Raw genomic sequence first — 504,369 nt, 5'->3', positions numbered from 1 at the left:
TGTAAAGCACATAATGGCCATGTGAAATGGCTTCAGGGCTTTACAAGAAAATTGGAAATGGGATTTGGGCACTGTACGGGGAGCAAGAGAATACTAACCCCTGATGTACCCCCAAAAAGGAGACCCACTTATATAAGGAACACATACATGTGCCTACAATGGCCTCTATCTCGCATTTTCTGCTGAACTAAGTCATACCTTGCCAACAAGGATAAACTGTTGAGGAAATTATGACCCTCTGGCTTCTGATGTTATTATATAATTGTATTCATACTTCAGCTAACATGTTTTTTTTCCCCTTGATAATCTGTGCCGGTATTTAATTATGACATATCTCACCTTTTTAGTATTACAACAATGGAAAAATAAGCCTCTAAAAACAACAGAATGAAAAAGTTAGGGACAGTAAATAAAATATGCAGTTCAGGGAACTTAAAAGCACTCATGATCCCCTAACCAATAGGATTCCAGCCTTACCTTGCTTGTCTGTGTACAGTATCAGCTACTAGCTCTTACTCCTTTTCCTAGAATGGCCCTGCTCAAGGGAGTTTGGAGTAATTGCTTTATAAACATTGTCTTCTAAAGCAAGGATGACTAATGTGTGGCTGTTCAAATGTACTGGGCTGCAACTCCCATCATTCTTTCACTGACAAGGGCTAATGGGAATTGCAGTCCAGTAACAATGGTAGGACTTGAATTTTCCAATCCCTCTCTTAAGGGACTGGTAGTTTAGTAGCCAAAGCACTAGCAACTTTTTGTAACAGAATTAAAACTTGGTTGTGGATGCTACCTGATCAATCCTAGACTCAGAAATAGATAATGCAGCAATAGCACCCTCTACTGATCAGCTTGTTTATAAATCCATTCTGTAAAAGCATTTTCTGCCCAACTCGGTCCATCCAGATGATACTGTGGGTACTTTTATGCTATTATGTCAAAATCGATATTCTTCTGTATGATTTTCTTGAATTGGTGGGGGTACTTTTCATAGTAGGCACTTAAAATGATGAAAACTTACTTTTGACAGAGCTGGAGAGCAGTTCTTACTTGCAACTAGATCTTTATTTTATTGCTAATTTGGTTTTAGACAGCAGAACAAATTCATTGGTTGGGGTTAACTTAGCCTGAGGTGGGTTATTGTCATGTGCTAAACTCTTTAGTATTTCAACTTCCTTAATTTCTTGATATCCTGTCTCGTACACTATGGAAGTGCAACTTATTTAATTTATTTTCTGACTGACAAAATGATACTTATAGGTTGGGTAATACTCTTAAGAAATGGGGCACAATGGTCAAATGAGAAGAGGAACATGGATTAATCTGACTAATAACAGGAACGCAATGAAAGTATACACTTTTGGAAAGAGGGAACATCTATTTTCACCATTTTGGTTTTCTACTCAAATCCAGACCTCACACTGGAATTTAGCAATTGTTTTGTATGTGCTAGGAAAGGAATTTGGTTGTGTATTTTTTTAATGATAATTATTTAAAATATTTTTGTGTTGGATTCCTCATGTACAATCTTCATAATGCCCCCACCAAAGCAAAATGCAATATTGAAATGTTATCCTCACAAATGAACAAGTAATTCTCATCTGTATATGTATAAGGGATAATATGCGTTTGGAATGGCTTATGGCAGAAGCAAATGTGGCAATTTTATTAGGGAGGAAATGGGAGCCACAACTAACTGGTACTTGCTCTTTTCCAAAATGGCCCAAAGGCACCTTTGTCTTCTTCCCTTCTGGGGAAATATGTAGTCACCCTGGTACCAGATTAGCCCGCATGCCCTGATGGAAATGAAATGCTAAACATCTCCCTTGGGCCATGATGTAAAAAGGGAACAGGAAGCATTAGCCAACTGCACTTATCTTTCCATGGCCTTTCAACATGTGAAATGGTTCTCAGAAAAGCATTGTGTGAGGTCACTAGGTACATCTCTGGAACTAGGACTGGGGCATCAATCCAAATTCCACTTTTATCCATCACTTGCCACAAATGGCAATTCAGAAAAAGGAGCAACATCTGCCGATAGTTTTTTATCTACAGCCTGATTGTAAAACTGCTAACACATTTGAAGGTGAGAAATAGAGATGTTCTTAGCCAGAAAGAGAGAGAGAAAAGAACATGTTGAAGGAACTCGTTTCCTTCTGATCTCTAGGAGGAGACAGGCTTTTGTTTTTGTTTTCTTCTGGCAAGTATCCCACCTCCAGTTTCTCACAATCACTGTATTCTTCTAACAAAGGTAAATAGTTTTTTTTCACATAGCAACCCCCCTCCCCTCCAATGTTTTAGTATTTTTTACATACATGCAGGCATGTAGCCGGGGGGGGGGGCTTGGGGGGCTTCAACCCCCCCCCCCAAATTCTCATGGTGGTCTGCGAAAAAGGCCTTACTGGTACATTATTTAAACTGTTATGTTTAGTCATATCATGATCTGATCACCATGCTCAATATATCTCATATGCATGGTGGTATTGGGGTAACAATATAAAAGGTTTGCTAGGGTAGACCCTCTTTCACTCAGACTCAGCCCCCCCCCCCCCCGAATCAAAATCCTGGCTACGGGCCTGCATACATGGCTTCTACCAGAAACAACCTAAAGGAAACAAAGACTTTCCTTTGAGAGGAAATTCAAAGTCATGAAGGGAGATACCTGCTAGCTCCAGTTTCTCTGGCTTAGTTTATTCAGCAACAAAATTCCAGCCCAAACAACTTGCCTTCACATTACCCACATTAGCATTTTATTACTCATACTCAAAAAGCAACTAAATAAGCCAGCCTTCCCCAATACCATGTCTTCTGGATTCATTGCCTACAATTCCCATAATCTCAGATAGTTGGGAATAACAGCCATTGTAGTTCAACTTATTTGGAGGGGCACCAAATAAGATAAGACTGCATAAAGTCATCTTATCCAGTGTCATATATTATAGCAAAAAGAAACACTCAGTCATAGTGGTGTCTTTCTAAAATACACTTTATAAAAATCCAGCAGGTTAAATCTCTTAATGATATTTTAAGAATATTATAAAAATCACAGGAAGAACTCCCCTCAAAGATGAAAGCCACAAACTGAAACAATAATTTGTTTTACCTGAGAGTTTACCTTTCTTGTATTTCCAAAGTTATTTAGTTCAACTCTATGGTCAACCTCAGGCAGAATCAAACTGGAGGACCTAGAGATTCTTAGGGAGACACACACACCTGAATGTATCCCATAATAGATTGGCAAAAACAAAACCTGAGAGTAACTGTGGGGATGCTCTGTGTATGTGCGTGCACGAACACAGACACAGTGCTACCCAGTAAACATCATGGCTTGATTTGACGCTTGTCCTCCCAGGACAACTCCACTTGATCCAAGCAGTGTTTTGGGTTTCTACTTTGACAACATACACTGGCTGCTTTTTTAGTAGCAAGCTAACCCCTCAACCCCTCTTTGAAAATACAGCCAATGAAAGTGTTTCCTACTCATTTCCATGTGGAAAATATTTTAATGCAATCATTCATTTTGCCCAGAAGAGTTTGAAACCTGTTGACCTTTCCACCCTCCTCAAATCTGTTGTACTTCGTATAACATTACTGGAGTGCAACTCTGCTTCTGTGGAGACCAGGAAGGTGGTCACTGCTATATAGGTTTTCAAAGGCTGGTTTAGCATCAAGATGGTGATCTCATACAGAACAGTCAATTTAGTTTTTAGTTAAAGTAGAGCGGTGGCGGGCATGCTAACCCACCAAGAGACTTTGATCAGCTTAGCAAGCCTCACTGTTTTATTCTAATTATCCTAAAGATCAAAAGGGCTGAATTACAGCTACACAAGGGAGATGTGAAAATCTCTCTTCAAAAGTTACTGGTTATTATTGCATTAATGTTCATTCACTATACAGACAGCTGAACCACATGGAAAAGGCAAGATTCTTGCCAAGCAAAACCTGTCTGCATTGCCAACCGCTTCACACGTGTGCCCTGCTTCCCTTGTTTAGCATAGAAAGTGGGATGATGCAGGGACTGTTGGATGTAATACTACAGGTTCTTTAAATTGATTTTCTATAAACTAAAATTAACACAGTTTTTAAAAGTTATATTTCAATGGATTCTTCTTTGGGTGCTACAACAAATCCAGTAGGTGAACTGGATAGAGCTAGTCTGTATCAGAGAGCATAGTGTATTGTACACACACCAGGGGCGGATTCACTTTCTCAGCAGGAGAGGGGCTCACTTACAGCTCTGTTCCCTTGGCCCCCTATCTCCTATGGGATACATTCAGGTGTGGCTGCTTTTGTAGATAGTTCCCCACATTTTAAAAGGGATGGTACCCTCTTTGACCAAATTAAGAGCCACATCTTTGAGGTATGCATCTCTTCCTGCTCAGTTTCTATGCTGTGTTCATGTGGGACTCTATGGCTACGTGAGGGTCAAATTATCCAACTGCAGGCTCCTCTGAGAAAAGAATTTTCTTATACAGCTACTTTGAAAGCCATTCCCTCTAAAACTGCCTGGGCCCTCTAGATATTGCTAGGCTGCAATTCCTATCACCTAGCCAATGTGATATCCTATTCAGATGCTGGCAGACTGCAACTCTGTTCTGGAGACAACAGCTGTCTCCTGAATCCCTTATTGGGCACATTTGAGCAGCAAAACAGAGAAAGGGGAAGGAAAGACAAACCTGCCTAAACAATTGCCCCCACCATGTTTAAAATGACTGTTTTATAATGTTGGGCATCAAAATATATAGAATCATAGAGTTGGAAGAGACCTTGTGGGCCATCCAGTCCAACCGCTTGCCAAGAAGCAGGAAATCAAATAGAAGTGCTAGTTTGATCATTCTGAATGCATGTTGCAAAAGATTTCAAGTGGAATCCAGACAATTCAAAATGTTTTTGTTTATTTAACCCAATGGTTTCATTTCATTTTCATATATGGTAAGTTTTGGTTAAGATTTGCTGAAAAATAGTGAACATTTTTGAGAACATATTCCTATTCTATCTATTTTGTATCCTTTTTTGTTAAAGAAATCATGCCCAATTATGCCTGTATTTGCATTCAACTGTATGAAATCCATATTCAAATTCCTGCTCTGCACTGAAGTGTAGCTGCTAGATGCAATCATTACAAACTAGTCTAACCTACCCTGCAGAGCAACTGAGAGGCTTCAATGTCTTTCTATATCTAACAAGAAATTGACACCATGTCACTTAACATTACCTGAATGTTCGAGTATGTTGACTACTCTGTGGGCTCATACAAAGCAAAAATATCATGGGGTGGTGGTATTTTTTGCTGTACATTTCACAGTATCACAAGGACAGGCTTCCAGCTGTTAATGCACAAGGACATGCATTCCCTTGGGCTGGTAGCTCAAGGAGTTGTTCCCAAGAGGATTCCAACCACTGTCAAGATTTATGTACATACTAAATTTGTAAAAGCAGTTCAACAATGAAATCAACTGCTTAGAAGTCCTTCACTAGATGTCTTCAAAAAGAGGCTGGGGATCCTTAATTGCGTGGGAGGTTGGATAAGATGGCCCACACAGTCCTTTTCAATTCCATGGTTCTTGGTAAGCCACCTTCTCTAAACCTCAAATTACAAGAGCAGTGTGCAACCATACTTTTTTCACAACACTATGGGACCTCTTAAACCTGACATAATTTAGAGCCTCACGATTTATTAACCTGTATCTGACTCCCGACTCCCAACTTTCCCAGAAAAGCACATTATTACAACTATCTGTTCTGTTCTGTTTCCATGTCTATAATTTATTGTTGCTATGTATGTTCATGTTGACTCCATCTTATGGCAAACCTATCTTGGCAAAATTTATCAAAAGAAGGAATGTAATTGCTTTTCTTTGCAGTTGGAAAAAAATCATTTTCCCTGGATAATCCAGTGGGCCTCCACATCGGAGAAGGAATTTAAATCCTGTTCTTCAGAGCCCAAGTCCAACAAAAAACCACTGAACCATACTGACTTTTTCTTCCACATGTATATCTTTATATATTCCGTATGTATATTCCACATGTTTATCTTTAGCCAAGGAGCTCAAGATGGTTTTGTTCCCATTCTCTCCCTACTCCATCCCCCATTTTATTGTAAACTAAGTCTGGGAGGTAGGCTAGGATGGAGATGAGATCAAATTCAGCTATCCTATACAGTTCATTGTAGTAGTTCAGTGTAGGAGTTCTGCATGTGGAACTGTTTCAGCTGGCTACTCATTTATGCCTGAATCAACTACAGAGTCACTGTGCAGTCACTGTGCAATCTCTGCATCAAACCTCTGCATCCTACCCCCCCTCCCCCCAAAAAAAACTGATGCAGAAGGATATCATGTGTCAATAGTATCAGAAGTTCCTGAAGAACCCACAAGATACCACCTCTTGACAAGAACACTAAGGTCTAACACTGGTGCATAACAATGGTGGCACCAGAGAAAAAAATAAAGTGTTCATTCTTTGTAATTTTAGTCAGTTGTACAGTTCCAAAAATGCCTCTGTAATAATACATTGCAGTATTAGATTAAAAAAACAAGTAGGAGCAGTGAAAAATTGGAAATGCCTGCCATATAGCTTCAAGAGGCTGTCACTCCTGGGGCCAGGCAACTCCTCCATACAAACTCTGTTACAGATATTCAAAGTCATAATGTTAGACTGGAATACCCATATGCAAAAGGACCTTGTAGCACTTTAGAGGCTAACCTAGAGAAATAAGTTGATATAACATAAGCTTTTGCAGGCTAAATCTATTTCCTTAGATGCAACAGGAAATAAGACTTAGTGTACAAAAGCTTGTGCTCCCAACTCTGCTCTCTCTTTAAGGTGCTACAAGATCCCTTTGCATAGTATTATAAACAGTTTTGACAATACTTTTCCTTACTGCGTTTCCTTACTGCGATCATGTCTTCTGTACCCTTGAAACACTTATCTGCTTTGGCTAGCTGAGCATGATCACATCCTTCCAAATGGCCTGAGTTGCTCTGAGCCACTAAAACAGGAAATCCCATTTCTCAAGTTCTTGCAAGCTTGCCAACCTTTCCTGGCAGCATGCTACACGGTGGAAGCTGATTGAGATTATGGCTCTAAAAATAACTCCCATAATAAGCTATGAATTAAATGAGAAAGGAAGCGCTGCAGTTCAGTGGTTAGGTCACATGCTTATCTGCAGAGGGGCCCTGCTCCAGTTACACAGCCCTTATTTCATTGATCTCTGATCTTTCTTCCACAGTGGAATTCAAGATGGTATGCATGGGGTTCCAGGCAAATCACATGTACATAAATCTCTTATTTAGCATCCTGCTCTCCACTTCAGCCAGCCAGGTGCCTCCAGACACAGCTAAGGTCACATACAGCCATAATATTGTTACCGTCATCAGCACCATTAGATTCTCCTTCTGGAATTGACCCGGACCTAAATGTGTTTAGTTTTAGCAAGATTGCCTGATCATATAGCTTGACAAGATGCCATGGGACTTATTATGAATTCTGCTAGTAGGGCTGGTAAATAATGCAGTCTAGATTTACTCAACAGCAAGCAAAGTTTATTATTTGTTTCCTGTATCTCCATCCCATGAACTCAAGGAAGCATATTTGGCTGTCCACCTCCCCACAACAACCCTGCGAAGTAGGTTGGGTTGAAAGAGAGTGAGTCAGTTACATGGCTGAGAGATCTCTTGGATCCTTGTCTGGCACTCTTAACAGCGTAACTCAGTAAAAGCAAGAAGCTTATGATCTCAGGTTCTGCATTCTGAGTGGACATCCCTTGAATAATTCAAACTACTGAAGCTGCTCAAGTTCAGGCTAAGTGGCTAAGGTTTTATTTCTTTACGCACACACCACATTGTAATTACAATTGCCAGCTGAACATTATTTGGAATTTAAAAGCAAACAACAACAGGTTTCTAACCAGAAAACACAATTTCAACCTTTATTTTATTTTGCTTTGAACAGAATTCTGTTTTATGAAAAATCTTAAGCTACTGCAAATAGATGCTCACAGCAGGATCAGTGTTTGCATAGTACTCCAGGGATAAATGCAAAACCAGCCAAGACAATAGTTCATTAAGTCATCGGGAAAAGAAAAAGAACACAGAAGAAAGAAAGAAAAAAGGGGTGGGGGGACAGGAAAAAGAAAATGTAGTCCATGAACCACATTCTGGCATATTTTTCAGCCCACCCCAAGCTCTGAAGGGATCCCCACTTTTCTAAAGTGCTCTGCCCCCCCCAACACCAAAGATACCACAAAGGTGTAGAATTTGGGGGCCCCTGCCCCTATTGTCAATTACATTTGCAGTGAGAGTATGCATAGCCTGTTTATGGAGGAACAAGGGCCAGATGAACATTGAAGGATGGATGTATCAGAGGCTCTGCCCCACAAATGATAAATGCCATTTCTGTCCTCTTGGTTGACATCCTCTCCAAGAGGATGTCTTGGAGAGGATGTGAAACTACTGGAACTACTGGAAGCATATCCCTGGCCATTGACACTGTGAGTGAAAGCTGTTCTGTTTGGGCTGCTACGCCAGTTCTAAGATTACGATGATTTCTAGGGAGAATTCTGACTCTGAAGGGCCACTGCTATTCTTCCTATCTTCTCTGATTTTGTGGTCAACTAATGAAGAGAAGAGAATTATACTAGCAATACCATATTTATTGTCTTCCAAGTTATATTCTAGAATATATTTGAATAACCTGGAAATCAATCCATTGTTTTCTTTCCCCAAAATATTTTCCAATTTCAATTTCTTTTTGGCAAAACCAATGTTATTGTCTTCCTTAAATAGATCCTGGAATTAATGATAATGAAACAAGTCATTTATCCCTCTTCTCACCCTTTTAGTTTCCATTGTCATTTTTCTTCAATTAAATATTTCCTATAAGGTTCTCAGTTCCTCATTACATGTTGATTTTAACACTGCTTCCAAAGGATGAAACCATAAAGGGATTTTCTGCTCTATCCATTCCTTGTATCTTGTCAGGGATATTCCTTATCAGATACCATGCATCTGGGCCGGAGTGAAGAAAAGGGGGCCAGGGGACAGTTCCACCTTGTCTCCTGTGCTATTCTGATAATATGTTATAATATAATATATAATATATTGTGTATACATATAATATTTATAATATTGTAATGTAATGCAATATAATATAATACTACTACTAATAATATGATATTATAATTACATATTTATATTACATGTAATATTACTAATAATATTACGGTATAATTGATATAGTGCAATATAGCAATTTTAAAACTGATATTGTACTATGTTAATAATATATTGTATGTATATATACCTTGTAAGCCGCTCTGAGTCCCCTTCGGGGTGAGAAGGGCGGCATATAAATGTCGTAAATAAATAAATAAATAAATTGTCCATATCGCTAGAAAGCTAGCTCTTATGGGATGCCTACTAAAATCTCTGTTAGCCTTCTCTTTTTCATACTATAGGAAGGCATGCCAACCAATCACAGTCTGTGCCTCTCTAGACTATGCAAAGCTCAATTTTCTAATGTAATCCAGTCCTTTAGCCAATTAAAGCTCGCAGCTTCATAACTGTATCTAAGATCTGGAAGCATCAATCCTCTTCTATCTTTTGCATCTATTAGATTTCTATATGCAATTCTAGACTTTTTTCTCATTCCATATACATTTAACCAATTCCTTTCTTCATTTTTCAAAAACCTTCACTCTCTTAATTATTTGTAAATTTTGAAATATAAACAGCATATTTGGTAAAATCATTCTCACATTTTGATTTAACGGTCTGCCTGGGAGGAAGCCTACTTGAACTTTATAATTTTAACCTGAATTCTTTTTCATCTGTTTGCTAAAAATTCTGCAAATAGTTTATAATCACAATTTAGTAATGAGATTGGCCTACAGTTCTTCACTTGTTCTGCATCTCTATCCTGTTTTAGAATAAGGACTATATTTGCCTCCGCCCAAGAGTCAAGGGTAACTTTTTGCCTCCTTTTGGCTTGCCCAATAAAGGTGTCACCACAGGACAGGTTTTTCTTTTAGGGTAAAATAAGCAAGACATAGACATCATTTTGATTTGCAGCACTGGTATCCCTAGTTTCATTCATTCATATCTGACAAAATGTGTCCTCTCGGGGCATTTTCTAGGTCCTCTGGCACAACTATGATAGTCTTGGGCTATTTGCTATTATTTGCAGTTTTACATATCCATGTAATGATCAAGAATATATCCTCTGTGGATATGGGGTAGTAATGTAATACTTAATTTAACCAAGCAGTAAATGATAAAATATGGTGATTGCTTACACATCTCACCTAAAATGATGAGGAAAAATAATGTCAAATTGCCCATGCATCATGCATAATTGGCAAGGTAGAAATAGTTACTATAATGTAATAGAAATACACTACAGTTTGTCATACTGGGGATTTATGTGCCCAGGGACTCTGTGCCGCTAACTCGGTCTGCTGTTAAGGTACTAAGCCAGCAAGTGACTGGAAGAACTCTTCCTTCTAATATTTCATGGTTTCACATCTAGCAGGGTTATGAAACACATAGCCCCCAGGCTGCATGTGATCTGACCCATTTTTGTATCACTCTGTTACTTCCTGGAAAAAGTTCCTGCTCCCAAGAAAGAAAAAATGATACTCTTGAAGACAAAGCTGCTTTATACCCTGCTTTCTCAACTTCTCCATTTAAAAACAAAACAAATTAGGAGTGGGCCTCACCACACTTTCAGTTTCCTTGGCAAAATCTCGTTTCCTTGGCAAAATCTATTCAGAGGAGGTTTGCTTTTGCCTCTCTCCAATGCTGAGAGAGTGTGCCTGCCCAAGGTCACTCCATGGTTTCCATGACTGAGAAGGAATTCAAACCTTGGTCTCCTAAATCCATTTCTATATTCTTATGCACACCAATCCTGCGAGGAATGAACTTCCTCCCGGTCCCATGAGATCCACTTGTTCTCAAAAAGGGGTGAAGTGATAAAGTACATAAAATGATAAAGGGGCCAAGTGATAAAGATCTTTTTGCCAGGCTTCAGCATTAACATCTCAATTGTTGCAAGTACCTTTATATTATTTATTCCTACTTCTATTTTATCATCAAGGTATCTTACCATTATTACAGGCTTTTATTCTCCGAGACAAATTGCACTAGAGTCTGTGCTGTGAATCCCTTTACCCTCTCCCTCCCTTTTATGGCATAATTCATTTTTTTAAATAGTAGAATAGATCATAATAATTATTTTGCATGTCAATTAAGAGTCAATGACCATGTATTATAGTTTTTAAGGAACTGCTCAACAGTAAGAATTGTATGACTCAGGTCCAAAAAACTAAGAACCTTCCACTGCCATTATTCTCTTATGCTATGCAATCTGGCTTGCTTGTTACAGCGTCCTGCACCTGTAGCCTAAGGCAGATGAGGGTGATGGGTAAGGATGAAGAGTGTGTAGGATGAAATGACCCCTTCATACATTCTTCATATCTCCCATGGCTTCTTATTTTCACACTAAAATCCATACCTGCTGCCATAGCCAAGAAGCCTCACTAACTGTTGCTCAGTTTTGCACCAAAATGGGAGAGCAAAGTAGCCAACTTCATACTTGGCATGTATGACGGGTAGCCCAAACTGCTGCCACCAACAGCAGTTCCAACCAGCAGCTGTCAACATGGAAACAGAACCTTCTTTGTGCAATGCCTTAGTTGCTAGGATGATAGGTCAATACTGAGCTATAATAGGGATAGGAACTTTGCGACTCTCCAGATCTGTTGAAGGATGCTTCCTTTCATTTCTCGCCAGTGGTTGGGGCTGTTGGGAGTTGGACTCTACCGAAATCTGGAGGGCCACAAAAATGCAGTAACAGGAGCCCCACCCTTCCTTGAACTTTGTTACTTGTTATGAAATAAGTGTGGATTTCTTGTAACCTGCTGATATGTTTGAATGGCTTCAGCTGTGGACTACACACAACAATTAGGGTGTTCTACCATTTTGTGTTTTTGGTCTGTCTTGTGGTTCCTGGGAATTATTCAGGCCTGCTTGATAAGTTTCCTTGTCGCTTTAGTAGAGTATTGTAGTTTGAGACATGTCTGAAGCATCACTTTTGCAGGGCAAGGTGCTTCACTGTGGCCTCACTGGTTGTAGCAGAAATGAGATCCCTCCTAGACGTAGTACTAAGAGCAGCATCTCCTAATTTGTCCTGAGCTGAGCAGCTTGTCACACATAAGCAGCTGATATCAATGCTACAGTGACCTCTTGTGGCTACAATGTACAACCACATACAGAGCTAAGAAGAAATCTACGCCTGCCATTATTTAAAAAATGTTACTTTGATCTGTTATCCCACTCATCTCTCCCCGGTATATTAGTTAATGCGCACCTTTAATTTTTGTGCACACATAAAACTGTATTCAGGCCCAAGGCATGGCTAGGTTCTCTGTTCCCCTTGGAAGGAGCCGGGCAAGCCTGATACTCCTGTGTCTTTCTCAAGAGGTCTGATTCACAAGGAAAAAAAGGTGAAACTTCAGTAGAGTGGGCCTAAACACTGGCAGCTGTGCCAGACTTCAGAAGTTAAGAATGCAAACCTGAGGCCTGTTTGCAGTATCAAATCGGAACACTGCTATCCCACTTTTCAAATCCTGGGATTTGTAGTTTATGGAATGGCATTTAAAATTATCTGCAAGGGGGCTCTAACTAGAGTGGATTCATTGTGCTATAAATTTGTAATACAATAGAGACCTAGGTAGAAAAGACCCAGGTGGAATCTTCTAATCCAGACAAATACTAAATGGATTAAAGATGTAATCTGTTGCCAGACAGCATGGTGTAATGGTGTGAGCCTCAGAGGAAGGCAAAGGCAAAACCCCTCAGAACAACGCTTGCCAAGAAAAACATGTGGAAGATCTGCTTTAGAGTCATCATAAAACAGAAATGATCTGAAGGCACACACCAACAACCTTAACCATACTTTTAAACCCTTACCCATACCAGAAAATGTGTGTCCTAAATCCAAATAGAACTTACCTAGCTTTCATGACTGGAATCACTGGGTTGTTGTAGGTTTTTAGGGCTGTATGGCCATGTTCTAGAAGCATTCTCTCCTGATGTTTTTCCTGCATCTATGGCAGGCATCCTCAGAGGTAGTGAGGTCTGACCTCACTACCTCTGAGGATGCCTGCCATAGATGCAGGAAAAACGTCAGGAGAGAATGCTTCTAGAACATGGCCATACAGCCCTAAAAATCTACAACAACCCAGAACTTACCTATGTGTTCCCTTAGTATTCAGCAATTAACTGAATGGGTCTGTTTTATTGGACCTTTCAATTGGATATGGGCTTTTACCTGCAATAAATAGCACCCACTCTTCAAAAGGCACCAGAAAAGCAATATAGCACTTTTTCCAGCAAATGAGGTAGATAACAACCCCATCCTTCTGGAAGGCATATTCTTGAAGGGAAGAGACAAGACTTAGCTTTTTTGAATTTCCTTTCTATTACGTTTTCTTCAGAATTCAGACGAGAAGACTAAAAGGAAAAAAAAGCCCTTCCTTGCCGGATCTTCTATATTTGACACAGCTCTTCCCAATCTTTCATTCCATTCTGTATGTTAGAACTACAGGGCTAGAAGCAAAATGGTAAACTGTAAAACAGAATTTCACTAGCCATTGCAAAAGCTACAGTTTTCCTATAACTTATCTAAAATGCTTATGATCCAAAATGTTTTGGATGTTGGAATACCAGTATTTGCATATATGTAAATAATATACTGGAGAGGGAACTCAAATCTTAATGCAAAATTCATTTATATTTCAGATACACATTATATACACAGCCTGAAGATAATTCTATACAGTATTTCTAATACCTTTTAGACATGAAACAAAATGTATGTATCATGAAGAACCAGAAGGCAAAGGTGTCATTATTTCAGCCACTCATGTGGACAATTTTGAATTCTGGAATTTTTCAGAACTTGAGACAAAGTATGCCTTACTGTAGTACTAAAAAATGCCAGAAGTTGCTTACCTCCTCTCATGTCTTGTGCAACTGACTTTCTGTACATCCTATTCTGGAAGAACAGTTACCTTGAGTGACAAATGGAATAAAGATGTGCTGAGGCTCAGAGTTCAAGGACATGCCCCCCTGTGCCTAGTAATGCATGGAGACTTTGGTAACTGGCAAAAGCTAACCATACATTGGTTAAACAGACTCAGACTTTTACAGTGTTTAGTAGATCACTCACCAAGTTGAAGCAGGAATCTCTCATTGCCCCTCTGCCCCATTTCTTCCCAGTCCTCATTCTCTCCTGCTCTAAAGCATAGATATGGCCTTAATATTTCAATTATCTTCCATCCATCCTGCTTACAAGTGATACACATGCAGGTTAGTTCCAAGATGAAAACTTCAACAGGAGTATATTGGGTTTAGGTAAATTTGCAAAATTTCACACCAAACCACTTAAAATCTACATCCTTTCCTGATTATGTTAATTAAATTGATTTTTGATATTAAATGCTTTTTTTAAGTTACAGCAAAGTGTAACTGAGGTTTTTATTTAAAGAATTTATGAGCTACTGGACACATGCCTTAAAGTAGGGGAGTCAAACACAACGCCGGAGTGCCTTTTCTGGCTCTAAGCAACATCACCAACCAGACAAACTACAAACCTAGATTCAGGGCTAGGAAGCAATGCCCTTATTTAGGCCAAGAGGTTTGCACAGGGTGGCTGCTGCCAAGTGATGCCTCTGCATCACCATTTTTTATTGGCAAAGCAAGGCCCACTCTGCATTGGACATGAAATTTGCTAACATTATTTGTTCTTATTGAAGCAGCCTTGCTAACCCACAAGAGCCTCCAGCACATGAATAAAACAAGCACATTCTTTACAGTCAGGATTGCTGCAATTTGTACACAATGACTTTTTAACAAGCACAGAAGGGCGGGCTGGCTAACAAAAGCACACACAAACAATCCATGCAGTCTAATGTTGTCAACTAAAATAAGGGACAGTGCTCCTGTCCTTTTAATGGCTGTGCAGAAGAATTTCAGCAGATGATCCTTGGTTGCAATGTAGTAGCTCTTCTATAAACCATTCAAGTGACAGCAATCCTTTCCTTTCTTTCACCTGGCAACTTTGCTCTAGTCCTCCTAATTTTGAAAGGTCTGCTTATGCAATGTGTGTCAAAATAATTTGGACAAATGTTAATACTGAGAGAAAATACCTTGCAGGTGAGATTATTTTTCATGTAATAGCTGTTTAAGACTATGATGAAGACAACAGAAATGGCGAAGCGGTTCTAATGTGGGCCAACAATAGTAAAATGAGCCTCTTCCATGACAGTAAATTACCACCATCATTTAATAGTGGTCAATGGGAGTATGGTCAATGGTCTGATTTTTGTAAATTAATTAAAACCAATGCATTAAAAGAGTATTAAACCCAATACCTAATATTCAACACAGACCAATATGCTGCTTAGCATATGCAGCTGTAAGACCAAAATGTGTCCCTTTCTGCAGAAGTTATAATTTCAATAAAGCTAACTGGACAAAGTTTACAGAGAACTTGGAAGTAGCTATTTCTGATATAGAACCTTCTATAGAAGACTATGACCTGTTTGTAGAAGCTGTGAAAAGAACCTCAGGCCTCTCAGTCCCTAGAGGCTGTCGCACAAGCTACCCAACAGGCCTAAACTAAGAATCACTAAATCAGCTACAGGAGTATCTCGGACTATTTCAAGAAAATCCATATTGTCATGAGACTACAGCAGCAGGCCAAAAATTATCTACAGCCATAGTTAAAGCTAAGAAAGACTGCTGGACAGAGTTGCTTGAGAAAAATGATGTGGGCAAGAGTAGCCGAAGAGCCAGGCAATTGCTTAGACACCTGAATAGTGACTTTCTGGTCAACTGGACATGCAAACATAACACCAGATCGGATAGCACACCAACTAATTCAGAATGGGAAAACCAACCACAGCAGAGTAAAGCTGAAAATCAACAGGGTGCCAGAACTTGAAACCCACCAGTTGTCATCTCCCCTAAACCTGAAATAACTCAGAAAAGCCATTAAGCGATGTAAAACTGGTAAAGCACTTGGTCTAAATGACTTAATGATGGAGCAAATCAAACACTTGGGCTCCAAAGCTGAAAACTGGCTTTTGAAATTTTACAATCAATGCTTGGCACACAAAGAGATTCCCAGACTATGGAGAAAACTAAGATCATTGCCATTTTAAAACCTGGTAAAGATGCCTACAATGCCAGGAACTACTGACCAATCTCTCTCTTATGTCATCTATATAAAGTATATGAGAGGATGCTATTAAATTGATTTGGACCTGTTATTGAACCCCAGCTTATTGCACAAAAGCAGATTTCAGACCAGGGCAAAACTGAACAGCTCAAATTCTTAATCTGACTGAATATATCGAGGAAGGTTATATGGTTGCATTATGGGAACAGTTTCTGTGGGCCTTACAGCAACCTATGACATGGTGCAACATAAAAAATGCTGCATAAAGTCTATTACCCGGAACTGTGATTTTTACAAAAACTATCCAGACCCTACTAGAAAAGCACAGCTTCTATATGGAGTTTCAAGGCAAGAACAATAGATGGAGGAGGCAAAAGAAGGGTTTCCCTCAAGGCAGCATTTTTTCACTGACCTTGTTTACTAATGATCAGCCACAACCACCACTCACAAAGAATTTTATATATGCTGATGACCTTGTCCTAACAACACAAGCAAAAGACATTGAAACAGTAGAAAACCAACTTACTAATCCCTTGAAAAATCTCTCCATGATGCCAACAGGAAACTGAAAGTTACCTGGGAAGGTCAAGAGCTCAAACATTGTTCCCATCCTAAATATCTCGGCACCAACTTAGATCGGACACTAACATTTAGGAAACACTGTATGAACACCAAGCACAAGGTAGCTGCAGACAATAACATCCTGTGGAAACGTACTGGTGGTGCATGGGGTGCAGGCCCAAAATAAATGAGAACATCAGCCCTGACTGTGTCTTACTCAACTGCTGAGTATGTCTGCCCTGTTTGGCACAAGTCTGTCCATGCAAAGCAGGTGAATATAGCACTGAACGATGCATGCAGAATAATCACAGAATGTATTGTCGAAGGCTTTCATGGCCGGAATCACTCAGTTCTTGTGGGTTTTTTCGGGCTATATGGCCATGTTCTAGAGGCATTTCTCCTGACGTCACCCAAGTCAAAAAAGAAGCACCATTAAAGCCTTGGCAGACCGTGCAAAAAGAATCTGTGAACCCCATCTCCTCCAAGATGAACTGAACCACCTCAACTGGGCTCTACAGGCCAATGGATATTCCACCTCAGACATCAGAAGAGCTGAAAAACCAAGAACAAGCCACAAGAGTAAAGATGAAGATCCACCCAGAGGAAAAGTGTTCCTGCCATACATCAAGGGAACCACTGATCGCATAGGAAAGCTGATGAGGAAACACAACATACAAACAATCTACAAACCCACCAAGAAAATCCAACAAATGCTACGTTCAGCAAAGGACAAGAGGGATCCTCTCACCTCTGCAGGAGTCTACCGTATACCATGCAGCTGTGGACAAGTCTACATAGGGACCACCAAACGCAGCGCCCAGACACGCATCAAGGAACATGAAAGGCACTGCAGACTACTTCAACCAGAGAAATCAGCCATAGCAGAGCACCTGATGAACCAACCTGGACACAGCATTTTATTTGAGAACACAAAAATGCTGGACCACTCTCACAACCACCATGTCAGACTACACAGAGAAGCCATTGAAATCCAAAAACATGTGGACAATTTCAACAGAAAGGAAGAAACCATGAAAATGAACAAAATCTGGCTACCAGTATTAAAAAATTCTAAAATTAAAACAGCAGAGAGAAAAACAGGCAGGGACTTCTAAGCACCTTTCATTAAGAGTTTGCTCCAGGCACAGTCAGCCCATTGTATGCTAATCAAGGTGGTCAGTTGAAAAGATTCACACCTAGCCCAACTTACAAAAGCCTTTTGTCTCACCCTTGTCAGTCCACAGATATATAAACCCCTTTTTCCCCAGCTCCAGCAGACCTCTGAGGAAGCCTGCCATAGATGCAGGCGAAACGTCAGGAGAAATGCCTCTAGAACATGGCCATATAGCCCGAAAAAACCCACAACAACTAATCACAGAATGTCTCAAACCTACATCTGTTGATAACTCTATAAGCTAGCTGGCATTAATAATAATAATAATAATAATAATAATAATAATAATACTTATGCCATTTTGGAACAGAACAAACAACTCAGCATCTGTATGCTTGCCCACAATGCCTTGCCTCATGCGCAGTGAAAGAGGTCTTTAAAGCTACAGATAATGCGGTTGCTGCTGCCCATTTTTGTTCTAAAATTATTTAGCCGCTTGTACTCCCTCTATTTTATCAGTGTGAAACTTGGTTACTTATGCAATGCTTTTGACATGAAGTAAAAATAAATAAATGCAAGAGTGAGACAAGTGAAGATGTATGATTCTCTGCAGGTGTAAGCAACCTGGTGCCCTACAGTGATGCCAGCCTATAACCCATCACCAACCATTGCCCATGGAACAGGACCTCCTTGGCCATTATTAACCTACCTAGAATTTCTTGAAATTAGTAGCATAAATGAATTTGATTCACATGAACTCATAAAATGTATACCTCCAGAAGCACTAGTTTACAAAGTAACTTTGAACTCCACTCAAACCCTTAGCAAACTCCCTTTGCCTTGACCTTATTCTCCACTTTAAGGTTAAACACATGTAAAATAAAATGAGGACTCTCAGCAAGTTCTGGGATTGTAATGTGAGCTCAGCTCCCTCCTGGTTTTGCAATTTGCATGATGAATGAACACACCAGCAAATCAAATGCCCGTTCACAATCAATGTACAAAATGCTTCCCCATGGCAATTTTTTTTTTAAAAAAAGAAATGCTAAGTAAATGCAAAGGTGCTCTGGAAATGCAGCTGGGTTGGAGAAGTTCATGAGATCAGATGCTTGACAATCAGGCCATCTGGAACTTCCTTCTGTTATAAATTCAATCCCTCGTACCCCCCTCCCAAATTCAACCCTGAAGTTGAAAAGGTATGTCTGAACTAAATGTACAGGGTGTTCAAAAAGGTGGACCCAATTTGAAATAACTATATCTCGTGAAACACCAACTGCCCGTGAATAGAATCCTTACCACTTGAAAGTGTGGCGCATAAGAATTTCAAATTATTGCTGCTTGATGTCTCTCCCAGCATACAAACAGCCCCTAGTCTCAATCATTTGCAAGTTGGTGACACGGCAGCATAACGTCTAATGTGATATTCTCAACTTGTGGGGTTATTTTGTTTAGCCTTGTTTCTGGCTCATGGTTGTTAGTAAACTTGATAATTCATTAAGCCATTTGGAATTATTTGTGCAATTGTAACACATTGTCACTGCTTTGAAACTGGGTCCATCATTTTGAAACACTCGATACTGTGATCGTTTTTGAACCAGTCCAATTGCACTAGAAATAGCATATCGATCTTCCGAGCCACAAGTATGATATTTCTAGCAGGGCCTCACTTTTGGGTGCTGCCAACCCATGTAATATGTCTTAAGAACCACAAAAAAATCTCAAATGTAACCAGCCTTGTGCTGCTGTTAAGAATTCCCCTTCTTCAATGCTTCACAAAGTTAAACCCTTGGCTTAGTATGATTTTACTCACCTGAGCTTTACCTTGATGAAAGAGATTCTGCTCATCAATCTGGGACATAAAACAAGACACAAAAAACAACCAGAATCTTTTCTGAATGAATTTATTGTTTTTGAACTAAAGTTGCTCACAGTTATTTAACAAGGTATACATCAGAAGGTTCTTCTTTGTCCATTTGAACTGTTAAACAATGTCAGTTTGTGTCTGCGTGTGTGCATATGTATTTGTGTCTTCAAAGTACAAAATAGGAAGGATAACAAGAGGTATTGCTTTCATTTATTCTTATGTCTTGTGTAAGTAATTCCTTTCCTGCTTGTACCATGTGGGTTTTGCTGTATTATTATTATTATTAGAAGTAATAGTATAATTCTATATTGAAATCCCAGCCTTTTGTAGAGGTACAATGTAACAGAAGCATCAAAATCTATACACAAGGGAAGAGAAAAAAGGGGGAAAGGCTGAGGGTGGCAGAAGGGAAGCTCAGGGAGAGGGAAGGAGACAGTGGAGGCAGAGAAGACAACAAAAGCAAAAGAGACTAATTTACAGCAATATCATGCAATTAAAACTGCCCCCAATTTGCTGGCATCCTCACCTCCCTCGTTCCCCAGCCATCACCCTCCCAGTGTCCGACATGCACCCAGCAATACAAGAGAAAAGGGTTTTTTTTCCCAGACCAGGAAAAACAAACAAAAAGCACCCTCCCGTGTTTGTCTCTCTTTTAAAAAAAGATTTTTTTCTTCTTCTTCAAACCTATGTACAATTAAAAAATGAACAGGTGCAAGACATACCACATAAATAAATAAATAAATAAATAAATAAATAAATAAATAACCAACCAACCAACCAACCAACCAACCAACCAACCAACCAAGACAAAAAAAGGAGAGTGGAAAGAAAAGTCCAGAAATAAAAAAATAAAAGCACGAGAGAGGAATCTAATACTATCATTAAAAAGTCTTGCAGAATAACATACACTCATAGGAACAAACAAACAGCAATTGAAGGTCATAAGGGAATTGAACATTAATACTAAATCTACATTTTAAAACATATCGGTAAAGGAGAATTTCTCCAGCTGTTATTTGTCTCTGACACATGATCATGATTTTGAAAATCTTTGAATGTGGGCCGAATTCAGGTACATTGGAGAGAGGAAAAGAAAGGAGAAAAACACAGGGGGAAAATATTGAAATACTGGTGACAGGAGCGGATTTAGTGGTCTTGCCATCATTCTTCCCACCTTCCACAAATAAATAATAATCAGTGTCACCTCTACACTGTAATGAAAGCAGAAGGTATCTAATAGTTTATTTTTTTAAATATATATATATTTATATATGCATTATAAATAATAAGAGACCTAATAACTTAAAACACACACTTGAAAGTTCCATCCCACCCTCCCTTTTTGAAAAAAAAGTTTATAAAAATATCTTGCAATACTTTTAAAAGTTTACAGTAGCTTTGTGTTTAACTCGCCCATAGTGCTATCTCCTCCGTAGCTTGCTCCAATGAATGAAGTATCAAATAGTTGCACACACACTGACACACACAGGAGAGGGGGGAAAGGACTCTCGTTCCATGTTCTTCTTTTGCATTAAAAACACACATACACACACGCCCGAAATGAATAAATAAAACAATAAATAAATACATAAATAAACCCAGCAAATAATAATAATCATAATACTGATATATCAATGCAGCACTAAGAACACAATAGTTGCATCCAAATGCATGATGCAGCAGAGAAGTCATCTGGCGGAAGGAAATCCCGGTGTGGAAGGAAGGAACTAAGGGAAGAAGGGAGGGAATTGCAGACAGGAGGAGGAACAGCGGTGGTGGCAGCAGCAGCGGTGGCAACAGCGAGTAGCAGCAGAAGAGATTGTCCTCAAACAGGTGGATTCTCATACCTCCTCCTCACTGCCAAAAGGTGCCTTTCCCCTAAGTTTCAGTGTTCATATTTAATTGACTTTCATCTTGTAGTTTTCCCTAAGTTTGTGTCCTGCCCCTTCAGCAGGTTGAAAAAAAGAAGTTTTAGGATTATAAAAACACAAATACAATTTTAAAAAATAGAGTTGAAGGGGAGTGGAGAAAAGAGACAGGAAAACAAAAGAAAATTGAGGACAAGTTTCCTCGGGGTGGGGTGGGACTTCTTAATGTCGAATGAGAACACTGCCTGAATATGTCAGAATATTCCCCCCTCCCAGCCACCGTAGTCTGGATTCGCCCTGTTGAGGATGGGCAATGATGCCACTCCAGTAACTCCAACTGTGAAAAATTGTGACTGAGCAGTTCTCCAGCGCAGAGCACCAAAAGAAAAGTGTGTGTTGAGGGCAAGTGGAAGGGAGGAGACTCATTTCCTGCAGTGAGAGAGGGAAGGCTGGGAGTCCCCAAACAGAACCAGTCCGTGGACAGTCTTACATCAGTAGCCTTCCGTGAACAAGCAATCGCAGAGCACAGAAGGTGAAGCTGCTGGCTGACATGTTAACTTTTCGGGATAATTCCTGGTAGCAGAGTGGAAACAAGTGGTGGTGGTCAGAAACTCAGAGAGAACGAAACAAGAACAAAATAGGAAGGGAGGATCAGGAGGGAGGGAAGCAAGTGAAAAGAACTGGGAGATGAAAAAAGCAACCCAAGATTTGTCAAACTGGGTTTGTCATCTGTGCTACCTTTTTTTCTTTTCTCGTTGCTTTTGTGTTTTGCTTCAGAGATAAATATTATATCATATAAATATATATGTGTATGTGTGTGTTTTATCTATATCTATATATGTATATATATATATACAGTCATTCCTTCTTACAAAAGTTGTCTATAGACAGTTTTGTACTGTTGTAGCAATATATATACATCATCTATTTTAGAGGCTAGCTTACTAAAGAATACCCATTCATTTAGGGTTGGCTTTGTATTTTTTTTGTTATTTAATCTGTTTTTTTGTTTTTTAAAAAAGCATTTAAGGTTGGTCTTGTAGGCCGAGTGACGAGACCATCTTTGCCTTCTCTTTGCCAGCAGGGTACTTAGTGTCTCCTCTAGACCCATTGTCATTAGTATCGGATTCGCTCCGCTTGCTGTTTGCGCTATGCTTGGTTGGCGTGCCGGGGGGGTGGCTCACCTGCCCGTTCTTCTCGTCTGAAAAAAGTTGTTTAATTACGTCAAAGAAGTTACTCAATGGGCTGCCTGGGTATACAAAACAGAGGAGACAAAAAGAAAACAAAGAAAGCAAGAGAAAAGAGAGAGAGAAAAGAGAGGAGAGAGAGAGAAGAGAACAACAAACAAATGAACAATGGGGTTTTAAACAAGAAGAACGTGATGAGCAGTCCAGAGCCACGTGCATGGGGGTGTGTGGAGGATGAAGACAATGAGCAGAAGAGGAAGAGCATCAGGATGGGAGCACTGCACTGCCTAGCCGTATGAAATCCCTGGGGACAAGAATGCCACGTTTGGTGGTTGGCATCAGCTATGTTAAAGCAACTTGCAAGAGTGGAACATTTGCCTGTGAAAGTAGCTGTGTGGTGAAAGACAGGCTGACACACCGATGAATGTCAAAGCACACTTAGTGTAAATACCAGGCCTATATGGAATTCCTCTGAAAGTATCCTAAGTGGAGCTATTCAAGAGTAATTGTATCTCACTGCTAGTCATGACTAGAATTAGACCTACTGGGTGACTGGCACTTGTGAAGTCAACACTTATGGAAACCCCATTGGATCTGTTATAGCAGATACTAAGAGCAGCATGTAATGTCCTGATCCTATGAATATTTGCTGAGAAGTCAGTCCAATATTTGAGTAGACCTTTCAGTATGAGTAATCAAACATGTAATCCTATGCCTTAGAGTAGTGATCCATGGTCATTTTTAAATGCAGTGTATTAGCTACCTAACTCAGAGATGAGATTTGAAAGCACAAAGGAATGAACTTGCAAATGTGTTTCCTTGGAATTAATGAAGAATTCCTTGTGAAAACTACAGCAATGTGAGGTTTTCAGCTCTTATAAAAAAGCATGCACACACACTCATAAGGACACACATATAAATTATGCTATTCTCCATGTCTCATTTTCTGTATGAGTGCTTTACTCCAAATGTGAGGACTTGCGACTAATTTTTAATAAGTTTATCAATTGTTGTTGAAGTAGCATTATAAGCATTATTTAGCATTATAACCTCAGCCTCAGAGAGAATGCTAGGAAAAATGCCAAAACAAAGTAAGAAAACCCACCCACCGTCAGCATCTGTGAAATGTACACAATTTTCATCTGTGATATGCACAATGTTTATTTACAACTGTGCTATAATTGCTGTTTCCCTATAGTAGAATCCCATGTTATAGCAGTAAAGGATAAATCCATTTCTTACATGGGAAAGGCAAATAATGTTGGGCATTATTGTAGCAACACATGTATATACAGAAATGGGTACACAGTGTGGCAAAGATATGATTATTTACACCTGTGTTATATGATTACTAGATTTAGATGTTATGTTGTAGTGTCGGATCCAAAGGAAGCCTCTCACTTACTGCAAACATGCTGTAAGATATGCACCATATGTAAAAAATGACAGCTTTATAAAATTGACAAGGATAACAGGCATCCAAAACAGAGTTGTGGGTTTTTAAAATATAGGATGAATACATCTTGCTTCCTAAATTTCTGGGAGGACATCCAAGGTCATAATCTGTCAGAGTTAAGCCTACTGATTTAGTGGATTTAAGCATCCTTTGTTCAATTGTGACCTGATTGTGTAAGTATATCTGTCTGCTATTAAAAGTCCCTAATAAGATCATGAAGAATGTAGATGGTAAAAATCTGACAATTTCAGGGAACGTTCTCTTTAGGACAAAGTGGAACAATGTATATTATTTAGAAGAAAATTAGATGCAACTAGATACACCTTCTTTGAAGGACTTTAAAAAGTACAGATAAGAGAGCTAGCAAAATATTGGCTTAATCTGAACAATGTACCATTTGAGGACAGACACATTTTTCTCCCCAGGATATGTCCTTTGAAAAGTTAGTGTACTTAATACCCTAACTTGAATGAAGTTATAATTAGATTGAGCTGTTATCTGTCTGCATTTGATTACAAGAATGCAATAGTAGCTCAAACTTCTAGGTGTCTTCCGTGAGATGGCTGAACAGATATCTCCAGGAATGTGGCATATACTCATAAACATGCAACTAAAGCTGTAGGGTGAAATGGCAGCCCATAATACTTATGCAAGAGTAGATCCACAAATGTTATATAAAGTATCACTTCACTAAAAACTAAGCCTTTCCAGCTCCTCTAGAAACTACAGATGAAGAAATGTGATGATGGCTTAAATATTTATATATTAATTGAAATGAGTGAGATTCAGAAGAGATGACTAGATAGTAGGGGTATATGAAATTCCAGAGGTCAATTCGGATTTCAGATAATTTTGGTGATTAGCAGCTGAACCACCAAAATATGGACCAGGAAGAACCCTGCCTAAGCCTTACCAGAACAAAATATGAACCACCAAATCTTTCAGCTAAATTTGCGAAGGATTTGTTGATTTGGACTTTTTTTTCATGATAGTAGAATGGGCATAATGATGATTGACAAGAACAACTGGACACATTTTTTTCTTTGTTAGCTTAGCCATAGCCAATAAGAAGAAAGTGGATCACATGGCTTTTTGCCAAGCTGGTCTATATATAGCCCATGCAGAGCGCCTTCATTTTATGGCATGGTGGCGTGTTGGGGAGGGAACATGCAGCTTGGTTCACTTCTCTTGTTTTACTTCTGTTCCTGTGCAGTGCTGCTGCCTGTGACTCAGGATTTAGAGGGCTAGCACTAGCTTTCTGAACATTAAATAAATTCTTTTTGTTTTATTTATTTACAGTATTTGTATACCGCTTTTCTCACCCCGAGGGGGACTCAAAGCGGTTTTCACATCATTCTTATCTTGTCTTCTTATCCAACTTTTATTTTCCAAATTCTGCTAGGGAGGTGTGGATAAGCATGCAGGTTTTTTTTTGGGGGGGGGGGGGGAGGCCGTGAGTTGAAAGGCCGTTTTGAGTACTTTTATTTTATTTTACTCTGCTAACAGTACTACACTTGATTTTTAAAAAAACCTTTTTTGCTTTTGAAACTTGAAGTGCCAGTCCTACCAACTTACCAGTACCTACCTTCCTTGCAGTTTGTGTGTGTGAACTCCAGCACCAACAGCCTATTCCCCCCCCCCCCCCCCATCCCAATATGACGGAAAGACAAGCCTCGCTAGTTTCTCCATTCGCCTGAATGGATTGAATTTTCTTGAAATGGAACTCTGGATCCTAAGCGCCCATGATCTTCCCAAAAATGGAATTGGGGGGGGGGGGGGGGTACACCCAAAATTCAAAATGGAACAGATTTCTGCCATTTTGCACACCCCTACTAGTTAATACTAAGGAGCCGGACAACATGTCCTCTGGAAGTTGTCGAAGTCCAACTGCCAACAGCCCTAGCCAGCATGGATACTGTAAAGGGATGATGGGAAACATAATGTTCACATTCCATCTCTGACTATAGTAATAAGAAACTAAGTTGCAAGCCAACTCTCCAAACAAGTGGTGACCTGAACAGAATAATATCAGAACCATTTCCAGCTGGAGTATAATTTTGATACTATTCATCTTCCATGAGGTCATCAGCTTTCAGTATAACTCCTTCCTGCTCTTTTTCACAGTCAACAATCCCTTTCCTTAAGGTCATTTGCTATAACTTGTGTTAGTTATTGGGATCTTTCTGACTTCTATATTCTTATCATTTCTCTAATGTTTTTCAACCACAAAGCTTAGCTGCAATGTTAACAATCATGTCTCTAATTTGTCTCAAAACAGACACTGAAATCATCCAGTGGAACAGAAGAGTCTTTTTTCAAGTCACTACTTTGTATAAACTGAAGTTGCTCAGGCCTAGGTTCCAGGAAATCTACCATATCCTGACAATAATCTAATTTTGTTTGGCACACACATTTATTATTCCTGCAGGGAAAGTGCTGACTGTTGGTCTTTTGCATTCTCTTGCTCTCCATACCTTCCCAGTAGAGACTAACCTGACCTACATTACTATCTGGTCAATCTCTGACTTGCCTTTAAGCAAAAGTGGGCAAAATGTGGCCCACAGGACACATGCAACTCCCGGGGTCATTTCTGTGGAGCCCAGATGGTTAAAAAAGGAAACATTACAATACTTCCCCTCCAAATGCCCTCTAGGAGTGGGGGGTATTTCCCCATGATTGAGGCCCACCTTTGGCCATGTCATATCCTGGATGGAGAAACAAGATGCGGACAGCAATAGAGACATCTCCACCCCACTTTTTGTTTAAAATAATACATCTCCTGGGCTTCATGTGGTCCACGAAAGCCCCCAATCAAAGTGAAATTTCTCCCATGTCCCACAAGGGCATTTGGGGACAAAAACCTATTTTCTTTCAGGAATGGCAGGGAAGTGCAGTTCTTCAAGGCTAGACACTCATGGGGATCATGCTAGTGGGTTCCTCATGCCTTCTGCTGAAATTCTTTTCTCCCAAACTTGAGCTGAGGCATTGATTATGCTTCACTCATTTGAATTTTGACCATGCCAGTTCTACCTCCAATATGAATCAATTGCAAGAATTACACTCTAATATGGAGATTGTGACTGAAAGAAAATTTGGCTTCTGAAATCTCAGAACTCATGAGTATTATAAAACTCAATCACACCTTTATGGTGGTGAAAGAAAAGTTGATAATCATCTATAGGCTTTTGTTTGCCTGGTTCAAGGGGCATAAAAGAGAAATTTGAAGTATAGCATGCACCCCAATTGTCCCTGATTAATCCTCTACTGTCCCACATTTTCAGCTGATCGTCCCAATTTCTCTGAAAGCAACCTGCAGCAGCTTCTCCCAGCTTGTTTATTCTTCTATATTTAACACTTTTGCCATCCTGATTTGACGTTGCTTAACCACGTTACCAGGTTTTCATCTGTGAAATATTGAAGGTTATGATGTTGAATATTGGGTTTGCCTCATCCCAGGATTCAATAATGTAACTCTGATACTTGAGATATGCATTTTCATATTGGGAACTTGCCTTTGGATCATGTTTGCAATATGAATAAGAAAACTTAAATTGCTAGCATGCTCTTTCATGTCTCAAATGCTACCTTTCTTCCACATGTTCATTTTGTCTTAGTAGCAATCAGACAATAACATTAATATTATAAAGAAGACTCATGAAAGAATTCCACAAAAACAGCATTCTAGAGAATTAGGCCTGATATATGAAAACAATTCTTGAGAAAGAAAACTAAAATCACCCTTAAATGTCTCACTGTGATTAATGTGGACTCCCACGTGGCTTTGGACTCCATATCTTCACATGCCAAATGCAATCAGGAAACAGAAAATGTGAGAGAAAGCAGTGAGAAAAAGCTACAGGTGCTGCTGAAAAGGGCACAGATGTATGCAAGTGTTTGCAAATTATGCAGCTGAGCAGTGTATTCAGCAAGATCTGCTGGAAAAGGAATTGCAGAATAAGCAGTAGAGAGAAGCAAGGAGGATATGCAGAGCTGTTTTCATAGAAAAATGTGTAAGGCAAGCACATAACCAAAGCTATCAGTGCTATTTATACAAGTGCACAGCATCTCACTAGTTCTCATTGAGATCTCAAAAAGTCATATTATATTTTAACTTTAATATAGGATATGTTACTTCCCGATTTCCTCTATGCATTCTGAACAACTCTCAGTATTATGCCCCCCACCCCCTTTTTTAACAACCATGGACAAGACTTGTTATTATTACTATGTTTATTTAAGTAAGAATTTTCTGCTCAAAATTTGATCAGTGTGACAAATTATGAAAGAATTCCTGAAGGTTTGGGGTGGTTTATATTTCTTTTATTTGTCTTCACTACCGTACTTGAATGGGAAGTGAAATTAAATTATCTTTCTGGAAACAAACCAACAGACAATATTCTCCAGGGACAATTTTGAGAATTCATAGAGATCCTGCATATCCCCTTTTCTTTAATGTACTGGTTGATAGGCTTAGATAAATGAAAGATTCTATGAAGGTCTCCAGAATCACAGCCCAATATTCAAACCTCTATATATTACTGGGTCGAAACAATGCTATAGAAATGTATAAATCTAATATAGCTTATAGCAATATCAATGGAATAGCAGAACATGTTCAGAGGCAAATGAATCATTGATATTGCTGGTCTGTAAACTGCACACTGAATGGATAGTGTACAGAACTGATAGTTTATAGAAATAGCACACTATCATGATTATTTTTCTTGAACTGAAATATATAAGGAAATAAGTTGAGGAGAAAACTTAAAAAGCAGGAAGAATGTCACAACCCTAAGCCTTTTTTAATTAGAAAACAGAAGTGATGGTTGTTGCAAGAGCATTACGTAAAGAAGCAAAGTTATAAAGGTGTCAGGGAAGTAAAAGATAGCTAAGAGGATAAAAGACTAAAGAAAGTTCTCTTTCGGATAGTTCACAATCAGCTTAGGGAATTTTATTCTACAAAATGTAGTAACAGTCACTATCTTAAAAGGCTTTTAGAAGGATTAAACAACGCATGAAATAGTGGTCTTGAAATGGCTCTTAGACCATGTCAGCTACATCATATCAACCTTCTGATGCATAATTTCTCTCACTACTGTATACTAATTACTGGGGGGAAACTATAGGAGAAGCCCATTACCATCATGCCCTGCTGCATGGGTTCCAAAGATGTCAAATGCATAGTTTTCCTTAGAAATTGAAAACTATTTTGGATGGTCATTGTATCTGATTTTGCCTGGTGATCCTTACACTCTCTGCCTCTGTGAAGCTAGCTGATGCAAAATGGTATCTGGTTTAGGATTGGCCCTAGGTGTTTTATTGTTTTAGCTAATACTTCATGCTAAGTAATGTGTATGAGATGGTATGCAGTTTTGCCAGATTTGCTCTTTTTTAAAACACTAGCTGTACTAAGGCTTTCTCATCTTTTAGCATGTCTAAATGCATGTTTTGGATCTGCTGTGGATTACTGAAGCAACTGAGAGGGATCGTGGAAGGTCTCCTTGGATTTAACACCAAAACAGCCAATCTGATCAAACCTGGAAGTACCTAGCTGGAACAAAGGGGCCTACAAAGGGTCTAGAAAAGGCGGAGAAGGGGTACTGCAATCATCTTCAAGGCCACTTCCCTCCAACTGGGGGCCCATCCAGGCAGGCCTTAAAAGTGAGACCTATCTGGGTTTTTATCAAGGGCATCCAAAAATATGCCCCCAGTTAAAATGAATTAATTTGGAATAACCTTTGTTATTCTAAATTAATTAGATACCCCATTAGATTTGGGTTTTCCTGAAAGGCCCAGGTCCAATGGGGTTTTGGGTTTGTGGGGACTCATCCCCAGGTAGTTCCTGGACTACCTGGAATTACCTGGATGTGAGTCCCTATTTGCCTTCCTGAACCTTTTGGGTTCCTGGAACCCAAAGGTCCAGGTGGAATGGAGTCCAACCCCTCCGCCCAGCCCCCCAAACAACCCTTTTAAAAAGAAAAAAGAAAAAAATCTTACCCAGCTGCTTGCATCCTTCTAAAGATTTGCCAGAAAATGGGGGGGGGGGGGGGAATCAACCCTGCCCAGTCTCCTGGTACATAATTTATTCACGCCAGGAAGGTGCAAGGAGCACATTAATGGTAGCTGGGTAAGTTTTTGAAGTTTTAAGGATCGTTTTGAGGGGCCTTTGGGGTGGCTGCATGCCATCCCAGTAGTTACTGGGATGGTATGTAGCCATCCTTTCTGGAAAAGCTCAGGTTTTGGGGGAAGGGAGTGGGGATGGGAATCTGCACCAAAGTGGATTTCTTAAACCCGCTTTGGCATGGATTTTGGTGCTGTCTGGAAGAGCCCTAGGACACTTTCATCAGGATATGTGGATGGAGGCAAGAGAGGATATTAAGGATAATTATTATTTTACAACCTTGAGCTGAACGACACATGTCAGACCAAACATGTCATTCAGTCTTCCCAATGCAGAAGGGATGCAAGTGAAAATGGTTTCTTTTAAGTAATCTGATTTCAAATTTGAGCAGGAAACATTCCCAAATAACAGGGTAATATTATGGGGATATAACCTTTTGCCCCCCCCCCCCCCAGCCCCATGTGAAGGGTGGAGGTTATTGTGGAGTTTCCTTCCTGCCTCAGGAATTTCTATTTAAAGGAACTCACATGTTATTCCGTTTGCTTGTATTACTACCATGCTTTGGCCTGAATCCTATTGTTAGTCCCCAACTAGAATAGACCAATTAAATCAATAGGATTTACACAGGAGTTGATTTACTGTGCAACAGCTGATTCAGGCCCCTTCTACACAGCCATATAAAATTCAGGTTATCTGCTTTGAACTGGATTATATGACAGTATAGACTCATATAATCCAGTTCAAATAGATAATGTGGATTATCTGCTTTGAAAATTTGGATTATATGGCAGTACAGAAGAGGCCTTACAAGCAGATACCCAATCTTATATATAGAAAATGTTAGTCATGCTGAAACCTCCTAAATTATGTGTTGTTACAATAAAAACCATTCCCTTTTTGTTACATATGTAGAAACTATGCACCAAAAAACCCTGTATTGTTTAGCTTGTAATGCTTGCAAAGTAAATGTAGGGTTATCTTCCGATAATAGCTCTACTCTTCAATTCCTAAAGATTTGGGCTGCATTCTGTTCAGTATTTATGATGTTGTAAGTAAGACTTAAGGGGCTCATTAATTTTGATATTTAATTCATGGACCACTGCCACGACTGCAAAGAAGCCACCCACCTTAAAATACTGGCAGCTGCCCCACCTGAAGGAGTTCTTTAGTGCTGGTGAGTGGGGCTAAAGGATGTTGTGTCTAGTCTCCTCCTGCTAGTGAGCTGCAGTGTGACAAGCAATTGCAGCAAGTCCCTGCTGCAGCTCATTTTGCCCTGCTTGCTGGGGGAAGGTTATTACTATACTGTGGACTGAAAATATCAATCTACAGTTAAGTGGAACAGTTCTCTCTTTCCTCCCTATATTACGCAGGAGCCCAGTACAATGGAGGCAAAACTCCCCAATGCAATATGAAAACTTGACATATATTGACTCAAGTACCTCATGGCTACAGGGCCAGTATAGTAGGCTCTCAGTAATCATTGGGGTTTAGTTCCAGGACTTTGTGTACTGCAGCATCCTGATAAAATGTGAGCTGTTATTACTATGCACAATTCATTAGATAGGAAACACGTGGATGATATAGTTCTCAAACTTTTTCTCTTTCCTCCCTATGCTACACATGAAAGGATTTGTTGGAATTGACTGTGGATGGATGTGCACTCATCTCAAATATATGAGCATTTAGGAACAGCAGTTCTTCAGAACTCCTCTTTACCAAAAAGAACACCAGTGCAGTACTAAGGCACCTGAGCTATTTCATAAAGTGTGGAGCAGAATTCACAAACATTGCTATGTTAGCTTGATCTTGTAACCCCTACGAAACTAACTCAGGTTTCTTCTACATTGCCATATAACCCAGTTTATCTAAACAGATAATCCAAATTATCTAATTTGAACTGGATTATATGGGTCTACATTGCCTCATAATCCAGTTCAAAGCAGATAATCTGGATTTCAAATGGCCATGTAGAAGTGGCCACATAGAAGTTACAGCATAAGTTTTGGAGACTGAACTCTATATCACTAAATATAATAACATCAATAGTATTGTTTCCTTTAAGGAAGTTGGTAAATATTCTAGTAGTGTTTTCTTCTTCTTCTCTATCATATGTGTGTCTTTTGTTGAAAAGACTGACAGTATACATATGACAAAACAGCCATTATCCTAATGATGCATCTGATGAAGCAGACATCAGTCTATGAAAACTTCTTTGTCTTAGGCCCCTTCTACACTGCCTTATACAATCCAGATTATCTGAAATGGGTTATATGGCAGTGTAGATGCATATAATCCAGTTCAAAGCAAATAATCTGGATTTTATATGGCAGTGTAGAAGGGGCCTCAGTTAGTCTCAAAGGTGCTATAAGATTCCTTTGCAAAGTGTAGCACTTAATTGATTTACAGGTTTATCCCTGGAAAATATTTTGAGGAGTTCCATAAAATTTCTTTTTTGTAAACTGACTCCAACTATCATATATCTAAAAATCCAATCTCTACCTTTCACTGTGAAATTAAAACCAGATCAAGTGATACTAGAAAAATATCATAATTTCCTTTAAATCCTCAATGGCATCTGTTCTACAATCCAGAAGTTCTCCCAAATATGGGACCACTTGATATATATTGACTCAAGAATCTCACTGACTCTCAATATTCACTGAGGTTTAGTTCCAGGAACCCTATGAATATCAAAATTTGTGGATGCTCAAGTGTCAAACAACAAATCTCACTGTAAAGAACCACCAGGAAAACACCGTTAGGTTGGTGTGACAATGGATCAGGCCCATGGCAGCTAAACACCATATGTGGCTGATCTGGCTTAATCTCAGGGAAGGCTGCCTTATCAAGCTACCTGACTGTCATCCCACAGTCCTCAGGCTCAGGAGGTCTAGGAATGTGAGACCCCTAGGGTGGCTGCTAGCTGGGCAGTAGGGCCTCCTGAACACCCCTGGGGCAGCTTGAAGCAGCCCAGTCTGGCTGCTTCAAATATAAGAACAGATCTGAAGTTTGCATGCTGCCTAAGAAATCCCACATGCGAACAAAAGTATTTTAGGATGCCTGTTCTTCTCAAAAGCTCTTTGTTGATGAAACCTGTAGGGAATCTTTCTGAGATAGTGTATGTGATGATGACCTTGTTTGTGTTAGTCAAAACTATGAAAATCCACACAATTTGCTCACTTTGTTCAGAATTTACACTATTGGCTTAGCAGGCAGTGGTAATATCTCTTATTTGCTATAATACCTTATTTGTGCGCTTCCTGCAACTGCCTGAATGTGATGTATAAAAACCTGGCAGGTAGAACTTTTACTGGCACGGAGGAAAGTGGCATCAAAAGGCTACAGTGTTATATTTCTTCATTAAAAGGAATAGGAAAAGTACCAAGGGAAGTGGAAGTCCTAACAGCAGCTGAGCAACTTTGTGCAGAACTGCAGTTTCTGTTCTGAAGAGTGAATGAACCGGACAGGCTTTTTCAGATGAGTAGGGAATTCTGTGCCCTTGCCCTTGTTCTGACTGATCAGATTGAATTAGTAAGGGCTTTAGTACTGCTAATCTGCAGGACAGTCCAGAAGCTCAGTGGTTACTTCTTTAAGTTTCAAATGTTAGCATTATTCCCTTACGCTGAAGAGAAGACTGTTGTGACCTAATTTTGTGACTTTGAATGAAACTGTGTGGCTTCTTTAAGGACAAAAGGCTGCTTTCTGATTTGTCTTGGGGATGTCACTTCACATTTTTGTTTGACCCAGTGCCAGGGATGAGAAGTCTTCATCAGTTCATCAAGAAATAAGCCCTTTAAAAAGCAAGATGAAGCAGTTCTGTAGCTATGTTGGGATGCTGTGACACACAGATAATCCTTATGATTCTATTAAGTATGCTTATAGATTTCCCCCCTATTAGCTCTAATATTGTTTCACTGACCAGAATTTCCTCTACTAATATCAATGATGCTGACATAGCCAAATTTCAAGACATAAGACTGCAGACAAAGCAGCAAATGGTTTATTTTCTGCAAAGTTTAATTAATACATTAAAATTGCTATGTTTTAGGGTTTTTGCATAGTCTGGCTGCTAATAACTAGAGATTAAGGAGAAAGAAAGATTTGTCGTTTGATGTTTTTATGAAGAGGCTAAAGATCTGTCTAGGATTTAGATCACCCTCTAAGAGGAAAATGAGGATAATGCATCCTGCTAGGCAAGATAACAAATCAAAGCATTCTCCCTCAAAAAAGCGAATTGAATCCCCCCCCCCCCTTTAGTTGACCTTTGGGATAGTAAAGAGAAGCAGTCATCTACATAGGTCACATTCTGCTCTTCCTCATCCCTGTGGAAATCTGACATAGTATTCAAAGAAACTTCAATGATATGATAGATATGGCTCTTTATTTACCTATTGTGGCCAGCTGTGCAATGCCATTAACAACCTTTCAGTTCAGTTACTGTTGAAGTGACAAAATTGTTGGTCACTGAAAATATCAGGTTATCTGAAAGTGTTGTTGGGTACACTGTGCTACCTCCTTCAAAAATACCAGTCCCACTTCTGAGTTCCTTTATATTCTGCTTTCAGAAAGAATCGGATAAAGAAACAAGAAGTCTTGGTCACATAGAAGCAGGGATTAGCTGTGTAATATCAAACTAAGTGGGATGAGATTTTCAAGCAAAATGTTATACTTTTTTTAGTTTTCAGAGTCTCATGCCATCAAAATCATACTGGTCTGGGCCAAACCTAAGCTTGGTAGCAGCTAAGGATGGAACCTTCTCCCATTTGTAAGGGAGCAAGAAATGGGCTTCCCTAGATACACTGGAATGAAACTGGGGGAGTTAAGGCCGAACCTTGTTGTCTTCTTCTCAGCATGAGATGTGGGAAGCCAAGCAGTAGCACAGCAGCAAGGGAAGTGGTACAGGACTGCAGAGCAGAGAAAGGGTGATTTGCCTGTGCACTCAGATTAAAGACTTACAAGCATATATACATCACCCAACACTAAGGGTGGGGGTGTCAGTGTGAGAACAGGACTGTGGAACCGCGTACGCATGTGCTGTGTAAATAGAGGCATGACAGGTTTGTGCACATGTGTATGGTGGAGGACAAACTGGGGAAGGTATGTGCTCAAAGCAAAAGGTAAAGTGGCAAGTTATAAAAGAGTATTTAGAAGATGAAAGGTGTCCACAGGGAAAAGGGCAGTAGGGTTGTCATGTCATTCAGTGAGGGCTGGGGAGAAGAGAAGGTGGAAAGGAAGTTCTTACCACATTTGGAAAGTCTCCCAGTCATCAACTCCATACAGTTAGTGGTGTCTAGATTATAAGAATGGAAAGAGGAGGGAGGGAAGGAAAATATAAAAAGTGGTTTCCACAGCTCTGTTTATAAGCTAGTAATGCAGCAAAATGATTTCCTGGAGCAGAAAGAATATACGGGTTTGACATTATCACAAGATTTTTTCCTGACTGCTATAAACAGCTTTTGAAATCAGTTACTTCGCATTGTACACATAATATCTGTACCATAGTGAATGTCCAAAAAATTGACACTAGTAACTTTCATATAATGTAAGTCACATTATCGGGCTCAAACAATTTGTTGAATGTCAAACAATTCAGAATGTTGAATGTCACCTAAATGTGATCCTCAGCATCCACTGAACACACACATCCCAGACATTCATACATTCTCAGGATATAATTGACATTCACATTGCAAAACATAAAACAAAAAATTAACCATTTTTATGACTCTATTCCCATACAGAAATCCTTGGGAAGGGCTAGTTCAGATGCAAGAATCAGAATGATACTCTGAGCACTAAAAAACATCAATAAATACCAGGTGCTGCAGGCAATACTTCAGAGAAGGGGACTGGCAAAATTGAGTATTATTTGCCTAAGAAAACTCTATGAATTCCACAGGATTATCATAAGCCAACAGGTGACTTGAGGACATATACATACACACAGTGCTATGACCACATCCCTATAATGAAAAAGTTGTACATTTAACTTGGTTCATCTCATGGACCTATTATACACCTACTCTCATGCCCACTGCAAATGGTGTCTCAGAAAGAAAGAAAAAGAGAGGGTATTACTGCCATAGGCAACATCTTGAGATGTTTTTACATAGAAATAAGTCCCATACAGCAGAGGTTCTGCTTCTATTATAGTTAATTCTCCAATTAGCAGGCTTTCAAGTCTTGCTAGTACAGATCACACCGCCATTCTTCTGAAACTTAATCCTGGTAACCTGTCATTCCAGCATAAGATCAAAGAGCTACATTTCATTTTATTTGCTCACACAAAGGAAAATGTGAGCAGATATAGTTTGCAAAAGAAAGCAAAGTAGCTCATTTCAAAAGTGACATAATTCTTTAAGAGTTTCTGGTGGTAGCTAACTGTATTCGTATTTTTGGGTTAAGTTACACATGGCACTAAAATGCTTGTAGCAAAGGACATATTGTTTTTTATCTTAAAGAGAACAAGCCTTTGGAAAGGAGGACACATAGAGTGGAGAAATATGTGGGGAGCAGTGCTTCACCCTTTCCTCACCTACAACACCCCCTCTCACAGATTTTTTTCCTTCCTATGGAATAGGAAGGCAAAAGGTTCTAAAGGCAAAAAGTAGAGATAAGAGAAGCCCTCATATATGAATTTGATATGGGCCAAATCTTTTCGAGCACTTATACTGCATTAATCGAAAATGCACAGACTTCTGGTCAGAATCCTTCAAAGCTAGAAAGACAACCCATCAGAATATAGACTTTCTTCATAACCATCCAATTGCTTATCATTCATTTTGATTCTTCATAATATTTAGGAGATTAAGGATAACATTTCTAAAGTAATTGCTAACACAGGTTATTTTCAACATTTTTGATAAAATTCCAATTTGAAGTGGGAAACATATAGTCTTACACACATAATTGGATTGCAACTCAGATCAGCACTACCTAACATACCCAATAATGTTTGGTGATATAAGCTGGTGTTTAACATTTGAGGCCCAAACAATCCTCATGCTTATTTCTAGATTTTTTAAAAATTCAAAATGTTTGTCTCCTTCTGTTATCATCATAACAGAGCAACATGCACTACTTTCAACAATGTTATCACACTGAAGTGGTTGTTATTTCACTAATATAAATGGCTGTTGATCACCTTCACAAAATCTAATAATTATCATCATAATCACAAATGTATGCATTACTTTAAATCCGGCTTCCAAAATTCATCAATAAGAGCTTAGGAACACCCAGAGAAACTGTGGTATCCAAATAATTCAAAGTAACAATGGCAATAAAGCCACTGGTCCGAGGTAGAGACATACATCCCTATGCCATTTTGGGGTCAGGTGTCTTCCATGCTTGGACCACAGGCCACCTTTGAGTAATTATTTTAAACGTGGTAAACAGTACAGAAGTTGATGTAATACATACATAAAACATTCTATTTAAATCACTCACGTCTATTGATTTCTGTGGGTTCTGAGCTTTTATTTATTTAAGAATTAGATACACCCCAGTCCCTTCCACTTTGTGAATTAGAAGCATTCTAGCAGCAATGGTTGAATATAACAAGTCTCTAAAAAGGACTAATTGTTTAAATGTTAAGGGGAGAGGAGCAAAGCAACAGGAAAGGTATGCATAAAAATAATCTTGGAGGAAGGGATCTGGGGAAAAAAGAGGTAGGACTGGCAGGACTGTAGGCAGTAGATTCAAAGATTATTCCGTGTGAAGAAAGGGCCTGTAGTTGAGAACTTGACTAAGAAAGGAGAAGCATCTACCTGAACCTCTATCCATGTACATGTATCAGTATTCATATTTGTGCCAAAAACAAGAACTTACAAGAAATGACTAGATTTCATTGTGTAAAATGTTAATTCTGCAAAATTGTATTTTGTATCAATGGAACACAGACAAATTCATAGAAGACAAGGCTGTGAATGGCTACTGTTCATTTTGGTGCCAGGTTCAGATAAGGTACATTTCTAAATATCTCTAGGAGCAAAGGACCATGTTCTCCTTATTTCTTATAGCCTACCAAATAAATATCTGGGTGGCCACAATGGGAGACAGGCTACTAGATGAGATAGGTCACTGATTTAATTTTATGTAGCAGACATTATGCTATGCAAATGCTAGTGTCTGGGGAAATTAACCCAGTGACATATTCATGTAAAGTGGGATTTTTGATGAAGATTTCCAAGAACTAGAACTATCCCATAATCCAGCCTCAAGTCAAGAATAGTAAAGCATGCAACTAAAAAAAAAGTAAAGTGAACTGGACCATTTTGACCCACAGGCACCACTTTAAAATGCTTTTGCAAATGAAAATTCCCACAAGTGGAAAATAAGAACATCAGGGAGATAGTTTCTAGTCTAGCTCTTTCCTTGCCACACTGAACTTCTCACAGAGGTTTATCTAAAATGTGGAGGCTCATTCAAAACTGTAATCCCTTACTTGTAGCCTAAAGTCGTGCAGTCTGTTTTGTCACTTTCAAACTCTACCACTTCATTCTGCTACATCCAAACTCATATAATCTCTTATGATCAACTTGTGCTAAAGAAACATGCACATAAGACACATTTGGGGCTGTGCAACTTTGGAATGATCCAGGGCCATCCGTGGCTGTCAAATGGACCATCATAGGTCCTTGCCTTATATTTCATCACTAGCTACAATATGAAGCAGCATGCATATTTAGCATTAGCTACTCAAAGGTGTTCATCACAATAATGTCTCATCCCTCCATAAATCTGAGTTACAAGAGATGTGCATATTTCACTATTTACACACTGAAAACTTGTTGTTATGTTGAAGGATGTGAATTCCTTTCAGGAATTGCACCAAAAAAGAGATCAGGGGACTTCTCCTTCCTGTCAGATAATGATCGACCAATTCCTATTTTCATTCAAATTATATTAAATCTGCAGTCAAAGAAAGCAAAAACATCACTCTCTAGGAAAACCAGACTATTTGAGTTACTTGCTCAACTAACAAACAATTGAAGATTTGTGAACCTCTAGCATTCCAGTTGAATTGGTAGCACTGAGGCAGGGGGCTGGATATTAGGGCTGGGCGGTTTCGTTCGTTAATTTCGTAATTCGTTAATAATTCGTTATTTTTTGGGTAAACGAAGCGATAACAAACCATCCAGGAGCAACTAAAAAACGAAACGAATTTTTAAAGCTATTTCGTAATTGTTTCGTTATTGTTTCGTTATTATTTCCGTATGTCTGGTGCTAGTTTTATAGTTGTTTCCCTCTCCCTGGTTGCAAGCGGCATTTACCCCACTTCCGGGTCCCTGGCCTCTGCTTAAGTGGATCAAATTCTCCACTCCTCCTGTCGTCACCTCGTTCCTCACTCTGGCCTGCATGCATTGGGCAAAGAGACACAGCAGTGCAGCACTCAGAGACCTGCCTGTTGCCTGCCTAACCTCTTTCCTTCTCCAGGTTAAAACTATTATATTAATTATATTTCTTCTTCTTCTTCTTCTTCTTCTTATTATTATTATTATTAAGAATGGATGGCCATCTTTCAGTACTGCTTTGACTGTCCCATACATTCACGAAGGCAGAAAGTGGTTTGTTATTATTATTATTATTATTATTATTATTGAGAAGAAGCATTGTCAAACCAGAATAGAGATGTCACCCACTCTCCTCTCTCTCTCCTTCCCCCCCTTTCCTTCTCCAGGTTAAAACTATTATATTAATTATATTTCTTCTTCTTCTTCTTATTATTATTATTAAGAATGGATGGCCATCTTTCAGTACTGCTTTGACTGTCCCATACATTCACGAAGGCAGAAAGTGGTTTGTTATTACTATTATTATTGAGAAGAAGCATTGTCAAACCAGAATAGAGATGTCACCCACCCTCCTCTCTCTCTCCTTCCCCCACTTTCCTTCTCCAGGTTAAAACTATTATATTAATTATATTTATTATTATTATTATTATTATTATTATTATTATTATTATTATTAAGAATGGATGGCCATCTTTCAGTACTGCTTTGACTGTCCCATACATTCACGAAGGCAGAAAGTGGTTTGTTATTATTATTATTATTATTATTATTATTATTGAGAAGAAGCATTGTCAAACCAGAATAGAGATGTCACCCACCCTCCTCTCTCTCTCCTTCCCCCACTTTCCTTCTCCAGGTTAAAACTATTATATTAATTATATTTATTATTATTATTATTATTATTATTATTATTATTAAGAATGGATGGCCATCTTTCAGTACTGCTTTGACTGTCCCATACATTCACGAAGGCAGAAAGTGGTTTGTTTCACCCCTCCTCTCTCTCTTTCCCCCCTCTTTCCTTCTCAGAGGTTAAAACTATTATTTTCACGTCGCGCAACCGCCATTTTAACGAATTGATTCGTTAATATTAACGAAATTTCGTAAATACCGAACTTTTTTAAGGGAAAATTTTGTAATTATTTTAAATATCGAAACAAAAAAAAACCCCAAATACAAATCGATTATAGAAACAAATTTTTCCGTTGTTACCCAGGCCTACTGGATATTATCTGGGTATTATCATTAATAAGGACTTCAAACAGTGGTCTAGGGAAGAGGTGAAAACCAACTCCCAACAGAGAAAACAAGTCATTTTGAACTCAAAACTCTCTTGAAATTTGGTCCTTTTGGACTACTTTTGTAACATTTACCTGGTACTTATCAAGTTCAAATGAAGTGCTTTGAGGCAGTTCCTAATTTCTATCGACTACAATACCACTATCAATATTAAGCAGAGTACAATATCACCCTTTATTGGCTGTTTAGATCTAAAGTCATTTCAAATCATCTATGACTTTTGTAACTGATATTTCCAGGCATTTTTTGTTTTCACCAGTAACAAGTTTAGGGGAAATGATACCAACAGCCTCTGCTTAGACATTCTTTATGTTTGCTCATTTAAATGATACTTTTATTCCCCAAACACAGATACTGAAAATGGTTGTCCTGCAAGAAAATACTGTTTTTCATAAATGAGAAAAACAGTACTTACAATCACTTAGCAGATTGTGGAGACCTACATATGAGTAAAATAGCTATACAGGCTTTATCCTTATCTCACAGAGCATACAAAATAGCTAATCAAAGCAATAACTATTTTGATTTGCCCAAGTACAGCGATATGGCAAAAGTGAACCTTTTGGACCTGTTTTAAGGATTTCAGTGCCAAACCTACAGATGCATAACTGATCATAAAGAAAGGCTGACAATTTGGGAACCAGCTATTGCAACTATCCTCTAACATTAACGAAACAGGAGATTGTGTTGCAGTCCAGCTTGCTGTCTAATTCTTCTCTAATTGGTCTGCTTGCCCTACTCACCAACTGCTGGAACAAATGGGGCTTTAATACAGCTTTCTTACTAGAAAACAAAGTAACAAGAAGGACTAGGAAGGAAATAAGCAGGAGATAAGGTGGAAGCAAAATCTCTGCATTTCTACCATCACAGGTAAAGTCAGATTCTCTGTTCTACAATGTAATCATAACATTGCTAAAAAGGTGGAGCTTGCAACCGTGGCTGAGAAGTTTGAAAAGCACCACAAACATAAAACAGGAGAGGCAGGAAATTCACTGCCAAGATGGAATTATGGTTTATTTAATATTGTCATTTACTGAAAGAAATATGCAGACAGACAATTCCTTTCCAGAGGAGAAGCAACTTGAGGAAAGGAATCAATTATGACAACAGAAGTGGCATTGGTGAGTGGGTGGAAGGAACATCACTTTTTGCTAATTGGTATAGACTCTTACTGTGGCTCTACACCTGAATAGAATGTATTGAACATTCAAGTGAACAAATCATAGCTTTTTCTTCAATCTAGGCAAGTATGATTTCCTTTTAAAAATCAGTTATCCATAGACTAAAGGATTTTGATACACAATAAATATTAACAAAGGCAGAATTCTCTGCTTCCACTCTGGAGCTCATGGATGAGTATGAAGATTGTCAGAGGAGCAATAATTTCAAAGCATGAATTGCCTGTGTTTCAGGGAGATCAGTATTCAAGTGCCTTAATGCTGAATGGCATTCACATAAGACTTCCATAACTTCATTTGTCTGTGCATATGGGCTTGTTCCAGTTTGTTTTATATCAAAAGTAATAAGCAGAGTGAGTCCCAAGAAGCAGAAATGAGGATGAGAATGGAAGAGACTAACTGGAATATGCAGGTATGGCACAAGAACACACCACTGAAATGAGATACGCGTACGTACATACATACATACACACACACACATGTACACATACAGAAAGAAAGACTACATATCTATCAATATTGGCATGAGCTTTCAAAGAATGAGAGACAACAGAAAACAGTTCTGTTCCGAAACCCAGGCAAGCCATTATACTGGGCTGGCCCATAGCTCAGCAGACCAGGCAGGATCAGGAAAGATAGCAAGCATCACCTCCACAACACTTCAGGTCCATGCTGGTGACTGAACAGGAGAGATGTTCACAGATGGGTCACCCAGTTGTAGGGCATATCTGTTGTAACACATTGTGTTAGATTTTCCCTCTCATAATGCATAAACATTTTTCACATGAAAGGTGCCAAACACTCACCTGTACTGGCACCTGATTTGAAAGATGGGGGACACTACTTGTTAGCAGGTAATCTGTTCAAACCCTTTCAGAGGCAAGAACAGTTACAGATTAAATGGACATTGATTTTGACTGGGACTGCTTTTGAAGGAAGCAACTGTTCTTCACAGAATAAAACTTGATTCTGAGTTATTCAGGCTGAAGCACATTATGCTAACTGAGTGGATTATCATATCCTAACTGGCAAGGAACAAGAATGTGGTTTTTGTGTCAGACTGATAAAAGCGTTCTTTCTCATGCCAGTCAAATCTCTGCTGGCACTGATTTTGGTATCACCTTGCTGTTACTTTTGTCTTATTTCAACACAGCTGGTAAACTTTACACCTTGGTATCATTTTTGGTTCCATGTTCTGTCTTCAATTGGAGCCTGAATTTTTAAGACACAGCCATGTGTGAAACAAATGTTTCTTATCAAGCACACCATCCAGGCAAAGGTTTGGAGTAAACTCACACTGCATTGTGACTGCTTATTATCTCATTATAACCTACCCATAGAAAGTTTGTTCTCCATAGCTCTGAATTTAAAATGACCCTAAGCAGCATGAAAATATGGAGTAACAGGGGTATGATCAAGCTAGCATCTTGATGCAGACAATTAAAACAAGCTATAAACATTGTACCTTGTTGCAGCCATTGCACAGTGCATATATATGCAGTTATCTGCAATGTCTAGAGTTTGGGGTGCACTCTGATTCTCCAAGTTTTTAGTCATTAGATATCCTTTCTTCCTCCCTTCCTGACTAGTCTAACCAAATATCTGAACTGACAAAATCAGACAGCAGTCTGGCTGATCAACTTTGGAGGCCAATTAAGCAGTCCAAAACAGACTGTTGTGCTCAAGCTCAAGACTCATGGCAAGAGTTTTCCTTCCTACCCTTCACCTTTGGAAAACAGTCTCTCTGCTCTGCATTGTACTTTACATTTTCTCACAAGCCTGTCAGAACAAGGATGACTTTAAAAGGAGAGTCTGAACTCTAAGTAAAGATAGAGGCAGTTTCCAGAAGAATTAGAACATAAATGTTTTAAACAAAATATACTTATTTAGGATAAATCACAAAACTATACTTTGGGTCTATTTACATTTATTTATTCACCTTTATATGTTTCTATTTATTTTTTCTGATACATTTCCAAGAGTTTGTATCTCTTTTGTGTGAAAGTTTCAAAAACTGACTTTTACAAGGGGGTGCAAGGGTTGGAGGTTTGGAGGTTATAAGTGAAGATGTATAACAAGAGTTTTCTTGCAGGAAGTTTAGGAAATGATTTACTCCAGTGGTGGAAAGAACTGAAGAATAATATTAAAGTAATTTGTGGAGTGTAGCATAAATGATAAACAGGCAAGCTGTTTCTGTCACTTCTCGACCATGGCACATTTTCCACAAAGGTAAAATGACACACGGCCTCCTCAGAACTAGCTACCTGTGAAAACCATTTCTGGTCTAAAATTCTAGCTATCTGCTAATAGGTGTTCCACCGACCCAGGACTAAATTAAGTCATTGCTTGTCTTTTTAAAAGTTTCTTGAGGGCTTTCATTAAGATTTATTTTAAAGTGTGTCGGTAGGGTGGGTAATGTAACTACATGAATTGCTGATGACACTTCCTGTGACAGGGGACAGATGGCTCTTGGAGCAGGGGCAGGGCAGGGACAGGCCAGGTGGGAAATGGGGAGAGATGCATTTCGGGAATGAGGGTTAGTGCAAGGCAGGTGGGAGTGGAGCAAATGGCAGGGAAAGGATGTGCAGAGGAATCTTACTGTTTGGTCTGAATGGAACTATTTTGGAGGCGTAATGTGTGGGGCTATGCTGAGAGTTGCTTCCAATTCACGTCCTTGCCTGAAGCAAAGCAGCTGTGGAAGCTACTTACCTGATAACTGCTGCACTGAAGGCTGGTCATGTGTGCTTAACAATTGTGCCTGAATGGTTTCTACTACCCTCTTAAAGCGACGGCTTGGACCTACAGAAAAACACATCAGACTGTGAGACAAGACAGCACGGAAAACTTCTGTGATATATAATGTATGGAGGTACAGTCAAGTAAATAAAGATGGCACAAGCGGCATGTTACTTCCATTTTTAATCAGTACTAGATTACTAGATATCATCCCTTTGGTATCTCTACCTTTTGCCACAATGTGCTCTCATTATTCTGTGGCACAAGGCTTTCTGCTATATTACTCTCTCTATACTTAAGTAATATAGTATTTCAGGACTAGGCTGTAAGCTCACTTTGCTTGTTCCTCTACAGATTCTCCCTTCTGTCATCCTTATAACATCCTATTCTTTTCTTGCCCAGCTGACAAAAAACAGATCATCATCTAGAAAGAAACATTCTGTACAGGTGGCGTGGGACCTTGTTCATTCACAATAAAGGTTAGATATTAGAAGTGGTATGTCACAAATGGGAAACATGAGTCCCTACAGATGTCTTTAGATTGCAGTTGCAATGATGCCTCACCCTTGGCTATGTTGGCCAAGGTTGATTGGGGTGGAGTTAAACAATATCCAAATGACTTCTCTTTATCCATCAGATAATGATTGTCAGATTCTTCAAATAGCTTTTGCAGCATCACATCTCATTTAAGACTTGCTAGATTATTCCTCTTTCTTTCCCATACCTAACAATCTCATTCATTATGCCTACCTGACTGTCGTATTAAATGCTTCACTTCCCCTCAACTTGCCCAGATCAAACAATGATTCATTGATCATTTGGTGGGTTAATTCATTCTTTTTAAAGTGACAATTGCTTAGTCTCTTTGATCTTGTGGAGCCCATATCCTTTCAACACAGTAAGACTTATCTGTGATAACCATCCAAATCTATAACTTTGGCCTTATTTTAAAACAAGTCATCATGCCATAGTGCTCATGAAGCTGAATACGTAATGCCAATAATTAGTGTCTAAAGAAATGGGAGGGGAAAGGGGGAAACTGGGTAGGTTTAAAGTGTGAAGAAACATGAGATTTTTAGGTGAGATTCAGATAAATCCACCTGAACAGAGACAGCTAGTTTCTCACTCTGCTCCACTTCAACTGAACTCTGCCAGTCAGGTACATAGTCTATTGGGTGCTTGATAATTCAGCTTTTGCAGCTGCAGGCAAGAAATACAAACATATTTACTAAGACCCTGGTGGGCTACTATACATGGCTAGTGACTTGCAGAGCTAGAGCAATGCATAACACATATTTATAATCAACTTAACATTTGGACATATTTCATATACATGAAACTGTCACAATCTGTTGAAGAAACCAACTTCATTCCAGGCAACCTTCAATGGCATGGTTATGCTTCTGTTCCTGAATGCAGACAAAACATTGGTGCCACTTACCTGATAATAGTGTGAAAGTGACTGAGTAGATCCCATTCTCTTTCTGGGCCTCACCACCTTCTGTGTATGTTATATCCACCTGGAACTTGACTGGTTTCTGAAATACAGCGGGGCCCCCTGTGGATTTGTACTCTGCACGGAAGCTTGTCTGAGAGATGACACTATGACTAAGACTGGGAATCTAGATAAAGGAACATGATATTAGGATCAATAAAGGCCTGGTGCCATTAAAGGAAACATGGCCAGACATAAATTAAAAATCTGCCTCCTTTTCTTTACAATTTGAAAGATGAAAGAGAAACAGCTTTAAAATATTAAAGATAAATAAATAACATTATTTTTAAAGAGATTTTTTTGGTAAAACTTGCAGTCAATAATATCAGCTGATTCTCATTTACTTTTTTTTTTCTTTCAAAAATCCATTGCTAACAAGTTTACACTTTCACCATCTACTTCAAAGCCTACCATTTTGGAGTCATTTAACATTTTTCTTTCCTTGTTTTTTGTAAACCACAGTTATTCCTGTTGTTAGTTTATCCCTATCTATTTGATGTGGCTGGGGTATTTGGCTACTGGCACTGAAAAGGGGTACAGAGAGTATTGTTCAGCTTTAACTATTCAATGTACAATTGCTAAAAAGAGCACAAATTCAATTGCTGGTTTTCTCCCCCTTTTCAAGAGAGGATGGACCTGTTCTTTCTTGCTCCACTTTACCTCTTTAATGTCTCTTCACCATAAGCAAACAATAGCTTCCCCCTCCATATTTGCCCCCTTGCTTTCACATAAGCAACTAGCATTGATAGGCAAGCATGAAGACAACTGCAGAAACTTTTAAAAGTTTGAAAAAAGGGAGTCTGTTTTTTTTCCTTTTTTTGCAACATACCACATAAAGAATACATAAATCCAGAAATATATTGTCTTGCTTTGGCAGTACACACAGTTGATACACTGTCTGCCCTTTTGGCTTATTTATTTATCTGTGGATTTATTTATTTATCATCCCACTTTTCTCCCCATACAGGACCCAAGATGGCTCACAAAATAAAATACAGTTTAAACAACAGATAATATAAAAGTTAGGAAAAATATTCATATTAAAACATGAATTTAAAATAACGATAAAATACAACTCCAATTAAAAGACCTTCTGCAAAAAACAGTTACGATATATATGAAATGAAACATAAAAATTCCTATGTAGTGGCTGCATGTAATGTGCTGCAATGTATTGCTGAGTGCTATCATATGCTATATACTGTGCTACACTTGAACATTTAAATGGTCCATCAAAGCCAGAGTGGCTGGATTTACATGCTTCTGAGATAACCGAGAAAACCAGAGAAAGGCCTCTAGGAGGAAGAACTGAATAGGGTTTTAGAAGGGTTGTGAAAGATTAAATAGGGTTGCTGTGAGTTTATGGCCATGTTCTAGAAGCATTCTTTCCTGATGTTTTACCCACATCTAGATAATGCTTCTGGCACATGGACATACAGCATGGTAAACTCACAGCCACCCAGTGATTTTGGTCATGAAAGCCTTCGACAACACAAGGATTAAATAGTTTAGGGATTAATATGTTATCTAAATGTGCCTTAATAAATTTCTACTTGCTTATTCTTTTCTTACAGCAGTGTCTGGCTGTTCCTTTTAAGATTGATGGAGGGTCTGGTTATGTTTACCACTGACCCACAGAACAACGTATCCACTGATCTACACCTTGAAGCCCAATTGGCCATTCCAAGGAGGGAACTTAAGGTGACAAGAGGGCAAGGTTGGAACTTTGGTACCAGTCCGGAGAGTTGATCTATCACAAGGAAAACTAAAGCAAAAAGACAGAAGCTGTGATGCTGAAGCTTCCTTAAATGGTGGTGAGAGGAGAGAAGAAAGTAACTAGATTAATGTGCAGATAGGATCTTGCCTGAATTAGACTAATTTCAGAGTAAAATACAGAAGCATTTTGCATGTAGAAAGTGCTTTTACTGGAATGTTAATGTATATATTCCGTAGGGAACTGTAAGCAGTATATTTTTAGATGGTGGTTGGAAGTCAATGCCATATTGGTTTTAAAGAACACTCTTCTGGGAAAAAGCAAATATCATTGGAACTAGAGGTTGAAACAATGCAGTATATCAAGCTTCATTTATTCCTGTATTATTTGACTCAAAATACTTACCGAGAGGAATGCATGAACAATGTCAGCCTTGATAGAACTCAGTGGTTTGTCCTTAATAACTACAAAGATCTGTTCTTCTTTCTCTAAGTTGATAAAGTTACCAAACCAGGATTTTTTGGCAAGCCTGATCAAACCAAGGAGTGGAGAGAAAACACAAAGCAAAGAGAATATTAAGAGAAGAGAAACATTAGGCAACCAACACAGAATCAACTAAGACTGAGCTATATTGCATGTTGATATAATTCATGGTGTCAAGGGAGTCATATTTACTCAGGGATAGAAAGCATTCCTGTGATTCATGTGGTTTTACTACAACAGTATGATACAATCAGAGAAGACCAGGTATTGCTCAGCTGAATCTAGAAGATAAAAGGCAGTAATAGATACAGCTATGAAACCATTTTAAGTGAAACAGCTTTATATAGAACAGCTGCAACCTCAGTAAGGATGTTGGAAACCTCCTTTCTTTGTGTCATAGTTGTATAAGCCATTTTAAACTGGTGCTGTCCAGATGTTTGGGACAGTGTCCATACTAACAGGAGATGGTGGACATTTGTTTCTTGACACTCTAAGGTTCCCATCTTTCACAATGGTCACTGGCAGCCACATTGATGGCACATTTCAATTATCTAGCCAGCTGATTACTCATTTCACAGACAAAAGGGAAACTTGTTGGGTCTTTAAAGGTGTGGAAGAGAAGGGGTTTAAGAGAAAGAGAGGAAAACATTTATTCCTGCCAGCTTGCTTGGCTAGCAAAGCAATGCAAAGCGGCCACAATTGCCTAAATCATTCCCTGTGCCTTTGTGAAAGTGGACTGAGAAAGCACAATTCTCTAAAATATTCATAAGCATCTACTGCTCTCCATGAGCCAAAGATTAGCATGGGGAACAGTAAAGAGAAAAAGTTACAAATTTAAGTGGGTTGTTAAGAAGTTGGGATAGAGTAGGAAAAGATATTACATGTTGAGCTGCTTGACTCATTTTTAAGCACATCACAATGGCTCTGTTTGTCTTATATATTAAATGTCTATGATAATTAGAAATGTATATAGGCATCTACCTTTTAATCTATTGAATCTCTTTTGTCTTAACCTTATGGCCACTTCACATGTGATCTTTCCCCAACAGAGACACACAATTAATTGATTTAATCTATTTTCCCATTGTAAGTACATATGCTGAACGTCAGAGCCACGTTATTTGCATAGTGCAAGAAATGCACACAAACTTATTTACATAGCAACATGCAGATGTTAATAACTGAATATTTTTCCTCTTTATACAAAAATAATAAAGAGAGACCATTTCATTGGGTAGGGCTCCCTGATTCCTTCAGAGTGTTTGTATGCAGTAGCTAGTGGGATACCGCCTTAAAAGTAAATTGGACTGCACATAATTATTCAACACACACTCCTAAGCATATTTTTAAAATCCAGTAAATTTAGTCCAATATACCCTCTACCAAGGGTAATTGAGAAATAAGTTTTAATGAAATGGTGCATCTTTCAAAAATGCTGCCAACTAACCAAACGACTGCACTGGATCAGATGTCACCTTTTCCTCTCTAATAATGTATTTAAAAGGAAGCTATTCAACTTTGAAATCTTGAAATCCATTTCCTCAATGATGGCAAACTTAGATTTTTTTTACTGATCCATAAAGGAAATTGACATAATTATTTGGGAAATAATTTAGCAGAAAATTTCATACATAACTACAAATTATATACACAACTACTACATGCTTTAAGGATGTGGTATCCATTTTTTGTGAAATGGATGAGAAAGTGCATAATGTTTGCCAAATTCTATTACTTGAATTACCAACAAGAATAAAAGTAGCTGGGACCTTAATGAGTTGTCAAAAATGCAATGAAGCTGTTTATTGCATTGGGGTCTTGTGATAGTGCACAAACCAATATGTTCTTTCTGGTTCTGCTGCTATACCTCTTTCATATCTACAAAGCAAGGAGGCATAAAAAATGATGCTATTTTGTTATAAAGGACAAAAAATGCTGAACCCATGATTGGATAGATTGGCTTCTAGTGTAATGTTGAAGTGGGGAAGAAGGAGGTAATGATTTACATATTGCTCATAAGATGAAACTGGTTCCAAAATCTTTTGGGCAGTGGTATAAGGAAACATTCCTGCTGGACTGTACAGCTGTGCTGTGACCTTGTGGACTTTTTTATAACTTTTAATACTTCACTAGTATCTTGCCTTGTTTGGACTGTAGAATCAACTGAGTGGCCAAAGAAAGGCTCTGTGGGTGTGTGTCTGTGAAAGACCAGGGTCATCACAGTTAGACTGACTGCAACAATCCTTAGCAGCCATCTGGAGCATATAGGTAGAAAAACTTCATGACCCAGTTTATCCTTTTCTGTCCATAGAGGTTTCTGTGGAACGTCCTAGATCTTTTAATCTTGATTAACCTCACTGATGCTACCTCTTAACATTTTGACACCCAGATTTCTCTATTGATGAACGTGCTGGCTTAGATGGGTTTTCTCTGCACTAACAGCTGAAAGGCTACAAATGGGGCAGGATACTTTTTGCCATGAATGGATGATGCTTAAAGTAGCTACATTCCAGCCTAAATTTCATTACTATCCCAAGTCTATGACAATAATATTTTTATGTTGGTATGCCTTTAGAGATTGATATGAAATTTTGAATGCATTGATGGCAGCAGAGTTGAGATGTACATCAGTGTTTCTGGTTCTGCATTAAGTACCCACTGCCTTTGGAATATCCCCAGCCCCCTATTTTGGAAAAGCACATTTCAATGGTTCTGTTAGGGTTTCTCATGGGGAATATGAGAGTACTAAACCAACCAGCAACTGACTGGTTTGTTTCAAACTGGAATTTATTTAATTTTCCTTTAATATATTATTTTTTTGGCTTTAGTATCACTTTATAAATAATCATGGTTTTTCCACCTAGCACATCTGAAAAATGAAAATGAGAATCATTTTAAAGGAAGGATTGAAAACATTACAAAAATTGATAAATTAATAATAAAGAGAATCAGGTGCAAAGCAGCTTGAAGATACAAATGAAGAACTTGTACATTATTACTCAACAGTAGTAAGTAAAGGCCCTTCTACATAGCCCTATATCCCAGAATATCAAGGGGGGAAAATCCCACATTATCTGCTTTGAACTGGAATATATGGCAGTGTGGACTCAGATAACCCAGTTCAAAGCAGATATTGTGGGATTTTCTGTCTTGATATTTTGTGATGTAGGGCTGTGTGGAAGGACCCTAAGTAGAGAAAAGTGACCTCAATGAGCAGCAGAAATGCCTGTGTTTATGTGTGCATGTACCTCCTAGCTTCACTGAATAGGTTCTTGGTATATACACTAAAGATAGTACAAAACTTTATTGAATGCTGCAGATAAAGAGTAGCTATTAGCTAAACGTTATTGTATAAAATACCTCTGAATTAAACTGAATTCTCTCTGTGCAAACCTAAGTTCAGGAAAGTTTATACAATCTAATTTTCTATTACAGGCTCTAGCTTCTACAACAAGGAATTTCTATGGACCTCTACGAGCTTAATTCTAATTAGAACCCTAGAGGACACATACCAACAGCCCAATTCAACAAATCTGATGTTTAGGACTTTGTTGAATTGAGGCCCTGCTGCAAATCAACATTGCTCCATCTTCTGGCACACACGATATTTTTAAAAATCATATTTTTTGGGAGGATGATAGCAAATAGAAACTTTGAAATAAACCCTTGATTCCATTGTCTTGAAACCAAAAGTTAGTGTCTCAAAGCACTTTTTCCCTGTGGCTGTACCTCATATATGAGGTTTCTCTAATCTGAGAACCTCCAGAAAAGTTGCTCAACAAATTCATGTTTGCATTTTTTAAACAAGATGAAAAATTGATTTAATATACTGGCTTTTTAGTGTAATTCCTGGATGCCCCATCCTTGGGTCTCAAAACAACATAAGAACATCGTTTGCATCCAAAGAAACTAAAAAGGCCTAAGGATATGACCAAGAAGTTCTGGGGCTTTATTACTACAGATTATCTTTACTTCTTTTGTTTCAGCAGGCAGATATTTAATGTAGGCATTAGCCTAGTAAGTGATGTTCTGATGTGACTACCCATGTTTTCAAACAGCGGTTACCAAACTTTGGGACATCAGTTCCCAGACTTCCTGACTGTTAGCCAAACTATCTGGGGCTTCTGGGAGCTGGATATCAAAATGCAGCTGCTTTAAATGTATTTGCATGTGCCTGAATGGGAAAAGAGGCACACATTTGAATACCAGCAGGATAGCAAATCATTGCAGATTGGAGGCATTCATATCTATACTATTAGTCACTTCTAATCCAACAAATGATAAGTCTGGAGAAGATATCTTTGCTGGATTGGATATCCATCTTAAATGGATGCTTTCAAAAAAATAATAATAATGCACTGAACTCAGAATATGTCAAATCTATATGATTATCATCACATCAAAAAGGACAGCCATGCTCACTATCCTTTCTTCACTTGCAGTTCCATTCATCCCCACTGTCCAAATATTGTGGAGCATATTTATAGAAGGTAAAATCCTTTATGTGAGTAAAGAAAATCCTCCAGTCAAGGATTTAGGTTTCCAGGGGAATCAATGCACATAGATCTCCAATCTATAGATGTGCTCCTTCAGTGTATAGAAGAAAGGGACTGAAGTTGGTGAAAACATGACAGGAGGAATAGATCAGTAGGCATAGTTCTCTCTCTCTCTCTCTCTCTCTCTCTCTCTCTCCCCCGTGCTCCATATACTCCAAAAATTCAAAGAAGACAAGCTAATTATGAACATTTAGAATGGAGGTGCCAGATTAAGGGTAAATATGTTTGTAATTTGGAAGGATGTTGATTACTCAAAATGATTATGAAATTATGCAAAAATTTAAAAGCAGATGGAGTCATGCTGCTTTACACCAGAAAAGGACTTGGGCCTATGAATACAATTTCTATTATTTTACCTAGACTTGTCCACAAATAAAATGATACACATTACCTAGACATGTCAAGGTATAATATCCAGTCATCAGAACTGTTAAATGAATTAGATTCATTAAAACATGCAGCAACAGAGAAAGGAAATACATTGATGTAACATGTCAGTCATGGGGGTCAGTAAATGTTCTGCAGAAATGGAACTCCAAAGAGGACACAGAGCACTGAGGCCTTGATGGTTGAAATAAAAATGCAGTTCATTATTTTTTACAGCTTTTATTATGTTTACTGCAGGGTGCCATCCAATTGAACTCATTAATTCAGCAATTATATTGTAAACGGGGAAAGAGCCTTAGGCCCTGAGTTGCATCCAAACTGCCTACTAAGGCAGCTTTACATCCACCCAGCAGTTCTTAAAGGGACCGTAAAGGAGAGGGGAGACACGAAAAGAGAAGGTGGTAGAAAAAGTGGCAGAGAAAGAAAGAAAGGCTCAATATGCCTCTTAAATTTCAATAAAAACGCTTTATATTTCTGTCTGCAGAACTGTCAACAGCACAAGTTACACATTCAATTTATTTTATCTATTTTAAAACAATTATATTCTGCTTATTCTCCAGTCACGTTCTAGGCAGCTTTCAACACATAAATATGTCAAAATTAGAAATTCCACAGCTGAGTCTCCAACATATTTATTTCTAATCCCCTCCCAGAACTCTTTGTTATCCTGGTTAGAATTGGATTGGTGTTAGATTGCTCCGTTTTTACAAAAGCTTTAGAACTGGAAGTGGGAAAACTGCTAGAACAGCATCATCACCTCTGGTTAAAAGACCTCCTTGGTCCAACAAAATACCAGATCATTTCAGCCATGTGAGTGGGGACCAGAGGTAGAACAAAAGAAGCTGCAAAAGCTACCAAAAATATGAAAGTCCATTATGCTTATAAAGAGAGTCTTTAGAGAACTGCTCTCAGTAATGCATCATTAAAAAGCATTTAGACATGTGTAATTTTCCAGGTAAATTTTCATTAAATGCATTTTAGGTCTGGTTTTATGGTGGAAATAACTGAAAAATGGCATCTATATGTCCCAATGCTACTTCATTTGCTGTCCCAATTTGAAATACAACAACTGCTATCTCTACACCAGTTTTCATGACACAGATTATGCTGAACCTACTAGACATTTACTTGGCATGGGATCAAAAGAAAACTCCAGAGTGATATTTTGCTGTGTGCAATATAAGATATTACAGCTTTGCCCAAAATGTGAAGTGATCAATGGCATCCTGACATTCCACAAGGCTAGCATGTACATACTTGTGACAGGGCCTTTTATGAACCAATAACCTAATGGTGGAACTCCCTGCTGAAAGATAGTCATTGAAATTTCTCCACTGTTTTAATTGACTGGGCTTTAATTTTTTTAAAATATGTTATAGTTTGTTTTAAAGGGTTTTTTTTTAAATATATGCATTAACTGTTTATTTGATGGGGAAGAGTTTCATGGATACTATGGATGGATAAGAAAGGCAAATAAATGAGTCCTAGAGCAAATCAAGCCTAAATTATCCCTTGAAGCCAAGATGACTCAACTAAGACTGCTGTACTTTGGACACGACTCACTGAAAAAGAAAATAATGCCTGACAAGATAGAAGGCAGTAGAAAAAGAGGAAAACCATATTCCAGATGGATAGACTCAGTCAAGGAAGTCATGGTGAGGAGTCTGCAAAACTTGAACAGGGCTGTTGATGACTTGAAGGTTTCTCATTCATAGAGTTACCATAAGTTGAAGTTAACTTGGTAACAGTTAAGAACAAATGTAAAGTTATTATTGTTATTATTATTATTATTATTATTATTATTATTATTATTAAACTTTATTTGCACCCTGCTAGCATCTCCCAAAGGGACTCGATGCGGCTTACAACAGGCCGGAGCCCAGCACAACACAATACAACAATACAACAATACAATACATAGCAAATAAAACAGTTTAAGCAGAGAACAATGGCAATAAACAATACAACGGGACATATTAAAAAACTGAGCCGGCTGGAGTGGGGTACAAAGTTAAAAGTGCTGAAAAAAGTGTCGGGGGATATGAGATTAAAGTATAAGTGTGGTGTGCATTGAGAGTGGTCTTGACTCTACTAAAGTGCTTCTGGGCTTTGATAGTGGGGTTCCTAATCTGAGAAGGCATGTTGGAATAGCCAGGTTTTCAGGTTTTTTCTAAAAACCGCCAAGGTGGGGGCCTGTCTGAGATCTTTTGGGAGGGCATTCCAGAGGCGGGGGGCCACCACAGAGAAGGCCCTGTCCCGCGTCCCCACCAAACGCGCCTGCGAGGCAGGTGGGATCACGAGCAGGGCCTCTCCTGATGACCGGAGCGAGCGTGTGGGTTCGTAGACTGTGATGCGGTCTCGAAGGTAGGATGGTCCCAAACTGTTCAGGGCTTTGTAGGTAAGCACCTGCACCTTAAATTGGGCTCGGAAAATAAACGGCAACCAGTGGAGCTCCTTGAACAGGAGGGTTGACCTCTCTCTGTAAGGGGCCCCCGTTAGCATCCTGGCTGCTGCCCGTTGGACCAGTTGGAATTTCCGAGCCGTTTTAAATGTTTTATGGTTTACATGTTGCCTTTGGTAAACTGAGAAGTGATAAACTATTTTTTTTTAATGTGAATGAATTTTGTTTTTATATTTAACTAATACCCCCTTTAAGGGTCACTAATGATATTTTTAACTTAATCAGGCAGACCAGTGATCATGTCTGTTTCTCTGAACTACTGCAATTACTTTACCTAAAGGTATTTGTTGGCACAACAGTACCACTATTGGTATAATTAGCTACTGCAATACCCTGCCCATAACATGATATAATCTGAGTGACACAAATTAATTTGTACAGAACATCTTTCTCCTCTCGGACAGTATTGCATGTCATAGAAGAATCCAACTGGTAGTGATATTACATCATACAGCAAAATACTTACTCTGGAGAAGATTCTGGAGTTAAATTGGACATCTCTTCTGGTGTAGGTACTGCATATACACACAGAGAAAGCAGAAAGAGGGAGAAAAATGGGGAGGAGAAGGAAATAAAGTCTTTTTAATTCTTCTTCTGTGTTAATAAAAGGAAATGTGGGATTATAATTCATTATGTATACATCTCAAGCACATCAAACTTGTTTTAATTTTCAATGACTTACAATCTCTAAATCTTCACTGCTCCCTTATTGAAATGTGACTCATATGAGCAGTTATATACTGAAATATTATACCATAATAGGACTAAACTCTTGCTGTCTAATAGTTTTATCATTATGCTCCATCTACCTATCTAGATGTATCAGCTTAGTAATGGTGATATTAATATATAACTTAAAAACATTCCACTAAAACACAAACAACTAAAATTCATAAAATGATGTTAAATTGCAATGCCGGTTCTGTATCATTCAGATATTATATATAGCCTGCAGCAGCTTGATTACTTGGAAAATCTGAAAATGAGAGTGCAAACTCTGCCTTACATTAGCAGTCTTTATTCCAGCACAGAACAAGGATATGTACAAATGAAATGGAATGCTACACTATGGGAATTATTTGGCTAGTTTTAAATCAGGAAAGAGATTTCCAATGGTTGTTCAACTATTCATAATCATAGAAAGCAACAAATTGCATGTTTTCTAACTTTTCTTAAGTTGAAAGTATATGTTCTCTTATAGATTTTGCCATTCAAAAAGGAGTCTTGGAAAGAAAAAAGGTCAGAGCAACCTTCCATGAGCCTAATGGATTTTAGATAACTGGCTGTGATGTGAAAGGAAGGTGAACCTTAGAATATTCCATGAATCTGGATACATAGCATTTCCCCCCTATTCGTTAAATAATATGATGACATCACTGAAAAGACTCTGAGGATGAATAATGAGTGAAAACTAGCTGTTGCAAAAAAGGCATTTTAATATCCAGAGTTAAAACTTTTCAGTTAGAACTAAGCTGTGATAATTATACACAAAGCACAGTTAAACATGAATTGCAGACACAATTCTTTATATTATTGGTTTCTTGGACAGACAGTTCTCAGGTATGAACACCAGGGAGGGGTGCTATCTATTTTTTGTAGAAAACAGGGACAGGTGTTGATGAAGCCATACTTACAATATTGCATAGGACAACGTTATAACACTTGCTGTGTAAACACCCACAATAGTAAATGTGTATGGTTACTGTCAATCTGAAGGTATACTTCATACCCTTCAGTACTTCCATGAAGAGTGTCTAAATCTTTTCTGTCCTCCAGGGCCATATAAAACCTTAATTTGCTCTTTTACCTGTCTCTCTCCTATACCTGTAGCTATGAAGTGTGAATGCTAAGAAGACTGGTTGAGGGATAAGAAATGGCCATCAATACCCCTTCTTGTACCTCAGAAAGACACCAGAATGTTGTTGGTACGGTCTAGTAGCTAATACTATTTCTTGCTTACATTCCAAAGGCTTCAACACAACAATACTTTGCAATATCCTGCATTTTAGCAGGGTATATTGAAATGCAATGATTGCACAACGTCAATAGTATTGTCCAAAAAACAACAGGAGAATCTGCAGATCAGAGAAAGTACTGAAGTCATGAGTGGAAGTTACAGAATGGATCTAGTAAGTACCAGTAGTTTAGCTAGTTTCTCTATGTATGTAATCTTAAAATAAAAGTGGCATTTTTATGACTAGATGACTAGCATCATGAATCTTCAGGTAACACACTAGGAAATAAAAGATATATGACTGAAGACATATGCAAAGAACATGTCTAAGATATAACTTTTATATAATGCAGTTTGGTTTCTCTATTTAATTAGGAAAACAGTGTCTTGTAGTCTAGGTACCCAACCACTACATGATGGGAGATATATTCCTAATATCCTTCTTCCTCATTTAGTATATTTTATTGGCAATATCCCTCAGCACTGTTGATAGTCTAACACATTTCTTCTCCTGAAAAAAAAAAGGGTTATGACAATTTCCTAATATCAGGGGTAGCAACAGAAATAAATAGTAGTGCAAGAACTTCCACGATTTCTTTTCCAAAATTACTGACATTGCTATCTATTAATCACGGGTTCTCTGCCTTTCGACTTCTATCTTCCCAAACTTAAATTACCATGTTTGGCGAACAGAGAGATGTACCTTGCAATTTCCGGCGATGGAAGCGAGGAGATCCCAGGAAGCTGTTTTTGATTGAGTTGAGTCGTGTTCTCCAAGGCATTCCTCCAATGCTGGGACTGGACGGTGGCGTAGGGTTGGGTGTGCCTGCTGGGCTCTCCTTTGGCGTATGAACAGGTGTCCCCTTGGGGGTAGGGAGGGGACTGCCCCTTGGAGAGGGGTGAGGGGTGACCTGTATGATGGGGATAGATTTGGTGCTTGGGTCAGTACTAGAAGGGAGCAATCTAATAGGAGACAGAGGGTTGATTTGCACAGCAGGAACAACCAGCTGTGGGCTAAACCCAGGAGCAGGTGGGCGGCCTTGAGTGTTTTGTGCCAGGGCATTTTGGGGAGCAGGGGCAGTAGCATTGCCAGAGGGGAGTGGATTGGATTTAGTAGACTGGAGTGGTTTCTCAGCCAATTTGCTCTTGGATGGTAAAGTCTGTGTCTTTGGATTAGGTTGAAGTGCTGGCTTTGGTTGCAGAACATGTCCAGGCCTGGAGGCATTCCTACACGCATCAGAGTCCAGGGAGACTTGGGGGCGGGAGGTGAAAGGGAGGTCAGGAGTCTGAGGGGGGATGAAAAATTTTCTGATAGGCTACAAGATACACACACAGAGAGTATCCATGCACGTCAAGAAAAGCAAAACACACACACATACACACAAAGTGGGTGAATAGAGGAAATAAAGCCCATTTGAGTTGCAGTGGTGCGGCACATCACAAAGAGATACGAGATATGGAGGTGAAGGTGAAGGAGGTAGGGTTAGGAGATTGCAAAGAAACAAAAAACAAACACAGACACAAAAACAAAACAAAAAACATGCAGTTAGCTGGGAACACAGCATAATCAACAGCAGCAGCAGTGGTGACAGTGAAAACCAACAGTTTTCTAACAAGCCTCATTGTATTAACCAACCATGTGTCAGCAAAGAAAAAAAACCACAGAGCAAAAGTAACATGAAGGAAAAGAAAAGAAAAATAACCAGGTGGACAAGGGAGGGGAGCTGCAAGAGAGGCAAACCCCTGAGCTGTTCTGACTGTCTCACAGAGAGAGAAGAACAAGGCTGGAGAGAGTTGAGGACGGGGAAGGCAGTACCATTCAAGCCGTAGTGAAAACCAACATGTTAGCTTGTAGGCTGAGCTTGCCCACTCTCCTTTCAAAATGTTTACCATGATCAAACACACCAAAGAAATGCACATTAAAACAATATGTGTTCAGCAGGTGATGACAGAGATACACACATTACTACTTAGGTCAGCCCTCCCCATCTCTATCAAAGTTTCACCAGACGCTGATGGTAGGATGGAGTGTTTGGTGTGTGTGTTAGCAAGAGAGGGAATGAAAAGCAGAAAATCGGGGGCTCTCTCACTTCATCTCCCTTCATTCACTGGTCATCCATCCAGAGATACTCAGTTTTCTCTTTTGGGCTTTAGAATATGAGGTCTTAGAAGAACATAGAACAATGGCCATACTAAATCCCAACAAGAGCCACCAAAACAAGTTTGTTTTGCAAATTGCCTCACTCCCCATAAGTCTTTCTTCTGTTATTTGATGGTCAGATAACCTGATCTCATTGTTCATTTTTTTAAAAAGTCACTGCTATGTATTACCATATTTACTGAAGCGTAATGCACCATCAAATCTAACATACACCTCAATTTTGACAATGCAATTTTGCCCCCCAAAAAAGTGAGCATTAGATTTGAGTAAATATGATATTATACTGTCCCAGAATCTCATTCTAGGGTTGATTACTATGGTCAAGGGTAATTAAAAAACAAACTAAAACACACAATCCACAATCCACCATGGTCCACTTCAGAGAAAGAGATTTTTTAAAAAGCCAGGCAGGTTTAGTTGTCATAATACTTCAAGAAAAAAACTTTCAAATAGGAGCCAAATAAATTAGAAAGAAAAAATATTGTTCAGTATGATCCTAGAAACTAACTTAAGTACCATCTTCATTTCATAAAGGTAAAAAATGGCAAGATTAGAAAAATCATAGCAATTAAACCGTATTTGGTTTTCATTGTGAAATAATGTAAAGACATCAAAAGCATGTGCTGGAATTTGTGTGTGTGTAAAATTTATATTCTGCCTTTCTCATTGAACAGGAAGCAAGTAAATCCAAATTATGTTTTTATTCAGCAATTGCATTAAATTATACTAAATTATGCAATCATTGTACTGAATTATACTTTAATCATCTTTTAATCTTATAGATCATAGCAGGATAATACTACTGGTTTCAGTGCATGTACCAAGATATGAACTCAGACCAGACACTATCTTAAATGAAGTTTCTCACATTTTGGCAACTAAGGATCAAACTATCTGTGGTATTAGGTGTATCATGACTGACTTTTAATCGTTAATAGCCACCTTAAAAAAGGCCACAGAAAGGAAGCCTATGATATCTTATGACAGCTGGTTTGAGTCTCTTTTATAGGGAGAAAAAGCAGGATATTGTTGTTGTTGTTGTTGTTGCTGCTGCTATCATTATTATTATCTTACCTGTCATCTGGGGAAGATTATGGCAGGACTATGATAGCATAGGAAGGAGAGTCAACACTTTCTACAAACCTAATAAAATTTATGTCACCTCCCTCCACACAGAGGTCCTAGGCAGTTTTAAAGAAATTTAATTCTTCATTTGCTGTGTTTAGTACCACATCTACTTGGAGATGTGAAAAAGCAAAGCTCATATTCTGAATATGAAAATATCTCCAAGCATGTCTGAAGAGTACCAAATGCAGAATGGAATCAGTCTAGAATGGTAAATGATTATTCTTGGTTTGACTAACTTTTTATTGCATGCTTAATTCTAAAATTAATTATTCGGTGCGCATTTTCCTTTAAATAAACATAGTTTGTTTCCACTTAAACCAGTTAGTGGTGTTCTCCCACCCTTGTTTTCAAAGGATGATTCAGGTAGAAGCAGTCACATGTGAATGGGTTACTAAAGGTGGCAAGAACGTTTTTCTTGAAGACTTTATATGATTGCTAAAAAAATACACTATTAGGAGGTGGGAGGAGGATGGTATACAAGTGTGCTGAAGGACTGACTAAAAGTGATACATTAAAATCTGCTAGTCAAGAATCTGCCTCACCTGTCCCTTTCCAACCACCTTGCTCTCTCTTGGATTGTCTCGTCTCTTACACCTTAATGGATCTCCTTTTATGTTTTGAATCTGAATCTATATTGCATCACCCAAATCCAATTTTGCATGATTTATATGTTGATTAGAGTTTATTGTTTCTCAAGAATTGCCAACTCTAGTGTTTGCTCCCAATGTAACTTTAGTTGTTATGGATTTTTGCTTCACAATGAATTTGCAATGAGCAACAGATATTCTTCCCATTGTACTATACAATCTCCAATAGGATCATCCTAGTTGCCACCATGTTAGATGTTAATGATGCTTTGGGCAGCAAAAATGAGAGTAGAACAAGAAGGGCTCTATACCGGAGTAATAGTTTTGAACAGAACAGGCCATTTGAGGGGGTAACACCCCTTCCTGACTGATTAAAATTCATGGGAAGAAATAATAGATGCTATCTAGGTCTCTTAAGATAGTAGTTACAGTTCTCTAATTTTCAGACAATCCCACTTACCCTTGGACTGCTGAGGGGGCTGGTGGACAGACCGGATGATGCTCCACTGATTGAACGAGACCTGAGTGAACACAACAGGAAGACAATAATTCTGAGAAACTGCTGTCAAAGGCTAACTCTGTTTTTCAAATAATATGTGAGTATAAAACAAACATTCTTTTGTTTGTCTGTATCTCTTGCTTGATGACATCAGGGTTTTTTTTTCTGTGCAAGTATGGAAAATGCCGGCTTTATAAGGTTTACTTCTCAACAAACTCACCATTAATTGAGCTTTGATCTTGTACTAAGGATCAAGTCAAGAGAGAAAAGTGCAAATTTTGGAAGAAACTTCTATTGTTTGTAGCATGCCAGGCTAGATTACTTACCCCACCTTTTGAGAATATATCATTGTTTTTACATCAAATATATCCCTAATGGCCCTGTCTTCTCAATCATCACACTTATTTCTTCTCTTACTATGGAGGTAATTCATATGAAATTATTTGTGTTTCCATATATTGGTTGTATTATCCATCAAAACAGCTATAAAATTTTGATTGAGCTTGATAGTAAGGTATGCAGGCTTGGAGGAGACTGAAGCCCTTCACAATAATCCACTGAAGTCATTATAAAAATAAGCCCTTCCAGAAACAGTATGCAGGTTTCATATTGGGATACATGAGCATAGGAAGTCTTAATCAACCCCAGGTACTAATATAAACACATAATCAAAAGTAGTTGTAAAAGTCATTGGATGCCTGCATAACTAGCACATACTTTGGATATGTAAGCATAAATCCAGTTGCTAGTCCCAACTTGAACAGACCAACTGAATCAATTGCTGAAAGATATGTCACAGCTAGAATGGTGTATCAATTTGAGTGTTGAACTAGAATTCTGGGAGATCCAGAATTCAGCCATGGAAAATCCACTGAGTAAGATTGAGCAAGTCATCTTCTCTCAGCCTTAGAGGGGGAAAATGGAACATTGCCTCTGAATAAGTCTTGCCAAGGAAACCCTAGGTCAGAGTTCACTTGATAGAACATAGCCACAATATCAACACTTATATAAGTTCAATTGATCCAGTTGGTCTATTGTATAAACAAATGGATTTAGGCTCTAAAAGAATCCAGAGGTTCTACTGGTATTTCTGTTGTGTTTTAGAAGAAGAGACAATGATGATAGTGAACTCAGTTAAATAATAAATAACACACCCATACTTTAGAAATACATAGGGAAGGATGTCTTGATATGGGCAACTAATAACATGTGCAGAAGTCTATGCTACACACAAGCATGGATGTTTTGCTCTAAAAACTACAGATTCTACAGCACTTTCTCAAGCCATTATATTGATTGGTTTCAGATAGAGTATTGTTAAAACAAATGTTTGCTTTATAAAAAACAAAAAGGTTGGTCTATTAGACTTGTGCCAGAAACAGTGAGAAAAGGGAAATAAGGGTATCTTCAGATCTTCCAAACACATCTGTCACTTAAGTAACTATTTGGGAGAAACAAAGAATCTGAACCATGGTACATTTAGCCAAATAATAGTCTTTCCCAGACTAACCACATTAGATTCCTTAGCTGTCAGTTCTAGAGACCAAATCTGATTGTATGGAGACTATGTACTCCATCCGTGAGTCATGATCCCTATAAAGCAACTTGCTCAAAAAGAGGCAGCATTCAACATACAAATCTATTATGTACTTTATATTTTTCTTCCAAGTCTTACTAGACTTATTCTTTCTTAACTCTTTTTTTTAACATTAGGAACAGAAATCATTCTCAGCTGAGCCAATGGTCAAGAAAGCTGAGAGCTGTAGTCTGCTAACACCTTGAGAGACACATGATTCCCACCCATTGGACGGATAGTCTTTAGGTCTAACTCAGTGCAAAAGTGCCTGTGAAATTATTTCCTATGCAACAGCAGCTGGTGGTTCTCGTTATTGAGGTTTAATCTAAACTTGAAAGGTGCTGAGTGTATTGTAGGATTTAGGTGCAACACTTTTAAAGTTCAGAAACTGAAATCCAGAGTGGATTTGCTGCTCCAATAACACGAAAGCCATAAGCTATGACTGTATCCTGAAGAACAGAATATTAAATATGTTAAATACAAAATATCTACACAAGTAAAATGGAATGTGCTGCTATTCTGTATAGTTAATCAATCTCTTTCAGAAAAAAAACCCTACCATAACGTGAATGTCAACTTTAGAATACAGAACCATAACAAACATTTCCTGTCTGCATTTAGGCAACTATGTTTGCTAACTGATCACATATATAGTTCTTGGTTTAGCCACCTGCCTTTAATGGAAGACATTTAAATTACAATATGATACATGTTATCAAAATGTTAAATCCTTCTTGGGACATTTCTTTATTATTGATTTATTATTGATTTTAAAATTTTATAGACCATGCCTTATTCAAAAAATGCTGGTTCTGAGTTCCATTGCAGCACAACACAGGTGTGCGCAAACCCACCACATTGGCTGGGAACTGGCCATATAGCCCAGTCATGCTGACACTGCTACAAAACAGCAAATTCATCGAAAGCCTCCTTACCATTCCAGAAGGACATCTGCTTTCTTGTTCACCTACTCTAGTGATGCAACAGCTTTGAAAAGGGAAGCCTCTCCTTTCTCCAAAGCCCAATACATCATCAGAACAAGGAAATGGAGAGCCTCCAGGAACAGTAAGGAAGCTTTCTGTGATTTTTTTCATAGGGAGCTGCCTGAATCTGGGGGGCGCTACCTGAGGGGACACCAGGTGGCAATTTCTACTTTTTCAGAATCCACAAATATTAGGATATCCCATGAAGATCTGAATCTTTGAAAGTATTTCTTTAATCAGGTGTAAACTGGATTAAAACACTTACTCCAGGTTAAACTGCATAAGCCTGGGCATGTTGTTTGGACACCCCAGGTTAATGCGGTAGCTATATTGCATTATCTAGGAGAGTAGATGGGGTAGTGAGCTGTAGCTGAGAGTAGTGAGTAGTGAGCTATAGCTGAGAACAGTAGCCTAGGTAAGTAGGTGAGAGATGGCCCCTTGTCACAAAATAGGGATGTTTTCCTTAATTATCATGAGACTACCTACTTCATTACCTGTGGTCATGCGGGGATTATTTTGGAGAGGTAGGCTTCAGAAGAGTCTTCCTAGTGCTCCAAAGGGAATACTGGATTATAAAAAACTATTGCCTTCCAATTGAGACCAGTCATTTGTTGGGAACCAGTGCACCCCCCCCCCCAATATGCTTTGGGGACAGCCAGGAATAATCAATCCAGGTACTAAGGCAAACACTCAGCATTAGAACATAATTAGATAGTGTAAAACAAGGGTAATACATGTGAAGGGGAAGTGAGACAGGGGGCAGGGGAAAGAAAGAAGAATGGGAAAGAAAGAGGAGAGTAGTAGATTGAGAAGAGTGTAAAGCAGACAAATACTGTCTCACAATTTATTATCTGCAATTTCAGGAGACTTGTACATATTGCTGTTTCCCAGTCCTAAAACTGACTGCAGGCCTTTGTGAGTAAAGTCTGAATTTACTACGTTATTCTTAGAGCTTGCAGTCACAAATAAAAAGTAACCATCAAACCATAACATATCAAAGCTTATTTAAGAAAAATAATCTCCAAACTCATCTGAAGAAAATGGCGGCAGTTTAATGCCTTAAAATATATGAAGGTAATGAAGAAAAATAATAACCACCTTAACTTAGCAAGTTAAACAAAAACCCAACTCTATGTACTGTTATCAGAATGTCTGAAGAAACGTATTTCTGTGTTGTTCTTCACCTCTCAGCCAGAACATAAAATCAGATTAACGAAACCAGAGATCAGACCCCTCCCCTCATGAAAACTTGCTCAAAGCAGTGCTAAGATGAAAGAGCACTGCGAATTCAAACTGAAAGTACAAACTTGTGCACTGGATAGTGATATGAATCCCCGTTCTTTTGGGAACTCCAGAGGCAGCAACACACCAGCATACAAAACCAGAGTAATAACACTGGATAGATGATGAATGAGTCAATTTATAATGGGAAAATGGTCTTTTACTTCTAGGTATGACCATCAGCTACTACAAAGATAACCACCTGAAGTCTAATCCTGCCTACGCAACCATGAAGCCAAAAGGAAATTGAAAGTTACCTGGGATGGCCAAGAGCTCGAACACTGTTTCCATCCTAAATATCTCGATGTCACTGTAGATTGAACACTAACATTTAGGAAACACTACATGAGTACCAAGCAGAGAGTAGCTGCACGCAATAACATCCAGAAACTTACTGGCAGCTCAGACCCAAAATTAATAAGAATATCAGCCCTGGCCTTGTCTTACTCAACTGCTGAGCATGCCTGCTCTGTTTGGCGTAAGTCTGTTCATGCCAAGCAGGTGAACATAGCAATGAACAAAACATGCAGAATAATCACAGGATGTCTCAAACCTACACCTGTTGATAGACTCTACAAATTAGCTGGCATTGCCCCCCGCCCCCATGTGTGATGGGAAGTTGCTGCTAACTGTGAGAGAAATAAGGTTAAACACTGTGAAAACCATCCATTGAATGGCTATCAGCTTCCTCCCAGTAGACTCAAATCAAGGAAGAGCTTCATGAGAACCACCACACCTCTTAATGTTCCTCCAGAAACAGCAAGACCATCCCTCTGGGCAGGTAAACCAGGAAATCCCAATTAGATGGTCCCCCACAAGGGTCTGCCTCCAGCAGCAAACCAAGAAAGGGCAACTTGGAAATTCCTGAACAGAATGAGAAGTGGAGTGGGCAGATCAAAAGACAACCTGGCAAAATGGCTCCACCTTGTGTGACTGTGGAGCAGGACAGACAACTTTGCACCTGTATGCTTGTCCACAATGCTCTGCCTCATGTACAGAGGAAGAATTGTTTAAAGCTACAGACAATACGGTCACTGTTGCTTGATTCATATCAAAAATTATTAAGCTGCGTATACTCCTTCTATTTTTATCAGTTTTATACTTATGTATGTAATGCTTTTGACATGAAATAAATAAACCACAAGTATCAGGCAGTTGGATCTATTTGTCCCTCTCATGTTTACTATTCCACAAGAAAGGAGCACACATCAGAAACACGAGCACTTATAAAATACTAAAAAGGAAAAAAATAGTAACAATATATAGTAAACTTGATCAGGATATGAAAAGTGTATCTACTGCTTATGCTGTTGCTCAAAAGGATGTCATTTCAGGACCAGGACTCAAGCTCCCAGCTTCCAATCAGCTTTACTAGCTGGCAGGTCAAACTATACAAACTGTGAGTCCTATGGGGAAGGGTCCACTGACATTGGGATTGCTATTGAAAGGGATGATAGCAAGAGGGTGGTGCTCCTTTGGGAGTGCCACTTGAGGTGGAGGGCTCATGGAGCAGTCTGCTGGTCTAGAGAGGGGAAAGTGTTTGATTGTCTATTGGCAAAAAGGATTCCCCCCTTTTGTTTATTCTATAGTGATGTCAGAAGCAATGAGCCTGGCTGGCAAACAATGTGTCCTCGGCTACAGCAGACTCTCTCCTTCTAGATTCAATTTGCATCTGTAAGGCTTTTTGCTTAGTCATATAAAATGGGTCTATCTTCCAGCCTTAAAGGATAGTTGAACCTCGACATCAGTGGCTCTCCCAGAAATCCCAGCCAGTTTATCAGGTGTTAGGATTTCTGGGAGTTGAAGGCCAAAACATCTGGGGATCCACAGGATGAGAGCCACTGCACTACATAATAAAAATTCAAATAAAGGGAAGTAAGCAAAGAACTAATACTGCTATTATAAACAGGTGGAAAGGTCTTATCTGTACCCTTTTTGTTGCTTGAGTATCAATGACCAGTAGAGATAATATGGAGTCTACAAGAGACAAATAGCTCTGCTTTCTGCAGCTCTCCTCTGAGGTCACATTCAAATTCAATGGGGGGAAAAGGGTCAAATTAGCTGTCAAGGGGAACATGTATTTCCTGCATTCAATTTGTTATACATTTAGCCTCCTACAATGGAATTTCCTCAGAGATACTGTACCTTAGCCATCATACCTGTAGGTTTAGCCTGTGTTTATTGTCTTATCTATCTGTTTGCCTATCTGCCTGTAAAATAAAGCATTACCACCTTACTTTTTATAAAAAGGTTTCAGGGTAGCTTACGAGTAAAATAAATTTAAAAAGTCACCAAGACTTAATTTAAATAAACTAAAAACTAAAAACAGATTCAATGTAATAATGAAATAATATAAATAAAAAAAATAAAACTACATACATGAGAGAACTCAAATGATGTCCAGAGACTGAATAAACAGCCAATTTTTTCTGATGCCTGTACAAAACCTAGTTGGGCCTCCAAAGGATGGTCATTCCACAATTAGGGCAGTATGGCTGAGAAGGCTCTCTCCCACATTCCCACACAGCCTATGGACCTCAGTGGTGAGACTCAAGAGGACCTCCCACCCAACCTCAATTCTCAGGTGCATATAGGGAGAAATGTTCCCTCAAGTACCTTGGTCCCAAGCTGTTTGGGGTTTTAAATGCACCACAAGCACCTTGTATTTAGCCTGGAAGTGAATCAGTATTAATTTATTTAATGCATTTATACCCCACCCTTCTCATCCCCGTAGAAGACTCAAGGTGGCTTATAGGCAACTATTAGATGCCAAAACCACACATAATAAAAACTTAAGCATTAAAACAATAATTAAAACCTAATAAAACTTTAAAACCAATTATTTTAAATCACGTGATCCACTATCGTAGCTTGTGGCTATTCTAATTTGTTATAGCACTATTTCATCTTTTCTTATTGCACTGCTATATTACTCATTGATGGTTGAACATCCATATTTTTAGCCTTTTCCTAAAGGTCAGGAGGGAGGAAGCTGATCTAATTTTACTCAGGAAGGAGTTCCGTAGCCAAGGGGCCACCTCTGAGAAGGTAGCAGACTGGCAGCAAATGACACAACATGAGGGATGTCTTCTCTCTGTATGCTGCTCTGGCCAGTCCATAGTCAAACTGCACATATTCCATACTACATTCCTGCACTGCTCTATTTTTCAAATATCTGCTCCCAGAGCCAGGGTTTGACTCTCTTTCTAAACACTAAGAGCAGGGGGCTGTCCTGATATTGCTAGGGAGGGAGTTCCGCAACCAAGGGGCCTCCACTGAAAAGGCCCTGTCTCTCATCCCCACCAACCATGCTTGTGAAGAATGTGGGATGAGAGCAGGGCCTCCCCAGACGATCTTAATCTCTGTGATGCTTCATAGGGGGCAATACGTTCGGACAGCTAGGCTGGGCCGGAACCATTTAGGGCTTTATAGGCTAAAGCCAGCACTTTGAATTGTGCTCAGTAGCAGACTGGCAGTAAATGGAGCTGACGCAACAGGAGGGATGTCCTCTCTCTGTATGTCGCTCTGGTGATCAGTCTGGCTGCCACCCATTGGACTACTTGAAGCTTCCAAACAGTCTTCAAAGGCAGCCCCACATACATCGTATTGCAGTAGTCTATTTGGGATGTAACAAGAGCATGGACTACAGTGGCGAAGTCTGGCTTCCCAAGGTATGGGCAAAACCGATGCACAAGTTTTGATTGTGCAAAATCTCCCCTGGCCACCCCTGAGACCTGGGGTTCCAGTGCAATTATTTTAAGACTGGTATTATAAGCTTCTGATCTTATTTACGGCAGCCTTGTGTAGAGGACATTTCACTATCTTAACTGAAGAGTTACCAGTGAACAGTCTACAGCTAGCGCTCTATTTAAGACTAATGCCAAGCACTTGAGTCCGCTTTGGTCTGCAGCAATGAGGATGTTCCTCCATTGGGAATGCAACCCCATCCAGGACAGGCCTGTTTACCCAATTCTAGAGTCAACATTGTTTTATTTTTACTCAGTAATAGCCTTTCAAAACACAGGTAAATCTTTAGAATATATGCAAATATTTGTTCACACACAGTGATGAATTGAATTGCTTCTCCTTGGAATGTTTGTTTGTGTTATATGTAACAAAATTTCAAGTCACAATACCGCATGTTTAAACTGAGGTCATTAAAAGGAAAAAATAGCTCCCTCCCCAAAGAGAAAAGGTCCCACAACAGCAATAATCCAAAACTGAAGCTTACCCCAACGCATCTGCACTCGTCATCCTTGGCAGAGGGGAATAAAAAGAGAAGGAGGAAAGAGAAAGAGGGGGATGTGGAAACAGGTGGAGAGAAGAGTACGAAAAGCAGAGTGAAATATTGTTCGGAGAACCACACAGTCACAATTATTGCCACAGGCACCTGCTGCTGATGGGAAGCACCAGTAGGGATTACTCATGGGAGGGGAGGATTTTCCATACTCCTCATAATTATGAAAGACATTTGCTTTGGAAATATGGTACATTGTGTAAAGACAAAGAAGAAAACACAACTTGTCCACCCTGACTTGAATGGAGCCAATGGAGCGAACAGTATAAACTGACTTTTCAAAATGGCATATTCTTGGGATTATGCACAGAGAGTTGTGCTGTGTTACTAAAATGGATCTGTATTTTCCCCTTCTTCACTTGTCATTTAAGAGTCTTCTGTCCCCCTAAGATATCTGAGAATTTCATTTTCAGACCAACAACACTTATAGAAGATGTAATGTATTGGCAGTTTCTCCTGTGGGCACTTTGTGGGAATGTATAAATGAACATACAGCCTTGCATTACTCTTATTCAAGTGCAAAGTCCTAGTGGTTTGTGCAACCCAACTTTGATTCAACCCTTTTTAAAGGATTCTTTCAGTTGAGAGCTCTTCAACAAAATTATCTTCACAAGCCTTAAGTTTAATGTAATGGAATTAGATTTTACACTTCACAAAGAGGAAAAATTAGGAGTTACAAAGATAACTTTGTTTGCCTGGAAAATTGTAAAATAAATGCACCACCCTTCTTTTAAATTTTCAGCTGAATGCCTCAAAATAACCAGGGAAAGATGTTCTTTCCTCAGAGCTATGAAAATATACAATTATGTATTTCAAAAATATATTTTGCTTATGATTTTTGTAGGCATAGTAAGCACTGCACCATGGGAACCATAAAAAATCCTAAGGCTTAAATAAAATAAAATAAAATAAAATAAAATAAAATAAAATAAAATAAAATAAAATAAAATAAAATAAACCAGAACATAATTTTGACTGCAGTACCTTTCACTGTTTCCCTGTCAGTTTTAGGAGCATTTAGGTCCCATCTCTGCCTATGCTATGGAAGTTTACTAGCCTAATTCTACCATGTACTATCTGTTCACAATAGCAGAGCAGTTAAGCTCAGGTTTTTGACCAAATTGTCCACTTTAGCATAAAATTTTCCATGGGGATGCAAGGAGATCAATAAGATATCCTGATATGGATCTTCCATTATACTTACTTCTGTTCTCTGAAAGTGTTGTTGTATGCCTTTGAGCCATTTTCGGCTTATGGTGACCTGAATGTGAACCTATCATGGAGTTTTCTTGGCTGGATTTGCTCAGGAGAGGAGGCACTTGCTTTTCCTTCCTCTGAAGCTATGAGAGTGTGCCTCACCCAAGATAATCCATTCGGTTTCTATGGCTGAGCAGGGATTTGAACCCCAGTTTCCAGAGTTTTCAAACCATAACTCTCTCATACAGGTTTTTAAAATACTAAAATTCTATTTTACTAAACTTTTAACTTACTAACAAATATTGTTGGCAATGAATCAACATTCTCAGTTGTAATTTTAGATTCCAATCAGATTAGATGATGAATTTAAACAGAATGTACACATACAGAAAATGCAACAAAAGGAACAATATAATATAAACCATACATATATGAGTATGTCACTATGTAGAATATGTTATTAAATTAAGCAACATATTGTCTCTGAGAAATACCTTTTCTCAAAAATAAACTTGAAATTGTCTCGGGGCCCTTCTACACATCCATATAAGCCTGAATATCAAGGCAGAAAATCCCACAGTATCTGTTTTGAACTGGGTTATCTGAGTCTACACTACTATATATTATAGTTCAAAGCAGATAATGTGAGGTTTTATTCAAATGTGTGGAAGGGGCCTTGGTTATTTGTGCAAATTAATGCTGTGTGGAATATATACTGACATATAGAAACCTATATACATAAATTTTTGAGATATATATATAAGTTTCCAGCTCTAGCAGATAGTTAGTTAGTTAGATAGATAGATAGATAGATAGACAGACAGACAGACAGACAGACACACACACACACACGCACATATACAAAGACACATATAGACATACATATAGAGTTTTATGGATAAAGTTGGAAATGTAAATATTTGTTTACTGTCTAAGTTTAACTTGGTGCAGTATATTCAGTATATAATTTTATGACAGTTATTTAAACTATGCTAGAAAACAGTTTACTTCATGATGGCAAACTGTGTAATTAAAGGCAACATTGTAGCCTCTGCATAGTTACTGACATTTCAAGCGTATCAGTTTATAGCAGCATCTCTGAGCTTGCTACAGATCTATTCACTTTAGTTATTATTGAAATTTACATTTCATCTCACAAAGTCAACTCTTAGGATTTGATAACTTTGAATCTCTTTGAATTGCTTTTCCCTGAACACATATTTCCAAATAAAATGTGTACAATGTATGTTGTCTCAAAGTCAACTGTGTTGCTGGAATATTTTGTTGACATGGGATATTTTTAAAAACAGATGCCTCATTGAACATACATACCTGTTTTCATGTACCAAAGTATTACACACCTAAAAAGTAGCATGATGGTATGGGCAGGGATTTACAGTTTGTGTTCTGCTCAGAGTATTTTGTGTGGTTGACCACACAAACGACTCTGAGCCACCTTTGTAACTTTCACCTTTAGAATTGTATTGTTGATTGTAAGTACACATTGTGTAAATCAAACTTGTGGGAATCATGAAGGTTTCCAGATGTTGCTGTACTCCCCAAAGCCACAGCTGGCATAGCCAATAGTGAGAATGCTTGGGGACAACATATGAAAAGCCACACAATCCCCATTCAAGTATAAACCATGACCGCACACAAAACAGGACAACAGATCCTGGTCTACTACATATTTTCCATTTCTTTGGTATAAAACCTCACTAAAAATCACAGTCAGCTTTACTATTAATATATGAGAACAATTGGATTAAAAGACAGAAAACATATGTCAGTCTTTTGCCACTCTGAAGCACTGCTTACAAGCAGCCATTTTTTTTTAAAAAAAGACTGATATCAAAGCATTAGTTTATGTTCTTCAGTGTATAAGTATGTCAGGCTTCATACTTTCAACTTAAAGTCCATAATTTTAGGCTTAATCACTTTGCTACATCTCAGAATCTACTAAATTCCTCTCTATATGGTGGCAGTGGAAGTGGACACACACTTTGAAACTTGGAGGATCAGCCAGATGCATCTCCTACATGCCTTGACTATTACAGTATCCTGTCTCACAGATTACTTGCATCCTTTCCTCCCTTAATGAAATTCTGGTTTATATTACTCATGTAGGAGGAACTGATCAATCCTTGGGTCTAGGGTTTAAAAAAATATTCACATGTGAGAAGCTACATTTTGTTTTTGGGTGTAACACTGTTGATAAATTTATAAATGAGGGCTAGTGTCCTTTTAGTAAGTTACAGTGTTGTAAGTTTGGTTTTTGACCACTAAACCATTCCCTGCTCATATTTATAATTGTGGTATTATTGCCATGATTATCAGTGCCCCTGAAACCCATTTTAAAAGCCAGTCAGCTACTCCAAGCAACAGATTTCTGTGGTGCTGGCAAGAAATGATGACAAGACCAGCCCCCTTCTCTTAGCAGGCAACAATGCAAAGAGCAGAAGGTGTCCTGTGAAAAGTTTTGTTGCATTATTACTCACTGACAGGAGGAGACTGGTCACCACATCTTGCAGTGCCCTGCTCACCAGCGTGGCAGAATCCACTGATCAGGATAACTGACTGGCTTTTAAAGTGGGTTTCAGAAGGTGGATAAGGAGATCAGAAGCATAACTATGGTCTTGTAGCTACACCTCTGATGCAGGATCTCAGACAATATTGCCAAGTAGTTTATCTGTTTACCAGGGTGTGGATTTAAATCCATGTGTGCATGCCCAAACATAATGTGTACATAAAAGCAGGAAAAGTAAACAGAATTATAAAATATATATCAATGCAGACACATAAATGCTATTCATCTTTGTTTCTTAATCATTTCCCCAGAAAGGGGAAGTCATTAAATCTTTTAACAATGACAATGGACATCAGATAGAAAATGGGCAAATAAAGAAAAGGAATGAATTTTATTGAAATGAGAAATAATCTCAGAACACAATGAACCCAGCAGCGCAGACATGTGCATTTCCCACAGTACTGAAGCAAGTGAACTACAGAGCTGCAGCAACCCAGATAATAGAAGCAGCACTGAGAGGACAGGGCAATGGATGAGAAGAAGAAGGAAAGGCGAGGGAAATACAAGAGGAAAATGAATGGGCGAGAAAGAAATGTTAGAGAAATAAAAAAGTAGAGAGAGAGAGAGAGAGAGAAGGAAAGACTAAAGAAAGTCAAAAAAGAATGGGAAAAGAGAAAGAACGGGCTGAAGAAAGGAACAGTGGTTTCAGCTACCAAGACAACTGTGTGCATCTAGAGGGGCAGAATCCTTAAAGATGCAGTATTCCTCTTACAATAAACAAAGTTAACTGTTAAGACATTGACCAGGTACTATTTCAAAAGTGTTATTTCTTAACCCAGCATGGAGATATTTTGATGGGGGGTTTATTTGTTGCGCTCCCTTTACTCCTGTTAGTTTCCTGAGCTATTTTTGGCTATTCCTTCCATAATAATGCTTCTATTGACTACACACACACAGTTAGGATTGTGCTCTCTTCATGTTCCTTATGAAGAAGGAAGACCACATATTCCCCCTTTGTCCCCCTTCCCCCATGTGGTTTTGTGTACCCTTCTGTGTTTCTGTGGGGCAGAGCAGAAAGTATTTCGCTTAGTGCAAATAATTCCTGGTTTTACATACATTATATCAGCATCCTTATTATGTAGATAAGCCTTACATTCCTGACCCCAGGCCCATTTTAGACCCACAATGGCACTGGCTTTCAAATCAATCAGCATGTACATTGTGAGTGTTGGGTTGAGTCGAGGTGGGGTGGGGGAGTGTTAGGAAAAAATCATTTGGAGAAAATGGTTTGTTGGCTGAAGTTCAGGCAACTGCAGGGAGATAAAAAGTTAAAAGTAAGTTGTGAAAAAGTCTTTCCCTCATCCAATTGTGCACTGAGAGGCAAGATGAAGTGGCCAAGGGTGGGCTACAGTTTGGCAAGATCTGGTTTTCAGAACTCCAACCTGATGCCGTCACTCCAGGCTGAGATTTGTCTGAAGACTCTGGCTCCTGAAACAGTGCTTGGGGAATCTCTGATGAGCAGTGCACAAGGCAGCAGCTCATTATTTTCCCCTCGCTCGTGAACTTTTCATGAGTTCCTGGCAGTCTGGCTGCAATGCTCTTTTCCTCCAGGCCCTCATAAAGCTTATGCCTTATAAGCTGTGCCAGAATGAGACCATCCATCTGCTGAAGGCAGAATTTGCTTTATCTCCTTTAAAAATAGGAAGCCTGTAACTTTTTTTCAAAGTTTATTCAGTGGACTTTCTCAGCTTCCAAAATCAGGTTCCAAAGCTTACAACATCTTGATTATTCCCAATATTATTAATATTAGAAAAAAATAGCATAGTCACTATGCAGTTATTATGAGGCTGTCATACTTTGGACACATCACAAAGTTCTATGGCTAAGATAATCATCCTCACTAAAGTGGAAAGGAGGAAGATCTACAGATAGTGTGACTCGGACAAGGAAGCTATAGCCTTGAATTTACAACATTTGCACAGGGCAGCTGATGGCTGGTGCTTGGAGGCCTCCCATTCATTAAGCCACTATAAGTCAAAGTCAGCGGGATGGTAAATAGCATCACTGATTCCATCCCAAACTCAACCTCTGATCTGTAACATGGGAATAAAAATACTGTCATATGACACAGTGCCATTTTAAGGATCACAGGAAGACAATGTACACAAAGCAGCTATAATAGTCTAATGTATTATCACTTTGATTGAGCTCATTTTTCCTCTCTTTGCAGCTTGGACAGACCCTTTAAAAATAAAAAATCAGTAATGAGGCACAGTAAAAAAACCCAAAAAAACAAAAACAGAAGTGGAACAGAAACTATGCCTTTTAAAATTGGGGCTGAGTGGACTGAGTACAATTCAGAGAAGATCCTGGATGCTGAAGATTGAACCATGGATCTTTTGAAGTTGTCTACTGTGGTGCAGTGAGACTGCAATATATTAAGCTAATGAAGATACTGTATTGTCACTGGATTTAGCATCAATGCTCCTTATGTTACAAGATTGCAAAAATGGATGGGTGCAGCCCACAACTAGTTAAAGGATCAGATATGCTACTGAAAATAATTCTCAAGTATAACAGTTTTCCTCTCCCCAAGAAATGGGGAGAGAAAAAACATTTGTCTGCCTCACACGAGGCAGGGAGGAGTTCTGGAGGAACCCTCCAGAACATCCGGGGGCGTGGCCTGCTAACACAGGCCAGGCCCTCCCAGGCTCATTCCACGCCTGGAAGTTGGGGAGAGAGGTCGCAGAGAAGAGCGAAGACAAGAAGCCTGAAGAGGTTCAACAAAGAAGAGAAGAAAAGAGGTTAAGGGGATAAGAAGAGCATCTACAGGTCTGTACAGGGGTCCTGGGGGAGGGAGGCTTCACCCACCCCCCACCCCTCCCGGACGAAGGCTGGGCCCTTCAGGGCCCTTCACAGAGGCCTTGGTTATGGCAAACAAGGGCCCACGTGGCCAGGGGCCTGGAGCTGGGCGGCTTGGCATGCGGCTAGCTCGCAGCGTCAATTTTGGGCGCCGTCCGGGCCGTTGATGGAGGCCATTGTGGGAGATGGGGCGGACGCCATTTTAGGATAGGCCCAATTTCGTTTGCCACATGGGGCAAAATGAAAGTGAAAGTTATTTCAATTACTTTATTTTGGGCCGGATGCGTGTTATATGTAGTAGGTATGATGTTAAATATACACAGGTAATAGGGGAGTTATACCCTTGGCTACAGTGGTTGCTGACCTAAGGTCGATAGTTCTTATTTGGGAGCAGAGCGAGCTCCCGATGTTAGCCACAGCTCCCAAAAAATGGATCAGGGAGAGAGCTCCTGCTGTTAGATCCAGCTTCTGATACCAAAAAAAATGGATCAGGGAGAGAGCTCCTGCTGTTAGATCCAGCTTCTGATACCAAAAAAAAAAATTAAAATAAAATAAAATAAAAATTATTAGTTTAAATAGGATCAGAGGGGGAGCTCCTGCTGTTTGATCCAGCTTCTGATACAAAAAAAAATGGATCAGGGAGAGAGCTTCTGCTGTTAGATCCAGCTTTTGATACCAAATAAAATAAAATAAAAATTATTATTTTAAATAGGATCAGAGGGGGAGCTCCTGCTGTTTGATCCAGTTTCTGATACCAAAAAAAAAAAAAATTAATAATAATAATAATAAAATAAAATAAAAATTATTATTTTAAATAGGATCAGAGGGGGAGCTCCTGCTGTTTGATCCAGCTTCTGATACCTAAATAAATAAATAAATAAATATTATTATTTTAAATAGGATCAGAGGGGGAGCTCCTGCTGTTAGATCCAGCTTCTGATACCAAAAAAAAATAAAAAATAAAAAATAAAAATTATTATTTTAAATAGGATCAGAGGGGGAGCTCCTGCTGTTTAATCCAGCTTCTGATACCAAAAAAAATATTATTTTAAATAGGATCAGAGGGGGAGCTCCTGCTGTTTAATCCAGCTTCTGATACAAAAAAAAAATGGATCAGGGAGAGAGCTCCTGCTGTTAGATCCAGCAATGAAGTCAAATGGGAAGGGATCAATAAGCCCTGTCGCGGGCCCTGGCCATAAGTATTGCAAGCTCCTGATGGGAGCCTTAACTTATGTGACCTCCCAATGGTACAGTCTTTGCCAGTTGCTACAGGTGAGCTCCCTTGGTTAGCCCCAAATTAGGTTGGCCTTACAGTCGGCCTGTACACTCAAAAAGGAAAATGACTAGAGCAATAAGCCCAGTGGCAGGCCTGGGTTGGTATAGGGGGGGCGAGCTCCCGCGGTTAGCCTCTACTTATGTAAACCTTATAGTGGGATTAATTGCAAATGTGAGTAGATCAATAGGCCCCAACGATAGGCTCTGGCTACTGGGGTGCGGGTGAGCTCCGGTTGTCAGCCCCAACTTGTGATAACCTCACAGCAAGACTCAATGCAAATGGGAGTAGATCAATAGGCCCAATGGTAGGCTCCGGCTACTTGGGTGCGGGGCGAGCTCCTGATGTCAGCTCCAACTTGTGATAACCTCACAGCAAGACTCAATGCAAACGTGTTGCCCTATATGTTTAGATATATATAAGGGACAAAGTCTTCGTCAATTTGTTATACTGGCGCTATATACTTATTGACACAGTCACTGGTTATTTTCCTTTCAGGATGGCGCCGAAGAAGAATGTGGGCGGCCCTAAAGGATTACAGGGCCAAGGCCTTGTTTAAATATCAAAATCTAATATATGGGGCATATGTCAACTACACTGGTCAGGCGTGGCTTGTTTACGATAGCCGCTTTTGTTCTGAGGCTGCCACGATGCCTAACAAGCGATGGGACCTCATCGACAGTCAATTGTGGATGGAGGTAATGAATACAACCAGAGCAGTTTCTGGTGAGAAGGCCGATAGCGGCCATACTATACAAAACACTAAAGAGAGTCAGCCCTTTCGACAGGGAGGCCCAGCACAACAGCTGCAAAGACAAAAGGGTATGTGAAAGATCAATAGGCCCAGCGATAGGCGCTGATTACGTGGGTGTGGGGTGAGCTCCTGATGTTAGCTCCAGCTTGCGATAGCCTCACAGTGAGACTTAATGCAAATGTGAATAGATCAATAGGCACAGCGATAGGCTCTGATTACTTGGGTGTGGGGTGAGCTCCTGATGTCAGCCACAACTTGGGATAACCTCGCAGCAAGAAGCAATGCAAATGGGAGTTCATCAAGATGCCCGGTCTAGCCTTGGCTTCCCTTGCATGGCATTTTGAGAGCTCTGCCTTTAGGTAAAGCAAACACAAGTAAATAGCATATTAGTTGCTTGAACAGTGGGTCACTTGAAGGGCGAGCTTAGGGTGAGCCTCGGACTATTACGTTATAACTATATAAGAGTCGGTTAGGCACAGATTTAAGCAGTTATGCATTGCCCTATATATATAAGTGATAAAACATTGTCAATTTGTTTTACTGGCGCTTTATACTTGTCGGCCCAGGGAGCTTGCGCCCGCGATGACTGTAAATATCAGCACGCCTGTGCAATATGCCAGGGTAACCACGCAACCAATAGTTGTTACAAGGGAAAACCCACAAGAGGTGGGCCAAGAGGCGCCCAGTTCAGTAGAAGGAACCCAGGACAGGTTAATGTTCCAAAAGGGCCCCAGCCCGATCAAAGCGGGTCCGCTTAGTTGCTGGCTGGAAAGTAGCCTTACAGAGCTGCAGCAAATTACTTGCGTTGCGGCTTTAGGAGGATTTTCAGATCCCGGCCCTTGAGCCATGTTCCCCACACATCATATTATGAATAGTTTTTATATCAGGCGGTGGCGTGGAATGCACGTTTTGCAGCTACGCGTGAGTGAATTGGTGACATTAGCCAATAACGATACCTCACACCGCGCATTTTTGGTTTCCGACATCAAAGTTTTTTAAGATAGTGTGGAAATCAGAAGTAGAACTTCCAAAACAGACCAGAAGTTACATACGGTTGGTTTCAGCCTAGTTATCATTACCGTCACAGGCCACGCAGGGCTGGCATATAGAAGAATGGTACTGGTCTGCGGACACAGTTATGTCTTCTGGGCAGTGAGGGAGGCCCACAGGACTGCCTATGGCCAGCACTTGGGTCTCTCTTCCACGGCAACGGTGGAATGGAGAGGCACGAGAAGCCTGCGTTGGGACGGTTTGTGCCCCTTTGTTATTTGATGCCGGGAGTGGTTTTTCCTCCTGATGTGTTGGTTATCCACCTCGGTGGTAACGATGTGGGCCTGTTAGCAGGCAAAGCCCTCTTTTGGTAAGCACGGGCGGACATTCGAAGGATTTGTTGGTCATGGCCCAGGGTGCACGTCGTTTGGTCTGCTATCATACCTCGTTGCTAGTGGCTGGAAGGAGGCGACGTGGGAAGGCTCGAGAAAGCCAGAAAACGAGTGCACTGGGCCATGCGACTGTTCACGCAGGGCTGGCACATAGAAGAATGGTACTGGTCTGCGGACACAGTTATGTCTTCTGGGCAGTGATAGAGGCCCACAGGACTGCCTATGGCCAGCACTTGGGTCTCTCTTCCACGGCAACGGTGGAATGGAGAGGCATGAGAAGCCTGCGTTGGGACGGTTTGTGCCCCCTTTGTTGTTTGATGCCGGGAGTGGTTTTTCCTCCTGATGTGTTGGTTATCCACCTCGGTGGTAACGATGTGGGCCTGTTAGCAGGCAAAGCCCTCTTTTGTAAGCACGGGCGGACATTCGAAGGATTTGTTGGTCATGGCCCAGGGTGCACGTCGTTTGGTCTGCTATCATACCTCGTTGCTAGTGGCTGGAAGGAGGCGACGTGGGAAGGCTCGAGAAAGCCAGAAAACGAGTGCACTGGGCCATGCGACTGTTCATGATCCAGCGGAGGGGTCATTACATTGAATACCCAAACATCACACGTGACGACGAGAGGTTGTATTGTGGTGATTGAGTACATCTTTCAGAATTGGGCAACCAACGATTTTCATTAGATTTACAGGAAGGTATTAGAGGGGTGTTAGAGGAATTGGTGGGGGATGGGGGCTAAATGGACATTTGCCCCCAATCCGTGGCGTAAATAGATAGGGAAATTCCTTTAGTCGGTGTGCACCTAGGGCACCCCTTTAAGGGGTGAAAGGCCCTTAAGTTAAACACTCACCTACAGTGTAAAGGGTGAGGTGTGTTAATGGCCTTTATTTGGAAGGAGTCTCGATACAAGAGCTCTGGAAGAGACTCCTCATTCCTTTCCCTTGATGGTGATACGGTTTGATTACCGAAAACCAGGTGCTTCGCCCGGAAATTGTTATTGTCGGGTAGTGATGCTACCTGGGTTAGGTTACACCAGTTCCTTACACCCTTGAGTTAAGTTAAGAAATTAAATAGGTAACGTTAAATAAAAGTTGCCCAATTTGAATCCAAAACATTGGTGTTGTGTCTTCTATTCTCGTGCGTTTCTTCGTGGGTTGGCAGACAACAGTTTTCCTCTCCCCAAGAAATGGGGAGAGAAAAAACATTTGTCTGCCTCACACGAGGCAGGGAGGAGTTCTGGAGGAACCCTCCAGAACATCCGGGGGCGTGGCCTGCTAACACAGGCCAGGCCCTCCCAGGCTCATTCCACGCCTGGAAGTTGGCCCACCACTCCCGCCCATTAACAGTATAATTTGCGGTTGCCTGCGGAGCCGGGTAGGAATTTTTTCCTCTTCTTGTTTTATAGGAGAGGTTTTTTGCCTACCCTATACTGTTTAGGGGCTAGATAGAGGAAGTGGGCTACGCGTTAAATAGGCCAGGCTTAAATAGATAGGGAAATTCCTTTAGTCGGTGTGCACCTAGGGCACCCCTTTAAGGGGTGAAAGGCCCTTAAGTTAAACACTCACCTACAGTGTAAAGGGTGAGGTGTGTTAATGGCCTTTATTTGGAAGGAGTCTCGATACAAGAGCTCTGGAAGAGACTCCTCATTCCTTTCCCTTGATGGTGATACGGTTTGATTACTGAAAACCAGGTGCTTCGCCCGGAAATTGTTATTGTCGGGTAGTGATGCTACCTGGGTTAGGTTACACCAGTTCCTTACACCCTTGAGTTAAGTTAAGAAATTAAATAGGTAACGTTAAATAAAAGTTGCCCAATTTGAATCCAAAACATTGGTGTTGTGTCTTCTATTCTCGTGCGTTTCTTCGTGGGTTGGCAGACAAATGATTTATCACACAACTATGAATATTTATTCAGATGACTGGGAAAAAGTAGACTCCACTTGAGAATTTTGTCAGTAGCAAACCCGATTCTTTAACTAGGTGGATTTGTATAGTGTTCTGTAATATTGTCACTATATTGAAAAAGACATTTCTTAAAGGCTTTAGAAATAAAGCAACTATAAAATAGAAACACTGCCTTCCACTGTTGAACAAAAGCAGGGAGAAAAATGTAAATTGCAGATGGAATGTTATCTGCTGAAATTCCATTGACAAGGCACCAGATTGTGTGATCTTAAAAGTTAAGCAAGGTCAGCTCTGATTAATAACTGGATGGGGCACACCCTATAAATGCCAGGAACTTTGTGTTATATTTCGAAGGATGCAAGTGGCAACATCACCTGCTAGTATTCTTTGCCTAAAAGCACCCTATGTAATTAATGGTGATGCCATAAGTTGTCAGGTGACTTGAAAGCACATACACACTCATAATGAGTAAAACGATGTTCCAACTAACAGCCTCATCTCTATCTGCAACCGGAGAGTATGGAATCCTTTAAAAGTGGTCCAAGGTTGAGCAGAAAAGGCAGCTTGATTATTGATGTTCAAGGCAAATCATTTACCTGCAACTAGAGTTAGCTAGCATGGCATATGTAGCACACACATGAGCCAGGCCCTATTTGCTATTGGTTAAATGTTTCTCCATGGTCAACTTTGGCCGCAGTTGCTATACAGAGGCAAAAATATATGTGAAGGAACTCATAAGGGACAATGGGAATGGAGGAAGATTGGCTAGCAACCATTTGTTTGGTGGGATGTTGTGTGGTTTCTGGGCTGTATGGCTGTGTCCTAGCAGCATCCTGATGTTTTGCCTGCATCTGTGGCTGGCATCTTCAGAAGATCTGAAGATGCCAGCCACAGATGCAGGCGAAATGTCAAGAGAAAATGCTGGTAGAACATGTCCATACAGCCCAGAAGTCACACAATTCTTTATGTGAAAGCCTTTGACAACCATTTGTTTCATCTACACAGAAGCCACTCCTGTTAACTACAAGCACAGACCAGTGCAACCACTCACAAGAGAGGAACTTGTTACCCATATAGTAATCCAAACTGTTGATACAACATAGGAAATCTTAATTTTATTATGAAAGTTGAGGAAAACTGTCATTCCCTCTTCAATGCAATTATTAAAGATATAAAACACCTTTCCTCCATTGCATGTTGTTGCTCTAGCACTATGCGTCTTTTTGTCTTTCTTTCTTTCTTTCTTTCTTTCTTTCTTTCTTTCTTTCTTTCGCAAGCAAATTTGCCCCCAGCGAGGAAGGTAAGTACTGCATCTTTAAGGAATAGCAGTGAGGTAAAGGAGAGGAACAGACTGTTGTTGTTTTATACCTTTCTTCTTTGTTGTATTTGGGATTGGCGTCACAGATATCCAGGCTTTTACTGAACATTGTTTTACTATGACAGGAACAAAGTGAGAAAACAGCGTTACTGATGTGGACATTCATATGAGTTTTGCCTGATGCAGTCCTTGAGACCCACCCAAGTTACCCCATCCCTCTTGAAGAAATATTATGAAAGAAGAAGTGTCGTGCCTTCACTAGTTGGCATTCTGACACCTAAATGATGACACCACATAACAAAATGCTGTCCCAAAGCAGAATCATATTTGTCAGAAATATTTGGTTAGAATTCAGAGGAAGCCACCAGCATCAAACATGGTCTAAAGAATGAAGATTCAAATTAGCAATGCAACACAGCTTCAAATGCACATAGCGTGTGTCTTCAAATGTTCTTCCTCCTCACCCATTACTTATTTTAGTTTTCAAAGAAAGGCCAAAGGAAGCAGTGTGCAAACCCCTCTGTAGACCTCATGTCTGTGGTCTGCATGTAGTTGATCCAAAAGAGACCTGGTCTGAAAAAATTAAAGGATTCCAGCAACACTGTTGAGAATAATTGGAAAGAAGAAATTTCTCACATAAGTTTTCATGGACTACATCCACTATATCAGATCCTGCATCTGGGGAAATGGACTGCATCCCATGAAAACTTATGTGAGAATTTTCCTCTTTTAACTTAATTCCAAATGTGCTATTGGATTCTTCATTTCTTTTCATGTTAAAACTACCCATCTTTTTGAATATCAGGCCCTACTATAAGAAGCTATTTGAGATAATTAGTGAAAAGGGCCCATAAGAAAAATAATTCAGCCTTCTTGATGAAACCAACTTTTCTCTTTCCAGTTCATAATTTTACAAACCAAAGAATGAAGCCTATCGTATCTCTTTTGTGGGGAAATTTATCACAGGAAAATGCACCATGAACATGGCAGCTGCTATGGCATTGATCTATCTTGGGGGAGATGAAAGGCTGAATATATATATATGGAAAACAAGAGCAATTGAACATCCCATCCCCCGGGAGAAAGAACGAAAGGAAATGATGTTTGCAGCAAGCAAAACAGCAATGGAAGAAGCAGCATTTTCAATACAGTAGTGTTGAAACCAAGCTGGCTTTTGGTATTTGGGTGAATTCATCTCTTTCACAGGCAACTTCCTTGATAGCATGAAGGGAAGACACATGGAAGATGCAAACAGCCAGAAACAGGAGAAAGTATAGCACCAAAGAAACAAAAGAACACTTTCCCCTAAGTATATCTGAGGTGACAACCAGCAAGATTAAGACAGACCAGCAAAAAAAGTACTTCTGTCCTTGTGTCTCAGACAGCCAGGAAGACAAAGCAGATAAGCAAAATATTTTAAGCGCAGACTGACAGAAAGCAATGGGAGACAGTCATGTAGTACCTGTGGATGGCGGGAGAGAGGACAGCCTTTTCACTGGATTAAATGAAGGTCAAATTTAGTTCTCTTTTCCATTTTGGAAGCTATGGATGCACACTGCTGTGTATTATAAAACTGATGTCTGAGATACAACACCCATTGGTTCTCTAGCAAGCACTTCTGTGCCTGATAACACAAAATCCGCATTGGATGTGCCATTACCTACCTATATCCTGCAAAATAAATAACCACTGTGTATGAAAGCCTAAGTTAAAAGAAAGTAGCATTCCCAGGAAATCATATTTACTAAATTTGTAAGAACGGGTAGGTGAAAGAGGGAAGGTTGTTGTTCTGAAATGCTTTAGCTTGATCCGATAAAACAAATAAAATATGACCTGATATTCAACTTCTATTGGAGTTTAGCCTATTTAACTGCTAGAGTTCACCCAAGGAATCCTACTCATGGTAGCTTGGTAAGGATTCTGAGAATTCTGTATTTGGGATATATTAGAGATTTCTAGCCTTTTACCACAGATCTGTCATTCTGAGATTCTCTGGAAAATGGAAATTAATATTAAACCATTTCTCTCTGTTGTGCTATTCTTCAAAGCAGCACCTTCAATAGATGGAGAATCTGCAAGAAATTATTTTCCATGGCCTGCTTAGTGCTAAGTTGCACGACAAAGTGACCATAACGTTAAAAAGCCCAGTCCTGCAATACAACATTGCCACTGTACACTGTATACTCACTAAACTATAAATTCTTCTCTGATCTGTTATGTGTTCTCTTTCTCAGCCCACAATCCCATATATAGTAGCTGTTATGTAGAACACACACTTAGTAGCAGTGCTCCACATTCCCTATATTAACATCTGGCATACATTCTGATTTCCTCCAACCTAGAATTTTCTTCATGTCTGTCCTTTTGTAAAGTGTTTTGAGACTATAACCTGAAAAGAATCTCTCTCAGTATTTGTCAGCTTAAGAATTTATATTACTGTGTTGTTGCTGTTGTTGTTGTTTTTGTTGTTGTAGTATATCTTCAAGTCTTTTTAGACTTATGGAAACTCCTACTTCATAGAGGGCTTGCCTTTGCCTTCTTATGAGACTGAGAGAGTGTGATTTTCATGACTGAGCACAGATTTGAACCTTGGTCTTCAGAGTCCTAGTCCAATGCTCCAATGGCTCTCTAGTATTGCTTAATGTTACTATTGTTTAAATATTAAACATAAACAAATAGGCTATCAAACTCATTCATGCTGGTGAGAGATGCAGAGTTATAATACTGACAATTTCTTGACAATCCACCACATAATCAATGTCTCAAAGCAAAAGGTAAAAGGAATTCACAAGTTCTTTTAATATCTTAAGGCAAGTTCTTCTTAAAATCAAGCCGCGATATTCTCCCTAATTCTAGATTCCTTTTGTAGCTGGTGACTTCTACTGTATTATACCCTATCTAGGCAAATGCCTGATTCAGACTATTGGAACACAGCACAGCACAGCATAGTAACTTACGAAAGAGACTAACTGAAGATTACTTTTTTGAAGTCTCATATTGCAATACCAGAATGCTTGAAAGGTAAGTAAATTTTTCAACACCAAGATATACTTCAGATGTAGCTGATATAATCACTGGTTATAGGATAGCAGTAGTTTAGCCTTAGCTCATCTTCACATCTTACGCCCTATAATCCTCAGCCACTTTTTATTGATTGTATTTTTATATCTTTGTTTACCATTCACTGTCTTTTGTTGTAATGTTTCTTAGAGATAAAATACATGTACCAACAAAAATCAAAAGTGGTAAACAGCCTAACAGCTGAAGCATGTGTCCATGCTGCAAAATAAAATTGAGATAGATGCTGAAAAAATGTACAAGCAGACCTTCATATTCCCCTTAATCTTTGCATTATTAGGGTTTTCAGACCCATTCAGATCGCTCGCAAAAGACCATCATATTCAAATTTTTGGAAATGCTATTTTTTTTGCCATTTGTATTTCTTTGTAGCATCATGGCATGGCTTTCCTCAACCTGTGACAGGTCTGAAATAATACCTTTCTATATCTTTTGAGAAATACGTTCACACTGTACACTGAAAGCAGGAGTTACAATTTTATTTTAGTGATGGTTACCTGGTCAACAGAATTCTCACCAAGTATATATGTAACTTTTTTTTCTTATCACAGTTTAGAAAAATGCAAGAAAAGAAGAATGGCACATGCTCCAAAGGACACCTGGTGATTAATTTTGTTTCCTACCAAACTTGTCATGGACTATGCTGGGAGAACCTATTCTCTTGCTGCTCCTCCTTAGTGCAAACATCTGTGCTAATTGCTATGGCTTCTGAATCTCGAAGCAAATGGCAAAGAGGTCTTCCGGTCTTTCAGCTTTGGGAACCACCTACCTCTGTCCATGCTGTGCCATTTCGATTGCTCTACGAGCTGGAACTGGGGATCCGCCATCAGTCACGCTCAGGACCTCCATTGACTTCCTCTCTGGTCTTCGCTTCCCATGTCTGTTCAGCATTGGAGAATCCACACGCTTTCTAGGAGGGTCTTTATGTAGAGACAATGCAATCAATTTAGCATGGATAGAAATATTTCTGGTGTCTCTGTCTCAAACAACTTGCTATTTACGATGCCCCTTACCACATTTTCTGAATAGCAGAAACAAAGGAACCCCTGTGAAAAATGGGAAAAATACTCTTTCCCATACTACTAAATCTCATGCCAAAATGTAAGTATCACTCAACAGCTTTTCGTGATTGACTTCCAGCATGATTAATACAATTAAATGACATTATCAGAAATTACAAAAGCAGGAAAAAATGGTAATTTGAGGAACTGCTGCTTAAATAAAATCTTTTTTTCCAATTTGTTTGCCCACAAAGTTCTACTTTTCTGTTTTATTTTCAGATTTCAGATTTTTCCACATTACACCAGACCACCTGGAAGTCTGAAATGTATAGTGCTAGTTTAGATAAGAGATTTGGTATTTCCCCCCTAAAACTAACTACTTAAAAGTTCCATTTTAGATGGCCATCCCAGATACAGTGTCAACTTGCATTATAAAGGCCTCTCATGGGGTGGAGGCCCAGTAGAGCATTTCTGCTGGATAAGTGAGGGAAGAGATTAACATCAGCAATTTTCCCCAGCAGTCACCTGTGCCCTCCCATCAGATTTAGAGCAATGGGAGATCCTTCAGAATACTGGAGGATATTGTGAAGGGGGCTGCAGTAAAAAGACAAATTGGCAAAGATTACCTCCCACCACCTTCCACTACCAGCAGTATTCTGACTGAAATGTGGAATAAAAATATTTGAATCCAATGCCATGAATATAGAAACATTACCTGCTTGAGCTCTTATAATAAAACACAGGAAATGTGAAATGTGAAATCTGACACTGGAAGATGCAGCACAGAATTCTGCGTCTTTTATGTGACACAGCCCTCCTGAAACTCAGAAATTATCCCACAATTCTCGACCCACTTGTCTTTTCAATATATTCTGAGTGTCATGCAAACTTCATTTTATACTTAATAATTTATCATCCTTTGACAAAAAAAATCAATTATATCACCAGTTTTACCTATGTGGCCCTTCATGCCACCTAAAAGCTCCCAAAGCAACTTTACAGGTATAGAAATGGAGCACTCTGTTGTGTGTGATTCTCCCTCCTTGGTCCTCTTTAAAGCACTATTTCTATCGCAAAGCATTTAAAACAGGAGACATAACTTAAAAAGTCTTAAAAAGAGAAAATGACTCTATTGTTGTTGTTCATTTGTTCAGTCGTCTCCGACTCTTCGTGACCTCATGGACCAGCCCACGCCAGAGCACCCTGTCGGCCATTACCACCCCCAGCTCCTTCAAGGTCAGTCCAGTCACTTCAAGGATGCCATCCATCCATCTTGCCCTTGGTCAGCCCCTCTTCCTTTTACCTTCCACTTTCCCCAGCATAATTGTCTTCTCTAGACTTTGCGGTCTCCTCATGATGTGGCCAAAGTACTTCAACTTTGTCTCTAGTATCCTTCCCTTCAATGAGCAGCCGGGCTTTATTTCCTGGAGGATGGACTGGTAGGATCTTCTTGCAGTCCAAGGCACTCTCAGAACTTTCCTCCAACACCACAGCTCAAAAGCATCGATCTTCCTTCGCTCAGCCTTCCCTAAGGTCCAGCTCTCACATCCGTAGGTTACTACAGGGAATACCATGGCTTTGACTATGCAGATCTTGGTTGCCAGTGTGATGTCTCTGCTCTTTACTATTTTATCGAGATTGGACATTGCTCTCCTCCCAAGAAGTAAGCGTCTTCTGATTTCCTGGCCACAGTCTGCATCTGCAGACTCTACTACTCTATAGTCTTTGTGAAACTGCACCACCATGGAATAAAGATACACAGAAACTCAACAAACTACCCATCACTTTGACAGGAAGAAAGAACAACATTTGGCTCAATACAAAATATACTTTGAAGAACGGGATCACAAACATGCAATGTATCAAAAATAAGAGGGTCTTTAAAAAGTAAAAAATAGAGTAGAGTCTACAATAGACTGGCACACACAGGGATTAGTAGATGGATAAATGTAGTTTCTGGTTGCTTGAGAGTTACTATTAAATACTGGCCTAACTAATACTATACCCCTTACTATAGCACACCATAAACTCTGTATTGAGTTTTATTAATACTGATAATTAAAAGAAAATAAAGACAAACTTAACATACTGTAACAATTTTATTGTTTTACTATATTATAAAAACAGTTATTGAAATTTAAAGTATTATTTCTTCAATTTTTTGGTGATTGCCTGAGAATTCTGGTTGCTCAAATTCCAATTAACTGAGAGACTATATTGTACATCACACTATAGTATGACGTACAATCGCTTTAGCATTATCTCATATTTTAAATCCTGCAACTCATGTTTTCCAAATTTGTCCCTGTCCCTCTAGAAAATCAAGCCCTACATGGCAACTGTTCAAGCAACTGTTCTCTCATCTTTGTTTGGGAACACAGTTAATGGCTAATGATGAGATATTAATCAGAAACATTATTACTCTCAATTAAACTTTGCTCTACTTTCCCAGAGATGCTGTTAGGAGCAAAGAACTGAACTCTGTTTCCCTTGGGGAAAGCAATACAACTCAGACTTGAATAATGCGTATGAATGCTAAAATATGACAAGACATCACACAAATATATTTTGCTCAGAGATAAAGCTAGTGCATTCAGGGAAGACTTTTTTCATTCTGCATAAAGAAATCCAGACAATAGTTTGTATTAGATGGGAAAAATGGTATGATATAACCTTGGGGTATGAGAAGTGGGAGGAAAGATCGCTTCAAAGAGCTGAGGAACAGTATTACACTTGTCTGCACAGGAAGTGAAAATTCAGCCACTTGAAGGATTAGAAATAAAAGGATTCCTTCTTCTGTTTGTGTCAAAACATGTATCTAAATCAATGCACCATTCTTTAGGGAGATCACTTTAAGAAATCAGAAGCACCACATCAGAATAGACACTTTTATAATTTCCAACTGTCTATTAAGTGAGATTTAATGAGAGAAAGAAAAAAAATGTATCATTCAAATTCATCTAAAACACTGGGGATGCTTTCTTTCTTCTTCTTTTGCACAAATATACTAGGTATGAGATGATTCTGAGATGGCAGCAATCTAAAACTCCAAGTACACAAGAACTCCCACCTGCACAGTTGTTGTTTTTTAAATAAATAAATAAATAAATAAATCAGTGGATACAGAAGAGATGGATATGCAGGCCTGAGCCCTCCACTACTAACATGGTTTTGAAAGTCTTTCCAGTCATAAAACTTCTTAGGTAATCACTGGATTTGGAAACTGCAAGGAGCTTTTTGGTCAACTCCTATATTATAAAATGTACCACTAACCACTAATTATCATATGACTACCCCCCCACCCCTTAAATGAGCATACTACAAAAATGAACGGCAAATGCACGTGTGTGTACATATATATACACACACCTATTTCGTAGATATACCTATTTCGTTTCTAGGAGGAAGATCCTCATCCTCATGACTGGGATATCTCTCTTTCCGATCGAGGAGAAGAAAATAAATCATTTTTTCTTGATTTTCTCTGGGGAAAAAAATAACATTACATCATAATCATCCTCATTCAATAAACTATTCCAGGTTGCTGAAGATTAACCCTAATGATGATACAGTAGAACCTCAGTATCTGCAGGACTGGTATTTGCTGTTTCATTTATCCACATATGACAAAATATGTACACTTTGGGTACTTTCTAGGTTCTCAAGCCCAACTCTATGGTGTTCATTTCAGTAGGGTGTGCTATTATCAATGGTTTTGCGTTTTCATGCAAAACCCAAGAACATATTTCCCATCGATATGGTGGTCAATTCATGCCGTATTTTAAATTCTGAAACTAATACATGATCACCACAATATCTCCCCCATTCAACTCTCCCCCTATAACACATCTTCCCAACCCAGAAGGATAGCAATAAGCATTCTCTAAGATCTCCTGAGGTCTACTACTGTGAAACCAGCTATGAGATAACAGTGGGAGGCTGTTCTGCTGTTCTCCACTAGTCAGGAAATGGCTTATATTGAAGGAGGAGCAACAGCAGAGGAAAGTTGTGGTAGTTTGGGGGGTGGGGAGGGTAGATGAAAAGTTCTTAAAGAATTCTAACATATGCAATGACTAAGCAGTGAGTTAAACCGGAGTAAGGTGGAGTAATAGTGTTGTCATTCACTAACAAGATGCTATCCATTATCGGAATAGCCATACCTCTGTTAATAACTGCTCCTTGAAAAACAGACTGTACATGTCTCACATGAGACAAACATTAGCATGCATAAGATTGTAGCTCCCATGGGAACAGGACATTGACTATATGCTAGACTTTATTATGAACTTTAAAGAAAGTTCCCAAGACTTTGAACATATCTTAAAATTGCAGTTCAGCAAGGAAAATGGCTTTTTAAAAATTCTAACTGATATTCTCTGCCCTGTTGATACAAAAAACATCTGCAATAGGGCTGGGCGGTTTCGTTTCGTAATTTCGCAATTCGTTAAAAATTCGTTATTTTTTTATAACGAAGCGATAATGAACCATTCAGGAGCAATTAAAAAACGAAACGAATTTTTAAATTCGTTTCGTAATTGTTTCAAATTCGTTTTGTATTCGTTTCGTTATCGTTTTGAAATCGTTTCGTTATTATTTCCGCATGTCTGGGGCAAGTTTTATAGTTGTTGTTTGTTTAATCAGTGAAAAAAAATTATAAATATCACACCAACAGTCAACAGCAGAGGGAGAGGGAAGCTTCAGAAGTTCCCCCTGTCCCATTTGGAGGTTTTTTTAGTGTATTGCGTGGTCGCGTCCGCCATTAACAAATCGATTCGTAATTGTTTCATATTGTTTTGTAATTTACGAAATTTCGTAAATATCGAACTTTTTAAAAGAAAAATTTCAGAATTCTTTTAAAAATCGAAACGCAAAACCCCCCAAAAAACGAATTGATTTTAGAAACAAATTTTTCCGTGGTTGCCCAGCCCTAATCTGCAACTATCGCTCGCAAGGATTTATTCAAATGTGCAACATAGTATGTTAGGCAGCCTATATGGACTCATAATTGGAGAGTTATATGCATGTCAGACTTAAGGCTGTCAAATAAAATTACCTTAAGTCAGGAGATGCCCTTTTGAATATCCTGTATGTTTAGAAAATGGCCTCCATTACAACCACCTTTTCAAATATTTGTTCTGCCTCCTAATGTTTGGATTTTTATTGCAAATTGGTTTATGTTTTTGTCCTTTTGGAACAGAAGATGTGGAATATAAACAGAAAAGAATGCAAGGACAAAGTCTCATATAACTGCAGGCTGAAGATGCTCAAGGATTCGATCAAGGTGTTGGTGTGGGATAGTGCCTGAGAGGCTAAGGGTGTGTCATTTCCTTGCACCCTCCTGGTGCAAGAAGGAATGTTATGGTGCCCAGGAAAGTTTTATTTTATTTTTACAGGGAAATTTGGGCTTTGGGGGAGCGGTTGGGTGCCCTCTCATTTTTTGGGCTCCTGGAGCCTGAAAAACCAAGACGGCTGTGTGGATTGGGCCCAGGAATCCTGTGACTTGTTCTCTGGGTCCAATCCACAGAGGGCTCACACCTGTTAAGACCCAGATCTTAACAAGTATTTAATTAATCTGAAACAAACCAGGGAAACCCTGGTTGGTTCAAAATTAATTCAGTTTTAAAGGACGTGTTGTTTGGATGCCTCCAGTAAAACCAAGACAGGTCTCACTTTTTTGGGTCTATCTAGATTGGCCCTAAGCTTCAAAGCAGGATTTCTCTATTTGAACCAGACAGTTCCCACAAAGTTGTAAATGGCCTTAAACTTTGTGGCCACTTGGAAAATAATACCTCATGTTACAGAATTGTTGCAAGGATTACTGCCAGTTAATGCATATGAGGTACTTTGAGCACTTGAATACACAAATGTTAGAAATTATTGGGGATTTCTTGGACTTCTCAACTGAACTACAGCAATGTGGTCTATGTGGGGTTTCCACTGGAGATGCTCTGGGCACTTCAGTTTATGCAGAATGTTGCTGGCTAGGTACCAACACAGACAGTGAGAGATTATCAGTGCGCCCTTCTGACCTACCACACTTGGCAGACCCTTCACAGTGTTGTCACCCTCGCTGCAGAACACTACTCCATCAGAGGTCCACCCCCACCCCAATGTTCTTGCCACAGAAATGCCAGTTAAAGGCATATTTGTTGTTATGAACTGTTGGTGCATAAGCAGGTAGTCCACCTATTTCTAGCTACAAGATTTTTTTCTTCTATTATTTTCCTGGATTTTAAAATCTGAGATTTGCAATCTGTGATTTGAGTTACACTATTACAATAGTTTCAAAATCCTATCTTCTGTTGTATTCAATGATCCTTCCCATACAGCAAAGTAAAGGATGAATGCTTACTCTTCCGACAGCAGGTCCTGTAAGAGTTTATTTCTGTCACGAAAGCAACCTAACGAGTGCATGCTATCCAAAACATCAGGATCAATGTCCTCCAAGGAAGGGAGAGAACGAATTTGCACTTTTCGAGGAATTGGTTGTTCGGGTTCTGGCTCATTCTTACCCCCTCTGCAAAAAAACAAAACAAAAAACAAAAAGTACATAAAGTCAAACATAGCAGCATTCAGAGTAACAACAAGACTACAACCTCATCGATCTTCCCAAGTTCTCCTACAGCTTCCAAATTCAATAAGAGATTAAACTTTTTATATCTTCCAGACACAGCTGTTTAAAGAGTAACTTCATTTGATATATCGGAGATATTGCAGAATCACCAAAGGAGTATTAGGGTGTAACTAGATATGACTTTTATTGTGCCTTTAGCCTGCATGGTTCCCATACTTTTATCAGGAAATTACCATGATGGAATATTCCACTTGTAAACCTCCCATGTTTTCCCACCCTTCCTTGTCCTCCTCTTCCTTGATTCCATAAAAAAATCCAATAAAGATGGATTGAATATGTAGTTCTACAATGTTCTGGTAGCACTAAGAGCCATCCATCTAGAAGTGCCATAAGAGCTGTGCAGTATTTCAAGGCTATATGTTTGTAAATGGCATGGCAAACTATTCCTGATGCAATTACAAGTGTTGATCCAAGAATAAATCAAACGGTGGGCAACATGACGAGAAAGTATAGCTCTGTTTATAGATGAATAATTTCTCAAAGTGTGAACTGTGAATGAAATATCACTTCCAAAACCTCTGCTCAAATAAGTGTACATCAGAAAGAGCTTGTGTGGATGGTTGTATAACTTCTTTATTTCATGGGATTAGTGTTTCAATAAGGATATCCCAATGAAGCATTTAAATGCAATCTAATTTATTTTGTTTTCAAATACAATATTTCAAAAGAGATATTGTATTCTATACTTCAATCTCTTCAGCGAAAGGCCATTTCAAGTGGGAAATGCAATTTTATTTAGTGGCCAATATCTCTAGTTTCACGTAAACAAAGGGGGGGGGTGCATCTAGTTAATCTGGAGAAATACAGCTGTTTTTTTTTCTTTTTAATAACTGAAAGAGATGAATGTTTCAGCATTAGGGAAGATAAATACGAAGTCTTCAGAAAAATAAAGAAAGAAGAAAAATTCAAACAGCACCTCAGCTGGCTGGAGATTGTTGGAGTTGTAAATCAACATATGGGGCAAAGAAAAGCTTTGCAGACTTTACAGAGAACTTCCAATGAATGATATCACTACATACATTAATAGATCCATGCACAATAAAAAGTCAATATCATAAACATGGTGCACATTTGAAGGGAAGAAGGAGGCTGGGTATGTGAAAGGCACATTTCGCTTGTAAATGATTTATTGTGTCATTTGTGTGTGGTTTTAGCTCAAAAATGTCATAAAGATGCTCACATATTTCCTCTGTGATTTTAAGACGGCTATTGTGAGTGACTGTTTGGGTATAATGAAAAGAAGGAAAACAGTGTTCATAGGGCTCTGCAGGTATTGATTTAAGCAATGGCCAGGGGGAGCAAGGAGAGCTTTAGTTCTTCTGCTGCTCTTAAGGCTTCCCAGATTGGAATCCTGGGGCAAATTGACCAAAGTTCATTTACAAGTTTTGGCTTCCACAAAAATAATCAACTTTAAGATAGTTTTTCAAACTTCAGAGAAAAGTTACTTACATATACCATATGTGCTTCTGAATGTGTTCTAGCTACAAAGAAAAAGAAAACAAAAGGAATGAGTACCACACAAAATATCCAATGCCTTAATTATACCACAGTGCATTGGGTTTTCTAGTCTAGTGAATGACAGAGAACAGAGGCATAAATCAGAAGTGAGCCAGAAATAAAGAAATGTGGATTGGAATAGTCCCAATTCATCTCTAGTCTGGATGTGAGCAATTCTTGAAGGGAAAAGGGATATATTGTCGATCAAGAGACCGTAGAGGGCTATTTACTTTCACACACACACCTTGCAAAAATGTTTTCCCCAAAATGAGCTAGGCAAGTATGTAAGAGGCATTTTCTCTGTATTTTGATCCCCAGGCCATCTTCAGTCTTCTCCTTCTCCTTCTCCTTCTCCTTCTCCTTCTCCTTCTCCTCCTCCTCCTCCTCCTCCTCCTCCTCCTCCTCCTCCTCCTCCTCCTTCTCCTCCTTCTCCTCCTTCTCCTCCTCCTCCTCCTCCTCCTCCTCCTCCTCCTCCTCCTCCTCCTCCTTCTTTGCACTCACAACCACTTTTCATCTGATATTTTTTATGCAGCCCCAGGTATACAGGTATATAAAATAGGCATACAAATCAAACATTTACTGATAATAAATTACAAAGAAATTTATTTCAAACCAATTCTTTGGCGTACATATAATTTTATCAGTTTGTTGTAAGCTGTCCCGAGTCCCTTTGGGGAGAGGGGGTGGGGTATAAATTATGTTTATTATTTTTTATGCCAGGAAGAATTGGAACTAAGATCATCTGGGGAGGCTCTGCTCTTAGTTCCACCCTCTTTGCAAGTGCAATTAGTGGGGACAAGAGACAGAGCCTTCTCAGTGGTGGCCTCTCTGCTGTGGAACTCTCTACCCACCGACATTAGATTGGCCCCCTCCCTCTTGTCCCCTCCAGTGACATCAGAAAGGCCTAATCCTTTCTAGCTTTTAGAAAAAAGTTAAAGACATGGCTTTATACACAAGTGTTCGAAGAATAAGTGACTATAGGCTTTGACAGAGTTTGAATATGGGCTATGAACAAGAATCTTGAACAAATGGAACTATGCACTTTATATGTTTCAATCTGTTTGATGTTTTAATGTGTTCAATGTGTTTATTGACTAATTATGAACTGGAGGGGGTATGTTATTATTTTTACTGCTGATTTTGCTGGTATTGAATTGTACTAGAGTTGTAACCACCTTCAGTCCCCCGAGAGGGAGAAAGGCAGGGTATAAATGAAGTAAATAATCTAAATAATAAACTATCATACATGTGACCTTTCTCATAATTAAATGATAATAGAGTTACATATGGCTGCCATAAGATAAATGTAACACCCATACTCACCATGTTATGTACTAGACTAGGCCTGGGTAACAACGGAAAAATTTGTTTCTAAAATTGATTCATTTTTTGGGGGGTTTTGCGTTTCGTTATTTAAAATAATTACAAAATTTTCCTTTTAAAAAGTTCGATATTTACGAAATTTCGTAAATGTGAAAAAAATTACAAAACATTAACGAATCGATTTCCGAAACAATAACGAATCGATTCGTTAATGGCGGACGCGACTGCGACATACGCTAAAAAACCTCCAAAAACTTCTGAAGCTTCCCTCTCCCTCTGTTGTTGACTGTTGGTGTGATATTATAATTTTTTTTCACTAATTAAACAAAAAACATGCCCCAGACATGCGGAAATAATAACGAAACGACCTCAGAACAATAACGAAACGAATACAATAACGAAATACGAAGCATTTACAAAACGTGTTTAAAAATTCATTTTTTTAAAAAATTGCTCCAGAATGGTTCGTTATCGTTTTGTAATTGAAAAAATTAACGAATTATTAACGAATTACGAATTAACAAAACGAAACCACCCAGCCCTATACTAGACTACATGCAGAAAAAAATGTTTCAGAAAGCATTTGGTGCTGAAGCACCATAGGATTTACCACTCGAATCATTGAGTAGGTGAGGTGTTGGAATCAATTATACTTAATTACTCCCATTTCTGCTTGACTTGTTGATGCCATTTCTGGGCTGCATTTGTAACACAAAGAGGCCTGGCAATTTGCCTGGTTCCCTCTCCCAGGTGAAATCCTGTTTCTTTCAGAGCTCCAACTTAATCACTTTTGGCTGTTGCTCAGCATCATAATATTTTCCTCTTTGCCTTTCTACCTGCCTCCACTGGAGAGTGCGAAAGGGGACAACATGCCAAAACTTGCATGGCACACAGGGATTTCTTTGGAAATGAAACTGACTGAGAAGCCGACAACTCCAAGGAGTGAAACAGTCAAGGTCTTTACCACAAACAAAGCTAAACTATAAATAGGATTGCAGTAACAGTCACGACTGCATGCTGAAACTACATGCCAGAAGTTTTCTTGTGGTGTCAAAAATAATCAGGTCAAAAAAAAACTTTCCACTTTTCTCCATGAAGGTCAAACATAGCAGTTGATATACCCAAGCTAGAAGTCGTCTAACAGAGGAAGCAGACTATTTGGTGGATAGTGATTACAAGTGAAGGCAACTAAAAACAAACTGCTGAGTTTACAAAGCAGTATGAGAGCAAACAGCACATTGTGCAGATGGATATCTACAAGGTGTGACCTCAACATGGAAAAATAACTGGAGCAATGGGCAGGCCCTCTTTGTGCAAGTATGGGACCAGAAAGCCAATAAATTGAGCAAAGATAACCTAGGTAGTTGTTCCGATCTCCTTACTTTTCACTACATTTCCAGACTAATAAGAACTGTTGAGGTGAAACATGTGCATAAATTAGTGAGTGAATGGGGAGGGGGGGGTGACACAATGCTGCTTTGAGACTGAGAGGAGGTGGCTCTCATAGACTGGAGGCGAATCAAAGGCTTTTGTGTCTTATATAACAATCACCTTGGAAAGCTTGTCTGAGCATACTTTTTTTTTTAATGAGATAGCTTGTTCAGCATGTCAGGGATTTTCCTAAATCAAACATATATTAAATAGAAGTCAGAACAGTCAGAATTGAAAATGATGAATCTCCTTTTGTAAAAGGAAATATTAAACCTTCTGCTCCTAATTAAGTAGCAAACATACTCTAACTCTCTTTGGCTTGGCTGAGAATGAAGATTCAGGGATAGGGGACTTCTGCCCAATCCTGCCAACTTCTATAGAAACTCTAGAAACAAACAGGAAACTCTCTCTTATTTCCAATCAGTGATTGGGGGTAAAAGTTTTCAGAGTACAGTGAGTACTCAGAATGTAGGGTACATACACAAAAATAATGCCTGCCTTTATAAATGTTATATGAATATTTGTAAGTGCATGACAATGGTTTGTGTTTGTGTGTGTGTGTGTGTGTGTGAAAATGCCAGGGGACATATCCATTGGTGGCATGCAGCCACTTTGACATCAGGGGACACCATCCACCACTGACTGTTATCTAGATTTAATTGCACTCCAATACTATGATGATATCATCCATGCCTGCTTGGTGCTTCCAAAGAGCTTCCTGCCTTTTTCTTATTTCAAAAGATACAGTAATTAATTAAATCTTTGTTGTTTTCATCTACTTTAAAGTGACAAGGAAAGGTTACAGGAGGGCAATTGATTCTGAGAAGGAGCCAACTCCAGGCTTTTGCTATGCAATGTAAAGGAGGGTGATGCTCATTGGGAATTAATCACATTCTTTCTGCCTTAATTTAAAATGTTGTGTTTAAATGATTGTTGAAGTGACAAAGGCATTTAACAGCCCCTCGCAAAAGGATTTTCCCTCTCTGCTAGTGCATACTAAACGTAATGCCATTTAGGGGAGAAGATTTTAAAATAACATGGTACCATAATACCTAGCACAGCTTAGCATGTTAAGCACATGTGTGACAAAACAAGCTATAGAGAAGAGAAGGAAAATCAGGCCATAATTTAGCAGATGTCCAAGCTATTACAATTCCAGGGTTTTCTCAGTAGATATACCCAGTTTACACAATGATTTATTTCACGGCATTTGCTTTCACTCACATACTGAAGCCTACTTTATTCTGGCAAGTTTTGGTTACATATACTATATTTTACAGTTTGAGTTTAATTGCTAGCTCATTGGTGCACTATAGTTTTGGGTTATGGACTGCCTCCTGGTTAGGGTTGCTAGATGCCAGGATTTTACACAGAATCACCAATTTTTATGTGTGAACTTCATGCAAGACATGCAAGTGCATGCAGTAAGACATGGAGTACACAAGGAATAATTTCCCATCTGGGCTGTAGTTACCTGAAGCCCCAGATATAACCAAATGCCATTGAATTAGTTTGGGTCCAGAACACCATAGAGTTGTATTGGAAGATCTGAAGATTCCTAAAGAGAATTTGCTAGGTCCTCCAACACAAAAAGTGTGTTTTTAAAATTTTGTCTAATAGGGACATTAATTTTCCCCATATCCTAATTTTTTTGATAATCAAACACAATACCGTAGGCAAAAAGACTAATGGAATAGTTCTAGGATGTTCCAAGTATGGCACATTAAGAGACAGAGAACAGAAGTAATGAGCTAAAATAACACACCGAACTACAATAAATAACATCTTTAGGGAAAGAGAACGTAATAGCTTTTATTGCAAAATGAACATAAGATGAAAAAATAATTTTACTTCTTGTGGCACAAGTACATTCTTGTTTCAAAGGTTATTTCTAAAGAGCTTTTAAAATAATCTTTATAGGCACTTTGATAGAAAATTTATATTATTCTCTCTCAAACAATCTAGTATTTGAAAAGTGAGTATGTAGCAGACATGTTGCTATGGATGGGTAAAAGTAGAAAGAAGAGAAGAGATGCAGCAGATCAGTTGTAAAAAGAAATTGTACAGGTTGTTAAAATACTATCTTTTAGGGATAGCCTGCCCCAGTCTGATATTTGCAAGATGTTTTACAGTGACGAATTCCTCCACTCTCTACCAGCAGTCAGATTATGGGATCCATACAGGTATTTTTCCCTTGCACTTTCAGTTTCCCAAGTTAGGAAGATTAGACCCAGATGGTTATCTGAGTCTGAAGGATGCTATGGTCTGATATTCTGGAGGCAATCAATCTAGGGCACCCCGATTAAGAAAAAGGCAATAGATATCTTGGAATGTCAAAGCCCTAAGATCTGGCATGAATGTCATCTCACCGTTAGCCGTTTCGAGGCATCCACTTCAATCATCCCCCGTAGGAGATTCTGACAGTCTGGGGGGATGAAATGTGGCATATGGAAGACACCACGTTTCACTTTCTCCAGCAGCTGCCGCAAGTTATCGTCATCGAATGGGAGGGCACCCTAGAGCACCATAGTCAAGGGAAAGGAGACAAAAGTAAAAGAAGCAGGGAAGGAAGTAAATGGTCATTGGGCAAAACCCATGCAAAAATAAAATGGAGAAAATGGGGAACATTAAGGAGATTGGTTCATAGACAAAGACTGAAGACATGAACAAATATTATAATGTCTCACATCAGTATATCCTTTTACCTATTCTAGAATAAAAAATAATGCCTAGTTCCATGTAGTTATTTTTTAATTTTAATTAGCCAGGAGGAAAAAAAAAGCACACCATTGTAGGTTTTCAGAAAATGTATCTATAAATACAAAGAACTGCTCAAATTTAATAAAGGTTGCAGTCACAAAACTCTGGTCTTCTGGCAGCCCTCCTGGGCAAAGTTTTAACAGCAGATATGTTTATTTGCTCCTTCGTTCTAATCTCCTCTAGACATAGATATATTTATAACAAACACTCAGTGTCTGCTTTTCAGCATCAGCATTTTTCACCTTAGTAAATGTCAAATAGCTAGAAGGAACTTCAACTGACCAAAATGTAACTTGAGATTCATGCACAGTAATAATAAAGGGAACAATGAATTTGAGTTTCTCAGTTAATCTAAAATTAAGACAAAAAGCCAGTGGATGAAATAATGTCATGCTTAGAAACATTTGTGGTACCAAATAACCAGTCTTTTTCTCATACTTGCTTTCATCATCCAATAACAAAAAAAAGAAAGACTATTTTTAAGGCTAGCCAACATTTGATTAGGTCCATAGCACACAAAAAAATTCATTATATGACTCATTCTATATTTTTATATAGACTTAATTAAATCAAATTTATATTTTAGCTACAAAGTGTCAAGTCTAAAACACCTTAAAATGACTCTTAATTAGTAATTTAGTGGTCACAAAATAAATACCACAACACCTGTTAGAAACACTTGAAAACTATGACAATACACCTTAACAGAATACTCCATTGATAAATTTTGGTGGACACTCAAGAATGCCAGTCCAGTCTTTTTTGCCCCATTGTGCTCCTTATGTATGTTTTCAAATGTTTAAGAGTCGAAAATGACCTTTCATTTGTAGCTGTTGACACTGGCAATGTTGCAGACATCTGAAGAAGTTTCTTCAAATTTGGAAAAATCACTGACATGATATGCTTCCACTCCACAGGTCAAACTCTTCCATCAGTATGTCAATATCTTGAAGGTATTTGTTATAAAGTTCTGTGCTGCTGTTCAAGTTGAATTTTAAATGGCCATAATTAAAAGGGAGGAACACTTGCAGTTCCTGAACTACTTCCTTTTGCCTTGTAAACCTTTCTTGAAGCTGAGTGCAGAAAAAGTCCAGAAATGGGATGCACACATTTAGCCCATAATATTTCACTGGTGTTGGTGAAATTGTCTGGATGTTGCTTTTACAAGTCTGCCTTGAATAGATGTGAGGAATCCTAACTTCTCAACCCATAGATTCAACCATTGAACTTGCTGTGTCAAAGATCTCCTGAAATTCTTTCACAGATTCTGTGCACATCTCCGTGGCATTTTAGGAGACTGTCGACATGCTGCAGACTACAGAAAGTGTCCATATCTCCTCTTTGTAATGTTTGCTAAGATGAAGGGATGATGACAGAAGCTTTCTTAGAATGTGTAGGGTTATTACAAATTCAGCATCCAGAACAACTAAAAAAAGTATCCAGCTTGAGAAGAAGTCTCACTCTTATATAGAGAACTCTCTTTTAGTTCTTCAAGTGTTCTCACCACCACACTGTAAAGTTCTACAAAAAGTAAAACTACATCAGGTTGTTTGCTCTTGATTCAGGGAAACAATCTTTTATATTTTTCTTCATTCCAGCCTGATGGATGATACTCTGAAGAAATTGCACACATATGATTTTTTCCTTGGCAATTACTGACAGGTGGATTGCTGCAAGTCTTTACTGAGACTAGATTTAGTGATTGAGCACTGCAATGGATGCAGTCAGTCACTGGATATTTTGGCAACAAAATTGCCTGTGCTCCACTAATACGCATGACTACTGGAATTAGCAGCTCCATCATAACCCTGTCCACACAAATACTGAAACTTCAACCCAATTTTTCCAGTGTTTTCAAAATAATACCTGAAAGTTCTCTTCCTGTCATATGCTTTGCATCTTTCAACATCCATCAATCAACCAAGCTTCTGATGACCACCTTTACCCCCAACTTCTTCTCCAAACACACACAGTACTTACAGAGTGTACCTTGTACATGAAATGAGTAAGCTAATCAGAGGAATCTGTTTAACCATTTGGGTTGAAAACTTAGATGTCTCTTCGTATCAACAGGAAATACATATCCTGACAATGGAGTCCATGGATTTTGCACCAATAGAGCTTTCACTTGGCCATCAGTACACTCATATAAAGTCCAAGATCTAACAATGACACAGCTTCGCATAGACTTAGCATGGGGATTTGGTTAACCAGTTAAAATTCATCAGTAAACCAGGTTTGAATTGTTTTAGTCTCAGGGCCTATCTTTAAGATTATTAATATAGAATTATAATGCTTCGAGGCATGAAACACATTGTTTTGGTACTTAGTATGACAATTTACATATTGCTAGTATGTCTCCCTAATATAGTAAATAAGTTAATGCGACAAAGAATACCGAGCTCCCCACAAAGTGTTTTGAGCTTCATATATTTTAAAGTTATGAATTAATAATTTAACAATATCCTACAAGCTCTATTTCAGTACTCATGAATTCTGACATAGGTGAGATGGAGGGAACAGAAGTTCTTGTCAACATTTTAAATGTAAAACTATTTAAATAATGCTTCAGGAATAATATAAATATACCATTATATCATAAAACTGATTACCAGTTTAATTCACTATTAGAACATGCCCTGTATTCATAACCCTTTGTGTCATTAGAATTGGAGAAAAGGGGATATGAAAGAAAAAAAATCAGACATATATTTTGCAGAGCTGAAAGTTCAGTGGCAAAGAATGGAAATGATTAAAATAACTGCTAAGATTATTAAAGTTCGATAAAACAATATTTTTGACAAACACAGTTGGCTTTGGGAAGTTTTAATTTCTTTGAGCACAATCATTCCTGTTCTAAAGAAAATAATCTCGTAGATGCCGCCAATTTACAGAAGAAAAAATGAGTCATGGATTTTCATTAATAAATTGTGAATTATCATAAATAAACTCCAATGACAAAAACTAATCTTTTCGGGAGTTTATAAGATAACTTACAAAAATGTTTTCATTCTCTAAATCCTCCCATTTACATAAGGATCAGTATTTAAGAGAAGATGGAAAATATTTGTCATGTATTTCCACCGTGGGAAAGATGCAAATAGTATCATTTGGGGATTTATTCCAGAAAAAGAAAAAGGAGAAAGGAACTCCCCAAATATGTAGATGACGTCAAGAGGAGACTTCTTAAAAATAATGTGTAGCGTAGATTATGACTCACCACTAACAATGCAAATAAAATGACTCCACAGCTCCAGACATCTGCTTTTCTCCCATCATATTTTTCTCCCTGTGTAACATGGAAGTAGGAAATGTCACTGAGGATTGTTAGAGAAACAACACATTCGAGTGTCCTAGAATCTTGACAGAAAGGAACAATAAAAAAGTTCTTGTCCTCCCAATACATAGACAATACATTATACAAATCCCAAATGCTAGACCAAACATTGCATGTTATTTTTTGAAAGTTCTAAGCACAATAGAAAATGTGGAATACCTAAACTGAATCTATGTATGGCATGTGCTGTCACAGTGGGTCTCCACAAAGCTGGTCCTTCTGTCCCCTCCTCCTCTGTGCATGTCTATGAGTCCCTTAAACCTAGTTGAGAATAAAAGGTGTATGTGGAAGAAGAATATACCTCTCATTCCTGAGAATGGCTCAGATATTTTTGTGTGCATGGTGCACAGAAAGGTGGGTAGGGCCTGAGAAAGTTCTCAAAAATCCTCCATTGATCCTTTAGAACTGGCACAGAATCTAGAAAAGTAGTGAGCAACTGTGCAGGAAATTGAGACCATTTTTTCCGTGTTCACTTGGCAAGTTGCCCTGGTGAGTTTCACTGTTCTAGAAGTAAGGTAAGCATCACTTCCAGATAACATTTGGGCTGATTTTCAGTCATTTTTTTTTTGCTGCTGCTGTTGTTCTTCTTCTTTTTGTTGTTGTTGTTAAAAGGAAATTAAAATAATGAAGAAGGGATAGGTAACACAGTAAGTAATGTAATGACTTTACTATTTCCTGCAGTGATATTGGCAATAAGTTACATTTTTGAGTTGTACAGTAAGCTACATAGCAAATTATTTTCAAAACATAAGTTTCCAAAAATAACTTTTTGGCTGTGAAACAAGGAATGATCCAAGGAACTCTGAGAATAATTGAGTTGACATCAGTTGTTAGTTCCAACTAGAGTAGAAATAACAAATGACAGATTTATTAAGTCAATACTTAAGTAAACCCCACTGACTGAATGAGTGTATGCTATCTGGCACTGTCAATCAGATTTATCTTATGATCTAAGGATTGCAGATATACTGGAGTAGGGTGGGGTAAAGGACTCCTTCCAGATCAGAAACATTATATGGCCTTGAAGGTTCAAGGCCCCTGACATGAAGGAAAAACCAAGGATTTCTGTCAAATCATAACGTCAACAATGAATTACTAATATAAATCATATCCCCAGTATTAATGACAGTATACTGCAGAACCAATTGTTAAATTCTAAGTAAAGGCTTATACAAATCTCTCTAGTTCTATAAGTCTACTCTCTAACTAAGAATGTTTGGACTGGCACACTGAAGTTATGAAGCTTAGCATCACAATTGTTCACTGGGTCCCTTGATGGAATACAGTAGTCTTTGGGTTACAAGCCAGTAGTGGCTGCAAATGCATATCATAAAGGAAGGAAACAACCACCTCTTTGCTTCAGCGGCACCAGTGTGTTCAGCAGTGCATCAAATGCTGTACATGAAATCACTTTTTTTTCCCAAAGATGAAAGTGGGAATATAAAATGAGATTCCAAAAAGACACGGGAAAAGAGATAAAGCTAATTGGTATGGAGCCTTAAATTGCTAGTACTCTTCAGGGTATTACTATGAAGGCCTTTTTACTTGGAGGCATCTAGTGTTCTCCCCTAATAATAAAAGAAGTCAATGGTTTGATGTTTTATAAGGTTTTTAAAATAAGAATTTCAAGCTCACTTACCCTGATTACTTCTGGACAGGCATAATGTGGTGACCTGAAAGTCAAAACAAGGACCAGTGAGTACAGGATTCTTTCTTGTTTACATTTATTATCTCCATGGTCTTTCCGAGACAACTGTGCTAGTAGATCAATTGCAGGAAATTCTAGAAAACATCCAGACAACTACTAGGTTGAGGAATTACAATTTCACCACAGTTACAAGTGTGGTGTGAAAAGGTTGACTAGTGGAAGGGAGATAAATGGGGCATTTTTTCCCTGAGGCTACCACCATGTTTTGCATAAGGACTAAACCAGCATATCAAGGTTAAACTTCTATGACATCAGTCTGCTCATTATCTTCTTCTGTGTCCATCTGCCCAAGGTGCTTGCCTCTCCTTGGGTCAAGTGTCTCACAGATACAGAATCAATGCTGCCACTATGATATGTAAGCATCAAGATATTTCTTTTTTGCTATTTATCTTCCAATAATAGACTATATCCTAATCATGGAGAAGAGTGAACACTTGTTTTAAGTAAGCTGAATTCATATTCCTGAAAGATATTGTACAGTCATCTCTAAATAAAAATCTTTTCTTTCCTTTAAAAAAAAATCAATCATACTATATTGAGGATCTGTGATTTCTACATATAGTCCATTGCAGAAGGTTTTAAAAGTTGGACAGCAGCAACAACCCCCACCAATATAACATGTGCTTAGACCACCGTATGCTGCTGTGTTCCCTACCTAGCAACTAATTGAGAAACAGTTCCCTGAAATCAATTATTTGTCCCAACCTCCCACACAATGATTTAATATCCTAGAAATTATACAGCACCAGCCTTTTGCTTTAAATCCTTCTTTAGAAGCAGCCTGATAAAGCATGAGGGACTGAAACAAATGCAATAATGTATGCAAATCTCAAACAACACTCATTTTCTACCATCACATGGCTGATTGGCAGGACATGGTTATTGTTCACATATGCTTGAATGACAAAATACTCAGTGTTTAATGAATACTTCATAGCAGTATATTTGTATTTCTGTACTATAATTTTGATTTGACTCACTGGGATGTTACTGATACATATGTATAATGCCCCACTATGAATGGAACAAACATGAATAAATTATGTGATTATTCTTATTTCCTCATGGTTACATTCATGATACAGATAGAAAGATGTGTGGACAGCAAGCTTGTGCACAACACATGAATGCAACATATTTGTGATCAAGAATTGGATGTGTAACTACATTGGCCAAACACAAGAAAGCACACACTGTATTGTCGAAGGCTTTCATGGCTGGAATCTCTAGGTTCTTGTGGGGTTTTTTTGGGCTATAGGGCCATGTTCTAGAGGCATTTCTCCTGACGTTTCGCCTGCATCTATGGCAAGCATCCTCAGAGGTAGTGAGGTCTGTTGGAATTAGGACAATGGGTTTATATATCTGTGCAATGGCTGGGGTGGGGCAAAGAGCTCTTCTCTGCTGGAGCTAGGTGTGAATGTTTCAACTGACCACCTTCATTAGCATTTGAAGGCCTGGCTGAGCCTGGGAAAATGTTTTGTTGAGAGGTGTTAAGATGTGCCTGGTTGTTTCCTCTCTGCTGTTTTGCTGTTGTAATTTTAGTTTTTTAATACTGGTAGCCAGATTTTGTTCATTTTCATGGTCTCTTCCTTTCTGTTGAAATTGTCCACATGCTTGTGGATTTCAATGGCTTCTCTGTGTAGTCTGACATGGTGGTTGTTGGTGTGGTCCAGCATTTCTGTGTTCTCAAATAATATGCTGTGTCCAGGCTGGTTCATCAGGTGCTCTGCTATGGCTGACTTCTCTGGTTGTGTTTTGGATCAAACTGGAGATGAAAAATATTTTAAAAATAGGTGGGAAAACTGTCCGCAAGTAAGCTGTCAGTTCATTTTCATGATTATATATGTTCTTAGCTAAACTTTAATACACTTAAATGGCCAATGCTCTAGAGCAGTGGTTCTCAACCTGTGGGTCCCTAGGTGTTTTGGTCTACAACTCCCAGAAATCCAAGCCAGTTTACCAGCTGTTGGGATTTATGGGAGTTAAAGGACAAAACATCTGGGGATCCACAGGTTGAGAAACATTACTCTAAAGGGACAATGTCAGAACAAAGGAAAAATGAACTACGAGAAATGAGCAGACGTCTCCTTTTAGTAATTTGTTTTGTTTTGAATAGCAACAAGCATAGGTGCCTAGCGAAACAGAAACAAAAATGACCACTGTCACCATATATCAGCACTTATGATATGTGAATCCCCCTATGTTGAGTCTACTGTGTCTTCACATTTTATGTGGATGTGTCCCAAATATTACAAAGATACCATAAACAAACAAATAAATAAATAAAGCTTTTTTAGTTTTCCAATGAAGGAGGGCCAGTTATGTAGATTCCTAAATCTCAATTCAAACACAGAGTGTAGATGAAATCTGCACCAAATCAGGGAGGGACAAGTGTACTTGTTTTTAGTATGCAATTCAAAATTACCCACAATATTGGAATGATAGCATAAACAGATCACTCTCCACTGATAGTTGTTGCTGAATTTTGATCTTACAGCTATTGATATTGTTGGTTAATAATCCGGTCTTCTTGGTGATATTTAAAAAAGTAATCTAAACCATGTAAAACAAAGTAAGGCTCAAGCAAAAAACAAAAACAAAACACACACACACAAGCACGTGCTGTAGCTTATATTTTATATGGATGAAAGAGGGGTTAGGGAGCAATAGCAAGAGAATGCAGGCTACAACCTGACCACTCAACAGCTGCACCTCAACTGCTGTGACAGCAGCATGAGCTCTTGGCATATCCACTCTAAATTTCCTGCCAATTCACAGCAACTTTATATCTCCCTCTTTATCTTGGCTAACAGCTTTAAACAGGATACTCAGGCCAACCAGGATGCACGGAAAACTCATTTCCACACTGCCAATCACCAAACAACTTGGACTGCCTTAGAAAAGAAAATCCAAATTTAATCAAAAATCTATTTATCTTTACACAAAGTCATGAATATTTCTTTGGCTCTTATCACTAATTATTCAGCACGAGTGCGTCTAAGCAACTTTCTCCCTGCATCTTCCCCCTAGGCCATCTCCTCATCTTTTCTGTTACATCTCCAGGCAGTAATGCTACAATCTGTATGGTGTCTTCAATAACAATATCACTCAGCAAGATCAAGAAGCAGATTTTGCCAGCAGCCTCTACTGTTGTATGCTAGAAGAGGCAGGAGGGTTATGATTACTTCTTTAAGGAGCACGAGTTGTTTTCCTTGCACTGTAAACTTCTTCAAGACAGCAGTGGAAATCTGAAATGCTGTTCTGTAGGCCTTGATTTGAAGCATAAGGCAGGGAGGTGCCATTCTGTCCCTGGGAGATTATAACTCCATGCAGGACCTTTAACATTCATCCTATTTCAGACTATTTCATCCTATTTAAACATTCATTCTATGTCAGACTTCTCCATTGCTGCAATTAACTCCAGTTTCTTTGTTGTTGTTGTTGTTGTTGTTTTTAAAAAAAACTGGAGCTGCTGTTTACCATAACAAATGAGTCTGAGATGGAATATACACATAGTCACATCAGAGAACATAAATTCTGGTTTCTTCCCTTTTTAACAAGGACAAAGTGAAAAGTCTCTACTTCAGTCTTTTTAACAGCATGGAAATAACAATTTTTATGATGATCCCTAGGTAAAAAAAAAGAAGAGCCAGTGTTGTGTAGTAGCTTGAGTGTTGAATTTCAGTCATGGACCATGGAAACCCACTGGATGGCTTTGGGCAAGTCTCAGAGGAAAGCAAAGGCCCATTCCGAACAAATTTGCCAAGAAAATTCCATGATAGGCTTTGTCAAGGGGCAAAGTAAACTCCAAGTCCATAAGTCAAAGTCATGAAGGTAGTTCATGTTCCAAATTCCAATATTCAGGAAACAACTTGGTCCCAGATTCAAATTCCAGGGTCCAGGGAATAAACATGGTCCAAGACAAGGTTACAAGAGCAGGATTGCAGGAATAGGTTAGGTTTCAGAGTCTTAACCCAGGTCCAAGTATGACAATCCAACATTATCAACAATCGAACAGCTATCTCTTCCAGAGATTCTCTTAGAGATTCCTAGCAGAGGCTCATTTCTTCATGGCTGTACAGGTCATCATAGGACCCTGTGATGCATTCCTTAAGAAGGGGAGGTCAGCTTGACTCCTTCCAAACAGCTGAGTCAGATTAACCCCTTCCAAGCATCCTTCACCTTAGGCGATCCCTCGCTTTCCGAGGATGATTGTCTTCCAATATTCTTGTGGGTCCGTATGTGGCTGCGGAGCCCTATTCTTGCTCTGCATCTTCTTCCACAGTGAGGGCATTGGTTTCCAGGTGGAAGGCGGTCTCGGCCGGGGTTGGCTTGACGCGCCTTCCTCTTGGCACGTTTCTTTTTTTTTTTCACCCTCCACTCATGCCTCCTCAAGTTCTGCAGCGCTGCTGGTCACAGCTGACCTCCAGCTGGAGCAGTCAAGGGCCAGGGCTTCCCAGTTCTCACTGTCTATGCCAGAGTTTTTAAGGTTGGCTTTGAGCCCATCTTTAAATCTCTTTTTCTGTCCTCCAACATTCCGTTTTCCGTTCTTGAGTTCGGAGTAGAGCAGCTGCTTTGGGAGACGGTGGTCGGGCATCCGGACAACATGGCCGGTCCAGCGGAGTTGGTGGCGGAGGACCATCGCTTCAATGCTGGTGGTCTTTGCTTCTTCCAGCACGCTGACATTTGTCCGCTTGTCTTCCCAAGAGATTTGCAGGATTCTCCGGAGGCAGCACTGATGGAATCGTTCCAGGAGTTGCATGTGACGTCTGTAGACAGTCCACGTCTCACAGGCATAGAGCAGGGTTGGGAGGACAATAGCTTTATAAACAAGCACCTTGGTATCCCTACGGATGTCCCGGTCCTCAAACACTCTCTGCTTCATTCGGAAAAATGCTGCGCTTGCAGAGCTCAGGCGGTGTTGTATTTCGGCGTCGATGTTGACTTTGGTGGAGAGGTGGCTGCCAAGGTAGCGGAAATGATCAACATTTTCTAATGTTACACCATTAAGCTGTATCACTGGCATTGGAGAGGGGATGGCTGGTGACTGCTGGAAAAGCACCTTGGTTTTTTCAATGTTCAATGACAAGCCGAGCTTCTCGTATGCTTCTGCAAAGGTGTTTAGAGTGGCTTGTAGATCTTCTTCTGAATGCGCACAGACGACGTTGTCATCAGCATACTGGAGTTCTATAACAGATGTTGTTGTGACCTTGGTTTTGGCTTTCAGTCTGCTGAGGTTAAATAGCTTGCCGTCTGTCCGATAGATGATTTCCACTCCGGTGGGAAGCTTCCCATCAACAAGGTGTAGTATCATGGCGATGAAGATGGAGAATAAAGTTTGACACCCGATTCCACCTTAAATGGGTCACTTTGGGAGCCATTGCTGTCCAAGACTGTTGCCATCATGTCATCATGGAGGAGCCGCAGGATGTTCACAAATTTGCTTGGGCACCCGATTTTTTGGAGGATGGTCCAGAGAGCGCTGAGGTTCACTGTCGAATGCCTTTGCAAGGTCGATGAATGCCATGTACAGAGGTTGATTTTGTTCTCTGCATTTTTCTTGGAGCTGTCGTGCAGTGAAGATCATGTCCATGGTTCCTCTGGAGGGGCGGAAGCCATTCTGGGATTTGGGAGGGTGTCTTCTGAGAGGGGCAGAAGGCGGTTTGCAAGGATTCTTGCGAGGATTTTCCCAGCAGAGGTTAGAAGGGAGATACCTCGATAGTTTCCGCAGTCTGTTCTTTCCCCTTTTTTGAAGAGGGTGATGATGGTGGCATCCTTGAAGTCTGCTGGGATTTTCTCGGTCACCCACACTTTTTCTATGAGCTGGTGGAGTTGGTGTGTCAGCTCGGGTCCTCCCTCTTTAAAGATTTCAGCAGAGATCCCATCCGGTCCGCTGGCTTTGTTATTCTTTTGTTGGCTGATGGCATTGCTGACTTCTTCCAGACTGGGCAGTGCTGCAAGCTCATCCCTGGTTTGTTGTTGCGGGATTTGTGAGACGCCCTCTTCGGCCACATTGGAGCTGCGGTTCAGGAGGCTTTGGTAGTGTTCTTTCCAACGTAGTGCAATTGACTTTTGGTCCTTCAGGAGTTTGGTTCCATCTGATGAGCGTAGAGGCTGTATGCCATGGTTTCTTGGTCCATAGATGACCTTTGTGGCTTTGAAGAATCCCTGAGCATCATGAGTATCTGCCAGGTGTTGGATTTCTTCAGCCTTCTTTGTCCACCAGATGTTCTTGAGTTCTCTTGTCCTTCTTTGGACTTCAGCTTTTGCACTGGCGTAGATCTTTTTCTTAGCAGCACAGTTGATGTCTCTCTGCCATGTTTGGGAGGCTTTCCTTTTCTTGTCAATTAGCTGTTGGATCTCGATGTCATTTTCGTCAAACCAATCTTGATGTTTCTTGGTTTGATATCCAATAGTTTCTTCGCAGGCTGTGATGATGGAGGTCTTCAGTTTGTTCCAATGTTCCTCAACATTTTCGGGGTGTTCTGTGGGTAGATGGTTCTTGAGTGCTGTTTGGAGATGGGCTCGTCTGGAGGACTCCTGAAGGGCTTGGGTGTTCATTTTGTGCCTTGTCTTTCTTCCTTGGAGCCTGCGCTTGGGGGCAATCTTGAGAGCCATCGTTGATCGGATTAGCCTGTGGTCAGTCCAGCAGTCGTCAGCACCTGTCATGGCTCTTGTGAGGAGCACCTCATGGTGGTCTCTGGCACGTGTGATTACATAGTCTAAGACATGACAATGCTTTGACCGGGGGTGCTTCCATGATGTCTTGAACTTGTTTTTCTGCCGGAAGAGCGTGTTGGTGATGACAAGGTTGTGTTCTGCACATTTGGTGAGAAGCAGGATGCCGTTTGAGTTGGTGTTTCCAACCCCGTCTTTTCCGATGGTCCCTGGCCACAGGTCGAAGTCTCGCCCGACTCTTGCATTGAAGTCCCCCAGGAGGATGATTTTGTCCTCCTTAGGTATCCCCGATAGGACGGTGTCCAGCTGACAGTAGAATTTCTCCTTGATGTCTTCATCAGCATCTAGTGTTGGTGCATAGGCACTTATGATGGTTGCCTGTTGGTTTTTGGCAAGATCAGTTCGGAGGGTTGAGAGTCGTTCGTTGATGCCAGTGGGTGCTTCGGTCAGATGTTTCACCAGATCATTCCTGATAGCAAAGCCAACTCCGTGCAGTCTTTGGTCTTCTTCAGGCAGTCCTTTTCTAGCCCCCTCCCCATGTGGGGTGAGCAGAGTGGATCCTCAATAGGGCTGCTCAGTCGCGGATACAGCTGCCGAACTACTCAACTGCCTCGGACCTTGAGGTAGAACGACTGAGTCCGTACCCACCGCCCATGTGCCAGTCTGTGACTAGGGGCTTCCAGATTTCACAGTCCTGCCCCCGTTGCCACTCGCTGATCGCCATGGGACTTTGGTTGGTTTGTTTTTATTTTCTTTGGAAGACGCCTGTGCGTGGGTTTTTTTTAATGTGTGGAGGTCAGTGCACAACTGATCAACACACAGTCTTCACAGAGTGAGGTTCCACTGGTGATGTAGTTTAACACAATGACCGTGGCTTCTCAGTCTGTTGCAGCCTTCTTCCGCCTTCGCAGCCATTGTAACATGTGCCATGTTATCCTCCGCCTGCTCCGCCGTTGAGGTCTTTGGGTCTTCGGACTGTGCTTGGTCTGGGAACGCCCCCGCAGCCACTCCTGGGAGTGCACGACTCCAGTTGTTGTGCCTACAGGTTCATCGGAACACGCATGCCCCCTCACCACGACAAGGTGACAGTCCATCGAGGGTGTCCAAGCATCCAGCAGCTGCTGATGCAGGCCAGACAAACTGTTGGCAATGGCAGGCTTGCCTTAGCGATGCCATGAATCAGAAATGTTTTGAAGGCACACAACAACAACAAACATCGGGGGGGGGGGGATATAAAAGAGTAAGCATTCCCCTCTCCTCTCCACAAGGATGGGAAGAAAAGATTGACTGACTCAGTCAATGGATCATTATGGGATCAACAGACCCACTGGGGTCTCTGATTTCTCACCAATAAAATACGTTTCATTAAGCAACAATTATCAGTATCCTCCAGCTGTTCCAAATTAGCAGTCTTGATCACTCCTTTGCTGCCCCACTTTCTCTGCTCCTTTTATTGTGTTCTAGTTTCAATCCCCTATTACTGTGTCCTCAGCTGACCTCAACTGCTGCATACTCAGTTCAAAATGGAAATGTTTATTGCACTCAGATATGCCAGTGGGATGAGAAGACAGGAGCAGGTGGAATCTTGCCCTTCTAAGTAGACTCAGGCAAAAACAAACTGCTGCCATCTCTACTGTTTTCCATGTTTTCCCTCACTACATTCCAACCACATGTCAATTTGTTGGCCATGTACATTCTGATTTTCAAATGCAAAATATAAGAGACATAATTAGCTAATGTGTCATTTCTATTTTCTCCTTGTGTTAACATGCTGATAGAAGGCCCTGTATCTCAACTTTATCCTATATACTCATGCATGTCTAAATTTTTAGTAAAAATATCAACCCCCACCCCCCAATCGGCCTACTTATCCATCACTCATACAGTTTCCTCAAATTATAAATGAGATTGACTTATACATGAGTGTATATATATACTCCAGCCCTTGAATTTGGAGTGACAATGGCCAAGGCTTCTTTAGCTTTCAGTCTTTTGTAAGCAGAGCTGAGATTAACATTACTAGCACATTGCCAAAGATTTTAAAACCAAGTTTATCTCTAATTTACAGGCCACTATAGATGAAGTTATCTATGAAGTTACAAGATAACCAATAAGAAAACAGCCCCCTTCTCAGCATGCTAAGACTACTCTAGATGAAGAAGCCTCCAAAAGCCATTTGTGTTACCCAAGGAACCCTTATTAATCCTTCCCTGCCCATCCCAAATAGTTTTTCTGTTCCCAGAAGGACCAGATGCAGTAGATTTGTGTCCATTAAAAATTAACCCACAAAAATGGAACATAAGCTGCCTCTCTTTTTGATTTTGATTGTTAATGTTTTGCATTTTGAGGCCTAATATGATCCATGAAGGAGAAAGTTTTTCCTCAATCTTCCAAAATTGTCTGTCTTAGCTTTAGAGGCATTTCCTTCCCTGGCTTTCTGAGGGATATGGCACATATTCCATGTCACATTTATTTCCAAATTAAACTAAGTTATACTCCCCCATTCCCAAATATATTCATATACTGCTCAGTGTTTTATACAGTCTACATAGAAAAAGAATATTAGAAGAATGAAATATGTGAGCAGTTCAATTGTTTTGTCAAGTGACAACAATGCTTTTTTGGGATACTTCACAGGAAATATTATTTATTAAAAATATTATGGGGTTTTCAGTACCTTTTCAATGACACAAAATCAATGCAATGAAATCAGAAGTAAGAAAAGGAATAGAAAAGAATGTGTGGCTTGTAGTACCAGCTATTCACAATACGTCCCAAATAACAATTGGAACAGAGGTATACTAGTAAGTGTAATTCTTTACCACCACACAAATTAAAATTGGGTTGGAAATTAGTCTGTCATTCCTCCCACGTACATGTAGCTTTTTGGATCAAAGAAAGGATTCCCTACAGAGTCACCAATGTAAGATGCCGCTGCATAGAAACAGTTAAGAACCTCTTATCAACCATGCCAGGTTTTTTGGTAAAGAATGCCTCTTTAGGGATTTAGGTTGGAGGCGGAGGTAAACCATATAGATGTGTCAGCTTCACCATAGTTACTGCTCATTTTGAGCTGAGGGATTTTAAGTGAGGCAGCACCGAGACACAGCACAGTAGCTTGTTTCTCAATCTGCCTGGCTGCCCGCAGCAATTCTTGTATATCAGGGATTCAATTTGTTCAAGCTGTGAAAAGAAAAAGGGAGAATTTGTAACTGTGCAAAATAAAAAAAGAACAATATAACAAGGAAGTGGAAATTTATTTCCAGGAGAGTAACAGAAGCAACATGGAAACAACAAAAACCCAGCCCCTAAATGTGGCCTCTACTAAAAGATTCTAACTTTTCTTTTATACACTGCCAGAGCTGATCCCAAGTAATTTTAGTGAGGGAGTGACTAGTTTCCTACCAATAAGAAAAAGATACAAATTCATGGGAAGTTCCATATCAAAAAATGAGATACAATAGAGTCTCGCTTATCCAACATAAACGAGCCGGCAGAACGTTGGATAACAGAAAATGTTGTCTAATAAGTAGGGATTAAGGAAAAGCCCATTAAATGTCAAAATACATTATGATTTTACAAATTAAGCACCAAAACATCATGTTTTACAACAAACTGACAGAAAAAGCAGTTCAATACATGGTAACATTATGTAGTAATTACTGTATTTATGAATTTAGTACCAGAACATCGCAATGTATTGAAACAGCTGTAGATTTGGGCAGGAGGCAGACTGCGTTGGATAATACAGAATGTTGGATGAGTTAAGATTGGATAAGTGAGACTCAACTGTATTTACAAAGCTATGTTAGCCTGTTGCAACCAGGTGTCCTTACAGATTACCACATTTATGACAGGGTAAGACAGTGCTGCCGGTGGTGGCAAGGATCACTGACAGTGAGAAAGAGAAAAATTAAACACAAAAAATTAATTATATCTATTGGGTATATGATTGTATAGGGCATTTATACCTTGATAAACCTTTCCATTATGGTACTGAATCTCACATACATTGTGAAAGCTTGTATCCTCCTATAACACTATAATGAATGCATAATTTGACCAGGACATGAAAGTGCTTTGAACAACGATGATTTCTACTTATATCTTTATTTTAGTGGCATCGTTCCAGTAGCATGGCTACTATGTTTAAGTATTTGGAAGGCTGCATAGAAGAATTGGACTAAAAGGACACTAATAGTAATGTACATATTTCTAGCAGTTATTGTTTTGAAAGTCTATGGCCCAGATCTATAGTTGCTAAGAAACACAGATAGTGGGAGAAAAGTAAGGTTTGTTTTTACAGCAGAGTTACTCGTAATAAAGATGGGCAATTCTGAACTACTTTCACTCAACCCATCAGAATGTTGTAGCTCCTTGTGTGTGTGTGTGTTTTTTTTAAAACACATGGAATTTCTTCCAGGCTGTGCAGTGCATTTTCTCCATATTTTCAACATACTTTTTACATATAGAGACAATTTTTTTCCAAAATTTTGTATGCAATTTTCTTACTGTATACAATTTGTGTTCAGTGTTCTCCTAATATAAATATTTTGGTGCACATGTTCAATCAACAAATTTGTTCAAGTAATTAGGGAAAGTGCTTCTTCTGGAGTGTAAGTGGGGAAAATATACACCTCCCTATTTGTGATGGTAATACTAGGTCAAAAAAGGAGATTGAGAGAAGAACTTCTTGCATCCCAGCCTTAATAACAAAGCCATCTTGACTTTCCCTCTGATGACAGCCAAGCATTTAGGGATTATAACCAGCTATCTGCAATATCATAAAAGTATCATGCAGTGGAGAAGTGGCTCTGGGACAGATGGGAGAGCCTTCTCAGCATTTAATTGCCTTGAATTTCCTTTGCCCGGAAGGTAAAAGCAAGCGAGAGAATGAAGAAATCTGAACTAATAAAAGCTGTATCATGCCAACTCCCCAGCTCCATCTACACTCTGTTGTTTGCTCATGGGCCTCTCTGGCTCCTGGAGAAATGCAAAGACTTGCTGAATTACCCTTGTGCTTTAGAGACTAGCTTTCCCACACAAAACTTGTTTGGCTATGCAATTTTTACAGAAAGCAGAGCTTCTGGGTTAGCCATCCTTCTAGCAAACTTTATATATGCCATATTCTTACTCTTAAGGGGCAACTGCAAGTATATATGTGCTCGCATAAGTATTTAAACCTGTGCAGTCCTCTTTCCCTGTGAAGTTGTAAACAACTGAGGATACCAGCAATAGGCAATATACTACAAGCAAGGTTTGAGGTGTAATCAGTTAGTAAGAAAATTGTGTTCATTAACAGTTAGTCTGCTCCTTCAATGTACTACAAGATATATGAAAACAACCAAGGCCAGACTTCTTATCACTTCCTTGAGGGTGGTTTATTTTTTATCTGGAGCAAACAATCTGTGCTGATCTAATAAGTAACTTGCAGTGAATGTTAAGATTGAAAGATGGAAACTAGGATCTGTACTAAGAAATCTTTAACTGAATTTTTTTTCTGTTGGAAATGTAATAGAATAAGTACAGAAGAGTGGAGAAGGCTTTATAGTGGGCCATAGTAATACGGTTAGATAGTTTGAGTGATCTGAAGTGTCTCACTCTATGACAGCTGTTCCCAATCTGTGGACCGTGCCTCGAAACCACGCAGCAACAAGAGTGACTGGTCTTGTGAAGCCCTCTTACAGTGCTGAGGCAACGAGGATGTCAGGAAGGGAGAGGCTGACTACCCACAAAAGATTACTACTACCACAGCAGCTCTAGATAATTAAATATGGTTTTCTGTGGGCGAGCAGATGTTCTGTATCAGGAACTAGAGGTGATGTGATCTATCCAATGGAATTTTCTCAATCAGTACCCCAAATAACCAAATCGAATTTAAAATTGAGCAAAAACTGATTGGTAACTCTTTTGGTATTAATGTTGGAGTGTGGTCCCTGGTCAAAGTGGTCTCTGGTCAAGTGGTCCTGGGTAAAAAAAAGGTTGGGAACCACTGCTCCATGACTACCTGTCCTTACGCCCTTTGTTTTGTAAACTGATACTCTTTCTCCACCTATTTCAACCTTCCAAGATGTGGCTAGGTTACATCAGTATCCTGGGTATCTGTCCTACCTTACAATGGATTTCCTACAATAAAGCTTAGTTTCTTTCTTCAAGCATTTAGTCTTTGCTCCTTAAATAAAGATCTCTAATCTCTGCATGCACACTAATGTTTTCATGTGACATACAGAATATATCTGGTTTGCTGTTGCATCAAACTCCATTTGATCTAGAGATAAGCAATGGTGCCAATTTCATCTGATCTATCTATAGCTGGAAGTTATATGAAATGCACATAACTTTAACAAAGTGACCAAAGGTACTGGTTATACATTGAGAACTAAGCAAAGGTGTAAATGTTGCCATGTAAACGACTGAGCATGGTTTGCTAAGAGCTTCAGGAAAAGATTTTTTTTTCATGAGATCAAAATTCTGCTGCTCTTTATGGATACTTCAACACACACATACACCTGCATTTGTCTAGCATGACATTGCAGATTTCCCCTTCTTCTTACCAGATATGTTACAAAGAATGAGCATCAGCCATGCTGGGCCACATGCCAGGAGAATTAATGAGGTGGTGTAATAGCTCACATGGAGGCTTAGTGATTGCTCTTATAATGTATCTGCAAGGCAGGGGATCACAGAGTTGCTATTTTCTGTTTGTTACACAGACACACCTCTTGTGTTCCATTGATTTCTTTATTAGTGTATCAGTGCATGGAGGTATGTTCAGCTCCAGGCATCAAGGTTTGAATTCCATAACTCTCCACAGATATCCCACTCACCCACCCAGATTCTAGGCAACACTGACTGTGCCATCTCGTATGCTACCTACTGAGTGGTTCCCTGCAAACTGGAATAATCTTACAGGGCAATCTAAAATCGCAGCTCATTGATACATTACTAAGGATATCAAACTGCATGGGAGCTCTGGCCCAAGGCAGCTTTTGGAGGAAAAGAAAGGGTATGTCAAAAATGTGACATGATGATACTGCACTAAGGAATGGATGTGACTTTTGGGTCCATTAGATTAACACTGAAGACAGCTGGTTATTATTGACACATATTTTCTATTTTCTATACCTCATGGAGGATTTTTTAAGCCAAGGAAACTGGTTTGCTTGACTTTCTCTTAAAGAATCTACCTAGTTCACCTTCACAATTCCCGTGCCACATGTAGGATAAGGATCATGCTCAGGCTATCAAAAAGAGAACATTCATACCATGTAAATGAAATAAACTACTACTACTTCCACTACCAAGTGAATGGAAAGATAAATAAGATTAGAACTTTTATTAAACACGGCACCCTCACTGTAAAATCCCCAGTGAAGTGAAGTCCTTTTGGCCAACTTCCACTTGCCATTCTGGACTGGATGACCCATGAGGTCTCTTCCAACTCTATGATTCTGGACATAGATTGTATCTTTCCTATTCAGGTTGCCTCTAGATTCTGAGATGGAGTTGTTTTTATTTATACACATAATAAAAGTGAAAATGTGTGTATGTGGCAGGGATGTCTGCTTACACAGACAGAGTCCAGGCTCCACAAACAGGCTATAGTTCCCAATGAGCAGGAGACACCCATTGTCCTCCCAAACTGTCATTGCAGGATACTATGAACATGTCCAGGAGCCCTGCCAATGTCATTCACAAACGCCATCCTGCCCACCACTCAAGTGAAGGATTTCAGACGGCGACCATTTCTGCCTAGATTTTCTGTTTTTCCTCCACCAAAGACACCTCTCAAGGTTCCTTCGTCTCTCGTTTGCATGGCCCCATTCACTGCATATCCCATAACCCTTTGCATGACCCCACCCACTGCCTCTCCCTTAATTAACCCTTTTCTATGGTACACAGCAAACAGAGGAATCAATCAATAACTGAATACAACAACTGTAATCAATGAGCACTTTGGACCCCACCAACGATGGTACACAGAACCCCCATGACCAGCAAAAAATGCAGGAGGATTTTGGGGGAAATTCACCTTGATTTATAGGAATTATAGTTCACCTATACCCAGAGAGCACTGTAAACGAAAACCATGGATCTGGGCCACATTTGACATGCATACCAAATATGCCCAAATTTTAATACTGGTGGCTTTGGGATTGAATCAGCCTTGGCATTTGTTAGTTGTAGGTACTGGGATTTATAGTTCACCTGCAATCAAACCTCACCAATGATGGATCGGGACCAAACTTGGCACAAGGAATCCCTGTGACCAACTCAACATACTGCAGGGGTTTGGGGGGAATTGACCTTGATTTGGGAAGCTGTAGTTCACCATCCAGATGAACAGTGACCCCCAGCAACAATAGACCAGGACCAAACTTGGCACAGAGAAGCCTCATGATCAACAGAACATACTGAACAGGTTTGGGGAAAAGGGAGTTATAGTTCACCTGCATCCAGAGAAACAGTGACTCCTACCAACAATGGAACTCCATCAAACTTGGCACAGAGAAGCCCCGTGACCAACTGAACATACTGCAGGGGTTTGTGGGAACTGGCCTTGATTTTTGGAGTTGTAGTTCACCTGCACCCAGAGACCACTGAACCCAGCCAACAACTGATTGGCACACAGATTCAACACAGGCTTGGCACACAGATTCAACACAGCCAACTGTGGATACTGACAGGGTTTTGGGGTGATTGCCCTGGGAATCTGGAAGTTATAGTTCATCCTTATCCAGAGAACACTGAACCCTGCCAACGTCAGATCTGGACCAAACTTGGCACACAGACTCAACACAGCCAACTGTGAAAACTGACAGGTGTTTCGGGAAGATCCTCCCAGGAATCTGGAAGTTGTAGTTCACCCTCATCCAGAGAGCACGAAACCCAAGTGATAATGGATCTTGACCAAACCTGGCACAGAGACCCAAAACGGCCAACTTTGAATACTGGCAGGGTTTGGGGAGGATTGACTCGTGATTCTGGGAATTGTTGTTCACCCACACCAAACTGAGAATACCTGACACCCCAAAACAAACAATGCCTTTTTCAAATAATCTGGGCATTGCTGGGTCCCCAAGTTAGTAGGTAATAATTTGCTGGATGATATGCATAGATGGCTTTTATTTTAAAAGATATTTATTTGATGGACATTCTGTTTAATCTTATGTGCATTTTCTGTTGCTTTTTGATGATCCACAGGGTTAGTTGATAGATGAGGAAAGGAAAGAAAAGCATGTATGTGACAACTGTAGCACACAAATATGGATTCCATAAATTATGTTCTGTTCTTTCTCAGCCTTTATTTCAATCTATGGGACTCCTGTAAAGAGGAGCAAGTTAACTTACAGTAATGCTAACTATAAATCTTTGGGTATTTTGACAAGTAGCAAAGCTGTCCAGAAGATTGGCATTTTCACAGGAAGCAAAACATAAATAAATAAATAAATAAATAAATAAATAATCCAGAAGATCCTGCTATTCAATGCATTTTCCTTGGAAAGGGATGTGTAAATCTATTGGCTAAGAGACGTTTTCAGTAAAGCTCTTTCTTGTTTCTACCATTAGGTGGTGGCAGCATACAATAGTTTCTGTAAAAATGCAAGTCTAAACTCCTGGGGAAACCTGCAATTGAATCTCCATAGTAGTCCAAACACAAGGGAAAACTTCACTGTTATAGTCTTGATCAATTTTAAAAGCATATCTAGAAGTTCTATTTTCTATACGTAGGCATTTGTGATAAGGATATTTAGAAGTTCACAGAGGGACAGTCCAGAGAAAGAAAGGATTACATGTGAAATGCATTTCTCTGTACATATAGATTATGAAATCACAGTTTTTACAGAAAGATAAAATGAGCCTTTGCTTGTTTATGGTGGTTATTTTTTAAGAGCCCTTACGTAAGCTTGCGTAGGCAATTTCATTTATCTACTGCATGCCTCTCTCTCCCACTGTGAGTAGAACTCTATAAAGCATGGAAGCTATGTCATCAAAACGCCTCTATGTCTCCTCCGTAAAAGAGACAAAGCAAACCCCTACACCTCAGACAGTCAAGCTCGAATGCATTATGTTTCTTTGAATTTTATTTTAAATAAGGGTTGACAAAGGAAACAGGATTTCAGAACCTCCACCTCTAAACATCACACGATTTTTCTGTGCAGATATGAAATATGGATAAAGTCTGGAAAAGCATAACTCAGTGGGAAGTCACCAGAGAATAACCATTACTGCATTATTCCTTTCCATAAAAGTAATCCATTAAACCAAGGGTGAGGAAAGTGCTGCTCCTGAAGATTATCACCAATCCCTGAACCACATAAAATAAACCAACATTTCCAGGTCAAAATCAGCTCCAAACCACAACCCACAAAACATCCTTCCCAACTTCACCTAACATCCCACTTGCTAACACATTTCTTCTTTCCCCTCTATTTTTCCTTCAAACTAATGTGATGCTATGTTACTTCCTGACATTATTTTGAAGGTAAATTGGAGGGGAAACAAAGTATTTTGGGCTCTTTGTCAAGAGTGTGGCTTGCAGGAGGGGATGGAAAAATTGGCCACTTTCTCCCCATAGAGTTGCCCACTCCCGAGTTTAATGGTAGAAATGAGGTCACACAGTCTCCAAGGCAAAGGATTGGACATAACTAAAAAGGCATATGTGATCACAAGAGTTCCAGCTGATCTAGTCAATAGGTGACTTAATCCAGCATAATTCTTCCCAAAGTGGCAAACCAAAGTGGCCCACAAGCTTATTTCTCTGTGGTTGCTGCTCCCTAGTCTCTGCATCTTGAGGATTTAGCATTACAAGTAGTCATGGACTAGTTCACCATCACCACTTAATGACTTCACTGTAACTTACCCACAACTTGTTTCAAGCAAACTGTCACCAACTTGCAGTGATGCCATCCCAAAGTCTGCTATCCGGATATTATTCTTTTCATCCAGCAATAAGTTTTCTGGTTTTAAATCCCTGTGGCTGTAAAGACAGGACCAGATCACAGAGTAAGACAGAGAGCAGTTGCACCATCTCATGTCAAATGCATCTAATACAAGGGGTGTTTTTAAAGTAAGGTCCATTTGAACATAAGTACACAAAAAAAGTTTATTTCAAAAAAGTAAATTTATTTTCAGAAAGTACATACTTCATTCTATTTTTCGACATAGTTGCCAAGTTTGTTCAAACACTTATCATACCTCTGAACCAATTTTAAAATACCCTCTTCATAAAAACTTGCCAACTGCTCCGATAACCAAGAGTTCACTGTAATCAAAGAAGGGCGACCGGAGCGGTCCTCATCATGGACGTTGTCACGGCCATCTTTGAATTGTCATACCCACTTACGCACTTTGCTTTCACTCATAACAGTATCACCGTACACTTCACAAATCTGTCAATGAATTTCTGCAGCAGGCAGGTTCCTTGCTGACAAAAACCGTATCACTGAGCAAACCTCACATGCGGAAGGTGAGTTGATAGTCTCAAACATTTTTAAAGCACAGAACAGAACCGTACAGGTTAGCTACAGAGCGGAAACTGAGCACAGTTGTTCCCAAGGCATGCCGGTACACGACGCACACGCTCGTTGCGGTATGCGCATGAACTACTAGTGTCTACAACAAAACAGACCTTACTTAAAAAAAAAACCCTCATACATGGAGCTTGGTTCTTTAATAACATCTTTGGTTTAGTTTCATTGGCCATGGAGAAAATAAGCCAGTTTGTGATAGATTTTCTCCTGCTTTGAAAAACTGAACAGATTATGTATCAACACAAATCCAGGATCTGGATGGCATCAGCTTGCTGACCTGAAGCAATTTCAATTTGCTTTTCTAATTCAGGAGCAGAGATTGCTAGACCACAACTTCTATCAAGCCAATAGTCAGGGATGAGAGTTGTAGTCCTAAATGTTCTGGAAATGTCACAGGTTACCACCACTCCTTTTATTGATACATACCAACCAGTTGAGGCTTAAAGTCATACCGAGGGTCTCTGGTGAAAGACAGCTAGGAAAAATTGATGTCTCTTTTCCTGAAGGCTACAATCTGCAACCACTCATACCATTAAAATATTCTCAGGCCTGACAATCCATTAGTCAACTTTTGTTTCTAAGGAAACATTGTTCTGTATCTGACTACTTTGATGTTGAGAATCATCTGAAAGTTGTTTGCACTCTTGCTCTCTGCTAGTTTCACTTCTATAGAAATGAGCGAATTCATTATTATTTTATTCCAATCATCCTAGCAGATCAGCAGATCAGCATCCTAGCATCAGTAGCCTTATGGACCCAGATCCCAGATTCTGCAGATCCCAAAAAGCATTATAGTAATTAAAATAATTGGAATTAGCTTTTGATTTGGATGTTAGGACTGTCAAAACACACCTAAATTTCTGAGTATGATCTCCAACTAATTTCATCTGGGTTCTATGTAGAAACAAAGTACAGTTAGTTTATGCTTAAGCCTCCAGGGAGACATCCAATACCTGACCTTTTCTAAGCTGATACAAAACTTTATATAAAATATCACTGAGTACAGTAGTAACAATTAGTCCTTCCTTAAGAACGTTCCTGATCTTCAATATTTGACATAACTTATTGGGGTGAAAACTGTGTTTCAAACTTTATTTACAACATCTTCAATATTTTCATCTTTCTTATTCCTCTGGAAGATTCTTGAGGAAAAACTGGTATTTGTGCATGTGGGATAAATATACAAACAAACAAACCAATTTATTTTGAAATTCTGTTTTTTTTTTAAAAAAAATTGCAATAGATGATAAAGATTACAAGAACATAACAGATTTTCAAAGGACTATCATGTCATTAGATTTACAGCATTTCTGCACACATATAGTTTCAGAATGAAATAAGCTAAGGAAGATCAACGTGGAACTATTTTCAGCATGGTAAGCAAATACACCGTTTTCCTGTAACTGTAAACACAGGGAGATCATCAGATGTGTAATGCTGGTGGCATGGGTTACCTGCAATAAAAAGTATGGAGGATACCTATATAGCTAAACATTGCCTTCAAACTCCAACAGAAATTGTGAGAGGGCAGAGGGAGACGTAAGGAAGTCAGTAGCTGCAATTTCTGTAATAGTTCAACAGACTGAATTGTATAATTTATATGCAAAAAGAAGCTCCTTGTGCCAAAATGAATGAAAATAAAAATCCACAATGTGTGCTAATTACACAGCATTTAAGCGAACATTGCAGAGGAAATGAACTTAAATTTATTGTTTTCCAGCTGATCTCTCTGGTTTCATGTCTTACATGGTTGGTGACGCCTTTTCTCTCTGTAAGTGAAGAGAGGGCACAATACCCTTTCATTGTCCTAGAGGGTGAAATTCCTTGAGGGCTTTCTCCACATCATTTGGAAATAAGAATTAAATAAAACAGTGGCTTTGGTGAACAAGCAAAGAAAGAGAGACATACAAACTAAGAAGGAAGATGAAAGTGGGAGTCAGAATATCAGAAAGACTATCCTATCTAATCCCATCTAGGATGGTAATTAGAAATTTCTGCAGATGATGAAGCAAACTGAAAGTTTACACAGTCTGCAAAAGGACTGCTTTCAAAGAGTATTTGTACTTATGAGGGTATGCATGCAAGAAATGAGTTGGGGCAGAGAGAGGGGAAGTCAGAATGAAGGATGAGGGGCCCTGAGAATACCTGATGACAAAATTATACAAAGGAGCAAAGCCTGGAAAAATGTCCCCCCCCCCCTCCCAATGTGTGGCACATAGCTCATAGTATACAATCCAACTGTTCAAAGAAATGAAAAGAGAGTACTTCTGCAGTGTTGCAATCTTTTTTTAAAAAAAATGAACAGATTTTTTTAAAAAATAGATTAATGGTCCATCTATCCCTGTCAACAATGAGCATAGGTCTTCTTCAATTGACTCTTCAAGAATCACACAGAAGTCTTTAAAGGAAAAAAAATCTCTTCTGCACCATTATGCATTTATCATATTGACTGATTCGCAATTAATCAGTTCTTTGGCAGGACCCAATGCTTTCTATCTCTCAGTCTAGAATGGTGATTCAAGCAAACACCTTTGCAAGTGAAACCTGGCATATAGCTCATTACTAAGATTGCTCTTCCTTCTGGCTTTACTCTGTAGGCTCATTCACCCTTCTCTTTAACCCTAGGCCTTCCTTTTTTTTTGCTTACTGGATGCCTTTAGATTAGATATATTAAGAGTTTGATAGGCAATAGTGTGTCATAAGCACAGATGCCTATCACTTCCTGTGTCCATAGGTCTGTGATGCTCTGGGCAGAAAATGTAGCCCCAAAGAGGAAAGGCTACTAACAAATGACTTTTGAGTGTTGGAAAGAAGAAGTCATAATCATCCGGTTGTGTGGATGCTGACATTCAATTTATTAGAACTATTTTCAGGATGCTTCTGCATAATATTTGGCATTTTGTGAATGCCTCAACTTCCACCTCGCAAATGTCTTTTATTATTCCTTAATAAAAAAATATAGGATTTTACAAGAAGTTGTGACATACAGCTTTTAAAGCAGTGCTCTCCTCTCATTGGGGAGGATACAGACAAATCTCTTCTTGTTCACTTGTTCCCACATAAACACATAAATAGAGATTACTATGAGCTCTGCTTGCCTATCCCAGCAGACATGGCCCCAGGCAATGGAAAGAGCAGAGGCTCTAGTATTTATCAATATTCATGCAAAATTCTGTCTCACCCCTCCAAGTCTGCCACCTAATAACCTCTCGTAACCCAAATAAAAAGCAGATGAAAGCAGAATCTCGCTCCTTGTTATAACAGGGACATTCTCCCCCTGTTTTCTCTCCCCCGTGGAAAAATTGGCATTTTTATTATCACTCTAAACCTAATCAGGTTTGCCATTGGGCCTCTCCTGTAATCGCACTTTCATTTGTCAGTGCTGCAAAACAAAAAGGGAACAGTCAACTCACACAAACAGAAATTAGACCAATCACAGTGTTGTTCAGTGATGTCACAAAGAGCCAATCAAGACTCTCTTAGCTGATCTCCCGGCTCTTCCTTGCAGACTCCTCATGCTGTGTGGCATTGAGTTTTCCTTTCTTCTATCAGAGGAGGAAATGCCTCCTGAGAAAACCAAAAAGAGGAACTCCTCTCCTACAGCCCTCTCCCAGGCAGTAACCACTATTTCCACTTGGCTATCTAAAAACACTGATCCTAAATGCAAACAGAATTAAAACAGCTCCCCACTCTCCTACCTCTGGCACAAGGCATCTGTCTACATGTCCTCTCAGCTCCCCACAGCCAAGTGTTCCCATGCTTCAGCTCAGTTGCATAACTCTCTAAGTAGCTCCTCTTCAGACTTGCTGCAAAGAAGATGCTTTTAAAAGTGGTGGATAGCCAGTGGTTGATACATGGATTTCTGCCCATTTAAAAAACTTATTGAAATATTTGAGTCTTTTTAAATAACCTTACACAAGATAGTCAGCTGCCACTTAGGCACTGTCCATGGAGTCTGTGAAAAAGTTGTGGGATTCTAAGAGTTAGTATTCTGTCGGGGATTATCCATAAATATAAAGTTATGGAGACACAACTAGCAGGGCCCTAGAGGGGATTTCTCATAATTCTTTGTGCTAGTGTGCTCTCGGAAAGAGAGTGTAAGTAGATGAAGCTGCCGTGTGTTGGAATGAGCATAAGAGCATCAGTCTATTGTGTCTGTGGATAACAAGTTTCCATGTTCATCATTAGCCAAAGAAGAAGCCTTCATTTTCAGTATGGTCATGACTGGCTAACCTGGCTGATTAGATGATTTGTCATTTTGAGCCCTCTGGCAGAGCAAGGTCAGGCTTCATCATTTGAAAACACAGATTTTAATGTTTTTCCTTGCTAGGAAACTATTCTCATTCTGTCTTCCCACTCCCCTCCCTACAGTGTTTGATTATGAGGTATTATAAGCACCACCATCTTGGGAATTGCAGGACATACGCATACACCATAAAGAGGTCAAAATAATGCCAAATAGTTAATTTCTCAACAAATGGCACTTTGTCTCATCAACCCAGTGATTATGAGATAAGATACACTCCCTTGTCCATTAATTCAGCTGAGGCAATCTTATGAGTTGTTGAAAAAAGACTAGCAGGTCATAGAAGAAGAAAGTAAAATTCTAACTTGCTTGAGGGCCGTCAATCTGAAAATCACTATCTCTCAGCCTGTTTTTACCATCTCATTTCACTCAATTACTGGAAAAATAACCACAACTGGAAAAATGGCTATGGTAAATATTGAAAAACACACTACACATCAAAAATGCTACAGAAATAGTGATCTAAAATGGTAAGTTTGAACAAGACTGTATTAAGACATTGATGTTTTTTCTTCCTTTCAGAGATGTGGGAAAATAACAGTGGGACTTGCCTTAGTTCTTCTGTTTCAGCCACTGCCACACTTCCATCTAAATAGTTGTGTTTATTGTTATTTTCCATCATGTTAGCCCTGCCATATATGGTGATACTATGACCTCCTATTCCTCACCTCCAAGAACGTCTGTTATTATCAGCCCTGTCCAGGTCTTAGATACTCAAGGCTGTAGCTTCTTTGATTGAATCAAACCATCTGGAATGAACCTTCATCTTTGCTATTGCCTTCTGTTTTACTGAGGATTGGGACATCTGTAGGGATACCAAGATGCTTGTTTATAAAGCTATTGACCTTCCAACACCATTCTACGCCTGCAAAACATGGACCATCTACAAAGGTCACTCTTGGCCTCTGGAATGATTCCATCAGCATTGTTTATTTAAAAAAATCCTGCAAATCTCTTTGAAAAAACAAGTGGATAAATGTCAGTATTCTGGAATAACCAAAGACCACCAAAGTGAAGCAATAATCCTCTGCTATCAACTTTGCTGGGCTGACCACGTCATTCCAATGTCTGATTACAATCTTCCAATGCAGTTACTTTATTCTCAATTCAAGAAAAAATGTTGGTAAAGAACAAAAAACATTTAAGGGTGGGCTTAAACCCAATCTTTAAAAAATGTGGTATCAACACCAAGAACTAGAAAGCCCTGACACCTAAGTGTTGTAACTGGAGGTCAGCTGTTGCCAATGATGCCATGGATTTTGCAGAGGCATGAATGCAGAGTGAAAGGAAAAAATGTACCAAGAGGAAGACACATCAAGCAAACCCCTGTTGGTACCACCTTCTATCTGGAAATCTCAATGTGAAAGACCATGTGGATCCAGAATAGGCCTTCATAGTCATTTATAGATCTACTGACAAGATCTACAGTATCCTCTGGAAGATGTAAGTTATCACTCATGATACAGATAATTACTCTCTTTTCCATTAAGATATGTCACCGCATAATGTGTCCAAAATATAATAGCCACAATTTAGTTTGTGGCTTCTAGGGAAAGCTTAAGTTTGATTTGCTCTTCAACCCATTCATCTGTATTTTTGGCAGTCCCTAGAAGAACACATTTAAAATTAGATTAGTCTCTTCTAGACAGCTTTTTTCACTGTCCAGCTTTCATAAGCATTTACACTGAAATTGGAAATACTGTGGCGTGGACGATCCTGATTTTGCTACTGAATGATACATCTTTACACCTGAGGATCCAGTACCTTAATAGCTTTCTCTTCAAGTCCTTTTCTTCTTCTGCTTTCCTGTGTATTGTCTCCATTTTGATTTATGACTAAGTCAAAGTCTTAAACAATGTTTTAACAATTTTAATGTCTTCAACATCTGTTTTAGGTGATGTAAATCAAGTGTGGCCTTTATTTATTTCCTCTTAATATTTAGCTGTAATCCTGCTTTTGATTTTAAACAGTTTCATTTCATAAAAACATGTGAGCACCTACCAGTATCATAGCACTGATTGCATATAGCATACTAAACAAAAATACTGTCTATTAAAAAAGATGATTTAACCATGGAAGAACTAACCTGTAGGCCTTTTATTAATTGGGAAACTGTAAGTATCTTTTGCACTGATGAACTATCAGCACAAAGGACTTACAAGTTTGGCTGTATAGTTTAATGAAGAAAAATCTTGTGGCCTGATACAATGGCTACCAAAGTATGTGGGACTCTCTCCATTAAAATTAATGAGTTTCAGATTGGGCCCTCAAGCTGTTATTGATTTCTGTCAGCTCTCCCTTGTGCGCTGTTGACTGCTATACACCCATCTGTGCTACTTGCCTATTTTCTCTGGACTTGGTATTCAATCTATCCCATATCCTGTCACCACTCTTTCCTATGAGCTTTTCTACACTTGTAGCTTAGAGAAACTCAAAACTTGTATGATGCATGCACAATCTCTAGACCACAGATTTTTAAAATGTGGGTCCCGACAATGCAGAAAACGCATCAGCTATATTTCATTAAAAGGAAAATCAGCTTGTTTAGCAAGTCTTTCAAATGCTTATTATCAGTAAATGTTTATTTTTTATATCTATTTTATATACCTATATACCTGGGATCATGTAAACATTTCTTGGGCAGAAAGATGTGAGTGGAAAACATTTAAGAAGCCCTGCTCTAGATGGCCAAGAATCAGTTCTGGTTTCTTTATAGACCTTGCATAGCTCTTTAAATGCCATGGCAATATCTTGGGACTGATAATGTACGGTGGTGCCTTTAGAACCTCCAGCCAGAGAGCTCTAGTGCAGTGGTTCTCAACCTGTGGGTCCTCAGATGTTTTGGCCTTCAACTCCCAGAAAACCTAACAGCTAGTAAACTGGATGGGATTTCTGGAAGTTGTAGGCCAAAACACCTGTGGACCCACAGGCTGAGAACCACTGCTCCAGTGCTTCACCAAACTACAAACTCCAGGATTCCACAGGATTCAGCCATGTCAGTAAAAGTGGCTCTATGGTTGTGTAAGGTGAAAGAGATCTCTGCATTACCAAATCAGCAAAGGTAGGCCCTCTAATACTAATGCTATACATAATTTAACTTTTTGTAATGGCATACGAGTGTAGAAAACAAACCACAAACCACCTATTACAATGCAGTCTGTCCCTACCACATGCACAATGGAGGACTTCCTTACAACAACACCAAAGGCACTCCAAGTGGCCAGGTACTGGTCAAAGGACAGTTAATATAATGTCAAGTTTTTAAACTTTGTGTTTTTTAAATACATTACAACTGTACCCTTGGTTTGCTTCTGATATGATAAATAAATAAAAACAGGGGAATGTGAAATTGTTTAATATTCTTGTATTGGATCTCTACAAAAGCAGATAAGCAGTTTGTTAGAAAACAAATCTTCCTAAGTAGAAGTAAAGAAAAATGAGCTCAGAGAAAGGGACAAATTAAGTCCAGAGACGGAAATGATACCAACTTTGTTAAGGGTTACCATTTCGGTCACTCCTCATATAGGTATCATCTTACATTAGGGTAGAAATCACTCCTGTGAATAAATACAATTGCAAAATTGCAATGTCCAGTAACATAAAGAGACACTGAAGCTTACTTGCAGATTATAGCTGCTATTTCAATACATATTTACTTTAGTGTTAGCTCCACTGCAAGGCTTGCTTCCACATACATATGCATGGGATTGTGCTGCACATCAGATTCAATTCAACACTGATTTTAAGACAAGCCTTATATCTTATCTGTATTTTCCTTTCTTTCCTTGCCAAAGAAAAATGCAATCCATCCACATAGGAATCTGTCTGTAAGATAACAAGGTTCCTATTTTTTGTTATGGGTATAACAAGGATTCACTCAGTCAAGCAAAGGTTGCTTCTCTAATGATGACACACTTATTAAAAGACATAAATGCAGTGGTTATGTGGTACACTCTCGTCATCTCAAGGTAGTATTTAGCTTATCAGAGTGAAGGCAACTTAATACCATCTGTGTTGGGAAACATTCCCTACATCCTATTATGTAAATTACAACTCCCTGCCAATCAAAGCTTAGGAGATGGCATTACTGAGAAATAAGTGTGTGGTCATGGGTCAGTAGCTTGCATTCCAATTGGTGGCAAAAACTCAATTTCAGTGTAATTTAAAAAATTCTTGAACTTGTTAAAGCAGTAAGTGGAAACTGGTTCAATTTAAAACATGCCCTGCAAGTTACAGGTTAAACCACACTCAACAGTTAAATCATCCAAGTGAGTATCAATAACAGACTGATAAAGCAAATTATTCACCACCGCAAAGGAAATTAAAGGCAGATGCCCAGAAGGGGTCTAGGCAAGCCTGCCAAACACCAGAAGGTTTTTTGTAACCCAAGGATACCATAGAATGTGCTTGCTGAATTGGTAATTGTCCCAGGCTTTTTCAGGGAGAAAGCTCAATATGACACATATTCTTTTGACTTATTGGCAAGTGCCCCCAGGACCCTTCCAAATTAAGCCGTTGGTCCCATTGGGCTTTAATTTTCCTAATTATAAATTAATGTAACCGTAGGCATTCCCCTTGTCTTCAAGCTCAACATGGAGTGGGGTGAGGAGGTTTAATACAAAACAGTAATGAGCAATAAGCAACTCAAGTGAATATTATGGAATCTAGCCAAAGATATGACTTCAATGTGCACAGTCATGTGATCAGCAAGGCAGTCACACAGGCTGAAAAGTGCATACACACAGTACAATTCACCCCAAGCCCTTACCATTGACTACCTAATGGCCTGCAAAATACCTGAGAGCATTCAAGAGTATAATTCAGGAATGGGGAGAATATTTGCACCCCAAGAGCCAAAATTCAATTTGGGAAGGATTTCAGAAGCTGTATTCCCACAGTAGGCAGGATGCAATTTTAGACATGATTGCACTAAAGCCAAATAGATGGGACAAGATATAATTCTCACTGATTTCTTCGTTGCCCACCAAGCATACAAGCACAACTCAATTCTACATATGTTTATTGAAGAGGAAGTCCCAGTATAATAGCTTTCAGGCTCAATTCAGTACATATCTATTCAGATATGTAATCTTCCTGGGCCGAAAAACACAGTCAATTCCAGAAATTGTTCTGAACCTGTGGATATTCCTATATCTCCAATCACTAATCAGAGATAATAACAAAAGATCTTTGTAGGCCAAAGGGTCTCTGTTCTAGAGCTAAAAGCTGAGATGAGGAATGGAGGAATGTAGCAACACCTCTGAAACACACCAGTTTATTTCAGCATGGAGTTGGAATAACAACAATAGGCGTATTAGAGTTACAAGGTTGTGTGAGTAGGGCCAGAGTAAAATAGGACGCCAAAAGGGTCTAGCATGGCTGTCCTTTTGAAGATTTCAGTTCATAACATCAGACTGCTGCCTGTATCACAGAACAGAAGTATTTTTGTTAGTGAGTGAAGCAGATAAATAACCACAATACATTGCTGCTACGAATCACTTGCATAACATACTTTAAAATGCACTTACCAGATTGAATGACTATGACAGAAGTCTAAAGCAGAAATGATTTGTCGAAAAAATTTCCTGGCTTCTTTTGGCGTTAATCTTCCTTTCTTTACAAGATAGTCAAAAAGTTCTCCACCAGATACATGTTCTAGCACCAAATATCTAAAGTGAGAAAGGAAACATGTTTTTTAAATATTAGATCAAGTATGCACAGAGGCAGCCCTAGGTAATTTTCAATGGTAAGCAAACAGTATTTTGCCCCCCCCCTCCCCCGGCCAACCAATCACTGATATATATATTTTCTGTTTGTCATGGGAGTTCTGTGTGCCATATTTGGTTCAGTTCCATCATTGGTGGAGTTCACAATGCTCTTTGATTGTAGGCAAACTATACATCCCAGTAACTACAATGTCAAGGTCTATTTTCCCCCAAGAGCGCCTCAAGAGCGCCCCTGGGCGAAATCAACTATACTGCAAATGCTTACTTTGCGTAATGGGTTGAGCCGCCCCTGTGTGGTAAATAAATATAAGCATATGTATGTATGTGTGCATGTAAAAGAGAGGCACTTGAATAATATATACACATAAGTGACCATGAACATTTAGATAAAGGTAAAGGTAAATGGATGGCCATCTGTCAGGGGTGCTTTGAATGCAGTATTCCTGCTTTTTGGCAGGGGATTGGACTGGATGGCCCATGAGGTCTCTTCCAACTCTATGATTCTATGAATGTGCACATGTCCCTCTGTGTGAAGGTTTACAGATCCTTATGTATGTGTGCACCACTAGATCAGTGCATGACTATATGTGTGTATATACATGTGTGACTTTGAAGCCCTGCTCAGCCATGAACCCCACTGGATGATGTTGGGCAGGTCACTCTCACAAAGGAAAGTTAGGGCAAACCTTTTCTCAACAAAGCTTGTCATGGAAACAATATGTACGCCTCTCTGTGTTTCGTTTATTATAATTACATTAGATTGTGTGAGTGCTTTCATGCCTTCTTTCTCTTTCTTTCAATCCCACCCCTCATACTTTCCCCTTCCTTTCTCTTTCTTCCTTCCCTTCTTTTCTCCCTCTCTCTCTTCTTTCTTTCTCTTCTTTTTCTTTCATTCCTTCCTTTCTCCCTTCCCTCCATACACGTCACCTTTCTTTCCCAGTGACATCACAGAGGGCCACTTCACCTAGCAACAGCCTTTATGGTACAAACAGACAAACATACGTTCTTTCACATTTTTTATATACTGAGAGATTTATTTATATTGCACCTTTCCCCAACCATGAGGACTCGAAGTGGCTGTACACGTGCATGGATAAATATATACATACATGTATGTGTATGGAAATATATGGTGACAAAAAAGAGGCAAAAATAGGAAATTATATATAAATATATCTTTTACATCATTTACTAGCACCAAGCATTGTTCCTATGAGAGTGGTGTGTGTTTGTGTATCCTGTACCTATAGGCACAGATAAGGAGACTATCAATAGATCAGTACATAGACATGTATATCCACACACATGCATATGCATGGATATATATGCATATACATACACTGCACCACCAGAGCCCCCAGTGATGCAGTGAGTTAAACTGCTGAGCTGCTGAACTTGCTGATTGAAAGGTCGCAGGTTTGAATCTGGGGAGCGCCATGAGCTCACACTGTTAGCCCTAGCTTCTGCCAACCTAGCAGTTCAAAAACATGCAAATGTGAGTGGATCAATAGGTACTGCTTTGATGGGAAGGTAACTGGGCTCCATGCAGTCATGCCAGCCCATGACTTTGGAGGTGTCCATGGACAATGCCGGCTCTTCAGCTTAGAAATGGAGATGAGCACCAACCCCCAGAGTCGGACACAACTGGGCTTAATGTCAAGGGGAAAACCATTACCTTTAGCTACATGTTCATGGTCACATATGTGCATACATACATGGATATACAAATGCATACATAGAAATGCATGGAAATATATATGGGCACACAAGCACGTTCAGGGATATACATTCGGCCCGGCCATATTTTTTTTTAAAAAAATGTTTATTTGTCACCATTGACTGTTTTTGTTTATGTGATTTATATGATTTGTATTGTATTGATTGTTTATTGATGTTGTGCTTATTGATGTTTTGTTTGATGTATTTTGGGCTTGGCCTCATGTAAGCCGCACAGAGCCCCTTGGGGAGATGGTAGCAGGGTACAAATAAAGTATTATTATTATTATTATTATTATTATTATTATTATTATATAGCTATAGATGTGTGCATAGCTCTGTAAAGGAGATATGCATGTACATCAGTGGTTCTCAATCTTCCTAATGCAGTGACCCCTTAATACAGTTCCTCATGTTGTGGTGACCCCCAACTATAACATTATTTCCATTAGTACTTCATAACTGTAATTTTGCTACTGTTATGAATCGTAATGTAAATATCGATATGCAGGATGTATTTTCACTCACTGGACCAAATTTGGTAGAGTTTTTTTTTTGGGGGGGGGGGGTTATTTTGTCATTAAGGAGTTGTAGTTGCTGGGATTTATAGTTCACCTACAATCAAAGAGCATTCTGAACTCCACCAATGATGGAATTGAACCAAACTTGGCACACAGAACTCCTATGGCCAACATAAATTATTGGAAGGGTTCAGTGGGCTTTGACCTTGAGTTTGGGAGTTGTAGTTCACCTACATCTGGAGAGCACTGTGGACCCAAACCACTATGGATCTGGACCAAACTTGGCACAAATACTCAATATGCCCAAATTTGAACACTGGTGGAGTTTGGGAGGAACAGATCATGACATTTGGGAGTTGTAGTGCTTGGATTGATAGTTCACCTACAATCAGAGCATTCTGAATTCCACCAATGATGATACTGAACCAAATTTGGCACACAGAACTCCCATGACCAACAGAAAATCCTGGACGGGTTTGGTGGGCATTAACCTTGGGTTTTGAAGTTGTAGTTCACCTACATCCAGAAAGCACTGTGGACTCAAACAGTGATGGATCTGGACCAAACTTGGCAAGAATACTCAATATGCCCCAATGTGAACACTGGTGGAGCTTTGGGAAAATAGACCTTGACATTTGGGAGTTGTAGTGCTTGGATTTATAGTTCACCTACAATCAGAGCATTCTGAACTCCACCAATGATTAAATTGAACCGAACTTGGCACACAGAACTCCCATGACCAACAGAAAATACTGGAAAGGTTTTTTTTGTTTTTGTTTTTTTCTCCTGCAGTCACTCCAGGAGACTATTGTTATTACTATTATTATAAAACTTAGTTGGAAGGAAACCCCAAATTCAGCCCCCATCTTTCTGCCAGGCAGGAAGATAGAATTACTCTTCTATTATTATACACCATCTTCTATTTCATCATCATCATCATCATCATTATACATACATTACACAGGATACAAATATGTGAAATTAATTAATTCATTAATTATGTGCATGTGTTTTGGACTAGGAGTCTGGAGACTTGGATTCTAATAAATGGCAATGGAGTGCCACTGGATGACCTTGAGAAAGACACACTTTCTCAACCTCAAAGAAGGCAAAGGCAGACTCCTTCTGAAAACATCTTGCAAAGAAAATCCAGTACTAGGTTCATCCTGGGGCCCTTCCAGATGGGCCCTATATCCCAGGATCTGATCCCAGGTTATCTGCTTTGAACTGGATTATATGAGTCTGCACTACCAGATAATCTGGGATAAACAGAAAACCTGGGATCAGATCTTGGGATATAGGGCCTGTCTGGAAGGGCCCCTAGACCCCTTCTACACTGTCCTTATAAACCAAGATCTGATCCCAGGTTATCTGCTTTGAACTGGAATATATGAGTCCACACTGCCAGATAATCTGGGATAAACAGAAAACCTGGGATCAGATCTTGGAATATAGGGCCTGTCTGGAAGGGCCCCTAGACCCCTTCTACACTGTCCTTATAAACCAAGATCTGATCCCAGGTTATCTGCTTTGAACTGGAATATATGAGTCCACACTGCCAGATAATCTGGGATAAACAGAAAACCTGGGATCAGATCTTGGAATATAGGGCCTGTCTGGAAGGGCCCCTAGACCACTTCTACACTGTCCTTATAACCCAAGATCTGATCCCAGGTTATCTGCTTTGAACTGGATTATATGAGTCCGCACTGCCAGATAATCTGGGATAAACAGAAAACCTGGAATATGAGGATTTAAAAATTGAACTGCAAAGACTCCGGCACAAGCCAGTCAAAGTGGTCCCAGTGGTGATTGGCACACTGGGTGCAGTGCCTAAAGACCTTGGCCTGCACTTAAAAACAATCAGCACTGACAAAATCATGATCTTCCTGCCAGCTGCAGAAGGCCACCTTACTGGGATCTGCACGCATTATTCACCTATACATCACACAGTCCTAGACACTTGTGAAGTGTCCCACGTGTGATCCAATACAACTTTCTGCCCCATATAACAACTACAACAACAACAACAAACCCACAAACAACAACAGTAAGTCAAAGTTATAGCAGGTTCCCTCATCCTTTCTGCCCCATATAATAATAATAATAATAATAATAATAATAATAATATAACAACAAAAGTAAGTGGGGCCAGGAAGTTCTTGGATGCAGAGGGGAAGACTCCAACTCCCACTATTCCGTGAAGCCTCAGGCCCTTTCCTTGTAAGCAGGTGACTAGAACTGACCTGGCCGAGCTCCTCGTGCTCCTCCCGGATCTTGAATAGCTCGAGCTGGAGGCACGTGGGCGCCTCACACATAGCTGCTCTCGCCTCCTCCCACACGCACGCACAGAGTGGAGGGAAACACACGAGCCCGCCTTCCCAACTGTGGGGCGCATGCGCAGAGCCAGAAGGGAGGCGGCGGACTCTGTGTAGCCTTCAAGAGGGAGAGGGAGGCAGAGAAAGCTTGTGGAGGGGAGGGGGCATTTACAGAGGCGCCTTTGCGCCTCTGGCAAAAAAAAAAACCCACTATTCAGCAGCCGCTTACCAAGCGTAATGGAAGAACCGCTCCTGAGTATGCATACATTTGAAAACACATACACATTCAGAGAAAGACATCTGCCTATTCACTGTTATTGCTTTATGGGCTGAAAAATAGTTTTTTCCCATTTGTATGGGGAAATTTGGTCAAAAAGGAAACTTGGTTGGAAAGAAGAACAGAGATTTATTTATTTAGTTAGTTACTATATTTATATACTGCCTTTCTCACTGGGGCAGAGTGGGGGGAGTGACTCAAGGTGGATTGCAACTGTGATGGCGCGAGTGGCGCCACCTATATGTAGAACTGTAAGTTGCAGGATTTGAACTGTTGTATCATGCCTGATTTTGCCTTTTTACCCTGTAAATGTATAGTTGGATTGATTGGTTATTTATAGCTGTCAATCAATATTATTTGCACCAGTTGAATTGCTCCTCCTGCTCAATTGTTTGACCCCACCTCTTCCTAGAGAGCAGGACAGTGTTTCCTTTTCCATTCCACCATCAAACTTTCTATCAGATGGACGTGAGAGAGGTTACCTCTCAGCACCAATTCTGAGTTTCTTACCCTTGAGACTTATGCTTCATGTTCAGATCAACCTGGACGACGTTGAAAAGTCTCAAGCGCCTTCAAACCAGTTCTTTGGCACCAGAGGAAGGCTTTATGCCTTCAAAACATAAGCTATTGGAATTGGGGTTGTGATTATTCCGATATTCACAGCCATTGAGAAAGAGGGACCTGGAAAAGCTTCTCAGCTGCAAAATTCCTTGGACCCAAAACAACCAGAGACTGTAATGTATATTTTCCTTTACCCCTTTGAAACTTCCAGCTTATTGCCTTAAAGGGATAACTCTTTGTGAACAATTAAACTTATTTTGAGTTATCTACAGTGATTTGGTCTTTGGGAGTTCCAGTTTTCCTAAAGGAGGGCAAGAAGCAATCCCCTGGGGGAAAGTTGTCACGTCCATGCCTCTTTCACTAAGAGTTATAGCCCCCAGGTGCGACGGCACATCAACATACTATTGGCAAAAATTCAGTGCCAACATACATGCAGACAGAAAAAGCATTATATCCAAACACTAACATATAAATATACATTAAATCATTAAAACCATTAAACTTGAGACATATACAACATTTAAGCATTAAAAAGCATTAAAAACATCCTGGGATAAATATTAAAATCATATAATCCAAAAATGACACTGTGGTCATTCCCATTGTCGCTGCACATCCCGCAACCACATCTTTGTTTCCTTTCTAAAAGCCTGGGAGGGTGCTGATTTAATCTCACTGGGGAGAGAATTCCAGAGCTGAGGAGCCACCACTGAAAAGGCCCTTCTCTCGTCCCCACCAACTGCACTTGCAAAGGAGGTGGGACCGAGAGCAGGGCTTCCCCAGAAGATCTTAATCTCTGTGATGGTTCATAGAGGGAGACAAGCACTTTATACAGTTTGACTCAATTTTTGCACTTCCTAAATTACCTTGGGAAATTATTTGGTCCAGAAATATGGGGGGGGGGGGTGTAAAACCAGAGACACATGTTTTTATATAGAGAATATGTTTTGAGTGACAAAAATATGATTTCTGAACAAAACACACCATGTTGCTCAAAGTTTTGTTGCCCCTCAATCATATTTCTTTAACAAATTGGTGCTCTCCTGCAAAAAAAAAAATGCTGTTTTTGACATTCATGTGCTGTTAACCTCTGGAAAAACTATTTTTGTTCAAAAAGCTCTTGTATATTTCTTTGCAGATAGATTCCTGAAACATTTTGGAAAGTGCACATACCTAGTGAAAACTTCACCAAAAGATCAATTTCTCCCACAGGAGGAAGAAAATCCCATAAATTATTCAACTATACATACATGTACGAAATACTTTGAAAATTTCCATGTCTGCTTCAGAAAAGTTAACAAGTAGCTTTGCCTAGAGACCTTAAAGTGAATCAAACTTTGAAAATCAATGAACTTTCACTTTATAGATAGGGAATGCTAACAAGGGAATTTCTGGATATTGTAGACTTTCTGAAACACTAGTTTAAAATGACAACAAAATGATTAAATGACAGGTCATTTTGTTTTTAATTTTTGTAAATATTTTTGTATTTTATTTTTGCTTCTTAAGTTAACTGATGTTATTATGGAAATATTGCAACAATGTATACTCATATACAAATACATACATACACAAAATGTAGATAGATAGGGAGATATGCATATTTTTAAACAGGAAACGAATATAAATGCAAACATTGTATGTAAAAGATCTCAACTAAAGGATTGCAAAACAGATCCTAGAAGGTACATCTGTTGTAAAATTAATGACTTATGCAGGTATTCAAAAGGACAGAAAATATTTTCCATTCATAAAAATCTGGAGACTTATAGAATTGAAAAAGGGCTATAAGTGCTGTATTCTTTGAAATTGCATTTGTTGTTATTTTAAAGACTTTTGGAGTGTATGCTTTTAGCATGGTTCTCCTTAGTTTAATTCAGTTTCAATGTAGCCTTTTCTATACTTTTGAATTTACAGTGAGCTTTTTAATTTGTTAACTGTTTTGAGTCCAGTCTTGGGAAAAAGATAGGATATACTGTATATTCTCGAATATAAGCCGAGTTTTTCAACCCTTTTTGGGGGGTGAAAAAGCCCCTCTCGGCTTATATTCGAGTTAAGGAATCGGCACAATGGAGTAGGCCCTAGGAGGAGGAAGTACGGTAAAAGCAGTGGCGGCAGCAGAGGCTGGAGGCCTTGCCTTTGCCTCTGCAACCTCCACTGCAGCTTCCGCCTTCTCCTCTGCACCCTCTGTCGCTCGTGGGGTACTCTCCACCTTTCGTGGGGTGCCCCTCTGCCACTCACGGGGCACGTTCTGCTTGCAACCTAACTGCCGGGCTTCCACTGCAAGTGAGCGAGCACCAGCAGCCAGAAATGCTTGCAATAAAAGCCTGGAAGTCAAGCAGACAGGGAGGCAGCTGGAACTCTGGGGCCAGGAAAGGAAGAAAAGAAGGGAAAAGGGAAAGAAGAATCAAAGGAGAAGAAACAGAGGAAGGAACGGAAGGAAGGAAGTTGGTCAGGTTTAGGGAGAGAGAAAAGTTAGGAAGAGAAGGACGGGAGGGATGGAGGGAGGGAAGGAAGGAAGGAAGCCATATGGAAGAAAGGAAGGAAATGAAAGAAGGAGGAAGGAGTAAGGGAGGGAGGGACGAAGGGAGGGATGAAGGGAGGGAGGAAGAAGGAATGGAAGGGAAGAACAGAGAAGGTGAGGAGGAAGGCAGAAGGTCCTTGGTCTAGATGGTCTTCAGCGGTCCCTTCCATCACTCTTATTATTAATATTATCAAGATTAATAATATTATTATCATCCGTTGTGAGAGAGTTGATTGTGCTTTCCCTCCATGAAGGCAGAAGGGGGTTGGACTAGATGGTCTTTAGTGGTCCCTTCCAGCACTACTATTGCTATTATTAATATTAATATTATCAATCTTAATAATATTGTTATTATCTATTGGGGTGTGTTGATTGTGCTTTCCCTCCATGAAGGCAGAAGGGGGTTGGGCTAGATGGTCTTTAGTGGTCCCTTCCAGCACTGCTATTGCTATTATTAATATCAATATTATCATTCTTAATAATATTGTTATTATCTGTTGGGGGTGTGTTGATTGTGCTTTCCCTCCATGAAGGCAGAAGGGGTTTGCACGAGATGGTCTTTAGGGGCCCCTTCCAGCACTATTATTAAAATCAATATTATCATTCTTAATAATATTGTTATTATCTGTTGGGGATGAATTGATTGTGCTTTCCCTTCATGAGGGCAGAAGGGGGTTAGACTAGATGGCTAGTCCCTTCCAGCACTATTATTACTATTAATATTAATATTATTAAGATTGGATGGCTATCATCTATTGGGGGTGCTTTGATTGTACTTTCCCTCCATGAAGGCAGATGGGATTGGATTAGATGGCCTTTGGAAATCCCTTACAACTCTAGGGTCCTATGAAAGGAGTCTTAGCCAACTATGAGCCAAACATGAGCCAACAGTGTGGGATGCTGCAGCTGAAAATGCCAAAGCCATTTTAGGCTACGTCAATAGGAGAAGCCTGGGAGAAAGCAAAAGTGAACTAATATGACATTTTATCTCAGCTGTTTTTTAATTGCCTTTAATGATAATTAATTAATGCGACTGTTTATTTTAACTTCTTTTACAATATTCAGTATTGTCTTTGGTTTAAATTTTTTTTAATGTTTTTTTGTTTATATAGGAATTGAATGTTTGCCTGTTACAATGATGGAAGCCACCCACCCTGAGTCCCCATGGGGAGATAGGGCAGGGTACAAATAAATTATTATTATTATTATTATTATTATTATTATTATTATTTAGTTATTGTTGATACCATATTGTTTTTGTTGATCCTCCTTTTCCACTTACACAGCTAGTTTACTGTTATTCTTTGCAATATGATAAATATTCAAAAACATTTAACCTACTGATACCTGAATTAATGTAATGTTATTAGTATCTATTTTTATTTTGAGATTGACCAGTAGCTGCTGCATTTCCCACCCTCAGCTTATACTTGAGTCAATGCATTTTCCCAGTTTTTGTGGTAAAATTAGGTGCTTTGGCTTATATTTGGGTCGACTTATACTCGAGTATATATGGTAAATCAAGTTAGAGACGAAGATGATCGAATGAAAAAAGGAAAATAATGGACACTGTATTACAATTTGGTCTTTTGCATCTTTTCTCAAAACTAAAATGCAATCAAACTTAACTTCTGAGTAAATGTCTATAGAATGTGCTAGCTCATTCTTACACTTACCAATTACACTTGCAATTACGTAAGACGAAGACCTGCCAATTCAGGATCATCCCAGACCTTGATATTTCTAAACCAAAGCCTGAGATGTAGGGACGGCCCTGGTGACATTATTAATGGTTGTGCATTAAGTACCAACCACAGTTGCTCACAGCTTGTCAAATGCACAGATGTGCATGTATCTCCTGCCTGGATATGACTCATGAAAACTCAGAGTCACGCCTAGCCCAGAAAGCTGTCAATCCTCTAAAAATTATATTGAGGCTTTCCATGATGACTTGTCAGTGTTTTCTTTTCTTTTTGAACATAACATAATGAGGGACAACATTCAACACTGACACTGCCTTAAATTACTGGTCTTCCTAGCATAATCTTGTCAGCTCCCTCACTGTCTCCTCAAGGTTGTCTCACTGCTGACTAGAGACATCAAGGAATAATAAATACAAAACATTCATTCTACCACCTAAAATGTTGTCTCACCTCTAAATGATTAGCTCATTTCTAGAGTCATATTTTGGGAAAGCATCAACCTTTGAAACATTTTTAGAAGCGTCTTGTTTTAAAAGCATATGGAAAACTGGGGTCATTTTTCTCTAAAATCCTGTCTTCCAAAACACATTTGTGTTTAATCGTGTGCTTCAGTTCAGCTGGTATATTTAACTTTCTCAAAACACAGCTTAATTTAATTACTTTACTTCCTTTATGTGATAAACTGTTCAAAGCTTTGTAATAAAAAAGAACCAATTCACACACATTTTGCTACACCAAAATAGTACTATATATACATTTTAAACAATCATGTACATAACTATGATGCCGAAGGCAGTCCCAAATATTTCTCAAATATTGAGAGTTGTGCAAAACACTTTCCTGTGTAACCTTTAGATCACAACAGCAGGTGCATCTATAATGTAGAATTGATGCAGTTTGACAGCACTTTAACTGCTATGGCTCAGGACCCTTCCACACAGCCATACAACCAAGAATATGAAGGCAGAAAATCTCACAATATCTGCTTTGAACTGGGTTATCTGAGTTCACACTGCCATATATTCCAGTTCAAAGCAGATAATGTGGGATTTTATTCAGCTTTGTGGAAGGGACCCCAGTGCTATGGAATCCTGGAAGTGGTAGATTTACAATATCTTTAGCCTTCTCTGCCAAAGAATGTAGATGGCTCTTCAATAATAAATCTCAGGACTCCATATATTTCGCCATGCTAGTTAAAGTGGTGTCAAACTGCATTAATTCTACAGTATGGGTGCACCAGCCTCTCTACCTATTCCACAAAAGGCAACCACACTGGCTGATTAATTTTACTTCAAAACCTTGGGGATCTGGAGGGATGATATGATAGGTAAATGTGGTAGGATGCCATTTGGAAAATAAAATGGTACACTCAAAATAATCCTTCTAATAGATACTCAAATGTGTATTTTTCATGCAACATCATTATTTCTGGTCTCATGGAAAGGATGGGACAAAGTTATATGCATATTTAAGGTAGAATTCAAATTTAGGTTCAACGCAGCTGTATAAAGATGTGCCAAAAACAGATCCTCTTTTATTAAAATATCAAGGGTGCATCTACAGAAAATTGCAAAATTAAAAATATATTGGACAGTATTTTATTTATATTAATCAACTTTGCTGATATTAAACTGGCTCAACAGATCTTACCAACATTCTGAGTGAAAAATAATCTGGAGGGGACAGATAAATAATTCACAAAGTTATTTATTTCAGTGTACTGCCCAGAAATACCTGAACCAGTGAGAGAAAGAAATGGAGAAAGACATGTTGAAAAGATTGGCATTTCTATCTTGTCAAGGGATGTAAGGGATGCATTCTGTACTAACAGCTTTGATAAAATGAGGAGAGCAGCAGACTTGTTTATTGAGCAATGCTCAGGTTGCAAAAGTGTTGATACACAAAAGAAGCTATCTGAGTAAACATCCCAAATACACTGGTGCCGAATTACTAGTACCCCAGAGATACGAGCAGAAGCTGTCTCTTTGAATTCAAATCAATTACTTTTAAGACTCGTATACTGGATGACTTTGATTAAGCTGCCTTACATTAAGACTGAACCTTCACTCCTTATAGAAGAAGCCTATAAATCCAACTCAATCCAGTTTTGGAATGGAGATATAATGTACAATTTGAACGGTACATTTCTTACTAGAAGGGATCACCAAGGCCACACATTTAGATGATCCATAGCTGCTGATTTCCTACTTTTAATGGAAAACAACCAGTTTTATCCACAGTTATGACTGCGTTTTATGAATTGCAATTTTATTATGTGTTTTATATGTGTGGATGTTTGTGAGTGCGATTATATGTGTGGGTGATTGAAATTTCATGTTTTATTGTTTTTAGTTCTATGTATTGTTTATTTTACGTGTGGCACTAGAGTGCTTTGTAGGCCGTCCTGAGTCCCTATGGGGAGATGATGGTGGGGTACAAATAACATTTATTATTATTATTATTATTATTATTATTATTGGTTATTCAGTAGTCTTAATAATTGCATAAATGGAAATGGTCTTTAGATGTTGTTGGACAGCAGCATCTCTCACCACTGGCTACACTTGGCCTGTTTCTCCTTGCAATATAGAATTAACTGTACTAAAAGCAGGAAGTCAGTTCAATTGAGACTATGCATGGCAAACCCTCCTTAAAAGTCACAGTGGCAAAAGAAGCAATACTCTCCTAAGCAGTGTCCTAGTTTGCAACTGTGAAATATTGGAGGATATATTTCTATTATTGAGAGTTGGTATGGCACAATAGTTTGAATGTTGGACTCTGGGAGGCAAGTTCAAATCCCTGCTAAGCCATGGAAATTCACTGGCAGAACTTGAGCAAGACACACACTTTCACATCAGGGGAAGGCAATGACAACTCTACTCTGACTAAATCTTTTCCTATAAACCCTTTGATAGGGTCACCATAAGTTGGAAACAACTTGAAGGGACAGAACAACATATGTCTACTTGGAACTTTGTGTCACTGTATTCAATAGATGCACTTTTAAGAGAAGATTGCAATAAAACCCACATACATTTTACTACTTCATCACACTAGAGAATGAATCCACTTTAAATCTGATTGCTGCCTCCTACAAAATTCTGGGGTTTGTAGTTTAGGGAGGAGCCTTTAACGGCTTTACTAAATTACAAACCCCAGAATTCTGCAGGAGGCAACAACTCTAGTGCGATGAGGCACTAATTACACAGACAGATGCTGTTGGTTGAAAATGCAAGGACACAAAATAAGTTATTCTGAAAGTCCACTCTATTCAGCTATCCCACCTTTTGTGAGGCAGGGTTATTTGCCTTTACCTGGGGGAGCAACATCCACTTGCTTACCCAGGTTTCAGCTTTCAGGCACAATTTTCAATATGTTCAGTCAGTGTGTCCTTTCAATAGCAACCGCAGTATAAGACAAAGTCAGTCAGTTATACTGTAATTGCATACTTTTAAGGACTAAACAGTTATAACCTATTTTTAATGCTTTGTGTTTATTTGTCTATACCCTTCACTAAAACTTTCTTGCAGGTCCCAGGCAATTTATACACTATATTTAGTCATTTAGAAGATATTTGACCTTTTTTTTAAAAAAAAAAAAAAACAGTGGTTATGTTTAATCACAACCATCACCCATGTAAAGACTTCCAAGATATCTCACAATGGTTTATGTGCAAGTGCAGACAGTCCAATTTAAAAAAAATAAATGAAAATAAAATCCAAAACACTTTTGGATTTTCAACCTGTAAATGAATACAGAGAGCAAAATACAATAGAATCCAATTGGCCTTGGAGGTTCATGTCAATTCAAGATTGGAACTTGGAAATGTTACTTTTTTGGATTATTGGTCCTAGAATCTCCTTGTGCCCATGCTAATAGGGGGGTTCTGGAACATGTAGTCCAAAAGAGTAACACTCCCAAAATCAACACTAGATACAGCAACTGATGGTCTTTTTTTAGCAGCAATACTTAAAGACTTAACAATGGGGCTCCAAAGATGCATTCAGGACATGAAATGCAGATGACAGGGAGCCGGAAGATATCTATGAATCTCAGACAAAGAAAGGAAACATGTCAGTGTTTTCACAGTGCACCCAACGTAAGAAACAAGGATGACTTTGGAGGTAAACTCAACAGCCAGTAGCATCACAGCTGCTACGTCTTGAGCAAAAGCAGTGACCCAAGTGAGAGATCTCCTCCTCGTATTAGAGAAGTCTCCCTTGCCATGGGATTCTCAATATATTTGGAAATGAAACTTTCCTTTCCATTGATCCAAACAGCAATTAGGAATGAAACAATATTTCACAGCCAGTGATCTACATAGTTTAGAATGAAATGGCCTTAGAAAAGAAAGATGTGGGAAAACAAAGACCTTTCTACCTTTAAATCCATGTTGGGCTAGGGAAACATAGTCTTCCACACAAAATGGAGTTGAGAATTACCAAGTGTAGACTGACATGTTACTATTCTTTGTTGGCTTTTTTTGCTGCACCTTTTTCTATTTATTAAATAATCTCTATTAGATATTAAACTCCTTGTTATTGGTGCAGCATATAAATTATTCAAGAGCTATATAAATTCTTACAGCGGGCATGAATTTTTAAACCCTAATTTGGTACGGAGCCAAGACTTCTTCATTTAAAAACTGCTCCCCTTCCTCAGCAGAAAATGAATCTCTGCATGTCTCTGATTTTTAAGACCCTGTTTTTAACCACCTACTGCTTATTAGAAGTCCCTCCCCCTCAAGGTTGCTAGGTATATTTAGGATGGAGTTAAAGAGGTGCATTTTTATGCTGTAGAATCACTTCATTCTCTGATTTATTGGGGATGAAAGGCTTTCTGAATGCTACTTTGCCTGTTATTTATAGTGTGTAGTCGTGCATGTCTAAATACCACCAAAGACTCATATAGGGTCATGAAGCGCTTAGAAGAAACTAGCCAGAGGGGTGTCTGGTGAAGGAGGGACAAGCCAAATGCTCTGGGACACTTTTTGTGAGCCAAAGCCCTTTCCAGAGAAGTAAATTTTCTTCGCTCCATTGGCCAATTATTTGGGCACCTCTAGCAATCCAGAAAGATCTTTGACTTTTGGTTTACAGATACTTTTCTGTTCCTGTTTATGCTGCCTGGGTCAATTTGATCTAGCCTTATTGTCTTATTTACTTCTTGTTTTCCAAACAGGGCAATCTGTGATAGGACTTAAACAAACAATTCTATTGCCATGAATAAAAGCAGCAGATGTTTTATACAACACTATGAAACTCATCGGATCTAACCACCTTATGCACAATGACATATATAAACAAGGAACCTCTTTGGAGCGAAGCTGGAAAATCCACCACTCAAGCAAGTTAGTTATAGTAGTAATAGCTATACCCAGGATGCATTCTTCTGGGAGGAATCCCACAAAATACTCCCATATGAGCGCTGGTATAGTGACATTGTATATGATCCTATAAAATGATGTGTTTCCTAAACAGAGATAGCATCGCTGCAGGGTGTGTATCTCGCCATACTCCAGATATAGAGCAAACATATTGCACAACTAATGTGAGATCTGAGCTTTATTTCTCGCAGTTCTACCCCGCCCTTCTCAACCCCCGAGGGGGGACTCAGGGCGGCTTACAAAAGGCACAATTTGATGCCAATGCAACAATAAGATAAAAATAAACATATATAAACAGTAATTAAAACAATTAAAACAATAAATTATACATCATAATCAATAAAAACCCATCTAGTGCTCAACGTTTTGGGTGTCTCCTGTTTCAGTTATCTGTTGAGAAGTTAGAAATCAAGCTTGAGATCATAAGTTTATAGCCACAAAGGGATACACTGGTTGTGCTGTATCTCCTCATTATAGAGTTCTGATATTGCACAATCCAATGTGCTGTGCACAGTGATGTGCAACGCAACACCATTCCATCAACATGAAATGCACCATATGTGGTGGTATCAATGCATAACTCCACTCCTGTAAACTTCAGCAGAATACGGGCATTACCCAACAACTAAAAGCATGCAACTTCATGCAGAAGATGCCCAATAGAATGGCTGCCAATACAGTACAACCACTATAATTGCTGAGGGATATGTTCCAAGAAAGACCTACACATACCTGAAATGATGGATAATAGTGAACTCTAGATTTTTATTATATTTGAGTCAGAAGCATAGAATAGATTCACACTAGATAACCTAGAGGAGCCACAATTGCACTGGAGTGTGGATAAGTAAAACTGTGGATATCAAGTCCATAGATAAGAAGGTTGCACTGTCTGTGCAGAGAAGCTTCCATAATATATTAATAAAGCCTTGGTTTTCCATGGTATGGCATCCCACAGAAAGCAGCCAGTAATATGGTATGACACCCGTACTACCACCACCACCAGCAACAACATTTGTTTGTACTACACCTTTCTCTCATGACTGAATCCCACCACAGTGGTTCTCAACCTGGGGTCCCCAGATGTCTTTGGCCTACAATTCCCAGAAATCTCAACCAGTTGGTATCAGCTGTTAGGATTTCTGGGAGTTGTAGGCCAAAAACATCTGGGGACCCCAGGTTGAAAACCACTGCCACAGTGGGTAAAGCGTGAAACATTATTTATTTAATATTGTTTAATGAAATAAATTTGCAAATTGAATATCATGACACCTAGACCCAATGTAGGCAGTAAATCAATTTTCCTGATTGCCTTGCATGTGGGGACTGTGTGTGTATTTCTGTAAGTAGGGTATCTATACTTGCATATGTTCCCATTAAAAAGACATTTGCAAACAAGAAAAAACTAGATTTTCCATCGCAAAGAAAAACAAGCTAAATCCTTTTTCCTGACAGATTAAATTCCCACATTTTCTCTGTGTTTCTTTATTTGTTTTTGGTTTGTTTTGATGGAGAAAAGTTTAACTTGAGATTCCCACCTGATATCCAGTATATTTCACAGTGAGTTCTACTGTACATATAAATTATCTAGTAAACAAAATAGCCTCTCTCTCTCTCTCTCAACACACACACACACACACATTGGAAAGAAAGAAAGAACCAGAACCACATTTGTAGTGGTACAGTTCTGCTAGGCCTCTAAATTTTTAATTTTCTCTCTCTCCAAGTGTATTTTAAGCATTAAATAAACTGTGGAAAAAGGATTTGATTCATGACTGCATTAAGAATCTACTCAACCAAAGCCCCTTGTCACAAATTAAATAATAAACCAAAAGTCAAACATGATTTGTGAAATTAACATTTATCGAGGAAATATTCCCCAGTGCTGCACTGCAATTAGTCTCTGGCATCTGAAATATCAACCATAATTCATAATATGCCTAAGAAACTATGCCACCAGACCTGCTAGCAAGACGATGGCAAGTTTGATGGAAAGGTGATGCAGTAACCTGAGACTAATTTGTAAGGCTTTGGGGATGAGAGGAGGAAGATTGGACCCTGTTGCTTTCGTTGGCAGTATCTGTATTCATGCTTCTATCCCTGAATTATACATGCTCCCAGATTACTTATGTGAACCCTTTCCTCCCTTCACAACAGCTTCCCCGCCGTTTCATAGTTTCTAACCCCAATTTATTGATTGATTAGCTTTCTATGTTGCCAATCTTAACAGCTTGTTTTAATAATGAGCAACGACATTAGCAGAAAACCTGTATAATTTCCTTTAAATTATCGCCATTAATCAACACACTTAACTTAAATTTTTTTGACAACAATTATCCTTCATTTGACACTTATCCCATATCCTAAAGCAGTGGTTCTCAACCTGGGGTCCCCAGATGTTTTGGCCTACAACTCCTAGAAATCCCAGCCAGTTTACCAGCTGTTAGGACTTCTGGGAGTTGAAGGCCAAAAACATCTGGGAACCCCAGGTTGAGAACCACTGTCCTAAAGGGAACAGATCCCAGCAGATCTTGGATGTTAAGCAGGGTCAGTTCTGGATAGCACTTGGGTGGCAATCCCCAATCAAGGTGTTATAGGTTGTATTTCAAAAAGAGGAACTGGCAAAACCATCACTTAGTAATTCTTGTCTAAGAAAACTAAATGAAAGTCAAGAGGTGACTTGATGGCACATCTATTCTTCCTCATATTAGGATATTTCCATGTAGAGGCGTATAAAAGTATACTTGTCATAAAATCTTTATGGCGATTTGACTCCACTTTAATGGCCATGGCTCCATTTTATGGGAGCCTGGGATTTGTAATGTGGCGAGGTTCTTAGTATTGCTTTAAAGCAATATAGCCATACTTCAGGAGACCGGATTAGTACCCTCTAGCAGATAATTCTAATTATTGCAACAAACTACAAATCAAAAGATTCTGGAAGAAGGCAACTATGGCATTTAAAGTGAGCTCATACTACTATACATGTGTAAGATAAATGCACCCTAAACAACTTAGCAGGATTACTGTCTCAGTACACATACACAGAAACACATTTTAAACACTACCATAGGTCACTCATATCCATTCATATAAAATATGCAAATACAGAAAACCTAAGTGAAATGGCATAACAAAATGATCAGGCCAGTTGCAAAGGTAACTAGGTGGTAATCATATAAAGATAATATAGTTTCATTGACTTTCAAAGCCAGATGACTGAGTTGGAAGGACACAATTATATTTCCAAGGTGCTTCCAAAAGAAGCTTTTATTATGCAATTATGTTGACTTTAAATGTGCAATTTTATTGGGGGGAAAGACGGGCATCTGGATGCCATTGTCTACCATCTGTGTCCCTCCTATGTTTCCCCACCAGTTCTTTCGCCTTTTTCCTTGTAAGAAAAAATGTGGAGGAAAAAGGTGAAGTTCATGCACTATGATTCATAGCAGCACTACGTCTTGAAGTACTTCTAGTTTATCTCCAAAACTAAGAGCTTCTGGCAGTAAGAGAACTAATGTTTTCACAAGTCAGTTAACTAAACAAAATGGAACAACTAATCATAGAATCATAGAATCATAGAATCAAAGAGTTGGAAGAGACCTCATGGGCCATCCAGTCCAACCCCCTGCCAAGAAGCAGGAATATTGCATTCAAATCACCCCTGACAGATGGCCATCCAGCCTCTGTTTAAAAGCTTCCAAAGAAGGAGCCTCCACCACACTCCGGGGCAATCCATTGCCACGAAGCACTCCTATTGGCTACACAGCAACAGTTATATATGACTGTGCATGACTGTATTCAGATAATTTACTAAAAAATTATGGCAGCCAAAGTTCACTAGTGGAAACAATTTGTCACATCAGGAGAAGTCACAACTGCCTCTGCTAAAATGAAGCCTTGAAGTGTTGAAATAGTCTCATCAGACAAGATTTCGTTGCTCCTCTTACACACTCTGTGTGGGATTATTACATTCATCTAACATTCCCTCTTTGGTTCAGCAATTATACCCTCATGGCAAGGTGACATTAAAAAGGGTACCTTCAACAAAGGTTTAATTTAAAACAGACATACACCTTTGCTGCAACACAGAGATGCATAGATGTATTTTGCCCCGTTATCTTCTTAAAATAATCACGGTTCCAAACAGCACACAACTGTGCTAACATTAATATATCTTGTAAAATATGATCCTTGCCTTGTTCTGTTTTGGGGACGGGGGAGTTTTTACTAATGAACGGGAAGAAACTCTGTCTCTCATCTAAATTATAGAGCATTTTTACCTGTGAAATACAGATTTTTTTTCTCCTCTTTGATAGGATCAATAAACATTTTGAATATTTTGAATGACTTCAGAATTTTAATTGATTTTGAATGTCAAAAATTCAATTTCAAAAGGAGTGACAAATAGGAATTATACTAATTGATTGTCTTCTATGTGTTGAATAAAGCCACAAAGGACTCTCAAGTATCATTTTTAAATGACAGCTTATTCCCCATGTTAACAGAGGCTGAATGCATTTTCCTTATAGCTATTAATTCCCCATGTTTTCTGAAAATGAATAATACCTACAAATATTTTTTATTTTCATAAACATCATGTAGCTTTAAAACGTGAGGGTGTTCTATCAACTTCAGGATGGCTATTTCCCGCTCCACCTGGAAGATAAAAGAGAAAAGAAAAGAAATAGTTAGTATTGGTTCTTCAGACAACATTAATGTGTACAGTGGACTTGGTGATAAGCTTGCAATAAGTCAGAGTTGACTTGAAGACACTTTACAAACAGATTTGTTTTCTTGGTGTCTGATAACTAGTATTAACACTAAGTGGACTTCTGAGAGGAAGGTATTCCCATAACTGGGCTGCCACAGCAAAGAAAACCATTTGCCAAATGACTGTCCAACACTGTGTTTGCCCCCCCCCCCCCGGCCAGGCTTTTGCCAGTTATCAACACTGCCCAAGGATGAGAGTCATGTGACCCTAGTGGATAGTATGAATGTTGAATGTCCAATATCACTCCTACACAGTCACATAAAATGGGAAAGTAACGTTTGTTACAAGTCATTAACGAGAAGCTCAACTTCCCACCACATCCTGTAAAGGATAAAAAGAAGGGGCTTAGTTGTACAAGCCTACAAACTTTGCTGCATTTTGTGTACATAATGACAAAACATAGTTTGTGGCAGGCACAGAATTTAAGGATCCGAAAAATGATTCAGAATGTCCCTAATATAAGATAAAACAACAGCTCCTACAAGGCCTGATCTTAATCTATGAACACTGTGAAATGTGCAGATTTCTTAGTCTAAAAGGTTTACCTTCTTATTACGGAAAGTAATCCATACTGCATCACCACAGGTTCATTACACATTCTTAATAAAACTTAATAAGGTGATGTTAGAAGTCTTTCAGCAATATTCTTATATTTAGAAGGAAGAAAGGGTGGTGGGGTAGTGTGATGTGGGGAATAGAGCTTGGAAATTGTTTTTCTAACAACTCAACTATTATAGCCACCAGTTTAATTCAAGAATAAACTTTTCTACATTCTGGAGGAAAGCATCCGTAAATGGATTTAAGCGCTCTTCACTGTGGAATCAAAAGCCCTAATTAATTATGCATCTATGAAATCATAACAGGAACAGCTACAGATGAATGAACACTGCATGAGCTTACACAGTGATGGACTACTAATGATCTGATCAAATTACCTACTAAATTCAAAAAGGAACCCACAGATCTGAACACTTTACTTTCAAAGGTATCAAAATGACAAAAGAACCAGAGAAATTTTGAACCAAACTTAGAAGGTACTCATGATGATACTATCCAATTGCTTTATCCTAGTTTGTTCTCTCGAGTCCCTTGTGAAAGCAATTGGTGTGGAACTGGGAAGAACCAAGCAGACTTATGGATTTATGGACAATCCTGTTCCACTCTATTCTAGTGGTTTAAGTGGACCAGTTAGAAAGTTTACCTGGTCTAAACTATTTATTATTTATTTACAGCATTCATATTCTGCCCTTCTCACCCTGAAGGGGACTCAGGGCTGATCACAGAACACATACATGGCAAACATTCAAGGGCATTAAACAGACAGGACAGACAACATGCCAGCATTTTTCCCAACTTCGGTGTCCTGGAGGTTGTGTTCAATTCTGGCCACGGGGGGGGGGGGGGGTGCTGTCGCTCCATCCTTTATGATGAAGAGCCCTTGATCACAGACTTCCTCCTTCCTTGGATCACTGGCATTTTCTAGTATTTCCTTTTTGTAGTGCTGTAAAATACCTCCCTGCTTAAGTGGAGCATAATTTCTGTACTCACAATTCACAAATGTTTTTGAACTGCTTATGTGGACAGTTAGCTGGGCTGAAGATTGGGTGCTCACTCCGACCTGGGCTTTCAACTGACAACATTTTGATTGGTGCGATCTATTGCTGCTGGTGATTAACCAGCTGTGCTAAAGCCCAACTTTGTGAAGATCAGGGAGTCAGGTTGATGACAGATCACTGTTTGCACTATTTACCACCATGGTCACATCTAAAGCACATATTTAAGGCTAGATCCTATACATTATCCATGTTTATACTTTAGTCTATTATCCACGTCTTAATATAAGTTAAGTATGTTCCAATCTTAAAATACATACCATGGATTTTATACTTCCCCTTTTCTAAAATAATTGTTGATGTTAAACTTCCTTAACATACCTAACAAGTCCATACGTATGAACCTAAAATCATGTATCCGATACTCTAGTTACTATATGACATAATTCTCCTCTGGAAGTATGTGCTATCACATTCATGAAGATTTGTTGATGATATAGAGAGGCATTATCAATACCAAGTCACTATAGTAAGATTGTTATTTATTTTTCTAATCATAGATATGCCAATAATTCTTCTGGTTTATACCAATTTTTTGCTTATCTAACTCATGTATTACAATACATCTTTTTCATATTTGTACATTTCTTACCAAATAGGTGACCACAAAAATGGATTGGCTTTAATGAGAATTTTGAAAGATAACACTTCATATTTAGAACAACTTTCATGGAACCAGTTCTCCCAATTATCTCTAGGCTAGTTTCTTTGGTAGAGCACTGCTACTATAGAGTTTACCAAAATAATAGCAGCGGGTCATTGCCAAGGCACCTTTCTAATCTTCTATTGCAGATCAGGTTATTTGCATTCATTCTACAAACTCTTGCCAGTCAGATCAATTCAGGAAAGAGGCAGTTGTATTATGCTTGCTCTTTTGCTAAACTCCTACTTAAGTCTTTAGTGCCAAACAACAGATTTTATCTCACTCTTGAATAGATTTGATATGTGTCCCTTTAGGAAACTCCCTCCCACACACACAATTCAGTGTAATTTGAGCTGGTGATCAGTGGAATGTATAAAAGGGGTCTGAAGTTGTGTTTTAACCCACCAGAACATTTATTTTCCACATTTATATTCCATCTGTGGTAGTGTTTGTGATATTCTCTTTATTTTATCCTTGCAGTAAATCACTGAACAAGGTCATGCTAAGAGACAATGACTTGCCTAAGGCTATGTAGTAAACCAAGCCAGGATTTTTCACATACAAACCCAATATGATAGCCAGCACATCATACTAGTTCTAATGGAAAGAGCCAGTGGAGCAAATTCAGCAAGGAAGGCTGAAGGGGAAGAGAAGGAGAGAGAAAGAAGAGAAAGAGACAGACAGATAGATTGTGATGAAGAAACAATAGCACAGCTCATTTACATATAACTTTGTTCCAGAAATTGTCTCATATAGCGGGGGAATATGCCTCCTAATATAGGCAGTCCCCAAGTCACACACATCCAACTTACACATGACACATAGTTAAGAACAGGGGTAGCACAACAGGAAGTGAAAGAAATCTTCCCCTAGGAAGGGTAATTCACGGAAAGAGTTATCATGTGGAAAAGGAGTCTCAACTGAAGCTTTCTCACCAATCCTTGTTTCCATAACAAGCCAAATTTTTCTACATCCAATTATTACAGGGACAGAAAGTCAGATGAAAATTTCTGAACAGTTAGCAAAACAAACACTACAGGGGCATTAACCCTTCCCTAGGCTATCTAAAGTTTATATGTGTATGTATGTATGCATGCGTATATGCGTGTGTATACACATACACACACATATATACACACACCCAAAGTCAACGAGCTGGAGTTCCATTTTTAAATGTCCCTGTTCCGACTTACATCAAATTCAACTTAGGAACCAATGTACAGAACCTATCTTGTTTGTAGCCTGGAGACTCACTGTACTATAGGTAGATGCTTTAAAGAATGCAAGGGCTTTAAGACTTACATAAGGAGGCCCCACTCACAAACTATACACTCTATATATACCTCACATACTGATGTTTGTGTGTGTGTGTGTCTGTATGTGTATTTCCTTCAAGGTTGGGCACTTTTCATTTCCACAACTAAAGCATATATCATTCCAGATTTTTAAAAACCAGTCGGACATCCTCTGTGGCAGGAAGGCTAAGTCCCAACTCTGATACATTGTGGAGAAGACTAGCTAGTGAAGCATTGTCAGTCAAAAAGTTTTGTCTGGAAGAGCCCTTGGCACACTGAAGACCCATTGCTTTTGAAAAAATCTCTGCTGCTGTTGGCTGTGGCAACATGTCCAATCTCAATGAGTGATGTGATGTGACTTTGTCAGGCACTCTGCAAAAGTCCCACGACGAATGGCATACAAAAGCAAAGATTCATAACTTAAGTTACTCAAAACAAAGCCAGCAGTTGCAATATCATCTGATTTCCTTCCTATAGCAAGGAACAAACGATAACAAAGCAAATGTTCACATGAACAAGCATGTATTGTTATGTATTGTTTGTTTAGATGTGGCACTTTGAAGTGCTTCTGTGAGTCACTCCGAGTCCCTTCGAGGAAATTGTGGTGGGGTATAAATTTTAAAAAAATCATTAACAGAAATGACATTCATTTTTTTCAAACCTAGACGCAACAATCAACAAGTCTTCTTCCTTTTCATTTACTTTGAAGGAAAAACTGATTTTTTAAAACCGATAAAAACAATGTAGATTTATACACTGTAGCTTATATCGTCAACCCTCCATAGCCACAGATTCTATATCCATGGATTTGACCATCCACATCTTTAAAATATTTTTAAATCCTCAGAATGAACTTTTGTTTTCCCATTTTATATAAGCAACACCATTTTACTATGCCACTGCATATAATGGGATTAGATTATCTACGGGGCTCCTGGAATTGAATTTGAGGGAATACTAAGTGTTACTGTACTTAAATCCTGTTTTCATTATTCTTCTTTTTGTAAGAGAAAAGAGATCTGTAATGTCTAAAAGCAAAACAATGGATGTTACACATACAATATGCAGGGGGGGGGGGAATGCCTTGATCTATAACTTGGATTATATAAAAAAAATGCGAGCTTCATCATAAAAGTATCAGAGAACAAGTAGCAAGGACTGCTTAGTCAATTCTGCAGGGGGAAAAAATCTAAGCTTTCCCCCCTCTCAGTTCTTGATGTGAATTAGGTTTGATTAACTTTGCCCTTTTATGTAGTGAGATGTAATTAAGACCAATTCACATGACCATTCAACACATGCACTTTGGAGAAAAGGATCTAACAAGCAATTTGCTCATGGCAAGCAAGTAGCATGAAGACTTGACGCTGGCTCTGAAGACAATTGGATGCACCATTCAGCTTGCAAGAGATAGCTGAATGAGAGCTAGCTGAATTACAAGATTGACCTAGAACTACTCAGTGAAAAGATATAGTCCTGCTTCAGCCCCCCCCCCCCCCAAAATTCTCAGGGTAGTCCGTGAGAAGGCCTTACTGGTACATTATTTAAACTGTTATGTTTGTTCATATCATGATCTGATCACCATGCTCAATATATCCCGTATGCATGGAAGTATTGGGACAATGATACAAAAGGTTTGCTAGGGTAGATCCTGACCCCCCCCCCCCGAATCAAACTCAGCACCTCGAATCAAACTCAGCACCCTCCCCCCCCCCAATCAAAATTCTGGCTATGGGCCTGGCTTGGAATATTGATATGCAAAGGGATTTTGTAGCATCCTAGAGACTAACTGAGAGAACGATGTTGATTGCATAAACTTTTACAGATGAAGGCTGGGTCTGCATCAGATAAAATAATCCAGACTAGTCTTGTCCAGAGCTTCCCCAGATAAACCATTGGGAGTCCACACACATCAGTGTAGAAGCATTCTGAAGTAATTTTGCAGTCCATATGGCCAAATGGTCTGACAGTGCATTCACACCAGAGACAGGCGGCTGCTACCATCTGTTTCACCAGCCACAAGCAGCTCCCCAGCAGAGACACAACAAGGCATTCAGTAGGTTCGAAGTTAATACATTTTATTTGGGCCATATAGACATGGGGTGTGCATACTTCCTTAGATGTACAGTCATACTTGGGGCAAGCAGGTTTAAGTCAAACCATTAAAAAGTACATGGGGAACATTGAAAGAGATAGAGGCAGTGGGAATTAGTACTTCTTTGGTTACTCAGAAGTAAAACATTGAAAGAAACATGATGCACATTCCATCCATAATTGTGTCTCCAAAGACCCAGATGGCAGCTCACTATGCCATTGAAAAAGACCTCAGTGCTAACTTAGTAAGTAATCAGGGTATATGATGAAGTACACATACATTGGTTTCCTTATGGACTCAGTAATAACGACTCACTTGGTGATTCTCATCTCATTATACAGTACGAATTGTGTGCATTGCTAGCATATAAGAAAAAAACACTATTGAACTTTTCTTATGCAAGAATATTGTTACTTTGGAATAGAATGCAGAAAATAATTTGAATCTATCATCAATAGGAGTTTTAGCCTTCCAGTAGCTAAAGGAGGCTTGACAAATAGAGAAGGGAAAGTAAATTCCCTAACTCCCCTCCTTAGCCTTCATTCATCTTCAAGACCATCACCTTACAAAACAAGAGATCTGCCCTGTTCTGAAAAGTTCTGGCCTTGTCATTAATTGCCTGGCCATATATGTCTCTAGGTCCTAAAGAGTTGTGAAGCTGTATTTCAAATAGTTCAGAAAAGAGAAAAGTCCTGCATTCCCGCATCTCTCCATCCTCCTTCCAAATTTAGCTACAGGTTTTGGAAAGCAAAGTTACAGAACTCCATTGATCTTTCCCTTAATCTTGAAGCTTCCTTCAAAAAGATGGGCAATTGGGTAGGCCATACGTTGCTCTTCTCAGGAGTGAACTGGTCAGTAAGATGGAACTGCAGTCATTTGCCTACTACAGGGTTAGGCAAAGTGCAGCCCTGTGGGTAATGTGGCCCTGTGGGTAATGTTTGCGACCAGCAGAGCAAAGAATAATTTGTTGCAAGACATTTCTCAAAAAACCTTTTCCTGCTCCAGAATGCCTCTGATGCACTCTAGAGGGTATGGAAGCCATTTCTGCTATGTTTGAAATGTTTCTGCCCCCCCCCCGGGGGGGGGGGGAAGGAACTAATATTTTTAAAAAATATCTTGCTCTGAAATGTGCCCAATTGTCCATTTCTACCACAGTTTGTGAACCCTCTAGGACAGCTGAGGTCCAGATGAAGCCTTTAAAAAAAACTCCAACCATGATAAAAAAAAATACTCCAATGCCCTCTGGAAGCATTAGGGCAACCCCCCTTTTTTCAGGAGCAGATAGAGCCCTCCCCAATGTTGGAGGCTAACATGGCTTTCCACCATTGCCTACCCCTGACTTAATAGGTGAGAAAGTAAATCAAGGACATCACAACACTGATGACTAGCTGGACCTTTACTGTAGGTAAGCCCGCTGTCTAGTATGGAAAGCATTATCAGCTGATTTCCAATTTGCAATTCACATACTTTGTCCAGCAGACACAAGCCTTTCAAAGACTCAAATCAGTTGCAGTCTTCTAAGCCTGAATGGCACAATGGATCTCAACTGCATGTAAAAGGGATAAAGTATTGGATACTGGTTTCAACACTAGATCTGTTCATTAGGTTCATGTCGGGATATGAGCTTTGCAGGCTCATTAGGGTCATTTTAGTATCACAGTGTTACAGGACTTGAAGTGAAATCCCCACATATATGCTATGGCAATGAACTATACTGTACCCTACAACATTTTACAGATAAAAGCTGGAAGCAATTGAGCCAAGACATTTCAGCATGTTCTAACATGACAAAAGCTTAAGCTATTAATGTGGAAGAATACAGAAGTTAGTGGATGCTGCAGCTGTTTGTTTTGGCCTGAGTCTGCAGAGAAGAGTAAGACCCTCTTTCCTCCCCACCCCCCCCCCCCCACCTGTTGAATGAATTGAGTGTAAAGTTTGAGATCAGTTTGCAGCAACTGAAATAAACTGAGGATGAAAATGGAGAACACAACAACCAGGGCACTTCAAAAGCAGATGAAAAGTGTGTTTTCATCAATAGCGACTGTTCCTGCCTAATCAGCATCTTAGAGTGTATGCTGAACATTGAGAAGGTCTTTAAAAGTGGCCCAGAAACTCTATCTGGGTCAGAACAGAGCCATACAAATTGGATTGAGACTTCGAATAATTTTATTTCACCAATCAATAAAATACAGGACTAAAATGTCTTTCAAATACCCTTTCCACCCATCCAGTCTTCTTTGGGCTTCTTAGGCAAGACCTGACATCTTGCAATGGGATCCAAAACAAGTGCAAGGAACAGTTGTTATAAGACTAGTACTGGGCTTAAAATACATCCCAGACAAAATTCTGGGCTCCCATTTTGCATTTTTTGTGTTTTTCTACATTTTCCTCTACAACAGCTGCATGTAGAACAAAACTTTTTTTAAAAGAAAATTCATTCATGAGCTTGAAAAAAGGGAAGTTGCCTACCGGTATTTCATTTAGTTGATATAGTTTAGACTAATATTGTGTGAAGAGAACCTCTTTCTTGCCTGTAAACTAGGTCCTATGAAATTCAATTTCCAAACCAGCGCATCCAGTGATTATAGCAAAGCTGTCAGAAACAGTGCTTTTGTTCAAAACTGGCCTGCTTTCTTTGTGACCTTTGACAAGTCAATGATTTCTCCATGACTTACATTCCCCATTGGTGACATGAGATATTTGGTGAAACTGTAACAGTTATCAAATCTAGATTGTAGTACCTGGGAACAGGGGAAATCAGACTCGGCTAAAATTGCAAGAACAACATGAGGATAATAAATTTCACCTGCCTTTGTCTCTGCTACTCTCAAATGAAATGCCTGTCGGTATTTATTATTGCTATCCCTTGTAACTGAATTAAATACTGAAAGCCAGGGATAATGACAAGATCTCTATCCAGATTGCGGTGGAAATTGATAGAATGCCATTATAAGTCTTATCCCATTCTAATGAAACAGTACAGAGGCACCATGTAAGAAGCATAGTTCTAACAGAAGCATAAAATACAGCCATGATTCCTAAATTATCTCAGCAGTCACAAACATTTGCCTAGGAACATGGTTTCACATTTCCAGGGAAACACAAGTGACTTGATAATAAAGAACCTATAGTAATTCAGTCTCATAGATTGGTGAGGAAAACAAAGTGGCATTTCTTATCATCAGCAAACCAGGGTGACATGCCTTCAAAATTATATATATATATATATATATATATATATATATATATATATAACAGGATATGACACCGCATTCTTCCCCTGACCTCTGCCAGCATTTGATATCACTTTTACGCCTCTTTGCACCAGGAAACCCACATATTGCTGCCTGGCTCCAAACCGGGAAGGACAAGATCCCTGCAGGGCTGACTGCTTTAATGCAGATACAATTATCACAGAGCAAACCAAGCCTCAAACCGCTAGGCTGGAGAGAGGCTCTGGGAATCTGCAGTAAACAGGAATCGTGGAGTGACATTTGCATAATGTGAAAGAGAGACATCCATCTGCCATGTGAACCTCGGGGCCCAAGAAGAGATGGCTGCTTCATCAGAAGTTCCCCCCTTTCTGCACAAAGGCTGCTCTCTAGATCAGAATCACTTATGCTGGAGGAAGGTGCCTGAAATGACTTAGAGAAGGCACAAAGCCATATCAATTGGTTTGTGACCTTGCAGGTGCCAATTAAAGGTTTTTAGGATCTAAGCAGGGAGCTGATTAGCTTGTGGGATGCTTCACTGACTCTGTTAATGACAAAGACCAATTTGAGGGCAATGTGGCCTTTTGCAGGAGCACCGCAAAACTTTCATTTCCCTCCTCACCCCAAGCTCTTTCTCTCCAGGGAGATTGGCTTCCCTTTGCTTTATGCCCCTTTCACATGGGTGGATGTTAGTGACAAGCACAACGCTTTCCTATTTCCTGACTCACATGGTACATACAATCTTCAGAGCCCATCAGATAGTTGTACCAGGGTTGCCCCTGTTAGCCTGTCTAATACAGACACTGCATACACCCTTTACATTCATTTTCCTTGCTCTTTGTGACAGTTTTAGATTAAGAAGGATGGAGATTGCACGGGCTAGCTTTATAAATGGGTAGAAACTGAAGTTAACGTTATCTTATTTCTCTCTCTCGTCTGTATGTATCCCCAATTTCTTCATTTACATTTATGCAGGCTTTTAGGGATTTGTTTGTGGTGGCCGACAAGGAGCTCTGGCATGGACTGGTCCATTAGGTTATGAAGAGTCAGAAGCAACTGAACAAACAAACAAACAAACAAACAACAACAAAACCACTCCATATCTGTCCTGTTGCTGTTTTGGGTACCTAGCAAAGCCATACATTCCACATCTGCAAACAAATTACAAGTGCTCCCCTTTTATTTTATGGCTATAATCCGAAGGAGCTACAAGGAAAAGTACTACTTTCATGGGGTGTGTGGTAGGAATGAAGGTCTATATAAGTCTGTTGGATTCTACAAATTTCCAATAGGTTCACATATCCTTCTGATGAGCTTTTTTCTACATGGTGAGAATCTGCAAAAGAGCAATGTGCAGCGGCAAAAAGCTGCAAGTGCTTCATGAATAACCTGTAAAGACTGAGTGTAACAAAGAGTACTTGGGAAACTTATTATTAACTTGCAATCAGTTCCTGTTTTGGATTATTTAGACAGCCATTCATCCGATAGTGAAAGATGATATTTGTTTTTATTAACTATAAGCCAAATGTGATGTTATTAATTGTTTATTGTTGTATTTCATCATTCTACTTTCACTTGACTTAGCCGATGGTTTGTTGACCTAAATAAAGGCTACTGACTGACTGACTGGCAAAAGATCAAGAGTCATTTGGGTTAAGTTAGTGTTTCTCAACCTTTTTAATGCCATGACCCCTTAATACAGTTCCTCATGTTGTGGAGACCCCCAACCATAAAATCATTTTAGTTGCTACTTCATAACTGTAATTTTACTACTGTTATGAATTGTCATGTAAATATCTGATATGCAGGATGCATTTTGATTCACTGGACCAAATTTGATACAAATACCCAATACACCCAAATTTGAATACTGGTGGGGTTGGGGGAGTGATTTATCATTTGGGAGTTGTGGTTGCTGGAATTTATACTTCACCTACAATCAAAGAGCATTCTGAACTCCACCAATGATGGAATTGAACAAAACTTGGCACACAGAACTCCCATGACTAACAGAAAATACTGGAAAGGTATGAGTTTTGGAGTTGTAGTTCACCTACATGCAGAGAGCCCTGTAGATTCAAACAATAATGGATCTAGACCAAACTTGGCATTGATCCATAATATGCCCAAATGTGAACACTGATGGAATTTGAGGAAAATAGACCTTGACATTTGGGAGTTGTAATTGCTGGGATTTATAGTTCGCCTATAATCAAAGAGCATTCTGAACCCCACCAATGATAGAATTGGGCCAAACCTCCCACACAGAACCCTAATGAACAAACAGAAAACACTGTGTTTTCTGATAGTCTTTGACAACCCCTCTGACACCCCCTTGCAACCCCCCCAGGGGTCCTGTCTCCCAGATTGAGAAATGCTGGGTTAAGTAAACTATGAAATGCACATTTGTCAAGATTGGAATGCATGCAAAGAAGATGAAAAATGGTAGTTCCTCCATTCATTCTTTGGGCTTGCTTGCTTTTCCTGTATCACTCTAACCTTTTTCTCTTTTCTCTTTCTTCCATAAGACCACATGTTTGACTGTGTACGCAGTAACTTTGCAATGTTTTACAAAGAAGTATAAGACTGAATCAACATTACCCTATAATCCAGTTTCAGAATGCAAATTAAGTACATTAAACTGGATTATAGAGCAGTGCAGTCTGATATAATTCAGTTCAATGCAGTTAATCTGCATTTTGAAACTGAATGATATGGCAGTGCAGATATGGCCTAGGATTTCTGTGGTAGATCATCTGTAAGTATTGGTAAATAGACATGGGGTTGGTTGATGTTCAACTTTTGTTTTGCTTGAAAGTTTCACTGCCAGTTATGATAATACATATGATATTTGAAACCAGAAAATCCCCCAAAACATGATATAAATCTATCATTTGCAAAATAGAACTCTTATCGTCAAAAAGGCAACTTTGTCATACTAAATGCTGAAAGGATCCTGTTGAATTTTGCATTTCTAACCCTGTTTACATGGCTGTCATACCTGCTACATAATACATTATGTTCAACAGTTTCCCTTTGAACCACCAATCAAATAACCAAGATGTCCCTGTTCAGCATCCATCTGCAGTTTATGTCTCTTTAAATAGTGCCTGGGTAGCATGCAAGGTACAGTGATGAAAGCTGACAACAAGTGGATTTATTCATTCAGCATGCAGGATAATCTGCTGCCCAATGGCACATGGCAAATCAAGCAGTTGATGGACAGCTCTCTGACAATGCTCAGCAGAATTAACCTCTCTAGAGTAGGAACCCAGACCTGCCTCTGATATAATAACTCCAATAACAATAGGGCTGAGGACCGTGTGAGGACCACAATGGGTAGGAAGTGGGTAGGCTCTGAGTCCCCCTCTGGCAGCGACGGGGGGGGGGGGGGGTTGAGAAGGGTAGGATAGAAATCTTGTAAATAAATAAATAAAGTTAAGTGATAGCTGAGACTGCTGGAGCAACAGTTGTTGCTAGTTTCCATCCCCTTGCAAACTCGTAGCTTCTTTCCTCACACAGGATGAAACTGTATAACAAATTAGTGTTTCAAGGCAGAAGGTGACTTTGTAAATTACAGACGACACCACCAGTCTAAATGATGTTTCTGGTACTGTATCCTCTTCTTTGATCAAAGGGTATTGAAATAGAAAGTGCACAGTATATGGGTGTGGATGATAATTTGAGTAGACTTGTTTTAAATTAATACCTTTCTGTACTACCATCCCTGTATTACAGCCAATTAAAACATTAAATTAAAACACAGGGTAAACACCAGAGACATAGAGGTGGAAAACCATGCTTAGATGTCAAATACATTTTTTTTAAAAAAAGTTTTTCAGATGACACGAGAAAGACATTACCAAAGGGGGCAAAGGGCATTCCACACAAAATTGACCTCAGTCATGAAGGAGAGCCATTATGGAGTTCCCAAAAAAACCGCACATCAGGCACTGATGGCACAGCTGTCTCCTTCTGATGTAGATGGAGCTAGGGAAGGTAGCTAACTTATTAGGTGATGAGAAGATTACTTGAGTTGGAAGAATGGGACCAGTGATGTAAGTTAATGTCAAAAAGAATTAACACATGAACATCAAAATTAAAAATAGAACCATGTATGAATAACATGGAATGGAGCTGGTCCAAAGCAGCAGTGGTTTTGGTTATATTATTCTGAGTAAAAACATTCAGAAGAAAGCACCCAAGAAAGAATGCACTCCATCAATCTTAGAGTGAACCAAGATTGTATGTATAGGTGTGTGTGTGCTTTTTAAAATTCGATTAAAAGAAATTGTTTTTAGTTACAATCTTTGCTAAGAAATATCAGAATTGGATTTGTTGGGGCAGGGGAATTGTTTCATTTCATTTCATTTCATTTCAAAGATGGTGAATGTTCTTTTCCTTTCTATAACTATAAAAACTTAGATTTTTGGAGAGAACCTGACCGCATTTTAACCTTTCAGATCCTTGGGTATGCTTGAAATGCTTCAGTCCACATACCCATGTAGTCAGCTGTTCTTCACTCTCCTTCCATATGCAATTCAAAGAAAATGACAATACTCTGGAGGATCACTGACATTGCACAAGGCAAATAGCAGCACCACCACATACCATTATCCAGAGCCTCTGAGAAAAGCCAAAGGACAGCAACTACACAATTCAAAAAGTCAAGTCTGCACTTTCTTCTTCCCTCTTGCTATTAAGATGGGGATGGGCAGTGGAGCGAGGGAGCCCACCGCTGAAGTTGTGCCAAGCTCAGTCCTATGATTGATGAAGCCAGTGTGAACTAGGCTTGCCCCACTTCCCTAGTGGGGCTTCAATAGACTTGGTTATAACTGGCAAGCTTGCAAAATATCTCATTTCTTTGTTTGCCTCCTTCCGCATCAGTAGAGGTTTGGCTCAAGCTTATGGATTATGCACAGAGGCAGAACTGTGTGGCAAAATAAAAAATGCTTCTTAATCAGATGCATTTGAGGAACATACTGATCTCTACATATAGCCCAAATCTGCAGAGTCGATAACAGTTATTTTCATTCCCCTTTATGAAATGTTTTGTTGGTGACAGGCTCGGGACAAAATTTCAGAAATTATATATGCTGATGACAAGAAATTGCCTTACTGACTGGTGACTGCAGAGGGCAACCTAGGGCAGCAATATATATGGAATGAGATCTTCAATATGCCAAAGGTATATGGAGTAAAGTCAGACAAGGAGAGCGCTGGGAAAAGTTAATTTGCTCAAATATGTTGTTGTTGTTGTTCATTCGTTCAGTCGTCTCCGACTCTTCGTGACCTCATGGACCAGCCCACGCCAGAGCTCCCTGTCGGCCGTTACCACCCCCAGCTCCCTCAAGGTCAGTCCAGTCACTTCAAGGATGCCATCCATCCATCTTGCCCTTGGTCGGCCCCTCTTCCTTTTGCCTTCCACTTTCCCCAGCATAATTGTCTTCTCTAGGCTTTCCTGTCTCCTCATGATGTGGCCAAAGTACTTCAACTTTGTCTCTAGTATCTTTCCCTCCAGTGAGCTGTCGGGTTTTATTTCCTGGAGGATGGACTGGTTGGATCTTCTCGCAGTCCAAGGCACTCTCAGAACTTTCCTCCAACACCACAGCTCAAAAGCATCGATCTTCCTTCGCTCAGCCTTCCCTAAGGTCCAGCTCTCACATCCGTAGGTTACTACAGGGAATACCATGGCTTTGACTAGGCGGATCTTTGTTGCCAGTCTGATGTCTCTACTCTTTACTATTTTATCGAGACTGGACATTGCTCTCCTCCCAAGAAGTAAGCGTCTTCTGATTTCCTGGCCACAGTCTGCATCTGCAGTAATCTTTGCACCTAGAAATACAAAATCTGTCATGGCCTCCACGGTTTCTCCCTCTATTTTCCAGTTGTCAATCATTCTTGTTGCCATAATCTTGGTTTTTTTGACGTTTAGCTGCAACCCGGCTTTTGCGCTTTCTTCTTTCACCTTGATTAGAAGGCTCCTCAGCTCCTCCTCGCTTTCGGCCATCAGAGTGGTGTCATCTGCATATCTGAGGTTGTTAATGTTTCTTCCAGCAATTTTCACCCCAGCTTTGCATTCATCCAGCCCCGCACATCGCATGATGTGTTCTGCATACAAGTTAAAAAGGTTGGGTGAGAGGATGCAGCCTTGCCGTACGCTCAAATATAGCTCTTAGAAAACCACAGTTCATAGCAGCTAGCAGATTTTGGGAGACATATTCCTCAAAAAGCCATTTCCCAAGGTTTGTGCATGAGCACTAGCAGCAGGGTGGGTGAAATGTTCAGTGTCCATAAGACAAAGTGAGAATCAAGTGGCCTTTTGGATGTTTTGAGATTATAGGTCCCTGCAGTCCTTCTGATGTGGAATGTTGGGTACTGTTGTCAAACCACATTGGGACAACGATGAGATTCCCACCTAAGAAGAGTTATGGGCAAATTGCCAACACCAGATGGTTACTAACAATGGATGAGAGATCAGAGTATCTAGAGGATTCAACTTTCAAGATTCAACAATAGGCCACGATAATAGGCTAGATCTTTATTGGAAACGAGGAAGCAAAATATTCAGCATTATATGAGTGTCTACCTAGTGTTTCAAAATTCCAGTGCTGCTCCTGATGGACATAAAAGAGTCACTGTTGACATAAGTGCCAAGACAATTTTGTTCAACCCCCAATATTTAAGATAGTAAACTTTTCTTGTTCCAGCAGACTTTTGTGGGACAAATAATGATATAGGATAATGAATTGGATTCAAATGTTTAATCATAATTATTATTGGCATATTATAAATCGATAGAATTCAATGTTGTTCTTTTAAATGAAACTGTAAGCTGCCTTTGTTCTGTAAAAGAAAAGAAAATCAGAATTTGAATAATATACATGCATCTTGTATATGTGAGAAAGGGGCGAACAACTTGCCATGTAATGCACTGCCTGCTGCTTCCCTGCAAAGGAATAGGGAGGAGGCAAATGAAGATTCAGTCGCAGACAAAGTTTTAAGAACACTAAAGGGCAGAGTGGAAACAGGACTACTATATTAATTGGAGATTACCAGTGTATATGTCTGCTAATTATTCATTTTCTCGATCTCTTCAAGATTTATAAACATCTGCCTCTGGCAATTCAGTGCTTGAAATATACCCTTTGGACTATTGAGGAGAGAGAGAAAGACATCAGGCAGCTGACCCAATCAATAAGGTGCAGCTGGTAAGGACTCCTGGATATTGTTAGCCATCACAACAATAAAACTGAGGGAGAGTGGGATCCCATGCTTTTGGCAAGGTGCTAATGTGCTTTTAAAACTACAAGCACAGAAAAGGGGTCAAAGACAGCACTGTAAAGAGATCTGTTTGGGATAAAGCCAGCCATAGTCACTTTTGCCCCGGTTGCACAATTATTGGAGAAACAACCCCCGGTAAATGCCTTGGTGACATCCTGTTGGGGATTGTTTTTGAAAAGTGCTCAGAGATATCCATGAGGAGACCCTTCAAATGATTCTGTGTTACAGTTCTCCTAGAAGTGACCATAGAGCTGCCTTGGAAAATATAGGAAATTTCTAAAAAGGATATTTTCTAGGAATTTTTAGGTCTTCCACGCATCTTTATGGTATGCTGGAACCAAAAGGTAGATAATTTAATTGTGTATTCTCAGTTTTATGTAACTGCGGTCTGACTGAAAACATATAATTAACCAATATGTCAGTCTTACTGTATATATAAAATGTCCTCCACTCTGTCTAAAGCAATAAAAAACTGTCCTTTACAGTAGTTTTTATAATTCTATAAAAACACACACACAGGGGAAACATCACTTACATTTTAAACATTTCACATTAATATGAAGTGTTAGGGAATTATCCTATTTTGTTTTAGGTAGTGATTTTTAGTGTTTTTAAAGCAGTTACTAGATCCACGAATTGTCTACCACTGTATTATTGCCTCCTCTTCCTCCATCAGGTCCACAACCACAGTCCTTGTGGTCCTATAAAAAGGTCAGTTCAAGCTATCTGCCTTTCTCACCAGGTTTATTCCAACTTATGAACACAACTATAGAGCAAACACTGAATAATGGATGTGCTTATACATAAAAATGCAGAGCTCTCTGCACTATAAGACAAAGTTACTCCCCTACTCTTTCAGACCTTTGTGGCCTCCAATATTTCAAAGATAATAAACAGACATGTGTAAGTGTGGTGGTCAAACATCAGAGAGTGGTCAAAATGGACAAAGTTATTAATGTGGAAAATTACACATGTTAGGAGGGGCTGCAGCAGTTTGCTTCTGTCTGAGCTGACTGGAAAGGATAAGACTACATGCTCTTCTCCTCTCAGTTGAGTTAATGACTTTTGTGTTTTTTGCTCAGTGTGCAACAACTGAAGTAAACCAAGGACAAAGGGGAAAGTGGAAGAAAGGTTTCTAAGATCAATTCAGAGGGCACTGTGGTTTTTAACTTTGAATTTGTTTTAATGGTTTTTAACTGGGAATGTTTAAATACTCTTTATATTTAATCCTGTTTAAATGTTTGCATATCTTCATATTTTAAATGATTATGATGATGCTTTTATGTCAAACCGCTTTGAGTCCCCTTCGTGGAAGATAAAGCGGGATATAAATAAATATAAAAAATAAAAATAAGGACTGGAAGCAACTGGCACATTTGAAAAAGCAGCTGAAAAGGGGGAACAACAGAAGATCAGTCAGGACTGTCCCTCCCAAATCAAGGCCGTTGGAGGGTATGCACCTTTGTGAGATAACAAACAGCCTGATTCCACAGTAGAAAGGAAGGGAAAAAAATAGGTATATTTCAGCCTAAACCTTTTACTGGCTTTACTATATGCAGCTAAGGATGCATAGTACAAAACAGCAAGCATATGCAACTCAGACAGAAAGGAAGGCAAAATATGATATCACAAAATCTGACTCTGTATTGACAGCAGAAAAACTATTTCTTTTCAGCCTGGTATCACCTCAGGGCTCATTGTGTGACAAAGCCAAGGACAACAAACTTTCCAACCCACTTCAGTGAACACATTCCCATCCTCTGCTTTTAGAAGCAGCAGCCTCAAATCATCCCACCAGTGCTCTTGCCATCCCAGATCCACCTAGCAGGGAGCTGAGTGATCAAAGCAGACAGAAACCAGATCATTTTGTTTTCAGGTTTTTCAGACTTTCTTTACTTCCCCCACGTATTGCTACCCACACAATGCTCTCATTATAGCAGAGACACCAGTGACATTTTATAAGCCAATCAATATCCAGTTGAGAGAAGTTCTAGGGGGAATGTGTGGAGAAAATCACAGAGAATAGTATCTTCTACTCACTGATGTTTAGGATGTTCTTTAATTTGCCTTGGTAAATGGCAGGGGGTGGCAGAGGAGACTGAGTCCTCCTCCATCACTCCCTGTAGAGAAAATTCTCATTTCTTTGTGCAGGTTGAGCACCCTATCTCCAGAAATCTGAAATGCCCCAAAATCCAAACTGTCTACCCTCAAGGCTGAAATGGTGATGCTTTGCTTTCTGATTATTCAATGTCCATCAACTTTGTTTCATGTAAAAAAATTAAAAATATTATGCATAAAATGCTTCAGGTTATACCAGGGGTCCTCAAACTTTTTAAACAGGGGGCCAGTTCACTGTCCTTCAGACCATTGGAGGGCCGGACTAGAGGTTTTTTTTTTTTTAAAAGATGATCAAATTCCTATGCACGCTGCATATACCTTATTTTGAAGTAAAAAAACAAAACAAAATGAGAACAAATACAGTATTTAAAATGAAGAACACTTTAATTCAATATTATGGAATCCTGGAGCTGCAGTTTGATCTTTTGGCAGAAAAGGCGAAACAGCTGATAAAATTTTAAATCCCAGGATTCCATATCATTGCGCCGTGGCAGTCAAACTGGCCTCAAACTGCATTAATTCTGCAGTGTACATGCACTCTATTTATCAGAGCCAACAGAAAATACTAGAGAGGTTTGGGAGAAATACACGTAGATATGTGGGAATTGTAGTAGCTCCTGCAATCAAAGAGCATTCTGAACTGTCCCAACAATGGAATTCAACCAAACTTGGTATGCAGCGTGAGAAGGAGACAAAAAGAATAAAAGGTGCTCTGCGTTAGCAGAGCCAAGACTGATTCCACTGAGAGGGAACCCTCCTCCTTGGTGGGCCAAATAAATGCCCTCAGTTGGGCGCATATGGCTCCCTGGCCGTAGTTTGAGGACCCCTGGGTTATACAGTATATTTCTGCCTACCTAGCAGTTCGAAAACATGCAAATGTGAGTAGATTAATAGGTACTGCTCTGGCAGTAAGGTAACAGTCCTCCATGCAGTCATGCTGGTCACATGACCTTGGAGGTGTCTATGGACAATGCCAGCTCTCCAGAATCGGATACGACTAGACTTAATGTCAGGGGAAATCTTTACCTTCACCTTTATACAGTATATATAGATGCAGCATCAATGCATGTCATATTTAGACTGTGTTCCATCTCCAAGGTATCTCATTATGCAGATGCAAATATTTCAAAATCCAAATTCAGACACTTATGGCCCTAAGCACTTTGGATAAGGATACTCATTGTATTCCTTTGGGAGCTGCAATTTGCCAATTGGGTAAAAAACTGTAGGGCACCATCATCTTGCCAATGTAACAGGGTTTTATGAAAGTATCTAATCCTAACAGTCTTCTCCTACTCTTTACATTTTGTTTGCCTTGGTGGATTTAGTAAGATGTAACCATTCTATCAACCTGGCTGCTTGCTTTTCAAAAATATGTAACTGAGTGACAGCTGTCAATTAATCTTTGCATTCTAAGTGCACAGGTCAGCAGATTATACCTGCTGTTTTTTCTGCTTAGCTATATATGTAATCCTTTTTTTTAAAAAAAACCCCTTTTACTCAATATTTATTTATTTATTTATTTTATTTATTTATTTAAACTTATATGCCGCCACTCCCCTGGGGCTCGGAGCGGCTTACAAGAATAGCTAAAATCTAACAAAGTTTAAAAGCAATTTAAAACAATTTAAAAACAACAGTATTAAACATTAAAAGCCTGTCGGAACAGGTATGTCTTACATGCCCTGCGGAAAGCTGGTAAGTCCCGCAGGGCACGAACTTCAGGTGGCAGAGCATTCCAGACTGATGGCGCCACTGCTGTGAAGGCTCTACGTCTGGTTGCCGTTAGACGAAAGGTCTTGACACTGGGGACTTCCAATAGATCTTGGTCCTCAGAACGGAGGGATCTCTGGGGTTGGTAGAGGGTGAGACGATCCCTCAGATACATTGGCCCCAGACCATGCAAGGCCTTAAAGGTGAGTACCATCACTTTGAAAGTGATCCGGTGCTCAATTGGTAACCAATGCAGCTGTAGTAAGATTGGTGTTATGTGGTGTCTCATCGGAATTCCCGCAAGAAGCCGAGCAGCTGCGTTTTGTACCAACTTGAGCTTCCGAATCACCGACAGAGGGAGGCCAATGTAGAGGGCGTTACAGTAGTCCAGTCTTGAGATGACCGTGGCCTGGATCACCGTAGCTAGGTCGTCCCTGGACAGGTAGGGGGCCAGCCGTCTAGCCTGCCGCAGGTGAAAGAAGGCGGTTTTGCTCACGGCGGAGACCTGGGCCTCCATTGTCAGCAGAGGGTCCAAAAGGACTCCCAGACTCTTTACCAACGATGACGGGCGTAATGCCTCGCCATCCAGGGTGGGCAGATGGATGTCCCCACTGCCCGGTCCACCCAGCCATAGGATCTCCGTCTGCTGGATTCACCCTCAACCTGCTGGCACGCAGCCATCCAGTAACGGCCTCGAGGCACTGATGGAAACAATCGGGTACAGAGTCCGGTCAGCCTTCCATCTTCAGCACCAGCTGAGTGTCATTAATTGTTATTTTCAAGGCTCATAAAAATAACAAAAACCACAGTGCCTAACATACTGAAAAGCACTTTGCTTCTTGGTGTTTTAACTCCTCTCTGCTCATCTATCCAAGTCTGTTAACAAAAGCTAACACACTCTGCTTTTCACGGATCTGTTGACAGTCATACAAAAACATCTATGAGATTTGTTCTCTTAAAGTCATGCCTTCAATACTGTACCCAAACATACTTCTGAATTCTCTGGCCATTTGTTCAGGGCAAAGAGACCAAGCAGGGATGAGCAAAGGTCACTTGCATTACAATATACTTTCCACTTCCCATTCAGAAGGTGCACAGCAAGCTACAACATATGCTTACATTTTTCTTGGCAGGTTGGTTTCAATCCTCACAACAATAAAGCTGGTAATCTGCATGATACCATCAGTGTTGCCAAAGCAATATAGTGAGCATCATGTCAAAGCAGGGATTTATACCTATGGCTGAGATCCTTCCTATTCAGTGTGAAGCTCTGCCAGAGTGGAGGCTTGGGAGGGTGGTGGCCACCAACTGGGTGATGAGGCTACAGTTCAGAGGCTACAGTTCAGTTAATGTCCAGTTCAGATGACAGAGGTGGAGTGGTGCTCCAGCACCAGCCAGAAGACATTGCACCTAAAATAAATGCTTGGTGGGTTCAGAGGTATTCATTTATTTATATATTTATACCCTACAGCTCTTACAGCAGTTTACAAATGGTTAATTTGACAGTGCCCTGCCTCTTAGGCTTGCAATCCATAAAGATCAGACACACAAGGAAAAGGGCAATGGCATTGTGGGAGGGAGGGGATTACCAGAATCTGGCTGTTCTCTCTTCAGAGGCCACAGTGTGGTGTCTGGAATGGAGAGAGGCAGTCTCAACAGCATGATGCAGCTGTGCCTGGTTGCTCTTCTTTGGCAGTTGGGACATGGAAGAAGGGGCTCCCATCAGAAGCTATGGCCTAGACTTTGGATACCTTCTTGTGCAATGTCCCCAAAAGTAATTATAAGTCTCTAATAACAGTATAAGTCACCAAGAGGATTCTGGCCCAAGCCATCACAACTTCCTTTCCTTTACCTTCAAAGTTAGGTTTTGCATAAGAAGCTACTTTCCCCCAACTGAGCATACTTCTGTCTTTCAATCTGACTGGCTCCCCACATAAATCTAGTGAGTGAAAGCACCTAATGTTAATCCTTTTGTCAGCATTTGGCTGGGCTCTTATAGCCTCATCCCACCCCATGATATTACTCTTTTCCAGCCCATTGTGGCATCCCAATCCATGTCAATGCATTATCTGAACCAGATGTAGCAGCATCTACAATGTGAATCCACTCTCATAAGATCCCCATATGCATTGGGAATACATTCCAAAATCCTCCATGGATATCAAAAACAACAACAACAACAACAACAAGAGAGAGAGAGAGATTGGGGTTCTCAAACTGTGTTCCACAGAGCCCTTGGGCTCTGTGAATGAATGAAGGGCTTTGCAGAATCATGCTACTTCCCACCTCCTCTCTTTCCTCCTCCTGAGAAATACAGGGAAATTAAAGATTGAAGCTGCCAAAACAGCACCAACAGCAGGGTACTCCTGCCCCCCCTCATTGCCCATGCTCTTTTCTTTGCCACCTATACCCTTCCCACATCATCTTCTTTGCTTCCAAAACCACATTTCCCTCCCAATACTCAGTGCTTTGATTTTGCTTTTCCTGCATCACAGAAGGGGGTTGGACTGGATAGCCTCTGGGGTTGCTCCTATTATTATTATTATTATTATTATTATTATTATTATTACAAAGTCTGGGTGGCCATTTGTTGGAAGTGTTTTGATTGTGCTTTTCCTGCATGGCAGAAAGGAGTTGGACTGGATTTCCCCTGGGTTTGCTCCTATTATTATTATTATTATTATTATTATTATTATTACAAAGACTGGATGGCTATCTGTTGGGGGTGCTTTGTGCTTTTCCTGCATGGCAGAAGGGTGTTGGACTGGATGGGCCCTTGGATCTTCCACTGAAGTACTGTTAAGTTTATGTTGGTTAAAATTATTCTTCATTTTAAACACTGTATTATTCTTTCTTTCTTTTCTTCTTTGTGCACTACAAACAAGGTATGTGCAGTGTGCAAAGACATGTGTTCATGCATTTTTCAATGAGTTCACACAAACACTCTCCATCCATCTGACACTGGCCCGGCCTGTCAAATTTTAAAATGCAATATGGCTCCTGTGCCCAAAAGTTTGACCATGCCTGAGATATATACAGTCAATATAATCTATATAAATAAAAATGTAATGTTCATTTGTGGGATAAACATAACTCAAAAACCACTGGATGAATTCACATCACATTTGGCCACAATATACCAACTAAACCAATGTATGTCCTTCACACAGAAAGACAAGAGGTAGAGAAGGGGGAAAGGAAAGAAGGAGAGAAGAAAGGAGAAAAAGAAAGAGGGAGTGAAAGAAAGCAGGAAAGAGAGAAAGAAGGATGGAAGCAAAGAGCAAAGGAAGGAAGGAAGGAAGGAAGGAAGGAAGGAAGGAAGGAAGGAAGGAAGGAAAGAGGTAGAGAAGGAAGAAAGGAGAGAAAGAAGAAAAAGAAAAGGGGGAGGGAGGGAGGGAGGAAAGAGAGAAGGAAAGGAAAAAATGAAGGAATGAAGGAAAGAGGGAGAGAAGTAAGGAAGGCGAGAGAGAAAGAGGGAGGGAAGGTTGGCCACAGCAACACATGGTGGGTACAGCTAGTATAATATATAATATAACATATAAACATTTTTGGGAGCTCCACAAGAAACATTTGCTTCAAAAAGGGTTAAGTGGCTGAAAACGTTTGAAAACCCCTGCTGTACATAATAGTGAACCCTGTGTTTTAACAATATTCAGGTTGGAAGCACACTACAGATGGCACTGGAGGATCTAGAAATCGCTGCAAGCATTTCCAGGGAGTGTGGGCAAGTGAAACAATGAATACTGAGTCTGTGAATAAGGGGAGAGGTGGTCATACTGTATTGTACACACTATGCTGATCTCAAACAGCATTTACTCTTCGATGCCCCTAAATTTCTTGAAAGACATGTGGGGTGTATGTGTGTGTAAGTAATATGCTATACCTTTTTCAACATTGTGATCCTAAGGCAGAGTGAAAACATCTAGTGATGTTTTTGATCCACACCCGAAGTGAAAACATTTATTTCAGTCTTTCTAAAAAGCTCCTAAATTGCATTGCACTGCCAACTCCCCACCCTGATGAAACCTTTATGTCACAAAAGGCAAATGACAGGGAGAAAGGCAATAACTTTTAGGAACTTCTCTTGGCATGCAGGTGAAGTAATAGGGGAAAGTGCTACCTACTAAATTGCTGCCTATCACATACCTATTAAATGCCTGGAGTTTTGCCAGGAAATAAGAAGCTGGCAACCCCAGTCTGCATGCACCATTTCAACTGGAGGTTCTGAAACCACAATTTTTCACACCAGTTTCCAGCAAGCAAATAAATTGTGTTCTCAAGGGCCTTACAATTTCACACAGGATGGGAAATCCATTTCCTAACGAACCCTACTGTGAAGTATATGACAACCCATGGGTTTGTTTCTTCAAGTACTCGCACAGTCATAAATACCTTTTGTTTTAAATGGAGTCATGGCTCTTATTAAAATAAGTTTTGCTGCAGTGTGCAGCCATGAGATCTGGACACAGTTGCCACTGGGTTAAAAAATGTTTTTTCCACCTTTGTACCTAAGGCCGAAGCATTTCCTCATGTCCGCTTTACTTGTTTCAGTACCTTGCATGATAATTAAATGCAGTTGCCCTGGGGGCAGCAAGGGACGGGCTTTGCCTCCAACACTCTGTGCCAGGAGTCACACTTGAGCACTTTTGTTTAGTGGGGCAATGTAGAGACACAAATTATCTCCACTTCGAAGATACCAGTACAGCTGTACTGATTAAGACCTTGGCATAATGAGGAGCTGCTACCTTCTGTGCTGTCAGCCTCCCCTGAGCTGCCCATAGCCCCTGCCATACAAGAGAAGCCCACCTCTCTCAGGAGGCTCTCCATAGCTAGTTGTGTCTTGTGCTTGGATATCTTCACTTGTACACGGAACACATGCTCATTAATAATCTGAAATCCAACTGCTGTCATTTCCACCTAGAAGCTAAAGGTGCTCTATGAGGTTGGACAAAAATTCCTCCCTTCCTCTCACTAATATTTCTCTTAAAAGCCATTCCCATTACTTTGTGACACTATACTGTGGAGAAAACAACCATAATGATGGGTGCAAGAAAGAAACAGACACAATTGTGCATTATGGTCTGTAGATCAGGATCCATATAGACTTCTTTGGAGAAGACAGCAACATCAAAGAATCTTAAATTGGAAGGAAAAGCCATTCTGCACATAATGTTTCCCAGAATAATAAAGAGCTAGATCGCCACAACAGAGATATAAATAAAATATAGTATTTAGGCCTAGACAATCCCTTTCATCAACATGTTTCCAGATCTATTAGCTGCCGCACCAAATTAGCACTTAACAAAGGAACAGAATTTTTAAAGTCCCATTTCATGCAGACCAGAGCCCCTTCTACACTGACATATAAAATCCAGATTATCTGCTTTGAACTGGATTATCTGGCAGTGAAGACTGATATAATCCAGTTCAAAGAAGATAATGTGGATTATCTGCTTTGATCATCTGGATTATATAGCAGTGTAGAAGAGACACCAATGAGAACAAAGATTTAAGAATAAGATCTCTACCAGGGAAGCAATACTCACATTCTGAAATACAAATCAATTGGTGTAATTTAGCTAAAACTATATTACTGCTTTTAAAACAATTTTAGACTTTAGGCCTCGCAGGTTAGTTTAACAGTGGACTACCAGTGGGCTGCAAGGACGAAAATCTCATCTGCAAGACTCCTTCCTCTTGTTTATTTTATTTATACTCCTTTTGTGCCGCCTGCCACTCTTTCCCTATCACTGTCCATGGCATATGTTCTGTATCAGAAACTAGAGCTGATGTGGTTTATCCAATGTAATTTTTTGAATCAGTATCCCAAACCAAATCCAAAGTGGTCCCTGATCAAAGTGGTCCCTGGTCAAAAAAAGGTTGGGAACCACTGCTTTAGAACAACTCAGTGACTTATGAACCTTGGTTCTCCCAGGACACATTCACTTTCATCCAAGCACTGTAAACTTGTATGACAAACAAGTAACACCACGATCCCCAAGCATTAAAAAATAATGAGGACACCCACTGTTGGACCAAACATTTGAAGATTAAACACACACACACCGGGGGGGGGGGGGGGAGAGAGAGCACATCCCTTTCTATAATATGGTACTATGGATGGGAACATCAGAGATGAAAATCCAAGCGTCTCTATAGGCCCAGTAGAAATACAATTAGCAGTCAGTTTTTAAATTGGAAAAGAAATGTGTTCACTCTTTATGATTCCAAGAGCTGGGCTCTTGAGCAGCTCTCATTATTACAATGCTGTGATAAAATGGCTCCTGTTTGTAACACTGGACCAGTTTTATGGTTCAGTAGAGATGTAGTTTCTCCAGCTATTATCAGAGTACAGGAGTTGCATGTTAGTTCGATCTCTGTACAGACTATAGGGGATGGTTTGCATAAGAAGATAATATTCTGACAAATGAGCTGTGTTTAGGCACAACACAAAACAAAGCACAGATTAAAGGGATTTCCAGATGTCAGATTTCTGGAACTGAAACTCTGAACTAAAACAGGGAATACAGACAAGCTATCTGTTACCGCAAGGGTTTGGAGCTACATTTGGAATTGTTGTCCCCTCAACTCCAGTGCTAATGTTATGGCTGCCGACTGCAACAAGATTTCACTGCAATGGAAAGCCCTTCCAAGTACTACTAAATCCCTCAGCTACAAATAAGTTTATAATCATGTAAAGCAACACAAGCACTTTCAATGCTATTGCTAGTACTTCGAGACCACCACCAATAGAATAACAGCTGCTGTGGGCAGGGGCGGCTCAACCCATTACGCAAAGTAAGCATTTGCAGTATAGTTTATTATGCCCAGGGGCACTCTTGAGGCGCTCTTGGGAGAAAATAGACCTTGACATATGCGAGTTGTAGTTACTGGGATGTATAGTTCATCTAAAATCAAAGAGCATTCTGAACTCTACCAATGATGGAAATGAACCAAATATGGCACACAGAACTCCCATGACAAACAGAAAATATATATCAGTGATTGGTTGGGGTGGGGGCTTCAAAATACTATTTGCTTACCATTGAAAATTACTTAGGGCCACCTCTGGCTGTAGGATATATTTCAGAGGAAGGATCTAGCAACACCAGCTCTGAGTGTTCCTTGGCTTAAAAAACCCTATGGAGATCCTCAGGCTGCCATAAATTGGCAGGCAACCTGAAGGAGCGCATGCACGCACGCACGCACACACACTCACTAACCAGCAGTTTCTGAATGACCAGCATATTTAAGTCTTCATTTATCAAAAATTCCTTGCTGCGATGCCAGTTTTTAAAAAAAGAGAATCAGAGTCACAGCTGTTGCATAACAGTGTCCAAGGTCCTCTGCTTTGTTCTCAGCTGGATTGTTGAAAGACTGGATTCTCCTGTCAAAAGTTTGTGATACCTACTGTTCCTTACCTTTTTGAACTGGCTCTGCTACCTAATTCAGATGTTTCCTTGTTCTACTTGTAGTGACTAAGCAACTTCTGGCTTAGTCTGATATGATCACGAATTCTCATCCTAACACTCGAAATCAACAAGCCCCAAATGTTTCACCTGTGAGATCTAGTGGAACACATGTTGTGACATCTTTCATGGTGGACATTTCAGACAAACAGGAGATTCTTGTGAAGGAATTTACACATGTATGTGCCTTCAAGTCACCTGTAAATGTATGGCAACCACATGAATTTCACTGGGTTTTCTTAGGCAACGAATACTCAGAGGGTTTCCCAGTTCCTACCTCTGAATCATAGCATATAATATCTGCCATTAATAGGTGATCTCCCATTCAAGTACTAACCAGGGCTGACCCTCCTTAGCTTCTAAGATCAGATGGGTTCTGGAGCCTTTAGGATGTTTAGGCCCCTGCAAAGTATCTGAACACATGAACCCTGAAAATAGAGTGAACACTTAAAATACATCTCTCCAAAAAGATGTTTGAACTTCTAGAGGTTTCTGGACAAAATTAGTGTTTACAACGTTCAATGAACTGAAAACACAACTGCACAAATTCTACTGTACTAAGTCAACATTAACTTGTTGTTCTGTTAATTGTATTCTAAGTGCTGTTTGTTCTCTGTATTACTATTTACAAAATTAGTGCAAAGGTGTAAAAATTGCTGTCCAAAATGTAAAACGAACATAATATTTGTTTCATATTAAAAAATTAAGCAAATTAAGGCTAAAAGTAAAGTAAACATCTAATCCTATTTTGTTTTCGTTTCTGTATGTGCTAGGGAAAAGGGTTACCTAGAGCACTAAGCTTGGAAAATTACTTCTTAAAATTCCAAAAAGCCATTCGTTATCATAAATAACTAGTTTTTAAAAAGTAGCTCTTTACTCATTGTGTTAATTGTTGCTTTTTCACTTTTTTAAAAGATCAGGATTTATGGATCATCGGGAAGGCTGAGCGAAGGAAGATCGATGCTTTTGAACTGTGGTCCTGGAGGAAAGTTCTGAGAATGCCTTGGACTGCGAGAAGATCCAACTAGTCCATACTTCAGGAAATAAAGCCCGACTGCTCATTGGAGGGAAGGATATTAGAGACAAAGTTAAAGTACTTTGGCCATATTATGAGGAGACAGGAAAGCTTAGAGAAGACAATCATGCTGGGGAAAATGGAAGCCTCCCGAAATTCTCATGGTGGTCCGCGAGAAGGCCTTAGTGGTGCATTATTTAAACTGTTATGTTTATTCATATCATGATCTGATCGCCATAATATTCATATTATGGCAATTCATATTATTCATATTCATATTATGGCGATTCATATCATGATCTGATCGTATATAATATGCATGGGGTATTGGGGTAACAATACAAAAGGTTTGCTAGGGTAGACCCTCTAACTCAGACTCAGCCCCCCCTGAATCAAACTCACCCCCCCCCCCCCCACCCCGGAATCAAAATCCTGGCTATGGGCCTGAATGGAAGGAAAAAGGAAGAGGGGCTGACCAAGTGCAAGATAGATGGATGGCTTCCTTGAAGTGACTGGCTTGACTCTGAAGGAGCTGGGGGAGGTGATGGCCAACAGGGAGCTCTGGCGTGGGCTGGTCCATGAGGTCACGAAGAATCAGAAACAACTGAACAAATGAACAACAACTGTAAAATTCTGTGCAAGAGGGAATTCACATGCATATTTTCCTTCTTCATGCCCCCCATCCCATCCTCTTCCTCCCATTTGCCTGAGTGAGTGGGAAAATGCACTTTCTCTTCCATCTCTCCATCTCCCTGCTTTTTCACTCACCTGAGTGAGTATATAAAGGAATGTACATGTGCACCTTCTATCCTTGCACTCCCATGTCCCATCCTCTTCTCCCTCTCCTGTCTGAGCAAACAAGTATGTGATGGAATGCATGTACACTCTGTTCTCAGGCTTCCCATCCCATTCCCTTTATTTCTGCCCACTCAAGGAGGTAAAGAAGTCATGGAAAAACATACGTATCCTCCCTCCTTGTGCTCCTCCATCCCCTTTCCTCAATCCTGCCTGAGTAAGTGAGGGAGGCAATGTGTGACTGCATCCTCCTACCTCATGCTCCACCCAATCCAATCCCCTTTATGCCTGGCTGAGTGATTCCATGAGAGAATGCATGTCTCATTCCCTTGTTACATCCCCTTGCTTTACTCGAGTGGTGAGTACACAACGAAATGCCCAGCCCCCCCCCCCATTAGATTTCCTCCCAGTGTCACTGGTTTTATAGAAGCTCCTATTAAAAATAGTATAGGACATAAGTGGTGACAGCAAGAAATGCAGTAATCCACAAATAATCAAATCCATGTATGTGAAGGAATGACTTCTTATATATGTTCCAATCTATCCAATAAAACAACAACTATTATGAGAGGGAGATTTTTTGCTGCCATCTTTCTGGCCTATTTCCCGTGAAGGCAACACAGCATGTTATACACAAAGACCCTTGCAAATATAGAATACATATTCATAGCTTCGCTTTTGGGAGTGGAGGGAGGGTGGTCTCTCTAGAAATTTCTGAAATGGGTGCAGTGGAGTGTGTATGTGGCTAATGTAGCTCCCTAATATTTCACTAGAGGTTAGAATTATTTAACAGGGAAAATGGTTATATATATACTACACTTTAGGCTAAACTGAGGGTAATAAAATAAATTCAGAATTCATTCCACAGACCGAGCCAGCAATTTGGATCTAAACCCAATTACATTTTGATATGTACCATCTCCTCTTACAAACCAGCTTGGGCACTGTGGTCAATGGAGGAGGCCCTGCTCTCAGTCCCACCCCAATCTCAAATGAGGCTAGTGGGAACAAGAGAGAGGACTTTCTCTATGATCCCCCCCCCCCATCTCTGGAACTCCCTGTCTAAAGAAATAAAGATGCCCCCCTCCCTCCTCTCCTTCAAAAAACCACATCTTTGCTCACTAGCATTTGGAGAGGAGGAGGATTAGACAATGAGAGATCACTACTGGACCTCTGGCCCTGTTGGTCCAGCTGTCATTATTGGCCTCTCAATCAAACTACACAACTTTGTGTGGCTCTTGTAAATCAATGCAGATGTTTTACAGTTTAGGTTTTATGTCATTATATAACTTTGTTTGATTGCATATTGTTTAATTTATCGATGCCATGTTCTGGTGTTGTTTACATATGTGGGGTTATTTTGGATTACTTGTGTTTATTTTATTGAGGCATTGAATGTTTGCCTTTTTGTATGTTAGAACCTGCTCTGAGTCCCCCAGGAGAGATAGGGCAGAATATAAATAAAGTTGTTTCTGCTTCTCCTCCTCCTCCTCCTCCTCCTCCTCCTCCTCCTCCTCCTCCTCCTCCTCCTCCTCCTCCTCCTCCTCCTCCTCCATTGGTTTACTCTGCAAAACCACAATTGGCCTTTCCTCCCCATTTAGAATGTTTTGCCTTTCTCATATGTCTACATAAAAATTAGAAGACGTGATAGACCATAAAGATGAGATTAATGAGTAATTCCAGGACTTTCTGTAATGTTTGCTTTAAAAATGTTACTGAATGTTCCATTTTGGCAATTTCTGCTTCTCTTGTCTGGGCATGGCAGCTTTAGCGCCTTTGTCAGCTCAAGTTTAACTAAGATCAAACATGATAATGAAAATGGAATGGAAACTTACTTTAGGGAGAGGACATAATTATTCCATTCCACCATCCAGTTGATGAGATTTAATTATGCAGCATAAAGATATGGACAAGGGTGGTGAAAGGATATGTCACTAGTACTTTAACTGAAAAACTCTTCTGATAAGCCCACCCTCCCTGTTTTGCTCCCACTGCCTGGATATTGGGACTTTTCCAATTACTCGTATGTCCTGAGCAATGCCACTTGCTCATGCTTCTTAAAGTGATTTGTAACTTGCCTGAACATGTTACTGTTCTCTATGTCTTGGTACTCAACTTCTACCTCTGAAGACTGACATCTGATACCACTTCAAGATGTACCCAAAAATATATGGGCTCCTCTGTGGAGACCCAACCATCAGCCTTCCAACGTAACCACAACAACTAAGGGCAATGATTGTGTGCATAAAGGGGATAGGTTTCACCACCTAAAACACATAGAGATGCATAAGGCAAACAGAAGATCAATCCACATGAGTAATTTAGGGGGTCCAGGACACTCAGAGGGTTTCATGAACTGCCAGAAATGCCCCCCCCCATAAAAGGGGGGGGGAGAAAATGGTTTCCAGTTTTTTTAAGACTGGGTAGTTTATTTTTTTTTAAAAAAAATAGCCTATTCAAAAAGTAGCCTATTCAAATGTGAATTATTATTACTGCAGCCTTGCATGACAGGCAGTTCATCCTTTTTTGACCAGAAAATGGAATTTAAAAGTCAAGAACTGCAAAAGCAACACTGGGAAGTATATGTGATTACAGACCTATATTTTCCCCTTCTAGGCTAGTCATTAAGACAAAATGGAATTAAGAAGAGGAAAACCAGGAAGAACAAATCAACAACTGGCCGTCTTTCTAGAAGTCTTTTATAGTCTGCTACTAAAACATTTACATATTGAAACCAAATGAAGAAAACCTGCAAAGAGAATTGGCTAAATAATTTCAATACATTCACATGGTCTCTCCCTGAAGGCCCCTGTGAAGAAGGCCAGACTTGGTTGGGGCCAACATGTGAAAAGGGCAATTGACAAGCTATTTAAAGTTGATCTGCAACTCTGATGGTCTTCTGTTGATGATATTGGAGAGATTCTTGCCCCAGACTACATGACAGAGCTCTAAATGATCTCCACCTGACTGTTGTGACTCAGCAGCTTGACTCTGAGTCTGAAGCTGAGCCCTGTGGGTTTTGTGAGCCAGAGTTCCCTGATGAGGATGATGGGTTACAGATTTCTGTTCATGTCTCAACAGACAGGGTTGATGGTGAGGCTGAAGAAGGGGAAATGGCAAGTCAGTTCTCAGGGAAAAAGAATGTCAGTGAGACTGATAACGGGGGTGAATTCCCACATGGCCAGGTGTAGATGTCTTTGCCTACTTTGCCTTCCCATGGTGATCCAGCCCAGCTGGTAAACCAAGATAAGGGGTTAGAGAGCCTTGAAGATAATGAATTAATGAGCAGGCAGGATCTTGCTTAGCTAGTAAATATGAAGCCAAGTCTGCCAAAGGTCATCGCAATGCATTAATGACTGCAAAGGGTATTTAGCCTTCTGGTTGACAAACAGGCATTGTCAGTTCAATGTGGCTCTTCCCATGCAAACTTCTATGTATTAACCTTGGCTTTAAGCAGCACGCCTTTGGCTTCCTGATTCTGGGATTTTGGATCTTGTGTTCAACTGTTTTACCATGGACTCTTGTTTGACCATTGCTTAAAGGATTATGCTTCATGTTTTTGCCTTTGGATCTTGGGAACTGTGTCTTTGCATTTAAGCCTGTGTCCTGCCTATGGAACTCTTGCATTTGCTATACTATGTTTTGACTTTGCCTTTTTCTCAATAAACTACAAAATCTACAGCTTTGGTGTGGTGGTGTTTGGGAGTAAGGTGAAAACTACCTTGAGTTGCAACATTGACTCTCATTGCACCACCTTAGTCGTTCATTTTACAGCCATGATGGAGATGCACTCTTCTGGGTTTTTTTTTTCTTGCTTACTTTTAACATAGTGGTAGTGGTGTTACACTGGTATAGGAACCCAATTGGACCCATATGATTATGTCACAACATGGTAAAATCTGGCCCATAAGTTGATTGCTAAAACCCATTGACTTGTGTGGCCTGTGCAGAATGTCAGCCTCCGCCAGGAAGAAGAAAGTAAGCAGAAGTTTGTTCCTGCTTGCATAATTGTTTTACCAATTCACAAACTGTTCTGAATTGTGCTGGCTTTAGTTTTCCTGATACTCTTTTAAAAGTAAGAACTGGGAACACCTTGAGAGAAGGATGGCATGAGTTGCTTGGCTTCTGCTGCAGTTTCCTTAAATGCCACAATGTCCTCTGGTGAACTGCTGTTTTGTAACATTTTGGAGCCTGCTCCCTGCAGAACTATAACAGTTGCCTTCCTCCCATTAAAACAGTGGATTTCAGGGGCTTTTCCCCTCCTTTTGATAAAGAAGTGTGTAGCTTTATTTGACCAAACAATTATTACTGATATCCTGGACTTTTCTACAACCATTTTAGTCTTGTACTTATATCAACAACATCATTAGAAAATAGAAATATCTGCAATCTATGTTTATGTGTACATCATGGCGCAGGGCTATCATTCAGTGCACATTATGCTGCATTTCAGCCCAAAAGGGCAGTACTAATAAAACTAAATGCTGCAAAATGTCTATAGCTATGCTTATCATTTATAGCAACGATGAGCCACAGCCTCACTCTCTCTACTACAGAGTGCTATTACTGCAAAATTCTGTTTTCAAAAAAGGGAGAATGTTCCCAGAACTGATATAGAGCAGCCCAAATAAACTTCCTTAAATAATATTTGTTCAGGGCTTGGAAAACTCATTTTCCTTGGACATCACTTGATTTTAGCCAAAAGGCTGAAAAGTGATTCTGGGAACCTTGTGGTTCCCAGAATCCTGTTATGATGGCTGGGGATTTCTAGAAGTCAGAAATTATATTATAATGAGCTCAAGTAGAAAAAAGAATCATTGACTTTAATTTCTCAAAAGCTATTTTCTAAATATTTACTTGTAGCCTACTTATATTCATTTAACAGCCACAGCTTCCTCCTAGGAGTCCTGGGAAATGTAATTTGAGAAAGCTGATGAACTCTCCAATACAGATTGCCTTTCCCCTTCCAACAATTCCCAGGGCTATTTAAACTAACTCAACTAAACAACTATAAGCACGGTTATTCAAAAGTCTTCACTAATGTTTACTCCCAGGTAAATGTGCGCAGGGCAACCTAACATCAAGCTGCAGGTAAGCCTTGAAGAAAAATGTTATTCTCTAGGAAAGGGCTAACAGGGATATTAAAAATGAGCATACCAGCATAACTGAGAAAAACTCTATTGAGCTCCAGCAGAGTCAACAAACAATAAGCTGAGAAATAGCCAAAATGCTTCATATATAGTACTGGCTGAAATAGCTTCCACAGGAAAACAGATCTGTGCCATCCTTCAAATCTTTGGAAAGTGGGGGAGAATGCTCTGCAAGAAAGGTAATATGCCTTGAATCCTTAGGTTATTTTATGAGATGGAATGGAGGGGTATAAATAAAATTGATCAGCATTACCATCAATCAGGGAATAATAGACAAGGCCATGACAACTGAACTATTTGTCCATCTCCTAGAATAGCAAAGGGTTTAGTATAAGGGGTGGTAGGCCAATTTCCCCCTTGTGACTCTTTCTAGTGGTCCATACTGTCACATGTTGGCATATAGGAAGTGGCATCTTGACCAATTTTGGGGAAAGGAGAGGGTATTCTGGGTAGTGTTGGGGTTTGTTAGAGCAGGCTGTAGAATTTCTAGCCTCTTTTAAGCCATTTTTGTGAGTTTGGAGGCAAAAATATCTTTAAATTACTGTATAATTATTTTAAAAAATGGAATGGATCTGTGGGCTTCTGTAGGCATTAGAGGCCATACTTTGGGAATTGTGGGAGCAATTTTCTGTATTTTCTATTTATTTATTGAATTTACATCCCACCTTTCTCCTGGGATGGTAATGACAAAATAAATAAAATGGGAGGAACCCTGGTGTGTAAATCAGAGGTCATCAAGCCACAAGATATTATAGTTATGAGATAATAAGAGTCACAAGAGGGAGAAAACCATTCCACATGAAATGTGGAGACTGGGCTATTAAGCGAAAATTGGAAAATGGTAGAAAATGATGTGATAATAGAGTGAAAATTGGTATCTGTGAATCTAGACAGGGAATAGAATCCTTGGCTAAGGCCAGCTCAGAGTCAAACACATAAATTGAATTATACATTTCATTTGCCTCAAACAAACACACCATAAACAACGTGATACAATGAGATTAGCTAAGACAGCCTGGCAGTCACACCAAACTACGACTGATGGCCAAGCTACCATATGCTTGCTCAACATTTGCTGGTTGGAAGAATCCCTGTGCAGTACACAATATTAGGCAAACACCATTATTTATTTATGTTGATTGCATTTTGGCACCTGTGTCAATTAAAATACCCCCCTCCGCAGTTCTCACAGTGAGCAACATAGCCAGAAGGGGAGAAATCTCTCTGTCCTGTGCAATAATATGACAACATGGACAAATAATCTACTATTATGCTTCTACCAAAGATACCTACAATGCCCCTCCCATCTTGAGCTAGCAGACAAGACAAGGCAGGAATGATCTAGAGCATTAGTCAGCATCTGAGAGATACAGTTCTGCTGCAAATCCAGTACCCGACACACATGACATCTCACAGTAAGAGAGCTGAAGAAGAAGAGAGATTACAAATAGTCCCAAGAATCATGTTAAAAGCACCTTATTGGCCTTATTTTTTTTAAATCTAATGCACATGGCATATAAGTCATTGAACTAATCAGAATTTGAAATAGCCAATGAGTGAGACTGAAGATAAGTTTGACTGACTGAATAAAAATACTTTTATTAAGCATTTACACTATAAAATAAATGGAAACTCAACTCGGAGTTCTATAACATTAAACAAGGTAATCAACTTTGCTGTAATATGTTATTGTGTAACTTAGTTGCTTCCAACTTAGGGTCAGCACCTAAGGTGGATCTATAACAGAGGCTGAGACTCCTGTAAGTTACCATGGCTGAGTGGGAATTCAAAAACTGGTTTCAAGAGTTGCAGTCCAACACTCAAACCGCTAAATCTATTGTCTCAGTTGGCCTAATGGTTGGACTAGCCTTTGTTCTAACTTATTGCAAGGTGACAAGCTTGCATTAAGCTGTTCTATCAAGTTGTGATGGACGAACAAGGGATGTCAAGGAAATGGATCACAAAAAGATGAGGGGATGATCTACCAAAATGTTACCTTAAAGACAACCTAGCCAACACTATGGAGACAACAACATTGGGACAATTCTCCATTTAATGTGGCACAAAGATTGTGCAAGACAACAACAGCCTTGCATGCTCTGGGTTTAACAAGATCTTGATCAGCAAGCATTCAAAATTACAGTGCCAGTCATTTATAATGTAGAGTCTCCTAGTTCAAAGTCAAGCTAGTCTGCATGCATTACTTAAATCAGCAAAGAAGTTTCAAATTGTTGTAATGAGCCAAGAAGCCAAGATCTCCATTCCAATTTCTTGTAATTTGGCATTTCCAGACATATATTTCAAATCATGATGATGATGATGATGATGATGATGATATTTCAAATGTTTGTTCAAGCAATCCACAATTGTGTTTAATGCTGGGATTAATCCATTGATGTCTTGAACAAAACAGGGAAAAGCAGGGAAGGATGATATTTGTACACAAATAAAGAATAAACTTAAGAATGAAATGGAGAGGAATGTTGTGCCATCTTTCAGACTTATGAAAATTAGGAACGAAAATACAGTAGACTTTCAGTTAAATGGAACTTAAGCAACTGGAACTCTCAAGCATCTGGCAAGGAAATTGGAGAAATAATACTTTAAATAAAAACTGTTTTTATAATACAGCAAAATAGTAAAACTACGTTACATTAAGTTAGGCTTTTCTTTATTTGTTTTTAATTACTATATTTCAATATTAATATCAAGTCAATGAAAAATAAAATAAAAAGTTTATGGTATGGTATAATATGGGGCCAAGAATTAGTTAGACTTATTTTTAATAGTGATTCTCAAGCAACCAGAAACTATATTTATACAACTTGTACCAATCTCCAATATGTATTAGTTAACTGAGTCCTCGTCCACACAGCTGTATAAAATCCTCATTGAACTGGAATATATGGCAGCATGGACTCAGATAACCAAGTTCAAAGCAGATATTGTGGGTTATATGACTGTGTGGAAGGGCCCTGAGAGTATACTGTACAAACATTTCATAAGTCTTGGCAGGAATGTCTGAAGATACAGTTTCCTTCCCCAGGTTAATATTAATGTGAACAAACCACTTCATAGGTTGCAGAGTAAAAAGGCCATTAACAGGCCATGTCTCCTCTCTGCCTTTAGGAACAAAAGGTTGAACTACAAATCTGTAGTTTGAGCTACAAATTCACAAGGAAAACCTTTTAAAGACTAAAACAGAAACTTGCAAATGTATAGAAGATTCTGTTGCTGTTTCTGTTGCCCTCGTCAATCAGCCAGTGATAAAGGTGGTGTATGTTTAATCATTTGTGGTTAATCTAAAACATCTATATCTGAAGTTATTCATGCCAAGCTGTTTAAGACTGATGAAAGATTAGCTAATTTTTCTTGTAGGGATATTTTCATTCTGTTGAGGTTTTTCTTTCTTTGTTGATTGGTTGTTACATTTAGTCTGGTTTTGTTCTAGATTAGTGGTTCTCAACCTGTGAGTCCCCAGGTGTTTTTGCCTACAACTCTGAGAAATCTCTGCCAGTTTACTAGCTGTTAGGATTTCTGGGAGTTGGAAGCCAAAACATCTGGGAACCCACAGGTTGAGAACCACTGGTCTAGATCTTTCCCTACAAAAAGTGGGAACCCCTTTTCATAAGATGAAGAATGACTTGATTTTCTTTTTAACATATGTAAGTTGGCTTTATCAAGGACAAGAATCACTGAAAGCAAGTCTGGTGTAGTGTCTAAATACCTAGGACACCAAGGTTTAGCACCCCATTCAGCCATGAAAACCCACTCAATGTTACTGAGCAAGTCACACTCCCTCAGTCTCAGAGGAAGGCAATGGCTATCCTACATCCAATAAATTTTACCAAGAAAAAATTTGGTTATGTTAACCAGGTATAGGAAGTGACTTGAAGACACAAAGCAACAACACAACAATCATTTCATCACCGTAATGCTTAGCATTATATCATCTTCCATTCTCCTAACTAGAATGGTCCAATGGATGGCAGCCAGATTGCTCACTGGAGTGGCATACAGGGAGCATACAACCCCCCTGTTATGTCAGCTCAACTGCCTGACAGTCTGCTTCTGAGCACAATTCAAAGTCATAGCTTTAGCCTATAAATCTCTAAACGGTCCTGGCCCAGCTTACCTGTCCAAACATATCTCCCCCTTTGAGCCATCTCAGAGATTGAGATCATCTGGAGAGGCCCTGCTCTCGGTCTCACCTCCTTTGCAGGTGAGATTGATGGGAACGAAAGACAGGGCTTTTTTAGTGGTGGTCCCTCGGCTATGGAACTCCCTCCCCAGCGATATTAGATCAGCCCCTTCCCTCCTGACCTTCAGAAAGAGGGTAAAAATGTGGCTTTGGGATCAAGCCTTTGGCAAATAACACAGTGAAATAGATGGACTTGGATTCATGTGAAATGATTACTGGAATGGCCTGGCTATGATTGCAGATAATGTAATTTTATAGTTGTAATTGAAATATTTTATATGTTTTGATGCTCTTAATTTTGTTTAATTTTTAATTGAAATGTTTATTTAATTATATATTGGATGTATATTGTTTTTAAGGCATTGAATTATTGTCTATGCTGTAAGCCACCTTGAGTCCCCCTCAGGGTCGAGAAAGGTGGGATATAAATATAGTAAATAAATAAATAAATAAATACCTGCATGGTTCAGAAACTCCTGCTTTGCTGATGAAAGCAAGGATACCTTTTTCTGTTACTGTTTCCCAAACTGACACCCCTCTCTCTCCTTGTCCCTTTCCCCATCCAGCCATATTCGAATATAAAACACTATTTTGGAGCTGGAGACGACAAAACTAGGGCAACACAGTTTGGCAAATGCTCAGTGCTGCATAAAATATCTGCTATCAAGTGAAGCAGGTTTACCCCAAGGAAGGATATCAGAAAAGGATAAGAGAAAAAAAGGGGACAATACTACTGTAGGACTGTGTCCTGCAAAATCAAAATCTCATTAATTACTTCAATTCCACATGGTAAGTAGAATTTGAGAGTAATAGTTTTATTATATAATCACAAGTTACAGTAGATCTATCTATCTATCTATCTATCTATCTATCTATCTATCTATCTATCATCTGTGTGAAAATAACACAAACAAGGAAAAAATAAAGTACCTAAGCCATAAAAGTAATTATGCTATGAGCTTTTATCATGTTGGCGAATCTGAACACATTCTTCAGGTTTACTTCCATTTGGGTTGTTGTAGGTTTTTCGTGCTGTATGGCCATGTTCTAGAAGCATTCTCTCCTGACGTTTCGCCTGTGTCTATGGCAGGCATCCATAGATGCAGGCGATATGTCAGGACAGAATGCTTCTAGAACATGGCTATACAGCACGAAAAACCTACAACAACCCAGTGATTCCAGTCATGAAAGTCTTCAACAATACATTACTTCCATTTAATTACAGGTACATGTGGACCTGAAAACAGGCATAAATTGGGCTGATAATTTCATATGAAGGAAATAAAGTGGTGGTACACAAGAGGTGAGTTAGAGCTCAATGTGAACAGCACAGCAGCTAAAACATATTAGGAACTTGCTTCTTGTTAAACAGAATCTGACTGGCTTAATCTAACACTATATCAAAGGTTTAGAATCTCATTACCTAGAATAGAAGAGCAATGGAGAAAAGTAACAAAAGGAACATAGCTTTGTTGCTGATGTGCACCACAAGGCTGTAGAAAACTAGCAAAGGATTCCATAATTCCATCAGAAGGGACTTGTCAGAAGGCAGCAAAGCAAAACAATGGTCAAATAATGGAGTACTGTAATTCCAATCCATCCCCACGTCTTGTCAGTGCTGCATTCTTCCCATTTCATGTCTACAGAATCAGAAAGGAGACTTGAAAGGATTTGCAGGATCAGATGAAAAAGGCCAAGTAAAATGTGTGGAAATGAGATATGGAAGGAAATTCCCGTAGCTTTTACCCTTTAGCTTTTCATTTCTTCACATCAAGATATGGACAACCCCGAAAGTGAGTGCAGGAACTCCTAAGTAAGAGGAAGGCTTTTAAAGGAGAATGTTTTATTTTAACCATAAGTGCGAAGGAATGACACTTCTCCCATGAACAGTTAAATGCCTAAGGGCGAGCTCACACTATATATTGCTAGCCTCACACCCTAGGGATGGGAAAATTCGTCTTTTTCTAGACCATGTTCCTGTCAGATGTGTTCACTCTTGTCTTCCATACATTTCTACATTAATCAGTGATTATTTTCTAAACTGCATAACCATTCGTATTTTTTACCATGTTATTAACATGTTTGTATGCATTTAATCTTAAACTATGCATGCTAAATGGTTTGTTGTTTTTTGTTTTTTAGCCTACTTGTATTGGAAAAATCAAAACACTGCGGAAAAAACTCCAAGGTAACACTATCCAATTTATGTTTTAACTCATGAAGTGCAAATCATTCAGATTTTCTCAAAAATCTTGACCAGTGGTTCCCAACCTGTGGGTCCTCAGGTGTTTTGGCCTATAGTTTACCAGCTAAAATTTATCAACAGTTTACCAGGTGTTAGGACTTTTGGGAGTTGAATGCCAAAACACCTGGGGACCCACAGATTGAGAACTACTGATCTAGACCAAACAAAACCTTCCAGTACCCCTAGCACATACACACCAACATATATTGTGTGACATAAGACATATATACACCAAGTCATGATCAGGCAACACTCAAATGTCATGATCTTTTCACATAGTTTCAAACGAGAAGGACCCAAGGCTTTAGACACACAGCTGATCTGCCCCACACTACACATACACCTAAGTAAATGAGCTAATTTGTAAGTCAGCAGGACTGGGGGAAAAAAACTTCAGTAAACTTGCAGGTTTATTCCAGAAAGCTCTGAAACCAAGTCATCCAACAAAAATCCATTTTAACAGCTTGTGTTTTATAAAATTAAAGCAATAAAAGAAAAATAAGAACCTTTTCAATTAGAGCTACAGCATTTTTGATAAATGAGTTAGAGCAATCTAATTAATTGATCAGATGAAATGATATAAAGGTTCTCCCAATTATTGAGCAGCACGCTTCATATTTTTTAAATTATTTTAAAAGCAAGTGTTTACAAAAATATTGGGTGACAGCTGCAATTTTAGAAGAGGTATGTGTGTGTGTGTGTGTATATATATATATATATATATATATATATATATATATATATATGGGAATACCTTTTTAAAATTATGTTTGCTATGGCCTATGCATTAAACATAAACTTAAACAAAAATGTTTCCTCTGAACTTATGTTTAATTAATATATAAATGAATGTAAATCTACGTAACTGATTACCTGATCAGCTATTATTTTTATTTACATTATGAACTCCCTATCTACAGTGGATATGCTTTCCATGGATGCATGAAACCACAGGTAACAGTAAACCCTGTTAAACAAACATTTTCTGGCAGAAGCACACCATTGAATCATGCCTAGGAAATACCTAGAGAGGACAATTCTCTAGGCATCACGACATCCTCCAGCACAACTCTATGGCCAACGTCTGGAGGAAGTATACTATAGAATCTCCTGGAGGACCTAGAAAATACCTAGAGAGGACATATTTTGTCAGGCATAGGTAATTAAAACTGCAGGTACTGGTCCCGTGGTTGTACTGCAGTTATCTTCTTCTTTAATTTAGATCCTACCATTCTCCCAGTGTACAATCTTGGACAGCTAAATCAGATAATATTTTCTATGGACACATAAAGCACCATCCTATGTCTAAAAAGGCAACCGAAAACAAATAAACAATGTGCTACTCAGACCCAATCCACGCAAATTTCAAATTGTTGGAAGTAGAGAAATGTATAAAAATCTTGCACACGTGACTATGAACCTCAGAGGGCAACAATGGTAGTGACAAGGGCAGCTGGGATGCCTTGTTAACTTGCTCTTTCTTGTATGTATTCTTCTTCATCTGTAGACACATATTCTTATAGCTGATATCTCTGCCTCTCTCTCTCTTAATCATGCACCTAGTGATAGAAGATTCCATCTGTCCTCTTTCTGAAATATGAAGTTTGTTCGAATAGGCCCTCATCCCACTGAAAATGGATTTTTGTTGATTATTCCAAAAGCAACCTTTTCCACAAGAACTAACTGAAATCAGACAAATTATAACATAACCTACCAACAGTAGTCATTGCTTTGATCATCTTACAGAAGTTGAACCCATCTGACACCCAAGGATTGGTCCCTTCTTGGAATATTTTACAACATCCATATAGAAAGGCTAATGCAGAGCATTTTGTTGTTCTGAGGCTAATTCATTTTATATTTACAATATTTTCTACAAGGAGAAGCAGAAAAATAAAGCAATGAATCAATGAGGAATGCCTCTGAATAACTATTTCTGCTTGTGCAATGAACACATTTGGGCTCTATGACTTCTGAAGTAGTTCCAAACTTTGTGATTAACTTCCTTCTCTAGAGTCTGCAATTTGGTGCTCCAAATGTTTTGAATAGCTCACCAATACTTATTTCTTACTCACTTGAATCAAAACTTCCTGTTGAAACCAGAGTTCTCCATCTTATTACCCTTTAAAGTAGTTCTATTGTATGTATAATTCCATATGACCTTTGTGTTTCCAAGAGAGATGACTGATTCAGTAATATTTTAACTTCAATTAGTTCTCAAGGAATGACTATATTTTATTATTTTTAGAATGAATAAATGTTCAGAATTTGTTCAAACCTTTATTTCCTTTTCTCTTACACCAAGATATATGTCCTTGTTTTCCTAGACATTTTACATATCTATTTTTGTTCTGGGAACTTGGAGTCTCTAGCTTAGTACCACGCAAGCCTCAACCACTTGAAAATGTTATCAGGATATTAAGCATTAACAGAGTCTCTGTGAACCTGGAAGCGCTGGTGTCAAATGCATTGATTTCTCATCACTTCAAATCCTGCTTATGTAAATCAGATATACGATAGTAAAGTGGACTGCAGCCACACTGCCAAATGTATTAGATCAATATGTTTAGTTACTCTGATACTGTGTTAAAAGCCAGCCTAGGTTAGAAGTGTAAGAAATACATTGGCTAGATCAGGAAATGCATTAGATCAGGTTAGAATGGGTTAGGAGCAACAAACAAAAAAAAAAGGAGTGAAAAGGACATCATATTGCTCAGTAGGACTGAAAATGTATGAATTCAGTCTCACATGAGAACCTTTAAGATGGCTTACCAGAAAGCCTACAGAAACTGCAGATGAATCAAGACCTACTTCAAGGCAACACAGATATCTACTGTTAATGGTGTTGACTTCTTGCTAAGGGCTGCATAGCCAAAACTGTCAGCAGAAAAGAACTCTTGGCAATTCCATTCTCTTCTCTGTTGGCATCAAACTAGCAGAATCTCCCTGGTGGATGGTAAGCTGGAACATCACTTGACAGCTACTTGGATTGCAGTTCCCTGCAGACACCAGGTGTTTATATAATTCTCCTCCTATCCCTGTCTTCTGAGATGGCAGTGTCTTGTTTCTAAGACTGCTCTGATAGTGAGGATCCCTATCTGGCAATAACAGGCTTTGGAAAATGATGGATATTTAGGGTGGAGGGATGTTCAAGAATTATTGATGAAAAGGAAGATACTGAAACAGGCCCTACTTCTATGCCTGTCATGCTAGCCTTGGAATGCAAAGGCAAAAAGTAGCCATTAACACAAATACTGTCATAGTGGAAAATGGGGACCAAGGGAGTAGGGTGAGAACAAACACTGAAACACACTGGATAAAACTGAAAGAGGTGGAGGAAGAAGTAATCATAAAGAAAGAAGCAGAAGACCTGTGAGTGGATGTTAAGAAGAAGAAAGAGGTGACACTGGGAAGCTGATAGAGATCCTAGGGTTTACAGACATAGAGGCAAACAAGAATATGAATGTGGCAAAATTTACACTAAAATTGCAGGGTGAGGCCTTAATTCTGCCAATGAACAGCCAGCTGACCCGGGACAAGCTACTTCACATTTCCTTTTCCTTTTTTCATGTGTCTACTTTGATAATTTTTGGTGGCATTGAATTTTGCCTTGTAAACCACCTGGAGTCGCCGGAAGGCTGAAAGGGGCAGTATACAAATACTGTAAATAATAAATAAATAAATAAATAAATAATGAATGGGAAGCATTCGAAGTGTATAGTTGGCAGGTTACTTAACAAACCTTCTATGAACTGGCGCAGACACTAAGATCCACTGGGGAGACCCTCCTCTCGCTTCCACCACTGTCTCAAGCCTGGTTGGTGGGGATGAGTGAGAGGGCCTTCTCGGTGGTGGCCCCCTGCCTCTGGAATGCCCTCCCCAAGGAGATAAGGCAGGCCCCATACCCCACCTCCTTCTGCAAGAACTTGAAGACTTGGTGGTTTCATCAGGTCTTAGATAATGACTAGTCTCAAGTCTCAAACCTTTGGTCCAACAGTTAGGACTTGTACTTGTACTCCATCCATTCCCCAGATCTCTGTCATCTGAGGCACCTTTTTAATAGTCCTTTAAGTGGGTCTGATCCCCTAGTAGGGCTATTGCTGAGACTGATCCTTGCACTGTAGCATTCAGTCAGCCACATTTTGCCCCTTCTCCTTGCACTAGCCTTGGCCTGGCTAGTAGTTCAGGCCCCTTATCTTTGCACCTGGCAGCTTACCCTGCATGAAGAAGAGAGTGGAACTGGTTTTAAATTGATTTTGATGTATATGTTTTGTTAACAGTTTATGCCTATGTTTTTGTTTTATATTGTATGTTTTTGTATTATTTTGCATATGTGGAAACCACTCTTAGTCCCCTAGGCGAGATAGGGTGGTATATAAATAAAGTTTTATCATTATTATTATTATTGGCTATAGAATCTTGACCAAGTTACATTCTCTTAGTATGAAAGGAAGGCAATGGAAAATTTGCTCTTAAAATATTACCACGGTTTCCCTTCCCTGGCTGGCGGTGAAGGGTGATGCAGAGGGATGAGGTGGGCATGGCTAAGAACAGCTCTTCCTGAAGGCCATGCCCCCAGTGGCCTTCAGGAAGAGCTGTTCTTAGTCACGCCCACCTCATCCCTCTTCATTGCCATTCACCGCCAGCCAGGGAAGGGAAACTGTGAGATTTTAAAACTGTTAGTTTTAAAATCTCGCAGTTTCCCTTCCCTGGCTGGCGGTGAACGGCAATGAAGAGGGATGAGGTGGGCATGGCTGAGAACAGCTTTTCCTGAAGGCCACGCCTCCAGTGGCCTTCAGGAAGAGCTGTTCCTAGCCATGCCCACCTTGTCCTTCTGCATCGCCGTTCACCGCCACCCAGGGAGGGGAAACTGCTAGATTTTAAAACTGTTTGTTTAGGCTTTCTGACTTTGTCAAAGTTACTTAATGGTTCTGGAGGGAGGGAGGGCACCTTTCATTAACAAAGCAAATGAAGCGATTAGGATTTCCTGCTATTTCCAATCTTTTTTTAAAGAAAATTTCAAAAATCATTTTAAAATTGAATCGCCAGCACCCCCTATATATGAAACGAGTTTAGAACCAATTTTTTTCTTGATTGCCCAAGCCTGGTAGAAAGTAAGTGGACTCATCCTTAGGACTGTGGAGCCAAAACACTGTCTTCTTGGGCAGCCACTGTAACCCCACTCATTTCAATGGCCTACAATGAAAATTTCAGGATATGAACATCTCCATACTTGTTCATTATGTATGTAATAAATGAAATCATTTCCTAATGCTTTTGGCTGCTACTGAAGTTCAAATCCTAGCAACAAGTTATTTAAAAACTTTCAAAGACTTTTCAGGTAATAATTTGTTTTTCAAACAGGCAGGTAAGAAAATATTGCAATAGTACTTCTTCAACCTTTCTTCCCTCACCCTGAGATAAATAACTGTCCTATATCTAATTGGCAGCTGCTGACTTATTGGATTAATAATGCCTGCTGCAGTCCTACACTGCTTCCAAAAGGGTGACTTCTCTTGGGTCACTGTGCTCAGAAGCATTTTGTCAGCAGGCATTGTTAACAACAGCACTCAAAACCAACACCTAGGCATTCCTCGGGGAATATCTATATTATTCCTGGAGAAGTTCTGCACTTGGCTTCAGGTAATATCAGCTTATGATATATTTTATTCCCCTCTCCTTTCTCAGTACTACATTTATCTTAGGTTTGTGCCAGGAGGCAACTGTGTATAGTCATGGGTAGACCCTAACCCTAACCCAGCAATCCCTTTCCCAGTCCCAGTTCTAGCACCATACCTTGAACATACTATGTAGCTTGCTGGCACATATGTTGGTCCAGAACTTGATAATCTGGCACCCTGTTAACATGGAAAGTGTACTAAGTGAAGCAAACAAAACATCTGCCTCTAAACTAAAAAAAGAAAAAAATCAATAGGTCCCAAGCAAGGGAGCAGGTGGGCTGAATCTGTAAAACATGGAAGGCAACAGAGCTCGACAGACCATAAAAAAGCAGAAGGGCAGATTCAATATTCGCTCAGTATGTGCATACTTTACTACTATACATTCCTGTCTTGCCGACCTTGGCTGATGATTAATGATCTTCTGTGTCGTACTTAGGATCATCCTTTATATAAACCCTCCTGGCATGACACTGGAAAAAATGTCATTTAGGATGAAGGTAGTATGTGGATGGGACAATCATAAACCATGAGCACTCCTATTGTTTTTGCTAAAACATTTTAGAAGACTTGCAACCTTGTGCATGGGTTGTTATGTATTTAGTTTGTTTAAAATCTTTATTATAGAAGAGATACCAGTCTATGAATAAGTCACTAACAGCAATTTCCTTTGCTCACTGATCAGAAATATCCTTGGGCTCTATAGAGATTTCCATCCATAGGTTACACTCTCCAAACACATTTAAGTTTTGGTTCTGTGGTTTTTGGAAAGTGTCTCATTTCACATTCTTTGTAAATAACATGAGGAACATCTATTTCAACCTTCCATAACCCCCCCCCCCTTTCGTTTGATGAGAAGAGGATTCTATGAAGGTACATATATTTTGTAACATTGCCAATGATAGCTTACTTATGCTCATTATATCTTCAATGTCATGGCTTGCCTTCATATTGTCTACATTATTCATGTCAAGGAAAAAGCCATATCTAATTTTAATGCAAGGTTACAGGACAGGCCTGTGATATATGAGTCTGCCATGTTGTGGAGGATAGGGAACACCCTACTTCAGTTGCAGCAAGGTGACAAATAAAACGCTTCCCTAGTTTTCATAACTCAGCATCTACTGATGGCCTGCAGAGATTTGGAAGATCAAAACTACTCACACATACTGGATTGTAGAATACCACTGCAGAGTGCAGTCAAATTAGTATATTTCTGTTTGAATTTTAACAAGATAAATTGGCCTTTTTATAGTTGTAGAGTCAATACACATTTATATTATCTCACAGAGTGAGAGTTTTTATGGTATAAAATCAAAAACATCCAGTTCTGTCCCACTTGCCTAAAACTGACCCCAGCTTACTAGTTGTATTGGTGAATGCTATTGTTTGTACAGTTGTATCTTAACCAGATCCGTAAGATAAGCATACAAATTACTCTGAAAGATCCTATCAGCTCAGATGCCGGCATGGTGGTAAACTGAGTGTGCAAAATGGTGGAGGTAAAGAACAAAACAAAACTAGAGTTCTATCTAGAGTTTATATGTGAGAGTTACTGATGAATTCAAATAGGAAAGAACCATCTGGCTGGAGATAAATGCTAGCTGAAACAACAGTAGTGAAGCTGTACTATCATTATTCATAATGGCATCTATCTCATGGACTAATTCAAAAAGACATTTTTGGCATTCTATCCCTTCTTTTTGCTTGCTAGGATTTCTCTCCCTACACATGGTTTTGGCAGACGGTCTGACTGAGTGGCTCTCAGCATGACTCTCAGAGTCATTTTACAGACCTTAAAGAACATGACAAGAACAAAGCTTTACATTACTGAGACATGCCAGGCTTCCTTAGTGGATGTGATGCAGTTCATAGAATCATAGAGTTGGAAGAAACTGCAATTGCCATCTAGTCCAATCCCCTGCCATGGAGGGAAAGCACAGTCAAAGCACCCCTGACAGATGGCCACCCAGCTTCTCTTTAAAAGCTTCCAAAGAAGGAGCCTCCACTAGACTCCGAGGCAGAGAGTTCCACTGCTGAACAGCTCTTAAAGTCAGGAAGTTCTTCCTAATATTCAAGTGAAATCACCTTTCCTGTCATTTGAACCCAGTACTCTGAGTCCTAGTCTTCAGGGCAGCAGAAAACAAGCTTGCTCCCTCGTCCTTATGACATCTTTTCTCATATTTATACAGGGCTATCATGTCTCTTCTAAACCTTCTCTTCTGCAGGTTAAACATATCCCACTCTTTTAGATGCTCCTCATAGAGCCTGGTATCTAGATCTTTGATCATTTTAGTTGCCTTCCTCTGGACAAGTTCCAGCTTGTCAATCTCTCTTTTGAATTGAGGTTCCCATAATTGGACACAGTGTTCCATGTGAGGTCTGACCAAAGCAGAATACAGAGACCATGACTTCCCTTAGTCTAGACACAATACTCCTTCTGATGCCACCCAAAATCCCATTGGCTTTTTAAGCTGCTGCACCACACTGTTGGCTCATGTTCAACTTGTTGTCCACAAAGACTACAAGATCTTTTTCACATGTAGTGTTTTCGAGCCAGGCATCACCCATTCTGTATTTTTGCATTTCATTTTTTCTACCCAAGTGTAGTATCTTACATTTCTCCTTGTTGAAATTTATTTTGTTAATTTTGGCCCAGCTCTCTAGTCTGTAAAGATCATTTTGAATTCTGATCCTGTCCTCTGGAGTATCAGTTATCCCTCCTAATTTGGTGTTATCTGCAAATTTGACAAACATGCCCTCCAAACCTTCATCCAAGCCATTAATAAAGATGTTGAATAGCACCAGGCCTAGGACAGAACCCTGCGGCACTCCACTAGTCACTTCTTTCCAGGATGAAAAGGAACCATTGGTGAGCAGCCTTTGGGTTCGGTCGCTTAACCAATTACATCCCCACTTAACAGTAGTATTGCCTAGCCCACATTTGACTAGTTTGTTTGCAAGAAGGTAATTGGGAACCTTGTCAAAGGCGTTACTGAAATCAAGATATTCTACACTCACAGCATTCCCTGCATTTACCAAGCTTGTGACTCTATTGGGAAAAAAAGAGAGACAAGACAAGAGTCTGGCATCCATGTTGCCTTTTAGTGTCATAGCATTCCTTTCTGAGTGATTGCAGACTGCCTCCTTAATGATCTTCTCCAGAATCTTTCCTGGTATTGATGTCAGGCTGACAGGATGGTAATTGTTTAGGGCCTCTTTTTTTCCCCTTCTTGAAGATAGGGACCTCATTTGCCCTCCTCCAGTCTGCTGGGACTTCCCCTGTTCTCCAAGAATTCTCAAAAATATTACCAGTGGTTCTGAAATCACTTCTGCTAGTTCCTTCAACACTCTTGGATGTAGTTCATCTGCCTATAAAATTCTATCTCCCCAAAGAATTATAGCTGTTGTATGATGGCATAAAGTATCTGGACTTCTCAAAGGAAGGATGGTAGCAAATGCACAGAATTCCTAGGTGCTGAGACCTAAGCTAAATCTCTTTCATGGCATACAAACATCCTGTGCTCTCTTTCCTTAACATATTTCATGAGTAGAGTTCAACTGATACATAACATCCATTTTCAGCAAAATTTCTGCTTTTTTGCCCAATTTTCACCTACGTTGACAGGTACAAAGGGGTCAAGTAGTTGACTTGCTGAAGGCACACAGCTAGTCACTTGATGACTTGGACAGCATTAGATTCCCGTTGTTTTCAACACTTCAGTCCTTTCCACCAAATAACTGTACCAAGGGGTCTTTTTCCTAGGTCCACACATTACATAATACCCCCAGGATCCGAGCAGGATTTTTCTTGACCCTGAAATATCACATATTCCAAGCAAGTACATAAACATATATGTAGGTGGAGATGAAAGGAGAAAAACCGAGAGGAGGCTGGACATAATGAAGGATGAGCTGGGGTGGGAATTAACACATAGGAGAGAAGCAGCTGCACTAAGTGACAGACAGTGCCTGGATGTGATCACTTTAATGAGAATGATTTATAAGCATGCACCAGAGACTTGGACAGGTAGCACTGTGCACATTGCTTGCCACCCGCTTACTGAGTCTAAATGAGAGGAAGAGAGTGAAATAAACATTCTTAACTTAAATATCAGAATTTTACTACTGTCTAAGCTGAACTCACATACACAGTCTAAGCTGAATTCACATACACAGGAAAGGGGATTCTGCTCCCTCAACTGTTTTTTCCCTTCAGCCCCTAAACTGTTTGTACGGCAATAATGTAATATTCCAGCTGCACATTTAGAAATGCAACTAAAGAAAATGGGCAGGTGAAATGACTAAGGGAATGTGGACACAGCAAACAGAAGCGTTCTGGGTGCAAACAGTTTTCAATGTTTCAATCTCTTGATTGGGTAAACAAATCTAGGATTTGTGAACCCTCCAGTATAATCTCTTGTTTTAAAAGTAGTTATTTATCATGTCAATATACTTGGACAGCTCATGCTCAAACTTTCTTTAACTCTTCAGATTGAGGATTGGAAGGCACTCTGTTCACTCTGCCGTTTAGCAAATTTTCAGGAAAGCAGAACAGGGAAACCAATTATCTCTTCTTGCTCTCTTTTTCCTCTAGGACTATATCATATAAAACCTAGTGAGCTAAGCAGATTATGAGCCCTAAAGTGAAACAGAGTAGCTGAGACATGCAGAAGTCCTGAGAACATTATGCAGAACCCAAATGCCAGCAGGGGAGATTGTGCATATGAATTTGGAGTATGGTACACCAGCGTTTCCAACTGCAGTGGTAAGAAGCTTAAGATCTAGAAGAAGATGACACATTTATTAGGCAGTGTCAATTCCTTACATATCTCAAAATGATAGTTGAGGTTCCTGGGAAACTGAGCCCCAGAATAATTAATTACACTAGGAGAGTTTTGCACAACTTTCCAGCTATTGTTTTATGAGACTACCAATTATATCAGATAACATTGCTTTTAGCTAAGTTTAAAGAATGAGGGACTTATTAAGGGGACAATATGTTCCATATAATCTCTTGTTACTGATGTTTTGTACTTTCAAGTAATCCTACTGTCCCCACAATGACATATTTTCTGTGTTCCATATCATTTGCCGGGGAGGCGGGGGAGGGGGTTGATAAATTTCTAATAGGAAGTAGGAGTTGGGTGATGAAATCAACTTACTATGCACATGAGAAAGTCTACGATTCCTTGCTTTTAAAACTCTCTGAGCTCACTCCGCAGTTAAGATTTTTTTTTCCAAAATTCCATCTTCTGTTTTTGCCTCATTTTTTTTGTTTTACCCCCTCATTGCATTTTTAAAAATTACAGTGAGGAATCTACCCTCACTTTAAATAGCTGCTGCTTTTTGTTAACAGCAGCTCTGGACTCAGCTGCTCTGAATCAGTCTCAGCTTCCAAGCTATAGTGTCTACATAGATTCAGCATCTGGACAGCTCCCATTCACAGAGCAGCTGTAGTGGAGCTGTTGATAACAGGGAAGATTCTGAACTTAAAGCCAAGGTTGGATTCCTAGAGCCACCACCTGCCTCTGCTTTTGCATAGTGTTCCTGGCAAAGTAATTCCTTGTCTCAATCCAGAGTTTCCTTAACAAAATATAGACAATCTACCCACAATCCATATTATACTCACAATGAAAGCTCAGCGTGGCTGTGTCCCTAGGCAAGGAAGGAACAACAAAAGAACCTCCACACAGCCTAAACTTGTCATGAATTTACCTTCTTAATTCAAATACTAAAACCCCATTGTGGTTTCATTCTGACATTTTATTATTTTACTCTGCTGTACATAATTTTGCCATTTCTCAATGTCTTGTTTTAATTGGGAATCTATTCTTTTTTATGAGCTGTTCTGAGAGCATGATTCATTAATAAACTGTTTCATCTTAATGTGTTAACGACGAGGTGTTCAACCTATTTATATGAACTTGAAATAGTTAATTTTTTTTGGAAAATGTTGTTTCTTCAAGTAACTTCTCTGATATTGCTATATTCTGCTTTAAGCATGGCTTTACCAGTAACAGAAAATAATGATATATGACGATAATGATTGATGTTGATTATGTATCTTACTCCAATAAATAAATATCACAATAGGGTATGCTTCAAGTTGATGAGACCAGCAGGTGCTAGAATTTGGGAGAGAGCAGGAAAACATGTTCCTCTTAGCAAAGAAGTCTGGAGGCGATTTCTGAATACATTGGAGAGGGACCAGATCATACAATACTGTGTGTTTTGTTGTTAATTCACACTAAAGCACTGAGTTGCATTCATTGAAGAACTTAAAGTAACAGCCTTTAATCTATATTTATTCCTGTGTTTATAAATGGCTTGTACCTCATCCAATATTACTTTGTATGTTATATCCCATCACTATCTTCACTGCCTATCTTCACTGCAAGGACAATTGCTGCTGTTTGCTGCTCTGTGAAAAATCAGAGAGGGCAACTAAATTTGAAAACAATCCAGAAATCCTCAAAATATATTGTTTTTAGAGGGGTTTTAGCCTTTGAAAACTGTTTATTTATTATATTACTCTGGTTTTTTTTGTTTTTATTAATTGACATGTGATTATTTTGAATTTTATTTATTGTATTTGTTGTGTTGTAAGCCACCCTTAGTCCCTTCAGGGAGAAGGGGCAGGGTATAAATAAGATCCATTATTATTAAAACCACACTATCTTCATAATTCCTGCAGAAGCAGCAAACTGGCTGCTCCTAATATGACAGCTACCCTCTGTTTACTTGGCTAAGGTGTTTTGGCCCACTGTGATGCTCTCTGGATTAGACAATCTTCCTTATTTGCCAAACAATACACTTGGAATGTAAGTAGTAGAAGGAAACCCAGCTGGTAGACTCTGCAGTGTTTAGGCCGCCTATCCGATCTGGATTGGGAAGTTATTGATGTTCTGATTAGAAAAGTTGGGATTTTTATTGCTGTTGTGGTTTATGTAATCGTAATGTTTTTAAATTGTATTGTGATACTATGTATACTGTTTTGTTGGAAACCGCCTTGAGTCACTGATAGGCTGAAAAAGGCGGTATACAAATATAGTAAACAAATAAATAAATAAATAATTCTTTTTGGGTCACCCTTAAGATAGTACTTTAGGATACATAATCATCACAACTTTTAAAAGGCAATAATAAAGGGGAAGGAGAACAAACTCTAAGAGCAAACAAAATTAGCTATGCAGATAACTGAAAATACTGGGGACATGCAGGGCCCACCTGGCAGATCTGGGACAACTGCTAGACACAGAAGCCATCCTGAGGTCAAACACAAAGCAACACCACAATAGAAAGCCCAGTGTTGAGCTGAACATTCAAAGCCAGTCCAGCTTCTTAAATGAGAAAGTTGTACGTAGTATGTCCTCCACTATTTCTTTTATATATTCATTAATCCAGTCATGTCTATTGGCTGCACATTATACTGTGGCCAAGTTATAACCCAAAAGCATGATTTACCTCTTTCTTTATCACAACAAAGCGTTTCTCTCTCTCTCTTCCATTTCTTTATTACTTCTGGTTTCATTTCTCTCTCTCATTCTGCTGCTCTTTCACGGCCTGTCACAGTCCTCACTCTTTCATTTTTGCGTTCTTTCAAATGACAACAAACATCAGTGGCAATTCTTCCACTGCTGTGGCTGGCTCATATCTATTTTTAATGGTCTGTTGCGTTTTAAGAAGCTGACTGAGATGCAGTGTGGAACAACAATGATATCAATGATAACAACTGTGAAGGAACATACATCAATAATCAAGAGCAAAGAGGCTACCTTTTGTTCCATGTTGGAGTATAGATCCCATGCAGGAGTACTGATCCCATGCAAGTAATTTTGCTTCCCTCCATTCATTCCCATTTGCCAGCCTTTGTAATGCTTTCCCTATTTTAAGTGGCATGCTCTTATACATCTTGTAAATTAAAATATGGTAGGGTGTTTTACAGTGCAGTTACACTAGAACAACAAATGCATTTCTGAGCATCGAGGTTCAAATGTAGTATATCTTTCCAGCACCAGACAGTAGGACAAACAACAGAAGACAGCTTTTTTCTCTTCCTTCCTTTTTTGTATGATGTCTGCAGAAACATCTTGCTTACTTCTGCTGAATGCTGATTTAGATGGACCTTTGATCTTTTTTTAGCAACACAATTTTCATGTTCATAGGTAGAAAAAAAATCTGCTTGGAACCAAGGGGGATCAACTGACAGACTTTGTCCAGCTGTCATTTCTGCTTCAGTGAATACAGAGCACATTAGAATGCAATGGAAAACCCAAGACTAAATCTTTGTCACATCATTATCTAACAAGACAAATTATTATATTAGAGAAAACATGATATTAGGGGATTGCATATGACATCACTACCAGCCAATCAGGCAGGAGATCCTCTTGCATAGCAAGCTCCAAAGCCAGTTAACAAATCACTGAGATGGGGAAGCAAATCAGCAAGGAAAACCTCATGGATGGGAAATAAGAGGTACATTTATTATGCTGTGTGGCTGCAAGCTGGGTGAGGACAGGAAAGGCCTGGGGTAGCACATTGAGAATTCACGCAGTAACTTAGAGCAAGTAGCCATCTGGAGTGATTTATGGCCTAGCACAGCAGTGGGTGCAAATTACAGCTGTGCTGATACAGGCAAAAAAAAATTCCTAGAAATGAGATACCAACCAGTGCATAGCAAAAAGCAGATGAAGGCCCCTGAGCATCTCAGGTTGAAAATTATACCCACCAACACTATTAAAATAATTGTCTGCTTCTCATTAGGAAATGCTTTGGTTTCTTTCATATACAAACTGCTATTTTATTAAACATCTATACTTCTGCCTTCCAGAAAATCATAGGAAATCATTAAAAATAAAATGTTTCTATTTATCCTTCATACATGTCAGAAGGCTGGAGGGCAAGAGGGAAAAGGAAAGAACTAAAAAGAAGCAGAAATGCTTTGATAAGTACAATGGGCTCTTGGTATCTGCTAAGGTTTGCTTTCAAGGCCCCTAATGATTGCCAAAATGTGTCGATGCTCAAGTCCCATTATATACAATGATGCAGTAAAATGGAATTTCTGATTTTTGTGTGTGTGTCAGGAGCAACTTGAGAAATTGCAAGTCACTTCTGGTGTGAGGGAATTGGCCATCTGCAAGAATGTTGCCCAGAGGATGCCCAGATGTTTGATGTTTTACCATCCTTGTGTGAGGCTTCTCTCATGTCCCCGCATGGGGAGCTGGAGCTGACAGAGGGAGCTCATCCTGCTCCCCCTGGATTTGAACCACTGATCTGTTGGTTAGCAGTCCTGCCAGCACAAGAGTTTAACCCATTGAGCCACCGAGGACTCTCTGATATAAAATGGCAAAATGAAGGCCTTTTTTTGGAATTTTGTTTAATATTTTCAAGATGGTACTTGAATCTATGGATGCAAAATTCATGGACTGTATTTCCCTCTCATTCAAGTATTCAGTCAATAGAGAAGCTTTATTGAAGTATTCAGGACAGATTTGATCAGAATACATAGTAGGAGGACCCAGTCCAGCTCTCTCCCTCACGCTTGCTCTTTCCATTAATAGAGGACAGCAATCTCTATGAGATAAAGCGAGGTATAAATAAAATAATAATAAAAACAATAACAATAATAATCTATACATGTAACTTCCCTAGGCAACTTGAGAACCTTGTTTTCACCCCAAGGTTCTGGATGATGTGGAGATCTTCCATGGAGTGGGGGGGGGGGGGGGGTCAGACTGTCCTAGACATAGCTTGCTTCCTTTTATTACTAGTCTGAACACAACTTTTTGTCACCTTTTTGTGTCTGAATGAGAGTTCCTGTAACATGAACACATCTGATATAACACAGACACTCCCCCTTAAGTATACATTTTGGTAATGGGGCACACAAGTTGTGTGAGTCTATCTACTATTTTGTATTGTTGAATGTAACAGTTATGCTGCCTGTTCACCAGTGGATTAAAATATCTTGTTGGGAATTTACCCAGTGAAGTAAAGAACACAATCTATGAGCACAGGAGGTGGTGGCAAATGATTTAAACACACAGAGGTCACTAGCACAGAAGTAGCTTGCTGTATTTGTTTTTGAAAAGTGAGTACAGGCAGTCCCTGAGTTACAAACATTTGTCTTACAAATGACTCATAGTTAAGGAAGGGAGTGGGACAACAGGAAGTGAGAGAAATCTATCCCTGGGAAAGGAAGTTCACTCCTGTAAGCATTATCAAGGGGGAAAAGATGTCTCCACTGTAGCTTTATCACCAGTCTTTGTCTCCCCAAAAGGCCATTTTCTCCCAAAATCCAATTCTTATAGGAACAGAGAGGTGAAAAATTCTAAACAGTGGAACAGCAGCAAAACAAATACCACAGATCCCTATGCTATCCAAAGCTATAAATATATGGAGTTACACTCTTAAAAAAGAACCTGTTCTGACTTACAAATCTACATAACCTACCTTGTTTGTAACTTGGAGACTATTTGTATACCTATTCTAATCGAAGCCCTCTCCCCATTCATTTTGTAATGAATGTTTATGACCCTGTATTCACAGGGATGTGTCCATGCATACCTGAAATTATCAGAATCAGTGAACCCTATATTTAGATTATTATTATTATTTAGATATACCAGAAGCATATCACAGAATCACACTTCTAGGCTAGGTACTTTTTGGAATGTAGGTAGGTGAAATCTTGGATACTGAATGCATGGACGGGGGGGGGGGGGGGCAGGACGGGGGGACACATATTGTATAAGAAAAACATGCAGGTTTCTGGCTACTACCTGCCTGTTTGAGATAACTCAGTTTGAGGCACTTTTATATTTTTGACTGACCCTACACTGTGGTAAAACATAATCAGGGAAAATCAGTCCAAGTGTGGCCGTTCTCCTCCTAAAAAACACACTAATGTAACCTGTGGAGGACCAGTTTATGGGAACAGATGAATATTACGTTTTCGTGTAGTTATATCACTGTTGAAAAAAATGTTTCTTCCAATAGCAAATTAGGCAAAAATTGTGTTCTAGTGAACAGTACGTGGGCATGTTTCAAGCAAGCAGATCATGCTTAGTTTGGCAAAAACATCTACATTTCACCGGTTTGCTGAATTATTCCCAGGGTTGCCTTTCTTGTAATCTGGGTTGCTGAATATCCAGCGCTTAGCACACCTTTCTGCTCCATTAATTTCCCTCTTGCTGCAGGGAATTCTCTGAAGGACAGCAGGGGACCGAGTTTGCTGACACCTGTTAAGAATTCCTGCGATGTCAGTTTAATTTCTAATGGACTGTTATGATGGTGGAAGCTACAGCAACTCTGCCAAGTCAACCGATGTAGAAGCGCCAATGAAGCTGGCCTTTAGTCTTGAGCTCTGGTTTCTAAGGGAAACATGCTGAATCAACACAGGACTAGACTAAAGCATATAACTGCATTTTGCATCTCAAATTGTTTTGGACCTTTAACACCTTTTGCTACTGTCTCACAAACCATGGTGCATAGCCACATGGCAACTACAGATACTGAAGTGCATACAAAAGGAATGTGTTTTTCCAGTGTCTTCAGCTATGAATGCATAATGATGCCCTCAGGTACTATGCACATTGACCCCAAATCAATGGGATTTCCAAAATCGGATGCCTTCCTTGAATTATTCTTGCATTCAAGACCCTTGACTCTGCAAAAGCAGAACCTTAAAAAAAACTTATTTCCTGGAATGATAAGTATGCAATACAAACATAATAAATGGAGTGGGAAGAGAAAGGAAATCAAAAGGCTTAGATTAGTGTCTAAATAGAGTAATTCCAAAGTTCCCATCTGCTTGAAAACTTTAGCTTCCTGGTATGGAAAACCCTCCTATTTAAATCACTCTCATCTTTGTTATTCTTTCACAAGTACACAGTAGAATTTTGCCACAAAAACAGATATAGTTTCCTAGTCTGGAATTTCAACAGTTTGATGGGATGGCTCAGCAAGCTATTTTCCCTCCTCGCCCTCCCCTGATTCTGTGCCCCTCTCCTTCTTGATAAAACTATCCCTACTGCTGCCCCTTGTTCTAAAAGTCAGTATAACAAATGGAAGCTGCAGCAACAGTGCTTGTCATCACCACCAACATGTTGTGTAAAAGAAAGCTGGCTGTCACAACTAGCTATTTTTCCAAGTGGAGATGGCACCAAACTGAATGAACCAGAAGCTCTCATCAGAGATACTTGGGTACTTGACCAACAGGAGCCTTGCAGCAGCCTCCACATCTAATGGGTTGAGCTCACTGCCACGCTCCCTGTCAGAAAGACGTACAGCACATTGCAAAATGATTAATGCAAAATGAAATGTTATCCCAGAAACTTGGCTATTCCATAACGGAGGATGAATGTGTCAGGCATTTTCTCTGCTAATCAAATGGTCAAATACCCCTGGTTGCTTCCCTCTGATTTAGATCTAAATATGTGTACAGAGGGCTTTGATTCCAGCCCACCCCATGAATACAAAGTCTATGGATGCTCAACTTACACTATATACAATGGCATAGTAAAATGAGGTCTCTCAATATAAAATAGAGATAAACTCAAGTGAGTAAGGTCCTGCAAAATGTGGATTAACAGGCTATACTACACATCTGTAGAGTGTTTGATGTGTGGCAAAATAATTTGTTTTTTGGAAATTTTTTGTCTGCATATTTTCAAGTCATGGTAGGTTGAATCTGTGAGTGCAGAACCCATGGCTGACTGTACATGTGTCCATAATATTGTTGTTGTTGTTCATTCATTCAGTCATCTCCGACTCTTTGTGACCTCATGGACCAGTCCACGCCAGAGCTCCCTGTCGGCCGTCACCACCCCCAGCTCCTTCAAGGTCAGTCCAGTCACTTCAAGGATGCCATCCATCCATTTTGCCCTTGGTCGGCCCCTCTTCCTTTTGCCTTCCACTTTCCCCAGCATAATTGTCTTCTCTAGGCTTTGCTGTCTCCTCATGATGTGGCCAAAGTACTTCAACTTTGTCTCTAGTATCCTTCCCTCCAGTGAGCAGTCGGGCTTTATTTCCTGGAGGAGAGTGCAGTCCAAGGCACTCTCAGAACTTTCCTCCAACACCACAGTTCAAAAGCATCGATCTTCCTTCGCTCAGCCTTCCCTAAGTTCCAGCTCTCACATCCGTAGGTTACTACAGGGAATACCATGGCTTTGACTAGGCGGATCTTTGTTGCCAGTCTGATGTCTCTACTCTTTACTATTTTATCGAGACTGGACATTGCTCTCCTCCCAAGAAGTAAGCGTCTTCTGATTTCCTGGCCACAGTCTGCATCTGCAGTAATCTTTGCGCCTAGAAATACAAAGTCTGTCACGGCCTCCACATTTTCTCCCTCTATTTCCCAGTTGTCAATCATTCTTGTTGCCATAATCTTGGTTTTTTTGATATTTAGCTGCAACCCGGCTTTTGCGCTTTCTTCTTTCACCTTGATTAGAAGGCTCCTCAGCTCCTCCTCGCTTTCGGCCATCAGAGTGGTGTCATCTGCATATCTGAGGTTGTTAATGTTTCTTCCAGCAATTTTCACCCCAGCTTTGCATTCATCAAGCCCCGCACATCGCATGATGTGTTCTGCATACAAGTTAAAAAGGTTGGGTGAGAGTATGCAGCCTTGCCGTACGCCTTTCCCAATCTTGAACCAGTCTGTTGTTCCGTGGTCAGTTCTTACTGTTGCTACTTGGTCCTTGTACAGATTCCTCAGGAGAGAGACAAGGTGGCTTGGGATACCCATCCCACCAAGAACTTGCCACAATTTATTATGATCCACACAGTCAAAGGCTTTAGAATAGTCAATGAAGCAGAAATAGATGTTTTTCTGAAACTCCCTGCCTTTCTCCATTATCCAGCGGATATTGGCAATCTGGTCTCTCGTTCCTCTGCCTTTTCTAAACCCAGCTTGAACATCTGGCAACTCTCGCTCCACGTATTGCTGGAGTCTTCCTTGCAGGATCTTGAGCATTACCTTACTGGCATGAGAAATAAGGGCCACCGTACGGAAGTTGGAGCAGTCTTTTGCATTTCCCTTTTTTGGTATGGTGATATAAGTTGATTTTTTCCAGTCTGATGGCCATTCTTGTGTTTTCCATATTTGCTGGCATATAATATTATTAGAGAGGAATATTTTGTCATGATCAGAGTTCTAGGGGTAGAAAATATGCTCAGAAAGAAAAATGGATGGATGGAAAGTCTCCTCCTCTCTCATCGCTCTCCCTCTGAAAATAGTAGCTTCCCAAAGCTATTTTTTTCTTTTAAAAGTCAGGGCTTAATTACATGCATTTGCCCATGACACACACTTTGCTCACCCCAGAGCGAGAGTATAAAATATGAATTTAGTTGGCCTAAATACTGTCGTGAGGACTGCAGACATCTCTACAATGTCTGTCTGGGAATGAAGGATTAGGGATTGTGCTACTGGCTTTAAGAAGTCTGCTAACAAGCTCTTTTTAAATATTTAAATATGGAAAAATTACTGCAGTAATACAGCGAATTAGGAATTACTTGTATTATTATCTTAACATTCTTCACTGAACTCAAGGTTGCATACAGAGATGCTGGCTACCTGATCTAATCATCTTAACAACACTGTGCAAAATCTAAACTGTGATCTCTTTTGTCAAAGTCCACAGCATTAAACATAACAACTCTTCCTCTCGTCATATAGGTATGAAATTCTAAAGAATTTCCCCTGCTCTCCTCTCTGCTCAGGTAAGTGCGAAACAAGTTAGATAAATTAAATGCAGTAGCTGAGCTATCAGCACTCTACTGGCAGTGAAAATCAGATTAAATAGGTAAAGGAGAAAAGGGAAAAAAGGGTTTTATGTATCATGTAAATGTGTAACTAAAATCAAGAAGTGATATACAAACTGTTTTCCACAAGGTTGAGGATTTTAAGTTTATTTATAAGAAAATTTATTTGAAGGTACAATACCAGGCTGACTAAATTGAAAGTACAGCTAGACAAGTGCTTGCCTCAATCACACCCTCAAAGTCTATCCTCAGTCAGACCAGAGACTAGATCTTTCCTTCCAAAGCTAGAAATTCATCTTAGGTCTTAGATGACCTTTTCTCACAAGTTTTTTTTTCATCACAGGGCCACATGACGTTAGGTTTAATGTTTTATTATATGGTGATGCCTTGAGCACACAACTGAAAGGTGATTATAGTGTCAAACTGCATTCACTGGGAAAGAAAGAAAGAAAGAAAGAAAGGATTGAGAAGAGGCACAATACAACTTGTGAGCTACTAAAGTGGATGTTTTAGTATTGTCAGCTGGATCTAATTTTATCAATGCAAAAAAGTTAAAGACTGCATAGATTGAGTTGGAAGAACAGCCTGAATGATTTCTCTTGACTTCGGTGAAAGATCTCAGGTAGAAAAAAGAAACAGAGCATTGGCCCCATCCTTAAAGAGAGCTATCACTGTAATGAAATACTATACTAATGTCTAAAACAGTGTTTCTCAAACTGTGCTCCTCCAGATGTTTTGAACTTCAGCTCCCAGAAATCCTACCAGCTGTTAGGAACTGTGGGAGCTGAAGTCCAAACCATCTGGAGGAGCACAGTTTGAGAAACTCTAAAGGATCAATCTTTAGTTAGTTTAGTTAGTCTAGAAAACCAAAGGGTACATCTACAATTAGTGCAAATTGACATGATTTTAACTGCAATGGCACAATGCTATGGCATCCTGGAAGTTGTAGGTTGGTGAGGCATCAGCACTCTTTGGCAGAGAAAATGACAGACCCCATGTCTCCATAGCTGTGAGCCATGTCAATTGAAGTAGTGTCAAACTGCATTCATTCTATAGTGTAGATCTGCCCCAAGCCTAGTGACTAAATATTGCTGAAATTATTAAGCAGAAGCTGAAGCTGAATCTATACTGCCCTATATCCCAGGATCTGATCCCCGATTATCTGCTTTGAACTACATTATATGAGTCTACACTGCCAGAAAATCTGGGATAAACAGATAATCTGGGATCAGATCCTGGGATACAGGACAGTGTAGATCCATCCTGAGTAATAAAGAAGAAACAGTGATGGAGAGATGACTATGGTAGGAGAGACAACAAATTCCAGTTTAGAATCCTATTGAAAAATTGAAAATGTCCCATAATTGTCATTTTCCAACAATATGCCACCTTGAGTGTGGGTTGTTGTTTATTTGATTTTGGAAGCTAAGCAGGGTTAGTTCTGATTAGTACTTGGGTGGGGATCACAATACCAAGTGCTATAGACTATCTTTCTGTGGAAGATAATGGTGAACCCCTTGCCTACGCAAACTCTATGGAATTCATGGGATCACAATAAGAAAAATAACTGTACCCTGTCATAATGATATTTGAGACTTCAATTTTCCTCCATATTACACATCTCCTCTCTGCTACAGCTGCTGCTACTTATAATTTCCTCTTTCGGATCACATTACAGATGTTTCCAATATGTATAATTCCCATGCACTGGAAATTGCTCCCCCAAAGTTTCATAAAATAACTCTTCAAAGCCTTATCCAGATTGCAATAGATTTGACAGACAACTTCTACTTGGTGTCTTTTGACATACTGGCCACAAAATAGTAAAACACAGGCATGGTATCATATTAAAAATGTCTTCCTTATTAATATTTGCCCTGATTTCTTTAAGGCTTGGTGTCTTTCTCAATAATGTATGAAAGTGGGTTGAAAAAACTGCACAGAAATTCTGCTTTAGGACTCAGTTGACCCAAATACATAGTTCCCCTAAATGGTGCAGGGAAAAAATATTGCCTGTTTCTCCCCTCCCTTTCCTGCTTTCTATATTGCTGCATTGCAGGACTGTAATTTCAGAGTATTATGCAGTAGCATCCTTATACTGCTCCTAAAACCGAATTAAAATGACTCCAATATGGCAACCTTCATTCTGACTCTTGCTGTCTCTGTATGCCTTTGTGTATTCTTCAAAGATAGGTGCAGAGAACTTTTGTTCAAAATGTAACTGAAATAAAACTCATAACCAAAGAGAGTAGTTTGCTATTTTTTTAAAAAAAGAAAAGCATTTATTTGTTTCTGTGTTCCGAGTCTCCCTGCGAAACTAGTGTAACTATCCAGAGAAATAACTTCCTCTTGAGGTCACATAGCAGTAGAAACTTTGTTTATGAAACCCCTGCTGCAGAATATTCAGTTAACCTTGACGTCAATTTCATCCTACTCATCCACTGATAATTATGGCCCAATTGCAAATCATATGCCCGTGTTCAGATGCTAAAATTATGCTTATGAAACTTAAGGTTCCTTCACACAACTAATATGTTGAGTTTGAGAATTGCATGTAAGCAGATACATATCTCAGGCCTCCTTAAATTTCACAGTTTTTGTTCCAGGTAACTCCAACAGCACATATTTTCTAAATACAGAGCAACCCCCTATTTAGCTGCTTCTTATCAAATGCTTAAAGAAATATCCATGGGTTATTGCATGCAATCTTTTGCATTTAATGAAGCAGAGGAGGCAATTTACTTCAAAAAAGTGATAGTACCCTGAAAAATCAAAAAGCAAAAGAGAGGAATTCTGTATATTTATAACGCTAATGATGCAGACAGGCTGTAGATGAACCATATTTTGAGGAGGCTTCTTAGAAATGGAGATGGATCTGCTTCTTTAGCGTTTGCTTCTGTATAAAATAGCTTTTAAAATGCACATACATAGAAGTTCTGTTTGTTCATCTATACCAAAGCAGATATAAGTGCACAAGGTTCAAAACTATGAGGGCATGAAAAGGTAATAGGGTATAATATAACAAAGGTGTACGTTTAAGCACTACTAAAACTTATGCCTTCATTTCTGTACTTTTTCTATAAACGTTGGCACCCTCCTTTCTGTAAAGTCTCACAGAAATAAGGTAGGATGAGGAGACAGTGAATATAAAACCTGTTGAATTACTTCAGTGCCAGCTGTACTTGGAAACTAGTGAAACCATTGTCCATTGCTGATTTGTAGACATGTTCTTCTTTCAAGGTGTGCTCTGAATAGTCAACAAGCTCATCTGAAAATGTGCTCAGCCCTGCAACAAAGTGCAGCAGCTACATATCATTGTAGAAACTAAAGACCACAAATTAGTTTGCCTTTCACAATTAGAAAGAAACTAACTTCTTGGGCTTTGAAACAATAGAGAAATAAAATGACTGAGAGTTGCCTTAGAAAGAGTTGTCAAAGCAGGGATCAGAAACAGAATATAGCATAAAGAAAATGAATGGAAATGGTTTGTAATGGTCTAGGGAGATGCACAAGGATAAGAGAGATTGCATAGATCAGGAGAAGAATTTTGGAAGCTTAATTGCTTTATAAAGAAGAATTTAGCCTCTGCCTGTAATTAATTGTGAATTACTTTGCAAAGCTATGCAAGTGACTAGATCTGGTTAAATGAGAGCAAGACAAAAACAGAATGCAAACTTGGAGGTAGACGATATTTAAGGGAAGAAAAACTAGTTGCTAGTGGTAATCGGATTTTCTTTGAATCTCCAACTGCAACTGTTGAAATAATATTTATTCTTGACAGTATGTACCAGAGCAAATGTTGTGGAACTGAAAAATAAGTATCAGTGCCCTTGCTTTAGGTGCTCACTTAAGTAAGTAGTCTGGTTTGTTGTGATCTCTATTTGATATGAAAAGGAATTTAAAGAAATCAAACGGTTCTGATGAGCATTTACCAGTAATAGTCAGTCCCTTCCATGTAGATGAAAAGGATAACACTTGAAAACCTGTTACCATTTTAAAAGGGTCTAAATTTTACCCAAGACAGGGTAGAGCATTACACACTATCTGTGCAGCTCCATTGCGGCTCCTGTGCATATATGCCATCTTGAAAAGGCATCTATGTAAGTACTCTCTTGGCCATTCAGTAGCTGTAGGAAAGTACAGACTCCTCAGGATCAATCTGACTGCTCTTCGACAGTATTAGCAGCAATGCCCCCTTCCTGGATGTCCACTGAGTGCACTGGGGGCCCTTCCACACAACCCTATAACCCAGAATATCAAGGCAGAAAATCCCACATTATCGGAATATGGACTCAGATAACCCCGTTCAAAGCAGATATTGTGGGATTTCCTGCTTTGATATTCTGGGATATAGGGCTGTGTGGATGGGCCCTGGGAGGAAGATGGCTGCTTTTTCTTTCTGGCTGCAGCCAGAACATTCACTCACACATTAAGCCACTAAATGCATAGCAACCATGCACCTATCCTTTGTGGGAAGGGGAGTATTGTACTGCATGATGATAATAAAAGAACATATGTACATGGAAAGTATGTGTATGTCAATGCAAGAAAAATAAAAGAGAAACCACTCCCTATTTATTTATTTATTTATTGTATTTATATACCACTTTTCTCACCCCGGGGGACTCAAAGCGGTTTACCACATACCAAAACATACATGTGAAAACCAAATCATAATAACTAAACAAGAACATATAACTGTGGATTAAAATCATTAAGACCATTTAACATAGACATAAGCAACATTTGAACATTAAGGCATAAAATGAAGACATCCTAGTATAAACATTAAAATTCCATGATTCAAAATTGTAAACTGAGGGCATTCCAACTGTCAATTGCACATATTCCCTATTTATTTCTTACACTGCATTACTTTACTGGCCAAAGGTTTGATCCAACAACCATGTCTTTGTTTCCTTTCTGAAGGGAGGGCGTTAATCTAATCTCATTGGGGAGGAAGTTCCAGAGCTAAGGAGCCACCATCGAGAAGGCCCTGTCTCTCATCCCCACCAACTGCACTTGCGAAAGAGGTGGGACTGAGAACAGGGTCTTCCTAGAAGATCTTAACCTCCATGATGGTTCATAGAGAGAGAGATGTTTGGAGAGGTAAGCTGGGCTAAAATAGTTTAGGGCTTTATAGGCTAAAGCCAGCACTTTGAATTTTTCTCCGTGGAGCTGACGTAACGGGGGGGGGGGGGGTGTATGCTCCCTGTACGCTGCTCCTGTGAAAAATCTGGCTACTGTCCATTGGACCACTTGAAGCTTCAGAATAGTCTTCAACGACAACCTCATGTTGAGTGCATTGCAGTAGTCTAAACGAGATGTAACAAGAGCATGGACTACAGTGGCCAAGTCTGATTTTCTTAGTTTCCTGGCGCACAAGTTTTAATTGCGTGAAAGTTCCCCTGGCCACCGCTGAAACCTGGGGTTCCAGGCTCAGCTATGACTCCAGGATCATTCCCAAACTGCATACTTGTGCCTTCAGAGGAATTATAACCCCATCCAGCACAGGCTGTAATCCTATACTCTGTTTGGCCTTTCAACTAACCAGGAGTACCTCTGAAAGGCACTGCAAACTACTCCAACCAGAGAAATCAGCCATAGCAGAGCACCTGATGAACCAACCTGGACACAGCATATTATTTGAGAACACAGAAGTGCTGGACCACTCTCACAACCACCATGTCAGACTACACAGAGAAGCCATTGAAATCCACAAGCATGTGGACAATTTCAACAGAAAGGAAGAAACCATGAAAATGAACAAAATCTGGCTACCAGTATTAAAGGACTCAAAAATCACAACAGCAAAACAACAGAGGGGAAACAAACAGGCACATAAAATCACTCTCAACAAGGGATTCCCCCCCGGGCACTTCTAAGCCATTGAATGCTAATCAAGGTGATCAGCTGAAACATTCACATCTAGCCCCAGCAAACAAAAGTCTTTTGTCTCACCCTGGTCATTCCACAGATATATAAACCCATTTTTCGGAGCAGAGGGTTCCTGCGAAGGTTGGAGCGGCGCCGGGTGGGCGTGGCCAGCGGCACCAGGTGGGTGTGGCCAGGGAACGCTGCCATCCTTGGGCCACGCCCACCCAGCACCGCTCCGACCATCGCGGGAACCCTCTGCTCCGGCCGCTCTGGTCTCCAAGGAGGCAGGTAAACTACAACTCCAAAACCAAAGGACACTGCCCACCAAACCTTTCCAGTATTTTCTGTTGGTCATGGGAGAACTGTGTGCCAAGTTTGGTTCAATTCCATCATTGGTGGGGTTCAGAATGCTCTGTGATTGTAGGTGAACTATAAATCCCAGCAACTACAACTCCCAAATGTCAAGATTCTATTTTCCCCCAAACTCCACCAGTGTTCACATTTGGGCATACTGAGTATTTGTGCCAAGTTTGATCCCAATCCATCATTGTTTATATCCACAATGATCTCTGAATGTAGGTGAACTACAACTCCCAAACCCAAGGTCAATGCCCACCAAACCCTTCCAGTATTTTCTGTTGGTCATGGGAGAAATGTGTGCCAAGTTTGGTTCAATTCCATCGTTGGTGGGGTTCAGAATACTCTTTGATTGTAGGTGAACTATAAATCCCAGCAACTACAACTCCCAAATGACAAAATCATTTTTTTTGAGTGAAGGACATACATTGGGTTGTTAGGTGTCTTGTCTCTAAAATTGGTGTCAATTCGTCCAGTGGTTTTTGAGTTCTGTTAATCCCACAAACAAACATTACATTTTTATTTATATAGAAGTGTGGGTCTTTGTTTTTTTTGTTTTTTTTCAGGGGGAGGGGTTGCATTGCAAATAATATATGTGCAGAGTGCATAGGAATTCATTCATGTTTTTTTTTCAAATTATAATCCGCCCCCCCCAACAGTTTGCGGGACTGTGACCCGGCCCTCTGTTCAAAAAGTTTGGGGACCCCTGCCTTATAGCATCTCCAATGGTCTATGGTCTTGCTTTGAACAAAACAAAACAAAAATGTAGAGTTAAGAACCTGAATTTGATTGTTCCTGCTGTAAATGTAAGAGCAAAGGTCCGCTGTGTATAGGTCACTGCTACCTTAATAAACTGGAGTGCAATTATCTGAACACTTGAACCACTACATAATATCCCTGTTTCTTATTAAAGTGGATGCTATTCAGGCCCTGTATTCTCATCACAATGCAAAATTTCTTCTGCTCAAGCAGAATGAATGAATTTTCAGGTAAGTAAGCATACTAAAATAAACCTACAGTGCAAACTTGCTGCTGTTGAGTGGCGAGGTAGTCATGTTTTACACTATGATCCGTTTTAGCTGGTATAGCAGTACAAACAAAATCCCATTATACACTTTCTCCAAGGCATTTTATAGTTCTGCAAATCTGAAGCTCAATTTATTTGTTCATATAAAATTTAGATGCCATGAAGCTTTCCCCACTCCCTTATTACAAAGAGATCAATTTGGTCATGGGGAATAGAGAGGGTAACTTTAAAAATAATGATGCTCCCCATTACTATCTTTAAAAACCCTACAGTGTTTTAGCTGATACGTCAGCACACCACAGAAGCCTCGGCATTCATCCTGCATCACAGTGGCACAGCCTGAGAAGGAGGTGCCCACAAGCAAAGTAGAGTGTACCATAGTGAATCAAACTGGCTCTGAGCAGTTGAAATCAGCCACTTGATGTTACTGTAATGAAGTTTCATTTTCTAAGGTTAACAGTCTCCAGATGCACAAATATTCCCTCTGGAATTTGCTTTAAAATGAATGGAACAAATAAAAACACCACATCAAATCTTCAGCTTAAGAAGCAGGATATTATGCTTTAGAAAATGCATACAGCAAGTGGAGCAAACCCACCAGTGGGTGAATAAGCGTTCTCTTATAGCTTTTATACAAGTCTTTCCAGAGGCTTTATATCTTTTAGTAGGGACAGAATGGGAGCTGAAGAGAACCAGCCTGATTCACATACCATGTACATATCTAAAGGAACACATTGTCACTGAACTGGCCTCTTCACACTTGAGCATTTATCCACTTTATTCCACTCTAAATGCTGTGACTGCCTCCTGTAGAATTCTGAAGTTTGTAGTTTAGGGAGGGGCCTTTAAACTGATCATCCAGAGAAGCCTTGGGCCTCCCTAAACTACAAACCCCAGAATTTTGCAGGAGGCAGTCATAGCATTTAAAGTTGAATAAAGTGGATAAATGCTCAAGTGTGATGAGGTCCTCTAAATAAGCTGCATCTGCTTACAAAGACTTTGCTGTGTTCTCTTCATCCATGGAAATGGGCAACAAAAATAAATCGATGCAAGCAGAATGATGGGGCAAGAGATAATATTAATTTACTAATAGTGAGCTACTTGTTTTATCTTAATTTTCTGCATTATTCTTAATTACCATGATAAATACTGGCTTCAGTTTCATTACTTGTGGTAGTTCCTTTAAAGGGAAACCTACATTATTTGATTCCTAACTTGCTTTTCCATTTATCTGTTGCTCTCTATGTCACCCTATTGAATGCAATATATTAAATTGAGTCTACTTTTCTGAAGTTCAGATGCGCTGACTATTTTGGATGTCTTTAGCCCTACAGAAGGAGACAAGTGGATAAGCTACCTTCCACATGGAGAGCTCACTGAAAGCTTTTTCCATATTGCCAAAATGTAGTAGGAGATTTTTTTTTTGTATTGGTTTACAAGATCTGCTAACCAAAAATCATACAAACATTGTCCCTATTCAATAGTGTAAGCCATGTAATTCAGCAATAGCTCAATGGAATACGCAGATAGAATATCATAGATGGGCATGTTGCTAACAAGGGCCACAATATAATCTAAACTATATGTTCTGATTGTTTAGTGATCTTAACATTTTGCAGAGGGACATTTCTTGAAGGCATGTAGTTAGCTATAATAAAGTAACAACAGTTTTGGTCAAAGGTCATTTATTCAGAAATAGTGAAATTCATGAATTCATGAAGACGCCTTTGCAAAGAAAGGACAGAATAGCATAGGTGCATCTAGGCTTTCATCTGTGGCATCGCTGGGGGTGGTTTCATTCATCATCTAATAAAAAAAACCAAGTTGACTTCTCCATGAGCTTATGGGTTTTGAACTGATCATCCAAAACTCAACTATCACCAGGAAGAGCATGTTTTGAAATTTTAGTTGCTGCAACTCAGAAATGGGAAGTCTAACTTCTCAGTACATCTTGGGGAAAAAAGGATGTGGCTGACCATTGAGCATCCACAGGGTTTGTGGTTAGTATGCTTTTCTGAACTATGAAGTTAGAAAGAGAAGGTAAGAGATCCTTGCCTGGTTGTCACAAAATGAATTGCAGAACCCCATGATCCTTGCTCTCAGCTTTGCCTTTTATGAGACCATTTTCTAATCTTCCTGTATAGAATCAATAAATAGAGACCATCCATAGGGGTTTTGGGATATATTCTGTAAAATCCTGTTCTAGCCTGGAGTTCTGTAATGGATCTATTCTGTTTTCTTCATCTTAGCTGCAATTCTTGTGTGTGCGTTTAAACAGCCTTTTCCAGGATCTCTACTTTGGGGAAATCTTCACTTGTTGATATCTTTTCTGTCATTAAACTGTTAAAGGGTAGAACTTCTATTTGGTAAAATCAACAACAACTTATATATGCTGCCATGAAGGGTCACATCAAAAAGAATGGATTATAAGATAACCTAATGCTAAATCAAGGGTTTGATTTAAAATAGTAAGAAATGGATAAAAACAACATGCCCATCAATTCATTCCATTTTGATTTTTCAGTGCTGTGCTGTCATGGCAGGCAGTGAGGGACACTGGGAGGTTAGCAAAGGACAGAAGAGATTTAGGAGAAAGAAATTGAGAAACAGCTGAGAGAGTAGGAGGGTGGGGAGAAAATTCATCAAAGAAAGAAGGATAAGAACCTTACAAAAAGAGATTTATTTCAGAGTCTTTTGGAAGGAAATTTCAGAAGGAATAAAAAGGGCATGTAAAAATAGCTCTGACTTCCAGAGTAGCAGAGTTTGGTGAAAGGGCCCTGCCTCCCTTGGCACCAGTTTGTCTAGCATAGCCGCCATCATTCACATGTGATAGGGAGCTCTCTCCTTTTTTCTCAGTGAGCAAAATGTTATACATGTCATTTGCTGGGGATTCATGCTAATAGTCAGCACAAAGTCCTTACTGAATTCTTTTGTGATTATTTCATAGAATCATAGAATCATAGAATCATAGAATCAAAGAGTTGGAAGAGACCTCATGGGCCATCCAGTCCAACCCCCTGCCAAGAAGCAGGAATATTGCATTCAAATCACCCCTGACAGATGGCCATCCAGCCTCTGTTTAAAAGCTTCCAAAGAAGGAGCCTCCACCACACTCCGGGGCAGAGAGTTCCACTGCTGAACGGCTCTCACAGTCAGGAAGTTCTTCCTCATGTTCAGATGGAATCTCCTCTCTTGTAGTTTGAAGCCATTGTTCCGCGTCCTAGTCTCCAGGGAAGCAGAAAACAAGCTTGCTCCCTCCTCCCTGTGGCTTCCTCTCACATATTTATACATGGCTATCATATCCCCTCTCAGCCTTCTCTTCTTCAGGCTAAACATGCCCAGCTCCTTAAGCCGCTCCTCATAGGGCTTGCTCTCCAGACCTTTTATCATTTTAGTCGCTCTCCTCTGGACACATTCCAGCTTGTCAATATCTCTCTTGAATTGTGGTGCCCAGAATTGGACACAATATTCCAGGTGTGGTCTAACCAAAGCGGAATAGAGGGGTAGCATTACTTCCCTAGATCTAGACACTAACTATGCTCCTATTGATGCAGGCCAAAATCCCATTGGCTTTTTTTGCCACCACATCACATTGTTGGCTCATGTTTAACTTGTTGTCCACGAGGACTCCAAGATCTTTTTCACACGTACTGCTCTCGAGCCAGGCATCCCCCCTTCTGTATCTTTGCATTTTGTTTTTCCTGCCAAAGTGGAGTATCTTGCATTTGTCACTGTTGAACTTCATTTTGTTAGTTTTGGCCCATCTCTCTAATCTGTTAAGATCGTTTTGAATCCTGCTCCTGTCCTCTGGAGTTCTGTCTCCTTGAAATCTTTTCTATATAATTCTGTAATCAATGTGGATGTTTTATGTTCAGATTGTATGTCATTTTATAATTTTTGATTGATTACACTTTATTTAATTTATAGATGTTGTTTTCATATGTGGGGCTATTTTGGATTATTATGTTGGTACTTGTTATTTTACTGAGGCACTGAATGTTTGCTGTTTTGTATGTTGGAATCCATCCTGAGTCCCCCTAGGGAGATAGGACAGAATATAAATAAGGTTATTATTATTAATAATTATTATTAATAATAATATAAAAACTATCTGTCTCCCAGCTAATGACAATTAATAACATTATGACAGGACCAACCATATTGCCACCAGGTCTGCCATATTGATTTCATTTTGGTGGACGGAAGGGAAAAGATGAGCATGGAACACCACTTAACTGGTCTGCTGTTTTTTCCTTTGCTTCCTACTGCAATCTGCTCACATAAAATATGTTGCATCACAAAAATGAGTCCAAGACAGTTTCCTAAATCTGTTTACAAGCTTGCAGTACTGAACAGATGTCAACTCTTGACGGATTCCAGCATGACAGCTGCTTTAATGTAAAGCAGCATTGGCTTTGATTAACTAAATCAAATCCAGACTAAAATTTCAATGTTGGAGCCTAAATGTTCAGATTAATATTGCAGGATGAGACCTGTGCAAGAATGTATCACCCATCACTGGCTCAGACTAGTGAAAATCAGGATAGGAGCATCCTGCCCAAAGATTGGATATTGTGATACAACACAATAAATACCTAGGAAAATTAGCTTTCATTTTTTGGGATTTAAAGCTATGTTCATGAGCTCTGTCATTCAAAAATCTATTTCTGTTAATTCAGAATAAATCAATCTATCTTTTTAAAAAAATACAAATCCATTTCCAGAAGTTATTGTTTTTAATGGAAGACCTACCAAATCTTCTGTCAACAAAACTTTTTTTTTACTTATTTGATATATATTCCTTCTCTCTTCAAGTTCTGGGACTCAAGATTAAAGCAGGTACAGATTACATCAGGCAAAAGATTTTGGACATAAAATGCCATTAAATAAATCAGACTGTTGAAATACTACTGAGTTTAAAATAAATTAAAATACATTTCTAGAAGAAAATTATAATTAAATTAACTGTATAGATGTTAGATTATAATAAATCTATAGAAATTAGTCTTCGGGTATGATCTCAGTTTGGACAAAATTACTATATTTAAGGAGACACTAAAAAGACACGTTGTTTTAAATGAGTCAAAGCTAAAGTGTTCCTCCACCTCTGAATTTCCGTGTCCAAATGGCAAGAAACATGGATGCCTTATCATATCTGACAAGCTTCAAAAGTACCAGACAGAGAAAGAGGAAAAAATAATGCCACTGAAATGCTTCCAAATGCAAAAACCTGGGTCAAAAGTTTAGTGTGCTAATTAGAGTTTTATGCTTTGAACCATTCCTTGAACTGATATAGAGGTTCTGTATCCAAATGTCACAAATGCTTTTGAGGATTCCATGTGGAGATCTATCCTCCTAAATTTGGAAACTTTTGGAAAAAGAAGCCAATGTCATGGGCAAAGGAGCACATTCGTGTTTTTTTTAAAAAAAACTCATTAAATTTAATGGCAGATCAAGTTCTCTTCATGAAGTAAGCCAGGAGAGTAAAGACAAAGATCCACCCAAAGGAAAAGTGTTCTTGCCATGTGGTCAGGGAACCACTGACCACATTGGAAAGCTGATGAGGAAACATAATCTACAAAATATCTACAGATCCACTAAAAAAATCCAACAAATGCTACATTCAGGAAAGGACAAGAGGGATCCTCTCACATCTGCAAAGTGTCTACCTCATACTATGCAGCTGTGGACAAGTCTACATAGGGACCACCAAATGCAGTACCCAAATATAAATCAAGGAACATGAATAATATGCAGACTACTTCAACCTGAGAAGTCAGCCATAGCAGAGCACCTAATGAACCAACCTGGATATAGCATATTATTTGAGAACACTGAAATGCTGGACCATTCTAACAACTACCATGTAAGGCGACACAGAGAAGCCATTGAAATCTACAAGTTTGTGGACAATTTCAACAGAAAGGAAGAAACCATGAAAATGAACAAAATCTGGCTACCAGTATTAAAAAAACTCTAAAGTCATACCAATAAATAAAGAACAACACTCAATCACAGGGGAACTCCAGACAAGAAACAATCAGGGACATCTAATCACCTCTCAACAAAGAATTCCCCAAGGCAGTAACAAGCCAAATCTAAAAACTGTCAGGCCATCAAATCCTAATCAAGGTGGCCAACTGAAACATTCACACCTAGCTCCAAGAGACAAGAGTTCTTTCTCCCACCCTGGACTTTCCATAGATATATAAACCCAATTTTCCTAGTTTCCAACAGACCTCACAACCTCTGAGGATGCCTGCCATAGGTGCAGGAGATGCCAGGAGAATGCTTCTAGAATATGGCCATACAGCCCAAAAAACCTACAACAACCTATGTTTAGTACACCTTAGAATGCAAGTGTTTGTGAATAATAGACCAAATTAGGACAACATGGACACAGAAGCCAAATCTGGACTGTGGAGATAATCTCTATTTTGATACCTGAAACCCCTTCTCATTAACTTTGCTAAGGAATCCTCATGATTGATTCATCTTAGGGTCACTAAAAGTTGGAAACACCTTGAAGGTCCACAACGACAACAATGACAACAGATTCAATGTTCAACATAGTTGACTTAGCCGCATTAATGACAATCCTTGTTTCTCTGCTGCACTTTCAGTGCTGGTTCCATGGTGGATTAAATGTGGTTGCATGGGAAAGCCTTTAGAATTAAAGCAGCATGGATCTGTCTCAATCATAAGAGAGAACTGAAAGTACTGTTGTGGTTTTTAATCATTGGTTTTAATGCTTATATGCTTTTTGATTTTATGTTCCTAATGTATATATTTATTTTATTATGCCTGTTTTATTCAAATTTTTGCCTATTGTAAGGCCATTCTGAGTCCCTTTGGGGTGAGAAGGGCAGGGTATAAATACAGTAAACAAACAAACAAACAAATAAATACTGTAAGACATAAGATCCTGTCTGACCTGGAAGCTAGTTAAGATCAGGCCTAGTTAGTACTTGCATGGAAGACCTCTAACAATTAACAAGACAAACAGGCTATTATTCTGAGGAACAAAGCAGCAAAGCTACCTCTGAGTCTTCCTTGCCTGAAAAACCTTATAAAATAAATGGGACCATTATAAATCCATAGATGATTGGAAGGCACTTATACAAATACTCAAATGCAGCTTCTACTGCTTTTAGATCTCTCACCTCATTTCATAGTAGTTCAGATCATTATCCAGTAGAGCCTCTAGTTTTAACCCAGAATAAACAGGAAAGATGAACAGAATGATCACTCTTCTGTGACATTTTGATGTCCCAGGACTGTTAAGACCATCATGGACTGGCTCTAGGTCTGGTATTTACAGCACTTACTGGAAAAACCAAAAATAACAGAAGATGATATACAGACATCACTCATTTGGCACCAAAGGCTTCCAAATCCATTACTATCCAACATATGACTGTACAATGCCTTACTGTCTGTTTGTAGATCTAAGAAAGTGAAAATGTGGAATCTAGGGTTTTGATCAAGTCAGTTTTGAAACTTGTTCAACTGAATCAATTTAACCATCACACAAATTTAGAACAAAATGTCCTAGGCTTGTTGACAGGTTTGCTCTTTCGACAGGTACAGCATGTGTTCATGATTCTTTTTAAATTCCCTATCTGAAAAATAATTCAAAGTGCAAGAAGTTGTGGGTGGGATGGGAAAAGGAGGGGGTCTGTCTTCTCGGTAGGAAATCACAATTACCTGACTCTTTTAAACGCTGAGAGAGCTGACAAGTAAGCACATTTTCAGGGCCACTTTCAAATCCCAGATTTAAAACAAAACAATCAATAATAGACCTCCGTCCTCAAACTACGAGAAACCAGAAGACTAAAAGATAAGACACACACGCACACACCAGCATGCTTTTTTATCTCTTTGAACTCAAGAGGATAGGAATCTCACCCCTGAAGTTCTGCAGAGCTAAATGGGTTGTTATTGGAATATAAACTAGGGCCATAGAAGGAGGCCAGACGTGTTTTGTGCAGTTGAGCTCTTTGATGAGTGTCAATCATTTCTTCAGTTTGTTCACCACCTACGTGCTCTCAAACACACAGCACAAACAGGAAGATACTTCTAATCTGCTCTCCTCCCGAGAAAAAGAAAGGCTTAAAATGGGTACTACAATCATGTGAAGAAACCAATCCCCTTCCCTCCCTATCTCATAGTGGCTCCTTTTATTAGAACCATTTCTGAACGAAGACTAGCCAAAAAATATAGGGATTTGCTTTTAAAAAGTAAGTTGTTACTTCTTCTTGGAGGAAAAATATATTTGGCAGTATAGGTATACCTCAGTTAAAGCATCTGACAACAAAACTTATGTTTACAAAGTCTCTTTATACTTGTCCATTAAGAATATTTCCCCCAAAATGTTAACAAATTACAGGTAACATTATTTGATAAAACCAGAAATCAGTTTTCTATTTCTGGGACCATCTAGTGCAGGGGTTCCCAAACCAAGGCCCGTGTCTGAATGCAGCCCTCCAAGGTCATTTAGCCAGCCCCCACCCTAAACTTTAGACTTAGGGTTGCCCTAAGTCTGAAGCAACTTGAAGGCACATGACCACAACAATCCTAATTATCTCATCAGCCAAAAACAGGCCCACATTTCCCATGGAAATACTGTTAAGTTTATACTGGTTAAAATTGTTCTTTATTTTAAATGCTGTATTGTTCTTTCATTTTTTGTACTACAAATAAGATATGTGCAGTGTGCACAGGAATTCATTCATGCATTTTCAAACTGCAGTTCTGCTCCGCAACAATTCGGTAAATTGTGAACTAGCCCTTAACGCTGAGGACCTCTTCTCTAGTGGCTGCAAGACAGACAAAAAAAATGCAAAAGGGCAAGAATACAAAACCAGTCTGAAATCTATTTCTGGTTTTGAGAAATTAGTATAATTTTTCAAAAACTGGGAAGAGAGTCTTGCAACCTATTTTAAAGGTGAATCCCTTTGAAGAATTTACATCAACTTTTGGTCAGAAAAATGGCAGTCTAGAAAGTCTGAGGGGATAGCTTCAAAACGGCTTTCGGATGCTTCTTGTGGCCCTGGAACAACTCTTTACTTACACCTATAATAATGTCCTGCTTCTAACCTCTGTCTAGGCATGGCAAAGCCTTTCTAGATAGGCCCTATATCCCTGGATCTGATCCCAGGTTTCCTGTTTATCCCAGATTATCTGGCAGTGGGGATTCATGTAATCTAGTTTAAAGCAGAAAACCTGGGATCAGATCCTGGGATATAGGGACTATATGGAATGGCCCCCAGGCTTCAAAATATACATTTCGGCACATTCAAAGCATAACTCTTACTCCGTGCCTCCTTCACATAACTCAAGTATGGTAAACAATAAGGGCAGGAGAAAACTAGAACAATGATATGATGAAGGTACTCATTGGTTGCTCTGAGCTGCAACCAGCTGAATTCAAGGCTCTCCAAAGCTGAAAATCTGTAATGGTGATGTATTTGTGTTAAGTGAGATATCAGGTAGTTTAGAGCACATAAAAATTCCATTGATAAAGTTCACCATCCCTTTGCAGCAAATGGTAAATTTGGGATCCTAAAGAACTGTTGAATGTATATATGTATAGAAGTCTAGGAATTTCAGTATAAATAAACACCAAAATATCTTTACCTCTTCTATTTCCTTTCTCAGGGAAATACTTCTGGTATTTTCAGTATCTGGGTAGAAAAATGGTGGTGCTGACAGTAGCACTTGTCACTTCTACTCAAAGGAACACTGAGGGAACATCAGTCCTGCTCATGTGCAGACTAGGACTTGAAAAAAATATTTGGAAAAATAAAACGGAGTTTCTCAAGTGTCATGAAACCTGAGGGTGAGAACCCTAGACAGGTGACAATCTTCACCGTCGAATACCTTTCCTGCACGTGGATGTGCATGTGCATAAAATGACATTTTCTGTTCAGACAAGGAGTTCCATGAAAAGAAAATGGAAATGGTTATACCAGAAAATAGCCTTTCTGCACAAAACAACAAAAACCACATATACTTCTGTTTACAAGCACAAATGAATCAATAAATTTAGTTTTGACAACCTTTTTACAGAGAGGAAAAAAATTATGTAATTTTTCATTCTTGCCAGTGAGACTTAAATTTATGAAGGCTTACATTCTTAGATTGACAACAAGACTGCTTGTTGCTACTCTCCATCAACTGACCACTCACTTCAGAACCAGAATACAGCCCTCCTTGCATTACCAATCAAATATTGGGCTTATGGAATTTCCACACCAGAGAAACAATTCTAAACCGAAGAAAACTCTTATCACATGTTGGATCACCTTTTATCCAGCATTCCACATCCAAAATACTCCAGAATCCAAAACTGTCAATCCTGTCAACTGTTTTAATCATTTACTTATTCCAGGGATAGATAGATGGGCTGGCAGGTTTCTCATCAGAATCTGCACTGAGGTTAGAATAAATCAAAACACAAGATATAGGTTGCACATCCCTTATACAGAATTCCAAAAACCTGAAATATTTCAAGATGGAGAATTGTCCACATGGTTAGATGGGATAGTGACACCTTTGCTTTCTGATGGTTCAGTGTACACAAACCTCCCTTCATGCATAAAGTTATCAAAGGTATTGTTTTAAATTACATTCAGGCTATGTGTACAAGGTATATAAGTCACGGAGGAGATTTGAAAGTCAACAAAACTCCCTTCACCACCATCCCTCTTTTCCCTTTGACCTTCCTTATACATCCATTCCCTCCCTTGTAGAGGCATACTACCCACTACCTATCTATATCCCAACCTAACCTTTTAACCTATGATTTACCTTTTTCTACCCCAATTTTATGTATACAAAAGCAGAAATCCACTTAATAAAAATATTTTTAAAAAGGTATATATGAAGCATAGATTAATGCTGTGTTCAGACATGTGCTTCACCTCAAAGTTATTATGTATGCAACATAGATATTCCAACATTCAAAACACATCTGGTCCCTTGCATTTTGGATAAAGGCAGCTTGACCTGTTCAATGAAAGAATAATTTATGCCCGACAAGTCTGTTGCTCTACTAACTCATAATAAGACCAGGATTACAAATTTATTTGACTATTCTATGCTGGTATTAGAGCAGGCATTTGGCTTCATTCTTTGAAATAACACTCAGAACTATCTCAAAAGTGTGCAAAAAAGTGTTGAATGTAAGAGCCTAGGATGCCCAAATGGACACTCTGAGAATAATCCATATGCCTACACTTTGCAATCCACTCACAATCCAGTCCCTTGGATAAGGGGATGCAGACTCAAATGACACATTTATTGCAGTTTCATTCTCCACTCTGCTTGTCCCTGTATCATCTCCACAGCAGCAGTTCTGTTAATTGAGACCAGCTGCTTCAATTCTGAATTATTCTCTCCAGAAATATTGATAGTATTACATTATGATTAGAAAGCACTTTACCAAATGCCTCTCAATTCTACACAGCTCAAATGAAGAGCAGCTGCAGAGAAAAAAAGCCATTTCCCTCAATACACTTTATTTATTTATTTTTTAAAAAATGAAGCTTTAGCTGTATGGACACACGTGCAACTCTAGAGATTGGCTAGATGAAAAAGAGAGGAGGGAAGCGGTTAAGCACTACCAAAAACCAACAAATGCAGGAGAGAACAAGGACTTGGATTTAAAGGATTTTGTCTGATCATGGAAGCTAAGTCAGATCAGCCCTGGTTAGAATTTAGATAGGAGTCCACCAAAGAATACCAGGTGCTGTAGACTATTATTTCAGAGGAAGGAACTGGTAAAAGCACCTCTAAGTGTTACTTGCCTTTAAAAACCCTACAATATTCATGGGATTGCCATAAATCAACAGGTGCTTTGAAGGCACATATATACACATTCTTCCTGGTAGACAGTACACTTGTGCCTGGCACAAATAACTCCAAAGACTCTCATTAAAATAGAAGACTGGGTGGCCAATTCATGTTTTAGATGTATACCCAAAACGTTATGAATGAGATGAAATGTCATATTTAGACTGAGATAATATTGATATATTGACATGTCACACCACTAAGCCTAAAACTGTTATCCTTCCAATTTGCTCTCTGGTTTATTTGAAAACAACCTCCCCAAGTTATCATTTTATGCCCAAGCTGCAAACTACCAGAGTTCACAATTCAAGTTTGATGCAATTTTTTAAAAAAGTAACGTGACATGACATCACTGATTTCTTAATAAATGCAGTATTTGCCTGGGCATTTTGACAGGATGTACAAAATATATGCTATAATTAAACAGTGAAAGGGATGCAGATAAATATATGCTTTCTTTCCCTTGCTCCATAATTTAAAATATTTTAAAGTATTTGAGAGCATAGTAATCATTGCTATTGATTGAACAGTGCTCATTTTGAACCTCTCCAATAGACTGCATCGAAATCTTCCTGACATTAGAAATATTTCATTCATCCACGGGTAAATGATATTCTCACTAGTGTATCATGGAAAGTCAAATACTAATCTGAACAAGGAAATCAAGCAGGTTTCCCATTCAACTGCACAGATGATTCTGCCTTTAACCAAACTTTAGAAGATGTTTATGTATAAGAAAGCATAAAGAAAGGGGTACTTCCTAAGTGCATTGGGGAAAATGTTGTCTCTTATAGGCCATCCTGTTTTTTTTAAAATGCGAACACAATATTTTATTGACTACAGTCCACTTCAACACATGTAATCTGATGTCTTTTTATGCTATAATAGATCAGCACATCTAAATATTTGAACACTACCTGAAAAGCAGTGCTTTCAAATCCCAGGTGTGCATAGAGTCCTCTGAGGTTGAATATAATGCAGTTTCAGAACACAGATTAACTGCATTGAACTTGATTATATGAGTCTACACTTCCATATAATCCTGGTTTTTTTTTTTGACATGGTTGTCTTGGGACAGTGGTTCTCAACCTGTGGGTCCTCAAGTGTATTGGCCTACAACACCCAGAAATCCCAGCCAGTTTACCAGATTTTAAGATTTCTGAGAGTTGAAGGCCAAAACATCTGGGGACCCAAAGGTCGAGAACCACTGTCTTAGGGAGATATACTCTCCCGACGCACCCAATAAAGAGCAACACTTCATGAAAATAGCATGCCATAAAAATCATGAACATTTATTTTATCCAGTTACTACCCTGCTCATCTCTACTGTACAATATCACCATAGTTAGAAATTCCCTTTCAACTTCATGGAGCCAAGTCTAGGCTTTACGTATGTTAATATCTCTCAATGAGTTGAGATCACATTTCAGAGAATCCTCACAGCAAGGACAAACCCAGAAGACTTTGCTACCTGCGATGAAGAAAGTTTCAGCTCCAGGCATTCTGTACATAAATGATTACAGAGCAGACTGAGAAACTCATATCTACCAGAGCAATGCAGCCAGACCAATCCCATTCTGCAAGTGCAACTGAGATGAGCCAAGCTTAGACATCAGCTCCTCTGTGTTCAATTACTGTGCCACAACCGGACATTCATTTTTGCTCTTAATTAAAACATATACACACTCCACTTTAATTCCAATCACCACTCCCCCACTCCTGAATTATTGTTATATTAGTATTATTTATTATGCAAAGCACAATTCTAACATTGACAGGGATGTTTGTTAAACATAATTAAAGATATTAATTTTGCATGGAACAGAAGACATTGTGTCGAGACTCTTTTCTCCCACCCCACACATCTCCCATTAGAAAATTACCTTCATTAGCACCGACTCACTGAGCTTCTCTCTGTTGACAATTTTTATAGCGACCTTTTGACATGTTACACAATGCACCCCCAACTTCACAAGCCCTGCAAAAAAGAAAGAAGAAAACAGAGAAAGAGGGAGAGAATTGATTAGAAGCATATTCAGTTATATTTTTCTTACAATTAGCTTCATACTCAACCATACTGGTTATTTACATGTTTCTTTATGGTACTTTTGTTGGTCCTCTCTTTTTTTCACAGATGTGAATCATGAACTCATTTCAAACAAGTCCTGCAGCAATACAAGTATGCAAGCGTTATCCTTGGCATTTCTCACTGCTTATGTAGCCATCGGCTAGACTGGGTCTTTCTCTGTGCGTTCCACTGACCCACTAGCTCAACTAGATACTGTTTAAATTAACTGGATTTATCTGTATTTGCTTCAACTATCTTGAACGTTTGCAGCAAATAATTATGTTAAAATATACTATAAGCCTGAAGTAGTTTCCAAAGGATCACACAAATCTTAATTTGGAGATAAGTCTCCATTAATTTCAATGTGATATGCTACTGAAGAGCCAAATTCTGTGAAGCCTACAGCAACCCCACAGTATATGGTGTAAATGACAGACCAGACCTATCTGACTGCTAGTTTCCTGGTACCAACAAGAACATTCATGCTTCACATAAATTGTCATAATGCTGGTGTATTTGTCTTTGGCTGGACACAAAGTGACTGCCTGGCTTGATTTAAATGTAGGTGGAGGATCGGATCAAGATCCAAGTGCTTCTTTATCCCAGTTTGAATGGCTCCCATTACTCCACAAAGTTGAATAATTACTGCCATCATCCATAACTTTTGAAGTCAAGCACTGATTTGACCTCCAATATGGAATCTTTTAAGCCCCTTTCTGCCACACCTCATAGATGATTCCAAAACATCTATCAAGCACAACAATTTTCTTCAGAGGATAGGATGTGGAGAGGATATTTAAGGTTACAAAGCACCAATCTATATTTCCATTCTTCTTCCTGAAATGCTCAATTGGATTGCTGTTTCCTTAAGTAAAAAAAAAAAAAAGAATTAAAACCTGGTGGTTCTCAAATCAAGATGGATATTCCCAAGGCTTTTTAAAAAAGCTATAAGAAGCACACTTTTTTATCTTCCCAAACATTTGTCTTGAAAAGACATAATAGTTGCTTGGATCATGTGACTGTGTCATCTTGGACAGGCAGGTGTTCAAGGCAATTACTGAAAGCACACTGAATTCAGGGAGCATCTCTCTGTCTATGTGCCTGAGTGTTCACACTGCAAAAAAGTGTCTCCATTAATCAGACTGGGGGGTGGGGGGGGGGGGGCGGTTAGGGGTTAGGGCAAAACCATATGACTACTATTATCCTTAGTGACAGCAGGGGAAGCAATAGTTTAGTTAAGATTTGAGTAATCAAAGCAGTACCATCTAGTCCCGAGGTGCCTCCAATTTTGGAAAAATCCCACCCTTGATCTCCTTGAGAGGCTGGTGAATGACTTGAAGCCTATCTATACCATGGTTATATTTTTCTCATGCTAATTAAAGAATCATGGCATCCTAAGGAATTCTGGAATTTGTAATTTTGTGGAGTGTGCTTAGAACTCACTTGAAAGATCTCGTCAACTTTCCTGAAATCCTACTCCTAAGGCATTCTGAGTGCTTGTCTATACTGCAGAATTAAACTGATTTAATCCTGAGTACTTCTCTTCTCAGTGAAGACTCTTTCAAGCATTTCACTACCAATGTCATCATTCTTTAGCACAGAAGCATGACAAAGCAGTATGGAATGGATGTAACAACATATTACAGACACACTTTGAGTCATGTTTCTGTTGAAACTATTCAGTGAAAAGCCATAAAGACAGCACTCTGCAGGCCATCATACTCCCACACACTTACAGAAAGTTGCTATCACATCCAGGCAACTGTTCACAGCACAAGCAAATGCAGCAATGCTTTAGTGACATTAACATTCTGACCTTGTCCCATAACTAAAACTTTACTGTCATGTTCAAAATTCATTAAAAAGGCTATAAGTCAATGGAACAGGGAAAGGTCTCAGGATTTCAATGTCCTGAAGAGGCCAAAGATTTGATTCTTTTTTCCACTATTCCAACAAAAATCTCAGCATTTTCCAACATGCATAGTTTTTAATCATAGCATCTTCCTATATATATATATATATATATATATATATATATATCATTTACCTGGACATTTACTACTTTTCTTCTTGTGTCATATATATATCACTGTAATACCACTGTCTCTACTAAAGATGCACTATGGAAAAGTGGCTCTTATGCAGAAAACCTTTTATGTATCCTGAATGTCTACCTGACCAGCACCAAATTATTTACTAGCAAAGATGGTTGGAGACAACATCCAGTGTAGTCACAATTTGTAAACCACTCTACCTTGCCACTCAATTTCCACTGTACATTTCCACATTTTCCACTCAATTCTTCTAAGTTTTCATTGGCTTACATGATGTATTCTACACTAGGCTTAACAGTGATAGGATGAATTCCAATGATTTGATAAAGTACATAATATTCTTCATGCTTTAGAATGGTAGAACATTTTAGTGGCAAAAACCCAATCTGCTGTGCACAATCTTCCTAAAAAGTAAACACTTTCATCTTTTGATTCCTACATCTCCAAGCCTTCCTATAGCATGCTGCTCTTCCTTCACCTTTAACTGTTCTTACAGCACTTCACATTTGTGTCCTTGACAATTACAGAATTTGTGAAAAAATTCCACAGGGAACAAGTCAAATTATCCATTAAGTCTAGTTGTTAGACTGACTCAGTTGTTAGCATGAAGGGGAACAATATCCACTTGTAGAGATAATTCTCTAGTCTTTCTGCTAGCTTTGCTCAAAATGCAATCATCCACAGAAAGAAAATCTCAAATTCATCTGTTGCAAGCCTCGCAAAGCTATCTGACATTTTCAGCTATTCAAAATCAACATAAAGAATGGGAAGCTTCAATTTTGTAAGAAAATTAACAACTGAGTACAATGTCCTTCACACAGTTTTTTCCAATAAACCACCCTTCACATGATCTCAAAGCTACTGCTCATAACACACAGAGAATTACATAAATCATAAAGTACATATACATGTGGGAAAATGTAAGTGCAGTTATAGTATGCTTTGTCACTGGGTCTCTTCTTTGTGGGCAGTGCAGGATGCTTGACTTGGTTCCCAAGAGCCTACCACATGGCTTACGACAGTTACTCCTTGGACTTTAATTCTTGGAATCCCCTACTACTCCCAGAACTCCAAACAGTTTTTAGCCAAACTCCAGCTACGCACAAAACATACTTTTCCTTGACTGGATTTCCATTTTTCATTTAAGAAAGTGTTGGTTTTAAAGAAGCTCTACTACTGCTTTTGTAAGAACTAGGAACAATCCTCCAAATGACAAGCACGTTGCAAAATAGAATTACTATCTGTAACATGTACTGCAATTTCTGTTTAATTGCTATTTCTATTGAAGCATTAAAGTACAGGACATAAGGATTCAAAAAGATAAAATAGTGGGTGGTGCTGTTACATTGATAAAACCAATCTAGGCGGCCATAGGAGAGATGGATTTTCCTAGTTTACAAATGCATAGCATTATTAAGCTCTTCATTATTGAAGAAATTATTTTTAAAAAACAGTAAGCACAGGCTAAAAAACATCCTTCCAAAACTTCCCAACTGCTGCAGTAACTCTTGTGTTTACATGCTGTTTTTCATTCTGTTGCCCCAAATACCCAGGCACTCTGTTTCATAGATATCCAGCAGCTGGGAGACAGACTGGCACAGATTTTGCTATGCTGACATTAGACTATTCTACGAGTTTCCTTTGATCTCAAGCACAGAGCTTCACTAAGAGCGAGCGGCACCCTCTAATTTCAGGTCAGGGAAGAAAACGGGGCACGGGGAGGAGAGCTAACATGGTCTTTTCATTTTTAATTAAAAGCCATGAACTGAAAAGTGATGAAAGCTCACTGCTCTTTTCTACCAAAAGAAAGGAGCAAAGCCCAGGGTGATAGAAAGAAAAGACTGACATAACACAGAGAATAGTTGGAAGAAGTTTCGGTGTGCTGCATATTCTAATGCCTTGTTGATAACATTCTACAGGATGCAGAAACTTCCATGTACAGAGATCTTTAAAGTGGTATATTTCACTATTTGGATAGAGTATGTACACAGGAGATTAACTGACTTATCTTCTGTAAATTTACTCTTAAAGACTTACTACCAAGTTGTTTTCTTATGAGATTCACTCCTAAATACTGTACAGAACAGGAAACACAGAATCATAGACCTGGAAGGGATCACATGAGCCATCTAGACCAACCTCTGCCAAGCAAGAATACATAACTAAAGCAGCACTGAAGGATGACCATTCAACCACTGTTTAAAGACTGCCAGAGATGGAAAGTCCACTCCCACCCCACCCATCTATTACACTATCAAAACCTCTTAGAGTTAAAAAAAAAGGTCTTCCTAATGTTAAGGTGGAATCTATTTCCTTTAAAAAAGAATCCATTGGTTCATGTTTCAGTCTCTAGAACAGTTTGCTCCATCTTCTACAATATGACTTCTTAAACTTTTCTCACTTGTGACTCCTTTTTGAGGTTTTTTTTTTTGTGGTATATAGGCATTTAAAATTGGTATAAAATCAAACATTTATTGAAAATCAATCAGCATTTGTAAAGCTTGCTAAACAGGCTGATTTTTCTTTTATGAAGTATAGTTGAAGCATATTGTTTCTAATAGATTCATGTAAATGTATAGGTGGCATTCAGAGTCCTTTAACCGTTGCCAAGGTTTTTGTGATCCCCAACACTGAGTTAAGGGGATGCTATTTGGGGCCAGGGCCTGTAGTTCTACAAGACATCCCTTCAGATATTTAAGGATATCTATCATGTCACCTTTCATTCTTCTCTTCCCCTTGTCAGAATGCCAGTGAGCCTAATACTGCTCTAGAGGAAAAATAGTCAAGGCAACTTGAAATTAATGCATTCTGTACCATTTAACTATCGGATCAAATAACAGTTCCATCAGTAAGAATGCAGACACACCTCTTCAACCCTGACTCTTCCCATCTGCACCCCAAAGCTTTTCCATGTTATTCTTTTTGGGCTGTTAAAAATTAGTATTTCTCTTACCCACAAAATGCAGCAAAACTTACAAAACAGCAATACCTTTGTTGCATTAAATAAAATGCACAAAATACTAGGCCTGGGTAACAACGGAAAAATTTGTTTCTAAAATCGATTCGTTTTTTGGGTTTTTTTGCGTTTCGTTATTTAAAATAATTACAAAATTTTCCTTTAAAAAAGTTCGATATTTACGAAATTTCGTAAATGTGAAAAAAATTACAAAACAATAACGAATCGATTTCCGAAACAATAACGAATCGATTAGTTAATGGCGGACGCGACCGCGCAATACGCTAAAAAACTTCCAAATGGGACAGGGGGAACTTCTGAAGCTTAATTAAACCAAAAACAACTATAAAAACTCTTAGAAAACCAAAAACAACTATAAAACTTGCCCCAGACATGTGGAAATAATAACGAAACGACCTCAAAACGATAACGAAACGAATACAATAACGAAATACAAAACATTTACGAAACAATTTAAAAATTTGTTTTTTTAAAAAATTGCTCCAGACTGGTTCGTTATCGTTTTGTAATTGAAAAATTAACGAATTTTTTAACGAATTACGAATTAATGAAACGAAACCACCCAGCCCTACAAAATACATCATGCAAGCTTTTGACATTTCTACATCAGTCCCAGTAAATATTTTAGTGCCCCTAGTCCCGACACGGCCAAGAATGGAATTGGCTTCTGCCTGCATTGAGATCCATTCAGCCCATCTTAATTAACAACAGAAGTAACATTTGGAACAAAAGGTAGGCTATGACAATAACATGTTTACTTTTCTTGTCCTGTATTATTTCAAACATCTTTGTCTGATAAGAAGCCAGTGAAGGTTTATAAAATTGCACAATGTGCTTTGTACATTTTAGGCAGCCTAATAAAAGTGTTACCATTTTGTGGGTTTTGCATTTTGTTGAATTTTCCTGCAAGGTCAACATGGCCACCCCTGAACAAAATATTCTTATCTCCAAAGAAAGTATGATAACTTTTGTATTTCTTGCCCTAATCTCAAAAGAGTTGCACACACTACCCATCTGTCATGTTATACTTCTGTCCTGTTACTCCACCTCCATGTGCTCCAAATGGAGTTTAATTTTACAAATTCTGACCTTGGTCAAAAAACTATCTTGTTCTTTAAAAGTCCCAGAGAAGCTGCTTGACAGCCAGGTGGTAGATTGCTGACAATCTTTAGAAAACCACTTTATGTTTTGGGGAGAAGTCTAGGGGTTAGTGTACTATGTTAGCAAGCAGTAACTGCAGGGCTGTCAAGTAGTAGCAGAAGTCACAGATGGCTGAAATAATTCTCCAATCACTACAGGGAACAATTTCTGAAAATAGAGTCACTCCAGATTTATGCTAACAAGGAACAGACTTTCAGAACTTAATGACTTAAAGTCTCTCATGCCATAACATAAGGGTAATAATATTTACCTACCTGCCTCACAGGGATTCTGTAAGGATTAATAAATAAGAATTCAGCAGAAAGTACATGAAAATCAGCATAAAAGTTACAGATTGTCACTCCGATTATTATCTTTGGGATATAATTTGGATAAGAAATATTCTGGATCAACAGTATAGTTTGAATGTACAATTTGAATCAGCTGCCCTAATGATACTGGCTAGAGTAGATTTCAAATGGAAAAACATAGCATGGAGGAGTGGTTTGAAAAGATCTTAACTAATCCTTTCCTTAATGGGATCAATTTATCTATTGGCTCATCAGTAATCGAGGACAAGTTTTGGGGACAAAATTATGGATTTTGATATGACCTGTGGATAAGTTGAGTGTCATTCCGTGGAAACGGAAAAGCACCAATGCTTTTTCAGGGGATCAGCCACCTCTGGCTGCTACTTCAATTTCTCCAGCAGGTATTCAAAAAGGCCAGAAGCAGCACTACTGCAAAGAAAGTTGAGGGGGGTTGGTGTTTCTTTTAGATTTTCCTGGGATGGACTAAGCTCTTGCTTTTTGCAAATCTGCTCAGAAAAGGGGATGGCTCCATTTTTAAAAAATAAATTTTGATAATAGTCGTTACGTGCCAAACCCAGACCACAAGGACAATCTTGGGCCCCTTCTACATTGCCATATAAAATTCAAATTATCTGCTTTGAACTGGATTATATGGCAGTGTAGTCACATATAATGCAGTTCAAAACAAATAATATGTATTATCTGCTTTGATAACCTGGATTATCTGGCAGTGCTGAAAAGGCCTCAATAGCTGTTTCAAAGAATCAAAAATGTCTAAGCGTTGCCACTCCTTTGAAAGGGGCTAGATTTCTCAATGTAATAAAGGTGCTTCAGTGTTCATTTTAGTTACAAGTTTCTGTTTACATATAATTTCATGTCTAGTCTTTTGGAAGAATATTAAGAATGGAAATTAGATAGGTACCTATCCACAGATTATTTTATCATACCATACAGATTGCATAGCCTTTATCCAAAATGCTTTGGACCATAAGTGTTTTTGATTTTGGAATACTTCTATTGCATATACATGCATAATGTGATTAAAAAAGGTATCCCTACTAAGATAACAATACTCACAATGACCTGTGTAAACTGACTCAAGTTTTTTGGGTTGCTTTTCTGACTAAAATTTCTAGACTTACACATGAGTATAAACTGTAAAATGCAAAGAGCTAGGAGGCTAAAGAACACTTCACTGAAAACTGTTTCCTCCTGCAAAGAAGGGGCACTCATACACCAAGGGTTATAAAATGAATTTCAAAAAGATTTCTGCATTTCCTCCTGGGCTAAGAGCAGTTCAATACTCTAACACAGGGGTCCCCACACTAAGGCCCACAGGCTGGGTGTGACCTTTCAAGCTCATTTACCTGGCCTCACCCTAAACTTCAGACTTAGGGCCACCCTAAGTCTGAAACGGCTTGAAGTTAAATAACAGTCCTAATTAACTTGACTATCTCATCAGCCAAAACTGGGCCCACACTTCCAATTGAAATACTGGTAAATTTATGTTGGTTAAAATTGTTCTTCATTTTAAATATTGTGTTATTCTTTCATGGGATTTCTTCACAACAAATAAGATATGTGCAGTGTCCATAGGAAATTGTTCATGGATTTTTTTCAAATATGGTCAGGCTCCCAACAGTTTGAAAACCTGTGAACCGGCCCTCTGCTTAAAACGTTTGAGAATCCTGGTCTAACATAATAATCCAGCAGATAATACAGAGACTTCTTGCTAGTAGACAGCTAAGACTAGAAACCATGATTCACAGCCATTTGAAGACAAGCAAGATCATGGGGCCCTCACACTGTGTTGTGTCAGGAGCCTGAAGAGGAAGAGAGTTATTATGTCCTGGACCTAACCGTTACAGCTTCTGCAATGGTAAATGTCATTGGAAGTGGACATTTTGTCCCTCCAGCAGCTCAACCTCAAGGCATTTTTACAAGAGTTTTCTCTCCATGTACCAATCTTTGCTGATATAACTTACATTAAGAATAGCGATCCTCAGATGTTTTGGCCTTCAACGCCCAGAAATCCTATCAGCTGGTAAACTGGCTGAGATTTCTGGGAGTTGTAGGCCAAAATACCTGGGGATCCACAGGTTGGTAATCACTCCATTAGAGCCCCTCTTTATACCTCTTGAGCATGTAATTCCTTTACTCTCAACACAACAAAATAAAAACTCATATTTTTTGCTAAGATGTCCCTTGTTAGAGCAGACATGTGCTATGATTAACAGAGTAAAAATAGAGAAATAAGTGAGTTTGACAGGAATATGCTGCCTTGTTTGTGTTTGTAGGAAACCCCCTACAGATCACTGGAATTTAATCTGCAGCAGACCTGAAGGACTAAATGAAGTAGACTTTGACTCAATGATTGAAAACATATCCAGAAAAAAGTCTAAACAATTTGAGAAACACTAACCCAGGCCAGATTTTTAAACTTCTAGATTCTCTGCCTAGAAAGAGAACAAATATTACAATACTTGGATTTACCTTGTGAAGCTGTGGTTTCACACTTCACACCATGGAGTTGATAGTAGGATTGTTCTGTGAGATCAGCAGGATCAAAATATATAGAGCCGACATCAACTCTATTGATTTACTCCTTAGTATCTTTCTAAAAATATTTCATGTGTCAGTACTTCTTGGAAAGATCTTTGTGCTAGCTAAACAGAGCAGAAATGTGAACACTGGAGTGCTGTTTTTATGTTTGTTTAAATGTGGAATTGCTAGAGTGCTAACACACAAACCTAACCTGAATCTTGACACATGTATACAAATAAATGCAAATTTAAGCATTTCCTTAGTGATATAAACATAGCACTGATGCTATTATTGCCAAATCATTTTTATTTTTAACAAGTAGGATACAAAAATAGTTGGAAATAAGGCTGAAATATATAACATAGGGGTTTAAAGTTGCAAGTATGGTTATCTTTTCTGTGGAAAAGACCACCACTGTGGCATTGGTCTTAGATTGCCATTTTAAACATGCGTGGGAAGGGAGTGTGTAAAAGTAGGCTGTAGCTTCATCAAATAAATTGACTAAACATGGCATACTATTTTTCTGATTGCTGCTATAGTTCAACCACAAACTCCTTTCCCTTTTTATAGATCATGGGGTATTTAGGGAAATCCCCTAATTTACACTGAGCCAGATGTAGCATTTGAACCCAAGCACTGTGACCAACTCCTGCCTGTCTACCACAATCCCTAAAGAACGGCAAAATCAAAGTCCATTTGTGGAGGCGCTTTTTCAGGCCTCATTAATCCATCCTCACAGGTACCAGAGAGGAGATAGGAAACACAGAGGAGCTCTGGCTGCCTGTCCTTAGTAAGGTATCTTGCAGAAACATGCAAGCGTTAATTAGGTAGCATCTGGTTAACGAGCCATGCTGGTCTGCCTTGGTCTAGTGATCTACTGAGGAGGATTGATGCAGTACAAAAAAAGAAACATCATGGGAGGGAGAGACAGCAAGGAAGGGATTAGGCCTTGCTTTCTTTCTTGTTGATGTTTCAATCCTGTCTACTTCACTTTTCACTTAGAAATTTACTCCCCCTCCTTCACCCACTTTCAGGTTCATCTTTTTGGCTTCCTGACACAGAATATCCAACCTAATCTCACTTCATTTTTGAGGGTCTGAAGTAACATACAGTACGACCCATGTATCTTCAGGGAACATGTTCCTGGATTTAGCCTGGATACGTAAAATTATGAAAAAAGCAAACCCTATTGAAATGAAGGACTTCTGGCCCGGGAGTACAATAAGATTCACACTGGAGACTTAGAAAAGGACATATTTTGACATATGTGAAGAACTGGAACTGCAGGTATTGGATTACATTGTCTTTTTATGTTCTCCCTTATTCTTCCTTTAATGGTGCTGATACAGCCACTGACACCAGTGCAGATATGCCCCAGCTAATAAAGCCTCTGACATTAAAGCTCCTTTTTAAAAAAACTGAAGCTCCTGCCCATCTCTCCTTTTTCTTCCTTTTCAGTCTAGTTGGAAGAAATTTTAGTAGCATAGGGACAGAAATAATGGTGAAGGATGACTAGAGAATCGCAGACTTTTGAAGGCAGTGTGTCTGTAATAAACAAAGCTCACAACCTTTGAGGATGCCTGTCCATAGATGCAGGTGAAACATCAGGAGAGAATGCTTCAGTAACATGGCCATACAGCCCAGAAAACTCACAATGATCCAATAAACCAGTGGCTCTCAACCTGTGGGTCCCCAGGTGTTTTGGCCTACAACTCCCAGAAATCCAATCCAGTTTACCAGCTGTTAGGATTTCTGGGAGTTAAAGGCCAAAACATCTGGGGACCCACAGGTTGAGAACCACTGCAATAAACAAACCATTTGCTGGAAAAGAATGGGGTTCTTCTCCAACCAAATCCAACTGTAGTTGTGAGTGCAAGACAAAATACACTGCAGAATTCCTATCTCTAGTCTTTACATACTATTTCTGCTTCTCATACCAAACTTTCTGTTGAAGACATAATGCCCAGGAACACACCTACTTGTTAACTGAGGTATACCTTTATTATATGAGCCTCACTTTGATCGGAATAACCATTATGGGTATCACCACATCTGTCCTCAGATATTTGCATAAGTGGCATATGGCCTGTGCGGTGTTTCAATGTAAATGCAAATGGAGGTGCCACAATAGCCAGAAGCAAATCCAACATCTTGAAGATCTTTGCCAATGGGGAGATATTATAGAAGAAAACCAAAAATTCAGAGTAAGACGGGAAGCAAAGCTGATTTTGCAAATAGTAACTACAGAAGGTATTTTTTTAAAAATACTTTGGATGAGATCTCAACTGGCAGCAAGCAAAAGACCAGCACTTTACAATATATCTGTGCGAAGTTATTTTTTCAATGTTTGTGAATATCTAGATGTCCTCTGCTTAGGCCAGCAAATTCATTCTCATTACTGAACCAATTGCAGTATGAGCCCCCTCATGCTGCTGGGCTACAACTCCATTATTCCTCATCCATACTTACCCTTGCTAGGGCTCTTGAGAGTTGCAATCCAACAACATCTACAGGCCACACATTCCCTTCCTGTATTTTGAAAATAAAGCTTGAAAACGTGCACCACCATCACTAATTAGTGAGTATTGGATGGCATCATTTACCTTGATCCACTCCAAGTTTCCAGCCAGCTTTTTTCTTCTTCTTAAGGATGAACAATCCTGCTCGTTTCTTACAATTAACTAAGGTATCCTTAACTGAAGTGGAAATTTGAGATACTGTTTTTCAGTGATTCTGCTTATATCTGAATAGCTGCTTCTAAAACACGATCTTAGGCATCTACTGTTTTTCCACAGAGGAGTATGCCATGGTATGCAGGCATGGTTCCACTTCATCCCCAGGAAATTCAACATCTACATGAAACCACTGCATGAAGTCATCTGGGGATCTTGCGTGAAGTGTCCTCTTTATGCTGATAGGATCCAATTCTATTTGCCTTGTTTATCAAATTCTGTGAAAACTGTTGAATTGCTAAACTTGTGCATGAAAGCAGTGCATTTAAACTCATGTCACTCACCAATACTACCTTCATCTTGTCTGCCTTTAAACATGAGACCTGCAGATAGTATTCAGGCAATTCTGTCATAATAAGCAAGATGGTTACAATACAGCTCCCCGAGGCTTTTTTTTTTTTTTTTGTAAGCAAAAGATCTATCTGCTACCACTCTGAACCTGTATCTTGGGGAGGGACCAAAGTCATATGTCCCCAGTCCTGTAGGTTTCTAAGGGCATCAGATTCGTGTAGTAAGGGATGAATAATAGCTTACCAAACCCCATCCCCACAATGGATGAAAGCCAAGAAGAAAAGCCATTCAAAGTGGACTGTGCATTTGATTTTAGTGCCATCTGTGGAAGATCTCAGAGGACAAAAATTGTTCCCAAAACTTAGCTGCCCACCATGTCCTAAGGATCAGGCTAAGAAACTGGGAGGGTCAGTAAGATCCAGCCTGAGTGAGGCAAGAATCACTATCTACAGTGTGTGGCTAGTGTACCTGCTGTATTTCTTTCTGAACAAAGACCAAATTTATCACCCTTCTGCTCTGATTTCTCTTGTCGCAATGCATTGCACATGGGTGGACTTCTTTTTTTTAAAATGAATATAACATTGTCTAGAATTTTGAATTAGGCCAGGCATGTAAAACACATCTTGAGACTTTCACATTTCTGAGAACCACAGAAACTATTGGTATTAAGCTTTAAAGGCCTAAATGGATGGAGACCAGAGTAGCTCAAAAACAGCACTTTCTATGCATAAACCTGTTCAGCTATTAACATATTTTCAAAGATTTTTCTTTAGGTCACCCTGACTTTTAAGACTTTTAAGGTGGTATTGTGATAGCTGTAGCCCTCTCTCTGCTCCAAAAGGCTTGCCTAATCTCCACCTGATGTGTTTTTGGTGCCAACTAAATATAGGCTTTTTTTCATGGACCATTTAATTTTTCCTTTCTAAAGTTGTTTTTCCCCAGGTGTCAATAGTTTGCTTCTATGATTTACTGCTATTCTGCTCTTGAATTTAGTTTTCTTATTGTTTCTGCATTGTAAGCATTATCAGCCACTCAGGAAGCCCTTTTCTGGGGCCAAGGGGAAAGCTATAGAAGTGGGGAATAAACAATAAAATAAATAATGTAGAAAAAGAATTTTAAAAACTTTTCATCATTTATCATTATCACTTTACTCTGCCTTCCCCCCAATATTGAGGCTCAGAGCAACTTACAAATCAAAACAGGTGCAATCTATCTCAAAACATGCAAAAGATCAATAATAAAGTAGCATTATCCTATCCACAATTTGAAAAAAAGTTAAAGAGTGCAATTAAAATAATAAAAAGGCACATTATTTGAGACTACAAGAAAGATAATACAGAAAGAAATCACCTGAACATGAGGATGTTTATATGATGATCACTGTACAGTGAATAATTTTAGTAACAGGCATTCCTCTTTTTTGACTAGTCAAATTTAGTTGATATAATTTTTTTTCAAGAACTGGTGGCCTCCAAAGATACTATCCCAGGTTTTGTGATGCATATATGAGGCAGAAAAGTGCGACAAAAAATCATGGCACACTTAATGGACCCTCTCCTCCTCCGTTTCACCTTAGATAATATTTATATGGAGTCCCCGGTGGTGCAGCAAGTTAAACTGCTGAGCTGCTGAACTTTCTGACAGTACCTTTCTGACTGAAAGGTCAGTGGTTCAAATCCAGGGTGTGAGCTTCTGCTATTAGCCCTAACTTCTGCCAACCTAGCAGTTTGAAAACATGCAATTGTGATTAGGTCAGTAGGTACCACTCCGGCGGGAAGGTAACGATGCTCCATGCAGTCATGCCAGCCACGTGACCTTAGAGGCATCTATGGAAAACACAGTCTCTTCAGCATAGAAATGGAGATGAGCACCACCCCCCAGAGCCGGATATGAGTTGGAAACCTTTACCTTTACTTTAAGATCTATATGATGTAAAAAAAGATGTCATTGTCAAATGGATATGAATTGAAACATTATCAAATTTGAGTTGTTGTAGATTTTTTGGGCTGTACAGCCATGTTCTAGAAGCATTCTCTCCTGACATTTCGCTTGCATCTATGGCAGGCATCCTCAGAGGTTGTGAGACCTCTAGAATGCTTCTAAACCATGGCCATACAGCCAAAAAAACCTACAACAACCCAGTGACTCCAGCCATGAAAGCCTTCGACATTAGTATGTTTTATTCCTGTCCTATACATAATCTAAAAATACATGGTAACTAGACCAGAGTGGTATTGGAAATGTAAAGGTTTTAAAAAACGAACAAAAGCCCTATTTTTTTTAGCAGACTGAAACTTTGCAACTCGCATATGGAATCCAAATGCCAAGTTACATTAATCATCGCCTAATCCACATTAATTTTAATTATGATATAAAATTTCTTTAAGTAGTTCTGAAGAGAGGCTAAATAAATGAAATGAATGCCTACTCCTTCTGTAGAAATGCAGTACATGCAATTTTAGGTCTGTACATGTTCCAGAATCGTAGAAAAGGGTCCTTCTTAATTTGACTTTGCACTCCAGAGTTGCTAATAGGTTTTAGTTCTGTATTGTTGTTGTTTTCTGCCTTCAAGGTGTTTTCAACTTAAGCCTATCATGTGGTTTTCTTGGCAAAATTTATTGAGAGGTGGGTTGCTTTTGTTTTCCTCTGAGGGTGAAAGAGTGTGGCCAAGTAGGAATTCATACTTTCCAGAGCTCAATCACAATTCTGTAACAGCTGGGTGTTTTATTTTCTATTTTATGAGCAAGGTAGAAGACATATTCCTTGTGAATTAGCTCCTTTTGCAATTTTAAGGGTTATGCACATCAGGAAATACGTGCAAGCACACATCCTTTATTAGTCTGCACTGCTTATTATGCAAGTGTAAGGCACTGTTTAACACCTCCCGAAACACTTACACCAAATAGTTCTTGTCTCACTGGAGTTGGGTTTGTACTACCTGAATCCATAAAGGTGGCATGGAGATGGACACTCAAGCTTGTCCACAAAATCCCTGAGCATGCCAGTTCTACTATTTCTGTTCTGAATCTTTCTACAGCAGTGGTTCTCAACCTATGGGTCCCTAGGTGTTTTGGCCTACAACTCCCAGAAATCCCACCCAGTTTACCAGCTGTTAAGATTTCTGGGAGTTGAAGGTCAAAACATTTAGGGACCCACATGTTGAGAACCACTGTTCTACAGCAAGCAGAAAAATTAGAAAGGGACATGGTATCTGAGAAGAATCCCCTATGTGACTAAGACCTCTCAGAAAACAAATGGTATTTGAGAACCACATATTTGGGAGCAAAAAAAAAGGTAAGGGAGGGAGCACTGAAGTGGTCAGCTTGAAAGTTTCATACCTCTTCCACCACCTGTAGTTCGTATTTCCTATTGAGGCTTGATATGTTCACAGTGTACAAGGTCAACCGCCATCTCATTTATTTTAATTATCAAGACATTATTCATCCTAGAAACCCTTGTTTAAGAGGGGAGTCATAAAACTCTATAGAAGAACTGGTGCCGTGCCGGGTTAAGTGGAATCGGTAGTAGCAGAGCATATTTTTAAAAAATAGAATCAGTTTAATGCCAATGGTGCAGTAAGGTTCAGTCGCTCCAACCTTATCATTCTAATAATTAGATGACAGACAGACACATCTGTCCATAAGAGGTTATCTTTATATAGCTGGAAATTACTTGGCAGTTTTGGTCACAACTCATTTTAAGCAGAGACACCAGCAGCAGCTGACTCCTTTACAAGAACATACCCACCACTTAACACTTATAACATCAATTTGTTCGCTGCTGATATAGCCTGCAGTCCCCTCCTGACCCCTCTTAATCCTCGCTGTTAGAGCACTAACAGGATTTTCACCAGCTCCAGAGATGTGGTTATCAGTTATCACCCGGGAGGGACATCAGAAGTCACTGCACCTGCATCTGAATAAAACACAAGACTGTCCAAGCAAGATTTTTGGGTTAAAGTCAACATTCCAAATTTCTGAGTAGTCTGCTGGGTTTTAAAAGATACAGTATTCATCTGGGTTGTTTCTAGATCCAGCTCACAGAATTTAGCACAGTGATGCTTTTTAACTTCAATGGAGTGATGGATTAACTGTTGAGAGGTTCCTGAGCCCATAAGCAGAGAGTGGAAAGATTAAATTGCAATCATTGCTTTGGGCAAAGAAGACTTGCTGAATTTTTGCAGGCATTTAGAGTCGTCTCTGATGTTTAGAATGTGGTCTAATATATAATTAGGCTCTTGCGTAATGAAGAAGACCTTCGCTAATTTAAAATATAGAAAAGTTTCTTTTAAATTGATGATGGGCAGTAGACAACACACCAGATACTGGTGGACTACAATGCTGAGCATTTCTCACCATTAACTAAGGTGGGTTAGTTTCTTGGAAAGTCCACACAATTCTTAGTCCTGGTCTCTGCATTTAAAGTAGGACAGATGTAAGAGACAATGCTACTCCTTGGAACAATTTTTGTAGCCACCCTGAGTCCCTCTGAGTAGAGGGGGTGGGATTTAAATAAAGTTTATTATTATTATTACTTGATACACAACAAGATTAGTACACAGCAAACAAGATTACTATGCTGGCTTTTGAATTCAATCACATGCCGGACACTTCCCAAGTGTCTAGGACTGTGTAATGTATTGGCGAATTATTATTATTTCTCTATATTTTGCTCACACAACTGTCCTATCAAAAATGGAAAATATGCTTAGGGAAAGCTAAGTACCAAACCAGATGTATTAGAAAAACATATACAAAAAAGAAATATGTTGTTTATGGAAATGAAAGTATGTATGAGTTTTCATGCAAAATTTTAAACCCACAAACAAAAGCAAATACAAGAAAGAACAAATGTGTGCTTGAAAAAAAAAGCAATATACAAGCAAACAATCTATCCCAAGGTGATAGGAATCAAGACTGTGTTCACACAACACAATTATAGCACTATCATTCTACTTTAACTACTATAGCTGCATCCTGTGGAATCCAGTGGTTGGTGGAACGTTGAGGTACTGGAGCTATCCAGCTGAGAATGCTAAGCACCCTGCCTGAAATTGCAGATACTAGTATTTCACCGGATGAAACCATGACAGTTAAAGGGAAATCATGATGCAACAGTTGTGTAATGTGAAAGGGCCCCAAGCACCATCTCTTGCTATATAATACAAGACATGTGAAATGCAATGGTGTGTTAACATGTCTCTATAGCAGTGCAAACAAGTGCCAATGTACAAGCTTCAATTCTGTTCGTTGTCTTTAGTCATCTTCTGACTTCTTCAGTTCTTCTTGTTGCTTTCCACCCCTATTCCAACTGGCTTATCCCTGAAACTATCTTTTGAAACAGACCTCTTTTGGTTTCCCCAAATACCAATTCATTTTGCCTTCGGGTATAATCTTGCTCCAAAACATCTCTTGCCTTGACCGCCATACTGGGCTGTTCCAACCTTGAACAGAAGTGGGATATAAGTTTTGTGTGCGCGCGTGTGCGTGTGTGTGTATGTGTACATCCATGTACATGAACACATGCATTGCCTCCAGGTAATGAAGTCACTGTTTATACTTGAACACTCAGATAGCTGTGAAATTACAGCTCTCCAAACCAAACTAAACAAAAAGGTTTTCCCTCTCATCTCTCACATCACAGGATACTTTGCAAAGCCCTGCACTAAAAGGTTTCCAGAAGAGATTATATTATTACACATTGAGCTCTGAATCAAAATAGCTTCATAGCTGAGGGGAGCTACTAAAAACTTGAACTCTGGCTTACTGAAAGAAAGGGAAAGAAGAAGAAAGAGAAGGCTAAAGGTCAGAATAATTAGACTATTATTACCTTAACAAAGCAGCAGGGAAAAAAACTTTCTGGTACATATTTTTTAATGTAGAAAATGTGGCAATAATTTAGGTCATAGCACAGATTAGAGGCATTTCTAATTGTCAGCAAAGGGGAGAAGAAGAACTACCAGCTCATGTTGATTCTGACTCATCACGTTCTCTTCATAGAGAAGAAAGCAAAGAGGTCAGCTCTATACTCCTTTAAGGGACACAAAGGCCCTGTTCCTTTCTCATTACTTTAATCTTGTCCTTTACAAAGAGGCAGTATGCCAATTTCTACAGTAGAAACGCTGCAAAAGGAAAAAGGAAAGGGCCCATGGAAAAATGCTGAGGCCAAGGGGTTGTTAATAGAAATGCAAAGCTGTGTTTTTGATGTTCACTTGTAGAACTATACAGTTACCAAGGCATAGGCTGAATGTACGCAGCAACAGAGCTCTGCTATCTGTTGCTGGGAATGTAATTTGTATGGAGTGCCTTTGGGACAAGAAGTAGCTGTCTGACTCAAGAGCTCTTTGCTGCCCTATGAAGGATGATGAATGTCCTCCTGGGTATGAACTGTCAGTCAATCCCACAACTTCCCTGACTCATTATAGAGACTTTGGGGGCATGCTCTCAGTGTCCAGCATACTGGGACATAGGCAGAAGTTCATACACGCAGCTGCTTCTAGTATGGCAGGCAAAGGAAAAAACTACAACGGGGAAGGAAATGAGGACATTGCCCTCCCAAGTAAGAATTCTGTCCCACTTTCACTCATTGTCCAAATTTTTAGCATTGCAATAAATTGAAACTTCAACTGAGCAAATAATATAAGCATCCAAAAAAGGGGGCCGGCAAAGTTATCAAGGGGATGGGAAAGTCCTAGGCATGAATAATTTTGAATGTCTCAATCTCTGCAGTGCTAGAAACAGGAATACCAATGGAAAGGTTCATGGGAGGTGGGTAGAATTCTTTATTTTTTTTCCTTTCCCCACACATACCCCGTGATAATAGTTGCTCCTATAAATGTGCCATTCCAAATAGGTATCTAGGGTTTTTTTTTATTGTTAGCCAATTCTGTAAAACAAGTGTGCATGTATTTGCCTGCAAGTGGTGTGTCAGCATCCAATTCCAATTACTGCATGGATTTTATAGTTTTCTTATGAAAGAAAAACTCAGAAATTGTTTTGCTAGATTCTTCCTCTAAAATATAACCTACAGCACCTGGTATTTGCTGCTGATCTCCCATCCAAATACTAACTAGGGCTGACTCTGCTTAGCTTTCAAGATCAGACAGAATCTAGTGTCTTTAGACTATTTAGGGAGGCTACCAAACACATCCACATTTTAAATATGCAAGCTTTCTCACACAGAAAGCAGCTTGGGAGTGATCCTGGACTCATCGCTGAGCCTGGAACCCCAGGTCTCGGCGGTGGCCGGGAGAGCTTTTGCACAATTAAAACTTGTGCGCCAGCTGCGCCCGTATCTTGGGAAGTCGGATCTGGCCACAGTGGTCCACGCTCTTGTTACATCCTGGATAGATTACTGCAACGCACTCTACATGGGGTTGCCTTTGAAGACTGTTCGGAAACTTCAATTAGTCCAGTGGGAGGCAGCCAGATTGCTCACTGGAGCGTTATACAGGGAGCATACCACCCCCCTGTTATATCAGCTCCACTGGCTGCCGATCCAGTTCCGAGCACAATTCAAAGTGCTGGTTTTGACCTACAAAACCCTATATGGTTTCGGCCCAGCATATCTGTCCGAACGCATCTCCCTTTACGTCCCATCTCGGAGTCTGAGATCCTCTGGGGAGGCCCTGCTCTCGACCCTACCTCTGTCACAAGTGAGATTGACAGGGACGAGGAGCAGGGCCTTCTCAGTGGTGGCCCTTCACCTATGGATTTCACTCCCCGGGGAGATCAGATTAGCAACATCCCTCCTTTCCTTCAGAAAGAAATTAAAAACATGGATGTGGGACCAGGCGTTTGGGCAATCTGGCAGATGAATAAGGGACTGTGATGATGGATAGGAACTGGACAAGGTGGAACGAAATATGAACTCTGAGTGGCGAATGCTGTGTCTGAGATTGGCTATTAATTGTGTGATATATTGTTGTTTAAATTGTTTTTAATTGCTGACCATTTAATTGCTGGTTTTATATGTTATTGTATTTGTGCAGGCACCAAGGTGTGCCTTTTTGTAAGCCGCCCTGAGTCCCCCCTCGGGGGTTGAGAAGGGTGGGGTAGAAGTATACGAAATAAATAAAATAAATAAACATGAAACAAAGGATAAAAATAGGCTTGTGCATGGAGTTGGAGTGGTTGGTTCCCTTCGGGCAATCCATCTTGTTCAACTTGGCCAGCTGGCTGTAATAGCAAGAGTCCAGCCACCATGTTTTTCCATTGTTAACGGGACCACGTGGCTCCTCCTTTCCTATTTGCCATCATGCAGCACACACAGAGGCTGCCGTGTGCTGCTCGCATGGGGTTTCCCTGTGAGTCCTGCCTGTTGGGCCAATTGGTATAGAACACGGTAAAGTGTCTTACACAAGCTGTGTCTGCTTCCTTAACCCCGTTCCTCAAACCCAGGCTCCCTTGATAGAAAGAAAGGAAATGGTCCCAGGAACGGAAAGGGGGGGGGGGATCGTATGTTCCCCACTGCCATCAATAGGCTGGATCTAGCTGCATTTCTTGGCTGTGGGCTGAAATCGGCTATCTGGCTACCTGCTTGTTTTCAGGAGGTGTGCGAAAATGGATACTGGGACTACCAGAATCCGGCCAGCAGAAACAGATCGAGGTTCAGTCAAAATGCACAAGTCTAGAGTACAAACTTTTTGAACATAAGTTCTGCCACATTTGTAGCCTTTAAAACATTATGCTGTGAATCAATAGGTAAAGCTATATAGTAAGCAACAAGTGCCATGAAACAGAAATCTTAGTAAGATGCATATGAACACAGTTCTAAGTTACCAGTGACAAGTTCATGATACTCTGTGTATATAAAACTCCCTTGCTTCAAGCAATACTTTTTTTATTTCAAGATGTGAAACAAGTGCGGACAATATAAGATTGTAAACCTTCTTCCCACACACAACCCTAAAAGTAGTGTTTAAAGTATTGTGTGTGTAAGTAAATCAGAGTCCATAAATAGTTATGCCAGAAATGGTCAGTTAGGGACAATTTTGAGACAAAGGTTGTATAAGATCAACAAGAGAAGTAGCCTACTTTTGACCAGCTTGATTGACAGTGGCTTTACTGGTCTTGCTATCAGTGATTCCTCTAACTAAAATTCTTCCCCTATTCCCGGTCCAGCAATGAGCCTCATTTGGGCTAAGCAACCCTACTACTACTTGTGGTATGTTCGCCAGATTTGAATTAACGGATGATTTGCATCAGCATCTGAAATGGGGCAATGCTGGTATGAACACCTGCATGCCATTTCCTATGCAATCCTCATGCTAATCTTATATATTTCTTCACACTTGCTTTGCTTTGAAAAGTAAGGAACTTTGCACAGTCCAATAAGTGTCTTAAATATGAAACACTCATATAATTAATCACCAATAAGTGAAGATGAAAACTTACTGCACAATTATTTTGTATTGAAACTCAAAGTGTGATTAATTATTTAAATTATCTATACGCATAATAAAAATGAAAATATGTATGTGTGTATGTGGCTGGGGTGTCCACTTACAGAGACAAGCTCCTGCCTCCACAAACAGCTATAGTTCCCACTCCTCAGAAGACACTCTCCCTCCAATGACATTGCAGGTTATAGTGAGCACCATAAGCATGTCCAAGAGCCCTGCCAATGTACACCCAGGGGCAGCTCGTCCATTACGCGAGGTAAGCGGTCGCAGAATACTTTTTTCTTTGCCAGGGGCGCAGAGGCGCCTCTGTAAATGCCCCTCGACCGCCACTTGAGGAGCGCCCCCTCAGCTCACAACAGCCCTAGCAGTCCGGGGGGAGCCTCGGCTTTCTTGCCTCGCTGCCGGGCGATCCTCTTCCCAAAGGGGCCGGCCCTTGAGCCTCGCCTAGCCCCTCTCGTTCCTGCTCCACCCGGCCCCTGGGTGCGCGAGCAGAGCCGGCGCTCAACCGTTCACCGCGTTCGATCCCTTCCCCATGACCGGCTCCCTTTCCCGATCCCCCGGCGCTCCACCTGCCTTCTCTCCTCTCCCCAATCTGCAGGTGGGCCAAGGGGCGGAGCCACCGCACCTGGCCCGCTTCAGGTCCGGAGGCGTGTCTGAAGACCCCAGCGTGCACACCAAAAGTTGCCTCTTCTCCTGACTTTCTCTTCAGCCATTGGGACCAAGAGAGAGAGAGAAAGAGAGAGAGAGAGAGAGCCCCTCCGGCTGGAGGTATCTCCCACCTCCGCTCCCTCCTTTGTTTTTGCACCTACCTTCAGGAAAGGTGGGCATCTCCACCTCTCTCCCTCTCTCTCATTCTCTTGGTCCCAATGGCTGAGGAGAAAGTCAGGAGAAGAGGTGACTTTTGGTGCACACGCCGGGGTCTTCAGGCACGCCTCCAGACCCAAAGCAGGCCAGGCAAGGGAGGAAGTGCGGCAAGTGTAGTTACTGGGATGTATAGTTCACTTACAATCAAAGAGCATTCTGAACTCCACCAATGATGGAATTGAACCAAATATGGCACACAGAACTCCCACGACGAACAGAAAATATATATCAATGATTGTTGGGGGGGGGGGGGCGCCAAAATACTGTTTGCTTACCGTTGAAAATTACCTAGGGCTGCCTCTGTGTACACCACACCATACTGCCCACCACCTAAGTGAAGGCTTTCATTCGGGGACAATTTCATCCTAGATTTTCTGTGTTTCCTCCACCACAGACATCCCAGTGTTTCTGACTCTCTCCATTGGTGTGGAATCTGAATGGCCACACCCGCTTCCTCTCCCACAACACTTTTCTATTCAACAGAGGAACTGATCAGCAACTGAACATACTAGAGAGGTTTGGGGAGAATTCCCCATTATTTATAGATGTTGTAGGTACTAGGATGTATACTTATCCTGCAATCTAAGAGAACTCTGAACACCAATGATGGACCTGGAAATAACTTGATACACAGAAGTGCCATGACCAACAAAAAATACTGGAGGTCTTTGGAAGGGTTTATAGGAGTTGTAGTTCACCTACATTCCTTTCAGAGCACACTATGAACCCAAACAATGATGGTTTTGGACCTAACTTGGCATGCATTCCCAATATGCCCAAATTTGAATGCTGTTGGGTTTTGAGGGGAATTAGCCTGGGCATTTTGCAGTTGTAGATACTGCGATTTATAGTTCACCTGCAATCCATGAGCACTCTGAACTCCACCAAAGAGGGAATTGGACCAAACTTGGCACACAGAGCCCCCATGATCAGCAAAAAGAATCTGGAGGTCTTTGGAGGAAGTTCACCTTGATTTGGGGGAGTTGTCGTTCACCTATATCCAGAGAGCACTGTGAACCCAAACACTGATGGATCAGTACCAAACTTGGCACACACACCTGATACGCCCAAATTGGATTACTGGAGGGGTTTGGGGAGAATTGACCATCATTTCTGGGAGTTGCAGTTCACCCACAACTGTGAACTCCACTGATGATGTACCTGGACCAAACTTGGCACACAGAACCCCAATGACGTACTCAACCTACTGGAAGGGTTTGAGTGGAATGACTCACCATAGTGGGAGTTGTAGTTTACTTCAGAGAGCACACTGAACCCCACTGATGACATATCTAGAGCAAACTTGCCCAACACAACAAACTTTAAGTACTGATGGAGTTTCCTGGGGTTAACCAGGCATGATGTGAATTGTAGTTCACCCACAACCTTATGCATTTTTTACAATTAAAAATTGACTGCCGAGTATCCAAGCTAGTTTAAAATAAATAAATAAAGGGATCAATATTTCAAAAGAAGGATGGTGAGGCATTTGAAAGTCTTTATGGAAGTCCTTTTCTTCATCAAGCTGTTTTTCAAAAGGCATGAAAAACTATTCAGTTTTCTACTGTTACTATATGCTGAACTGGGAATGATCAGACTTTTGGAGAGTGTCATCACTGTTGTTTAATGTTCATGGTCTTGCAGTGTGTACAAAGCAGAGATCTGAACCAATGCATTGATATTATGTACATTAAATGACTTTGGAAAATTAAAACAGAACTTAAGAGTACCTCTGTATATCTTCTTGGTTGCCACATTTATTTTTGCCGATGCTACTTACATATAGTCATGTAATTCTTCACTGCTTTTGTTGTCTAAAGAAAAAATAAGTTATTTTAAGCAATTTTCTTCCTGCTATGAAAAAAACTATAGGCCGTTTGAGATTAATTATGTGCAAAATTTGCACATTTTTGTGTAGAAAACTGAAGAAAATAAAATTTAGGTGCAGAAACATTATTATTTGTATAGCAAATGCTGTTATCTGTTCGTGGGGAAAAATCATGTGTAGGTCTTCCTCAGTTCAGGATTTTCTTCACTGACACTGAAGAAATACTTTTCTGACCATTTTTCAATATTTTCAAATGTTCTTTCCACTACTATTAAGTGTAGCCTTCTGTTTCCCCATTCAACTACCTATATTTTAACACTTGCTTGCAAGTGCGTGCACACACACACACGCACACACACCATGTGGGGGCTGTGCAAATATCCTGCTACTGGGAAGGGGTTAGAAAGATAGTAATTTCCGGGGATCTTAGTTGTATAGAATCAAACGGTACAAAGCAAATTTGTAAGTGTCGGGGTCTTTGGTTAACATGTCTTTGTTATAAACTTAACATCCATTTTGGTGGATGCATTTTTAGACATTGATTTAACGCATCTTCTCTACCAATTCTGTCTCCCGTCTAAATCTTTAACTACTTTCACACTACACAAGAAACACTCAATTCACTATTTGCCCTTCCTGAGGGGGAGGAATGGTGCTATCAAAATTTCATGCAGCTGTTTCCTTTTCTCTCAAGCTCAAAGCAAGGGCAAGGATGGAAGAAGGAGCAACTTCATGGATAGATCATTTCTCCTTCAGTCCCACTAGGGTTTTTTTTTTAATGCAGTAAGGGAATATAAATTTAAATTAGCATTAACTTTAGTTTAATAAATGTTCTTTTGCAATGTAAATGTGATTAATTTAAGTTATTAAAAAGGATTTTCTTTAGTGTGAATGTAATGGTATTGAGTACAAGTATTCTCATCTATGACTAAGAGACACCTATTCAGTCCCTCGCTCTAAGACAAAATCTGGTAGCTGGCTCCAGCTGGTGGACTTTTGGATTGTAGTGAAGAACCATGTAGTTTCTGAAACTCTCAGGTATGGCCATCACTGTTTTTTTAGTGCCCCTTTTCACACTAGGAAAAATACAGGATTGTGATTCCACTTCCATTGTGATAGTTGCATCCTATGGCCATTTGGACTTCTTAGCCAGAGAGCTGATTTGATGTCTCCAATGCAAGTACACACCCCAGGATCCCCCAGGATGCAATTGTGTCCTATTCCACCCCAATCCCCCCCTCCCATTTTCTTACCATCTTTGTACACTGGCAAAATGGAGTCCTACGGAGGCCATCCCATGATGCACAGCCACTTCTGGAAATCCATCTTGCCAGCATGCAAAGATGGTCTGAAGACTTCATTTTCAGGAATTGGGTATTCCCCAACCCCTGACTGAAGAAAGCAGTGGGAGGTGGAGGATATGCAGAAGAAAATGAGGAAACATCGTGGGATGGCTAACCATCCCCAAAGACAGACCTTGCTGGGGTAGGTCAAGTCTCCACTCTTAAGGATGCTTTCCCCAACTTTCCCCCCTTTCCTCCTGCCCTTGGGATAAAGTCCTAACATGGAACTATGGCACTGGGTTTCAATCCTGTGTTCAATTCCTTATTTGGACACAGGAGCCTTTCATATTTCACAATAGCAGCACCATAATTCCATGTTAGGACCTGGAAGGGTTAAGAGTATGGTATGAAATATGAAAGAGCTCAGTGTCCAAGTAGGAATTTGAACACAGAAGCCAACTCAGAAGAAAGATGTGGTGAAATCTTACCACCACTAGTACAACAACAGAGGCAAATTAGCTAAACAATAGTCTGCTTTTATGTTCAAATTTACTGATTGTATGAATCTTTAATAATGTGACACTATGTGGTGAGTGTGGTGGGGGGAGCCCAAGGGAGAGGCAAGGGGGTGAGTGAGTGGGAGGAGTCAGAAGGTGTGGGCGAACAGGCAGGGTTTCAGGATGGCAAGCAAGAGACAGGTGATGGTGTGCGTACTGCTTCTGGGATGCATACTATAGTTTCACCACAACTGCTCTAGGCCAATGCCACTGTTGCCAACAACAATTCTCTCCCCCCCCCCCCCCGATACACACACACACTTAACACTACACTGTGCATGAATTCAGTGAAGGATTAGAAATTTATGTTCCATAAAATATAATTATGATAAAAGCCTTCAGGCAAAGGAAAATAATGCAGATTTGTAGAAGCAACATTTGTGGAGAAGTACAGTATATTGAAAACTGCAGAGGAACATCCTTCTCTTCCTTTTCTTCACTGCCACAAGACTAATAGAATTCAGCTCCCACATTCTAGCAAAAAAGGTCCTCTGAAAAAATGTTATATATATATCTTTGCCTCTATGTGGACATGGACTGACAGAAGCACAAGCTTGAGTTAAACTGGTTTTGCAACTGGAGCAGGACAAGGAGAAATAAAATTATGGTGTGGAATAGTTCTTTTTCTGTTGGTTGAACAGGAACAGGCTGAAAGCATGCTATAATCTGGGTAGTTGGTGTAGTTGCTTGAAATATGTATAGTTTATCTCATTCCATATCCATTAAAAACAATTTGTACTTTGCAACTTTCCAGGTAGCTCAAAAGACATCTCTCCTGTTCATTTGTTAAATCCTAGTGTTGATAAAAGCTTTCCACTTTTTGATAGCAGTGCTTTCAATATTAATTATTCACATGTCTGAAAACATTATTATTGAGAGTAAAGTGAAAGCAGGAATTAATTTAACTGGAGATGGACAAAGTGCAAATGCAAAGCAAGATCCTCACAGGTTGTGAATTTGAGTGACACATTATGAGACTCTCTTTGGTCACCTTGGGTATGAAAAATTATTTCACTGATTTCATGAAGACTAGATATAATGTTGAAACCAAGACATACACAAGTTTTCCTTCTTGATCCAATACAATTCCCAGCTGTGAAATGCTCTCAAAATATGTTTCAAATGCATATTTTGAGAGGAAATGCCATATCAAACATGTATTTAAATAGAATGTTTCAGCAGATTTTTATGTTTAAAATTCACATCTCAGTGCCATAATAGGATGGATCATTTTTTAAATGAATGCAATTAAAAACAAAGCCAAATGGTTGGTAGCAGGATATGCTTACTACACTTGTTATTACACTAAGCAGACATATCAGAAAAGATACAGTGTTCAGTTGCCATGGGCTACTGAGAAGCTCTTGAATACACTTGAGGAAAACACTCTCAATGAACAGTGAATGATACAGATGCAAAGCTTGCAAATGCAAACCATTCTAGCAGATCATGGCCCTGAATGTGATGCCTATGTATTAATCTATTCATATTCCCAATTAACAAAAGCTTTACTGCTGCAGAAGGAGCTGCCAAACAGATGAGTAATATCTTTAGTACAATTTTATACAAGTTTATCCAGATGTATGCTTTCCTATGTATGTATGATTCATTTGTTTATAATAGTATCTATGGGGCTTATCCCCAATCAGTATGTCTAAGAGTGCAACCTGGTAAAGGGGTCAACATAAATCCAAGCTCTTCACATACATTAGTTTTATAATTATTACAACAACCATGCAAACATAGCGAAATGATTGTATGCTGCAGGAGTGTGTGTGCCGGGGTGTGTGAAATGCTAACAAAGACTTAATGAGCCAGTGTTCTTACACAGTCCTTTTACTTTGTCTAGCCAAGGAAGAGGACTTTCTCACTTTTGCTATCAGAATTCACTACAGATATCCATCAGTGGATTTGGGACCACCTTAAACATGCAAAGCATGTACTCCACTGCTGAGCTATGCCCTCCCTAACCACTGATGATTCTCCTCAGGAGGTGAAAGAAGCTACTAGGCTTTGGCCTACTTTAACAGATCAGAGCAAAACTCTGCTGGAGGAAACATCTCATCCTCCAGGTCTCTCCTTCATCTGAATCTAGGAGACGCCGTATCAGCAACTGCATGTGTTCTGGATTAAGAGATCAAGGGCAGCCCAGTACGTGGTTGCTTTCCAGTAGTTACCACTTTGGCAATTAAAGGTCTGTGTGTATGTGTGAGAGAAAGAATATTATGGCATGAGATATGTCATCAGATCCCAGATGCATATATTATTTGTCTCATTAGCGGGATGCAATGTGATTTTCAATTAACTGTCTAACAGTGAGATTGAACACAAGATACTTTAATTATGTATTTCATGGATGTGCTTCAAAGGTGCTATTTCTATCTCAGAATAATTACTCAAGCACATAGGAAACTTGAAGAATTTAGAATTTTCCCTTCAGATGAGAAGCATGCATACATGACTTGACGGTAGAAGCTGGTATTTGTATGCTTACTTCCTGCATAAAAATATTGTTCTTTGTTGGTAGCTTTCCTCACTCTCTTATTTGTTAAGTCTGATTAGTTACGTGTACAGTTCAGAATGCACCTTTCTTGAAAATGGTTTTCTTTATATACATTTATTTTCCACCCACTGTTATGATAGTGGTTACTGATGCTATTTCTGTTGATGAAAATTAAAGGAATGTGAATACCCTTCTAAGAAGTTGGAAGAAATACTCTGTCTCAGGTGATGAAGTACTGACAAATTGTATGTTCCATCTCTGGTGCACTAGTGCCTGAACAAGTGGCACTCCAGAGATCCCTACCAGTCCTTCTTTTCTATTACAGAACATGCCACTGGAGCAGAGCTTTTGAGTGCCTAATGTTTCGCTCGGTGTAAAGGTGTATCTTCATGTTCACCTCTCCCCTGATTCCTCACTCTGAGGAAGGCCCGTGAAGAGCAATTTAGGAGAGATAGCCTGAATGATCATTGTGACAGGTACAGATCTCCAAGAATATGCCCATCAGGTGGGACAGATGGTGTGGCGGCAAAGTGGCTATTTTGGGACAAGATATTCTGCTGATGAAACACAACAAATGAATTGCTGGGTCAGATCTCAGGATACATCCTCTCTGTCTCAGAAGGGGGACTTCTTAGGGTCAGATAAGAACTCCCTCAAACTATAGCATTAAATCTATTTTAATGCCTTACACTGAAATGCTAGCTAACCATTGTATCAGGCACAGAATAGTGTGTGTGTGTGTGTTTAAATAAACTGGGCACACAGAGAGAAATCTAGCAAACCTGCCAACTGACATCTGATCAGAACAGATGGATAATAAGGAAATGACCTGGCAAGGCTAGAATATGTTATCACCTCTCAATTTTGTAAGCAAATGAGCAGAGTCAGAACAACCAGTTAGTAATGAATTCACATCCCTTCAAAAATTTATTAGACCCTAGCCCTTCTCCTGAGTATGAACAAGGCAAGAGAAAACTGCAAGTAGATGTTTGCAGTGGAATTTTACACATACACTGTTTAGAGCCCTCTGTCAAATGTCTTGTTTAAACTATAGAGGTAGTCCTGAATGATTTGGAGTCAGACTAACTGAAGGAGTGCCAGAGCTCAAATGAACCATTTGCTGCTGGTGCTGCATACCTTTAAGTCATTTACGATTTATGATGACCCTAAGTCAGTGGTTCTCAACTTGTGGACCCCCAAGGTGTTTTGGCCTACAACTCCCAGAAATCCTAGCCTGTTTACCAGCTGTTAGGATTTCTGGGAGTTGAAGGCCAAAATATCTGGGGACCTACAGGTTGACAACCACTGTCCTAAGTGGTAGACAAATCAAGCCCAAAGTCTGCTTAGAAGCCAAGATGACTAAACCGAGACTGTTACACTTTGGACACATCATGTAAAAAACATGACTCATCAGCAAATAAAATAATATTTGGTAAGGTAGAAGATGGGAAAGAGGAAGACCACATTGCAGATAAAATATAAGGCAGTTAGGACTTAGCTGTACCACTCTGAGTAGAGTTCCTGTCTTTGTCATGCGCTAACTCGGGATAAGACAACTGTTTTATCCTTTTTAGCAGTCTAGATAAGGCCATTCTAGGTACTCAAAACAGGCTGAAAATAAAGGTAAACTAAATTCAGAAATGCTTTTGGCTTGTGATTTGTTTTTATTTTGGCCAGTGTTCAACACAGGTTTGCTTGGAAGGGATTGAGAGACCTGTGGCACAAATTATGTTCAGTCACAAAGTTTCAGAGGGTTTTGGCAGTGGTTTGGGTTATTGTCAGAGAAGTTTTCCCGTTGGAAAAACAAAAACAAAGAATATCCTGGGGCATTCTGGAATGCAAACAAAGGTTCAGAGATCACATGAATGATCAAATGCATAGGCTATGAACAGGGGAAAACAACATGAATGAAATACCCATCATTAATATAACCCTGTACAAAAGAGGCAAACTTTACTTAGACTTTAAGGGAGCCAGGCATCTGATACACCGCATCAAAAAGATTGTAGAGAGATTTGGGGAGGGGGGCAGTAAGTGAGAATCCAATGTAGATGATGAATGATGATGTAAAGCTGTGTCTTTTGTCTTCTGTTTTGAACTTCCCTGGGGGAAAAAACATGTTGCGATCTGTGAAAAACTGTGATTCTGGATTAGATGGCCCAGAGTCAATGGGGTTCTTTTTAAAACGTCAAGATGCCTTTAACAAAATGCTCAAACACAGAAGCACATGAACTTTTCCAGCCATTTTCACATTCTGAGCCAATTATTGCATGTGGTGCCTCAAATATTTCCTGTGGTACTTTAGTGAAAATGTAATTCATCAGTAGAAGAGGGTCATACTTTTAAAGAGCCAAACACATGTCATTCTTGTCACAAGGACACACCAGAGTTCCTAATGAGGAGGAGGAAAGACGCAAGCCAAAGCCTGAACATGAATCTGAATGCAACAGACCTCTAGAGAAGATCCCTGGGGGCCCTGACTGACAAGTGCTGAAGAGAGGCAGTGTATCACATGCTTAGTTACTACAAGAAGACAGATGGCTTTGCATCATCACCAACCCATGGGATTTATAGCTGGGAATTCCAAATGGACCCAAGGGAGTTATGTGTCAAATTGCCTCACTCCCTTCTGAAAATCTTAGCCTTAAAGAAGCATACAGCATGTTTAAAGTGGTGATGACCCCTGGAAATATTGAGGATGCCATGCAAATACTCATAATTCATTGATTGTCCAGATTTTCATATTAACAGCGGCGTACCAATAAATTCCCACCTACTCTACCTCATCTGGTTTTCTACATGTCAGCACTGCTGGAAAGTGCAGATATTCTAGAGATGCTAAAATTGTTTCCAAGTGGCATTAGGCACATTAACCGGAGGTGTTGGTGGTGGGGAGAGCTGGCGAGTATAAATGCTACCAGAGGGATAATTAATTTCACAACAGCCCCATCACTCTGTGACATCTCTCTCAGGCAGCAGTTAACTTTTATACTAACTACTCAATAACTCAATTATCTGTGTCAGTGTCAAGGCAGGGCTCTGCCCCCTTGCACTCTTCCTAGTACATCTTAATGTCTTCTTACATCACTTGAGCTCAGCTGGCTCTAGGGAACAAGCTCCCTTCAAGAAAACAAGGTCTGACAGGAAAGAAAGGCTCAAGTTTGAAGACATTGTGGCATTTCCCTCAATTAGGGATTTCAGACAGGTTGTTTTTATAGCATCTCTCTCATCTCCCCACAAAAAGAAGCTTCTTTATGTTTTAAGAAACTATTTTTGTCATTGGTTGATGCTTCATTCCAAGAGGGAACATGACACCAAAGGATGTTCAAGAAACCATCAGGCTGGTGAAAATATTTTTAATAACACTATGCAATAGGATATCAGAGCCCTATGAAGGCCAAATAATATTGTTCTAATTATGTTGTCAATGCACATTTATTTACAGTTTAGTCTGCTGCAGTCTCCTTATTGTATAATGTGCCTTCTTGAAGGCCAGACTATCTCTGATGCTGGCTTTATCTTTGAAGACAGTTAAAACTTAGCTTAACAGCATAGCCTTTGGTGCCCCCCCCCCCCCAAATAGCTTTGTATGACCAATTTTGCTGTGGATTTCCATCCACTGCTACTTCACGTTGAATTCTTTAAATCAGTGTTTTGTCACCTGAAACTTGACCCTGCAATTTAAAAGGTGTAAGGTGGAATATGAATATTTTAAAAATTAGCTGCTATGGATATTGAAGTGAAGACAAACAAGGTATGACCTCTCTAGATTCTACGTTTAAGATTCTAATCCCAGCCCGTTAGAAATCAACAAGTGTGTTGTTATTGATTCAACAGACTCAAGCCAAGTACAAACTATTTTATGCTTACAAATGCACATAAATTTGATGCCAAAGACCCGACATTCCACACTAAGAAAATAAAAGTATTTTTTATGATTTTGTAAAATTAGGCATAGCTCTAGAAATTATTTAGGCCATTAAAACTCTACACTGCTTTCTGAAACCTACTCAGGTTTGTTTTACTTTTTCTCTGGCTTCTCAAATTCTTAATCATCAGTGTCCAAACATTTAAATGGCCATGTTTGCATCGATACTGGCTAGTGGTAGTTGCATTTCATCCAAATAATGCAATATGAAATTCTCAAAATGTTGAGTTATAGGATCATCCTACAATGGTCATCTATATGAATTTTTAGTGTTGTGAATAGTTTTGAGAAAAAGCTGAGAAAAAGAATGAATTCACTATCTGCATAAAAGAAGGGATCGTAATTCCCCTTTATGTAGGGAAAAAAAATTACATCAATTCCCCACAAGCTCACCATTGTTATTACTGGCTTTTTCAACTGTTAATTTCACATTTTACAGCCTTGCTCAGAGTTTTTCCAAACATTCATTTTCATTGAAATAACAGCTTCTCACTGCCATTTTCCTGTCAATCTTTTGTTATTGAAGTTCCGGCAAAATGAGAATAGGCAATAACTATATTAATTTAATGGACTGATCTCTGGACATTCAAAACCAAGTTGTCTATGGTCCCACCTACACTGATCATTTAATACAGTTAGAAGTTGGCTTCAAACTGTGGTGGCCAAACTCTATAGTTTGAGCAGTAACCATCTGGGCCTCAAACTAGTTTCAGGATTTCCTATGTAATCACTTGTACAGTGAAACCACTTTCTTCAAAACTGGTTTGAAACTGCAATAGATGGTCAGTGTAGATATGCCTCTAAAAGGATTTATCCTTGCTCTAGTGCTCTTTCTTCTTGAGAAGCATGAAACACACATGCAAGATTCTGTGATTAGTACCTGAGATCTTCTGGAAAGGCCCTTCTCTCCATCTCAAGCTTGGTTAGGGGGGCAAGAGAGCGGGCCTTCTTGGAGGCTGCTCCTCGACTCTGGAACTCCCCTTTTCCCAGGGAAGCCAGAATGGCCCCCTCTTTGCTGTCCTTCTGGCAGCAGGCTAAAACCTTTTTATTCAGGCGGTCTTTTAAAGAAGGTGGTTTTTAAGATCAAGTCAGGGGTTTCTGAGGTTTTTAGATTTGTTTATGTTTTTATGGGTTTAAACTGAATTTGTAACACTATATTTAATTTTGTTTTAATATTTGTATGTTTTTAGATTTGTATTGAAATGGTTTTGATGTAAGATGCTTTGAGTCTCCTTGTGAAAAGAAAAAGCAGAGTATAAATGAACATAATAATAATAACAATAACAATAACAATAATAATAATGGCTTAAATTGGGAGACTCGGCCACTGCCATATCTCCTTCCCAGTAAAATTGAAAGTGGAGACTTTGTGCTTGATTTTATATTCCCTTGAGCTCAATGGGGCATATTTCTACATTGACAAGCTCAAGAGTAGGCTAAAAGTTGTATTTTCAAAATCAGAAGCTCCGAGGAAAAGCCATGGTGCCGTCATACTTCTTTATGAGTGAATAACACAACCTCAATATGGATAAAATTATACAAAGAAACTGGTCCTACAGAGACACTGAAAAGCTAAACCTGACCGCTCACCTTGGCTATATACCAATACTACAATTGCAGATAAGCCCCCTTCCACTCAGGAGAATGACTAACCTGAAGTTTACTTCAAAAACCATTAGAAGTGTGTCAGCCTCCAATGCAAAATAGCCATCCTCATCTGGAGGTATTTGAACTTTCAAGGCATTTCCAAAGATATTGTGCATGTACATGAAAAGCTGGAAGGGACATTAACAACCTCAGATATGCAGATGACACCACTCTGATGGCCGAAAGCGAGGAGGAGCTGAGGAGCCTTCTAATCAAGGTGAAAGAAGAAAGCGCAAAAGCCGGGTTGCAGCTAAACGTCAAAAAAACCAAGATTATGGCAACAAGAATGATTGACAACTGGAAAATAGAGGGAGAAACCGTGGAGGCCGTGACAGACTTTGTATTTCTAGGTGCAAAGATTACTGCAGATGCAGACTGTGGCCAGGAAATCAGAAGACGCTTACTTCTTGGGAGGAGAGCAATGTCCAGTCTCGATAAAATAGTGAAGAGTAGAGACATCAGACTGGCAACAAAGATCCGCCTAGTCAAAGCCATGGTATTCCCTGTCGTAACCTACGGATGTGAGAGCTGGACCTTACGGAAGGCTGAGCGAAGGAAGATCGATGCTTTTGAGCTGTGGTGTTGGAGGAAAGTGCTGAGAGTGCCTTGGACTGCGAGAAGATCCAACCAGTCCATCCTCCAGGAAATAAAGCCCGACTGCTCACTGGAGGGAAAGATACTAGAGACAAAGTTGAAGTACTTTGGCCACATCATGAGGAGACAGGAAAGCCTAGAGAAGACAATTATGCTGGGGAAAGTGGAAGGCGAAAGGAAGAGGGGCCGACCAAGGGCAAGATGGATGGATGGCATCCTTGAAGTGACTGGGCTGACCTTGAGGGAGCTGGGGGTGGTAACGGCCGACAGGGAGCTCTGGCGTAGGCTGGTCCATGAGGTCACGAAGAGTCGGAGACAACTGAACGAATGAACAACAACAACATGAAAAGCTGAAATAATAGCACAGACAGCAAAGGGAAGAATAAAGCAAAGCCTTTAAGATTAAGCAAATGAGGATGGGGCTGCTAAACATGACCAGGAAAGGGTTGTCTCAGTGACAGGGAGAGATTATTCCTAAGCTCTGTTCTTACCAATTAAAAAGCAACAGTAGTACCACCAACAAAAGTGAATATACAATATTGGTTAGATTTCATTGAGGGCAATATTATTGAAAACACATGCAGTGGAACCTGCCCAGATTGTCAGCATTGCATTACCGGAAATTTTAGCCTGGAAATTTTAATCATATTTGCTCTTTAGTTTTATTCATTTGTACATATTCTGATAATTTATATAGCATGCAAGAGGCTCACCACATCTATTTATCTTCATATCTGCACTATTCCCATTGTATAGATGCAAACTATTCCTTATTTCCCTATTTTGGCTAATTGTCCCTTCTTTTGTTTCTCTAGGGGGAAATGCCTTCTTTGTTTTCTCTCTCTGTGTATGTTTAGGTTTCTGAGAGGTCTCTGCTTAGTTCTTTCCTTTCCTATGCTGCATAGCTGGATCATATTCCATGAGCATCCAATTGTTCCTCTGAACTCTCAAAAGGTTGCTTTCCTTGTGGCCCTGCCTTTCCAAGAGCCTCTGAGAGTTCTATCTTGATGCCTATTTGGTCCTCACTACCTATATTCAATCTATCGCCAAATAATATTATCTTTCCCTTGACAACTTAACAAAAATATGAACCATTTGGCAAAATCTCTGGTCCTTGAGTTGGACTTGTCTACTGTAATCTTCTCTTCCCCAACCTACACTATAGTTTGCTATGTTTTATATCTTATATTTCCATAAAAAGAACCCAGCATGATAACTTGCATAAAAGTGCAGAACACAAGCACCACATTAAAAAAAAAATCTAAGATAGAGATAGCATACCACAGGGATCCTCAAACTTTTTAAACAGAGGGCCAGGTCACAGTCCCTCAAACTGTTGGAGGGCCGGATTATAATTTGAAAAAAAAATGAATTAATTTCCATGCACACTTCACATATCTTATTTGTAGTGCAAAAACACTTTAAAACAATACAATAATGAAAATGAAGAACAGTTTTAACAAATATAAACTTATTGGTATTTCAATGGAAAGTGTGGGCATGCTTTTGGCTGATGAGATAGGATTGTTGTTGTTGCGGTGTGCTTTCAAGCCATATTAGACTTAAGTTGACCCTGAGTGAGGGCCGGGCAAATTACCTTGGAGGGCCGTATCCAGCCCCCAGGCCTTAGTTTGAGGACCCCTGGCATACCAGAACGTGGAAAATATGCTTTTTTAAAATTACAAATACCAGGTTGTGGGATTGTTATCGTGCTGGGTTCTTTTTGTGGAAAGATAAGATATAAAAACATAGCAAACTATATTGTAAGTTGGGGAAGAGAAGATTGAAGTTCATGGAGCGGGATTGCAGTTTATGGAGCAGGGAATGCAGCTAACCATTGGCAATTAACAAAGGTAATACTTGCATGTCATTGCAAAATCTATGCAAATAGCTGGTGAGTATATCTCCACTAAAAAGGCATTCCAGAGAAAAGGAGTCACAACCAAAAAGCTTCTGTAGTGCATGCCTGCTCTACAAAACACATTATTCAAAAGTATCACAAAAAAGTGAAGAAACTGTACTGATCAGTTATATAAGAATAAATGTTGTGTATGTATGTATACATATACTGGAGTGGTCCAATACTTCTCTATTTCTTTACACGTCCACCACATATGATAAAAAGTACCTGTTTGATGGCAACCCTTCCAACATTTATCAGAAGTATTCTTGTTCATTAAAGATAGTTTCTTAGGAGTGGTGTACCATCTGTGGAACATTTTTATCCAGTTTTCTTTTAAATCTGTTGCATATACATATTTCAATTTTTTGTTCCATAAAAAACTTTTTTATAGGCCATCCTCTCTCCCCGAGGGGACTCAATGCGGTTTACACACAAAAAGGCAAACATTCAATACCCATAAGCAAATACAAACACCTCAAAATAATGCAAAATAATACAAAATAATAATTGTAAAGTTATAACAAAAGAGAAATTAACATCAAAGTGAAAAACAGAATATGAGTAATCAACCAAACATAATTATACTAATAACATAATTAACAATTAAGATATAAAACCTAAGAGAAATATTAAAATACATAAAAATAGCTAATATGGTTGTTCTTTAACATGTACCATAGCAGCAGTGGAATACAAATAAGTTAATTCAGAGATGAAAAACAGAGTGTGGTCAAAATGGCAAAAGTTCTGTTCAACCATTTTTTCTGATATTGAGTACAAAACTCTGTTCCTCTTGCACTCTAAGTAAACAGAAATGTGGCATGAATAACAAGGAGTTGATAGCTGAAGATATTTGGGGAGAGGAAAGGGTTGATGATACACTGAGAAGACATTAACTTCAGTGGATTATAACCTTTGGAAGATTTGGGGTCATTATATCCACCTGGTGTTACAAGTAAATTTGGCAGAAAACTTTATAAAAGGTTCAACTAATTAAGATAAAAGATGGCTGAATAGATTTTGTCACTAATGTATATGGCTTGCATGTTAGGAAATATAATCAGGATGATTATGACAAGATGATATTGTTGTAGAGATTAGTGAGTACTTTTTATTACTCTCATAAATGTTTTAATATGTAAAAAAGATAATAATTTGATAGTCTGTTAATAAGAGATTATGAAGTTTAGAATGATTAATCATTACAATAATGATTATAAGGAGATAACTTTATGAGTACCTTAAAAAGTGTGATTTTTATATTAGCAATGTTTAATCTATATAAATAAAAATGTAACGTTCGTTTGTGGGATTAACATAACTCAAAAACCACTGGCCAAATTCACACCAAATCAGGCCAACGAGTGACCATCACTCATAAAAACACTGAAAACACAGCAGAAGAGTCTTAAAAAGCCAAAAATTAAAAAATACATTACAACTCATGTGCAAAACCATATATATGCATGCATATACACATACATACACATTCAAAACACATATACACAGACTGGGCCACAGCAAAGTGTGGCAGGGGATGGCTAGTAATTTTACTAAAAATACAGTATATACTAAGATAGACCATTGTGCATTATAGTAAATCAGAAGATACTGATGGTTAGATTTGAATTCTTGGGTTTGAAAACCAGTAAACTTAAAAATTAATAAATAAAACACAGAATAGACAAAATAAATGGAATGTTAATAAAGACTGAATTAATATAATTCAACAAAAGAGAAAAAACAGAAAATGGAAGAAGTAATATAAAGGAGAAAAGTAGAGAAGGACAGAGAAAAAAAAATGATCCATAGATTAATACTGGTCCATATCAGACTGAAACATGATGCTGAAGCAGCCTGTTAGCTTTTACACTGAGACTTGCTTAATAAATAATAGTATCAGTTTGGTTGTAGAAAGGCTTCATCAATCATCAACAGGTGGCATGGAACTCTCATCCTGGGCCTTGGGCTGAATTTTGGATCTGATTTTAATCCTAGTGAGAAAAGGTTTTCCTGCATCAGCCAACTGGAATTTCATGAATTCCCCATCCACAAAGACAGAGAAAGCTGAAAACTTGAATTGAATACTTCAGATTTAATTGCTTTGCTAGCATTCGTGCCTTGATAAATTGTCTCCATTGATTACGTATCTCTTATGTATAGTCAGGAAAAATCATAACCTTATCTGATTTCCATTGTTGCAGCTCTCCCTACTGCATTTTGAAGCAGCAAATCTCTATTAGCTACATTTATTTATTTATTTATTTACTGCGCTTATATACCGCAATTCTCAGCCCCAAGGGTGACTCATTGCGGTGTACAACATGAAGAAAACAAGTGCAATCTACAAAGCATAGTGCAAAACAGTGTACAATTCATCATAATCATAAAAACATCTTAACAGACAACAACATTACTACAAATTTACTACTACATTCCGAATCGTCTCATCGTCAAGCCACAATCCGATCTCATTTCCGGTGTTCCATTCCTATGGTCAATTGCCAGTCATTGCACTATTGATCAAATGCCTTCTTAAATAGCCAGGTCTTTAACTTCCTGCGGAATATTAGCAGGGAAGGGGCTAGCCTGATGTCCACGGGAAGGGTGTTCCACAGCCGAGGAGCCACCACCGAGAAGGCCCTATCTCTCGTCCCCACCAGCCGTGCCTGTGAGGCAGGTGAAATCGAGAGCAGGGCCTCCCCGGAAGATCTCAAAGTCCTCGTGGGCTCATAGGCTGAGAGGCGGTCAGTTAGGTATTTTGGGCCGGAACCGTTTAGGGCTTTATAGGCCAATGCCAGCACCTTGAATTGAGCCCGGTAGCAGATCGGCAGCCAGTGGAGCTGGTACAGCAGGGGGGTTGTATGCTCCCTACGTCCCGCTCCTGTTAGTATCATGGCTGCCGCACGTTGGACCAGTTGGAGCTTCCGGGCCGTCTTCAAAGGCAACCCCACGTAGAGAGCGTTGCAGTAGTCTAAGCGGGATGTAACCAGAGCGTGGACTACCGTGGCCAAGTCTGACTTCCCAAGATACGGGCACAGCTGGCGCACGAGCCTAAGCTGTGTGAATGCTCCCCTGGTCACCGCCGAGACCTGGGGCTCCAGGCTCAGCGATGAATCCAGGATCACACCCAAGCTGAAAACCTGCGCCTTCAAGGGGAGTGCGACCCCATCCAGCACAGGCTGTAACCCTATACCCTGTTCGGCCTTGCGACTGACCAGGAGTACCTCTGTCTTGTCTGGATTCAATTTCAATTTGTTCGCCCTCATCCAGACCGTTACAGCGGTCGGTTCAGGACCTCGACAGCCTCCTTAGTAGCAGGTGGAAAGGATTGACAGAGTTGGACATCATCTGCGTACAGATGACACCGTACCCCGAAACTCTGGATGATCTCACCCAGCGGCTTCATGTAGATATTAAACAGCATGGGGGACAATATTGAGCCCTGAGGAACCCCACACGACAAAGGATGTGGGGTTGAACAGGTGGGGTTGAACACCTTCTGGGAGCGACCCTCCAGGAATGACCAGAGCCACTGTAAAACAGTGCCCCCGAGACCCATCCCTGCAAGGCGCTCCAGAAGGATACCGTGGTCGACGGTATCGAAGGCCGCTGAGAGGTCCAGCAGCACCAACAGAGACACACTCCCCCTGTCGAGCTCCCGGCGCAGATCATCCACTAAGGCGACCAAGACTGTCTCGGTACCATGTCCTGGTCTGAAGCCAGACTGTGCCGGATCCAGATAATCCGTGTCTCCCAAGAATACCTGGAGTTGTGAGGCCACCACGCGTTCCAGGACTTTGCCCAAAAAGGCAAGATTGGAAACTGGCCGAAAGTTGTCAAATTTAGTGGGGTCCAGTGATGCTTTTTCAACAGCGGTTTTATTATAGCTTGTTTTAAGCTCGCTGGAATTCTGCCTTCCCGAAGGGAGGCGTTAACCACCACCTCAACCCACTCAGCCAATCCCCCTCTGGCCTCCTTTAGAAGCCAGGATGGGCAGAGGTCTAGGATGGACGTGGTAGGCCTCATTCCTCCAAGTATCTTGTCCACATCCTCGGGTTTCACCAATTGAAATGAATCCATCAAAATAGGACAAGCAGGTGCTCGTGTTACATCCTCAGAGACTGCCGTTAATATGGTGTCCAGACCAGAACGGATCAAAGCGACTTTGCCTGCAAAGAACCGAGCAAAAGCTTCACAGCGAGCTGTCGAGTTGTCAGGGACCCCGCCTAGGGTGGCAGGGTTTAAAAGACCTCTGACAATCCGGAACAACTCAGCCGGACAGTTCTTTGCAGACGCAATAGTGGCCGCAAAGAAAGTTGAAACTAAACAAAATTGGACAAGACCCATATGCTGAAAATAATCAAAAATTGGATAAGACCCAAACCATATTTTAACACTGGAAACTCGACATGGCCCCTTGATTTGTAATCAGAAGGTAGTAACAACAATTCACATAGAATATTTTTTTTCAAAATTAGGTTAAGTGAATATCAGCTTCCAAGACTCTCAGTCAATGATGTATGCATTATCATATCTTGTGAAAGACTCAAGTAATTCAGAAAGACAAAGGGCTGCATTTTTGGGGCCTCTGTATTCAATTCAGTATCTCTATAGCAGTGATGGCGAACCTTTTAGAGAATGAGTGCCCAAACCAGGGAGGGGGAGGACGGATAGTTGGGAGGTGGCAAGCAGGGGTGTAGGGAGCAGGAGGGTGAGTCCAGGATAGCAAGCAGTTGGGAGGGGGGGAGTGAGGGAGAGTGGGCAGACGAGTGAATGGGTGAATGGAGAAGGCAAGCAAGTGAGCAGGTGGGTAAGCGAGCCGGGATCGGGTGGACGAGATGGCATGTAGGGGGCAGGTATGTGGGTGAGCAGGGGTGGTGGGTGACAGTGCGTGTGCCAGGAGAGAGGGCATTGTGTGTTCCTTCTAGCATGTGTGCCGTAAGTTCGCCACGACTGCTCTATAGGTTCCCAATGTTCCCAATGAATCTTGACTTTCCTTAATAGAAGCAAACAAAGGCTACATCGATAAGTGTAAGTTGTTTCTGCTCACTGCATTGTGTAGTCATTATTTGTAGTATGGACTTCTGTAATCCTGGCCAGCTTATTTCCATCAAGTACACTGCTACCAAAATTAATCATTTCTCTTGTCTCTCTAATGATGTGACATGTCTCCTTATTTTCCTGTTTGGCATCCTCTTTGCTCTTGTAACTCGTACAAATATTTTTCCTTTACTTCTGAAACTTCACATGAACCCTTTTTACTTTTATCTCTCCATTCATACATCTCAAGATACCCCTACTTATGAACTTTATTTGTTCACTTCTATCAAGCCCAGGGCTCTTGCACTCTTCCCTATTTTCAAACAGCCAGTCTTTTTTTCTTTTCAGCCCCTTATGCTTGAAACTATTCTGAACAACAACTTTGTGCATGTCTCTCTTTCCGTTACAGCCCTTGCCCCAGGTTATCTTTTCTTTATACCTTTGGTCCACCCCCAGTGTCCACATTTTCAGTGGTAGTTAAACCAGGATATGTACAACTTTAAAAATTACACTTTCCTCCTTGTTTTTTTTCTGCATCTATTTTTACTCTTTCCTCCCTTCTTCCATTTTTAGACAATACGTTCTCTTGTGTAAAAACCTGTCAAACTTATTGTAAAGTACCATCTGCACAGCTATATAAAGAACACTAATAATAATTTAGTTACACGCAGCTTTTCCTCATGGTTAACAATTCTAATTAAGACACACTGCAGAAAGAGAAAACAGATAGTACTACAGAAAAGCCACTTGATGAAATTAATGTCATGAGTCCATTACAGAGATAGGATGGATCTAAAATATGAAAATGTTACAAAATGTTATGTCTCTAGCAACAGCAATGCCACCAAAATAATCTAACATGCAGAAGGAAGGGGGTCATTTATACTCAGGCATGTAGCAAGGGGGGGGGGGGGCTTGAGGGATTTCAGCCCCCCCCCCCCCCCGAAATTCTCATGGTGGTTCGCGAAAAGGCCTTACTGGTGCATTATTTAAACTGTTATGTTTATTCATATCATGATCTGATCACCATATTCAATATATCCCATATGCATGGGGGTATTGGGGTAACGATACAAAAGGTTTGCTAGGCTAGACCCTCTTTCACTCAGACTCAATCCCCCCTGAAACTCACCCCCCCCCAAAACCACCCCTGAAATTTTTTTAGCGCCCCCCCCCCCCCGAAACGAAATCCTGGCTACAGGCCTGTTTATACTCATTCCATTTGTTGTTGTTGCTTTGCAGTAATGAAATAGCTTGACATTACAAACATATTTGAGTCTTTTTTGTAATTATATAATTACAGTCTAGAGATTGTAAGCTCTAAACCTAGCAAACATTTCTTTTCAAAGTTTCACTATTTCCTTTGAGCTTACCTCTTGCTTGAGTTCCTAAAACCAATCAGGATTAGGGACTGAATAGCAAAATCAGCTATTTGCAGGAGAGGGTACATTTGGTGAAAAATCTCAAGAGGGCCAGACTTGCTTACCATTAGCCCAACCATTCCAATGTCACAATCAAAGACCCAGAAGGAATACTTTAATATGTTTCTTTCTCTTTGTGTGTGAAGTCTCACCACATAGGTACCATCATGGGCTGAAGTCCAAAAGCTATCCGTCAAGGACTCATCTAGACTTCCTAAGTTGCATTCATTTTGTACAATGCCTTCTGGATGTATAGGTTTTAGAAGTTAGTAATTCTGTCTACAATATTTTACACTTTTTTACACTTGGATAAAATTTATAAAAGTCAACAGGTTTTTAAAATAAAGTGCACAAATGTATGTGAACCTTTATATTTAGTCCTAGAACTCTAGTAATTGCTCTTATGAGAATTTACCATAGTGAAAGGATTTCTACTACAGCACAGAAACTTGGGGTCCTATCTGATTTGGAGTGTTGTGGTGGTGGGGAATGTCCATCAACAAGTTAATTTAAGTTCATCCAACCATGAAGAACTCTTCATGGTTGGATTTACACCCACAATTCTCCTGTATGCCTTACTTGGTCTTCAGCCAAATCAGTGTCGAATTGACAACAACAATTAAGGAAACAGGCTGAGATATGAAATTAAATGCTTCCCATAACATTAGTAAGAGGATCAGTATTAATAATCACCAACTTGGCATTTTACTGCTAAAGGATCTATACACTACATGATCAAGAGCTCACAGCTGAGATTTTCATAATTTTGCCTACTACACAAGTAGTTTAATCACAGAGGAAGGAGTTTGTGTGAAGTGATAAAATCAAAAGAGCCAGGATTTGTCTCCCCAGCCTTCATTCAAAACAAATGTCCTGGCTACCTGTGTTACCTGGAGTTCTTCAGTTAAAGAAGTACTGACTTATTCAACCATGCTGTGAATGACTCATGCTTCAGCTTCAGATGCCAAAATGTTTGGGTCAGAAAAAGAGCCGAAGATATGAATTCACTTGTCACACCACATAAACTGTCAGAAGCAGCAAAATGAGGTAGTGAAGCATAAAGTACGTTAGGAGCAGATGCCTCCCATTCCTGTAAACACCCTAACTACTCAGTTTGAAGGGAGATTATGGAGAAAGTCATATATAACAATCAGCGACTGAGGAGATGCAGACAAAGAACTAGAGAACATCTTCTTTGTTTTAGGGGCAGTAAAAGAGCTGCCAACATATAAGTCAAGGCAGGGCCCTGTAATGGCTTTGATAATGAGCAGGCCAGGATTGGTACAAAGACAATGCTGTACTACACAGAGGTCTACCTTCAGGTGTTTTTTAGGCCACTTGTGTGAACTCAGGTACAACTGATACATATTCAGAGACTTTTGAAAACACAATAATAATGAGATGGCCTGCAATAAACACCGAGCATAAATTCTTTTGCCCTTCCTGGATTGATCTGGAGGTTATTATGCTTATCTAAACTAGCAGCAGCCACTTGTTCAGAACATTAACTGCCAGATCTGAATTACTTGGCAGGACAAACAGAGTTCAGTGTTAGATTATTGATGACACCTCACTTTAGATTTCTGGTCACCTCCCTCAGCAACCTCATGCTGTAAATGTTAAACTGAGGAAGAACTTTGTGAGCATCACACAATGAAAGGAATAAAAATCAACTCACCACATTTTCTTTTCCAACTATTCAGCCAAATCTCAATCTAGGGAGGAGATTCAGAAGAACCTTAGATTCAGGAGAATGAGTAAAGCTGCATCCCCACTGACCAATTTCCATTATATATTGACAACTAAGGTGGTCAAGCCAGTCTTAATATGAAAGACCGCTTAAAATTGATTTAGATCAGAGAAAGGCAAAAAGGCATTTTTCTTACCTCAGTTTTATTCAAGATGCCTCTAAATGCCCTCTAAAGCATGAGTGAGGCATTTCCACCATATCTGGAGCTGAGACCAATGTAAGTCTAAGAGAAGTATTATTTAAAAATGAGGTATACTGAAAGACTTGTTTTTAAAAAAATATTTGGGAGCAAATATCCTGTGAAGAAAGCAGCAAAGGTACAATGCAGAGGCCAATGCAGAGGCCTGCATTTCCAAAGTTACCCACTCCTGATATAGATAACACAGATAAATGTCTAGAACACTTGCTCAAACAACTTCTCAAAAGTGGGAAAACAGTAATCAGATAGTAGTCAAATCAACTAGTGAGATAATGAGTCCAAATCAGGTGATGGGTATAGTGACATTTTAAGGGTTTTTTTAAAAAAAATAAATTAGGAAACTTACTGTTATCTCCTGCACAGGAACAGGAGTCACTCTTTCCCATAAGGAGAGGGTCATCCCTAGGACCACCTGAATTCATTATAGCCACTATTTGACCAGATCTTAATAATCACTATAGGCAAGTATTAAACCTGCAAGTCTTAAATCCACTTTGATAGGTATTTTAACCACCATCTCAATCTACAAATATATATATATAGGAGCCACTGGTGGCGCAGTGGGTTAAACCACTTAGCTGCTGAACTTGTTGACTGAAAGGTCACAGGTTAGAAACAGAGGAGTAGCATGAGGTCCTGCTATTAGCCCCAGCTTCTGCCAACCTAACAGTTCGAAAACATGCAAATGTGAGTAGATCAATAGGTACCTTCGGTAGGAAGGTAACAACACTCCATGCCATCATGCTGGCCACATGGACAATGCCAGCTCTTCAGTTTAGAAATGGAGATGAGCACCAACCCGCAGTCGGACATGACTGCACTTAATGCCTGGGGAAAACCTTTACCTTTACCTAAGGTATATATATTCATTATGAAATATGGGGAGCCCAAAGAGGAAGATCAAGTTCTGAAAAATCATAATATCATCTGTCTTATCAATCCATTCTTATTTTAGATCATTTACACTTCACTTTATTATTAGATAAGTAGAATAGGGACTATGAAGCTAAATTAAGAAGCAGATATATATCTACTTGCAGTTATCATGGTTTGCTTTACATAGTGTGTATACACACGCACGCGCGCACATACAACATTTTATTTCACACCCTTCATCCCCATTGTGATTTTCTATCCTAACCAAATTAATGTAGGGTAGAAACCTTTCACTTTGAACTACTAAGCTCTTATCTTCTAATACAAGTTTTTCTTCCCTTCCCATTACATTACTCCAATGATCTTATGTGTCCTTGTTTATGGCAGACAGAGAATGAAATAAACAAACAAAATAATATAATCTTTTAAAATACTGATAAAAAATAAGTAGCATCCTTTAGCCTGATAAAATAGGAAACAATATCAAATGCTTCAATTCAAATCCTTATAAGCCAAGGAAGAATTTGAATTTCACTCTGAAAAGTCCGTAGGACTTCATTTCCACACCCCTGCCCTAAGGGAAATGTATAATTCATCTATCCCCAAATCTCCACATATACATATTATCTTAAAGCAGTCTAAACAAGAATTCAGCTGGTAAGCTGAAAATGTAACAGAAGTAAACAATACAGCTATAATTTCTCAAGCAATCAAATGACACCATGGAAAAAAAGGAGAAGGGAGGGAGAGAAAAGAAAAACAGAGTCCTTTAACATCTATTTATTTATTTACTTAGTCTGTTTATATCCCACTTTTTTCTACCCCATGGGGACTCAAGGTGCCTTTACATATAGGCAACTGTTCAATGTCTTTGAACAACATACAATTAAAATACATTTAAGTTAAAATTTAAAATTTAAATTAAAGCACATTAAAACATATAAAACATTGTATTCACTATTAAAATCATGCCACCCACAATCGAAATCCAGAGCTGTTCCAAAAATCAATGCACATATTCCGTAGCTATTATTGCACCAAGTGACTACCAACAAGCTGCTTGTCTTGTAACAAAAGAGAAGGGGATGCAATGTGATAAAGTTTGTGTTCTAAAAGTTGTATACAAAAAAAAATGCCATGCAAACTGTTTTGTGAAAACTTCACTATGGGAGTGTCACTGGAGATTATTCTTGGTGTTAGAGTACATGGTGAATATTCCTGGTTCATGCATTCAACAAAATAAATCACAAGAACTCTTGTTTATTCCTTCTGTATGGCAAATCGGAAGTACCAAAATTGGGAGAAGTTAAATCTAAGCTAAAAGGAGGAGCCCTTCACCTTCCTTCCAGCAACCACTTTGCCCCTGTATCCACCCCAAGGTAATGGTCCTTGCACCTTGGTTAGTGGAAAGCTATCTCAGGAAAAGAATTGCAGGGGAAAGATAGAGGGCAGGCAATGAGATGTTTATTACTTCCTTGCTTGCCATGTTCATTCCATACTTGCCCTTCAACTTCTTCTCTTTCAAATTGAGACTCCATACTTCAAATTTAGTTTTAAAAGCCCAGTTGAGATAAAATCAACTTGAGAGACATTGCAGGAAGGAAAGAGTTAAGTATGTGTCTTCCCACCTGTGACCTCTTCCCTCAACATGATTATGTAGAAAAGCAGTATCAGATGCAGCTACGCTCTACTAATATATGTGTTCATATAATTCCTGCCCATGTACTTGAATTGAGAAGGACCAATTTCTGAAAATGTCTCATAGGATCTCTTCACATGTTGGGGGGGGGGGGGTGTGCAGTCTTCTTGTAGCCCCAGTGTGATGAAGTGGTTAGTGTACATCTGAGCTGGACTCAATGAGCCAGTGTTCTAATTCAGCATAATGTGAATTTGAAGCCTAACTGGAAAAGCAGCTTTTTATTGTGGAAACCTGCTGTGTCCCATTGGAATTTGCTGCTATGATAAACCCCTGGAAAATAAAGCTATGGTTGCACTCTATGCTTCTCAAAATAACACCAACATGGAGGCTCCAAAAACACACTTGGTTATACACAGAATGAAGGACCATAGAAATCTTGGACTACAAAGAGGGGATAGCTTGCATCAGATGCTGGACCTACACTGCCATATAATGCAGTTTCAGAATGCATATTAACTGAATTGAACTGGATTATATGAGCCTACACTACCATATAATGCAGTTCAATGCAGCTAATCTGCATTCTGAAACTGCATTATGTGGCATTATAGATCCAGCCTAAAATGACACCACCAATACTTCTGTTTCTTTCCCTTCTTCTCTCTTGTATTCAAATAAATACCTTTTGCTTCTGATGCAGACTTTGTATGTTATTGGAATAGACTTATTGTTACAAGATTATCTACCTCTAAAAGAAACTTTAAAAATAAATCCTCCATGTATTTTCCAGTACTACAGCAAAACATTTAGGCCACATAAAGCAGTCTTAGAGGACCGGAATGAAACTGTTATTCCAGAGACAGAAAATTATAGGGACATATTGCAGACCAGCGGGTATTGGAAGAAAAACTAAACAAAATAAATTGCAGAGGCTGGCTTTGCCTTCATACATAGTATGCAGATGATTATTTGACCCAGAAATCAAATGTTATCATATAGTCAGTGGGTCAGAAGTTGAACAGAGAGAATTATTCACATTGAATCATTTACTCAGTGACCTTAGCATCTTGCTCTGTTTGCTGGATGTCTGAGCAAATCATGCTTGCTCCAATTTATTTGCTACTAAGCATTCTCAGTCCACTCAGATAATATTACCAACTTTTTACCTGGCTCCAACAATAGCCCTACTGAAGTTAATTACTATATATACTGAAGCTTTAGCACTATCATGTGAGAACCTGTCGGTTAGGTACCTATTCTCTGTGGCGTACTGGGATATGAACTGAAAACAGCAGGTGGAAATTTCCATCTCAGAGAAAGGGATTGCACTATTAGTGAGTAAACATATCTGTAATTTATTCAAACTGAAGGACGTATTTATTGACTCATGAGAATCTAAGAAAGAGCTGGTGCTACATAAACCCACTATTCTCCCTTTCACTAGGCTGTCTTTTGACAATGATGTTTGAAACAAAAAAAAAAACCGCAACGCCAACAATGAACACCCAATTTTTATAGGCTAGGTTCATGCTGCAGGGCACAGGCTAGTGAAAACTAGTTTTGACAAGTTAGCCAGGCAAATGTGATGTGCAAGTCACTGAATAAATATCCCTTATATATTTCTGTGGTGTCACTCTCTGCAAAGGCTGATGAAATGCGACATTTTTCATAACCATACTTAAGCCAGTCCTATTTGAGTAATATTTTTTAAAAAAATGCATAGCCTTTAACTGCTAAACTACAAAAATATTTGGAGTTTTAATAGCAGCACAATGTTTATCATGCAATTGCAAAGCACCTTATTTACACAGGTGAATACAGAAACACTATCAACTGGAAACTGGTGCTGAAAAATTATGCTCTCTTATGGTACAGAAAAATCACATGTTCAACCCAGCCCAGCTCTGTATCAACCAGAGTCCTTCTACACTACCCAAAAACCCAGGAGTAAGCAGGTCAAGATAACCCACTTCCTTTGGGGTTTCTGTCCTCACCCCTCCCACAACCCTGGGCTTTCCCTTGAAGGGTGGCTAGATGGCATCCCTCCTCCTTCCTTCCCACCTCCTGACACGTCATTTTTAAGCATCAGGAGGACTCCATAGAGGGGTCTGTGTTGCTGGCAGGCCCCTCAGGCAAGTTTCTTTTTTTTGGGGGGGGGGGGGATCCATTTGGAAACAGATCACCAATTCTATTTTATTTTAGAATTAACAGATTTTCCTCATTTCCTGCCTACATTTTTACATTCAAATATTTGTGAATATTACTTTTAGTCAGTGAAATGAGACACTGAAAAATTGTGCTGAAAATTCAACTATAAAATGCCAAGAATTATAATGGAGTGCACTATAAATCTAGTATGAAGACTTTCTGCTTAGCAAAGGTAGATGAACACAATAAAAATGTTTTATACGCACACATCCTAGCTGTATCAACAAAACCAGATATCATAGGCAATGTTGTCTAATATGGCCTTATCTCAACTGGGATGTACAAATAGAAGGGCTGGAGCATTTGTGTCCCTCCAAATGTTGAACGATGATTTCTGTCATGCCTAGGCAGAACAACCAATGGTGATACATCACAGGAGAGATCTTTCAGTGGTGAGAGATTATATGATTCATCAGTACATCATTGTACTCAAGCTTCACTGCTCCTCCAGCAACCAACAATGAAATGGTGGGGAAACTTTCAGATGGGTATACCACATATTTGAATGACTAGCCATTATTGGGTGTAAAAAGAAAAGACAAAAAAATGTCTGTCATCTCAACTGTATTCATGCATCTGTCATAATACCTCATTCTGGAGCTGTGCATTACCTCTTATCTAGACATCTAGTAATCCTTTTCATTTATATGGTCTGTAAACCCTGTTCTTTATTTTCAATAAACAACTCTTCAAGATATATCTCCTTCCAACACCCCTGAGTGTGTAACCAAAGTTTTATTCTCTCTCCCCAGGTAATTTCTTGGATTCTCAGAAATGATGGACACCATTCATTTGGAATTAGACCCTGCTCTCCTCCTCCTCATTATCACAGTTTCTACAGTGAAGCCAGAAAGGGAAGCAATTCTTTATCTCTTGTGTGGAGGCAAGATTGAGCTGCATTATGTGAAGTTTAATGGGAGTAGTTCCACCAGCAAAACATAGTGAGTCAGCTCTGCTGGAGGCCTTCAGTCCTCCTTCTCTTCACAGGTGATGTTGAACACTGCTGTCACCATCTCACTCTTCAACAGAGAACAACATAATCTGCCACAGCAGGTGGTCCTGTTGTCTTCCTTACTCTGTCTAGCTTGTGATAGACTCTTAATTGTATTCTCCTGGAAATAGGAAAGAACTTGAACTCTGACCTTCTGCTTCCATGGCATCATGCAGTGTACAGTAATAAATTAATAGCTCCATTTCAGAAGTACACCAGCAGCCACCCAAAGAAGGGAATTTTCAAGGGACACATTATTTTCCATGCTTACCATTATGCTTCATTTCTTTCCAGTCTCACTAATGGAGAAAGAGTCAGGCATTCGGCTTATTTAGATTGAAAGGGTAAGAGGCCTTTGCCATAGCAAACTGCTATTATAACCCAAATGTCTCTATCAGCATAGAAAGGATTGTTTTTTAAAAAAGCTTTTTTTTAAAGGGCAGTTTTTAAAAAGTTGTATGTACCAGACAGAAATACCCAGCTTCATTCATGTCCAGGGACTGCCGGAACAGAGATTATGTCTTTGAGAGAGATGTATTGATATTTTGATGATTTAGTTACATATCACAAGATCTGGAACTTCAGGAAACACACTTTTAAAAAGGATTATGCCATTTTTTTAAATGTAGGAACATCCACTGAATACAAAGCTTCTAGTCAGATTTTGATGCCTTTAGAATAAACCACTGAGACAATTGCCTGAGCATATTCAATGCAAATCTCAAAATATTTTCAATAGAATCACTCTATAATCTCAAGTTTAAATATATTTTTACCAAGGGTTGCTGCTTCCCCAAAGAAATGAATTTGGAAAGATAAAGTGATGGCCTCCTATATTAAAAGTGAAATGCTTTACATATCTGCTTAGATGTTTACAAGTGAAATCTTTTACATATCTGCCCATAAAGGACAATGATACTGATTCCTAAGTAAATGGGACAAGGATTACAATTCAAAATTTTGGTAATATGCACCCATTTCTGCTTGAAGAATGTTTTGTTCAAGCAACTGACAGGCATTAGAAAGCTCCTGCTAAGTTTCCTATTATATTCTCCCTGAGTCATTGCAACTAATAGCACAATAGAACATGGAGTGTTCAGTAACATGTGAACTTTCATTACACTCTTCTATTGTATAACTTGCTGTTAAATGTATTTTGAAGACATCATCTCAGTTATTTGTATCAAGATCAAATGACAAGTACACAAAAGATGCAAACAGCGTAAGGTTAAATGGTGATGGAAGATAATTTTAATGCTAAAGTGCTCACAATAGCACATTTTTACTTGATCCATCACTGTCATTTTCTATATTTTAGGGTATTTTATTTTGAGTAAATGAAACTGTCTACCTCTTCAATAATTTGCTAACCTTTCTATGATTTAGCAGCTGTGTTGTGATGTCCACAGGGATTCACAAATGCAGATATACAAATCTAAAAAGATCAACACGTCTGGTGACAAGGTTACACATAGCAGCCAAAATGTAATTCAGGTGAACAGCATGGGAAATGTCAAGAGGTCTTGACTAAAAAGGACAATTTCTTCCCAAAGTAGCACCAGAGGAATGTATCTTACATTGGGATTGAACAGCTTTCTAAATTTCACTGATTCAATAGGTCTATTTCTACTGGAAAAATCAATTGGATTTAGGCCAGTAGTTCTCAACCTGTGGGTCTCCAGGTGTTTTGGCTTACAATTCCCAGAAATTCCAGCCAGTTTACCAGCTGTTAAGATTTCTGGTAGTTGAATCAGGCCAATACATCTGGAAACACACAGGTTGAGAACCATTGATTTAGGCCGTAATTATTTATCCCCTCCCCTTTTATGTATTTGTTGGAGTTGATACCCAGGTTGTACTAGCATTATTGATGACTGGTTGTGGCTTAACACCATTATAAGTAATGGGAGATTGTTCATTTTTGGTTCTGTGACTTCCCAAAGAAGAGCCATTGTACTAAAGTACATCAATTAGTGACTGACACTGTCAGATTATGTGCTCTGTAATTACAAGTGTCAGCCAATATTCAGACACTTAGTGAGTAAGATGTGCTGAAGAATGCCAACGCCAGCCTCCTCTTGGTTTCTGAACCTCCAGCAGACACTGCCCACACATTTCTAAACTTTCATACTGTTTAAATGAATGCTAGAAAAGTATTCTGTTTTTTTAAAGGGTGAAATGTATTTCTGTAGAAAATTCTGAAGAGAGATATAGCAGGTTATGGAAATTATATTTCACCACTTTTAAGAGCCGCAGAATAGGCAAGTTACAACTGCTTTGTATTTGCAAACCTCAAGAAGAGAATGACATCCTCTTCCACTGGCAAAGGACTTCATCCCATACAGTCTTCTCTCTGTCTTCTCTCCATTTCTTTGCACTGGTGAAACTAAGTCCCATGGAAGCTATCACATGATGCAAGGCCACTTCCAGTGGTTGCCCATAAGACTTGTTGCGGCACCACAGAAAATTGGGAGGGAAGACTGCATTTCCAAGAGTCAAGTGCTGCCCAACTATAACTGACAGAAGATGGAGAAAAGCCAGAGAGAACCAGGGAAAAGATGTGTGGTGGCTGCCATCCCTGAAGATAGAAAAGCATGGGACTTCAATGATAGGGAATGAAAGAAGATGGTTCCCTCCGCTTTCCCCCATTTTCAGGATGAGGTAATAGGAATAATATGGTAGAATTCCATTTTTAATAACTCCAACATATTTTCATAGTTTACATTTGTCTACAAGATAGGGTGGGGGGATCCTTTTGTTCCTCCTCTCCACAGAAATTTATGTTTTCCCATATATTGACCCCCCACCCCCACCCCCAACAGCATAACTAAGAACACATGAAATAAAATGTAGTAACAAGCAGAGACATGGACTACAAAACCGATTCACTGGAAAACCAAGGTAATGGGAGGAAGAAAGTGGACAAGAAAGTATACCTGAAGCTAAACTGATTATATCCACACCACATAATTAGATCAACCCAGTAACTGCCATGGCTCTGGAATTTGTAGTTTTCTGAAATAATTACCTTTTTTGTCAGAAAGCTGTCACAACAAACTATAAATCCCAGAATTCCATAGGGTGGCGCAATAGCAGTTAAAATGGTGTCAAACTGCTATAATACTGCAGTGTGGATGGAAAGAAAGATGCCATGCAGATATAAGGACAGGATCTTTTATTACACAGCCAAAGAACTGAGCTGGAACTATTTATAGCCTAGCCATGTGAAACCAAATCTGGGAGAACCAGTGGGCTGTCTAATAGCTAAAGTAAGGCAGGAGACTGAGATGGCAATGCTGGCCCTTCTTCTATTTTTACATGCCAATCCAAGCTCCCAAGCTAATAGCCTAGAGAAACCTCAAACCTTTTGAGACTGAACATTGCTGCATTCAGAAACACTGCAACATTACAGCATCTGGTGAACACAGAACAATTGTACATTGCAGAGAGCTTTGGGACAGAGCACTCTGAATTGCAGAGTGTAACACGGCTGAACAACATCCTCCCCAGTCAGGTGGCTGGTTTCTCAGTGACGCAATGTACAAATCACCTTCCATACACTGCTTTGCTAAGAGCTCAGAAGTCAGGCTATGAGCTCTGCATTACAAGCAAGATCATGGCGGAAAACTGCAGGTGGATGTGAGCCATGATTTTCTGACTGTCTTCTGTCGGTGGACTTTCGATTCTGTTTTGTTTCATGCTTTTCAGTCAATGGAAGGAAAGCCCAAGTTTTAGTCTACTTTCTCTGCTTGTGTATATATAGCTTCTCACAAACAAACCTAGACAAAAGTCATAATGTAACATCCTATTCTTCACGGTTCTTCAAGTTTACAGCACTCCAATCCATTATCATCATAACAATTATTGGAAACCCCACTATTTTACCCATAATATGTTTATTTTCAGTCTCGGAGAATCTCATTTTAAGTACACTGAGAGTGTCTTATTGCTCCACCCCATATTTCCTTTGCAAAACTTCTCCTCTGCACTCCATAGTGTGTATAAGCATTCTGATTTCAATGCCAACTAATTTGCCATCAAACATTCAAGCCCTGCAGATCAGTTAGGAATAGCAAACTTTCTTTATTGGCTTAGCTTGTGATGGGATAGTTTGTTCATGACACCATTTTCTCTTGTAATTTAATATTTTATTGCCCATATTCAGTCCATAAAACCCATGAAGCTATAAGGCATGTTCAAGATAAACTTCATATTTTAAAAATTACCTTATGCTACTACCGTAACATTGCATTATTAAAATAGAAAATCTATTAAAACTCTAAATGACTTTTCACCGGTCACTGTCTGCTATTTGATTATTTATCTAATTTCACTTGATAAATAATACCATGTCATGTTTATTTGACCTTAAAATGCATTTTCTTGCTTTTATTGAGTAGTTGGATCTTCATGGTAATATTTCAAGACTCAACTTCCTAAACCTGCTTTCACTGAGATTATAGGGGGAGAAGGAGCAGGGAATCAATACCTACCCCATTATCTAGCAACCACAGGATACATGTGGAGCTTCAATGTGCACATAAATGTGCACACTCAGCCAGGCTCCTCCAATTTTCTATCCACAGGGCCCCTTGAGGGAGACAAAAATGACTGGAGCAAAGGCAAAGCCAGTTACAAAATAGAAGCAGATGGAGGATGAGATTGGTATTATCAGCTGCAAGTACTATTGATATCTAATCTCCCTTTGCAAATTGAAAAATTATGTGAACTTTTATTTCCTTGGAGGAAGGACTTCCATAATTCAACTGTCCTCAAGCTAAATAAAGATACTGGCTCTGAAGGTCGAATGACTCAGGCTTATTTCAGAAAAAAATTGCTGATCCAGAGTCTCTGATTGTTTGCATTGTCTCATCATTCTGTTTGCTGACAAAGTATACATTTTAGTTCCTCATTCGTTTCCCCCCAACCTCTAATCTTTTCTCCACTTACCCACATAGCTACGGTAGTTTCTTTCATCTCTATTTTTTTTTTCTGGGAATACTGGGTGGATTGCAGAGTTCCAGGGTAAGTTTCCTTCATTCTTGAATGCCACCAATAAAATTGAGACTCCAAAACTGGATCCTCATTCATTGCAAATAAAATTTGATTTTTTAAATCTCTGCTTTATTGAGGGAAAAATATAAATTAAACCAAATGGGATTTTGTTATTTGCCTTCAAGTCACCTCTGACTTATGGCAACCTCATCTTAGGGTTCTCTTGGCAAGATTTACACAGAGGAGGTTTGTTATTACTTTCCTTCTGATAGTTTGTGACTTACCCAAACTTGCCCAGTGGGTTTCAATGTCTAAATGGCAGTCTTTACTATGTACTCTGGATTCCTACTGTCCTTGTCCAAAATTCAAAATTGTTATACTGCATCAGCTGTCAAATGGGGCTCATTCCATTTCAATTTTAACAACAACAACAACAACAACAACAAATACTTTATTTACATTCCGCTCTATCTCCCTGAGAGGACTCAGAGTGAACTACAGGTAAATATAGGGCAAACATTCCACGCCGTTATTCAATCGACAAAGACAGACAGTACATAAACAGAGGCAAGGCTTCCCTCTTTTCATCTTCAGCATCCAGCTGTGCTCTACTCGGCCATGGGGAGGTGCTGTTATTCCATAGACACCTGATTGGATTTTTGTTGGTATGTTTTTCAGGGCACCTTCTACCTACCCATAAATGCGGTACCTATTTATCTGTTTACATTGTTGTTTTCGAACTGCCAGATGAGCAGAAGCTGGGCTGATGGCAGGAGCTCACCCTTGAACTGCCAACCTTCTGACCGGCAGGATTTTCTATGGCTGGGAGTTTAACCCACTGTGCTAGCTTGGGTTTTTGATTTGTTCCAAAATTACTGCAAACCATCAGTATGTGGCTGCAGTATCAAAGAGAGACAGTGGGCTTGTCAGATAAGAAGCGAATCTCAGATAATTACAGACAGCACCAGTTATGGGAGGAGGTACAACATGCATAAAAGCATGTGTGGATGCTGTTGCAACTCCTAAACCATTCCCAGGCTCCTTCTTCATTTTTGGCGCACAAATGAGAATTTTTGCTCCAAGAAATATCCAGGAATTATGATTATGAACAAGGTGCAGCCTATCTCCTTATGTCATCCCCACCCCATTACTTAACATTTCCTGGGGCTAATCTAAACATTGTCCCTTCTTACCCCAGCATGAAAACATTCAAAACACAATTTACTTCAACAACATCTGTCCTCTGACAACTATTAGGGCTGGGCAGTCCATGACTTGTCCTACATTAGCCCAGTAAAGTAAACATTGGCTTCAAAGGTGTGTACCAAGTGATTTAAATATTCTTCCCAGATTTCTAAATATATCAATTCACAATTATTTCCCCCAGGTGGCATTTTTCAAACAGAAAACCACTTTAAAAATATAAATGTTTTCCCCTGTTGTGCATTTATCACAGGTTTATGACAATGTAAGGTTCCTTTCGGGTGAATTTCAGGAAGACAAGCTACTTCCAGAGAAGCATTGAGCAAATACAGAAGCTTTTGAAAAGGTAATACCAAAGTTATAACAGAGTGATAGAATGAGTAAGCAAAAGGTGGATGAAGTGTAGGAAGAATGACATAAATGAGCAGTCACTTCTTTGTTATTGAAGGATAAAAGCTAATTTCTTCCACATGACAGAATTCTGTCTTCATGTCATAAATTTCAGAAGGATGTGTCAGCAAGGAATAAGAATGCATTCACTGAGTGATCTTTGCAAAGATGGAATTAAATGCTCACCCTGGAAGAAGAAATTGGTTCTATGGAGATAGTAAATTTGGATTCAAATCAGCTATGTCTTGGAATCAGAAAGGATCTGCAGTTTTTATTTCACAACTATATGCTTGCTATGACGATAAAAAGATATGGCCATGTTTAGAAACCTTCACACTGGTTACTAATGGCTAAAGTATTTAACTACTTCACTCTAGAGAATGAATCTACTTTAAATCCGGTTTCTGCCTCCTGCAGAATTCTGGGGTTTGTAGTTTAGAGAGGTTGTTAAAGAGGTTTAGAGTGGTTGTTAAAGGCTCCTCCTTAAACTACAAAACCCGGAATTCTGCAGGAGGCAGCAACCAGATTTAAAGTGGATTCACTTGACCAGGGATCACTTGATCAGAGACCACTTGACCAGGGATCACTCTCCAACATTAATATCAAAAGGGTTACGAATCAGTTTTAAGTCAATTTTAGATTCCGTTTGGGTGCTGATTCAGAAAATTGCATTGGATAGACTACATCAGCTCTAGTTTCTGATACAGAGCATATGCCATGCTCAGCGACAGGGAAGGAGTGGCAGACAGTGTGAAAGGAGTGGAAATAGAATAAATAAATAAATAAAGAGGAAGGAGGCTTGCGGACCAGATTTTTGTCCTCGCGGCCCACTGGTGGTCTGTGGCCCACAGGTTAAGAACCACTGCTCTGTGTGATGCAGTCTAAGATATGTTAGCTTAGTCTTCAGAAATTCAATTCAATTAGCTTATCACTGGAGCATACATTACTGGGAGAAGAGAAAGTGAACAAACATGAAGAATGGCAGAGAACAATGTATTTTTAGTTGCAGTATTAATTGAAAAATTGGCTAAATACCCATGTAGCAAGTGTTTTACTATCCATATGTTAGTATGCACACTTTCTTTATGTAGGGATCCTCCCATTTTTTGTGGGAGTGTTCAATGGATAAAGGAGGACCATAGTTCCTGCAGTACATATTCTCTGAATTGAGAAGAAGGGAGTCCTACTGTTGGAGTTTATCATTTGTACTGGATTAACCCAGTATTTGCTTGGAGTTTATTGCACAACCTTGTGATTCTCCCAATACTGTATTGTGCTCTATTGCTGTCTGAATAGGACCCTTACCTTGGAAATTTCAACAAAACAAAGCTCCAAGTACATCATCAGTAACACTAAAATGACTCAAAAGGGGATTGGTGTTTATATATAATAATAATAATAATAATAATAATAATAATAATACTTCATTTATAACCGACCATATCTCCCCAGGTATACTCCTATAGAAGATATGTGTATAATATATGGAAAGAAAATCAAGAATATTCTCAGTCTAAAAGAGAAAAAACGTCAAGCTGTATTTTTCCCTCTTTCTAATAAACATTTTCTGAAAATATAGGACTGATACTGATAAATTCCCTGCTCTGGAACAACTCTTCCTTGAGCAAAGGCTGGATAGCCTGTCAACTTGAAGGCACATATGCACATACACATAGGGAGGGACATGTCAGAGCAAAAGCTGCATTATCAGATTTGTAGCAAGCTTTAATTCCTTTGGCATGCTTTATACTTTCTGCTCCTGCTAAGTTATTTTTTACAGACTAAATTATTTTTAAAGGAGACTTATTAAGCAAAAAGGTCAATGAATACTAAAGTGAAATTATGAGTCAATATTTCTTGAATAACTGCATGTCCTCCTGGTTTGTCTTAGAAGCCATTTCTGAATTGTTGTGCATTCCTACCAGAGAAAACTTGCATTATCTTTTTTAACGAATACAAATTAATTTATTTGATTTATATCTCACCTTTCTCCAATAAATAAGGCCCATTAAGCATAGAATCATTTTGGTTGTAAAGGTGGCAAGCTGGCTGATCCCTTTAGATTTGTCCAACAAGAGAACCAGCAAATTACCTGCTGAATCTCTGCCTGTTGAACATATAAACCTACTAAAATAACAATTTATCAAATACATATTAAGAATCTGTTTAAATAAGACTGTTGTCCTCTCCACTACAAGAAAGGCTTGAAACCTTATTGCTTTCAGAACTACCACAGAGGAATCACTTCTGGTTTAACTTTTAACATATATTTCACCCAAAATCTTTTATATAGACGCTGAAGCATGGCGTTAAGCCACTTTTTCCAAGAAACGCTTCAAACACTGGGTTACAAGGAAGTTCGGTCACCATATTTTTTTTGTACACAGGCAGATTTCTGGGTTTGCTGGGTCCATGTCTAACACAGTTTTGGAAAAGCAATTTCTCCAAAGTTCCTTTCAAAGCTCTGAGTCAGGTTTGGTTTGCTCTCTGCAAACCATATCCCCTTATGAATGAAGGCATTAAATATCAAGGAGCTGCCTTTCTATAGCTTTAAACATTTGCTGGAAGGGAGATTGCTTTGCCTTTGTGGACATTAGATAACTACTGTTAAGTTCTACGTCAGGGATTAAAGCATATGGGAGAGATTCGAAGTCAGCGGGCTGGAGCCCAGAGTATGGACTGAAGGCATGTACATCAGTGCCCCTGCTCAAGCTAGGGAAAGCAGCTGAAAGCCTCAAATCTGGTCAAGTATTTGGGTAGAAAACCACAGAGGAACCTCATGAGTGCTGTTTTCTTACACACAAACAAAATGTGCAATAAAAATAAAATGACTAAAATAATACAAGAGGCCACATTAGAAATGAAGCTCCTATGCATTAAAATGCATAGCTGTTTTAGCTGAGGTCAGATGGGAGCAACTTTACAAGAAGCCTGAAAGGATGCAACTGTGTTCGCTGTATAAACTAGCCTATATAGGCCACCCATTTATATAATGCCACCAAATTTTTTCGAAGTGGTTTAACAATTGTCTACATTTATTATTTTTTGTGATAGTTATTAAGTATCTTTTTCATCAGCCTTTTCATGAAAGTAATGGGATAAGAAACAAACTCCTTGGTATTATTGGCACAAATCAGACCAAGCACAAGGATACGTCAGATCATCTGAGAAAGTCTACAAACTTCAAAGAGAAATAAAGATCTTAAGGCCTGGCATGACCTTCAGTAAAGCATGTATGAGAGAGAAGTGACAGGATCACTTTCAGAAGCTTCTTGCGATTTAACCTGTTCAACAACATTTACTCCTGGGGCAACTCCAGGACAGAAGAAATTGACCTGCTGTGTGACAAAAGGATCTTGAGGTCCCCAAACGCTCTGTTGCTGTCAGTATTAAAACCCACAGTAAGATCTAGCCAAAGCTCTGGTAGGAAAATGTACTATACATGGTCTAGAGATTTCTGCTGAGATTTAAACTATAGCTTTCACTCTGTTTTCATTTTAACTCCAGAACAGGTGTTGACTAATTGCACTGCATTGGCCAACACAAGGAAAAATTTGGCATAGTCTATGGCCATTTATGATTCAGCAGGATACAGCAGAAATGCAACCCAAGGAACTAGGGGACCATTTACAGAAAGGGAAAACTAACACCAGAGAGCATCATGTTCCTCAGTTTACAGAAGCCAAAGGCACCTTGGTTAACAAAGTAAATATCTTTCTCAGTATTATGTCTCTAACAGAAAATTTGGTGCCAGAGGCAAACACAAGGTTCCTATGCCATAAAAAACTGAACATGTTCCAGCAAACTTTTTATTCAAAGTTAATGATGTGCACGAAATTAAACCACCACTTAATCAAAATATTTCAAACATTCTAGAGACCACACAATAGCTTCTTCCATGATGATTTTAGGAATGGCTTTTCCCTATACTAGACCACTGTTGTTATCATTTCCACTTCCAGATCAATACTTTTCTTTTCTTTTCTTTTTTGAAAAACAAGCTGGAGGTAACTGGTAGAGCAGGGTTATCTGATCTCACTTTTTATCTCTGTTGTATATTAACACAAGCTTGGTGAGGGATTTGGGAGGCAACAGTTCTTTATCTTGGCTGTTATTAGAAGGCTCACAGAGTAGAATTGGCTAGAGGAGTATCCCACTCTTTCTGAGCTCCAGCTTAGTTTATTGCAGTGTTTACTGCAGGCCCACTGTGGCAACATAACACTGAAAGTATATATTTTTTCAACCCCCACCCGCCATCACTTATCTCTCAATGTTAATGCTGCTAAAATACTTTCACTTGGATAGAGAATAAGGAAATGGAGGCTGGGTGAATGTAAAAAGCCTTTATAAAAGGAAGCTTAGCTGTCAGAGGTTTTATGAAATGAAGTATGCCCGAATTACAAAACAAATAGCTGTTTTTATATGTTTATATTTTGCATCTTGGTAAGCATGTAGCATAGGGGAAGTAAAGATCGACTACACAGAAAAACAAATAATTAACCTCTCTCACACACACATACTCACACATGCATACAAAGTATGCCTCCCAAAACATTTCTTGCTATTAGGCTGTGGAGCAATTTAGATTGGGAAAGCAGAGTATGAAAGAGTTAGACACCCCTTCTACCGCTTTGCTGTCCCCTCATGTCAACCATGACTGCTTTGAAAAAAAATCCGCACCACATGAGATCCGCTCTTGAATCTCCCAATGCCTTGTCTTTGATGCTCAAATAGCCATTAACAATTTGATAGATAACGGGATTTCTATTGTTGTAATTAATACTGATGGCACGCATTACCCATGTAGTTCTGCTTCTATTTATCTTGAGTCTGCAGCTGTTCTCTTTCAGTTACAAGGGGGGGGGGGAGTATCTTAACTTCAGCACCATGGACAAGGGACATCCGTGCTGAGAGTCCTAGCTACAGAAGTGAAATAGATTGGGCCAGGCTTCAGCACTGCCACTTGGTAGGTATTTCTCGCAGTTATTATCACTACGCACAACAAGACAGCTGGTGACTGACAAAAAGCCACAGATCCTCAGTCTCTTTTGTTAAACCCTTTGTCAGCTCCCCTCCATATAGAGCTCAAGCTCACATTAGTTGTTGCCCCAAACGTCAGAATCGTCCTCAGACAGGGAGGAACTGCCAATATGGTTTCCAAAAAAAAATCTGCTAAAAGTCAGTATATCAGCATTTGGTTGTCTGAAAAGTGTAGAGCGGAGTTCTTTCACTGCATTTTTAGTACATTGCATTCTTTTGGGGATGTCTTTGGAACTGTGTGCAGTTCTTTGGGCCAAGATTAGATTAATAATAAATAGCCCTTCAGACACAGTTTTATTCCCACTGATTGTTTTAACTATCTTATAAGATCTTAGCAATGTTAATATTTCTATTTTATCTCCAGAATTTTGGGATTTGCTTCATAGGTTTTTTTGTGTTTAGTGTGGATTTCTAAAACTTAAGTCTTTACAAAAGAATGATTAAGAAATGAATGAATTAAAGTAACAATGCTAGGCATGAGGACACACAAAAAAGATGAAAGAAATGAGGGTTTAGTAAATGCACACAAAATGAACATGTCAAGTTGAAGGGAAAATGGTGCAATAGTTGAGGACTAGAATGATACAATATCCATTTCTCAACACTTTCCCCCAGCTGAACATAAGAGCAATGCCATAAATTTAGTACAAGATTGGATGAGGCCTTTCCATTATTGCAGGGTGACAATGGAAAGTTTATGCCAGTCCCGTGTCTACCACTGCTATGCCACAGTATGTCCAAATAAGTGTGGAAAATGTAGGTGTGTAATCACATTCAATACAGGCAAACTGGATAAAAGTATCCCAGACTCATTGTTTAATGAGACACTAAACTTTCATATTATAATTTTGGAAGTGAAATAGTGATCATTACTTGGAACTGCTCATAGCTTGGGTTGTGAAAAGGAATAGCACTGTGTGGTACTTCCAAATATGAATAATGTAAATCGTCTTTGGGTGTTGACATTCTGAGTTTAATTAATGATTTCTGTCCATTTTCCTTTTCAGCTGTCATGCTGAAACCTTCTAAGATGCTGGCAATAAATATTTTGAAATAAATGAAATATTTTGTCTCATTATGTCAAATCTCAACTAAACATGTACTATTTTCTAAATGAAAAAATAGTATATATATTTCCGTGACCTACAGCTTGTTCAGTCATTGTGAATAAGAATGTGATAAAATGAAATTGGTTTGGTAACAAATAGCATTTACTGGATTTTTACCATTTCCAAGAAGATGGTGAAAATAAGTCCTCTAAGTGCAGTTGCTACTTCTAACTGGAGTAGACATATTGAATGACACTTGCATGCATGTTAGCTTAAAGTTCAATCAATGGCTCCACTATGATTGGGACCAGGAATTGGATTTAGCTCAATCAATTGTATTTTATAAGGAGTTTTCCGCAAGCTAAGTTAAAACCCAAATCATTCATGATCTACTAGCCCAAAAAGTTTGGCCTAAATATATTTTGCTACAACAATTACCCACGTCTGCAAGGCAGCAAATATAATATTACCAATCTCTCTTTACAATCAGACTAAGTTGAGAACGTAAATGAGTAAAAAGTATTATTCCACAAAGTATCTTTTTAGAGCAAACACACTTGGGTTCTAACCCATAATATTGCAGAAAGAGAGAATGATCAGTGCATTCCTTGTTGACAGATGTGGAAACTTTGTGGTATTTTGGTTGAATCTCAAGAGCGGCCAATCCTATTTAATCTCAAGAGATGGCAGATGCAATTAATATAAACAGAATGTATAAATTGCACTCCCATCTTCCACTCCTCTTTTGCCTCTCTTTCTGACAGCATTGGGGATCTATGATATCCTAAGATTTTCCACATAGGCAACAACTAGTACAGTAGGATCAAGCAAAGAAGCTGTACTGCATTGACCTGTTCTGAATGTCATAATCTGCTGCCAGTTGATGGACAATGGATTCTACTCTAGGTGGATTAAACAGGGGGGAAGCAGATATTTTGTTAGCAGCTTTAGTCCTGTCGATGATCATTTCTCACAGGAGAGCTCCCAGCTTAATTGGACTTCAGCAGTAATCTTTAAAATGCTTAGCCCACCATCTTCTCCACGGAGCATTCAACAAAAGCATACGGAACTTTCCACCAGACTGACAATGAAGGTGTTTTGCTTTGATAGGCTTACAACCCAGCAAGAAGCCATCTGCAGACGGGGAGGACACAAGGCAGTGGCTGATTAGCAATTCAGCACAGGTTTCTCTTGCCTCCCCTCCCCCTGCCTCCCCTCCCACTTCTCATTCCCTAAGGAGATGAGCTCTATATTCAAAGCAGCCTGGGCTCTTCTGACAGAGAAAGGCACATGGCTTGGATTTGGCATGAAAGCCAGACTAGAGCTCCATCATCAGAGCAGCTGGGTCTGGCCCCTGAGACAGGTCAGATCTGATAAGAGATGCAGAAGGCCCCATAATTCATTTCGGCTGCAGAAGCACCAGCAGGGGAGGCTAAATGTGTCACTCCTTCCCAGAGATGCAATGGGGAAGGGAGGAAGCCATAATTCATCCTGTCAGCTGCCTCCATCACATAGCAGCTGAGGGTGGGGTGGAAAGGGGAAGGATTTCACATAAGCATATGAACAACTCAGTAGGATGTGGGGGGGGGGGGCTTTCTGTTCTCCCCTCTTAGGCATCTATTAAATATGAACACCTGCCCTTCATCCTTTGTTTAGTCTCCCTGCTTTAGTCTTTTACAAGAGAAAAAAAAAGGCTTGATTCAGAAGCCCTTACTCAGGAAAGGCATTTTGATTTCCTCATACTACCAGAATGGTGTTGGTGTTACCTACTCATTCTCCAGAGCTCTAGAGAGAATCTGGTGCAATAGAATTGGCTCTATTGCAGCAGAATCCATATATGGGACCAACCAAAACTAAATCTCTCTCAAAGTTAGTAATGAGGTGGCACATCAACAATCCATGAGGACATTATGCCATTTTATAGGAGAACTAGCTGTGCCCTGCCACGCGTTGCTGTGGCCTATAGTAAAACTTATCAAAGTTGAGTTAGATATCTGGACTATTATGAAAGAGAGGTCCCTACCTATTCCTTCCCCCTTTTCCTCCCCCTTTCTCTCCTTTCTTCCTTCTCTACCTCTTTCTTTCTTTCACTACTTGGTTTCATCCTTCTCTCTTTCCTTCATTCCCTCCCCCTTTCTTCCTTTGCCTTTCTTCCCTCCCTGTTTGCTTCCTTCTTTCTCTTTTTATTTCCTTTTATTTCACCACCATCATAACAATAACAATAATGCAGTGCATTGCCTCTGGGACCTGACACCTCTCCCATTCCCCCTAAAAGGGTCTCATAGGAATAATAGCATCATAATAATCATAGAAATAACAACCTTTACCCGCCACGCGTTGCTGTGGCCAACCTTCCCTCTTTCTCTCCTTTCCCTCCTTCCTTCCTTCCCTCCCATCTTTCCTTCTCTTCTTCCTTCGCTATCTCTTTCCTTCCTTCCCCCTTTTTCTTTCTCTTCTGGTCTCTTTTCTTCCTTCTCTCTTTCCTTCTTTCCTTCCCTCCCTCTTTCTCTACATCTTCCCCCTTCCTTCACTCCCTCTTTCCTTCCTTCATTCCCTTTTTTCTTTCCTTCTCTCCTTCTTTCCTTCCTCCTTTTTCTTTCTCTTCTGGTCTCTTTTCTTCCTTCTCTCTTTCCTTCTTTCCTTCCCTCCCTCTTTCTCTACATCTTCGCCCTTCCTTCACTCCCTCTTTCCTTCCTTTATTCACTTTTTCCTTTCCTTCTCTCCTTCCTTCCTTCCCCCTTCTTCTTTCCCTCCCTCTGTCTCTCATTTCTTCCTTCTCTATTTCTTTCCTTCCTTCCCCCTTTTTTTCTCTTCTGCTGTCTCTCTTTTCTTTCCTTCCATCTTTCCTTTTCTTCTTCCTTCCTTCTCTAACTTTCCTTCCTTCCCCCTTTTCTTTATCTCCCTTTCTCTTTCTTCCTTCTTTCCTTCCTTCCTGTCTTTCCTGGATTTTGACAGGGCGGGAAGGGGCGGGGTGGGGTTTGGAGGTGGCGTGAAGTAAAAGGAGGTAAGATTGGGGCAGGGGAGTGATGGAGCGTGGGGTTGTGTGTGTGTGTGTGGTGGCGGGGGGGGGGAGTGATGGAGCGTGGGGTTGTGTGTGTGTGTGCGGCAGCGGGGGGAAGTGGGGTTGCGTGCGTGTGTGTGGCGGTGGGGGGAGTGATGGAGCGTGGGGTTGCGTGTGTGTGTGCGGCGGGGGAGTGATGGAGCGTGGGGTTGTGTGTGTGTGTGCGGCAGCGGGGGGAAGTGGGGTTGCACGTGTGTGTGTGGCGGTGGGGGGAGTGATGGAGCGTGGGGTTGCGTGTGTGTGTGCGGCGGGGGGAGTGATGGAGCGTGGGGTTGTGTGTGTGCATGCGGCAGGGGGTGTGTGTGTGGGAAGTGGCGCGGCGGGGCTTGGAGTGGGCATGGTTTCCGCAGAGGGAACGTTGGCCGGAAGACTGTGTGCGCGCGCCAGGTAACTTGCGGCTGGGCACCAATGCGCATGCTCAGTTGTTTTGCCGTTTTGTGAGTGAGTTGTTGTGTTGTTTTTCATTTTGAGTAGATATGTTTGTACCTTATGGGTTGTGTTATGGGCATGGGAATTTTGGTTAAGTTTCGTTGGGGGGTTTGTGAGTTTTGTTGTTTTGCCGTTTTGTGAGTGTGTTGTTGTGTTGTTTTTCATTTTGAGTAGATATGTTTGTACCTTGTGGGTTGTGTTATGGGCATGGCAATTTTGGTTAAGTTTCGTTGGGGTTTTTTGAGTTTTGTTGTTTTGCCGTTTTGTGAGTGTGTTGTTGTGTTGTTTTTCATTTTGAGTTGATATGTTTGTACCTTGTGGGTTGTGTTATGGGCATGGCAATTTTGGTATAGTTTCGTTGGGGTTTTTTGAGTTTTGTTGTTTTGCCGTTTTGTGAGTGTGTTGTTGTATTGTTTTTCATTTTGAGTAGATATGTTTGTACCTTGTGGGTTGTGTTATGGGCATGGCAATTTTGGTTAAGTTTCGTTGGGGGGTTGTGGAATTTTGCTGTCCGGTTGAACCAACCTAACAGATTTATATATATAGATGGAGACCAAAGAAAAGGATATTTCATTAAACAAAGGGAAGTGAGGATGTGCTAGTTTCTCCTCATATCTACAGGAAGCCCCATTTTGACATACCCTTCCCACCTGCTTCATCATATCAAGCACCCTCAAAACCCATGAATGAATCTTCCAAGTCCTTAGACATGACTGTGTGGATCTACAGAATATGTTCTATACACAGTAACTGAAATGCCAATGTTTCCAACTGGAAATTCCCTGAAAGGTTCAAGGAACTCTTTTGGAATCCATCATCTCTGGAGTTCCACAATATTTTCCCCACCTCCCAAAAGTTTAAATCTCAGTAGCAAATGGTCTGGCCACAGCTCCAGGGCCAGAATATTCTCATCCTCAATCCTGACTCTTTATCACCCATGTGAATGTCATCGGTTGTGTGATAAGCAAGTTACACTGAGGCATCCCCAGCCCCACACTTGAAAACAGGAATGATTAATATTCAGGGTTTTTGTTTTGTTTTACAATTCATTAAGCTTCAAAAAGAATACAAATGCCCATAGAATCCTCAAATGAGTGACTTGTATCATAAGCACATGTAATTACAAAACACAAAACTCATTTCAGTCAAAAGACAGGTGCAAAATTTAAAAGGTTGTTCTTACTGCCACTTGTTCCACCTCAGACACTGAACTCTCTATAAATAATTATGAGTCCAAGCATTAACAGATGCTATATTTCACTTCCTCTCCCACCTGTGTAAATATTCAAATATGCATAAACAAACTGCTACAAGGCATTTTCCCTTTATTCCAGGGACCTACTCCTTGGGAAGAAAGAACAGCTAATCTATTTGTTAGCTCAGAAACTTCACCATGAGGCAGAATTTGTTTGTTTGGGAGGGCTGTTTCTGGTATGGGGCCAAAGATAAAATAGAATCTTGCTGTGAATGATTAAATAAATAAAAATGTGTCAGAAATAAACATTTCATGGCTTACGGCTACATCTCTGAGACATTTACACTGTAATTTTTCCTCTCGTCCAAGGAACTAGCAGTCTTGGCCTCTGACAATCTGTTTGTACTACACAGCAGGTTCAGTTCCAAACCTTATGGACAACTAAAAGAATAAACAAGCACAGCATAACCAATCTACAACTTGGAATCTCCTGTTTTGCTTTGTTTTTCCATGCAGGGCCAAAAAATATGGTTAGGAACGGTCAATGAAAGAGATCCCCATTAATCTAAAACTCCAAAGACAAAATTAAGCGAATCGTTGCCATTTAAACCTATTTAAATTGTAAAGGTACAATATTAAATGTGCTGTAATACACTGATTCACATTTTGTACTATAGTATGTTAGTTATCATTGTGTCATATATAATTATAATGTAGAACTCAATGATCACAAAGACATTCAATGAGTTGGTGGGTGGAGGTAGAGACTGTTTTTGTCATACTTTTTGAATAAGAAGAGGACTGTTCCAAAACAGCCCAAGATTTCTAATCTGCTCTAATTTGCCAAAGCTTCAGAAAGGTTTCAATATTACTTTCTAAGATGTTTCTCTCTAATGAGAACAAATGTGGTATAGTCTGGGAAAGTCTGATCTAGGTCTATGGTAGAGCCTAGCAAGTTAACTTTGAAGAAAGATGTATGTCAGGCTTTCATAACTTAGGATCACCATGCTCTGACCCAGAATATCAGCCTACCATTGGCCAATTATCATTTACATCAATGAGTTGTTATATTCTTTCTTCTAAAATTTATTTATTTATTTATTTATTTACAGCTTTTATATTCTGCCCTTCTCACCCCACAGGGGACTCAGGGCGGATTACAGTTTACACATATATGGCAAACATTCAATGCCAATTTTTGACATACAACATATACAGACATAGACAGAGGCTGTTTAACTTTTTCTGGCCACCAGGGGAGCTGTCGCTTTCATCGTCCATCTGCCACACTGATGAAGTACTTCTGCATTCCCTGCATGCTTTTTGCTGGAGTGCTTGCTGGAGTCTTTTTTTATGGCCTCATAAATTAGTTAATTTAGCCTCCCCACACTTTAAGGTGGTACCTAATTTTCCTACTTGACAGATGCAACTGTCTTTTTAGTTGCAAAGGTCGACAACAGGCTACACAGTTGGTTGGAAACCCACTCTAACCCGGGCTGGCTTTGAACTCATGGCCTTTTTGGTCAGAGTGATCTTAATGCAGCTGACACTCAGCTAGCTGCGCCACAATCCCATCTCTGATCTGTGCCAAGGAAATAATGTTAGAATGATGTGAATTATGAGAGGGGAAATCCTTTCAGCAGATAACATAACGATAAATCTTACAGAGGTTCAGCAACCTGAATTAGCAAAGGCATGCTCTTACTTTATTTCAAGAGCAAGCATTTGCAAGGCCTTTTTGGAATATATGCAAGTTGGCAGAGCAGTCGGTATCTTGTTTTCTCAAGGCACTGAGAAATAATAAAAAATTTACAAGAATATTAATGCCCCCTCTTCACCTGAATGGAATTTAAAAAGAAAAGAAGATAAGAAAGTCTTCATTCAAAGACCAATGAGCAGATTTTAAACTCTCGATAGAATTACTTCCTTGTCCGGTCAAACTCTCCCTTTTGCCTTCCATCACAATTGTTGAACCATACTGTCTTTTAGAGTCAAGTGCAACCCCACTGAAATAGACTGATGCTGTTCCTGGTGCTTTGAAGCTTGTCATTTGTTTGATTCCCCAGGCCCACACCCCCTGGCTATCTCTTTATTACCGTCACAGCAAGCACACACTGAAACGTGTCTGGTGAAGAGAGGTTCAGTTGCTTGCATCGTCCAGTGATTCATTTTACACTTATACTGCACTATAATTGCTCACAGAGAAGCCAATCAAAACAATCAACATTAGGGGGCATCTTTGGGCAAGCTGCTATAAGAAAACAGAAGAAAAAACTGGACCCTTTCCCCATCCTTCCTCAATACTTCCAGGCAAAAATAAAAAGACAAAATATGGTTATTCTCACAAGAGGCTCACAAAATCATCAGAGCATGAAAATCTTCACTTTTGTGACTACAAATCTCAGGATTCCTCTGCTATTGTCCAAGCTGGCCAGTGAATTTTCATCTCTATGATTTGTACAGAACAGGTTGAATATCCCATCCAAAATTCCTAAGAGCAGAAGAATTTGGATTTTATGTTTATTTTATATTGGATTTTGGAATATTGGTCTATCTTGGAGATGAGACCGAAGTCTAAACATCAAATTTATTTATGCTTCATAGACATTTTATACACATAATCTCATGATAATTTTATACACAATATTTTGAAATAGTGTGCATGAAACAATTTCTATGTACACAAACCCATCAGAAAGCAAAAGTGTCACTGTTTCACCCACCCATGTGGACAATTATGGATTTTGAATCATTTTAGATTTTGGATTTCCACCAGATCAGAGATGTCCATACTGCAATAGACTATGGACAGGCAAGCTTTTTGGGAATTGGGTAGCACTTTTGCCTTATATAAACTTCTAAACCATTTATAGTGGAAGCAATATTTTCAGCTGGGTTTTGTTTATTGTTTTGGAGGAGGGTAGATTGAACATTCATGAGGCCCACCTGTTTGAGGGTGCTTTTCCACAATTGAAGGGATGGGGAGCGGGCTGCTTAGAGCCAAAAGTAGTTAAATTTGGGAGAACCTATGGGTTTTGAGTATCCCTGAATGGTTTGGGGAACACATTTGATTTATGGGCTAAATTTTTACCATATCTATTACATTAAATATTCTAGCTGCCATTTGAGAAAGATGATTATACCTTTTCTGCATTTTCATTATTTTTTCACATTTTGGATTTTGTTTCATTAAAATTTGTAAAAAAGGTTTTCTACACAATGTTCCATGTTGGGGTTTTTTTTTGCACAGAATATAACATTGTTGTTGCTGACAAGGACTAAAATAAGTGTTGTTCTATTTGCTTTTTTTTCCTCCTGGGGCAACAAACCTGGAAGAGACTGATTTTTTTTTCCAGTGGAGTTTCATATTTAGTCTCAACAGTATACAGAGATAAGGAAAATTTGCACATTTTCTGTCTGGAATATGGAGTCTACTTAAAGGATGTGTAGAAGAGCACTGCCAATCTGGTTAATTGCCAATGAGATCCAATTTGTGTCTTGATCCGGAGGGGGGAGGGGGCTTTGGCAGCAGGACTCAGAAGCTTTACTCAGTGCTTGTGTGACAAGATGCCAGTGGAGGAAGCTGCTTCCTGGAGTGCCTCGCCTGCTCCCTGCTGTGCTTCAGTAGCAAAAACATAGATAGCCAGAGGGTGGTTCTGCAAACTCTGAATTAAAATATTTTTCTTACCATTTGCTATAAAAGTAAGTTAAAATATACATAAGTAGGTATGAAAGCTAAAACTTTCAAATCAGAGATGGGAGGGAATGGAGGTTTGTCACGACTGGAGATCTGGACGGCTGTAGTAATCTGTGTAAGAACCAAAGTCAGTTGTATTCTTTTGGCTAGCTCAAAAGGTTAACAAGAGAATACTGTGTGGTAAACTGAATAAAAACTGAGTAAATGAATCTCTACCCAGATATATTTTTGGTTGTTTTTAAGAAATCTATTTGGCAGAATTAAGTCACCACCACCACTGGGGCTCCACATAATCCACTCAGTGAATAAGTGTTCCAGGACATAATGTTGGGTGTTTGCAACGTTTGGTGATCCTTTTCTGTCAAGCCTGTGCATGCTCCTCTCCATTTCCCCCCAAAAGCAAATATATAGCCTCTGTCATCCCAGTGTGAGATTTACAGGAATGCCCACTTTAGTATGCTCTCTACTTGCCCCCCCCCCCCCACGTGATCAAACTGCTACAGTCTTGCTTCTGAAGTTGAAATGATGAAAAAGTCCTGGGAGTGCAATTGGTCTTCACTTTGTTCCTGTTACAGGTTGATTAATAATGGCTGGCTCCTAAATCAGAGTCAAGGAACAGGGCAGTCTCTAGTTTCAGCAGTAGAAAAAAAAGACAAATAAATGGATCCCAGAACAACTAGATTCTGTGCTCTCATTAAAAGACAAATTACTTAACTAAGGCTGTTGTACTTTGGACAATTCATGAGAAGATATGACTCTTTGCAAAAAAAGATTATAATGGTGGAGGGCAATAGAAAAGAGGAAGATCATATTACAAATGGATAATTAAATTAAGGAATTCAGTGCATAGAGGATGCCAAATCTGAGAAGGACTACAGATGATCAAGGCTCTATCTAGAAGTTCTCTCATTTATAGAGGCACCATAAGTTAAAGGTGGAAAGTAGCCAAAAATAGAAATATCCCTTCTATGAGGACCTTTTGAAACTAATAATATAAACAACTTTCTGAGTAAATTCCAGATACAAGCAAAAATTATTGGCCTAAATTCTGTTGTTAGACATAATTAGAGTAGACTCATTCAGTCAATAGAATCTGCCTATCTCTCACAATTTTAATATACATTAATGTATGTAATTATCCACATATATAGTTTAATACTGTCTGGAGAGCCGTGGCATTCCAGTTCCCAGGGCGATGGTTCCCTCCCTGGCACCCTCAAATCATTCTTGCCTGTATTGTTTCTGAAGAGACAAAGGACAGAGCTACAAGAAGGCCTCATTTAACAAAGTACATGCATTCTCATGAGTTCTTGGGTGTTATTTCTTTAACAGAAAACTTGGTAACAGAAAGGAAAATATCATGGAAAGAATGGGGATGTCATTGCACCATAAAAATACAAAATGCAATTCAACAAGTTTCAGCAAGAACATTTATCCAAAATAACAACGTATATGTGTGAAATGAAACAACCAGGTGAGATATGCCTTGTAGAAGTGGACAATATCATTTCAGTTGGTCACTTCTAGGGATCACTTCAAGGCCTCTTCCAAAATGCATCTAGAGATTATTTTTTTTCTTTCACCACTCTCAACTTTTCCAATGATTTACATCTGATAGACAAACTCAAACATATAGCTCAAAGCTTCTTTAACATGTTGGTGGAAGTTTGCAAGGCAGCGTATCAGCTTTCCCATTTTCTCACCAAAATAATGTGCTGGATCTTGCTAATTGTTGTGCTGGTGTGTGTCTATGTGTGTGTTTAATCTAGTTTTAAATTATTGTATTGTTTAATCATGTTTAAACTTTGTTTTGTGTGCATTTTTAACAATATGTTTTTTAATTTGTTGTAAGCCACTTTGAGTCCCATACTATGGAAAAGGTGAGATAGAAAGAATAATAACAACAACAACAACAACAACAACAACAACAACAACAACAACATCTGTTGAGCTGATTTGTGCATGTTTTCAACAATTTTGGATGGCAGATGATTAACAGTCTTTTGCAGATATGAAAATTAGGCTGAAATTACATCCAACTCAAAGCAAAGCAAAAGAAGGCATTCTGAAATGAGCCCAGATCACCTGAGTGCGCAGAATGCTGGGCTTGGTCCAGAGAGGTTTTTATTCTAATTCTTCTGCAACCACAAAATCCACTGAGGAGCTTTCAGTAAATTTCTGTCACCAAGCTTTACAGGGATGTTGAAGACTAGCCCATTTTCCCTCTCATATACATACGAATCCCAACTCCTTGGAGGAAGGATGAGAGACAAATGTGGCAATTCAGTAGAATTTTAAACAGCAGATTCAGGGAGATGGGGTCAGTCAACGTAATCAACTCTTTATTCAGAGGTTTAGCTGCCTCTGATGAAAGGAGGCAAGACAATGGTTACCTTAATTCAAGTTTGTTGACTGGATCACTGCCTGAGGCTGCTGGCCAGCACTTCTCGTTTTGTTTTCACTCCTCTCACTTCTTTTCAATGAAAAAGAATGAAACTCATCTGTGAATCTCATGCCTCACAATCCTTTAGATTTCCAGCCATAACTATGGTATACTGACTGTTGCTCAGCCTTCCTTAACACTCCTGATAGGCTGGCATTTAAACGAACAAACAAAAGGCAAAGACATCAAAGTATATGAAAGGAGGGAGAATCCAACCACAAACTCCACAGTCCACTGATCCAAACAGACCTGTAATAAAGCACTCTGAGATTACATTCTCTCCTCCAAAGCAAATGTAAGACACTTGCTGATCCTTAGCATCAATAATAAAAAAGCATTCTCTGCTGTTCAGTTTCCTTTATTGATTTACTTATGGAATAAAAATATAATATATGGATTGATACCAAAATCTGTGGATGGTCAAGACACATGATCAAGAATGGTGTAGTAACATGGCCAAATTCAGGTTTACCTTTTGGATTAAAAAATATTTCAAACTGTGAATAGTTGGATCCATGGATGCAGAATTTATGGATACACAGAGCTAATTGTATAAATGTGTACGGTGAAGACCTTTCAAGTTTCTGCCCAAGAAATCAACTTCAGAAATCCTGGGACTGCCTAGGTGACATAAATACAGTTCTTGTATGACCATCTGATCAGATATATAAAGTCTTCAAGCAATACAGAGCTGTCCACACAGCTATCAGAGGTACACCCAGAAAAGTGAGACAAGACTATGTGGGATTGTTCTTGAAGAATGACAGGTAACTGCAGCATACAATAGACCAATATATTGATAGATCAGGGTTACCAGACAGCACATGGAACTACTACATAGAAATCTATTTTGGTTTCCTGTAACATCTAGACACAGCTCCTTGCATTGTGTTGAAACAATTATACTTTACATAGCTTAGGACATGCAGGAGTCTGTTGTGTGCTCAGAGCAATGCTATTATTTCATAAAGCAAGCCAAGGGGCATCTTAATGAGGTTCTGTGACCTAAAAACCAAGTAAAGAAGAAATCCAGGGAGATTCACATGACATAAGAAACTTCTCCCAGTCTTGCAAAGTAATCCACTTTCTTTGTTCTAAAAGGATTGTTCTTCAGAATTGCACAGCAAGGCAAAACTTCATGGAAAGTTGAAATCTGACAGCAAATTCAATGCTGGCAAGTACAGTGTCAAACAGGATGATAATATTTCATCCAGACTAAGAGAAATACTTAGGCAGGCCAGAAAATATACCCATAACAAAATCATTTCAGATTGGATGGAGATTGACTCAATGACTAAACACATTTTTCTGTATTAACTTCTAAAGGTCTCTTGGTGTGAGACAGCTTTACTTGATGGGAAATAAGGAAAGTCATTTTATTATGCTTTTGTGCTGACATTTTAAAGGCCTACTTAAATTTGACAAGATAAAGCACACCAACACTTTAAATTCTATATTGTTTCTCATATCATCTGCTTATGTAGACATTTCCACACATAAAATCCTCTCCACTATCAGATTTTCTTATATTTTTGTAGATTATTATTTACATCTTTTTTATTACCAACTTTCTCTATAGTTTTCATGCATCTAACATACACTTTTTATTTCATTTTAAGTTTGCAAAATCTGCAGAAATATTTTTCATGTATTGGACTGTTATAGCATACTTAGTACTGAAGCACTAAATGTAGATACCATTGACAATACAATACACAAGGAAGGAAGTCAACCCTTTAAGGGTGACAAGAATGAACGCTGCACCCAATCAATTCAGAATCAGATTCTCAGAATCTGTTCTGCAGGTGGCAATTACACCTTTCACACAGTGACTTCTAGCTTGCCACACACTGTTTTAGGATCTTTAAGTACAAGAGTCATAAACAGAAATTGAAAATGCCCATCTGTCTATGTGCACCCTCAGTATTTATCGAGCCAACTCAACACCCAGTCAATGACTCAAAGTAAAATTGGTGTTCCAAGTCGTGCACTTACTATTTAAGAAATGTGGTTCTGGAGGAGAAAAGAAACCTTGAATTTAAAGGAACAGTTAACAAAGATGTTGGAAGTTAGAAGTATGTACGATTTAACACAACAACTCAGATATCGACAAGATAAATCAATTACAAATTGGAAGTTTATGGAATGAGAAGTTTATGGAATGAGAAAAAATGGAAATATTAATATAAATTTAACAGGAGAAGGGTAGATTTCCCTTAAAATACAGAGAAGAAGAGGATGCATATAACAGAAGACAGAGGAATGGAAAGCAGTTCCTACAAAGTAGAAGATGGGAAGTCAACTAACCCCTCCCCCCACATTGTTCCCCTAATCTATCTTTCCCTATTTCCCTTGCTATCCCTTACCCCCTACCCAAACCCACCCATTTTAATTCAGCCACTTAGCACCATTCTCCCATCCCCTTTTACCCTAGTCCTAGCCTCTACCCATTTCTTTCCCCTTACTCTCCCTAAGATTTTTTTTAAATATATATATGCAGTTCTGAAATTTTGCTCTGCTCCTCCTTCCCAGCTTCAATAAATAAGGGAATATTTAATAATAAAACAATGAGTGAAATCTAGCATACACATATGGCACAGCTAAGAATTGAAGCAATCTACATATAGAACCAAAGATATATGACCAGCCTGCATATGCTTCCATACACATGTGCATAATTTCCTGAGCACAGCATGTTCTGAATTTGATCGCAATTGTGGTACTTCAGTGTCTATTCTCACCTGCTTCAATTGCCAAGTACATAATGTGAGTCATATCCCTGGAGATGCTTTGGCCTTGGGAGGATAGTACAAAGCTGAACACCCTTCGGTGCCACTGGTCCAACAATTCTGCACTTGTCTAAGAGGAAAAATTAGAAATCCAAGATCCATGCTGTTGTGTGCTGTGTAATTTGTCCCCATTTCTCAGGGCTGTCTGTAGAGGGCATCATTATTTAAGTAACATATATTAGTGATTGCTGCCCCACTGCTTCTATAGATTCAAATAATAAAATACTAGAATAGCTTTTAATGTCAAGCTAGGATTTATTCCTATGAGCATTTATTACTCTCAGGGCTCCCTTCTACACATCATGGAAGAATAGTAGAAACATAGGAAGTACAAAGTTGATAGTCCCACTATCCCTTCCTCTGGCCTCTTATGATACAGTAGCATGATCCCAATTTCTACTTCCTTGCTAGGGAAACACCATGAGATAATTGCAGTGCCAGATGCACCATTGTGCTTAGGTGTGCTTAAGCACGGGGCCCCGTTGGCCAGGAGGGCCCATCTTCCTGCCAAAATCATTTTGTTATGATAGATTTTACTTATGTGGTGCAATTCTAAATTTGAGCACATTCTGTTTCAGCAATCCAGACATAATAATACGAGTTGATAGTCTATGGAAGTGTGTCAAAAAGAAGACAGTAAACCTACTGGGTCGACCTCCTAAGGGCCCGAGTAAGAAAGGGGCCTCATAACTTAACTATCACAAGGCCTCAATTGCTCTAAATCTGGCACTGGCATAATTGGCAATAATGCTAGTGTCACAAGAAGCTTTATAACTATGCTTGTGATTTCTGCTTCAAGCGTTAACACTCAAAATCTAAGAGAAAATCTATTTTCAACAACTTAGTTTAATGACAATAATCTAGATCAGAAATTGCCATGTTTTGCAACTGTATCAGAAGTTAGCTTTGGACAATATACTTGCTTGCAGTTTCTGGAATCTCTCCTGGGATTTATAGTTCAAAATCTTCCATGAAGCTTCTATCCTACAGGCTTCTATCCTAATCTATCCTTAGATTAGTTTTCTCTCTGTTCTTGATACCACTGTACAATTGCACACAGAAGTTCTAAGAACTACATTCTATGATTCCATGATATCCCCAAAGAGATAAAATGTCCCCTCCTTACTCTCTTTTAAAAAACAATTTTAAACTTTCTTTCGCTTTGAAGAGTACAGAGAGGAGGACGTATAGAATATCATTCATAGTCATCATGGAGCAGAAATGGCAGCCCAACTTCAGTCTCTACCTATTCCATATGCATAGGTAGAGATAACTATTCTAAATGATTGACCTGCCTGCATTCCAGATAAACTGAAGGTCATTTTATCTCTCTGTGCCCATGGCATGTATCCCTTGGTTGAAAAATCACTGTCAGTCAGTTAAAGATGATCTGGAGCTTCAGGAAGTTTGCAAGTTCAGTCTTTTTACTCTTTGACAGACTGTTTAATGTGATATTATTCATAATGCAACTTGTAACCTGACCAGGAAGGGAGGGGGGCATAAAGCCGAGAATACCTGGTTGGAAAGAATAAACAAAAGGGAGATCACCATTGCTTTTATACAGATAGAGATTCCCTAGTGATACTTATCAGATCAGAAGTGCAAAATTAAACATGATTGTCTTTTCTGATGAAATAAATGGAAAACAATTGGGAGCATTTCAAAAGCTTTCAACCTTACCTACTGACAGAGTTCCACTCATAAGGATGTCAACACTTTTTGCATTCTTTGTTCCATCCTCTCAAACCCCCAGCAGCCCTCTCTAAAAACATACAGCTCAGTTTAATGAAATAGCAATACCCATTAAAATCAAGATGGGAGTTTTCTCTTTCTTTTGGGCCCTTTCTCTCTTTACCACTCTGTTTCTGTCAGGTTTTTGGAGTCTCAAGAACAAGGGCCTTCCTGGACCATCTTTTTGAAGTTTTCAAAGACTTCAAAAGAATGCACACGCTATCAACATCATTAGTGAGGCCTGAAAATGTTTTTTATACTCTAGCATGCATAGAAAATGCATCACAGAATCTCCCCATAGGCCTTGCCTTATTTTTATTCCTTTAAAAAATTAAATCAAAAATGCTTCAGTGACTCATAAAGATTGGACTGTATAACTTGTAAGTAGCTCTCTGGGCTATGTGCTTGCAGAGCATAACTCATCTTGAGCATAAGTGGGTGAGCATCCCATCAAGATCTGAATCACCAAGAGACAGGCCTATAGAGCAACCATCCAACTAAGATGAAGACAATCCACCAACCATGTACTCTGGTGGCATACCACATTTCTGGTAATTATTTCTATTTTGTTTTAAATCCTGGAGCTATGTCAGAAATGGTTTGACTTACTTTCTAGTAGGCCATTAGATATGGCTGAGGAGTTATATTTGGAATCATAATATAGAGTCTTAAAAGATTGCAAATGCCATCTGATCCAAGGGATGTCAGTGTTCTGTTCTATAACCAAAACCAACAAGGGGGGGGGGGGGGAAGCAAGGAGAAGATACTGTTGGTCTTTTTCTACAGTGTCCCAATAACCTGTTTCAGTGTTGCCTGCTTGCTCACCACTTTGGAGAAGTAAGCACATAGTTCTGACTAGGCCTTACATCAACACATGTGAGACAATTCTCCTGAGGAAACTGCCTTGCTGGGCTGACTTAAAAGTCTATGTTATAGGAATTTATGCAGATGAAGAATCTGGGTATTACAGTATATATTGGACTAGGGCAGTGGTTCTCAACCTGTGCATCCCCAGTTGTTTTGGCCTACAGCTCCCAGAAATCCCACCCAGTTTACCAGTTGTTAGGATTTCTGGGAGTTGAAGGCAAAAGAAAAATCTGGGGACCCACAGGTTGAGAACCATTGGACTAGGGGTTCTCACACTCATTCACAGATGATTTTAGGGTAATTGAGTCAATGCAAAAGAGGTCCCTCCTAGTACATTACATTAGTAATGACCACAGCCCTTCAACCAGGCAGATCTGAGGGAAGGGGATAATGTATGAAATTTAGCCCTCCAATGCAGCCAACAAATATCACCTAATGCTGCCATAACACCCAAAGGATCAAGATCCCCAAGTATGAGGAGGGGAAAGTACTGTGTTTTCTCAACAGAAATGAAAACAATATTAACATTTTGCTTTTGTTCTGAGGTGGTTTCCTGACCATCAAGAATTCCCATCAAGAAGAACTGTGTGACCAGCAAAAAAATTGTATTCAAATATCATAATGTGTTGTAGAAAGATTACTGTGTGGAGAAAATCAAGTACTTTGTGCAAGTACATGTTTGTGCAAAGACTTACATAGGAAACAAAGATTTATTTTATTGATTTTTTAACTCCAAAATGCCCACATATGTTTTTCTACAGATTAATTCCTTTACAATACTTCAAAACACTCAAATACTGGGAGAATACTGCAAGGATAGAATAGTTGAGATTTAATATCTATTTCCGACACATTTCAAGTAATATATGCTTAGAGGGCCCCAAAGGCAGAAAATGCAGTGCTTATTTTTTAAAATATAAATAAATAAATGGATGCAGTTAATAGTTCCAAGCCTCTAAAATTGTGTGTGTGTACCTTCAAGTCACCAGTGACTTAAAATGATCCAAGTAATTTCATAAGACTTTTTTTTAAAAAAGAAAAAAAGACAAGGAATACTTTGAAGTGGTTTTGTCACACTTCCTGACTCTAGAACATAGGCTACCGCACCAGATATTCATTGGCAGTCTAACTAGGGTTGACTCTGCTTTGTTTCCAAAGTCAAACAACATATTGTACCTTTAGGGCAGGGATGTTCAAGCTTATTAAGCTGAGAGCCAGTTCATGATCCCTCAGCCTGTTGGGGGGAGGGGGGCAGACTATAGTTTGAACAACACGTTAACACATCTCTATGTATACTGCATATATCTTTTTGGTACTGTTCCATTATCCAGGTGGAGGCCACCAGAGAGTGCTAGAGAGAGAAGGATAGTCCATTTTATGGGAGTGGAGGGTGGGTTAAAGGAGGAAAACCATTTCCCCCTGTTTTCCTGTCATTTCCCCATCCCATGTCCCTGTCATGGAAACAACCCTCATGAATAATATGGGAAGGGGGGGGGGGGGAGGGGGAATAACCAGAGAAAATGGGGGGAATTTTTTTCCTCCTTCAACCTCCCCCCCCCCCCAAATGGACTATCATTCTCTCTCTAGCACCCCCTGGTGGCCTCTGCCCAGAAAATAGAACAGCAATGTCTTTCTTATAGTGCAAAAAACCTAAGAAAGAATAATACAATATATAAAACTAAAGATAATTTTAACCAATGTAAACATACCAGTCTTTCAAAGGGAAGTGTGGGCCTTTGGCTGATGAGAGAGTCAAGAAAGGAAGGAAGTCAAGAAAGGAAGGAAAGGAGGAAAGAAGCAAGGGAGGGAGGGAGGCCTGGAGAGAAAGAGTAGTGGGAAATTTGAACAGGGTCCACAATTGGCCCCGAGGCCAGACTTTGGACATGCCTGCTTTAGGGTTTACTTAACCAAAAATTACTGTTTTACTTCCTATTTTACAAAATTATTAACACTTGCCTTATTGCTGCTTTAAAAAGAGATGCAGATTGTACAAGATTTTGGTCTTTCAGACAAAACACACTCCCTTCAAGACATCAATCTCTTTGTTGCCTTTATACCCACAACAAAGCACAAGGCAACTTCAAAACACAGTACGTAAACCCTGTGGTCTTCTTCTTCCCCCTACTAAGTAGGAACCTACCTCAAAAAAGCAACTAAGAGTTATATTGCAGAATAAGTAACATCTTTTGTTACATTTCAGTCATAATGACATCGAGTTACAGCTTTGTTGTGAGGGAAAATTAAATGCAAATAACAAATTATTTATAACTAGTTACTTCCAGGGACTAAGAAGAGAATGCTTTAAAAATTCAGGAAAGGTGTATGAAGGCACGAGAGAAAGAGAAGCAGTCAGTCAAGATTTCAGGCTCTTCATCTTAACACTTGAGTGGAGAGTGAATACTTCTCGTGTGAGAATGTAATATTTTGCACACACACACACACAAAAAGAACTAGAGAATATGACTTAAGTTTATGCCATTATTTCTTATGTTTCTTTTGTTATGATTATTATGCTTCAAAAGTATCCTTCCTGGGAAACAGGGACCTCATAGCATGCATTGACACTGGCCACAAACATTGTGCACTTCCTCATCTTATACGACAGAGAAAGACACCTGAGTACTACCCAGTAGCCTGGAGGCTGGGACCATCTCAGGTCACTTCAAGAATTGGCACATGCAATTCACACGACTTTGCAACGTGATGTGGAGGGTGGGTGTAACGGGTTCTTTCTAAGCTCAGCTTCTCACATTGCCTTTCACATCAACTCTATACTTTTTCCTGCTTAAGCTACTGATCATTAGCAATCTAATTGGTTTCCTCTCTAAATCTCTTTCCTGAGATCTCATGCCACTCTTCCCATTAATAAATGCTGCATTAAGAAGCATGTTCTGAGACTGCAACTTAAACAAAGATATTATATTGAAACAAAAATACACACATATGTGCGCGCGCGCACACACACACCACATATACACAAAAGCACTAGAAAAAGAATGGCAATTAATCCAATGAACTCATGTTTGCAGTTTCATTCCTGATTCTGACATGACTCACACATCTGTTCTCACTTTGGGTCCAAGTCAATTTCTTGAAATGCATGGCATATGATAACGAGGTCTAACTGCTATCTTTATTCCATTTTAGCATGCATCCCATATAAGATAATATGAAGTGTTGTGAGAGTATATGAAGCACAAATATTGCCAATGTATGACACCAGTTAGGAGCCCCGGGTAGCACAGTGTGTTAAACTGCTGAGCTGCTGAACTTGCTGACCGAAAGATCAGTAATTCAAATCTGGGGAGCAGGGTGAGCTCCAGCTATTAGCCCCAGCTTCTGCCAACCTAGCAGTTTGAAAAAAGCAAATGTGAGTAGATCAATAGGTACTGCTCTGGCACGAAGGTAACGGCACTCCATGCAGCCATGTAGGCCACATGACCTTGGAGATGTCTACATACGCCAGCTCTTCAGCTTAGAAATGAAGATGAGCACCAACCCCCAGAATCAGACACGACTAGACTTAATGTCAAGGGAAAACCTCTACCTTTACCTTATGACACCAGTTATTTTTTTAAAAAAATCTACAAGAAAGAATTAAATGATTTGTGTCTATCACTACTTTTTGAAGTTTTTTGTAAGTCAAAATTGGCTCCCAATGTCTCCTCTATTAAAGCAGGGCTACAGCTGAGGATATAGGCATCCTATGAATCTTGGGTTATATTGGTCACATTATTTGTTAGTGTCTTTACCTTATATAAAGACAAACCAGATCTTTCAGCCTAGCACCTGATTCCTGCATCCATGATGAACAATGTGAATAAGCTCAAAAAAAATAGTCTCCCCAAATGTTAATTAGGTTGGGATTTCTTTGTATGCATAGCTGAACTGATGGCTTTTTTAATTGTGGTGGGAAAAGTAATCATTTTTATATTACATTATTATCATAATTATGTTCTCATTTGTCATGTGTAACTTCTTTTACTTGCACTGAGCATCTAGATGACTTTACTATTGTTTGCATTGTTCATTCCTGCTCTTCATTTGCCTCACCTTTTAGTTTAATGCATGAGGGTTAATCCACAGGAGTGCAACCGAAGAATGAAATGTAGGTTAGTATGTAGAATCTTCTGCCTTGAGGGTGAGTAGATAATCTTTGCATACATCCTGGCCTTATGATTCTGTATTTGGTGCACAGCTTAGAAAAGTTATTTTTGGTTGACAACTGCCAAACACTCTTGCCAGCGTGACCACCGTTCTGAGAGTTGTAGTGCAAAGAAATACTATTTTCAAGCTCTGATTTTGCATGATCACAAGGGACAGGCTGAGAACAACATAAGAAGGCCACTATAATATATTATATCCATATTATCTGAGATAGGAGCCTGACAAGGACTTTAATATCAACAGCCACTTGGCAATCTATATCAAAGATATAAATTGCCTTTGGGTTTTTTTTAAAAAAATGTATACATAATATGTGAAATGAGACACTATTTCTGCAGAACTCTGATTATCAGATTTCAGAGCCACTGTATAGTCCCAGGTACAGTACTCTTACATAAATAGCTCGCTTCATAATATTTCTGCATTCTTCTCCTTAGGGGGTATGTTCTTTTGATGACTAGATGCACTCAGCTTAATAGCACATTGTCCGGAAGTACTGAAATAGCTTGAAGTCTGCCATCCTTCACACATCTTTCAGATACTCTCTTATCTGGCAAAGGGGAATACACAGCGGCCAGGCATGCTTTCAGTGAATATGGAGGGCACATCTGAATGGCACCTATAGATATAACAGACTGTATAACAGATATAACAGAAAGCTGGCTGCATGCCCTCAACATTTCAGAAACAATAAAATTTACTTATTTATCGTGTCATCAGCAACCATACCATTGTGTTACAATTCTAACAGAACAAACAAACACAGAGATTAAAAAGAAAAAAAACACACAGATTTTGCACACTTGGTAGTTGGTTAAATGTCCTTTGACCAGTATCTGGCCACTTGGAGTGCCTCTGGTGTTGCCGCAAGAAGGTCCTCCATCGTGCATGTGGCAGGGCTCAGGTTGCATTGCAACAGGTGGTCAGTGGTTTGTTCTTCTCCGCACTCGCATGCCGAGGATTCCACCCTGTAGCCCCATTTCTTAAGATTGGCTCTGCATCTCGTGGTGCCAGAGCGCAGTCTGTTCAGCGCCTTCCAAGTCACCCAGTCTTCTGTGTGCCCAGGGAGGAGTCTCTCATCTGGTATCACCAACGGATTGAGGTGCTGGGTTTGGGCCTGCCACTTTTGGACTCTCGCTTGCTGGGGTGTTCCAGCGAGTGTCTCTGTAGATCTTAGAAAACTATGTCTTGATTTAAGTCGTTGACATGCTGGCTGATACCCAAACATGGGATGAGCTGGAGATGTCTCTGCCTTGGTCCTTTCACTATTGGCTGCTACTTCCCGGCGGATGTCAGGTGGTGCAATACCGGCTAAGCAGTGTAATTTCTCCAGTGGTGTGGGGCGCAGACACCCCATGATTATGCGGCAATAATCACAACTATAAAACAATAAAATTAATCTATATAAATAAAAATGTAATGTTCGTTTGTGGGATTAACAGAACTCAAAAACCACGGGGGGAATTGACACCAAATTTGGACACAATACACCTCTCAGGCCAATGTATGCCCTTCATTCAGAAAAAAACCAACCAAAACAAAAAGCAGAAAGGACTTCTAAACTGCATGTCTACAAAGGAGAAACTGCATACCCAGACAGAGACCCATGGCCACGCCCCCTCCTCCTCGCGGGGAAACAGCCGGCTGCTAAAGCATGATGTGCCAGGCGCACATGCACGGCCACACACACACACAAGTGAGAGTGGGCACCATGGGAGTGGAGGTGGAAGCTTGCCGCATGGAGCCCCTTCTCTTTCCCTGCTATGTCAGGAGGGCGGTCTCCTCCTCCTCCTTTCCCTGTTGGAAGAGGAAGGGGCGGATGGGAGGAGGAAGAGGCAAGGAAGGCTGACGGGTGGAGGAGGGGCTTTAGGAGCCCACCCACTGTCCTCCTCCTCTTCCTCTCCTTCCTCCTCATCTGAAACTGCACCACCAGGGTTTTAGATGTGAGGAAGAGGAGGAGGAGGATGGTGGGTGGGCTCCTCAAGTCCCTCCTTCGCCAGCAGAACCAGAAGCCTTCTTCCTCTTGGCTGCCCTCCTCCCTTTCATTGCCTCCTCTTCCTCCAAGATGCCCCGGTGGAAGTAGCAGGCAAGACGGAGGGAGGAGGGGAGAGAGACTGCTCCCATTTAACTCTCTCTCCTATTACCATCCAGACCGGAAGGTAGCTGCCTCTGCCATACTCCACTCCACTCCTTCTCTCCCTCACTCTCCTCCCTTCTTTCCTCCCTCCCTTTCTTTCCTTTTCTTCCTTCCTTCTCCTTCCTTTCCTTCTTTCCCTCCTTCTCTTCCATCCTGTCCCTCCTTCCTTCTTCCTTTCCTTCCTTTCATTCTTTCCCTTCCTCCCTCCCTTCTTTTCCTTTCTTCATTTCCTCCCCTCCCTTCTTTCTTCATCCCCCTCCTTCCTTTCCCTCCCTCCCTCCTTCCTTCCTTCCTTTCTTCCTTCTTCCTTCTCCTTCCTTCCTTTTTCCTTCCTTCTTTCCCTTCCTTCCTTCCTTCCTTCCTTCCTTCCTTCCTTCCTTCCTTCTTTCTATGCAAGATATAAATACAATATTTTATAGATTGTTATATAGATTACTATATAATATTTTACTATTATATATTACTATATAATGCAAATTAAATAGACTTATAGAATAGAGTTGGAAGGGACAGTCAAGAAGTAACGAGAGAAGGAGGGAAAGAGGGAAGAAATGAAGGAGGGAAAGGGGGAAGGAAGGAAAGAAGGAAAGAAAGAACGAGAAGCAAGGAAGGTGAGAAGGAAATAAAAAAGTGAAAGGGAAGGAAGGAAGGAAGGATGAAACCAAAGAGCAAAGAAAGGGAGGAAAGAAACAGGTAGAGATGGAAGAAAGAAGAAGATAAATAGGAAGGGAAAGAAAAAGAAGAAAGGAAGGAGGGAAAGAGGGAGGGAAGGTTGGCCACAGCAACGCGTGGCGGGTACAGCTAGTTCTTAATATAAAACGTGTCTTCAGAACACTTTTTAGAAAAAAAATGGCAAGACGAGATCAAGAAATAGAAACATTATTATGTAGGAACATTTGACACTAAAGGAACATTTGACGCTAAACATCAATAACAACAACAACAACCATTAACATCATCATTATCTTTATTTATATTTCACCCTGAGGGGACTCAAGGCAGATTCCAACATAAGAATGGCAAACATTCAATGCTGTGAGACACATGGTAGAAAATTATATATTTTTACTAGACCTACAATAAATGCCTAAATACCCTAAACACACCAGATCCTGATTGATCTTGAATTATAAGCAAAGTCAGCTCTAGTTAGTACTTTAGTGGGAGAAAATCAATGAATACTGTGAGCTATATTTTGGGGGAAGAAACTGACTATTCTTTGTCTAAGAAAACACTATGAAAGAAATGGGTCATCATATGTAGACAGGAGACATGAAGGTACACACATACAGAGAGACCTACAATGAAACTCTCTTTTCCCGCTCCCCGATTTTATAAGCCCTTGAGCAAATTATGAACACAAATTGTTTGCAGTACATTCCTCAGTAAAAGCTTGAAGTCCTCACATTGTGGCCAGTTTAAATAATGTCACAATATGTTAATGATTAAAAGATTATAAATATTATACACACCAACTGAAAGACCCTTTGCCAGGCAGTTAACAAGGAAAGAACTGGATAAAAAGAAAGGCCTTTGCCTGCTGGTGGAAAGGGAACAGAGAGGGAACCAACTGAATTCCACAGAATGGGAGCAACCACTGAAAAGGTTCTCCCCTGTACCTCACCAAATCGTCTCGACCCAAGCCATAGAGTCTTAAAGTCGGCACTTGTGTCAAGAAACAAAGCAACTAATTTTAACAGGAGAGTTTGTTTCTGGTTAACCAGCCCCACTAGCAACAACTATTTGGATCTACTGTAGTTTCTGAACAGATTCCAAAGGCAGACCCAAACTGGGTGCCTTACAGGAATCCAAATGGGATGTAACATTTTTAAAACAAATGTGCCATTGTAACAATTATGACAACTCAAGGAAAGGATACAGCTGGTGCAATAGCTTTAACTGTACAAACACACTTTTGGGCCTCTGTTGAAATCTGATCCTCCAGGCTCAGTGGTGAGTCCAAGAGTACACCAAAAGTACAAACCTGTGATTTTACAGGGAATGGAACCACATTCAGAATAGATTTTATTCCTACTCCCTGATTTGTCTTTTGACTGATGAGGTACACCTCTGTCATGTCACCCAGAGGACTTTTTCATTGGCTTCCCCTGGACTGTGGAATGACCTGCTGGAAGAGATTCAATAGCTAAATGAGCTGTCAGAATTTAAAACACAATCACTTCCAGCAGCCCTACCTAGTCAATTTCAAACTATGAATTGTAGACTGGCATTTTTGGAATTAATGATTAGATTGTATTTCAATTTTATGTCTTTTAATATATTGTGCTTTCATGGCCTTTTGTTTTTATCTATATATTTTAATTATGTTGTACATTGCATTGAGTAGAGGTGGGTAAGAAATAAAATTATCATTATATTATTATTACACTTCAATCTGTTTATCCTCATCCAGTTCTGGCAACAGACACTAGTTTACTACTGGTTTATGGCATCTTTGGAATTAGATGGCAAGGAGAAATAAGAGTTTGGTGTCATTACTGTATTACTGAAACCAAAGCCCAACTCTCTGTTAAAACTCCCCTGGTAATTTCATGTAGCTGTTGGATAGTATGTAGTAGAAAAGCAAGCACCTGGGAACCCTGTAGGCCAATGGCCATGGTGCTGTACAGGAATTTGCCGATACCATTCCCTGAGTTTTCCTCTGCAAGAAAGACCAGAACCATTGTAAAATAGTGCACTCTAGTCTATTCCAGATATACAGCTCAGGAGTATACCATAGAAGCATACGGTGGACAGTATGAAAAATTGGGAAGAGGTCCATCAGGATCAACAGGAACACACTCCCTCTGGCCATTTCTCAGTACGGATCATCCACTAAGGCAACCAAAATGTTCTTCCTTCCATATCCAAGTCTGAAGCCAGATTGAAATGCATCTAGATAATCTGGTTCATCCAGGGTTCTGGGACACTACCATGCGTTCCAGGACCTTGTCACCCCAAAAAGATATTGAAAAGTAGTTATCTAATGTGATTGAGTTAAGAGAGGCTCTCCCCCCCCCCCCCACATTAAAGATGGTGCCAAAGTTTCTTTTAAACAGGATGAAACTCTGTCTTGTAGTCACAAAAAAACAAAAAAAACAAAAACAATTTTGTCCACTCATCACTGCTTTCACACATCTCAGCACCAAACAAAAAGGTGACTTTTTTAAAAAAGTTATAAATCTGTGACATATTTTAGCATTTCCAACAACTTTTAAATGTACTTTTATAAGCATCAAAATCATATTAAGTATCAAATTAAATGTTAAAGTAGACCAATATAAAAATCCATAATATAGAATAGACATCGTCTGTGAATCATTTATATTCTATATTTGTGCCTGTGAATAAACCATGTGTTGAACTTTGTCATTCCAATATTGTACAAATCAACTCAATTTTTCTATAAATGTCTCACTGCTTACCTTTCCTAATTCTTATAGAAATTGTCATTTTCATCATCAAAACCATATCCAATCTGCCTTTTATCCACTCATAAATCACTAGAGGGTCCAATTTTTCCAGTTTTAGGAAACTGCTATACACAGTGCTGTCACTATAATTTGTTTTGTTGCTTGTTAAAAACAAGATCCAAAAGCCAAGTGGAGACAGGTTCTCTCCACTGGGGTAGATGAGGCCCTTTAGTGGGAGTATTTTATTCCTACTATCCAGCACCAAAATGATACTATTCAGTTCTTCCATGTGACCAACACAGTGTCACTCATTACCCTGCATCGCTGGGGAGGTAGTAAGATTGCATTTTAAGTATTTTCTGCAGCTTCTCAGCTTGGTTCTCACTGTCAGACATACCATCAAACCTGAATGCATTAGAAGCAGTAGGTCTTGCAGGAAACTCTAAATCATGGCATTTATCAGAAAGCCCAAGGCCCTGGGTACTTCCATCTCTGTATCCAAATGTATATAGCAGAATTTGTTTCTCAGCTTAATCTGGTTGGCTAGCCTTTCTATGTGGAAAACTTCCATATACACATTATTCAGGTATAAACTTATTCAGGTATATACCTAAAATAAAAGAATGTAAATAATGTTTTGAAATTATTACTATCAGAAACAGGATGAGAATAACATCCTGGCACAGATTTTACTGATATAAAAGACTTCATTCCATATAAACATGAAATTTAGTGGGGCCTTCTTCTGAGAAATACATACAGTTCCCCTGTTAGAATGCAAAATAAGGAGAGGACAGGCAGAACAAAACACAAACAACCAAAGGGAGAAAAGAGGACAATAAGGGTGGGAATTAAGGGGCACAGATATAAAACAGCAATATATGTAGACAGACTTGTGGGTAAAGGGGAGAAGTAAGGGATAGCTGAGTGATAAATACTGCAGACCTTTAGCAATACAGAAACAGGATGTATGCACTAGGGAGCACGGGGGGGGGGGGGGGGATACAGGTATTAATACAGAATTCATTAAAAAGGTTGAAGTACAGAATGTTATCTTTCACTTCCGGGTTGTTCTGTGAGGAAATGGACTTCACCTAATGCATTTCCCCTGCATTACAGGACAGCAACCTATATTGCCAGGTCACACACAGCAAAGTGAAAAACTATAGAGGCCCAAGCCTCTGAAGAAAGCATGACAAAATGCCTTTTGAACAAGTCTTATCAAAAAACCTAGTGATAAGTTCGCCTTAGGATTTCAAGAGGTCTGAAATGACTTGAAGGATGAAGCCATAACCAGAGACACAGCATCTTGGGAAACCACACCTGAGAATACCAAGGCTACCATTTCAGTAAAGAATAACACCTGTGAAGAACAACATTCAGGGAAACTGCTTCTGCCCAGGAATTTGGAAAATGACAGCAATGCACTCAAATTACTTGGTTAGTACTTGGACAGGAGACTGCTCATGAATACCAGGGGCTGTATATTTCGGAGGAAGGAACTGACAAAGAAAAAGAAAAGCCTATGAATTTTGGGGGGTCGGCATAAATAAACAAGCAACTTGAAGGGGCACACACACACCATCTCCTTATGACCAAACATACTTGAGTAAAATAATGTTACAAAGAGAAATCTAAATTACAGCCACATAATTAGATGTGAACCCAACTGAATTGAGGCTCAGATTGATGACTGATGTTTGATGTTTTTCAGATGGGTCTTACTCTCAGACTATGAGAAAGGGATTTTTAAGGTTGCATGCAGTTAATATTCCCTTCCCAACAGTATGGTTTCAGTCAGTAAAATAGCTATGAGACAACCTCCCCCCCCCCCCCAAAGCCTCCTGCATACTCTCAAAATCTGCTCTGGGTTATTTGTGGGGAGGGGGAGAAACGCAGGAGGGATCCATTGCTTTACACATGATGTCACCCATTGTGTAAATAAGGATTTCCCTCATAGTATTTTACAGTAGTTTGAGTAAAGCTATGATTCTCTGGAAAATCAACTTAAATATTTCTCAATGTTAGTTTGTTGTATATGCAGTATGGATGCACAGTGTGTGCAGAAATGTCTTCCATTAATTAGAAGGTCAAGTCTTTCATGGGCAAGAAGCATGCAAACACAACAATTTTTGTAACCGTGCTTCTGACATCTTGCTGAATGTTCTTTCTCTGTGTCTCCATCACTCAGCTAAGTCTGCATATGGATACAAGGACAAGCCATCATAAGCTGTTGCTATATCAACACTAACTATACAGGAGAAAAGAGGAGGTACCAGAGGCAGTCAAAATTAGCAATGTTCTTTTATAAACTAGAGTACAGCCATCTACCTCTGAAATCTACAAGCCATAATTTGCAGTAATTCACAGCATCTGTGATGTAATCAAACAGATAGGTCAATAAAAAAGATGACGGAATCCAGGGGAAGTTTTGATTTAGGAATATAGAGGAAAAGCATGGGTAAAAAGAACGGGATCCTCCATGAGGTGGACAGGCAAGCTGACTATAAGGGAAACTTTTTCCACCTAAAATCTGAAGTTGTTCCCAACTTTAAAGAGAGGCTGTGTTTGGAGCTGGGAGTCTGTTGTTATGCTCAGATGTCTAAGGACACATGTCTGTTGTTCACACATCACATGTTTGCTGTGGGAAAACACTGGTGTATTTGCAGCAAACATGATTGCTATGTAAGGTGTGGAGCCATTCTCACTGGAGATTACAGCATCTAAACAAGATCTAGCCTTTCAAGCTGCGCAAACATTGCTAATGGGCAGGGAACAGCAACTATTGTGCCAAAACAAACAACCATCAATTAACTTGGGGAAAACTTTACAGAAAATACAAGCTAAAGATATACTGCAGGGGCTACTATACACAGTTGATATGCTTGCACCTGATTGAATCAGGTATTAGTTTTCACCAATATCTACAAAAAGATAGAGTCTACCAAACAGGAAACTATAGCAAACGTTCTGGGTTTCTTTATTTTTAGAGTATCTAAGAATCCAGAGGTGAACAGCAACATTAGGACCTTCTGTTTCATCATATAAATAATCAGTGCTCCTAATGTTGACTTTTTCTGTCTCAAATCCTTTCTTGTTGGTTGCAGATTTGTAGGAAAATCTGAGATTTACACGCGGAAATTGTTATATTAATAAAATATACAGACTGGGTTTGTCAATTGCACATACTGTTAGCTAGCACAGCCAACAACAAATATTATCTGTGGCAAAAGATTCCTAAATAAAAGTGAGAAGATGCTACTGCATCTTTTGAGGGAGGGGTACCAATGTGATTAGTTAAAAGATCTCAATTGGTATAAGTTTTTATGAAGTTTATAATCCTTTATGGTGGCAGGAGGAGGGAGAAGTATGGAATGTAACTGCATTGAAAGATCAAACTCAGTTGCGACAGCATGTTTTTATGTTATGCCAAAGGCCAGAGAATGCTTTTCAGTCAGAACAGACAGGGTTTAATTTCAGGGGCAACATTTCAGTGCTGGGCAATGCCAAAGACAACAATAATTTTATCTGAAAGATAAAGGCATTTTACCTGTTAGAATAGCCATGGGAAAACATGTGATGCCATCAAGAGCAACCTAGAAGACTAAATGTGGATTTCCTTTGTATGTAGAAGAACAAGAAAGAATTAATTTTAAACAATTGAATAGAACAAAAATATAAGACACATAGCAAGCAACAAATATCCTTTCAGAGGGGTTAAATTGAATTGTTATTTCTGAATCTGATATATATCAAAATGTTGGGACATGAAAACGTCAGTTTCTATAGCAGGAAATAAGGGAATTATATGAAAATACTTAATCTTCTATTGAGGAGCATTTTCTGATTTACAGTTTACATGGGATTTTCTAGTCAGACTTTTTCAGGGATGGTTTGTCTTTGCCTATCTCCCAAATTAAGGGAATTTGACTTGCCAAACAATGGGTATCCATGGCTGACTGGGGACTTGAACCCTGATTTCCCAGCATCAACCACTGTGTCATACTGGCTGATTCAGATTGGAGACATACAAGCATTTAATATTTAAACATTTAATATCTGGCCAGTCAGTACTGGCCCTGGTCACTCTGCGTGTCTTCCTTTCTACACAGCAGAATGTAATGAGGTTTATTTTATGGCTTAAATTATTTTGTGTGCAAGAGGATAAAGAAGTTATATTTACGGAGTGCCAATGACCTCTGCTTATTGATCTCACAGGTTGAGCAAACATTCTAGCATGAGAGACAAATCAATGGTTGGTTTTCACAACTACTGCAACAAAGTGTTTCTTAAGTTGAGCTACAAAGATATAAGCCTGAAATGAGTATAGGCAGAAATGACAGGTATTACACTTGACATCTGCTCTGGTCAAAGGGGTAAATGAGTTCAAATACTAGGAGCAAGTTTTCACCTACTCATCCTACAAAGTCCCACTGAAAATCTATTGAACTATTGGATGGAATTCAGTCAGACTTTAGAATTTACTGGCACAGTGAGAACAAATGTGATAACTTCAAAATAAATGTCAATGAAACACATAATGAACATATAGCAAATGTCTGGCGTCTGGGCCCAAGTAGTCTTGACATATTTTTCCCCCCAGCTCCATCATGTGGGCTGAACTGAACAAGAGATAAGTACCTTTCTTGTCCTCAAGTTTTCCAGGAAAGACCCTTATTTGAAGAACAGCTCTAATATCAGTTCAACAATGTAGTTTTGGATACTGCTTTTAAAAATAATGGGTGGTGAGTTCGCTTGCTTCAGTTTTTTTTTAGTGAGTTGACGGAGTTGGGGAGAGGAGGTTCTTCTTCAAAACTGGTTCCTCTGGAAGATTACTGATAATTTATTGACCAATTTGTAATATTTGTCTTAATTTACACATATTCATATTGAGCATAGGGTGCAATAGATCTTCAATACTCCCAACACAGCCCAAAGCCACTGCTCCCACAACAATTTTCCAGAAGGAAGTAGCTCCTGAAAATATTAATAATAGTCACAGATCAGGTATCTGTCTGTGACTCTCACTTAAATGCAAATGTCTAATAGATCTATTCTAGTTAAACTAACAATTGGATTTAGGGCTCTGACTTCAGCTGTAATCTGTTTCCTTCACAGATACTTCATCCTTACCTTAGAAGAGGGGACACGCAGCTTTCCCCTCCTTTCTCTAGTCAAATTTCCTTATTCAGAATAGCAAAAAAAGAAACTTTGTTTCCATGGAAACACATCACCAGAATATTGCAAGGCTATCACCACTCTTTTATCAAATCCAGGACTCTGGCCAGGTATTGCCTCAGGACAACCCAGAGTGATTCTTATTTTTCTTTCCTCGGGGCTCTCTACATTGGAATATTAGTTATCATTTCTGCTTTTCTTCATTAAATAAAATTACATTCAAATCAGATTACCAAAAACAGCAATCAATGAAACATTTAATAAATAAAGATATTAACTACATATAAAAATAAAATAAAATAACGGAGCAGCATTGGAGTATAAGACATTTTAAATGCAGATTGTATTTTATTTGGAAAAGCAACAGAAACATTCAATGTGCAACTAAATACAGTTCCTATCTAAAAATAGGAACAGAATTACCTATCTCCAGGGCAAACATTCTAAAGTTTTGGCAGCATTCTGAGCTTTTTCTTCCACATTCCTCCCTCCATCAAGGATGGCTACAGAAAACAAGGTCTTTGTTGTTTTGTGCTTTCAACTTCTTCCTGATTTGTGGCAATCCTAAAGGGAGCCTATCACGGAATTTTCTTGGCAAGACCTGTCCAGATGGGGTTTGCCTTTGCCTTCTTCTCAGGCTGAGAGTGTGACTTGTTCAAGGTCACCCAGTGGGTTTCCATGGCTAAGCAGGGATTCAATCCTTCGTAGTTCAAAGCTGAAACTGCAAAACTATGCGGGGTCTGAAGGTTTCTGCAACTGAATATAAAGCTTTGATAGGCTTACATGGGAGGTGATCCTTGATTCATCCCAATTCTATATGGCTAAGTACTTGAAATATTTGGCTCTATCATTTGAAACAGAGCCCACAAACTACTGGATTAAAAAGTATAGTTTATATAAGATCTATGTTTAAGCTGAAATTTCTCCAGGTCCACCCACTATGTCTGAGAAGTGCATTTTGGTCCAATTGCAGTTTCTGAATTATTTTTTAATACAGAAGGAATCATAGAAGTCCAGGAGGGATACAATAAAGCATAAACAAACAAGTGAAAAAGGAAAGTGAAATAATGCCTGTTTATTAGCGACAGTTTTACACTTTGAAGCACAAGTCCTTCTTCCAAGGCAACTTGCAACAGTAAAACCAGTTCCTTACCAGGCACATTCACCAAAACAATATATGTAGATCCTTCAGTTTTGTTTGTTTGTTTTTAACAATGCAGAGACAATTCCAGATGCATTTCCCAATCTGGGGCTCTCTAAATATACTGCACTATAACTCCCATCAGTCACCTCTAGAAAGTTGGTAAAGTTATGCATGGAGAAAGGCGAGAATCTCATAAAACACACATATACAAACAAACATTCAGAAGCATGGATCGAAGCAACCAGAGCTTTGGAAAATGCTTCACAGCTCTACCTGAAAACCAGATTGGTTAATACTGCCAATGATATAAAATACACACACATAAAGTTAATGTATAGACGTGGGTATGTACACATTGACATTATTTTATGGGCTAATCCCATTGTTTAAAACAAATTTGCAAGCATAAATGTGGAAATGGGAATTGTTCTGCTTTCACGCAATGAGGCCTCCAGATAAAAAATGTTTCTGAAAGCCTGTGTTTTCTTCCTGTTTTAAAGCTCTACATAGCATTTTCTTCACCCTAAAGTTATTTCTTGGGAACTTCCAGCATTTCCGAGGATTTTTCATTCCTACTTCTCTGGTCGGTTTAGATTAACCCAGAATTTTGCAAAATGAAATGTATCTCTACTTGGCTGTCTGTTTGTATTATCCTGGAAATAGCTAAGATGGCTATTGCTAGTAAACACAGGGCACAAAATCAAGAGAGATAAAGAAAGGGAAAGAGGAGTGTTCACACCAAAAAGAACATGTTTTTTAATTATAATTCAATTAGTGTCATGTTGAACTTAAAGGGAAAAAAACTGATCGTGGCAGGATTCTTGTCTAACTTTGTCCAGTTATCCTTCGGTTTTGTTTGTTTGTTTTTAACAATGCAGAGACAATTCCAGATGGAAAATTCTGGACACCTGAGAAAATTTTTAGCTGAGGGAGGTTAACTATCTCATAAAAAGAATTAAGCAGGGAATAGCTTGGCCATGAGACAAGACATCACATTTGTGGAGGCACTTGTTAAAGCGTTTGTTAAATTGGGAAATGGGGGAACCAGTGGTGCACATGGGAATGTTAAAAAGCAAAGCAAAGCAAACATGAATATGGAGGGAGTGAGACTGAAACACTTCAAAGGCAGTGACAAGTCTATTCACAATACCAGATGAAAGGCATGCAAGGGAAAACTAACAGATAGATCTGGCAGGTCCCAAGGATTTCACTATAAGGGAGTGGATCTACCTGTCTTCCCACCTTCTTACTCAACAGGAAATTCATCTGGATTACTAAACAGAAGTTGTTTGGATGTGGTCCAACCATGTCAGAATCAATATGTAAGTGTGGAGCATAGTGGTTATAGATTTTGAACTATATGTGTTAATTATGAAGGAATTACAGTCATGAGCATACACATTCACATTCTCTCACACACACATCAGAGAGTCAAGAAATGAATGTTGTATTGGCCAATGCTAGCAAATTGGCTGTACCATTTTCCATTGTCACAAAGAGGAGATATTTTGTAAATTTGAGGGGCCTTAATTGTCCACTTAAGACTGAACCACCCCAAAATACTTTCCATTATAACAACATTAGTTTCTAAGAAGATATTGTTGTTGGGAAAATCAATTTTCTTGCCAGCTAGGATTGTGAGGATTGAAGCCAAACTCACAGGGAACAGGGAAACTTGAGAGGGCTGAAAGATGATGTTAGACATCCCAATGAAAACCTGCTGGTGGAGAGCTGAACTGTTTTGGACTAAAATTTATAGAATTCTCCAGTCATTATAGCCACATGCTAATAATTTTACTTCAAAAAAGTTACCAACTTCAAAGTTTGAAGAAGACGGCTGCTCAATGCTCACAAAGGAATGAACTTTTAAATAACACATAGACACAAAAAGACAAAACACCAGGAAGGCACCGGAGCTCATATATTTTCAAAAGTGTTCTTGAAATAAGAATCATACTTGTAGTCTGAAGCTGATATAAGTGTTAATTTAATACTGGTTACATCCCTTTAAAAATCTGTATTGTATCCCTTGGGTCTTAATATTTGCTTCCTGGAAATATTCAGAATCCTCATTTCCTAGGGCTCTTAAGAAGCTTATGCAGTAGCTCTGAAGAAACCAACTTTTCTCCCTAGAGCCAATTGCTGGCTTAGCAGCTTGCCTGGTCTATTAGCCAATGAGATTGTTACATAGAACAAGCTATAGAGTACCAAAAAAATTCGGCTAATTTTCAGTTTGCATTCAGTTAGCCTAAATCTTTAAAATAATCCTCTTTGAGAAAGCCCTTCTTCACATTCACACTTTACTCCAACATCTCTCTTCTCCTCCTCTTTTGCTCTCACCATGCCACTTTTCTTTGCAGTCTCAGACAAGCAGTTCCACAGTTTTTACAAATCTTACTTCAAGAATAATATGTCTAGAAGTACGGCCTTCATTCCTTTTGTTATTCTTCGCTTATACAACCACTCATTTCTTTGCCCAAATATCTCTACCACCAGTATGATTCTGTGGTAGAAAAATAAAATCTGAAATTCTGAATTATCTTTGTACTTGCTTTGAGAATCAAAATGCTGAAAGGTACAATCTTTTAATAGAGGAATAACATTCAAATAACTATCATTAATGCTTTGTAAAACAATGCTGGAGATCCTACTCGAAGATATCCCACATCTAATCTAACTGGGCCCTTAAATCTCTTAGGGAAGGCTTATTCCAACTCCAACCACTGACTGAAATCCGGTAACCAGAATCTTGGCTCTGCTGTCTACCCTATTTCCTACACTCAACATACTCAGATTTAATCTACATCCTTTCACCTTCAACGACTCTTATTTTTCAGCACTCTCCCTTGTTTACTCTGAGTTTCCTTGCTAATATGTCCACCTTCACCTCATGGATTAAAACAATAAAATCACAGAATTGGAAAAAACCCCAAAAGCCACCTACTGCACCCCCACCCCCACCATGCAGGAACACACAATGAGAACACTTCTGAAAGGTGACCCTTCAGCCTCTGTTTAAAAACTCAAGAAAAGGATACGCCACCATGGTCAGAGTTTATTTATTTATTTATTTATTTATTTCTGTGCTTATATACCGCCGTTTCTCAGCCTAAATCGGCGACTCAACGCGGTTTACAACACAACGACAAGCAGCAAAATTCCATTAAAAAAGCATAAAAACACATACACAATACACAATATTATTGGGCCACCAATAAAATCCAATGCAGTTCCCACAGAGTTCCCACATTCAGTTCCCACAGAGAACTGAATGCAGTTCCCACAGAGTTCCCACATTCCACTACCGAATTGCACTTACTATTGGGATGTTCTTCCTAAGGTTTAGCTGGAATGTGTAATTTGAATCCATTGCTCCATGTCCCAGTCTCTGAAGCAACAGAAAGCAAGTTTGCTCTATCTTCAACATGTCATCCTTTCAAATATTTAAACATGGCTATCATGTCCTCTCGGCCTTTTCTTCAAGCTACATAATTATCTCCCTAAGATACTATTCATAGGGCATGAGTTTTCAGACCTTTTTATCATTTTGGTCATCCTCTTCTGCACATGTTGCAACTTGTCAATATCCTTCCTGAATTGTGTTACCCATAATTAGACACATTCCAGGTAAGGTCTGACCAAAGCAGAACTGAGTTGAGCTATGACTTCCCTTGATCTAGACCAGTGGTTCTCAACTTGTGGGTCCCCAGGTGTTTTAGTCTACAACCTCCAGAAATCCCAGCCAATTTACAAACTGTTAGGATTTCTGGGAGTTGAAGGCCAAAACATCTTGGGGTCCACAAGTTGAGATCCGCTGATCAAGACACTATATTCCTACTGATGCTGTGTAGAATCACATTGACTCTTTTAGCTGCTGCGTCACACTGTTGACTCATGTTCAGTTTATGGTCTAATAAATATTTCTATATCTCTTTCACATGCACTGTTGTCAAGGCAGGTGTCACTCATCCTAGACACAAACTCATCAAAAGACAACAGAACAATTAAATACAAACAAGCACTAACAAACACACAAACAAGCAAGACTTCTCACAGTTCACACAAACAAACAGCCTTATCCTTACAGACACAAGCCCACTTTATGCTCTCTTTCCCACCACATTTACACAAAACACCATTTATGTCTTATGGCAAACCTAAGGGGACCCTATCACATGGGTTTCTGGGCATGAGTTTGCTCTCACCTTCCCTTAAGGCTGAGAGAATGATACCAGGCATGGTCAAATGGGGATTTGTACCTTGGTCTCCTTTGGTCAGAGTCCAGTGGTTATACCACTATATAGGCATGTAGCCGGGGGGGAGGGGCTTGGGGGGCTTCAGCCCCCCCCCCCCCCCGAAATTCTCATGGTGGTCCGTGAGAAGGCCTTACTGGTACATTATTTAAACTGTTATGTTTATTCATATCATGATCTGATCACCATGCTCAATATCATATGCATGGGGGTATTGGGGTAACGATACAAAACGTTTGCTAGGGTAGACCCTCTTTCACTCAGACTCAGCCACCCCCCCCCCCCAAACCAAACTCAGCCCCCCCCCCCCCCCCCGAAACAAAATCCTGGCTACGGGCCTGCCACTACACCATGCTGACTCTCAATGACAAACTAAAGCATTCCACTTTTTTACTCTTGAATACAAAATCTCTTGAAAACAAAAATATTCTCTTTTCTATATAAAAACTGACACATTCAACACCAGATAAAATAATGTGCATTCATTGCCGACAAAATATGCAGTCCCTTTCCACCACTGATTTCCTTTTCACCTAATGGTTTTATGTACTCTGACATATATTGCCATTCACAGACAATTCCCATGATTATGTTTTGAAAAAGTAGAACTCATGTGCCTAGGAGGAACACTTTTGAACCACTGCTATGTTTGATAAATTGCCACTAAAAAAATAGTACAGGTTTTGTTCCGGCAAATCAAATGAAATGCAAAAGCAATTCTATAACTTAAAAATATGGAAAACCATTTTCAGCCTGGTGGCAGACCTGCTACTTCAAAGTCTAGTCTGCCTCAATGTCTCATAGGGAAGGTGAATCTGAGAACAGATGTCTCTCTGTTAAATTCTATACATACAGAGACACAAAATGTACTTAGCTGTTGCTGGAAGAACTCCAGTAGGCAACTAAGTGGCACCATGCAACCGGGCAACTGTTACAGATGTCACTCCCCAGACCCCCGATTTGAAGCACCTCAGAAACACTTCATTTGGAGTGCTGCCAGAGTATAAAGCTAGGTTTTGGAGCAGGGTCAAATCTTGTCATTCACGACCATAAACATGAATCTGAAGCAATAATGAGACTGTGAATCCAGTTTATGATTTTTCAACTGCTGAAATTAATGCCAGCCACATGGCCACTTTTTTTATAGAAACTACATCTTACGTGCATTTTCCTTTTGAACAAATAAACCCCAAACTGTGTAGATTCCCACTCATCTCCTTCCCAGGGTTCTCAATACTTGAGAAACCCATTTTTCAAATATGTTTTTCTGCCCTGCAAGGAGATTGAGTGTAGCAATAAGGAGGAATTGATACCCTTCTCACATCCACACATCTTGTTCTTTAGAGCCAAAATCTGATTGGTGGACTCTATTGCCATAACTATGCCAGCATACACGGTTATGAGACAATTTTATATCATTTAACCTTCTCTAGCACTGAGCATTTTCAATGCAGGCATCTTACAAACTGCCACAGAAGGAATTGCAATTTTTCTGTCCTATAAGGATAGCCGTTTGAGGGCATTCCATAGCAACGGCAATTCAATCAACCGTTTGAGTTGCAGAGAACTTTGCCATTATCAAATCTTTTTCCAACATGGTTCAGTGTGCAGCTTCTTGAGAGAAATGATTCCTGACTGGAAAGTTCAGACATGCACATAAGTAGACACAGGCCTCAGCATGCCATTGATCCAAATCCACAGCAGTCATGCCTTTTCATGCTCCAGCCTAATCTTGACAGCCCTGGCCTCTCCATTAAAGTGAAAACCACTCTCTGCATCTGCTTCTGTCTTCTTTTGTAAAACAGCCTTACATAGGAGGGACACAAGGGAGAAATGGCTTCCTTAATCTAATATCAAACAAAAAGAGGAGGAGAAATCTTATTAAAAACCTGCCCACTTCTAAATACCGTATATAAACACCTCTTAACATGTTTCCCTCTTGAATTCTATTGCCTTCTTACCTACCAAGACATAGCAACACCAAGTAAATTTTGGCTCACATAAAGCTCCCTCTATCTATGAAAACTCCACCAAATAATGATATCCTACTACGATAATCCTAGCCAAATCTAGATAAATGAAATAATTCTTCTCTCTGATGTTGTGACTGTATCTCTTTCAGCCAGAGCTTAGAAATGCTACTTTTAGGACTACAATTCCCATAATTCCCCGGTTAGTTCTGTCAACATCCATGCTGCCAGGAAATTCTGAAAAATGCAATCTCTTACCTATCAAAGGTTTTTTTTTATTCCATTACTCATTACAGTGTTTGAAAAATAACCTGCTTCTGAAATTTTCGTTACTTAAAGTGAACTCACTGATACAAAATGTAGTACTTATTACTTTGTTGTTACTTTGAAGGGGTCAGAGACTCATGTCAAAAAAGCTTTTAAAAAGTGGTTTCTGGAGGCAAGCTGGAAAGTATATTTGTGTAACAAATCAACATTAGAATTAGATCAGAATATGGTTTTATCTAGTTTAGGATTTTTTCGTAAGGTTCTTGCTTTTAAGAAATACACATAAATTAAAATGTGCTTGCCATCTTATTTTATGGCTATAAAATTGTGGTTTACTATTAAAACACGAATTTAATGTGACAATGCTGAAACATCCATAGAAATTTAAGAGACACCAAGATAATAACAACAAAGTAGGCCAGCCTGGATCTGCCCTGATTTTTTTTTTGCCCCTCAGTCAAAATGAGTTCTAAAAAACCTGGACACCATATTCTCCTAAGTGGCTCCATCCTGCTGTCATAATCACACAAAAAGTTGAAAAGCTTGAATCTCCATAAAGCAAGAGGATTACTGAGGCCATCTTAGGTTTTGCTTGAAATAAAAAGAGCAATTTTCCAAGCATGGTTTATAGACTCTAAATCTGCATTTTGTTTTTTTTCTCAATGTAAAACATGGAAAAGGAATGTGTGTCATGCAAATGGAGGAGTTTATGTGGCAGGGACAGTGAAAATTATTCTACTGTTATCCCACATTTCTAGATACTTTGAAACTGTGCAAGTTTCTCTTTCCCACTTGAACTGAACTTTGTCTTAAGTTTAGTTCAATTGCTGCAATCTGAGTTCAAAATGTAGAAGTAACTTGCACTCAAGGCAGCAGGAAGGCAGAAGAGAGGAGGTATGAATTCTTGCCTTTCTAGTAGACTCAAGCAAAAGCAAACTGCTGAAGATCCTCATTTGTTCCTCGTTAATATCTTTGGACACAGTCTCATATTGCTTGGCCACACATGTCCTGGTTTTCATCTGTGAACTGTTGGAGGTTATGAGAGTTGAGTTTGCTGCAGGGATTTATATCATTGTTTTTCTGTGCCTTCAAGTTGTTTCCAAATTATGGCAACCCTAGGGCAAACCCATCATGATTTTTTCTTGGCAAAATTTGTTCAGAAGAGGCTTTGCCTTCCTCTGAGTTTGAGAGGGTGTACATTGCCCAAGACCATCCAGTGGGTTTCCATGATAAGTTCAACCCCTGGTCTGCAGAATTTTATATTCATACAAGTACACCATGTTGGCTCAAAGACAGAGATGTAAGCTAATTGATGTAGGGCTTTTTTGTACTGTACTCAGTAGAGAGCAGCAGAATGTCCTCACTGAGAAGGTCAGGAGTTCTCTTTCCTCCTCCTCCTTTTTTTTTCCTTTGGCTGGACAGGAGAAATAAAGCCCATTCATTTTGGAAAGCATTTTGTTTTGGAAGGCATTGTGCTGATGAACTTTTATTACTGTGAGAACTGCTGACCCCGCTTTGTCACCTGAGTGTGGAATATGAGTATATATTGCAATTTATATGCAAGCAAGCTGGAACTCTGTAAAGCTGGCATGCAATAGTTTTTAATAAACCAGTACTTCCCACTTCTTAACAGTTTAGAATAGATTAAATCCATTTTTCAATCCATCAACCAATCAACATATAAATATATACATATTCTTATAATAATGTTCTTATGACACACTTTCCCCACAACAACCAAAGATCTTCAAAACCACACTTGTGTTGTTGTTGTTGCTGCTGCTGCTGATGCTAATGAAGGCTCTGAGGCTGACATCAAACTAGACATAAAACATAAAACTGTTTGTGCTTCATTATAAAAGAATAATAGAGTTGAAAGAAACCACAAGGGCCCTCCAGTCCAATCGCATTCTGCCATGAAGGAATACACATTCAAAGCACCCCTGACAGATGGCCAGCCAACACATAGAAGAAGACTCTACTGCACGCTGAGACAGCATATCCCACTGCCAAACAGTTCTTACCATGAAGGAGTTCTTCCTAATGTTTAGGAGGATTTTTTTCTTGGAATTTGAACCCATTGTCCTAGCCTCCTCAGAAAACAAGCTTTCCCCCTTCTGAATGTGAAATCCTTTCATATATTTAAACATGGCTGTCATGTCCTCTCTCAGCCTTGTCTTCTCCAAGCTAAACATAGCCAGCTCTTTGAGCCATTCCTCATAGGGCTTGGCCTCCAGGCCTTTTAACATTTTGGTAGCCCAGCTCTGAACATGTTCCAGCTTGTCCATATCCTTCTTGAATTATGGTGACCAGAACTAGACACTGTATTCTAGATCAGGTTTGACCATAACAGAATAGCATGGGTCTATGACATGCCTCGATTTAGACACTATACTCTTATTGATGCAGCCTACAATCGCACTGGCTTTTTAAGTTGCTGCACCACACTGTTGGCAGCGATCAAATAGCATACTTGTCTCAAGTAGACTTTTCTTTTTTCTCTATCAAGAAACTGACCATGATGAAAGAATCACAAGCATGAAAGTCCACTAAACAGAGGAATACTAACTTGGAGGGAGTAAACTATACATCATCTTACACTATGACTCATTTTTCTTAGGGTTCCTTCTCTCCAGCATAAAGTAAAGCAATCTAATTTGGCTTCTCCTGATATGTTTTGCCTCTTACAATGCCTAAATTTATCTCCATACCTGATAGTAGGAAAGTTTCTGCACTGCACTGTACTTTACCTATGGCCTTTTACAGGGAAGACAGACTCAGATCCCAAAAGGAGGTTCTCTGTGGCAACAAAGGGGGAAGGAAAACTGCATGGCTTTTGACTATTTTTATCACCTCACAGCCATGGAGTGTGTGACCTATACTTTCTGTCATCAGTAACAACTCAAGCAAAATGCGGACCTGTCATTCTAACACTGTCACGTTTCTGCCCCTGCATATGGTTTTTTTTAACCATCCTTGCCAGATGACGATGTGATTGCTGAAAGCTGGCATGATCAATTGCGCACCTTTGACTAGCCTAATGAATGTGTCATCATAATGTGTTCCTTCAATTTTGTGCCATTGTAGGGCCAAAGCTAATAACAGTAAAGTAACACTATTTGTTCACAAAGTCTTTCTCCAGCTGAAGGTACCAATGTGCGATAAACAGAGAACTAACCCACCCTATCCAGCAAGGAACTACTGTTGAACAGCAGCTGTAAATGACTCAGGCAAGTTATCCAACTCACAACCTTGCAGGAAATACAAGCTGTTTCCATACGCAGTGAGGTATTTTAATAACTCAGAGACACTAGATCATAATTAAAAACATTCACATGCTCTACACATGCTGGATAGATGAGTGTAGGAATGGTAAAGCAATTTCAAGTAGGGTGCCCTCTTCTTGGTTTGTGCTTAGCCCAGATAGCCATCCAACCAGATCTTCGTTTCCCTCTGTTCCTCGACTGTCACCATCTGCCCACCCACACCATGCCTTTTGGGAAGCAATTTTCCTAAATAAGAAAGTATCCAATTAAATCTACCCATACAAAAATGCACATTTAACCAAGCCAGCCATGAAATTCATTTCGCTTTTCAGCAACTGTTATGTCAGAAACTCCACGTCACATTTAATAAACTTCTCCAAGTGAGCATGCTGATAACTAAACAATGTGACATTTCCAGCAGTGAGAAGACAGAAAACCAGAAATAATTACATTTTTAAAAATCAAGGAGGGGGGAAACACACACAAAGAGACTGGTGGAGAGCTCTCATTCTGAGGGAAGTCTTTTTCAAGTTCCAGTCAAGCACGTCTATGAGAAAACAGATCCCCTCCAGCCCTCATATCCTCTTGTGTCAAGTTTGTACTTTCCTTTCTGTTAACCTCACCCTGACATTATTACACAAGCTGAATGGAGCAAGAAGGTGTCAGAGCAGAAGTCTTGTCCTCGAGACCATTCAGCCATACCTAGCTATTTTCAGACAGAAATTGACCACCATTTTTAAAGGAGAAGGCATCCTTCACAATATAGTTAGGATTGCTGTGCTTCTCCTTTGTATCCATCCCCTCTCCTCTTTATAGTGAAAGGAACAAAAATTACAGATAAATGGAAATAGCTTTACTAGTATCTACAGATTGAATAGCCTTTATTCAAAAGCTTGGGGAAAGAAGTATTTGGTTTTTTTTTTCTTTTTTCTTTTTGTATTTTGGAATATTGATATTTGCATAAACAAATATAATGAAATATATTGGAAATGGGACCCAAATGTAAACACAACATTCATTTGTTTTTCATATACGAATTATATACTTTGCCTTATGGAAATTTTATACAGTATTCTGAACAATTTTGTGCATGAAACATAATTTGTGTACGCTGAATGATCAGTGATCTAAGGGGTAACTATCTCAGCCATTTAGGTGCACAATTTCTTTTTGGATTTTACAGTTCTAGATAAGAGAAACTCAACCTTTCCAAAGATTTCTTTTAAAGTTTGCATATCAGCTTATTGTAATTCACATGACAAATGTTCCTACCCATAAATTTACCACAACAGAGTGAAAACACTTCTCCCAAATCAAAATGAGGTGGGATAGAGAGGACTAAGTCCACACGTAAGATTTTGCACAAAAAGGAGATAACTTTTTAATGATACGTATGTAACTTTAAAATGTATTTCAAATTAACCATTTTGTGCCAAACTTTGAAAATGTCTTAGATTTCTTTACTTGTTAGTTTACATATTATCTTTGTTTATATCTTATATATCTGACATCCAAAGTGGAGGAAAGAGAGAAGTGGAAAAGATTAGAAGATACATGTAATGAGACTGAAGTGTCATCATAACTTCAAAAAAGATAAAAATGAATAAAACAGTGAGAAATATTTGACTGTAAAAGCATTCATCCTGCCAATATGATGAATGAGACTGACTTCAAATGGCCATGCTAAAATGTTCTCTGTGCAAACACTGGCCTTATGCAAACATAAAGAGAAACCATGGTTGTTGGGTTGTTTTGTTGTTGTTGTTAATTTGGCAGACAGCCTCAGGTTTGTGTTCTTTCCCCTTCTATGTGAATGAGATGGAGTAAGATTAATGAAAGTTTGATATTTAGAACAAATTTTAAATGTGAGAAAGTGGCTTATTCAAATCATCATTAGTTATAAGACATATGAACTAAGTTGTGATTTCATATCCTGATTTGTGGTTTAAATAAACTTCTTTTCTTGAATCAAGATGTAAAGGAAAACATTGCTTCGTCGTTCAGAACACGGGATGTATGATGTGATACCCCTTGGCTCATATGAAGAAAGAGGAGAAGGAAAGGGAGAGCTTGCCTTTCATGACAGCAAACTCTCAGAAAGGATTAGGGAGTTTCCCCATGTCCCAGTTCCAGTCCAGGCCACAACCCCCATTGCATGATAGAGGAAAGATGAGAAAACCAACCTACCCCATGACCTTCTGCCATCTCTGCCCATCACTCTTTCTGCCCTGTGGTAATAAACACACATACTGGTCCCCCAGAACCTGCTGGGATTTGCTTCCAGGACTCTCTGTGGATACCAAAATCCGATGATGCTCAAGTCCCATTATATAACAATTTTGTTGTTCATTCGTTCAGTCGCCTCCGACTCTTCGTGACCTCATGGACCAGCCTACGCCAGAGCTCCCTGTCGGCCGTTACCACCCCCAGCTCCCTCAAGGTCAGTCCAGTCACTTCAAGGATGCCATCCATCCATCTTGCCCTTGGTCGGCCCCTCTTCCTTTTGCCTTCCATTTTCCCCAGCATAATTGTCTTCTCTAGGCTTTCCTGTCTCCTCATGATGTGGCCAAAGTACTTCAACTTTGTCTCTAGTATCTTTCCCTCCAGTGAGCAGTCGGGCTTTATTTCCTGGAGGATGGACTGGTTGGATCTTCTCGCAGTCCAAGGCACTCTCAGCACTTTCCTCCAACACCACAGCTCAAAAGCATCGATCTTCCTTCGCTCAGCCTTCCCTAAGGTCCAGCTCTCACATCCGTAGGTTACTACAGGGAATACCATGGCTTGGACTAGGCGGATCTTTGTTGCCAGTCTGATGTCTCTACTTTTCACTATTTTATCGAGACTGGACATTGCTCTCCTCCCAAGAAGTAAGCGTCTTCTGATTTCCTGGCTACAGTCTGCATCTGCAGTAATCTTTGCACCTAGAAATACAAAGTCTGTCACGGCCTCCACGGTTTCTCCCTCTATTTTCCAGTTGTCAATCATTCTTGTTGCCATAATCTTGGTTTTTTTGACGTTTAGCTGCAACCCGGCTTTTGCGCTTTCTTCTTTCACCTTGATTAGAAGGCTCCTCAGCTCCTCCTCGCTTTCGGCCATCAGAGTGGTGTCATCTGCATATCTGAGGTTGTTAATGTTTCTTCCAGCAATTTTCACCCCAGCTTTGCATTCATCCAGCCCCGCACATCGCATGATATGTTCTGCATACAAGTTAAAAAGGTTGGGTGAGAGTATGCAGTCTTGCCGTACGCCTTTCCCAATCTTGAACCAGTCTGTTGTTCCGTGGTCAGTTCTGACTGTTGCTACTTGGTCCTTGTACAGATTCCTCAGGAGAGAGACAAGGTGGCTTGGTATGCCCATCCCACCAAGAACTTGCCACAATTTATTATGATCCACACAGTCAAAGGCTTTAGAATAGTCAATGAAGCAGAAGTAGATGTTTTTCTGAAACTCCCTGCCTTTCTCCATTATCCAGCGGATATTGGCAATCTGGTCTCTCGTTCCTCTGCCTTTTCTAAACCCAGCTTGAAGATCTGGCAACTCTCGCTCCATGTATTGCTGGAGTCTTCCTTGCAGGATCTTGAGCATTACCTTACTGGCATGAGAAATAAGGGCCACTGTACGGAAGTTTGAGCAGTCTTTCGCATTTCCCTTTTTTGGTATGGGGATATAAGTTGATTTTTTCCAGTCTGATGGCCATTCTTGTGTTTTCCATATTTGCTGACAAATGGCATGCATCACCTTGACAGCATCATCTTTTAAGATTTTAAACAGTTCAGCTGGGATCCCATCATCTCCTGCTGCCTTGTTGTTAGCAATGCTTCTTAAGGCCCATTCAACCTCACTCCTCAGGATGTCTGGTTCTAATTCATTCACCACACCGTCAAAGCTATCCTCGATATTGTTATCCTTCCTATACAGATCTTCTGTATAGTCTCGCCACCTTCTCTTGATCTCTTCAGCTTCTGTTATGTCCCTGCCATCTTTGTTTCTTATCATACCAATTTTTGCCTGAAATTTACCTCCAATGTTTCTAATTTTCTGGAAGAGGTCTCTTGTCCTTCCTATTCTGTTGTCTTCTTCCACTTCCATGCATTGCTTATTTAAAAATAGTTCCTTATCTCTTCTGGCTAACCTCTGGAATTGCGCATTTAACTGGACATATCTCCCCTTTTCACTGTTTCCTTTTGCTTTCCTCCTTTCTTGGGCTACTTCCAGTGTCTCCTCAGACAACCATTTTGCCTTCTTGGTTTTCTTTTTCTTTGGAACGTACTTTGTTGCCGCCTCCTGAACAATGTCGCGGACTTCTGTCCATAGTTCTTCTGGGACTCTGTTTACTAAATCTAGTCCTTCAAATCTGTTCTTCACTTCCACTGTATATTCGCTAGGAATGTTAGTGAGATCATATCTAACTGATCTGTGTATTTTCCCTGATCTCTTTAGTTTTATTCTAAATTGGGCAATAAAAAGTTTGTGATCTGAGCTACAGTCAGCCCCAGGTCTTGTTTTCACCGACTGGATGGATGTCCGCCACCTTTGGCTGCAAAGGATGTAGTCAATCTGATTTCGGTGTTGACCATCTGGTGAGGTCCATGTATAAAGCCATCTTTTAGGTTGTTGGAAGAGAGTATTCGTTATACACAGCGAGTTTTCCTGGCAGAATTCTATCAGCCTGCGTCCCGCTTCATTTTGTTCTCCCAGACCATGCTTGCCTGTGATCCCAGTTGTCATTTGACTTCCCACCTTGGCATTCCAGTCTCCGGTAATGAAAATAATGTCTTTTTTTGGTGTATTATCCAGTAGGTCCTGCAGATCCTCATAGAACTGATCTACTTCTGCTTCTTCAGCAGCTGTGGTTGGGGCGTATATTTGGATCACTGTGATGTTGAAAGGCTTTCCTTGCACTCGAATTGAGATCATTCTGTCATTTTTTGGGTTGTATCCAAGCACCGCTTTAGCGAATTTCTTATTAATTATGAAGGCTACTCCATTTCTTCGATGTTCCTCTTTTCCACAGTAGTAGATCTGGTGGTCATCTGATGTGAAGTGGCCCATTCCAGTCCATTTCAGTTCGCTGACCCCCAGAATGTCTATCTTTAGTCTTGACATCTCACCAATAACAACATCCAATTTGCCCTGGCTCATAGATCTTACATTCCAGGTTCCTATGGTGTGTTGATCTTTAGAGCATCGGATTCGTCGTTCGCCTCCAGTACCGTCGGCCGCTAGCCTTCCTTTCGGCTTTGAGCTAGCTGCATCATCACATCTGGGGCTAGTTGAACTTATCCTCTGCTCCTCCCCAGTAGCATTTTGGCCATCTTCCGACCTGGGAGTCCCATCTTCCAATGGCATACCGACATATCTCTGGTTGTACTGGTCCATTTAGTTTTCTTGGCAAGGATACTGGAGTGGTTTGCCATTGCCTTCCCCAGGGATCACGCTTGGTCTGACCTCTCTGCCACAACCGTCCCGTCTTGGGTGGCCCTTCACGGTTTCGCTCATGACATCATTGAGGTGCTCAAGCTCCAGCGCCCCGACAAGGCGGTGATCCTTTGCTGGAGTATATAACAATGGTATAGTAAAAATGGTGTCTCTTATATAAAATGGCAAAGTCAAGGTTACTTTTTTGGGATTCTAAAAAAAATATTTTCAAACCATTGATAATGGGATCCATTGATGCAGAATCTATGGATATGGAAGACTATCTGCACACTTTAATTTTTCATGTCTTTTTTCATATAAACAGAACTTTATCTTTTGTAATGTCTCAGAGGAGCGGCAGTTTTAAAACCATTTAAGAAGTTAACCATAAAAAAAGTTAAGCTGTATGAATACAGAGGGAGGGGAATCCTAATAAACCATGTACAAAGAATTTACCTACATAGTAAAAAAAATCTGATCACTTGAGAGTAGAGTCATCCCTTCACATTTGCAGTTTTGACTTCTGTGGATTTGTTTATTCTTTCTAAGAATCTCTAGGTCCTCCAGTATGATTCTATGGTCAAATTTCTCCCATAATACTGCAAGGGATTTCTAGAAAGTACACATCTCTGGGACTCTCTTGGCCCTCCAATGTGTTTCAATGGTTAGTTTTCAGCATCCGGCATAAACTGACCGTAGAATTGTGCTGGAAGATCTAGAAATTGCTAGAGAGGTGTTCTTGCAGGTAAAAATGAGTCAAGTGTCTTTTATCCCTGAGGTTTATGTTCTCTGCTGCTGAACAAATTGCCTCTCTGCCAAACTAATTTAGATAAATACTCCATCCCAAATTTCTAGCCAATCAGAAGGGCACTCAGGGCAAAGGCATCCACAGAGAATTAGGTTTATCAACTTTCACTTAGATTTCAGTTTCCTGCACTGAACCGCTGTACCTTCCATGATTTTCTGAACTTCCTGGAAATAACAACATTACATTCCCAAAAGATAAAGCCTTTCCCTGCAGACCTCCATATCTCATATATATTGGACCATATGCACAATTTCCTGCACAGGTGGTTCACTTGTAAATAGTCTCCATGTCTTAATATGAATGTAAATATTCCCTGGCACGGCTATACCCTTCCCTTTCAGCACACATTAAACCCCAACATACATTTGATAAAACTTCCCAGTATGTTGGAAATTAACTGAAGTAGGAACCTAGCATCAGTCAATGCAGCTCATCTTTTCCCAAGTATTTTAATAGCTGTGCATCCACATGCATTTGAAATTAAAACAAGATGTTTGACAGTGCAACAGATTTGGTGCCAGCAGGCAACTATAGGAAGCAGATGATGGAAGTCAACACCCCCTCGCACTACTCTGTGACAGATAGTGCCTACCTGCTCACAGGTATTGGAATATATGCATTCCTTCAAATGATTCCTAAATCTGTGTCAGAAGACTGCTAGTAATGAAAGTTTCACCAATTGCCTTGCCTGCTCTATAAACTGTCAGCTTAACTCACTAGTGACTGAACTCACACACATCCCAGTGCCTCAATTTAACAAGCTTGCAGAATGCCTCAGCTCTTCCAAGGGTGGTCTAGAGTTCATCCAGGCTGACAATTTGTACCAATTTGTACATTGCTGTTTAATGTTGTTTCTTGTTATTTCCTGGTCCAGATGCTGCTAAAGATTTTCTTCCTGATTTTCTTTCAATTGAGACTAAATGCAGTATATTATAGCCCACAGTGGCAGGCATGTTTGTGACAAGTATGATGCCATATGTGGGTTTGTCTAACCCCCTTGTCCATTCCATCCCTAGATGGGCTTCCAAGACTAAGAACAATGTGTCAGCAAACACTGAAACAATACAATGTCACAGGAAACAGTATAAATTTTGGTCCACAAGAAGGGTACACCAGAAATTGTTATAACCATCAAAATATTATATTAATCTCCCATGGAAAAACAGAATGCTTTCCAATTGACTAGGCTGCATTTTATCACTTTATTTCTTTAATTTGTACACAATGCATATCACACAGAAAACAGCATTAGACTCAGAGGAATGTAGGGCAAAAATTGAGGAAGAGAACACCGGAAGTTTAAGACATACAGATGATACCATATTACTAGAAGATAATAGCACAAACCATTTGGAAAGACTACTTAAGGAAGACAGTGCTAAGGTAGGATAACAACTGAATAAAGGAAGGGAAATCACTGAGTATTAAGAAAGCAGAAATATGTAACACAAAATACTTATTAACTTTAAAATAGATATCAAATTAATTAATTATTTTCTATATATTGGCCCAGTCATTAACCAATATGAAGACTGTAGTCAAGAAATCAGAACAACATTAAAATTGGAAGGAATTAAATAAGAGCCTCAAGTGCTAGACACATACATCATAAAATAGCTTGGCTGAATTCAGAACATTTGTGTAGGGCAGTTGATGACTGCAGTTTATGGAGGATGCCATAAACAGACTCTGATATGATGGTAAATGACAGCAATGAAGTACAACAATGGAATAGCCACCTCCCAACATATTTTCTGATCTAACTGAGCTGGTAGCATGATCTGGCAGATATTTATTTATTTATTGTGTCAGAAGCAAATTGGGTTATAATGTATTTAAAAAACAAAGTTAAAAGCTTGGCATTATGCTAAATGTGAACTTCTACAAATATTGTCTTGCTGAATAGCCAATTATTTATCAAATGTCAAACAGAATTTGTGAAATGGAAAAGAACACAACCACCAAGGACAAAAAATAAAATTTAGAGGTCACAACAAAATCAACACTGTATCCCCATGTAATCCATAGAAAGAGTACATGGTAGGAAATATACAACTATTATTTCCTGTGTTTCACATTCAGAAACCCCACTTTATTATGCAGATAAAAAATAATTTGAAACTCTGAACATGCACCCACTGAAGCCCAGAGCCTACTCTTCCATATTACTTAGAATAACCTATGCAAGGTGCTTAAAGAGGCCCATTCATCCTCTCTTTTATGTCCTTCCCAAAGGCGGCTCAAGCCAGTACGCTAATTACGCTTTTGCATAGAGTGCACATCTCGGGGGGGGGGGGTGCTCTTGAGAAGCTCTTGAAGTGCCCCTGCCCCAAACAACACCCAGAGGCAGTTCGCTCTCCCTCCCTCCTTCCCTCACAAGTGCGCGTGTGCGTGTGTGTTGTCTTCCTCTCCTCCTCCTCCTCACAGGCCAAGGGAGACAACAACGCCGGCATGCGTCCCTCTCTCAGAGTTAGAAGGTGCGCGAGGAAGGAGAGGCACTGCAGGGAAAAGAGGCATGCATGAGGCCTCTTTTCTCACATGCCCGGCAACGCCGCTGCATGTCCCTCTCCCAGCGTTAGGAAGTGCGCGTACTGCAACACCTCTCCTTCCTCACGTACTTCCTAACTCTGGGAGAGGGACGCATGCCGGCGTTGTTGTCTCCCTTGGCCTGCGAGGAGGAGAGGAAGATGTGTGGCTGTGCACACTTGTGAGGGAAGGATGGAGGGAGAGCATGCTCCCTGCACGAGGGCTCTTTCCCCGTGCACCTGGCAATGCCGGCGCGTGTCCCTCTCCCGGAGTTGCAAAGCGCGTGGGGGAAGAGAGCACAAAGCGCATACCCAGGGGTCGATGGAGCACAGGACCTCTTCTCCTGTGTGAAGAGGGGAAGCACTGCAAGCGCCTCTCCAGGCAGCTGTGCCAGCACCCCTCTCAGGGCGGCAAGGAGGCCTCTTCACAACTGGAAGCGACTGAAGGTACTGCAAATCTAAATTATTGTACATGCTTTCCCCAAACCCCTCCAATAGCAATTTCCAAATGTCAGGGTCTATTTTTCCCCAAACCCCTCCAGTATTTTCTGGTGGTTATAAAAGTCCTATATGCCAAGTTTGGTTCAATTCTGTTATTGGTGGAGCTGAGAATGCTCTTTGGTGCCTAGTGAACTATAAATCCACATAATAATAATAATAATAATAATAATAATAATAACTTTATTTATACCCCGCTACCATCTCCCCAAGGGACTTGGTGTGGCTTACATGAGGCCGAGCGCACAACACATCAATAACAAAAGCAATAATAACAAGCAATGCAAAACAATTAAAATAAATCTCATAAACAAAAATAAGCAATAAACATAAACAATAGCACCACAAACATTTATAAACCTATGGCTGGGCCAAATGTAATAATTAAAATTTAAAAAATAATGCTGGGCATGAACAGGTAAGATATAACTGGGATAGAATTTTCAGAGAGGGATGGGGTGTGCAGACAGTCCTGTTGTTGTTGTTCATTCGTTCAGTCGTCTCCGACTCTTCGTGACCTCATGGACCAGCCCACGCCAGAGCTCCCTGTCGGCCGTTACCACCCCCAGCTCCCTCAAGGTCAGTCCAGTCACTTCAAGGATGCCATCCATCCATCTTGCCCTTGGTCGGCCCCTCTTCCTTTTGCCTTCCACTTTCCCCAGCATAATTGTCTTCTCTAGGCTTTCCTGTCTCCTCATGATGTGGCCAAAGTACTTCAACTTTGTCTCTAGTATCTTTCCCTCCAGTGAGCTGTCGGGTTTTATTTCCTGACAGTCCTAGGTCAGTAATAAAGTGCATTTAGAGGCCATATTGCTGAGAGTTTCCTTATTCTGGGAAGGCACTGGAACAACAACAATAGCAATTCCCAAGTGTCAGGGTCTATTTTCCCCAAATATCTCCAGTATTTTGTGTTGGAACCTACATCAGCACTGACAAAGAAACAACAAGAAATACTGCTTACCCACAAGCATCAAGAAATTACATATATTAGAAACCAACTTTCTAATTACTTTCTTTTCAAGATCACCAGACTGGATCACAGAAAAGCATGGCAGGGGCCGGCTAGTGTGTGTGTGTCTATATATATATATATATATATATATATATATATATGAATGGCATGGGCTAACTTCGGCCCTCCACATGTTTTGGACTTCAACTCCCACAATTCCAAACAGCCAGTAGAAAGTCTCAAATACCTGGAGGGCCAAAATTTGTCCATTCCCATATATATATATATATATATATATATATATATATATATATATATATGGAGTGATTGGTTTGGGGAGGGGGGCGGGTGACAAAATACTGTTTGCTTAACATTGAAAATTACCTAGGCCCACCTCTGGTCCTTCTAAGTAACACTCCATATCTCAACATTTGTGCTTTCATTGTGTTGTGTTACTAAGATGATTCAAGCAATTTTGCAAAGTTCAGATTCTCTTAGTACTCCATCCACTTTCCCTTCTCCAAAGTAGATGTAAAAGCTGCTGCAGGAAACAGTGCAAAAATCCCAGATTTCTGTAGAAGCATATGTCCTTGCTATTCAACAAAAAGTGTGTGAGTTTGGTCTTCAGTGTGAACTTTGAATGCCATCTTCAGAAACTATGGCACATTAAAAAGGGTGCCTTGAACTGAGTATAGAAATAATCCAGCAGCTAACACAACTCAATGTAAAATAAGCATATCATGCCTCTAAATCCTAGTGCCCACCAGCAACCTTTTCAGTGGGCTGCTCTGGCTTTCAAGGTCTTAGCATAAGTCTTTCCCTAGAAAAGAGCACGTTTTTGTCTACTCATAATTATTTCTTGGAATTAATTTATTTGAGATTAAATAGTTCGTATAGTTCACACCACTTCCACACATACAAAAAGGCTCCTCCTCTGGCTAAAAGGTCAGAAATATAAAGAAAGAAGAAATATTTTCTGAATAACTGACAAGAATAAAAAGGCAATCACAGAGAAGAGGATAAGTAGGTATTTTTATTTGTAAAACAGGGAAATCCATAGCTGTAGGCAAGTTAATAAATATTTCTACTTGGGTACATGCTGGTGGCAATTTATTTTCCCAGCATGATCCCTTAGTTTTAATAACCTGATGTCTCAGAAGCATTTATTTCTCCAACCCATGTGTCACTTCAAACTATGGCAAACTGTTTGACCACAGGAAACCTGCAAAAGAACATTTGGACACTCAAAACATGAAGGAGAAAATATGCATTTTCCAGATATACTATCACCACCACAGCCTTCTTACAAAAATGGTATGGTAATAATAATAAAGTAACTGAGTTGAAGGACATGAGTGAAACCAAGAAGAAAAAAGGCATCACAATCAACAATCAGATCAACTCAGTGAAGGTGAGTCACTCTAATGCCTTTTTACTTCAACAAAAGGGGAGGGAAGTCTGCAGGTGGCAATATATTAACCTTTCATCTGACTCCTTGAGTATGATAATGGATTCAATAATACTGAAAATACTAAAAAGTAACACAGGTTGGTTTTCAACAGCTGAAACAATATGGGATAATACAGAGAATAAATTGAAGCATTAAACTATACATTCAATTGAACTGTCATGCTACTGAGCCCTTCTCCATTCTGGGATAGGCAGAATTTGAGAAGGGCAGTTCAACTGAACTCTGGAATGGTGACTTAAAGGCTCTGAAAGATAAGTCATATGAACTTCCTCCCTGTCTTCTTTTCCCAGCAGCAAAAATAATAAAGGGTTCAACAATACCCCCAATGAATGTATTGAAGTATGAGACTTTTTGTTGACTCCAGACATGTGGACCAATATCCACAATTTTAGATATATAGGGCCAGGACCTTGAGTCCACATTTTCATAGACAGAGCTTCCTAAACAAAAGGAGCAAGAAGAGGCCTCGGTTAGAGAGAAGATTTTCACTTCCTTAGAAAAGACCAGGAGCGGTTACTTGTGTTTGGAAGAGTTGAAATAGGCCACAAAAGTAGAGGGAACTTTTATACCAATGTGGCCTGATGAAGATGGAAGAGATAGGACCTTTTCAGAAGAGAAATTCTTGATACACAGGCACTATGAGCACCCTATAAGACAGTGGTGCCAACCTTTTTTCTTTTTTTTTTTTGACCCGGAACCACTTGATCAGGGACCACTTTGACCAGGGTCCACTTGACCAGGGACCACTTTCAAACACCAAAAGGGTTACAAATCAGTTTTTGGTCAACTTCAGATTTGGTTTGGTTATTTGGGGTGCCAAGTCAGAAAATTGCATTGGACAGACTACATCAGTTCTACTTTCTGATACAAAACAAATGCCATCCTGTAGTTGCCATCTGCTTGCCCACAAAAAACCATATTTAATAATCTAGAGCTGATGTGGTAGTAGTAACCTTTTGTGTGTAGTCAGCCTCCCCCCCCCCCCCCCCCAACATCCCCATTACGTTGGTACTATAAGAGGGTTTCACAAGACCAGTTACTCTCATTACCATGTGGTTTTGAGGCAACAGTGTAGTAATGGTGAGGCCGCAGACCATATGTTCATTCTTGGGGACCACTGGTGGTCCGTGGTTAAAAACCACTGCTGTAGGAAGACAAAACCTTACTTAAAGCTCTGCTAATATTTGCTGGTTGTTACAGGGAAGCTTGTTCAGCTTCTAGCCTCAGCATCACTTGGAGCTATCCATGGTCCTTTTTCTTGGCCTTTTCCCTCCCTGGAAAATCTGATTCCAGTCAGAATCCAACTGAGCCTGATATGCTCCAAGATAGTGTGAACCAGATCTACAATTGTATCCCAGGTCTCATAGTTCTCAGTGATACTAGACCCATGCTATAACAGGGCTTTCTGGCTGAAACGTTGCCAGCAGGCATTTGAGGAAGGATAAGGGGAATGCTGGGGAAATTGTGGGTGACATTTCTAGGGGTCTGTGTGTTTTTAAAATGCATTTTAAATGTATTTTTAAATTTGTATTTATCATATTTTACTTGTATTTTAATTTAACACACACAGTATTATTTACCTGTTTTAAAATGGATGTGTGTGGTTGTTAGCCACCTTGAGTCCCCTTGAGGGAAAAGTGGGGTATAAATACAGTAAATGAATAAAATAAATAATAAATGTTCTCATTTCCATCTTAATGGCTGAAAACCCCACTGACAGTGTTGGTAGCAAGACATCACAAACTTTTTCTAATGTGCATTTAAATTGTTGATGTTTCAAAGGCAGCACTGTAATTGAATATGTAGTTTAATGCCTTTTAAACTTCTGTACTTTATCTTGTTTATATATAATTCGGAGACGGTATTAACTCTTTTACCAATTTCCCTGATTCCGAAAAATAATTGGATGTCCAATAAAATGAATTGGAGATCGAGTGGGAGGACAAAAAGAAAATACAAATTGTAATTATGGAAACCCCATTCCCTGATTCATTTGAACCTGGCACCAAAATGGCTGGCCTCCAATCACAAATTGGAATGGTAATTTGGGCCATTTTGGTTTTGGTAAAGTGGAACTGGATTAAGAGGATAAAGCTTAATCCCACTATTGGGATTTATGTACATTTTGTCAGAAATATATGAAGAGGTAAATTGAATAAAGGGGTATTTTTACCCCTTTATGAATGTCAATAATACAAAATAACAATTTCATTTACTGATTGATTCAATAGGATATAATAGGAAATGTAATATAGACCAAAAGAATTGTTCAACATAAATTAACATGTAGATTATGTCTGTTTTAAATTAAAATATATGGAACAATAAAGGGAAGTGAATGTTATTTCATAATAAGTTAATAGTAAAAACAAATCTCTATTCTTTCCAAAAAGCCTGTCACAACATTGCAGCTTTTGAGAGGTTACACATCAGGTAGAATGGAAAATAATTACTTTTCAGCTGCAAAGATAAATACAGGTGCTCTTGTAAATGTATTTATTCAATTTATGTTGACAGAATAATCATTATAAAAACATGAGCAATTAAAACATATATATACTTGCCTGATGAAGAAAGCCAACTGTTAAAAGTTTACGCCATTTTATGAATACTAGTGAATTTCATATGTGTGCAGATATTCTTGCCTGTGTTCTCATAGAATCACAGAGTTGGAAGAGACCTCATGGGCCATCCAGTCCAACCCCTGCCAAAAAGCAGGAAGATCACATTCATGAAATAGCTTAGCCAACGTGCAATAACAAGGTATTATCTGAAGGCCAATAGCAGATGGTTCTTTTGTTGTTATAAGCCTCCATATCAGTTTAGAGTCATGGTGACCCTATGAAGGAGAGTGGTATAGATATCAAGTGGTATAGACTAAGGGTCACGGCTTTCTTGACTGAGTTCATTCACTTGTATGGTTTAAATTAGCAGGTGTTATTGGTAGAATTTAAATTCTAATAATTTCTCTATTTATTAAATTATTTTATATCACCCTTCAATTATAATTCTAGGCTGGCATACAAAATATAATAAAATCCTAATATGGTATAAAATAAAAAGAAACAGCAACATTATTAACCAATATGATAGAAGTACACACCTGCTATGAAAGCCCAGAGATGAATATCAATATTCCCTGAAAGAACAGCTTAATCAGTGGATTCTGTATGGTCCCTGCTGCAGGAGAGTCTGAGGGGCCTGAGTATTTTCCACCCAGGTTTGCTGCCTTGCTTGGCTCTGGGCTTACCAAGGAGGAGACCTGCAGCCACACCCTCATTCCAGCCAGCTGACCCAGCAGCCTCCAAGGAAAGAACATAAAAAGACAGCCCAAGAGGCCTGAGAGAGCTTTGTTGGGCCCTGCTGCAGGAGAGACCCAGTGGCTTGACCATCTGCCATCTAGCTTTGTTGCCTTGCCCAGCTCTGGGCTTTAGGACTTCCTGAGAGCAGATTGCAATCCCAGGCCTTTTCCAGCTGAGTATGACTCTGCATTTCCAAAGAAGGGTGCAGCTATAAAGCTAAGTCCATAAGGTCTGGGTGGACTTCAATTTTAATGTGTTACATGTATTTGTAGGATATCAGCTCTCTGGGTGGATACTGGTCACTGGGACTGTTATGCCAGCTGGTGGCGAGAGAGCTAGCTGAAGGACTGGATAACAGTGAAAGAGCTACCCAGAACCATCTAGTTCAGTGGTTCTCAACCTGGGGTCCCCAGATATTTTTGGCCTACAACTCCCAGAAATCCCAGCCAGTTTACCATCTGTTAGGATTTCTGGGAGTTGAAGGCCAAAAACATCTGGGGACCCCAGGTTGAGTACCTCTGATCTAGTTGGAAGATGAAAGAAACGTCCTCCATTCTATCTCATTTTTGGCTCTTTCCAATGATTACTTGGGTTCCACCATAATTGTCATGTAGCGTCTCACAGATTATATGAGATGTAGAGGGACAAAAAATGCTTAAATGAGCTCCATCTATTTCAGAGGGCTTTCAATGTACTGGTTAATGTATGCTATAGTGTTCCCACTATGTCTTCTTCTATTGCCCTAAATAACAAGCAAATTAATGAATGAATGCCAGCAAATGTTGAGATATAGCTAAAGATTATTTAGATTTGCAGAGCTCCACGACTGCAATGTTGATTTGAATGAAGAAAAAAGATTGAATTGCAAAGTATTGAGAAAACTCTCTTCGGAGCAAAAAGAGGGAGGAAGGAGAAATGGTTATGTTTGGTTCATAGGGTGGGGGTGAGGGGAATGTGAACACTGACTTTTAAAAAACATTTTACAAGCAGAGCAAATAGCAAATAGCTTTTAAAAAACTATAATACATTTCTCTTTGCTGGGCATTTGATGGTCTGTGGAATGTAAATGACTAAGCTGATAGCTGAAGCCTTTCAAAACAGAATGCAAAAACACGGGCTACAAAATCAAGACCTGAAGAAATGGCAGGAGAACCAGCTGCCCACCATCGTCTCCCCCACCTGCATATCTCTATGAACACACAATCATGCGTGTGCATGAACACGCATACATACACAGAGCCATCTTTCACCTGATTAATTCTCTCCCAGGGCAGATTAATGCTTATCTGCTCAATATCCATCTGCTTTGTGATTTCTCTAGGTTGTAACCAACCCCAGGGCCCTATTTGCACCACTTCTCCCATATGCAGATGGGAAAAGATAGGAAGCATTGTGTTCTATTAGTGAATGCAATGACAGCATGTTATCGCAGCTGCTTCCTCCCTACTCTCTTGAATTTAGGTTACACACCATAAAAACGTGTGAAACAGATGCCTCAGTATATGTGTGACAGCACTGACAAGGCAACACAAACCCACATTCTAACTTTGGCTGGACTGTGCCCAAGGATAGTGGATGTGTATGCATGCATGCACAAACACACACATGTATGCTATACACATTTTTCATCAGCTACTCTGCATTTTGTACAAGACACTTTGACTAATTATATGAATATGCTGTGGATCTGTTTCAGTGATTTTGAGCCCTCTTGGCTGCAAATTAAACCACCACAAGGAGACGCAAACTCAAACTGGCAGGGTGTAAAATTGGTTGGGGTCTCTGTCTTTAAATGCATCCTGGCCACTAACAAACAAGCTGAAGTTCTGCATGAAGTTTCATAAAGAACTTTAGCCCAAGGTCAGAGAGCTTATTTGCCACATAATTTCATTGAAATCAAGGGCCACCCAGTCCTAGCTGATGGAAGAAAAAGGCACAATATTGGTTCTCAGGTTAACATCAATACTCTCAGGGAGGGGCATATAAAGGGAGAAAGGCAGAGGGAACATATTACAGGTGGACACTTGGGTCTCCCCCAAGAATTTGTTGACACAACACTTATTCTGCCTTAATGTTGATTATAGTAACTAGGGCAGAGGGGCAACTAACTCAAGTTTTTCAAAGTAATGTGTTGGGATGAAGTTACTTCATGAGTGTAGCACAGTGTTAGGCAAAGTATGGGTGAAACCAGACTTTTGGGTCTCAACATCCACAGACTCCCATGACTTCTTTTTTCTGGCCCAAAAACATTTTAAATGGGCCCTTTATTAATTGACATTGTAAATTACATGTTTTTGCCATTTGTAATGGACCTTCAACCACCTCCAGTTTTGTAAAGTTTTTTTCTTTATGTTTGGATATCCATATGGCTCCTGGCAATCTTAGGAGTAGAAAAATCACCATAGATCTTCACCCAGCTAACAGTAATATTACATAGTTATTTTTAAAATTATTTTACAGCATTTTAATAGAAGTTTTTAATAGGATTCCCCTTTCCCCATTATGCCTTTATTAGTCCTCTCATAATGAAATACAACTAAAGGTCATAACACACAATTTTCTCCCATATTGTAGCAACAATGACAAACTACTGTTAATGCTATGTGTTGCTGTGAGTAGACACAAACACCTGTAGAATCACATGTTCCCCATTCCTTCAATTTATCAGTACAGGTACATCACACCTGGCCATGGAAACCCACTGGGTGAACTTCAGCAAGTCTCACTCTCTCAGGGCCATTCCAGACAGGCCAAAAAGCCAAGAGGAATTGGGATTTTAAATTCCACTTCCTCTTGGGATGGAGGCCACACACTGGCCTAAACCCCAAGCTTTTGCAGGGTCAGTGTCTAGATACTCAACCCTGCTGATCCGAGATCAGAAGGGGTGGGCATGGGCATTACCAGCCCCCCCCCCAATTCCTGCCCTCCATTTCCCCCTCCATTTACCAGAGGAAGGCTTGGTTTGAGGCCTTCAGTTTTCTTCCCTCCCTTTCCCCTTCCTCAGAATAGCCGAAAGAGGGCTTTGGGGAGGGAAGGGGAAGATTTCTCCTCCAAGACCACCTGTAGGCTTTTCCTGGGAGAAGGGAGAGGGGAAATGGCTCCAGGCTTGCATCAGAGCCTTCTTCCAGTACGTTGAGCGAAATGGGGGCCACGGAGGGAGTCTACAGAGGCAAGGGAAGGAAAGCACGTGTTTGCCTTGCCTGCAGGGATGCAGAGACATGGAAAGGTGAGGTTTTTGGTTTTTTTAAAAGGAGGAATCAGGTTTAAAGGACTCTTTTAAAAAACGTGTTTTCCAGCCCTTAATTTGATTCCTCACACATATTGAGTAAACATTGTTTTAAATTTGGAAATGTCCATTTCAAATTCTAAAAGCTCATTAAATTTGGATTTTCATTCACCCCTTCATCACCACTTCTCTAATAGTGAATCATCAAAAGCACTGGGGTCAAAATGGACCACTGGGAAAAAAAGAAGTTTTATATCAAAAGATCCAAAGATTTCCCAAAGTATCCAATAAACATCAAGGAAACTGTAAGGAAGAATACCTGCAAAACAGCCCAGTGAGAATTGAACACATTGTATGGCCAATGAATGTGGACTATCTGCTGAAGACTGAGGGTTAGAAGAAAATACAATTGATTAGCAGCAACCTAAACAGAAGCAATTCACACTGGCATATGTTTGAGCAAGACAGAGTGTTTAGACTTGTGTCTTTTTACCAATTTCCAAGTAAAATGGGACCAAGAAATGCAAGGTGCAGGCTTCTCTGTATTAAAGAGGGATCCCAAGCAAACTGACAGATACAAGGCTCTGAACTGAGCAAAAATGGCTGGAAAGCTATATGACAGAAATGAGTGAGATGACTGAAATTTATTTAAAGAAAGGAACACAATCTCTGAGGATGTTTGCCACAGATGCAGGCAAAACATCAGAAGAAAATGCTTCTGGAACATGTCCATACAACCTGAAAAACGTACAGCAACCCAGTGATTCCAGCCATGAAAGCCTTTGACAAAGTTGTCGTCATCATCATCATCATCATCATCATCGTCATCATCATGTCCTGCTAGTTCCCTGTAGTCACTAGCAGAGTTCAGTGTCTTAATGCCAAAAACACACTCTGGCTAAACAGGACTAAAGGGAAATAAGAGGGAGGTATACATATGCTGGAGTGACCTGGCAGGTTCTGAAAGGCACTTGACAACTAATCAGTAAATGAACACAATACTGGGCTAGATAGATCAGCAGTCTGATTCAGCATAAGGCTATGTTCTCCCTACTTTGTTAAAAACAAAACAAAAACCAGAAAAAACAAAACAAAAATAACACCCTTTTGCAAATGATCATATTCAAAATAAACTGAATTGTTTTCTATTAATTACCCAGTGTATTTTTTAATTTTCTGATACTCTACACATTTGTCACACTGGATTCTTCTCAATGGCTTATTTCACACCATTCCCTGGCATTAAAATCAAGCAGTAGGCAAAAGTCCATGCTTCCTGCTCTTTAAGAACTGTTTGTACTTTTCCATCTGTTTATCTGAATGAATAAATGTCTAGCAACTCTAGTAGCTATTTCTCCCCACCCCCCTCGCTCTTTTCCCGGTACACTTTTTAAAATCTCACATAAGACCATCCTTACAGTTTATATGTATCATACACATTGTCTCAGTCCTTTTAGCTATAACAATAAAACACACAGTTGACCAGCAGGATGTTGAGGTAAAGAGTAAGCAGCAAGATCACAGCTGAGCTAGATTTGAACAGAAGGCATCTGACTCATAGTTCATGCTTTGACTATTGCACCAAAAAGCTTCTTGCATCAGGGTATATGGTGGTGTCTTCACACTGTTTATAATTCACAACAGAAGAAGAGGAAGATGTGAATATAAATTTCTCTGTTATTTTCACATGAGGTTACTCAGACATTTTCAACCATGTATTCATCAAATATTGAATATAAATTATTGTTTACCCTTATAGAGGTAGATGACTGATGTTAAGGATTTGTCTGTCCCTCTGCTTTCTGATTAAGGATGTTTTGTGATAGAAAGAGCAGAGGGGTGGCCTGTGTGTTATGTCAACAGTGAGGTTCCCTTCTTCGATATTGGTCAAACTGGTTGAGGAATCCTGGCAGTTCTAGTTCCAAAAAGTATCTTTCCCAAGTTCTTCCAATACAGACCTAAGCATCCACTGAGTCTTCATGGCCATGTGAGGATTCAATAACTTGACATCAAGAGCTGTCATCCAATGCTGAACCCACTATGGCATGCTTGCGATAAATGCCAATAATCTCTGCGCAGAAAAGGGGCATTCCATAAAATGCAATGCATATATTTTAAAAACCAAACAGATATTGAACAATCCCCTAATATTCATAGCCAATAAAAACAATATGAAGAGACTGCATGACTCGACAAATTACAAAACATTTCACCTTATCACATTAGCCAGACATAGCATCCTGGTTTTCTGCTGAAATGAGGGGTAGCTGGGGTGAATCTGTTGCTCCTGCACCACTCCCCCACAACAACCCTTCCCCCATCATACAAGCGAAGAGTAGCCCAGGTGGCGCAGAAGTGTGCTAGCTTCAGTAGAGACAGCACAACATGGGAAGCCTCCTGTGTTGAGAGGTAAGCATCATAAGATGCTTCCCCTTCAGTTGGATGAGGGTCCTCCACATAAAATTCCTTTACATCGTATGATGAGTGCCATGCCCATCCGTCCTCCAGCTGGAGTGGAAGCATCATACAATGCTTCCAGAGGCAAGTGTGATGGGGTTGTGTGTCTTTATTTTTCTTTACATAGTGGCTGATCCTGAAAGAAAGCAGAATATTCAAATATTCATTAGAAGTCTGCTCCTAAAGTTGCACAGCACTGATTCTGATCTAAGTCGAAACACAGAACCAGATATACACAATGAAACACAGGATCAGATATACACATCACTCAGATGTGATGTAGCCCTGCTAGTATATAGCTAGTTAGGGGTGAGTATAGTCAGGAAGTTTGAGTTAACCATTTAACTAATGTGTGCTCACTACATGATCCAATAACAACAATGGCAAACTTCCTCTGAACAAATTTTCCAAGAAAACCCTGTGATAAGACTCACCTTAGGGTCATCATAAATAAAAAAATAACTTGGAAAATACACACCAAAACCGAAAACAGAATTCCTGTCCCTCTTCCTGAGACACATGTTCTCTTAAACATCAGGGCTATGTTTGCGCCTCTTTTTTTCTGAAGGGCCAGGATTTCTAAATGCGGATTTAATTAATTTCACTCGATGCCTCTGGCTAGAGCACATTGTTTCATTTTGCCAGACCTTGCTGTATATGTAGAAAATGGATCAGTAGGATGCAGTACTAATGATATAAATAAATTATGTTCTTTTGGTTTTATTGCAGACTTTACAGGGCAACAGAACCTTTTATTGCCACCTGTCATGCTGGTTATATTGTTACAAACTCCCCGCTTCCTCAAGCAGTGCAAAGTTCCAAGATAGCACCACGGGATGTTGTTTCCTTTGTATGAGAGACCACTGAAGACAGCTGATGCCTTTGTACTATTTGTGTTTACAAATTATTAAAAAGCACTACCTATTGGATTTTGGATGCAAGCAGGATCCTACACAACAGGTAACAATATCGGTAATTTTCCATCTCAATGTCAGTTCTCCATCAGATTCTCAAGGACTATGAGGCACACACAAATCTCCCAGCTTGTGTATCACCCATCCAGCTAAATTCAAAACTTCTCCTTGCCTCAGGCTAGATTGACACTGCCATGTAATGGAACTGCCAGTTTGGAACTGCCATTGTATAGTTAAAACCCATATAATGCAGTTTACCTGCATTGAACAGCCTTATATGGGTCTCAATTGATTATATAATGATGTTCTAAATTTTATGGCAGTGTAGATCCAGCCCAAGTCTTCAAATTAAAATGTGCACACAAGCACAGAAATGGCTTAATAGCCACAACAATGCCATCATCTAGTATTTTATCTCTAAAGAATGAGAAAGTCCAGTTTCACCACATCCAAAGAAAAAAATCTTAACAAAATGAAATGTAACTGTTAACCATTAAAAGTCAATTACATAAGGGTTATCATTATTCTTAACAAAGTACTATCCTGGTGTACTGACTTCTCCAAAAAGAGGCAACATTTCTTTAATAATTAATCTTCTTTTCAAAACCTATAGATGCATTAATTTTAACAAAATAGCTTTTATATGCTCAGTCATGCTTTTATCCTTCTCCTACATTCTCTTTTTTCTGTTAACTTATCAAGGGTCAGTAAGAAGTTATTCAGAGTTTAAACAGAAGTCTATTCCCTGCAGATATGCAAAAAATAAGCATTAAGGAAAATGGAGAAAGGGGAAAAATAATTTTCATAACCAACAAATAGCTGGCAAAGTATTCACAGATTCGGTGTCATTGCATTGAACTGAGAAATGATATACAATTTGCTTCATCAGTTGCACATCTTTTGAACTCTATGGCATATTTCACATCTCAGAGATATCATTACAGATTTTCTACAGTCTCTACCCAAAAGCTCTCTGTTGGCTGAACATGCATTAATATTTGGGGGGGGGGGTTCCCCATTGTTTCATTTCCTTGCCATAAAATACAGCCCAAGAACTAGTCCTTTACCTTAGATTTTCCTTGATGATCAATACTCCCCCCTTCTGTTTGCCTTGAGTGTTTTGGAATGGCTAAAATAAATATCATAAGATAGATAGATATCATTTAGTTCTGTCTATGTTTACTGACTTTCATGGAGCACTGCAAAAATTAACCAAGCTCAGGACTTAATTTTAAATAGTTTAAACACAGGAGACAAAAATCTTGTTTTGCTGCACTTTGCTATTTTAGGCATGACATCTTGATAGCCTTTCAAGAAATTATCTAAAGAGTAATTTGGGATGAATCTCAAGATTTTTGAATATTCAGTGAGTTATTGTGCTTTTTTCATTCAACTGTACATAAATATCCCATATTCTATATTATTCTAAGAACTACCTTTAGCATGATATCACACATATTAGCAAATTAAAATGTGTCTATGGTTTGATTTGGTAACATACACAAATGTAATCTAAACCAGTCTTATTAATATAATACGGATATGCAAACATACAACACACATTAATTAAAGCTACTAAATCAATTGAATATTTTTTCCTCAGATGTATGTAATAATTTGCAAATCAAACAGTTCAAGATGCAAAAATTGAAGTCAATCAGATCTTATAAAACAGATTAAGTTAATGTTTTGTGAATCATTTTTTAAAAATTATTTTAAGATGTATGGGATCCAACAAGAGCTGTCTTCTTTTGTGTGTAAGACTATCTGCTTTTTTCTATGGATTCTCACTTAATTTTATCAATGCTTAATATTCTATAAGTTGCCTGTGCCTTGTTTAAGTCATATTTAAACATAGTCTAAACATCTCAACTGAGTATTTCTTGCCCAAGAAATTCATAGACTAACCAGAAATGGACAGGCAATCTTTAAGGCATAATATGCTTTGTGTGGGGCTATCTTAAGATGATCCAGAAGTTCAGTTTCAAAACTAGACTGCTAACTAATAAACAGTATCATGTCTCTTGTACTCTAGTATTAAAATATCTGCACAGGTTGCCTATTGCTTTCCTGGACTCAGTTCAAGACATTGATTTTATTCTTTGAAGGTCTAACTGCCTAGAACTCAGTCAGGATCTGTCTTATTGTGATCCTGCCCAGCTAATAAAAGTAATAGAAGAGGCACTTTGAAACAGAGTTTGAAACATCATTTTAAAAGTTGCTGTGTTGCTATGGAGATACTGGATGCATGCAGACAGACATGTGGACAAATCTTAACAGGTAAAGTCATATCAACCTTGAATATTTCTTACGTTGGCAGAGGATTCCGCTCTACTAGAATCCTAAAGCTGGCAAATTTCCCCCTGCAGTTAATATGGCGGAGCTGTTAACTCAATGAAGATATCTCAACATCAAGATCCCTGTTATAATACAAAAAGCAATGGATTCATTGTTTTCCCTCCAGCACCAGGGCAACTTCAGCAGCAACAAACATCTAAATGACACAAGCCAAAGTTCAGAGTAAGGAAAGACCAAAAGCTTCTTGTGACCCAGACTGTGCTGCTCTCTGCCTCTATGATGGTGATGCTGGGGCTGAACATTGTGACTACACTGTGAGATGCAAAGTGCCACCATTACCCAACTGCTTTTGCCATGTATGTATCCCATTCAAAGCTGCCACTTGCACCTTTGGCATCAGAAAGGGTTTCATTTCCCAGAAAGCGACCATGAGAATTGAACAATACAATGTGCACAGTGGGCATAATCCTTGGCTCTTGTTGACGCCACACAGAAATCCATTCTGTCTTCTTCTAATCCTAGCACACAGCCGAGGCTTGCACGATGAAGCTGAAGGGACAGGCACTATTTATAGCCTTTAATTTCACCCTGCATCAGTGGATTTTTCAGGCAAAAGGGAAAAAAAAACACAGAGCTTTTTAGCTGGTTTCCATCTTTAACCTTTTCAGTGTTCACAGACTGAGGAAATCAAAGCAGGTTTGTATGGTTTGGAGTCCAGGAAAAATAACTGAAATGAAAATGAGTTTCAGACGCTTAGAGGATCAGACCTGTTCTGATTCATCCACTGCAAAGGAGCACTGCCAGTTTATCCAATGCTGCTCCCAGGGCTCTACGGATAAAACAAAATAGCCAAATGGCACAAAGGTGATGTCCATTAGTAATCTGAGTGGATTATATATGAGACTATTTGCACTCTCCCTCCCACCACCAACTTTTCTATTGGCCTATTTTGCTCTCTTTTTGTGATTTAGGGGCTCACACATTCTCTTTCCTGCTTCATCCTATTTTCTTTTTTAAAAAGAAAGTGGTTGCATTGCTGCAAAGGATGGATTTCATGCAGCCACACAAAGCAGACAGCAAGCTGCTTGTATAAGATAACAGACCTCTAGAGAGACCATGTTTGTTAAAACCACTAATCCTAAGCATACAGAACTTCAGCCTCATACATACAGAGAGCAAAATGAGAAGCGCAACAAATACGCCCTACAAAGAATTATGTCCTTCCATCTGAACTTTTGCTATTCAGGAAAACAGTGTTGTTAAGGTGTATTTTTCATAACTACACTATTCCCTGCCTTTGCCCCCTGATTAACCATGCTGATTTTCAAGAGGAAGTGATGTCTTACTGCTTTACTTGGGATAAATTTGGAGTAGATTTAACCAGTCAGATCCACAGGTCAGATCCACCAGTCAGATCCACTTTAGGACAAAGTAGGAAGGGAGAAAGTATTATCTGTAAAAAAATAAAAATAAAAACGGGGGGGGGGGGGGGGAGCACATACTAGCATTGTGAGAGTGGAACATATAAAAGTGGCATTTGTTGCAAACTGTGCAACATTCTACACATCCAGCACTTACATGAGGAGATGCAAGGCATTGGTGTAAGCTGTACATTTGCAATAAACCATTCCTCATTTACACTTCTCCTGTGGCTCACGAATAGATGTCCTATTCCCCTGCCCTCTCCCCTTGATACTGTTTTCAGCATGCCAAATATTTGCAATCAGCCAGTTTTTTAAAAAAAATGGAAGGGAGATTAATCAAATTCAATAGCCAGTGTGGGGTAGTGTTTGAGTAGTAGACTACAAACCTGAAGAGCAAGGTTTGAATCCCCATTAAGTCATGAAAACCCACTTAGGCAAGTCGCACACTCTGAACGTTAAAAAAAACATTTTAGGATCACCTTAGGGTTACACAAGTCTGAAACTACATAAAACCATTACAACAATAACATTATCAAATTCTCTCCAAATTTTTATGAATTACGTGATCAGTTATATCAAATCTTTTTTTTAAGATGGGCAAAACAAAGTTGACATGTGAAGGGAGTGGGGAAAGATAATTCACTAGTTATCTTCATCATGCAGCAATTCTACTGAGATGCGCTACTTTCTAAGAATTGATCCTTATAGAGAGGACAGATTCATAGAAAGCAATCATACAGCTCACTGAATTGCTTCAGTGGCCTACACAGAACACAAGATGCACAAGAACCCGAATCTGGTAGTCCACCTGGTATAATTAAACCTAGTTGGTATAACCACTCAGTCTCCTCACGGGGAACCTTCTTTCTCAGTGTTCTTATGCCTCTTTAGTAACACATCCATCCCAATACCGTTTCCACATGCAACCCAATGCAGTCTTTTCTGGGGTCATACCAAATGGTGGTTTCTCAAGGAGAGTTCTCAGTGGAATAAAAAACTACATTTTAATCAATTAGTTCACAGATGATGTTTCATGTGTCCCAAAGAAGAAAGACATTTGAAGAAGAAACATACAGCAGCTATGTGGCAGATATTCTCAGCTGTCTTTTGGAACCAAGATCATAACCCTGTTTTATAAAGCACAGGGAAACAACTGAGTACAATTACCCAAGGACATTTTACACATAACACTCTTTCAGAGGTTGGTAATGTTACTTCTTTGGAATGCAATTCCCAGAATCTCCCAGGTGGGTAATTCCTGAGGGTTGTATTTAAACAATTTTTCCAAGTTGTCCTCCACCACCCACACATATGTACTCCTAGCCACCCTTGTATTCATACTTGCAGCAATCAAACTGTAAACTAAGCAATCACATACATAGCTAGTGTGAATTCCCATGATGGCAGACATTTTCCAAAGACTGCTCACAGGGGATTTGCTGCCAGCAACTTCCATGATCACTTGTTCACATAACAAGCATTTCCCTCATGCAAACATCCATAAAGGTGGGAACGTTTTGCATGAAAAGGGAAACTTATTATTGGACCAAAATACTGAGGGCAGCTGTACTTAAGGCAGCTGAATTTAACCATTTCTACTCAGTACAGGAGTGCATTGTAAACATGTGCATGAAATGCTATTTCACTTATTTCTAATTGTCCTGTATCTAAACACTGATGCTGAAATTTTTTAGAGCTGCTAATACTCAAAAGGATATATTTTTACATTATATATGTAAAAATTATACAGTGTGTGAAAAATAAATACACCTCTAAAAGACTCCTAGGAGAATAAAACCACAACATTCCAGTGCCAAAATGATAACAATGGTGCCAGGCAGGTCTGTCTTGGGAAGGTGCACCACCACTAGGATGGCTCTTTTTCCAGTTACCACTTGCCTTTTTGCAGATGGGAGGAAGGAAGATCTGGGAGAGATAATCAAAGATTTCCTCCAATTGCACAAGCAAGTTGACGTAGGAGGAACTGTTTCTTCAGGTAGCTGGGTCATAAGCCAAAAGTGCATAAAAGCTCTGACACTAGCGGGTGGAACTTTTTAAAGGTCAGGTATGTCTGATTTGCATGGAGCATCAGTGAAGCATTTGCCTGAATGGTTATGTCTGCCAAAGATTCCTCAGGGACCTATGTGACTATCTATATTACTCTGGATTTCACCCAAAATCATGACTCAGCATGATTCATGGTTTTTGAACTTTTGACACTACATGAATATATACTTGCTAAGGGTGTTACATAAAATGTTTTCATGCTGTGCTTGGTTTGAGAAAACATTCAGTTTCTTCTATCTCTGTCTCTCTCTGGTCAAGTGAAGGTTATGCTGGCTTCAAAGGAGTGACATGTAACATAATGCTGTAATTGCCGCATGTCCCCAAATGGAAAGAGCTCATTGACAGAAAGATAGCTCCATCACCAAAATTTTCTACAAATGCTATCACACACACACTACACTAGCACATTAGTTATCTACAGACTGTTGGGAAACAGAGCTAAATGAATCAAATTGCCACAGGCAGCAGGAAATTTAAGCAAAAGGATTTGATTCCCACCCCCCATGTTTTGAATGTCACAATACTTTACAGGAGGGTGTCATCAGTCACCGAGAAGACAAATACATGTCACATGTTACAGTGCTAATACATCACTCTAGATTTACTACAAATTTGTCATTTCCCATGGACATTCACCAACTAAAGAACTAGCTAGTCTGCTCTGGCAGTTATTGGCATTCTTCCTATCTTTTTCTCTCATACTCTCACAATAAATGCACACATATATATGTTTGTACCTAGATCACCTCAGAGTCTTTTTGTCTATGTTGATTTTTTCTCAATTTGGATTTATATCCTTGTTATTGAGTAACAGAGACCTAGATACTAAAGGTATGTGAAACGACTGAAATCTGACTAGTAATTTGTTTTGGAAATCTGGATGGTCCCCGCTTCAATTAGTAAAGATTCGGAGGGGTCCCATTCCAATTCATAATCCGAATCTCTGAAGCTTTGTAATGGTTTCGTTAAGATTTGTTCTATTAGTAGCAATTGGGAAAATTGCAAGGCTAGTTTCTCAGGCATTTTTATTGCTATCAGGATAAACTACACACACTTGTAGGCAAAATGTATGGCTTTAAGCCTGCCAAGTTTCAGAATGTTTCAGTCATCCACCGATTTCTATAATTTTTAGAGAATTTTTACTAATTTTTTTTAAATCTACAAAAGGCATCCCCTTGAATTTCTGCACAATTGGGCAACATAAGCAGGGCATCAATCCTGAAAATATTCAGAGAGATTCATTTATCTACTGATTTCTAGAAATTCTTAAAAAGTTGTTTTGATTACTAAAATATTTTTTAAAAACTACAAGATATATGCATTCAAATTATTGCACAGTGAAGCAACATGAGCAGGGCAGCAAGCCTGCCAAGTTTCAGAACAATCAATCTATCCACTGATTTTTAAGGATTTTTCCAATTTAAGCACATGTGATTAATCTACACTGGGGCTTTAGTGTGGGCAGCTCTGTTCTTCTGGCATGAACAGAATTCAGGGAAATGTAGTTTAGGGAGGGGCCTTTTGAAGACTCTGCTACAGAGGTCCTTGCCCTCCCTAACTACATTTCCCAGAATTCTGCTCGTGCCAGAAAAACGGGGATGTAATTTGGGGTTGAATATAATTTCAACAGAGGAAGGTTATAGACTGGATATATGAAGGGACAGAAACAAAAAAAATTATCAAAAACTACTACAAGTTTATGTTTTAAGAAACACACAGAAACAGAATGGAGTTCTAAGAACATCTTATCTGTCTCCTGCAAGTGCCACGTCACACAGACGCTGAGGGGACTATATATAAAGACTAGCTTTGCAGAAAGCCACATGATTTGGCTTTCTTCTTCTGATTGGCTGACAAGGAAAAAAAACAGCATGCAGACAATTCTGGGCGATGAGGCAATTGAATATGTTAATTGAAAAAGCTCAGAATCAACAAATGTTTTACGAATCTCTCCAAAGGTTTCAGAGGCTTGGTCACCTAAACTTTATTTTCTTCCCTCTACAGCAGTGGTTCTCAACTTTTGGGTCCCCAGGTGCTTTGGCCTACTACTCCCAGAAATCCCAGCCAGTTTACTAGCTGTTAGGATTTCTGGGAGTTGAAGGCCAAAACATCTGCGGGCCCACAGGTTGAGAACCACTGCTATACAGTGAAAAACCTAAAATGTTCTAACAATTTCATGATGAAAACCCTCTGATCATTTTCAATGCCACCCTCCGTCTTCTTGTGCTATGTCCAGCTCTACATTGTTGTTTTTTAAAAAAAATTGAATGACCAGAACTGTATGCAATATTCCAAATATAACTGCATCACAGCACTGCATTAAACACCCATAATCTTTAGTATGGTTCCTAACCATCTTCAACATAACAATTGCCCTTATCACAGGTCTTAACACAGAGGTTTTGCTGAAAGCTAATGGGAAATAATAGTTTCTGCAATGTGAAGAAGCTATAATTAACTTGAGTTTTTATACATGCATCTCTCACCTCTCCATCTTCTCTTCTACACCTGCAAAGGTGGGGATGAAATAAGAAATCTATGTGTTCTTTAAGCTAGTGAGAACAAATCAGGACCAAAGTTTGGTTTCAGATCCTGGTATTCCTTATTGTCAAACCCTAGTTCAAATATTTGGTTTGAAAGCAAACCTGAGGGCTGCTTTAGTTTGTTCTTCCAGTGGGAAAAGAAGGCTTTTCCATTATATCTGAATTCACCTCCAGTTGCTTTACAGGCATACCCTAGTTAACAAAACCTCTGCTAATAAAGGTTCTTTTTATTAAAGCTTTCAGAGATATAAGGGAAGCAGGCTCCTTCCCACTCAGTGTAAATGCCTCCCAGTGGTACCAGCCCACCCACCAGACTTGAAGCTGTACTTATGAATCATCTCCCTATGTATAGTGATGAATTGGACAGGGGACTAATTCTAGAAGGTTTGCTGGAACAAAAACAAGTTTGCAGCATAGAGAAGATTAACTGCCAGAAGAGAAAGAGACCCAGGAAGTGGCTGTAGAAGACAGGGATGGAAAGTATATTTGAAAATATTTTTTTTATTAGCCAGAATTACCGAAGGAAGAATATTGTGAAATTAACTCATTGTTTCCTTTGAGAACAAAACTTGTGAAGAATTATAGCCCGAGGAGAGGATTCCCAAACTCCCTTCCTAACTCAATAAGGTATTGATTAATCCTATGTATTCAATTTGTAATGGCTCAACTGAACCCTTTAAAATAAGCCTTGGAGAACTGTGCCCAGAGCTTTAGATAGCAACAACTGAAATATAGTACCACGAAAAGAAGGCAGGCATGCTTGCAGTTTAGGAAAACTTGTCAAGTGGTCTGTAGAGGGCTCAAACTATTTTTGTTTATTCATACATTTACCTGACCTGGTTGTTTCATTGGCATATTATTACTTCTGGAAAAAAATGGTTTCCTGAAACACCCTGAGCTGTTTTGTTGGTTTGTTTGGTGTTGGTGCAGGAATTTTTCCCTATGAATTCCATGTTCTTTCTGCCTCTGGTATCAAATATTCTGTTAACTTGTCCAGGAACACATATATTTTACTGAGGGGAACTCCAGGATCAGTCTTCACAGTCATTTACAGGTCTACTGCCAAGACTCTACCTCTAGATGACAATCAAACTGAATGGGGTCTTCAGGGACTACAAAACTGGAGAAGAGGGGATGCTACAATGGTTGGAAGTATTACACCACCATAAATACATTTCCACTAGCTACTTTGGATCCTTTCTCTCTCCTGCAGCTATCTGTAGGCTGGGCTAATGCTCTCCTTCAAAAGATGATGGGTGCTCTCTGAATAACCTTGGTTTGGTTTTTGGGGGTTGTTGGGAGGAACTGGGAAACTTTCCACCTGTGAGTTTCCTAAATTTAATTTATCAAAAGATATACCACAATCAGGGGGAACTGCATCTCCACATGTCACTCTAAGAGCTGCACAAAGCTTTGGGACAGACACAAGCAATTCCAAAGGATTGAAATGTTTATTGCATGAATACGCTCATGAATTCATGAATACATGAAGTTAACTCAGAGCATGTCTACATGAGCCTAAAATCACATACTCAAGTTGAATGGATGACTGGCTGTCTCATGATGCACAGCAACTTCTGATGAGGATTTTGGGGAGTTCTGTTTAAACTGACTTTGCCATGCTTTTGGCAAAGTAAGGGGATATTCTGCAGTATTCTGTAGTGTCCTGGGGGTTGCGACAGCTGGGTCAGTCCAATTCTGTTCAATCCACTGTTCAGACTGGACCAAACCCCTAGAGCACTACAGAGTTTCCACCAACCTTTCCCTGTACTCATCATGGATTGCTCCCTTCCTTCTTTCCGATCACAGAAGCATCCTGTTCTTATAACAGCAGAGGCTTCAGCAACACTCAGAATCTTGGACAGAGCTCTGTGGTTGGCTGGGAGCAGCAGCAGCACAAACACAGCAGAGGTGACAGGGCAGAGATCCGGACTATAGAGACAATGACCCTGGATTTGGCACAAACTTTCTGAATCCAGGGCTGTTCTGGAGCAAATTTACACTGGGCTAAACTAGCTAGTGTAGATGGACCCTTATTTTAGGATCCAATGCAGTTTCTATTTTTCATTTGATCTCTCAACAGAACCTGGAACATCTGAAGCCAACACTTTATTAATTGAGAATTATATATGGAGATTTCACTTCATAGGACATGTGTGAAAAACCCAGGTGGAATATGTTACTGAGCAAAACATGAAGCCACACATATTGCCATACATTTGAAGGCCTTGATTATCTGGGCTATTGAAGAGTACATTGATGAAATAAAATCAATGTGCTGGAATGATAAAAAGCTGAATCTGTTAGAAGCCACTTTTAAAAGGGGAACATGTACATGTGGTTTTTCAACCAAAGCATTTACAAACATTTTTACAAAGAAAACATGAAGACATGATATTTGGATTGTAGTAGTAGCAACGGTAAAAAGAGAATACTTACATAAATGGTTAAGACTGCTTGAAGGGGATTAATATGCTGAAATGTTTTACCCCTTTTATATGGAAGGCTCATAATCTCTTCTTTCCAGAAATCCATATAATATTAATTTACATTTCATAGAATCATAGAATAACCGAGTTAGAAGAGACTATACAGGAAATCTAGTCCAACCCCCTGCCATGCAGGAAAAGCACAAAGCACCACCAACAGATGGTCATCCAGCCTGTTTAAAAGCCTCCAAGGAAGGAGTTTCCACAACACTCTGAGGCCAAGAGTTCCACTGATGAACAGCTCTTACAGTCAGGAAGTTCAGGTGGAATCTCCTTTCCTGTCATTTGAGTCCTATTCTCCTGGGAAGCAGAAAAAACCCTGTTTCCTCTTCCTTATATCAACCTTTCAAATATTTAAAGATGGTGATCATGTCTCCTCTCAACCTTCTCTTCTCCAGGCTAAACATACCCAGCTCTTTAAGATGCTCCTCATAGGGATTCATGGTTTCCAGATCTTTGATAATTTTAGACGCTCTCCTGTGGACACGTCTCAGCTTGTCAATATCTTTCTTAAATTGAGGTGCCTGTTTATAGGATATCTTGGCTTGATGCGAGTTAAAATATTCAAGACCTCTCAAAATGAATGGACATAAATGGAAATGGCAGGTAATTTTTAGAGAACAGGAGGAAATTGCATCCTAAACAGGTAGTTCTGCTTGTCACTGAAGTTTATCTTCTACCTCAGCCAGTCAGCCAATTAAAAATTAATGCTTGTGTGCTAATGCAAGATCCCTCCCCTCTCTTCCTTTCTAGCCTTTAGATTTCTGCTTAGAGGTAATAATCTCCTGGATTTGACATCAGTGTTTGTTGCTGTGGGGAATTATTGGCAATGCCACAAATGGGGATTAAGGGAGTCAATGATGCTAAAGGCAGCAGAGAATTACACAAAGATACTTTGCAACATGTACCAGGTCATTCAGTAACAAGGAGGGAGTACCTGTGATACTGAAAACAAAACACTATTCAATACATATGCACCAGGCTACTTTTCTACTCAGCAACTGAGCAGCAAATTAGACTAATAAACAATGTTCAGATCAAATCTTATTGCCAGCTTGGCCCCTCTGTCTACCTTAGTAACATAATAATTCCTATCATGATGTCAGTTATTCCAGGGATTACACACACTTATATCAGTTGTATGCCATGTTAATTGTCATGGTTCTATCCTACTAAAGACTGCGAATCATGATTTGGCGAGGTGCTTAGAATTTTCTCTAGACAAGCAGTAAGGCTAACAAAGAACTGTAAGTATCTCATCAAACTACAAAGTATAATGTAGATGGAGCCATGATCGTTGAAGTGGTATGAAATCAATGTAACAGTTTCTTGTGCAGATATACAAAATATATCACAGCCTGTTTTAAATGCATACAGTCTGATGCAAAGTTTAATAAAACTTCAATTCAACACTGTATTCTGGTCAAACTAGACAGTTCTAGCATAAACAAAGTTGACATTCTGCCTAATTATGGTTTTCCATGAATGCTAATTGTGTTAACCTGAGACCATGTGTGTCATTATCTGCTTTGAGTTCCCAGTTTTCATTTTTAAAATGCTTGTGGACTTTGAAGAAGTCACAGAATGAGGCAAAAAAGTACAAATGCTACTCCATCAATTCATTCTGTGAAGAATTTGCTACCTCATGTTGTGACAGACATTTAGAGAAACTAGAAGAAAGTTGAGAATGAGGGGCTAACTAGTTATTTGGAGAAGGAACATTCTGCTTCATTTGCGTAACAACTTTTTCCCTCAATGAAAAATGACTGCTGTTCCATAGAAAACTATTTAGAAATTTAGGATTTGAAACTACTGTATAATTAATTGAGCAGCAGTGCATCTACTCAAAGCCAAAAGATATCAATCAGCAAAGACCAGAGTCTTTTCCTTTGGACACTCCTTTCCTTTTATTAGGGGCATGAAACCTTTATAAAAGTGATGCATTATTTGCACATTTGTATCACTTTCTGTGCTATCCCCCCCCCCCCTCTCTTTTGGCAAGGCATAAGTGGTCAGTCTAATTTTGCCCCTTCAGCACTCAAATCCACTCATTGTTTTAAGATTTCTTCATTTCAGTAGCATAGTGGGAATCCAATACGTCTATAATAGCATAATGGGTTGAGGCAGGCATGTAGCCGGGGGGGGGGGTGCTTGGGGGGCTTCAGCCCGCCCCTCCCGAAATTCTCATGTTGGTCTGAGAAAAGGCCTTACTGGTACATTATTTAAACTGTTATGTTTATTCATATCATGATCTGATCACCATGCTCAATATATTTCATATGCATGGGGGTATTGGGGTAACGATACAAAAGGTTTGCTAGGGTAGACCCTCTTTCACTCAAACTCAGCCCTCCCCCCCCCCCCCCCCGAATCAAAATCCTGGTTACGGGCCTGGATTGAGGACTCGTTTTGCTGTTACTCAATCCCAGGGAATGAAAACAAAAATCCCTTGACAACTTCTGGCAACTGATCTCAACATCTAACAAGAAAGAGATCCAAATCTACCCTCTCCCCATAGTCTTTTGCACCCAAATCTTTGAAGTTTTATATTTAAGCCAAAGTAAAATAGATTTTAAAAGAGCAAAAAACATGGAAGCACTGGAAAAAGGATTATGTTGCATACTTTCATCTTATAGCAGAAACATAACCAACATGTCTATTGCAGTCTGCTCTGAACTGAAAAGACTGGGTGGGTTAAAATCACCTTGATATACCAGCAGACTGGAAACAACATTCTTTTTATAGCTTGACTGTAGAAGCTGAGAACTCTCCTGATGATGCCCAGGAACAATCTTCCTCTGTCATCCACCTGAGCCCCCTTGTGGCACAACTATGCTGTCCAAAAGCCTTTGCAGCGTTTTGCTTGATGAGAAAAGTGTCTTTCTGACTTGTCTTTTTCGAAAGATTTCTGGTTTGCTTGTTTGTTTTCCTGCCTTGCCTGCTCTGCTCTGCTCTGCTCTGCTCTGCTCTGCGCTGCTTTGCTTGCTTCCTTCCTTCTTTCCTTCCTTCCTTCCTTCCTTCCTTCCTTCCTTCCTTCCTTCCTTCCCTCCCTCCCTCCCTCCCTCCCTCCCTCCCTCCCCCATGGGAGATACCTTTGCAAAGCCTCATAAAATATATCAAGACTAAGGAAATGGCGAGGGCATTTCTAGGATGATATGATAGTCTTTCAACAATAGCAGTACAGATAGTGTTGAAACCACACAATGGGACCAGAGTAATTGTTTCCTGTCAAGCAGGACATCAATGAACTGCATCTTAATTCTTGCACATTTACCATACAGCCTCTTAGTTTCTTCTTGTCTATTTTGAGGTTCTCTGCAAGCAAGGCTGATATGAAGAATGTTTTTAAAGAAGTGTCTCGTTCTGCTTTCTTAAACACTTATCTCCCTTATTCCTTATATCCTAAGTATATAAATAGGAGAAAAATCATACAGAAGCATCTCTGGGTTATACGTAGATCATAGCCATAGCACTTTTGATAAGATCTCCATTAAGCAGAAAAGCATAATTGTCCCCACAAGGAGTTCAATTCCTGTACACTGCAGTTCACAATGGCTCCACGTACTCCATCCTGGCTCCTGTCTTTCTTCAGTTACTGTAAATCTTTTTAATGTAATGAATAATTGAAGATGGTAGATTACATGAATATTACTCCAACCATAGAAATAAAGCCACAATTCCAAGCCTGTTTTCCCCCTTTTCCTCCCTCCTGCTACTAGATACTGTTATCCTTTTTCATCCAAGAGCAATTTTCTCACACTCCCATGTGAACTGCTTGGGAAGCAGGAACAAAATTTGTCTTTCTGAGAATTTCAACTTTCACAGATTATGGTGCATTCATTTAGTACCACATATGTTAGAAGCCCTCTACAAGCCACATATCTATTGCAATCATTTCCCAGAAGGCTTACAATCTATTACATATAGCAAAGATGGGGAGGGGGAAGGATAAATTATTGAAAATCAGCAGTAGGGAGTGAAATGGGGAAGGGACAAAACAGTCAAGGCAATGGATACACACAGTGACAATTTTAAGAGAATTGTATTTTGATAAGCACAACAGAATTTACTGCACAGGAAGTCTTCTGCAGGCCTTTATATAAGATTTTTAGACCACTCCAACACAAAGCAAGAGGACAAGGAGTCTGACACATCCATCTGAAATGATAAAGGTGACAACTTCATCCATGACAGACAAGTGACAAGACAGCTAGGTGGTGAGATTACAGCTCAGACTTTGCCGTGCAGTATTCACACAGTTAGCATTGTTAATATAATCTAGAAGCAGCAAGGACATTTTGATACCTGAGTGAAGGACAAAACAATTTCTTTGAAGTTTTGTGAAGAAGTAACTTTAAGTGAAGGTCCAACAGGACAACTGGCAAAGGATAAATGGCCCACAGTGCACTTATGCCATTGCTTAAGAGGTTACAGTAGATTCTCCTTTCTGGGTATACCAAGGCAACTGGAGGTTCCTAGATGTAGCTCCTTCTCTAGCCACAGAGATGTCTTGAGTGACTCCCTTTGTATAATGGGAGACAAAGATGAACTCAGTGGATTCCCTAGGAATACAAGAGTAGCTGGACAACGCCCAAGGATGCCACTTCTGTTTAAAATAATTGGTTGGGGGGGGGGAGGTCTGCCCTGTGGATCCATCCAACTATCCTTGTGAATCTAGAATAACACACTGGATTACACAATGCAGTCCTTGTACAACATCAGTATAAGCCACCAACAGGATTCTGGATTTAACTAGCAACTGAATCTTATTTCAACAACGGCAGTGGTACAACAGTCTTCCCCATACTTGTGGGCAGATGTCTAGTTTCTAAGGGCAGAAGGTAGACTGCATCATTTACATATCTTAGCCCTCCAATGCCTAACTACTGCTTGCTCACTGTTCATTGTCTGCTTGTGCAGATGATGCAATGCGGTCTTAGGAGCACCATCTTGTGCCATGTGAGCAGAGTGATACATGCATATATATCCACTCAAGGGCCAAGTCTAGACTAATTAGTTTTTTAGCAGCTTGCACAGTGAGGAAGACTGTCCCAACATCACTGTTTGGGACAGTTTGGGAGAAGACAACTAGCCCGACAGTCCAGGAATTAGTGTAACCACTGCTGGAGCAACACTCTGTAGACTAGTAGTTTTCAACCTTTGGGTCCACAGATTTTTGGCCTTCAACTCCCAAGAAATCATAACAGTTGGTAAACTGGCTGGGATTACAGGGAGTTGTAGACCAAAACATCTGGGGATCCACACATTGAGAACCACTGCTGTAGATGTAAATGGTCAAGCCTAAATTGCCAGCAGGAAGCTATGTAAATGGGTATATTTTGGTTGGTCATAAAATATGTTCATGATACACAATACTTAAAATAGACTCAAAGAGGTGATATTTGGAATAATCCTAATTTCAAGGAAAGCTTATATCTGAAAGAAGCTAGAAGGATGAAATATTGCACAGAAGATCTGAAAAACTGAACTATGAGAAAGAAGGAATTGTGCACCCAAGCACTGGTTTACATTAACCCCTTTTTAATGTTATCACTGTCAAACATAGAAGCTACTTTTCCACTTAAAAGTAACTCTTTCTGTTCAGTACTGGGAAATTATAAAGAAATGTCAGAATATAAAAGGGTGCGTGTGAGAGTTGTTTTCTCTCACATGCTCATATTCTGTCTCTGGATTTTGGCCTATATACATAGGTTATGATATCTTTCAGTCTCAAAGTGATGCAATCTACATTTCAATGCACTTGATGGAATCAAATACTAGAAATAATCTCGATGTGTTTAATAAGATTTTCTTCCAGGGGAATGTACACAATATTCCAATTCAAGAATCTGTTGTCTTGTCAGTCTAAAGTGGCTTTAATACCATGAAGCTTTAGTAATGTGTGACATCCTCACCAAGTGCACCATCTCTGAAGTGTTGACTGACAGTGCATGTGCTCAAAGAAAATCACGAGACAGTAAAGAAAAATAGAAAAGCGCTCACTGAACAGTTCACCACCATCTGGCTGGGTGAAGTTGGAACATGTATGACAGCCTCACAGGGGCAAATGCAGATGTCCAGCCACTGCTCCCTGGATCCCCAGTTGTTAAACATTAATAGAGTTGTAAATCACTGCCAAAATCAGGTGCAGACATGTGAATGAACACTTCTAACTGCTGATGTGGATGTGCTATGCAAAAGATATTCACAGTCTGCTAAATGAACACTTAATCCTATCTCTAAGAGTGTGGCTTCACGAAAAGGGAAGCACTATGATTGAAAATGGGTGATGGGCTCAAGGCAATATGATAGATAACAAGAATCTATTAAAATCTGCAGGGGGCGGGAGATAGAATTAGGGTGAAAGCCCAAGTCAGTTGTATAACAGTAGGTAACACTTTTTTGTTCCTGGGTTATAAATGTCATTTCCTAACTGGTTCTATCATAAAACAAGGGAAATTTTATTAAAGTGCAAAAACTTTGTTTTTGTGGAATATCCTGCACACATTTTGCTATAGTTTTTCAATTACTATCTCATTGAGTCTCAACGAATTCAACATAGTTTGTGGCAGCCACAAAAAACAAGTTTCTGGAGTATAACAACTATTTTCAAAGTACGTACCACACAAACAAGCAGGAATAACACTGTCAAACCAGGAACCATTTTTTCCCCCAAATTTGTTACAAAGTGTAATGGCAGCATGCCACAGTTCTATACAAAGTAAAAACCACTGCTTTCATCCAGCTGAGTACTCTGTGAATTTACTGGCTGGGACTAACCATGATTTTAGACAAAATTCTTTCCCAGCCTAACCTGGAGATGCCAGGATTGAACCCAGGCCCTGATCCCCAATGGCACAGGTCTACTTTCTTGTAATCTCAAAAAAACAAACAAACAAACAAACAAACAAACAAACATTAAGACCAAACAGGGTGAAAGTTAAGGAAAGGCAGAACAAAAGGAAGTCAAAACAAGAGAGAGCAGTTTAATAGTGAATAGTGTTATTTCAGCTTTGTCTCCATTTCAAAGTTTCAAACATGTCACTTTTGCTTTCCTGTCATCCAGCACAAGGTCAGGAGGCTTTGCTCCCTCCAGCCCTCCCTGATTCTTGATCAGCACAAATTTGGCACAAAGGCTATTGATAATTACAGTGGCACTGAAATCAACAGTAAGAGAAAAAGAACCTATGACTGGAACAGCTGAATGTAGAGTTACAGAGGGATATGAGTACTTGCTGGCAATCACAGATAGGTAATAAGGAAATGTGACAGGGCTGCAGACGAAAGGCAAGAAAATCATGTGCAAAATGAATTTTGGATGGGAGCCAGATAAGTAGAGCAGGCACAATAAATGGCTGAGCTGGCAAAACTCAACAACAAAAGAACCAAAAAAGGTGACGGTTCTTGCGTTCTCTTTTATACCCCTATTTAAAAAATACAGTGTTCAATTGAGCTTGCTTGAAACATCTGGAGATAAGTGCTCTTTGGGGCAAATCATTGCTTTGAGTTTAATATATATACATTACTTACCCATTTTAGAGGCATGATTTAACAAGAGACCAGTCTGAAGGGAGCTGGCCAAAATTATTTGTGCTTGACTCAGCGTACTCCAAATATAATGGATTACAACTCCCAGCATCCCAGCCCAAATGTGCTGGTTTCAGATTGGTAAAACTGGTCTTGATTATCCTTTAGTGATTTCAAACCAGCGCTACTCTTTCCCAGCAACCCTCCTTTTATTTTTAACTAGTCTATAATATCTGTATCTATTTGCTTAAAAGAAGCCAAGTAGTTTTAAAAACATTAGGAGGATTTAGCTATAGGCATTAGGCCCAGCTTTTACGTATTTGACTGTGGAGGACATAGTGATATTTCTGGAGTGTTTCATAACCTTACAGGGATTAGAACAAAAAAAAATTCAAAATCTATCATTACAGTTTCTATGTTTTAAGCAGTGTAGCAATTTCCAATAGTATAGAAAAGGCTGTTATCAGTGACATACAGTGTCCAAGGACATGCTAAACTCTACATTTCAAACAGTTGGTCAGGATCCAGCATGCCATCCATCACTTATTGTGGCAGCATGGCTCCCATGTTCGAGTGCAATTTCTAGCACCAATCCTCAAGTTTTATGATGAAGTTCACACTAAGTACTTCCAAAATCCCAGCTAGTCCATATTTTTCATTCAGCCAGCTATCCTGGCCTAAACAGAACCTCTCTATATGAGGCAATATTTCTCTGATGCTCAGGTGCCAGGGAAAATAAAGGGGTGGTCATCACCTTTATGCTCTTTTATGAATTACTAAAAGGATTTGGCTCCTTGTAACTGGAAACAGAATGCTGAGTTAGCGATCCAGTCCAGCAAAGCAAGTTTGATATTCACACATCCCATAGCACTTTGTCCCTCTAAAGCACTTTACACTTTTTAGGTCTGCACATATGTCTCTCCACAAACGCCACTATCACCTGTTCGTCCATGTTCAGCACTATTTCCAATTTTAATTTTACATTTGGCCTTCCCATAGTTTTAATTGTATGTTGTCTTATTGATAATGTTATATGTTTAAGTTTTATTTTAATTGCTTGTATTGTTGTGATTATTGCTTGTATTGTGTGTTTGGGCTCAGCCTCATGTAAGCCGCACCGAGTCCTTTGGAGAGATGGTAGCGGGGTACAAATAAAGTGTTGTTGTTGTTGTTGTTGTTGTTGTTGTTATTATTATTATCCTAAGAACATGTGTCCATTTCAGAGCCAGTGAATAGACTGTGGATTTCAAAGTGAGATCTCAGAAACTAACTATCTCTTTGGAATAAATTCATGTGGCATTCTTCTTAAATTATTCTCTTTCAATCCTACTTTTCTAATGACAAAATTGCAATAATACTGACCAATCTCAAAAGAATATTGTGATAATTATGTAGAGAAGAGGCATTCGGGTAAAGGTAAGCACTGCAGTTCTATGGCATTAATCACACATTTACCTCAAAGTTTCAGAGGTAGTCTCCCATCATATGAAGTAGTGGAATAATTTTTTAATGGCAAGAATCCCCATGTTCCACACTTTCCAGTCTGGTGCTCTGACCATGCAGAGGTAATGGCATGAACATCAGGCCAGAATTTATCCCTCTTCCCCTTCTCCTACTTCAAAAAACATGTCTCCCTATATGTGGAGATATTAAAAGCTTTCACATTTCTGATGGTGTTTACTCAAAAATGGATTTGGAATTTCCCCACTTAAATCTATGGAACATGAAAGTGATAAAGTTGCTTGGATTATGCCAAGACACCACAAACTAGAAAATGCTAGTGCTTCAAAAGAGCCATTCGCATGTAGAGACAATAACTGCATGTATATATGTTTTACTTCATTTTAACATAGCCTCTTTGTTGTAGTAGAGTCTTTTGGCAATGCTGCAACTAGTAGTAAGGGTGTCAGAAGTGGGAAGAGGGGTGCTCAAGAGTTAGATGAGGATCAACAGAAGAAGAGGATCCAGGACATACTTATGTCACCCACTGATGAAGATTCCTTCGAAGGGTTTTCTGAGAGTGAAATGAGTGAGGAGGAAGGAGATACAGTGGACGTGAATAGGGGAACTAAGAGGGTTACTCAGGAGCAGGAATCAGATGAGGAGAGACAGAGGAAGAAGATTCGGGATATACTTACTGCTCCCACAGAAGAAGAGGATTTCATGGGTTTTTCTGGGAATGATGGGCCTGGGAGTGATGGGGATGAGGATGAATCACTGGATTGGACCAAGGTGCAAGAGGTTCAGGATGTGCGTACTCAACCAACGTCTAGTTACACGTTTGCAGGGTTTTCTGGTGGAGGGGATTGGCAATCGGGTGATACTGTGGAATCTTGGGGAGATCTAAGTCTTGACAAGAGGTGGAAGAGTTGGAGGGATGGGCATTGGCGTTCAGCTGTAGAAGCTAAACCACCTGAAAGTGATGATGACGGGGTGGAGGGCAGCTCATCATCGGATGATGAGTTGTAAGATAAAAGTAGGCACTGGAGTGATAGAACTTTGCAGTAGGCAAAATGTTGGTTTCGTGCCTTGGGTCTTGTCGCTGCCGCTTTCGTGTTGGGCTTGGGTCCTGGATCTGCAGGTTGCTGTTTATCTTCGTGTGACGACTCAGCTTGGATTCTTGTAAGTGTGTATTTCCCCTTTCCTTGACTTCGGATTGCTTCTGACGACGACGCTGCCTCGTGGACTTTGGAACCTCGCAACTTTGGACTTGGTTTTCTTTGACTTTGGACTTCATTTAGATGACAGCTTTTCTTCATGACTCTTTGTTTGATTGTCTTTCATTTGCTGTGTAATTTTGTGGGATTTTGGAAGTACTTCAGTTTAATCCGGATTTTTTGCCTGGATAATCGGGATTATTGCTTTAGTTTGCTTTTCAAGCTAATAATTGCTGCTCCTTTTGAGTTTTGACCAGAGGTACTGAAGCAAGTGTCTCTGAGTCTCTTTTGTTTTGTATTAATAAACTATTCCTTTGGACATATTCCTTAGTTTGGCTCTTTAAGGAGTCTGGGTTCCGACACTCTTCCACAACCATTGAATTATGCCCTCCATCTTCCTCTGCCTTTAAAAACTGCACAGCAGCTTGCATTGATAATAATAATAATCTATATAAATAAAAATGTAATGTTTGTTTGTGGGCTGCAGCCCCCTTGGTCAGTGCATGGCTACACAAAAGCTTATGCTGAAACAAATTGGTTAGTCTTAAAGGAGCCACAAAACTTCTTTCTCCTCTTTTTTCATAATTAAAGAGTGAAAACATTGTTACCTATTTGAAAAATGTTGGCTAGATGTTGCTTGTATTGAACAAAAAAAGTGTCTACTAGTGAAATAAACATATTTTTCTCTGGATTTCTTGTCATTATGCTTCTCACCTCAATTAGAAATGGTGACAGCCATTAAAACACCTGTGTAACAAGGTTATTTGAAGGGCGCATGTCACCCCAAGTAAGTTCTGCTTGATCTTTTCTTTTGTTTTTCTGTACCCTGGGAATATCCTCACATGAGAGATCCACCTGGCTTCCTCTCCTAACAATTTCAAATAATCCTTCAAAATGTTCTCCTTTGTTTTTAAATGGTTTGTGCTGTTCTTTTAATTCAGTGCACTCTGTATTTATTGTTATATATTTTTATTTTGTAAATAAAAGAGAAGGCTCCATCTTGCGAACTAGTAAACTTTTAAGTAATAAAGCAATAAATAAAGATATTTTTTATTTGGCCAAGATTCAAACCAATCATTTATATGCAGTCAAGAAAACTGCACATGAGAGAGTATTGTGTCCAAATTCGGTGTCAATTCATCCAGTGGTTTTTGAGTTATGTTAATCCCACAAAAAGCTTTGTCTGAAATTATCTTAAAAGTCTCACAAAAATGATCTCCACTGCCCTTTTCAGTATTAAATCCCCTTGCTCTCATTCTACTCTTTTCTCCATGACTGACTGTGATATGTTCACTGCTTTCGTCTTGGTATCCTGAAAAAAAATTCTTTTCTTTTCCTTTCAACTGCACCTCTCTGAGCACAGCTCTTCTGTAGTGTGAATGGGTCCCTGGGAAGCTTCTCCTCCTTTTCCCACCACTGCTGCATCTGTCTAGGAGCCTTTCAGATCCATATGGAATGCATCAGGACCATATATTCAAAAACAGCCTCCAGAAATCTGTTTAAGACTTTCATGTTCTCCTTGAGACAGAGCTATGTGTCACCCAGATATTTACTTTAGTCCATAGCTCCTGAATACTTCTTGCAATGGCTTCATGAGGGCTACCAAAAAGTATGAGGGTCAAGACCAAAGTCCAGAGATAAATGCTACTTTGGTAAAATAGGAATCTACCAGAAGGTAGAAGAAGCAACAAGGGGATTGACTACTCTTGATCTCATCTTAACAAATGCGGAGGACCTGATCGATGCGGTCGAAGTGGTAGGATCCTTAGGGGCAAGTGACCATGTGCTCCTGCAATTTGAGGTACAAAGGAAGGCCGAAACTAAGACAAGTCAAACCCGCATTTTGGACTTTAGGAGAGCTGATTTCCAAAAAATGAAGGAAACGCTGAGCAGCATTCCGTGGACACAGATACTAAAAGACAAGGGAGTTACGGATGGATGGGAATTTCTCAAGAGTGAAATACTCAAGGCGCAATTGCAAACTGTGCCAACAAAGAGAAAAAATAGGACAAGTGCAAAGAAGCCAGAATGGATGTCCAAAGAACTTCTAACTGTGCTAAGACACAAAAGAGACATGCACAAGAAGTGGAAAAAGGGAGAAATCACCAAAGAAGAATTCAAACAAATAGCCAACACCTGTAGGGAAAAGGTCCGCAAGGCTAAAGCAAAAAACGAGCTCAGACTTGCCAGGGACATTAAAAGCAATAAAAAGGGCTTCTATTCTTATGTCAGTAGAAAAAGGAAAAACAAGGAGGCGATAGGACCTCTTCGAGGAGAAGATGGGGCAATGATGACAGGGGATAGGGAAAAGGCAGAACTACTTAATGCCTTCTTTGCCTCTGTCTTCTCACAAAAAGAGAGTCTTCAACCTCAGCAAGATGGAGTGGATGAGGGTTTGGAGGACATCCAACCCCAAATTGGGAAAGAAGTCGTTCAGGAATACCTGGCCGCTCTTAATGAGTTCAAGTCCCCAGGGCCAGATCAACTACACCCCAGAGTATTGAAGGAACTAGCGGAAGTCATTTCGGAACCATTGGCAACCATCTTCGAGAGTTCTTGGAGAACGGGAGAAGTTCCAGCAGATTGGAGGAGGGCCAATGTGGTCCCAATCTTCAAGAAGGGAAAAAAGGATGACCCAAACAACTACCGTCCGGTCAGCCTCACGTCGATACCGGGCAAGATTCTGGAAAAGATTGTTAAGGAAGTGGTCTGCAAACACTTAGAAACAAAAGCAGTCATCGCTAATAGTCAACATGGATTTATCAAAAACAAGTCATGTCAGACTAATCTGATCTCTTTCTTCGATAGAGCTACAAGCTGGGTAGATGCAGGGAATGCCGTGGATGTAGCGTACCTGGATTTCAGTAAGGCCTTCGACAAGGTCCCCCATGACCTTCTGGCAAGGAAACTAGTCCAATGTGGGCTAGGCAAAACTACGGTGAGGTGGATCTGGAATTGGTTAAGTGGACGAACACAGAGAGTGCTCACTAATGCTTCCTCTTCATCTTGGAAAGAAGTGACAAGTGGAGTGCCGCAGGGTTCCGTCCTGGGCCCGGTCCTGTTCAACATCTTTATTAATGACTTAGATGAAGGGCTAGAAGGCATGATCATCAAGTTTGCAGACGACACCAAATTGGGAGGGATAGCCAATAGTCCAGAGGACAGGAGCAGAATTCAAAACGATCTTGACAGATTAGAGAGATGGGCCAAAACTAACAAAATGAAGTTCAACAGTGACAAATGCAAGATACTCCACTTTGGCAGAAAAAACGAAATGCAAAGATACAGAATGGGTGACGCCTGGCTCGAGAGCAGTACGTGTGAAAAAGATCTTGGAGTCCTCGTGGACAACAAGTTAAACATGAGCCAACAATGTGACGTGGCGGCAAAAAAAGCCAATGGGATTTTGGCCTGCATCAAGAGGGGCATAGTGTCTAGATCTAAGGAAGTAATGCTACCCCTCTATTCTGCTCTGGTTAGACCACACCTGGAATATTGTGTCCAATTCTGGGCGCCACAATTCAAGAGAGATATTGACAAGGTGGAATGTGTCCAGAGGAGGGCGACTAAAATGATCAAGGGTCTGGAGAACAAGCCCTATGAGGAGCGGCTTAGGGAACTGGGCATGTTTAGCCTGAAGAAGAGAAGGCTGAGAGGAGATATGATAGCCATGTATAAATATGTGAGAGGAAGCCACAGGGAGGAGGGAGCAAGCTTGTTTTCTGCTTCCTTGGAGACTAGGACGCGGAACAATGGCTTCAAACTACAAGAGAGGAGATTCCATCTGAACATGAGGAAGAACTTCCTGACTGTGAGAGCCGTTCAGCAGTGGAACTCTCTGCCCCGGAATGTGGTGGAGGCTCCTTCTTTGGAAGCTTTTAAACAGAGGCTGGATGGCCATTTGTCAGGGGTGATTTGAATGCAATATTCCTGCTTCTTGGCAGGGGGTTGGACTGGATGGCCCATGAGGTCTCTTCCAACTCTTTGATTCTATGATTCTATGATTCTATGCTGGCTATTTGGCTACATCCCTCCAAAAAAAGTCTATAGTCATCCTAGCACTAACTTCCCCAGTCTAATCTTAATTAGCCCATTCAGAAATGTAACATAATGAATGAATATAATTCAGAAATGTAACACGGTCAATGGAACAGTTCAAAGGAACCAACATGGCTATGTTCTCATCCTACCAGTGTGACCAAGGCCTATTACAAAACAACTGCAATTTAAGTCTAAAACCAGATTAAAATAACCAATATTATTTGTCTGCTATTCTATCATTCTCCATGTATGGGACCCAAGGTGGTTGATAATACTGATAAGACAGAATATAGCTACACAATTACAATATTTAATTACATTTTGATTCTAACATTTTGATTCTAACATATTTTAGCTGTAATATATTTTTTTAATTTGTAAGTAACTTAAGAATTCTGACTTTTGCCAAAATCTATTTAAAATTAAAGAAACAATCACACTAAAAATAGAACAGAATGAGAAATAATTTAAAACCATTTAAAGTATAACAGATGAAGTTAAAAATTCAGGAGCTCACCTTTTAAAATTCCTTTTGCAATGACTAGATAATGGCCAAATTCTGTCAAAATACCAATAACCTGCCAAATCTGCCTGCCTAAGGGAGGAGGAACTACAATATGGCGCAAGACAAGCTGGAGCTAAGAAGCCATCACTTAAATCCATTATCTTAGAATGGTGTATCAGAAACTGGGTGATAATTATCCATGACCTCAATTATTTCGTGATACTGATGTCTCTAACACTTGCCACCTTAAGAGCAGAACGAATTACACCCTCCTTCAGAGAGACATTAACCACCAATTATAGGATAGTAAACCAAGTCCTGGCTGGTTTTAATATACAAGAGGGGCAAGAATCAATGGACTGCAATAGGTGGCAGGTCTCAAATGTTCAAATTACCTGTCTACATCATTAACCTGCACAAGCTGGAACCTCCCCAAAGAATGATTATGATAGAATCCAGGTTGCACTGTTTTATAAAATGACAGCATCCAACTTGGAATGAATACAAGGCATTCTGTCTGCAAAAGATAATGCAAATTGAATCTTCCTGGGTCCCATCCAGCCAATCCTATACTACCCCAACATTGGCTGTTATTATGCAGCTACTATGGTGGCAAAGAAATATTGGAATGATTAAGATCAATCACATCAACTCTATGTTCTTTGTAAAACCACAAACTACAACTGAAGGATTCTCCTCAAAAGATTGCAGGAAAACACACTTAATCAGAAAATAACACATCCATGACAACAGAACCAGTTCTAGTTTCTCTGGCAAAGAACCCTTATCCCTAGTCAGTAAAGAAAACCAAGCACAACATATGACTTGTTGTAGGCAATAATTGACTCAATTGTAATCACAGTGGCCATGAAATCCTGGGAGATCTCAGCAAAGGGGGGGAGGGTATGTATAGCAACAAAGGCTATGAACTCCTATATGCCACTTGTTGAACAGGGAGACTGTTATGCTCAACAGAGTTCTTGTCCTATTTCAAGTCCAGCGCCAGATACAAATGTTCAGAACAGGCTGAACATTGATTGGGACACCAGACCTTACACATCAATATTATTTACACATTGGCTCACAGTTGACCATCAGGCAGATCTTCATTGCACAAGATAACTTGGTTTTACACTTCCTCATTCATCTGGTCAAGCTTTAACTATACAAATGAGATGGGCATATGCTTTCTGAATTACATGAAAAGAGTCATTTTGCCTTTTCATTGGTTTAGAAGGCATTATCCTGTAGCAAATTAAGGCCCAAGAAGATTACAGGTAATACACTCAAGTTATCAAGACTAGAAGAGCCTTTGAAAATAATAATACCACAGATAATATACCATAAGTATCAATGGAGCATATTGGGTGTAATGTAGCTATAATATCATCAATTATGGACTATGAATAACCATCTAGTAGCAGCACGCACATCTGAAACTGACAGTGGTAAAAATCTGATGGGGGATGGCATTTGGGGGCTGAGAAATGGGTGGTACTACTAAATATTCTAAACTTGAAACACCTGCTCTAGATCACTGCATCAGAAACAGCCATCCAAGCTTGTAGTTTGGGCTTCAGCACAGATATGAGCTGTCTTTTGCTTTGAATTTATGAGTTCTTTCAATGTTAAAACACTTGTTTCTTCTCTTACTTAAACATGTTACTATTATGTTGAAGAGAAAAAGAAACATTCCTATTAGTCTATACCAGTTCCTTTTTTTGTCCAGGGACCACTCTCCAACATTAGTACCAAAAGGGTTATGAATCAATTTTTGATCAACTTTAGATTTTGTTTGGTTATTTGGGCTGCTGATTCAGAAAATTGCATTGTATAGACCACATCAGCTCAAGTTTCTGATACAGAATATATACCATCCAGTAGTCACCTTCTGCTCACTCACAGAAAACCATATTTAATAAGCCTCGGCACTATAAGAGGGTTTTGCGAGAACAGTTGCTCGTTTCAATAGTGTAGTAATGGTGAAGCCGCAGACCATATTTTAGTTCTCTCGGACTTGTGGGTCCAAGGACCACAAGTTGGGAGCCACTGGTCTATAGAACCTGAATGGAAAGTAATCAGTAGATGAGAAGAAAGTATGTGTTGGCTTTTAAGACAATTTGGGTCATGGTTAATTGAAATCAATATAAACATAAGGTTGAAAGAATTATTCAATTGATAAATAAACTACCAGGTAAGCTACTCATAGCAATTAAAGATTTGGAGACTCCAAGCTAGTAGCAAAGCTTTGAGTTTGCCCAGTACTCTAAAGTGGGACAGACTCCAATGAAAAGCAACATCAGAAACCAGTTGATAGGGGAAATTGATATTATTTCAATTTTGCATCAACTTCGCAGCCCTTTGTTTGTTATATGCCCTTCTTTGCAGACAGTGTTGTGAATGTGAAGAGGTCAATAGAGGTGGACAGAAGAGGCAGACTCAGCAGATTTAGCCCCATTCCTTCTTTCTCACAGAATAAGCATGTGAAAAATTTATCTGAAAAAATAAACATCATGCATTAGCAACAGCTTTTCCAGTGGGTACTAATAAGCTAAAAATCACCATTCTTCATTGTTGCCAGTTAGTGATGATGTCATTAAATTGTCTTGCTGCTGGATTGTTGTAGGTTTTTTCGGGCTATATGGCCATGTTCTAGAGGCATTCTCTCCTGACGTTTCGCCTGCATCTATGACAAGCATCCTCAGAGGTAGTGAGGTCACTACCACTACCATTACCTCACTAACTCTGAGGATTCTTACCATCGATGCAGGCAAAATGTTAGGAGAGAATGCCTCTAGAACATGGCCATATAGCCCAAAAAAACCTACAACGACCCAATGATTCTGGCCATGAAAGCTTTCGACAATACGTTGTCTTGCTGCTGTTGCTGTGTACTTTCAAGTCATTTTCGAATTATGGTGACCCTAAGGTGACCCAATGGCAGGAGTTTTATTGACAAAATTTGTTCAGAGGGAGTTTACTACTGTCTTCCTTTGATGCTGAGAGAGTGTGACTGGCCCAAGATGACCCAGTAGGTGTCCATAGCTGAGCAGGGATTTGAACTCTTGTCTCCAGAGCTGTTGCCTGATCCTCAAACTACTACATCATGCTGGCTCTCGTCATTAGAATTAATTTCTTCTAAACATGGGGAAACTAGGTTTTTGATAGTACAACATTGTAGTTAGCCATCTAGAATTCCTTGGAGATTAGATAGGATCTAAATGCTTATAAACAGTGACCCAAATGCCTTTAAGCTGTGTAAGAATGTTGTCCTGCGTACCATTTCTTTGCCAGTTAGATTTGTAATGCATATCAGCATTTGATGTTTCTTTGTTGATTTAACAGTTATACATTTTTGTACTGCATAGGTTTTCTTTAAAGAAAACACACAGCAGAATTGCAGCCTCTTTGGTCAGCTGAGAACTACAGAATATGACTATATAAGTTGATTTCCTTTTAACACTTATTTATTGGCATACGGTCTGATCTTATAGTATGATTATGCATTTTAAGACTTTAATCTATATATATAAATTTCCTACTGGCGTCCAACGGGGAAGCAAAACTCTAAAACCCCTCCACAAAACTCTACCAAAATTGCCATGCCCCAAGGACAACCCACTAGGTACAAACTAATCCACTCAGAAATCAAAACCACACAACAACAACCACAAAAAACGGCAAAACAACTGAGCATGCGCACTGGCACAAACTCCCCAACGCGCACACACACATAGCCCCTCCCCCTCCCCCCCACGCGGCACACACACACACACGCGCGCCCCCTCACCCCCCCCGGCGCGGCACACACACACACCCACACGCGCGCCCCCTCACCCCCCCGCCGCGGCACACACACACGTGCGCGCGCCCCCTCACCCCCCGCCGCAGCACACACACACCCGTGCGTGCGCGCCCCCTCACCCCCCCCCCGCCACGGCACACACACATGCGCACACGCCCCCTCACCCCCCCGGCGCGGCACACACACACACACCCGCACGTGCGCGCCCCCTCACCCCCCCGGCGCGGCACACACACGCGCGCGCGTGCCCGCACACACACACCCCACGCAGCACACACACACACGCGCGCCCCCCTCACCCCCTTGGAGCGGCACACACACACACCCGCACATGCACGCCCTCACCCCCTTGGCGCGGCACCCCTTCTAAACCCATCCCCCCTCCCCTCCTCCCTCTTACCCTTCTCACGTTACCTCCAAGCCACGCCCCCTTCTAATCTGTCAAGGAAGAAAGGAGAGAAAGAGGGAAGGAAGGAATGAGGTAGAAAAGCAAGAAAGGAGAGAAGGAAAGAAAAAAGGGAAATAAGGAAGGAAGGAAGGAATGAGGTAGAAAAGGAAGAAAGGAGAGAAAGAGGGAGGGAAAGAAAAAGGGGGAGGAAGGAAAGTTAGAGAAGGAAGGAGAGAAGGAAAGAAAAAAGGGAAAGAAGGAAGGAAAGAAGGAGCAAAGGAAGGGGGGAAGATGTAGAGAAAGAGGGAGGGAAGGAAAAAGAGAAGGAAGAAAAGAGAGACTGCAGAAGAGAAAAAGGAAGAAGGAAGGAAAGAGGGAGCGAAGGAAGGAGATAAGATGTAGAGAAAGAGGGAGGGAAAGAAAGGAGGAAAGAGATAAGGAAGAAAACAGAGACAGCAGAAGAGAAAGAAAAAGGGGGAAGGAAGGAAAGCAATAGAGTAGGAAGGAAGGAGAGAAGGAAAGACGGGAAGGAAGGAAGGAAAGAAAGAAACAGGGAGTGAAGGAAGGAGGGAAAGAAGGGGAGATAGGGGAAAGGTTGGCCACAGCAACGCGTGGCGGGTACAGCTAGTACTTACTAAAACTGCTATTGTGCATTAAAACGCATTAAGCTTATAAGAATTTAATCATGAATGTTTTAATGCAATTGGATATCTTGAACCTTGAAAATGCACCTAATCCTTTTGTGGCACCAAATGTGAAGTTCAATCCACTATATGTTTATTTGGAAGGAACTCTAACTGAATCCAGAAATACTCACTGAGGGCAGATATACTGAAGTGTGTTCTGTAATAATTACACAGAAAAGGTTAAAGGAAGGCAAAGTTTCAGGACCTAGTCTGCATGGAGTCAACTGAAGAGTCAAATACTAGGGAACCTTCAACTATTTTTCGAATGTATTTGAAAAGTATTTGAAAGTACAGATGTGTTTCAGTTAATTAAATGTATGTGTTCTCAGGTATTACTTCTTTAACAAAAAAATTGTACTAGATAGAAATAACATGGAAAGAACACAAAAAAGAGTGGTCTAGCTTGTTTCAAAACTAAACATGTGCACCTGTGAAATAAAACAATCATGACACTTAAGCCTTGTGTAAGTAAACCAAAACATTTGGAGCCTTCTAGAGGTTCAAAGAGATCTTTGAAGAAATCAACTTGAAAATTTCGTCTAAAATGCATCCAGCAGTGTTTATTCTTTATTTTACTAGATTTTGCTTTTCTATTCATTTTATTCATTTGTATTGGCGGACTTATAGTTCTATGTTTCTTTAACATGGTTGGAGTAGCTGGTGGAACAGGCACATCTGCCTTCCCTGTTTTCTCTGTTTTGCTATTCAGTGATATTCAATAAGTGATTCTGGAAGCAACTACCATTTGCCTTGCCTGTTGTAGGCAAGCACATATACTGATGTTTAATGTTTTATGTTACAATTGTTTTTAATTGCCCTATACTTGTCTTGTGATGTTTTGTATCGATGTTGTTCACCGCTTTGAGTCGCCTGAGGGCTGAGAAAAGTGGTATATAAATAAAAAAAATAAAAAAAATACCATTGCATCGGAAAGAGCAGAATCCCATTTTTTCCCAGCTGATGAATGATTTCACTGTTTGTTGCAGACATGTCTCTCCAATAAACATAAGTCTCAGTGTGTGCATTTCTCTAGTAGTTTTTCACCATCCTCCCCATACTAAAATTGCCACAAAAAAACCCTCTACTTACCAGTGGTGTCAAACTTGTGGCCTTCCAGGTGTTTGGGATTTCAGCTCCCAGAATTCCTGGCCTATGAAGAAGCTGCCCCGGGCTTAGGGAAGTTGGAGGCCCAAACATCTAGAAGGCCACAAGTTTGACATCTCTAAGCTAGACAGTGGATGTGGCTGGGCAATCATACAAAGTTTTTATTAAAAATAAGTTTCACCATCAGAGGTTTTGTTAAATGAGAAATGCCTGTAATTTGATGAGGCAAAGTCTGGGGTTTGTTTATGTGTGTGAGGGGGGTGCCTTCTTTTAGCCTCATTTTGCATTTCCATAATGCCCTTATTTTACTAAATTCAAGTTTAAATCCCAAGCACAGAATAAAATTAAGTCTTGTTGAAATAAATGGGGCACATGTAGATAAAGAATCGCACTTTAAACTGCTTTCCTGTTCTGATATTCTGATCCACATGTCCCACCCTTCTCATCACAATTGCCTACTTAGTACAAAGCTTCCTCTTCACCTTCTTTGCCCTCTTGTTTTGTGTTTCAGTTTGGATTATAAATATGTGCAAAGGGCCTTGAGAATTTTTAATCTGCCTTCAGCACTTAGTCTATTATAGTATAAGAGGTTTATGGTGATGAAGTAATAATTTATTGAATGGGTTACAGAATCGCTTTCAATAAAAAGATTACACAACTGCTAGGGATGTCTGATGCATATAATATATGCTGTCAGTACATTATACTAGACGTAAAGTATATATCGTGCTAGATTCAACCCCTTGTAATTCATTACACTGTTGGATTATGGGTCTTGCGCTGGACACTCATAGAATCATCCATATAAATAAAAATGTAATGTTCGTTTGTGGGATTAACATAACTCAAAACCTACTGGATGAACTGATACTAAATTTGGACACTATATACCTATCTGGCCAACAAGTGACCATCACTCATAAAAACACTGAAAAACACAACAGAAGTAACTTAAAAGTCAAAAAAGCAAAAAGACGCTACAGGGCATGCACAAAAACAACTCCCCTGGCAAACAACACACACAATAGCATATCCACACTCTCTTCCAGCTCCCAGCATGCTCTAGACTGGGCCCTTTAGGAGAGGACGATGATCCAAATGCACTGCTTCCAAGCTGCAAACTTTCTTCTCCTTGGATTTCTTTGAGAGTATCCCAACTTCTGCATATATCCAATTTCCTATTCCTGGACTGCAACACCCAGCAATCCTCCAGATAGATAAGGTAGATGGATTAGCAAGAGATAGATAGCTAGATAGATTGATCAGGAGGACTGCTGGGAGTTGGAGTCCAAGAATAGGTAGAGAAGGAAGAAAGGGGAGAAAGAGGAAAGAAAGGGGGAAGGAAGGAAAGAGGAAGAGAAGGAAGGAAGGTAGGAGAGAATGAAAGAAAAAAGGGAAGGAAGGAAGGAAGAAAGAAAAGAGGGAAGAAAGGAAGGAGGAAAGGTTAGCCACAGCAACATGTGGAGGGTACAGCTAGTAGAATAATAGAGTTGGAAGAGACCTCATGGGCCATCCAGTCCAACCCACTACCAAGAAGCAGGAAAATGCATTCAATATTAAAAGGAGATTGGAAAGAGTTGATTATGCAGCACAAACAAGGTAACAATTACCTCTCTATAAATGAGTATAATTCTAATCTAGCTTTAGCTGCAAGTTATCCTTGTTTGTACCTCATATGAATTTTGCCCCACATTCAGGGAGATCCTCGGCTGATATAAATAGGTGTTACTGCTGCTGAAATCCTAGAGCTCCTGCTCTTGACATCAGTGAAGCATTTGGCTGATGCGTGCCGTTTCCTGACTCTGCTTCATTTAGAGCTCTGTGGGAGGAATTCATTCTCCTTCAGCAAATTTAAATGGCCCTCCGTTACCATGGTTACGCTGAAGACATTCAAAACCTGCCTGCATGATGCAACCAGCTGAAATGACTAGGCACAAAAATTGATGAGAAGGAGGCGGCTTGTCCGGCACTTAAAAGCAAATGGGTTGGATGCAGAGACACTCTGGATGTTAACACTCACCTCAGTGAATATTGCACTGGGGCCCTGGCTCTGAGATTCACAAAGCTATCCAAATTAGCATTTCCCCCTGTCGCCTTGCTGGCCAGCATGTTAAGTTCACTCCTATGCAGCTTTAAGACAATGGTGAAACACTACTCAGGAGAGATGCAAACAACGGGCTATTCCACATCATTCATCTGGCACCATAGACAGAAGTGTGCGTGTATGTGTGTGTGTTGTAGTTTTGATGTGACAAATTGCAGGAGAGGTTAGTTGTGGGAATATGTTTGGGGTCTCCTACCTGCGCCAGGCTCAGCAGGTCTCAAAGAGGAAAGGCACAGAGCTCCTGCTTAGCCAACCTCTGCTTCACACTCTGCTGCACCAGTTTAGACAAAAAGCAATTTGAGACACATGAAATGCAGTTACAGTCATAAACATACAATGCCCTTTATTTTTCTCTCCCTCCACAGCATGGCTATTCACGCACACACTGTGCTGAATATTTTCAGCTTGACAAAAGCCTGCTATTTTAATAAGGATCTAAAGAAAACATTGGAGTACATTTTTCCTAATACATTTTAATTCACTGACTTCGTTGAAGGCCAATACTGAATGACTTCTTATTCGCCTCACCTCTTGCATCAACTATGTGCTGGAACAACGAGAGAAGCTTGCTAAACAAGGCCTACCGGATGGAATCAGGTATCTGATTTTCATTATAGGGATGTATTGACAATGCTGCTTAAGACTTTAAAGCATTGAATAAATGCCACTGACTGCAGAAAACCATGAACAACCTTTCTTTCTTTGTACAGCATCAGCAGAGGCTCCCAAATGTTGTGTTTTGCCCAACAGCAGAAACGATAAGCCGATATTTTCTAGGAGGCCTTGCAGCTTTAGGTCACAGGCCAGATTCTTTTGAATGCTATGAGACGGGACCATCTGCTCAACTGTCAATGCATCCCCATTCATATCATGGAATATAATATTATTTAGTATTATTTATTTATTTATTTATTTACCGTATTTGTATACTGCCTTTCTCAGCCCAAAGGCGGCTCAAGGTGGTTCACAGTCGGCAACAGTTCGATGCCTCAACAGATATAAAATACAATTTAAAACATTTAGCATATAATATAAAAACCATACAAAAAATAAAAACATGAATCATCAGCGTCTCCTTGCTAAAATCATTTTCCAATCGCATCGTGCAGTCATTCCGTAGTTTCATATTTACCTGTTATACTGTTATGATGTTTTTATGAAATGTCAGAAGGGAGGGGGCAGGCATGTAGCCGGGGGGGGGGGCTTGAGGGGCTTGAGCCCCCTCCCCTTGAAATTCTCATGGTGGTCCGCGAGAAGGCCTTACTGGTACATTATTTAAACTGTTATGTTTATTCATATCATAATCTGATCACCATGCTCAATATATCCCATATGCATGAGGGGCCACCACTGAGAAGGCCCTGTCTCTAGTCCCCACCAAATGCACCTGTGAAGGAGGTGGGATCGAGAGCAAGGCCTCCCCACACAATCTTAGAGTCCTAGATGGTTCATAAGAGGAGATATGTTCAGATAAGTAAGTTGGGCCGGGACTATTTAGGGTTTTATAGGCTAAAGCCAGTACTTTGAATTGTGTCCAGTAGCAAACTGGCAGCCAGTGGAGCTGGTGCAACAAAGGAGTTGTGTGCTCCCTGAGCGCCGCTCCCATTAGCAACCTGGCTGCCACCCATTGGACCATTTGAAGCTTCCAAACAGTCTTCAAAGGCAACCCTATGTAGAATGCATTGCAGTAGTCAATATGGGATGTAACCAGAGCATGGACTACCATGGCCAAGTCAGATTTCCCAAGGTATGGGCACAGCTGGCACACAATATACCTCAGAGAGAAAATGTACAAAGGTTGTTTGCAAAGCAAGTTGCTACAGTTGCCTCCAGTAGGGACAAAGTACGGGAGGAACACAGAACAACAGGTCAATATGACCTGATGGGAAATTGCTCCCCAATTTCATAGTAAGCTAAGGACCTCATCATACCTAGAAAATGAATCCACTTTAAATCTGGTTGCTGTCTCCTACAGAATTCTGGGGTTTGTAGTTTAGGGAGGAACAGTGAACAGCCCCACTAAACTACAAACCTCAGAAATTTGCAGGAGGCAGAAACCAGATGTAAAGTGGATTCATTCTCTAGAGCAGGGATCCACATACTTTTTAAACAGAGGTCACGGTCCCTCAAACTGTTGGAGGGCCGGATTATAATTTGAAAAAAGCATGAATGAATTCCTATGCACACTGCACATATCTTATTTGTAGTGGGAAAAAACACTTAAAAACAATACAATAATAAAATGAAGAACAATTTAAACAAATATAAACTTATTAGTATTTCAATGGGAAGTGTGGACCTGCTTTTAGCTGACGAGATAGGATTGTTGTTGTTGTTGTTGTTGTTGTATGCTTTCAAGTCATTTCAGACTTAAATTGACCCTGAGCGAGGGCCAGGTAAATGACCTTGGAGGGCCGTATCCGGCCCCTGGACCTTAGTTTGAGGACCCCTGCTCTAGAGTGATGAAGTGGATTATGACTGCCATTACCTGATACAGTGCACAAAGAAATACATTTACGGAATCCTGCTATGGCCACATAGCCACACATGAACAGGCAAAATAATAAATATGCTTTTAAGTTGCCTCTTGAATGATAACAACCCCATGGTGGTTTGCCATTGTCCTGCTGTAAGTATTGACTGCTGCACCTACAATTCCAGAGAGTCTCTCTTTTAAATACTAACTTTGCCTGACCCTGCTTAGCTTCTTAGACTAGATGGTGCATGTGGTTGTGTGTGTATAGCAGCAACCTGACACCAAAAGCCTCTTTCATCACTTAAAATTATAGAATCACTGAGTTGGAAGAGACCTCGTAGGCCATCCAGTCCAACCTCTGCCAAGAAGCAGAAAAATCACATTCAAAGCATCTTCCTAGTACTGATACTGTTAAAAATCTTCCAGAAAAGGGGATAGAGGCATATATATTCTTCGTAAAAAGGAGCTTCTTTACCAATATATTTATGAATTAAGGCAGCATGGTTCTGGAATTTATCTCTTTGTATCAAAGGTTAGGGAAAATAATGCAGACTAAACCCAATTATTCCTCCACTCTTTTTAAAATGTGTTTTTTCCACCCATGATGCCATGAATGTGGTAATTTTCTTCTCTTGTGTCCACAACCCCCCAAACAAAAACATGGTGGCAAGTTGGGTTTGACAATGGTCTTGTTCCACTTGCCCAACCCTTGATACATTGACAGTATTTTAATTGTATAGTAATTGTGATTTTATATTTATGTTTTATAACTAGATTATGAATTGTATCAACCAAATTGGAGTATGTTTGTGTGCTGCTCATGCATAAGCACAAACACATACTGAACATGAGCAAGATGCGTAGCACACTATAGAAAGATGTATATAAATTATTACTTCTGGACAGCTTGGCCTCTGAGGGCCAATGGACAGGGACAGAACAAGAATAGCTTTCAAATATTAAGCTATATGTCTAAAGGAACAGGCAAAAGAGCAGATCGATACATTTCCAGATGTACAGTGTAAGATAAGGTTTCCCTAGTCTTTCACAGGGTACAGGAATAACTTTGCAAATGGCAAAGGTTGATTCTGCCTTCATATTCCATTTTCAAGAATCTAACTGCTAAATATTGAGACGTTTATTTTGGCAAGCCTATTCCCTGCTGCTCAGCCCATCCTCCTTCCTCCACAAACCTGAGATTTCACGTAACAGTCATAATCTTGTCTTCACACTCTTCCTCCAAAGCAACTGCTGCTTATAGTAGGACTGGAGTCACACAGGTAGGTGTGCTTGTTCTTCAAGGAGTGCCATGACTGTAAGGCAGCAGTACCACCGGTTTAACAAAGTACAAATCTGTCTAGCATACTTAGCTTACAAACCTATGCTACTCTAGAAATTTCCAAAGAGATGAGTTTTTAAGTCTGTTTCTGTATAAAATGGGAAATAGGATGATGACAGAACCCAGCATCTTAGAGACAGATTTATTTTAGCATGAGCTTTGGTGGACATCAATTCACTTCTTCAGCTGCATTAATGGTGTTGGAAGTACAACCACGAGCGGTATTGGAAGTGGAAGGTCTGTCCAACACAATCAAGTTCTCCCAAGGTGTGAAAGCAATACTTTTAAAAAGGCAACACCTTCCTTTCATCACCTACCATATACTGCTGAGCAGCAAAAGAAGGAAAACAGGAAACTATAGAAGAAACAGCAAGTGAATGGGAGATAAAGCAGCTGGGAGTAAAAGACTTGAGGCCCTTTTGCCCTACTTATGGGCTTCTCAGTTATGAGAAATATCATCCTTTCTTCCAAAAACCTTTTAATGGATGAAAACATATGAAATTTACTCTCCTACTGACACAGAACCTACCAGCTATCACTGTTGGTATAAAAATGCAGAAGGTAGGAGATATATCTTAGTACTTTACCACTGCAAACAAAACTTTCTGAACACAAACCTGAACAAACTGGACTTTACATTTTATAGGGGGATTTTTTTCTCATATATGAAAAATCAACATTTTAAACATCTTTTAATCAACATCCCTTCTTAGTGTTGAGTGTGATGTGCAATCAATGTACTACATTCTGTGCAAATGCCGCCATTGTTTCAAATACGAACTGTGAGGTGTTCAGCTTTGTATGGAGCTGGAAGATGAACTAAAATGATATTTGTGATAAGTACTGATGCCTCTACAAAATTGTATGAGCTATCTTTTATAGATGGTGGGAATGAATCACATATCTTTCATTCATGCTTCCTTCCTTTTTAATAATGCAAATTATCTTCTTACTTTTATTTTTTTTTACTTTATTTACAACTTTGCCCAAGAGCTGTAACCCTTTAGGTGAGACTAAACAGTACATATCACTATCCTTTGAATGGATCATGATGTTGTATTTTGTTTGAGAAGTCATTTGGTTGTCCAGCTGATCAGCAACACATTTTTTCTGGAAAAATATACTGCATTTCAGCCACAGAAAAAATTAACATGGAAAAGCAATAGAGAATATAACCAAATAAACCCAATAAACCAAGTGAGATGATCCTCAAATACTGCTTTTTTTAAAAAAAATGAAAATGTCTATTATAGCATACATGAGAATTAAGAGTCCAATTTTATTCGTACACATATGGTTTAATTAAACCTTTTGGAGTGCTTCTATAAATACGCCTCAAGCATATTTTGAAGCTTACTTCATTTGATCACACTGGGAGAAAGATCACCCTGTTTTCCCCAGTGAATACTTCAATAAGGAGCTCATTGCCTTGCTCCATTTTGGCATTGTGTTGACTAACTGACACAACATTTCCACTCCAATGTTAGATTACTTGCTGTTATGCCAAGTTCAGTATGTGGTAAGGTAGTAGCAATATCCTACCCTGTCATTGTACCCTATACTCATTTTTCCCCTCTGCAGTCACTAGTTACACAGAGTGGGAGATTGTTCTTCTCTCGTCTCTGAAATGATATTATTTTCTTCGGCTTTTATTTGTTTGCTTTGGGGTTTTGGAGATATATAATTTTCCAGTAGATGGAGATTGCTTCTCTTCTCCCAGGGCTTGCTCAGGGTCAGTAACGACTTCTGCAAGAACGATTTATTGACTTCTCCACTCTGGCCAGAATTAAAACTGTCACCATAGGGCCTATAATCCCTAGACAGTAGCATAGCTTCTCAGTCAATTGGAGGGAAAGGCTGCTTTGGTTACAGAGCAATTAACAAGCTTATTTCATGGTGGATGACTGGAGGAGTAGGGGGAGGGATGTGTTTGGGAGGAAGAACAAAGTCAATTGCTGAACTGGAATATTTCCTCCTCCCCCCCCCCCATCTTCGATCCCCCCCCCCCCCATTTTATTCATGTGGTTTTTCTTTTCTGTTGTAATGAAGCACAGGTGATGTGGGATTTAGGATAGTCTTGTACACTTGTATTTCTGTGGACGTAGGGATGAAGAAGGTTAAATGTATATGAGCTGATGCTGCTTGTTAATATTGTGCTCATTGCATTCAGCTAGTTATCTCTGATTTTACAGATAGCTAAGTCCCATAATATCAGTTGAATGCAGATAAACCTTGGTTTATTTCAGGCTTCCAAATGAAAATGTTTGTCATGGAAAATTCTATAGATAATAAAAAAAATGTTTGTAAGACAACTACAGTGAGCACTGCTTTACTTGGATTTAATTTCTTTTAAAAAGAAACTAAAGACCTGGTTGTGGGATTGAGCATTTAAACAGTAGCAGCAGAAATTAGGATAAGACTCAATGTGATATGTATGACAATGGACTGTCCCAGACAATGATTTTTAAACAGGTGTGATTTTAATCAAATGTTTTTAGTGTAATGTATTTTAATGATCTGTTTTAAATGTGTCTATGACTGTGGTTAGCACTCAAATGAGTGCTCGTAAAGTTCGTTCTCACCCCTGGGGTGAGAAGGATGGGGTACAAATGTATGAAATAAATAAATAAATAAATAAATTTAAAACTGTAGAATGAACCTCCTAAGGTTGTTTTGGTAGATTAATTGTAGTATTATAATTGTATTGCAGAGGAAGGAACTGGCAAAACCACCTCTGGGCATTCCTTGCCTAAGAAAGTTGTATAAAATAATGTAAACAGGTAACTTGAAGGCATATAAGGAACACACACACACAGGTAAATCAGACTCCCCCCCCCTCCCCAATTGTGGCATTCCCCTGAGAAAATAATAGCAACAGTCACATTAAGGTGCCTACATTCAACTTTTTCCATATTATTAATATTACCCAAAATATTACCCAGAATTTAGACATCAGTCTAACATTTAAATATACTCGGAGGTCTTACATTCATATAACAAACTCTTGCAAGAATTTATCATGAAAGTGTGTTTACTATGAATCAGGAACTGAATCAGCTGTTTGATACCTATGACTGATAGCTATAGGACCTTAGATGTAGGGTCCTTGATGATATATAGAGAACGTGTTTAAAGCCATGTCTGCTTGCTGTATTTACATCCATTACATTCACATTACACAATTATAGTATTGCATCCAATTTTAACATCACTAGAACTAAAACAAGCCTTTCTTGAAAAAAGCACTCCTTTTAAAGGCAATAATGGATTACTTATTTATAATTGTATATGCTGTCCTATAGCAGAAAGCTCTAAAGATATATCATGTTATAAAATAGGTTAACAACCAGAATCAGATAAGTAATGCCAACAATTGTAAAATGCCTGTAAATATTTAGATCACAATGATAAATGTCTGAAACAACCAGAAATGCCTTTGCCTGGCACTGAAAGTGTAGATTCCAGGCAAGTACCACTGAGCTGCTGAACTTATTGACTGAAAGGTTGCAGGTTCAAATCTGGGAAGCGGGGTGAGCTCCCGCTGCTAGCTCCAGATTCTGCCAACCTAGCAGTTTGAAAACATGCAAATGTGAGTAGATCAATAAGTATTGCTCCAGCGGGAAGGTAACGGTGCTCCATGCAGTCATGTCAGCCACATGACCTTGGAGTTGTCTACGGACAATGCCGGCTCTTCAGCTTAGGAATGGAGATGAGCACCAACCTCCAGAGTTGAAAACGACTGGACTTAATGTCAGGGGAAAACCTTTACCTTTATCTTTACTACCGGTATTAGCAAGGAGATTCATTGAACAGCATGTCAAAACTAAGGGTACCCAGTACAGTTGAAGTCACCCACATATCTTCATCTGGTGGGGAAATCCTAGGAACACCTTCAAAAGGAGAGAGTCTCATGCCGTATATAAGGTTGTGAGCAGGAGGACTAGAATATACTTTCCTATATCAAAGAGTAATATTAAATCAGAAAAAGAAAATTTGTCAGTCTTGAGAAATATTCCTGCTAAGTAGATCAGATCCATATTTTCTCATAAGTAGATCAGCCAAGAACACACAGTGGTAAAGTTAATGCTCTATAGGTTCTAAGTATATTTAAGAAGGAATTTGTTTAAATGAACTACTGATATAAAGGACTGCATTTTATTGTACTGTTCAAGTCTAATTCTGTAATTTCTACTATTGAAATGGTTAGCTGCCTTGAATTATTTTTTATAAAAGTAGGGCATATTTTTAAATATACAAATAAATCTCACTCTGATTTCTCCATCCATAAGTAGCACTTCCTTCCTAGTAATTGCTGGAGAAAACCCTTCAAATAAAATACCTCTATAGCTATGGCCCCACCAAAAATTGCCTGACTCAAACTGCTACTCGTCTTAGAAAGGAAACTCTTAAATAATGCCTGTTCCATGTACACTACTATCCTAATTCTGTTGGCTCCAACGATGCCACTTTTAAAAAATACATTAATTGCTTACATATAAATAACAGTGCATATTGTTTATATCCAAAGTGAGCCAATTGAATGTAAGAAAAATAATCAGTAATATGTACAAATAGAGTCAAAATCTTTCATCCTTTGTTTCCAAATACTATGCTGAACAAGTGATACATGTTTGTTTTTATATTCTCCTGTGTGCTTATTCTTATGGGCTTTTCTGACTTACGGTACTCCTAAAGTGAACCTGTCATAGTTTTCTTGACATGATTTGTCTCCTTTTGAGATTGAGGGAGTCTAATGTGCCCAAGGTCACCCAGTGTGTTTCTATGGCCAAGGAGGGATTCAAATCCTGGTTTCCAGAGTTGTAGTCCAATGCTCAAACGACTACACATGGGCCCTCTGATGGCGCAGTGAGTTAAACCACTGAGCTGCTGAACTTGCTGACCGAAAAGATGGTGGTTCAAATCCAGGGAGTGGGGTGAGCTCCCATTGTTAGCCCCAGCTTCTGCCAACTTAGCAGTTTAAAAACATGCAAATGTGAGTAGGTCAATGGGTACCGCTTCTGTTGAAAGGTAATGGCACTCCGTGCAGTCATGCTGGCCCCATGACCTTGGAGGTGTCTACGGACAATGCCGACTATCTGACTTAGAAATGGAGATAAGCACTAGGGCTGGGCGGTTTCGTTTCGTAATTTCGTAATTCGTTAAAAATTCGTTATTTTTTTTATAACGAAGCGATAACGAACCATTCAGGAGCAACTTAAAAATGAAACGAATTTTTAAATTCGTTTCGTAATTGTTTCGGATTCGTTTTGTATTCGTTTCGTTATTGTTTTGAAATCGTTTCGTTATTATTTCCGCATGTCTGGGGCAAGTTTTATAGTTGTTGTTTGTTTAATCAGTGAAAAAAAATTATAAATATCACACCAACAGTCAACAACAGAGGGAGAGGGAAGCTTCAGAAGTTCCCCCTGTCCCATTTGGAGGTTTTTTAGCGTATTGCGCGGTCGCGTCCGCCATTAACAAATCGATTCGTAATTGTTTCGTAATTGTTTCATAATTGTTTCGTATTGTTTTGTAATTTACGAAATTTTGTAAATATCAAACTTTTTAAAAGAAAAATGTCAGAATTCTTTTAAAAATCAAAACGCAAAAACCCCCAAAAAACGAATCGATTTTAGAAACAAATTTTTCCGTTGTTACCTAGGCCTAATAAGCACCACCACCCAAGTCAGACACAACTAGACTTAATGTCAGGGGAAAGCTTTACCTTTACTACACTACACTATCACACAAGTCTCATCCTTAGTATTACAGTTAGAATAATCGGAGAATTTATGACACCAGCAATCTGAGAATTAATGAAGACTTGGATCTGCAATATCTTTCAATGTTTCAATCTGTGAATTTCATAGGAAACACTCAGAGGTGGTTTCACTAGTTTCTTCCTCTGAACTAGACCCCACAGGACCTGGTTTTCATTGGCAGCCCCCTATCCAAGCACTACTCACTGTTGATACTGCTTAACTTCCAAGATCAGACATACCTTTAGGGTTTTACATCTATATTAAAATCACTCCATCTTCTGAACAAGATACAAAGTGTTGGTTGTAAACTTTATATGGTTTGGGTCCAGATTGCCTATGGGATTGCTTTCTCCTATATAATCTGCTCCGCATATTCAGGTCTTCTGGGAGAGATTTGTTTCAATTAACAAAGACTTTAGATGCAATTTTTTCTTCAGATACTTGCAAATAACCTGTCTGAAGAAATTTGATAGCTGGATATGTTGTCTCCATTTAAAAGAACATTAAGGACCAATCTCTTCTGGTGGGCATATCCAGATGGCTTATACAATATAAGTTTATTATGTTAACGTATATGACTTTTAAACTGATGTTATTGTTATTGTTGTTGGCCTGCTGTATCCTTAGTGGTTTGATTCTAGGACCTGCTGTGGATAAGAAAAAACACAGACCACAATGCCCATATTATTGAATGGTGGTAACATGAATACGCACATATCAGCATGTCCATGTTCACCTCGCCAATATTTACTAATATGAGGTACAACCATCTGTAGTCGCTGGAAATTGTGAATCTGGATCTCATGGATGCAAAGGGCTGATATGTTGTAGAATTTAGTGTATGACTTCTCTGTGATATCCATCTTCCAGAGTAATTGTGAATAATGAACTTTTCCATTTCCTTCTGTGAGCCACATAGCCTAGATTAGAGTTAGTGCCACAACACAGGCAGTAGATAACAGCTTGTCATTATACCTGCTGAGGACCAATGATGGTTGGACAGACAGAAGCATAATTGGAAGAAAATCCTCTTCCAATAGTCATTTCAAACAAGGTACAGAGCACTCACATCATTGCTGTATTGCATAACTCCTACAGGAGTCTTTGGCTCATGTAAAATTCTGTCTCAGACACCCTTCAGCCTTTCTACTTCAGTTGTCATCTCAGTATTACTTCTTAAACTTTACCATGTTTGGGATCAAGTTGTAACGCTTTGTATCATTGAGTTCCCATTGGAAAAGTCAACTTGCTATTCTTCAACTTAGATTACAATAAATGTAATATTAATTGGGAAAAGGAAGAAATTTGGCATAATATATTAGAACATGGAGGAAAAACTATTTGTCTCACTGAAATGCCAAATTGTTATTGAATTAAACCACAGCATTGAATTGTGCTAATTTAAAAATATTGATCTGCGCCATAAAGGAAATCTAATAAAAAAAGAAAAGAAAATCAACCAGTTTAGTCCAAATTAGAAAGAAGAGCCCATCTTTACTGCAGTGAGATATGAAACCTAGAGGGTTTGTAATTTTTAATTTTGTATGCCCAAGACCTGATATATTACATTTGATATTCCCATTCATAATCCCTGCACATGTAGCTGCACATCCATATGTGAAGCTACTTTATATTAACTCAGATGATTTGTCTGCCTTATTAATGCTGACACAAAATAAAGTCACAAACACCAAGCTTTCAAGCAAATGTCTTTCTTAGTTCTGCTTAAATAAAGTAGAAGATCTTAGTAGGCTACTAGCAAACTATATAAAAGATGATTGCAGGTACAACTCTAGGCTACATCAACAGCAATATGATGCCCCGAGTCCCCCCTCGAGGGTGGGAAGGACGGGGTAGAAATGGTGTAAATAGATAGATAGATAGATATGTTTTGCTCTAGTCAGAGGAGTATTGAACCAGGTAATTGGAGAGGACAGTGTTACTTAGTAGGTCCCATGTCAGTGTGGCAGCAAGCCCATTCTGGCTTTCAATCAAACTACAGTTTCTATCACAGGTGATGACCTTTTTTTTTTGTTGCTAAAATTCCAAAATTGAATGTATCAGCATAAACTCAGAGGTAGAATGACCAAAACCATTAAGATGAGACCCACTAGCTGTTCCTGCCAGAAGAGTGACCAAGATGGTGACAAGCCCAGGAACTGTATAAGAAGGGGGAGGTGATATATTTGGCACAGAAAAAAATACTGAGAGGTGATATGATAGCCTTCTTCAGTAGAAGATGGAGCAAAGTTATCTTCTGCTATTTTAGAGGACAGGTGACAAACACCTGAATTCAAATTTCAGGAGGGGATTCAGCTGAACAGTCAGGAAGAATTTTCTGATAGAACAGATCAAGAGTAGAATAACATGCCTCAGAAAGTATATGATTTTCCTTCACTGGAGGTTATTCAGTAGAGGTCAAATCTTAGGGATGCTTCAGCTATAGATTTCCTGCATCACCAGAGGACCTTTGAGATCTCTTCAAACTCCACCATTATATGTTTCTAAGTTGTCAATTGATTTTAGAAACTTCTGCAGAGCATGTGCTCTACTACTGAGTTATAGGGTCTTTCTCTTGGATGCACATGATGGTTCTTTTATCTGTGTTTCAGGAAGCATGATTACAAATTCCAGGTATGTCATATCTTTTTGTCATTAGGGCTCCAGAAAACTACTTTGCTACTCTGTCCCACTGCATGCTGGTTTTGTATGACTACTTATTTTGGTCTTCTTGTTTTGAATGAGAAAAAATTACATACATACATAGACACACACACATATACATAGAAGTCATTTCCATGGCTTCTGCTGCAAAGTTAAGGCAGTTAAGGCAGTGTAATATTATGGAATATAATGGTAGGCACCCTTAACCCAAAGAGACAGCAAGGGTATTTGGAAACATAGTTAGAATAAGAATAGTACTGGTTTCTTTCTAATATAATCTGCAGTACCTCACATGTTGCCCAACCCCAAATAAATGAAAGATTGCTCAAGAATACTGGCTGGGATATGCAAACCCAGCCAATAACTCACTTACAGAGTTCAGTATAGCTTAGCTAAGGCTGTGTGTTAATTCCCGTGAGATTCCCTCATGTGTGGGTAAAATACCATGGATGTTTTGAAAATAAACTGGTGTGTCAGTTGGAGAAAATGTGAGTCAATCTGCAAGACATTTGTTCAGAATACTTGCATCACCAGTAAGGAGGCTAATAGCTAACAGTGATAAATGACAAGCCAGAATATTTTTAATATACTGTGGGCCATTGGGGTTTGATTCCAGGATCCATGGATGTTCAAATACTGATATATATAATGGCACAGTAAAATTATGCTCCTTATATAAAATGGCAAGATCAAGGTTTGCTTTTGGGTTTGTTTATATATTTTGAATATATGGTTATTTCAGCTGAATCTGTGTACTTATAATACCCTACCAACATTTCACACATTGACAAGCAGCTTCGGTTTGTGGTCAAGATGTCAAACTGTATTAATAAAGAAGAATGCACAGGCTAGGAGAGGCTGCAGCAGTTTGCTTTTGCCTTAATCTACTGTGAAGGGCAGGATTGTTCCACTTCCTCTCTGCTATGCTGAGCTAATTGACTGCAAACTACTTTTACACTTTCTTTTTTTTTTTTAAATAATTTTTATTGCAATATATTAAAAAAATAGGGGCAATGCTTGCCCCGACAGACACATATACATACAAACACATCCTAAACATTGACATAGCACATAATAAATATCCTCTTAATCTATACAGTTTTACCTGTCCCTTCCCTGTCCCTTCCCTTTTACAGCCCCCTTGGTTTTCTAGTCTGTTTTTTGTCTCTACTTTTGATTCTCAAAGTTTCTTTTGCCGCTGGGGGCTGGAGTTCCTATGTCTTTAGATTGTTTAGTTTTTTTACTACCTCCCCCTCGCCTTTCCCTCATCCTTCCCTCCCCTCCCCCCCCCACAATATTGCCCCCCCCCTAATACACAGAAACATATACAGCCTATATACATATATCGCCAACATACATAACCTACATACATAACTTACCTTTTACACTTTCAACTCAGTTTGCACTTTCAACTCAGTGGAAGCAGGAAAGAGAAATAGAGTCTTGTTTATCCAACGTAAATGGGCCAGCAGAATGTTGGATAAGAAGAAATGTTGGATAATAAAGAGGGATTAAGGAAACGCCTATTAAATGGCAAATTACATTATGATATTACAAATTAAGCACCCAAACTTCATGTTTTACAACAAATCAACAAAAAAAGCAGTTCAATACATGGCAACATTATGTAATAATTACTGTATTTATGAATTTAGCACCAAAACATGGCAATGTATTGAAACAGCTGTGGAACTGGGCAGGAGGCAGACTGCATTGGATAATACAGAACGTTGGATGAGTGAAATTTGGATTAGTGAGATTCTACTGTAAGGGCATTTTAAAAGCATTTTTAAAAGTGGGACTGAGAGTTCCTGTCAAATAGGACAGTTGCAGGGTGAGTGTAATTCAGGCTGTCAATTCTGCCTCCTGCTTACAGACTAAAAGAAAGGAATAGCTACGACTTCAAAGTGACATGGGTTTTAACAGTCTATTTGATTTATACTCACTAAAGTTAATCTCAAAATACAAAATTTGCAATGGGATGTTACACATATGAGATGTTTGAGCCATACTAAAGAGCAGCTCTTAACAAACTAAGTAGGATCATTTTTTTAAAATAACCAAACTTATTGTTTACTATAAGATAGCTGTAGGCCTAGAAATAATAGGTTTTGGAGCATAGTGAATTAAGGCAAGAAGGTAGTTTTGTATGCCTTGTAACAAGGCAGAGAATGAATTTTGCTTGCACTGGGATAATGTAGGAATATTTAATGGATGCAGCAAGGCAATGCGAACAGATGGTCATTCAGCAGCTAGTATAAGGCACTCATTGATGGGAGTGTTTCTTCCATTCCAAGTAAACAATCACACATACCTAGATTGTTTGTGAATGTATGTGGCAATTCTATTTGAATTTCTGGTTGCAAAAAACATGTTTGAGCTTTTCTTCACTTTCCAATGAGTTATATTATTTCCTACCCTTCATTTAGAACTTTCAGAGATAAAAGTGCCATTATTATACATATGCTATCCATTCATTCGGAAGAAATATTTTTGCCACTGCAAGCTTTAAAAAGGTTTCAGAACTTTATAATCTGAATTTAATTTTCCCCCAAAAGCTTGATCACTTCCCAATAGAGTAGCTACACTTGAGTATCCAACTGCCCTTGATATTAATTATTGTAAATTTTGTTTTATGTATTTATACCCTGTCATTTAGGATAGTTCGCTTAAAGAAAAAAATTGTATCACTCCAAGACTCTTTGGTTTAGGCAATTTCAAGGTGGGAGTTGAGTAGAATGAGCTCATTGGGTTCATTTTTCTCTCCCTTCTTATATAACTACATGTATTTTCATGGTAGACCTCTGTCAAAACATTCACCAGCACAAACTATATTCTATAAATGCTATTCCACTGGGTATAACTCCCCTTGGATCTAAGCCATTGATTCTTGTTGTATTCTTGTTGCATAAATGTTCCTTGGACCACAATGCAAATGTTTCTCTCTAAATATCTAGAGACAGTTCAGTGGTATCAGTATTCTTGGAGCCTCCTTGGTCATTCATGGAGACATACAGTAGGCCTCCTTACACAATCCTTGACTGATTAGGAAGAATTACAAAGCAACCACGCCAGAAGAGGTAAAGGGCATCTCTAGGTCAGTCTGCCACGCTGAAATATTAAAAAAAAATCAAAAGTACCCTAAAGGCATCAGATCCAATTTGACCTTGGATGCTAAGCAGGGCCAACCATGTTAATACTTGTATAGGAGACCTCCGACAAATACCAAGTGTTGTAACTATATTTCAGAACACAAAACTGGAAAAATCTATGAGTAATCCTTCCACAAGAGAGCACTATGAAATTCATAGAGTTTCCATAAGTCGATAGCCAACATTTAGGGCAATATCCACACATATCTAAGACAAAGTATTAGGAATTTCCATGAATCCTTTATGGATCTTTTTCCGAACCTGAATCCAGATGATGGAAATGCTAACATTGGTGCACTTTGGATAGAGTTTTTGATCCCTGTTTCAGAAATCAGTATTTTTCCTCTCATCCAGAGAGTGAATAGATGAGAAAGGCAAGAGACTGTTTAACTTGATATTTTTTAACTCTGTGGCTGTAGATGGTGTCACTGAGCCTCAATTAGTGACAAGCACCTAATCCCAGGAGAACAAGGTGAGCTGCCAGGCAAGGTTAGGAAATGTGGAGTGGGAGAAACGTAGATACTGGGAGGAGGCTCCAAGGCACAAGTGTCACACTTGGCACTCTTTTTTAATGAGCTGTAGCTGTGGGGACTGTCAGAACTGTCAGGGCACCAAGGAATCCTTCCTGCTACTATTGACAGCAAAGATGAAGGGAGATTGGGGGGGGGCAGGGGGGGTCTTGTCCTTTTGGAAAGAAAGAAAAAGGTCCCGTTTCCACCCCCACTCTTACCCTAATGGATATTCCTTTGTGCCATCCGCAAGGATTGCATTTGTAGCTAGGCATGCCCAGCTTTTCACCGTCTTACAGGTATCAGTTGGCATGTATATTTATAGGTCTAGGAGTATCTATTTTTAGATGCCTTAACTCCAAGGGAATTGAGTGTTGTAAAGCAGAACTCTGAGCTATTTTTAATGGAAGCAGATATTCAGAGGAATGTGTTTGGAAGGGTTTTTAGTTATCGCTTCAAATGTGGTATTATTTGAAATGTTAGTGTTTTATTGTGTCAGCCTTTTTTTTCTTAGGCTATAGAATGGAATCTCCTATTTTTTCACATCAGTATGCACTGACAAAACAATAAAGAGCTCAGTAAACAGGATGTAACCTTTACAAAATCTTCAGGGCATCAGCTGTTCTATGCTAAAGTACATACTATAGCCACCTAGATACCACTTGGAGCCAGTGGCTAGCAGTTCAGTATAAATTAATAATAATGGTAGCATTTGCATTCTTGCTGCTAGGCAAAACTGGTTTTAGGATGGAATAGCCCAGGGATTTGGTTTGTGTTGTTTCCAATGAGCAGATGACACGCAACACGCTTTTTCCTCTTCGTCCTAAAAATAGATGAGCTGTTGATATTCTCAATTGGCATTTGGAGGGAGGAATAAAATGGATGAGGCTAATAAATTGAAACTTAATCCATACAAGACAAAGGTGCACCACTTGAACAAGTATTCATATTGTTTTAGACAGTATCATATTCCCCTTGAAAAAGTTTGCAACTTGAGGATTGAGTTGGCTTTGACTTTGCATCTGAGTGGATAGATGATGTCAACGATCCCTTGCACCCAGACAACGGTGATACACTGCACGTGCCTGTTTTTGTAGATGTCAGATCTGTCTCTGGTAACATGTGTTTTATCTAGGCTACTATAACGCCAGGATAGGAATTGTTGAACTGGTAACCAACTCAACCTAGCCAGCACAGACAATGATGAGAAATGTTAGGAGTTGTAATTTGTGTATGTGCCTTCAAGTTGCCTATTGACTTATGGTGAAACCATGAATTCCATGCAGTTTTTTAAGGTAAGGAGTACTTAGAGATGAGCAACCATTGTCTTCTTCTGAATTACTGTCTACAGAACTTGGCATTTCTTTGCATCCCCCCCAATCTATCTATGTCCTAATTAGAATTGACCCTCCTAACTTCCAAAATCATATGGGCTCTGGCAATTTCAGGGTATTTAGCACTTGCAGTTTGGAAAGAAATGCCCCAAATACATCATGCAAGCTTTCAAAGCTCCACTGGTTTCTTCAGCAGGCAAAAGTGGTAAAATCATACAGGAGAAGAAGAAAAACTATGAGGATGTCAGAGTAATAGATCTACATTGTTCAAGATATTTTTATTGTAGTCAGTTAAGACGGTCTGGAGGGATATCAGTGCAGGCAGAGGTCACTATCCTAGTTCATGTGGTCACTGGGAGACAAAGTCATAAATTCAAGCAATACAGTTTTAACTTCACTGGCAACAGGAAAAGTTACTTCCCCTTTTTTTGTCTTGGGTCCCTTAAGGGCCTTAACCATTTCTGGAAAATATATGGCTGGAAAGTCTTTTACTTACCTGAGGGAAATATGAAATTTCTCTGAAATATCACAATTTTCAAACCACCTGAATGTCTTGAGATCTTCATCTCACACTTCACCTTAGGGGTTCAACAAATATACTTTTGCTTCAGAAAATGCTAAGAGTTGACAGCAACTCTAATTTACCTGTGTATAGCTGTGAAAAGCATGTGACATGCTGCCAACAATAAAGTCCTATTAGCTAACTGTTTGGACAAATTTATTAATTATCAAAACAGTTCTCTTAAATCATAACTTTACACATTCATATGGGCAGATAAAAGAACTGTCCATGCCCAATGAGAGGTGTTTTGGACATTTTGGTGCTGTCAATTATCAAGCAGAATGGGCAAGCCACTTCTTTTCAACTTTATTCAACAACCTGATAGGCTGTCTTAAAGCACCTAGACATTTCTAGCTGCCCATCTACACTTTCCCTGTCCACATGTGGCTATAATGCAGAACCACTGCCTTAATTTCTATTAACTCGAAGGTTAATAATTTGATGCTCCTGTCATAAGAGTACATATTTTAACATTATTATCTTAAACCCCATCATTACTGTTTTGATCATTTTAAAGAAGAGGACAGAGTGGTGCATAAATCAAAAATGCATGGCAACTTGAGAGTGTGCTTTGGCATATGGCCCACTACCTCTAAATTATTTGGCTCATTGCAGACATTTTGCCAAGCTCTGGCCAGTGCTGAAAACAGGATGCTGAACGTAGGCTTTTGCTCTGACCTAACAGGGCAGATTTTCTGTAATGTGAGTGTGAGAAATATTGTTTTTAATTTTGGAAAGCATGTGGATAGACAAAACAAATAAGTACAGAGATAGACTACTACTTAGTTCAGGTGACCTTTGTGCTATAGTGTATGTGATGTTCTTATACCTTTCATTAAACCTCCCATGTGATTGACTATCAGCTACACTGACTACTATTGGACCTGTACAAGCAGGAATGACCTATGTGTATTGTGTGTCAGCCTAACTGTTAATGCTCATTGGGATAAACTGAAGTGAAGCATTGTGCTGGAAGGCTGATTTGGTCATTAAATCTCTAACATCTTGTATGGGTTTCATTTCTTCTGACACTAGTATGGCCTTTTCTTTTATATCCCAAAGCCATAATCATAAACCTCTTGTGAAAGAATCATGGAGGCTAAAGTATTACTGAGATGTGGATGGCTTGAGCTGAAAAAACAGCTTCCTTAGCTCACAAATGGCTGGCAAACCTTGATATTCTCAGCTGTAATCCTTGAGATATGTCCTCTTTAAATCAATCCACAGTTGGCACCTTCTCTCATGACCAAGTAATATTGTTTGCCTCTCTTTGTTTTGATAAGGATAATCCATCTCTCCTGTCCATATTTTCACCCTCAGTGTGGGTATATCTGCACAGTTTAAAGAGTTTGTTTAAGAGAGAACTAACCCATATAAACAATACTTTTTAAGCAGGCTCTTGCGCTCATAACTGAAGTAGCTAAAGATGGGCTAAGGATGCCCTATGCAATACCTGATTAACAATACATTGGAAATTGTGATCTGTGCTTGGAAAAATATTCTGAAAAAAAAATAGGTAAGAGGCAAAGAATATGAGAACAGTGTTGAAAATATTACAAGGAACATGATGCTCTAGGACTTGAGCAGACGCACGACATGAAAAAGAATTAAAGAGTGAGATATCTATTGATGTAAAAGAAGATTTATTGATGTTTCATGAATGCAGAAAGCGTATTATAGCAGAGAAAGGTCCATTACCACATTAGGGAGTTGCCTACAGGACTACAAGCTATTTAGGGTTCAGCTACACCTACACTATTATACAGGGCCAGTCCTCAGTAGCAATATGCTGGACTGGCCCCAAGATATATTACAGTCTTGGTGTCTGTCCAGCAGGGGTGGCGGGCCAGAGTCCAGACTATCCAGACACTGATAGACCTTTCCGGTTCTCGTTGTCACTGATGGATGACAATAACATTAGCAAAGGCTCTCCAGAACTCCATGACCATCTGTTGTATCTCTGTGTGTGTGCAATCCATGATCTTATGGTCACCTGGACACTTGGGATATATCTACACCATAAAATTAATATAATTTGATACCACCTTAACTGTCCTGGCTCAATGCTACAGAATCCTGGGAGATGTAGTTTGGTGAATCACCAGCACTTTTTGACAAGAGAAGGCTAAAAGAAACCTTGTAAATCTACAGCTTTCATGTTTCCATAGCATTGAGCCATGACAGTTAAAGCGGCATTGAACTGCAATAATTCTACAGTGTAGATGCACCCTCCATGGCAAGAAATATTTTTATTTATTTATTTAATACCCTGCCTTTCTCCCTGTGGGGACTCTAGGCGGTTAACAAGTATACACTTTGGTCACAATTTAAAACAAAGCAAATACAAAAATTTGAAAACCATTAAATAGTAATAGGGTTACATGCAGCATCCCAAACATTTAGACAAAGAAATCCTTTCTGTACAGATGCAGCTAACAAGCCCCCATAAAGTTATCACAATAAAAAACACAGTGACTGAACATTTACTTATCTACTAGCATGTTGGTGTACATGTTCAACTGAGACCTAGTAACAGCTTCATCTATACTAAGCATGACATAACCCTTTTGTGCTTATTTTAGACTGTGCAATGGATAAGCCAGAAGGTGAATTTCAGCCTTAAATTGGAAGAATCAAATGCACTCTAGATTTCCTCTTGTACTGTGGAAATTGTGGAAGAAGTACTAACAATTTAAATAAAATCCAAGGCAGACTTCCAGTAGTTCTCTGAACTGGCTATAAAATGGTGAATATGAAATACAGCCATTTTATTAATTTCTGGAGACTGTGCACTGATACCTGGCAACGTCTCCAAAGCAATTATTTTTCATCAGTTTAGTATTGGATTGAAAGCCCCAGACAAAGTTTGGGGACTTCTCTGTGCCAACTTTAATTGATGCCCACATCATTTAGAGTTAGCTTCCCCCTGCCCAGTATCATTGTATTTGCCCAGAAGTAGTATATCAAAACTGGAAAAGGTTGAAGACTCACAGGTGACGCTGACAGATTAGGTCTTGTGTTGGTATGACTGATTTTAAGCTTGCGCATTTGGAAAATAAATGTATTGCACCTGAATTTCTTGGTAATCTCAAGAACATTACCGACGTCCTTATCTAAGCAATTGCAGAGGTGCCTTTAGAATTTATTAAAACAATTGTTTCCTTCCACACATTGCAACATAAGCAGCTAGACACAAGCATATGTCCAATGTATTCCTTCTCAGTGCCCTGCCTGATCCATTGCGATGTTACATTTCTGGCACAAGAGGTATACATCCTGCCATTAGGGAAAGGGAAGAGGTTTCATGTGTATTTAATTTTTAAAAAATAGGCTCAACAGTGTGTTATTAAAAAGAGGCTGACTCTCAAACAATTATCGGCTTCCTCTTCAGAATTTTGGACTGAAGTATTTGGCTACACAGCGGTTTGTTAGTGAGCTTCTTTCTTGCTTATGTCCAACACAATTATTCTATGTGAAAAAATTAAATTGTGCTGATTTTGGGTGGTCAGGGCCAGTTCAATGGGTGTGCTGTGGGTGAGGAAAGGACGATCTAAACAGCAGTGGTTGTGGTCAGCTCCAAATGCTGTCTCTTTCCTCTGAGACTCTGGAGAAGCCCTGGCAACTGGGAGCATCAGGCAAACAGGTCTGGGTGGCACTGCACCCTGCATTTCTCAAGCAGCACTGGCTTCTTTGCTGGGATCAGATTTTACAGACAATGCAACTGTAGTGAGAGAGGAGGCTCATATGACAATGTCTCACAAAAACAAGCAACTGAAGTTGAAATTCCTTGCGGATATAACTATTTTTCTTTTTCCACAAAACAAATAATCACTAAAACAAATTATAACTGCATCCAAAACACAGCAGAAGTAAAGAAAACAAATTCAGAACAAACACCATTCGTTATCACCTGCCTCATCGTGGAGAGATGGGGGTGGGGGTGGGGTGGCAGCCTCATGTGACCATCTCCACTCTAATATAATATGTGGCTTATATGCATAAATCATTGCATCCTCAAACAAAAAGTCATCACATAAAACATAAGAAATGACTGCACTGTTTTGCAGCCATTTCACTTGGGAAATGACTGCAAAACAGTGTTCATTGAAGGGCAAGGCCAAACATGAATGGCTTCCACAAAATATTCAAAGACAACCAATGTGAGCAAAATGAAAGAAATGATCTGATCTGTGACAGAAAATCTGCATCATGCATTGCTGTATTATCTTCTCATTCTCAAGATACTTATGTTAGAAAAGGAGCCCCACTCCATCCTTGTTTTGCACTTCTGCTCCCACCCCTTCATAATCTCTCAGCTGTGTTCATCACATGCTCCCTGCCTCTGAACTGCAATTTTGTAAGACTGATTTTGCTATATCTAAGTGTGCAATGAGTAACAATGACGTTGACCTTAAATTCTAAAATTTCATATTCATTTTTTTACATAAGCAATGCATGATGCATGATGCAGAACTAAACCAACTTTCCTCAGCGTAGCAACCTTGAGGTGTTTTGAACATGAATTCCCATAAGCTTCAACCAGTATGGCCAATTGTCATGAGTTATGAGAGTTGCTGTCCAAAACCTCTGGAGGTTGGGATAGGCTGGATGACTGAAGGCCCTTCAACCTCTATTAATGCATAGATATATTTCATAGTTTGAGAACTGGTAATGAGGGGTTCCCTCGGGCTTCCAGGCCATCAGATTCCTCATACAACCCTCATTATACATTTCAGCATCCTTCTTTCATATTTCCAGGCAAATAAAATACTTCAGCATATTTTCCCTATGATGAACAGCAACAGAATTTATCAGTGAGTCATCATCTCCTTATTGAGTATTTAAACTGCTCACTCCAAGGCCTAAGTGAAAAGTGATGCCAAGCAAGTTGGCCAATTTAACCTATTCCCCTAAGTAACTTTAATATTTAATCCAGGCCCTTGGCATCTGAGTCTACCAGCACAACGTGGATTACTAATCTCTAGCATGGTAATGCTTCATGTACAGATTATTACGCATCCATAATTTCTGTCCCTATACATTTAAATGTGGCATTCTAGGCACATTTAAATTAGTTAACTAATAGGGCTGGGTAACCACGGAAAAATTTGGTTCTAAACCCGTTTTGTTTTTAGGGGGCCCTTGCGTTTCGTTTTTTTTTTTTAGTAATTCCGAAATTTTCCTTTTAAAAATTTCGAAATATACAAAATTTTGTATAATTACGAATCGATTCGTTAATGGCGGACATGATTGCGCAATATGCTTAAAAAAAAAACACCTCCAAATGGGACAGGGGGAACTTCTGAAGCTTCCCTCTCCCTCTGTTGTTGATTGTTGGTGTGATAATTTATTTTTTATCACTGATAAAACAAATAACTATAAAACTTGCACCAAGCATACGGAAATAATTACGAAACAATTACGAAACAGTTTCGAAACAATTTTGAACCAATTACGAAACAATTACAAAACAATACGAAATAAATTGGAAAAATTGTTTCGATTTTTAATTACTCCTCACACTATTCCTGCATGGCTCAATATTGGATCGTAAGCTAATTTAAATACGAATTAATAACGAATTACGAAATTAACGAACGAAACTGCCCAGCCCTATTAACTAAGAGTTGTGTCTTGGGATTGAGGCAAATAGATGCAGAAGAAGTTGGATGCATGAACTGAAATGGAAGAACTTTGTGATGGTTGTCATTGGTAACACTGATACCAGTATGCAAGAGATTGTTCTTTGTCTATGTTGGTTCCCACTGGAGAGAGTTGGTTCTTCAGCCTTTTTTCACATGAATTACTGGCCCTATTAAAAAAAGATAGCTGCCTTGCTTAGAGACACATTTTAGGAGTACAAACTTTAATTTTCCTGGCATTATTCAGTGTGTTATAGAAGTTGATGAACTTTTTAACACAACTGTTTATATGACAAAATAATTCATTGTATTTCCACCCTCAGCCATGACTTTATGAGAATGAAGAGCGAGTCATATAAGACACAACAGAAAAAGAAAAAATTAAAAGACTTTTTATAAGGCTGAAGATTAAGGAAGGCTGGAAAGTGTCCTTTAACAAGCAATGCTGCCCATTCAATCTTTCTATAAATTTTACAATGCAATTTTCAGTTTTCTTTCCCTTTTATTGTTCCCAAGATAAAAAGTGTTCTTCCCCTATTTTATAGGAAACTATGAGCAACCCCAACTATTGTGATTGCAGTGGTGCTGATATAACACTACCCTGCATACTCTTAAAGGGAGATTCCAGTGTACTATAATGGGTCTCCTAATTATTGCCTTTAATCACCACAAGAAGAGAAAAGTGACTGGAGGGAAATGTGTCTCAGACATAGATTTAGTAATCAGATAGGAAATAAGCTACATCAAAACAGGCTGATGACTCAGAGTTCGAGTGAGAATTAATTCCAGTCTTACTAAGACCTTCAAAGAGGATTTAAAATTAAGGTTATATTTTTAAATAATTCATTCATTTACACAATGCACTAATTTGAGCAAATAAAAACACTTAATTTGGCCTCACTTTGCTTGAAATGAGACAACCGACAGAGTCAGAATAGAAAATGAAGGGTGGGAACTGTGTGAATCCACCAAATGTTATTGGACTGAAAGAGTAAGCATTCCTTACTCTTGGTTATACATGCTAGGGCTGCTAGCTGAAGACTTGCAGATTGGCAATATCCAGAGGGCCACATGATTTTCACCCTTGGATTAAGACTTTCTACTTCATTACGTATACATGAAATCCTACACAAAGTATTTGCAGATGCATCCCATGTAACCCAACTGAAATTATTGTTAAAGAGATATGCATAGGCTGGGTTTTTTGAAGAACACTGCTAATCTGGCTAGTTTCAACTTCTGGGAGTTATTACAACTGGGCTGGCCTAGATTTCCCAAATTCTCATATTGGACTACAACTTCCGCAATGCCTGGCTAGTAGTGTTTCCTAGGTTCTTTATTAACTGAGGCCAGCATGATGCAATGGCTTGAGTATTGGACAATGACTCTGGAAACCAGAGTTCAAATCTCTATTCAGCACTGGAGATCCATTGGGTGGCCATTGGGTGCTCTCTCAGCCTCAGAGGAAGTCATAGGCAACATCCCTTACTCCAAACTCAAGAACAGAAAACAGAATGTTGGATGACAGGAATAGAGATTTAAAGATGGGCTCAAAGCCAACCTTTAAAACTGTGGCATAGACACTAAGAACTGGGAAGCCCTGGCCCTTGCGCACTCTAGCTGGAGGTCAGCTGTGACTGGCAGTGCTGTAGAATTTGAAGAGGCATGAATGGAGGGCGAAAGAGAGAAATGTGCCAAAAGGAAGGCACATCAAGCCAACCCTGGCCGGGATTGCCGTCTACCTGGAAACCGATGCCCTCACTGCGGGAGAAGATGCAGATCAAGAAGAGGGCTCCACAGTCACCTACATACCCACCACCAGGACACTAAACTTGGAGGACATTCTTATTCAGACAACGAGGGATTGCCTAAGTAAGGAACAAATTCCGCTCAAAAAAATCCCATGATATATTCACTTTAAGGTTGCCACAGGTTGGAAATGACTTGAAGGCATACAATAACAAGGTCTATATGAGGAAGAAGCCTTGAAAAGTATCCTCACCATGCATTGCTGATCCCTGCTCCCCCAAAAGTATATCTGTAGGGATTTTGTTTTCAAAAATGGGTGTTTAATTAGTTTAGCAGAAATATATAGTGACAAGATATATCTTCTTTTATTACCAGACAGCTTTTCAAGTTTCTTGCTTCCTTTCACTCTTTCTTTCAGGTTGCTATGCCAGTATCTTTTAACAAGTCGAGCTTTCTTTACACTGTTCTCCCGCTAGGCCAGAGGTGCTTTTAATTCAATCTTTAGGACATCTGAATCAATCTCTGGATTGTGCCATGTCAAGGGAGCAACCCTTTTCCAAGTACAGCTGGTTGTACGTGTCTCTGGTGTGTGTTATGTGAAATATCTTCTTTAATTCCGTAGGTGTCAGTGTTTAATCCTAGCACTGGCAGGAAGCATAACTCTCTTTCTTGTGAAAACTGGGAGAAGAAGAAGAATTTCTCTTTTATAGACTCCATGGCAGTCATCCTAATACACAGTGGACCATCAAGACACTGATATAGGGGAAATGGATTTGGCCCATATTGCCTACAAAATTAGGTTTGAAGAACTTTACTCTCATGGCTGAATCTGAAGCTACTTAATGGTTTTGCTCCATTTTTCCATGCAACTATTTAGTATGATACCTTCTACAAAAATTGTTCTTTCTATAAGGAAATTTTTATTGTACATATAAATCCATTTGCAGTTTCTATGCCATCTCATTTTATGGCTTCAACAATTTAAACACCTGTCAGGCAGACAGAGTTCAGATCTTATGTTTATAGAAAGCTAAACACACTGAGAATGTTAGTTCAGAACTCAATACATTGATATCAATAATGCTAATACCCACTGGACATAAAGCATCACTTCTCAAGGCTTTCAAATCAGATAAAGTTTGGACATAAAATCTGAACCTCCGAGACAATGTTCATCCACAATTAACTCATCCAGAAAATGTTAAGGGTTGGAGGTGTCCAATGTCCACATAATATTGTCCATTATTTTTAACTCCTCCTGTGTAATCCCACTGTTGAACTATCTATTTTTCTCATTAAATCTTCCAAAGAGGGAAAGATCTGGAAAGTCATATGATGCTCCTTGACTAGCAGTGCTAAGAGCTCTCTGTCTAGAATATAGTTTCTCAAACTGTGCTCCTACAGATGTTTTGGAGTTCAGCTCCTACAATTCCTAACAGATGGTAAACTGGCTGGGATTTCTGGGAGCGGAAGTCCAAAACACCTGGAGGAGCACAGTTTGAGAAGCACTGGTCTAGATGAAGGAAGTCCATGACACAGTTGATGTATAACATGCATGTTGGGGCGGGATGACAACATGCCTCTGACAACTTGTTAGGTAATATAGAAAGATTACTTTCAAATCTCAAAAGTGTTTGCAGATGATTACCTCTCCCAGCATCAATAGTACAGTAAGGAATCAAACAGGCAGAGGCAGGCGAGTGGACGGATGTACTATTAGCATAAGGACTATTGGTGCTGACTTTTAATAACTCTGCATCCCTCTGGAAGTTCCTTAATTGCTTTGCCACCTATTCAGATCTCAACATCTGGAAGAACAGCTGTCAGTACTGGGGTGAGCACCATCCCTAGGTGGAGTGTTGGAATAAATCATTCTGATCCAATATGTCCATCACAAACAATTTTCTATACAAGGGCCCTGACTGTATATTCTGGTCTACACAGCTGTTTTAGGCCACTCTGAGATTCGACGTGAGATCAGATAGTCCCAGGGTTACAATCACTAGTGAAGATATCAATTCACTCATTTATGTATTTATTTATTTACGGTATTTGTAGCCTGCCTTTCTCAGCCCTAAGGTGACTCAAGACAGCTTACAGAATTGGCAGAATTTGATGTCATACATTCATGAAAATACAATTAAAACATTCAGCATAATATTATAAAGAACCATATAGAAACCATTAAAAACATATAATCACCAGTGTTGCCCTGTTAAAATCATTATCTACTAGCATCATCTATCAATAACTCCCACACACCTTTGAATGGGCTCTGTATGGTTCCCATCAACCACGTTCCATATTTTCCACTAACAGTTATAGTCTCCACACCTTACATATAAGAGCTTTTGTTGGCAGCATCACCATGGAGTGAAAAATCCCATCAGTTACATTTCGTTGTAAAGACTTCAACATTCTTTCTTCATGAAAAGTGCTTCATAAATATAAGGCCACCAGCATTAAGGTCATTAATACAGTTCTTTCCAAGTCACAGAGTTCGATAGGACTTGTATATATTTATTCCCTTAGAACAGGTTTATCCATTAAGAAGAGTATAAAGACCGTGATTATCTCCACTCAGGAGAGCAGTTTTATTTCATTATCAGGCACCTCCTAAATGCCTTTGCCTATGCAATAGAACAGGGATCAATCAAGTACACAGTAAACTGGTTCCTTTAAAAAACAAGATTTATTCTTTTAACAGTGACTGTTTCGAGTTACCCTGTTTTTCCAAATAGCAACTGGCATCCGCTGGTATGTACTTTTTACACAGAAGGAAATGTGGTACTTCCACAATAACAATGTTTTTGTCACACATTTTGTAAAGCAAACAAGAGCCTGTAAATTAGAGTTATATTTCTGGAACATTTTTGAAGATTTTGTTGCAGTTAAGAAAGAAAGCTGTTTATTGCCTAGTCTAAACTTCCTACATGCAGCAATTATCCTGAAGGATATACTACATTCATCTAATGACAGCAGTTAAATGACACCTATGTCATTGCTTCAAAAAAAATGAATGATCTGAAATACACAGATTATTTTATTCATTAGCCTCTGAAACATATGGTTACATAAGGAGATACAAATGAAAACTGTTTTTTAACACATTATGCATGGTGCATTTGGGTTTCTGCAACAGCAGAAAATATATTCAACTATGGCATCATTTTAAGGCTGCCGCTGCACAGACTAAACAATTAGAACCCAATATTAGTACAAAAGTGCCAGCTGTATACCTGTGTTTATTCTAAGTTCTCAGGAACTGATACTATGAGCTGCTATGGTTATAGCATCATTTATAGCAGAGGTGGGAAATACGCTCCCCCCACCACCCTATTTTGCAGCTCCTGGAGCCCTAACTTGCCCCAGTCCTAATTTGTTAAAGGAAAATCATTGCTCAAGTAGCCTCCAGGAAACACAATTTGAGTGAAATATACATCACACATAAATCCAGCCTTATGTTTAGGAAGCCAAAAGTTTTCTGGAATATCAGGGGTTAGTGCAGCCTAGAGTGAATCCTGGGGAGGGAGAACCTGGCTCCCAGACCCACCAAATCTGCTCAGTGTATGGAATCAGAACAGGATGCAAGTAAAAATATTTACAAACTCTGCACAATTTGATTATTTTTCTCAAAGCTGGAAACATATATTAATTTCTCCATCTGGCAGAGAAGTGATATTCCAAATATGGTGGGAAATTGCATATACTCGGGTTTCTCTTCTGATTGTATAATAAGGTAAATATGTTTCCTGAAATTACAAAATGCAATTTTAAATCATTTCAAATGGAACTGTTAATAGGAAATGCCCCCAAAGCAGGAACATAGTAAAACAAAAAGAGCAACCTAAAAATATTATTTACAGTAAAGAGGGGATTCTGAAGCTCAGTCTTCTAAGACCAGAACTAATCATTAATATCATAAGGACAGAAGTAATACCGGTATTATGCTGTAAGGCAATCAATGAAATTACAGAATCATTTTCAGAACTATCTTCCACTCTTATGTCTATGTCTCCTCTTCACAGCTTGAAAATTAGACACCTGATTGTATATTGGCAGGGTGTGTGGCATCTAATTTGCCCCAAATAACCTTTGCTTGCTTCACTTCATGCAGCAAACGTTCACTGTTTGCTCTCACACCTGTGGACCGAAGGGTAGCAAGCAATAGGGTAGTTCTATCTCTTATATGAGCTTATGTGCCCATGCTGCTCTCTGCTGCCAACATATGCTGCCAGCAAGACAAAAGCACATCTGCAGTACCTTTGTCCCTGCATGTGTTTTTTTGGGCTTTGTTTCAATGATGATGATGATGATGATGATGATTATTATTATTATTATTATTTAACCCCCCCCCCCCCAAAAAAAAAACTAACTGTTTTCCTTCATAACTCTAAAGTTGATTTGATCTGTAGGAAACTCCTCCTGTCTTGGTTTTTCTTTTTTGTCTAACCCAGAGCAATTTTGAAAGAAACCTTTGCAGAAAACATACGGGAGTGAAGGAAGCATTGAGCTCAGATTCCACAGCCTACGAAAATATTAGACACATATCTCTTAACTTAGTGAGATCATAACATTGCAGACCTCAGTTTTTCTAATGCAAAAGGTGCTCACTGGTTTTATGAGATCCCCCCCCCCCCCCCAATTATGCATTACAGATACTGTATATGGGGAATTTTAATGGCAGGAATTCCAATAGCATTGCATGCAAGATAATAGAGATGATGTATGATGCCACAGGGGGGAAAAACCACAATATAAAGGAAGCCCAGACATCATTTTCCAGGGGCAAAGAGGGATTTCAGAAAAAGGAAAAAAGGATAGAAAGTTGTTTCTCCTAAATGCCTTGAAAGTGGCTCAAAATGATAATACGTGGACTCCACAATGATGCAGGGGTTTGTGATGTAGGAGAACTGAGCTCTCTTGATTTTCTGAAATATTCTGCAGGAAGCGCAGATGAAATGTGTGTGCCAGGCTCACTCCTGCCACCTCCCCAAGGCTTCCTTGATGTTAAGTTTAACAAGTTGCCAACATGGTACCTAGAGGGGCCTCAAGAGTCTTCTGGCAGTGTCAGCCAGATACAGACATTTTTCTGCTTGTGTTGGGACACCAAGTGGTGTCCCCAAGTCAATGAACACAGTACCAAATCTGGCCTTACTATTTAGTTACCTAAGAAAATCTTGCATGTATCACTAGTTGGGAGTAAGATGATGTTGGCAATGATAATATAAAATGATACTCATTTATGATACCCAGGTCCCTGAGACAACCATGTAGGTTTATTTATTCTGCATTCTGCACCTCTCCTTCATGATTGTGGAACATGAAAGAAGAAATAAGGTAGTTCGTTAATTTTGGCTCTGCGTGGCCAATACACTTCAGGGATTCATACACACTACAAAGTTATAGCACTAATATTCCACTTTAATTCCCATGTTTCTGTCCTATGGAATACCAGAATTATCAATCTGCAGTTGTTGTGGTGGTCGTGGTTACCAGTTTTTTTTCTGACTTCATGGCAACTCTAATGTGATCCTATCATGTGGTTTTCTTGGAAACATTTTTTCTCTATTAGTAGTTTGAGGGGAGATGAGGCATTTTGTATATGCAGATTGCTCTCCCACAGTAGTTTCCAAACTTTAATCCCTCAAGGTGTTTTGGATTTCAACTCCCAGAAAATCTGTCCACAAAGGACCAAAGTTTGTGAACCAATGCTAGTAGCTCAATTGACTACAAGCCCCAGGTTTCCATTGTAAGGAATTGTGGCAGTTAACATGGAATAATATTGTTCTCATTGTGTAATGTTAATGGGTCTCAGACAAGTCTTGGCCCATCACCATTGTAAAATAGTCCTGAACCTTCCGCTCAAAACTTCGAACTAGGGAGCAGTTCCTATCTATGCAATTCCCAGGACAATTTCCACCTACTTTAACATCTTCAGATTTGGAAGAAAGGCTTACCATTCATCTTTAAAAAACATTATCATGGTGAAATGAATTGTAGCTTAGATCTGACTGGCAAATATTGCTTCAGGTTTAAGAAGTTTACCAATACATTCTATCCAAATGACATATCAGTAGTTCCTCTCTGCAACCATCTTCAATGGCTCATAGTGCATCTTCCCCTTAGGGAGTTTCTATGGTCAATCAATCCAAAACCTATTCATCCCACAATGATTATACTTCCTCTTTTGTCAAGGAAAGTGAAAGAAGAAGCAGACACCTGATGATCATTTTCCTTTACTGATCTTGAAAACCCCAGAGATTAGCATGTTTTTGATTCAACAAAACCCAGGTGCTGAACATCTAATTTAAACATGCAATTATTTCAAACTTCACACTTCTCTTAACACTGTGACTTGCCCTGTACCTGTATTGAAAATTTTAAAAAGGCTTGATGGGAGAATTCAAGTACCTTTGCTTTCAAAACAGCTACAATGTAATGTTATATATAGATAATCTCTCACTGGGCTGAAATGAAGCTGCTATGTGCGAAATCATTTCACTTTTTCACCCACCCACTATTAGTTAAAAATAGCCTTACCGCAAATGAAAACAATATAAATGGTAAAGCTAGCTATGCTACTTTTCTTCTCTACAAAACATATTTTCTTTTGTTCTCCTGCAACACACAATTTCCTATGTGACACATGTAAAGGTGACTCAGCCTTATCCCTGTGGCATATGCCATATTCGGCCACAATTATAGACCATTTTGACAATGGGTGGCTAAACTAGTTTTTGCATTTCCCTGCATTCTGAAATGGGAAATGGGTATTGGCTAGAAGCCAGAATGTAAATTTGATTTTAAAATGCTCCTTGCCTGCTTCAGTCCCTCTTGAACAGCACACACAAAAAATGCCTTCTAGAGCAGAGGCAGTGTCATGTATAAATGCCCACAATACAAAAGTTCATACGGTCAAAAGAACATTACACATGAGACAAGTGAATACTCTCCAAGGTTTTTTTTAAAAGGGGGGAAACTGCTGTAGAGACTTCCAGTTTGAATAAAAGAATGCCCAGAACAAGGGACAATACTGCTTAATGGAGAATCCTTTTCTGATTTATTTATGAACCCATTGATTTTAAGTAGAGCCCACAAAGGAGCCCATAACAAGGCAGAAAAATGCACAATAACATCCAGGTAAAATGCCAGAATAAAATTAGTTAATCAGCAAAGAATGAGCACACATTTTAAATCAAGTTAAAAGCAGCAACTATATGTTGGAATTAGTTTTGTTGTTAACTGTCATGAAGTCAACTTCAACTTATGGCAACCACATAAATAACAGACCTCCAAGTCTTCCTTTTATCAAGCGCCCTGCTCAGATCTTGCAAAATCAGGGGCATGGCTTCCTTGATAGCGTTTATCCATCTGAAATGCGAGTAGCTAAAGATAAAAAGGGCACCAATGACATTTTTGAGAAAAACTCCTTTACAATGCAAAAATTCTTTTTAAGCAGTTTCCGTGGACCAGTGCAGCATCTTTAAGAGCCTTGGACTCAAACCATTTTCCTAGACATATTATCACAATGAAGTGCCAGCAAAAAATGCAGCAAGGGATGAAGAATATTAGTGTCAGGCAGCCAAGACCGTTTTGGAGCTATCTTAGAGGGAGCAGAATTTTTTTTATAATCACAAACCAGTCCTATATCAGTGTCTTATTACTCAATGTTGCTTACTCAAGGGTTCACCTACATGAAACTCTTAATCCGAGGCTGGTCTGGAGTAGCAATACTCCAGCTTAGGTCCAATAGTGATTAAACTGCCAATCTCCATCCAACAAAGTTGGAGTAGAGTTCGGACCTTCCTGTGGGGATAAAAACCATTTGGTCCTGCTGGAATGTTGCCTATGTTGGTGGTCTGCTGTCATCTCTCACAGGCCACCATTGCAGCTCTGGAGAGTTCCTGGCATCAAGAAATATACCCAGTGACAGCCATGAACTGTCTAGAGTTCCTTGGCCATTTGTTGCAGTGACAGGAGAGCAATACAGCCCCAGTCCATCCAACTTTTGGTGGAACGGAGCAATAGAAGGCAAGCTCTAAACTTCCCTTCCCTTGTAAGAATTCTAACTACACTGTTAGTTGATATTGCGGTTTCCTTTTCCCATAGTCAAAGCGATGATCCTTTATGGATTATTGATTTTCCACATCATTATTCTCAAGCTGTAAAATGTTTGCTTGTTCAACCTCTGGCCATGTGCAGATCTTACAGGCACAGATGTTTTAGCATGAAAAAGATGGCAATTTTGCTATAAGCATACTCAAAGTAAGAACTGAGTTGAAAAGGCCAACTATAGATCAGAAGCAGGGTTTTTTCCCCCTTTTTTTGAGAAAATGAGGGAGACAGACCCACATTTGAATATCTCAGTAAAGTGAAATCATTCATAGGCAGAAGAGCAAACATGGCTATCAAAGCAATTCTTGATCAAGAACTGGTGAAGTGTTTCTGCTTTTGCCTGCTAGTGACTAAAATACATTGCTGAAGAAAAAAACCTAGCAAGTAAACCTCTGTCTATAAAATGTAACATACTTTACCATAATATGCAATAACCTTTATCTAAATGTGTCTATTGTGCAAGCAACTGCATACTGCCAAGGTTAGCACAACAATGACATCCAATACAAGGTTTCTTACAAAATGTTGCACTACCAATTCTGCAAGAAGTTGTGTCAAACCAGTGCACAATCCTATGAACAACTGCATGTGAAAACGGCATAGCAATGTAGTTGTGGCAGAAGGAATTTTCACTCTGGTGTAGTGATTTGCACCACAACTCTGGAGAAGAGGATTTGAATCTACACTCAGCCATAGAAATCCACAGAAATGGGTGATCTTGGGCAAATCACATTTGTTCAGTCTCAGAGGAAGGCAAATGTATTGCTCCCTTTGAAGAAATCTTTCAAAGAAAACCCCCAGGTCAGCTCTGGAGAAAAGGTATTGTTGGGGGGGGGGGGGCTTTAAAATACTTGGCATCAGCATCTAAAGAGGTTTCTGATTACTTAAGATACAATGACCAACTCAGTAATGAATGGGCTCATCGTGTTCTGTTCCAAGAGATTCATTTAGCCCTACAATTCAGATACAAAAACTGCTGGTTGAGACTGCCAAACCAAAGTAACTGAACTTTAGGAGGACAACATGCTCTATCCAACACCACATATTCTTTGGATATTCACATTTACTTGTCACATTTCACTTCAGCAAAACGACTGGTATCACACAATAATGAGAGGTTAGACCTGTACCTGAGAGATGTGTGTACATATTCTCCCTATAGTATTTGTGAATACAGAAAATTTGGTGCACAAAAGCTATCACTTGAAAAAGTTGGGCATATGAAGTTAGCTATAAATTTCTAGCTCTCTCTTCTTTTTCTCCATTACTTTTTAAAAATGTAAAAAAAATGCAGGTGTTTCATACAAGGAGAACTGTGCACTGAACCTGTGGTTGGGGATTACGCACATGTGCACAGCTTCAACAGGGTCAGCAGGGTGCCATGATATTACATGACTTATTTGCACAGAAAACAGCAAAAGGCTAGTGGGTTTCCTTACTTTGTATGAAACCTTAATATTAACTATGAAAGTAGCTTTAGCACCCTGCGAGGCATACATACCGACCTGAGCAAATCATCTCAAAACTAAATTTCCATGCCAGCCAGAGTTCTCAGTTCCTGAGACTGATCTTATAATTGGACCTTCAGTAAACTAAAGAAAATGATCAGCAATTTCATGGACCGGTCATGGCAAAACAGGGGAAATTTCACACTTTCTTTCTGGAAATGAACAGCAACTGAGAACATTTTCCCCTTCCAATCTACACATGTACATCATGCTCGTTCTTTTACTACTGATATTTCAAGCCAAAGCGGGATGCTTTGGGGCAGCATTTCTAAAAGATGGATGAACTCCACACATAGTTAAAATTTTTCATAGGCAGGTGCTTTCACCAGATAAAACATTTCCTCCTTATAAGACAGCACCTATGCACCATGGGATTCACATTTCCCTGCCTATAACAATAAGCAAATATACATTAATATCTCATAGATTTATGACTAGCAGCTTGGTAGTAAAAAAGGGTGTGTATATGTGTGCATGTGTATGCGTGCAAGTGATAAACCCAGTACATCTGCAGCCCATGTGATTCCAACACTTTACTATCCAGAATTATTTGTTCTTCCATGGATGTACATTGGTACCCCAGATCTGGTTCATTGGACTTGAAAATCAATGAAGAAACATGAAAGTGAAATGCATTTACATATGTTACCACATTTCTACATTCTCTAGGCAGAATATAGAACAAACTTTAAAAAACACAAAATGAACATAAATTTAAAAACAAGTTAAAACAGCAGCAAAATTAAATCAAAATTAAACTAAAAGTACAACTTAAGGGCTAAAAAGTACTAAGTAGATTTGGACAGGTGTTCATGTATCAAGATCCAGACTCAGCAGAAACCAAGCCAAGTTTTTGCTTGAAATCCCTGCAAAGCCACCTCAAAAAACAAAAATAAGGCCTTTTCTTCTTTAAATGAAGAAATTATGGTGCATACACCCAAAGACCTGAGTGCATGCAATGCTACTGATGGGAGTATCTCTTCAGGAGAGTCTATGTTTGTTAAGCTATGGGAAAACATAGTAAATATAAAGCTATCTTGTAAAGGAATTGTTCTAAACGAGGTCTGTATCGTTGTACAGAACACTAAATAGAATGAATTGCTATGCATGCCCATTTCCTCTAAAGATGTTCTCTACATAAATAACAGCTCTCCACATGGTACAATTTCATATCATTCTCTGAAGAAAGTACAGAAGACTATATTTCAAGGAACTGTGTCCCCAGTTTGTACTATGATGCATTTCCTCAAATGGTCTAGGCTTTGAATGGCTCCTGGCTCATACAAAATAACTAAACAATGTAAGTGAGTGACTAGGATAGTGTGAAAAAGAACCACCCATGCCGTTGGGAGCTTTTCCTGTGTACAACTGCTTAATTCACACAACCTGATAGCAAAATCACAAACCCTTCTACTGTTTGTGAATTGTTGTTGATGAAGGCTACAGAAATATACATAACCATATATATTCATGGTTCTCCACAAGATATCATTTTATACAGTTCTTCGAAGGAAACACATAGGAGTTTTCAAGGAAAAGTGTCCCCAGTTTGAACTATGAAAAAGTTTGATCAATTTCCTCAAATGGGGGGGGGGGGGTAATCATATGATATGGGAATGTGATCAAGTGCAAGAATACTGGAAAAGGATTGAAGGGGAAATCAATAGAATGTTAAATTTGCAAATAGTAATAATTAATAGAAATGTACTACATGCACGGATAACAGGAATGAAGAATATACAAAAGGAAAAAGTGGTTGACAAATTAATAGCGTGTGCACAAATAGTATTAGTGAGGGGTTGGAAGGATAAAACAAAATGGACACTGACTAATTGGTATAACTATATAGATAATATGTTAAATGTGGAAATAACAAATTGTAAACAGAATAACATAGATAAAATTGAAAAGGTTACAATAACTAAAAGAATGTGGGAACTAGTTAGGAATTATTTAGAAAATGTGTTAAGATGTGGAGTAGAAAAATTAAGACTGGGACTGATATTTCAAATGTAACTTCTGTAGTTTGATGTATAAATTGTATATACAAGGAGGGGAGGGTGGGAGTGGGAAAAAAACCCAATAAAAATTTTAAAAAATCAATTTCCTCAAATGGTCTCATTCTGAGATCACAGTCCTGAGGACTATGGTCAACTGAGCCAGCTCTAAGAACCATCTTGTGGAGAAATCATGCAACTGGAAAAAAAGGCTGCTTCTTGGACTGGACCAACATTATGGAGAAAGCAATAATCACTTTGAAAATGCGAAGAAATGTGATTCAGGTGGGATCAAAGTACTGTATGTAACACAATATAAGCTATAAGCATTACTAATCTGTAACGGCAGTGGCATATATTTGCTGTATCTTCCAATTACTTTTGTACCTTTTTATATGACACATATTTGGCAGGCTACCTGGAGTTGGGTTGAATGGGGTGTGGTACAGTAAAATGAATGGCGCTATTCTTAGTATGGAGAAAATCATATTCAAAATTTAACCCAGTCTTAAATCACTTTACAAAGGAGGTTGAATACCCCTTATAAGAAATACTTGAGACCAGAAGTACTTGGCTTATAGACTTTCTGGGGGGAGGGTGGTGGAATGTACGCTTTGTTTTTCATGTAAACAATAACATATCTTAGAGATGAGGCCAAAGCCTAAACACTACATATACAGCTTAGACGTGTAGCCTAAAGATAATTTTATGAATTATTTTAAAATAATTTGTGTATAAAACAAAGTTTGTGAACCATCAGAAAGCAAAGCAATTACTACAGCAGCAACTGATACAGACAATTTTGGAGTATTTTGGATTTCCAAAGAAGCTAAGCCTAAATATTCATTGAACTATTAAACAAAGCCATGATGTATGGACATCACTCAGATTCTTATTGGGAATGCCCTTTGCAATTGCTACAATACAGCATGCAGCAATGTTTTACTAATGGCAGAATCATGGCAGAACTGATTCACTTACATAAACATATACCAGAAAAGAAAGATAGATGTCTATCATCTGTCTGTCTGTCTGTCGGTCAAACAAATTCCATTTTATTGCGATGAGATGGACAAAGAATTCAATTTCTTTGTCATCTCAAGGACTCTCCATGATTGTGTTTTTTTCCTATCTATCTATCTATCTATCTAGATTGCTCAGAACTGCAAAAGCACCCCCAAAATTATTTATTTATTTATTTATTTCTTGCATTTATTAACCGCCGCTCTCAGCCCGAAGGCGACTCGTGGCGGTGTACAATACAAAAAAGACACTCTACAAAGCATTCAACACTCTACAAAGCATTCAAATTGCATTCTTTATCCCTGAGCTATCTTGGGAACTTAAGGCAATCAAGTCTATAGACTGCCATGAAAATGAAGATGAATTGTGGAATTTTGTCCTGCTTCACCAGACTGCCATTCACCTTTCATCTTCAATAAGGTGTCTGGGGAATGGACAGAAAGAAGGAAGAAAAGCTTTATGCATCCATATATGGAGTTCATTTAAAGGTGGCTAAAGAAAATTCACACTTTCCACAAACGAAAGTGGCTGCTTGCTAGCACCATCTAGTCACAATGATACCTATGAAGGAAATATGCTGGTGTCACTGACTCTTTCCCAAATTGTCATTTTATGAGTGTGGTTGCTGAATCCTGACCACTGAGAACAAAATCTTCTTAGAGTGGCATAGTAACAGTTGCTGGCTTTCATGTCAGCAGAGCAGCAAATCCATTCTGGGATTTAGTCTAAACATTAAAGGGGCTATCCAGGGTGTCAAACCTATTTTGGGGGTATGGTCCGGCACTTTGATAGCTTTTTTAAATTTTGAAAGATCACTAAGCTTCAACAAAACAGATGCCATTAGCTAGCACTAGAGTGACACCTTCAAGTATTCCAATAATAATGTTAGCACATTATAGGAAACTATAATGACCTCTTTGGATCTCATGTCTTCAGTGATCATCAAGTTTCTTGACTGAAATAAAAATGGTTACCTATAGGAGGATTTGTATCTGGTTTGGGGTTTTTCGGGCAATCTATTGCAGGGCTTTGCATGCCATGCAAAGCTGTTTCCAAAGTGTACCAATTCAACATAAGTCTGCACCTGTCAGTTAAAAAAATTAGGCATGCAATATACTTTGCCATATACACCTGTATCTTTGAGACTCAATCTAAGCCCCTATAGTAGTTGGTTTATTAGTTCTTCTTAACCACTGACCACATAGAAAAGATGTACAAGTCTGATAAAGGGAGAGGTAAAGATAGTATACATTATTAGTAATTGAATGTACACAAGAAAATAAAAATAAAACTAGCACTGGATGGAGTACACAAGCTACCAGCTGACTTCTATAAAGAAGCTTGGAATCCACATAATTATGATGATGTCAATAGTCATCTCTCACTTTTAAAGAAAGTGAACAATATCTACTATATCAGAGTGCTGATTACCTTCTTTTTTGTGGATAAGTATATCTGGAAATTAATTTTTTTCGTCAGCTCCTTCCCTAATCTAATGTAACACACACTCACACACACACACCCTGTATATATTTTGGTAGGCCTATACCACTAGAAGAATAAGGAAAGCAGTAATTGCTAGTTTCCAATGAGAATTTGTTAGCAGAGTACTGCATTTTAAAATATATGCCCTTTGCAGGGGCTTATTTACCATTCTGTCTGAGTTATTACCTACCAGTCAATTACTATGAAAGCATTAGACTAGGAGAAGCAGAGGTGAATGATTGTTCATTAACTGCATAACTTAATTACGAACTGTGATGCCCTTGATGACATATCTCTCCATATTATTCTTTGAGGTCAATGGTGCCAGTTCTCCATTTGTTATTATAATCATTTATACGTGTATCTGCTTATTTTTGTTTCCATCGTGGTGGCAACAAGGCACATAAGCTTGGAGATGAGGTGAGATCTACAAGCGAAGATCAGCAATCATTCTGCTATTTGCAGGTAATCTGCCATAAGAAAATGTCTGCATTAATGACATGGTGGCAATTTCAGCAGTTTTCAAACCAAGTGGTTCAACAGATTTCCGTGGTGAGTCTATTCATTTCATGTACAAGGTGCACTCTGTAAGTACTGAGTTGGGGGCAAAGGTGGTCATTGTTTGCTAAACTATTTGTGTGATGGAAAGATGCACTATAAGTCTTTAATGGACACCAAAAAGAAGAGTACCATCAGAACAACTTGTGCTTGGCTGAAAACTTCTTGCTAATTCACAGTGGAAAATGTCTTGATGTAATCCATCATCAAGATAAAGGAAATAAGAAGAAAACAGAAGAAAACAGAAATAAACTTCTGCCAATTGTGAAAACCATTGCCCTGTGTGGTCAACAAGAACTGGTTTTAAGAGGGAGGACCTTCTTTTAGCTGTTCTGAATGCTGGATTTGTAGTAACCACACATATGCTAAGAAAGCTTCTGTCATCATCCCTTCAGCCTAGCAGAACATTGCAAACAATAGATATGGACATTTTCTCTAACCTTCAGCATGTCAACAGTCTCTTAGAAAAAGCTAGGGAGATGCACATAGAATCTGTGAAAGAATATTAGGAGATCTCTGGCACAGCAATATCAGTGATAGAGTCTTCGAGTGGAGAAGTTAGGATAACTAGCATATGTTCAAGGCAGACTTGTAAAAGCAACATCCATACAACTTCACCAGTACCAATGGAATATTCTAGGCTAAATGTGTACATCCCATTTCTGCACCTTTTCTGCATTCAGTTTCAAGAAAGGTTTACAAGGCACAGGGAAGCAGTTTGGGAACTGCCAGTGTTCCTCCCTATTGAAAGTGCTAATTTAAAATCCAACTAGAACAAGTACATGGAAGTTTACAATGAATGCCTTCAGGATACTGACACATTGACCTGTGGGGTAGAAAATGGAAAAAGATTACACCTGTAGAAAAACCATCAAATGAACTGGAACCATATCTTGTCTGTGATAGACAGTTTTTTTCCCAAATGTGAAGAAACTTCTTCAGATTTCTGCAACATTGCCAGTGTCAACAGCTACAAATAAAAGGTCGTTTTCAGCACTTAAACATATGAAAACATACACAAGAAGCACAAAGGGGCAAGAAAGACTGAGTAGACTTGCACTCTTGAGCATTCACTGAAGTTTATCGATAGGGCCTGATATCTGTCAAAGCGAATTGACACTGTTTTCAAGTGTTTCCAATGGGCATTGGAGTACTCTTTTATAACCACTAAATTACCAATTAAGAATCATTTTCTGGGGGATTTTTTAGACTTCTAACTTGGAAGCTAAAATAGAAATTTGATTTAATGAAGTCTATATAAAAACATAGAATGGATCATAGAATATACATTATTTTGTGTTATGGACTTAAAAAATAAAAAAAATAAAAATTGTTTCACCCCCCCCCCCCCCCCAGTCTTTTTCTGGCTATGGGCCTGCTTAAGTCCCATTACATAAAATGGTGTAATAAAATGGCATCCTTTCTATAAAATGGCAAAATCAAGGTTTGCTTTTTGAATTTTGAAAAAAATCTTCAAGCCACTGATGGTGGAATCCATGGATGCGAAATCCATTAATATGGAGAGCCAACTGTATATGGAACCTTACACCAAAAGATGCATAGCACCATCTATCTAAAATGGCTGAATAAAGGGCTACAATACATAACTAACTTAAAGAACAGCTCAGATACACTGGAGATTTGTAAACATAGTGCTCTGGAATTTGTCAAAAACAAATATTCACACCTTCACATGTGGTAATTTTAGATCCAAGGGTGACTTATAGGAGCATTTCTGTTATATGAATGCTGTCACTCTATTTTTAATTTTACTTTGCTTACAATTATGATTTTAAATATTGATCATCTCAACCTCATTCAATTTCATGTTACAATATGTTAATACTATAAAAATAATATATTGCCAATTCACCCATTGTATTAATGTTACAACTTGTGTTTATATCCTTTGAGATTATATATATATTCTACTTGATGATGGAACTATGAGTCCACTTTTTTGTAAAAATTGCTGAAGCAAGACCCAGTGTTTACACAGAAAGTCATGCCCCCGGCATTTATAATCTAGTTTGTTAGATATCTAGTTGAAAATCCAACTGGTATTCGTTTCTTACCTAATCACTTCTTCCATGCTTTTAAGAACAGAATTACAAGTGTTCACTTAAATTGATGCTGCTATACTCTCAGTGAATGGGTTTTTAAGTATTATGCTGCCTATTTATCCCTTTGAAAGAATGCAGCTATTCTATGTACCCAGATCTTAGAAAAGTTATTATTTGGACTGACAATTCCAGAATCACCCAGGCAGCATGCCTTTTGGCCATGCTATCTGAAAGAGTCTAGGAGGATTTGCCAAAAAATATATCCTAAGATGCAACTGCCAAATCTATGCCTATATCAATGTATAATTTACATTGGGTCTATGGATCATAATTTTTGCAATCATGTTGATACATCTGTTATGGGGAAGGTTTTTTCTTTTGTTCCTGCTTCTGATGCTGTATGTGTGCTTTCATGTAATTTCTGGCTTGTAGTGATCTTAAGGCAAACCTATCACAAGGTCTTAGCAAGATTTCTTGTGAAGAGATTTGCCATTGCCTTCCATTGTGGTGAGAGTATATAGATTGTCCATGGTTACTGAGTGGATTTTCATTGCTGAAAGGGGATTTGAACTCTGTTCTCCTGAGTTCTAGTCTTACTTTAAAAACTTCTGTCTTGGGAATACAGCCACAAACTCTCAAGGGCAGAAGAAATGGATCAGACAAATCTACAGATATTTTTTCACTAGGAAGTCTTTGAACATCCTGTGCTCAAATTGCTCTGGCATACAAACGGAATGCACCAACAGGAAGCACTTTGACATGGAAACATTTTTAATGGGAAAACTGCTGAGAGAACCTTTGAAAGGATCTTATGTTCTATGTTCTATGTCTGGTAGAAGCCAACAATGTTTTTGTTACTGGTTTAATTTCCTTTAGGGTAATTTGCTAAGTGTTTAAATCAGGACCGGTTATTTCTAGAGTGTGTGATGTTCAGGGCTACTTTCATTAAAAGCAGAAGTCATACAAAATATTAGAGACAAATCAATAAATTTAGTAAATGGGTGATCATGCCTCAATTTCTTCCTGCTTCTTGTACAATCTTACAGGCGAGGAGCAATAGAAAGTAATGTACAACCCCAGCCATAAGCAATCCATCTGACTTCTATGGTGTTTCTGAAATATGGCTTTGTTTCCAGCTCTGAAGAGCTGCAACAAAACAAGCAAGTTATTCAAATGCATTGTTACTGCTTTTACATATATCAAGGAGTTATCTGTAACAGTATAATGGTCTGACAATGAAAGATTTTTTATAAGTTAAGGAGGTGTTCAGGAAGGGGAAAAATAAACTTCTCTTTCTAAAACAATTTTAATAATATAGAATGAGTATTATGAGGAGACAAGGTGGGTATTTTCAGGGTATTTTGGTAGACTTAATGGGTGGAAAATTTTAGGTGACATAAGATAAAATGAAATACTATCGGAAAAATGATTCCACTACTGTTAGATCTCTTGCATATCCCAGTATGAGTCCAGGTAATTCATTCTGAGAAAACTCATATAATGCTTAGTTTACTTACCTACAATATAAGAATATAAGAACTGATTTGCTATTCTATGATGCAGGAGAGCTATATAACTTACATATCAATGACTACTAAGAGGATGAAGAGGGTGAGAGGGCTGGACTTGTTCAACTCAGTAAAGAGAAGACCAAGTTGACATGATGGCACTCTTTAAATATATCAGAGAGAGGAGGAGGCAGACCTGTTCTCTGGTGCCTATAGGACCAGGTTTAAGGACTTGGAGAAACAATGTATTTTAAAATAATACCTGGACTTGATGAAAATATAGCATCAAAATATACAGATCACATTCACAAAAAGGTAAAAAAAAATCTAAGCCACAATTCAGAAGACAATCCAAAACAAGATCATGCCACTCAGAAAGCTATTGTTAAGCATGGAAGAAAATGTTATTGTTTAAGGATTCAGCATCCAACTAACAACAATAATGAACATATGAAAATGCCTACTGCATGCACAACTTTCCACCAAGCAAATCAAAGCTATTGACAACATTTTTTTTGGAACAAAAGCTGTCATAGATTCTGAAAAGTCCCACTTGCGATTTGATTTCCAAGGAGTATCGATCCTTTCTAAACAGTATGCTTTTGGTTAATTACATTTGAAACATGCCCACAAATACATGAGTGGAAAGAAAGATGCATTTGTTATTGAAGAAAATGTTGCAAGACTTCACCTTATCAAACTGACATCACCACCGTTATATTGCCATTAATCGCTGTCAGGGTCTATAGAGCATGAAAAGTGACACACGTCAAAGAAAGAATGTAGCAATATTAAAAATACACTTGCAGCAACCTCCTAGAAGTTGGGCAGACAGATGGAGAAAGGGGTGCAACCTAATGTTAAAAGCTATACAGAAATTAAGAGTAATCTATAAAAGAAAGCTGTAATAAATAAAATGGAAGCATCGCTTTCAGAATAGAAGTTGAACCCCCATTTCAGAATATCTCTCAGAATAACCTTTCTGATATTACTTATGCCACAAAAAGGTGGGAAACTACAAAGGCATCCCCAAATATTTGTGAAGTTTAGGCCATTTACAATCTTTCTTAAAATGTATTTAAGATATGCTTCAAATAATTATTTTATTTTATAGTCTATATATTACTTATTTTATAAGGTTATTAAAGAGTAACCATCTTATAGTACCTCTGCATGTATACATCACAGGGTAAAGAACAGACAGCACAGTTTCAGCTAGCCTGTCCCAAAGATCTTTGAATCAGCATGCAGGCAAACATGCCATTGCTTCCTGCTCACTTCAGATCAATGTCACCAGTAGGTATCCAGGGACAAGAAGGGCAACCAAGCTAGTGACAGTGTTCAAACTACTCCACTGACTGGTGTGCAGTACTGTAGGTGCTGTACTTCAGTGGATATGATATGTTTTCCCCAAAGGATATACAGAGTGTTTCATATAAAGTAAATCATCATGAAAACAATGGTCCAGGGTTGCTTTCATCTCACCCTGTCCATTCCCATGAAAAGCGCCTATTGAGGCAGGTCAGCGGGTCAGGTTTGCTTAAAGGTAAACTGGAATATGTTTAGAGCTACCAGATTTTTCTGCCTGTGTCAAGTCTTCCTGCAGCATCTTTGTCTATTTCTTCAGGCAGTGAGATGTTAATCTACATCATTACTTTAATTGTTGCCATTTGCATCCTACAAAAGCACCATAATTAACCCCTTCTCTTTTTTTCTCCACAATTATCAATTACATATTAAACCAAGTTACTTGTTATTAAAGGCCAGTTACTTATTTTAAAATGTCTGTCTTGCAATTATACCAATCAAGGAAAGAGACTGAAAAGAAAATGGGGCCATTAAACTGTTATTCCAAACATTGCAGAACGAACCACACAAAAAAGGGACAAAAGGGCTCACCCCATGTTATAAGCAAATGTAAGTAACAGATTTCTTAGGCCATTTTTGAAATGAAAAGCTACCACGAAGGAGAGGAATTTAGAAGAGAGATATGAAAGGGCAAGATCCTTAACTTTTCGTTGATCTCAGTGTTTGTACTCCCCCTCTCCCCCCCCCCCCCCCCGTACATCATCAATATACTAATCTTTTGTGAATTCAGCTGCTAAGAAGGAGCTGTTCTTGCTGTTGTATGTCTTGAAGTCATTTCTGACTAACAGAAATCCTAAGGTGAACCTATCACAGAATTTTGTTGACAATATTTGTTCAGAGAGGGGCTTGCCTTTGCCGTTCCCTCTGAGGCTGAGAAAGTATGACTTGCCCAAGTCACCCAGAGGGTTTCGTTGGCCAAGCAGGTATTCAAACTTTAGTCTCCAGAGCCATAGTCCAACACTCAAATCACTACACCACACAGGATAAGCTCCAATTAATACTTGGATGAGGAGATTGACAAAGGATACCAGGGATCTTGGGTAAGCCAAAGAGAGAAGCCAACCTAACACTTCAGGAAAAGGTATTTAGGGGCATAACGATACAGCAAAATAAAACAAAGCCTAAAGCCCACAAAAAATTGATGCCTTCATTGGCCAACCAAAATGAACAAAAACGCCATGCCAGCTTTCAAAGCCCCACTGACTTCCTTGTCAGACAAAAGATGTTAAAATATCAGAGGAGAAAATGAAAATGAAAAGTATGACAGTGCTGGAGTCACAGGCTTACAGCTCATATCAGAAAATAGAGGGATCTACATATACCCACATAATTGAGGATAAACTACTCTGAAACTGCCTTTATACAGCCCAGGAGTGTCCCCCGAGATCTATAGTTGTCCAGATGGACCAACACCAAGACAGATTGGAACTGTTCTACTGGCCACAAGCAGCTCCCTTGCAGAGGCTTACTGGAATATCACTCCCTGGTCACATGTCAGAGCACCTTATTGTGACTTTACCAGAAATGACATTGTCAGCAAAGCTCTGCGATGGAACTGCTTGCGGTTGGTGACATTGCAGTGAGTCTGTTGGATCCATGTAGAGAGTGGATGGGGCCAAATTTAGCCATCCACATCTCAAAACCTTGAAATCACTCTGGAGTTTCCTGGAAGCTATGGAGTAATTCCTATTTTCCCCTTTAGCTGGATGCGGTTGGGTGTCACACCTTTTATGTGAATCTAGACTTCCATTGTGTGGACTCCCCCCAGCGGTTGGAAAGAAAGACCAATGTATTTGGCATGCGCAGACAGAGCCTTGTCTCTGTTGCTATTGATTAGAGGGATTTCAGTGGGGGGTGAGGATATATAGGGGCCATGACTTTGCCAGGTGAGGACAGTAAAATTCAAACTCAGTTAACAGCAACCAAATTAAAACTCTTCTGGCATACCCTGTTATTACTTCTAAAAGAAAGCCCCAAAATGACAGTCGGTAGAGTGTGGAGAAAGGAATTTACAACCACACAATAACCACCTCCTGTGTGCGTTGTTTGCAAGAAATTAGTTTTGGTTTTGTGCAAATATGAAATAGTTATATATATATTTTCATTACAGCAATCTGTGCTCCAAGTACTGCACCTGAGAGGCTAAGCAGAATCGAGCAGACTGGCTTTTAGAGTGGTTCATACACTCACTAAAGATATAGTCATGATACAATTGTGAACTTAGGTTCTGTTTAAATTATAATTCTAGCCCAGGACAGATATAGGAAGAAGTTGCTCAATTTCAGAGCTTGGAAATATTATGCTTTTGAACAAAAAATCCAGAATCGCTAGCACCCTGAATTATAAGCCAGAACAGTAAGTCTCCAAGCTCTGATCCATTTTGACTCCCAGCTATGTTAGCCTATGCTGACCCAAGCTTACAGCTATACACAGAGTTCAGTATGGGCAAGTTTTCGACATGTCAGTATAAAGCATTATATTTTAGCCTTTGTTAAGGCATGCCAGAAGACAGTACTGCTCTGTACAAGGGAGCTCAAATTATTATCACCATCCATCATCATTTATGGCTGAAGTTACAAAAAAATATATACACATCTAGGGAAAAGTTTATGAATCAGTCCTGACTCACAAAATGTATTTTATGTGTCACCAAAAAAAAAAGGAAATCCTTGAGGTGTGTTCAATCTGCCCCCCTAAATGCACTTCTCCTCTCAGTTATAAATCAGCTTTGATCTTTTAAAAATGGTATTAGGAAAGAATCAAATGACTCATCTAAACTCATGTATATTTGGAGATGTGTGGGGGAAGCAGTTGTAGTTTTATCTGAAAAACTTTGGGGTGCTTTATGGCTCATAGTGTCCTGTTGAATCACAAATCAATTATACAAGTTTTAATGCTGATGTTCTGCCTATTAGGAAGCTACTAGATTCTTAGTTATTAATTCCCATCTCCCATATGGCATGAGGTTCTGGCTTCAGGCTTTTTGTTTCAAATATACCCCTTTCCTATTCCCTCCCTGCTCTCTGTCTGTCAACTCTCCTATAGAACAGAACAACTGTGATGTGCCTCTCAAAACAGACAGGTCTGCCATTCTCCTTGCACCCATCTGGTCATTCTTTGGTCTTTCAGCTGTTGGCAACATATGCACCCTATTATTTTGACAAGTGGGGCCCCAAACAACAAACAAAGAAGACTGCAATGAATCATGGTTTCCCTTCCTCACTTAAATCAATAAAATAACACCAGCATCTAATGCAGTGTGTGCAAGGTTCATGCGGAAAAGAGAAGCTCATGGAAAAATTATTTTGCCATTGGTCCCCTACCTAAGCAATGTAGCAAAGGTACCATACTTCAAATGGGATTAAGCCCCAGAAACATGGCAGTGTATCGGAAAAATTGTCATTAATAATAATAATAATAATAATCCTCTCCTTTTGGCTCAAAGGAGGACATAACATCTATAAAATTACATATTAAAACATAGTTAAAATGCAACCATAAAGGTATATATTAAAACATTCCTATAATAAAATGCATGAGACCAATGTTAAAAAATAGAATGTGATTTAAAGTCATGGTTAACGCTGCCTGGGTAGGCCTGCTGAAAGAGATAAGTCTTCAGGTGTGTTTTAAATTGCAACAGCTCGTTTAGCTGTCGGAGATCATTCCACAGTCTTGAGATGGTCAATGAAAAAGTCCTCTGGTTGATGGTTGCCAGTTGGTTCTGGTTGTTAGAGTAACTACCCCCCAGAGGACCTCAGTGTCTGGGGCAAATTGTCCTGAAGAAGGCAATCCTGTAGGCAACCTCAACTCAAACCACATAGCCCATGCTGACCCAACACTTTGTACTTTTCCCAGAAAATAACTGGCAACCTGTGGAATATCTTTATTATGGGTGTAAATATGCTCACTCCAAAATGTTCCTGCAATTAGCTTGGCTGCTATGAACTAATTGGAGTTTCCAAGCTTGGTACAGAGGTAGCCTATTGCAGAAGTCAACTTTGAGGTTTCCAGTGTGTACACTACCATCTTTAGATCCTCTAATTGTAGGAAGGGGCACAGTTAGCATATAAGCCCATGCTGGTAGTAGACATTCCTGACCTATCTGGGCTGACATTTGGTGAGACAGATCCAGGAGTAGAAAACAGAATTTCAAAGTGAATGTATTTCCTACCATTCAGCTTCAGTGAAGCTTACACTGAATCTTTATTCTCTGCTTTATTCTCTGCCCTAGGTCAAGGGAGAATGGTATTATTCAGTGGAAAGCTTTATTATGACATTTGGAATCTGTATATAATGAATGTGTACTCAAGGTTGCAAAGTCCCATCCTTTCTGAACTGCTCTACATGTACTGGAGGGTCTACATTCTCCACATTCCATGAACTTGTGCTGCAGAAGGGGAGGGTCTCCTCTGTCTGCAGAGACACCCTACACAGCCTAAAAAGCTGATTTACTGTTTTTTCAACTCATGTGTAAAGTGTCTATGGATAGAGGAAACTCTCCTTTGGAAAAGGTCACCCTTCACATGTAGAAGTCAACTGTAACCAAAACAAAAAGTATGCCAGACATTGTCAGCAATTGGGGAAAGGAGGAGGAGGGAAAAGATCAGGTTATATTTTTCTACAGGTGAGTCCAGACTTAGGTTGCATCTACACTAGTGGTTTTCAACCTATGGGCCCCCAAGTGTTTTGGCCCACAACTCCCAAAAATTCCAGCCAGTTTACCAGCTGTTGGGATTTCTGGAAGTGGAAGGTCAAAACATCTCGGGACCCACAGATTGAGAACCACTGATGTACACTTTTCTCAAATAATCTGGAGTACTGTGCTACCAAGCTGCCCTTGGGGGCATCCCAAGAGACATTTTGGGACCCAGACAACAGGCCAGGTTGGGCAACATGTCAAATGTGTCACCACTGCTATTTCACAAGCCTCAAGCAGCTCCTCCACAGAGACTTGCTGGCAACATCAGTTTTGATGAAGTTACAACAGGACACCCAATCATTGACCAGCAGAAGCAAACTCATCAGCGAGTCTTTGTGAGGGAGCTACTTTTGGCCAGCAACACAGAGGTGGGTCTGTAGACATTGGACTGGACCATATCCAGACTGATCCAGGTATCCACACACTAATATCACACCATAGCTTCCTACAAGCTCTGGATCAAATTCTATTTCCCTTTGTTCTGAATTAGTGGTTGAAGCAGAACTTCTGCTACAAATCTAGCTGTGCATCATGTGGAATCCCCATAGTAGTTGTATGATAAATCCTGTTTATTTAGCGCAGGTAAGATTAAAGTTTCCTTCGGTGTGATTAACAAAACGAATTCAGAATAACCTGATAAATGCATTTCAGAGGAAGGAACTGCCAAAACAACCTCTGAGTATTCCTGGTCAAAGAAAACTCAATGAAATTCATGGGGCTACCTCATGACGTGAAAGCACATAGAACAATGGGTACAAAACAGCAGGGTTTTTTTTTTCCTGGGGGAAAGTAAAATTTTACTGATTCATCCTGAACTTGAAAAAATGTTAGGAAAACTCATCTAAGTTTGTATATCAATTTTGCCGAAAATCAATTGGTAAAAATGATTCTAGACTAAAAACTAGACAAATCCAAGAAAGGTCCCAAATCTTCTATAATCTTTTACTGGTCCCATTTGATAACATGCCATATAATGGGACTTTAAAAATATGACAGATTCATAAGAAGACTACAAACGTCCCCTTTCCACACACACACCCCATTTCCTGTGTGTGTGTGTTTTTTTTCTGCCTCTCCTCCCCCCTTTCTCTCCCCCTTCTCAACCTAGCCTAACCAAAACCCAATGCCTTCCCTTTCCCTCCCCATGCTACCCCCCACTCTCCTCTCCTTTCCCCTCTTTTTTATGTGTCATTGTTAAAACATTATAAAAATAAATAAAAAATATGACAGATTCTCTGATAAAATATATGTTGCTGGACTGCAATTCCCAAAAGCTTCATCCATCCAACCCAATGGAAATGAATGCTGGGGTTTACCATTCAAAGTCATCTGCAAGTTAAACAACAACATCAACATTTTATTATGGTCCAAAGACCCTAATTGGAAGGTTGAACAGATCCAACACCTAGTTTAAATTACAGTATATATAAAAACTGTTTTCACATACATGCCGTTTATGTTGTTGGGTCTTTAAAAATGTTTGTGTATAGGTTGAATATCCCTTATCCAAAATGCTTAGGATTAGAAGTGTTTGGGAGATGGGACCAAAGTCTAAACATGATATATATTTATGTTTCATATACAGGGTATATGCATAGCCTGAAAATATTTTTATACACAATATTTTAACACGCACAAAGTAAAGTTTGTGTATATAAAACCATCACAAAGAAAAGGTTTCACTATTTTTAGCCACTCGTGTGGATGATTTTGATTTGGGGGCATTTTTTAATTTTCAGATAAGAAATAGTCAGCTTTTGTTAAAAATTGGGCTGCAAGAAGGCTTAAGGAAAGTAACTGTAACTTTGGTTTTGAAGAAAAAAAATCACTGAACTGCCTCACCAGTTCTTAGGAACTAAATCTTTAGGGTTTTTCATGATCTTGCCCTTAACACACATGCATTTGGACCCCATAAAATCATTTAACAAGTCCTTCTCTGGCACAATGAAAGGACCTTTATTTCACAAAGGGGTTTATATGTGGAAATATCTTTTATGTCCATTTATATACAGCATATCTCTCTCTCTAAAATTTTGTCAGAAGATATTTTATCTACGTCAATTGCCATTCCCTGGGATGTTTGTTGTTGTTTAAACTCAGTGTGCTGTAAATCCAAAAAAGGGAGTTCTCCATCTCTTTAGAGATAAACCAGCATCTACCTCTTTTCTTATCTACACAGCACAGCAGCTATGCCCAGCACTACTATCAATTCAATCAAAAAATATATTTTCAATCTACATAAAGTCACACCTCACCCAAATTCTTTTCTTTTTTCAAATGTTGCCATCTTTCTAGAAGATTGTGTACAAACACACATCTGTATTTTCTAGAAAGATACTTTTTTTGAATGTTGTATCTGGTAAAGAATTATATTTACACACACACACATGCTTTCCTAACAGACACTTTCATAGCTTTGCTCAAACTGTTATACATTACCTACAGTTAAAGCATTTTCATGAAGGAAAGGAATCCTTCTGCAGTCAAAGGGCTAAAACTCTACTTCATGAAAAGGACATCTCACTAAGTATCTCATAGTTCAAGGAAAAGAGGAAAAGAAGAAGATATTGGCAAAAAATTGGAGCATGTATTACAAACTAATGAAGGCATTAAATGCATTTGTAAAAGCATGCTAGATGCATTCACTGTATATGTAGCAAAAAAAAAACAGCCCTTACTATTTCCTACAAATACAAATAAAGAATCAGTCACTCTGTTTTGCGCCATTAGCTAAACCTAAATAGAATTATTGAGAAAGTGGTGAATCAAGATTTATGTATGTTCCATTGATTCTACTGGGGATTAAGAATTGGATTTAGGACTAAATTGCAGCAATATTTAAAGCATATCAAGACACTCTGTTGTACTGTATGCCATTAAGAGAGTAGTTATTCACCAGGAGGCCAGAACTGGGCAGTAGTCTTGTGTCTATCTATCTATCTATCTATCTATCTATCCATCTATCTGAAATTAAGTCCGACTGAAGTCAATGGATCTTATTTCTGCATAGACACAGTGCAGAACACACCAGGTTTTATGAAATACAAAGGGAACATCGACAGGAATACTCAAGTCTATGGAAGGAAAGATTCAAGATACATTTATTCCTTCTCTCTCTTCACTGTATAACCTCTGTGTTTACAATAACGGAGGGTAGTTTACTATTCATCTATTTGTACATAACAGATAATATTTTAGAATCTCATAATGATGCATACTATATCATATTGCAGCCTTCCATTCACAATTGTCTGAGATTTTTTTCTAGAAAGGGAGGAGGAAATATTCACTGATATTTGTCCTTCATTCTGTAGCTCTGTGGGCTATGCCCCATTGAATTCTAGGGGTGGTGGGTGTTCTCCAAACCCTGTAGAAATGTTTCTAAGGGACCATAGGGCATTTTCTTTGACAGCCATTCTTGAAAGTAGGGCAGCACAGAAAACTGCTAGAGGAAAGAAAAGTCAGCAAAGAATTCAACTAGAAAACCTAGGGAAGCTTACAATTTTTCCCTCACGTTACTACTCCATGTGGATTTATTCAGAAAAATGAGGAAAAAATCACTTCCTCCCATCTTGTTTCTTTCAACTATGTTCTGCACGTGGGAACTCTAGATACAAGCATTTAAGTACAAGTTACTTATATTTATCTGTCAGAGCTCTGAAAACTGATTTTCAAAATAATTAGTTACTTTTGGAATTTCAAGGCCTAACTCTTTTTAATTGGCTACCATTACAATTACAGGTTTTAGAAAGGAATCCTTTACTTTTAGATTTCTACTTAATAGCAAATTCTTTATTTTCCCATTTGAAATAATTGCATCTGACACTGAATGTATACATAACAGGAGATAATTTTAAAGAACCTATTCCTAGAATTAAGACAGTATGATCCCTGTGCCTACATTTAATCTACATTTAATCTACTCACAATTAACAAAATATAAGCTCTTTAGGAATTTTGAAGCTCCTACAAATGATTCTATGGTACACATTTCTATGGTAAATTCTAATGGTAGATGTTTATTTCAATAGGGTTTACAATTAATCGCAGTTTCCTGTTTCCATCATAAATTCAGGAACATATCCCTCAGTGATTATACACAGATATTGTTCTTATTTATTTGTTTACAACATTTCTATCCCACCTTTCTCCACTCTGGAGGGGACTCAAGGTGGCTTACGATAAGGAATTATTTGATGCCATAAAAATGTACAATTAAAATAAACTTTTAAATAGAATTTTAAAATACATTAAAACAATTAAAAACATTTAAGATAATATCTTCACATTTAATCATGTAATCCTCAAGCACAATATGGGCCGCTCCAATAGTCATTGCACCTCATTCCATATCTATCTATCTATTGCACAAGATCTCCAAAGGCTTAGGAATCAATGTGTATGATTCCCAGGAGGACTGCCTAAGAACAATACAAATATTTTGAAGGCTTAAAAACTACATTTAATACTGTTTTTAAAATATAGATCTGATCTGTCTGAAAAGAATGAGTTGCTCAATTGATTAGCACTAATTAAATTGTAGAGGAGGAATTTTTATACAGTCCTCTGCATTTTGCTCAAAATCCAATCACCGGACAGTAAAGGAAAACCTGCCAGCCATCATTTCCATTAAAAACATGTAAGTCTCTTTACATGTGTACTGTACTAAGAAGAAACAGCAAAAAAACAGGACAGTACAAAAATCATGTCATGTATATCTGCTCAGAATTAAAAGAAATTGATTACGGTAGGATTAAGCATGGTCACATCTTCAGAGAGCATTCAAAACCAACTCTTTGTATGGAAAAATGACAGTGATGATAGTCCCAGAAGAAAACAAATGGCAAAGATCATGAGCCTAATACTGACATGATGAAGGGATTCAGCACAAAAGCATTTGTAACAACCCACATTACACACAGAAGAAAAGGAAATCAAATGGCTAGGATCATGAGGACATGTTATACTAGAAAAGGAATAAAGTTTTTCCTCATCGAGTTATAGTTGTCATGCAATTCAACTGAACCACCAGTACTGGGGAAATGAATTACTCACAATAAACTTATTATTTGTAATTTTAGTCATTTTTAAAAACTGAGATTTGCACCTAGATTTTCTGGTCCAAGAATTAAGAACTTAAGGGTAGCTATTGTAATAAAACATGCAACAATACAGTAGCATGAACATATATGAGAAAAAGAAATGGTAAAAAAAATCAACAGAAAATACAACTGTTAATTCTTTTTTGCCTTAAAATCAGTAGTAATTGGTGACTTAATTTTCAGAGCGCTGCTGAATACACCCTGGGTTTTAATTCCAACTTTGCATGAACTATCCAGAATCTTTCACTCTTTTCCTAAAATAGGTTTAGCAGCTGTGATAGCTTCTTCAAAGTTTGGCCTAAAACCTATGGCAAATTACCTTGCCCTGGTGACACAGAAGCCATCTGCTGGCACTTAATATAGCATCATGCAACACATAGTGGTTCCAACACTTCAGTGCCACCATGACATCTTGAGTGTAGTATCCTCAGAGCTAGTAAATGGCAGGAAAAGGGATGGCAGCAGTGTGCCTAAACCATGTTGGTAGTGAAATATAAATTTTTTAAAAACCAACCTTCTCACTGCAATCTCTGAGGGGAGTACTACAGAGAAGAGGTAAAGGGCTATCAAAGCAATTGCCTTCTAGGCTCTTGGTCCAACAGCACTATCACACGTCTTTGCATACACCCGCCCTTTGATGCTTTTCTGCTGTGGCACTGCAGGGTTCACTTCCTCTGGGACTGAGCAAGCAGGGAAGGTGAGGGGACCATGAGTTCTGCATCCCAGCTTTGCACAAATGACACAGTGGTAAATCTGTGCATCACTTCTACAATGGAATGCATGAGCTTCAAATGTAGGAAGCATTCAGACACAAAGGTGAAATATTTAGAAAGCATGGTTCATGTATATTTTCTCAATATTTGTAATACAGGATTCCAAGAACCTGTACTGTGGAAACTAACTCATCAGCATCAAAAGTGTCTAGCTTAGCCTTCTGTGTAGGTTTCCAGGTTACGACAGAACAGCCTTCCTTAACCTGGTTCCCTCCAGAGGAGTTTCCCAAGAAACTGTATTATCAGGCCTGGTAGATGGGCACAAACAATGTGAAGTTGCAGGAAGCCTGATTTAGAGAGTTCTTGTATGTGAGGGAGCACTCACATATTACATTCTCTCAGATGTCTTCTGAAGCTGTCATCCTAGGAATCTGTACCACCCATTTCTGATTATTCATTTTACTCTACCTTCTATAAGCCCTAATTCTTCATCTCACTCATACTAAGACATGCATGAGCTATATTACTGTACTAATTACACTTTGCTTTATGACCACTAATTGTGTATGTTATTTTGCAAATATTTTGTCATTCACTGTCCTTACATTTGGTGTCTACCCCTCATTTTGAAGTTGAGATGTCCTGATATATATCAATATATCAGTGAAGAATGGGGCAAAGCCTTTATACAACAGTTTATTGCTCTGCCAGTTTCCTGTCAGAGTGATGCATGCCATTCAAAATGATTAGATGCCTACATAACAAATGAGCCAAGAAAAAAATGTATAATTTCAGTCATTTGCTGAGTCTAAAAAAATAAGGGGGAACTCAGCTTCCTCTTCTCAGAGGAGGTAATATTTGGCAAAGTACTGGCAAAAATTGTTCCTTACTTAGCTAGCTGTATGACAATGAACCTTTGGGATTTCTTTCCAAAGTTACGTTGAACCATTCCAAAAGACAGTTTGACAAACACTTTAACACAGCATATGGCTTTGCCTCTCTTTGCTGTAAACCTATTTCCCAGCTAATATGAGAGAACTTCATTTCACCTTCTCACATCAGTGCCATTCTTTGCTCCTTGCATTTTAGAGCAGTACGTAAGCACTACAGTATCAAGCATATGCCTATCATGTTTACAATGAGCCAAATAGTTGATATATCAAGGAAGCCTATTGAAACAGGACAAAATGAAGTGTTTGCCTTCCTCCTGCTGCCATTATAGCTGTTTCTCCCACCCTCACCTCCACAACTATTGTTGCTCTCTCAGTATGATATAGTTTCTCTTACCAACTCATAATTTGTCTCCTCTGCATCCTTGCTCTTTTGTTTGCTTTCAGCTTTAGCCATTTACTATCATCATAAAACAGCTCTGCTTATCATCAAACATAGCAACAGCCATACAGAGAAGTGGAGCAGTCGTGTACTTTCCTTCATTTACTAAGTAAGTCTGTCTTACATCTGTGATACAATTGCTGAAAAATACGAGGCTTTGTATTATTTCAGCATTTTTATGTAATTACAGCTGAGGTCTGAAATATGTAGATTTTCTAAAGATAAGATCTCAATCAATTCAATTGAAAATTGTGCACAGGAGAGGAGCATATAGTGACAATTCAAATTACTTTAGGGAAAACGTAGCTGTATTGTTCTGTTATATGGCAGGGCAATAGGGTATCCTCCAAGATGCTTTTGAGTCCTCATGTCTTTGTCTCTAGGATTGTCTACACTGATAAAAAGAGTTTAGTGCCACATTTTCCCTATCTTCATTTACGCTGCAGTGATCCCTTTAATGCCATATACATCACACACATAATGGTGAAATTGCCATAACTGGTCATATAGTTCATCCTGATGAACTCAGCTTCCTGTTAGGGGGCTGTCTGCGTTTTTAACCCTTCAACTTATTTTTGACCACACTGCCATGGTCACTTTACTTTTTGTTGCTGTAGTTTCTGTCATGCATGCAAATATATATCTATATAAATAAAATGTAATGTTTGTTTATGTTATTAACATATCTCAAAAACCACTAGATGAATGGACACCAAATATAGACACAAGACACCTATCAGGCCAATGAGGGACCATCATTCAGAAAAAACACTGAAAAACACAGCGGAAGAGACTTTAAAAGCAAAAAAAAAATAATTACAACACATGCACAAAAACCACATATATACACAAACACACATATACTCATATATACACACACAAAACACATATACACAGACTGGGGCCACAGCAACATGTGGAAAGGGATGGCTAGTGTGTGTGTGTGTGTATCTGTTAAGTGAGGGTACATTAATGCTAATATATTGATATGAAACCCAGTAAAGTACCACTTCCTAGTAAGCATGATCACATTCCAATAACCAGTTTTGCTCACCACTAACTCTTCCTTGCAACACTACAGCAAAGATCAGCCACATACACACACAAAATGGGATTTTCTGTAAAACTGCAAGGTACAAGGCAAAGGTTTTTTTTGAAACAGGTTAAAGTCTAAAGAATTGCAATGCCATTTCTGTAGAATGAAACACTACTTGTATAAAAAGGAACTATGTCATTTCCTCAAATGGTTTCTCCATACAGTTTACTTACACCAAAATTTTCTAGGCCCCATGAATATGATAAATCAGGAGGCCTTCCCTGTACACTCATGGTGGGAAACACCCCAGTGTATCACAATGATAACAAATGCTGCAGTATTTTCATGTACACTCTAAATGAAGTGCATGACAGTTGACCTATACACATGTTGGAAAGTAATGTTAAAAATAGCCATGTCTACAAGACAATAGTTGCATCCTTCAGAGGCAGCTAGTAGAACAAGCTACTGAAAAAGTTCCGTATTTGTAAATGCCACCATTCACAGTGAGGAGCGATGACAGCCTGATTTAGTCCAGTCTCTACAAATGAGTTGCAGACATTTATGAGATTGTCAGAGATTATATCAATGGAGCTTTTAAAGGCTGTGTTGTGGCATTCTGAATGAACTTTTTCTCTCTCTCTTTGATGGTGCTTTTTATTTCTGACTGATGAAAATCAACCACAAAACTTGGAAAAGTGCGTGTAACACATATTTAGAATTCCCGTTCTTAAGGAAAGTATTTTCTTTCATTGTTTTGAAGGAAACAGTGTGCTCTGAATTAAAAGCCAGAGAAATGAAAAAGCATATTGCAAAAAGCATAAGTATGTCACAAACTGTCAAAACCTTTCTGGTAATATACTCTACTCACAAGAGAAAATCTTGGGAAAAGATTTATTACCTGTGTTTCTACAGCAAGCAAAAAGTCACTAGTATTGTTTGCACACTAAAGTTCCAGTTTTTCTACTCACTCCTATTACCCCTCCCTAGTGTCCATGCAAGTCAGTCCAGCCCTCCTCTCAAGCCCCTTATCAAACTTTTCCCATGAGAAGTATTTCCAGGTATTAGCAGCACCTTCTGACCTCAAACTGTCCAGGGAGGATTATTTTGTTTTCCCAAACATCAGAAATCCAACCCTGACAGGGTATAAGATACTTGCTCCTATAAGCAAAAGCACCAAGATCTTTCCTTTCTGTTCCTCTGAAATACAAAAACCCTTGGTTTTTGTATTTCAGAGTTATATATGGGATGCCCCAAGACATGTCGCATCATGGCAGTGACAATCCCTCTGAGAATAGTGGGCTTTCCACATATTTCACTGATTCATAAAATCAATATATTATGGAGTATTCAAAAGGAAACCCACAAGTTAAGCTGCATCACACTGTTTTCCAAGGATCAAGCTGCAAGCAATGATGTCTTTTGTAGACAGCCAAAGATTTTTTCAACTACAGGCGTACAACTCATGTGGAAAATAAATCTGGTAGAAGAGTAGAAAATGTTATGTGGTTCAAAGACAATATATTTTTAAACAAAGCAATTCAGTTTAGTAATTTTTAAAACCATTGCTTTAGTGCCTTCAGCATGGAAGATGCTGGACAGTTCCTTTCAGCTGCTACAGAAAGAATAACTGTGCTCTCTAGCATATGGCTTCCTGTGGCCCCCCAAAAGAGTAGAAAGATTATTTCTATTGGGCCCTGAACAGTATGTGAGAAATTGAAGTATGACAAATTATGTGAGGTTAAGCCATGTACACACAGGTAAGGTCAGTACTAAAGAACATTACTTGAAGTATGTGGTATGTGCCTTCAAGTCTCATCTTGACTCATCTTGACTTATGGCAACCCATGAATTTCATAGAGCTTTTTTAGGCAAGTAACACTCAGAGGTAATTTTGCCAGTTCCTTTCCCTGAAATATAACATACAGCACCTAGTATTTGTTGGCAATCTCCTATCCAGATGCTAACTATTCTGCTTAGCTTCTAAGATCAGATAAAATTTGGTGTTTTGGGGGTATCTGGGGGACTTGAAATACAGGATCATCATTTTTTAAGTGTTAGTGACCATACCTGTGCATTTTTATTCCATGCACAAGAGTATTCTCAACACTGTAAAAATAGCCATAATCGTTGGCCACATAATGGGAACACCTGCTTTAAAAAGTGGAAAAAGCAGTGAAGCTTACTTAACCCAGTGCTATTTTAGTTGAGGAGATTACAATGCAGTCCATTACCTTCCATCAAAGAAAGAGATCTAAACAATGTCATTCGGAACTAGCTTTGTTACATGCTTTAAAAAAAAACAACAGTATTTACAATTACAAATGATATGAAATGGAAGATATTTAATGGAGAAAACTAGATACACATAGCAATATCCATGTCTCTTATTTCTGAGTAGGACGTATATGGACAGCAGTTCAGTGTGTTAGATCTGCTCTTCCAAACTGTTACTCCCACCCATTATTTCTTAGGAAGTGAGCATTATTGTTGCCTTAAGTATACTCATTAGTGCTTTCACTCTGAGAAGCTCAATGCTCTTGTGAAAAACGAACAAGTCAAAGGCTCAAACAAGTAGCAAAGTGGGGCTGAGCAATCTCTTACCCACCTTGTTTTGGAAGATGGATAATATTACCCTAAAGAAGTGAACCCTGCATACATACAGTTGTCACAGTCTCAATCAAGCTCCTGATGATACTCTTTAATTTGGTTTACCATAGGTGAGATTAAAGCATTGTACTTGTACCACTATTATTAGCATGCTTTAAGTCAGGAATCTTGACCCAAGCGGTCCCCAAAGTAGATGATCTTTTCAATTTTGCACACTAAAGAACAAATTAGATCATTTTCATTCTATTTGTTTTGGGGAAAGTCCCCTCCCAGCAATCAATGTTTTTTTAAATATAATTTCTTAGATTTCAGCTAAGTTCTGGTTTTATCCAAACTTCATCCCTCCAGGTGTTTTGGGCCTCAACTCCCACAATTCCTAACAGTCAGAAAGCTGGCTGGGATTTTTGGGAGTTGAGATCCAAAACACCTGGAGGAACAAAGTTTGCCCATGCCTGCCCTAGAACATGGTTTGCATGAAGGACCAGTGTTTGAATCCCAGTTCAAATATGAAAATCACACATTCTTAGCCCCCTGCCCCCAACCTACCTTAAGGTCACCATAAGTTGGAAATAATTTCAAGACCCATAACAAGAAATATATTGCAAGCCACGTTTCTCTCTCTTACTTTTCTTCCACATTTCTCCTCTACCCAAACCCTTGTTTCTCTTTTGCTTTCAGTGTTATCTGGAAACCCACAGGAATACAAGGCTGGATATTCGCTCTACAATTATCTGCCAAAGAGGCCCTTGTAACTCAGAAGGCTATAGGAACCTGCAAAGCTATAATGTCTCCCAATTCTACATCACACACCACTTAAATAACCTTTATGATCTGGCATGTCCTTTTGATTCCCTACTATTCTCAGAAGATGAGCTCTTTTTTCTCCTTTTTCTTGATATGCACTGCTCTAGAATGCATGTCGCTATATCTTGATGTTTCCCTACAGTGATTGTTTGTCCTTCATGTCCATCTAATTTCTTAGTAGTCATTGATACTCCTTCCTGGAGTTAAATACCACATACATATCCTTTGTGCTATAATGCTGTTCTATTTTACTCAACCCTTCTTTTCCCCTAATTTTCAGTGCTAATCCAATTTTGTTAATCCAACAAAGCTGAGCACTGTTTGTATAGTTTATATCTCTATTCCGGATCAAAGCTGCATATTAATCATTCTTTCTCTGTATTACACAAAACAGCACATATTGTTTTAATTCAGGCTTTGGTTCCTGTTATACTGCCAATTTTTCTCTATTATAAGTGTTAACAGCAACCTATAATACCACCTTTTGGGGCACTATGACTGTAAAACAGTGGTTTCCAACTTTTGGTCCTTCAGGCATTTTGAATCTCAGCTCCCAGAATTCCTGGCAATTACCCAAGTCCGAAACACCTGGAGAACCAAATATTGGGAATTGGTATGTGTGTGCATCTTCAAACCTCCTGCTGATTTATGACAATCCAATGAATTTCATACGGTTTCTTTAAGCAAGGAATACTCCTCAGAGAGTTTTGCCAGTTCAACCCTTTGATCCAATATTTGTTGGCAGTCTCCCATCTATGTACTAACCAGGGTTGACTCTGCTTAGCTTCCAAGATCAAATGACTTCTAGTGCCTTTGGGGTATTTAGGCCAAAAGATGTAAATACACTGAATACACACAAATAAATACAAGTGCCTGTATGTGCATGATCAAACATGCATGTTGACATCACAAAAGGCTTTTCCTCCAGGACCAACTGTCTAGAAAGTAAGCTTCCTACAGTGGCAGCCAAGAAAAGCTCATGGCAGACATGACATTAAATGGACAACTCCCAAGTTGAATGTTTTATACTGCCAATCCAATCACAATCAGAAGCACTGTGAGGCTAAACAGGATGTCCTCTCACACAATCTTTCTCAGAGGAAGGACAGAGAGCAAAGGTGATCAACACAAATCATCAGCTTTAACATCATTCCTACTGTCAGGTAAAGCAAGGGAAATTTTCAATCTCAAAAATTATTAATAAATCCAACAAAACAGAACCTTTGACAGTCAACTTTAAGAGAGTAAACAGAAGACAACACTGTCTGCGAAATTAAACACATTGCCATTTTTTTCATATTCCCAGGCACTAAGTAAAATGGTTACTGTGCAGTGTGTTCATTTGAGCACACCAAGATACCAACTTGTATCTTCCTACTCCTACCCACTGCGTTACAGGAGCGCAATTTCCATGATCAGACAACCATTCCCTGAACAGCTGGACAAGGCTGGCTGATTTCACAGCAATCAGTGATCACTGACCCCATCATCATCTCTTTCAAACTGGAGCTACCAAAAAATATATATAATCAGCTTGAGGGGGATGAAAACAAAATCTTCCATCTGTTCACATTTTCCTCTCTGGAAATATGTGTTTTATATGGGCTGATACTTTTTTGGGAAACAGCAGGAGAATCACCACATTCAATGATTTCACGGCTGCACTGATTTTTTTTTATAACTCAACTGTTGCCTGGAGAGAAACATATTTGGTCATAGGAAGTTGCTTTATACAGAACAAGATCATTTAGTTGAGATAATTCAGTACAGTCCACTCTGTTGACAATTCTTTAAGGTTTCAGGCTTTCCAAAGAGTAAACTAAAGTGTGGGGGAATGCCCCACAAAATATTTCTAGTATAGCAAAGAGTGAGACCTTGAAAACTGCTCACATGTAGAACTCTTACAATTACTGTCTTTATATTATCTTGGCTGCCTAATCAGCATTTCAATGAGCTAATCAGTATATCAATGAGTATTTCAATGGTGTAATGCTTTGAGCATTGGGCTACAATTGTGAAGAACATGTTTTGAATCCCTCACTAGGTGATGGGAACCCACTGTCTAACTGACAGCCTGTCATACTCTCTCAGCCTCAGGTAAGTACAAAGGCAAATGCTCTGTCAAAACTTGCAAAGAGAGCCCTGTGATAAGTTCATTTTAGAGTCACCATAACCAAAAGCAGCTTCCAAGCACACAACAATGAACTGTATTTCTAGATGCCCAATCGAAATTCAATATAGCCCAAAAAACCTACAACAGTGATTCCTGCCATGAAAGCCTTTGACAACACAGAAATTCAATTTACTACATTGTTAGTAATTTGGGAACTAAGGAAAAACTTAATGGAGTAACAGAATTCTTAAAGGGACCAAAATCCTCATTCGGCCCCTCCCCCCATAACCATAACCCTGGGCTTTCCTATCATATGCCATGTAAGATCCTTTAAACAGAAATGGATGCAACCTTTGGCATGCACACTACATGGTCTGTCATAGAATTCATTTCCATGACATTTCTAGTATTGTAGGGCTTGCTTTTACACACAACACAGAACAAAACAAGAGCACATTTATATGGACAAAGGAGATAATGTTTTTGTTAACAGAAATTAATGCATACAAGAAGTTTGTAATGCACATATCACTTGATTTCTAAAATGAGGGGTGCTGGGGCTTGCTGTTTTCTTCTTATAGGATCCCAAGCAGGTATGCCTGTGAACCATAATCCCAGATGTATCTGTGCTAGTAATGGCTTTTTCAGGCTGCAACACTATGACATATTCATTTGAGAGTAAGTCTTATAGAACTCAAAAAGTATCACCTCTACATGTACGATTCAGAATGCATTGTAAAAGAGCACACACCTTCATGTTGCCTGTTGCCTTATTATGAACTCATGAATTTCATAGGGTTTTCTTAGGCAAAGAATACTCCAAAGTGGTTTTGTTAGTTCCATCCCACTGGGATATAGGCTATAGCTCCTATTCACTGACAGCCTCTTATCCATGGACTAACCAGGGCTGGTGCTGGTTAACGTTCAAGATTAGATTATATCTGATGTCTTTAGTGTATTTAGGGCCTATAAATGACAGATAGGTTTTCAATTTAGGATGATGATATGGGGAAGCACAGATGTTTAAATATCAGATTTGTTGACAAGAGGATTTTCTTTTTTTATGACAAAAATTCAGAGAGCAGGACTGCTAGAAAGATCAGATTCATAAGGTATATTTTCTTTCATTGACTTTATAACAAACTTTTGTATATGATGCACTGTTATCTTCCCTAGAGAATATATGAATAGAACAGATAAGATATAAATCCTTAGGATGTTTAAAATACTACAATTTGATTTCTACTTATACATTTTAAGATTAATTCATAATAATAATAATAATAGTAATAATAATAATAATATGCAAAGACTCTGGCAAAAACCAGTCAAGGTGGTCCCAGTGGTGATCGGCACACTGGGTGCAGTGCCTAAAGTCCTTGGCCTGCACTTAAACACAATCGGTGCTGACAAGATTGCCATCTGCCAGCTGCTAAAGGCCATCTTACTGGGATCTGCATGGATTATTCACCAATACATCACACAGTCCTAGACACTTGGGAAATGTCCAACGTGTGATGCAATACAACAGAAAGCAGAGTGTCTGCTGTGGACTCATCTTGTTGTGTTTCTAATAATAATAATAATAATAATAATAATAATAATAATCTTTATTTGTACCCTGCCACTATCTCCCCAAAGGGACTTGGGGTGACTCTCCAAAGCACTCCCGGTGCCACAAGCAGCTAACAATACATAAGTATAAATACAATGACATAAGCATAATCAACAGCACATAAAAATCTCATTAATAAAATTATAAAAATTTGAAAATTATAAAATTCCTATAAAATAAGAATAGACGCAGATGTTAAAGAGAGTCCACCTTTGTTATGCTGAAAGAATCCATGGAAATGTATTTGGCTTGAGCTTCTGATGGAGAGGTTAGGCCCTTTCCATGGTAGGTCCATGATCCAACTCCTGATATTAACAGTTGCCCATGGAAGAACGCTGGCACACTGAAGCGCCTCCCTACTTGCACCTCAAAGTGTGTGTGTGTGTGTGTGTGTGAATTGCATTAAGCATCCCAAGAAACTCCAGTTTCTGTGCCTTGCAGCTTGGATCAATAGCTGTTTTAGCTGTTGAAAAAGATCAGAAATACATCCATGACTCTTCAATATCTCACTTGGATACCTAGGGCTTGTATTTAAAATGTAACAGCTCTTTACAAAAGCCATCATCCATATCTCTAACAAAGTTAAGTATCAAACTTATATTTGCTTGCATCCCTGTTTCTTCCCTCTCTTTTCTTCCACCACCTTCTTCTCTCATTATATATTAATATGTCAATTATAAGCTCAAAAATGTGAATCTACCTTTCCCCTAGATTATTCTGTAAATGGAAGGCACTAACCAAATATATGAAGGGATCTACCAATGGTACATTTTGGGGGAATTGAGGTAACATGCTTTGTCTATAAAGGAGATTAGATGCAAGGTCAGAAAGACCTCAAGGCTACAGTCACTTTGTCTCTCTAATTAGCCAAACTATACAATCAGCAAAGAAGATGGCTATAACTTAAAGTACCAATATCAGGGAAACAAGCTATTGGAAAGCCAAAAAAAAAAAAAAGCAAACATGCTTTTTTATTTTAATACTAAAAGGTTTATTTTAATAACACCTTTTAGTATTAAATATATTACCTCTTCTTCTGATAATAGAAAAAAGATCTTAGACAGGCCCCTTCGCTGGCAGTCTTCAGAAAGAACTTGAAGACCTGGCTGTTCCGATGTGCCTTTTCAGATTAGGAACCCCAATACCAAGTCCTAGAAGCACTTTAGTAACTAAGATCACTGCACACCACACACCGCACATTGCACTTACTTTATAATCCTACATACCTCCTGCCTCATCAGCACTTTTAATCTTGTACCCATTACTCTGGCCTGGCCCAGTTTTATAGTGTCTTGACGTCTCGATGTATTGTTATTGCTGTTGTTTATTCTGCTAAACTGTTTTATTTTGCTTTAGGTATTGTATTGTTGTATTGTGTTTTGAGGCCTTGGCCTATGTAAGCCGCATCGAGTCCTGCGGGAGATGCTAGCGGGGTACAAATAAAGTTATAATATAATAATAATAATAGAAAAAAGAATGGCTATGAGAATAAGTGATTGCTGGTTACGTATCCTAGTTTGATATACACAGAAATTGAAAATAATTTGTTCAAGTATTAATTAGTTACCCTTTCTCTCACTCAAGCTTCTTGAACTAATTTGTTGGTTAACAAGCACTCGCCATCAGAACTTAGAAATAAATAGATAATATAACTAGTAATCGGTTAACTTATTTTGTCCTTCTTTCAAAAAGGTCTAACAAGTTCTTTTAATGGTAATCAATATTCCTGTGATTCAATTAATAAGAGTTTTTAACTTTTCAGTCATTGCTGGAGGTGAAAAATCTTTAACAGTTGGATAGCACGGTTGTTATGTGATGAACCTAGGTGAACCTTGTTGTGAGATTTCCTCTGCAAGTGTGGTTCAGAGAGGGGTTTTCTTAGCCTATCTCTGAGCTGAAGGAATATGATTTGTCCAGGATCTCCCAGTGAGTTTCCATTGCTGAGTGAACTCTAGCCCTTAGTCACAGTCGAATGCTCAAAGCACTACACAACACTGTTTCTCTTGGACAGCACTAGAACTGTTGAAAACAGATATTCATCTGTGAACCCTTGGAGCTTGTATATATGTGTTTAAACATTGATTTTTTTTGTAGGCCAAATTATCCTGAAGGTGCATTTCAGCCAGAAAAAAATCTGCTGTTTTGCACCCATTGTTCATGGAACTTATGTGTCCAAATGCTTTCAAGTCACAGATCAGCTTATAGTAACTCCATGAATTTCATAGGTTTTTTAAATATAAAGAATATTCAGAGGTGGTTTTGCAAGTTCCTTCTTCTAAAACAGCTTTTTGTGCTCACGGGCGTTTTCCTGTCCAAGAACTAACCAGGGCTGACCCTGCTTACTGTCCAAGATCAGACAGTATCTGATGCCTTTAATAAATAATAACAATAATATACTTTATATACTTTATATAATATAGTTTGTATAATGCCCTATCTCCCCAAAAGTACAAACAGGTTGCTATATCCCATGGTGTATGGCAGCCTTTTCCAAGGTGCCAGTTTCTAGACTACAATTCACACTACAAATTTGCATATTTTCAGTCATTTGCAGTTTAATATATCTGGAAAATGTTCAGTTTGGAAAGGCAAACAGAAAGGCTATTTATGAAGACGTCAATAACAGAATGTCTTTATTTATTTATTTATTTATTTATTTATTTACTATATTTATATCCTGCCTTTCTCAACCCCGAGGGGGACTCAAGGCGGCTTACAGCAATGGCAATAATTCAATGCCTTAAAAACAATATATATCCAATATACAATTGAATAAACATTTCAATTAAATTTTAAACAAGATTAAAAGAGCATTAAAGCATATAAAACATTGCAATTGCAACTATAAAACCACATTATCCGTAATCATAGTCAGGCCATTCCATGTACTACTAGGTCACCAGTGACAACTCATATGCAATTCTATACAGCTACTTTCATTATGATAAGTAACAAATTAAGTAAAGGAATGTGACTCCATGAAATAACCCATTTAAGCTTTTAATCTTATGAAAAGCAAATTAGTCTACCCACTTCCAATGATCCAATTCAACAAATTAATTTTGAAGTCGAGTGTGCCAAGTTCTAGATAAACTGGACTTTTTAAATTTTAGATCTGAGGAGCTAGTTATTTCCTCCAGTAAAACCATACTTCAGGTTAATGTCTGCTTGAAATATAGAGCAAAGTTTTAGAGCAGGCCTGAAAGGGTTATAGAATAAAACTGATTCCTTCCTGTAGCCCAAGAAAATTCACAGTGCATCAGTGATTAATCTGACAGGCTGTGTCATCTCATAAAGGGTGAAATTTACCCAGCCGCTGCAGGCCAACACAAGTCCAATGTATCACTTAAGTACCGCTTAAGCCCTCAAGATAGGGTCATAGCAGAGTTAGGTGGATAGGCAACATAACAGAAGATGATGTTTGGTCTTGAAAATTACAGAATGGTGCTCTACCAAAAAATGCCTCCAAACCCACAAGCTCCATGACCAATTAAAACATGTGTGTCTGTAAAATAATACATAACTACTCATCGCACTCAAGAGAATTCCAAGGTACACACTTATGTATCTCCATTTGAAACTCGTCACTGAGAATATTTCAGCTTGTTAGAGCCACAGGGTTGTATTTTTTAATTTTTCAGTGTTTTTTAATATAATTACAAAGAAAGAGGAAAAACAGAAAAAGGGAGGAAAGAGGATGTGTTTTCTTGAGATGAATGTCTTTAAAATTCATGTAGATCATTAATTTCATGTGGGTGAAAAAATGATATCTTTTACCCATTGACCAATAGATGCTGAATGTTTACCTTTCCAAATCTAGATTCAAAGTATTTTAGCCACAGTTAGAGCACACTGAATACTACTCTGTTCACCAATACTGACATTCCATATCTCAAAAGTAAACATGTGTTTTTATAGATGCCAACTTCAAGAAAAATATATTTCTGGAACTACAGTTTGTTTATATTAATATGTATGTCTAGCTCATGTTCCCACTCTATGTACTTTCCTTTTTTTCCTCTTTACTTTGTTTCATGCATATAATTATGAAAATATTGTGCACAAAATTACCTCCAGTTATGAAACATAAATTAATTTTTTACTTAAGTCCTATTTTCAAGATATCTCCAAATTTGAAAATCTGGAAGAAAAATCTGAAATCTAAAACAGAAATCCCATGCATTTTGGATAAGGAATATTTCACCTGTATTCTATAACTAAGGTATGTTTTAGAATTTGCAATGAAAGCAACACATGTTTTCCCTTTCCCACAACTGTAAAAGTTCTGGCTTGAAAGAAAATTGATTTATCCCTTGGTATCGCATGTACTTTTCAGTAGTATGCTGCCACCAGGACAGCAACTTATCAATAAATAAATAAGTTTTTCAAAAAAATAGAACTATATCATGGTCAAGAAAAATAAATTTTAGGAAACTACAGTTAATACCAGCATGGTAACCAAGTGAATCAACTTCAAATGAAGGACTCTACTAATAAGAAATTGAACCAGTGACCTTCATTTCCTCCATATCTTCCACTTCCCACAGTACAATCATCAACATCCTGATTGGTTTGGGGTCTTCCGATATTTTAAAAGGTAGAAATTCTCCTCTGCATGAATTCCTATGTGACTGAAATTATAAAATGAACAATAAACTAGAATGTCATAAATGACTTGATTTGTGCTGTGTATTCAATCGATTTTTAAGCCTCTACAACTCGGTGATGTGTTTGAGACAGATGATTAGATAAGACGGAATTGTCCTGAGGACAATGCAGGGACCTTGTTTTTATGCTCACTTTACCACCTTCCAAATACAAGACAACTTCATGGAATTTATTTTTTTTAAAGCCATGCTGACAGAGAAACCTCAAAGGAATAGGAAATCTCATACTCATGTAGATGTCTTTAAACAGAACTTGCATGAAGAGTACCAGGTGCCTGGATGAGCAGGAAAGTCAGAGACCTTCTTGTCTTCCTTGTGCACTTGCGAGTCTCTTATCTGATTATTTTTGAAGGTAGAAAACTAGGCCACACTGATTTAGAATTTTATTGAGGAAGGCAATTCTTATATGACTTCTGTTGTCTAATTTCACATTGCTCAAGCAAGGAGACAATCGCATCAATGATCTAAATATGTAAGATTGATGAGGATCTAGCCGGCATCTCTGCCACAGAACAAACTGATCCTTCCTCTTCTGTTTGGAGGTCACCATAATATGAGTAATATGAATAATTTATGTTTGCAAAGAGAAAACCCTGCCTCTGTGCAAGAACCTTGTCTAAGTGTGCTCTTCAAAAGAGTTTGGCTTTTTTTGTTCTGCTACTGCTCACCTTCTTTAGAAATCAGTACACTACTTCCCCAGAACCTACAATTTATAAAGATGGCCACAAATAGGAATGCAAGTTCTGGTACACAACTCATAGCACAAGTAGCAATTATGGGAGAGCACGGATGAGCACCGTCTATCAGCTCCAGCTCCTCATGCGGGGACATGAGAGAAGCCTCCCACAAGAATGGTAACACATCAAAAACATCTGGACTTCCCCTGGGCAATGTCCTTGCAGATGGCTAATTCTCTCACACCAGAAGCAACTTGCAGTTTCTCAAGTCTCTCCTGACATGACAAATAATAAAGCACCTACTGAAAAACTACATCAGTTTCAAAACCAGCTCAAAATAAGAATGTCTGAACAGTCTTCTGGAGGGTGCCATTTTTTCAGCCCCATCATGCTGAAGGCTCCTTGATTCCATTGGGTCTTCTGAGAGACTTAGAAATCATGGCTGGGAATCAACCATGGGGAAAAGATCAAAGTAAAAGAGAAAGAGCAATTTTCACTCACTGATCCATCAATGTTGGTGTCGGGAATAAAGGCCTCATAGCTGCTGAGACTGGTGAGGAAAGGTCTGCCATACTACTGAGATGGTTTCAAACATAAGTCAGTATCTGCTGGTGCAAGTGCTAGAGGCATTTTTCTTCTTTGTTGAAAGAGTGGGCTCTCGCTCACCATTATAACTTTAAACAATGGAAGTGCTATTTGATGAGAGAGTGAGAAAGATAGGACAAGCCGTATGTATTTCTTTTACTGCCAGAATTTAAAGTGAATTCATTTCCACTTAAGGGTTTTTTCACGGGCATGCATATATAATCCAGAATTTAAGGGAGTTACATTACTACTACTACTACTACTACTACTACTACCAGAATCTCCCCTCCAACGCAATCATTGGGCGTATGTTTGTTGGGCAGCTGTAGTCCAAAAAAGTAACATTTCCAAACTCTGATAATTTCTATTAGCCATTTAACAGTGTGTCCAAGATCTGTATAAGAAAGTAAATAAGATGTGGCACATTTTGGAGGATCTAAACTTGTATATTTAAATTTGACTTGTGCAAGACTTTGATTAATTGCAGATCAGATTTGATTTCACTAAAAGATCATTGGAGTTTCAGGGAACTTGGGCATAAAAAGATATTTATGGTGACAAATTATGTGCAGGTCTCACTGTAAAACTCCCATCCAACAGCCCTTCTTATCAAAGGGATGGAAACACTGTGTGAGGTCAATGATCAAAGTCTTCTTGGTTTGCAAATGAACCCCTTCATATCACAAAACTTCAAAAGGGAACAGGTGGGTAGGGCTTGCTGTGTCCCACCAGGACAAGTGTCAAGAGGATCACATTATCACAGCTGTTCAGATAGAGGCAGGAAAAGAATGGGAGGGGGAATACAACCATCTATTAGAAAAACACATAGAGAGGGGTATTTTTTTTCAAAAAAGTAAAAAACTTTGAGAATGCAAGATTATGCAAAATGGATGAAAATTGTACTTCAAAGGCATGGTTATCACACACAATAAAGGAGAGCTTAATGAGAACCTGGTTAGTGCTGTTGCAGACATGGCAAAAAGAAATGCTTCCATTATGACCCTCCACCTGGGTTACTCTAAACCAGAGGAAAGAGCAACCAAGTTTTGAAGCTTTAATTCCTCATACATATTCCTGGTACAAGTTTGGGGATGATTGAGGAAACGTTTCTGTTTCCAAAATGTGGCAAAGAGGAACTTCCAATAAGTTCCTCCCCCCCCCCCCCACTCCCATTCCTTGTATCAATTCATTTTTTTATTTCTAAAACATCCAATTAGAATAAGAAACAGAGAAATATGACCAGAAGCCTATCCTTTCAGCCCCAGAAATGCTAGTTAATGTGTAGTATTTCTACCATATATCAATTTCCACACTAACTTATTTATCTCTAGAAGAAATGCCTTTATTCCTCCTTTTCACCTCACCCTTTTGCTAAAACAAACATATCAAAGATCCTGTTTTTGAGAAATGTGTTCTCATATTGTTGTTTAACTTTACAAAAACTGATCTTCTTACATTTAGCGATTAATAGTGAGTTACCAGTTGCCAATGCTTCCTTTGATGCACTAATATTACTCCACAAGAAATGAAAAAGAAACTGATAACCCAAGTTGCCAATAGTACTTAACAAAGTGAGTACATCATATCAGGAGAATTCTTTTATTCCTATTCTGCTGTACTGCTCCAGTTTTCAAAGTCTGAAACCATTCCATCACATATAGCCTCAATCTTTGCTTTCACTTGCCTTCGTGTCTCTGTGTCACATCGATGTGTATGCTCTTGATTTACACCAAAGAAAACAGAAGCAAGAACTATTGTGTTGCTTAGGACTGGTGCCAGTGGCCAAGCAATCCATGTACTAACTGCCCTCAAAACAAACAAAATGGCTTGAGTCTTGAATACTTCAGGCAAATCTGCTTCCCCAAACCCTATAGTGACTTCAGGAAAGCTAGTCAATTTTCCCTTGAGTATATCACCCATAAACTTTGATTATATGATGAGATATTCATACAGAGATGCTTTTAGTGCTTGCTTCAGAATCATAACAACTAATCTGGGAAAATCCGATATAGCTTGAAGTGGGTGATACCACCCAAATTTGAAATCTTTACTCCCTTAAGCCTAACTCTAATGGCTATTCCCAATGAAAGTGCCATGCACTGAATCAATGACAACTTAGTAAGTCAACACTTACATAAACGAGATTGTTCCAGACACATGAGATTTAACTGAAGGTAGATTTTGTTGTTCCATGTATGCCTTTACTGTTGCCAAAATAGCTCATGTAATCTTCAATAAAGCTATTTTTTGGAAATATGATCAACTTACCTATATCACCATGTATGCACAGCCCTTCATCATATCCTACATACTTCCCATTCTCATTTTTAATTGGCTCAACTTTTTCTCACACACTCTTTTCTGTTTCTTTTCTTCAAAACAATACTTTTTAAATTCAGTACATAATTTTTAAGTCATTTTGAACGAATCAGTCTAGTTCAAATCCAGAACTGTATGTCTTCCCACTAACTTAAATCAAGAAATGAAGACATAGTTGTAATGTTCCTAATTCTGTCAGATTGGTACAACAGAAACAGGAAAATTAGAATTTGCAAAAGGACTGGAAAATTTCAAAGAGCTAACTGTTATTGAACAGTAACCTGGAGGGATTTTTGAAGGGTAAATTAGCTTCCAGCTATATTGTTTTGCTGGCTAGTTGTATCAAAATGGCCTGTGTCATAGCGGTGCCCTATGAAAGTAGACTGGAAAATTCCCTCTGCAGAAATTAGGATGAATGAGGAGGAAAACAGGTTTTGTTTGTGCCTTTGGCTCACATGGGTTCCTTCTGCATCCTTCCCTAAAACACCACAACTAGAAGTACATGACAAACTTACTAATGTAATTTATGATTACATTAGATTGGAAGCTATTCAGTCAGCCATAAAAGTATACTCTTAATCCACTCCCTGCCATTTTCCCCACCTTCACCCATTAGTAGTTAGAAGTGTGACAAAGAGGGACAGAATGTGTGTGGGTTCAGAGAATGCATGTGGGTTTGTGGATAAATACTTTAGCCCCACCCACTACAAGCATGCATTTTTGATATTTTTTTTCTGAGAGAATATAGTCTTTACTGGCATTGGAGAGCATACTATACCTGTTTTATGTACTTCTGGGTAAGAAATACAGCCATTTATGACAGAGAGGCAAAGATTGATTTTTGTTAGCATACCCTGAATCTCTCAGGTAGACCAGAGACTTCAAGAGTTTTGTTTCTGAATTGAGATTCTGTTTAAACTAGAGCAACGCCTTAATTGTAACTATGTTGAGAAACTAATGCTGTTTAGCACATTTTAATTTCAGATATATTGTTTATTGTAGCATTTCTCAAACTCTGCTCCTCCAGATGTTTTGGACTTCTGCTCCCATAAGTCCTAACAGCTGGGAAACTGGCTGGGATTTCTGGGAGCTGGTCCAAAACACCTAGAGAAGCAGAATTTAAGAATAATGAATCAACAGAGGTGTTGTGTGGTTTCTGGGTTGTATGACTAAGTTCTAGCAGCATTTTCTCCTGATGTTTCGCTTGCATCTGTGGCTGGCATCAGGAGAAAATGCTGCTAGAACACAGCCATACAGACTGGAAACCACACAATACCCCAGTGATTTTAGCTGTGAAAGACTGACAAAATTTTCAAGAAGATATTTGATGACACGCGTCACCTAGCATGCTGCTGGTTAGCAATATTCCACCATCAACTGCACCACACAAGGGACACACATCTTTTGTATTTCCAGATTCCCCAACAAGCCTCATTAAAATATGCCTGCAATGTTAACTATTTGTTTAAATCTCTAACCCACTAAAGACCTGCTAAACTCTCACTTTCTTTCCTCCTACCTTTTCAAAGCAACAGTTTTGGAAAACAAAGCTGACTGAATCAAGGATTTGTGGGCTTTGTCTCACCAGATGTGTTTGAAGTCATTTAAAACACCTGCATTTATTGATTTAGTTCTGTCTGTATTCTTATCTGCTGAGTTTCTAGTGAGGACATTGGATTAAACACAATTGATGTTTCCCACTGGAGCCTGAAAAAAAAAATCATATGAAGCTCTACTCTCCACCTCGCCCCATAAAATGGAAAGCCTTTTTCCTATTAGAAAATTGCTATTTTGCATCTTTAAAACAATGTGATACCATTATGTGTGCCTAATAGCAACATAAATAACAATGGCCAATATAACATAAAACCTCCATAGGCAGACTACACCACATCATATCAACATAGCTTAGTCTGTGACATTTTGTTTGAGAGATTAAGGACAAATGTCCCTAAGGAAAGGGATGACAGAAATCAGCAGGGCCCAAGACTGTCAAATGAGGAACATCAAAGCTATTTCTTCGAGTCTGTGCAATGGCTAAAATAATTTTCATTTTAAAACATGGGCTTGCCCTTGAGATTTGTACGACTGCACTGCCGACCTTTTCAATCTCTCACAAAAAGGAGGCGATAGACAAGTTGGGGAAATGAAGTGGCAAGATAATCAGAAAAAGAAGCAAGGAAGAAAAAAGAAACACAGGAGGCAAATTCTGAACTTCAGTACTGGTTACTGGCCAGAGAGCTTGTTCTCATGTATTCCCAGAAGAGCACCATGGTGAAGCGAAGATCAGTCTAGCCCATCCATCAGCCAGAGAAGTCACTGCAGGGAACTTGCTTACTGTTTTTCCTTCCAGTTGCAGCTACCTCAGTTACCATAGAGCAGGCCTGGGCAAACTTGGGCCCTCCAGGTGTTTTGGATTTCAACTCCCACAATTCCTAACAGCCTCAGGCCTCTTCCTTTTCTCTCTCAACTGCTTAAGCAAAGAAAGCGGCCTGAGGCTGTTAGGAATTGTGGGGGAGTGCAAGTCCAAAATACCTGGAGGGTCCAAGTTTGCCCATACCTGCCATAAAGGAAACACACCTGTTTAGGGCAGACTAGAGAAGGAAACCACACCTTGGCCTGCTGGACTAGATTGCTGAATAAGTTGTAGAATCTCTGTCCATGCAGACTCACCAGATAGGGAAGCATACCACGACTGTAAGTGAATATACATGCCAACAACAATTCTTTATTGATTAGTCAATTTTCACCATATCAAAACATGCAAAACATACAAAAACATACACACTTGCCCATACATACAGTAAAACCATATATGAATCCAAGGCATCCTGGCCTACTGGCCTGTCAACCCACTCCTAAATGATTGTGCAACTACAAGATAAAAAATTTAAAAGATTAAAAATTGATTCATTCCTTAAAGTAGGGTTTGGGCAGGGGCGCGGGTAGGTAAAACTAGTGGCATGTCCATATTAAGCTTTTAAGTTTGAATTTTGTTGATGGCAGCAAGGTCACCTCTCTCTGCTTCAATCTTCTTGCAGATGGCTAGTGCTTTTTGCGTAAAAAGGGTCAATTTTAAAATAGAGTTTTTATCTGTAGGTGCAATTTCTCCTTATTCTCTAAATGAGTATGATTCTCCAGCAGAGGCTCTAGGTAGTAAGACCAGATCCTATTGTAGTAGGGACATTTTAAGAAAATACATGCCTGTCAGCAGCTTACCATTTTGTTCTAGCATTATGGAATTATGCTTCTCACACATATCCATTTGTACTACACTTAGGGTCAGACATGGTCAACAGTGTTAGAAGCAGAATTGGGATAAGATGTTCCATGGTCTTGTTCTTGGTCAACCTGGAAGTGTTGTTTTATCAGCTTAAGTGGTGGTAGAAGCTGTGATCAGACCTGCTATCAAGCAAGGGTGTCAGTATTGTGGTCTAAGCAGACCATTTCCTTTGACTTAGCAAAACAGTAAATCGTATTAATAGTTAATAGGATAATTAATTATTCAGAACATTATGATTTTCAGTTCCCAAATATACCATGTTTCTTGGGCTACCGTAATGTTTTTTTAAAAGGTTATTTGGGGGAAACCAGCTATCTCACTTATCCGTTCTTGTGGGTTTTTTCGGGCTATATGGCCATGTTCTAGAGGCATTTCTCCTGACGTTTCGCCTGCATCTATGGCAGGCATCCTCAGAGGGTGAGGATCTCACTTATATTCAATAATAATGTATGTACTGCAAAGAACAAACCAGTAAAGTGTAGTAATCTGACAGAAACAGAAGATCACTTTTGCTACACTGCAAAGCATAAAGTGTAGAATCCATTCTTATTTTATTGGAGCTTGTTTGTACCTAATGTCTCCCTTGTAAGCCTGCAGTAAATTCTCATGCATCAATTGGTGATATGCCCTCAATTCTTTCTAACCTTCCCTGCAGAGGAAATCTGATCCAACCCTTGAGTATTTATTGCTAAAGTTTGCCATGGGCTTGCATCTGACCTCAGCAAGAACCAAAACCGGAATTCACAAGGCTAAATGATCCTCTCATATTAAAACCAGAGCCGAATCTTTGAAATCATTAGGACCAAACAGGGAGGAAATCTAGGCTTAGAAAACAAGCAGGGCTGCCAGAAAAAAGAGGCAGCATTAGAGTTGGCAGCTGTCCCTTACTTTAAGTGGATATCCTCATTTGAGAACATCGTGGCTCCATAGAAAATAACAGATGAAAGAGTGGAGGAGGGGGGCATAGGGATCTTCCTCTCTCCGACCTACAAAAAAGGTGCAAGGTCTTTATGTCTTAAACGGGGAGCTTCCAGAAACCACCGTTTCAAAATGAGAGTCACCAGCCAAGGTCTATGATGCAGGGCAATGATGCAATCCCATTATGAAAGACCGATTTCTGACATGCTTTCCCCATTTTATTTAGATCTGCTCCTGAAGCCCCTACCCAAGGAGTGAAACAATTTGGCTGATGTGCACTGTCAGGTATGCCATGTTTTCACTGCCTTTTTGCTATTCTAAATTTTTAATTTTTTCAATTGCCTCCTGGAAACACTACACTTCCACACGCACACAACAGAACCGACAGCTGTTGATTTGCCTAAATGCTCATCAACAGTTATAAGCCTGAAATATTATTTTTCAGCTCTTGACAGTGATCTCTAATGTTAGATTATTGCACATTCAGAATGCAGCCATTATCATTCCATGCTCTTTCTTCTTAATGTAGAATGTTTGATCAGGTAAGAGATTTACTACAACAAGCGCTATGGAAAATACCAACGAAGCATAAGAAATAGAGAAAACATGCGCTAAATATTCAACTATAGTGAATTAGCATTAGGCTAATTACCTCAAAGAATATAGCCTACTTTCTTATCTTCTAAACTGAGGCAAAATTGCTTCAATTCAGTTTCCAATATGAAAAAAACAGTTTCAACAGTTGTGATCTGCAAAGCCTAAAGCTTCTCCAAAGCTGCATACTCATGGCCATGCCCTTTTTATCTAAACAAGTGGTTGTATTTAACTGGGTTACAAAGTGTGTCACTGCCAAGTCTGAAAATAATACTGAGCTTTGTCTTTGTGTGACTATAATTATACAGCCGTGCCTACAGAACACACACATATACAGACTCTGTTGTTGTGATGATCCAAAGACAGCACAAACATAGCAAGGACAACTTTTCTCCCCTCCTGTTTCTGCCTCTCCTACTTCCCTTGGGGCTGGATATCACTCTGCTAACAAAAGAAACATATTCTTCTGCCACTGCTCTGGTCCAGAATGTTGAAACAGATGGAAATGTCATCTCACAGCTCAGTCAGGGAAATCCTGTGGCAGTAAGGGAAGCCCATGCCTCTTTGGGCTGTTATATAACAAACGCCAAATTAAGGTGTGACAAAGCTGAAATGGTGGTGGGTTTCTCTCATAATAATTATTTATTTATTTAATAATTAATTATTATTTATTTATTTGTATCCCGAGGTGGCTTACATAATTGCACACAAAGATGCCATAAATAAAATACGTAATACATAAAATAAAATACATCAACATGAAAACAATAATCCAGGTATATATATTGGATAAAACAACCTCTATTAAAATAGAATCAGTTAAAAGATCCATGTAATTAATATAGCAATATACTACTTTTGGCCATCAGGCAATGCTTTTTTTTTTTTTTTTTTTTTTGTCGTGTCAGGAATGACTTGAGAAACTGCAAGTTGCTTCTGGTGTGAGAGAATTGTCCGTCTGCAAGGACGTTGCCCAGGGGACGCCCGGATGATTTTTAATGTTTTTATCATCCTTGTGGGAGGCTTCTCTCATGTCCCCGTATGAGGAGCTGATAGAGGGAGCTCATTCGCCTCTCCCCGGATTCGAACCTGCGACCTGTCGGTCTTCAGTCCTTCCGGCACAGGGGTTTAACCCACTGCACCACCAGGGGCTCCATAGCTTAGAGCTGCATGTCCACATAGTTCCCAGACTTCCTTGTGGTGGGGAAAGAAATACAAACTTAAAGCAAACACAAACAGTTCAGGTTCTCAAAGCACTTGCAGCAAGGGCACCAAGCCTATTGTTAATACTTTATGGCAAAAGAGAGAAGAGGAGAACAAGCCACTTGCGTCTGCCTTTTGTCAGAAGGATATACGGGTTAAAAGGAGCCAATGCCTTACTTAGTGTATTAATGCCGTTTGCTTTCTAAGCTGACCCAGCATGAAGAGGATAAGAGAGATTAAAACAGCCATTCAATAAAGCTGACAGAGTGTTTAAAATGTTCATTAAAAGAAAATGTGTTATAAAACTAAAAAGTGAATAATTCAAACAACTGAAATTCAAGAACTGGACTGCCCAAACTAGTACAACAGCATTTACAGAAATGTTATATCATAAACTTTGGAGGCTCTCCAGAGAAAGTGAATTCCATAATGAAGCATTCATGTGAAAACCATCTCTCCATGTTATCCTATCTGGACCTGGGGTCATAAATCACAATGAAAAGTAAGGAAAGAAGCGGTATAGATCAACCATAATATTACTTGCTGAAGGACTCTGCTACATGTAAAATGGTGTCTGAAACTACCTTATATTGATTGAATCAGTGCTTTACTACATTAAGCCTAGTATTATCCAGGGTGGGTATGCTGTATCTGAAAGGCCATCTGGGGATCTTCCAAGACCAGGAGAGCTGCATTGCTGTGACTGCCATTTTGGGAGACTGAATGTCACATCACATCACTTCCAGTCACTTTTGGGGCTTGAACTCTGCTGTTTAGGGATGCCTTCAAAACTGTTCTGGATAGTTTTAGGCCCCTGACAGATTTTTTTTCATGTCAGGAGCAACTTGAGAAACTGAAAGTTGCTTCTGGTGTGATAGAAGTGGCCATCTGCAGGGACATTGCCCAGGGGATGCCTGGATGTTTTACCATCCTGTGGAAGGTTTCTCTCATGTCCCCACATGAGAAGCTAGAGGTGACAGATGGGAGCTCACCCTGCTCACTGGATTCAAACCAAGGGTTTAATCCATTGTGCCACCGGGGGCTCCTCCCTTGACAGATGTGGGATTTTGGCTGGGTTTCGCGTGGGGTTTTGTTTTATTTTTGGAGATGGCAGACATTTTGGGAGTTTGATTGAAGTCTTGGAAGACAAGGGGCACATGGAATACACTCAAGGACCATATGATTCCCATCTTTGGTCCACCTTAAATGGCACCAGCTCTCCAAAGTGTCTACCTGAGTTCTTTCCTTCCAGTTTTAAAGGAAATGTCATTTTGTTAGGGAAAAGAAGGCTGGCAGAACAGAGTTGCTGAAATTCTTAGGCATACTTGTGTTAGCATGATTGCTCAAGCAATGTTTATATATATCTGCAAACTGCTTTTCTGTGTTTAAGAATAAGTCTTTCTGAAGCATAAACTGGTGGGGGTAATTTAGATCAAATATACAAAGTGAACTGTTTCTTGCTATGATTCTTCCCCTATTCAGCTGGAGAACAGTCTGCTGTCATTCTGGCAGAGCAGGCCCAGAAACAACTGCATTTCCCAAATACAGAAGAATACAATGGGAATCTTTTCTGATCCTTTAATCAAGACCAAAGTGCACCTGCATAATGGATTTAGGAAGCAACAGATGCGAGATCAGAGCTTTTAAAAAATTGAACTTTATTGAGATAATACAACAAATTGGGAGTATAATTGGAATGTCATGTGAAAGCGATCCCAGAGATGGAAGGGAAAAGAGGATACCACATGTGGGCATTGACTACAGTAAGGCTATGCTACTTCTAAAAACAGAACACATGAAATGTAAGGGGAACATTAAAGCTGAGGACAGAAAGAAAGTGAAAGCAAGAATTATGTTATCTTCCTATACTCTCTCTGAGCACAAGGGGAGATACCCATAATTATCATTAGTATCAGTTAATTCAGGAAAGTAAACGAAGGCATTTTACTTTGGATCCATTGGAACTGGGAACACAGTAGAAAAAAAAAACATTCACTGCCAGGGTTCCAGACTAAGTTGGGATATTCATTACAGCCAAACCCTTTGGACCTTAAGAGTTTGGGAGATGAAAGAACAAGTACCAGAATTTGGTGTAAAGAAATTGCCTACCAGCAACATGAATGAAAGACACAAAGGACATGTTATTGGAACTCATTGAACTCAGTTGTTCTACTGAGTTACCTACGGCCTTTGACAAAAGAGACTAATAGAATTGCTGATTTTCTATTTCTCAGATCAAACTGTAATAAGTCTTTGACAGCGTAACTACAAGACTTAGTTCTCCATGAAAACTTGTTAATGATTAATAATGCTTTAAGGCAGGCAGGCAGTGAGCATTTAGAGTTAAGTAAATAAGACTTTAAAAAGAGATACTTTGCATAATCAAAATGGTATTTTCAACAATATAATTTGGAAACTGATCTCTTATATGAGAACCTGATGTAGTCTTTGGATGAGAATTATGTTATCTTCTTATACTCTCTCTGAAAGCAAGAGAGTAATATCATTATTTCTGCAGCATAAGATGCTGCAGAAATAATGATGTTACGGTACTTTCTTTTCACTTACTGGTTAGTTTCTGATATCAAACTTATGATACATCACATATCTAAAATGACAATGAGAACAAAAGAGGAAGGTCTGATTCCCTACTGAATTATTGGTTTGTGTAGAAAATATCATTTTCTACAAATCTAATAGAATTCTTCTGGTCCTAAAAAGTGATCATGAACAACTAGGATTCTCAAATAATTTCTGGGCCAAAACGATGAGTTTCAGAAACTGCATACACCGAACACATGTGGCCAAATAACATCAGAATGTGGTCAGGACTGCAAACGTCATTAACAAGGAAGAATCCTCAAGCTAGGAGAAGCCACACTGGTTGCTTTTTCCTGATCCTAAAAGCATGGGAAAGATTCTGCCACCTCCTTTCCTCTCTCCATTCCTGAGTTGTGCACAAACTACTGTATTTTTGCACAGCAACTGAGTATGCTGAAGATAAAGGTGAGAAAGTGGGAGGAGTGGGAAGAAACTGGGATATTTAAAATGTATTCAAAGATGGGATGACATAAGGTTAATTGGATTGTCCCTGTCAAATTAGGACAGTTGCAAGATATGTGAGTGATGCCCATTTCTGGTGTACATACACTGCAGACATTTATAAAACTTCATTCAGCCTTTATGGAACTAGACAGGTGTATGAAAGCAATGCAGATCCCTAGTTTAAGGAGTGGTGGAGGGGCTTTTAGTGGAGGGATGTGAGAACACTCCTAAATATAAGTGTTAGGAGTGAGCAAGGAAAGAGTATCTCAGAGTATTGAAACACTGCAACATGCAATTCTGCTGTGTGACTACTATCACATACTTTCCCTTGCTACTTACACACATTTATTTAATCCCACAATGATGAATGTGAGAGATAATTTTCTTTTAATCAGACAGAATACAAACATGTCAGTTTCTTTGGTGATTTGTTCTGACATCCCCATTGAACTGCATCTAGAAAAGTGAAACGGGAAAATCACCACCATGTGACCTCACTGTGGCAACCTTACATTTGCTTTTGAAGATGACATTGGTGGTCATAATTAAAATTGCATTAGACCATGGCAGCAGAGCTGGTGCTAGAGCACATGCTTTGAAGGCAGGAAAATGCAGTCTCTGGCATCCTGTAAGGATGGGCTACTGCTTGAAACTATAGACATGTACCTACAAGTATTGTACAATATATTTAGTGCAGATTATGTAAATCTTGGTCCTTCAAATGTTTCAGCCTTCAGTTTTCTTAGTGCTTTACCATTGACTCTACTGTGTTTATTTATTTATTTATTTACAATATTTATATGCCGCTTTTCTCACCCCTGGGGAGGGGGGACAGGACTCAAAGCTGTTTACAAAAATAACGGCAAAATTCAATGCCTTACATACATAAACCAAATCACAAATTAAACAACATAAAATAATAGGATATTTAAACATGAAGTATAAAAATTAAAACACCTAATAAAAACATTAAAATCACATGATCCAAACTCATAGACCAGGCCATTCCAGATGTCGATTACACATATTCCATACTTACTTCTTGCACTGAGTTACTTTACTAGTCAAAAGATTGGTTCCATAACCATGTCTTTGTTCTCTTTCTAAAGGCCAGGAGGGAGGGCACTGATCTAATCTCACTGGTGAGAGAGTTCCAGATTCGAGGAGCCACCACTGAGAAGGCCCTATTTCTCATCTCCATCAATCGCACTTGCGAAGCAGGTGGGACCGAGAGCAGGGCCTCCCCAGAAGATCTTAACCTCCACGATGATTCATAGAGGGAGATACATTTGGACAGGTAAGCTGGGCTAGAACTGTTTAGGATGTTGTAGCTAAAGCCAGCACTTTGAATTGTGCTCAGTAGCAGTCTGGCAGCCAGTGGAGCTTGCATAACAGGGGAGTTGTGTGCTCTCTGTATGCAGCTCCAGTGAGAAACCTGGATGCCGCCCATTGGATCACTTGAAGCTTCTGAGCAGTCTTTAAAGGCAACTCCACATAGAGCACATTGCAGTTGTCTATTCTCGATGTAACAAGAGCATGGACCACCGTGGCCAAGTCAGACTTCTCAAGGTATGGGCGGAACTGGCTGTAATTGTGCAAAAGCTCCCCTGGCCACCACTGAAACCTGGGGTTCCAGGCTCAGTGATGAGCCCAGGATCACTCCCAAGCTGCGAACCTGCACCTTCATGGGGAGTGTAACCCCATCCAGACTGTCTACCTGAACAGCCTCCCTAGTAGCAGATGGAAAAGAGTGATAGATTTGTACATCATAAGCATACAAATGACAACAAATTCCAAAACTCCAGATGATCTCTCCCAATGGCTTAATGTAGATGTTAAAGAATATGGGGGACAATACTGAGCCCCTGTGGGACCCCACAAGACAATAGTTGTGGAGCCAAGCAGGTGTCCCCCAACAACACCTTCTGGGAACGGCCCTCCAGGAAGGACCAGAGCCACTGCAAAACAGTGTTGGCCTGCTGGGAGATGTAAGTCAAGTCACCTGGACAGCGAAATACTCCCAACCCAGCAGGTAGTACTAGCTAGCCAGAACAGTGATGTCATTTAGTATACAGCGGTTTGCATGTTCTGTCACTTATATTAGTGATTACTCAAAAATATATAATGGTCTAATTTATTTTGTAGTTTGTATTTGAGACTATGAATTTCTTCCCTTAACAATAAAAATCCTAACACTGGTAGGAAGATTCCACCATTCAAACTGTTGATTTCTCATTAGTTACATACCGATAGATTAGAAATCACATTTCTGCTGGCATTTCATAGCCTACATGCAGACAGCTTCTGAACTTTCTTTATATATATGCCAATCAAAAAGCATTTTTATTAACTTTCTGGTGAAATGGGCTTATGTGAGCATTCATGGGCATGCCAAAGCAAACCTGCTAAGCTGCTGCCTCTTAAATGAGTTTGTATCACAGGACTGAAATGCACACAAAACATATATTCATTTTTTACTTCTATGAAAGCTTGTGCTGCAAAACTGTAGTGTTACAAATGGCCAGAGCCTCAGGAGATAGGAAGGCCGTTGTTGATAAATTGTGCAGGCAACTAGAAGCACATTTACTAAATGGATGTCTGAAAATAGTTTTCTACTAACCTCTGAAAAGTTAAGTAAATAAAAAATGAAACACTTAATTGAAAATAGAATCATACCTGCAATCCTAACATGTTGTTTGAAGTACAAATATAGAAGACAGGGAAATAAACAGAGGTGGGTTTTCTTTTTGTTGTTTTCCTTAATCACCTGATAGTGTCAAAACTGCAAAATCTACCATACATACTTCACTAAGAGTCAGGAAATTTAAGTCTAAACGTACACTCTGGAAACTATGTCAACTAACCCTTGGATCCAATGGCAACCCTATTAGGGTACAGGGGGTGTAGCTTGCACCAAGTAACATCACAGGGGGTGACACACTGTCTCTTCCCCTCTCTCCGTGAGAGCCCTTTTTTCTCCCTTTTCTTTCCTTTTTTCTTTTTCTTTCCTCATGGTCTGATTATGAGCCTGAGGACACTCCATCCAACTTCAACCCAAGCAGCAAGTCAGCAGTAGCCAGGAGTGTTGCACTTCCACACATCCTCGGGAACTGAGCCTTAGAGCTGGCCCTGGAAAAGGTGCTGGCACACCCTGCCTGAACTAAGTGGATGAGTGAATGAATGAATGAACTTGGATGTCTCTCCTACTGCTACTTTACACCGAATGGAGGTGTGTGGTGGCAGTGTGAGTCCCTAGAGTCATCATGTGCCTCTGTGACTGCCACACATCTTCTCTTTTGCCCACCATCTTCCCCTCTTTTCTCCCCTTCACACCCCTCTCTGTGTCCCTCAGCCAACAGGTATTCAGGCATGCTCCAATTCACATTGAATTATTATACCTGACTAAATATGTACACATATCAAAACCACAAAAGAAGTATGTCCTTTGTATTTTTGCACATGACCAATACTGAATCATGAACTGCACCATCTTAATGGGTCAGTTTGCTTTCATTAACAGAAACCAAGCCTATATATGGAGTCTGTTTCCAAAATGTACTAAATCCAGATGAACAAAATTTACAGGAACAGGGGGGAAAACATGCTAAGGATGTGAATATTGTGCTATAAAATGCAATTTTCCAAACCCTGTACTGAAGCAATTTGATACATTTTGATAGTTTCATCTCTGCACAATATTCTAATCTTAGAAAGCATTGTATTAGCATCTTTAACTCATTTTTCCATTATTGTTTTTTTGGATTTGAAAATATGTGGGATGATATAGGAACCCTTTCACAATGTAGCAGCATATTTGTAGCTAACACTAGCTAACTATGATACATATAAAGGACTGGGTCTAGGCTACCTAAAAGACCAAATTTTCCCACATAAGGTTACCCAATCTCTGCAATATTTATGTTTGTTGAGAACTTAATAAATCACCTTCTCGTGACTGCTCCTAAACTATGAAACTCATTGTTAAATGAAGCAAGGGACTTCCCTGTTATTCTTCCAACCACAGACAAAGTTCTTTTCATTCAGACAAATCTCTAGCAACTGAACTGTCTGCTTCGAGAAGGTCATTTTAAGACTGCTGCTGTTGTTTAATATACTTTTCAATTTTTAACTAAATATGATATTGACACTATTTATTGCTTAATTATATTTTATTATAACTTTTTGTCCTGTTTTAATCTCTACTAACCTACGTCTGTTTTTATTTCTGTTTTAAGAATGTAATGAACTGCTTTGAATCCCAATCATGGGAGAAAAGGAGGATGTAATTCAAATTCATAGTAGTAATGTGGTTGCGATGATAACAAAAGACATGACAATATATGTATATGCCTTGTACACATTTTGTGAATTAGGTTTCCTTTGAAACCAATTCTAGGATACACATGTGATTCATTGGACTTAGGCCAGGCACAGACATGAATTTCTGTCATTATAGTTTGTGTATCTGAATCATGTAAAAGCAAAAATAGATAAAACTGTCACATTTAACCATTACAGTTAAATCATATACCAATTATTCATGATTTTAAAGTCACAGACCAAAGAGTCATAACCAAATCAATACAAGGAAACTTACAATATAAAAAACTGCAAAAATTTGATGAATATTGATATGAATAAATGCGTATATTAAATATTAATTTTCTAGTTTTGTGACTGACCCTTTATGATTTACTTTTCAGTAGCATAGAGTACAAAAATACATCAATTTAGTTATCGAATTAAATAAAGGCTGTATCTAGAAAAAAGCAGCCATGAATTAATGTCTTTGTCATATTGGGAGTATGAATATAAGAAGAACACAGACAAATTAACATTGGAATAATGCAATTATTAGCCTCAATCAAGTAGACCCACTGAATCAATGGGACTACATAAGTGTTGCATTTCCAGATTCCTACTGATTTAGTGGCTCTACTCTAACTGGGATTAGTAGGTGCATTTAGTCCATAAAGTGCTGTCTGTTCCAACTAGGAGTAGCTTTTTCTAACTCAAGGATGGGATGCTCCAAATTTTGAAGACCTATGGCTCCTATCATGCCTTACTACTGGCCAACTATGGACGATAAAAACTTGAGTTTTGAGAATATCTGGAGGAAACAGTTTCTCCTGTCCGGTTTAAAGAACTGGGTAGACTTTATTTCCACCACTGAGATCTCACACCCTTTAACTGGAGATGTTCATCTCATGAACTAAACTGTGTATCAAAAGCCAGAGCTTTGCCACTGAACCAAAAAGTCTTTGATGGGTTGGGGGAGGAAATCCAAAACAACCAGAACTACAGGCTTGGCCTGAGTTCATCCACACTGTAGTTAAATCCAAACAGATGCAATTATCTTTGACAGAACCCATCAGTTTGTTGGGGAAATTAGATAGGATGATGAATTCAAACTCCTCTTTCCCCCACCAACAGGTCTTTATTATCCAAGATACATGAGCACACAGTCCTCTCCTTCTCTAACAGTCTCTGGAATGCAGCCAGTGTATATGAAACTAAAGTGCAGGAGCCACCTCAATGCTCAACCAACCAAATGATAAAGCAATGTCACATCAGGTAACATACAAATCATGAGGCTGCTCACAATTGTACAGTGGATAGAAATGCACCAGAATCAGTCTACAGAAGGTGGGGTGGAGTGGGAGAGAGTGGTAAATACATTCAGATTACAAATAACACTGAGAAAACCAACATCTGGTTCTCAATGTTCCATGTAAGAAAGAAAATTTAACTTCATTGAACAAATTATCTGGAATCATGAGTCACTGTTCTGTGCGAGGGAGGGAGAATCCATTATTATTCTTTTAGAAGAGAAATGTGTTGACTTGTGTTTCCACAGCAATATAAAGCACAGGCTCTCAGTCAGCATACTGCACTCTTCCCGCAGTCTATGAATGGTCCCAACCCAGAGAGTATCTCCATATATTGTCCTCAATAGTACAATAATGTTGTACATGTACATATGGAATAATAAGGTGTGGGCTCTTTTTATTTATTTATTTAAAATTGTTTTAAAGGCTACTGCATTGTTTACAATTCACCAATCCACAGGGGAGAACAATGCAACACTATAGACAACTTGCCTGGAATTAAATAAAGCTTCTCTTCCCAGAGAAGCCAATTTAAAGCTAAGTTCAAGGAACTTCCATTTATTTAACAGCCATAGAATGAATTCTGAAAAGTACTGCTATTCATATATATGGCCACCATTTCCCCACCTTTGCTCACCTTTGATACAAGTTTAATAGACATGCAAAAGGAGGAAAAACTCTGGGAGGGAGGCCTTTACTCTTGCCTGGAACAGTTAGTTCCCTTGGCCTGCTATATTTTCATATCAGTTTTTACCAGCCAGCTAGCTAGCCACTAGAATCACACATATAGATTTCACAACTATTCTCAAGATTCCTGGGCTAGGCGGCATACTTTTGGACACAATCAATTAGGTCCTGACTGTATACTGCTGAAGTCACCTTCCTTACAATTCTTAGTGTACTGATCTACCACTAAAATTGGTTTGAACAGATTATTTCAAGTGAATGGCTCCAGTTTTCCAACAAAAATCTTTGGAGCACTTCAGAATAGTCCAATTTACAACATTCTTCGGTAATTTTCTTGGACAATTTCGTAACACTTCTTTTCATTTTGGCTTCTTATGCTATCCCTCCACTCAGTTTATTTGCTGTCATTACAAAATTACAGCATGGCTCATGACAACATTTTGCCTCCCTACCAGAATTTTCCCTTCCCCCCCCCCCCCAATAGCCAGCATTCTATGCCCATTGGGCATTCTCAATCTTCACCTAACTGTTTTGGTTTTACAGCAGCATTAAAAGTTTTCTTGGCTGGGGTGGAATATTGCAAGGTGGACACAACTGTGCCAGTCCCAGCTACCTGAACATCTCCCATTTCCTGCTGTTACTTATTTCATGACAATATTCAAAATCTCAAGTGTGAAAGAGATGGTTCATGACACTTTTTACATTTATACATTTTTCTTTCTTTTGTATTTCCATTCTACTTTTTCTACAACTGACTTGCCAAGGTCCCCCATCCCTCTTTTCCACAGTCAGCTACACAGGATTTTGTGGCACTGAATTCATATGGAGCTGGTTTGGAATCCTTTGCCTACAATTCTTCTCCACAAGGTTTTATGGACATCTGTGTATGCAAAGATTGCCCTAATTCACTCAATGTCCCCTACTTGTGGAACTGCTATTTTTGGCTACAGCTTCATGAATATAGGAAGATTTGAATCAGAAATAGAAAAAAATGAATGAAATGCTCTATATTATTTCATATCTCCATTGTGCAACTAGTATTTTAGATCTGTAACACATTTAGGACCATCATTTTTATGACATTACATTCACTACATATGAGGAGAATTTTAAAATATTTTTAAAAGTCAAGATCTCAATAAGAAAACATAAGGGTGATTCAACTAGAACATTCAGATTTCAGTTCTAAGTGGTTAATACTTCTACTAATAAACATTTGGTCTCTCCTTATCATCCTAATAAACAGCCTTTCCACAACATTAACAGTAATTTCCCACTTCAACTTATCCATGTAGTGTTACCAATTGTTACCGACAACATGTGCAAACTGCTGTTATCCTCTAACAATCATTATGGATTACACTGTGGTCCATTTTAGTTCATGATCATATTGGTTTACATGATAGCCAATCAAGAATAACCAAAATGGTAAAGGGAGACAGATAAAAAAAGCTGTCATAATGTAAAAAGCATATTTATTGAATTGCTATTTCTGTAACCCTGGTAATGTCTATGTTTTGGGTATATAAATAGCAATATAATCCCACTCATCTATCAATGTAAGAAAAAACAAGTAGTGTGTTTGCTCCCAGAAAATGTGAGCATTCCTTTTGCTGTTTTGAACTATAATTAGTATTTTCCTTTTTATCTCTAATATGATTTAATTGGAATTTGGGATGTTTTAAAATCTGCCTCAACATATCATAAAATTCTTGATGTCAGAAGGAGTTGTAGCTTCTGAAAATATTCTTCTCTTGAAAAGCATATATGTTGTTTTATTTTCACATCTAATGTAAGCATTCTATTCACATATCTTTAAAGCAGTGACACTTTCAAAGCTCTGTACAAGCTCATTTGTTTTTGTTTTATTTTTCAGAGAAGCTATTAATCAACAAGGGAGTTTTAGAACATGCTAGAGTCACATCCCCAAAGTTATATACACTGATGAACTTCCTGAGATTTAGAAATTATATGGGATTGGTCCTATCATCCCAAAGCCCTTGAATCTAACATCGCAGGGCCTTTTCTCCCATGAGGCACCGTGAGGAGCCTGCCTGAGCATGTGAAGTAGGAGCAAACTGTGCTATCTCCCTGCCATAATGAGTTCACACCACTGCTACAAGGAAAACTGTGGTGGGTGCTTTAGAAAGTGAGGATACAACAGAATTGTAGGGTTTTCCAAAGGAGCTACCTGCTTGATCTCTCATTTTTAGGGAGTGGCCTGAAACCAAAGGAACCAGCAAATGATCAATATAAAGAGATGCATTGGCTGTAAAAAGCACCCTGTCCTGTTCTCAGAGTGATGCCCAGTCCTAAATAAAGTATATTACTCTAAAGGATTCTTTCTCAAACTGATGCATTATGGGAGAAGTTTTCCATCAACAACATGCACACAGGCTATCTCCATGATTAATACCTCCAGACTTGCAGTGATTCTCAACTTGTGGGTCCCCAGATGTTTTGGTTTTCAACACCCAGAAATCCTACCAGCTGGTAAACTGACTGAGATTTCTGGGAGTTGTAGGCCAAAACACCTGGAGACACACAGTTTGACAACAACTGCTCCAGAGTGAGGCATCTGACTGCTTCTTGCACCCACTAACCAGAGTGGGAGCCCATTAGATCTGTCTAGGAGGACAGCAACCAGCAACAGCACAAGATCAGTAGGCAATATTATTATTAGTAGTAGTAGTAGCAGTAGCAGTAGTAGTATTAAGTTTATTTGTATCCTACATTTTTCTCTATACAGAGACTCAAAGCAGCTCACAACTAAAAACATTTCAATACAACTTAAAATATAGAAATATTTAAAAAGTATTAAACAACGTAAGTATTAAAACAATACAGGTTAAAAGCATAAAAGCATATAAAATGACATCACAAAATCAAAGCAGCCCTTGATGGTCTTAAACACCTTCTTTAAAAGCCTCCCTGAATAAAACCATTTTAGCCCACCACTGGAAGGACAACAAGAAGGGGGCCATTCTGACTTCCCTGGGAAGAAGGGAGTTCCAAAATTGAGAGGCAGCCACTGAGAAGACCACTCTCTCGTTTCCACCAACTGAGCTTGAGATGGAGGTGGGAACAAAAGTAGAGTCTCTCCTGAAGATCTCAGAGCCTGGGCAGGTTCACACTAGGGGATGTGGTCGGTCAAATAGCCTGGACTTTAACCATCTAGGTTTTTAAAGGCCTTGTCCTCCTACATTTTGTACTGTCACTGAAATATCTTGGCATATTTCCCAAGCTGCAATATGATTGGGTAACCACACCTCCCAGTACATATGAAACTAATTCCAATTGGATCTCCTAATATGGGATCAGAAGAGGATGTTGAGGTTGAAGGTTTCAAAAGCATGCTTCTTACATTTGCAGCCATCCTATTTTATAAACAGTTATCAAAGCAACCCAATGTAGAGCTGATTTATGTAGTCCAACCACGGCGTATATATTACCAAATTGTTACATATCACAGAGGACAATTTCTTAAACTAGTATACCAAAAAGAGCAAGAAAAAAGTGCTTGTCCGGGTTTTAAATAGCAAGTGGTCTAGAAACACTGCTGTATTGAAGGTTTTGGATTTTGCTGCATGGCCAATACAACTATCACTGAATACATTTCCTGGATTTGAAGATTTCAATTTTTTCCAAACATGTGGAACTTTAATAAGGAGATGATGGACAGGGACTTAATTCTGTGAGGTTCCCCCCTGCCCCACTCTTCCCTCAAAAAGGCAAACCTCTTTTACCTATCTACAATTGGCAAGTCAATCTAAACAGCACCTTTGTGTATTTTTGGGTTTAGATATCTTTTACCTTCAAATCATACGTCTTTTTCTTCAGAGAAAGGATAATCCCATCCAGATCATTGTGCAAATCTGATTCCATACCATCCACCATTAACATCTCTGTCTTCATTTTGTTAGCCCTAATCTAACCCATCATCCACTATTACATTTGCTTTGAGATCTTATAATAATCAGAGCAATATTTGGGTTTTCTTGCCATACTGATTCACCCTGCATTTCAAAACTGCTTTGAACAGTTTTGTGAAGAGGTTAGTTAACAGAGAGGATAAGATTCATCCTTGCAGAATAATTCTAATAGGACAAAACAGGACATTTATACACTTTGACAAGCAGGGGAGGGAGGGTAAATGGGAACTTCTCTTTCTTCTTTTCGCAGAGGGCATTGTCCATCCATGCTGATATGGCTCATCTCATATTTAGATCCCAAGAAAATTGCCCCTTGGTTTTGTAGCCAAGGACCTAATTGTCCCCAACACCACAGTTTGCATCCTCTGTGAAATAAAAGAATGAAACAACCACAAAACAGTATCTCCATTTCTCTGTCCATCCACAGAGCATAGTATAGTAGGGGTGGTAGTAGTGAAAACCACTGATGGGGTGAGGAGAATCAACACAGTCACACTTTCCCTGCCTGTCCTCAGCAAAAGGCATCCAACTACTTGACATAGTTTCTGTTCCATAACAAGGTCTAAAACCAGGCCGATACAGGATTAGATTGGGAGATGAAAAAAATGCCTGCCCTCTAATCTGCAGATCCCCACGTCTGTATTTTCCATGGATGTGAGGTGAAAAATTACAGTCCAAGTGCCCCCAAATACTTCTTAAAGTGACAGTAAAACCTGCATCATTCCTCAATCCTCCCCACAACTCCTGTAAATCAGTTGAAAACCCGACAAGTAGAAGCAGACCTGGAGTCACTTTTTATTCCCATCTGAAAACCCCCAGATGAGGCTCAACATGGAGATAAAATTGGCTCCTGCCACAGAAGCCACCTCTGGATTTGATTTTGTGGAATCCAATGCCCAAAGTTTCATAGTGAAACCGAACCAGTAAATGGGAAACCCCTTTCTTGGAACCAGTTTCAATTAACCCCAATGGAGTTAGCTTCCAAAAGAGTTTGTTTAGAATCTCGATTAGATTCAGGAAGATTGTTTTCAATGCCATCCACCTCTGAGTAGAGTTTTTAAATACAAAATAAAAAAGAACCAATTGGCCACTGATGCATTATCAGGGTGCCTGTCAATAACAACTTAAACAACATGGAGGAAACCCCACTCCCGTAAGATGGTAGTGTTACTGGCACAGAATGAATGTTTACCATAGGATATCCCACTAGTTCAATTAGCATAACCTCATAACATATGACAACTTGTATTGTCATGGAGCCAGCAGGACTTCTGACCAAAAGGTCAGTGGTTTGAATCTGGGGAGCAGGGTGAGCTCCCATTTTTTAGTTCTACCTTCCCATACAGGGGCAGGAGAGAAGCCTCCCACAGAATGGTAAAACATCTGGGCGTCCCCTGGGCAACGTCCTTGCAGACAGCCAATTCCCTCATACCAGAAGGGACTTGCAGTTTCTCAATTCGCTCCTAGCACAAGAGGAAAAAACCATGACAATTCACATTACTTTCTTTTGTTTCTTGGAAGATGTGTTGATATTAAGATAAAATGAATTACAGAGCCATTACTAAATTTAAGTAAAATTATTTAAAAGGTTTGTTTCATGCAAACATTATATCAAGCAAATTAAGCAAAACTGGTATCACTTAGGTAATAAATCTTATTTTTTGTGTTTCTGTCTTCACATTTAATCTGTTATCCAAGAACAAATGTTTCCTGGTGTGTTACTGCAAACACAAAAGCACATCCTTTTTGTTCATTACTGTTAATTACAGTGCAAACCTCCCATAATTAACTAAGCAACAGTGTAGTTCAGCAAAATGCAAACCATTCCTTTGTATCCAATTTGTTGTTGTGGGTATTTTCAAAGATGTTTCCTCGTAACACAATTTCACAAATATGATCATTAGATTATCACATTACTTCATGCCTCTTCCCTCCCCACTCTCTTATAAATGCATATTCTACAAGTCCAGTTTTAGGAAACAATAGTAGAACCCCTTTGAACTCTGCCTTATACAAAAACAAACGGGCAATTGTCTTACTACAGCAGCCTAATTTAATTATACATGCATGGAATTCTTACACTGCATTATTAAGAATTTCTTCCCCCGGCTCTTGCCACACTGCCCATATTATGGAAAGGCTGCATGCAAATGTTTTGCAGCCTTTTGCTCAGTTCCCCCCTCTTGCTTTTGAAAGCAGGAGGCCATAATCCTCCCTTTGTGACATCAATCATTTTCTGCAAGCCTGATGTGCCAGCTCTAGAGGCTCCTCAGGACAAGCTTTGCTTCCCCTGCTTTGAATGAGAATCAGCACAGTCATCACCCAGGCCTTTGAAATGCATCCTGAGTATGTTTTGCCAGGTCAGTTTTACATATCCAGGACCAGATGTCACCAGCTTCCACTGATAGCACAGACACAGCATCTGGGTTGCTTTGCAGAAGCCAGAGGGGTCTTGTCTGCAAACAGCTCTTGATTTATTCTCATTAGGAACACCAGCCTTTTAAACCCTCGAGGAGACTGAGGACAGCTAGTCAAAAGTTCGGGTGACACCTGAGAGCCTGATGTGTCACCCGAACCTCTGTGTTTGCCTGCAGGTTAAATGTCAGGAGATAATGCTTCTGGAACATGGCCATACAGCATGGAAAACTCATAACACAGCATATATTGTACAGGAGCAGTACCCAAACTTTGGTCCTCTGGGTGGTTTGGGCTTCATCTCCCAAAATGCCTGGCCACTGGATCAGTTGGCAGGGGCTTCGGGGTGTAGAATGCCAAAACACCTGAAGAACCAAAGTACTGTTGTTGAATAAAACAGGTGTGCAATCCCAGTTTAAACAACTGAGAGTAACAGTCAGCTCCCTAACAAACATAGGTTTTGAGCCAAAGTTTCTTCTGCTTAAGACAAGGATAAGAATAGTTTTGAAGTTCAAATTCCCTACCGATAATATCTTCTATATTACATTTGAACAAATTACCTTTGAAAAAAGCAACAAGCACACTTTCCTTTCCCTACTTTGCCCTCACTTAATTCTATGATCTCATTCATTACAGCACTATTGTAGTTGCAGAATGTCTGGGCAACTTTATTGAATTACCTGCCACTTCAGCATAACAAGGCCTGTACCATCTCCAGCATCTTAATATTCTAATTCTCCCACACCGAAAGCATAGCATTTCTTTCTCTTTAAGAAACACTGAGGTAATGGACAAAGTCGGCACAGTTCAGTTTTGTGACTGATTCTTCTTAAATCTGGTTACAGATGACACACCTACTTGCCTCTGTGCATATTTTCTTTAGAATAGTTTCACTTAGTTTAGTAGAACTTGCTCCCAAGTAGATACTAAGAAGGTTGCTGCTGAAAGATGAAACACTTTAAAGCTTTTCACTAGTACCTCTTTATCACACTGCAATATGTGCATATGGCCAGAAACAGCAGATGCCCAACTAGGGTTAGAACAGTGGTTCTCAACCTTCCTAATGCCACAACCCTTAATACAGTTCCTCATGTTGTGGTGACCCCCAACCATAACATTATTTTCATTGCTACTTCATAACTGTGATTTTGCTACTGTTATGGATCGTCATGTGATATTTGTTATGCAGGAATCATTTTCCTTCACTGGACCAAGTTTGGCACAAATACCCAATATGCCCAAATTAGAATACTGGTGGGGTTGGGGGGTTGATTTTGTCATTTGGGAGTTGTAGTTGCTGGGATTTATAGTTTGCCTACAATCACAGAGCATTCTGAATTCCACCAATGATGGAATTGCACCAAACTTGGCACAGAGAACTCCCACGAGCAACAGAAAATACTGGAAAGGTTTGGTGGGCACTGACCTTGAGTTTGGGAGTTGTAGTTCACCAACATCCAGAGAACACTATGGACTCAAACAATGATGGATCTGAACCAAACTTGGCACAAATACTCAATATGCTGAAATGTGAACACTGGTGGATTGCGGGAAGAATAGACTTTGACATTTGGTAGTTGTAGTTGCTGGGATTTATAGTTCACCTACAATCACAGAGCATTCTGAACCCCACAAACTATAGTATTGGGCAAAACTTCCCACACAGAACCCTCATGATTAACAGAAAATACTGTGTTTTCTGGGGGTCTTTGGCAACCTCTCTGACATCTTCCCCTTGAGACCCCCAGGTTGAGAAATGCTTTGTTAGAAGTAAAATCACTAAGAGGAATCTTTGCTCCAGTTCAGCTTCTCAAAGAGCTCCAAAAGCAGGCAGCAGGAAACCTCTAAACACACACACACACTCTCTCCCTCCCTCTCTAATCACTTAGGAGGAAGATAGGAAGATTAGCAAAGGAGGGGGAGGAGGAAATTACAGCTAACCCTGGCGGAGCATAATACCACACTATGTGTTTTGGACCCAAAGGCTGCAGTTCTCTGCTCTCTTTACTTAGCTGTAAGTTCTGTTGAACTCAGTAGGATCTGCCTCTGAAGAAGCTCACACAGGAATAGTCTGAAATATAGCTGAAATGGTGCTTCATTTGCAGCAACATACACAGTTGGGCTGAGAGGGGAAACTTCTGATATTACAAAGCAAAAACCGTGATGAGGATATGGCCTCTTATATAGTCAGCAGCCAATATGGCAAGGGATTACCTCTGGGTAGAGGATACAGCATTTTCATTGGCTCCCTATGACACTGCAATCGTTTTGCTAGGACTTTTTTTTTCTGTGGCTCCTTGTTTATATCATATCAAGATATATTTCACAGTGAAGCGCCTTGGGGGAGAACCTTTTTTCTTTTTATTAAACTTAGCGTTGTGAAATATCAAGGTGAGCAGATCCATTAAACCACTGCAGTACACGGAGGAGGAGGAGGAGGAGGAGGATAAAACAAACAGAAGTCGCTTTCCATTTTAAAGCGATGCCATCCTCATAACCATTCAAATCTACAAGCGGTTGCTATGGGGCTTGAAGGGGGAGGATGAAGGAGCTGGGCTTTTGCAATCAATCATTGCAGAAAAGCTTGGCCCCTTTCAGAGAAAGATCTGGATTTCAACTCCGTCCCTAAGAAAATTGCAGGGACTGCAGAGCTGCTGCCATGCAAGGCAGCAAGAAAACAGGCAGAACAGAGGCAGCAGCTGGAGATGGAAACGCCTATTAAATCCTTTAGACAACAGATGGGCAAAGCTAGCTAGGCTGCCTTTGAAAAAAAAGCAAAAGCAGAACACAATGCACCATGTTTGATTGTCCCACCATAATGAGCAACACTTTCACACCCAGAAGCCCCGGAGAAGATGCCTTTGGTGTGTGTGTGTGTGTGTGTGTGTGTGTGTGTGCATCCAAGCCCCAGCCCCCTTCCATCCATTCTGAGGGTTGTCTATTGAAACCTGGGGGTCGGGCAAGAATCCCCTACCTACACCTGGGACCAAAAGAGAGGTGGAAATCTATGAAAAGAAAAAAAACTGCCGGGCAGAGATTGGAAATGTTTGCAATGCTCTTTCCTCTCTTTGCAATCACAGCTCTCCTGTCCTTGAAGTGAATCTACCAAAGCAGACAACCAGCGACTCCAAGACTTGAATGCACGGAGGGGATCTCATTATGTCAGGCCGGGCAAAAGCACCTGCTCCCAGCTCTACATTTCCCCCTTGATGATTTCTTGCCATTGTTCCTTTCAGGCAACCACAACAAACCACTACAGCAGGCCGTTGCAGAAAAGGGACCACCTTACATTGACAGGAAGAAGGAGAGGGGGGGGGGGCTTCCACACAGCCTTATATCCCAGAATATCAAGGCAGAAAATCCCACAATATCTGCTTTGAACTGGGTTATCTGAGTCCACACTCTGGGCTATAGGGCTGTGTGGAAGGGCCCCCTCTCTCTCCTTCTTCCTGTCAATGTAAGGTGGTCCCTTTTCTGCAACGGCCTACTGTAGTGGACTTAGGACCCTTCCACACAGCGCTATATCCTGGAATGTCAAGGCAAAACCCTCCACATTATCTAACTGTGGACTCAGGGCCCTCCCACACAGCTATATAACCGAGAATATCAAGGCGGAAAATCCCACAAAACTGGGTTATCTGAGTCCACTCTCAGTTAATGTGGGATTTTCTGACTTGATATTCTGTGCTATAGGGCTGTGTAGAAGGGCCCTCAGATGACTGAGAGTCCTTCCACACAGCCCTATATCCCAGAATATCAAGGCAGAAAGTCCCACATTATCTGAGTGTGGACTCAAATAACCCAGTTCAAAGCAGATATTGTGGGATTTTCTGCCTTGCTATCCTGGGATACATACAGGGCTGTGTGGAAAGGCCCAGAGATGAAGACAAGTCAAACATTTAGAGGAGGTATTGTCAAAGGCTTTCTGAGGATGCCCTGCCATAGATGCAGGTGAAACATCAGGAGAGAATGCTTCTGGAACATAGTCATACAGGCCGGAAAACACACAACAAGCCATCTAGAGGAGGGTTTCGGGGATCTGTTTTCTTGTTCCCAGCTACTCCCCCCCCCCTTGCAATGGTGTTAGAAATGCTTTTCAGAGGAGGAGGGAGGACCGGGCTGCAGGCTGAGGGACACCTTCTCCCCAAGCAAGACACCACCTGGCACCTCCACCAACTGCACCTGAAGGGCTACACCCTTTTCCATCATGATGTCATGAAGCGGTGCTGGTGGCTCCCCGCTTCCTCCCGGTCTCCGGGCTCTGCCGTGTGTGTCCCTCAGCCAGGCGAGGTGTCCTTTCTCCCTTTCCCCACCTAGGCAAAGGCAAGGCATCCAAGTGGTGCACTGGAACAGCGCCCGACCCACCGGCGCCCCTCCCCGCCTGCACTTTGACGGCCACCACAAGGCCACCCCCTTTCCGGGAGGATCCACACAAAGCAACCCAAGAGGGGCCAAACAACACTCAGACTCCCCCCAGAGGACCAAGTTCGGGGGTGCTGGGGTTGAGGTTGGAAGAGGCGCACCGGCCCACAAATAAACCACCTTCAAGTCCAACCACCTCTGCCCAGAGGCCACCGCAAAAGACCAGGGGAAGCCCCCCCCCTTTCCACCCGTGCCGAAGGAGCTGCCGCCACTTCCTCCCTGGGGAGGAGCACCCACCTGTCTGCCCTTTGCCCAGGGTCTTCTCCAAGCGGTAGGGTCCCACATATTGTGCGTGCTGAGCCCCGCTGCCTTCCTTGCCAGTGGAGGTCATGTCTACCTGGCGCTGGGAAGGTTGGGCGCCTGGGGTGGTGCTTCGGGAAGGTCTGGGATCCCTTTGCTTGCCCTCCTCTTGCCACTCACTGCGGTTCTTTAAATCCCTTTTGCCGCTGCGCACGCAAAGCACCCAGCCTGCCTGCCTGCCTGCCTGCTTTCCTTGCGTGCGTGCGCCTTTCTCTCTCTCTCTCTCTCTCTGGCTCTTTGGCTGATCTTCGTCCACTTGGATGGAGATGCCTTCCTCCTCCTCCTCCTCCTCCTCCTCCTTTTCCTCCGCTTTGCCTCTTCCTTCTCACTTTCTGCCTCGGAAGCGGATGCCCAGGAGCGGGGACGAGCCCGCGTTCAGTGGAGCAAGGGAAGAGCCGGCGAGGCTGGCAGAAGCAATAGCAGCAGCAGCAGCGGCATGGTTACTGGTCCCCCGCACTCCTCCTCCTCCTCCTCCTCCTCCTCCTCCTCCGCCTGCCTGCCTGCCTTCCTCCTTCTCTCCAGGAGGGAGCTGTTCAGGGCGAGCGGGAGCGGCGGAAGAGCGGGGCCCCCTTGGCTCCGACTGACGGCGCGGGCAGCCAATCCCCGCCGCACCTCCGCCCCACTCCCCGCCCCACTCCATTACCTTTTCTTTGCCATCAGCATCAGTGGCTGCTCCCGCCGCCGGAGAGCCTCGCAGCCAATGGCGGCAGGCGCCGAGGGAGCGAGCGAGCGAGCGAGCGAACGGGGAGAGGATGCCTCCCTTCTCCCCATCGAAGGTCAGCCGCTCATCGGAAGGGACGCAACTCTGCCCCGTTGGAAACTTTCCCCGACTTGCGCATCCCGGAGTCAAGTGCAACCAAGACCGAGGGATAGCCAAGACTCCAGAAGACAGGAGCAGAATTCAGAAGGATCGGAACAGATTAGAGAGGTGATTGGCCAAAACTAACAAAATGAAGTTCAGCTGAGACAAATGCAAGATACTCCACTTAGGCAGAAAAAATGAAATGCAAAGATACAGGAAGGGGGCAGATGCCTGCCTCGAGAGCAGTACCTGTGAAAAAGTTCTTGGGGTCCCCCTGGACAACAAGTTAAACATGCGCCAACTATGTGATGCTGCAGCAAAAAAAAAAAAAAAGCCAATGGGATTTTGGCCTCCATCCAGAGGTGGCCCTAGGTAATTTTCAACGGTAAGCAAACAGTATTTTGGCACCCCACCAACCAATCACTGATATATATTTTCTGTCGTGGGAGTTCTGTGTGCCATATTTGGTTCAATTCCATCATTGGTGGAGTTCAGAATGCTCTTTGATTGTAGATGAACTATACATCCAAGTAACTCTCATATGTCAAGGTCTATTTTCCCCCAAGAGCACCTCAAGAGTGCTCCAGGGCTAAATCAACTATACTGCAAATGCTTACTTTGCGTAATGGGTTGAGCCGCCCCTGCCTCCATCAATAGGAGTATAGTGTCTAGATCCAGGGTCATGCTTCCCCTCTATTCTGCCTTGGACAGACCACACTGGGAATATTGTGTCCAATTCTGGGCACCACAACTGAAGAGAGATATTGACAAGCTGGAATGTGTCCAGAGGAGGACAACTAAAATGATCAAGAGTCTGGAGAACAAGCCCTATGAGGAGTGGCTTAAAGAGCTGGACATGCTTAGCCTGAAGAAGAGAAGACTGAGAGGAGACCTAATTTGTTGTTTTTGTTCATTCGTTCAGTCGTCTCCCTGTCAGCCATCACCACCCCCAGCTCCTTCAAGGTCAATCCAGCACTTCAAGGATGCCATCCATCCATCTAGCCCTTGGTTGGCCCTTCTTCCCTTTTCCTTCCTTTTCCCCCAGCATAATTGTCTTCGTCAAGCTTTCCTGTCTTCTCATGATGTGGCCAAAGTACTTCATCTTGGCCTCCAATATCCTTCCCTCCAATGAGCAGTCGGGCTTTATTTCCTGAAGTATGGACTGGTTGGATCTTCTGGTGGTCCAAGGCACTCTCAGAACTTTCCTCCAACACCACAGTTTAAAAGCATCTATCTTCCTTCACTCAGCCTTCCCTATGGTCCAGCTCTCACAACTGTAGGTGACTATGGGGAATACCATTTCTTTAACTATGCGGATCTTCGGTGCCAGTGTGATGTCTCTACTCTTCACTATTTTATCGAGATTGGTCATTGCTCTCCTCCCAAGAAGTAAGCGTCTCCTGATTTCCTGGCTGCAGTCTGTGTCTGCAGTAATCTTTGCACCTAGAAATACAAAGCCTGTCACTGCCTTCACTTTGTCTCACTCTAGGAGACATGATAGCCATGTATAAATACATGAGAGGAAGTCACAGGGAGGAGGGAGCAAGCTTGTTTTCTGCTGCCCCGGAGACCAGGACACGAAACAATGGCTTCAAACTACAAGAAATAAGAGTCCATCTAAACATTAGAAAAAACTTCCTGACTGTGAGAGCTGTTCAGCCCCAGAGTGTGATGGAGGCTTCTCCTTTGGAACCTTTTAAAGAGAGCTGGATGGCCATCTGTTGGGAGGGGGTGTGTGCTCTGAATGCAATTTTCCTGTTTCTTGGCAGGGGGTTGGACTGGATGGCCCATGAGATCTCTTCCAACTCTATGATTCTATGATTCTATGATTCCGTAAATAAGGACAAGGTGTTAAAAAACAACCCCAGACAGACACAGGCAAAGAGGTGTCACAAAAATATCATTGCAGATTTGATAAATGTGGATTTAATATGTGTGGGAATGAATGGAAGAATTGAAGGATGTATGGATGGAGCTAATAATTTTGGAGACACCAGTATAATATTAAGGCCTGCAATGACTAACTACCTGCTTGCTGGACTGTAATTAAAAGTTGCTAATGAGAAATGAAGAGTAAACTCTGATAAGAATTGGGACAGTGATAACAGAAATGTTTACAATGTTAAGAAGGAAGTCAACATAAGATCAACATCAATCAAGAAGATCAACATTTGGCCAGGAAACCGAGATGGGTCCAGGATGGAAGACATTTATCATTCATTTACAACTTTGGGACTACATCAGCAAAAGATTCCTATAAAAGACTCAGTCTAATAATGCTCAAATTGTGACAGACAGAGATGCTGTTCACCCGATATGCTCTGCTCCATGGGAAGGAGAGAGATAGTGTACTTATGGAGAGTGTCATATATGCTATTGAAAGCATGATTCTGGTCACTTTGGGGCTTCTTTCTCAAGGGAAGAGGCAGAAGTGTACTTTTGAAGTCTTAGATTTTGTGCAGGGAGTCAGCTTCTGTTGTATGGAAAACAGAGATCTGGTCCTTGGCATTGTTCTTAGGGAAAGAAGTTTTGGCATTTCGGCATTTTGAAGTTATGGAAGTTATGGAACTATGCGTTGGAAGGGCTGCAGGAAAGCAGGGTTTGGCCTAACAGGTGCTTCTCCAAGAAGGACGGAAAGCATATGGTAATATTTGAATGCTTGAGGATGAATGCGTGTGTTGTGAATGTTGAGTGAAAATGTAATTCCCCTTTGTTTGTTTGTTAGCCATGTAATTGTAAGTCCAATGTAGTTGCATAGAATGTGTATGTCTGTATGTCTAATGTCATTCTTTGTCTAAATGTTTTTCTGTAATCTGAAATATTCTCTCACACTGGAAATTGCAATAAAAAGAACCTATGCTTTTAAGTAATTGAAAAGTCATTCATGACAGAGGAAGAAATCCTGCTGGAAAGAATCCTGCACCAGGGGCAGGGGAAGGATACCTTAGCCCATAGGTAGGACTTCAGAAGGTTTAATGTGTTATCAAAGGCTTTCATGACCAGAATCACTGGGGGTCCTTCCGCACAGCCATAGGTAAAGGTAAAGGTTTTCCCCTGACATTAAGTCCAGTTGTGTCTGACTCTGGGGGGTGGTGCTCATCTCCATTTCTAAGCCAATGAGCCAGCGCTGTCTGTAGATACCTCCAAGGTCATGTGGCCAAAATGACTGCATGGAGCGCCCTTACCTTCCCGCCAGAGCAGTACCTATAGATCTACTCACATTTGCATGTTTTCAAATTGCTAGGTAGGCAGAGGCTGAGGCTGACAGCAGAAGCTCACGCCGCTCCACGGATTCAAACCTGGGACCTTTCAGTCAACAAGTTTAGCAGTTCAGTGTTTTAACGCACTGTGCCACCGGGGGCTCCCCCACACAGCCATATAACCCAGAATATTAAGGTGAGAAATCCCACAATATTTAGTTATAATTTATTTATTTAAAACATTTATATTTCGCCCTTCTCACCCCAAAGGGGACTCTGGGCGGAGCACAACATACAAATAGCAAACATTCAATGCTGTGATATGAATTCATTATATGCATACATAAACATTAAAACCTTTGTCTCAACATTAAAATACACTGTTTAAAACCACCTTGATCATCTGTGTCTAATATAATTGGTCTGGTAAGGTTTCCTGTCACTGCTTTATTGCACTGTCCCGAAAGCTTGGTTTGAACTGGAATATATGGCAATGTGGACTCAGATAACCCAGTTCAAAGCAGATATTGTGGGATTTCCTGCCTTGATATTCTGGGTTATATGGCTATGTGGAAGGGTCCTAAGTTGCTGTAAGTTTTCCGGGCTGTGTGGCCATGTTCCATAAGCATTCCCTCCTGACATTTCACCTCAGGAGTTGGACTGGGTGGCAACTACAACTCCCAAATGTCAAGTTTTCTCCAAACTTCACCAGTGTTCGATTTTGGGCATATTGAATACTCATTCCAAATTTGGTCCAAATCCATCATTGTCTGAGTCCACAGTGCTTTCTGGATGTAGGTGAACTACAACTCCAAAACTCAAGGTCAATGCCCACCAAACCCTTCCAGTATTTTCTGTTGGTCATGGGAGTTCTGTGTTCCAAGACTGGATCAATTCCATTATTGGTGGAGTTCAGAATGCTCTTTGATGGTAGGTGAATTATAAATCCCAGCAACTACAACTCTCAAATGACAAAATCAATCCCATCTCACCCCACCAGTATTCAAATTTAGATGTATTGAGTAACTGTGCCAAATTCAGTCCAGTGAGTGAAAATACATCCTGCATATCAGATATTTACATTGTGACTCATAACAGTAGTAAAAATACAGTTATGAAGTAGCAACAAAATAATTTTATGGTTGGGGGTCACCACAACATGAGGAACTGTATTAAGGGGTCATGGCATTAGGAAGGTTGAGAAACACTGTTCTAATATTTTCTAGATCAAAAAGCAAGGGACAAATAATTATATTAAAATATTTATTTATTTATTATGACATTTTTACCCTGCCTTTCTCCATCCTGGAGGGAACTCAAGGCAGCTTACACATAGGCAACTATTTGATACCACAAAACAAAGTACAACTAAAGTAAACATTTAAATAGAATTGTAAAATACATTAAAACAATAAAAACATTTAAGACAATATCTTCACAATTAATCACATAATCCTCAAAATAAAATAAAACAACTAAAATAATGTCACTTAAGTCACAATTCTGGAAAACAAATTTATTCCTCAAGTCTGTCTGAGAAGAGAAAGATTTCCCTGAACTAAGGAAATAGATTTCCCTATCCAATACAATTTTTCTGGCAAACAATATAGTATGCATATAATCACCTGGCAAACAGGTTGTCTGTGTCATCTTGCTCAGAACTCATTAGAATTGCATTATTATTTACCCCACTTTTTTTCCAGGACTAGGACCCAAAGCAGCTCACAATTTGAAAAGCAATACAATTGAAAACATACAAAAGGTAGATATTTACCAACATCAATATAAATATAGGACAAAAGAGTTCCCTGGATACATTTCACTAAATAGAAAAGCACTACTTACTGAAATTAACTTCTGAATTGACAGGTGAAGTTGGCAACATCATTTGTTTTTATAGAATTTCCAAAGCTGATGGTTTACATTTTCATTTATTTGATTATTATTTTTTGTGGAACACACAGTTTTCCCTATACACTGTTTGAGCAAATCTAAGGTCTGCATAAGCAGACTGGGTGTTAGAGAATTCAGTACATTAAAGATACCAGAAGGGTGACTCTTGAGGAAATCTATAGGGCCCTTCGGCATTTAGTTCTAATGACAAGCAGGTACTAAAGTGACATAAATCAGAGGAGCAAAATCTAAATAGCAGAAGTATATCCATTTACATTATCTAGTAATAATTATTCAAATAAAATAATGTCTATCAATGGTGTATAATGGGGCTGGTCAGATTATCAGAATCTCTGGATTCTCAGGACAATGCCATTGTCTACTACTCATCGTAAACTTCTGTGTCCCTTGTGAGCTTAACTGCAGTCTTCACAGCAGCTTGGGAATGAGATATTAATGTTTTCCAGCAACAGTATCCTCTCTGAGATACACTTATGCACTAGTTTTAGCTATGCAGATACCCACAACTTCAAGACAACTGAAGGCCCTTTCTCAATGATTATTCTCAGGCTCTGGCGCAGCTAGATAGTAGCCAGCTGCATTAAATCACTACTGACTGAGAGGTCATGAGTTCGAAGCCAGCCTGGGTTGTAGTGAGCTCCCGACCATTAATAGTCTAGCTTGCTGTTGAGCTATGCAGCATGAAAGACAGTTGCATCTGTCAAGTAGGAAATTTGAGTACCGGTTTATGCGGGGAGGCTAATTTAACTAATTTAAGACACCATAAAACCTCCCAGCAGCATGCATAAGAATGAGGAAGTACTCCATCAAGGTCTCAGTGTCACAAGCTACCTCTGTGGCCAGAATCGAGCATACCCTCATGAAGCCGGAAAGCTGGAATGGTTCTTATTAGGGTCATCATAAGTTGAAAACAACTTGAAAGCTCACTGCAGCATTGTAGGGATCCTATGTGAGTTCAAGGCTCCTTCTGAGTGATGGTTCTCCTTATCTTTCAAATGGTCTGGGATTGGGCCACCCTTCATAAAGCATGTTTTACTGTAAAATAGAATACAGGGCCACCTTGTTCCAGATTCAGCATTGACAAGTAAAATTGTTTCCAGGCAATTGCAAGTTGGTGATGTGTTACAAATAATCACACAGATAAATTGGATGGATGAATACAGACAATCAGGGTGCTTTGCAGATGTATTTGCCTGCCCATTCCAACTTTGACATTTCCACATTTGTTGTGATACAACCTTGAAATTATATGGTTATAATTTGCATTATTACTATGTAATACTCAACACTGTAATGGTGAAAAATATTTTTATTGTCAATTGGATTCATTCTCTCATAACATTATTATTATTATTATTATTATTATTATTATTACTTTATTTGTACCCCGCTAGCATCTCCCAAGGGATTCGATGCTA

General features: G+C 39.4%; 1 protein-coding gene across 18 annotated transcripts; it reads right to left on the bottom strand.

Annotated features, from left to right (window-relative positions):
* Nucleotides 1-19,796: 19,796 nt before the first annotated feature.
* Nucleotides 19,797-497,533, bottom strand: BRSK2 (BR serine/threonine kinase 2). 18 transcript variants are annotated; one of them, XM_060768843.2, is made up of 23 exons: nucleotides 496,973-497,533; nucleotides 236,772-236,866; nucleotides 154,282-154,367; nucleotides 134,508-134,648; nucleotides 124,004-124,120; nucleotides 106,393-106,426; nucleotides 104,637-104,705; nucleotides 101,026-101,172; nucleotides 95,855-95,886; nucleotides 94,124-94,288; nucleotides 91,158-91,255; nucleotides 87,540-87,690; nucleotides 83,743-83,808; nucleotides 70,413-70,436; nucleotides 62,303-62,363; nucleotides 58,670-59,282; nucleotides 56,479-56,527; nucleotides 53,556-53,591; nucleotides 48,531-48,654; nucleotides 46,358-46,538; nucleotides 44,890-44,979; nucleotides 35,650-35,697; nucleotides 19,797-22,892 (listed from the first exon to the last, which is right to left on the bottom strand). In XM_060768843.2, exons 1-23 carry the CDS (start codon nucleotides 497,064-497,066, stop codon nucleotides 22,669-22,671), a joined length of 2,745 nt encoding a protein of 914 aa, XP_060624826.2. In that variant the 5' UTR covers nucleotides 497,067-497,533; the 3' UTR covers nucleotides 19,797-22,668. The 18 variants fall into 18 exon arrangements, with proteins under 18 accessions (XP_060624826.2, XP_060624851.2, XP_060624913.2 ...); XM_060768868.2 differs by having other exon boundaries at nucleotides 19,797-22,844; nucleotides 496,973-497,532; XM_060768930.2 differs by having other exon boundaries at nucleotides 19,797-22,216; nucleotides 496,973-497,531.
* Between the last annotated feature and the right edge of the window lie 6,836 nt (nucleotides 497,534-504,369).

This window comes from Anolis sagrei, chromosome 1, assembly GCF_037176765.1.
Source record: "Anolis sagrei isolate rAnoSag1 chromosome 1, rAnoSag1.mat, whole genome shotgun sequence".
NCBI classification, from domain to species: domain Eukaryota; kingdom Metazoa; phylum Chordata; class Lepidosauria; order Squamata; family Dactyloidae; genus Anolis; species Anolis sagrei.
This window is presented reverse-complemented; position numbering and strand designations above follow the sequence as displayed.

What these genes read in the sequence shown, in the direction of transcription:
- BRSK2 (XM_060768843.2), bottom strand. Translation starts at nt 497,066, where the DNA reads ATGACCTCCACTGGCAAGGAAGGCAGCGGGGCTCAGCACGCACAATAT. An exon ending in GCCCCCTCAGCAGTCCAAGG is followed by an intron (nt 59,283 to 62,302) that starts GTAAGTGGGATT and finishes TGTATCTTGTAG; the next exon opens with CCTATCAGAAAATTTTTCAT. An exon ending in ACTCCAGAATCTTCTCCAGA is followed by an intron (nt 53,592 to 56,478) that starts GTAAGTATTTTG and finishes TTCATTTAACAG; the next exon opens with TTCTGATGACTGGATATTAT.